The sequence below is a fragment of the Microtus oregoni genome, unplaced genomic scaffold, assembly GCF_018167655.1.
Source record: "Microtus oregoni isolate MIOR12 unplaced genomic scaffold, Mior012 000006F_ref0000085, whole genome shotgun sequence".
Taxonomy (NCBI): Eukaryota; Metazoa; Chordata; class Mammalia; order Rodentia; family Cricetidae; genus Microtus; species Microtus oregoni.
In genome coordinates, this window is record NW_024543065.1 from 35,976,376 (window position 1) to 36,553,091 (window position 576,716).

At 37.7% G+C, this 576,716-nt stretch overlaps 3 protein-coding genes across 6 annotated transcripts; all 3 read left to right on the plus strand.

The window, feature by feature from the left end:
- Positions 1–23,360: 23,360 nt before the first annotated feature.
- On the plus strand, positions 23,361–325,794 carry Ascc3 (activating signal cointegrator 1 complex subunit 3). 4 transcript variants are annotated; one of them, XM_041653682.1, is made up of 42 exons: positions 23,361–23,530; positions 39,248–39,379; positions 41,900–42,050; positions 49,640–50,199; positions 86,345–86,465; positions 95,094–95,298; positions 96,138–96,279; positions 97,185–97,310; positions 114,981–115,181; positions 116,026–116,166; positions 127,243–127,407; positions 133,744–133,920; positions 137,214–137,285; positions 157,034–157,168; positions 171,291–171,482; positions 171,785–172,009; positions 178,657–178,776; positions 182,381–182,545; positions 185,224–185,310; positions 186,286–186,462; positions 187,834–188,059; positions 195,579–195,733; positions 198,054–198,152; positions 199,235–199,403; positions 201,971–202,191; positions 204,150–204,235; positions 205,686–205,852; positions 206,558–206,703; positions 206,826–206,946; positions 209,444–209,586; positions 228,198–228,335; positions 228,420–228,540; positions 229,505–229,637; positions 235,351–235,476; positions 245,319–245,430; positions 245,591–245,725; positions 299,023–299,247; positions 311,689–311,840; positions 313,542–313,686; positions 317,676–317,885; positions 323,947–324,122; positions 324,429–325,794. In XM_041653682.1, exons 2-42 carry the CDS (start codon positions 39,290–39,292, stop codon positions 324,571–324,573), a joined length of 6,603 nt encoding a protein of 2,200 aa, XP_041509616.1. In that variant the 5' UTR covers positions 23,361–23,530; positions 39,248–39,289; the 3' UTR covers positions 324,574–325,794. The 4 variants fall into 4 exon arrangements, with proteins under 4 accessions (XP_041509616.1, XP_041509615.1, XP_041509617.1 ...); XM_041653681.1 differs by lacking the exon at positions 23,361–23,530 and adding an exon at positions 23,539–23,659; XM_041653683.1 differs by lacking the exon at positions 23,361–23,530 and adding an exon at positions 36,705–36,723.
- Positions 177,310–177,540, plus strand: LOC121449344 (small nuclear ribonucleoprotein G-like). The gene has a single exon (XM_041653685.1). The coding sequence runs from the start codon at positions 177,310–177,312 to the stop codon at positions 177,538–177,540; it is 231 nt and encodes a 76-aa protein (XP_041509619.1).
- A 63,340-nt stretch (positions 325,795–389,134) lies between the features above and the next one.
- Positions 389,135–456,852, plus strand: Sim1 (SIM bHLH transcription factor 1). The gene is made up of 11 exons (XM_041654692.1): positions 389,135–389,413; positions 398,521–398,603; positions 402,122–402,211; positions 402,673–402,781; positions 402,920–403,005; positions 403,565–403,764; positions 403,914–404,020; positions 404,672–404,819; positions 435,246–435,414; positions 453,013–453,412; positions 456,122–456,852. Exons 1-11 carry the CDS (start codon positions 389,239–389,241, stop codon positions 456,850–456,852), a joined length of 2,298 nt encoding a protein of 765 aa, XP_041510626.1. The 5' UTR covers positions 389,135–389,238.
- The last annotated feature ends 119,864 nt before the right edge of the window (positions 456,853–576,716 follow it).

Genomic DNA, 576,716 nt, shown 5'->3' on the forward strand with positions numbered 1-576,716 from the left:
CATCCATCCTGGTCTAGGAAGGTGAACATCCAAACTGGCTAGGCTCTCACAAAGCCAGAACATGAAGTAGGATCAAGACCCTGTGCCATTGTCCTTGGCTTCTCATCAGCCCTCATTGTTCGCCATGTTCAGAGAGTCCGGTTTTATCCCATGCTTTTTCAGTCACAGTCCAGCTGGCCTTGGTGAGCTCCCAATAGATCAGCCCCACTGTCTCCGTGGGAGGGTGCACCCCTTGTGGTCCTGACTTCTGTGCTCATGTTCTCCCTCCTTATGCTCCTCATTGGGACCTTGGGAGCTTAGTCCGGTGCTCCAGTGTGGGTCTCTGTCTCTATCTCCATCCATCGCCAGATGAAGGTTCTATGGTGATATGTAAGATATTCATCAGTATGGCTATAGGATCGGTTAATTTCAGATTCCCTATCCTCAGCTGCCCCAGGAACTAACTGGGGACATGGCCCTGGGCACCTGGGAGCCCCTCTGGGTCCAAGTCTCTTGCCAACCCTAAGATGGCTCACTTAATTAAAATATGTGCTTCCCTGCTCCCCTATCCAACCTTCCTTTATCCCAATCATCCCGTTTCCCCAAGTTCCCCCCATCCTCCCCTTCTCACTTTCTCTCCCCATCTCCCCTTACCCCCCTCCCAACCCACCCCCAAGATCCCAATTTTTTGCCCGGCAATCTTGTCTACTTCCCATAACCAGGAGGATAGCTATATGTTTTTCTTTGGGTTCACCTTCTTATTTAGCTTCCTTAGGATATTATATTATAGACTCACTGACCTTTATTTGTGGCTAAAACCCAATTATGAGTGAGTACATCCCATGTTCATCTTTTTGGGTCTGGATTACCTCACTCAGGATAGTGTTTTCTATTTCCATCCATATGCATGCAAAATTCGAGAAGTCATTGTTTTTTACCGCTGAGTAGTACTCTAATGTGTATGCATTCCACACTTTCTTCATCCATTTTTCCATTGAAGGAATCTAGGTTGTTTCCAGGTTCTGGCTATTACAAATAATGCTGCTATGAACATAGTTGAACAAATGCCCTTGTCATATGATCGGGCAACTCTTGGGTATATTCCCAAGAGTGGCATTGCAGGGTCCAGGGATAGGTTGATTCCGAATTTCCTGAGAAACCGCCACACTGATTTCCAAAGTGGCTGCACAAATTTCCATTCCCACCAGCAATGGATGAGGGTACCCCTTCCTCCACAACCACTCCAGCAAAGGCTATCATTGGTGTTTTTTATTTTAGCCATTCTGACAGGTGTAAGATGATATCTCAAAGTTGTTTTGATTTGCATTTCCCTGTTCTCTAAGGAGGTTGAGCATGACCTTAAGTGTCTTTTGGCCATTTGAATTTCTTCTTTTGAGAATTCTCTGTTCAGATCAGTGCCCCATTTTTTATTTGGGTTAATTAGCATTTTAAAATCTATTTTCTTGAGTTCTTTATATATTTTGGAGATCAGACCTTTGTCTGTTGCGGGATTGGTGAAGATCTTCTCCCAGTCAGTAGATTGCCTTTTTGTCTTAGTGACAGTGTCCTTTGCTTTACAGAAGCTTCTCAGTCTCAGTAGGTCCCATTTATTCAGTGTTGCCCTTAATGTCTGTGCTGCTGGGGTTATACCTAGGAAGCGATCGCCTGTGCCCATATGTTGTAGGGTACTTCCCACTTTCTCTTCTATCAGGTTCAGTGTGTTCAGATTAATATTGAGGTCTTTGATCCATTTGGACTTGAGTTTTGTGCTTGGTGATAGATATGGATCTATTTTCATTCTTCTACAGGCTGACATCCAGTTGTGCCAGCACCATTTACATGGGACCTTGAGGCCTGCCCGGTAGGCAGGTACTCACCGCTCTGGGTGAGTAGCCTTAGTGTAGGAGGTTAAAACCTTCATAGCAGTTTTAAAGGGGGGATTTAAGAAATAGAAAGTGTCAAGCTCCCATAATCCCCTTCAGAGGTCCCTTGTGACCTAATGGCCTTCCGGTAGACTCCATTTTTAAAATGTTCCACTTCCTAACAGCTCTACCATAATGACCAAACCTATATCTCATGGGCCCTTTTTGTGCATTTAAAAATCTAAATTTTAGCAACACCTGATCTACAGGACAAAATGGCTTAGCAGTGTAGTACTGAAGCATCTGAGTGATTTACTCTTGTGATTCTGTGACTCACTGAAAACATCAACTCATTACCTCAGCCCACCAGCATTACTGTACTATGTGCTAGACTGAGAAAAGATTAAAATTCAAATTTTATGTATGATGTCTGCAGTGTCCATAGGGCTTTCATACCATTGTAATGTGAAAGCTATTAATTCCAATCATTTTAAGTTAGGAAACATCTGTATTGGTATTAGTATCACCTTTTAAAAAGCATGTAGAATAATTTGGTGTCTATTTTATGCATTCTTAATTATTTAAATTGATCACAAAAAAATAACCATTGCTTTTATAGCGACACAGAGCAATAAAAAGCTAAAGATAAACACATTATCTGGAGAGAAAAAAATCTTCAAAATGTTTCACAAATCTTTTCTCCAGTACACACAGCTTTCTTAACTTGGGCTTTTATCATTCTCTAGACTGGCATTTTGCAAAGTTCCAGTTATGAACAAGAGAATAAAAAGTGAGTACATTTTTTTCTGCGGTTCCTCGTTTCTGCAGCTGTAGCTGGAAGCAGTCACAAATGTTGACCAAGTGGATGCATAAGATGGTATTCCACATCAACTGTGTTACTGGAATGGGTAGTGGTCCAATTCAGGCTATTGTTTGACCTCTCAGACTGCTGGAACTCCTAAATTAGCTCTCAGTCTCTAATCCTTTTTCTTTCTTTCTCAATATCATGCACTGATCTTACAAATGTAAATAGTTTTGCATCCTGTCAAACTCTCACTGTGTGCAGATGATATGATAGTTTACATAACCGATCCCAAAAATTCTACCAAGGAATTTCCTTCTACAACTCATAAACACTTAGTAATGTAGCATAAAAACTCAGTAATGTAGCAGGATACAAGATTAACTCAAAAAAATCAGTAGCCTTTCTGTGCACAGATGATAAAAGAGCTGGAAAAGAAATCAAACAAACAGCACCCTTCACAGTACCCAAAAATAGCATAAAATATATCAGAGTACCTCTAAACAAACAAGTGGAAGACTTGTATGCCAAGAACTTTAAATCTTTAAAGAAAGAAATTGATGAAGACACCAGAAAGTGGAAAGATCTCCCATGCTCTTGGGTAGGCAGAATTAACATAGTAAAAATGGCAATCTTACCAAAAGCAATATATACATTCAATGCAATGCCCATCAGAATCCCAGCAAAATTCTTCATTGACCTCAAAAGAATGGTACTCAACTTCAAATGGAAAAGCAAAAGAACCAGATTAGACAAAACAATGCTGTAAAATAAAAGAACTTCTGGAGGCATCACAATCCCTGACTTCAAACTCTACTACAGAGATGCAGTACTGAAAACTGCCTGGTATTGGCATAAGAACAGACAGGAGGACCAATGGAACCAAATAGAAGACCCAAATATTAATCCACACACCTTTGAACATCTGAATTTTGACGAAGAAGCAAAAAATACCAATTGGAAAAAGAAAGCATATTTAACAAATGCTTCTGGCATAACTGGATATCAACATGTAGAAGAATGAAAATAGACCCATATCTACAACCATCCACAGAACTCAAGTCCAAATGGATCAAAGACCTCAACATAAAGCCAGCCACACTGAACCTTATAGAAGAGAAAGTGGGAAGTACATTGAATATATTGGCACAGGAGACCACTTCCTAAATATAACTCCTGCTGCACAGACATTCAGAGAAACAATTAATAAATGGGACCTCCTGAAACCGAAAAGCTTCTGTAAAGCAAAGGTCACAGTCAATAAGACAAAACGATATTCCTAAATGGGAAAAGATCTACACTAACCCCACATCAGACGGAGGTCTGATCTCCAAAATATACAAAGAATTCAAGAAATTGGTCACCAAAAGAACACATAATCCAATAAAAGCATTGCGGTACAGACCTAAATAGAGAACTCTCAATAGAAGAATCTCAAATGGCTGGAAGACAATTAAGGAAATGTTCATCATCCTTAGTCATCAGAGAAATGCAAATCAAAACAACTCTGAGATTCCTTCCTTTACCTGTAAGAATGGCCAAAATCAAAACCATTGATGACGACTTATGCTGGAGAGGTTGTGGGGAAAAGGGAACACTTTCTGCATTGCTGGTGGGAATGCAAGCTGGTACAATCCCTTAGGATGTCAGTGTGGTGATATCCCAGAAAATTGGGAAACAACCTTCCTCAAGACCTGGTAATACCACATTGGGTATATATCCAAAGGATGCTCAACCGTGCCACAAGGACATGTGCTTTACTATGTTCACAGCAGCTTTGTTTGTCATAGCCAGAACCTGGGAACAACCTAAATGTCCTTCAACTGAAGATTGGATAAGGAAAATGTGGTACATTTACACAATGGAGTACTGCACAGAAGAAAAAATAACAACATCTTGAATTTTGCAGGAAAATGGATGGAGCTAGAAAACATTATTTTGAGTGAGGTAACCCAGACACAGAAAGACAATTATCACATATAACTCACTCATAGTTGGTTTTTAAACATAAAGCAAAGAAAACCAGCCTACAAACCATAATCCCAGAGAACTTAGACAATAATGATGACTCAAAGAGAGACTTACATAGGTCTAATCTACATGGGAAGTAGAAAAAGACAAGATCTCCTGAGTAAATTGGAAGCATGGGGACCTTAGGGGTGGGCTGAAGTGGGGAGGGGAGAGGCAGGGAGGGGAGCAGAGAAAAACGTAGAGCTCAATAAAAATCAATTAATAAAAAGAAAAAAGATGTTTTTGACCTCCATAAAAATCAAATGGCCAATCTTCTTGTCTGTTTGTCTCTCTGTCTCTGTCTCCCTAATAATATTGCATGTAAAATTAAAAGCAACCAGAGATGTTGACCCAGTGATGAGGTATTTACTTAGCAGCACACAGAAGGCTTTATTTTAAAACTCAGTGTTAAAAGTTTTAAAATGAAGGAAGAAGGGAAAAGACCGAGAAGGGGAAAGATGAGAGGGAAGAAGTGGTGATGGTGGGGGGTAATTAGAAGAAGGAGAGAACAGAAGCAAGATAGGAAGAAACTGTATACAGAGGGAAAGTGGGAAAGCAGAGAGGAATGAAGAGGAGGAAAGGCAAGAGGAAGGAGGCAATAGGAAAGGAAAAGAGGGTGGTCTTAATGCTACTATATACAAAGCGTTGTTGGAACTGTTCCTAGATTTTCATACACATGGTGACCCACACTTGTAATCTTACTACTGAAGGCAGAAAAGGATCCCTGGAGCCTACTGGTCAGTCAGATTAGCCTAGTCAATCAGCAAGCCACTCTCAAACATCAAGGTCGATGCACACTTGGTTCTGACACCTGAGGTTGACTTCTGCCCTTCCCATGCAAGTGCAGATGTGTGCGCACAAACAGCATGGGGGATAAAACAAAATGGAGTTATGTTCTAAAGTATTAGGACAACATATAAATGCTTATGTTTAAAAAATATAAACCCATGACTGTAATTCAGAAAAAGTGTTCGAATAGTAGGAGGATATGGTAAACTACAACAAAGACTCTGTGATGTCCTGGCCAGCCTGTTTGGAACTTTCCATCCAGCCTTTTTACTCCAAATAGTGAGGAACTCTTCTGACATCTAGGGTTGTCATTTGTCTGCACATCACAGGATTCCTGAAGAACACCAAAACTGTAACCTTTGCTCTTTCTCTGCTTTCTGGTATGCCTTTTGGGGTTTCTAATTTGAATACATCTAAACACTGAATAAAATTCAGACTGTGCATTCACTCATTTTTATTCCATAACAGCTATTTTCCTTCCCCTGAGTTTACAGTAGCTACCTGGAGGCCCGTTCGCATATACAATTTTATTATTGAATTGATACACATTCATGGAATCACTCACAAATGATTATTTTGGTATTAATAATATATAGTATGTTTCTTCTGAGAAAACATTTTTGCTTTCAACAAATAACTGTGATAAAATACAATAGCATAAGATAGACTATATGGATAGGCTTTTCATTATGAGGAAATAAAATATTTATTTAAAATATGGACTTTTCCACAAGAACTTCTTAAACATTCCTTCTGAAAAGATAGTTTAAAGGCATTTCGATATTATTAAAACTTATGGAAGCTTAAACTAAAATAATATTGGATATGAAAATGATTACTTTGGTTGTTTACAGTTTTAGATTCATTGATAGCTAATTGTTTGGGCTCCTAGTTATGACCTACTTTTTATTTTATGTTTTATTGTTTTTAAAATCTTATAGAGAAGGACTGTTTTTCAAAAAATATAGTAAAGATTTTTTACTTCAACCATACTAAATGTTAACTTTAAGTGAATATAAATTTTAGAATGACTGAGCATGGTTAGTAGGACTGGAAATAGCAATGGTTGGGGTAAAGTAAGACAGTAAATATAGACGGTAACAAAAGAAATCAACAAACAAATCACAAAGTTGTAGAGCTCTATTTTATTTATTTTTTATTTTATTATTATTACTACAAATTTTCAACCTCTCCGCTCCTTCCATTTTCTACCCCCATTCTTCCTCCCCCTCCCTCTCCAGTCCAAAGAGCAGTTAGTGTTCTTTGCCCTGTGGGAAGTCCAAGGTCCTCCCCACTCCATCCAGGTCTAGGAAGGTGAGGATCCAAACAGACTAGGTTCCCACAAAGCCAGTACATGGAGTAGAATGAAAATCCAGTGCATTGTCCTTGGCTTCTCAGTCAGCCCTCTTTGTCAGCCAAGATCAGAGAGTCCAGTTTGATCACATGCTCCATCAGTCCCAGTTCAGCTGGCCTTGGTGAGTTCCCATTAGATCAGCCCCACCATCACAGTGGGTGGGCACACCCCTTGTGTTCCTGACTTCTTTGCTCATGTTCTCTCTTCTTCTGCTCCTCATTTGAACCTTGGGAGCTCAGTCCAGTGCTCCATTGTGGGTCTCTGTCTCTATCTCCATTCATCGCCAGATGAAGGTTCTATGGTGATATGCAAGATATTCATCAGTGTGGCTATAGGATAGGGCCAGTCCAGGCGCCCTCTCCTCAGCTGCTCAAGGAACAAGCTGGGGACATCTCCTTGGACACCTGGGAACCCCTCTAGAGTCCAGTCTCTTGCCAACCCTCAAATGGCTCCCTTAATTAAGATATATACTTCCTTGCTCCCATTTCCACTCCTCTTCCATTCCAACTATCCCATTTCCCCAAGCTCTCCCCATCTTTCCCTTCTCACTTCTATCTCCCCATCTCCCCTAACCCCCAACCCATTCCCACCCCCAAGCTCTCAATTTTTGCTTGCAAATCTTGTCTACTTCCAATATCCAGGAGGATAACTACATGTTTTGTTGAGGGGGGGTTCACCTTCTCTAGGATCATGAATTATAGGCTCAATGTCCTTTATTTATGGCTAGAATCCACTAATGAGGGAGTGCATACCATATTCATCTTTTTGGGTCTGGATTACCTCATTCATGATAGTGTTCTCTATTTTCATCCATTTGCATGCAAAATTCAAGATGTCATTGTTTTTTTACCGCTGAGTAGTACTCTAATGCGTATATATTCCACACTTTCTTTATCCATTCTTCCATTGATGGGTATCTAGGTTGTTTCCAGGTTCTGGCTATTACAAATAATGCTGCTATGAACATAGTTGAACAAATGCTTTTGTAGTATTATAGGGCATCTCTTGGGTATATTCCCAGGAGTGGTATTGCTGGATCCTGGGGTAGGTTGATCCCGAATTTCCTGAGAAATCGCCACACAGATTTCCAAAGTGGTTGCACAAGTTTGCATTCCCACCAGCAATGGATGAGGGTACCCCTTCCTCCACAACCTCTCCAGCAAAGGCTATCATTGGTGTTTTTTATTTTAGCCATTCTGACAGGTGTAAGATGGTATCACAAAATTGTTTTGATCTCCTGTGCCCATCTCCTGTAGGGTACTTCCCACTTTCTCTTCTATCAGGTTCACTGTGTTCTGACTGATAGTGAGGTCTTTAATCCATTTGGACTTGAGTTTTGTGCATGGTGATAGATATGGGTCTATTTTCATTCTTCTACAGGTTGACATCCAGTTATGCCAGGACCATTTGTTAAAAATGCTTTCTTTCTTCCATTGTATACTTTTGGCTCCTTTATCAAAAATGAGGTGTTCATAGGTTTGTGGGTTAAAATTCGGGTCTTCTATACGATTCCATTGGTCAACTTCTCTGTTTTTATGCCAGTACCACACTGTTTTCATCACTGTAGCTCTGTAATAGAGTTTGAAGTCAGGGATGGTAATGCCTCCAGACAATCCTTTATTGTATAGGATTGTTTTGGCTATCCTGGGTTTTTTGTTTTTCCATATAAAGTTGATTATTGTCCTCTCAAGATCTGTGAAGAATTTTGATGGGACCCTGATGGGGATTGCATTGAATCTATAAATTGCCTTTGGTAGAATTGCCATTTTTACTATGTTGATCCTCCCAATCCAAGAGCAAGGAAGGTCCTTCCATTTTCTGGTATACTCCTCAATTTCTTTCTTCAATGCCTTAAAGTTCTTGTCAAATAGATCTTTCACTTCCTTGGTTAGAGTTACCCCAAGATATTTTATGCTGTTTGTGGCTATTGTGAAAGGTGAAGCTTCTCTGATTTCCCTCTCTGCTTCCATATCGCTTCCTATGTGTAACCCCAACAGCACAGACTTCAAGGGCAACATTGAATAAATGGGACCTCCTAAAACTGAGAAGCTTCTGTAAAGCAAAGGACACTGTCACCAAGACAAATAGGCAACCTACTGACTGGGAGAAGATCTTCACCAACCCCGCAACAGACAAAGGTCTGATCTCCAAAATATATAGAGAACTCAGGAAACTAGACTTTAAAATGCTAATTAACCCAATTAAAAAATGGGGCACTGAACTGAACAGAGAATTCTCAGCAGAGGAAGTTCAAATGGCCAAAAGACACTTAAGGTCATGCTCAACCTCCTTAGCAATCAGGGAAATGCAAATCAAAACAACTTTGAGATATCATCCTACACCTGTCAGAATGGCTAAAATAAAAAACTCCAATGATAGCCTTTGCTGGAGAGGCTGTGGAGGAAGGGGAACACTCATCCATTGCTAGTGGGAATGCAATCTTGTGCAACCACTTTGGAAATCGGTGTTTCGGTTTCTCAGGAAATTCGGGATCAACTTACCCCTGGACCCAGCAATACCACTCCTGGGAATATACCCAAGAGATGCCCTATCACATGACAAGAGCATTTGTTCAACTATGTTCATAGCAGTATTATTTGTAATAGCCAGAACCTGGAAACAACCTAGATGCCCTTCAATGGAAGAATGGATGAAGAAAGTGTGGAATATCTACACATTAGAGTACTATGCTGCGGTAAAAAACAATGACTTCTCAAATTTTGCATGCAAATGGATGGAAATAGAAAACACTATCCTGAGTGAGGTATCCCAGAGCCAAAAAGATGAACATGGGATGTACTCACTCATAATTGGTTTCTAGCCATAAACAAGGGTCATGGAGTCTACACTTGGTGATCCCAAAGAAGCTAAGTAAGAAGGTGAACCAAAGGAAAAGCATATAGTTGTCCTCTTGGCTATGGGAAGTAGACAAAATTGCCGGGGAGAAAATTGAGATCTTGGGGGTGGGGTGGGATGGGGGAAAGGGGAGATGGGGAGAGAGGGGGGAGAATGGGGGGGAGCTTGGGAAAGGGGGAGGATTGGGATGAAGGAAGGTTGGATGGGGGAGCACGGAAGCACGGTTCTTTGTTAAGGGAGCCACCTTAGGGTTGGCAAGAGACTTGAACCTAGAGTGGCTCCCAGATACCCAAGCCGAGGTCCCCAGTTAGTTCCTTGGACAGCTGAGGATGGGGAACCTGAAATGACCCTATCCTAGAGCAATACTGACGAATATCTTGCATATCATCATGGAACCTTCATCTGGTGATGGATGGAGACGGAGACGGAGACCCACATTGGAGCACTGGACTGAGCTCCTGGGGTCCCGATGAGGAGCAGAGGGAGGGAGAGCATGAGCAGGGAAGTCAGGACCACGAGGGGAGCACCCACCCACTGAGACAGTGGAGCTGATCTATTGGGAGCTCACCAGGCCCAGCTGGACTGTGACTGAAAAAGCATGGGATAGAACTGGACTCTCTGAGCATGGCCAACAATGAGGGCTGATGAGAACCCAAGGACAATGGCACGGGGTTTTGAACCTACGTAATGTGCTGGCTTTGTGGGAGCCTAGCCAGTTTGGATGTTCACCTTCCTAGAAATGCACGGAGGGGGGAGGACCTAGGACTTACCACAGGGCATTGAAATCTGACTGCTCTTTGGGCTGGAGAGGGAGGGGGAGAGGAGTGGGGGGAGGGGGAGAAGGGTGGGAGGAGGGGGAGGGAAATGGGAGGCTGGGAGGAGGAGGAAATTTGTTTTTTTTTCTCTTTTCTCAATAAAAAAAAAGAATGAAATAAAAATCAAAAAAAAATTGTTTTGATTTGCATTTCCCTGATCGCTAAGGATGTTGAGCATGACCTTAAGTGTCTTTTGGCCATTTGAATTTCTTCTTTTGAGAATTCTCTGTTCAGATCAGTGCCCCATTTTTTAAATTGGGTTAATTAGCATTTTAAAGTCTAGTTTCTTGAGTTCTTTATATATTTTGGAGATCAGACCTTTGTCTGTTGCGGGATTGGTGAAGATCTTCTCCCAATCAGTAGGTGGCCTTTTTGTTTTAATGACAGTGTCTTTTGCTTTACAGAAGCTTCTCAGTTTTAGGAGGTTCCATTTATTCAGTGTTACCCTTAATGTGTGTGCTACAGCATTTATACATAGGAAGTGGTCTCCTGTGCCCATATGTTGAAGACTATGTCCCACTTTCTCTTCTATCAGGTTCAGTGTGTTCAAATTGATATTATGATCTTTAATTCATTTGGACTTAACTTTTGTGCATAGTGCTAGATATGGATCTATTTTCATTCTTCTACATGTTGACATCCAGTTCTGCCAGCACCATTTGTTGAAGATGCTTTCTTTCTTTATTGTATACTTTTAGCTCCTTTGTCAAAAATCAGGTGTTCATATATTTGTGGGTTAAAGTCAGGGTCTTCTATTCGATTCCACTGGTCAACTTTTCTGTTTTTATGCCAGTACCAAGCTGTTTTCATTACTGTAGCTCTGTAATAGCTTGAAGTCAGGGATGGTAATGCCTCCAGAAGTTTCTTTATTGTATAAGATTGTTTTGGCTATCCTGGGATTTTTGTTTTTCCATATAAAGTTGATTATTGTTCTCTCAAGGTCTGTGAAGACTTTTCTTGGGATTTTAATGGGGATTGCATTGAATTTATAGATTGCCTTTTGTAGAATTGGCATTTTTACCATGTTGATCCTACCCATCCAAGAGCATGGGAGGTCTTTCCATTTTCTGGTGTTCTCTTCAATTTCTTTCTTTATGCCTTAAAGTTCTTGTCAAATAGATCTTTTACTTCCTTGATTAAAGTTACCCCAAGATGCTCTTTGTGGCTATCATAAAAGGTGAAGTTTCTATGAATTCGCTCTCTGTTTCTCTATCCGTTGTGTATAGGAGGGCTACTGTTTTTTGGTTTTTTTTGTTTGTTTGTTTGTTTTGAGTTGATCTTGTAGCCTGCTATTTCTCTGAAGTTATTTATCAGCTGTAAGTGTTCTTTGGTAGAGGTTAGGGGGTCACTAATGTACACTATCATGTTATCTGCAAATAATGAAAGTTTGACTTCTTCCTTTCTGATTCAAATCCCCTTGATCTCCTGATGTTGTCTTATTGCTATTGCTAGAACTTCAAGAACTATGTTGAAGAGATAGAGTGAGAGTGGACATGCTTGTCTTGTTCCTGAATTTAGTGGAATGGCTTTGAGTTTCTCTCCATTTAATTTGATATTAGCTGTTGGCTTGCTATATATAGCTTTTATTATATTTAGGTATGATCCTTGTATCCCTAACCTCTCCAAAACTTTTATTATAAAGGGGTGTTGACTTTTGTCAAAAGCTTTTTCAGCATCTAATGAAATGATCATATGTTTTTTTTTCTTTCAGTTTATTTATATGATGGATTACATTGATAGATTTTCGTATGTTGAACCAGCCCTGCATCTCTGGGATGAAGCCTACTTGATCATAATAGATAATTTTTCTAATGTGTTCTTGGACTTTGTTTGTCATAATTTTATTGAGAATTTTTGCTTTGATGTTCATGAGTGAAATTGATCTGTAATTCTCTTTCTTGGCTAGGTCTTTGTATGGTTTTGGAATCAGGGTGACTGTAGCTTCGTAAAAAGAGTTTAGCAATGACTCTTCTGTTTCTATTATGTGAAACACATTAAGGAGTATAGGTATCAGCTCTTCTTGGAAGTTCTGATAAAAGTCTGCATTAAAGCCATCAGGTTCTGGGCTTTTTTTTGTTGGGAGGTTTTTTATGACAGCTTCTATTTCCTCACGACTTATAGGTCCATTTAAATTGTTCACCTGGTCTTGATTTAATTTTGGTAAATGGTACTTATCTAAAAACAAGTCCATTTCTTTTACATTTTCCAACTTTGTTGCATATAAGCTTTTGTAGTAAGACCTAGTGATACTCTGAATTTCCTCAGTGTCTTTTGTTATATCCCCCTTTTCATTTCTGATCTTGTTAATTTGCATGTTCTCTCTCTACCTTTTGATTAGTTTGGATAAAGGTTTGTCAATCTTTTTGACTTTCTCAAAGAACCAGCTCTTTTTTTCATTGATCCTTTGGATTGTTTTCTGTGTTTCTATTTTGTTGATTTCAGCTCTCAGTTTGGTTATTTCCAATATTCTACCCAATTCTACTCCTCCCGAGTGAGTCTGCTTCTTTTTTTCTAGTACATTCAGCTGTGCTCTTAAGTCTCTAATATGAGCTTTCTGTTTTTTAATGTGGGCATTTAGAGCTATGAACTTTCCTCTTAGCACTGCTTTCATAGTGTCCCATAGGTTTGGGTATGTTGTGTCATTATTTTTGTTGAATTCAAAGAAGATTTTAATTTCTTTCTTTATTTCTTCCCTTACCCAGGGGTGGTTCAGTAGTTGACTGTTCAACTTCCAAGAGTTTGTAGGCTTTCTGGGGGTGGAATTATTGTTAAATTCTAACCTTATTCCATGGTGATCTGATAAGATACAGGTGGTTACTAATATTTTTTTGTATCTGTGGAAGTTTGCTTTGTCACTGAGTATGTGGTCAATTTTCAAGAAGGTTCCATGAGCTGCAGAGAAGAAGGTATATTCTTCCTGTTTGGGTGGAATGTTCTATAGATGTCTGTTAAGTCCATTTGATTCATTACCTCCATTAATTCTCTTATTTCTCTGTTAGGTTTCTGTCTGATTGACCTGTCCATTGGTGAGAGAGGAGTGTTGAAGTCTCATACTATTAGTGTATGTGGTTTTATGGCTGTCTTGAGTTCTAGTAATGTTTCTTTTACATACGTGGGTGCTTTTATATTAGGGGCATAGATATTCAAGATTGAGACTTCATCCTGATGAATTGTTCCTGTTATGAGTATAAAATGTCCCTCTCCATCTCTTCTGTTTGATTTTACTTTGAAGTCAACTTTGTTAGAAATTAGTATGGCCACACCTGCTTGTTTATTAGGTCCATTTTCTTGATAAACCTTTTCCCAACCCTTTACTCTGAATAGATGTCTATCTTTGTGGTTGAGGTGTGTTTCTTGTAAATAGCAGAATGTTGGATCCTGTTTTCGTATCCAATCTCTTAGCCTGTGTCTTTTTATAGGTGAATTGAGTCCATTGATATTAAGTGATATTAATGACCAGTGGTTGTTAACTCCGGTTATTTTTTTTTTTTGGTAGTAGAGTTTGTGTGTTTCCTTTCTTGGAGTTGTGCTAGTGAAGGGTCGCTAGATGTCTGAGTGATTGTGGGCATTGTTTGGACTCCTTGTTTTGTGATTTTCCTTCTGTTAGGCTGGATTTGTTGTTACGTATTGTTTAAATTTGTTTTTATCCTGGAATATTTTGTTTTCTCCCTTGTTAGTGAACGAAAGCTTGGCTGGGTATAGTATTCTGGGCTTGCATCCATGGTCTCTTAGTTTCTGCAGTACATCTATCCAGGACCTTCTGGCTTTCATGGTTTCCATAGAGAAGTCAGGTGTAAGTCTGATAGGTTTACCTTTATAAGTAACTTGGCCTTTTTCCTTTGCAGCTCGAAATATTCTTTCTTTATTCTGTATGTATTGTGTTCTGATCATTTTATGGTGAGGGGATTTTTTTTGATCCAGTCTATTCGGTGTTTTGTATGCTTCTTGAACCTTCACAAGAATATCTTTCTTTAGGTTGAGAAAGTTTTCTTCTATAATTTTATTGAATATAATTTCTGGGCCTTTGAGCTGTAATTCTTCTCCTTCTTCTACTCCTATTATTCTTAGGTTTGGTGTTTTTATTGTGTCCCAGATTTCCTCAATGTTTTATGATGAGAATTTGTGGGATTTGCTATTTTCTTTGATCAGTGCGTTTATTTTCTCTATGGTGTCTTCAGAATCTGAGATTCTTTCTTCTATCTCTTGTATTCTGTTGGGTATGCTTGTTTTTGTAGTCTCTGTTCATTTATCTAGATTTTTCATATCTAGCCAGCCCTCAGTTTGTGTTTTCTTCATTGCCTCCATTTCAGTTTTCAAGTCTTGAACTGTTTCCATTGTCGGTTTGATTGTTTTTTCTTGGTTTCCTAGGATATCATTTACGGATTTATTCATTTCCTCAAACTTTTTGTTATTCTTCTCATCCATTTCTTGTAGAATTCTTTTTTTTTTTTTTTTTTTTGGTTTTTCGAGACAGGGTTTCTCTGTGGTTTTGGAGCCTGTCCTGGAACTAGCTCTTGTAGACCAGGCTGGTCTCAAACTCACAGAGATCCGCCTGCCTCTGCCTCCAAGTGCTGGGATTAAAGGCGTGTGCCACCACCGCCCGGCTCATCCATTTCTTTAAGGGAGTCTTTCACCTCATTTTTAAGGGACTCTATCACTTTCATAAAGTGAATTTTTTCTACTTCTTCTAGATTAGGGTGTTCAAGTCCTCCTGTTGTAAATTCGCTGGGTTCTGGTGTTTTCATGTTGTTTTTCAGATTGTTGGAGGAATTCTTGTATTGGTACCTGCCCATCTCTTCCTCCAAATGCTCCCCATGGATCTTCTGGTACAGGATCAGATCGCCTTGCTGTCCAGGGACCTCACAGACAAAAGGCCTACCTTGCTGCAGGCAGGCTGTTGAAACAAATGAACTCCCACCCAGTTGCACTCACCACCCTATCCCAGCACCCAAAAGGGCTGAGCTGGGGGATCTTATAGCCCCCAAGAAAGAAAAAAGAAGGGAGGGGTTGCCTAGGTACAAGCTGCGATGGGATAGGAAGAGAGAGGTAGTTGAGCTCTATTTTATTAATGCAATAGAAGTCATGGCAAATGTGCAGAAGTGAGTAGAAACAACACAATCCTAAGTATGTTTTCAGAGACTCCTTATAGTTTGAATGAGAATGACCCTCAGAGGCTCATATTTTTAGTTGTTTGGTTCCCATTTAGTAGAACTGTTTAGGAGCTGTGTCACTGGGGATTGGCTTTGAGCTTTCAAGATGTCTGGATAAGCCCTATCTCTCTGGTCTGCTGCTGCCTGTGAGCCTGCATGGAAAGCTTTCTTTCTGTCTGTCTGATTCCTGCCATGAAGATTATGGACTAATCCAGTGGTTCTAATCTAATCTAAATCCTAATGTGGGGACTTTTAATACAGTTCCTCATTCTATGGTGGCCCTTAGCCATACAATTATTTTTGTGACTACTTCACAACTTAATTTCGTTATTGTTATGAATGGTAATATAAATATCTGTGTTTCCTGATGGTGTTAGGTATCCCCTGTGAAAGGGTCATTGGAGATATGCTGAGAACCACAGGACTAATCCTCTGAAACTATAACAAAAGCCCCAATTAAATGCTTTTGTTTAAGAGTTGCTGTGGTCATGGTTGTCATGGTGTCTTTTCACAGCAATAGAATAATAACTAAGACATTTCTCTAGGTGCTACCCCTTGAATACTACAGAGTGAGCAAGACTGAAACCAGTACAGTCCTTGTGGTAGCTTGATAAATGTTGCTTTTTGCTGAGTAGCCAGGTATGGTCATATCAAGGAGCTCCTACATCTTCAGCAAAAGACTCAGTTTTGCCTGCTATCATTATTGTATTCTATTTGCTTTATCATTTCTTTTATTCTGCCCTTCACTATTGTTTTAATTTGACCTTAAAAAGTTTTTTTTTCATATTTTGATCCTAACCTTTATCCCCTCATCAATTCTTCATTCTTTAAACACATGGTTGTGTGCACATGGTTGTTTCCTAGTAGCATTTGAAGGTGAGTTGTAGTCAACATATGTAATGAGTCTTCCAAAACCTTCATTATATATTTTCATGTTTCCTAAGATCATCTTGAGATGCTGGATAGATGTCACATAACCACAGTTCAGTTATCAGCTTTGGCAGGTAAATATTAATGATTTGTATTTTGTATTTTTTAGCATTTTTAATTGGAACAAAATTATGTTTTCCTCCTTTCTTTCTTTCTGTCTTTCTTTCTTTCTTTCTTTCTTTCATCCTTATAATCAAGAGGCTGAAGTTTCTTCCTAAATTTGAGGCTAGCCTGAGATATATATCCAGATTCTTTCAGTAACTAACTAACTAAATAAATAAATAAAATTTCTTAGTTAACTGACAAAATTAAAACACAAATGATAAACTAGAGAAAAACAGATTATTATATGTGAAAGGGAGGGAACCCCCCATAATCAGTAAAGACATACGCAGACACCAAATTCTCAGCACAAGGGAGAGTTATATTACCCTGGAACAGTGGAAGAAGACTGGAAAGGCAGCAACAACCACAGCATCGAGCAAGCAAGAAAGCAAGAGAGGCAGGAGAAGGAAGAGCAGGTGTTTATGCAGAAGGAGCTTTTTACAGGGGAAAAGCTGGAGTCTGCTGGGTGAGTTGGTAAATCTAGATTGGACATACTAGTCAAACAATGAATTTTGATTGTTGAACCTTGGTACTTTGTCTCACGAATGAGTCAGTGGCCAAAGAAAGGAATAGATCTTGGGGGCAAGCTCTAGGAAAGGAACAGTTTTTAGTAAGTGAGAAGAAATATGGTAAAGGGGAAAAATTTGTCTGCAATGTTTGCCATGCTCAGGTTTGTGTTTGCTATGCTCGGACCTGTCAGAGGTCTTTCATTCCCTCCTTCTTGTGTTATTGGGTTACTGGGTGCTAGGTAAGTGTGCCTTGTTCTCTCTGGTTACTTTCTGCTCTCATTGAAACATTGTTGTTAGGGACCCAAAGAAGCTAAAATGTTGGTCAAGGTTGGGAAGAGCAGGCTGTATTAGTCAATGTTTAGGTTCTGCTAGTCAGTCCATCTGTGGCTAGGAAAGTAGAGGCAGCATTGGAGGGAAGATCACGGAGTATTGGAAGAAAAATCGCCTTGTGTCAGTTGATGTCCATCCTCTCCAACATGAGCATTTATTTGCATTTTTGATATCAGGCATTCTGACAGGTGTAAGATGGATTCTCAGAGTTGTTTTGATTTGCATTTCCCTTATAGCCAAGGATGTTGAACAATTCCTCAAGCGTTTTTCTGCCATTTGAGATTCTTCTGTTTAGACTTATGTTTAGATCTGCATTCCATTTTTTTTAAATTGGACTATTTGGTTTTTTATGTACAGTTTCTTGAGTTCTTTATATATTTTTGAGATCAGTCCTCTGTCACACGTGAGATTGGTGAAGATCTTTTCCCATTTTGTAGGTGCCCATTTTGCTCTAATCTCTGTCCTTTCTCCATCTCGACTATCCTGTTCCCTCAAGTTATCCTCCCCCTTCCCTTCTCCCTTCCTTCTCCCCTTTTGCCTTCTCTTCTCCTCCCACCCCCATGTTCCCAATTTTGTCAGGTAATTTGTCTATTTCCCCTTTCCAGATGAATTTATGTGTTTTTCTTAGGGTTCACCTTGTTACTTAGCTTCTCTAGGATCATAGACTATAGGCTTGTTATCCTTTGCTTTACAGCTACTATCCCTTATAAGTGAGTACATACCATGTTCCTCTTTCTGGGTCTAGATTACCTCACTCAGGATTTTTTTTTCTAGTTCCATTCATTAGCATGCAAATTTCAAGATGTCATTTTTTTTTTACTGTTGAATAGTACTCCATTATGTAAATGTACCTCATTTTCTCTATTTATTCTTCAGTTGAGGGGCATCTAGGTTGTTTCCAAATTCTGGCTATTGCAAATACTGCTGCTATGAACATTGATGTGGGAGTGACTTCTTTCTAATCTGTTGCTTTCATTGGTTAATTAATAAAGAAACTGCCTTGGCCCATTTGATGGCCAGCTCTTAGGTAAGCGGAGTAGACAGAACAGAATGCTGGGAGAAAGAAGCCGAGTCAGACAGTTGCCATGATTCTTCCACTCCAGACAGACACAGGTTAAGATCTTCCCTGGTAAGACACCTCGTGGTGTTACAGGGATATTAGAAATGGGTTAGATCAATATGTAAGAGCTAGTCAATAAGAGGTTATAACTAATGGGCCAGGCAGTGTTTAAAAGAATACAGTTTCCATGTAATTATTTTGGATAAAGCTAGCCGGGTGCTGGGTGCCGGGGACTCAGCCTGCCGCTCCTACAACAGAACATAGTTGAACAAATGTCTTTATTGACCATCCTTTGGGTATATGCTCAAGAGTGGTATTGCTGGGTCCAGAGGTATGTTTATTCCCAATTTTCTTAGAAACCACCATACTGATTTCCAAAGTGGTTGTACAAGTTTGCATTCCAACCAGCAATGGTTGAGTGACCCCAGCTAGGAACCTAAGCAACAGAGGAGAGGGGGCCCGATCTTGATGTACTGTTGTCTGACTGATGATTATCTTAAATATCACCATAGAACCTTCATCCAGCAACTGATGGAAACAGAGGCAGAGACCCTTATTGGAGCACTGGACTGAGCTTCCTAGGTCCAGTTAAAGAGTGGGAGAGATAAGAATGTGAGCAAAGAGGTTAAGATCATGATGGGTTCATCCATTGAAACAGTCTACCAGAGCTAGTGGGAGCTCTCCAGCTCCAGCTGGACTGGGAAAGACCAAGCATGGTATCAAACTGGTCCTTTGAGTATGGTTAATGTTGCAGGCTGGGACAGACTGAGGGGCCACTGGCTTTTTGTGAACCAATTCTCTTTGGATGGTTGTCTTGCTCGACCTGGATATAGTGGGGAGGGCCTTGGACCTTCAACAAAACAGTGTTCCTTGCCCTCTCTGAGAATTGGATGGGGTTGAAGTGGAGGGTATGTGGAGGGAGTAGAGAGGGAGGGGAGCTAGTGGGAACTTGCATTGGAATGTATAGTGAAAAAAGATAGTTTTACTTAAAAAAATAAATACATTTTAAAAAGAAAAAAATAAAGCCCAAAGCTACCAAAAAACCCTCACTTTTGCAGAAGCAAGATATCTTTTTTTTGCTTTTCTTGTTCTTGTTATCTTTTGTTTCTTTGTTTTGTTATGATTTTTGCTTTCTTGCTGCTGTTGTTGCCTTTGCCCTCCTTGCCCCTCAAGGGTAATATATCTCCTTTTGTGCTGAGAACTTGGGAACCTGGTCTTGGGGTGTCTTGTGTTTTCCTCCCTTTCGGTGACTTCATGACTCACATAATGACTTGGATGGGTCTTCAGAACCTCCAACTCAATTCTCAAACTTATGAGAGAGCCAAAGCCTATTCACTTCATCCAACAGTGGCCAACTGGTGAGTTTACCCTTTCTGCCTTGCAGCAGGAGGGGCTGCTTGTTGGAGTTTCTGTCCCGCCCGGTTCTCACAGCCATTCAGCTCAAAAGAAATCACACAGAGAGTCTGCATTACTTATAAACTGATTGGCCCATTAGCTCAGGCTTCTTATTAGCTCTTGTAGTTTATATCAACCCATTATCCTTATCTATGTTAGCCACATGGCTCAGTATCTTTTTCAGAAGGGAGGATCACATCCTGCTTCTTCAGTGATCTGGGCAGAACTGGGGAAAGTAAGCTTCCTGCTTCCCAGAATTCTCCTGTTCTCATTGCCCAGCCTCTGATTCCTATCTGATTGACCCATCTATACTTCCTGCCTGGCCAATCAGCATTTATTTAAAACATGATTGACAGAATATAGACAATTCTCCCGCACCACTTCCCCCTCTTCTTTTTAAATGAAGAAAAATATCTATAGTCCATCTTTTGGGGAATGTGGGCATAGTATTCCAGGCTACTTCCTGCTGTTTGGCAGTGCTGATAATATTATGGGGACCTGTTCTGAATGTAGAACTCTGACATCAGGGCCATCTGTTCCTACCAGAGATTTCTCAGGTGGTCTTCCTTGATTAAACATGATTTTTCTTAACTCAGAATGAATCTACAGCCTCTCATTTCCTGTGGAAACAAAAGCAAAATCTCTTCTCCAAAGTAACATACCTTTTGACTTCAATTTTGAAGTCAAGGTATTTTCATAATACCTATCTTGAATTAGTTTAGCAGCATTTATAAACAAATATCTTTTAGCTCCTTCCTCAGCATTCAAACAATTCAAAGAGAGCACAATAACATACAGTATCAAGATTCTGTGTGTTTCTATCTTTATGCAGCTTTATTTTAAACTCTATTTCTTTTATTTTTAATTTTTGGCTTTTTGAGACAGGGTTTCTGTGTATCTTTTTCCTTGAACTCACTCTGTAGACCAGGCTATCCTTGAACTCACTGAGATCCCTCTGCCTCTGCCTCCTAGGCATTGGGATTAAAGACATGTGCCACCACACCTTGAACTCACAGACTCCAGTCTACCTCTGTCTCACAAGTGTTGGGATTAAAGGTGTGTACCACCACACCCAACTACTCTCTTGCTTTTTTATTTTAAGGACTTTAACCTTTTACTTTTTTCTCCCAAGCCAGTGCATGTTTTTAACTTACAGTAAACCAGTTAGAGGTTTTTGTTTTGTTTTGTTTTGTTTTTTTGTTTTTGTTTTTTTTTTCTTTGAATCTCTATTTAGTGTATCTCTCTTTTTCTGACCACATGAGTCTTTAATTTACCAAGCAATGTGGGTAGGATTTAAGCCATGGCTTTGACAGCTGGATCCAGCCCATTTCTGATTTGTGATTTTACCCCTAAATAAATAATCATCTTTTCTCTCAATTCTGAGCTAGTGTGGGATTCCTTTTAAGCGTCCTTCCTCAGATAGGAGCTTTGGATTTGTGGCCTTGGATTCTGAGATTAGTCACTCAATACATTAATAAATCATTCATGTATGTATGATAAATCCCCCCAGACTCTGGACACCTAGTTCTGGTAAATTTCTCTGACAGTGTGCTGTGCATATTATCCACATAGGTGTTGGAACAGTACCATTTTGACTTCACAGCTTGAACATGACTGATACTCCATGTTTGAAACACACTGCTTACCTGAAACTTCCTATGAGCCTGAGCTTTCAAGCTTTCCTGTAGCAATTCAGAGAGCTTTGAGTCTTTCTGGCAAATTTGCACTCCAGAGGTTTTGTTCCCTTCTTAAATTTTTAATTAGTCTTAGAAATGAGGGTGGAGACTGTGCTTCCAACTTTGCAGTCGGCCTTTACCTCTCATATTTCACCTAAGGTGTATGTAGGTTTGTTTGATTCACAGAAACTTGGCTGTCATTGAAAAAGTTAACAAGCTGTATAACGATGAAGTATGAAACCTGGACAGACTTTCCTTATTAATTTGTGCTTAATGCAAGCACCAACTTTGAAGTTTGAAGATCTGTAACATGGCTGATGTATATTACTGTAATAAAACATTTTCCATAGTTTTATTGGCTTCTTTCATAAGAAAAGCCTTAAAGGACCTGAAGAAAAAAAATGTATAAGTCTCTCTCTCTCTCTCTCTCTCTCTCTCTCTCTCTCACACACACACACACACACACAAACACAGACACACAAGGCACATGTGCCCACAATACACACATAGGGATAAATAAAATAAAAAATAATAAAAATACTGAAATAACTTCTCAATATAGACAAATGAGTTGCTAGTTATCAGAGTGCATTTACTTTTTGCTTTGCTTGTGACAAACTTTCCAGACATTATTCCTCCTCCAGATTAGTATTCAGTAGATTGTTTTCAGTCATCATTTGGAAAACTTTCTTGAGAATACAAAGGAGTAAAAATATATTTCTAGATTTACATTTTAAAAAGTGAAAACAGCTGGAATAATTATATTTCATTTGGCCTAACCTACAAAAGATTATTTCAAAACAAAATAAAAAGTTGATAGTTCACATTTATCTTCCTCTTAAATCTTTTAAAATATGTCATATATTTTGTATTTATTACTTGGACAAGTCACAGGATGGGTCTTCCATGTTCACAATCCAGTAACTTTTCCTTTTATTGAATCCTATCAAGTTCCATTTATACTTTATGTTTCTTTTCGGCTGAGTTATCTTCATTATTTTATTATCTTCATTATTTTAATCCCTGGAGTAATTCTACCGTGATTGTGGCCTTCTTACCATACTCAGTCTAGAATACAGGATTTTCAGTGCGTCTGCAATTGATCAATATTCGCTTAATACTGGCTGCTTCTATAGAACAGAGGTCTGGTAAGTATTAGGACACATTACCTTGGGAAGAAGAGGATTGGAAGAGTGACAAAGTATATCACGACTGCACCCTAGCTCAACAGTTAAAATTTAACAACAACGCAGAGTAGTTTAGGTTAGCTTTTCTAAATTTGCCAGTTGCACTAGGGCATCGTCAGGTGTTTTGTTTTGAAGGTCAGAAATAACTTCAGAAATACTAAGTTGAGAACACGTGAAACTTAGGGAAAACGAAACTTGGACCTACAGAAGGTGGGCGGAACCTTCTAGCGACCACGGGACTCTGACACACGGTTGTGTTCTCTACGCTGTTTTCGGAGATGAGAGGGGCTTAGGATAGGGAAGAAGAGGCCGCTGGAGACAGAGGGAAGGAACCAGGATCCCACCACAGGAAAGGAGCCGAGCAGCAAGCCAGCTACCGCAGGAAACCTGCAGATATCCACACCCATCCCAAGCCCGCAGGCCTGCGGACGGCCTAGGTGGGCGTGGCCGAGGGCGGCTAGGTGCTGACGTGTCGACGCTGGCGTCGCGGCCGGTGACGCGTCGCCGGCGCCCGCCCCGCCCCTCCTCGTCCCTCCGTGCCGGTCTGGGGTCTGTGGGTCTGTCCTCGCCGGGCATCCAGCGCGCTGCGCCGTGGTAGCGGCGACCCCCGCCGGCTGGCCCGCGTGGGCTGCGGAGGAGGGCGGAGCGCGGCCCTCCGCTCACTCGGGAAGGGGAAGCACACACCTCCCGGAGGCCAGGCGCGTGCGGCGACGGGGCTGAGGTGAGCCGGGCAGAGGGCGAGGGCAGCGGAGCTGGAGTGTGCGGGGCGGTCGCGGAGCCCGGAAGAGCCTGGCCGAGCGAGCTGTCATCCCTCGGCCGCGTCCAGGCTCGCCGAAGTTTGTAGATGGAGGTAGGATTGAAAACTCCAGAGCGATTGCTCACGTGTGCAGACTCAGCGTGGCCAGTAGGCGAGATTTTTCTGTTGTGTGTCTAACCTGCTTTCACCTTTCTTTTTTCTTTTCTTTTGTATGTTATAAAGTTATGGCAACATCATTTCCTTCGCCTAGATTTTGAACGGGAAATCTCTTGGGTTAGGTTTTCCCCACTACACAGAAAGTGACTAGATTGGGCTATAGAGTTGAGGCTTGTGGGTGAATTTAGTAATCGAGGAATCTAGAATGTCATTTTTAAAATAAAGAAATGGATACTCTATTGTGGTGCTGTGTGGGTAGGTGAGGTAGTTTTTGGGGAATGCAGTGCACTCATGTATTTGTTTTCCTTTGCTTTAAAAGAAATCTAAGTTTAGCCTTACCTGAGTTTGGTATGTGTGCTATGAGGGGCTCAGTTTAATTGGCAACCGTATTTTCTTTTTGCCCCTGGGTTAATATTAGATTGAATAGTCGCTATATCGTCTTCATCCTTTGTAGATTCATAAGCGAAACATTTATTTTTAAAATTTTACTTTTCTCAAGTTCTTAATTCGACTCTATGTCTAGTACACATGTTCTATCAGGCTGTATATTTAGCTTTTCGCAATGGTTATAATACTAGTGTTTCATTAAAATGTTCATAGAGATGTCAGTTAAATGTAGGTTAGTGTTGTGTGTGTGTGTGTGTGAATTAATTTTTCTAGAGTTGTTTTCTTTTTCTTATTTAAGAGTTGTTTTCTTGATCCTTGTTGAATAATTTTCTTTTCATAGTAGGTTCATTTATTCATTCATTCATCCACTTGCTCTTCATCAAAGTCCAGGTACTGTGGGCCTGAAATGAAATGAAATTTATGCCATGGCGATGCTGAAGCGTGCATGGGCAGCCCATACATGGCGCTTCTGATGAACTTGTCAGTATTGGGTTTCATGGTCTAAGTTGATGAGGACAACTGACCAGGTCTTTTTCTAGGACATAGAAAGTCCCTGTCATATACATAGTCATAGAACTTTGTATACTTCACTAGCAAACACCCTTTTTAGGAGGAATCTTAATTCAACAGTTGGAAATGAATTTCTGTGTGAAAAATGTTTTCTTTTTTTTTTTCCTCCCCAGCATTTACAGTGGTTGTATTGATTTCCTATGTCTGTGCCTTGGATTATAGGAAATGTACACACAAAACATTTCATCAGGGGCATGTATGGTACATACAAAGTAAACTTACTATTTTATAACACCTTTCTTGAGAAGAGAGTTTGCATAAGCCTCTCTGGAAAATACAGTTTTCAACTTTGAGAAGGTAGCTATGTGCAGTTAAAATTTTAACTTGTGAACTTGTGCAGAAAGAAATGCAGAATTCCTGAGGAGAGAATTAGCATTGGTTGAACATCCTTAAGCTGAAAACTCAAAATATGAAGTGCTCCTAAAACTTATTAAAGTTTTATGATTAATATTTTAGTATAAAGAACTTGTAAATTAAAAACAAACTACACAGAGAAGGTTGCCAGATCCAAAGTCTATACATCTCAGTGAACATATATATATATATATATATATATATATGTGTGTGTGTGTGTGTGTGTAAAATATACTTAGAGTATGTTGAAGGCTGCATGTTGGATTTTACATTTCACTATCAAATATATTTTTTACTCACTTATCTACCACAAAAAATGAAAAATCCATGATAGTTAAAATGAAAAGAAAAAAGCTGTATAATCTCTTTCAAGACTAAAGTATCAATTACCTACATTCATTTCCTCCTTATCACCTAATAGTAACTCTTCTCCTTTTTATATATTCACTGAACCTACGTTTGCATTTGTATACTTGCGAGTACACGCACACACACACACACACACACACACAGAGAGAGAGCTAGTAGCTGCATATGAGATAGAACATGTGTTTTTCTTTCTTTCTGAAATTATGAGATTACTAACATATTTTACACTTGTGGTTCTCAGCCTTCCTAATGCTGCTGCCCACACTTGTGGTGACTTCTGTTCATAAATTTATTTTGTTGATACATCACAACTGTAATTTTGCTATTGTTAAATATCATTATCATCTGATATGAAGGTTATCTGATATGTATCCTCCAAAGGCGTTGTGATGCACAGGCTGAGAACCATCCATTTTCCTGAAAAATTTGTTAATTTTTGTTTTCTTTAAATCTGAGTATTCCAACACACATACACACACACACACACACACACACACACACAGCTTGCTTGTGGATGGACAATGAGGTTGGTTCTGTTTTCTGTCCAAAGTGAATAAAGAAACAGTAAATGTATGTGGTGGTGCAAATACCTTTGTGGTAGAGTGTAGAATACTCTGGGTATATGCCCAGGGGTAAAATAACTAGGTCATAAGATAGCTCTATTTTTGAGGATTCTTAAAACTGATTTCCATAATACCTGTATTAATTTGCACCCCTGCCATCAGTGAATAAGTGTTTCTTTCTGCACATTTTCTCTAACATTTGTTATCAGTTTCTTGATAGTCATTCTCACTAGGGTCAAGTGTTATCTCAAAGTTTTAATTTGCATTTTCCCGTTGGCTAAGGATTTTGAAGACTTTTAAAGTAGCTATTGGCCATTTGTGTTTCTCTGTTTGAAAACTGTGTGTTCAGTTCATTTGCCCATTTGTTGCTTTTGGCAGTTTTATTTCCTTAGTATTCAATATTTACAATTCTTTTTAAGTTCTGGATATATCCTCTTTTCTGAAGGGTAGCTGCTAAAGACTTTCCAGTTCCATGCTGAAACTTTTTGGTATTTGGGGATTCAAAAACTGATGTGACATAAGAAGTCGAAAATTCTACTTCATGGGCAAAGTTATTAAAAATACTGAATGAAATCAGCTTCAGACTTGAGTATAAAGTATTAAAGATAAATGAATTTTCTTTAATTGTGGGTCTCCATCACCAGCCTATCACATTTTACATGCAGATATTCTAAAATCCAACAGCTTCAATCTGGGAGCACTTTAATTTCAATCATTTCAGATAAGGAATTCTCAGTATATACTTAGCAACCATTAGAAAACATGCCTTTTACTCCAAGCAAGCGTTGGAGTAACTTACTTCTTGTATGTTTTGCCTAGTTCAACACCTATCAAGTAGTCTCTATGTAAAGGATCCAGCACTGCCATTTAAGAATTTTTTTGTAAATATACTTGAGCAAGGGAGGTTGAGAAGGCTCTTAGTTTTATCTTTTTCTGCTTCCTTGTGATGTTTTACAAGTTTTATTTCTGACATCTTTAACTTATTAGATTTTAATTCATTTCATCATCATTCTGCTTAATCAAGTTTTAATTATCTTGAAAGGGTTTATTAGGAATACCCCTTGTGGTTCTTTTTTCATTTTGCTGGTTAGAAAATGAAGTTACTAAGTGTTCTCTTTGGAGAGTGATTCACAGGAACACCAGCCAAAACTAACGAAGCTAGGAAGATAATGGGAACCTAACTTAATTTGCAAAGGTTCTTGGCATTCGGAAATACACACACACACACACACACAGAGAGAGAGAGAGAGAGAGAGAGAGAGAGAGAGAGAGAGAGAGAGAGAGAGAATGTGCCATAGGAGTACCCTCTCTAGTATAAATTTTCTTCTTGCTTTTGTTAAGTTTTAGTGAATCTTTCTTCACTTGGACTCTCCAGATAGAATTATTAGGATTGTGTTTATTGTTAAAGTTTGTACTGACACGGAACATTAGGCTGGAATATGGTATGACATATAAATAAAACTAGTAATAAGAAAAATTAATGGTTATCAGTACGCGTTTTCATGATACGTTTTAATTTAGTAATTGCTGGGCAGTGAGTATTGATATTTAAAGAAGAGAATATACTTTAGTACTGACTAAATACAAAGTAGCCAAGCTCTGGCACAGTTTCCTCAGATGATTACAGAAATATACTCAATGCACCTAGTTCATATTGTTACCAACTCTAATTTTTAAACCCATATTTTAAACCTTCTAATTTGCGTAATACCTGTTCTATCAAACTTGAACTTGAAAAGAAGGAAAGTAAGCTATTTTGTGATTATTGAGTAATTAGGGAAGTAACTACTAAAACTTGACATTTTCAGAGTTTTTGTGTTCTTTTATATTAAGAGAATGGGTAGGAAGACACTTTTCAGTTGTTAGTAAATAAGGCTTATGAAAGTGATACGAAAAAACTCGATTTCTGTTTACAAAGAAGAAATTCATGTTTACTGTTAAGACTGCTTATGTTTTGACCTTGTCAAATGGAACTCTGAAACTGTTAAATTCTTCTATGCTTAAATAGGAATGGATGTACCTTTTGTGTTGATTTAGGAAACAAGAATTTTTCTTGTTTTCAAGATTTCAAGAAGCAATTAGCAGCTTAAGGTTGATATCATATAAAAATTGCAGTGTATCTCTTCCAGTTCGCTTTCCTTCCTGCCTGCCTGCTTGCCTGCCTACCTTCTTTCCTTCCTTCTCTTTTCTCTTTCTTTCTTTCTTTCTTCCTCCTCTTCCTCCTCCTCCCTTTTTTTAATGACTGCTTTAGACTAGTATCTTCATGACCAGTAGGAAACTAAACATTTTTTGTGAACATTTTTAATCATGTATATATGTATGTGCACATAAGTGTGGGTGCCTGCAGAGGCCAGAAGAGGGTGTTGGATTCCCTAAAGCAGGGTGTGATGGGTTGAATCAGAATTGCCCCCATAGGCTCTTAGAATTACATGCTTAGTCATCAGGGATTGGCACTCCTTGAGAAGGTTTGGGAGGTATGACCTTGTTGGGGGACATGTGTCATTGTGAGTTGACTTTGAAGTTTCAAAAGTGTAGTAATAAGGGCGGCGGGGCTGCGTCCCCAGCACCCCAGCCGCCGGCACGGCTAGCTTATGCCCCGAAATAATTACACGGAAACTGTATTCTTTTAAACACTGCTTGGCCCATTCTCTTCTAGGCTAATTCTCACATATTAATTTAGCCCATTTCTAATCATCTGTGTGTAGCACCCCAAGGTGCGCTTACCGGGGAGATTCTAGCCTAGTCCATCCTGGGTCGGAGCTTCATCCCGGGAGCAGGGCATGGCGTCTCTCTCAGGTGTCTGCTCCCGAGAGGAGAGCTGTCGAGACTCTGAGCTCACTTCCTCTTCCTCCCAGCATTCTGTTCTGTTTACTCCTCCCACCTATCCTCTGACCAATAAAATGGGCCAAGGCAGTTCCTTTATTAGCCAATGACCTTCCTCCATCACAAAAGCCCAAGACAGACCCAGTGTCTAGCTCTCTTTCTGTTGACAGCAGATCTGGATGTAGAACTCTGAGCTACTTCTCCAACATGTCTGCCTGTGTGTTGCCATACCCCTCACCATGATAATAGACTAAACATTTGAAACTGTAAGCAAGCCCAGTTAAATGCATTCAGTTAGAAGAGTTGGCCATGGTGTCTCTTCACAGCAATAGAACACCTGGCAAGGCACTGGGGTCACTAGTAGCTGTGAGCTGCAGATAGTCATGGTGTCTCTTCACAGCAGTAGAACACTAGCTAAGGCACTGGAGTTACCAGTAGCTGTGAGCTGCCTGATATAGGTACTGGGAAATGAACTTGGGTGGTTTTTAACACTGAGCCATCCTTCCAGTCTGTAAACGTTTTTCAAGGTTTTTTCAAAAGTATTAGTACTCTCTATATAAGCCACTCTCAACCTGTGGGTTTTGACCCTTTGAGGGGCAAATGACTCTTTCACAGAGGTTGTTTAAGACCATCAGAAACCACAGATTACATTACCATACCATTCTTACTCTTAACAGTAGCAAAATTACAGTCATGAAGTAGCAACAAGAATAATTTGATGATTGGAGTCACCACAACACTAGGAACTGTAGTGAAAAGGGTTGTGGCATTAGTAAAATCGAGAACCATTGCTCTATATTTCGGGATTTGACTGGTAGTGATAATAATAATCATCTTCAGACAGGTTAATGTTCTCTCTCTCTCTCTCTCTCTCTCTCTCTCTCTCTCTCTATATATATATATATATATATATATCATTCAGTAAGTATGTTTTGAGTTTCTCTGTATAAGCCAACAAACTATATAAGGTAGTGTGTAACAGCAAGAGACATACTACTCCTACACTCTGGGAATAAATGTGCATTCTGGGACTGGTAGTATATTGATTTGTGGCAAGATCTCTTTACTGGTTGAGTTTGGCCTTCATATTACAAAAAGATGAGTGAGTGTATTAGGACCAGAAAAGGTGGTTCAATTTAATGCCTTTTAAGATATATTGTGCACATACAGTATTAAAAGCTGAACTTTGGAAGAACACTGGTGAAATACTTCAGTGGGCATTTTACTACATATTTTTATACTATTTTATACAACTGACTGTAACCTCTATCTTAGACCACTCTCTTTCCTTTGTTTTGGTGACACTTTGTTTTGGTATACACTCCTTTGCTTCTGGACTTTATGGCCTCCTGCTGTTAAAAATTCTTTATTGTTTTTTTTCTCCTACTTAATTCTTGAAAGTTTGTTCTTCACTTCCTGTTGTCTTTTACTGCACTCATATTAATTTGTAGATGATTTTTAAATTTATTCCTATGGTTTTGCTGGTGATTCTCATGTCTTTCTTAAAACAAGGCTCATCTTCTGAGTTCTGTCTGAGTAGTTTTCCTGCTCTCTCTACCTGAATGTCCCAGCTGTGCTGTCTAGTTCTATCCTCTTGAAACTAGTTAGATGATCCATCTCAGCTGAGAAGACTGGCCTGTAGACAGGCCTGTGGGGCTTCTCTTGATTAATGGTTCTGTCCATCTGTCCAACAGACAGTTTTAAGTTGTTTAAAAGAGCAGGATGAGCAAGCTGGGAAAAAACTAAGCTGTAAGATGACACAATAAACCTGCTCCTTCCCAAGTTGCTTTTGATCATGGTTTTTATCATACCTGTTCCTCCCCAGTTAGTTTTTGATTATGTTTGCAAATCACAGAAATAGCAAACTAGGACAACATTTCAAGAGAGAAAGACAAAATAATCACTTGGCTTTATCCCTATGAAGTCCTTTATCTTCCTGTTTTCTTAAGTGCAGAGGTTGGTCACCTGTTTGTTTATCCCCTCCACTGCAAATGCAGTTAATTAGTAAACCAAGTAGATTTGACTTCCATAATTGCTTGGATTTATTTACCTCTCTCTAAATCACTGTCATTATCTCATTTCAGGAACTATCAGCTTATCTTTTATTTATAAATTCTGCAAAGAATTCCTAATCTTTCTGCTTCCAGTTTGCCTTGGTTCGGTCCATTCCTTTCACTGTATTTATATCAACTTTTATAACTATTTATTTTGCTTTGAGTTAGGTTGTCTGGTTGGCTTCTTTTCCTCTTTAGGCTGTGATTCACTATTGTGCACACTAGATTGATTTTGCTCATACCATGGTCCATTCAAAATGTAGTAGTAGCGTTCATGACGAAATGTCAAATAAGTAAATGATAAAAACAGAACTCCATGTGACTGAGCTGTACTGTGCCATTCCTTATTAGATATCTAGTAGGATATTCTTGGTTATTTTTATATTTATTGCTGCTCTAGTCACAACAGCAAGAAAATGGTATATGCTTAAATATTCATCAGCAGCTGAATGGATGATGGAAATGTGGTATTCATACACAGTGGAATGTTTGTTATGGATTTATTAAAAGTGCTGCAGGATCCCTGGCGCCAGTAGGCAGCAGAAATGCTATAGGTCCCCAAGCAGTGGTAGCAGGCCATGTGGCATCAGGTAGTGGGCCCTGAGAGCAGCCAGTCCCAGGCAGAGACGGCTACTGGTCCCTGAGCAGTGGCTGATCCCAGGCAGGGAGACATGTGGAGGGCAGGCAAAAGACAGAGACATGGATAGGCTCGCCATGCAGAGTGAGGTTGGATATTTATTTGGGGGGTTGTGGAGGGGGAAAGGAGAAGGGGAGAAGAGCAGAGAGAGAGGAGAGAGAGAAGAGAGAGACAGAAGCAGGGGAAGGGGAGAAGTGGGGAGAGAGGCATAAGTGAAGCTGCCTCTCCAAGAGGAAGACGAAAAAGAGAGAGCTCAGGCTGGAAGCTGAAGATCAGCCTTCCTCAGGGGATGGGGAGGGAGTGGGCGTGGCTTGTCTCTTAAAGAGGTAAAACAGTCATTACATTCCCATCTCTTTTTTATAATAAATAAACAGGCAGTTAGGCACCACAGGTCAAAGGAATTGGGGCAGCACATTTTTTTTCAAGATTTATTTGTTTATTATATATACAATATTCTGCCTGCATGTATCCCTGTGGGCCAGAAGAGGGCACCAGATCCACCATGTGGTTGCTAGGAATTGAACTCAGGACCTCTGGAAGAGCAACCAGTGCTCTTATCCTCTGAGCCATTTTTCCAGCCCCAAGGGGCGGCACATTTTTAAGACTGCTTCCTGCTTATTTGTGGGCATTGTCTTTGGGGGCTGGGTGCTGGCCACATCCTTGCATAGCTGGTCTCTTTGATCCTGTCTGGTGTTTGTGGCATGGAAATGCCTGGTGTCTCTTACACCTGGTTAATTAAGGTATTGGCAGAACAAAGAACAAAGTTAAATTAAGGAAAAAAAATTTAGGACCAAGGAATCAAGGGGGGTGTATCTGACCTGTTTAAGGTATTGGCAGAACAGAGGACAAAGTTAAGTTAAGGAAAATAATTATTAGGAACAGGGAATTGAGAGGGGTGTATCTGACCTGTTTAAGGTGGATCCTTCAGTTCAGTTCCCTGGAACTCACAAGACTTCTTCGGGTTTGTGAAAATAGAGGTTTTAGACATATACATTGTATAAACAGTAGCATATTTATGTTAGAATGACTGTGACAGATATTTTTGCACAATGAAAAATATTTTTAAGACTATGGAAAGCATCATGAGAGAAAGGTTTGATAACTTGTATTTGTCCTCACACCTTTATAACTTGTAGGTCTTGTATTTGTATTTTATTGAAATTTGTTTGGTGAGGTTGTTTTTTTAAACTGACAAAACCTCTCAGCTGTTAAACTGCATCAGAGATCTTTGAGAAGGATGAAATTTTTACTTGAGTAACTGATTAAGAAATGACAGAAAACTTACTTGGTTGGTACCCAGAGCTACTCTTCAGGGTCCTCCATGGTCGCTGAAGGTCGAATTTGCCTTTTGCTTTTTAGCGCAGGGCCTGCCAGGCTCCAGAAGATCCTGTGGGCTAAGAAATCTGTAGGAAGACAAGCCTACCTTGACTTGAGCAGCTAGGCTGTTAATTCCAGCAATTCTGTCCACGTCTGGAGATCTTTAGTTTAGATGAAAGGCAGTTTTGCCCAATGGTCAGAGCTTGGCAGTTGAAGTGAATTGTAGATGGATGTTGTTCTGTGCCCATTTGTCTTCTGTCTTTTTTGGAGGAAGTAGAGTGCTACTAGGAGCCAACCTGTCTCTTTTCATTATGAAAAGTTTTTTAATAATTAAATATTTAAATGCCATATTTTCTAGATCTCTGAGCAGTTGAGGGCTGTTTGCTAAATATAACAATGGTATAGACTCTGCCTGGAGAGCTGGGTCTGAGCTTGACTGTATTGACTCTTAACAGGTGAGATTTGCACTCGTAAAAAGACAGAAAGGAGAAGAAACTGCTTCCAATAGAAGGCTAACGGCAGAACTGACAATAGTAGAGAACAATTGGATTAAATATAAAGTATTTTTTTAAGAGACTTAAAAGTACATACCAGTTTAAAACATGAGACTTATTGTTTTTGTAGTCTGAAATGAGAGTTATAACATTAAGCATAGGTATATTTAAGTTACATGTACGATCACACACAGAGAGTGAACAGGAATTGGGCAAAGTGGCTCTTGATGGGCCCTACCAAAGGCATGCCACTGTGTAAAACACACATGCAACAGAGTCAGCAAGAGGAATTTAGTGAACAAAAGCATAAGTAAACTGGGGGACAAGGCAGGGTATACCTCAGTAAAGATGGCGGAACTTGGTCACCTGACCTGGCTCGTAGACAAGATGGCGGCAAAGTCATCTGACCCTAATCAAAATGGCAGCAGTCACATGTTGTATGGAAAAGCCACTCAGTTAAGATGGTGGTGAGGTCACGTGACCTCAGTCAAAATGGCAGCAGTCACATGCTGCATAAAAAAGGCCACTCATTTTAAGATGGTGGTAAGATCACATGACCTCAGTTAAAATGGCAGCAGTCACATGTTGTATGAAAAAAGCCACAATTTTTGGCTGTAGGGATTTTAAGCTTAATAATAAGAGAGACCTAGAGGCGTGATCCGCCCTGTCGCTGAGCTGCGATGCCACAACTCGTCATGTCACAAGCCACAGGGGGTAGCAAAAGGCTGGAATTGAAAACGCTGCCTCGTGGATCCTGGCAGGGTCCATTTGCCTGTGCACTGACAGTAGTTAAAAGCTCCCGCAGACAGTAGTCAGAAAGCTCCCATAAAAGTGGAGCTGGCAGGACACGGGCAGAATGAGGGTAAGAGCTAAGGCTTAGGGTGTTAGGGCCTCTAAAAGTGTTACACCTCAGGGGGGAACAGACATGGATGGCTTGCTACCCATAGCTGAAATTTTGAAAACCCGCAAAAGGGTGACACCACAAAGTCTATAACGGGGGCATTTCCTCCTATAGGTGGTGTGCAAATGGGAGTGAACACTGCAGGACCTGTGAACTGGGCGTCCCCTGACCCTGGATGCAGTGCTATGGTCTGGCTGGATCTGGTCGGGGTTACTCAGAAGCCAGATATGCCAGAGGCTGCACTGAGTGTCCTTTTATAGTGAGGGGGAAAACAAAAAGGAAAAGAAAAGAAATGGATAAAAAAAGAGAGAAAGAAGGATCTGAGGGACCCTGGGCCCTCAGTCATGGGTGGATTGGCCCTGGGCCATTCCAAACACAATTTAAACTGAGGGAAGCAACCATAGCAGAATGGGCGAAAGTTACCAGTCGAAGCTGGTGTTATGAATATAAATCACATTGTAGAAATCTGACCCAGGGAGAAAGGTTCGGGGCAGGAGAGCCTATCCGAGTCACGGCACCAAATGTTAGGGATTTATGCAAAGGAGTGGAATATGGTGGGTTTGAATAATAATGGCCTCCATAGACTCATACATTTGAATGCTTGTTCACCAGGGAGTGGCACTATTAGATGTTTCAAACTCTCTTAAATTCCAAGCATCTAAGCCTGCCCCTGGAACATCCCTAGAGTTTTGGTTTTGTATGTGTAATATATACATACATATTTTTTCTTTTGAGAGAAAAATATTTAGATTTTTATTTCAAGTTAAACTTCTTAGGGTTTTTAAGGGACAGGCATAAATTCCTTGAATTTTTTTTTCCTTTTAAGACTTATGGTTAGAGTTAAATGAAAATTTTGCCTTTTGACCATAATTTTTCAAAGGCTCTTTTTAATGGGCTAGTATGCGGATAGTTAAAATTCATATGTGAAATAGTATGTATTGGATCTGCTCCAAGTTTTTTTAAGAGGTGATGTATATACTTGTTTGTTCTTTTTGAGTTTTTGTAACTGTTCTTTGATGTTGAAGTAGTATTTTAACATCTTGTTTTCCCAAAGACATTTAAAAGAAGACACTTACTTATGTTTTCTTAAGAGTAAAAAATGTTGAAATGTGGAATCTTGTAGAATGTGAAACTTTTGGCTTCTGTGTAGACTGTCCCCCTTAGTCTTTGAGTTGGTAACCTGGAGTTAATATAGATGAGTGATTATGATATAAGAGCCACATAGAAATTTTGTTTGTAAAATATGCAAGCATACATTTTATATTGTGTGAGGTATGTGTAGGTTTAATGATCTGTTCCTGTGCTTTCTGAGTTTTCCGTGAGTCAAATGTGTATCCTAACTTTTAAGGACTCTTTAAGACAGTCTCTTTTTGCTTAAGAGAGGCATAGGATCTGTTGTCAGTTTGGTACGTAGAGTTATGAATAATTAAAATTACCCTTGAAGTGTTGACACAACATTACTGTGAGTGTATTCTACACAGCTGTGTTTTTGCTCTATACTTGAAACTTTTTGTTTCTTCAGATGAAGTCCAGGTGAAGAAGTTGGTTTGTGTTTAATGGTTATGTTGATGTTTATTTTTTGAAGGCATATGTTAAACATCGAAACCATGCTATACTGGAAGATTTCCTAATTTGAGATAAATGTGGTGATTAAAGGAAAATTTAAGGAACGAGCAGATGCCTGTTTAAAGTTTCCTATCAGTATAGTTTGAAACAACATCACCTTATTGTTAGTTCTTTCTTAACAAAATAATTATATGTGTTTGTGTGAGTGCCTGCATGTATGTGTGTACAACAGTTGTGTGTCTGGTGCCCACAGAAGCCAAAAGAGGGCATCCCATTGCCTGAAATGCTAGCTGCCATGTAATTCCTGGGTCTTCTGCATGAGCAGCAAGTGCTCTCAACCACCGAGCCATCTTTTCGTTGACGAGACATTTCTTATTGAAGGTTGAGAGTATTGTCATGTTTGGTAGTATTGTCTAAATTTGCAAATAAGTTTAAAATCAATGAAAATATTAAGTTCTTTAAAAGAAAGGACAGGTAATTCAGGGTATTACTGTTGGATAGTCAAAATTACTAAATTTGTGTTCCCAAGTACACCAGTTTTCCTTAAAATCATGCTGAGACAGTGTATTCTACACTTCATGTATTTCCTGTTTTGATGCTTACATTTTGAAATGTGTGAGGTTCTGAGGCAGAATATGTTAAGTTTAATATCAGGACCTTCTTTGGAGAGTTTTGGCTTTTGTTATCCTGAGGAGAATGTATCCATCATTCTTCTGGTTTTGTAAACTTCAGTGCTGGAAGGCATTCTTTGTATGCCTTGCTTTTCTACTGATACTACCTATGTACAGTCCTCGGTAGAATTGAGGAAAAGAAATGTTTATCAAGATACTTTCAGTACAATTTTATTTTTCAGGGAACCTAGTTGAGAAAGCCTGGTAGGAAACAGATTGAATCTAAATGGAGACCATTGATTCTTACTACATAGATTTTCTTTGACGTGAACAGACACTGAATACTGATTTAAGGGTAGGTGATATCTTTCTTAATTCAGTCATTTTTATTTTTCATTTTATTTATTTATTTAGGCCAGTTATTTTAAAAGTATGGCGTTTGACTAGTGCACAATAAAGTTTGAGAAACTATCCACTAACTTCTGGTTTACTTTTTTCCTTTTCAAATGCTTTAAGAATATATTACTCAATGTTAGAAACATTTAAATGATACTCTCAGAATTATCTTGGAACAGAAGACTGTGATGTGAGGTTCAATAGAACCTTATTTGAAAGAGAGATTAACATATGGAAGAAAGCATTTGATAGAGGAAATGCTGCAACCTGCCCAGCATAGGCTGGCATGTAACTGATAGAACATAAAGGAGAAAGTTTGAGAAATATGGCATAAAAGTCCTCATCCTTCCTACAGCATTAGCTATCTTTTTTTTTTTTTTTTACATTTTATTTAGTGTGCGTGTGTGTGTTTGTAATATATGTGGCAGTCAGAACAGTAGTGGGCAGTTGGTTTTCTCTATCATGTGTTAGGTCTCAGGGATCCAGTTCAGGCCACATACCCTAGCTGGCACGCCTGCCACTGAACTGTCTTGTCTGCCTGCCGTTTAGTTTCTAATATTCATCACAGGTCTGGCCTGCTTCCTCCTTGCAAGTTTATTCATTTTTTTCTTTGTATACATTTTTATTCTGGTCCCCTCCCTGCCTCTGCCCTCTCCCATGGTACCCATGCTCCCACTATACTCAGGAGATCTTGTCCTTTTCTACTTCCCACGTAGATTAGATCCATGTGTGTCTCTCTAAGGGTCCTCATTGTCTAGGTTCTCTGCGATTGTGATTTGTAGACTGCTTTCCTTGTTTAAAAACCTCTTATGCGTTAGTACATAGAATTGTCTTTCTGGGTCTGGGTTATCTTATTCAATATGATGTTTTCTAGCTCTGTCCATTACTAAGATATTCATTCTTAGTAAACTGCTTGTGCTTCTATTGTTATCACTGTGTCCCTGTCTAAGCTTTTGTTCTGTTGCCCAAGAGCCTGGAAATCGTGCTGGTGCACAAGAATTTGTTTTCCATCCATGTTAATTTTATCACAATTGCTCACCTATCTCTGTATGCCCACTGAGTAGCTGGAACTTGAAGTCCTCTAGTGGGAGAATTTGCTTACAAGCTGAGTCATTTTACTTTCTCTATAGAATTTCTCCATTATAAGGTACAGTTCTTTAGCTATTCTAGAAAGTTCTCACTCATCTTTATGCTCTCTCCTATGTTTTTAATGTCTTGCATTTTGTTTCTTATTTAATTACATGTTGTTAAGAGAATGACTTCTATAAGAGGTCAACAAACTAACTTGGTCACATTGAGCTCCAGGGTAGATTTGATACTTCTAAACATTGTTAAAATATTATTATCTTGTTGTATGAGGCCGCTTGTTCATTTCCTGGCCACCCAGACTCCCGGAATAATCATATAGAATCTATATTAATTAAATCACTGCTTGGCCTATTAGCTCTAGCTTCTTATGGGCTAGCTCTTACATCTTAATTTAACTCATTTCCATTATTTTATATTTTACCATGAGGCTTGTGGCCTACCGGCAAGTTTCTACCTAGCAGCTTGCAAATTCCCTTTTTGGTGGCTACATGGCATCTTGTGTGACTCGGCCTTGTTTCTCCCAGCATTCTAGTGTCCCGTGCATGCCCCCCCCCCCTATTCTGCCCTGCACAGGCCCAAGACGGTTCTTCATTAACCAGTGGTATTCACAGCATATAGAGGGGAATCCCACATCATTTCCTGATTTCTATAATACCATTTGAAATTTGTTGAGACTTTATACTGTTGTATACAACATACTGTCTTAAAACTATTTCATGATCAGCAAGATGGATGTCATAGCAGGTAAAGGCTACCAAGCCTGATAATCCTGGGATCCAATAAAGTAGGAGAGAACCGCCTTCCACAGTTGCCCTTTGATCTCCCTGTACCATGGCGCACACACACACACAGAGGTGTGCATATACACACGTGCACGCATGAGTGTGCAATGTAATTAAAAATTTCAAATGTACATAATGTATATTTTTAATCATAAAGTGTATGTTTCTGTGTGTATCTTTATTGAATTTTGATAGGGGTAGGGTTTGGGTATGGCATGTGAATTGGGCCATCAGTCATTGATGTCTTTGTACTGCACATTGATGCTGGACTTTCCATTTCTTTCTGGAGGTCTGTTTTAATTTTTAATTTTTAAAGCCATGCATATGAACGAAGAACTTTTTATATATGTTGTCTTTTATTATTGTTTAGAATCTTTGCTTTAAGTCCGTTTTACCTTTTGCTCTAAAGTCTGTTTTACTGATATGATAGAATTGTTATAGTTTCTAGCCCATCTGCTTATTTTTTGCTGGAAGATTTTATTCTATACTTAAGAAACTAACACTGGTCGCAAGTGCTTTCATGTTTTTTATTTTTCTCGTATAGGTCAGTTTCTTGAGTTTGATTATCTGTGTCATTTCTAAACAGATAAATATCATTGTGTTTTGTTTCAGTTTTGAGTTTCTTATTTCTATGGATCACTGATTGAGTAAAAGATGGCTTTACCTCGGCTCACAGGAGCTTTGCGCTCCTTTTCAAATGTCACCAAGCAAGATAATTATAATGAAGAAGTAGCTGACTTAAAGGTAAATGTTTTTAGGTGAAAACCATTAAAAACAAAGAGTATGGGTGAGTATTTGACATTTCAGTTTTTAGTTGTATGTGCTTAAAATGAACATTTTATCTTGTTTCTGTCCTGAGAAGGAGATTGAGTATACTGTTGTATTATTGAAGTATACTTATGTTAAGCACCTCTGACTGTTATCAAAGGGAATAATCAAATACAGGCCTTCATGTTTTCTGTTAATTTTGTGATTTAGTTTACATTTATTTTGAATCAGCTGGACATGTTTTTAGGTCTCCTGTTAAATTCTTCACACATGAACCTTAACATAGGAATATAATATTAATTTCAGGTTTTATAGTTGGTCACATAGTTGACATGTCCATATAATTGGTAAGAGTACATTCAATGCTTAAAGAAGTTAGTTGTAAGGCCTTATTACGTTAAAAACTTTAGAAATAAATGGTAATAATCAAAATGTATGGAACTCCAGATTCTTTAACAGTAATGTAGCTAACTGAAATGACTGATGTGGACAAATTCCTTACATGACTGAGCTTTATAGTACTTAGCAGTAAGTTTATGTTCACTATAAACATAGCTTCTGTTTGGACAATGTGGTTAGCACTTTGGAGTTTTATGGAAAGAATGCCAGTCACTTTTCATATTAGTTGAATGACTGCAATTTCTGAGCAACAAATTAGGGCATGTGGTTTCACAGTGAATTTCTTCTGAAAGTAAACTTACTTATGTAGGTAAGTTTTATAAAATAAGTGAATGTAATTATAAATACGTTATGAAAAGTAAGTTATACTAAGACGCATTGCAAATTCTATGTAAAATATTTGTGAGACTTAGAAAAGTTCTTAATCTATGATACATTAATTTATATAGAATAATATAATACGTTATAGGTTTGGTGGCTCTGCCAACACAAATTTTGTATTCTGTAGAGTGGGAGTTTAAAATTCAGAATCAAGGCAAAGATTCTTTCCCTGGAAACTCGTCTGTGAATTGTAGATAACAGCCTTCATACTGTATCTCCTAGGATCTTTCCTCTCTAGAAGCTTATCCCTGGCATTCTTGAGTGTCCATAGTTTGTGTTTCTGTAATTAAACCAATCAGATAGGACTATGATCTAACATTAATGGCTTGCTGAGGTATTGGAGGTTAGGATTTCAATATGAATTCTGAGAAGCAGTTTAGCTCATAATATATAGATTTTGACTAGTTTGCAAATGTAAGGAGTTTACTTATTTTAATCCTTAAATTATGGTATTTCTTTCTGAATATGATTATATTGTATACTGTTTCAAAAGGTAAATGAGCAAAAGCTGTCATACATATATATTTCATATTAAGAATGAAATTTATGGAGTCTTAAATGATTCTTACATTTCTCACAGTAATAAATATAAAAATTATAATACATATTCTTAATGAATATTAATATAGTTTGTTTTCTGTTTTTACCTTCCTATGGCCTTGCAAATTATGCTGAAATAGTGATAATACAAAAGATTTTTGCAGTTTAAAAACATAAAGACTACGTACCGTTCCCCCTTGTCATTTTATTTAATATTGTAGTATTTTAAATACTTTTGCTATCCGAGGATGGAAAATAACATATTCAGTAAATTTTGTTTTAATGTGCCTTTTTAATCGCAGATAGTGTTCCCCATATACAAAAGTAGAGATGAAAGTTAAATGAATCATTATACTTATGACCTTATTATCACAGCTAAAGTCATTTTATGGCCAGTCTATATCAAATATACATTTTCCTGTTCTCTTCTTAACTCAAATTGTCCAACCTCACTTGAGATTTTAAAATTGAAGCAAGAAAGTAATGAATAATTAGCATCATCAGTGCAAGCAGGAGTAAAGTTACAGTTCTTTGCTTGACTCACCAGTTTTTTATTTTGTTAGATTGCTTCATGACTTTTATCTATGGATCAAAGGCGGGGATCTGACATGAAACTTTTATTGCATTCTGTAATCAATTCTTGAGAAGGAAAAGATTTATGGTTTCAAGAAAAGAGTGTATATAGAAAATAATCTATATCTACCCTTTAGTTCCCGGGTCATGCTTTGGAAAACAGTGTTGTTTAAATGTGTTGAACTGACTAAGAAAGGGACTCTAATAGTCTTCAAATGCCTTTTGTCAAAACATTTTTTTCAAAACATATTTTTATAATCATTATTAACGGTATTAATACAAACAGAAAAGGAAAGGAATATAGTGGGATGTTTTCATGTCAGCTTAGGAATATTGAATTTCCTACTTTGGTATATGAATGATCTTGTTTTATAATTAAAATAGTAAACATTTATTTTAAAACATTTTTTTTCCTTGCACAGCTCAATTTGTGACCTCTTAAATTAAATTCTTTTTGAGAATAATTGATTTATATTTGAGTAGGTACAACTTTGAATTCTGGGTAGTGCAAAATAGCTATTATGTAATGCAAATCATACATGATAAATAATGGATTGGAGAAAAACTTTAACCAGAATATTTTTATGTTATATTCTTTTTCAGCTGAAGCGATCCAAACTTCATGAACAAGTTTTAGATTTGGGCCTCACATGGAAGAAGATAGTCAAATTTTTGAATGAAAAACTAGAGAAGAATAAAATGCAAAGTATAAATGAAGACTTAAAAGATATACTGCAAGCTGCAAAACAAATCGGTATAGTCCTTAACAAAATCAATATGGTTCTAAAATAGATTCCTTATAAGTTATATTTTGCTATATACCTTAGTAATATATGGTAAAAATCTGCAGTTTCCCACTAGATATTCCCGGTTGCATATAGGACAGTCTTATCTGTTAATGAATGTAGGACAGTGTGGTGGGGGTAGAAGTACATAACCAATTGTATATAATTAATTGCTCCAAACGTTAAAAGTTCAGTCTCCCAACAGATGGCCACCTAGAGCAGAAGAGAATATAACTTGTACTTCGACTGCTTCAGCTCCCAATTTTTACGAACATTCTCATTAGTTGATTATATTTACACAAAATTGTTATTTGAAATTATAATACTTGATATTTAATGCAAGCTTACTCTCTAAAGGTTACAAATAAAGCTAATAAAACTAAGCTGAATTCATAATAAAATTTCTAAGTTTGTACATTGGGATGCATGGTGTCATTCTAAATTTTTGATAGTTAACGCCTCTGTAGTTCCATCTTTCTCAAATTCATCAGGTTTATACTTCCAGAATTCTGAACTCATTTTCTGTCTCATGTATTCCTTGCCTTCCCCAAATTATCTTTGCTTTCCCCAATGAGCTGCTTAGTGGTGATTTTCTCTCACTTCCTCACAATTTCCATGCCTGTGTCTGGAGAACTGTATATCCTGCTCACTGTACTGGGAAAAATTTCCCTACCATACTAGAGATAGATGCTTTTTGTCATTTGAACTCAACTAGAACATTGCTTTGTCACTGTAACCTTCGGTAGACTTCCATCTCTTTCTCCTCCTCCTTCTTTTGGTTTTTTTTTTTTTTTTTTTTTTGTGTAGATTTTCAAGATATTGGTGAGTGTTTCAATTATATTTCTTTGAATTGAAGACTGTAATCATCAGATTAAAAAATTATTGTCTGGGCTTCAATATATCATTTAAGTCTTATTGTTTTATAATTCAGTATAGTATTGAATAGACTGCCCTTATTGTTAGACTGAAAAGTAAAAGATATGCATGTTTTGCCTCTTTTCTTTTTCTCAAGTTTTAGAGCAGTAGGAAAATTTGAGTTTGCATGAGTCTAGGGGAAGCAGAGTATGATATGAAGACATTTATGATATTTTTGGCAGTCACACTGTTTTAAGAATATTGAAAAAAATAATAGTAAACATACAAAGTGTATGGTTTGCCCTGATTTGATGTAACCTTGCTGCTCTTATTATCTTCATTTATAAGACGTTATACCAGGATTTGAATGAGGTCTTTTAAAATACTGTCCTTAGCTCCATTATAGTAATATTTCAGAATACTTAATGAAATCACAAATGGAATTTTGAGTTTACTAAGTACCACAAGTAAATTTTTTCTTATATTTCAAAAAATACAATTAGATTATTTGTCCAATGTTTGCTGTTTACAAGTCACATACACAACAAAACAGCTCAAAAGGTTAAAAAAATTCATGCAGTAGAGATAGAAAGTAGACTATAGGAGTTACGAATGGCAAGCAATTGGGTCAATAGAAACTAAAGTTTCTTAATTTTCTCTAAATACGTATCTTTCTCAGGGGCAGAATAAAACATTTGATTTTAACATCACAGTAACCGAATGGTTTTATTTCCAGTTGTAAATTGAGGATTTGCCAATATTCAGGGTTGAAAGAACATCAATGATTTCTAGACAGTTTTAGTTATCATATTATGTACTTTGGTCTGTAGGTAGTATTCCAAGAAAGTGGTCTGAATGTTTTTAAAAGAAAATATAATTACAAAATAAGTAAGGCACCTAATCTCTATTTTTGTAAACATGTTTATACCAACTTGCTTGTCTTACTGTCTTTGTTTTAAATAAATGGAACAAATTTAAGTAAACAGTTCAAAATTATAACGTAATTTTCACTTGTGAAGATCAGTTATCAAATGGTAAAACTATCACTTTAAGTTTGAACATAACATATAAAGCAAAATAAATTTGACTGCATTGAACAGTTTACTATTAATATAAACATAAAAGATTTATTACTTTACTGAACAATGAAGCTCTAATTCACTAGAAAACTCATTTATTAGTTGGCTACTTTTAACTTAATGCTTTATATGTAAGGGCACAAGTTTTGATAGATATTTTAATTTTATTTTTAAATTTAAAAATTCACCTTTTTGAACAATTTCTTAACTACTAGGAAAGGCTATTGAAAAAAGTGAATTTTAAATTGTTGCGGGAGCTGCTTGTTTGTCCCGGCCGCCCAGAACTGAAATAATCACATAGAAACTATATTCATTAAATCACTGCTTGGCCCATTAGCTCTAGCTTCTTATTGGCTAACTCTTACATCTTAATTTAACCCATTTCTATTAATCTGTATATCACCACGTGGCAGTGGCTTACAGACAAAGATTCAGCATATCTAACTCTGGCAGTTCCGTAGTGTCTTCCTGACTATGCCTTCTTTCTCCCAGCATTCCCTTTAGTTTTCTCTGCCTACCTCTGTTCCCCTACAGCTCTGCTATAGGCCCAAAGTAGTTCCTTTATTAACCAATGAAAGCAACACAGACAGAAGGACCTCCTACACCATTTCCCCTTTTCTGTTTAAACAAAAAGGAAGGCTTTCACTTTAATATAGCAAAACTACATATAACAACAGGTATCAAGCAAGAACTACAGTTACAATATTTATATCTACTTTATCTTTTATCCATAACTAAGGAAAACTATAACTATAAATTCTTCAACTCCATCAAAGATTCCAGAAGGATATAATATTACCTAAGTATACAGGAAGTACATTTTAAGCAACTTCCAATACTCTAGAATGGACAGAGATATCTCGCTACCTGGATAGTCACCCAAAGTTATTCTGTAACATTGGGGCATCCATCTTTAGCCTATAGGTCATAGTATCCAGCAGATTTTTTCACAAAGCAGGAAATTTTAAAGACAGTTCCACCTATACTGGCAGTTTGTCTGTCACATTTTTCTGTGTCCTGCAGAATGTCTAGCAGACTCTTTTATGAAGCAGAAACCTTGAAGGACCATCTCACCTTTAGGCAAGTTCAGCAGTTATTTCTCTGAGGATCTTGCATGTACAATTAAGTAGTCCAGGAATGAGCACTTTCTTGCCCAAATGACTAAGGAGCCTCTTTGATGCCCATCTTCCTCTTGAAGTAATTGATGCTGCCAGGAGCAGATGTGTTTCATTGTCATGAAAAGTCCTAAGATACTATATTTTAAATGCCATAATCTTAAGGTCTTTGAAAGATTTGAAGAATACCTAACTAACTGAAATATATCTTTGTCTGTCTAGAAAACCTAACTAACATGACTACAAACTTGACTATTATACACGATTGTCTATTAACCTGTATTTCTTAATTATACATTGCATTTTTAAATGAGCTAGACAAACATAATACCTTAAGATCAGACATACATATATACGGTATAACAAAATTCACCTTAAATTTGTATCAATAAAGCAAGATCCATACCAATGCAGATCTTTATAGCATATCCCCCTTTAAATGTAAACAAACATTTATAGACAATATTTGGGAGTATGGGCATAGTTCTGTCCATACTGCTTCCTGCTGTTTGGGCGCACTGTTAAATAGGTCTTTCACGGTGTATCCTGAATGTTAGGTTCATCTCAATTAGGAGCTGGGCAAAGTAATTTTTTGAGGGTGTTCATGGCAACCTTTCAGGGGGTCATCCTCTATCAAACCATATTGGTTTGGAAGCAATCCACAGGTTCTCATCCTCTGTGGAAAGAAGAGAAGAACCTCTTTTCCAAAGCAACCTATCCTTAGACCTAAATTTGTAAATCATGATATCTTTATAATATACATGCTTGTTTTGCTTAGCAGCCCATATAATGAAATGTCTCTCTGTACTTAGCTCATTCACAGTCAAAAATATTCAAAGATAACATAGTAATATACATAATATAGACTCTGTGAATTTTCCATTTTTATGTGGCTTATTTTTCTTTATTCCTTTTAATCTATGACTGTCTGTACTCTGTCTCTTTAAAGATTTTACCCTTTTCTTTTAAAGCATTAACTTTATTTTATGACTCTCTATACTCTTTCTTCTCTCTCCCAAGCCTATGTACATTTAGCCAACACTATGACTCATCTGGATTTGTCTTTATTGCAATATCTATAATTATTTTATGACCAGAAGCGCTTCTTAAGATGCTAACTACTTAAGAATCTAAGCTGTGACATTACTAGGTCAAATACTGTACTGTCTGCTCACTCAGCACAGTCCAGCATGACGGAGCTGCTTACTGCCTCTGAGAGACATGCACAGTGCCCCATCTCTAACCACACACCCGGTCCTTGCTGCCATTAAGCAAGCTGCAGCATTCTCAGAAACCACACTCAAATGTTTCGTCTCTCCAAAGACCCAGAGGTTGCACTGGCAGCATAGCCCAGAAAACCGGCATTTTAAAACATCTATGTTTTTTTTTCTTCTGCTGCTGCTGAGTCAGGAAAATTTCTTCTAAAGGAGCTGAGGCATGCTGCCAGCAAAAGCAAGAAGCTGTGTTAAACTCTAATTTTGTGTGTACAATTTCTTTTCATATTCTCTCATGTTTTTAGTGGATTAAGCTAGCACACATTGGTGTGCCAATTAATTGCAAGAGCCGCCTGTTCATCCCTTCCAGCTGTGCAGAACCGAAATAATCATACAAAAACTATATTCATTTAATCTCTACTTGACCCATTAGCTCTATTTTCATTTTGACTAACTCTTATATCTTAATTTAACCCATTTCTATTAATCTGTATATTGCCACGTGGCTGTGGCTTACTGGCAAAGACTCAACATGTCTGACTCTGATGGCTACATAGCGTCTTCCTAACTCCACCTTTTTCCTCCCAGCATTCTGTTTAGTTTTCTCCTCCTGGCTCAGTTCTGCTTTAGGCTCAAAGCAGTTCCTTTACTAACCAATGAAAACAACACATAGACAGAAGGACCTCTTACACCATTAAATGTTTTATACAGTAAGGTTCTCTTAATATTTAGGAGAGTGCCTGCTAGCCAAACTCAGTTCTGCTCTTTCTCTGCCAGGTAAAAGTGATTCTGAGAAAGACTGTTACACTTTGGCTCTTCCTAAGCATTTTGGGATGTGCTTTACAGGTTATTGTGCTTTCACATAGGTCAGTTGTATTGAAACCATTGCATTTGATCTGTAATAATTTTTCTGAGTTTATAATTTTTTCCCTATTGAAAGTTAACTCATGAATTTTCTCCTGCTTATCATACATGTTAATAGTACTTTTTATGGTAACTGGTGGTTTGAATAAGAATAGCCCCTATAGACTCCTAGATTTGAATACTTGATCACTAGGGAGTGGCACTGTTTGAAAAGGTTAGGAGGTGGTGGCCTTGTTGGGGGAAGTCTGTCCTTGGGAGTGGGCTCTGTGGTTTCAATAGCCCATGCTAAAGTAACCCAGTTTCAGTCAGCCAGTTGATCTCTCTGTATGTCTGTCTGTCTGTCTGTCTGTCTCTTTTTCGCTGTCTCTCCCTCTCTGATTAGGATTAATCAGAATATCGCTCTTAACTAATCAGTCACCATGACCTTGGCAATTCTTATAAAAGAAAGCATTTAACTGGGGTGGCTAACAGTTTCAGAGGCTTTGTCCATTACCAACATGGTGGGAAGCATGGCAGCATGGAGGCATGGTGACTCTTCACAGCAATATAAAACACAAGACAGTAATATGCACACATTCTCCATGTTACCCCAAGATTGTTCCATAACTTTACCAGTTACTTACCTACTATTGGAAAATTAAGTTAAATCCATGTTCAGTAATGTAACATGTTTCTTCTATATTTTTAAAGTGGTTTATCTATCATTATGATTTATTTAATAAATAGAATCAGACACACATCTACTTTTTAGGAACTTACAGGGAACCTAGTGCAGTGAGGAAAAATGTGAAAAAAGGATTTCTGTGAGTCTTGTTTAATGACTTATTTTCAGTTGTTTCTTATACATTCTCATGCTTGAGTTCTTATTTTAGCATGAGCAAGATTTTTTTTAAAGAACAAAGGTAACTTAATAAAGAAGTTTTAATAAATGGTTTTTATAAAGAAATGTTACATGCTGAAATGTTGGATATAGGTATAAATTGCATTGAAATTTTTAAAATTTTGTTTTATGGATGTGGGTATCATGTATATTTGTATGTTTGTATACCATGTTCATGTAGTACCCATGGAGACCAGAAGAGCGTGGTGAAGGTAAAAATGTTGTGATCTATTTTGTGGGTCCTTGGAATAAAAAGTAGATCGTCTTCTACAGTCATTGCTCTTAATTGCTGAGCTGTCTCTCCGGTCTTATGAATTCCATTTTTTGTTTAGAGTTTTGTATCAACAATACCAACCTTGTTAAATTACCTGTAGAAATATTAAAAACCCAAACCTTTAAGCAATGTAATTTATTTTAAAAAGTCATTTTTTTTTTTTTAATACCAGGTGGTGTGAGGTCATATTACATTGTACAGGCTGGTCTTGAACTACTGTGCTCAAGTGATCCTCATGCCTTTGCTTTCTTAGTAGTTGACTTTATGGGTTCCATGGTATTTGGAGGGACTTTGTCCTGAATAATAAGACATTGTTTTTAGTTAGAGTAGAAAACAAGTACTAGATAGTAGGACTAGAGGAAAGCAACCAAACAATAAAAGATGGAGTCAGTTCCTGCTCTTGTAGGAAGACCCAGCTATCCAAACTGTTTAGTATTTTGAGGGATGAATTGAGCTATACTTTCAGGAAGATGCAAATGCTTATTGTTTTGTCAAATATACCATTATTGTTCAGAAAGGTCACATTCATGTTAGGGCCTCTTGAAAATTTAAATTCTTTTTTTTCCTATTTTAAGATTATTCTCTGAAATTTTTGAAACTCAATTGTTTTCTCTTTATTTAAGAAAATTGTATATGGGGCAGCTGATGCTTTAAAAATAGGGTCTGACCATCTACCTCTGTGAAGTTTTTTGTGTGCTTTAGCATAGTATCCTTCTTTCATATTGTATGGTATGGTAAATTAGATTTGTTTTAAACACACACACACACACACACACACACACACACACATATCCTAGTGCTATAAAATGTTTTGAATGAGAGCTGTATAGGCTTATCTGCAATTATTTCTTTTCATTTTAAGTCTGTTATACAAATTGGAAAGAAAGCTATGAGTATGTGAGGTTTCCTTTGAGTTTCATGTCTGTAATTCTGAAGTTTTTTTAAAATCTTACTATAGTTTATCATCAAATTAATGTTTAATTTTAAATAAATTTTATTTCATAGCTCATTTTTAGAAAGAGGCAAGTGTTTTTATTAGGTAGCTTCTGTATTTAATATAGACTAATGAATGGTTGGTTGAACTAAAATGCTCTTTGTTGATCAAACATAGTTCTTTGGGAATTTGGGAATGGACTTTTGTAGTCCTAAATTGATTTCAATCAACAAGTGGAAGGATCTTATCTTTTTCTTTTTTCTTTTCTTTTTTTAGAAAGCACCAAGTTGAGTGATGATTCAGTTAAGCTAATACTTTTTTTTTTGTTTTTGTTTTTGAATAGTTGGAGCAGATATTGGGAGAGAAGAAATTGAAAGTGGAGCTGCATTTCTCTTTATGACATTTCACTTGACGGACTCTGTTGGTCACGTGGAGACAAAAGCTATCAGACAGATGTTTGGTCCCTTTCCATTGTCATCTGCTACTACAGCTTGTAATGCCACTAATCGAATTATTTCTCATTTTAGTCAAGATGATATGACTGCTCTTGTCCAGATGGCAGAAAACCAGTGTAGTGATAAAGTGTTTTTTGGTAAAAACTTAGCATTTTCCTTTGATATGCATGATCTGGACCACTTTGATGAATTGCCAGTAAATGGCGAAGCCCAGAAAACTATAAGCTTAGACTACAAGAAGTTCTTGAATGAACATTTTCAGGAGCACTACACCCCAGAACTCAAACCCGTAGAAAAGACAAATGGTACCTTTTTGTGGTGTGAAGTTGAGAAGTACTTAAATGCAACCTCAAAGGAAATGACTGAAGCACCAAGAATTGAAGATCTCTGCTGTACCTTGTATGACATGCTTGCTTCTGTTAAAAGTGGTGATGAACTTCAGGATGAGGTACAGTTGAAGTTTTGAAGTTGTATATAAACATGAACTATTTTACCGAACAGCTCTTTAAAAATTAATTTATTGTTATAGTATTGGTCTTCAACCTAGAGCCTTGAACATGCTGAGTATATGCTTTAGCACCAAGATACATACTCTGTCAGGAATATCCTTTTAACCATAGCCAGCATGAAAGTACTCTCTTTAACATTCTGACCTGTTACTGTAATGAGCTTTCTAACTAAGTGCTTTTATATCAGAGGCACATATACTTCCCAGTGGGCTCTTACAAAACTGAGGGTAATGAGTAGTAAAAGTGGTATGCTCCTATTTAAAAGAATTGTTTAACTGCAGTAATTAGTATTTTTACTCAGAGAAATATGTAGATTTAAATGAGAAATTGTGTGGTTGTTTTTACAAGATTTTATATTTCTAAGCATATTTCTAAATTTCTAAGCGTTTTGTGACAAAATAGCCTCAAATATTGGAAATTTCATTTGTATGTTAATTGCCGTTGATTAAGAAAATTTTTTGACCAGTTTCTGTTTGAAACGATAACTATTGAGAATCAAATTAATCTGAAATACTTGGCTGACTAGATTTTTTCCTAAAATAATTATATTATTTCCCTCTTTCTTTTCTTCCAATCCTTCCATGCACCCTGCCCCCACTTCTACTCTTGTTTTCTCACAAATTTGTGTCCTCTTTTTCTTTAATTATTTTATTTTACACACACACAAACAAGTGTGTGTGTATAAATTGCCCCATCAGTATAAATTGTGTGTAAATTGCCCTGTCTGTATATTAATTGTATGTGTATTATTTCATTGGCTAACTAATTATTTACTTTAAGTATTCTTTAGTTGCCTGTAATTTTTTTGTCTAGGATTAAGGCCCATGAGATTTCCATTTTACAGGTTAGCATGTTATCCTTGTTCAGGTCTCTTTTTGGCATCTATATTGATGATACTTCATAGGTATATCAGCTCAGATATTCTAGGAGACATGGTCTCACAGCAACTTCCTGTTCCTCTGGTTTTTACAGTCTTCCTGCCCTCTTCTACCATGAACCCTGAGCCTTAGGTGCAGGAATTGTGTTGTAGTTTGGACTGAGAACACATGACCACTTGTGCTCTGCATTTTAGTCCCTTGTGGTTTTCTGTAATGATCTCCCACTGTTACAGAGGTAAATATCTTTGAGGAAGAGTGGTATATGACCATAAGGGTATATATTTAGAGTGTAGTTAGGAATTATGTTGGTTTAGTAAAATGGCTATTACAGTTTCTCCATCAAGATACATGACGTCACTAACCCTAGGTGATTTCCCAATTGTTGAGTGTCTCTTGAGTATTAATTAGAGACCTATTAGTTACCACCAAGGTATGTGTACCTCTCTTCCACCCCTAAGGTTCTTGTTTCATAATGTTTGTTGTTGTGTGTTGGGGACCAACTTTAACAAGTATACCACTTACCAGGGTGGGGTGAGATTAGAAAAATAAGTAAAGAGCACGAAGACGCAGTGCACATAATAAAACAGAAAACAGGATAGTACCAGGGGGGAGTCCCAGTGAATACTGATGTGTCAAGGTTGTTGTGTTCAGAGGACAATTTGGGGAATCATTTCTTTTCCAACATTATCCTGGATGCCCAATCTAGTTCATCAATTTTTGCAGCAAGCATCTTTACCTGCTGAGCCATCTCAGCAGCCTGGTGCAGTAGATGTTTTATATAGTTTCACTTAAGAATATGCTGCATCTCATGTGTCATCTTTTAGTATATCTTAATTTCATATTATAATGAGCTTTTATTATAGCATTTTTAGATAATGGATGCAATGTTCTTTGATGATAATTCATTCTCTGTTGCCCTTTCTTATCCGTTTCCATTCCATGTCTGTGGTAGTCCTGCTTTTACTTTTCTTTCCTGTCCTATTTTCTCCCCTAAGTTCCACAGATATGTTAACGCGTGTGATGTTCAACTTTGTGACAACGACTTATTTTACAGTTTACTTATTCTATAGCTACAACCACATTCCTACAAATAACACAGATGGAAGAAACTGCTGTGTGAATGCCATTCCTTGGTGTTCATCCCTAGGCACCTAGTCTGATTCTATAACTTTGTTTTTCAAAGTATATTAGTGATAAACATGTCTGGGGGTATTTTAGCTGTAACTGTATATACACAGAGTTAGATATAATTATATAGGAGTTCTATGTTGAACTTTCTGAGAAATTTTCGTATTGAATTCTGTTCCTGTGGCAGTGTATACAGGATGCCACCATACTTGTGAGCGTTTCTTTTGTGCCTGGGTTCAAATGGAATCTCAGCTTTCTTTTGGGTTATACTTCCCTGATATGCTAATATATTTTTATTTAATTCATTGGTCATTTATATTTCTCAATTTGAAAAGTGTGTGTTCAATTTATTTACCCATTTACTGATTGAATTGGTTTTGTTTTGGTGTTTTTTTTTATTTCTCTCTATTTATACTGGATTTGATCCCCTATAAGATAAATATCTTGTACTAAAGATTGTATTATTTGTTGTTCTTATGTGTACTTTTTGGTTTGTGTATATATCCTGGAATTGATCCTCTGTCAGATGAGTCTCTAGTAAAGAATTTTTTTTTCATTATGTGGACTGTCTCTTTACTCTCAGTTGATGATTTCCTTTGCTGGGTAGGGCTATTTTATTATTTTAGTGTGTCAGTGCTTTTTTATTTTAATTTCTTTTTAGATTTACTTAGTCTTTCATAATTTCATACAAATACAATATATACTTTGATCAATTGAATTGTACTTTGATCACATCCTCTCCCCCTATTATTCTCTCGCATCCTCCTTCCCATCAAACTCTTTCATCTTCCTAACAGGTCTTCTACTGTCATGTCCTTTTGTGTAGGTGCTCTACTGCATTTAATTAGTGTTGCCTTCATGAACATGAATGAAAGGTTACAAGGTCAATTTACCCGACTATACTACTACAGCTTAGGACCACTCCTGTACTGCTCCCCAAGGTGGGGTGGAGCTTTATGAGCCTATTCTTGTCCATGGTTGAATGTTGGTGGACCCAGCCTTGTGCCGTTCTTGTGCAGATACCACTACGGTTATATGTTTGCATTTAGAACAACCAGGTCATATCTAGAACACAGTGTTTTGCTGTTTTCCTTCCCACCCTCTCACTTCTACATTCTTTTGTCCCCTTTTATGTCATGTTCCTTAAGCCGCGGAGGTGGTTTTGTAGATGTCCTAGTGAGGGCTGAGCATTCAGCAGTTACTTATTCTTACTATCTTGAGCAGTTATGAGTTTTTGCATTGATTGTTGCCTTCTCCAAACAGAACTTCCTCTGAAGTGTGCTAAGGCAGTGCTAATCTGAACAGCTATTCTTAAATGCTTAGAATGAAGTTTGACACCTTAAGATGTCAGCAGCAGGTTAACCCTAGGGCTTATGACCAAACATGGGCATTTGACCAGGCTTACAAGATAAGACATGAATTCCTCTAGTGGAGTTGTCTCACATTTTAATAGAAAATCAGTAGTTACCTCCGTTGCAGTTATGCCATTGTTTTTACCAGTGAATGCATTTAGAGTTTTTTTTTTCTTTTTTAAACTTATTTAAATTCTTATATTTATTTTACTATGTGAGTGTTTTGTCTACATGTAAGCATGTATGCCATGTGCATGCTTGGTGTCCATGGAGACCAAAGAGCTTATCAGATCCCTTGGAATGGGGGTTACAGGTGTTGTAAACATCCACTTGTATTCTGCTGAGCCTATCCACTGGCCTCTGCAGAAATGACAAGTTCTCTTTGGTGTGAGCTATCTCAAGCAACCTCAAGCTTTTTAAATTATTTCCTGAACTGATGGAGTGTTTATTTTTGGTTCTGGGTATTGAATTCAGATCTTTCCACTGTTTACTTTTATCTCTCACATAAGCTTATAAAGAAGAAAGTTATAGGGGTAGTTATTTGATAGCAAAGTTAATCTCCTTATCTTTTCTTTTTTTTTTCTTTTTATTTAGTAGTCCTTCTAATCAAACCTATGACCTTTTACATGGTTAGTCAAGCTCTTTACCACTAGGCTTTGTCCCTAACCCTTGGGTTTCTGAGACAAAATGGCAGTAGGTAGCATTAGTTGACTCTGAACTCCTCATGACCATCTTGTGGCCTCCTCTGGAGCACTGGGACTACATATCACATCATGCCCAGCTTTTAAATAATCATGTTGTCTACTGTTGTAGAAATTTATCGTAACAATGTAGACATATTTTCACGTTACTTAAGCATGTAAAAAGCTACTTCTCTACTGAACATATTTTTGTTCCTTAATGTGTGCTTTTCCAGCTTTTAGAATAGGTTATTTATTGATCTAGTATCTAGTGACTCTTTGACCCTTGACTGAATAATTTTCTATTTATACTGTTGTCATTATGATTAGAAAAACTTTAAGATTCCTTAACTTGTTGGAATTTAATTATTTTAGAAATTATTAAAAATGACCCCCTTAGTATAGTTAGCTACATTAGTTACAGGAATGCTACCATGTTTTAAATGACTGTTATGTATGAGCTTGCATCAGACTGTCTCTCTTGACATATCTATTTTCCTCTCAGTCTTTCAAGTTATCTATGTATAAAATTGGAAACAACAAAAAAAACTGAAAAATGGTCTCCAGTTCAAAATTCAAAACCTATTCCTTTTCTTATTTTTCCTGATCCCAGAAAGTGGAAATTATTTGGTTAGATTATCTTGTGATTGGAGATTATGATTTCTTTTCTTAATTTAATAATTATTTTATTGAACAATTATTAAAAATGACCCCCAGTATAGTTAGTTACATTAGTTACAGGAAAGCTATCATGTTTTAAATGACTGTTATGTATGAGCTTGCACCAGACTGTCTCTCTTGACATAACTATTTCCTCTCAGTCTTTTATGTTGTCTATGTATAAAATTGGGAACAACAAAAACCAACTGAAAAAGTCTCCAATTCAAAATTGAGGCTCAAGTACAAAACAAGACAGTGTTAGACATTCTGGAACCTTTTCCCGCGGCATAGACCATCCATTTTTGTTATGTGCTCTCAATCAGAAAATTTTATTTGTTTGTTTATTGATGTGTACATATCTGTGTGAGTATATGCACACCTGTGTACGTGCATGTGCCAGAAGAGGGTGTAGGGTTGCTTCTCTGCCTAATTTTTTGAGGCATTGTCTCTCCCTGGATCTAGGGCTTCTGTTTTCTGTGCTAAGCCAGAAGCCAGGACACCCCAGTGGTCTTTCTGCTTTGGCCACCCTTGGAAGTGGGGTTATTGGCATACTCCAGGCTTGTTTTATGGGTCTGGTCTTCTGAAGGTCTGTCTTTGTGATTGTAGTCTTGTATTCTTAACACTGACCTGTCTCTCTCTTCGTCTTTCATTATATTTTAAAGAGAAGAGCATAAATTGAAAAGTTGAAGGATTTTTAAAATTGTAAAGCTAGGTAAGTCTTGTCTCGACCTTCATAGTAGACAAATTTCCAACCCCTTATGAAACAATATTTCAAATATTTACTTAATAATATTGTTAGCAACATAATGTTTGAACATAACAGAGTTTTGACTTTATTCCTTATGAATTATAAATTCTTATCTGTGCCTTCAGATAAGCACTAAAGGATTGATTGAAATATTGAGAAAGGCTACCATGGTCTAGATCTGTCAGAGTGTACATATTAGTATTATTCAAATACTAAGTGCTATTTGCAGCACAATTAATGACCGTATAAATGCTATTGGAGTTGTTGTGTAATCACTCCCTAGGAAAACACTGAGTTTTAAATTTATTGATGTTCACAGCTTGTTTTTATGTAGATGGCACGTTCTGTAGCATTTGTAATCTGATAATTTGCTGTTACCACTGTCTCTTGTATCTATAGAGATGACACTTCTTGACTCCTAGCAATTCATTTCTGAACCTATTCCTTTTCTGATTTTTCCTGATCCCAGAAAGTGGAAATTATTTAGTTAGATTATCTTGTGATTGGAGATTATGATTTCTTTTCTGTTTCTGGTGTCATTGAAAATTTTATGAGAGTAATTAATTAGTATGGTTTAATGTAGTGGTCTAAACTTTATGTTCCCAGTACTTTATATTCTTTAAAGCTACTAGGAAGACACATAGAACTATTCCTTGATATTTAGCACTATTGATAATTATTTTATTTGAAATTAAAAGAAAACATCTGTAATATTTTGTCAGTTTGTAAACAGGTATTCAACTTAGAAAATGTTATAAGCACTTAGATAAGTATTTAAGATGGTAGACTATTTTGATCAGTTATCTGTATTTACATATATGACTGTAAATATTTCTTTTGAGACAAATTAGCCTATTTTCTTTTGACAAATCAGAACACTCAATATGCTATACATATTGATTTTACTAATTGCCTCACTAAGTCACTTTTCTATTATTGTGGTATATATATTGTGGCACCATTACCAAGGCCACTTAGGATGTGTTTAATTTGCTTTACAGTTTCAGAGGGTTACAGTCTGTGGTGCTGAGCAAGGACATTGTGACAGAAACAGCTGAGAGATCACATCTTGGCCCATCAGGAATAAGCAGAGAGTAAGAGGAGGGGAGGGGAGGGGAAAGAGAGAGAGAGAAGGGGAGAGGGGGGGAGGGGGAGGGAGAGAGGGAGAGGGAGGGAGAGGGGGAGAGAGAGAGAGAGAGAGAGAGAGAGAGAGAGAGAGAGATCGATCATGAACACAGGTACTAACTGGGAATGACCCGAGTCTTTTGAAACCCCTTAGCTCATTCCCACTGACAAAACTGCTCAAAAGGCTACCCCTCCCAATCCCTCCTAAACAGTTTCTCCAACTAGGGAATATTCGGCTGAGTCTTTGGGAGCCATTCTCATTCAAACCACCCCCCTGCCCATCTAATTATTTCTAGTATGTGAGAATAAATTGTGTTCACATTCCAAGTTGTTCTAATTAAACTTGTACAACGACTTTGACTTTAGGTTTGTTAAATTGTTATGTTAGATTAAGTACCTGAAAATAGTGGTCATTAATTATTATGAAAATTTAATTTATCTAATTCTTTTCAGGCAGCAACAATTGCATTGCACCTTCTTCTTAGAGATAAACAAATGCTATCCTATTTTCAAGACCATTTTTTGTTAGTTGTAACTCTATTTCACAGTGTATGTATTTAGTAATTTTCTATGCCACAAACCAAATGAGGATTAGTTTATAAATTTTAAGTATTGTCTACTTAGTATAATTATGCAGTATTCTGTATGAGCTGTAGATCCAAGGTCTTTTGTCAGAGTTACTCATGTTTTTAGCATTTTTATTATCACTTCTTTAGGGCTTCTCTTGCTGTGATAAAACACCATATCCAAAATAAACTTTGGGAGGAAATAATTTATTTCAGTTCATACTTTTGAGATTTTTGTTCATCACTGTAGAAAATCAGGGCAGAAACCTGGAGGCAGGAATTGAAGCAGAAGCCATGGAGGAGTGCTGCTTACTTTAGTTCTCAGCTGGTTTCATACACAACCCAGTACCACATGCCCAGAGATGGCACCACTTGCCACGGGCTGGGTCTTCCCACAGCGTAATAAATTAGCAGGCCAATATAAGAAGGCATTTTCTCTCAATTGTGGTTCCCTCTTCTCAGATAAATATAGCTTGTGTCAAGTTCATACACACAGACATACACACACAAAACGAAACCCAAAACCAAAAATGAAAACCAAAACCCCCAAATCAGGACAGTCACATTGTCTTCTAATGCAAATTGAAAATTACTTATTACCTCAAAGAAAGCCATTAATAATTTTGCCTTGTATATTATGCTTACTATAATGTGTAATACATGCTCTTTATTACTTCAGTGTGTAGCGTATTCTCAGAATTTGTAATGGATGTTTGTATAATTAAAAGACATGGATGAATTTTCCTTGATTTATGAGAAACAGAATTCCTCTTCTCTTTTTCACTTGATGTTATTTATTCTATGGAAACTTGTTTTCACATTGCTTAGCATACTAGCCTGGGTAGAGAATTTATAATTTATCTACTTTTAAAACCTACATTGTAACCTTATAAATTTGTGAAGCTTTCTTCTGTCTTCAGAAGGGGTTCAGTAAAAAAGAAACGTACTTGTTTCAAGAACATTTAATGCTGGCATGCCTGTACAGTTGTATCAAAGGTCAAAATTCCATGTCCGTTCAGATTCTCCTGTGCTTTTTGCCTTATTCAGACATTCTATTTCATTGTTAAATTTGGTTTGACAACTATATTTTTCCACATCCTAGCTATTTGATCCCAGCTTTGAAGCCTTTTTCTATAAAATGATTCATGGCTGTGTCTCTATCTCTCTCAGTAGCTTTTGGTCATTTTGCGCCTAATCTCTACTTTCCCCCTCACTTTTTTTAGTGTTTGTTTTTAGAGAACTAGCTTTTGGTAGTGTTGCTTTTCAGTTTTACATTTTGATATATGACTTAGCTTTTATTAATAAAGCATACATTTGTTTTAAATAATTAGGCCTCTGAGAATTTTCCATTCTTTAGTTACAAAAGAGTTGAAATAACCCCGAAGGTCTTATTATACGCAGTTTTCAATTATATTTATTTTACAATGGAAATGATGGTTTTACTTACATATTTTAGCTGTTGATGTCTAGGTTGGTGATGCTGTGCTACAATCACTACTCTGTAGGCTACGCAGGAGATTGCTAGTTCGATGCTAGCCTGGGCTACTCATTTAAATAAATGAAAATGTCTCAAATTCAGCTGAATGCATGATTAATAGATTGGGCAAAGACTTAAGTCTCCCAGTGTAGACAAAGGTCTCCAGGTTTGATGGAGGAAGGTCATTGGCTAATAAAGGCACTGCCCTGGCCCGTTTTATTGGTTAGAGGATAGGTGGGAGGAGAAAACAGAACAGGATGCTGGGAGGAAGAGGAAGTGAGGTGAGAGACTCGAAAGCTCTGCTCTCCGGAGCAGATGCCTCAGCAGAGACGCCATGCCCTGCTCCCGGGATGAAGCTCCGACCCAGGATGGACTAGGCTAGAATCTTCCCGGTAAGCGCACCTTGGGGTGCTACACACAGATGATTAGAAATGGGCTAAATTAATATGTGAGAATTAGCCTAGAAGAGAATGGGCCAAGCAGTGATTAAATGAATACAGTTTCCGTGTAATTATTTCGGGCATAAGCTAGCTGAGCGGGCGGCTGGGGTGCTGGGGAAGCGGCCCCGCCGCCCCTAATTATTACATATGGCGCCCACGTGGACAACTGCTTCCACATAAAGCCTGAGACAGCTTGGGAAGTAATTCTAGAACAAAATGAAAGCATTGTGCCTGGTTTCTTGGTAGCAGCAATTTCTCGGTTCTACTCTGCTTGCTAGAGGCAAGCAAGCGCCTCATCTAAGAGAGGCTTCCTGACTCAGCTTTAGCTGCAAAGCCTGCAGCTCATTAAGAGGTCCTGCCACGAAACACTTAAACGGTGTTGACGAAAAGCTGAACACATGCTTTTCGGTTTTCAGCCATAACAGGAAAAAAGCTGCACCGTTTAAAAATGCCGGCTTTCTGGGCCGTCCTGCCAGGGCAAACTCTGACTATTTGAGGCAGGAGGGCCGGCTACCGAGAGAGGACTTGAGTGTTGTCTGTTGTAGCTCACTTGCTGGTAGGGACCTTGAAATGCCATACAGTTGTTGCAGTAAACATGGCTACAGCCTGTATATCTGCCATGAGGCTGGAAAGCTAAGGAATGGACTGGATCTAGCTGGCAAAGCCACGCCTTTAATCCTACCCATATTGCTCAGTAAATTAAATACTCGTGTGGTCAGAAAAAGAGAGATATACAGTAGAGAGAAATTCAAAGACAAAGAAAATTTCTAAATGGTTTGAAGTGTGTTAAAAATATATGCAGACTAAAATTTGAAGTTCTTAAAGTAAAAAACAAAAAAAGAAAGAGAGTTGTTGTGTGTGGTAGCACACGCCTTTAATCCCAGTGCCTAGAAGGCAGAGACAAACAAATCTCTGTGAGTTCAAGGTGTAGTAGCATACACCTTTAATCCCGAATGCCTGGGAGGCAGAGACAGGCGGATCTCTGAGAGTTCAAAGACAGCCTGGTTTACAGAGTTACTTCAGGTCAAAGATACAGAGAACCTATCTCAAAAAGCAAAAAGTTAAAAGTAAAAATAAACAAAATAGAGGTTAAAATAAAACGAACAAAGATGGAAAATACACAGAGAATCTTGATACTGTATGCTATTATGCTCTCTTTGAATTGTTTGAATGCTGAGGAAGGAGCAACAGCTACTAAAAGATATTTATTTATAAATACTGCTGAACTAATCCAACATAGATATTTTCAATTTGGATCTAGGGATATGATACTTTGGAAAGGAGTTTCTTTTGTTTTCACAGAGGATGAGACGCTGTTCATTTCTTCTATTCCGATTTGGTATGATGGACCACGCCCTCCTGAAGGGTTGCAGTGAACATCTTCAGAAAATTGCTTCGCTCAACTGCCAACTGAGATGAAACTAGCACACAGGTTATACCATGAAAGACCTAATTAACAACGCCCCCATTCAGCAGGAAGCAGTTTGGAGAGAAATAACTGCGCCCATATTCCCAAATAATGTTTATAAATGTTCTTTTACATTTAAAGGGGGATATGATATAGATATGAATAATTTACATTAGTATAGATTTTGCTTTATTGATAGAGATTTAAGGTCAATTTTGTTATATATATAAGTGTTTCTGATTTTGATTAAGGTATTGTGATTGTGTAGTTCATTTAAATATGTACTGTATAATTAAGAAATATAGGTTGTTAATGGATAATCATCGATAATAGTAAAGCTTGTAATCATGTTAGTTAGATTTTCTAGATATATAGAGATATATTTTAGATAGACATTCTTCATGTCTTTCAAAGATTACAGAATAGGACATTTAATGTTTTAATAACTGAGGACTTTTCATGACAATGAGACACTCTGCTCCTGGCAGCACCAATCTATTTCAAAGGAAGATGGGCATCGAAGAGGCTCGTTATGGAGTTTTGATAGCCATTTGGGCAAGAAACTGCTCTTGCCTGGACTATTGCATAAACTGGACACAGAGAACCTGCAGAGAGAGGACTACTGAACTTGCCTAAGGTGAGATGATCTTTCGGGGTTCCTGATTCATTTTGAAAGAGTCTGCAAGACATTCTGCAGGACACAACAGAGAGTGACTGAACTGACTTTGAATTTTCCTGCTTTATGGAAATGTCTGCTGGATACCATGGGCCTGAAGGCTGAAGATGGATGCCCCAACGGTACAAAAGAACTTTGGGTGACTGTCCAGGCAGCGAGATATCTTTGTCATTTCTAGAATTTGAAGTTTCTTAGTTCTTGTTTACTTAGGTAATATTATATCTTTCTGGAGTCTTTGATGGAGTTAAGAATAGTTAGTTATAGTTATAGTTTTCCTTAGTTATGATAAAGATTATTGTAACTTTTACTTGATAACTGTTTTGTTATATGTAATTTTGCTATGTTAAAGTTAAAGCCTTTTTTTATGTTTAAACCGAAAAAGGGGAAATGATGGAGGAAGGTCATTGGCTAATAAAGGCACTGCCCTGGCCCGTTTTATTGGTTAGAGGATAGGTGGGAGGAGAAAACAGAACAGGATGCTGGGAGGAAGAGGAAGTGAGGTGAGAGACTCGAAAGCTCTGCTCTCCGGAGCAGATGCCTCAGCAGAGACGCCATGCCCTGCTCCCGGGATGAAGCTCCGACCCAGGATGGACTAGGCTAGAATCTTCCCGGTAAGCGCACCTTGGGGTGCTACACACAGATGATTAGAAATGGGCTAAATTAATATGTGAGAATTAGCCTAGAAGAGAATGGGCCAAGCAGTGATTAAATGAATACAGTTTCCGTGTAATTATTTCGGGCATAAGCTAGCTGAGCGGGCGGCTGGGGTGCTGGGGAAGCGGCCCCGCCGCCCCTAATTATTACACAGGTTCAATTGAAAAGAAAGATGAACTGTTTGAAAATAGAGTCCGATTTGGTTATACAGATATGTACATATAATGATATCATATCTAAAGCTGATAAAATACCCCACATTTGATTATAGTTCCTCTCTTTCTGTTAATTATTATTCTTTTATACAAAGATTTAAGCATTGTTAGCATAAAGACATTTCACTGTATGGATTGTGTTTAATCATAGTGAGTAATCTTGCTGCTTTACAAAATTTGCCATTATTCAAAGAAAAATCACTTTTATTCCATATTGGCTTTCTTTTAGGCTTATTTTATGCTAGTTTTAGGTTTTCTGAAAAAGCAAAAATATATAGCTTCTGAATATGTCTTGTTTCACATTTTTTCTTATTATTAACATCTTGCATTAGTTTGGCATATTTGTTACAATTGAGAGTCAGGATATCGATATATTATTGGTATAAGCAAAGGCACTGTGAAACCACCTACCTGGACTTTTCTGTGGTGGAAGACAGTTTATTTGGGAATGCAAATTGCCAGGTGACCAGGAAAAACTTTGTCAGTTTTATGGGTAAAAGTAGTGTAGGAAGAGGTATGGGGCAAAACAGCCTACAAGTTAGCATGGGGACTGTTGAGTTGATCCAGAACTAGATGCTCATTACCTGATGCATTTGACCATTGCAGGTGGATAAGGGAAAGGTTGTCTCTTTCTAACAAACACAAACTTACTTCAGATTTCTAAGGAATTCTGAATTTAGGATTCTATTTACTGCTTAATAATCCTTCTGTTTCCCTATGAGAGTGGCCTAGCTATAACATTTTCAGCAGCACTGCCATTTTGGGGGCCACTTTGGCCTAACAGTATCAATTAAAGTTCATAATTTATTATGATTCATTTTTGGTATTACAGAGTCTCTGGGTTTTGACTGATGTGTAGTGTGTGTGTGTCCATCAGAACTGGAAGACTTTGGCCTCTGTCTTTTGTCTCCTACTATTTTTATATTTTTTTAAACCTTATTTTGTGTATGCATGTGTACACATGTGTGTTTAGCATGCATGTTGTGGAAGAGGTCAGAGGACAACTTTAACTTTGGGATCATTCTCCCACCATGTGAGGTCCAGAGTGAACTGAGGCCCTTGGGCTTTTGCAGCAAGCATTTACCCTCTGAACCATCTGTTTCACAAGTCTCCCCCCCCCCCCCCATTGAGCCCCTGGCAACCTTGATAGGATAGTTTTGCTTTTTCTATACTTTTGTTGTTGTTGTTGTTGTTGTTTTTCGGTTTTGGGTTTTCAAGACAGGGTTTCTCTGTAGCTTTTGGAAACTGTTCTGGAATTAGCTCTTGTAGACCAGGCTGGCCTCGAACTCACAGAGATCTGCCTGTCTCTGCCTCCCGAGTGCTGGGATTAAAGATGTGCACCACCACTACCAAGCTCTTTCTATACTTTTCTTGAAAACCATTTTCTCTGCTTTTTTCCAGAATATTCTGTAGGTGGAATCATAAAATACATATTGTTTACAGACTGCTTGTTTTACTTAGCAGTGTGCATTTAAGATTTTTCTGTGTCCTCTTGGGATATGATAGTGTGTTTCTTTTTAATGCTGAACAGCACTACACTGTTTATTCATTTTCTTTCTTTTTTTTTTTTTTGTTTTTTTTCGAGACAGGGTTTCTTTGTGGTTTTGGAGCCTGTCCTGGGACTAGCTCTTGTAGACCAGGCTGGCCTAGAACTCACAGAGATCCGCCTGCCTCTGCCTCCAGAGTGCTGGGATTAAAGGCGTGCGCCACCACCGCCCGGTTTATTCATTTTCTTATTGTTCTTTACAAGCTTTGACAATTAAAACTGAAAATATTTTTGTTTTTCTGTTATTTATTCTTTCTGTTTTGACATTTGCCCAACAGTTGCTTTTTGAGTACCTAATTTATTTTCCTTCCTTGAAAACTCTCTATGAAGAAGAAGTACTTTAACTTTGTTTGATTTGAAATGTACTTCCAATTAACTGCTCAAATAAACATCTTTCAGGCTCTAAGCTTTGGGTTTGCCATTCTTTCTAGACCTTTGCTTTTTTTTCTGTGTTGGGAGCTACCGATTGGTTTTGTTGTTTGGTTTGCTTTTGGTGTGGAAGCTAATTGTTTTTTTTTTTTGTTTGTTTGTTTGTTTGTTTTAAGTCTAATAATTACATTTGTTGACATATTTTATAAATGGATTTACTGTAACATGAGGGTCTGTTTGTTGGGGTTTCTGTTCTACCCTGTTCCCACAGCTGTTACCCCCCCCCCCATCACACAGAGATTCTATATTAATGATAAACTGATTGGCCCATTAACTCAGGCTTTGTATTAGCTCTTATAACTTATATTAACCCAATATTCTCATCTATGTTAGCCACATGGCTCAGTCCCTTTTTCAGCGGGGTAGGTCACATCCTGCTTCTTCGGTGGTCTGGGCAGGACTGGGGAGAAGAGCTTCCCTCTTCCCAGAATACTCCTGTTTTCATTGATCCGCCTCTACTTCCTGTCTGGTTTTCCCTTCTATACTTCCTGCCTGGCTATCGGCCAATCAGCGTTTATTTAAAATATAATTGACAGAATATATAATTGTCCTACACCAGACTTTTTGTTTTTTACATACCTTTTTGTGTGTGTGCATGCTCTTTCATCCTCCTCTTTCTTTCTTACCCACCCCTTTTTTTGTTGGTTATGTAGCCTGAGTTAGCCTCTAACTCAAGGTCTTCTTCCTTCCCAATGCTGAAATTATAGGTGTGCATCCCTGTGTCTGCCAATTGAGTACTTTTAAAACAATTCATGTTATGACTTTCTTTGGGTTGTAAAAGATAAATGATGCTTCTTTTAACAGATATGGTGGTTGGGGTTTACATTCTGTTTTTGGCATTTGAGTTTAATGCTCCAGTTGCCTCTTGCATCATTTGTAGTTGATCAAACACTCACTACAGTTCATTTTGTCATACTTTACAGGTATTCAGTACGAGTATTCATTCCTCCTGTTCTTCATCTCTTAAAATCCTGTTAGTTCTATTTTGGAACTTCTCTATATATAGTCTACGTCTTTTGGGGGGCTTTAAATATCATCTTAAGTACTTACTGTCTTGCATCTTAGGTGAACCCTGTCTCTGGCAACCTTCTTCTGTTTCTAGATCTCTACTTGGTTCTTAATCACTTATTGTTTTGCCTTTTGTCTTTTACCTCATTGGCCGTTTTGTTGGCTTTTTAAAATCTGTTTTTTTTTTTTTAACTTTTCTCATTTATTTGTGTGTGTATGTGTGAATGTATGTGGAGATCAGAGAACAGTTTACAGCACGTGGTTCTCTTCTACCATGTGAGTTAAACTTAGGTCATCAGGCTTGTGTAGTGTTGTTCACTCATTGAACCATCTCACTGGTCCTATTTATTCATGTTTCTGATTTTTTTCTAGATATGCTTTATGATTGACTTTTTTTTATGACAGTGATTTTTAGTGTAGGAGTTTTTTTCCTCCCATGTGTTCTGATTAACTTAATTGTTAACTTAAAACTTATCTAGAGTCTTCCAAGAAGAAAGCCATCATTGAAGAATTGCCTAGATCAGTTTGGTGTTGGGCTTGTCTGTGGAGGATTGTCTTATTTGATGCAGGAGGTCCCAACCCACTGTCAGTAGACGAACTCCTAGACCATATCAGAGCTAGCTAAGAATGAGCCTATGAGTAACCTAAGAAACAACATTTCTGTTTTGAGTTCCTCACCTGACGTCCTTCAGTGGTAGACTGTAACCCGGAAGTGTAAGATTAAATAAACCACTAGTTGCTTTTAGTCACAATGTTTTCTTTCTCAGAAGTAACTAGAACAACAGTTTCCATAATTTTATTTTTATTGTGTTTAAGATTTATTTATTATTGTGCCAAACATGGTTAATTGACGTATGCATGTTTTGCCTGCATGTATGCATGTGTGTCACGTGCCTGCCTGGTGCCCAGAGAGACCAGTAGAGAGTGTTGGAATCCTTGGAACTTGAGTTATATATGATTGCTGGCCACCATGTAGGTCCTCTGTAGAAGCAATAAGTGCTTGTAACCACTGACCCTTTTTTTCATCCCCACATTTTAATTTTAGATTGACATGAATTTGAAGCTTTTTCCTTTCACATTCCTCTGAGCTCCTCCTAAATTCTTACAAGAGCTGTGACCCCTGCTTTGTTTGGGGTCATCATTGATAGGGATGGGAAACCGTGTTCACTTTCCTGCTTCAACTAAGATCAGTGCTAGCTGCCACCCTGCACTGAGCACTTTTCATCTAGGTTACCCCAAAGAGAAAGCTCCCTAGCCTGTTTCAGAACCAGAGCTCACATGACCACAAACTTTAGCCTTTTTGTTCTTCCTTTCTTTCTTTTTTTTTTTGCTCAATTTTTGTCATAGAAATGTGTTTGTCCTCTGTTTTCCTTATTTATTACAACACATAAACAATGTCTGCAGTCTTCATAAGTAGAAATGGTAATTTTTTCAGAAGCCCTCTTGTTTTTAAGCAGAAAAGTGAGATTTTCAAGATAATTTTATGAAAACATTAAAATAAAATAGAAATCATGTAACTAGAGATAAATACATTAAACCAATTAGGTCAGCCTCAGACAATACATTTTCTTATTTGTGCCTCCTAGAAATTTATATAGATAAAATCATGCATATATATATATGTATATATATATACACACACATACATATATATCTATATTTGTCTATCTATCTATCTATCTATCTATCTATCTATCATCAAAAATATTTATTTCATGACCTGTGGATTGAAGTTGTGAGACCATGTATACATTTATTTTGTGTGATATTGCAACATGATGTCAGTTTAAATTTTCAAGAAATATGCAATAAAGTTATAGCCCCTTCCCCCCAAATACTTGTTTTAAGTCAGTTTGATTTTTTTATTCAGCCATATTCATAGCTGTCCTGTCCCATACGGCTAAATTCTAGGAAGGCAAAAGGTTAAAAAGGAGTGATTGTGGGAGAAATAGGCTCAATGTACAGTACATACATCTGTGACAGTGTTCTTATATTACAGTACATATACAATGAATATAAATACTAAAGATAACAAGAATAATGTATCAAAGTAGAAAATAGGCATGGTGGTACATACTTATAATTCTAGTACCTGAGAGAGACTGAGCCAAAGGATCATGATTTTTAGGAAATCACACTGTCTCAAAAGAAGACTCTCCTCCTCCACACACACACATCAAAGGGGAAAATATGTGATAGAATTTTTATTTCAAAAGAGAAGGTACTTATCTTCATAGACTCATTAAAATTTTCAATAAACAAATTGTTTAAGAATTTAGCCATTTATGAATATTTTCTAATAGTAGAATAACAAAATTCATTGTATAGCTTTTGCCTGTCAGCCATATATTCTTGGCATGTAAATTCATTCGTTGACAGAGATCAGTAAATAGTTACTGTTTTTGTTTTGTTTTTCATAGTGTTATATTTGAGAACCCAAATTGATCAAAATAAATAATCATGATGATTCTGGGGAAAAAGCATAACAAGAAAACTGCAATTAGGAAATCATGTGACTTTGCTTTGGTGATGTCAGTCTTAACTCTAGTTTTCCTAACTTAGCTCTTTATCCATTTTATATATCAGCCAATGTCCAGAAAAAAAGGCATGTGTAATATTTCTTTCCAAAAATTTTTGTTTGTTTGTGTTTTTGCTTTTTTCGAGACAAGGTTTCTGCATGTCCCTGACTATCCTGGAACTTGCTTTGTAGACCAGGTTGGCCTTGAATTCAGAGATCTATCTGTCTCTGCCTCCTGAGTGCTTGTGCCACCACCACCCAGTTCTTTCCAATAATTTGTATTGATACTTTAATGCCTTGAGACTCCATCTAGTATAGAGTCCTCTGACAGATGGTGCTGTTTTTATTGTCCATGCAGTAAAGAATCTGTACATTACCAATTAATGTATTTACCAGTCTACCATGAACTGCAATAGATCTTATTAAAGATCTATATGATGTTTCAACTAAATTATTTTTTGAAAAATGTTCATTTTTCTATTAATATACAAACAAACAGGCTTGTTTGAAAAGCAGTGTCTTTCTTATTTGCTTTTTATAAATATGGCTATTTACACAGTCACTTAAAATACTAATTCTCTGTATAAACTCCTTCAGAACTAAGTTAAAATTGTCTTGTGTCTTTTTATATCCTCCCTGTGCCACTCAACTAACTTCAGTTAGGCCTCAGATTCAAGAATTTATGTTTCACCCCAGTGATAGTTTTTAAAATTAATTTTATTAATATTACAAGACACTAATTACTAATATTATAAGTTGCTAAAATACTTTTACTGCTGAGAGTTTAAAGAAAATATTCTGTTTGTTTTGTATATATGGCATCTGGGTTATTTGTCCTGTCTGGTTCCCGCAATCGTTAAGTCCCAAAGAAATTACACAGAGGTCTACATTAGTTATAAACTGATTGGCCCATTAGCTCAGGCTTCTTATTAACTCTTATAACTTCTATAGTCCATTATTAGCCTATTATTCTTGTCTGTGTTAGCCATGTGGCTCAGTACCTTATTCAGCGGGGCAGTCGCATCTTGCTTCTTCTGTGGTTGGGTCAGGACTGCAGAGGAATGGGCTTCCTTCTTCCCAGAATTCTTCTGTTCTTGACCCGCCTCTACTTCTTGTCTGGTTGTCCTGCCTATACTTTCTCATATATTTAGTCATTTAATTTGAAATTATGTACATATATTATGTGCCTATGACTATTATAAAACATATACAAAATTGGAAATTTTAAAAGAATGTTATAGAAATTATTTTTATTGGTCTGGGCATTGAACCTAGGACCTGGTTCATGTTAGACAAGCATTCTACTACTGTGCCATGTTCCCACCTTGAACCTTATTAGCAACATTAAAATCCTTCCCATTAGAACAGTATGTTTGGATATTCTTCATAATTTTTGAATCTTGAACTGTTTGTGATATTTTGAGCTATAATCAATCCCATTTAATAATTAATCTGTATGACAATTAGAAATTATTGGATTTTTTTTTTTTAAACAAGAAATAGTAAAGAGACAGCATATGTTGACCAGATCTGAATTTCCAAAGGAAAATGCTTTGGAGCATGCTCAAGATAAATTTAGAAAAATTAAATTTGCAAAACTTTTTGAGTATTCTAGGCAGCAAACAGTAGTGAGCTTAAAGGAGAGAAAGACTTTAAGGGCATTTAATTCTTAAATCAAGAGACCTTGGGAATGGGTTCGGTGACAGGGATGCAGTGGGTAAAGTAGGGTAGGGAGTGTTAAATATGCCTAGTTGGGTAGGAGTAATAGCAGTTCCATTCATGAATATAAAGAGCTCTTAGAAAGAATGAAGTGGGGGAGCTGGAGAGATGGCTCAGAGGTTAAGAACATTGCCTGCTCTTCCAAAGGTCCTGAGTTCAATTCCCAGCAACCACATGGTGGCTCACAACCATCTGTAACGGGGTCTGGTGCCCTCTTCTAGCCTGCAGTCATACACACAGACAGAATATTGTATACAAAATAAATAAATATTTTTTTTAAAAAAAAGAATGAAGTGGGTAGAGAAATATGGACAGTTTTACACATGAAGCATTTTAAGAGACCTTTAGGTCCTGTAAGTAGAAAGGATAACTTGGGTATTTAGTAGGGAGCTCAGGGTGCATAGATGTATAGATTTCAGTTTTAATGTGTACTTGCTAAGGTTTGATTGTAAATAGATAACGAGGGAAGATGAAGTGAAGGTATCCTTAAAGAATGGACCCTTACATTCAATTGTGGATGAATCTAAAGAGGAGACAGGAAAAGAATGATATATCAAGAATATAAAAGGAAATGTAGATTTCAAGAAGAATAAGAAGTATTTAGCAGTATGGCATGTTCTGATTACTGAACAGGATTGGGAATGATAGAGACAGAAACTTGTTCTTTTTCAAAGCTGTGAGTCCTTCAAGTAGAATGACTGCTAGTAGACAATGCTGTTTGAAGAACCCTAGCTCAAAACTATACTGTTCTAAAATTTGAAATTTTTAATAGCCAGCATGTTTACCATGAGAAGGAAAGCCCACAGTTTACCTCACGATATAGAGTGAAGTCATAATGTAGATGTTCTAAAAATATTGTATGGAGTAACTTTTGGCCCACATACATAAGGTATGTATTGAAACAGGTGACTTTCATATTTAGACTTTGGTCCTATTCTCCAACTATTTTTACCATGCATATGAAAAAATCTCTCAAATCTAAAAATAGTAAAGTCAATTCTGTTCTGGTCCCAAACATTTTGAATTGGGAATACTCAGTGGCAATAGATCTTATCCTGCAAGTGCTTTCAGTAATGAAGCTTAGTATTTCCTTGCATTCTGTATCTTATACTTTCGTTTTTCAAAATGTTAATTCAAGACTGCAGAGGTAGCTCAGTTGTTTAAGTGCATATTGCAGAGAACCTGAATTCCAGCCTCAGAAACAGAGATTTGCACAGTTTGCTGGCCTTTGGCATGCTTGGCAAGTTGCAGATACCTTGTCCTTAAAAAAAGACAGAAAGGGGGGGGGGGGGAAGGTAGGATTTCTACTTAGGAGCAATACTGGAGAGTGACCTTTGGCTGTCTTGTATACCCGTTGTCCTACACAAGTGTACACACACATGCACACACACCAGTTGTTTAGGCAGTCTGGTTTCTAAATTTAAAACAAAATGGGTTCTAGAAATTTTATTTAAATAACACTACAGAGAGCCACAGATTGAACGTATAAATAAAACATGTTTATGCATTTATCACTCCTGTTATATATAAAGAGAAAGCTTAAATAGTTTGTGGTATTACTTTGAATAAGAATGAAAATATATTATTTTAATAGATTTGTTACTTATTGAAATACAGCCAGTCTGTTGGTATTTTTCTAATGTTTGCTCAGTTATCACTTTGTTGTGGTTATTCATACTTATTTGCTCACATTTTTTCATTGGAAAATTATATATGTATGCCTGTTTCACTGTTTTGTAAAAGCTCTTCAAGTACTTTTCAGTTAAATGGGTTGTCTCATTATAGTCTACCTGTATTCTTTCTGTTAGATTGAAAACTACTTCACTTTCTTCTCAGAACATTGCTTGTAAACAAGCTCTTTGGTCCTGGTTCAGCTTTTGTGCTGATATGCTTTAATTGCTCATTGGGACTCTCTTTAAAAGTATAGATGAAATTTAGCTCAGAACTTCAAGTGTTTTGTCAGTGTGGTGTCTTCAGCTTTTTAAGTGAAGTGTTAGAAATACATTGATTAAATAAAAATGTAGCCGTCTACCTTTCCAGGCTTTCCTAGATTTTGTGAGATCACAGTTTTTATTTAGCTACAAATGAAACTTTTGTGCATGTTTTTTTTTAAAGAATGATTGTAAGGTTTTAATATACTTATCCCTAATATTTCTTAGATTGACGTCTATTATTTAGGAACTTTTAGAACATTGGTTTTGTAATGTTATATTTAACAATACACCATTTCCTTCTAGTTTACATATAATAAATAACAATTTTGAGGAAATTCTATAGTTTCTTGCTCTCTGTGTGTTGTCCAGTTGTGGGTCTCTATGTAGACTATCAGCTGCAAAGAGAAGCTTCTCTATTGAAGGTCGAGAGATGCCTTAGTCTATGTGCATATTGATAGGTCATTAGGAGTTGGCTTAATTCTTTGTCCATTTAACAGAATAATAATTGGATATTCTCTCTTAGCATCTATGATCTTTCTAGCCATAGGTTTTTGGCTCAATAGTAGTGCTAGATAGGGCCTTTAGCTGTGGAAGAGGTCTTCAGTCCAGCCAGAAAGTGTTTTTTTTACTCCCATGACATTTGTGTTATCATTGGGCATGTCTTGCCAGTTGTTATTGTAACTCATAGGATTCATAATTGGGTAAGATCAATGATTATCTTTTACTTTTGATAACATTCAGGATACCCATTGCTATGTAGAATTTTGAATACTATACCCCCTGCTCCAGAGATTCAGGGATCATCGGGAGAGAGGTACTAGAAAGAGGCCAGAGTGGGAGGATAACTAAAAAGACACAGCTATACACAAAGACCTATGTAATCCTAAACCAGACAGGAGGATCTCAACATCAAGAGGAGAGTTGACCATTAATATTTACTGTTAATTTTTGTTTCCTTTTATGACATTATAATATATGTTATCATTTGTTAATCAGGTTGGGAGTTTAGTCTTCACTGTTAATACTGCCCTTATTGGGATTGATTTTGGTCTAATTGTCAATTCTCTAGTTAGTTTGTTTTTCTTTTTAAAAAGAATTTTATTTTGAATTTAAAGTGTGTGTGTGTGTGTGTGTGTGTGTGTGTGCTTATGCATGTGCTCGCACTTGCTCAGAGAGAGGCATATAAGGCAGAAGGAGATGGGCTTACCATATTCAGTCTGAGGATTCATGGAGACAGGATGTTGCCCACTTTGGTCTGAGGATTTGGTAGAGGTAAAAGGCCTCTCTAGTGGGTGGCTCTTACTTCTTTGTTCTTTCAGCATGTACCCTGATATATAACTCCTGGTTTTTATTATTAAGACCTACCGCATGTACTGGCTTTGTGGGAGCCTAGTCTGTTTGGATGCTCACATTCCTAGACCTGGATGGAGTGGGGAGGACCTTGGACTTCCCACAGGGCAGGGAACCCTGACTGCTCTTTGGACTGGAGAGGGAGGGAGAGGGGGATGGGGAGAGGGGGAGTAAAATGGGAGGAGGGGAGGAGGTGGAAATGTCCCAATGAGGAGCAGAAGGAGGGAGAACATGAGCAAAGAAGTCAGGACCACAAGGGGTGCACCCACCCACGGAGACAGTGGGGCTGATCTATTGGGAGCTCACCAAGGCCAGCTGGACTGTGACTGAAAAAGCAGGGGATAAAACCGGACTCTCTGAATATGTCGGACAATGAGGGCTACTGAGAAGCCAAGGACAATGGCACTGGGTTTTGATCCTACTTCATGTTCTGGCTTTGTGGGAGCCTAGCCAGTTTGGATGTTCACCTTCCTAGACCAGGATGGAGTGGGGAAGACTTTGGACTTTCCACAGGGCAGGGAACCCTGACTGCTCTTTGGACTGGAGAGGGAGGGGGAGAGGAGTGGGGGAGGGGGAGAGGAGTGGGAAGGGAAATGGGAGGCTGGGAGGAGGCAGAATTTTTTTTTTCAATAAAAAAAATATAAAAAAGAACAAAAAAAAAAGACCAATTAGAATTATTCTCACTGCGGTATTTATTATATCTTCACTAAATCTCAGATCCTGCAGTTTAGTCTTTCATTGGTAGCTGCATTCTTCTGTTAATAAAACTTCTTTGATAGATTTCTCTGTGTACTCATAGCTAACCTCTCCCTCTTTCCTTTTTAATTTGGTGACCCCGGAACTTGAGCAGTGATCCAGACAACTATCCCTTTGCAAACAGTAGTCAGTGCCAAGTTAGTTTGAATAGTGCAGATCTTGAATGAGGAGTGCACCTGGTCTTGAAGTGGATAGATGTGCCAGGTGTTACAGAAAACATAATTTTGGGTTGTTGTTAAATCTGATAGCAGCTTATCCCAAAACTCTGCTAAGATTCTGTGGGAGTTACAAAAGCCTTATATTCAGAACAGAATAGGTTTTTGTTTGTTTGTCTTGTCAATCACTGGAACTTTAGAGTGTTATTAAGATGTGATAGACTCTGTACCATTATTCCATGTTCTTGCATTAGAAATTAGTTTCCTAGTACACTAGTGGTTTCCTAAAATGGTTTTTGTCTAAAAAATTTCTTACTAAAATTTGCCATATGTGATCAACACAGTTTGGATTGAGTAACTGAGTGACTAAGAATACGTAAGGATAGCTCTGGTAGGGTTAAATAGAAGAAATGAGCTCATGTTAAAATTCCACAGAATTTAAGACTTGAGAGAATTTAAAGAGTATACCATACTGTATATAGAGTGTTTTCTGTTATAGTTTGCGTGTATGTGTGTGTATGTATGTGTGTACGTGTGTGTTGTATTGGAGATTATGATATAGTTATGTATTGTGTTATCCCTTCCCTCTACCCACTCTCCTCTTTGTGTATAAAGTTCTTTAATACTGTCCTTGATCTTTGAGGCATGGCTGTGGCTAGCAATAATCCAAAATAATCATTTAAACATTTTATAAAAATGTTATGAATATAGAGATTATATAGGTAGGGAATGAATAAAATGGGAAACTATATTATATCAATTGACACACACCGTATTCATATATTGAAATATGGTGACCTCCATTAAATTGTACAAAGAATAATATGAAAAATTAAATTCTCAGACGATGAATTTTTCAACCTTAAGCAATATTTAAATTATTCTCAGCATTTGAAGGAATTGTGGCCTATAAACACCTTTTTGTAGCATTATTGATACAATTTTTCATATATTTAAAGTGTATAAATCATGAGTTCTCATATATGCACAGATTCATGCAATTATAGCATTTGTTTTCCTACTTTTAAGTCATCTAAAAAGAAATCTGAGACCTTTGTCCTTTTACATTTCACTTCCAACATCTTTAACTTTAATTATTCACTAATCAATTTGTCTCCTAGAGATTTCCCTATTTTGGACATTTCACATAAAAGGAATCATGCAGTACAATTTGAGTGATTTCTTTTTTTAAATATTTATTTATTTATTATGTATACTATTATGTATACAATATTCTGTCTGTGTGTATGCCTGAAGGCCAGAAGAGGGCACCAGACCTCATTACAGATGGTTGTGAGCCATCATGTGGTTGCTGGGAATTGAACTCAGGACCTTTGGAAGAGCAGGCAATACTCTTAACCACTGAGCCATCTCTCCAGCCCTTGAGTGATTTCTTATGCTTAAGAGAATGTTTTCAAAGTTTCTGCTGTGTTCTACTTCAGTGCTTTTATAACTATTCTATTTTGTGTGTGTTTGTGTGTGTGCGTACGCACATGCATACCACCCTTTGTTTATTTATTCATCATTTGATAAACTTTTGTATGATCGTTACTTTCTGACTGTGCAGAGTAACAGCATTTATGTACATATTTTCTTTGTATTTTAATTTACTTTTCTTGTATATATACAAAGTGTAATTGTAAAGTTCTAAAATATTTTTAAGCCTTCTTTTCTAAGGAACCAGGAAATTGTTTCCACAGTGGCTGCATAGCATATGAAGATTTCATATTTTCCACATACTTAACAATACTTGGAGTTTTCACTTTTTAGTCTTTCTATTTGGTGTCAAGTGGTAGGCCATTATGATTTGATTTGTGTTTTCCTCAGGCTATGTCATATAAAGTGTCGTCATGCTTAGTAGATATTGGCATGTATTTCATAGAGAAACTTAAATGCTTCATGTTTTTGTTTTATTACTCTGCATTATGCTTTCTTTATATGTTGTGGACAAAAGTATCTTGTCAGTTGTGTATTTTGAAATATTATTTTCATTATAGTCCATATCTTTTTACTATCTTGAATGTTTTCTTGGAAGCATGGACTTGCCTTATTTATTTTCAATGTAGTATTTAAGCATCCTTTCTCTGAAGATTTATTTAGGTTTTCTTTTAAGAGTTTTATAGTTTTAGATTTGAAGGCATTTAGTCCATTGATTCATTTTGAGTTAGTTTTTGTTTGCAATTTGGGCTCCTTCTTCCTGACCTTCCCCTTCTCTCTCCTTTCTGCTCTTCTCGTCCCTCTTTTCTCTGGCTATTTTGTTGTTGCTTATGGAAAGACTATTTTTTTTCTCTTGCCTTAACACTCTTTAGAAATCAATTCATGAGGCATTTTATTGTTTTTGTTTTGTCTTCTTTGTTCTGTACTCTGACTTCTGCTCAACATTATCTTTATCCTTGTGCCAGTGTGGCATACTTTTGGTCTTTATTACTTTGTTTTGAGTCTAGAAATAGGGACCTACACTGTTCTTATCACCCTCGTCCCATGATTGTTTTCACTATTCTGGGTTTCTTCCAAATTCATATGAATTTTAGTCTACTTGCTATTTTCTAAAAGGAAGCCATCAGGGATTTTAGGAGAGATTGTATTGAACCTAAGGATTAATATTGGTTGTATTAAAAATCTTAATATTACATATTCTGGTTCATAGATGTTGATTTGTAAATTTATTTAGGATTTTAGGTTCTTTCAGTTGTATTTTATTGTTTCAGTGGGAAAGTCTTAGTTTTCCTTTTTAAGAAAATTTATTCCTAAGTAAATTTTGATGACATTGTAGAAGGAATTGCTTCCTCAATATCTTTTTCAGATTATTCAGCTTCAGTACAGGATACAGTTGAATTTTATATATGATCTTCCCTTGTGAAATTTTGAAGACAGAGTAGTTCCCACAGCATTTCTCTAGGCAAGATTGTGTCCTCTGTGAATAAAACACTTTTGTTTCTTCTCTTTCTATTTAGATGTCCTCTGTATCTTTTTCTTGCCTAAATGCCCTGGCTAGAACCTCCCCTACAGTGTTGAATATAAGTGGTGAGTTGAGACTTTCTTGTCTTATTTCTGCTCTTCATGGCTAAGCTCTTATTTCACTGTTATGAAATGATATTATAGTTAGCTGTGAGTTTTCTTAGGTTACCTCTATGAAGCTGTAGAACTCACTTTATTATAGTTGCTGGAGTATTTTTTATTTACAAAAGAATAAAATTGTCTTTTCCTCATCTGTTTAACTAATTGCACAGTTTGTTTTAATTTCATTGATAAGGTATCATATTGGTTGGTTTTTTTTTTCTGTTGAGTCAGCCTTGTATTGCTGGTATTGATTTCAGTCCATCATGATGTCTATCATCTGTTATCTGTCTATTGATTTAATCTAAGTTGAAACATTTGAATATGTTATTGGGTTTATTTTGAAAGTATTTCATAGATATTCTGTTCCCGTATTTCTAAGTCATTGACCTATAGTTTTCTTGTTAAACATTTGTTTTTGGTATTACTAGTATTGGCTTTGAAAAATCAGTGTAGAAATGTTTTTGTGTTTGTATTTTGTGCATTTGTTAAGAACTGGTGTTAACCTTTTAAAAAGATTTAGTAGAAGTCATGAGTAGAATTTAATTTCTTCATATATTGGTTTACTACCATAGAATTCTGAACCTGGACTTGGTGTTGACTGGTTTGGTCACTAATCATCCTTTCCCTTGGTACAAGTCTATATAGATGATCTGTAAGATTTTGAGTTAGTTTTTGGACATTATATCTTTGTTAAATTGGGGGTCCTCTCTGTGTGCTGTGATTACCATTAATGAATAAAGAAACTGCTTTGGCAGAACTTAGGTAGGAAGGGAAAACTAAGCTGAATGCTGGGAGAAAGAAGGGCAGAGTCAGAGAGAGAAGCCCTGGAGCCACCACCAGAGATAGATGTGGTGAAACTTTGCTGGTAGGCCATGACTTCGTGGTGATGCACAGATGAATAGAAATGGGTTAAATTAATATGTAAGAGTTAGCCATTAACAAGCTAGAGCTAATGAGCCAATGCAGTGTTTTAATTAATACAGTTTCTGTGGGATTATTTCAGAGCTATGTTGCTGGGAACCAACAGTCGGCGCCCTCCTCCAACACTTTGTCATATAAAATATATTTCAGTCATTTTCCCCCTTTATTAAATCTAGGTAAAGTTTTAAAGTTCTTGGTTTTCTTGATTCTCTCTATTGCTTGTCTGTGCTCTAGTTCATTTTTGTTCAGTGCTTATTATTTCCTTTTTCTGGTATCTTAAGGTTGAAAATGAAATTCTTGACTTGGGTGCTCTTTTTTTGTTTTGCTTTGTTTTGTTTTGTTTTCTCGAGACAGGGTTTCTCTGTAGCTTTGGTGCCCGTCCTGGAACTAGCTCTTGTAGACCAGGCTGGCCTCGAACTCCCAGAGACTTGGGTGCTTTTTAAAAGGGAATGTATGGCCATAAATTTCCTTTTAAGTCCTGTTTTAACTACATTAAATAAAATTTGGTCTGCATTTACTCTTTGACTTTTTCAATCCTGTGAACTTGATAATACCTACCTCCAACTATCTTACTTGTATTTGCATCCTGAAGTGTATGTTTATATTTTCATAACTTTTTTGACCAATTGCTTATTACTGTTTATTTATCACACATTTGAAAATTCTTTAGGTTTTGTCTGATAGATTTCTAGCTTTATTTAATTATGTTTACTAAACATAGTTTGGATTATTTCTCTTTGAAATACCCTGTGGCTTATGTTGGAACTTGTCATATGAACTGTCGCGGGAAACATTTAATTCATATTTGAAAAGAAAGTATGTTCTTCTCTTGTCATATGATCTGTTAGATAGAACCCTGTTAGACTTAGTTGGTTTGTAGTATTGACCAAATAGCTGTTTTCTTATTAATATTCTGCCTCGACTAAAAAGAGCACCATTGTGGAACATGTGGTACTATAATTAGACTATTGATGTTTATCCTCCCTGTTACTGTGCGTACCACTGAACATAAGTAAGAATTATACCTTTAATATGTACTTGGAATGTCTCCTCCTCCTCTTCTTTTTTAATATAACTGAGAAAGGGCTTATTGTAAAAGGATCACCCTGACTACTGACTAGGTACAGATATATTTGCTAACTATTGCTGATCACTTATGTGGTATATACTATTGCAAACATTTTAATTAATTGGTTGTGAAACTTCTGGTTGTTTGATTCCTTGCATGACAGTGAATGCACTGTCAGGAGCAATATACTACAGTTTGAGTGTGGGTTGTCTCCAGAAGTTCAAGTGGTAACAGTTGTGTCACCAGGGCAATGCTGTTGTGAGGTAAAGACTATGGCAGGTCTGTAGGTATTGAGAGAACTCTTAAAGAAGAGTATGGGTGTAGTAATATGAGCGGCGGGGCTGCATCCCCAGCACCCCAGCAGCCTGGCTAGCTTATGCTCCGAAATAACAACACACAAACTGTATTCATTTAAACACTGCTTGGCCCTTTAGCTCTAGCCCTTACAGGCTAATTCTCACATCCCGATCAACCCATCTCTAATAATCTGTGAGCACCGGTCTTACCGGGAAAGGTTCAGCATGTCTAACCTGGCGGCTTGCTTCATTGCGTGCGTCTGCCTGGGAGAGCGGAGCATGGCATCTCTCTGAGGCGTCTGCTCCCGAGAGGAGAGCTGTGGAGTCTGAGCTCACTTCCTCTTCCTCCCAGCGTTCTGTTCTGTTTACTCCTCCCACCTATCTTCTAACCAATGAGAGCCAAGCAGTTTCTTTTTATTTAACCAATGACCTTCCTCCATCATATGGGAGCCCATACATGTCTCACTGTCTGTCTCAATGATCTGGATCATGGTGACAGTGTCTTGTCCTATGGAATCCTTTTGTAATGTACTACTTTTATTGGATGCCAATATTATAGTGCTACTAGAATTGTGAGAGAAAACAAATTCTTTCCCTTCCTAAGTTAGTAGCCCTAGATTTTGTGCAAAGTAATATGATACTTGTGCTCACAGGTATCATTTAGACTGGAGTGTGTGGGGTCATTGAGTCCTCAGCTATACAGTGTGAAGTCCCTGTGGTCACCTGCATGGCTGTATACCTGAAATTCCAGTAAATATGTTTGTTGGAGGGGAGAGCAGAATACATGAATGGCCTTCCCTGATCCATAGATGAAATCTAGGAAATTAGAAACAGGAAAAGCAATAGAGATGCGATCAGAGATATCTCAAAAGCTATGGATAGTTTTACAGTTAGTACTCAGAGGAAAAATCAGTCGCTTTGGAAAGAAAATCATCAGTCCCTAGATTCATGTAAGATGTAATGATTAAGAAACTCTTTTCTCATGAGAGGACATTAAGAAGTTGAAGCTTTCAATATTTTGTTCAAAAGCAAATTAATAGATATTATTAAAACATATCTTATAAGAAGGCATTCTAATCTCTTCTTCGAAAGTTGGTTATGATCATAGAAACAGTCTTCATGGTATTCATGAATAGCTTCTACTAAGGTGGGTACTTATTATTCTTAATGCAAAGTAAGCATTTCACATATATTTTGGAAAGTGTTTTTTTTTTATTTTCTTGGTACATTCCCAATAAAGCTAGACTATTTTCTGTGTGAATGTATTTTTGATTTTAGTGCCCACTGTTTCTTATATGTTTATGCAGTTGCTATTTCTTTATAGATCTCTAAAGAAATATTGGAATGCTTAGTAAGTTCTCGGTATTTTACAGGGTGCTTATTAGTTGCTTCTTGTAGCATGACACAAACATGGATCCTTTGTTAATTTTTCAAAAATTTATTTTATATTCCTACTGAAGTTTCCCCTTCTATCTCTCTTCCTACTCCCCCTATTTGCCTCTTCTTCCCCCATCCACTCCCCATTTCTATTCAGAAAAGGACAAGACTCCCATGGACATTTGTAGGAGAAGGGCCCACTTGTTTGTCCTGACTGCCTGGTTAGCTTAGCCCCGAAATAACCACACAGAGACTGTATTAATTAAATCACAGCTTGGCCCATTAGCTCTAGTTTCTTATTGGTTAATTCTTACATCTTAATTTAGCCCATTTCTATTAATCTGTGTATCGCCATGTGGCAGTAGCTTGCCAGGTAAAATTTCCAGCGTCTGTCTCAGGCGGATCTATGGCATCCCTCCGACTCTTTCCTTCTCCCAGCATTCAGTTCTGTCTTCCGCTTACCTAAGTTCTGCCCTATCAACAGGCCAAGGCAGTTTCTTTATTCATTAATCAATGAATGCAACACATGGACAAAAGGACCTCCTACACCAGATATTGACAATATCAAGTTGTAGTAAGACTAAGCACTTCCCCTTGTATTAAGACTGGAAAAGGCAACCCAGTGAGGAGTAGAGTTCCAAAAGGCCCCAAAAGAGTCAGAGACAGTCCCTACTCCCACTGTTAGGAGTCCCACAAGAATAAGCTACATAACTGTCACATTATGCAGAGGGCTGAGGTCAGTTCCATGTAGGCTCCAAGTCTCTGTGAGCCCCTATGAGTCTAGGTTAGTTGTTTCTCTGGGTTTTCTTATGATTTCCTTGACCCCTCTAGCTCCTACAATCCTTTCTTCCCCTTTTCTGCAGGATTCTCCAAGTCTGCCCAATGTTGGCAGTGGATCTATGTATCTCTTTCCACTAGTTGCTGGATGAAGTCTCTCTGATGACTATTGAGCTAGGCGCCTATCTATGAGTATAGCAGAATATCATTAGGCATCATTACATTGACATTTTTTCCCAGGCTGTTTGGTTTTATCATAGATTTCTGGGCCATCAGCTTCAGTGTCAAGGGTGCACTCACTCTCCTGTCTTGGGTCACAGGCTGGGCCAGTCATTGGTTGGCTCCTCTCTGTTTCGATCTGCACTCCATTTTTTAAATTGGACTATTTTTTATGTCAATATTCTTGAGGTTTTTTTAATTTATTTTGGAGATCAACCCTCTGCCACATGTAGGGATGGTGAAGCTCTTTTCCCATTCTGGAGACCGCTGTATCCTTTGCCTTACAAAGAAGTTTTTAGTTTCATGAGGTCCCATTTCTTAACTGTCAATCTTCATATTTATGTTATTGGTGGTTTAGTAAGGAAGCTCTATCCTGTGCCAATAATGTATTTAAGACTCTTGTCACTTTCTCTTCTATGAGGATTGGTGTATCAGGATTTATTTTGAGGTCTTTTATCCACTTGGACTTGAGTTTTATACAAGGTGATAGATATGGATCTATTTGCATTCTTCTACATGCTGACATTCAGTTAGATCAATACCATTTGTTGAAAGTGCTTTCTTTCTTCCATTGTATAATTTTGGCTTCTTTATTGAGAATTAGATGTCCATAAGTGTGTGGATTTACCTCTGACCCTTCTATTTGATTCCATTGATCCAAGTGTCTGCTTTTATGCCAGTAACGTGTTCTTTTTTATTACTATACCTCTGTAGTAGAGCTTGAAATCTAGGATGGTGATACCTCTGAAAGTTCTTTTATTGTATAGGATGGTTTTAGCTATTCTGGGTTTTTGATTTTTCCATATGAAGTTGAATATTGTTCTTTCAAGCTCTGTAACCCTGGTCTACAAGAGCTAGTTCCAGGACAGGCTCCAAAGCTACAGAGAAACCGTGTCTCGAAAAACCCAAAAAAAATAAAAAAAATTGTGTTGGTGTTTTAATGGGGGTTGCTTTGAATTCGTAAATTGCTTTTGGAAAGATAGTACTATTTTACAATATTATTCTTTCCAATTCATGAGTCTGGGAGGTCTATCTATCTTCTGATATCCTGTGAAATTTTTGTTTTCAGAGATTTGAAGTTTATGCCATATGGGTTCTTCACTTGCTTGGTTAGAATAATGCAAAATATTTTATATTATTTTAGCTATTGTGAGGGATGTTGGTTCTCTGATTTTTTTTTCTCAGCCCTTTTATTGTTTGTATATAGGAGGGCTACTTTTTTTTCAGTTAATCATATATTCAGTCACTTCACAAAAGGTGTTTATCTGCTGTAGGAGTTTCCTGGTTGAATTTTTTTTGGGGGGGGGGGTTGCTTATGTATACTATCATTTGACCTGGTAATAATTTCTTCCTTTCCAATTTGTATTCCCTTTTAATTTCTTTTGCTTGCCTTATTGTTCTAGCTAGACAGCCTTGTCTTGTTTCTGAAGATCAGAAAAACAAAACAGCCAAGCCACTAGAGAGCTCTTACCTCTATGAAACCTTCAGATTGAAAGAGCTAGTTTCTATCTCATCTTGGTTTATATTCCTCTTTAGTGTTGGTATTAAAGCTGTGCACCACCACCACCTAACCTCTATGTCTAACTAGTGTAGCTGCTGAGATTAAAAGTGTATGCCACCCTGCCTGGCCTGTATGACTGACCATTGTGGCTGTTTTGTGTTCTGATCTTCAGGCAAGCTTTATTTATTAAAATACAAATTAAATGTCATTCCTGGAAGTGGTGAAAAAGAGAGTTGGGACTGTTGGAGTTATATTGGACTGGCAAAGGCAGGTTTGGGGGCAATGTTAACTGGGTTCAGGATGCTAGCCTGATCTCTGGGAGAAGCAGATATGGGGCCTGGAATCAGGTAGCAGGAATCCTGTGTGATTATTTATTTGTTTGTTTGTTTATTGCAGCCCAACTGCTTCCTCCTTCTAATTCTCCGCATCCCATTAATTTTTCCTTCGTCATTTGTCTGTTTTCAGCTTTTTATATGTCGGTATTTCTTTCAGTTACTTAGAATTATTATGAGGATTTAGTTATATTTCTTATTCTTGCATGCTAACCATTTTCAGGATGTCCAGATAGCCCATAAAGTTTTAAAAGTCCTAGCAGCTGTCATTATCAACAACAAAAAACCCGATTTATTTTCTGTCCAGGGGACCTTGCTATGTAATCCAGGCTCTCCTGAAATCAGTGATGACTTCTTAGTTCTGTGTTTTAGACATAACCCTACCTGATACTGCTAGTTAGACAGTGTATCTCTGTTCGTGCATATCACGATAGTTTTCTGTAAAATACTCCAATTGTGTTCAGATTCAGAGAGTTATCGCTTCAAAGTTTGCTTTTCTATTATCTGTATAACCTTGGATATGAAGGCGTAAGTCACAAACAATGCCACACCAATTCGGGGTTATGATTATTAGGGTGGTATTTATTTAAAGGGGAAAAAACTTACAGATCACTGTCCCAGGCAACAGCCCTCTACGCAACCAGGAAAGGAGTCTAGTCGCAGGCGGAGCAGGAAGTGAAGAGAGAGAGGAGAGGGAAGTGGCCGCTTTTTTAAAGGGAGAGAAACCACGCCCCAGTGGGCTGGTACCTCAGCGGTGATAGGCTGGAGGAGTGGGAGGACCTCCCGCAACACCTCCCCCTTTTGTTTAAATAAGAGAGTTCTAAACCTACTATGAAATTATATACAATAAGTACAAATATCCTATTCTAACTAGCTTAGGTCTTGTATAATAAATAACTTGGCCAAGTCATGAGAGAAAGTAACTACATTTATATAGTCTTCAACCCCATCGAAGATCTGAGAAGGGACATAATGTTACCTGGGTAATTAGGAAGTTCAGTAAAACAACTTCCAAAACATGCAACAAATTACAGAGACAACTAGCTACCTGGGCAATCACCCAAAGTCACATTAGCAGCGTTGAAACAACCAACTTTGGCTAAGGCCTAACATAACTGACATACCATTTTCTAAGGCAAGCAACTTTTCAAAACTATCTTACCCTGTCTTGGCAGGATATGACAGTCCTGTTTTATCCATTGATGCATGCTCTGTATCTTTGTCAGTTGTTGAGGTATGGGCATTTCTTTGCCCAAACGCCAGTTCTGCCAAAAAGAAAGGCTCCAGGTGGAGTGTCTTTGGTGTTCAACATTCTCTCGGGAATAGAGTGGTGTTGCCAGGAGCAGTTGTGTCTCACTACCACAAAATTCTGAGTTAGATTAAAGGCCATTTTCTACAGCTCTTTGAAGAAGTTGAAGATTATCTATCTATACTGAGTATAATCTCTATATATCTAAAGAACCTGATTAGTCTATTATAAATGACAAACTTAGATGACTATTAGTCTATATAATTCTCAATATCTATCTAACTTAAAGACTAAGACAATAAACGACTGTGAAACAAATGAGGACAATGACCTCCATATATAAACAATGTACAAATATACATTGCAGTAGGTAAATATATATCAATACACAATCATTATATAAGTATCTTAATCAGAGGTAGAAATGTACACTGCAATGTGGTAAATATATACAATATATATATATATATATCTCAATACAATATATGTCAATACATAAAAAATGTTTTAAACAGAGGTAGAAACATGCATGCGTACAATAGTCAATATAATTTAACTTTGTATCAATATACAAGAATCTATACCAATGTATTTGTCTAAAAACAGTAACTCACAATTACAAATCTATTATCCCATCATCCCTCTTTTTTTTTTTAAATTTATTTATGATGCATACAATATTCTGTCTGTGTGCATGTCTGCAGGCCAGAAGAGGGCACCAGACCTCTTTACAGATGGTTGTGAGCCACCATGTGGTTGCTGGGAATTGAACTCAGGACCTTTGGAAGAACAGGCAATGCTCTTAACCACTGAGCCATCTCTCCAGCCCTATACAGATGTAAATTTCCTAAGTTTAGGTTTTATAAAATCAAGTAATGTTAGTACTTGAATTTGAAATGTTTGTTAGGCCAGATCTTGTAGATCTGCTAATCATAGTTTTGACATATAATAAATGTTTGTATACTGTTGATACCTTTAGAGTTGATAAGACAGGATCATTCTTCAAATTCATATTGTTTTATTTTCCTTTTGCTTATATAACTTCATTAAACAGCAAAAATACTTTATATTTAATAAATCATATATACTCAGCATAAGTTTTTGTCTTATGATTTTATATATGGATTCTATAATAACAGAATTTGACTAATGTAACTTCCTAACATGGGAGTGTAGAGTGTAACATTTTGAAAAAGAAATAGTGTATGTATGTCATTTCAGCTCATACTTGAGGAAGACTGAATCCTTTCTAGAAGATGCTTGCTATATATTGAGCTAGTTGAAGGCTCTGAACCCTAACATTTGTTTTTCTTCCATGTCTGAAACCAAATTGATTTTTGACAATTTCTGCATAGGCAAGTAATATTTGCATGAGAACTTTTCTGAACTGTGTTTCAGAGTACAGATTTGTTCGATAAATACCTGTAAAATTTGTTTACCAATCATAATTGATTTAAATATTCTAACCTATTTTTAATTCTAAAATGACAGCTGTTATAGTAAACTTTTGTGTAGCTAGTAATATACAGTCTATGTAAAGGCCAGAAAAATGTTGGAAAGTAAATTAAGTTTTAGAATCTCATTGATTATACCAGAGAAAATTTAAGAATAATAATTTATTCTGTGATGAAGTTACATATTCGAATTATAGTTGTTTTAAAAATCATGATCTTTAAGTATGTAATAATAAGTAGTTTTTATACAGGTTCTGGACATTCTTTGCCATGTAGATAGAGAATTTTCTTTTACAAGTTGATTTCTTTTTTAAATATTGTGTACTGCATATGATTAGTTTGACCTCATCATTTTGTTGAAAGGGGTGTTAATGAGTAAAAGTTCATTTTGTTATTTTCTTTAAAAGCTTTTTGAGTTGCTGGGACCTGAAGGACTCGATCTGATTGAGAAGCTTCTCCAGAACAGAATTACAATTGTAGATCGATTTCTTAATTCCTCAAATGATCATAAGCTTCAGGTGCTTCAAGGTAAGAATTCGGTAGTAATTTCAGCTTATATTTAAACCTTCGTATACACTAGTTACTAACTGGACTTAGTGAATTATTTGAAAAACATGAAGTTTGGAATGGGGTATGTTGGAAGGCTATGGAGGAAGATGGAGGGGAGTAATGGCTAGATATGGTCATATTTATTTATAGCTCTATGAAATTCAAAAATAATGTGTTTTAAAAAAGATTTGTTGACTAATGAACCTTTGAGACAAAGCAGACCATAAAACATACATAAATGACACAAATAGGATATATTAGTGTTTGGACATAGCATTTTGGGGGGTGGGGCGGCTGGCATCTTAAGCAATATGGAAGAATTTTTTTAAAAGCATGAATACATATATTATTTACTATGTGCCCAGTAGTATTATAGCTTGCTTACAATTTTTATTTTAAACATTTTCAAGCTTGTTAAATTATAATACAGTAGATTCTTGAAATACTTGACATGTACTTATGTAGTTTTACCTCTCATTAGCATTTTGTTCCATTATTCGTTACACACACACACACACACACACATACACGCGCGTGCGCACATACACACACACACACAAGAGAGGAAGGTGGGAAGGGAGAGAGAGAGAGGAGAGAAAAGACAACAAGAACACTGTTTAAGCCTTTTCCTTATCAAGCTTAAGAAACTGTGTAGCTCGGGGCAATACCCTGTAGCTCTTATGAGTACAGGTAAGAACACTGACAGTCACCCTTACAACTGCTATGCTACTATCACACTTAGAAGTGGAACGCCATGTATTGTTTGTATTTAAACTTCCCCCAGATTAGGGACAATTGGATAAGAAACAAAAAAATAAAATAAAAGCTACCTGAGGTATCTTGTCCATAGGGCTGCCAGACTCAGGTTTCAAATAGCAAAGTAAAAATGAAATTTCTTGAAACTTTTAATCAAATTTTCCTTGCCAGCCTTATTAACTGGGATTTTTTTTAAAAAAATAATAAGACTATATGGAATTATATACTTTTAATGTCCATTCATGTTGCCTGCGTTATGCTTACTTTCTATTTATGTCATTTCATTTTTTTCCCCTGGTGATGTCACTAAAAAGGACTGATGGAAACAGCCTTGATTTAAAGCCAAAATTACTTATGAATCTTCTCTAATCCTTATAAATGTTCTTAGAAGGCTGGGATAGCATTACTATTGTTAGAAACTTGGTCCTCCCTGCGATTTTCTTCTCTGACATCATAGGCTCCTCTCTTTCCTGCAGTAAATACAAAATCATGCATCTTAGAGATCACCTATTCACCATTAGTAGCGAAGAGTATTTAGGCAAAGTTCTGTTACATTGCATTTTTTGCTGTTTGCTTAAGCAGTAGGATTGCAGCAGCAGCAACAGAACCTGTTTACTGAAGTCTTTTTTTTTTTATTGAGAAAAGGAAAAAAAAAGTTTCCCCCTCCTCCCAGCCTCCCATTTCCCTCCCCCTCCTCCCACCCTTCTCCCCCTCCCCCCCACTCCTCTCTCCCTCCTCTCCAGTCCAAAGAGCAGTCAGGGTTCCCTGCCCTGTGGAAAGTACAAGGTCCACCCACCTCCTTCCATGTCTAGGAAGGTGAACATTCAAACTGGCTAGGCTCCCACAAAGCCAGAACATGAAGTAGGATCAAAACCCTGTGCCATTGTCCTTGGCTTCTCATCATCCCTCATTGTTCGCCATGTTCAGAGAGTCCGGTTTTATCCCATGCTTTTTCAGTCATAGTCCAGCTGGCCTTGGTGAGCTCCCAATAGATCAGCCCCACTGTCTCAGTGGGTGGGTGCACCCCTCGTGGTCCTGACTTCCTTTCTCATCTTCTCCCTCCTTCTGCTCCTCATTGGGACCTTGGGAGCTCAGTCCAGTGCTCCAGTGTGGGTCTCTGTCTCTATCTCCATCCTATGGAGATATACAAGATATCCGTCAGTATTGCTATAGGATAGGGTCATTTCAGGTTCCCTATCCTCAGCTGCCCAAGGAACTAACTGGGGACATCGCCTTGGGCTCGTGAGAGCCACTCTAGGTTCAAGTCTCTTGCCAGCCCTAAGGTGGCTCCCTTAACTAAGAATTGTGCTTCCGTGCTCCTCTATCCAGCCTTCCTTTATCCCAATCATCCTGTTTCCCCAAGTTCCCCCATCTTCCCATTCTCACTTTTCTCTCCCCATCTCCCCTTACCCCCAACCCACCCCACCCCCAAGATCCCACTTTCCTCCCCGGCAATTTTGTCTACTTCCCATAGGCAAGAGGATAACTATATGTTTTTCCTTGGGTACACCTTCTTATTTAGCTTCTTTAGGTTCACCAATTGTAGACTCCGTGACCCTTATTTATGGCTAGAAACCAATTATGAGTGAGTACATCCCATATTCATCTTTTAGGGTCTGGGTTACTTCACTCAGGATAGTGTTTTCTATTTCCATCCATTTGCATGCAAAATTCGAGAAGTCATTGTTTTTTACTGCAGCGTAGTACTCGACTGTGTATATATTCCACACTTTATTCATCCATTCTTCCATTGAAGGACATCTAGGTTGTTTCCAGGATCTGGCTATTACAAATAATATTGCTATGAACATAGTTGAACAAATGCTTTTGTCATATGATCGGGCATCTCTTGGGTATATTCCCAAGAGAGGTATGGCTGGGTCCAGGGTTAGGTTGATCCCAAATTTCCTGAGAAACCGAAACACTGATTTCCAAAGTGGTTGCACAAGATTGCATTCCCACCAGCAATGGATGAGTGTACCCCTTCCTCCAGAGCCTCTCCAGCAAAGGCTATCATTGGTGTTTTGATTTTAGCCATTCTGACAGGTGTAAGATGATATCTCAAAGTTGTTTTGATTTGCATTTCCCTGATTGCTAATGAGGTTGAGCATGACCTTAAGTGTCTTTTAGCCATTTGAACTTCTTCTGTTGAGAATTCTCTGTTCAGTTCAGTGCCCCATTTTTTAATTGGGTTAATTAGCATTTTAAAGTCCAGTTTCTTGAGTTCTTTATATATTTTGGAGATCAGACCTTTGTCTGTTGCGGGGTTGGTGAAGATCTTCTCCCAGTCAGTAGGTTGCCTTTGTGACTTAGTGACAGTGTCCTTTGCTTTACAGAAGCTTCTCAGTTTTAGTAGGTCCCATTTATTCAATGTTGCCCTTAATGTCTGTGCTGCTGGGGTTATACCTAGGAAGCAATCTTCTGTGCCCATCTGTTGTAGGGTACTTCCCACTTTCTCTTCTATCAGGTTCAGTGTGTTCGGACTGATATTGAGGTCTTTAATCCATTTGGACTTGAGTTTTGTGCATGGTGATATAGATATGGGTCTATTTTCATTCTTCTACAGGTTGACATCCAGTTGTGCCAGCACAATTTGTTGAAGAAGCTCTCTTTTTTCCATTGTATACTTTTAGCTCCTTTATTGAAAATGAGGTGTTCTTAGGTTTGTGGGTTAAAATCCGGGTCTTCTATAGGATTCCATTGGTCGACTTCTCTGTTTTTATGCCAGTACCACACTGTTTTCATTACTTTAGCTCTGTAATAGAGTTTGAAGTCAGGGATGGTAATGCCTCCAGAAGATCCTTTATTATATAGGATTGTTTTGGCTATCCTGGGTTTTTTGTTTTTCCATATAAAGTTGATTATTGTCCTCTCAAGATCTGTGAAGTCTTTTTTTCTTTTGCAATTCTCACTGTGAGTTTCTGATGGCACAGGATTTAAGCTATGAAATCTCAAGTCCATCATCAGGTTATCATAATGGCCTAAGTTGGAGTTGGAAAAACTGATTCTAAGGATAGTTAGATTTGATTCTAAACTTGGATTCTACTTCACCCACTGTGGTGGTTTGAATGTATTTGGCCCCCATAAGTTCATAGGGAGTGGCACAATTAGGAGGTGTGGCTTTGTTGGGGGTGGGTTTAGTCTTATTGGAGAAAATATGTCACTAAAGGGGCAGGCTTTGATGTTTCTTAGACCCAGAAACCACCCTATGAGTCATTCGCTTTGCTGTTGCCTCTGAGTCAAGATGTAGGAGTCTCAGCTCCTGCCGAATGTCTGTCTGCCTGTAGGCTGACAAGGTCCCAGCCCTGAAGATAATGGACTGAAGCTCTGAAACTGTAAGGGAGCCACCCCAAGTAAATGTTTTCTTTATAAGAGGTGCTGTGGTCATGGTGTCTCTTCACAGCAAGAAAAACCTAAGATACCCACAAAACATTCAGTTCCAGGCCAAACATATAAATGTGAAATAAAACTGTGAACCTTCATTTTAACATTGATTTAAGACCAATTTAAGTGGTATTGAAAACCATGAATCACGTAATTTAAATCTCAAAATTTAAACAATTACAAGGATTACATCAAAACCAACATTTTACAGTTGCCCTTTTAAGGCTTTATCAGGGGTAATATTTTAAATAGTAAATGGTTAATTGACACCCATAGCCAAGTAATACCTAATTTAGAGGAGGGATTTTTATTGCTATATGAGAACTACGTTTAAGCTTGTAGGTGTTTTATATAAACCAGATATCACAGGTTTTAAAAATTTGTTACCTTTACTATTTCTTATAGAGAATTGATGGCTTGTATCCATAATAAAAGTTCTACATCATTTCTGTCTCAGTCTAGTTCCATTTGAGAAAATTTATTTCTACTCTGGATGAAAATTTTGTTTTTTGCACTAAACTTAGTACAGGCTTTATAAAACACTCCAGAAGCTTTTACTATGGACTATCTTTATAAAACTGCCACTGTTTCTAATATAGAATTTTGTTTTAAAAGAAATAGATTTGCAAGAATTTTTCTGCAGTGTCTTAAGGGAAGTTAAGGAGGCATCTCCATAATTATAAGATCATAAAGGTAGTGTTCAGATTCTCCAAAGCAGAAATTTTTAAGAATGTTTTATCTTTTATTATATCAAATCTGTGGACAAAGATTCCAAAACAGAGAAGGAGGAGTCCAGTCACATCACCAGCTGCTCCGCCCATCCCGTAGGGAATCAGCTCTCTGCTGCTGCACTATAACTTCATGACCTCCGTTCATCAAGGGCCAAGGGGAACCAAGATGTAGCTCTGCCAATTACCTCATTGTCCCAGAGGGAGCACATGACCCTTACCCTCAGTTCTTATCTGATCATGTACCCAAAGAAGACCATGCCCATAGGGGTAAGTCACCCCAATACCATTGACCTATAGGACTGAATTGTTATAACAGTTCTCCATGCTGGCCCTGAATATAAGATCTGCACTGATAAATTGTAGGCAGCTCCGTGTTGCACTGTGCAGCCTGAGTCCACCTAGAATGACTATAACCATTTGGACATGTACATTCCCACAAAAAATTAAACCAAGGAACAATGTATTTTAACCTTGTAAATCGTGTTTCATTTATGCCTTTTCAGTTCTTTCAAAATGCTGGGAATGCTTCAATTTTGGAAACATTGATTTGAGTGGATAGAAGTAATTTAACCAACTACCATTATATCTGGAACTAAGAAATGTACCTTTCAATAAAATTAATAAAATCCAAAATAAAAGATTAATAGACACTTGGATATTTGAAATTTAGCAATTTGGTCTTTTATGAGACACTCTGAGCTCTTAACATACATGGAAGAGCTAAATTCACACTCCCCTGACCACAAGGATTCTATTCACATACTGGAGGACACCAGCAGGATTTAAGAACAATTAAACCCTCTTTATTTGTAAACTGTTTTTTCATAAGTAGTAGTATTTTATACTTCAATCCTGAAATTTATAAGTTCTGAAAAGTTTGTGTTATCTTGGTTAGTATTCTAAATGTTACTACCAACATATACATTAATTATAGTTTCACAGTTTTTAAAAGCTGTAGTGTGTCAAAGAGTAGTTAGTAATCCCAGTTATGATCCTATTTTATTCTCATTTTCATATTTTGTTTTATAATGATAACATAGAAGGAATGTGCTTTTTAGTCAACACTAAATATTAATTTTTTTCAGTGCTGGATATTGAACTTAGGGCTTCACACATGCTCTGCAAGAATTCTATCATTGAGCTCCTTTCCTAGTCCCAAAACAAAATTTAAATTGTTCATAAGTGTATTTGAGATACACTTATGTATCTGACCAGAAATGTTTTCTACTCTTCTCGCATGGCTTTTACTTTTATTCTTTGTAGGATAGTTGTTCATGTTGCTTCTATTTATAACTAGGTATATTCTTGAACATTTTCCTTATTTTAGTAGAAAACTTTATCTTGAATATTTTTAATTGACATAATTTTTATTGATTCTTGGGAGTTAATACATCAGGCACTGCAATCTCACTCATTTCCTTGTCCTTCCATGTCCATCCACCATCCTTGTAGCCTGCCCCCACCAAAGAAGATTTCAAAAGAAAAGAAAGAAAAAAAAAACACTTCACGCCTCCATCTTTTTCTCCTCTCCATCACGTACTCATTTTGTAGTGGCCTTGACCTGCAGCGTGTCATGCAGTATATCCTTTTGCCTAAATAGCTTTCCTCGCAAATATTCATTACAATGAGTTATTGGTCTCATTCAAGGCCTCTGGCTTCTGGTACACCCTCAGTACTGGACCCTCACTGAAACTTCTCTCAGACAACATGGCAACCATTCCTCAGAACCAGTTAGTTAGTCCCTTCACGTATTCCAACAGCTCACAGATGGGGTAGATGTTGGGGGGGGGGGGGCAACTCCCAAGTCCTGGATGTGGATCTGGGTATAAAGTCATTAATTCAGTTAAACAGTATAATTTAAGAGGAAATCATGTTTATAATAATTCACAGGTAAAAATACACAATAGAATGGGGATATTTCATGAGCTAATCATACTACATTAAGAGCAGTGGGGATCCCCCCACAGCCATTCACATTATGCCAGATACCAGGCAAAAATGGCAGTGACAAACATGTAAAGGCATAGTAGTTGCAAGAGGCATTCTGGAGCCGAAGCCCTTGGGGCCTCCTGTATCAGTGCCTTACATTCTGGTAAGCCAAACTCCTGAAGCTTAATTGCCACCTGCTGCTCCTCCGACGTGACCATTGGTAGCTCATCTTTGAAGACTATACATGATTCTTTTCTAGCATAATATGGTTTTAAAAAAACATAAATTTCTATTTTACTCTTGAGTAACATTATATGTGATAGTTGTTATTGCGGTTATTTATTTTGTTTCTGCTTGTCTGTCTTTACAGATAGCATAACTAAAAACAAAACAAAACACAAAAACCATACATTGAAATAAGAGGATGTCATTTTGCAGACAATTTCACTTTTAGCTCTCAGTACATGTGAAAGCTTTCACAATCTGGATTTTTTGGCATTGAAAGTTAATTACAAATTATATGCTATTGCGTAGAAAGAAAGGTGTATGAGACAAACAGAACAAAATTTTTGTTAGAGACATAAAATTTTAGTTTATTATAGGTCAAAGTCTTTTTTTATGCTTTTGAAACATACGTTTTAATGCTAATAGAGCCACATTTTAGGAGATTATTTTATGTGATTGAGAATTAAAAAGGTTTACTCTAAGTTATGTAAGGGTGCAGTGTGTGAGAAGTTTTAAGATTTGACTAAGAATAAATTTGAACCACATTTTACTGTCTTGGTGCTTTGTTTAATACCTTCCCTGTTCTAATTTGAATTTTTGCCATTTGATAAAATACGTTGTACCTGCGCTCTGTTGAGAGTACAGATAAGTATCATTTGGTATTGTCTTCCTAGCCTCGTTGTGCTGAGTTCTCAATATTTTAAATACTTACTGACGTTGACTCCTTTCTGTTAGTTCCTTCAGGACTGTAGGGACTCAGAAAGACTTTAAACACAAAAGGTATGGAGTGGTGGTGGCACGTACCTTTAATCCCTGTACTCGGGAAACAGAGACAAGTGGATTTCTGTGAGTTCAAGGCCAGCCTGGTCTACAATGCAGATGCAAGGGCAGCCAGGATTGATACATAGAGAAACCCAGTCTCAAAAAACCAAACCAACCAACCAAATAAATAAATAAATAGCCACAGAAGGCAATCCTGTTGAAAAACATCCTGAATACTGAGGTGACTACACACAAACTTAACTCATACTTTATAAACAGTACGCTTTGGTTGATCTAGTTCTGCGTTTCTATAAGAAGGTGGACAGTAATGTTGTTTTGACCACTGTCTGTGGATATATCCTGAGCTGTGAAAAGTAGTAAATGTATGATAACCTAGAATAGCAAGGGTAATTACTTAGAGGAAAGTTGTATTTAATATATAACATTATTATTATTTTATCACAGAAATAGTAAATTAATTAAAAATTGATAATTATATATTTGAAATTATGAACAAATTATTATAAAATATGAAATTTAATTTTTGTCATTTTGATGTTATATGAAAAGTTAAATGATCCCAGTATCCCTTACAGTATCGAATCATTAAAAAGAAACTTTTGCTGATTTTTCTTAAGTTACTATGTAATACTATGTAGATACCATGTTTTTAATGTTTTAAAAATATGTAATTGAGTAAATCAACTATAAAAAGTGAGTTGTTAGAGAATTGGATTTTGTTATGTGTTTGTGATGGAAAAAATGGTTTTCATGAAGGTCATATCTGAGATTTATAATTCATTATATTTTTTAATTACAGATAGTTGTAAAAAACTTTTAGGCGAGAATGCCAAGCCTAATTATGGATGTCAAGTCACTATTCAGTCTGAACAAGAAAAACAGTTAATGAAATTGTATCGCCGTGAAGAAAAAAGGATTTCCAGACAAAAAAAGACTGGAGAAGATGGGGAGGTTTCTGGGGAAGGACTTTTGTCCTTTGATCCTAAGGAACTCCGGATACACAGGTAGTAAAAGTCAGATGCTGAAAACATGCAAGTGGTGTGATTTTACTTGTAATTTGTCCTTTAGTTTTTTTGGTTTTGTTTGTTTTTGGATTTTTCGAGACAGGGTTTCTCTGTAGCCTTTTGGTTCCTGTCCTGGAACTAGCTCTTGTAGACCAGGCTGGCCTCGAACTCACAGAGATCTGCCTGCCTCTGCCTCCCAAGTGCTGGGATTAAAGGCGTGCGCCGCCACCGCCCGGCTTGTCCTTTAGTTTTTTAGTAATTTGGTGATTCTCTTACAACCTTGCTTTCTATGACAAAATAAAACAATCACTCTTTAATTAGTGCAAGTCTTGATTGAATTCATATAAGGGAAACATTTCATTTATAGAGGTGGGCTAGTCTAAGTTGCCCAGTATACACTTTTCAGTTAAGTTACATTAATGCTACATGGATATAGTTTTACATGTTTTTGTTTTCAATTTAATGATATGTTATTTCCTTGTTATTTAAAAGTTAAAAAATGAAAATGATTTAAGTATTTGTTTAAATTTGCAGTTTTGAACCTGTGGGTCTCCCCTCTGTTGTCAACCCCTTGGCAAACCTCTATCTCCAAAACATTTACATTGCTATTCATAACAGTAGCAAAATTACAGTTAAAAAGTAGCAACTGGATACTTAAAACATATTTATTTCTCCTAAGACTTCTAGGTTGCTAATATCTCCCTTTGTAGTTGAAGTTCTCGCTTTTTAATGGAGTACCTAGAATAACTATCATAATGGCTTCGTTTAGGTGTATGATTTTATTTTTAATGTAATAGTGTCAAATTTGACTTTTTATTTATCTACCTTTATATTTATAGAGAACAGGCACTTCTGAATGCTAGAAGTGCTCCAATTCTGGGCAGACAGAGAGACATGGAAGTTGAAAAAATCCATTATCCCCATGTTTATGATTCCCAGGCTAAGGCTCGAGAAACATCAGCATTCATTGCTGGTGCCAAGGTATGTCATTGTAATATCATCACTTTTGGAAACAGGTATTTTCTGAGGAAATGCCTGCATAGATTTTTCCTGTGTCCTTGACTATATTACCATTGGATACAGTATGCTAAATTATATATTAAAATAATAGGAAGAAGGAATATTGCAGTATATCTTTTAGGTTCCTGAAATATATTTAAATTTGTTTTGTATTTTAATAAATTTAAAAATGATCAGTATCTAGAACATACTCACTTTTTTGATTGTTTCAGTTTGTATTTATGAATTGTATCCATTGTATCATTGACTGGTTAAACTTAGACTGTTACATATTTTTCTGGTTATGAGAGAACATTTGTGCTCAAGAATACTGTGTAGCTAGTGTGTTCTTTTTTTTTTTTTTTAAGAAAGCTTTATTTGGGATTTCACTATTTAACAAGGTAAAGTCCCGCCTTTTAATCTACAGGATCTAGGGCAGTTCCTCAAAAACCACCATTAAGAGCCTTACTGTAATCATGCTAGTGGGTAATGGTTACAAACACCCTTGTCCGGTCTTACCTCCTGAAGTATATTTTAGATCTTTGTGAACCATGAATTGAAAATAAGGGATAGCCTTTGCTGAAGAAGGGGAGAGGCTTGCAGCTGAGAAGGGCCTAGGAGGCTTCATTTTGGCTAGTGTGTTCTTTCAGTTCATTACCTTAATGTGCTCTGTGTATCATATGAGATACCCGCTTCCTGAATGTCTGTAGGTGTAGTTCATGTTTATTTTTCTCTCATTTAGATTTATTTCCTTTATATTAGCTGGATTTATTTGTCAGTACTTTGTTATAAAGCCAGTAACATTTTGTCATCATCTCTAATTTAACTAAAATCTTACCAGATCAGTTGTTTTTATTTTATTGGAATTTTATTTTTGATGCTTATAGATGATTTTACCAGAAGGAATTCAAAGAGAGAATACCAAGCTGTATGAAGAAGTACGGATCCCTTATAGTGAGCCAATGCCAGTTGGCTTTGAGGAAAAGCCAGTTTATATCCAAGACTTAGATGAGGTAAGATGAGCTTTTGAGTATGGAAGTTATCATTGGCCAATGATAGTTAGGAATATAGATAGATAACTGGTTGCTTAAGAAGTAAATTGGAGTGTAAATGGTGAAAATGGATACATTCCTTTCTTCATACACCAAACACTTTCATATATGCCTTTGCATTACATTTGTTTATCTTTTGTTCATTTTGGTCACTACAGCTAAATTTTTATGTGTATGCGTTCATGTGTGTGTATATGCACATTTGGGTACAAGTGTTTTCCTCACTTGCCCAAGCTAAACAATAGTTGTGTGCTTCTGTGCCATTTTATTTTAAATGTAGGTTCTGGGTATCCAAACTCATGCTTCTTTAGTAAGCGTGTACTGTCTTAGCCATCTTCTCTGCCCTTCTGTTATGGAATATTATTTTAAGCCATGTTACATTTGTTTATGCTGTGGAACATTTGTTTAAGGAGGTAAAGATGTGTTGCTTTTGTATATGCTGCATTTGTTTAACTCTGTGAAGCTGTGATTCTTTGCTGTATAAAACACCTGATGGTCTAATAAAAAGCTGAATGGCCAGTAGTGAGGCAGGAGAAAGATAGGCAGGGATGCCAGGCAGAGAGACTATATAAAGGAAAACTCTGGAAGAAGGAGCAAGATAGAACAAGAAGAGGAGGATGTTAGGGGCCAGCCGCCCAGTCAGCCACAGAGTAAAAGTGAAAGTAACATATACAGAAGAGAAAGATAAAATCCCAGAGGCAGAAGGTAGATGCTGTAATTTAAGGAAAACTGCTTAGAAACAAGCCAAACTAAGGTCAGACATTTATAATTCATAAGCCTCTCTGTGTATGATTAATCTGGGAACTGGTTGTCGGTCCCCCAAAAGAGTAAAGAATTATAAAAAAGAATCAGCAGCACCCTTCAGCTGATTGTTTTTTAAAATTAAATCATATGAGCTTACTTAAATATTTTAAAGGTGTGATATATTATATTGATATATCAAATGATCATCATATATAATAAAGTATCTTTCTTGCTTGGGTGAACAAAGTCTAAGTTCTTTTTCTATAACTTGATTATTGAGAAAGTTTAAACCTTGTAGAATGTTTCTGAATAGCATATTTGTATCAGCATTTACTTTATTTCAAAGTAAAGTATCACTTAATGTGTCCGTAGTATTTAATCTGTTCCATTGTGAGGATACAGTTGCTTGAGGTATGAAAGATAGCTTTTGGTTAAAAACACTTCCTGCTCTTTCAGAGGTCAGGGGTTCATTTGCAGCACCCACATGGAGGTTCACAACTGCCTGTAACTCCAGTTCTAGAGGATCTAATGCCCGTTTGGTCTCTGTGGGTACTAAGCACACGTGATGCACATACATACATGTTGGCAGTCATATAACATAAAGATCTTAAAGATATGTATGCATGTGTATAATTGAAGAGAAAGAGAACATGAATTTGAGAGGGATTGAATGGAGTGGGGACATGAGAGGAGTTGGGTGGAAATGATACAATTATATTTTAATTAAAATGAACTAGAAAGAAATAAAAATTTTGATTAATTCTTTTTAATTAATAACAAAACTGTAACTGCTTCTTTTTAATATGTAAGTAGTATATAGATATTCAGAAGTATCAAATACAGGCAAATCAGAAGAGGAGCATAAAGTAACAAAATATACCTACAGAATGACCAAAATTCTTTCAATATACACTTACATTTGTGTCTTTTTAAATGGAATTATATCATACACAAATACATACCTGCACATGAAGAAGGATGCTTAAAAAAAATCCCACGCTAGCTTAAAATTGAGAATTATAGACGGTTATTTATTTATGGGTAGACTCACAATTCAGAATCCTCAGCTGGAATGGAGAACAGAAACCATATCCCCCACCCAGAAAAGAGGCGGGACGCATGATTTACATAGGCCTAAATAGTTTAAGAGGCCATGCCCCAGTGGGTGGGTAACTACTGGCTATAGGATTTCCTACAGCATACATATGCTGGAATACTTTCTCTGTGTCAGCTGTTCTTTCTGCTTTATCATTTCTTTAATTATTATACAACGTTCCATTTTATGTTTTTATTACTCTTAAATTAGTTTCTTAAAATTGCAAATTTTAGGTTGTTTTATACAATAAGGCTTTATAGTAGAACAGAGTTCTTATAACAACTTGTATGATGGTTTTCATCCTGTATGTCAGGATTGCCTGTAGAACCTTTTAGTATCTCAGAGCCTTGACTGCTGATTAATTCCCAGTCACTAAGGTGGAACCCACATAAGTTGTGAAGATAGTGTTTGACGCTCTATAGATAATTCTGAAAGATAGCCAGCACTGAGATCATATAGAAATAAGCTGTTTTTTTAAAAAAAAAATATTTATTTATTATGTACACAATATTCTGTCTGTGTGTATGTCTGCAGGCCAGAAGAGGGCACCAGATCTCATTATAGATGGTTGTGAGCCACCATGTGGTTGCCAGGAATTGAACTCAGGACCTTTGGAAGAGCAGGCAATGCTCCTAACCACTGAGCCATCTCTCCAGCCCCAGAAATAAGCAGTTTTATTAAACAATTATAAGAAATATAAACAATTATACTAAATCATAGGCAGCTATCTCTGAAATTGTTTTTACATATTAAATCTTTAATGTTTTATATAAAAATTGTACTTATTATCTATGATGATGAATGAACCACAGTTCTTTGTTTTCTAACATATTTATCTCTAAACAAATATTAATTCAAAATATCTTGGTGATAACTTGGTCAATTCTATCTATAGCCTCTGCCAGAAGTTACTGTAGTCACAGATTCTTTTCATTGCCATGTGATATCTTTTGGGGTTGTTCTTCCTGCAGATGATGTGGAAAACCACTAGTCAGTTACCTAGTCCCCTGTTGAAAGATGCCTGTTTTGTCTGTAGTTTATTGGTGTTCTAAAAGCCTATTTGTGTACTTAAACTGTCATGGAAAATCCATAGACTGGCTTGAGTGGAGATTTGCTTTTTCTTTGCTCAGAGTTCTGATGATATAAGCTGAAGATACAGGTAATGCTAGAAGGTTCTTTCTGATGAGAATTCTTTTAGGCATCTAATCTCCAGCATTTTTTTTTATGTCCCCTTGTAGTCTGTTTTCTGTATGTCCTCTTCTTCTTAGATGGACATAAGGCCTATCTACTTAGGACACTGTTATGGACTCCGTTAGCTTTAACTACTGCTTCACCAGTTACTATTATAGCTGAATACCTTTCTCATTTTTACTTGACACTTTATTAGAGTATAATACCTTCCCTTCCAGTAATTCCCAGTTAGAGAAGGAAAACATTTTCTATCGTTTGGTAATAATTCGTCTTGAAATGCAATTGGCCATTTAAGCACCTACAGAGAAAGATCTGTCAGTAAACAGATCTTTTTACTTGATAAAATTCTCAATTTTCAGTAAATCTTGCTGGTTTTAGTACAAAAATAAAATTAAAATCAATGTAGAAATACAAATGCTTCATTTTACAACCTCATGATTTTGTGAATGGAACAGAATAATGATTAGTGTTAATTTTATCCATTCCCTGGCCCACTTCATATTCTTTTAGATAAGATACCTGTTTTGTGGGAGATATTTTTATTTCAAAAGACAGAGTAATAATAATAATAATAATAATAATATATTGTTATATTACACTGTGGTTTTTATCCTGTGTGTCAGGGTTACCTGATCACTTTTTCTTAGTTAATTTTTTTAAAGTTTTATTTATTTATTTTACCTCCCAACTGGAACTTCCCCTCACTACTCTCCTCCCACTCCCTTATCCCCTTCTCTCATGCCTCCCCCAATTTACCCCTCCTCCCTATTCACTCAGAAAGGGGCAGGCCTCCTATGGGCATCAGTAAAGCATGGCCTATTGGGCTGCAGTAAGACCAAGCACCTCTCAAGGCAATCCAACTTGAGGAATTAGTTCACAAGATCCAGTCAAATCACCAGAGACAACCCCTGCTCCCATTGCCAGGAGTCACAAAAATAGACCAAGCTATATAACTGTCACATATATGCAGTGGGTCTAGGTCAGTCCCGTGCAGGCTCCTTGCTTGTTGGTTCAGAGTCTGTGAAAAGTTCAGAGTCCCATGAACCAGGCTAGCTGTTTTTTGTGGGTGTTCCTCCAATGTCCCTGACACCATGTTTCCTACAGTCTATCCTCCCTTTCCTCAACACGACTCTCTAAGCTTGGCCTAATGTTTGGTCATGGGTCTCTGAATCTATCTCCCTCAGTTCAGATGAAGGTTCTCTGATGACAACCAGGTTAGTGGCCAATCCGATCACAGGGCATGGCCATTTCAGGCTATGCATCCAATGCTCCCAAGATTCTTAGCTGGGTCCATCCTTTTAGCCTCGTGGGAGTTTCACTTGTATCAGGCTTCTATTCAACCTGGTAAAGCACCTTATCTCAGCACTATCACACTCTGCGCACACCCCAAACCTTCAAGTTCCTATGTCCATTGCTCCCCCTCCCCCCACTAAGGAGTTCTTCTCTATTTCCCCTTCCCTGGAGATCCGTACCTTACCTTGGGCCCTCCTTGTTATCAAGCTTCTCTGGGTTGATGGATTGTAGCATGGTTATCTTTTTATTTATAGTTAATATTCATTATAAATGTGATATATAAATTCACTATAATATGAGTGAGTACATAACTATGTTTGCTTTCTGGGTCTGGGTTACCCCACGCACGATGATTATTTCTAGCTCTGTCCATTTTCCTTCAAATTTCTTGATGTTACTGTTTTTAACAGCTAAGTAATACTCCATTGTGTAAATGTACCATTTTTTTTTTGTCCATTCTTTGGAAACCATGTAGGTTGTATCCATGTTCTAGCTATTATTACAAATAATGCTGCTATGGACACATTGAGCAAGTATCCTCATGGTAGGATTGAGTATCCTCTGAGTATACGCCCAAGAGTGGTATCACTGGGTATTGAGATAGATTGAATCCCAATTTTCTGAGATACTCCATGTTGATTTCCCAAGTGACTAAACAATTCAAAATGAACTGTGTATTATTCAGTTTTCCATTTATATTAAAATAATTAAAAAACATGTCTTAACAGGAGGATTGGCTTAGTTTGATTCACGGTTTAGTCCATGATCGTTTCCTTTATTGTTTCTGGTTCTAAGATGAGGAAGAACACAAGATGGCCAATGGCTCGATGGAGAAAAGGGCAGATTGGTCAGGAAGCAGAAAGGGGCAGGAGGCAAAATATTCCTGTCAGTTGTCCATAGGTGTGTGGATTTATGTGTGGGTCTTCACTTCCATTCGATTGATCATGTGTCATCTGCTTCTGTGGGAGTACTTTACTTTATTACTATGTAGCTCTGTAGTACAATTTAAAATTGGGTTGAATGATACCTCCCACAGTTCTTATCATTCAAGATTATATTAGTTTTTCTGGGTTATTTGTGTTTCAGATGAAGCTGCAAACTGCCTTTTCAACAAATGGGAAGAGTTGTGTTGGAATTTTGTTGGGGAATACATTCCATCTGTACATTGCTTTTGGTAGGATAACCATTTTTCTGTATAAATCCTACTGACTCATGAACCTGGGAGATCTTTCTATCTTTTCATATCTTCTAAGATTTTTTTAATATCTTAAAATTTCCTTTTTTTTTTATCCTAGAAGCCTTTCACTTGCTTGGATAGAGTTACTCTGGGATACTTTTTGAGGCTGTTATGAAAGGTGTTGTTTCCTTGATATCTTTCTCAGTCTATTAGTCATTTTTATATAGGAGGGCTACTGATTTTTGTGAGTTAATTTTTGTCAATCTACTTTGCTGAAGTAGTTTCCTGGTGGAAATCTTAGGGTCATGTACTATCATATCATCTGCAAAGAAAAATATTTTGACTCCTTTCTAAAACACAATTAATAAAAGCTCAGAGAGAGAAATTTGGGTTCATCCTGAAGATCTGAAAAACAAAGCAGCCTGCCACTGGCTCATACCTTGACCTCAATCTGAAATGGTGATCCTGCCTCCAGGAATCTTAGAATGAGACTGTGACTGAGCTTATCTGATTATGATTTAATCTTGGTAAGTGTTATGTATTGAGAAAATTATCTTTCTTTTCTTTTTTTAGATTTTCAATTCAGTAGAGTACAGTTTTTTAAAGTATGTGTAAGCTAGTATGAGTGTTAAGAGCTCAGGAGGTGCAAAGGTATCCTGACTTTTCCACAAGCCAGGCTATACCTAGTGCTGCAATAGGACAGCTCTGAAGACATAGAGCCACAATAGTAGAGCTGCAATAGGGCAGCTCAGCCCTGGAGGGAAAGATGTCCTGATTTGTCAGGAAGCCAGGCGAAACCTAGAGCTTCAGTAGGACAGCTCAGGAATGTAGAACTCCAGGACAGTTCTGGAGGCTGGAGCCTCAATAGAGTGGTTCAGCCGTGGAGAGAGAAGAATTTTTAATTTGTCTGCAGGTCAAGCAATTCCTGAAGCTGGGGTGCAGTGGAGGGTAGTCTCCTCACAGGATACAGCAATCCAGCTCCTTTTCTAGAGAGAGGCCTTACAGCTTAGCTCTGCTTTGTTCACCTAAGGGAATGTCCTAGCAGAGCTATATGCTGCTGCTTCTGCTGAGGCTCAAGATGTTACCACCTCTTCTGCTATAATCTGCTAGAGGTAAAACCCCTGCAGAAAAGAAAAGTTGTTACTTTTTTTTTTTTTTTTTTTTTTTTTTGCTCAGCCTTATTTAACCTCCTAAAAGGAACATCTCAGCAAAGTTTTTTTTTTTTTGGTTTAATTTTTTGTTGTTGTTGTTTGTTTGTTTGCTTTTTTTCTTTTTTCTGCTCAATCCCCCAATGGTGTGGAAGGTCCTTCTGTCTATGTGTTGCTTTTATGGTTAATCAATAAAGGAACTGCTTTGGGCCTATAGCAGAGCTATAGGGGAACAGAGCTAGGTGGGGAAAACTAAACAGAATGCTGGGAGGTAGAGGGAAGAGTCAGAGAAATGCCATGGAGCTGCCACAAGAGATAGACATGCTGAAACTTTCCTAGTAGGCCATGGCCTCGTGGTGATATACAAATTAATAGAAATGGGTTAAATTAATATGCACGTGTTAGCCAATATGAAGCTAGAGCTAATGGACTAAGCAGTGTTTTAATTAATATAGTTTCTGTGTGATTGTTTTGGTTCTGAACATCTGGGATGAACAAACAGCTCCTACTTTACCCTAAAGTCTCAGCAATGTTCTATTCAGCTCCAGTGAATGAAGATCTTCACCCAAGATTGTTTTGAGAAAGTTATTTATTTGGGAAGGAGGAGTCCAGGAGAGTGGCTGCCTCTGCCAGAGTGGGAAAGAGCAGCAGCCCCACCTGAACTGGAAGGGAGACTTACATAGGGCTTCGTAGGGGGTGGAATTTTCCCAGGGAGAAATTTTTCTTCTCAAGGATTGATTAGTTTTCCTGCTCAGGGGTTGGTTAGTTTAGTTGTTCAGGGGCAGAGTTAGCTTTTTTTTTTTTTGCTGGCCCTTTTCTCTATAGTATGTCTTTATGAGTCTCTGGATATCCTTGGTATCTGTTCTTATGTCTCCCTTTTTATATCTAATTTTGTTATTTTGGATGGTTTGTCAGTTTTATTGATTTTTTTGAAAGAATCATGGCTTAGTTTCATTGATTCTTTGTTATGGGTATTTGTTTGTTTGTTTCTATTTTATTGATATCAGCCCTGAGTTTGATTATTTCTTGCCCTCTACTCCTTTGGGGTATGATTTCCCTCTCTCTGTCTCTCTCTCCTTGTCCTCCCTCCTTTCCTTCCTTCCCCTCTTCTTAAGATTGCAATGTGCTGTTAAGATGCTCATATTAGATCTCTCCATTTTTTTTAATAGGCACTTGACTTTATGAATTTACCTGTTAGAACTGCACTCATTGTGTTTCATAAGTTTGGGAATGTTATTTATTCATTTTATTTCAATTTTGGAAAGACTTTTATTTCTTTCTTGAATTCTGTCTTGACCCACTTTTTAGTCAGTAGTGAGTGAGTTTAGCAGTTTCTAGGTAAAATGTGTTTCTCAGTATTGGGAGCTGATTCTTAGGAAAGGGAGTTGGCTCTGGATGGAGCTGTAGAGGACCACAGGAAGGACAAAAATAGGGTTTTTCACCAGGATCTGCTTAGTCCTTTGGGGGAAGAGAATGAGCAGAGTCCACAACAGGTCTACTGCTGAGTTGAGGATGAGATTTGGAGAGTGGGGGGGTCAAGGTGAAGTGCATGTAACTTATCTGCTTCCTTGGCATGAGTAGGGCTTGTGGGTTCCAGTGTGTGTCTGTTTGAATTGGGAGCGGGAGTAAAGCAATGAGTGGGTGCGGGGAGGTTAGGAGGGGAAGATCCAGTGGGATCCACTGGAGACAGGGCCAGAAGGGTAGAAGAGACTGTAGTGCATGTCCTTCTCCAGAGATGGGGATGAGCAGAGGTTTGGATCTGGAGGGTCAGAGGGAGAGGTGAAGATATACAGTTTGCCTATCTGCTTTCCTTATTAGCATATCAGAGTTTAAATCTTTTGTTTTCTTTTTTGTTTTGTTTTTGTTTTTCAAGACAGGGTTTTTCTGTACTTTTGGAGCCTGTCCTGGAACTAGCTGTTGTAAACCAGGCTGTGAGATCCTCCTGCTTCTGCCTCCCAAGTGCTGGGATTAAAGTCATGTGTCACTACAGCCCAGCTTAAATCCTAATATTATACATCTTTTTGAATCTTGAGGATGGTATTTTTCCATACTTATGCAACATTCTTTGTTTTTTAACATGTCAGTTTTGTGTGGAGCTGCTCTGGTAACATTCTTTTTGTTGCTACTGCATGTAGAATTTTGAATTTTCTTTAACTATAGCTCTAGCAGCCAATAATGGTCCATTATTTAAGGTCCAGTTCTTTTTGAGTTTCCTTTTTATCTGGATTCACCAAGACCTTCAGAATACTGAGTAGATATAACTCTTTTTATAAGGTATTTTGATGGGCGTGGTCGATCAGCAATTAACCAGACCAGTTTAATAAAATATATTCAGCTTTAATAAAAAGAAGAAAGAGAACTTACAAACCCAGGGTTCCAGTGATTCAGGAGCGCAGGAACACAAAGAGGAAGAGCAAGCGCACATGGATGTGTTTATTGGTTTTGTGTGGCCCCAGGGAGACACACCTTAAGCAGCATGTGGTTGGCTGAAGTTCCCCATCAGTATTTTCTTTTTATTTTAAAATTATGTACTTGTATTTTATTGTGTGGCTCTGTTCACTTCAGTGCAATATCTTTTTAAATTTGAAATCATACATTATTCAAATTTTACCACAGATACTTTCTTATTTATAAGGGAATTCCATTGGGAGTTCTTCATTAATAAAATTGCTTATTTTGGAGTTATGTATTTGAAATGACATCATTTTTTAAATAAGTTGTTTTAGAAAACTTAGAGTTCTGAGTACTATAAGATACATAAATTAGTTTGTTTCCAGGTTCTGGCTATGACAAACAATGCTGCTTTGAACATAGTTGAGCTCATGTCCTTGTGGCACATAGAGCATCTTTTGGATATATACCCAAAAGTGGTATTAATGGGTCTTGAGGAAGGTTGTTTCCTAATTTTCTGAAAAATTGCCACACTGACATCCAAAGGGGCTGTACCAGCTTGCTTTCCCACCAGCAATGCAGAAGTTTTGCCCATAACCTCTCCAGCATAAGTTGTCATCAGTGTTTTTGATCTTGACCATTCTTACAGGTGTAAGATGGAATCTCAGAGTTGTTTTGATTTGCATTTCTCTGATGACTAAGGATGTTGAACATTTCCTTAAGTGTCTTTCAGCTATTTTAGAGTCCTCTGTTGAGAGTTCTCTGTTTAGGTCTGTACTTCATTTTTTTATTGTTATAGCCAGAACCTGGAAACAACCTAAATGCCCCTCGACTGAAGAATGGATAAGGAAAATGTGGTACATTTACACAATAGAGTACTACACAGCAGAAAAAATAACAACATCTTGAATTTTGCAGAAAATAAATGAAGCTAGAAAACATTACTTTGAGGTAACCCAGACACAGAAAGACAATTATCACATGTACTACTTACTCACAGGTGGTTTTTAACCAGCTTACAAACCACAATCCCAGAAAACTTAGACAACAATGAGGACAATAAAAAAGACTTACATAGATCTAATCTACATGGGAAGTAGAAAAAGACAAGATCTCCTGAGTAAATTGGGAGCATGGGTTATTGAAGGGGAGAGGGGAAAGGCAAGGAGGGGAGCAGAGAAAAATGTAGAGCTCAATAAAAATAAACAACAACAACAAAAAAAAATCCAAAAAGAAACAAACAAAATATAAATTAGTAAATTACACATCAACATCTGTAATGTTCAGTTGATGTAATCATATATACACCCAAATACTTTCCCCTTTTTGAAGATATTGAGCAAGCTTAGTAGAAGTAAAGTAAAGGTTAAAATCAAGTAAACCAATTAACACCACAGGTAAGAGCCAAGAACTGGCAATGACATTTCCTTTTTGGGCAGCAACAGAATTTGACAGAGGCTGTTTTCCTTATATTTTATTGTCTTTATTAGCCACACAACTGTTCATCAGACAGCAGATACTATAGTTGTCAAGCTTCTATGAGTTCTTTAATTGTCAAGACAAGTTAAATAACTTTTAGTTTGCAACCTTTAAGTGACAACCTAGAGGGATAGATATACACATAGCTATCGTGACTTATTTCTTTACGAAAGTAATACATTAGGTTCATGCGACACATCACTTTGTCAGCCTCCAGGTCTGTGTGAGCTTTGAACATCTGAACTTTGTATATTTAGTTATAAGACCGGTGATGTAAAAATATCCTCACTTGTGATGGTTCTATGTAATGACACAGAAAGCAAACCTAAGCAAGTCAGAGTTATAACTAAGATTAAACTGTTGACGTTCTCTGAACTTCACGTGTTGGCATAGGTCCATGAAGGCATTTCAGAGTGAGAGTGGGCATAATTGAGAGTGTGCTTGTGAAATACTTTTTAATATGGAAGGGGAAATCTCGTAATACCCAACCCTTAGATAAAGAACAATAGGCAACGAAGCAGTGCTAAAAACAGAACTAGTTTTCCCAAGGAAGAGCCCCCAATACCAAGAAATCAGCTGTGAAATCATATACCTACTGGTAGCAATAAACATTCTGATCACTTTCTATGTATATGTTTAGAGGTGTGTGTGTGTTCGTGTGTTTTTAACAATAAGAAGTAAAGAAGTAATAGATGCCATGATGTTGAAAGAGTGCAAGGTGGGGTATCTGTAGAGGTCGGGGTTGTCATACCTGGAACGGTTTGGAATAAGGAAAGGGATGGTACAAGATGATGCAATGATGTTTTAACTTAAAACCATGCGGGAGAAATTCTGTGAAGTTTATCAGTGGAGCTTCTTATAAATGGGTTTTACTTATCTTTTAAACTCTACTTTTGAGAACTTGTTATTTCTTCAGGTTTCCTCAGCATTGAGCCTAGACTGAAACCAATCCTCTCAAGGATAAGATTGCAGTCTTATCCCCATAGGAAGAGAATAATCTCAAACCATAGTCATCTAGGAACAGAGGATGCCAGTTGAGGAATTGCCTGCTTACGAATGGCCTATAGGCAAATCTGTGGGGCATTTTCTTAATTAAAAATTGATTGTGAGGGCTTTGCCCAATGTGGGTGATGCCGTCTTTAGATGAGTGGTCTTGGGTTCTATAAAAAAATCAGGCTACACCTGAGCCTGGAAGCAAGGTAGTAAGCTGATTCTTCTGTGGTCTCTGCTCAGTTTCAGTCTCTAGCTTCCTGCATTGAGTTCCTGCCTTGGCTGCTCTGATGGACAGTAACCTATAGGCCAAATAAACTCTTTCCTACCCAAGTTTGTTTCGGTCAGTGTTTTATCACAGCCATAGAAAAGCAAACTAGAAAAAAAAAGAAAATAAAAGAAAAGCAAACTAGGACACACAGAATCCTGTTGTATCTTGTTGGTGAAATGTTTCTTGCTTCTGTTTTTTGAAATGCTGTTTCCTTGAAGGCTTATGGTAACAATTTTTCTAATTTCCATCTTAGATTCAGTGGGTAGAAGATATTTGGAAAGTCTGCCAGTTGATTTATTGGACTTTTTGTTTGTTTGTTTCTCTGCCTCTTATACGGACTGTTTTCAATATGAGTTAAATTTTTAGAAATTTACATTTTTAGACATACTGATTATTTTCTGTTAGTATTTAAACGGGTTAAGTTATGTAATCTAAAAGCACTACAATCTAAATTGTGTTACAATTTCTAATTATTTATACTGGGATTTCTTAAGACTTTCTTTGTATATAATAAAATTTACTATAATATAATTTAAAAAACTAATTTGATATTTATAAAGTCTTAACATTCTCCATTCTTCCAAAGATGTAATATTGAATTCTCCTTAGGACTTTTGCTCCAAGGAATTAGTTTCCTGTGTCTGGATCATGTAGTTAAAATGAATTATCATCATGAGACACTTGGGTCTTTAATAACGAAAAATTGACAATGTCCTTGCAATGTTTTATTTCTCAATTAAGAGCATTAAGAGAAAGGTTTTAATTAAACAGAACTCAGTCATTTGTCAAGAGCAAGTATTAAACTCTTTAAGGACCACATGGGCTTCTGTGGCATCTGTTGCAATGCCCCCTTCTGCCTCTGCTTTTATTCATTTTGATCTGTGTTCTTTCTTTTGCTTAGTTTGGTAAAGGAATAGTGTGTTTTTTATCTCTTCAAAGAAACCATTTTTTTTGTTTTATTGATCCTTTGTATTGTTCTTTTATTTCCTATTTCACTTATTTTAGTTTTGTAGTTCATTATTTCTTTCTTTTAATTGTTTTTTTTTTTTTTTTTTGGCTGTCTGTCTTTGAAGTGCTGTGGTGGTGCTTTATTGCACAGATTTCATTTGGTTCTAGGAATAGGTAAATTTCCCCTGTTATTTCTTCCAGGACATAGGTTGTCTGAAAATGTATCACTCAATCTCCTTATGTTTGTATAGCTTCTGGTTTTAATTCTGTTATGAGGTAGTCGAAGAAACTGTTAGAAGATGTTTCTTAGGTGTTGGTTTTGCCCTTATATGTTACGCAGTTCTGAGAAAGTCCCATGTGATGATGAAAAGAGTTTTGATCTATTGTTTAACTAGCTTATATATTTATCTTTTTTATTTCGGGGGATGGGGATTAGTAGGTACTTAGACCTTTTGTTTTTTTTTTTCAATGTTTTGTTATCTTTCCCTGTTACATACTATCATCCATTTTCTCATTAAGAAGGCCATATGTGATTTCTGTTTACCATACACATTCAAGTCAGCAAACCTATTGGGTACATCTCCGACACAGCCTATTATCTGTTTTGTAACGTTTCCTCTCTCTCCTGCTTCTGCCTTAATATAAGCTAACATTACCCCTTACCTGTTCTGTTTCCAGAGTTTTTGCCTATTTCCATCTACTTTCCTCTGGGAGCCTAGATAGAGCTTTAAAAATATGAGTTACGTAATTCCATTCTTCTGCTTAAAATCCTGCACATATTTTTACTGTAGTGTGAAAAATACATACAGGTCCTTCATTTTATCCTACCTGTACAGGAATAAGAATTTTATCTCCTTTTTTCAGATGCATTTGACTACTTGCTCACCTCTTGACATCTGTTCATGACTACATGTCAACTAGGTTTTGATGCAGTGACCTAGAACTAGATCTTGCTTCTGCACAGATTGCATGTGCTTAGAATTTTTTTCATGCTCTATACTGATATTTCATTTATATTTTAATAAATATAGCTTGCTGAAGTTCAGAGAATAAAACAGCCATACTGATCAGCGTTATAGACCAGGCAGTGATGACACACACCTTTAATCCCAGTACCCATACTAGTTTGCCATAGAAACCGGGCAGTAGTGGTGCACACCTTTAATCCCAGCTCTAGAGAGGAATATAAACAGGAGGAGATGGCTTTCTCACAGTTTCATTTTGAGATTCCTGGAGACAGGGTTTCCATTTTGGACTGAGGTCTAGGTAAGAGCCAGAACAGAGACTTTTGCTTTTCTGACCTTCAGGTTGAACCCCAGTTTCTGTCTCTGGGTTTTTATTAATTGTGCTACAATGGCAAGTTTTCTAACACTTTATTTTCAAATTAGAAAAGCTAAAATAGTATTTCCATCCTATTCCTTATAATTGCACTGCCAATTCAAATTCATTTGCATGAACATTTGAAATAAGTTGGTTGTTTTCATTATAGAACATTTTTCTATCATATTAGAATGTAAATTACATGAGAACAGATCATTTTTTTTTTGATGGTTTTAACCATTTGGCCAGTTTGTGGTTTTTTGATATATTCAACAAATATTTACTGAATGAATGATCATGCTATGTGCCCTTGTTTGAAAAAGAGCAAACCAGTGTGGTTGAAGGCTGCTTATTTGTTTCCTGGCCTCCCAGACCCAGAATAACCACACAAAGACTATATTAAGATCAATATTGCTTGACCAGTATCTTAAGCATATTTCTGGCTAACTCTTATATCTTAAATTAGTCCATCTTCATTATTTTATATGTTACCACAAGCTCCTGCTTGACCGGATTTTAAAGAAATAAATAGTGGTTACTTAGGGAACTAGAGGAAATATTAACTCACCTATGGGCTTCAACTTGAATGATAGCTTCCAAGGGTTGGGAAAGGCTTTTGGGGCAGTGCAAAGGCATGAAGAAATGCCGAGAAAGTGACAGACTCCAAGTCTGCTCTCTTACTGTATTTTGTCTTGAATGATATCTGTTTCTAAACACTGGTACAGTTAAAACATTGAAAGTTGTGCATATGCTAGTGCATACATGAGTATGTATGTCTGTATGTGCATGTGGAGGTTAGAGGAGCCTTGCCTGTCATTTTTCAGGCACTATCTACTATTTTTTTTCTTTTCTTTTGAGACGGGGTCTTTTGTTATCCTCATTTTTAATTATTGCTGCCTTTTAAGTCAAGGCTATCCTAGTCAGCAACTGCACCTGCCAGTGCCAGCAGCGGTTCAGCCTCAAGAGCTGCACCCTCAAGAAATTATGTTCGCTTGGGCACTAGCTCTTTCAAAGCTTCAAAGGGAGCTTATAGACCATCAGGTGTTTTGAATAGCAAAGAATCACAGCTTTACAGAGTTAAAGAAATGCAGCATAAACAAAAGCAACACACCTTAAAATAATATTCTCCAACACTTCCCCTTTCTTCTTTCTAAACAAAAATGAAAAATTTTAACTTAACATGGTAAAACTGTATACAGTAAGAACAATTATCAAATAAAGATTATATTCACAATGTATTGAATTCCAGTTTATTTATGCCTGGTAAATTGAAAGAAAATATTCCATAATCTATCCTGTCTTAGTAAATCCAAAATTTTATAACTAACTTACTTTCTATCATTCATATCTAATAAAAACTGAAATTATAACTATGTAGTCTTCAACACCATCAAAGGCACCAGAAAGATATAGTATTATTTAAATAAACATGCATTGCAAATGACTTCTAAAAATTCTATAGATGACACAGACATCTGACTGCCTGGACAGTCACCCAAAGCTCCTTTGCAGTGTTAGGCATCCATCTTCAACCTACAGGTCCATGGTATCTGGTAGACTTTTCAATGAAGCAGGAAATTTCAAAGACTGTTCTGCCTATATTGGCAGTTTGCCACTCACTTTCCTTTGTGTCCATCAGAATGTCTGACAGTTTCTTCTGTGAAGCAGAAACCTTGAAGGACCAGCCTGCTTTGTTTTGACAGAGTTCTGTGGTCACTTTCCCGTGAGACCTGCATGTCCAGGTTATAAAACATGGTCAAGCAATGCAAGAGCCAAATGGCTAATCGTACCACCGTGACAGCAAACTCCATAAGGAGTTTCTTCAGTGTCCATCATTTCCTCAGTAAATTGGTACTTCCAGGAGCAGATGTGCCTAATTGTCATGAAAAACTTTAAATTAACAAAACATTTAAAATGCCATATTCTATAGGTTTTTGAAGTATTTGAAGACCACCTATCTAAAATACCTCTATATGATCTAGAAAACATACATAGCATATCTACAAATTTGATTGTTATAGGTAACTAACTGCTGACCTGTGTTTCTTGATTATCCTAAACAATTCATAGTTGTCTTTTTCAAAAACTAGAATTTTACGTTACATTTTTAAATGAACTACATAGGTGCAATATCTTAAACAAGAGTAAAAGCATATATACAATATGTTGTAAAGAAATAACCAAACCTTCTTCCCATGGAGGAGAGAGGAAGACATACAAAAATATGTTGCTGGGACACTGGGGGGAGGGGAGAAGGCATGGAGAAGCACCCTCTTTCTGTTCTTTTTTTTTTTTTAAAGATTTACTTGTATTTTTAATTATGTGGGGGAAGAGGGAGAAAGGGAAAGAGAGAAAGAGAGAGAGAAAAGAGAGAGAAGAGACAAAACTGGAGGGGTCAAATTCCCTGAGGTGGAATTACAGATGATGTGAGCTGACTCAGTTACATGCATACTGAGAACAGATCTCTGATACTCTACAAGAGCCATTTGTACTCTTGACTGTTGAATCTTTTCTGCAGCCCCTTTTTTGCTCCATTTTGACGATTTATTTTGTCAATAGGTTCTTATTGTCAGTACAGTATAGATTTTCTGAGTCTCCTTGTGCTAAGCTGTGTTTCCTGTCTTCTTTGTTATTGGTGCTTCCCTTCTCCAGGAGCAGGAAGTACCCAAAACCAAGCCACACTTCTGGATTTACTCTGAACTACTGCTGTGTACAATTCCCTCTTTGACTTTGATATTAAAGCTGGTGTCTCCCCTCTTCTAAGTCTTGTCATTGGCTCTCTCCAGTTTATTCCTTAATTTTACATCACCTGTGCGTTCTGTTACTTTTCAAACCTTTTGTTGTTGTTGTTTTTTTAACTAAAGAGTTGTAATAATAGTGTACCATAGAATTATTCTGGAGGTTAAATAAAGGAATAGCATTAAAGTCCTTATAACTGTACATGTTTTGGTATAAACTATATGGAGTCTGGTCTGTCTATTCACACAATTTATGTTTTCTTCTAAAGTTTGATTTTTTTATATCACAAAATATTACAATATTGAAAACCTATCCAAATAATGAAATAGAATTTCCTATTGTTTTCTTTCTCCAGGTGACTTTTTGTTTTGTTTTAATTTCTAAAAGTTTTTTAAAGAAGGGTTTCACTGTACACTCGCTGGCCTTGACTCTGCTTCGCCCTCTGCAGTGCTAGTAACATGTATATGCTAGTGCCTGTTTTCCCTTCATAGACTATCATGATACAAATTGGAAGTAGTTTGAATTTTGAAGGATATGTATTATTTTATAGTTAAAAATTACATTATTTTGTGTATTGAGAAGTTATTTGGTCATATATGTTTAGAATCATATTTTCATATTTAGAGTGTTGTAATTTCCAAATTAGAACTGGGCTGTAGTTATGGTGCTTCTCAGCTATGTGCACTTTGTAATGCAGGATGAACTGAGAAACTGAGCTGTCTGTTGAGGTAGATGTCATGCTTGCTTGTCATCATGTTGTTAACCATAGAGATTTAGTGTTTATATTCAATACTTTGAGTCATTTATATTTAATTTATAATATCATGTCCCTGCCTTATTTTAGATTGGACAGTTGGCTTTTAAAGGAATGAAGAGACTCAATAGAATCCAGTCCATAGTATTTGAGACTGCTTACAACACCAATGAGAACATGCTGATTTGTGCCCCTACCGGAGCTGGGAAGACCAATATTGCGATGCTTACAGTTTTACATGCAATCCGGCAACACTATCAACAAGGTGTTATTAAAAAGAATGAGTTTAAGGTAGGAGAATATAAATCAGACAATAGTTCTTTATTCTTTTTTGAGTGTAGATGTTAAGATAAACCTTCAATTCTAAAAAACCTGTGAATTCTTAAAGATTGATGTGGGATTCCCCTCTGTATGTTATGAATATGTTTTATTACCATTGGTTATAAAGAAGCTGCTTCAGCTTATGGCAGGGCAGAATATAGCCAGGCTGGAAGAGATAAGAGGGAGAGAGTAGGCGGAATCAGTGAGATGCCAATTAGCTGCCGGGGGAGTAACATGCGGCCACCATTAAGCCACAGCCTAGTGGCAGTACATAGATTAATAGAAATGGGTTAACTTAAGATGTAAAATTAATTAATAAGAAGTCTGAGCTAATAGGCCAAGCAGTGTTGCAATTAATATAGTTTCTGTGTGATTATTCGGGTCTGGATGGCTGGGAACGAAAGAGCAGTCTCTGTTTACAGAAGACATTTGTTATAGTAAAAGTCATATAAAGAATATTGTGTGATTGACTTCTTTACTATAAAGGCAGTTCAATTTCTGCTTTGAAAATCTCATTACCCTTGGGGAAAGGCATGACAATATTTTATGTTTTGACACAGAGCCCATTTTTTAAGTAATGAGGCGGCATAAACAAATTCCATTGTCCTTTTATTTAAAGGACAATATTTATTTAAATAACTATGTGCTTAATTCAGCAAAGATAAGTACTTTCCATATATCATTATTAACATTTTTCACAGGAAGTAACTAGGATCATATTTCACAATAAATTGTGACTTACTTACATTGGCTACTGTGAAATAATGGTATTGTAATTTTTCTCATTCATCAAGCTAGTGTTTGTTTGGTACAGATTGTGTATGTTGCTCCAATGAAAGCCTTGGCAGCTGAAATGACAAATTACTTCAGCAAACGTCTTGAGCCACTCGGCATCGTTGTGAAAGAACTGACTGGAGATATGCAGTTATCCAAAAGTGAAATTTTAAGAACTCAGGTATGTTTTTCACCCGCATCTTTTTATATTGTTCATTTCTAAGGTTATGAAATTGTTGTACAACTTAATTTAACGTAATACAAACACAATATAACAAACTTATTTATGACACTAAATACATCTGTACTAAAGACAATTATTAATGTTGCTTTATTAGTCTTTCATAGCCTTCTTTTGCGATTCTTAACATTTTGAATATTATTTCCTACATAGAGTTTATGTCTCTTGACAGTTTTTGTAACAAGGGAATGAGAATCTGGGGGTAAGATTGTAGTTGACTATTAAGAGGAAGCATTGCGGAGATCTTGAAGTAATCACACTAGACTTTTAGCCTATTTGTTAAGGATAGAATGGCATAGAATAAGAAATTTTAGACATTTCATATTTTCAAATGAGAATTTATTAATGTCTGTCCCCTTATATGAGTCTCTTCACTCACATAAAGTCTTTTCTAACTATATTTATGGTAGAGTGCATTATATTTTTCTATAGTTAACTGGAATTGTTTGATGTTTTCTGATTTTTCTTCTAATTCTTAAAGTTTAGTAGTAGCTTTGCATTAATACATTCTTTGATATTTTTCACATGATTTTGTGTTACCTCTACGAACATTTTGCTATCTCGTTAAGTTTAGGGTGCTTCCTATCTATCTGTTAGTGACACTTCTTTCAGTTCTTTACAAAATTATCTCTTTATATTTATTTTGTGTACTTTAGGGGGATGACTAAATACAAGATAGTCCTTTCTTAAAATGGCATTTTGACTACCTTCTTCCCTCACTGGGTCATATTACTTGGCATCATTAAGTAATTTATTTGAAATCTCTCTAATTTTTGTTTTCAATGTGAACACAACTATGGATGGTCCTCTTATAACTCTTCCTGTATTCCAGAGAACCTGGTATATTCTTATTCTTAGTTGATTCTAGGAACTTTTCAAATTTTATCTTGATTTCTGTTTAGTCTACAAATATTTCTGTATCTTTTTTATTCATTTTGCTACTGATTTCTAGCTTTACTCCATTGTGGTCTGATAGGAAGGCAAGGAGCTATTTCAATTTTTTTTGTCTTTATAAAGTTTCTTTATGGCCTATAATGTCAGTGTTAGAGAATGTATATTTCCTATATGTTTGGTGGAATGTTCTATAAATACCTATTAAGTACATTTTTTTCTGTGATCTGATATAACTCTAAGGTTTCCTTGCTAATTTTTTTCTTCTGTGTTTGTTTTTATTTTTGTTATTACATCTCAGCATCAGTTTCCCATCGCTCCCTCCCCTCCCAGTCCCTCATCTGCACACCACCCTCATTCTCTCCTCCTCTGTTTCTCTTCAGAAAAGGGCAGACCCCCAACCATGGCTATCAATCAGCCATGGCTAATTTTTTAATGAGGAAGATAAGTCACATAATATTAGCAGGCTCTTGAAGGCTTTCATTATTGTGTCTGGACTTATTTGGTCCTCTACTTTTCTCATTCTACTTTTCTCATTCTGTATGTTATAAAATTGAGAGCTGAGAGTCAGGTGTTAATATTTGCAATTATTACACTTTGCTGAATTATTCTTTTTATCATTGTTTAGTGGTACTTTTTCCCCTTTTATAACTTAGTTTGGTTTGAAGTCTACTTTATCAGGTATGAGAATGGGTATTGTACCACTTTTTCTGAGGCTTCCGCTTATTTCACAGTTGCATTTCCAGGTATTGACTGTCAGCTGGTAAGTATATTTCGTATGTGAATTTCTTGGAGACAGGAGGTAGTTGTATTATATTTTTTCATCTAGCCCATTAGTTGTGTCCTTTAATTGATGGGTTTAAGCCATTTTTCTTTATAAGATTATAATTGAGAAGGCTTTCCTGTTTTTGATTTTATTTGTTGCATTGTTTTTGGAGGGAATTTGCTAGTTCTTTTCTTCCTTTCTTGGTAATGTTGAATGTTTATTGCTTTGCTGTATTGAATGATTGATTCCTTTCCAAGTATCCTTTGTTCATCTATTGCTTTCATGGAATGTATTCTTTCCTGTGGTCTCTCGTTTGAAATTCCCTCCTCCTCTCCCTCCTTTCTCCTCCTCTTTCTTCTCTTCTTTCTCCCCCACATCTTTTTTCCTTTGCTTTCTTCTCTTCTCTCTTTACCCTTCTTCTTCCTCGTGTGTGTGTGTGTGTGTGTGTGTATGTGTGTGTGTGTGTGTGTGTGTGTGTGAGAGAGAGAGAGAGAGAGAGAGAGAGAGAGAGAGAGAGGGAGGGAGAGAGAAAGAATTTTATACAGTGCTGGCATAGTTGTCACGAATTTTCTTGTTTTTCTAAAATTATTTTTACTTTTTTATTTATTTTCATAGTTATTTTTGCTGGGTATAGCAATGGGCCAATTTCAGGTTTTAGTTTAAAGAGATTGTGAGACTTATGACTAACATTGTTCCCTTTCTGTGTAAGCTGAGGATAACATCATTACATCTACATTACTAGAATTCCAAAATGGAATTTCTTCTTTTGTGAGTTTAGGTCTTGCTTTGCAGTCTAGGCTAGCATTGAACAGAATTCTCAGTTCTTCTCCTCAGTCCCCCAGGTGCCTGTATTACAAATGTTTGCTACCATACCTGATGTTTATGTGCATCTTATATTACCAAATCTATCATATCTATATCTATCTATAATTCCTTTAGTAGTTGTTTGCTAGCTCTGCAAAATGTAAAATTTGGAGCAGGGGGGTGACTCAATGTGTGAGGACCTGAGATTGCATCCCCAGTATCCATGTAAGTCAGGTCTATAGTCCCTTTAGTAGTGATGGTGATGATTGTGCTGGAAAGAGTGGAATGAGGGTGGAGTTAATAATGCTATAAACTATGAGCTGGTAATTTTTTATGGGCTAATGCATTTAATCTTCACTACAAACCTGAAATTTAGGTACAGTCCTCATTTTACAGATGAGACAGAAGGAATTTAAGTATGTTTTCATAGAATGTTCTACTGAATACTATGTGAAGACACAAACAATTAAGTCTAACTGTATAGTCCATGTTGTAATAACTACTTTGCAATGCTACAGTAATACAGATACTTCAGATTGTATGCTTGAGTCCTTGAAGTATTTGATATTCATCTTCCAAAAATGTTATCTGCAGTTAATTTAGGTGTTTGTAATCCGAGCACATCAAAGGCAAGGGTATTGCCAGTTCAAGTCTAGCATAGTTTCCCATTTGTATTGTTCTCAGAGACTAGATCATATTGGTATTATGTAGTGTGATCTTTTGTGGCAGGATACATGATAAATAGTGGTTACATTATAGGAGAGTGAAATGGGGAAGGCATGAGAGAAGCTTTATGTACAATCTTCCTATGTAATTCACGGTTTTTTTTCTTATCATCATACATTTTCTAAAATAAAACTAATGAACAAGCACGTTTCCCTAGTTGTTGTGAACAGTCCTCTCAATAGATCGCTCTTGTTGGTTATGCGAGAATGACACTTTTCATTGAGGATCTGCTTAGTCCGTTCTTCATGTACTGATTTTTCTTTTTAAAACATGTCAAGAAAGCTTAAAGCTGCAGATTCTGCATTGACTCATTTAGTAGAGGGGCTATGAATGTTCGTTGTGTGTACACATATTTAGGACAAGCAAACACAGAGGAAGATGTCATGTGTCATTTTTTTCTACTCGCCTCTTTAGTCTTGCTGTAACCTGACGCTCTTTCGACTAGGCTTGATAGCCAGTAAAGTCTGGGATTGAGCTCTCTACCCTGCCCAGTGCTGCATCACATGCAGCTTGCCATTCCTTTCTTTTTACGTGGCTGCTAGGATTTGGTGTTGAGGTCTTCTGCTTTCACAGCAAGCTCTCTACCCCCTGAGTGGCCATCTCCCCATTCCAACAGCATTCCTAATACATGCTTCAAAACTAATAACAAATAATGAGTTTCTTTTTCATTATTTTGAATTTCTTAGATTGTAACAAATGGAAAGGACCACAGATAAAAATTCAGGAATATGAATTGCTATTGGTCTATAAGTAGAGGCCTCTTGTTCATTTCTTAGCCACCCAGACCGGAAATAATCACACAGAAACTAAATTTTTTTTTTGTTTAAAGATTTTTTTTTATTGAGAAAATGAGAAAAAAAAACAAGTTTCCACCTCCTCCCAGCCTCCCATTTCCCTCCCCCTCCTCCCACCCTTCTCCCCCTCCCCTCACTCCTCTCCCCCTCCCTCTCCAGTCCAAAGAGCAGTCAGGGTTCCCTGCCCTGTGGTAAGTCCTAGGTCCTCCCTCCTCCGTCCATATCTAGGAAGGTGAATATCCAAACTGGCTAGGCTCCCGCAAAGCCAGCACATTACGTAGGATCAAAACCCCTTGCCATTGTCCTTGGCGTCTCATCAGCTCTCATTGTTCGCCATGTTCAGAGAGTCCAGTTTTATCCCATGCTTTTTCAGTCACAGTCCAGCTGGCCTTGGTGAGCTCCCAATAGATCAGCTCCACTGTCTCAGTGGGTGGGTGCACCCCTCGTGGTCCCGACTTCTTTGCTCATGTTCTCCCTCCTTCTGCTCCTCATTAGGACCTTGGGAGCTCGGTCCAGTGCTCCAGAGTGGATCTCTGTCTCTATCTCCATCCATCACCAGATGAAGGTTCTATGATGATATGCAAGATATTCGTCAGTATTGCTATAGGATAGGGTCATTTGAGGTTCCCTATCCCCAGCTGCCCAAGGAATTAACTGGGGACCTCAGCTTGGGCACCTGGGAGCCACCTTAGGGTTGGCAAGAGACAGAAACTATATTTTTACAACAGTGCTTGGCCTATCAGCTTATGCTTCTTATTGGCTAGCTCTTATATCTTAAAATAACTCATTAATATGTATATTGCCTTGTGGTTGTTACCGGTAAGGTTCTATCTGGTGTCTGTCTCCTGCGGCAGCTATATGGGCTTCTTTACAATTCTGCCTATTCTTTCATCCTCTAGCTGCTTGGAATCCCTGCCTTGCTCTGCTACAATAGGACCAAAGGATCTTCTTTATTAACCAATGGTATTCACAGCATAAAAAGGGGAATACCATTCACTTCCCCTTTTCTGTCTAAATTAAAAGGAAGGTTTTAACATTAACATAGTAAAATTACATATACAAAACAAGTATCAAGCAAAAATTACAGTTACTACATTTATATCTACTTTATCTTTTATCATATCTAAGGAAAACTAGAATTATAACTATTCTTCAACTCCATCAAAGACTCTAGAGGATACAATATCACCTAAGTAAACAGAAAGTACATTGCAGGCAACTTCCAAAACTCTAAATTGACAGAGACATCTCGCTACCTGGACAGTCACCCAAAGTTCTTCTGCAACGTTGGTGCATTCATCTTTAGCCTACAGGCCCATAGTATCCAGCATACTTTTCCATGAAGCAGAAAATTTCAAAAACAGTTCACCTATATTGACAGTTTGTCAGTAACTTTCTTCTGTGTCTACACAATGTCTGACAGACTCTTTCATGAAATAGGAACCTTAAGGGACTATCTCACCTTCTTTAGGCAAGTTCAACAGCCATATTTTTTGTAGGTTTTGCATGTCCAGTTTATGCAGCATAACATCATGCAGTCATCGCCAAGAGCAGTTTCTTGCCCAAATGGCTAGCAAACTCTATAAGGAGCCTCTTTGATGTCCATCATCTTCTTGAAGTAGATTGGTGCTGCCAGGAGCAGATGTGTCTCATTGTCATGAAAAATCCGAAGTTCTTAAAACATTTTAAATGCCATATTTTTTTAGTCTTTGAAGACTGAAGAATACCTATTTATCTAAAATATATCTCAGTACATCTAGAAAATCTAACTAACATGACTACAAGCTTGACTATTACAGATGGCTATCTGTTAACCTGTATTTCTTAATTATACATTACATTTTTAAATGAGCTGTACAAACACAATATCTTAATCGAGAGCAGAAATGTACATATTACAAAAGTGACCCTAAATTTTTATCTATAGACCAAGATCCATACCAATACAAAATATTCATCTCTATAGCATATCCCACTTTAAATGTACAAAAAAATTATAAACAATATTTGGAAATTTGAGCACAGTTCTCTTCAAACTACTTCCTGATTTTTCTTGAGTAGTTTTGGAGTTTTATGGAGACCTTTCGGGAGATCTTAGTCTATCAAACAGCATTAGCCTGGAAGGTCAGAATAAACTTTGGATGTGATTATCATAACGATATATAATCTGTTAATATTATCCCTAAAATTAGCATGAAGTGACAAATTTGGCATTACTTTGAGTTGGTCTATGAATAACCATAGAATACATTCATTAAATTCGTTGTGTTTGAGCTATAGTTGTTTGACATTGCAAATGAACTTTATTTAGGAAGAAATTAATCTCCACCCTTGGATTTGCATGTGGTCATCTGTTTGATGATATGAGTAGTTGAAGAGTTCCCTTTTTATTTTTACGGGACACATTTGATAATCAGGTTTGGGAAAACACTAATTTGGATGGTCATACGACAGCTTGCTGCCACCAACAAATCACTAACAATTTCTTCTATGTCCATAAGATTATGCCATGAGAACTCAGCTGACAAATCACAAGACTCTAACCCATCGGCATCAGGCATTCTGATGGAAGAGATCTATATGCAGGGTGTTGGGAGTATTTGCTTTTGAATAGTTGCTGTCTTTATTGTAAATTCCCATTGAAGACATAGCACTCCATTTCTATTGTAGGATTCATCCCCCAAACCCCAGCAATGTATAATCAATTATTAGGCATAGTTTCCTCATGTACTCGTATATTAGATGACTTTTTCTTACACCATGGGGTCCTGGTGTGAAAGTACTCACACTGTTAAAAAACCTTTGTTCTCTTAGGCAAATCTTTGCTTTATTCTCTGATGTAAATTTAGAAGCTAGCTTTTCACAGTTAACTTTTATGGCAGGACATCTGGCCAGGAAAGGAATCTTGCAAATAGATCACATTTGGGATGTTCAAAGATAAGCACTGAGAAGAGGGTACATGTCAAAGCTAGTAGATTCCTGCCCTCACAGATAAAAAGACTGGGTGTCCCAAATTGACCCACAGCTTATTACAACTACCCTTACTTCTGCTCTTCGGGCTGGAGGGGGGGGGGAGAGGAGTGGGAGGAGGGGGTGGGAAACGGGAGGCTGGGAGGAAGCGGAAATTTTTTTTCAATAAAAAATAAATTAAAAAAATCACGTATTAATAAACAGAAGTAAGGGTAGTTGTAGGGAATTAATAGCTTTTTTAAGGTTACAACAGGGGTCAACTGAGGTTTTATCTTTTCATGGTGTTCCAGATTTCCTGGATGATTTGTGTTAAGAATTTGTTAGAGTTATCATTTTCTTTGACCAATGAATTTATTTCTTTTTTTAAAAAAAATTATTTATTTATTATATATACAACTTTCTGCCTCCACATGCCAGAGGAGGGCTCCAGATCTCATTACAGATGGTTTGGAGCCACCATGTGGTTGCTGGGAATTGAACTCAGGACCTCTGGAAGAGCAGACAGTGCTCCCAACCACTGAGCCATCTATCCAGCCCCATTTCTTCTAGATTGTATCTTCAATGCCTGAGATTCTCTCTTCCATCTCTTGTATTTTGTTGGTTATGCTTGCATTTGTAGATCCTGATCATTTACCCAAATTTTCCATTTTCAGAATCCAGAATTCATTTTGTGGGGTTTTTCTTTGTTGCCTCTATCTCAATTTTCAAATATTGAACCATTTCCTTCACCTGTTTGTTTTTATTTTTATTTTTTATTTACTTATTTATTTATTTTTTGCTTTCTTTGTTTTCTTTTTGGATTTATTGATTTCTTCTAATTTTTTGTCTGACTTTTCTCCCATTTCTTTGAAGTAAGTTTGCATTTCCTCCTTAAGGGCCTCTATCATCTTCATAAAGTTGTTTTTAATGTCCTTTTCTTCTTTTTCATCTGTGTTGGGAAGGACAGTTCTTGCTGATGTAGGTTTGCATTTCCTCCTTAAGGGCCTCTATCATCTTCATAAAGTTGTTTTTAATGTCATTTTCTTCTTTTTCATCTGTGTTGGGAAGGACAGTTCTTGCTGATGTAGAACCCCTAGTTTCTGGTGCTACCATATTACCCTTTACGTTGTTGAATGTATTCTTACACTGCCATCTACTCATTTCTTCCTTCAATGGGTATATTTGGGGCCTGTGCTTCAGGGACCCTTTTCCGTCAATTAGTACAGTGGGTACTGTGGGTTAAGTGGTTGCTCTTTCTCCAGGTGCAGGGCGGGCTGTGCCTCTGGTAGTCACTGATGCAGCTCTGGGGACTCTTCTTCGGGAGCAGTCAGAGTCAAGGCTCTGGTGATTGCAGATGCAGAGGGGAATGGTTGTGGGTGTGGGGGGCTGCTCTGGGTTCTCTGGGGCTTTGTTGGGTAGGGACCGGGTGTTAGATGGGCCTTTGGGCACTAGTGCCTAGATAGCAGGGCTCTCCAGCTGGGAACCCTGACACCTCTTCAGGTGCAGTCAGGGCCAAGGATCCAGTGATCACAGATGCAGTGGGGGATGGTTGTGGGTGTTGGGAGGCTGTTCTGGGGTCTCTGGAGCATTGGTGGGTGCAGATGGAGCGTGGGATGTGCCTCTGAGGATTAGTGCCTAGAGAACAGGGCTCTCCAGCCGGGAACCCAGACCACAAAATAATTTCTTTATGACTAAGCATATCTCTGCTGTATAACATTGGAACCGACCATCTGCCTGCAGTAGCTAGCTGATGGAGGCCTACTGCCTCTTGAATTTTTCATTTTCTATTCCTCAAGGAACATTCAATTAGTTACATCTCTTAATATATGGGGAATGTAAAATACACATTGAGAATCATTCTTCTCCCAGATGTTATTTGACAGGATGCTTTGTGGTTTCTCAGTTCTAAGCTCAAAATTCAAAGAATTCTATTTGGTACAAATTTCTGAATACTTGGACTCCTTGGGGACATTCTTCATTTGTTGAAGCGTGCCCTCTTTGCTGTAATGTTCTTTTTATACTTAGCAAAGAGTAGTTTAAATTAGTCACGAAGCATTCTTACAAAATTAAATGTTTTAATTTTACTATATATAGATTGATGTAGGGTAAATTTTTCTGTTACTCTTTCTTGGCAAATCTTGGGTCCTTTGGTTTTGGTGTCTAATTGATGAGCATTTTAAAAATGTGATACATTAATTTTTTAGCCTAATGGTGGCATCTCAACAATGCTAATTTCTCAGTGGGCAGAATAACATTGGAACAATTTCAAAAACACAGTTTTTATACTATTGAGGGGCTAAGTAAATGTACTGATAAAAAGTTATGTTGACAGTTAACTCATGGCCTAATACAAGAGCAGATGGAATGTCTTGCTTGAGTTCTGGTTCATTAAGCAAATGTGACACTTTATTTTCAAATCCTTTTAGTTCAGGGAACTGAAGTGGCAAAATAGTAATATAAATGAAGCCACTTATTAATGAACTGAAGTAAACTATAGAAACAGATTGCGAGCAGGCTTCTTCAGACATGGTAGCTCAGTGTTCTTATGTCTAAATTTTGACTTTACAGTCTGACTGATATTTCATTATTATTTCTGAAAGTGTTAACTATAAGAATACACTGTGGCCAGGTATAGGGTAGGATGGACAGAAGGTTCAGAGGTTAAAAAAGCAGTTGCTGCTTTTGTAGAGGACCCAGGTAAGGCTACCAGCACCTACATAGTGGCCTACGACCATCCGTAAACTCCAGCTCCAAGGAATCTTAGCATCCTCTTCTTGCTTTGATGGAGATCAAGCATAAATGTGGTGTACATAAATACAGACAGATGAAATACTTATATGTATAAAATAAAACAAATCTTCAAAAAGAAAAACAATGTTTAGAGTCATCTCCAACTTCATGGTGAGGTACATGCCTGATTTAGGGTTCATTATATTTGAATAGTATAGTTTGTAGCTCTCAGTTTATGCAGATAATAAAATAGCTTCATTATATTTGATGCGCTTTGTTTTAAGTTTGGGAGAATTGCTGTTTTAGTTATAGAACTTATAGCACCACATACTTTAGATTTGCATTGCTTAGTCTGTTTCATTTCTATCAGCTAATTAATATTTTTGTAAAATTTTTCAGTTGCCACAGTTTATTTCAGAATGATAGCAGTGCCGTTTCTAATGGTAAATCAGATCATATTGTTGAGTTTGTATTGTGCGTTTGTTAATATCATATTCATCATTTGCAGCCTAAAGTAATATTGACGTCAGATATGGAAGTATATTAGTGAGAACAGTTTCTCTTGCAAAGGAAAGCATAGTTGAATGACTAATTGTCACCAGTTTCTATGGTGTCATCTATTGGGAAGAGAAGCTTTGGTTTTGATATGTTACCTCATCTATTTTTTTGAATTAATCAGTTACAGGTGTATTTCCTAGTATGGTGTCATTACAGTGGAAGGTGGTAATTTTTTTTCTCTCCCAGTGTGCTTTTGCAAGAGTCAAACAATTCATTATATAATACCAGATGGTCTACTTCTCTGAAGCTTACATGAATACTCTGATCGTTGAGTCCCTGATCCCCCACTGTTGTGTGTGTCAACTAATTTTATAAAATGATGTATAAATGTTTAATATATAAAGTATGTATCTACAGTAGACACTAAGGGAAGGTTTTTGAAGTTCATATCAGTAGTAGCATATTCTATATTTGAAGAATGTTACCACGGATGGCATGCCAGAGTAAAGTTTTAATTTTAATTTTATTTCCTCTTCAGTTTTCTGTCTTTCCTCGTCTTTTTTCGGAAAATCATTATTTTTGACATATGCTACTTTAACAGCAGTGCTCACATCATGAGATATTTTTATGATTTACCTATAATTTGCCAGTAAACCACACTCAGCTTTAAATAATCATCAAAAATAATACCTTGGAGAAATATACTCTTGAATTGGCCATTGTCATTAGTGAATAACCTGACATCATGGGATATCTTAAATACTTGATTTGCGCCATATGGAAGTATCCATAGAGATGAAAACTAATCTGTGTGACTTTTTCTCTATTTTAGTTTGCTTGTTATGTCTTGTCTTTTAGATGCTTGTGACCACACCAGAAAAATGGGATGTAGTAACAAGGAAGAGTGTTGGAGATGTTGCTCTTTCTCAAATTGTGAAACTCCTGATTCTTGATGAAGTTCACTTGCTGCATGAAGACCGGGGCCCAGTGCTAGAAAGCATAGTTGCGAGGACCTTAAGGCAGGTAAGAGGTAGCAATGGACTCCACCTCTCACTGCTCTCTGCCTCACTCTCCCACACCAGCTTCCTCCTACTCACATCCCAGTTCTTTTCATTAAAGGGAAGTGTTTGAACTTCTTTCCTCTTCCCGAGAGACACCCAGTATCTTCTTTCACCATCAGTATCTTCTCTGTCTTTACACCCTTTCTCTCAAGTCCTTGCCCTTCCTTTCCTGGGTACCATTCTTTTCACTCTGTAAATTGCTCCTTTTTTGTTTTGTATCTTAACTTTTCCTGCTCAGGGGGCACTTTTTCTTCAGCTTAAAAGTGGTGTTTAACTTCACTAAAAGTTTTCTTCAAAGTTTTTCTTTTCTACTTAACTCCTGGAAATACTAATCTGATTGGCCCTATCCATTTTCTTTTCTATCTGTGACAGGATGGTGATTTCTTGAACATAAGCATAAATAAAATGTTTTTACAGGTTCACCAGTTACTGAAAGCTTGTTCTTAAACCTATGTTTTAAACTTCTGATGTTACTAAATATTAATATTTGATACTACTTACCAAACCAGCTTTTAGATTCTGACTCTTTACCTGTGGCTCCATGATGCACCCTATCTTGACATTTCACTTAAACTTTGTCTTATTAGTGTTTACTAGTTGTATCAAGTAGGGGGCTTCATTTGGTGTTTTATACATATACATAAATATTTGAACATATTTGAACTGCATTGCCCACAGTTATCACCTCCTTCCTCATTGCCACTGGTCCCCCTCCTATTTTCTAATCTACTTTATATTTTCTTTTTAAAAGGTATTTATTTGCTTTGTTTTTCTTCATAATTTCTTGATGATCTCTTTCATTCTTGATATGTGAACATTCTCTAAGACAGTCACATTTGCCTTATTATTTTTTGGTCCTAAATACTTACTCCTTTAAAATAACACTTATTCCTATGTCCCCCACACACAGACACAGACACACGTTTGTTCAATATCTCTTATCAAAAATATTTTAGAACAGATGTGTTTCAAATTTACTTTAAGAAAAATTTTTTTTGGTAGAACTTCATAGGTAAGTACTGTATTTATATGATTTACCCCATCCCTCTAACTCCTCCTGTGTCCCCCATTCTCTGAAATTCATTGCCCTTTTTCTTTAATTATCATTGTTACATATAGAAATATAATTGTATAAACACATCCTTCTGAGTTCATTTAGTGTTACTTGTGTATATGTTCCTAGGACTGACCATATGGAATTAGATTTATGGGGTTATCCTTGGGGAAGACTTATTCTCCCTCTCCCTTTCAAATTTTCTTTATTTTGACATATCTACATAATGCATAATTGTCCTAGAATTGGGAGTTTTTTAGTCTATATGTGAAATTCATTTTCATCTCCATGCATTTATATAAAGCCCGAAAATTTTAAATGTTGTTTTAGCGCATCAGAATTTTGACTTCAACCTGTCAAAGTATGGAATCTTCTATGTATGACATTATGTTATCACTTAAAAAAATTCATACTGAAGTAACTTGGATTTCAGATTTTTCGGTTAGGTATGCTCACCTCGTGTGTGTGTGTGTGTGTGTGTGTGTAGCATGTAGATTCATTTTTGGCCATACGTGGACTCATTTTTTTCTCAGTGTCCATTTCATCTCCATATAACAATGCCAAAACTTTCATGTTTTCCCTTCATTTGCATATGCCACTGCATATTTTCTTTAAAATTCGCCTCCACCCAAATGTATTCTTTTATATTTGTAGTTCTACGATTCACTTCTGAAATATCTTAATGCAGATCCATTAAAATTTTTAATAGAAAAAGGGAAATTTTTTAAAAGTTGTTTCTAAAGCAAGTTTTAAAATACTTTTTTCCATGAATGGGCCATAATTTTTTTTAGTCAGATTGATGATAATTTTATTTTAAAATCTTTTAAGACACTGAAGAAGATATATGTGGTAGTTTGAGTAAGTCTCTTATATATGAATGCTTAGTTTTGAGGTTTAAAAGAAAATGACCCCCCGTAGGTCTATAGGGAGTGACACTATTAGGAGGTGTGGCCTTGTTGAAGGAAATGATTTTTAGTTCATATCCTGCCGCATGAAGATCAAGATGTAGAACTCTCAGCTCCTGCCCCGTCACTAAGTCTGCCTGCGTGCCACTATGTCCCACCATGATAAATAATTGAACTTGAGAAGCTGCAATCCCTCCCCAGTAAAAATGCAACTGTAACTCAGATACTTAGTCATTGTAGAGTGGCACTACTTGAGAAGGTCTTGCCTTCTTGGGGTCAATGTGGCCTTACTGGAGGAAATGTGTCACAGGGTGGGCTTTGAGGTTTCAAAAGTCAAGCAAGGATATATATGTGCTGCTGCCTATGGATCTGTATGTAGAACTCTTCAGCTGTTTCTCCAACAGCATCTCTGCCCACATGCCCCATGCTATGTTTCCCAGTGACAATGGACTAAACCTCTAAAACTATAAACAAGCCATAATTAAGTGTTTGTTTTTTTTTTTATGAGAGTTACCTTGGTCATGAAATCTCTTCAAAGCAATGGAGTGGCAGTCTTAGCATGGTGCAAAAAATCACAAGTTATAAAAGAAACCTGTGTAATAAAAGTATGACAAAAATCACTAAAGAAACAACTATCAAAATAAGAGTAACTGGCCGGGCGGTGGTGGCGCACGCCTTTAATCCCAGCACTCGGGAGGCAGAGGCAGGCGGATCTCTGTGAGTTCGAGACCAGCCTGGTCTACAAGAGCTAGTGCCAGGACAGGCTCCAAAGCCACAGAGAAACCCTGTCTCGAAAAACCAAAAAAAAAAAAAAAAAAAAAAAATAAGAGTAACTGAATAGTAGAGAGTCTTTCAGCACATAAAATCAATCGCTAATATTTGTAATAGATATTTTTAAAATTACAAGAAATTATCTTTAAAACAGGAGATTATTTTAATAGAAATGAAGAAATATAGAAATAAAAGTGTTGAGAAATATAGAGAATATGTCTTAAAAGAAACAAAATCTATTTCTACCAGATTAGCAAAAATGTAAGAGAATATAATTTGAAAGCATCTGTTTTTGTAGTTTATTTCAGGACACCTAGTCTGGAAGCAAACAGCATAAACTCAAATTATTTTCTATACTCATTGACATTCTTCTTTACAAGCTAAATAGTTTGGGAACAGCCCAAATGTTCTGCAAAAAGAAGTTATTTGATAACTTACATCCCATTTCTCCAACAACATGCTACTACTTTGCAGGCTTTAAAAATTAAAGGTGAGGGGGAGCCACATAAACTGAACTTCAAAAATAGCCAAAGTATATTCTTCATGCAACAACAATCTGTCCTGTTTGTAGAACACAGACTAATTTTATGGGAAGAAAAGTGTGCAGTACATATTTGCATTCATTCATTGTTTAACCAGATTTATTAAACTCTAACCATGTGCTAGCTAAACACTTCCAAGTACTATGAATTTAGAAAATAAGTTTGTGGACATGTTTTGGCTTTAACATGGCACAGAGTGAGGCACTTGTCTGTGACAGCAGTTGCAGCAAGCTCAAATATGTTGGGTTTGTTTGTTTGTTTGTTTGTTTTACAGTGAGGATGGACTTGAAGGAGTATTTATGATGTGTCACATTTTAACATGTCAGCATATAATTGTACACACATTACTACACCTATGTAAAGTAAAAAGAGTTAAATGCTCAGTATGATTTGTAAAGTCAGACACTCTCTACTAGAGTTTCAGAATAACTTCAGTGATGCATGTGGTTGCGACACAGAACACATGAAAGGTCCTGTACCTGCTGCTCTCTCCACAGTCTCTCTTCCTCCAACACCTGTTCTCTGCTCCACGTTTTACATTCAAGATCTTTTACATTAAAAAGAATGATTTTGATCCTAATTTTTTCTTATGCCTTGATATTAGAGAATTTTTGTCTTTTCCGGGGAGTCATGATATATGAATCCATATAGCCCCCTTTTATTTGCGGTGAGCCACCTTGAAAGTCCAGGCCAGCATTCGAAACCATTTCACAGATAAAGGCTTGCTTGCAGTTTTAGAGCTGTCGAGACCAAGCAGATATCTACACATTTGCTAAAGGGGTGTGGCTCTGTGTTCACAGGGGGGCTAACTAGCCTTACTGTAGCTTCCCACGGCATCAGGAAGTGGGATTGCTGTCAGTCCTTCTTGTGGCTGTATATGCTGCAGCATATGTGTTCTTTTACTGCATGTAGCTTGCTTTAGAGAACATATAACATATTTCACACTCCCATTTTCATCTTTTGATGTTACCACTTTTCAATAATTTCTCACCTTTTCGTCATTTGTAGTCCGAAGAAAGTCTTCTAGATTTTTTAGCTAAATACTAAAAATTATTAAAGTCTGGTCATCTCACTTTTAACTTCTGCAAAATCTGTCAACTACTGTGGATTCTAGCCACTTGAAGCTATTTTATTTTTCCCTATTTCTTTACAGTGCATTAGCCTTGTATGCTAGGTGTACTTAAACTTACTTGAGGTAAAATGTGGGTTTTTCCTGTTTGTGATTAAGGCTTCTAAATGCCAGTTATACATTTTTCATCACTGTGTGCAAATATTTCTTAGAAATATGCTGTTCTTTTGAATGTGTCACATACTTTTCATATATTTAAAATTTTCATTCTGTTTCCTAAATTCCGAAACGAGGTGTCTAAAATAAAGGAGTGGATTTTTTATATTACTGTATAAAGACTTTCTTATAGTAAATTTTATAAGCTGTCTGTGTTCCCTCTGCTCACACTTTGCACGTTTTTAGCATGTTTCAATCATAATCACACAACTAGCGACAACTCATATTTTATCTTCTGTATTTTTTCACTAGATTTTATTTTCCTTGGTATAAATGTAACTTTGAATCACATGTGACTTTGAATCACAAAGTGCTAATGTAGTGTTCATTACTATTTATATTAAAATGCACGTTGTTCCGTGCGATTACCAGAAGTTCCCAGAAGATGGCAGTGTTTCACATCATAAGTAACCCTGACTCCTCACTGTGAGTGATGCAGGCAGCTATGTCAGCTCAGTGTAGCTTATGTTGCCGTCAGAAATTACGTGGTAGATTAGAAACTACATGCACAGCACACGTGGAATCATGGGGAGATAAGACAGATGCGCAAGAAATTATAAATTATTGCACTTAACAGCATAAACTAACATTACTTCTTAAGTTTTTCCAATGAGGAGACAGACTGTCCAAACTTAAACTTTATGGGATAGAAATCATAAAAGTTTGGAAAAAGTAATCATAGAAGCTGTGAAAAGACTTGGGTTCTAGTATCAGCACTTCCCTAACACACCCAAAAAAGTTAAATCCCAGGTTTCTGGACTACAGATGAAGAATCTCAGAACAAGTTTTATAGTATTCAGCAATACATGTTTCATTACCTGGTTTGAATACTTCCCATTGTTTGAAATTTGTGTTTTTTTCTGTTTTATGTAAGATTACTTTAGTGAAACCAAATTCCTATATATTTCTTTCTCTGTATGTGTGTGCATCAATTTTCACCCAGCTCAATCCTGGTTTGATCCGGATTTATGCTTCCAGTAGTCTCTACAGGTGTGGGTCTGTGCCTACTCAGGCGTGCATCCCCTAATTACTACGGATTATGCAGTCACCCAGCATAGATGGCTCTGGAACCATGAAGTTACCCACAATGGCCTGTTTTGCATATTTTAGTGAATCTCCAAAACTGAACAAACTTATTAATATTTACTTTTATAACAGCATCATAGCCGTGTAGTGATATATCTTAGTGTTCAAGTATATAGATATTTTTTGATCCTTTGATTTTTGTCACATTCCACATATTGCAATAATATAATCCAATCAGAATTTGACTTTTTAAAAAATTTTGAGTTTGGGGAATTTTATTTATTTGTTTAGGCAATACCAATTGTTACCTACCAAGTCAGCCCTCTACCAGGGAATTAAGTTTCCAGCCCCAGTGTTTGAAATTTATTGGATTTTCTCATGGTACAAAGCTATTTAATGTTTATTCTATAGTTTTAATGATAGTGGATAAAGAATAGGATCAGTACATGCAAGTATGCATGTGTATGTATATGTGTATGTAGGGGATTCAAATACAATAGGCAAGTACTCTGCCACTGAGTCACATAACCAGGGCCTCATCTATTATTTCTATAGTTTCATATGAAAAGGCCCTCTGTTGACCTGTGATCTCACATCCATTTTCTGTACTATAGCTTTTAGCAGTTCATATGCATAGAATACATGATAGTCCTTTTGGTTAATTTGCATGAATCTTAGTTAAGTAAATAACTTCCAATTGGAATTACCCATGCAGGTTGAATCCACACAGAGTATGATAAGAATTCTTGGACTGTCTGCAACCTTACCCAACTACCTCGATGTTGCTACATTTTTGCATGTTAACCCCTACATTGGACTTTTTTACTTCGATGGCCGTTTTCGACCCGTACCTCTTGGACAGACATTTTTAGGCATTAAAAGTGCAAATAAGGTAAGAGCTTGTTTTAATAGCTATACTTTTAAAGGAAAAATATTTTTGTTGACTTACTGTTGAATATTTAAATGGGATTAAATATTATCAAGTGATACTTTCATAACATACAATTTGACTTCAAGCAAAATCAGGCACACTTCTCGGTGTTGGTGGTAGAAATCTTCGTGCAGAAAGGATCTTATTGTGGCTTACAGCGTTTTAAACATGTTAAAAGCTTCACAGTCATTTTTATTTCATTGAAGGACATTGTAAATAATAAAAACTAATTAAATCAGTAATATATATTTTGATATAATGTTCATTTAAAATAAGGAATAAGGCTTTCAGATGTAATTGAAAAGTAATTTCATGGTAGCAACCAGTGGGGGAGATTTGTGCGTAAAAAAGATGTTTTAAACCGGGCAGTGGTGGTGCACACCTTTAATCCCAGCACTTGGGAGGCATAGGGAGGTGGATTTCTGTGAGTTCAAGCCAGCCTGACCTACAAGCACTAATTCCAGGATAGGCTCCCAAGCTACAGAGAAATCCTGTCTCACCCCAAACCCACCCCCCCAACAAGAAAGAAAAGGAAAATGTTTTAATTATCATATTAATTATGTATATGAAAAATATTTCTGACATTCTATGTAGTGAATGTCATTAAAAGCAGCCATTCCTTTAATGGTGCCACCATATGCCTTTTGTACTATTAGTATGCTTAGCACACGTTTATAGCAATATGAGTAAAACTTCAAATTATTCTGTTCAATTTGTATTCCTTCTTAGAAGAAATAGCTTTAGGAGAATATTCACAGTCATTTTGACCTCTTTTCTAAAAGAGAACTGATTGAAATTGTATAATATTTGGTCATACTTGGCCTTTCATTAATTACATTAAGTTTTCTAAATGCAAATTTATTCTTTAAACAGTCATTTTTGCCTTGTACTGTTGGAATGTTGGAAGAATACTCAGTAAATGCTTTTTATAATATTTAATTATGCTCATGTGAGTGCCCAAGCCTGATGAGGCCAGGGGTTTTGGATCACCCTGAAGCTGGAATTATAGCATTGCTGATATTGGTGCTGAAAAGCAAAGTTGGGTCCTCAACAAGAACATTTCATGATCTTAATGACTAAGCGATCTCTCTGACTCTGATACTCAGATTTTTATATGTCAGCAAATAATGTACTGCATGGTGTAAAGGTGAGGTGTTAGGGCTCTACATATGGCTTAGTGACTAAAGGGCTTGCTGTAAGCTAGTATCTAAACACCCACATAAAATGCCAGATGAGCCTGGTCTCCTGCTATAATCCAGTCACGCAGGAGGCAGGAGACTGGTGATACCCCAAACAAGCTGACTAGCTATACTAGCACATGGTGAGCTCTGATTTCAAGCTAGTAGAGAGTAATCTAGGAAAATACCTGGCGTCAACCTCAGATTATACGTGCACATACAATACAAATGCACACACATCATGTTTTTAGACCTGTGCCAAAGAAAATCTCAGTGAGCTACCTTTTAATTGTAGGGATCCTTTTTGGATTCATAGGGGAAAAGAGAATATATTGTGATAATAACTGTGACATGCATATTTAACTTTCATCAATTACTTCAAGTGATTTGGGCTGCTATAAATACTTGCTATTTGTTTTTGCATCATTTCTTAAATATACGGTTTTTTATTTCGCTCATTTCACAGTATCAGTCAAATAAACAGAGACATGTTTCCAGATTTTTCTAGACTTCCAGCTTAAATTATAGCAAATTGTAGTCACAGAGATATTTAAAATATCTCAAATGGCCGGGCGATGGTGGCGCACGCCTTTAATCCCAGCACTCGGGAGGCAGAGGCAGGCGGATCTCTGTGAGTTCGAGACCAGCCTGGTCTACAGAGCGAGTTCCAGGACAGGCTCCAAAGCCACAGAGAAACCCTGTCTCAAAAAAAAAAAAAAATCTCAAATGCATGAAAGCTCCCTAAAGTCTTATTTTCTTTCAATTATGTCACTCAGATTGGTAAATCACTTAAAGTTAATTAAATTCAAAGTGATTTTCATAGCATTTTGCCAGCAGTATACTCACAAAACACATGTTGGATGAACGAGTGATCTGATTGTTTTAAAGTTTCGGAAATTTGATAATTAAAGAATTTACACATTGGAGTATGAGTGGTAAATTATAGTTAACAGATTTATATTAATAAAACTTATTAGTTTTATATTAATATGAAATACACTGTTGGCTAGAATGAAGATTTCACCAGGGTATTGTTAAGGTATTTTATAACCAGCTACTGGAATTTCATTTAGAAACTCAAGATATGATCCAGTTGTTATTCAGGAATATCAGAAATAGTAAGATGGTATTTGCAACGAATTGAACCCAATCCAGAGTACACTGAAAACATTTAGATTTAGCTTGGGGATAGGAAAAGTTAGATTTGCTTTCCAAGTCACTGGTGAGACTATTTACACTGTGATCATCTCGTCCTGCTTAGCTGCAGCTTGTCATTCATAAGTTTCCCATGTTTTAGTGTTTTACACCACAGAAACAGCGAGGCAATTTCTTTCCTTAGGATATTCGTTGTCATAAAACCTGTGTTCTTTCAATTTTCAGAAAACTGTATGGTTTATGGAATGAGAAAAAATATTACCCTGAAGAATGAGATTCTTTAGAGAAAGCAGAAAACGTTGAAATGTGTTCTAGCGTTTATATAGCTAGCTGGTGTATGCCCCCCAAAATCTATTCTGGTTTTAATAGCTAGCTGATATGTTGCCCCAAAATGTATCCTAGTGTTTCTATAGCTAGCTGGTGTTTCACCCCTAAAATGTGCCCTAGTATTTCTATAGTTACCTGGTATGTCACCCCAAAAACAACTAACTTTAAAATGTATTCTAGTATTCCTATAGTTAGCTGCTTTGGCATCCCGAAATGTTTCCTAGCATTTCTATAGCTAGCTGGTATATCACCTACAAATGTATTCTAGCATTTCTGTAGCTAGCTGGCTATCACTCCAAAACACTAACTTTAAAATGTATCCTAACATTTTTGTATCTAGCTGGTGTATCACCCCAAGGACACTGACTTTTCAAACCTCAGCATCCTTTGTACTCTCAAACTGTGGCTGAGGCACTTTATTTATACTTTTTATTTTATTTGGTTTGTTTTATGTTAGATACTTACATTTCATTTGTTGGTTCTGTGTTTTAATTAGTTTGATAGGCTTTTGTAATATAATTGGCAGTTTCATTTTTAATTTGAAAGTGTTTCATTGTCTCATTTCATAATTTTCATGTTTTAAAATCTTTTAAGATGCAACAGTTGAATAACATGGATGAAGTATGCTATGAAAGTGTTTGGAAACAAGTAAAGGCTGGACACCAGGTACACTGAGTTTATATTATTTCTAGAAAATGCTAAATGAAAAACTGTAGATTTTTCGATCTTCACTTAAAAGTTTTCCTGAATTCTGAGGTTAAGATTTATTTCTTAATTGTTTAGTCTAACAGGTAACCACATGAGCTATATAAATATTAAGTGCTATTGATATCCTAATGTTGATAGGTCATGATATTTTGTTTCCTTTTTTTATTAATATTTAAGAAAAAGTTTGGTTTACATTTGTTACTTTTAATTTTTTTAAAAGCACAAACCTCCCAAAGCTCATTTCTAATTAATAATTTTATATATTAAACTTTTTATTTTATTATTACTACTATTAGTAGTAGTAATATTATTATTAGTAATTATTATTATTAGTTACTATTTTCATGAAATATATTTGAAATGTATTTAATAGATTGTGTATTGTTTAATTGTGTTTAGAAGTTGAGCAGTTTTATTCTTGGGTATGGTTACATGTTAGACCACATGACTATTGTGTTTGAGCTACTGAGATCCATGATTGGAGGGCATGGAAAGAGAAAGAGTTTCAATTGTCCCAAAATTCTTTGAAGAAAATGTGGAATGATATTCTATAAAAATTAACTTTTGCCTATTTTTTTGTTGTTGTTATTCCAGTAAGCTTTTATAATCTTTCAGCCCCTCCCTCTTCTGCCATATTCCCTGAGCCTTAGGGACTGGAGTGTTTTGTAAATGTATCTATTGGAACTGGGATCCACAACTTATCATTTTGATTGGTTATAGTTTTCTCCAGTAGTCTTAGTCTGTTGCAAAATGAAAATATATTTTTTGTACAAAAGAATCCTTTTACCCGAGGCTGAATTATATTACAGCTGCTTTATATGAAAAAAGTCAAACTCACTTGGATCTGAGAACAAAGATAGGTGCCACCTGGTGAACACCCTTGAGATATGTTATCTTTTTAAACAAAGGTTTTCAACATTTATTTTTCTGTTAATAGAATGCTGTTGGTCCTAAGAATGCTTACTTGCTTTTTTAATCTTAGTCTGTTTGAGAGTCCTCATTCCTTATTTATTTTTATTTATTGTCCTATTTTTTGTATTGTTTTTGAGGCAAGGTCTCATGTAGCCAAAGATATCATTTCATTTCTGATCCTCCTTGCCTATCACTCTCAAATACTGATGAATCACGGGCATGGTGTCACCATTCCTGGGCATCTAACCCAGAGTCAAGTGTGTGTTAGACAAATCACTTCATCAACTGAACTGCATCCTCAGCTCTCTATTTGAAAATTTTAAGTTTATCAATACTACTTTTAATTCTTGGAAAATCAAGAATCCGATTATTTTAAATTAATACTTTTTCTAGCTCTTAAGTAATACCTAAAAATGATAACATTGTTTTACATTTACTAAATTCTCTCAGCATCTTCTTAAGTATATTCTGTTATGTATAGTTGACAGGCGAAATAAAGTCCTGTTCAAAAAAGTAATATATTGGTTGTGCTCTTGTCATTTGATGTATTGGATTTTCTATGTCTGCATCTATTTTGAACTGTGCATTGGTAAAATTTTATATATGGGCTTTTAATTATGTTTTGCTGTTCTTCCAACACACACACACAAAATCTTCATCAATATGTGGTAGAATCCATTTTAAATAAAAAGGCTTAACGATTTTTTTTTAGATAATAGAGGTAAATTGTAAATATATTACTGTGGAATATACAATAAACATGAGCTAATGAGCAGGCCAGAGAGTAAACAGTTTTCCCCCATGGTTTCTGCCTTAGTTCGTGATTTAACTTTTCTCAGTGATGGCCCATCATCTGGAAACCTAAGCTTTGCAGATAAACCCTTTGCTCTCTAAGTTGCTTATATCAGAGCAACAGAGATAAAGCAAGAACATACTGTTACCCTAAAATTAAAAGAAATCAGATAATGTTTCCTTTTATATCGTAGCACTTACTGGCCAGATAATTGATGCAGGCCATCCTTGACATCCTTGCAAACCTGATTTTAGACACCCACCACGAAAAATACCAGAATCAAGAGGTTTTCAAGACTTTCATTTAAAATAACATGGCTACAGATGGTTGTGAGCTACCATGTGGTTGCTGGGAATTGAACTCGGGACCTTTGGAAGAGCAACCAGTGCTCTTAGCCTCTGAGATATTTCTCCAGCCCCTTCTTTGTTCTTTTTAAAGACATCTCATGATCTTAAATTCCCAATAATTTTTCCTGATCTTATTAGTTTATTGTATTTTTAATTGTTCAAAAATATGAAAGAACCATAAATAGAATTAAAAACATTAAAATGTATGTTCTGCTTAACAATCTTAAATCTCAGTATTGGTTTTAGAGTGTTTCGTGCAGTGTTCTTTCAGATTTTTGTTCTAATAGGATAGGTTTTACCTAGAAAGGTTGGCTGTAAAGAATGTGTTGTTATCTTCATGAACTTTGTCATGAGTGCAGTTCGATTGTGATGAATTTTCTTGTTCTCGTCCTCATAAACAGCATGTTCTTAGTGGTATGGGTAAGACTGGAAATAGGAATGTTTGACTCTTTCCCCACTAGTTGACATTTGCCTTTAGTGTTGGTAGTATTACAAAAACCAGTGCCTTCATACTGCAAACAAACCCTGGGTAGATTTGTAGGTTCTTACATTAAAACAGTTATAATACAGCTAATAATGCTATTAAGTTCTTTTGTAACCTAACTCAGGAGTTTCACTCTTTTCAGTTCTTTGTGTTTCCTGTGGTGTCAGAATACCTATGAGGAAAGTGCTCAAAGCAAATCTATAACTGTATCCATCTGTTAAAAGCATTTGTCCATTTATTCTTGTGTACTAAATTAATCTGTGATCATTTAGCTTGAGATGTGGTAGCATTCTGCTGAATGACTAGCATTGACAGTTGCACCAGGGATATTTGGTAAACAAGATGCCATGAGTTTTTATTTTGGAAACTAGAGTTACCAATTTTTGTAAGTTCAGCTTTCCTTTATTGATTCCATTATAATATTTGGTTTGTCATTTTAGTTTTTGATACTGAGACTTGCCTAGAAATTTTTTTTACATGGGCTTTCAGTCCTCAAAGGTTCTTTATTCCTTATTAAATCATCTTAAGATACACCTTAACTATGCTGTTATGCTATATTCAGAAAGTCGGGAAACTACCTCTTCAGTAGAGGTTCACAATTGCATTTTTCGCCCATGATTAGAGTTGAAGTTAGTTTCTCTACTGTAATCAACTGCCTTTGTATTAAGTTCCAAATGTTTATTTTAAGTGCATGAGATTGTGTATATCTGTCTGAGAACGATGAAGAATGTGTAGTTTAACATTTGATCTTATCTAAAAAGTGAATAAACCATTAGATCTTTATAGTAGTCCACTCACTTCTAATTGAAAAGTCTAATTCTATATGATTTTTTTCTAAAAGGCTTTCTCCCTAAATATGATTGTGCATATAAGCATAATAAATTATACACTTGTCTTTTTCCTTATGGATCAGTGCTGACTAGATACATAGATAGTAAGATTTGCTACTGGAGCTCTGACAGATCTAACATCACACGAGCACGTACTATGAACAGCCAGCTACATATTCTGTGGTTATGCCTTTCTTTGTTAGAACACATCTAAACTTTAATTCTGTTTCTTCCCTTTAAATATAACTTATCAGTTAGTATTCAGGAGTAGTAAATATACAAAGCAGTCTTTTTCTAGTCTGAGATATCTAATTGACATTTCTTGGGTCTATCTCATGACTCTGTTATTCTAGCTTAAAACAACAGCAACAACTGGGAGGAGGGGAAGGGAAATGGGAGGCTGGGAGGAGGTGGAAACTTGTTTTTTGTTTATGTTTTTTTTCTTCTTTTCGCAATAAAAAAAAAAAAAGTCCAGTGAAGGCACTTGCCTTTATTTGTTTGCTTTCCATGGGGTTGTCTGAATCCTGAATTTCCCCTGGTCTGTGTTCTCTCAATGTTTGGATTTTATTTTTAGAGCAGTTATTTTTCAGGTCAATTATTAAAAAAGATTGAAATGGAGTCAGTTTTAAAAAGGTAGCAAAGATATTACATTTTCCTCTTAAAAAATTCCATTTGGAGTAAATTAGAATAGAGAAGTCCCATGTTTGGAAGCCATGCTGATACTCTCTGTCCATGCTATTCTATGAGTTTCAGTACCCCAGTCATCTAAACATGTGCATTCATGTACTTAATAGACTTTATGTGTAGCTTTGTCCTAAAAGCATTGACGACGGTAGGAGGCAGTTGTGCTCCACTCAGGCATGTGTGCTGACAGATGGAGAAAACCTGTTCCCGTTGATTGTCAGCATTCCTACTCTGCAAGACTTCAAGCTCTTCTTGGCAACTGGGAAATTAAAAGTTGGCGATTCAGCCTTTAATTTTGATCCATCTGCTCAAACTAATGAGACATCTCATTTATAAGCTTTTCTTTGTGTTACCAAATGCAAGTACAGCTTTATCATTCCTGTTAATAATTCCCCTCCTCCTGTGTAACTTGCAGAACGGGAAATAATTGATGCCTGTGGTTCTATTGAGATTGTCTTCTTATACAAACTTTGTTACAATGATAGGAAGACAATTAGGAACTTTCTCTAATTATAGCATATTGAACTTTTCAAATCAAACTTTGAAAAGGAAATAAGATACTTATTTAGTAGCTTCTTATCTAAAAATCTGCTTCCCATTTGATAGCAGAAAAGATTCGGTTAAAGAGAACTCAAGAACTTCAACCTTGTTAAAATTAAACACCAATCTTTAATCTTTACTATATTATTTTCTTTTTCCTTGTTGTTCACTAATGGTTTTATTTCAAGATTCTAAAAATTCCCTTAAAATTGACTAATGACTAGATGAATTTCCTGTCTGTAGAGTATGATTTTGATGTGTGTGTGTGTGTGTGCGTGTGCGTGTGCGTGTGTGTGTGTGTGTGTGTGTGTGTCTTTGCGTTCTTGTCTGTGTGCCTGCAACCACAGAGATTGACATCAGGTTTTGTTTTTAATTGTTCTCCACAGTATTCATTGTGACCTTGGAGTTAACATTTGGCTAGTTTTCCTGTTCAGGGATAATCCTTCACTGTCTACCCAAGCTGGGAAAATCGGAGTATGCACTTAATGCCTCACTTTTTGTATGTATGCCTCCTGCCCAGCCGACTGAGTAACTCCTGAATCTTTGTTAACATTGGTTCTCAGGTGTATTCATATACAATCAAAACAAATTCTGTTGTACTAACTTTCATAATGGAAATTAGCAATGCCTATTTTGCCTTTGAAAATTTTTATTTTTTGTATGCAATCATCTCTGATTCTTGGTAACTTTTAGCTACAGCAAATTCATTTATAATGACTTACTTATGTATGCTTTTGAATCCTGCATTCTTTGTTCCCCCTGACCTTATGAGGTGTTACCCTAAAGGCATATGTAGATATGACTCTTAAACATGCTTTTTTACTGTGAGTATGAATATTAAAGATATTTCTCCTTCATCTATACTACAAAAGATGACTCTTCCAAAAAAAAAAAAGTCTAATTTGGGGCTGTAAGAAAGTCTCCCCCTTTATATCACAATGTAATTTATCTGTATCAAATCTATGGTATCTTCCCCCAAATCTATGGTATTCTCTTAATTCTTAGATCAACAAATAACAGGCTATAGATTTAATTCCATAGACTAAAAACTTAAAAGTCATCTGTATCTCTCTCTAGCCAGCTTGCCCCAATTGTTCCCAAGCTCCACCTTCCAAAACTGAAATTGCAGGCAGGCTGCCACACCCACCTGGCATTTATCTGAGTTTTAGAGGTCTGCTTAATCTACTAAGCCTTCTTATTATATCCCTGGCCACATTTGAAACTTTTTTTAAAAACTGTATTCCACTCTTAAACATATGTTTCTGAATAGTATGAAATAATTTATCATAAAGAAAAGTTTAGGAATTTTTGAGGATATAAACTTAGTGTTGATCTACATATGAATCATTATAAACTCCACAACATTTTGCTTATAATAATAGTGTGTGACTGGAGAAATTCTCATAAAGATTCCCTGAGAAATTTATAAGCACTGATGACAAAATTCCTTTTTTTACCAGCCTCACTGCTGATGGCAATTGATAATTCCTTTTACACTTTGACTACCACAATTTTACTGATCAGTCGTTGAGCATTAACTTTCTGGGTTGCCATGCCATTTATTTTTCTTTGTATCTATTTTAAGTTTTAAACTTAAAGATCAAATGAAAAAGGTGCTGTATAAGTTTAAGAAGAAAAATAGAGCTAAAACAAAAAAATGTTTTATGAAACTGATATAAACCTAGAGACAAAGCTTATGTTGTATCCACTTCTGTGATACATGTAACAATATCTCTTTTATCCTATCTCCCCATAGGAATGACCAGGTTTTCAAATCTTTTATTCATTCTTTTCATCTTCCTCAATTTCCTTCAATTCCCCTCTGTATTAATTAAATTTCTATTGCTAGAATAAAAGTCACAAAAGTAACTTGGAGAGGAAAAGTTTCTTTATCTTATACTTCAAGATAGTAATCTGTCACTGAAGGAAGTTAGGGCAGAAATCAAGCAGGGAAGGAACCTAGAGGCAGGAGCTGATATAGATGCCGTGGAAGACTGCTGCTTATTGGTTTGCTCCTGTGTTTTGCTCATCCTTCTTTCTTACACAGCTCAGGATCACATGCCCAGGATCAGCATTACCCACAGCTGACTGGGCCCGCCCACATTAATGATTAATGAAGGAACTAGCCATAGACTTTCCTACGGGTGATTTCACGAAGGTTTTTCTCAGTAAAGTTTCTCTTCCCAGATAAATCCATCTTGTGTCAAATTGTCAAGAAACTAACCAGGCCACCCTCTTTAAATGCCTATTTGTAGTTTTAAAGGAGCAGAATGGGCAGCTCATAAAGTTTCTGTACCTTCTTATCATGTCCGGTCTTCCTTTTAACTCTGTCGCTGCTGTCATCCTCACTTGGGCTATTTCACACTACAAGTTCTTTGCATAAGACATACTTACCTCTGTCCTTTAGATGTGTACTTTCTGATGCTGGACATGAAGGAAACCTAACTTAATTATTTATACTTGCTTTAAGATTTTGGTTTGAAAGCTTTAATTGATTTGGGTAAAATATTTCTGCTTCAGCAATTAGATGTATTAGGTTATTTGCTAACTTATTTATTTAAAATTGTGACTTTAGTATATCCAATATCTAGATAATCTAAAAAGTTATTTATATCAAATTTAATTTACATCACATATTTTATATTTTTAATTAATTTTGGTGTAAATGAAACCTAATCTGAATGCATTCTTGTTTTATGTTATTTGAATAATTTACAGCAATGTTGCAATATAGACTTGAGGAGCACTAAAACAACACTTGCTACCTGTTATAATTCTCCTGCTTTCATAGCAGCATAGACAATTCTCTGGCCTGTTTTTTCAAATAGTTTTCATTAAGAATAAGAAGCTTATTTTTTATTATCTATTTATTTCATTGACAAAAGTATGTCAGGTCTCCTTTTAGCTATTTCTTCCTGTTACCTAAACAGTTTGTACATGTGTGTAGTGAGTTCATTTGCTACTACTAACATTTTGTTCACTACATTACAATTGAAGTCCCTGAATAAAGTAATACAGTGATAATATTATCACTAAGTTTAAAATTTTATGTTCCAATGGCATAGTTATCCTTTTTTTTTCTCAAAGTTCAACATAAAAAGTAGCTAAATATTTAAGCATAAATAACTATTGTGGGTTTATTTGTCTTTACCTAGAGTTTTGACCTTTATATTCATAGTATTATTTTAAGTAAAAAGTGATAAATTTTGTAAATATTGTTTCTTCTTAAGAGAACATAATAACTCTACGTGTATTTCCATTTTTTTAATATGATGGGAAATGTATTAGTAAGTGGCTGGGGTTTTGTCCCACACAGATTGAAAGTTTAGGAAATCAATGAGTCTTTTCCAGCGCTAGCCTTTGCCAGGTTTGGGGATTTTTGTGTTGACGGCAATAAGAGGTGGGAGCTGTAGCAGTTATGCAATCTCCTCCTGAGGTCTCCAGTAACGGGACCCGTGCTCTTTAAGTGTATCAAGTTGAATTAATTACATTTCTATTGGTGTTACAAAACACTACGACCAAGGCATTGTGAAGAAAAAATGGTTTATTTGCGTTTATAATTCCAGAGGGATAAAAGTCCATTATAGATATTGCTATTGGGGCTGTCTGTAACAAAGCAGATGAAATTTGGCTGTTTTGGAGGTTAGTAAAATATTTTTTACTGTGTGATACTGCTTTATAATAAGAAAGGCTTCATTATTCTGTTTATTATCCTCTAATGTGCAATGAATTAAATATGCCAAGCTTAATTATGGGAGCAAATCAGAAGCTATTTTAGTTTGAATCTTAGTTTTCGAGTTTTAGTTAATTTGACATCTTTTATAAAGTCATGGTCCCAAGGTGGTTGGAATTTGAAATTTAAAACTGATCATTTTTTTGGCCTTCATTGCACTTTTTTAAAATTTAATTTTATTTTACATTCCATCAAAAGTTCTCCCCTTCTCCCCCTCCAGCCCCCACCCTCTATCTACTCTTCTGGGGTAAGGGTTCCCATGGGAAGTCAGCAAAGTCTGGCACATGAAGTTGGGGCAGAACCAAGCCCCTCGCTCCTGCATTAAGACTGAGCGTGGCATTCCACCATAGGGAATGGGTTCCAATAAGTTAGCTCATGCACCAGGGATAGATCCTGATCCTACTGCCAGGTGCCGCACAGATAGTTCAAGTTTCACCACTGTCTCCCACATATGGGGAGCCTAGTTCAGCCCCATGGAGGCTGCACAGCTATCGGACTAGAGTTGCTGAGTTTCCAAGAGCTTGGATTAGCTGATTTGTAGATTTCTCCATCATGATCTTGACCTCTCTTGCTCATATATTCCTTCCTTCCTCTCATCAGTTGGATTTCTGGAGCTATAATAATGCATGTGATGGATGGAAACTGAAATTCTAAAGGAAGGAAGATCATTTTCCAGAATTGCAGCTCTCTTAAGTGCTGAGAACCTTTTAGTTTCTGTCTCTAGACTCTTTCACATATGTGGAATAATATATTTATCCTTTTATGTCCTGTTTGTTTTACTTCCCCATGTTTTAGCATATATAATAACTTTTGGCATATAGACACTGCTTTGTTTACCTGTTTATGTTTGATGGGCACAAATATTGTTTATACCTCTTGGCCATTCTTGAGGAAGCTCTGTGAACATTTACAAATGTTCTTTGGGATATTTATTTTTAGTTCTTCTTCTGTTTACCTAGGAAGGATATGCAGTTCATTGTAATTCTGTTAAAAGTATCAAGGAATGCAAAGTATTTTTACAAAGGCTGTGCCAATATATCTTCCATTACAGTGTGAGAGTTTTCATGACACACATGGTTAAACAAAAAATTACAGTCCAAATCAGATCTGAAAACTTCTCCATATCCTTAATGGCCCTGTTTTTGTCTGTTTCTAAAAGTGCAGCTGTTCCAGTTGCTATTAAATAGGTTTTGGTTTCATCTCCAACCTGGGGAATAATGATACAAAGCATGATTTGTTTGTTTGGTTTGGTTTTGTTTTTTGTTACTTATTGGCCATTTGTATTGTATACCTTCCTGCCAGAAATCTTAATTTCTTTAGGCCCAATTTAGTTTTCGTCTTGTTGATTCTTAAAACTATTGCCACACACAAGATTTGCAAATCTGCTCTGTATTCCATGTGTTTCCTTTTTACTCACTTGATAGTATTTTCAATGCAAAGAAGTTTTTAACTTAATGTCCAGCTTTTCGTATTGCTTGCCTTTTATTATATATAGTTAGTAAACCAATGCCAAATTTGAGAACATGGAGAATTATTTCTGTTTTCTGTTTTCCTACTCTTAAATTTAGGTCTTTGATACATCTCGATTGTTTTGTAGACAATAAAGAGTATAATTTTATATTTTTGCATGTGGCCTTGCCTTTTTTTTTTGGTACTGTTTATTGAAGAGACTATTGTTCTTACTACCTGGGAACATTCAAACAAGTAGCAACAATTGCCCACCCATCTTGGACAAAAGTGCTATTTCTGTGCATTGATCTGGCATCAGAGTCAGTGAGGATAATGCAACACAGTCAAGTTATGTTCACAGAACTTATAGATTGAATATCTCTGCCTCTCTGTTTCTGTCTCTCTCTCTCTGTGTATTTATTATATATGGGAATTTATTAGAATGAGTAATAGGCTTCAGTTCAACAATTTCTAATCGTGAATGGAAAGACTAAGAACCTAGCAGCTGCTTAGGCCCACGAGGTTAGGTCTTCTGTGTATGTTGGAATCCCAAAGAAGTAGGCTCCAGGGCCAGTGAAGGAATGAACTAACAAGGCGAGGGCAAGCAGACCAAGAAGAAAGAATCTTTTCTTCTTTCATTTTCTTATATAAGCTCCCAGCAGATTAAAGGTATGTCTTCCAGCCTTAACACCTGTTGTCTTCTTGCGTCAAGATCCGAAAAACAAGGTGCCTTCCGTTTCTTGATTGTAGTCATTCCAGATACAGTCAAGTTGACAACCTGGAATAGCTTTTACACTACGGATGAAGCATTGCTTCACACATATAGAGAATCAGCAGAGGAAATTGAGCTTTAGTAATGGACGCCAACCTTCCATTACTGGTGGATCCATTGCTGTAGATGATGTTTGGCATTTAGTCTTTTTCCATCCCTTTTTTGATACAGGAAAAGGATATCTTTCCATCAGAGAAAGGATAAACTGGTAAGTTAGGCTAGGTTTCATAACACATGATTAAACATAGCAAAGGAGTTCAAATTGGGCTTGAAAAGAGAAAGAGATTCCCACACAAAATGAAAAACTCAACATAGGCTATTGGACTCATTTTTGGTTAGAAAATACACAAAACGGAAAGCCCATTTTTGTTGTCGCTACCTGAAGGCCAAAAAACTGTATATGCAAAGTTACCATTCTCAAGAAAATGATTGCTAATTTGTCAAAAAATAAAACTCAGGTAGTCTGAGGAATGGCTCAGTGGATAAATGCTTGCTGCATAAGCATAGACACTTGAGTTTGGATCTCCAGAAACCATGTAAAGAGCTGCAGAAATCAGCACTAATTTGTTCACTTTGTATAAATACAAGCAATTTTTTCTATTGATTATATAAGGTAGGTGTCTTGTAATGTCATTAAAATAAAAGTATTAGTTTTCCTGAGAAGATAACATTTATGTACTTTTCTTGCACTATGCCCTAACTAAAATATCCAGGTAATATGTTGCATTCATTTGAGGAAGTATACATTTTTTTCACCAATCTTAGAAAAAGTTCAGCCTTTCATCTTTGATAATTGCTATGTGTTCTTCATGTGTTGCTTTTGCTATGTTTTGCCAGTAATTTGAGGAAATTCTCCATGAAAGAATGTTGGGTTTTCTCAGGTGATTTATTCATTCATTCATTTATTCATTCATTTTTCTTTATTTTAGCACCAACTTAATCTTGCTCCTTCTTTCTGTTGATGTTGTATGTTGCATTGGTAGATTTTCATATGTTGGTCACCCTTACATTCTGGTATAAATTCTACTTGGTCAGGATATACAAACCTAATGTTTCTGAATTTCGTGTCTTGGTATACTGTGGAAGGAATTATTTTTACCTATATTAATAATGGACAACAATAATGTTTATGGAAGATGACATCAGTCCAGTCCAAGATTACTTATTTATAGAGTCTCTTTCATTTTTAAAGACTGAGAACAATTCTTCAACATTATTTTGGTTTTTTATTTGATCATGTGTGCACACACGTGTGCCTGTATGTATGTGTTCTTGTATTTGTGGATGCATTTGTATATATATGTAGGTGTATGTGTATGTCCTATACTTATGGAGACCAGAGGTGAACTTTAGTTCCATTCTCCAGATGTGTAATGGTTTGATTGAAAATAGCCCTCATATCCTCATAAATTTGATTACTTGGTTTCCCGTTTGTGGAACTGCTTGGGAAGGTTAGGAATATGGCCTTATTGGAGAAGATGTGTCATGAGTGTGGACTTAATACTTCATAAGCCTCCTGCCATCCCCAGTGCACTCTCTGCTTCCTGTTTGTGAATCAAGATATGAGCTCTCAGTTGCTGTCCCATTGCTATGCCTACCTGCCTACTGCCATTTTCCCTGCCATGATGGTGAGGGACTCCTATCCCTCTGGAACTGTAGCCCAAATGAGTCCTTTCTTCTGTAAGTTGCGTTTTCATGGAGCTTTATCACAGCAATACAAAAGTAACTAATACAAAATGCCACCCACCTTGTTTGGAGACAGAATATTTTACTGTCCTGGAGCTCACTAAGTAACTAAACTGGATAGCCAGTGAGGTCTAGGATCTGTGTAGGGCTCCTACCTAGCATTAGGTTTGTAACTGTGATTTACTACGCCAGCCTTCTCTATTTTGGCTCTGAACAAATACCTAATATTTGACTTCTATATTTTTAATTACATAGTAGTTTATAAAATGATTCAACTTGGGTTTATCTGACCTTTCTTATAATTAAATTCATATTTTTCAATTTGTGAAAATATCATAGAATTGATGTTCAATTTAGCTGAGTTTCTCATGTTAGAGGCATATGTTACCAGAATTTTCCAGTTTTGCTGCTGATTGCTGTTATTGCCTGGTTTTTGAAATGGCTTCTTTGTAAAGTTACCATTTTATGCTTTGTGACCAGCAAGTTAGCATATATTAATACTTTGTGACTTAACACATAAGGTGTCCCAGCTAAGTTTTCACTAATTGCCTTTAAGATTTTTGCTGGTTTTTTAACTTGTTACCCCTTTAATACCAATGTGTGTGAAAGAAAACATCTTTCTCCCAGTTCCTCTAGCTGTAACTTCATGGAGTCAGTTTTACTTTGTTTTAAAACAAAGTGTTGTAAAGTTTTTAAACTTGTCTTAGTTTTATTACTGCTATGAAAGAACACCATGACCAAAACCAAACTGCAGAAGAATGGATTTATTTGGCATATGCTTCCATTGGATGATAGGAACTCAAACAGGGTAGGAACCTGGAGGCAGGAGCTGATGCCATGGATGGATGCTGTCTGTTGGCTCCCCATGACTTTCTCAGCCTGCATTCATATAGAACCTAGGATCACCCAGCCCAGGGTAGTCCCAGCCACAATGAGCTGGCCTTGTCCACATTATTCACTAATTAAGAAAATGTCCTACAAGCTTGCCTGCAGGCTGAACTTATGGAAGCATTTTCTCAGTTGAGGGTTATCTCTCTAGCATACTTAGCTTCTGTTAAGTTGACTTAATGCTAGCCAGTACAAAACTAATGATCATATTTTGCTAGTCAAAACCCTTTCAGGCTGACTTATCTGTCCTTTTGACATGTCCACATAAATCTCTCATTCTTTACATCTTTTCTTGGTATATTAGAATCATCTAGGCAGGCTCATATGCTTTTCATAGAAGTTGAAATTAACCTTTTCTACAAGTAAGCAGGATATGACCTACCCCGCTAAGAAAGGTGCTGAGCCATGTGGCTAACATATATAAAAATAATGGGTTAATATATGTTATAAGAACTAGTTATACAAAGCCTGAGCTAATGGGCCAACCAGTCTTATAACTTATGGATACCTCTGTGTGATTTTCTCTGGGACATAACAGCTGCAGGAACTGGGCAGAACTGAAACCCCAACAAGCCGGCCCTCATGTTAAAGATTTATTTATTTTTATTTTATGTGCATGATTGTTTTCCTTGTATGTATGTATGCGCACTGTATGAATGGTACCTGTGGAGGCCATTAGAGGGTTTCTGGAGTTACGTGTGGTTGTGACCTGCCATGTGGTTGCTGGAAATAATACCTGGGTCCTCTATTAAAGCAACCAGTGCTCTTAATTGCTGAGTCATCTCCTGTCCCCTAAATATTTTAAAATAAGTTCTTAGAAAGAAGTAAAACTTTTAAAATGATTATATGATTTATATGAAAAAAATCTTCAAAACGTGGAGAGGAATGAGATAGTTGGACTTTTAACATTTTGTATACAAAGAAATACAGCGTCGAACAGTTCCTTTTCATCAGAAGAGTTCCTTCAATAACTTACTTTTAGATTTTTCCAAGGTTCTCAGAGATGCCACCTCCAGGGTTGGTACCTCTGGTCTGCTAAAGTGAAGAGTGGCAAATCTGCTTACTCCCTTTCAAGGGGGAAAAGATAGATTTGTATCTATCCAGTCCACTTCAGTTGCTTTGTTATAGTCCTGTTTTGTTTTTCTCTTGTGTATTAGATTGCAACAAAAGACTTTGTTGGAGGGATGAATTCTATAAGCAAAACACTTTAAAACTTTCTAGACACAACGGGACAGTTGCATATAGAACTGCAGAGCGTTCATGACAATATTTATAAGACCTGTGCAAACTCAAGACAGAGTAAACCTTTGCATGGAGCTGGGGAGATGAGCATGATGTACCTTGTAGCTGGAGACCCGTTAGCAATTGATAGCTGCTGGGAGAAGATAAATTAGACTTCCTTAAGGCTGTGACCGCTGCTTGGTCAACCATCAGCTAGTGAGGACCCTAATCCTGAGAGTATTTGTGGAGCACAAATTCAATTTTAAAGAAACAGCTTGAGGCCAGGTAGACAGGGAGGTAGGGTGAATCTGGTGAGAGTTGTGAGGAGTACGAATGTGATCAAACTATAGTTTATGAGATTTTCAAAGAATAAAATATTTAAAAGGATGTTTCAAAGCTATTGTTTAACTGGTGAAGGATTAGTAGTTTGTGTCCTATGGTGGTACCACGTGGACTATCAGTTGAACTTTTCTTATAAAGATATGATTTTGTCTTTTTTTAATATTTTTTTCTCTCTCTTAAAAATCTAAGCTTTAAAAAAGCACAAAACATTTATTAATGGAACATTATTATGCTATTTTGTTATTTTAATCTGATAAGCGAATTTAACAGACAGTATTTGGAGATTGTAAAGTAAAGCCAGTTCAGATAGATCCCAGGTGCTTTGTAACTGACTTTCTTTCTACTTGACTCCTTTACAATGTTTTCCCCACTGGGGAGGGGGGAGTGTTCCCTTGAAAGAGAAGAGAGTTCAGATAATATGCTTGTGAAATACAAATGAAAAAAAACCTGTGGCCCTAGGAAGTAACTGCAGCATTTCCATAATGTTAAGTGACAAAGATTTTTTTAATGCAATTATTTGTAAAAGTGTGTGATCTTTTGTGTCTTAAAATTTTAACTTTAAAATTGGATGCCATTATATGCCTTTTACTTTTGAAGGTGTGTGTGTCTCCAAGGACTCCAGAGAAAGGCATCAGATCCCCTGGATCTAGATTTACAGGCAGTTCTCCACTGCCCCAAGTGGGTGCTCGGAACTGATCCTGGGAAGAAAAACTTGATAACCATTAAGCCATCTCTCCAGTCCCTATTATGTGGTTTCTAAATTTTCCAATTAGTTCCTCCTTGAATTTAAAGAGAGTGTCTTGCTAGAATGCATACTTTTGTGTTTAGAGAATTAAGTTCACCAGCAATAGACTGTTGAAACCATCATTAGGAGAATGCTCTGAGAGCAACTTTCAGGAGAATGCACACTGGAGAGCTGATAGTCCTCAAACACAGAAGTGAGATTTGTCTCCTGTTACTCCAAGAACAGAGTCATGATGGAGGAAGGTCATTGGTTAAATTAAAAGAAACTGCTTGGCCCTCATTGGTTAGAAGATAGGTGGGAGGAGTAAAGAGAACAGAACACTGGGAGGAAGAGGAAGTGAGCTCAGACTCCACAGCTCTCCTCTCGGGAGCAGACGCCTCAAAGAGACGCCATGCTCCCAGCTCCCAGGCAGACGCACGAGATGAAGCTCCGACCCAGGATGAACATAGGCTAGAATCTTCCCGGTAAGCGCACCTAGGGGCGCTACACAGATGATTAGAAATGGGCTAAATTAATATGTGAGAATTAGCCTAGAAGAGGCTAGATAGAAATGGGCCACGCAGTGATTAAATGAATACAGTTTGTGTGTTGTTATTTCGGGCATGAGCTAGCCAGGCAGCCGGGGTGCTGGGGACGCAGCCCCGCCTCCCTTATTACTACAGAGTCAGCATTGCTGCCAATGAATGGATCCTGTAGTAGTGAATGTAATGAAACCTATGTAAAACACTAAACCTTGAATGTCAAACTTTTTCCTAGTACTTAGAACCTGTTACTTTATTGTGTCTCTACAGCACTCTTGCAAAGTAACTACTCTTACTCATATTACAAAGGCAGTGGCCAGTAAACTTGCCCAAATAAATGTATCGTACTTCAAATATAATATGCTTCTTCATCAGTTAATAGCAAAAGCAACTGTTTATATTTAGTTGAATATAAAATAAAATATTTGGCAAGTCAATCTACATTGCTAAATATTTTCAAAAATGTTTCTTCATTAAATCTGTAGAATGATTATGAACAACTAAAATTAATGTTCTTGATTATGCCAATTTTTGTTAATGACTTTGAAGTCAAGAATAAAACATCATTGGCCATGCACTGGTCTGTGCAGAGTGATATTCATAGACTCCAAATGTTAGTTGATGACATCAACATGACAAAGCTGTGATGTGGGATTTCCCTCTGTATGCTGTGATTACCATTGATTAATAAAGAAAACTGCTCTGAACCAGTAACAGGGCAAAAGTTAGTTAGGCATGGAAAGCTAGTCTGAATGGTGGGAGAAAGAAAGGTGGAGTCAAAGAGAAGCCATGGAACCTCTGCTGGAGACAGACAAATAGAACTTTACTTGGTACGCCCCATCCACGTGGCGATACACAGATTAATAGAAATGGGTTAAATTAAGATGTAAGAGCCAATAAGAAGCTAGAGCTAATGGGCCAAGCAGTGGTTTGATTAATACAGTTTCTGTGTGGTTATTTTGGGGCTAAGCAACTGGGAACTAACTAGCGGCCTCATTCAACAAAGCTGCAGCTAGAGAAAGAAGTTGAAGCCATTAAGGAGGGACTGCTGTTCTTGAAGAAGAATCACAAGGAGAAAGTCAAAGAACTGGAAGCCTAGATTGCCAATTCCAGATTGATCATGCAACTTGGTGCCCCCAAATCTCAGGACATCAGCAAGATCTTGCCAAACATCCAGCCAGACCCAGCATGAGAAGCTTCCTCAGAAGAACGAACCATGAGGAACTGGACAAGTACTAAGCCCAACAGATTGAGGCGAGCACGATAGTGGTCACTACCTATTCTGCTGAAATCAGAAACTAAGACCACACTCCTGAAGCTGAGACATGCCTTCCAGGCCATGGAGACTGGCATGCAGTCCATGAAAAGTCGGGTCAGTTTGTGGTACAGCCTTGAGGACATGGTAGCTTGATACGACATTTAGATGGAGCAGCTCAGTGGGTTCCTTCTCCAGCTGGATTCAGAGCTGGCACAACCTATTGCAGAGAGGCAGTGCCAGACCCAGGAATACAACACCTTGTTGAATATCAGTCAAGTTTGACACAGAGACTATCCACCTGCCACAACTTGCAGGAAGATGGGGAAGACTTGAGACTTGATGTCCTGGACTGCAGCAATTCCATGCAAACTATCCAGAGAACAAACACCTGTAAAGTTATGGATGGCAAAATGGTGTACCTTACCACTGACACTAGAGTTTTGAGGCACTGAGACTAAAAAGGAAGGTACCCCTGGGACTAAGGGACCAATAAAAGTTCAGAGGTCACTAGATAAAATAATAATGATAGTAATAAATCAGTTAACAGAATTAGCAAGCCATAAAATCAAGTATGTTTATAGAGACCCAAAACCTTGTAATAACTTCTGTTGAAGCCTCTAGACAGAAAGTGCTTATAAGAAAAAGGAGTACATTTTACTGAACAAGACATGATAGGTTCATAGTAAAAAGAAATTTTTACTTCAAATTGTAACTAGTACTTCTCTTGGCAGCACTAAAAAGTTTTAAAGTGTAAGTCATATCAAAATTATGTAATTATTTGACTTATATTTTGTGTTTCATTATGTTCTGCCTTTTGTTGCTTTTTCATAATAAAGCTTTGAATCATGCAGAATGAAAATGTCATTTTGTAAAATGCTGACTCATAAGAAAATTCATCTTGAGGCTATACTAGTTAAATAAAATATTGATCTTAGTGTGAAGATGGACTTTTATTTTCAACAACTGATGGATTTGTGTTAACATTTTCCTATTAACTCACAATGTTGATTTTTCTTTTCTGTGAACTCACTGAGAGAGATTTTTTCTTCGCCCTCTGAGGAAATTCTGAATTTCTCTAGATTTTGTGTTGATCTTTTCTTTGTATGTATGCTGAAAGACTATTAGTTTATTATTTGTATCTTTTCAATTTTGTGAATGATTGATAGATTTTTCTCTGGTGTGCATATAAATCACCACCACAAATATCTGTTTTCTGCTACTGTTCCATTTCCATTACCAAAGCATTCAAGGTGATCAAACTTAAAAGAGGAAGTTTTTAATTTTTGCCTTGTGATTTTAACATTTATTAAGTAGGTATGGTTACTTCTGTGTCTCGTAGGAATGGTTATTTCTGATACTATGGTAACACAGAAGAACATCTCGATAGTGAGTGGATGGTAAATCAAAAGTGTTGACTTCATGTTGGCTGGGAAGCAAAAAGAAAAGAGAGAGGACCAGAGTCCGACTTTCCCCTGTGAGAGTGTGCTCTGTGACCTAACAGCTCCATTGGCCCCACCTTTCACAGTGTTGGTCACTAGGCAGTATTACCAAACTGTAGACTGATCCCTTATCTTAGAGGCCTTTGGGGAATGTTTAAGGTCAAAACTATAGCATTTCTCCTCCAGAATCCTATGGCTCTTACCCACATCCTCATACAAAATGTATTCTGTCTGTAATAAACCAAAATGTTTAACCATTCATGCATTGCGCAGAAGTCCATGTCCAAATTCTCCTACTTCTGAGCAAAACTCAGTCACACATACTTGTAACATTTTAAAAAGCTATAATTCCAAAATATTATCATAATTTTCTCATATGAAAAGCAAAACATGGAAACATAAGGAGGGATGAAACTATGATACAAATCATATCAATTTTTATATAGATAGATGATTTTTCTCAAATTTATATGCTGTGAATAAAAACAATGAATCATATTTTCAAGAGCATAATGTACAAACTGTGCTTCAAGTTCATGGATCTATAATGAATTAGTCATATTGCCGATTTACCTTACCTTTATTCTGTATTTTTTTAAATGTTGGCCAATTCAGAAATTGTCGTAGGAGGCAGCTTGTTCATTCCCTTGTTCATGCCATTTGAATCACTACTTGACCAATAACTTAAGCATATTTTTTGCTAGCTCTTAAATCTTTGGTTAACACATTTCTGTTATTCTGTGTATGGCTGTACCTTACCAGCAAGGTACCAGCACGTTTGTCCCTTGCAGAGGCTATATGATTTCTCCTGACTTTGCCTTCTTTCTCCCAGCATTCAGTTTAGTTTTCCCCACCTAGCTCCACTCTGCCAAGCCATTGGCCAAAAGCGGCTTTTTTATTCATTAACCAATAAAAACAACTCACAGACAGGAGTTCCCACACCAAGAAATTGTAGATTTTTTTGAAACTTTAATAATCATTTCTGTGTGATGATTTCTATGCCAGAATTAAATTTAACATAAAGAATTGAAATGTTAAATAACCTGTTTTCCATCATTTTAGGTTATGGTGTTTGTACATGCTCGCAATGCCACTGTTCGGACAGCTATGTCTCTAATAGAAAGAGCAAAAAATAGTGGCCAGATTTCCTACTTTCTGCCTACCCAAGGACCAGAGTATGGACATGCATTAAAACAGGTAAGTACCAAATGACCTGAAGAACACAGGAATGTGATGTGCCTGCTATACAGGTCTCAATGGAAGATCTATAGTTGTAGATTCTAAGAATTTAATCTTGCATATTTATAAACTTTTGTGACTTGATCTTTTTAAACATTTTTTTAAGTAAAGGGTTTCATTGGGATGTTTTTATAGACATTCTTTGTTCTTATTCATCCCCTTCAACTAAAGATTTTTTTTAAGATGGCTTCACTTATTTCCATGCATGAATATAACTGAAGTGTTTATTTCTACCTTTTCAAATACAGCTAAGATATACAGCACATTTGCATTCATAAAATAAGTTAACATCTAAAAGGTTTATTATTATTTTCAAAATTGGTAAATTAGAATCTTTAAATTTAGTCAGTTTAGCTTCTAACATTAATTTGACAAATATAACCTCACTAAACAAAAGATCTTTAAGAATATAAAGGGGTCCTGAAAACGATGTCTTACTACTCCTTGTATGTGCATAGAGCTTTCAAATCACTTGCGCCCTTGTTAGGAAAGCAAACCCTTGGACTTACAAACCAGAATCTGTACATCACTCCGATTCCTGGGTAGATTTTGTGCTCGTTATAATTTAAAAATCACTGATCTAGGTAATTTGAATAGCAACAGTATCTTGTGATTTTTTAACATATTTTACATATATATATATATATATATATATTACTAAAAATTTTAATCAAAATTAGGCCAACTCTGGCCTCATGGTCTAACATATCCCTGATTCTTTTTGTTTTTATTTTAATGGTTCTCTTGGTTTTAAAACATCTTCATACATACTGCAAGGTGAGATAATAGTAAGTTTAAAGCAGAGAAATCAAAAGATGATGGATAATGACTTGAAAGCACAATCAGTCTTAACACTTTATTACTTATTGCTGTTCTCTTGTGCTACAGGAGACTGGATAGTCAGTCATTATGGACATAGCAAAATACTTTTGTTTCTCTGCTGGAACTGTGTCTTGATCTGAATTTAAACCTATAAAAATAAATTTTCTATTCATATAAAGTGATTACTTCCAAATGTATTTGTGATAAGATTTAGCAGACTGTTTGCTTAATGGCTATAAGCTCACAAACCTGATGCTATGCAATTTTACATGCTCTGGTTATGCTTATCTAGAGGAATAGAACTGATAGATTGAAAACCTGTGTGTGTGTGTGTGTGTGTGTGTGTGTGTGTGTGTGTGTGTATGGAGACGGGATTTATTAAAATGGCTTGTAGAACTAACAGAAAGAATCTCTGTAGGAAGGGTGTTTATTAGACTGGCTCACAGGCTATGGTCTGGCTTATCCAACAATGACTGTCTACCAATGAAAAGCCCAAGAATGCAATAGTCGTTCAGTCCACAAGGCTGAATGTGTAGTTGCATTTCACTTGTATTTTAATAAATAAAGCTTGCCTGGGGATTGGGAAAGTAAAACAGCGATACTGGCCAACCTTATAGAGCAGCCAGCAATGTCATAAATCTTTAATCCCAGTAGCTACAATGACACACACCTTTAATCCACACGAGTTGCCATAAAAACCGGGTGGTGCATGACTTTGATCCCAGTGGTGCATGCCTTTAATCCCAGCCCTAGAGAGGATTATAAAATGGGAGACAGCTCTCAGACACAGTCTCATTCTAAAATTCCTGGAGGCAGGATTGCCATTTTGGACTGAAGTCAAGGTGAGAACCAGTGGCTGGCTGCTTTGTTTTTTGGATCTTCAGGTTGAACCCCAATTTCTCTCTCTTAGTTTTTATTAATCTTGATTCATGGATGTCTCAGATAGCCTTCAGTATACACTGGAATCCCAAAGGAGTAGACTTTAATATCACTGAAGTAATGGGCTTTCTAGTGAGAGCAAGCAACAAAAAGAGATCCTGCTTCCTTCTTCAATGTTCTTTCTGTAGACTGTTAGCTGGAGCTGTGACCCAGATTAAAGGTATATCTTCCTGTCTCAAGGATATGGGTCTTCCCATTTCAAATAATTTATTTCAGGAAAAACAAGAAATCCCTCATAGGTATACCCAGCATCTTAGGTTTTAATTAATTCTAGATGTAGTCATGTTGAAAACCAAGCCATTGCTTTTAGTGAGCATGCTTTACATGTCCTGTCTTGGTGACCATATTATTTCACAAGTACTGCCTTAGTCAAGGATATTTTGTCATTCTGGCCACACTGTGGATTTCATTGTTGCCCTATAAAGTTTTAAAGTCTAACTCCAGTCACCTAATGCCATTTGTTTTGAACATGAGATCAATCATTTCAGCTTTGAGCCACACAAGGTACTTATTTTTATCTCTTTATAAAATTCCCTATTGTTTAGTATTTATTTTCTAGTTTGTGTTTTTTGAGTTATTTATCAACGATAAATTTGTGAGAATTCTTGAAAAGTCAAAGTGGTATTCCTAAGTCTTGTTTTATTTCTTTGGAAATAAAAATCATCTCTATGGTGTTTAAAAACCAAACCTTGAGCCACCCTATGGACTTTGGTTCCTTCCTGTCTCTCAGTCCTCACAGCTGCTTTTTCTTGTAGATAATTCACACTCACTATTTAATAGTTATAATATTGTGCACCAATTATGAAGTGCTTTCTAGTGCCAGGCATTCTTTTATTGCCTTTTAATTTATCCACTCCTCATTTCATAGTGATGGAGATTTGTATTGTTTGTATTGAAACGGCATGTCTGTAAGAAATTCTGATACACTCTTAAATATTTTTATAGCACATAGTTAGTTATTCACAGATGCCTATTCTGAAAAAAAAAAGTAACACAGACAAACTGAAACTTTAATGCAGGTAAATAGATACAGGTGAGTAGATGTGCAAATCCCTAGTCATTTTTATTATACTTTTAAGTATTTTGGGGATGCTTAATATTTTTGTCCTAACCCAACTGTTATTGGATATTTTTTTGCAAAAATGAATGCTTTTATTCATTATTTCTTTGCAAGGAACATTGTCCTGTATACCTCTGCTTCTAGTTCTTCATGTATTTGTTCAATAGCAGGTACCCCAAATTACCTTTTCGTCCTAAAGGAAAAGTAATATGATAAATAATTTTACTTTAATTTTTTCAGATAATATCATTATACTGAATCTTCAAGACTCTTATTTACCAAAGCTGAATTATTCACAGGACATACTTTGCCTGTGACCCGTGTGTCCGTCCATCTTTTCTCTTCTCTCTTGCTCCCCCTCTGACTAGTCCCACTTCCTTTACTCTATTTTGCCACAATTATTCCTTTACCCTTAGGTGCCTCCCAATTCATAACTTAACCTAGAAAGGCCTTCAAGAGCACTTTTTAAAAAATAATTTAGAAGTCGGGCATTGTGGCACACGTATTTAATCCCAGCACTCAGGAGGCAGAGGCAGGTATACTGTATGAGATTGAGTACACTCCGGTCTACATAGTGAATTCCAGTACAACCCAGGCTACATATACAGACACTGTCTCAAAAAACAAACAGGAAAGTAATTTAATTTAAATATATTGGACTTTTTTCCTGCATATGTATTTATATTCCACATGCACAGAGTGCCTGCAGAGAATAGAAGAGGGTGCAAGATACCTTGAAACAGTTACAGATGCTTGTGATTTACCATGTAGGAGTTGGGTATTGAACCTGGGGCCTCTGGATGAGCAGTAGTACTCTTAATTGCTGAGCCATCACTTCAGCTCCTTAGAAACACTTCCTAATAGTTTTATTTTATAATACTATTTCTATGTAAATGATAAAACCCAGAAAGAAACTTTCTTCTCTTCTCTCCCCTTCTCCAGCCCCTTTCTCTTGTTCTCCCTTGCTGTCTCTCTCACGTTCCTCCTCTCTTACCTATCCTCCTCTCTTTCATACATGCATGTAGATATACAAATATAGTAACGAAAATCAAAGGGAATCTCAGCAGCCTGTGCCAGGCATGCTGTAAGACTCCTCATATCGTTCCCCTCTTTCATATCCGGAGCAGCTCATTCACAACACCGTTGTGTTTTCAAACTGTCTCCGGAAGCAGGAAGGTGGGGAAAGTAAAGTGTGAAATGTTTCAAAGTGAAAAGTGAGCAGCTCTTGCTGGACAGCTTATGGTTTCTGCTGGGCCAGGGCTTCTCCCAAGAATTACAGATAAGGCCAAGAAGAAAAAGAAAAAGGGGGGGAAAAAAAACAACCACAGAGCATAGGAAGCTCCATGACTCCATTTCTCCCGAGACCCTTAGATATCTCATCATTTGTGAGACTTAGTTTCTCTTCAGTCAGATTCAGTGAGCTACTGTAGGCCTTTCATGTTTCTAATGGCTTTCTGTAATATTTTAGATACTGCATGAAAATTACTATTTTCAGAAATGTGCATGAACAACTACATATAAACTAAGAGGATAATACTATAGATCCAGTTAACCCTGCATATGACTGCTTTATTTCTATCCCCCACAAAGAGTGCTTCAGGAAAGCTCAGCTTTTGTAAAATAGAATATACCTCAAAGAATAGCTTACACTTTTGTTTTTAGAAGTAGACAGAGCAATGGGGATGCAGATGTTTTCATTATTAAATCATTGTTTTTAGTTATTTTTGTCAGTTAAGTTAAATGGATATTTTAGTTAGAATCATCTGACCACTCCTGCTCCCACTTTTCGGTATCCTGCAAGAACACCAAGCTCCTTGGCTGTAACTTATATGCAGGGGATCCAGGTCAGACCCCGACAGGCTTCCTGATCTCTGTGAGCCCCGTGCATCCCAGTCATTGAGTCTTTTGGTCTTGCTCTCTTGGTACCCTTGATCCTTCTGATTTCTCCAGTCCTTCCTCCCCCTACTCTGCAGAGCTCTCAGAGCTACACAGATTGCTAGGCTGTGGTACTCTGCATTGACTTTCCTCAACTGCTGCATGAAATCTTTTCTGGTCTCTTTGATGAGAGTTCGGCTAGGTTCTCGTCCAGGAGCACTCTGGAGGCAGGATAAGCTGTAGGTCAAAGTTTTCTGGCTGTGTTGGTGCCCCAATCCTTCTACCTGATTACAGAAGATGGCTGGTTCAGGCGCCAGGTCCCCCATTACAAGGAGACTTTGCTAGGATTACTCTTGTAAATCCATGGCGTTTTTATAGCACTAGGTTTCCACTGTGCCCCTGAAAAGCCCCCCAATTCCAGCCATTAGGTTTTTGTTTGTTTGTTTTTTGATTGGTTAAGGATTAGTAAAGAAATACTCATTTTTATATGACTCCATTTGTTAGCTCTGTCTATGTGCCTTCTCGTAATATCAGTCTACAGTGCAAAGCAGAGCTTTGCCTGAATGCTTCTGTCGTAGATTCATTATATCTCAGTTTGTTCTTTTTTTCTAATCTACAGATTTTGTAATGCTTAGTACTTGTTTTATTTTTATTTGTTCTCCTTCCTTGATTTCTTTCTTTTTTCTTAGTCTTTACTGTGTTTAATTATTTTGTCACAATGATTTTTCTCCTAAGAGTTTCATTTAAAATAGTAATGAATTTGAAGTTACTTGTCATGAAACAATTTCATGAGGTCAAATTATTAGAATATATTATGTATAGATAGATAAAAATATTACTGCAACTATCTTCCTGTGAGAAACTCTAATCCTTAATACTGTGTTTGCATTAAAATAACATGAATAACTAATCAGACATATTCATCGAAGAATATGGAAAGATAATATCATTTGTTGTGAGGAGCGGCGGGCTGCGTCCTTGGCACCCAGCCGCCCGCATGGCTAGCTTGTGCCCTGAAATAATTACACGGAAATTGTATTCTTTTAAACACTGCCTGGCCCGTTAGTTCCAGCCTCTTATTGGCTAGCTCTTACATATCGATCTAACCCATTTATAATATCCCTGTAACACCACAAGGTGTCTTACCAGGGAAGATCTTAACCTGCATCTGAGTCCGGTGGGAGAATCATGGCGACTGCTTGACTCGGCTTCTTTCTCCCAGCATTCTGTTCTGTTTACTCCACCTACCTAATTTTCTGTCCTATCAGGGCCAAGCAATTTTCTTTATTAATTAACCAATGAAAGCAACAGATAAATACAAGACCCACCTCCATCAATCATTAACTGTTAGTGAAATGCCAAATAGAAAACATGCTCATATACTGCCACATATCTTTTATACAATATTTAAAAAATTTTAATGACAATACAATCACAGGTGTGTGTAAGAATCAATGAGAATTCTCGTCCTTCACTGATGCACATGTCAGCGCCCTCTGGGATAGTTTGCAGACTTACTGAAGTTTAACATAATACAGTTACTGTTGACTCAGTAGTATACTAGGGAAACAAAAACATGGACTCAAAGAAACAAATATCAGTGTCAGTGGAAGCTCCACCTAAACTCTTCGCAATCCAGGTGTCATGCATTGTGAAATTAGATTAACATCCTTTGAAATGTCCATCCACAGCAGTGAAAACTATTGCAGTAAAAGTTAGAAGAAATAGTGAACCATTGACATGCATCAATCTGCATGAGTCTTAAAGACATTTAAGGTAGAGGAAAGAAACCCGTCCAGAATACACTGTTTGATTATTTCTGTATAACATTCTTGGAAGTAACAGATGTCCTGTAAAAAAAAAAAAACAAAAACAAAACAAAACAGAAAAAACCAGTTGCTTCAGGAAGTTTAAGCTAAGAGTTTATCTATAAAGAAACTATATACACAGCTCTCTGATATCAGGAGTCTATGGTTCTCAATTGTCCCAATGTTGTGACTCTTTAATAAACTGCCTCATGTTTTGGTGATCCCCCAACCATGAAATTATTTCATTGCTGCTTCCTAACTGAAATTTTGCTACTGTTTTATGAATGATAATGTAAATATCTGATATGCAAGCCCTTTTAAAGGGTAGGTTGACCACCCAAAGGATGCAACCCACAAGTTGAGGACCACTGTTATGAATGATCCTTTTTGTATTCTGAAAATGACAGTGGTTACAGAGCCGATACTTATGTAAAAAGTCATGGAATTGAATACCAATAGTGCAAAAACTAGTTTTTTTCACCTATTTTAAAAGTAATGTTCTTAAGATGTGCATCCTTTGGATGATCAATACTTCAAGTGTATTGTGAAATAGGATAGACAACAAATGGAAAATTCAGATTCAAAAATTAAAATTTAGGATAAAGAGGCTTGTCATGGTGGCACACACCTTTATTCTCAATATTTGAAAGGCAGAGGTAGACAGATTTGTAGGAGTTTAAGGCAAGCTTGTCTATTATAGGAGTGTCAAACTACAGTGATACCCTGACTCAAAAATAAAATCTGAAAAGGAAAATTCACCCCAGAATCACCCTACCAGTCTGTGAGCAGGTGAATGGAATAATAGAAAAGTTTGGTATATATACACAACCATAAAGAAGAATGAAGTTCCACCATATGTGAGAAAATGAATGTACCTGGAGATCCTCACATTTTTTGGTAACTCAAGGTAGTTCAGGACAGATAGTATATTTTCTCTCAATCTTGTACCTTATTTTATATTCACACAGAAAATCAACAGTGTATATAGATAGGGCATGAAAGTAGAGATGAAATGGTAGGGCTTTGATGTGAAGGTTGCAGGAGAAATGGAAACACAAAAGATGTTTGTTGTAATAAGGGCGGCGGGGCTGCGTTCCTGACACCCAAGCTCCCAGCCACCTGCACAGCTAGCTTTATACCTGAAATAATTACACGGAAACTGTATTCTTTTAAACACTGCCTGGCCCATTAGTTCCAGCCTCTTATTGGCTAGCTCTTACATATTGATCTAACCTATTTCTAATAATCTGTATAGCCCATGAGGTGGCTTACCAGGGAAGATATTAACCTGCATCTGTCTGGAGTGGGAGAATCATGGTGACCGCCCAACTCGGCTTCTTTCTCCCAGCATTCTGTTCTGTTTACTCTGCCTACCTAATTTTCTGTTCTATTAAAGGGCCAAGGCAGTTTCTTTATTTGACCAATGAAATCAACACAAAACAGAAGACTCCCACATCATTTCCCCTTTTTCTGTTTAAACAAAAAAGAAAGGCTTTCACTTTAACATAGTAAGATTACATATAACAAAACAGTTACCAAGCAAGAATTATAGTTACAATATTTATATCTACTTTATCTTTTATCATAACTAAGGAAAACTATAACTATCCATTCTTCAACTTCATCAAAGACTCCAGAAGGATATAATATTATCTAAGCAAATAAGAAATCCAAACTCTAGAAATGACAGAGACAACTCGCTGTCTGGACAGTCACCCAAAGTTTCTCTGTACCGTTGGGGCATCCATCTTCGGCCTACAGGCCCATAGTATCCAGCAGACACCTCCACGAAGCAGGAAATTCCAAAGACAGTTCAGTCACTTTCTGCTTTGTCCTGCAGAATGTCTCACAGACTCTCATGAATCAGGAACCCCGAAAGACCATCTCATTTTTAGGCAAGTTCAGCAGTCCTCTCTCTGCGGGTTCTCTGTGTCCAGTTTATGCAACAGTCCAGGCAAGAACAGTTTCTTGCCCAAATGGCTATCAAGCTCCATAAGGAGCCTCTTCAATGCCCATCTTCCTCTTGAAGTAGCTGGGGCTGCCAGGAGCAGACATGTCTCATTGCCATGAAAAACCCTAAGTTATTAAAATATTTTAAATGCCATATTCTGCAGTGTTTGAGAGATATGAAGAATGTCTATCTAACTGAAAATATCTCTATATATCTAGAAAATCTAACTAACATGACTATTACTATTATCGATGATTATCCATTAACAACCTATATTTCCTATTATGCATTACATTTTAAATGAACTACACAATCACAATACCTTAATCAATATCAGAAATACATATACATATAACAAAATTGACCTTAAAATCCATACCAATGTAAATTATTCATATCTATATCATATCCCCCTTTAAATGTAAAAGAATATTTATAAATAATATTTGGGAATATGGGCACAGTTTTTTCTCTCCAAACTGCTTCCTGCTGAATGGGGGCACTGTTAATCAGGTCTTTTATGGTATAACCTGTGTGCTAGGGTCATCTCAGTTGGCAGTTGAGTGAAGTAATTTTTTTAAGGGTGTTCACAGCAACCTTTCAGGAGGGTGTAGTCTATCACACCATATTGGGATAGACGCAGTCCACAGTATCTCATCCTCTGTGAAAACAAAAGAAGAAACTCTTTTCCAAAGCATCATATCCTTAGACCCAAATTCTGAAGTCATACCCTTATGATATCCATTCTGGTTTAGCTTGGAAGCCCATGTAATGAAATGTCTCTCTGTACTTAGTTCCTTTACAGTCAAAAATTTTAAAGAAAGCACAATAATACAAAGAATCCAGACTCTCTGTGAATTTTCCATTTTTACATGGCTTATTTTTACTCTATCACTTTATTCTGTCTCTGTAAAAACTTTACCTTTTTTTTTAAGGCATTAACTTTATTCTCTATGTTTTTTTTTTCCTCTCTCTCTCTCAAGCCTACGTACACTCATCCAACACTGTGATCCATTTAGTGGTCTGTCTGAATCTGTTTTATTGTGAATCTGTAATTTTTTTACTATCCAGGAGCATTTCTTAAAATGTTAAGCAGTTCTTAAAAACTTAAGTTACCGCCTGTGTCTTGCCCAGTCGAAACCTTAACTGCGCTGTTTTTACAGTAATTACGGTAGTTCCTGCCTGAGACCAGCACAGTTCAGCATGGTAGAGCTGAGCCGAGCTGCTCCAGCCTCAGAGCCATTTGGTGCCCCTGAGCCACACACAGTTCCAGGCACACAGCAGTCCACATTGCCATCAAGCAAGCCGTAGAGCTTTACTTTAAATGCTCCATTCAAAAGCTCTGTCTCCCGCAGGAGCCAGACAGAGATCGCAATGGCGGCACAGCCCAGAAAGCCGGCATTTTTAAACAGCCAGTGTTTTACTGCTGCTGAGTCAGGACAATTTCTTTGCGGTACGCAACCCACAAACAGCAAAAAGCTGTCTTAAATTCTCTCTCTGTCCTTTTTAAGCCCTCTCAGGTTTTATGTGGAGTTCATTAGCACGTTGGGTGCCACTCTGTAGTAATAGGCGCGGCGGGGCTGTGTCCCGCCACCCGGCTAGCTTTGCCCGAAATAATTACATGGAAACTGTATTCTTTTAAACACTGCCTAGCCCATTAGTTCCAGCCTTTTATTGGCTAGCTTTTACATATTGATCTAACCCATTTCTAATAGTATGTGTAGCCCACAAGGTGGCTTACCGGGGAAGATATTAACCTGCATCTGTCTGGAGTGGGAGAATCATGGTGACCGCCCAACTCAGCTTCTTTCTCCCAGCATTCTGTTCTGTTTACTCTGCCTACCTAATTTTCTGTTCTATTAAAGGGCCAAGGCAGTTTCTTTATTTGACCAATGAAATCAACACAAAACAGAAGACTCCCACATCAGATGGGAGTGTAGAATAAGCTCAAAATGTATTTGCAAGAAAGGTCTTAAGAAATCCAATACTATATACTGGGAATATATGTCAGTTAACCTATTGCTTTTAAAAAAGAAGCCAAAAAAACTTAAAAGTGACAATGAGCAATCCACTTTACTCACACGATTGGCAGAATTTAACAAGAACTGTGAGTTCAGCATTGTGAATAACAGGGTGGAGTGCACTTTCCTATATTGTGTTAGAGCTATGAATTCATTGTATAATTTTAGAAAGAAATTTGACAACTTTAAATGAAATTAAAAACAATACTTTTCAATCCAGTTTCTTTTTTTAATTCTTGGGAATCTGTTCCAGAATAAAAAAAGCAAAATGCATAATATATGTTACCTCCTTAGTATTGGGTACAAAACAGATGTCTACAAAAATGGAATGTTTGAGAATATTTTTCGAGGTATGTCATGAAGTGCCATCTAAACACTAAGGGTGTGCTGAGTCAACTCCAGTTCTGCTTGCTACCTGGAGAGACTTCTTACCACAGTTACATGCTTCCTGTGTTAAGTTACATCCTGTGTCATCAGTGTTCTAAGTAAACTGTGGTTCATCACAGGATTCTATATTGAGAGCAACCACGTCTGGTTATTTCAGGGCAAGCCGTCCAGATGTGGGCCTCAGCAGAAGCAGGCAACTATCCTGCACCACGGTTGTGAAGCTCTGAGTGCCTATTTTTGAATGTTAGAGAAGTGGAGCAGGTCTAGTGACCTATCTCTTATTTTGGCTGCTGAAAGAACTCTGTTCTCTCTTAGCCAATACTCTAGTCTGTTATTCATGAGAGTTGCTTCGAGAAATTTAACAATAGTATCTCAGCTCTAAAAAGAAGGCAATGTGATTGAAGTATAACACATTCATTACTTGGCATCTGTGTGACCAGATACCTGATAGAAATAACTTGTAGAAGGAAAGATATATTTCAGCTCAGTTTCAAGGAGTTGCAGTGCATCATAATGGAGAAGACATCACGAGAGTTCAAACCAACAAGAATCTATAGTTGAAATTCTTCTCATGGCAGTGGCCTAAACCAGGGGGTCAAGTCATTGATCTTAAACGGTCCAGTGACTGGCTCCAAACAGGCTGAAGGCTCTACCTCCTAAAGTCTTTATACCCTTCAATAGTGTCAACAGATGTTGTCCAAGCACTCTGAACATGGCCTTTGGTGGACATTGCAAATTCAGAGCATAAATATGTAGTTAATCATAAAGTATTCTATGTTTTTACAAGCTAACTGTACTTCACAAAGATAAATAAGAGTGCATCCTCATTGAAACATGAAAAGGATAGTCTGTTGTTAGATGTCTGTTTATTTTGATTCAAACTCTTCTCTCTCTCTCTTTTATTCATTTTGCATACCAACCACAGTTCCCCCTCCCTCTCTTCGTCCTCCTGCCACCTTTCCTCCTACCTCATCCACTCCTCAGAGAGTGTAAGGCCTCTCATGGGGAGTCTACTAAGTCTGGCATATCATGTTGAGGCAGGATCAAGCCTCTCCTCTCTACATAAAGGCCAAGCAAGGTATCCCACTACAGAAAATGGACTCCAAAAAGCTAGTTCATTCACCAGGGATAAATCCTGGTCCTGCTGCCAAGGGTTCCACCAAGAGACCTAGCCACAGAACTGTCACCTACATTCAGCAGACCTGGTTTGGTCCTATGTGTGCTCTCCAGCTGTCAGACCAGAGGCCATGAGCTCCCACTAGGTCAGGTCAGCTGTCTCAGTGGGTTTTCCCATCATGATATTCTCCCCACCTCTTGCTCATATAATCCCTCCTCCCTCTCATTGACTCTAGGAGCTCAGCCCAGTGCTTGGCTGTGGAGTTTTGCATCTCCTTCCATCAGTTACTAGATATAGGTTTCATGAAGACAATTAGTGTAGTCACTAATCTGGTTATAGGGGAACACCAGTTCAGGCACCCTCTTCAGTATTGCTAGGAGTCTTATATGGGGTAATTCTTGTGGGCTCTGGGAATTTTCCTAGCATGAGGTTTCTCCCTAAGCCCATAATGACGCCCTCTATCAGAATGTCCATTTCATTGCTCTTCCTCTCTGTCCTACTCAACTCCCTGCAGCCACCAGTTTACCTATGAGATCTTATCTATTTCCCCTTTCTAGGGGGATCCATGCTTGTCCCTCTTAGCGTCCTCCTTTTAGGACTGTGGATTATAGCCTGGTTTTGATTAGGACTCCTAAAAAATGTACAGGTTGTCATTTAGTTTGTTGGCCACTAGATGGTGGAGTTTACTAATTTATTATACTCAACCTGCTTGAAGTTGAATTTATAAAATGTTATTTTCTTTAGTTGGTTGCTTAGAAATTAATAAAATTAGGTGACCCAAGATGCAGACAGTTTGACAAGTTATAGACCAGAACCCCACCCCCTGAGCTCCCGTTCCCTGACATATCTATATGTGGGGAACAAATAGTCAAAAAGATGCTATTTTTGAAAATGAGATTTTTTTTTCCATAGCACTGATAAATAAATACATGATATAATACCCCTAAAGAAGCCTTTATTATTGAACAACTTTTAAAAATATTACACCAACATCTTCGGTTGTGTAGAAATATTTCTTTAGTGAGTCACTTCAGTGAGTTATAAAGTTTTTTGTTGTAAAACTTATGATCCCAGAAGTTCAAACCTGTCCAAAGAACAGATACCATCAGGGAAGTTCGTCTGTTCAAAGTAGTTGTAAGGTTGTGGAGAGATGTGGTCAAAACCTCCACCAAAGCTCAGCATGAGCACAGCTGTAGGTGACCACTGTTGGCTTTCTGCACTCATTGCCTGTACAAGACTGTGGGAATCAGTAGGCATCTCAGGAACGTCTTCTAGATTGTGTGTCTAGAATGGAAAGTATACATGTAGGATGCATCCTTCAGAAGAAACTCAGAAAATGCTGACTTGTGTGGCTTGTGTCAGCAAGTGAAGGTAGCACCTAAGATGAAATGCTGCAGAGCTTTGGATTTTGACCACTCCAGATTTACTCTTAAAGAGCTGAGGTACAGATGTGTGTAGTAGAAGGCTGCTGTTCGTTCCCAGCTGCCCAGACCATGAAATAATCACTCAGAAGCTATATTATTTAAATTACTGTTTGACCAATAGCTTAATCATATTACTAGCTAGTTCTTGCATCTAGAATTAACCCACTTCCATTATTTTACATTTTGCCACAAGGCACATGGCCTACCAGCAAGGTTTCAGCTGGCAGCTACATAGCGTCTTTTGACTCTAACTTCTTTCTCCTAGCATTCAGCTTGTTTCCCCACCTAGCTCTACTCTGCCCTGTTACAGGCCAATGCAGTGTCTTTATTTGTTAACCAATAAAAGTAACACACGTACAGAAGGAATTTCCACACCAGATGTGTTTAATTTTAGTCAAGTGTTTTGGAAGTGTACCAAAAACTGTATAAGACATTAATTTATTACAAGAAGGTACAGCCAGGTCGGATGTTTGTGCCATTCCTTTAAGATAACGTGTTATGTTTTGTAAACTTGTAAGATATATAACAAAATGATTTTTATGTAAGGCACCATTACCAAGTTAAGAAACTTCAAAACAATGTTTGCTGTCTTTGATAAATTCATTCAACCTGCCCAAAAAATAGCAATTGCCATTAAATGCTAAGTAATTATCCTTTTATGTTTTTTAATGTCTAGGTGCAAAAGTCAAGAAATAAGCAAGTGCGAGAATTATTCTTGGATGGCTTTAGCATTCACCATGCAGGAATGCTTCGGCAAGACAGGAATTTGGTTGAAAACTTGTTTTCAAATGGGCATATCAAAGTCCTAATCTGTACAGCCACATTAGCCTGGGGTGTCAATCTTCCTGCGCATGCTGTTATTATTAAGGTAGGAGCTTACCTCCCTTTGCACATGGATTTGTGTGCCTGTTAAAGCAAGCCTCTGAATTGATTTATTTATAAAAATGTTGTGATTTGTCTGTTTCATTGACTGTGAATAGCATTTAGACAGAATTATTTTCTCCAGTAGAAGTCTAGCTTCAATTACAGAATTTAACTCTATCCCAGCTGATGAAGGGATTATTTAAAGTACACTTTTGAGATCTTTCCGTATTTGCCCAATTTCAGGTTCCAGCTCTTCAGGATTATATGTGTGTGCTTATGTAAATTTTATTAACTTTTCTCATCTAGGGAACACAAATATATGCTGCCAAAAGAGGCTCCTTTGTTGACCTTGGAATTTTAGATGTCATGCAGATATTTGGCCGAGCTGGACGACCACAATTTGACAAATTTGGGGAAGGAATCATTATAACGACACATGATAAACTCAGCCATTACCTCAGTTTACTCACTCAACAAAACCCAATTGAGAGTCAGTTTCTGGAAAGCCTTGCAGATAACCTAAATGCTGAGGTAAGTAAGAGCTCAGAAGGTTGGGGAAAATTGAATTGGTTGTTTATCTGTAATGTCGGGAATATAGTGTGTGTCAAGAGACAAAATAGAGGCCGGAGAGATGGCTTTGTTGTTAAGGGTGTTTACTGGTCTTACAGAAGACCTGGGTTTTGTACCCAGAACCCGTATCAGGCAACTCCTAACTACTTACCTTAAAAGGCCAGCCTCAAGGAATCTGATACACTTTTCTGGCCTTTATTAGCATCTGTTTGTACATGTACAAAGCCACACACAGTGCACATACACACATATATATATATATACACAAACACATAAAAATTACATCTTTATAAAAAGAGAAAATAATAGGCTAAATGCAGAATGTTGATTAATTCATGGAAGGATAAAATGTAGACATGACTGACAAGTACTTGTTGCTAATATGAGATTTTTTTCTAAGTCAGAATTTCCAAACTAATCTATATAGACTAGGGAAACAAACAGCAATAATAAAAATGTATATTGTATTTTGCTTTTCTAATAAAATTTAGAAGATTTGTAAAGTTACCTTTTGTTAGATCATTTGATAGCTTCATTATTAACATTTTATATGAAATACATAAAACTAATTTTAGCTTGAGTAGCTTTGCATTTGTGTTTGTGCAGCTTCTGTGCTCAAACCTATTTGATCTCAGCAGCCTGGATATCTAACATCTTAGCTGGCAAAAAATATAACCATTTTTAACAATTTAGAATATATAGGTCAAACGTTAACTGTGTTTTCACTGTTTCCTGGCATTTTTAAGTATTATTGCAGTATTCAGCAGTTTCCTATGCCAGTTTCCTTTCTTAGCCTGAAGTTGTCCTAATGATTTCGGTAGCTGATATGTAAGCATGAACTAAATGAAAGAAATATTCATAGTCAAAATGTATGCTAGTCTTATACCACATACTTATGACTAGCTTATAGAAGTCTGTTACATCCTACTCCTGTTCTTTGTGTTTCCTCTCTAAAGGAGGAAAAGCAAACTCACTCGGCTCTCTCTGTTAAGAATAATGGCCAAAGACAAGTCAAAACTCCACAGTGCAGTGACATCCAAAGAGGGGCAAGTGTTGCAGAAGGATACATACAGAGGGGGACAATACATTAGGTGCCAGGCTGCCACAAAAATGATTTTTGTCTGTGAAAGCTCTATCGGAGGTCAGAAAGATAGGTAAGTTTGGAGAGGTGTGATTGGAGATTAGAAAAAAGGTATGAGGGCCAGGGAGATTGCCCATGAGTTAAGGCACTTGCCTCAAAGCCTAGGGCCTGAGTTTGTTCCTCCAAACCCACATGGTAGAAGGAGATAACCAACCACTGGACATTGTCTTCTGGCCTCCAAAGTTTGCATGCAGATACACACTAATCTCTGGATGATAGACTACAAGCTTAATACAAAATAAACCCTTTCCTCCCTTCATTGATATTAGCTGGTGATATTTTATCACAACAGTAGCAACCCTAATGAAGACAGATATATTACTTTAATCTTAAAGTTCATGGAGACTAAATTTAATCACCTTGTCTTTGACCACTATTTAAGTAAAAAACCCACCTGCTGTTGTAAGTATACACAGGATACAAACTGAGTCAAACACTGTTCTTTCCATTTAGAACAATAGAGTGGTGTCAGTGAAACTAGCATACCCTGAGAATCAAAGTAAATAAGGCTCCATATGTTCATCATTAACTACTTAATAGATATGCCATTTTCCATTTATTTATATAAAGGACATTCATACTTTGAAATTTTTAATAATTATAATGAGGTATGGTCACTGATATTCTTGGTCTACTGAAATAAATTCTTGTCAAATATTCTGATAATAATGCAATTTGAATGTAAAATTAAATTTGGTAAAATTGGAAATCAAATATGAATCAACTTATAGCATGAATCTGCTGTATTATTATCGTCTTGGATTTGTGTTCACATCTTTGCTAAGATTTAGAATTGGCAATTGTTAATGCAAAGAAAAAACAAGTTAAACGAGAAAATAATATTGTTTCTACTCATGCCTTTGACTTTATAAATATAATTTTTAACTATTTAAACAAATACATTAACTATGATTTAAAGCAAATGTTTTCTGCACATATTTGCTCATTGACACCTAATGAGGTGACTTCATAATCCTAAAGCTGAACGGTCATAAGTGCATTCTTTGTATCAAGCCACCTGAGTTTGCAATGAGAGAAAAACAAGTGTTTGAAGTTTATTAATATGTTTTCAGAAGACATCACTATGCTTCTACTCTATTCTAGCAAGCCAGTCTTTAAAGCTAGGGTAATTTTCCTGTATTCTAGCACTGCTCTTCAGAAGAATTCCATCCATGCAGAATATTGCACGGAGACCTTGCGTAAAGGCCTCCCAGTATAACCTTGCCTCCCCAGTCTGCCTTTAGCACAAATCCTTTGTCCCAGAAAGGTTTTCTTCTGCCCTCATTGCCTTCAATGTCCTTTTTTTTTTCAGTTTCTTGTTTTCACTTTTTATTTATAAAATAGTACTCTTATTGATTTGTGAAAAATCTATTAAATGCCTGTTCTACTTTGCTATAGCATACAGCAAATTGATCTTCTGAGTTTTTTGATAGTTCTTTGATACTCAACCTTAAAATATTCTAGTCTTAAAAGAAGTGAGTGATAGGATAAATTTTTTAGATTTTATATAATTTTGACCAATTTTAAAAACATGCATATTTTACAAATAATCAAAATATTCTTATATATTAAACTTTAATTAATAGATTAGGTATGAAGTGTTATTTAAGTCTTATGTCTAAAGTACATTTTACTTAATGAACTTTATAGTATTAGTGCATTATACACTAATAACATTTTCATCATTCATATATCCAGTATTTGAAAACCATTGGTGGGTGTTAAGTCAACTGTAAGGAATGGCGTATGGTATTCATCCCAGTGGTTTTATGTTCCAGCCTCATGAAGAGGGATCTTCAGATGGCCAAGGACCGTGTTTGTGTGTACATATACTCGTACAGAGTGTACAGGTTTACTGCTAACTTCTAAGATGAATGAAAAATTCCAAAGATACACTATGAAAAAGCTGTCACCAGGTGGCAGCCTATAGTTACAAGAAATTTTTCTTTTCTGTCATGAGGTGGCGATAAAAGACTAGCTTCAAAATACAGTGTATCATGGAATAAACATGTATTTTTCTGTTTAATGTCTTTCCTTTATGTGAATGATTAGATTTGCTTTCCTTAAGCAGATGAGGGATGCTTGGTCCCTCCTATCTTTTCATCATACCAGAGGCAGCCATAGCAGGCTACTCACATTAATCTACTGATGAAGCTTATTTTGTGTTTTGCAAAATCTTCATTTCTTTTCTTTAATATAGTAGTATATGATCGTAAGGAAAATAGGTAACACTTCATATGACATTACACACACACACACACACACCACAAATCTTAAACTAGAATATGAAGAGTAATTTATTGGGCATTGTATATAGGAAGGGAGCAGGCTGGACAATACCTAGAATACTGCGTATACCAAAACATCTGGCACCATGTAGTTTTAAATAGGAGCGGGGGTGCCTGGTGTCTGATTTTTAGTCATATCATTTATATACATTTTTACCAATTTTACTAACTTTTCAAAGGAATATTTCAAAACAAAAAGGGTAACGTACAGTGCCAACAACTGAAGCTTTAAAAGCCATTTTGAAGACAATGCAGGTTAGTGAAAGAAAAAGAAAGTGTGTCTGTAGGAGTTGTAAACCTAAATTTAAGTCAGCACTGCAGCTTGTTGGTAAAACTCGGAGAATAATAGTAATGGCGAGTTTCTGGCACTATAATGAAGTAGTCATTTGCTCTCACCCTGTGAATGATAGAACTGTCAAGGGAGAGAGGTTAGGGCTAGCATATCATGCCTTAACTGATTTGTTCTTATGCCCACATGTGCACAATGTGCATAGGACATGTAATAAACTGTGCATGGGCTTTTTTTCATTTATTTGTTTTTTGAGGAACATCTTGTATAGCAGTTTTTTAGCCCAGGTTGGCCTGACTTGCAGTCATCCTCCTAATTTAACCTTCTGACACCTGTGGTTATAGGCGTGTACAACTATCCCAATGAGTGTGCTTAATTCTTTACTTTTGTGAACACTATTTAATGTAGGCTTTATGATATTTAATGATTAAAATAGTTATGAATTAGATATCATAGATTATATATAGAAACATATAAGAATATAAATAACAGTGGTAGAAAATTGGATATGCAAATAGATTTAATTTAAACAAGTTTTGTTTATCCTGAATTGAAGCTTTTAATTGTCCTACCTGTAATTCTTCAGTAATTATTATGCAGCTCCCTACTGGCTCAGATTTAGTTCTTTTGCATGGCATGGGTGGGACAGTATTATGGATTCAGTCCATGACCTTGTGTGTGCTGGGAATACTCTGTACCACTGGGCTATATTACCAGTTCATCCACATAATATATATGGTAGAATTAGTTATATAAAATTAAAAGAGAAAGAATAAAGCAGTTTTTGAGGGTTCTTTAAATATAAATGCTAAAATAAATTTCTATATTTTGTCTCCTTAAGTTATATAAAAATAAAGCAAATTTTGGTTTTAGTTTCTTTAATACTAGAACCATAGTCACTTTCCCTTGTTTTTCTTCCCCCTATAATATAATAATGTATAAAGAACACATCTCTTTTAATGTGTTTCCAAATCTTTAGCTAAGGATTTGTAGAGAAACTACAGAGGGCAATTTTCACACTTGGAACACTCTCCCAGAAAGCACTATTGCTTCCTGTTGGTCTGTTGAAAAATTAAATACTTCTTCACAAAAGTGTCTCATTAAAATTGTTAATGTCATTGTCTAATAAATATTTCCTTTATACAGAGTTCATGTCAGTTGTGTTTTTAAGTCTTCAATTCTTTCTGTTGTGGAATAGAATAAATGTTTAACTATGTAATGATGTGTTACTTTTGTTTAAATATGTAAGCGTGTGTTGCTGTTTCACCTTGTCTCACTAACGCACCTGATAATAATAAAAAGCTGAATGGCCAATAACTAGACATAAGAGGGATAGGTGGGCCTGCTGGACAGAGAAAAGGGTGAGCCAGCCAGCCAGATATGGAAGAAGCAGGAAAGCAGGGTGGACGAGACATAGAGGAAGTAGACGAGACTCTGGACAGCACATAGATTAGTATAACAAAAATGGGTTAAGTTCAGCTGCTGCACGTGTGTGTGTAAGACCACCCGCTCCTTCCAATGCAGAGCTCACTGAAGAGTTGCCATGAGCAAGGCCCACCCTCCTGAACTGAAGAAATTTATGGACAAGAAGTTATCATTGAAGTTAAATGGTGGCAGACATGTACAAGGAATAGTTTGGGGCTTTGATCCCTTTATGAATCGTGTGATTGATGCGTGTGTGGAGATGGCAACTAGTGGGCAACAGAATGACATCAGCATGGTGGTCATACGAGGAAAGAGCATCCTCATGTTAGAAGCCTTGGAAAGAGTCTAAACGATGGCAGTTCAGTAGGAGTTCACATTCTTCCCCAAAAGACTGTTTGACTTGGGTGTAGAATTGGGTCATGTACATTTTCACTGAAAAAAAAAAAACTTTTTGCTAAATAAACTTTTGTGATACTCAGAAAAATAAATAAATGAATAAAAATGGGTTGAAATTTAAGTTAACGGGGAAAAAGGCTAGCTAAAAACAAGCCTAAACTAAGGCCAAACATTCATAATTAATAAGTCTCTGTGTCATGATTTAGGAGCCAGTGGTTCAGAAAAGCATGCTACAGGTTTCATTAAATTAATAGGTGGCTAAAATACATTAAAATGCCCATTGCACATGACTTTGTGAATGTACTCTGGAGCATTCCTTATTTATTGTAGTTCTTCTCTCATAATGAAAGCATTGCTTACTCTGTTGGATGGCTTTCCCATTGGTGGTGTTGTCACTGTCTTACTAGCAGAGGAATCATTGTCATGCTTTCACTCAAGAATGCAAGGCGGTTGTAGTTGCAATTCTATGGATTTTTTTTTAAGTATTAGTATGTAGAATTGTTTTCTTTTTGTAGACATGGTTACAGGTTCCTATTTTGTTTCATTTGTGTGTCTACGCCAGTGCTGAGGACATATTTAGAGATAAAGCTAACTTCCCTTCTATGTTTTTGATAATAACTGCACAAAATCGGGAAAGTACATGCAAACAGTATTTTGTTATCATTATTTTAGTTTTCTTGCTTTAAACTTTTTAGACAAAAAATAAGTGAAACTACAATAAGTTGAGTCATAACTGAATAAAGAGAAAAATAACAAATTACAGAAAAGTCCTTAATAGTGTATAATTTAAAATCTACACTTGGAAAAATAATTAAAAGCCATAAAATGGAGGAAATTCAACTTTTAGACCTCATTTCTAATGTACTATTTGTTCTCAATTAAACGAAGCAGCAGTGACGTTTAATAAATTGGAAAATCATGCTTACCAATTGTGTTTGCCTTTTTAAAAAAAATACGGTAAAGTGACCTGTTTTCAAAACTTGATTTCTGGCAAAATAGTCTTTGCTATAATATTAATGGTTGTCTTTAATGTGACACTTTAATTTCTACTTTATTTTTTTATTTGCAGATTGCTCTGGGAACAGTTACCAATGTGGAAGAAGCAGTGAAGTGGATAAGTTACACTTACCTCTATGTGCGGATGAGAGCAAATCCATTAGCTTATGGCATCAGTCATAAAGCATACCAGGTAGAGAGCTCATTTGCTGGGACAAAAAAGAGAAGCTTAAGCCTTCTGTTGGCTTGTGTGGTCCTTTCCTAATGTGAAAATGAGTATTTGTTACTCTCGCCTCATTTGCAAACCAGTTACAGAACTGGAAGAAGATTTCTGAGCTTCTTTTATCTATTTATTTATTTTCAGGAAACACTGAGGGAAATGAAGTTGACCCTGATGATTACATCACTTTCTTTAAATTTCTTTTACCGCTAATATTATTAAGTTTCTATTTATGTTATGATCAAACTATTTTCAGATAAATTACCATTTGCTATTGATATTTTCCAATGTTTGTTTTTTAACTTATATATTTAGCTTGGGAGTATACTGGGCAGGAAAAAATTTATGGCTATGTTTTAATAATGGCATATGTTATATATAATCTGTTCCTCTTATCAAGTTACTTTATGCCTATTCTGTAATTTTTAAGTGGTAGCAGTAGTGAGTCATCGTAACTCTTTGGAAGCCAGGATTACTGTCATGAATCAATGCATAGGCAGACTGAGAATTGGATACACGTGGTAACAGCCTTCCCTATGAGCTTTATGGTTGTGTGGTCCATATGGCTTACAGACTCCATATAATCTTGGTTTTTCTTTAAAACTCTGCTTATATGCTGTAAGTACTTCCTAATTACAGATAAAACCCTGTTGTGATCTGATGAGAACATTATTAACTATCATCATGTGAATATTCATTTATGTCAAGTCAGAATTATCAAAAAAGTTGAATTTAACTCAAAATGTTTTTCCATTTACTGGTAACACATATCTGATCTTGCTACCAAAGCTAATCTTGGGGCTTTTCTTTTGTTTTTCCTTTTCCTGTGCAGTAGATTTCATAGAATTTAAGATGGGAGCAACAATTAGTGTTGAGGCTGCCACTCTGAAATCACTTGAGTTTCCCTATTTGGGTTTTTCCCTAGAAAGTATTCCCCTACCTTTCTTTCATTCATTGAATTGTGTGATGAAGTTAATTTGTGGCTAAATATAGGTGCATTATAACCTCTAACTTTATAGATGGTGACTAATATAACCTTGACTGTTCACATTATAAATATGGTGAGAATAATTGAGGGCATTATGAAAATTTTCTAAAGGGTAAGACTAAACATGGTATAAACATGATAGTTTGAATGAGAAGTGTTCCTAATAGGCTTCTTCCTGTATTTGAACACTCAGCCCTAAGTTTAGAAAGCCCTCTGTTTAGAAAGGCTATGTAACAGAGGTTCTAAACCTGTGGGTCATGACCCTGTGGTAGTAGACCTGCCTTTTCTCGGGGCTTACATAGGAGATATCCTGCAGATCAGATATTTATATTACAAGTCATAGCAGAAACAAAATTACAAAGTAGCAGGAAAAATAATTTTATGGGTGGGGATTCACCGTAACATGAGGTACTGCATTAAAGAATCAGAGCGTTAGGAAGATTGAGAACCACTGCTTTAGAACCTTCTGGAGGTGGAGCTTTGATGGAGGCAGTATGTCACTGAGGGTGGGCTTGAAGGGTGTATGTTACAGCATCATTTCCTATTCTTTTTCTTTCCTATGTGGACAAAAATGTGATTAGCTGGCTCCTAGTTCTTGTCATTCTTCCCTGTTTCCATGCCTTTCCTACCATGATGGACTCTGTCCATCTGGAACACTAAGCTAAGATAAACCCTTTTCTCCTCTAAGGTGCTTTTGGTGTGGTATTTTATCACTGCATCAGAAAAAATAATATAGCATATATTTTAGGCCTTATAATAAGACCATAACATTTTTATTTTAAAATATAATTGATATTATGCGTCATTTTGTGTAGTTCTCTGGCATAAGGAATACTTTTGGTGTAGTTTCCAGTATTAACAATCTGTTTATTTAATTATGTGTTTGTATCTTTATTTGAGGGAGAGGCACATGCTAGAGGATAACTTGAAAGAGTTGGTTCTCTCCTTCCTCCATGTTGATCTCAGGCATCAAGTTGAGTCCTGAGGCCTGGTGACAGATACCCAAACCACCTTATCAATGTCCTTAACTTTGTATAATTTTGCTTAATTATGTGTCTTACTCTTATTACTCAACATAAATTTTTAAGAATAAATTTCCTACTAATATAAATCAAGTAGTTTGTATTTAATGAATTTGTAACTTATTAATAACTTTATTTTAGATGAACCCAGTACGGCCTATCACAGTCAGCAATGAAAACATCTGCTGATATAGCTCCTACCTGTAGCCTCGTTTTTCTGACTTTTAAATTTTCTTTTATCTCTAATGAGGACCTAAGTTAAAACGAATGAAAACAATATTAACTCTTTAGATTTAGAAGATACTTTTTATGCTTCTGTGTTCCATTAAAAGTACATTTATTTTTGTGGATCTTGCCTGGGAAAAACACTCTCATCAACATATCTCCGTGTAATACTAATACTCATGAAATAGTAATAAGGCTCAAATTTTAAATCCCTTTTTTTAAGATTTATTTATTTATTATGTGTACAATATTCTGCCTGAATGTACACCTGCAGGCCAGAAGAGTGTACCAGATCTCATGGGTGGCTATGAGCCACCATATGGTTGCTGGGACTTGAACTTAGGATCTCTGGAAGAGCAACCAGTGCTATTAACTGCTGAGTCATCTTCCCAGCCCCTTTAATCCCCTTTTGTCTAAAAGTAAGAAAGAAATGACTTTTATATCTAATCTTAAGTATTTATTGTTCTGAATATTACAGATATAGCCATCTTGGATTCTAGAATATTTAAACAGAATGTGCAGATTGATAACATCAGTGATTTTTAAGCTTTTTTAATACATAAAATTTTTCTAATTCCTCCTTAAATGTTAAGATATACATACATACACACATATATAAGAAATGAAATCAATATGTCAAAAAGACATCCACACTCCTGTGTTCGTGGCAGCAAATTTCACAATGCCCAAGAAATGGTCCCATCCATGTGTCCATCAGTTGATGGATGGACAAGGAAAATGTGTTCCGTGTGTATAGTGAATAGTTTTTAACAGTTAAAAACAGAATGTAATCTTGTCATTTGTGACAACATAAATGGAAAGAGAAATCATGGGCCAAATTACATGATCCAGACATAGAAAAACAAGTACCACATGATGTTATTCATGTGTGAAAACTAAAATTTTGCAAACACAGAAATTGAGAATACCATGATGATTACCAGAGGCTCTTCTTACAGCAGGGATGTGGGAAGTTTTGTCAGTGTGTACTGAGTTGCAGTTACTTAAGAGCAGGTAATTCACCCATATTATTATACTGTAGGTGGGGACAGATGACAACATGCTTTGTATTTCACAAAGCTAGAAGAAAGTTTTGTAATAAAGAAATGATAAATGTTTAAAGAGATAGGTATGTTTAATCATTGCTAAATATGTGTATTAATGAAAAATGATATGGCATACTTTTAATATGTACAGTTATTATGTGTTTTTTTAACTAAACTTAATTGGACTCTTAAGCCCTCAAGAAAAAAATATGTTAATTTACATAAGTAGGCCTATGTGCTGACTATCTAAATAGTTTAATACATTTATGTTTATTGGCTCTGTTTCTTCCCAATAGATTGACCCAACATTAAGAAAACATCGAGAACAGCTAGTCATTGAAGTTGGACAAAAGCTGGATAAAGCTAAGATGATCCGTTTTGAAGAGCGAACTGGTTATTTTTCCTCCACTGATTTGGGTAGAACTGCCAGCCACTACTATATTAAATATAACACCATCGAGGTATTACACTGAATGGAACAAATACAACAGTATCTTCACTTTATATTCAGATAATCCCTAGTCTTTGGACTATGCTGATAATTCAGAATAACAAAAGCAGCTAAGACAACAAAATATAGGAACTCAATAATACCCTTAGTATTGACAAGATACAAATAAGATTTTAAATAGTCTTGGCCCTTTGCCAAGCAATCAATGAACTTCTAAAGCATGTAGAGCACATTGCTGAGTCCTAAAGAATGAATGCCAGAATAAATTAAGTGGGAAATGATAATTTGATGATTTTTTTAAATAAAAAGTAAAAAATTATTTGCATTTTAAGAACCGGTGGTTAGAGTTCACTAGGCCAAGCTGACTTAGAACAGCTTGTGGATTTTTTTTGGTTTTTCGAGACAGGGTTTCTCTGTAGCTTTGGTGCCTGTCCTGGAACTAGCTCTTGTAGACTAGGCTGGCCTCAAACTCCCAGAGATCCGCCTGCTTCTCCCTCCCGAGTGCTGGGATTAAAGGCGTGCACCACCACCGCCCGGCCCAGCTTGGGGATTTTTGAAGGTTAATATTTTAAATATATACCTGCAAATTCTTGCCTTTTCCTACCTTTTTTCTTTATTTTTCCAATTGCTTGTATTTAAGGAATGGTTATAGATGTGATAATTGCATTTTGGTGGCCAGTCTAAGTTCAGTTTGACCTCCACCTCCCAAGTGCTGGATACCAGGCCCATATCAAAATGCCTCACTTACTCATTGCCTTTGAGTTGCTCCTGTGTCAGATGAGGGGCTGCTTTAACATTCATGGCTTTGAGTTTATCTGTACTCTCCTGTATATGTGTTTTATTTAATAATCATGGCTTGAATTTTATATTCACTTTTAGTTTTGTACTTTTATAGACACTTTTAGTTTAAAAAGAAATCATCCCAATTCGATTTCTTCAAATGTAGACTCATCAGTTTGTCTGAAATTTAGTTTTTATATCTGTTTATGTTTTGCATATAAATAGTACAAGTCTTAGAAAATAGTTTTCATATGCTTAATAGATTGTCCCTATATTTTCTGAAATAAACCTTATGCTTGTATTAATAGTCAGATTCTTTAAAAACTTTGACATATATTATCTTTTATTTGTTTGTGTTTTTTTTTTTTTTTTTTTTTTTTTTTGAGACAGGGTTTCTCTGTGTTGCTTTGGAGTCTATCCTGGAACTAACTCCTGTAGACCAGACTAGCCTCGACCTCGAAATCTGCCTACCTTTGCCTCCCAAGTGCTGAGATTAAAAGTGTGCGCCACCACCACCCAGCTGACATATATTATCTTACAACTTACAACTGGGGATTCTTTAGCACAATACCCAGCATTTTCTCCTTCCATCACCCACTGTCTGCTCTCTTTCTCTATTGCACAACCTTTCTTGCTTGTCCACTCGTTGGCATATGCTACCTAGTCATTTTTATTATTATTGCTTAAATTTTTTCATTTATTTTACATCCCAACAACAGCCTTCTCTTACCCCTTCCTCCCATTTACTTCCCCTATCTCCTCCACCCCTTTTCCACATCTGGTCCGAAAGGGGCAGTCCTCCCATGCATGTCAACAGAGCATGGCCTATCTAGTTTAGGTAGGACTACGCTCCTATTCTTGTATTAAAGCCAGGCAAGGCAACCAACATTAGGAACGAGTTCCCTAAAGCCAACCAAACTCTTAGGGACAGGCCTGACTCCCAAGGCCTGGAGTCCCACAAGTAGACCAAGCCAGAACATCTTCTCACATATGCAGAGAGCCTAGGCCTGTCCCACGCAGGCTCTCTTGTTAGACCATAGTCAACTCCTTGGTTGAGCCCCGTCAAAGCCAAGTCTTAAATCCATTTGCAGTTCTTTCATTCTCTGTCTTCATCATACGTAACCTTTGACTGCTTTTCTTCATCCCAGTTTCATTGATAATATCAGTATGATGAAAATCACCAGATTTCTGCTTTGTTGTAGTAGGAGCGGCGAGGCTGCGTCCCCGGCACCCGGCTGCCCGCATAGCTTATGTCCCGAAATAATTACACGGAAACTGTATTCTTTTAAACACTGCCTGGCCCATTAGTTCCAGCCTCTAGCTCTTACATATTGACCTAACCCATTTCTAATATCCCTGTAACACCACGAGGTGTCTTACCAGGGAAGATCTTAACCTGCGTCTGTGTCCGGTAGGAGAATCATGGCGACTCCTCAATCTGCTTCTTTCTCCCAGCATTCTGTTCAGTCTACTCCGCCTACCTAATTTTCTGTTCTCTTAAAGGGCCAAGGCAGTCTCTTTATTTAACCAATGAAATCAACACAAAACAGCAGACTCCCACATCACTGCTTTATATTAATTTCTCTGAATTTTACATGATATATATTTATTTAGTGTCAGTGAATGATCCAAATAAGATTTCTATATACCTTGGCCAAAATGTTTTGATAAACATTTTTTAGGCATTTATTGTACATTTTGATTAATACTGGTTTTATGTATCACTTTGCTCTTACAGATCTTCTTGCTTTGATGATTTCTGTAGAGTGAGAATTTGGAATACAGCAGATAGCTGTATGCTCTAGGGCTCCATTTCTCTTAAGTGTGCATATTTAGAGTAAGATGTGTAACTTAACAACACTTCATTGGACTTCTAATTTTAATCAAATATAATATTTATTTTGACAGACATTTAATGAACTTTTTGATGCACACAAAACAGAAGGTGATATCTTTGCTATTGTCTCCAAAGCTGAAGAATTTGATCAAATTAAGGTAAGATTACTTGAGGTTTGAATTAAATGTATATGACATAAATATATATCAATTCATTTATCAAAACTTGTAGTTAATTACAATTTCTCACACATATGAATTTGGAGCATCAACATCTCAACAATATCAACTTTCCTAAAATTATATCATCTTTTGCTTTTGCTCCAAATCAGTAATTTTGTAGATATTGTAGTATTGGAACTATCAAATAAAGCTGGAGTAATGGTATGCCCTTTAGTTCTTCCATTTGGAAGACAGAGGATCTCTGTAAGTCTGAAACTAGCCTGGTCTACATAGCAAGTTCTAGGCCAAGAGTTAGTTACACAATGAAACCCTGTCTCACAGAAGGTGTTGGGATAGACAAGAGAGAAAAACTATTAAATAATGTAAGTGGATAGGCTTTGGACTACTAAAAAGTAAAGTTCATTGAACAGAATACAAAATAAGTACATGATTCAGACTTAGATTTGAATATTTCTATACTATTCATATTGTGATTTAATCTCATTAACAGTAAAAACTTTAGTATTCTGAAATAAGAAATAGTACTTCACAGCTTTAATGTATGAATGTGTTATACCTTATAAAAATATGTAACTATAATGAATGCATTTGAAGATAATTAAGTATGCCCTAATCCATTTGGGCAGAGGTTTAACTCTGATCAAATAAAAAAATGAAATCTCATCAATTGAAGGATACTGAGGTCAGATGATTTAGTTTTTATGGCATAGTAAATTTTTATGTCATTGGAAACTTTAGTATTAGTTATGAATTAAAATACAACTGTCATCTTCAAAATGGTTTCATATTGTATTTTACAACTACCTGTGGGAAAAATAATGATTTCAGTGCTACAGAAGGAGAATGTTTTCATATAAAGTGGAAGCTTGTACAAACATACAGTTTAATTTGAACAAGAGAATTTTCCTTAATTCAGTCAAAGTATTAATATAAAAACCTTACCTCTTCTAGGTCAGAGAAGAGGAAGTAGAGGAGCTAGACACCTTGTTAAACAATTTTTGTGAACTCTCAGCTCCTGGAGGTGTGGAAAATAGTTATGGGAAAATAAACATCTTGCTTCAGACCTACATTAGCCGAGGAGAGATGGACAGTTTCTCCCTCATATCAGATTCTGCCTACGTTGCCCAGGTAAGACTCTTAATCCTTTCCCATTTTTGCTGATATTTGAAGACTACTAAATTAGTCCATGAGATACTGAGAATGCTGCCAACTGCCATTTTATCTTAAACCTGTTTCCAATCATTTGTACATCGTGTGTATAATCTGTTCTCATGGGTCAAGACTGGAATTCCATTTGGCTATAACTAATTTACTCTTAAGTGTGAATTAATAAATGTATCTCATTTCATATGTACATTTTGCTAGGTCTATCTAAATATCTAAAATAAGTAATCTTGACCTGTTTGGTAGCACACGGTCAGCCAAGATTATATAGTGAGACCCTGTCTCGTTTAAAACAAAAACAAACATACTAAAAAAAGAAAAGCAATGATCTTCTCTACCAGTGATACAATTGAAAGCTGAAAGGCAGCTATTCCCTAAATTACAACTCACTTACTTCATAACTTTTTGAATTCTGGTAGAAATGAAATAAAGTAAAATACCTTATTTTGTGCATTTGCTATTTGCCTTTCAGAAAGACATAGCTTATAAAACAGAATATGTTCTTTTTGTCTTACGTATACATTTATATTTTTAGTAATGTTTCCTTTAAAGTGATAAAAATTGAAACTAAATCTGATTTAGAATATGTGAGACTTCTTTCTCTCGCTCTCTCTCTCTCTCTCTCTCTCTCTCTCTCTCTCTCCCTCTCCCCCCCGTACACACACACACACACACACACACACACACACACACATTGAGATGAGGCATGATCTCACTCTGCAGCTCTAGCTTGCCTGAAAATTACTGTGTAAACCAGTCTGGCCATAAAATAATTCCACAGATCTGCTTGTAGAGCGTTCTATTTGTAAAGCTAGTTATACTGTTTGATTTTTAGGGAACCACTGTATTGACCATTTAGTATTGGTCACTGCACTGCACTCAGCTGTATTTCCTTTGTCACCCTTCCCTCATTAATTTCTCTCCTGACTGAAATGAAAATCTTTATGAATTCTCGCTTAAATTTCTCATACACTTAATCATTGCATGATATACTTAGGGACATTTCAGCCTCTTTCTTATACTCTAGGCACTTGAACAGTCTGTCTGCTACCTTGTTTGTCTTTTGTCTACCTATTTCACTTATGCTTAGAAGGTCTAAGGAATATAGAAATACTTTGCCCTCTGTAAGTTTAATAGATAACATGTACACAATAGTAATAGGGCTACTCTTATACTACCTGATGATAATTAAGGTTGTATAAAGAAAGTTGCTGCACATAATTTAAGTACGTAGCTTGATTTGCCATTCTTCTGAGTCTAGTTAGAATTATAAATTTACTGACATTTAAAAGCACAATGTTATCTAACTACCAGTCTTCTCCTTTTGTTCCTCAGAATGCAGCTAGAATTGTCCGTGCTCTCTTTGAAATTGCACTAAGGAAACGTTGGCCTACTATGACCTACAGGCTTCTGAACCTGAGTAAAGTCATCGACAAGAGACTCTGGGGTTGGGCTAGCCCTTTGAGGCAGTTTTCTGTGTTACCACCACACATTCTGACAAGATTAGAAGAAAAAAACCTTACTGTGGATAAGCTCAAAGACATGAGAAAGGATGAAATAGGTAAGAAGGAAGCAAAAATCTTTACATCTGTTTACCATTGTATATATCTTGATCAATATATAAATATGCTGTATTTCCTAATGAAGACATTTTATGGTATTTATGAAATCATTCTTGCTCATCTAAGCTAAATAAAAAAAAACTTTCCAAATTTATTACTTAACTGAATTAGCAATTAAAATAGTTAGATTAGCAAACTTGATTATTTTATACATAGACTCTTATCCATAAATGATGAGACTCATTAGATGATGTTCATTCCCAATTAAATTCAATGTTTAATTGAGTAACTTTTGTCATGTATATCAGCAATTTTACAATTTAAAATCATGTGGTGACTGGGGATATATCCAAATAGTGGAACACTAGTCTGTCAGGACTCCCATGCACTACCGAAGTACAATAAATAAGAATTTGTGAACATGAAACTTTACAGTTCACCACAGTTTATTAACCTTTAATCACAAATATCTGTATATTTAAACACAGTTAATATCAGTCTATACATAGAATTTTTGAGTTTTTTGCCCCACATAATGTTGAGAAGTCCTTGCTACAAATATTTCTGTGAAATTTAACATTGTATTGTAAAACCTGTAATATAACTAGGAAATACTTTGCTCCTGAATAGGATGGATACTTCTCCTGCAGAAAGGCAGGCTCAGAACACAAGGGTTGTCATTGTCAGTCTACCAATATTATTGAGAGGCTAAGAACATTAATATTATATTTAGAGTTGAAGGATACTTTTATAGAATAATAAAAGAAGAGCATCAATAGAAAGAAATTGTGATTTTTAAGAAGGGAACTTGAGAATATATAGTAGATGTGTATTTTTTATTTAAATTTATTTTTAAACAAACTTTTATCATTTTACATACCTGTTCCAGTTCCCACTCGCTCCCTTCCTCCTGCTCCCTCCACCTTTCCCCTACCCCACCCCCATCCACTCCTCAAAGAGGGTAAGACTTCCAAGGGTAGTCAACACAGTCTGGCACAACACATTGAAGCAGGACTAAGGCCCTCTCCCCTGTATCTAGGCTGAGCCCTAAGGTATCCCTCCAAAGAGAATGGACTCCAAAGAGCAAGTACAAGCAGTAGTAATAAATCATGGTCACACTGCCAGTGGCCCCACAGACTGTGCCAGCCATGCAACTGGCACCCATATTCAGAGGGTCTAGGGTGGTCCTATGCTGGTTCCTCCACAATCAATCCAGAATCAGTGAGTTCCCATTAGCTCAGGTAAGCTGGCTGTTTCAGTGGATATCCCCATCATGGTCTTGACTCCTTTGCTCATATTATTGCTCCTCCCTCTTTTCGACTGGTCTTTAGGAGCTCAGCACAGTGCTTCACTGTGCATCTCTGCATCGGATTCCATCAGTTGCTGGATGAAGGTTCTATGATGACAATTAAGGTAGTCATCAATCTGATTACAGGGGACGGCCAGTTAGGCACACTCTCTACTGTTGCTAGGAATCTTTGCTGGGGTCATCTTTGTGGATTCCTGTGAATTTCCCTAGTGCCAGGTTTCTTGCTAGCCACATAATGGCTCCATCATTTAAGATACCTCTTTTCTTGCTCTCCCTCTTTGCCTTCCCCCATCTCAACCATCCCATTGCCTCATGTTCTCCTCCTGTTCTCCCACACCATACTCCAAACTTTATCAGGAGATTTTGTCTATTTTCCTGTCCCAGGGAGATCCATATATAATTTTCTTAGGGTTCTCCTTGTTACATAGCTTCTCTGGGGTCATGGGCTATAGGCTGATGAGTATTCTTTGTTTCACATCTGATATCCACTTATGAGTGCATACATACCATATTTCTTTTACTTAGTCTGGCTTAGCTCACTCAGGATGGTTTTTTCTAGTTCCATCCATATACATACAAACTTCAAGATGTCATTGTTTTTTACTGCTGAACAGTATTCCATTGTATAAATGTACCACATTTTCTTTATCCATTCTTCGGTTGAGGGGCATCTAGGTTTTTTCCAGTTTCTGGCTATTACGAATAATACTGCTATGAACATAGTTGAGCAAATGTCCTTGTGGTATGATTGTGCATTCTTTGGGTATATGACCAAGAGTGATATTGCCAGTTCTTGAGGTAGGCTGATTCCCAATTTTCTGAGAAACCACCACAGTGATTTCCAAAGTGGCTGTGTAAGTTTACACTCCTAGCAGCAATGGTGGCGTGTTCTCCATGGTCCTCATCTTCTCCAGCATAAGCTTACCATTCGTGTTTTTGCTATTCTAACTGGTGTAAGACAGTATCCCAGAGTTGTTTTGATTTGTATTTCCCTGATGGCTAAGGATTTAAGGTGAAAATTTCCTTAAGTGTCTTTCAACCATTTGATATTTTTTTGTTGAGAATTCTCTGTTTAGATCTATACCCCATTTTTTAATTTGATTATTTGGTATTTTGATGGTTAGTTTCTTGAGTTCTTTATATATTTTGGTTATCGGTCCTCTGTCTGATGTGGAGTTGGTGAAGATCTTTTCCCATTCTGTAGGCTACTGTTTCGTCTTGTTGACCTGCTCAGTTTCAGAAGGTCCCATTTATTTATTGTTGCTCTCAGTGACTGTGCTACTGGTGTTATATTTAGGAAGTGGTCTCCTATGCTAAGCGTTCAAAGCTACTTTCCACTTTCTCTTCTCTGAGGTACAGTGTGACTGGACTTATTTTGAGGTCTTACATCCATTTGGACTTGAGTTTTGTACATGGGGATAGATATGAATCTCTATTTATTCTTCTATATGTTGATATCCGATTGTGCTAGCACCTTTTACTGAAGATGCTTTCTTTTTTCCATTGTATAATTTTAGCTTCTTTGTTAAAAATAGGGTATTCATTGGTTTGGGGATCAATATCAGGGTCTTTTATTAGATTCCATTGGTCCATCTGTCTGTTTTTATGCCAGTACCAAGCCGTTTTTATTACTGTAGCTCTATAATAGAGCTTGATGTCAAGGATTGTGATGTGTACTTAAGTTTCTTTATTGTATAGGACTGTTGGCTATCCGGGTTTTTTTTTTTCTTTTCCATTTGAAGATGAGTATTGTTCTTGCAGGGTCTATGAAGAATTGTGCTGCGATTTTGATGGGGATTGCATTGAATCTATAGATTATTGTTGGTAGGATTGCCATTTTTATTATGTTGATCCTACCTATCCAAGAGCATGAAAGATCTTTCCATTTTCTAATATCTTCTTCAATTATTTTTTCTTCAAAGACTTAAAGTTCTTGAAGTAAAGGCCTCTCACATCTCTGGTTAGTGTTACCCCAAGATATTTTATGTTTTTTGTGGCTAATGTAATGGGTGATTTTCTCTGATTTCTCTCTCTCTCTCTCTCTCTCTCTCTCAGTTTTTTGAGACAAGATTTCTCTGTAGCTTTGGTGCCTGTCCTCGAACTACCTCTTGTAGACTAGGCTGGCCTTGAACTCACAGAGATCCATCTGCCTGTGCCTCCAAGGGCTGGGATTAAAGGCGTGTGCCACCACAGCCCTGCTTTCTTTCTCTGTTTATAGGAGGGCTACTGATTTTGTTTTTTACTTGATCTTGTATCCTGTCACATTGCTGAAGGTGTTTATCCGCTAAACGACTTCTCTCGTAGAATTTTTGGGATTACTTATTACTATTATCCTCTGCAAATAGTGAAAATTTGACTTCTTCCTTACAATTTGTATCCTCTTGATTTCCTTTTGTTGTCTTATTGCTCTACCAAGACCATTAATTCCTATGTTGAATAGATATGGAGAGAGTGGACAGCCTCGTCTTGTTCCTGATTTTAGTAGAATCTATTTGCGTTTCTCTCCATTTAATTGATGTTATCTGATAACTTCCTTTATATAGCTTTTACTATGTTTAGATACATTCATTGTGTACCTGATCTCCCAAGACATTTATCATGAAGGGCTATAGGATTTTGTTTAATGCTTTTTCAGCATCTAATGAGATGATGATATATCTTTTTTCTTTCAGCTTATTTATTTTGTGGATTATATTGATAGATTTTTGTGTGTTGAACCATCCCTGTATCTCTGGAACGACACCAACTTTGATTATGTTAGATTATTTTTTGATGTGTTCTTAGATTCGGTTTGCCCATGTATTACTGAGTATTTTTGCATCAATGTTCATGAGGGAGATTGGTATGTAATTCTCTTTATTAGTTGTTTTTTTGTGTGGTGTGGGTATCATGGGAACTAAAGCCTCATAAAAAGAGTTTGGCAATGATCTTTCTTCTATATTGTGTGTAACAATTTGAGGAATATTGGTATTAGCTCTTCTTTGAAATTCTGGTAGAATTCTGTGCTGAAATCACCTCACCCTGGGCTTTATTTCGCTTATATTTCCTTAGGGGTTATGGGTCTATTTAAATTGTTCATCTGGTCTTGATTTAATTTTGGCATTTGTTACCTTTCCAGAAAATTGTTCATTTCTTTTAGATTTTCCCATTTTGTGGTGTATAGGTTTTCTAAGTATTACCTAATGATTTTCTGGATTTCTTAAGTGTCTGTTATGTCCCCCCTTTTGATTAGTTTGGATAAGGGTTTGTCTATCTTAATTTTCTCAAAGAACCAGCTCTTTGTTTCATTGATTCATTTTCTTTGTTTCTATTTTATTGGTTTCAGCCTTCAATTTAATTATTTCCTGTCATCTACTATTCCTGGGTGAATATGCAGCTGAAGATTGGATCCTGTTTTTATATCCATTCTGTTAGCCTGTGTATTTTTATAGGTAAATTGAGTCCATTGATATTAAGAATAATGACCAGTGATTATTGATTCCTGTTATTTTTCGGTGGTAGTGTTTGTGTGTTTCCCTTCTTTGGGGTTTGCTGGTATGATGTTATTTGTTGCCTGTGTTTTTGTGGATGCAGCTAACTTCCTTGGGTTGGAGTTTTCCTTCTAGTACTTTCTATAAGACTTGGTTTGTGGATAGATATTGTTTAAATCTGTTTTTTGTCATGGAATATCTTTTTCTCTGCCTGTGGTGATTGAAGCTTTGTTGGGAATCCTTGGTCTCTTAATGTCTGCAGCACATCTGTCCAGGACCTTCTGGCCTTCATGTTTCCATTGAGAAGTAGTGTGTAATTCTGATTGGTCTGTCTTTACATCTTCCTTGGCCTTTTTCCTTTGCAGTTCTTAATACTCTTTCTTTATTTTGTGTTTTTACTGTTTTGATTATAATATGCCACAGGGGAACTTTTTTTCTTCTTTTGGTCCAGTCTGTTTGGTATTCTATAAGCTTCTTGTACCTTCATAGGCATGACCTTTAGGTTGGGAAAGTTTTCCTCTATGACTTTGTTGAATACCTTTTCTGTGTCTTCAAGCTGGACTACTTCTTCTATCCCTATTATTCTTAGGTTTGGCTTTTTATAGTGTCCCAGATTTCCTTGATGTTCTGTGTTAAGAATTTGTTGGATTTAACACTTTCTTTAACCGATTAATTTAGTTCCTATATTGTATTTTCTCTTCCATCTCATATATTCTGTTGGTTGTGCTTGCATCTGTAGTTCCTGTTCATTTACCTAGGTTTTCCATTTCCAGAATTCCTCAGTTTGTGTTTTCTTTATTGTCTCTATTTCAGTTTCCAAGTCTTGAACTGTTTTAACTGTTTGCTTCACCTGGTTGGTTGTTTTCTCTTAACTTTCTTTAAGAGATGTATTGATTTCTTCCAATTTTCTGTTTGTCTTGGGGCCTAGTGCCTAGAGACTGGGCTGTCCATTCCTTTAAGGGGATTTTTTATTTCTTCTTTAAGGGTCTCTATCATCTTCATAAAGTTGTATTTAAGGTCATTTTCTTCTGCTGCTTCTGGGTTTGAATGTTTAGATCATTGGGTTCTGGTGTTGTCATGTTCTTGTACATTCTTGAATATATTCTTGCATTGGCACCTACCTATCTCTTCCTCCAATTGGTGCAGGCAATGTCTTTGCCTCTTGATCCAATCCTTGTGGTTGATGACCATGTCTCAGGGATCCTTTCTTGGACTGATCATTGCAGTTGCTGTCTGTGCCTCAGGAAGACGCTGAGTTCTCAGGGCATGGGTGGGTTTGTGGTGGAGTGGGATTTGTAGATTACAGGTCCATTAAATGTGAGGGAGGGCTGTTGGAATAGCCTGCCTTCTTTCTTACAGATGGTTTGCCTGCTGGCTGCCCAGTGCAGTTAAGGCAGGTGGGGGAGGGGGGAGGGGTTTTGCCCTAGGGCCTAGGTCTTGGTACGATGGGGGAGGGGAGGGAGCTAGTCTTGGTCCACTGTGTGCAGTAGGAGTCTGGCTTCAGAGAGCCACTCAGGTCTCAAGGGATGGGGAAATTTGGTGGTCGAATGGAATTTATAGATTATAGGGTTTTCTGTGGGCGGGGGAGGGTGTTGGAGCAGCCTGTCAGCAGGAGGCTTTCCTGCTTGCCAGCTAGTGAAGCTGAAGCTGGTAGGGGAAGGGCCTGGGTTTTGCCCTGGGGCCTAGCGCTTTGAGATTGGGCTATCCATCTGGGTAGCTGGTCACCCACCTGTTAGAGCTTCTGTGCCTCAAAGAGTCACTGAGCTCGCGGCGGGGGGGGGGGGGGGGGGGGGGGGGTTAAACTTGTTGGTAGAGTAGAACTTGTAAATTACAGGGTCCAATAATGGAACAGCCTATCAGCAGGACGCTTCCTGCTGGCTGACTAGTACTACTGAAGAGGGTGTGTGGAGGGGCCAGGGGTTTGCCCCAGGGTCCTAGGGCCTAGAGACTGGGTGGTACTGCTGGAGTGCTGATCACTCACCTCTTGGTCTATTCTGCAGTTGCAATCTGTCAAAAGATGTATTTTTAAATAAAAGCCATCAACTTTAATTTCCAATTTGATCAAGTTGAAACATATTGACATATAAATGTGTGCCCTTCAAAAAAATCTCTATGGAAGAGTTAAGATAAAAGTAATCTTGATTATAAAAAATGTAATTTAGTTCTACTTGCTTAAACTAGTTAGTCACATTTGTCTAGTTATATTTATTTTGTAATAATATCTGACTTCCATTCATATCTTTATTGTAGAATCTGCTTATTTATGAAAATAAGTAGTTAGTGTATTCTGATAGACTGTAATTTATATTTTGATTTTGTTTTCTAGAATAGTATATGGATGAATGAATCGTTTTATTTTCCTGAAATATTTCCTTAGTTGTATAAAGTTCTGATAAAGACTGTGAATAAATTAATGACTATTTTCACAAAGTACTTTATAACTCCATACTATGTTATAAACTAAGAGAGAAAGAAGTGGGTCTCTTTATAGTTTTTCAAATAGCTCAGCAATTTTCAGAACCTATTAATATCTAAATAAACCCTGATACTAGTTTTCTAAGCTATGAATTGCTAATTCAAGTTAACTATTACAAAATATTCAAACATGTCAGGTCAAGAATGTCAGCTATTTTACATAACAAATCATAAAACAGGCAATAAAATCACCATCTCTGAAATCTCATTTACAAGTCAGATTATGTGGGGCACATTCTTTTCTATGTGATGCTTTCCTTTCAGGTCACATTTTGCATCATGTGAATATTGGACTGAAGGTTAAACAGTGTGTTCATCAGATTCCTTCTGTTACGATGGAAGCTTCCATTCAGCCCATCACGCGGACTGTCCTCCGAGTATCTCTGAATATCCACCCGGATTTCTCTTGGAATGATCAGGTAGAGCTGGAAACATCTAAATTCATGTTATACCTAGGTGTCTGTACTGCAAGTTCTCCAAACCTTATAAATATCCCAAAGGCACAGAGAAAACCTTTATATATATATATATATATATATATATATATATATGGTCTTCACTGACAGCATTGTAGTAATAGTTATTCTTATTTTTAAGAAAATGTGGTATATTGATGTGTCAGCCAATGAGATCTTCCAGCGTCCACTGAATTATCAGTTACAACATTGAACTGCATGAGTCAGTAGATTGCGCTCTGTAAACTGGGCCACACTGGCCGTGTTCTTCCATATTATCCATGTTATCATTTTCGACATCCATACTGTCAGTTTGGCCACTAATTTGATATTCTGATTGCTAACAGAGACATTTTTAAATCTTGTAATCTGTAAACTTACCATTATTTCCCTTTTAAAAAATTAGGCTAGTCGGAAGAATACTCTACATTTTCTTCCATGTTACCCATTTGATAGATTCTTTTTCCTAGTATCAAAGTCTAGCATTGGCTATAATTAATAGTTTTTTTTTCTTTTCTATGTTTCTGAATATGCAGTATTTATATACATAACTCTTTTTCAAAATGTCTTTCCTTGGTTCCTGTCATGGTTGCTTCAGTTTTTATCTTCATTCGTTATTTCCTGCTTTAAAACCATATGTATTAAATTCTAACATTAATATTGAGGTCGTAGCATGATTGGTGGTATTTGTTGTTCTTAATGCCATCCCTGTGGCCACATGAAACAGGTGTGCTGGTACATCCTGCAGTCCCAGCACCCAGAGGGAACTCAGCACCATGAGGTTCAGGCCAGCCTGGGTTACTAAAGAGTCTTTCAAGGCAAAATAGGGGTAAACTCATACATAAAGATCTACTCTGAATCACCTTGCTATTCAATCAGCATTCCTTGAACTAATTTATGTGTTAGAAATTGTATCTATAAAAGTAAGTCAGAATCTCCCTGCTGAGAAGAGGCCCTTAGGGGAAGAAAAGTCACTCAGTAGTTGTAGTATACTCATGTACCTGTGCTTACCCCACATAGTTTCTATTAGAGTTACTTTTATTCAGCCATGTTTTGTAGGATCACCTACATATGCTGCTAATTCCATGTGCAATTGCTTTAAAGTGCTCAGACTTCTGAGTCTTGTAATTTCCTAATCTACAAATAGTAATAATAAACTATTATAATGTTCTCAGAATTTCTCTGAGGAATAAGTGGTGATAATATAAATTTACTTTAATATTTCTCTAAAGAAAGAATTTTATACAAAATATAAATATTTTATATTTAGTTATATTTAAAATATAATATATATTTAAATAGTTATGTATATTTAAAATATATGTATTTATATAGTTAGCTGTTAAAAATCATGTTTGAAATTTTAAATTTTAGGCCTGTTTGTAAAATGAATTAAATTTTACTGTTTCAGTTATCTTCTACTAAAATCCATAATAACCCTCCAGATAACACTCTCAGGTAGAATGTTATGGTCTTAAATTGGAGAACTGAACTTGCCTCCATTTGAAGGAAGGAAGACAGTGTATTTTCCTGTGCAACACAGGTCCACAGGTGTTCTACATGCCTCAGAATGTTTCAGGCCTCTAGTTAATCACACCATTCAGGGTCCAGATTTTTTTATTCAGCCCTACTTTGCTGACATTGTTGAGTTCTTACCAAAAGTTTCAGATTTCCCTTTTCAAATTTAATTGTTTAATTTGAGCAAGGAAATATATCCCTACACCCTCAGCCTAGAGCACAGGTTTAGCTCAAAATTTCTTGTGGGTTTCTCCTTTACCTGCTGTCAGAATAATTCCACGAACTGTCTATCTTATGAAAATCAGCTTTGTCCCAGGTGATGTGGCCACTTAGGTAAGAAATGAACATGGAGCCTTGTAAAGAGAAAGGAGCAGCCTGAAATGAATGAACAAAATATGGCTTATTAATCCAGTGAAATATTAACTGACAATAATTTGGAGTGAAGTACTGATACATAATGAATCAGATTAAAAAGCCAGTCATAAAAGTCCACAGAGTACAATTCCATTTATACAAAATATTCAGAAATGGCAATCTATAGTGAATAGCTATAGCTTATAAATACATTTGTTTTTTTTCTGGAGGTGATGAAATGTTCTAAAATTAGATTGTGGCTATAGTTGTGCAGCTTTGTAAATATGTTAAGTTGCCTTTCATATGTTAAATAAGTAAACAAATGACCTCTATAATAACGAAGTTGCTGAAGAGAGGAATAGCTGTGGAGTGTATAAACAGCCTGTCTTAAACTGTAATACTACTTTTCTAGGTCCATGGGACAGTTGGGGAACCCTGGTGGATTTGGGTAGAAGATCCTACAAATGACCATATTTATCATTCAGAGTACTTTTTAGCTCTTAAAAAACAGGTAAATACATATTTCTCTGACTTTTCCCTATTTTACTGCCATGAAGAGAAAATATAAACTAACAATTTCTACTATTATTTTCTTTCTAAATGATATCCATTAAGGCTTTATTTATTATTATTTCTGCCTCTTTTAAAGGAAGACAGTGAATGTGTGCTTTTGGTAAATCATCATGATGATTGTTTGAGAACTTTAATTACAATTTTGGTCATCTGTTAAGTAAGTCATGGCTTCCAGGTTGTGAAATATGTAATGTAGATGAAATAAGTAATAATTAGGTGTTGTATGTGTACAATATAGTAAGAAGATTGACACACCTAGTGAAAATTCTTTATAAATTGCCAATAAAAGACTTAGGTCAGCCCTGAAAAATAACTACAAGTAGTATTATACAGACTGATCAGGTTGTAACTTACGTATTTAGGAACATTTTACACATACATGTAACAACAACTGATGAGAAAAGAGGTCATGAACTTGAAAGAAAACAAGGAGTATATGGGAAGGTTTGGAGGGGGAAAGAAGAGGAGTAAATGATGTTAATTATATTATAATCTCAAAAAGTAATTGAAACAATTTTTTAAAGGCTTAGTTCTTGCGATGTGGTTGATACTTTGCTTGTAGTTTCACTTTTTATCAAAGGGAAAAGGGAAGCTTAAGCTGATAAATCTTGTCAGGGCATCAGATTTGTTTTTGTTGAAGTTGCTTTTATATTAAACATTTATTATATGCAATTGTGGTATTTCTCTATGGTACTCATAGAACTTAAACATTATGTAAATATTAGTATAGCAGTTAGAATTTTACAAATGAAGTTAAGTAATTGAGTGAATAATGTTTGCATAATTCTGATAAACAAATCAAAGTTATACCTATCAATGCATACTAAATAGCACACAATAAATATAAACGTCACCTAAGAGTACATCAGGTTCTTAAAGGAATCACACAAAATGATGCTGAATTACCTAAGCATCTCGGCTTCTTATAATCCAGTGTGCTTTATTGACAGTGTATCTTGTGTAGGTACTGCTGTTAATGTAGGAGAAGACGTATTTACTTGAGGCTTTATTTCACACTAGGTTATTAATAAAGAACCTCAACTTCTGGTATTTACAATCCCGATTTTTGAGCCTTTGCCCTCTCAGTACTACATTCGAGCAGTGTCTGATAGATGGCTAGGAGCTGAGGCCGTTTGCATTATCAACTTTCAGCATCTGATTCTACCAGAGAGACATCCTCCTCATACAGGTAAAGTGGCTAACTAATTTAAATCATTACCTTCCCAAAAATGACTGTTTTGTTTAATGTTGAAACGTATTGTTGCTTGTGTTATTCTTTATGAAAATTCAAACTATTTGATAATACAGTTTAGAAAGAGAGTTTTCAGAGAAAATTGTTTGTATTTATATTGGGCAAAGTTTAAGATGGTCCCATGAATTTTGAGTTGAAAAAGCATTGAAGTGGGCCAGTTTTGATGGACTTAGTAAGGATGGAACTACTCTGCTGCTTTCTCCATTTATATAGCTATAATTTCTTCATGTGTGCTTACTTTCTTATTTAGCTGTGCTTACTATGTGTTTTTTGAAACATGTGAGACACGATTCCAACGGTTTTAGATGCTTTTGTATTCTCAGATCAGGTATGACAATATGTATGCTAAATTATCATTTTTTTCATTGTCATTTTCTTTGTCCCATTGCTGTTCTTCAATATCTGAAATGTTTTAATACTAAGGCATCATGGATTTTGTTTGTTTTGTTTTATTCTGGAGGGAATTTATAAATACCCACAGTGACTGTGCACTGTAAATAGCGTGGAACCTTCATATCAACTCCCTCCCATATTTTAGCTTTATGGCAGCTAATGGCAACACATCCTGAAAGGTTTCTCATTGTTGTCTTTTTTAAAATTCTATTTTATATTTTTATAAGGTGAACTAATACATTCTTATATTGGTTTATAAAAGCTAGAAATATGTATGCATGGATATTTATGACAATAATTTCAAGTACTTCATAAAATCTATTTCAAAATTTTTCTGAGTCTTTTAAATTAACCAGTACATTATTTTTCCTTCTCTTTTAAAATAAATAATTGAGGACTATTGAATTCCAGAGATTTTTATTTAATAGACAACTAAAAAGTCTTAATTTTCTTTTTTTATAATTATTCAAGATGAAAACTTTCACAATTAAGTGCTAATTATGATTTTTTAATTTACTCACTACTTCCCAGTCCTGTAGAAAATGAAAGAAAAGGCTTTAATATGACTAATCGTTGACATTTGGTCAAACGTATTCCTTATTTATTATGTTGTTTACCTCAAGAATGTCCTTATACTGCAGCTCAGTTGCTCTTTGATTTCTTGACAAAAGAGAATGATTGGTCAAAACAAAAAGATAGAGATATGATAGTATCAGTACCATAATCTGCTCACAGAAGTTGAACTTTCTGACATTTCTATTTCATCTTTCATTGTATATACAATCCAGAGTTTTATAATAAGATATATGAAATGTTTTGTGTTTTAAAGTACATTCTGACGTTAGTGTGTTTCTTTAACTAAAGTGCTTTATTTTATAGTACATTATCATTGTATTTTAATGATCAGTTATTTCACAGTTAAACAACCGAGCAGACTGTGTATGTAATATCTTATTATGACTACATTTTCAAAACCAAAAATTTAACATCATGATATCTCAATTGATATTCAATGTGTACAGAATAATTTAGTGACCCCAGGATATATTTTGCTCAATGTACATATAAGCACATCATTGAGTTTAAATCAATTAAGTATAGTCACTGAAGTATCTGCACTGAACATTGACAATAATTGCCCATTGATCATGCACAATAATTATTTTCTACTCATTGTTAAAACTTATCTGTGCCTTTTTTGACATAGCAAATGTTGAGTTTCTTCCTCTTTCCCTTCTTGATTTAGAGTTTTTCAGAAAATTGAATGACATAGAAAACATATACTCAGCTCTTGGCTAACCTTGCGGTAGAGCCAAGCAGTAGGCAAGGATTAGCTTTTTGACTTTTAAGTAGACCTTTCAATAAGAAAATAAATCACATGTTGCATTTTGAAACCATACAGTAAAGATCTATTCAGAGTACCGTCCTCTCGCTGAACTTTTAAATTCAACCTACCAACCTAACTTAAACTTCACCTGTGTACCAGTCTTGACAGAAATACCACAGTGTTTTAACTGATAGATTTGTGAAAGGTAGGAAAATATGAAGTCTTGGTTCGTAGGGGTATGTATTGATAGGTGAAACTTCCTCTCTAAATAGTTTTAATTTCTAATTCCTTAGTCTCTAGTCATTATGATGAAAAACTAAATCTGCTTTCTTTGAAGGTTTTCTTGGGGCAAATTTTGTTCTTCCCAGTTATTCTCTACATTACAGTTTTCTTAAGTTCCCCATAGCTGTGGCAATCGTTTACTCAGCAGCTTTGCATGGCCAGTGTTTAACAGATCAAAATTTGTGAGTGAATGTTACAGTACTGAAGTTTGTAGGTGGTATTTTGTTTTGTTTATGCATTAAGGCGGATCTAGTTTTGTTTTGTAATATGAATGCTCTCATGAAGTTGGATATTCAAGTTTTATTCTACTTAATAAAGATCCAATTGCTTCATAGGAACTTTGCAGAAGAGCATTCAGTATGTTCCTATGATGTGGTGAAGGACATAAAGATGTAATTGCTGTATAAAAATTAAGGATTATTTTCATTATTTGAAATATAGTGTCCAGTGCTGTACATAGTATTGTTGGTGATTTTATAGTAGTACCACTCATGTTTTTCAGAATTGTTGGACCTTCAGCCTTTACCAGTCACAGCTTTGGGGTGCAAAGCATATGAAGCTCTATATAATTTCAGCCACTTCAACCCAGTCCAGACACAGATATTCCACACACTGTATCACACGGACTGTAATGTCCTACTTGGAGCTCCCACTGGATCAGGAAAGACGGTTGCAGCTGAACTAGCCATTTTCAGAGTCTTCAACAAGTATCCCACCTCAAAGGTCTGTTCAAAGAGTCGTATGTTGACAGTCAGTCCAAAAAGACAGTTCTTAGTCTCAGAACTAGAAAGTTCTAAATGTACTGTCAGGACCCAGAGAGAATATTTCCTGGCAGAAACTTTCCAAAGGGAACACATCAGTGTTAGAATAATTTCCTTGACAAAAATATAAAATAATAATAATAATAATAATAATTTTCCTTGAATTTGGAGCCCTTTAGTTGAATATTTCCTTTGTTATACTTGCAACTCATTGGAAAGATACCTGATTTATAGCCATGTTCATAAATACACAGCAACCTACAATCAAATCCTTCAGATATGATGGAAGTGCTACTGTTTTAAGAATAATTTGACTATATAAAGGATATAAGGAGAAGTAGTACATTGTTCTGAATGCTATGATATTGTTAATTTTCTCTCAATATTTATTTTTAATAAACTTTGTCATTGAGATATGCAATGTGATATTCCAGTGTGCATATTCATTATGAAGTGATTACTGCCGTCAAGATGATGTACATATCCATATTTTCAAATAGTTGCTCTGTGATAAGAACACTTAATATCTAGTCTTAGGAAATTTGAAGTATTTAGCATAGGAATTTGAACTTTACTTCCCAGACTGTCATAATGTCCTCAGAGTTTATTTATTCTGCATAAATGAAACATACACTTTGAGCAGTATCTCCCTTTTCCTTACTCCTGTCCCTTATAACTGTAGCATGAATTTTAATTGTTATTAGTAATAAAAACCAAGTCAGATCTAAGGGTTAATGCTAAAGATCAGAGAAGCAGAGAGTTCTTTTACCTCTACCAATGCGCAGACCAAAGAGCAATCCAGTTCTCAGACTGTATATCCTAGCTGCATCTGTCTCCACTAAACTTCAGACTGCATTGAGCTCCTGTCTCCTCCTGCCTTATATTTTTCTCTCCACCAGCCACATCACTCCTGTCTCCACCTCCCTAGTGTGTGGGATCCCCAGTGCTGAAATCACCTTTGTGTGAGCTTTGTTTCTCTCTTAGACAGATTGAATCTTCTGTAGCCCAGGGTGGCCTTTAACTACAGAGATCTCTCTGCCTCTCTCTCCTGAGTCACCTGGGATTAAAGGTGTGTGCCTCCACTCGCTGGCCTTTAGTGGCTTAGCTCTGCACTCTGATCTTCGTTCTTCTCAGCTTCCCTGAAATCAGCAATCTGAAACTAGAAAAACTGAAAAGAAAAAGAGGGATTATATGGAAATTTCTTGACACTGATCTTGTCAGTTCTTTTCCTTTGTGTGGGTGTGTCTGTGTATGTCTGTGTAGGTTTATGTATGTATAGTCTTTAGGGTTAAATCTTCCTTTTTGGAGGGTTTTCCAATTAAGTGCCTTTTCTTTATTGCATATATTTATTCTCCTGTTTTTAATCTGTTAGGTGGTTATTCACCCATAAAGAACACAATGCACACTAGAATAGCTCAACTAAATTGCAAGATGTTGAAATGAAGATTGGGACATATAACACTTTGTATTTTGTTTAGATTATCAAAGACAAGTTTGTGGTATTTTTCAAAAAGTAAAACAGCTAAAATGTATAGCAAGCATCAATTTGCACTAAACTTAAGCAGCTAATTTCTCTTCTAAATGTCAAAATTAATGAATGTTCTCAGGTATTTCATGAAGATTCTATACAAAATATAGGAAAATTAGAGTTCCAATGATTAAAAAAGTCTTGAATAGTGCACTATTTCATAATTGTTTGCATTATTTTAGATTGCAGTATCATAAAATATCTGATTTTTTTAAATGCCTTAGAAATGTGTCTTTGTTTTTTTGATAGGATGTGTCTAGTTGTTTTGTTTTGTATAAGTAAAGTTAATTGTGTTTCCTTTATTAATTTAACATTGTGGTGTTCATTGTTTATTTTGACAAAGTTTCTATTTCTTATTTTCATGAGTCCTTTTGTCTCTGTTCCCTTTTTAGGCAGTGTATATTGCTCCCCTAAAAGCTCTAGTACGGGAAAGGATGGATGATTGGAAAATTAGAATAGAAGAAAAACTTGGTAAAAAGTAAGTTCTTACTTTGATTCAAAATAGGCTTTTAATAGTATAAGCAGACTACCAGATTTAGATGTTGCATAAAACTACTTGATGTTTTCAGTGATTTTCATAATTTTTATTCAAAACTCAACCATTACTAGAATTATATCAATATTCTAATTCTTTTTAAGTATAAAATGTAGTCATTTAGATACCTAATATGAATACTGTCATTTTATCTTCAAAAACATTTCTCACGTTACTTCCTCAATGAAAAAAACAGATCTTTGAAAAACATTATTTTGTGTTAATATTTTAACATTTGACATGACTGTTTATTACAGTATTGTTTATCAGCAAGACTGCAGACAGCTTGATTCTTCTTCCATAATATACTTCCAAGTAAATAATGGTACAAGTGCAAAATGTAAAATTTTGTATATCTCCACAAAAGATTGGCTGCTATGTACTGAAGGGAACTCTAGAGGGACTGTTGTTAAAAACAGAGAGAGAGAAGCAAACTGTCCCACCTCTTCTCTGAAGCAAATGACTCTAGGAATGGACTATTAGCGACTGCTCACTATAATTTCTTCAGCCCTGGATGTATTACATATTCCACATAATATGTAGCATGTAAAACTGAGAACATTAAAGAAGTAAATAGATGCTCTGGGAACGTTATCATTAAAGGACCAAACCTTTTCCCATAGTTCTCTTTTCTCAGTCTGAATCTAGATATGCAAATTGTGAGTAATTACTGAAAATGTGGAATTTGCCTCCAGATTTGGCTTTGTGTTCTGTAACTCTTCTATGCTTTGCTGGGTATCTTCCTTTTTCACTATAAAGCTGAGAGCCTCTGAGAAAGGTGTCCTTTAGTTATCCTTCCTGACCTTGTTTATATCACACTTTGTTTGAAGTTTTCTATGTTAACTATAGAAAATTTCAGTCTAAGAAATTAAGTGAAGCTTGCAAATAATTCTGCTCTTAGTTGCTGCCCTAACAAAATAAAACTTTCTAACCAAATAGGTTTAAAAGTAGCAGAGAGAGAGTATTGCAGGTTCATCCTTGGCAGGTTCAGCTTTAACATGAACTGCGTAAGATTCTATCTCAAAAAGCAAAAAAAGAAAAGGGGGAGGGGAGGAATTAATGAATAATAGGTCTGTCTGTCGGTTTCACTATGCAGACAAGGAGATAATCATTGAGTTTTATAAAATAAATAACAGACAGATTGCTGTACATGTAATTCAGCAAAGCTTAATACTTAAATACATATAGATTGCATATATTGATTTGAATTTATATGTGCTTATATATTTTTTATTGTTTGGCTTACTGCATTCATGCAATTTTCACATTTCAGAAAATTTCAAGTGAAAGGGAATTGAGTAGTTTTAACTACTATAAGACTTTGTTTCAAAAGAGAGAGTTTTTAGTCTGTCCAAAGTTATGTTTACTGGGGATCAATTTTATTTCTCTCCAGAGTTATTGAATTGACAGGGGATGTGACTCCAGACATGAAATCCATTGCTCAGGCTGACCTTATTGTCACTACACCAGAAAAGTGGGATGGAGTCAGTCGAAGCTGGCAGAATAGGAACTACGTTCAGCAGGTTACCATTCTTATCATAGATGAGATCCATCTGCTTGGTAGGTACAACTCAAGTAAAAATAGAATTTTATAAAACTTGACACTCTTCTATTAATGTAATTTTATTGACAAATAATTGTATATATTCTTGGTGTATAATGAGATGTTTTATTTATATACAGTGTGTAACGATTAAATTGTGTTAAGATATTTGTCACTAACTATATAACTGATAGATCCCTTGGACTTATTCCTTCTATCTAACTGCAGCTAAGTACTTTTCCAACATCTCAGGTTTCCTATCCTCTACCAAACCACTCCCACACCCTGGCAAACTGTTTCCTTGAGGTGATTTTTTTTTTGTTTTGATTCCACATAGATCATGCAATTTTGTCTCTCAGTCCATGGTCGTTTCTCTTAGCATAATGTCTTCTGGTTCATCTTTGATGTAAATGCCAAGATTTCATTCTTTTTTATTGTTTTATAATATTCAGTTGTTTGCAGCATTTACTTTATTCATCTCTAAGTGGACATTTAGCCATTATTTGATTATAGTGGATAATATAATGGATGCAGAAGTACATATAACTCTTTGACATACTGATCCCAATTCCTTTGAATGTCTGTGCAAATGTAAGGTTGCTTATTCATACAGTAGTTTCCTTCCCCCCACTTTTTAAAGAAATTTTTGTGTTCTGACTTTGTGCCTGCAACAGCCAACATGGATTAACAAATAAATAATATTCATTATTCTTTATTCTTAGGGGAAGAGAGAGGTCCAGTTCTAGAAGTTATTGTATCTCGAACAAACTTTATCTCATCACACACAGAGAAGCCTGTTAGAATAGTCGGATTGTCCACTGCACTAGCTAATGCCAGAGACCTTGCTGACTGGCTCAACATTAAGCAGGTATGAGGAAGAGTGACAGATTAGTTACTCAGGAACAGTTGTTTATGCTTAATTTTATTATATAGTTATAATGCATCCTTCAATGTAAAAACTGTAACTGGTTTCTTTTTATGTTTAACCAGATGGGTTTGTTCAACTTCCGACCATCAGTTCGCCCAGTTCCTCTGGAAGTCCACATTCAAGGTTTCCCGGGTCAGCATTACTGCCCACGCATGGCTAGTATGAACAAGCCTGCGTTTCAGGGTAAGCATCTGATTATTGGAATATGGTAATAAGCATTCTCTCTAGATAGTAGCTTTTAAATACATTCTATATCGTTTCAGTTTCTATCAAAGAATGATAATGGTCCCACAGGTAAAAACAATCAAAAGCTATCTACATCACCCATTGAGGAACATAAATACTTGTTAAATTGTATATGGAAAATTAAAGGTATTTCATAGATAAAAATGACTTCACAACAGAATAAGATATGTATTTTAGGAAGTAGATGCTTAATAATAGCACCCAAGGTGTTGTTTGTTAAGTAATCGCTTAAACATAATAAATAAGAGTAATAAATTTTCAAAATCATGATTTTAACTTTTAACAGAAAATATAGAACTTGCACAATTCAGTAGCCAGAGTATCAGTTCCATAGTTAACATTACTACTGCCTTTGCTGAAGACAGAGCCTCAATTCCCAGCACCTCATATCAGATTTCATATCCATTATATCTAGTTCCAGGTCATCCAGTGCCTCTTGCCTCTGCAGGTTCCTAGCATTCACGTGATGTGCACACAACATACGTGTAGGCAAACACTCAGACATAAAAATAAATAAATCTTAACTTAAAATAACTTGGACAATTTATTACTTTTTAAAATTCTGTTGGTTTCATGTTTGTTTTTCATTTTTCCTTTTTTAACAAGTTAAGCAAATAGGAGAAGCATAGGAATAATACCCCAGTTTTATTGAAACATGTTTTATTTAGACTATAGAAGGAATATTTATTGTATCAATTAAAAGAAAGCTCCAAAATAAATTCTTTCCAGTATACCACTGTTGATGGTGAGGTGGCGACTTTTTAGCTGCTGCAATTAGCCTATGACAGAAGCCCAGTATTGATTGTGGGCTGGAGACCCATCTTGGCAGTTCAGATTATTTACACCTCCGCAGAAGCATTGTACAAAATCACTAATGAACAATAAATCTGCCATGAGCTTCACAGCCACACCTGTTCTTGCAGCAGTAAAACACATTAAAGGTTGAGGTTTAGAAAAGAAACAGATCATTCATGATTATCTATATAAATGATACCAGTATTGTAGGAGTATGTGTTTAAACATTGTATTTCTAAGGTGATTTATAACAGATTTATCATTTATATTTTTAGTATTCTAGTAAATGGTGAATGAAAAAATAAATAAAAAGAAATGAGTTTATTTTTCATGGTATCTATTACAGAAATTGCTTTTATCTGTATAGGAAATGGCTGCATGCCATTACAGAAAAGGAAGCATTTGCATTGTGTAAATAGTAAGTCAGCAGTAAAGACCTGAAGTATTAGTTGTTAGGTATGAAATCACTTCAACCCTATCCTTATTAATTATTTGTCATCCCTATACTGAATCCTAGACTTCTTTGATTTTGGAAATGGGATTTGTGCTAGCCTAACTTCTGTTGTGGTATATAGTCAAGTACATGGTTACATTTCCATTTGAAAACTGATTTTTGGCCTGTAGAACAGGTTCTGCAGCTCATAGTTCAAAGAAGAAATCTAAACAAGGGGGAACTTTTTCTTATAAAATGTTTAATGTATTGATTTTAATTCTTTAATTAGCTTATAAGGTGTTACACATCATTGTAACATTTTGAATAAAGTTAGTTTTAGTGATTTTCTTCCCTACCTTCAACCCCTCTCACTGTTTTGAAAGAGCTGCTTATGTAACAATTCTTCTGCCATTTTGCCACTGTTTTAAAATAAACCAATCTCACTTGCAGGCAATCCAGATGGTTTATGTGCCACATTAAGTATTTCTTTAAAAATGTAATTATTCTTTCTTTTATTGCTGGTACCAAGGCTTCAAAGTGCCCTTTTCTTCTGTGTACCGAGTTGCCATGCCCTTCTCAGATACACATCAGGCACTTAATCTCTACTGTACTCTCCTCCTTTGAAGCCTCACACATGTATTTTACAAGTCAGAAGGAAACTTTCTTCTCATTTATCAGTTATTTATTTTATCTTAATTTTTCATCTACTGATAACAGTAGTAGTAGAAGTGTGTGTGTGTGTGTGTGTGTGTGTGTGTGTGTGTGTGTGTGTTCTCGTTGTTGTTTCTTGGGCTTTTTCATAATTTGTCAGAGCTTGCTTGAACTCATTAGATCTCAGACTGTTTACCTCTCCTATCACTTAGACAAGCAGCAGTGTCTTGGAAACAAACAGAAGAATAGAGAGAACTCAACGTAAGACTCTATGTCTATGTATAGCTTAGTGAAGAATCTCAGCATTTTAGTGCCTCCTTCCTTGGCATGACCTTAGGTGTGATGAGTAACTCTTCCCTGTACTAGGCAGTGTTCTGTAGAACTGTGGTCGGCATCTTCCCTTTCCTGTTATTTTTCCCAGTGTCCTGTCGGACTCCTCTACTACTTGAAATAATAATTAATTTCCTGACCAAATTAAGAATTTACATGAACTATATTGGTTTTCATGTGCATCTGTTAAGTGGCTTAATATTTCATTCCCACAACTTTCCACAGCAATTAGAAGTCATTCTCCAGCCAAGCCTGTTTTGATATTTGTCTCATCAAGACGTCAAACTCGACTTACTGCTTTAGAGTTGATAGCTTTTCTGGCTACTGAAGAGGACCCAAAACAGTGGTTGAATATGGATGAACAAGAGGTAAGTTGCTTTTTCAAATTCATACTGTACTGTGATAGGAGTTGTGTACTTAATTATATTTAGTTTAATTCTATAATAAAAATAACAAGAAAGAAGGAGTACAGTATTGTGCTGCGTTTATACAACCTTATTAATATTTGCATACATATCCTCGGGTATTCCAAGTAAAACACTTACAGATCTATGATCATTCCCTTTATTTAATATCATAATGATTAATATTTTATATTCAACTATGTTTTCAAAAGTTTTAGTATTTCTTGCCCTTACATAACTTAAAATCAATTTTGTTAGATTAACTTTAGAAAAATGTATAACATGATCCTTGTTTATAGCTTAGTTAGTAAATACTAATCAGTATAGTAAACTTTAAAACTACCTTTACATTTTTAAATAATTACAATTTGTCCCTGTACTGTTTTATTTCACTATGTACCTATTCCATAGTTTTTTCTTCATATAATTAAATAATCAAGTTTCTTTATTGCACTTTATTCCTTTAGAATTATTTTCTCAGACCGTAGTTGCTGCTTTTCTTATGCTGCTAATTGATTTCTCAAGTACCTATGCTGATTGAAGTGGTCAGCCTTGGTGTAGGAGAGTCCACATTTATTTTAATTGAGTAACACTATGAATAAAAGGTTATCCTCTTTTTAATCTACACCTTGATTTTTGTAGATGAACATGTTTTCATATATTTATTCATTAGATTCGTTTTTCTTTTCTGTGGTCTTTTTTATCTTTTTCAGTATATCCTAAAGATTTGTTGAGCCTTAAAATGAGGTGGAAATACCTATATGCAACTTCATATTACTAACTGTTCCTACATGTGTGTATGTCAGTATGTATATATGCTAATCTACTCCTTAATTATTTTTGCTTATCTTTTTATCTTTTACAAATTAAAGGTTTTCCTTTCAAATTATATAATCTGTGTAATATGGTTCTTGTTGTCCCTTCTCTGTTTCATAGATTTACAGGTGTAAGATGATATCTCAAAGTTGTTTTGATTTGCATTTCCCTGATTGCTAAGGAAGTTGAGCATGACCTTAAGTGTCTTTTGGCCATTTGAACTTCTTCTGTTGAGAATTCTCTGTTCAGATCAGTGCCCCATTTTTTAATTGGGTTAATTAGCATTTTAAAGTCTAGTTTTTTGAGTTCTCTATATATTTTGGAGATCAGACCTTTGTCTGTTGAGGGGTTGGTGAAGATCTTCTCCCAGTCAGTAGGTTGCCTTTGTGTCTTAGTGACAGTGTCCTTTGCTTTGCAGAAGCTTCTCAGTTTTAGTAGGTCCCATTTATTCAATGTTGCTCTTAATGTCTGTGCTTCTGGGGTTATACATAGGAAGCGATCTCCTGTGCCCATCTGTTGTAGGGTATTTCCCACTTTCTCTTCTATCCTTTTCAGTGTGTTCGGGCTGATATTGAGGTCTTTAATCCATTTGGACTTGAGTTTTGTGCACGGTGAAAGATGTGGGTCTATTTTCATTCTTCTACAGGTTAACATCCAGTTGTGCCAGCACCATTTGTTGAAGATGCTTTCTTTCTTCCATTGTATACTTTTAGCTCCTTTATCAAAAATGAGGTGTTCATAGGTTTGTGGGTTAAAATCCGGGTCTTCTATACGATTCCATTGGTCGACTTCTCTATTTTTATGCCAGTACCACACTGTTTTAATTACTGTAGCTCTGTAATAGAGTTTGAAGTCAGGGATGGTAATGCCTCCAGAAGATCCTTTATTGCATAGATTTAATTCATAATGACTTTCCTTTTTAATATTTTTCCAGTTTTAAAAATATTTTCTGAGACAGAATTATGATGAAGACTGGAGAAATAAGTTACCTAATTGTTGTATTATCATCTCTTATTCCCCCTCCCATTTCCTCTTTTTGTGGTCATAGCCTGAAGAACAGTGTTTCAAACCCATCAATTTAGTTTGAACAAATTAGAAATTTCTGCCTTTCTGTAGCATGAATAATAAAAACTCTGAGACAGATATAGGGGTTAAAGCTGAAGATCAAAGACGCAGAGCAGTAAACCACTAGAGAGCCCTTTTGCCTTTACCAATTCTCAGATCGAAGGGGTGATCCTATGTAAAGGTAGCACTGTGTCTCAACCAAACCTCTGCCTCCACACTCCAGTGAGTTCCTGTCTTTCCCCCTCTATATTCCTCTCTCCGCCCAGCCATATCATTCCTTTTTCCACCCTCCTAGTGCTAGGATTAAAGAAATGTGACTCCCAAACACTGGGATTAAAGGTGTGTGCCACTACTCCCTGAGCTATATGGCTTAGCTTTGCACTCTGATCTTCAGGTAAGCTTTATTTATTAAAATACATAAAAATATCACTACACCTTTCACTTTCTTGTGGCCATCTAGAGTTACTGTCTGTTGGATACAATGTATATGCTATCATAAGCTAGTGTTTCAAAGTGTTCTAAGTTCCACAGATAATTTTATCTTTAGGATTTCATCATTACTTTCTTAAATTTAGTTATATGTGTATACTGTACAGTATAACTTAATGTCTAAATAATTTTATTCTGTGTTACTCAATTGTTGTGTCTAAAGAAAGTTGTTGAAAGGAGCTGAGGGCTGCATTCCGCCACCCAGCTCCTGCCATCCGAAATAATTTCACGGACACTGTATTCTTTTAAACACTGCTTGGTCCATTAGCTCTAGCCTTTACAGGCTAATTCTCATATCCCGATCAACCCATCTCTAATAATCTGTGTAGCATCAGTCTTACCGGGAAGATTCTAGCCTATGTCCATCCTGCGTCGGAGCTGTCCGGGAGAGAGGAGCCTGGCGTCTGTCTGAGGTGTCTGCCCCAGAGAGCAGAGCTATCGAGTCTGAGCTCACTTCCTCTTCCTCCCAGCATTCTGTTCTGCCTTCTCCACCCACCTAAGGGATGGCCTATCAAAATGGGCCAAGGCAGTTTGTTTATTACCAATGACCTTCCTCCATCAGAAAGTGGATATTATTTGGAAAGTATTATATTAAGCAAGGTGACTAAGACTCAGAAAGATAAAAATGCATGTTCTCTCTCCTTTAAGATCCTAGTTTATCCTGTTTATACGTATACATTATATGGGAGGAGGTTATGAATATAGGGATAGCCTTTCTAATGAAAGGAGATCTATTTCAAGAAGAGACAAAAGACCTGTTGAGGAAGGAGTGTTTTATGGAGGAGTATGAGAAGGGAGAACCAACAAATTTTGTTTGAAGATGTCATAGGAAATCTAATACTGTTTGTGTTCATTTTTAAGAAATTTCTACAACAGTATCACAATTTAGGAGGCAAATGCTAAAAATAGGTAAATTATCTATTTATAGTTTAGTATATGAAGAATATAATATCTATTTCATCTTAATTTTATTTCTCTTTTGTTTTGTCTCTAAAAAATGTTCCTAATTGAAACATTTCTTTGAAGTCAGAGTATAAAGTACATACACACCTACTGAACACACCTTAAGGTGTGTGCTCAAAGTACATTGCTCTGCATTTAGCACATATGTGATTCACATTGTTTTAAAATGTGAACCTCATGTGTTCATCCTTGCTAGAGTGCACTTCTTTTATTTATTTGTTCTAATTATGATATCTGTGGAAGTCTGTATAGCTCAGCTATTGTGGAGAATTGTGTTGTTTCAGTTAGCACAAAAATTTATCACTATTGATAAGTGGAATCCATAACATTTGCTTGCATGGTTTGTTTGTTTGTTTGCTGGTAAAATTATGACAACTGGTAATTTTTTATTTCTACATGTTTGGTCTCATTCAGTCTGTGTCAATCCAGGAAGGCCTTGCTTCATCACAAAAACATAACAAACAAAAATTTTAAATAAAGTTTTCATTGAGTTTGCATTTAGTTTACTGTGTGTGTGTGTATGTGTGTGTGTGTGTGTGTGTGTGTGTGTGTGTTTTCAATTTGAGTATACCAAAACCTGCAAAAGTGGGTTTAGCTATGTGATTATACCTAAACCCACATAAGCAGGTGTTTCTGTTATGGTACAGCCAGATAATTAAATTAAATGCCTTAATTAGAGTTTATATTGCTGTGATAAGATACCATAATCAAAAGCAACTTGGGAATTTAAGGATTTATTTTATCTTACAACTCAGGCCACAGTCCCATCACTGAGGAGAGTCAGAGTAGGTACTCTAGGCAGGAACTGAACTAGAAGCCAAGAGAAATGCTGCTTACTGGCTTGCTTCTTGTGACTTGCTCAGCCTGCTTTCTTATACAATTTAGGACCATCTACCCAGGGATTGAACCATCTGCCCTGGGCTGCCACCCCCTCATATCAACTATTAATCAAGAAAATGCACTAAACACTTGCCTCCAGATAATCTAATGGAGACATTTCTCTATTGAAGTTTCTCTTGTCAGATGTACTCTAGATGTATCCTGTGTAAAGGTGGCATAAAACCAACTCTAGATTTGTAATGTCTGTAGAGGATGCATTCTGGGATGAAATGTTAGTGTCATATATCATTAATGCTCTTTGTGCAGTATTTAGTGTCTTGTGACAGAGCATGGGTAACTAACACTAGGAGAAAGCTGAATAAACATGGTAGTTATCTTGGCAACTGAAGGGGACTCTGTTGCTGACATAGGCAGCCTTCAAATCATTCTGCAGCTGAAGAACTACTTTCTAGGTATCTGGGGAAGAGGCAATACTGAAAGCAAAGCAAAAGAATCAGCGCATCAAGAGATAACTCATGAAAGACTCATGAGTTAAATTTCTTAGCAGAGGCAAAGGAGTAATTTAATATCTTAATCCAGTATTGACTGAAAGGAAAGTGTTAAGATGTAGGAAAACAACTCCAAGTATATTTTTCCTATAAAACTATACTGCAGCTAGAAACCCCAAAGTAGTATCCTTTGGATTTGCCAGTAGGAAGCCTTTTACATGATTTCTAGAGTTTCTGGGAATAAAGCTACTTAGTCACTTGGATTCTCACTGAGAGCATCCACTTCTTCTAGCCTCAAATTTTCACCAAGTCTTTGCACTATTCTCTCAGACTTCATGACAAACAGAAAGTTTTGATTGCCTGAGTTTTAATCTGTGACATATATCAGGAAAAGAGGATTTATTTTTGGCTGATGTTATAGGAGTTATAGAAAGTGATACTGGCTGTCCAGAGTAGTACAGGTTCAATGTATAGTTCTTCTAAATTAATTAATTTGGTGTTTTTCCCCATTGGCTACATTTTTTAAAAAAAACTTCCAAACAATATACATTTTTATCAAATAATCAAAACATCTTTCTTTGCATGTCTCCAGAGGGACAACTCAACTAAAACTTCCATCTTCGGCAGCAGTTAACATAAAGACCTACGTTTCTTGATCTCTTTGTGGCTTCTGTTGTTGGTAACCTGTTCTTTTGCCGAGCTGGAGTTAGAATTCAGGCTCTTGTCCACGTTCTCTGCACCAGGTACACCCCTGCTCATACAGTCCTACTGCAGTCCCTTCTCAGTATTCTCTACTGTATTAGCTCCCTTGCTACTACAAAATAGCTGATAAAAACAAAACAACTTTAAGACAGGAAGACTTTAAGAATATAGTCCATCATGGCATGGAAGGCGTGGTCACAGGATATGAGGTACCTGGTCACATGAGTCTGTAGTTCGGAAACTGAACCATTAAATGCTTGCTTCTTCCTTTTATCTAGTCCAGGGTCTCAATTATGGAATTATGCCACCCACATTTGGGTTGGCTCTTACTTGTTCAATTAAACCGTTCTGGAAATGCCCTCAGACACATATAGAGAAATATTTTTCTGGCAATACTAAATTTATTCAAGTTCATAGTGAAAAATAAACATTAGCCAGTAGACTAAACTAAAAAAGTCACAGTTAATATATTACATTCAGTAGTAAAGAATAGTAAGAAGGGAGAGAAATGAAATTACTTAGAAATCTATTGATACATATGTGAGGTAGCAGCTAAGCAAGGGTAGGGAACAAATTGTTTCTATTTGCCACTCCCCCAAGCCAAAAATACAATTATTATTTATTTGCTCTACCATGTGTCACTTGGACATGTTTTCCGACAAGCTGCTAAGCTAATCTAGAGTGCCCAAAATACATAGCCATAAGAGGCTGGCAGCTAGATTTGTATGTATGCTTAATTCATAAAGTTATAAAGTCTTTGATTAATTTTTTAAATAGAGTGGAAAGTTTGGTGTACATAAAATTTTCTCCCTTGTTGTATAATCATACAACAGCCTAATTTCATCAAAATCAGTTGCCTAAATGATAATAACCACATTTTGCTTTTCCATCAAGTAGAATGGAAACATCAAATACCCTGTGTAGATATTTCAGTTACTGTTATTTCTAAGCAAATTACTAATCTTGTAGATATTAGCTCTCCAGACCAGCAAAGCTAAGAAGTCACGAGGAATAGAATCTCATTAGCTGAGATTTTAGAAAGTATGCAGCCCTTGGCCACTTGGCTCTTGGAACATGGTTCTAGCAGTGTAAGAACAGAACCATTAATTTTCAGTAATGCACAGCAAAATATAGGACTTCATCAAAATGAGAAGCAAAGCATGATCATCTCAGTGCAGAGAAAATATATGATAAAATGAACAAAGGTATAGAAGAAACATACCTCATATTTATGGCTTTTCTTGGGCATTGTTAACAGACATTTCATCTCAGAGAGGAAACTGCCCACATATTGGGTAAATGGTCCCATCCAGGTCTAGATTTAGTGGACTATTGAGTTTAATGGGATTAATCCCATGGGTGTGTTTGAGGCGTTACTTAAAGAAATTATGCTCCCCAAAATCCTACTCCATGAAAGCTGATGACTCACAAAGGCTGCATCCTAGGAGCTCCTGTTTAGCTATAGATAGCTCTGCCCATAAGTCTACTGTCCATCCCACTTGTTTATACCCTTGAGTAGGGTAGTAAATCACAGGACCCCTAAGACATAGATTTTGTTTACTTCCTGAGCCAGAAAAGAATGTTTCAATTCTAGGGGAACATACATAACACCTCAGTATAATAAAGTACATTGATGATAAGTAATCCACTAGCATTGTATTGAATAAAGCTGAATGACCCCTCTAACATCTGCTAATAAGACATGGATGAGCACTTTCATCAGTGCTATAAGACCTGCCATAGGCAGCTAGTCCTGTTGGCCAATGACATGGGGAGAAAATATTTTAAATTCCAACAAAAACTGTTAGAAAAATAATGAATGAATTCAGCGGACTTTGTAGATTCAAAGGAATGCAGAAGCCACTAGTATTACTTTTTGTCAGTTGTGAATTATTTGAAATATAAATCAAAAAAGTGGTCTCATTTTATAAGATCTACAAAACAGTGATGATGATGATGATGATGATGATGATGATGATGATGATGAAATGCCTAAGAGTAAATTTAGCTAATAAGGCAAAAAGACCTTTGCATTACAGATTAGTAAACATTAATTAAAGAAATTTGAAGAGAATACAAAAATGAGGAAGGGCAACGTGTACTCAAATTGAAAGCCAATGTTGACAGACTCTCCATACTACCTGTTACGAATTGACCAGAAATGTCCTCCCACAGGCATGTGTTTTGAACACTTGGTGTACATTTTATGGTATTATTTTAAGGCTGTGGAGCATTTAGGAGCTGGGGCCTGACTGAAATAAAAAAGGATCCTGGAGACAGGTCCCACCACAAGTCTTGGCTTGGTTACTCTGCTTTCTCGTTTAGAGACCCATGAGGCCTCCAGTCTTTCCCCACTGTGGTGAAGAGAAGTCACTGTGACACTGCTGACTCCAGTTGTCCATCAGGTATTCTGTCATAAAAGTTAGCACAGTACCAGAAGAGAAGTCCAGCATGATGTCTATCAATGTACTAGTGTTGTTTGCCTCTGAACTAGAAAATACCATTGTATAATGTGGACAGAACTACCAAAAGGGCCAAATATGAAAGCCATTTTGAACAATTTAACAGATTCAATGTTGTAATAGGAGCGGCGGGGCTGCGTCCCCAGTACCCTGGCCGCCTGCTAGCTTATGCCCCGAAATAACAAAACACAAACTGTATTCATTTAAACACTGCTTGGCCCATTAACTCTAGCCCTTACAGGCTAATTCTCACATCCCAATCAACCCATCTCTAATAATCTGAATAGCATCAGTCTTATCGGGAAATATTCAGCATGTCTTACCTGGCAGCTTGCTTCATGGCATCTGGCTCTGAGAGGAGCTGCATGATTTCTGACCTCACTTCCTCTTCCTCCCAGCATTTTGTTCTGTTTACTCCACCCACCTATGTTTTTACCTATCAGGGCCAAGGCAGTTTATTTAACCAATGACCTTCCTTCATCAATTCAAAGTTGTAGTGATAAGCATAATATTGGCATTAAAAGCTGACCGTAGAGTAAAGAGCCTGGACACTCTGATGCATAAACCATTTGTTTCTTGACAAAGGTGGTAAGGTTTAGGAAGCTCGGTGTGGTGGCATATGCCTTTAATTCCAGCACTCAGGAGGCAAATACAGGCAAACTCTGTGAGTTCAAGGCCAGCCTGATCTACATAGCAAGTTCTAGGCCAGCCAAGGCTACATAGCAAGACCCATGTAGAAAAAGAAAGTGAAGAGGAAGGAAGGGAGGAAAGAAAGAAGGACAGAACTAATGCACATAGGATTTCTGAGGCTCTAGATTATCCTCAATATCAGAAAAGCAACACAGAGAGGAAGGAATTGGGAAGGAGAGAAAGTAGGATGACATACCTGTGTCACAGCTTGTAGGAAGCTAAGAGGCTATTGAACAACAGAAAAGACACATTAGAGAAAGGACAGCTTTTTCATACCTCTCTCTTATTTGTGCTAATCCAAAATTGCTTAAAGGCACAATAAAGAAAACTCAGCAGAATATAGAGATAGCCTTACAGATTAACAGAAAGTATTTGCAATGTATACCTCTAACATGGGATTACTGTCCAGAATATGATTTTCAAAACTAAGAAAAAGAACTGAGGATTAAAACAGCAAACAGCCCAATAAAAATGGTCAGTGGGTTTAAACACATTTCTCAAGAAAACATATATGTGCCAGATTTAGAAAAATGTTCAGTATCACTAATTATCAAGTGTAAATCAAAATCACAATTGCTTCCCATTATGCCAGTAATAATGGTACAGGTCAGAAAGACTACTGATAGGAAGTTTGTGCAAAGCTACAGACACACCAGTAAGTTGGTTAACTTTTGTTTTAAATACTGTGGAGGGGCAATTGTTTATAAGGTCAGTGCTTTTGTAGTTTTGTGTCTCGTAAAATTCCTGGATTTTACTAATTAACATTCCAGTGGGGATAAATGATAACAAGCAAATAAGTTAATGTATGGTGATTCTCATAGGAAAAATAATAAGCATGGGAGATGAGAATGTTCATTATTGGATATTACACAGTAATCAAGGCAGAAGGGCCTCTGACAAGATAGACTCTGAGCACTGTTGGAAAGGACAGGGAGCAAACCAAGCACATAGCTAAGGCAGCAGCAGTTCATGATAATAGAGGGTATAAGGAACACCAATTACATATATATGTTTTTTTACATTTTTTCTGTTTTTCTGGTGTATGTATTCACATTTTTGCATGTGTTTGAATATATGTGCATATAGAGGCCCAAAATTGGTGCCAAGAATCATCCTAAAATGCTCTCTGACTTTATTCATTGAGGGAGGGTCTCTCAGTCAAACCTAGAGCTCACCAATATGGCAGCTTGCTCTGGGGATTTGTATCTCCACCTTCTGAGGATGAAATTACAAGTGATTTGTCATGGCCAGCCAGTCTGTATACATAGGTTCTGGGAATCCAAACGCCAATCCATTTACTTGAGTAGCACATTCTTTAGCCACTAAGCCATTTCGACAGATCTTTCTTTCACTTTTTGAGAACATTTTGTTAATTCTGGAACAATAACATAGAACTTAGTAGGGATGGTGGTGTAAGGCCTCCTAATACCTTGGTGGCGGTGGCAACAGAAAGATATATTTAGTTTTAATAATAAGACTTTGTGATAGATGAAAGATAGAAAAAGTAATCAAGAATGGCATTCTGGTTGTTAAATCATAATAATGCTACGTAATGAAACAGCAAAAGAAATTCTGAGAAATAAAGAATGGGATAAAGGAAGAAGGGTATTTGAACTTAAAAGTTATATTTGACATGTTTTTTGGTATGCCTAAGACTTTCAAGTGGAAATTACAAAGTGATTAAATGTAAGAGGTCTGTCAAATCTACTTCAGATGTGAACATACGGAGTTGGACATGTCTGTGTACAAGCAGACTTCATGCCCAAGTGAGTTCATATAACAGCCTTGGGCAGTGTGAAGAAGAGGCACACAAGGGACTCACTTGTTTTGAAGTGAGATAGGAAACGTGAAACTGTCAAAGGTGATAAGATGCCAGTAGACAGAGACCAGTGCAGGAGAAAGTGCCCGATTACATGAAGTGATGAAGGGAATTCATGGTATGACAGAGAAGCTCCCAGTGTCATTTAACACTTGGAGGCCCTGTGAGTGAACTTGGCAAGGAGCAATCTGTTATGAACAGAAGCCAGTTTGGAACTGGTTATAGAGTAAATGAGAGGAGTGCGGAGAAATGGAATGAACCACAGCTTAGTAGGTTTTGATTTGGCACTAAGAAGGTTCGCTAAATCGTGTTCCCTCAGGTGTTCAACCATGTAGTCCCACATGCAACAGGACTGTGATAGCTCTGGGTGCTTACCAATCAGCACTAAAGGGTACAAAAGGTACAAAAGCAGGAGAAAGCCCTTGCTTCTGAATTCTCTGGTTGTATATTGCTTTTCTTTCTTCTCTCAGCAGGTAGCAGAATTCTGGGAAAAGATTAGGCTTTTGTTAAGATTATATTTACAGGGGCTGGAGAGATGGCTCAGAGGCTAAGAGCACTGACTGCTCTTCCAGAGGTCCTGACTTCAATTCCCAGCAACCACATGGTGGCTCACAGCCATCTATAATGAGATCTGGTGCCCTCTTCTGGCATGTAAGCATACATGGAATGAACGTTGTATACATAATAAATAAATAAATCTTTAAAAAAAGATTATATTTACATTCCTTTCTTAACTCTCTAATTTTTACTATATCTCCATAACTGCCCATTTCTTTCTATGTGCTGTTAAATAAGATCTACATACCTAAAGTAATCAAAGGAGCCAGTTAATTTATGCTTGTTCCAAAGATCAAAAGTAGGAAAAGAAGTATCTCTCTGACTGGAGCAAGCCAGGCAATGGATACGGGTGGAGACAATATAAAAACAAAAATGAGAAATAAAACAGTTTAGTTAAATCTTGCTAATTCAGATTAATGGGCTAAAAACCTTCCTAAATTATACAAAACTTTAAAAGGTTGCTAACTTTGCTACTTCAAAGTAATTCACAAAACATTTAATAACTCATGAATAAATCTTACTCTGGTTGCTTTCTGGGTTTTGTTTTGTTTGTGCTACATAGTACCAAACTTCAGGCCTCTCACAGTCTGAACAGGTGTGCTGATTATCTAGATAACCTGCCATCAATTGGAATTGCACTATCTCATGGGTTTCATTGAATAAGGAACCAGCTAGCTGAATGATAGCATTCATTGGTCTCTGTCTCCTAATCTTGAATACAGTGTGACCAGTTGCTTCTCACTGACTGCCATGCCTTCCCTACCATGATGGACTTTCATTGCAAGCCAAAATAAACATTCCCTTCCTTAAGCTTGTTTGGTCAGGCATTTTGTCCTAGCAACATGACTAATAATCAATGTAACAAGTTTCTACCACCGACATGAATTCTTGGCCCATTTTTATTTTCACTCTGACAAGGATCTTACTGTGCTTAGTGCAGGGTACCCTCATGCTAACGGTCTTTCTTCCCATGTCAGCTTTAGGAGTATCTGGAAACACCACATACTCCCCAACCCTGCACCCATTCTTTGATAAACCATGCCTCAACCCTCTTAAAAACTATGGAAATGCTTATGATGTGAAATGTCTTAAAATGGTGTGGAAAACAGACCTCTGTGAATTTGCTAAGCATTGAATATTTGGGTCTAGTTGGGACTCATGGGATACCGGTGTGATTGGGATCATCAGTTTTCATTCCTTAAACAACAGAAGACAATCTGTTTCTCTTTGCTTTAATTAGTAACATGCATGGAGTACTTAATAGTTGTTTAAAGGATCTATTACCAAATCTAGTCATAAATTTGTAGAACATATTTCTCATCCCAGTTTTCCAGGTGTAAAAACTAGAGCAGAAAGATTGATTACTTTGGGTGATGCAGCAAGTGATAAGTTGTACCCAAACACAGGGTAGCAAACTTGGTCTGTTTTGTTTGTTTGTTTTAACTTGCAATATTTACAGTAAGTAGGCTTATTAGCAACATATTAACCTTAGATAAGATGAAAAAACTTTGAAGAGGGAAAAATGTATAAAAAAAAACAATAGCTACAAGAACAAGAAATTGACAAGACTATGCCATTTCACAATCATGAAGAAGTTGAAAGAGATGGCATTTGGTTTTAGTTTATAGAGCAAGATAATTGAGATGTTCTTCTATTTTAGGCATAGGTATAGAGATATTTAAATACTAAAGAATATTTGCAAATCATCTGAGTAGATTTTTCCAGTGTGTGAATGATAATTACTCATTGTATCAAATCTTAGCCTGTTTTCTGCATACAGTCTGGAACAATGAGATCTAGTGAACATTGTAACTGTAAGTGGTCTTTCATTCATGTAGTAATATATGGGGCACTGTGCTGGAAGGCATAAACTACATCCAGCAGTGCTGGGATCATGACTGACTGTCTACCATTAGTTATACGATCTCAGTATACTACGTGGCTGATAGGCCTCAAATTTTCACATGTAAAAGGAATGGTAACAACTGTCTTCACGGGACTGCTGTGATAAGTAAATACATTAAGAACATATCAGATCCTTAAAAATAATGTATTTTTTAGCATGGTAACTGTTACGGATTGTGCCTGTGCTTAGAAAGTATCACCTTAGGAACATTACAGATTAGGGTGCCCAATTGGAATCTGCAGACATCCTAAAATTAGATACTCAACATTTGTAGTATCATGGTTATGCAACACTGAGTATGCCAAATAAATAGGCCAAGTCTGCTGAAAGCTATAAGGTGAACTTTGACCTTTTTTTATGCCCTTCTGGTTATCATATCATGATTTAATTCATATTAATAAAATGTAATTGTGCTACTTTAAAAAGATAACTCTGTAATATTCATTTTCAGCTCAGTCTGTTCTGCATTTGAAAAGCACCCCAATATATGGACATATTCTCCAATGTATTAGAATCAAAACTCTCTAAAAATGGAAATAAGCATCAAAACTATGTACAAAAGTAAATATGAAGTGTTTTTAGAAGGATTTTCTGCTAGTGGTATAAGGAATTAACTTAGAAATGTGAGTGAGGAAAGTATGTTAATATCTTACCTTGAGATTCCATTTGTATATTATAATAAGTAAGAATTAGGCAAGGAAAAAGTAATTTTAAATGGTATTCTATGTATTTGGAAAATGTAGCATATCTCTTATTGTTTAGATTTTATTTATTGTTTAGGTGTGTATTTACTTATTTGTAGTTCACACTTTTGTGTGAATTTGTGTTTATTTCTCATGTAATTTTTTTTTAATCAGCATTACTAAAAATGGAACCCATGGGTTTATATGTGAAAAGCAGGTGCTGTATTGCTAAGCTTCTCCCTCGGGCAGATTTATTTCCTTAATCACATATGTATATGCTTAAAATTAATATGTCACTATATGGCAAATCTTTTACAGTATGATTGACATTTAGAGAAGGTAGGAAAAAATAATTTGTAGTATTGGGAAATTTTAGAAACCTTTATTTTGAATAACTTTCTAGAATTTCTGTTAACATATCAATAAAATGTTCTATGTCTATTCTTCATTGTTAATTTATCCTCTTCCATCTGTGGGGTTTTTATCATAGAGAAACAGGTTAAGAAATTAATACTTTGCAATTACAAGAAAATATTTAAACTTCATTTAACATCTGTATTAGTGTGGTTGATTGACTCCTGTTTTTAGAAGTCTTTGTAACTTTCATGATTCTTCTGCTTAGTGTATCTTCTGTTGAACAGTTTAGACCACTGATAAGCATTATTCAGTGGCATATGGTCTGAGTCTGACATGCTTTGAAAAAGAGTACAGAGTTCTGATAATGAGGATTCTGTGAAAATGGGAAAACCAGCACAGCAGATATGCTTTGAGAAGCTATGGGATTTTAGCATCTTGAAACCATATATCACACTCAAAGGGACAGAACTGGGCTGCACAGTCTGTTAGCTCATTCTTGTCCAATCTGGTCTCCTTTCTTTTGGAGCCAGCATTGTCATCAACTTGCTGAATTATATTCTGACTGGAATGTACTTTAGGCTCAGAGTAATGTATCTACTTAAATGGAATCCTATCTCTCTACAAAAGCTTTTTGAGTATAATAAATTTAAAATATAAAAAATTCTATTAAGTTAAAGTAAATGGTTCAACAACTTACATATGTGTCTCTTCTCCCACCCCTTAAACAGATCACTCGAAAGCATATAGATCTGTTTCTCTTTTATGTGCAATTTCAAATATTTTTTGTTTAACTATTAGGTGGTCTGATATATTTCAAAGGTTGTTTATTGGAAAAATACCAATGCATTACAGCAAATATTTATTAAACCAACCATACATCAGAATTGAAACTTCCTATTGTTTTCATTGTTGTAGTTAGTCATGTAGCACCCGTATTACCAACAATTAACCCTTTCAGTGCTATGGTATCCATTTTTATGTAGTAAATAATGTGCCATATGTCTAGGTGGAGTCGTACTACATATCCTTGGAGAAATTGAGATGATAACCCATACTTGTTGAGAATCTTACTTCATTGAATCAAAGTTGAGAAAGGTTACTATATTGATTTCAAAATCAATGAAACTTTTTAATTTAAAACATACTAAGTTGTATAAATAAACTAAGTGTGATGTTAACACTGCTGCATTGTATAAAGAATAATCTATGATAAGCTTTATAAATTGATAGCACAACAGGAGACAAATAGAAAGTACTAAAGAATTATCTATTAAAAGGTTCAGCTTTTACTACCTGAAAATTTCCCAATTTTTTTTGCTTGACTTAAAATAATTTGATCAAAATTAAACTCAGTTTAAAAACAGTAACAAGTACATATAATTCAATAAAATGTATTTTTTAATTCCTTTGGGCTACTTTAGTAGTATTTTATTTTACTAATTAGCATCTATAATTTTTTCTTATGTTGTTCAGAAAATTCAGATTCATCCTTAGAAACTGTGTAATAAATGAAGTTGTTTTTGTGATTGTCCTCTTGAGGATTTCAGGGATTGCCAGCTTGGATAGGCAAAGCTTTCTTTTTAATGCATTGATTTATGTGACTGAGAGGTGAGGAGAGTGAGAAATAGCTCCTCTTCCTCCAAATCTCCTGTCACAAGGTGTTTTAGTTTTTGAATGGCAAATGGCACATTACTTTTGAGGTATGATTGTCATGGGACATCCTGAATTACACAATTCATATGTACTTGCTTTGTTTATAAAACTGAAAAATCTAAAAGTAATTTTAAGTTTAAAAGCATCAGTGAATCAATATAAATTGGAAATACCTTATGCAGTGCAGCTGGCTCAGAAATAATTTATTAGACAATAAGAACTTTCTTATGCTAATTTCATTGAAGACAGTGTATGATGGAGGAGGGTCATCTTTCTATCTGTTGATTTCATTGGTTAAGCAATAAAGAAACTGCAGACGCAGGTTAAGATCATTCCTGGTAAGCCAGCTCGTGGGCTACACAGATTATAAGAAATGGGCTAGTCCAGGTGCGAGAGTTAGCCAAGAAAAGGCTAGATATAATGGGCCAAGCGGTGTTTAAAAGAAACAGTTTTCCGTGTAATTATTTCAGGGCATAAGCTAGAGCTAGCCATGCAGGCGGCAGGGGTGCCGGGGACACAGCCCCGCCGCTCCAATTATTACAACAGAGTGGCCTGCATGGCTAGCTTTAGCTTATGCCCCGACATAATTACACGGAAACTGTATTCTTTTAAACACTGCTTGGCCCCTTAGTTTCAGCCTCTTAGCCCATTTCTATTAATCTATGTAGCACCACGAGGTGCGCTTACCAGGGAGATTCTAGCCTACGTCTGTCTGGAGTGGGAGAATCATGGCGACTCCTTGACTCAGCTTCTTTCTCCCAGCATTCTGTTCTGTTTACTCCACCCACCTATGTTTTAACCTATGAGGGCCAAGCAGTTTCTTTATTGCTTAACCAATGAAATCAACAGATAGAAAGATGACCCTCCTCCATCAAGTGTACATATATATAGTAAATTTCAGAGAAGTTTACTTCTTATGTTCACAGATAAAGGCAAAAGCTGTTATGTATTAGAAAACAGAATGAACTTTTAATACACTACAACTAACAGTGAAAGTTTACAAATAACGTTTCTAATATGTGTGATATTCAAAGTATTGTCTACTTAATTTATCATTTTCTATAAATTAATTTTACTATTAAACATTACCTTCTTTTTATGTATTATTAGTACAAGACAGCTTGTTCCCACATTCTAAAATCTTATAAGATTTTTTTAATTATGAAAACAAAAGGAATATAAATGCAAGCAGTTATTCCTTGCATGGATAATAAGGACTTGTGTATTTTTTTCTAAAATGTAACAACTGCATAAAGTTCCTTTAATTGGAGATTTTGAGATGTTTACTTTATGCATACCCGGAAGAGGAAATGTATTCTAGTTGAGCATGATAGAAGTTGTCAGGAGGAAAAAAAATAAATGAGATCTGAAGACAGTATTATTTATTTGTATTTCTACTTCAAGCATATAAAATTGTCCGTGATCTTTTTTCAAGTTCTCCCTCCAGTATTGAGTACTAATGGCATGTGTTGATAAGGCTATAGAAATAACTAAAATGGAATAGCCTTTTAAGGGTGTGATGTTGAATGCTCATAAAGGGAAAAACTTCCTATGCTGTCCCTGAGGTTACTCTCTGCTTTAAGGACAAGCAGAAGACCACTAAGAAGAGGAGATTGGATTTTCTGTTTAGTTCTTTATAAGGAATAAATTTTATAAGCAAATAAAATTTTCTGCCATTGCCATCAAATTTATGTTGAATTCATTATATCCAGTGTACAGTGGAGATGAATAGAACATTTAAAGAATATATATTAAATGTGTTCCAAAAAACATGTAGATAGATGTATGAAATTTAACTGAAATAAGGGAAGCTTTAGACATAAACTCTATAAAAATAAAAAGCTAGAATATGTGAACATTTTTAATATATTAAAAAAACTTTAAATAAGAAATAAATTGTATAGTTTAACTTTGAAACAAGAAATCACATAGCCATCATTTCCAGTTAAATTGATAGAAGAAGAAACACTTTGGATTTTAACCATAATTTTAAAGCAAATAAAGGATATATAATTGTTTAGGTACAAATTAAAACTACAACAGGAGTTAAATAGTAGGCAAATGTATATTTTGTAGGTGCTTAAGAAAAATTCTAGGTAATAAAACATAAGTGAATACTTTGAAACATTTGGTCTGTCAAGTTATTTTAAATAATAAATAAAATGATGTTTGAAAAACTAGATAAGGATGTTTATGGGCAAAGAAAGGTTGTTACCCATCCGCATGTATACTGGTTATATTACACTGGTAAGCAAAAGAGAGATGTCACATCAATTAAAGTAAAATGGTAATTCACCCCCAAAGAAGCAACCAGGAGATATGAAAGGCTTTTAGCTACTGATCAAAGCAATAAGAAATAAACAAAGTAGTCTTTTTAGCGATTAAAATTTTTTCAGGCTCTGATATGATTATAGTTAGCAACTTTTCTGGCAGAAAAGTTTGGAATAGACCTCCTCCAAGCATCTTCAAACTGTTTTTATCCATTGGCAAATTTTCAGATAAGGCTAGTTACTTATTACATGACTTTAATGGAAGGATTTAAATACGTACATACGATTACTCTTATTATTATTTCTAATTTACAGATAAAGAAGCGGAGTCAGTCATGTGACTTAATGAGCCCTAAGTTTAGTATTAAACTTTGTTGTGGTAAATACTTTCTGTTAGAATTATATCAGATTCTTTTTGTTTTTGCATTTTCTCAAGTTTAGACTCAGATCTGAAAAGATAAGTGTCTTTTTATTATAATGATCCTGAACCTTTTTAGACAACCTTAAATCCTTTTAAATATTCTATAATCATTAAGAATAATTTCTATTTATCATCATGTATTTTTCTATTGTTTAATATTACTAAAATGGGTAGTATGAAAAATATGTTTTTACCAAGAAGGAATTCTTTTCTGTTTACCCAGCTTTAATGAAAGCAGTAAATGGATTATGTATTTATGGCCATATAATGTCATTAAAGGCAGAAAAAATGCAAAAACAAAAAACAAAAGGTATGTCAATCTAACATAATTGAAATGCATGAGTATTTTGAAGCTGATGCACCTACATCTTAGACTTGTCGTTGCATTGGCAGATGGAGAACATCATTGGGACAATACGAGATTCCAACCTGAAGCTGACTCTAGCTTTTGGGATAGGAATGCATCATGCTGGGCTACATGAAAGAGACCGAAAAACTGTAGAAGAACTGTTTGTGAACTGTAAAGTCCAGGTACCTTTTCCCTTGAACACATATTTAAAAGTGACATAGAAGTTTCATTTTATTTAGCTATAAAGCATTATGTTTATCTTTTAGGTTCTTATTGCTACAAGCACATTAGCATGGGGTGTAAACTTTCCAGCTCACTTAGTAATTATTAAAGGAACTGAATATTATGATGGAAAAACAAGACGTTATGTGGATTTTCCCATTACAGGTAATTTTTCTTAGTTCAAAGATATATTCAACTTGTCTTTCATCTTTAGCAATTTAGGTTTATATAAATTAAATTTTGAGAACTCATCTCATGTATATAATAATCACGTTAAGAAGTCTTTGTTTTTAGTATAAATGCTTCAGTAAATATTGAACTTTTTTATTTCTTGCCCAATTCATTAATAATCAAAACCATAGTTAGTGATTTCAAATTCATAAAAGTACTGGTTAATAACTATTAGAGACAATAAGTTTTGATTAAGAACTATAATTAATAGATTTCAAAAACTAAATAGTTTTTAGATAGAATCACTACACAGTTGGTGTGGATGTATGTATATATGCACGCTCACACACACACTACACAGTTTGTGTGGATGTATGTATATATGCATGCTCACAATGTGTGTGAACGCACATGTGGACGGGCACAGCACTGTGTGTGTACATGCAGGTGGAGGCCAGAGGTTGATACCAGTTTGTCTTGGGAACCCGTCTCTGTCTCCCATGTGCTAGGATACAGAGAAGCTACCATACCCTTCTGGCTTTGATATCAGTACTGAGTTTTCAACTCCTGTCCTCACACTTGTGCAGAAGTGCTTTATCCACTGAGCCATCTCCACAGACCCTACACTATCAATATTGTTAAATAGCATCTTAAATCATGTAACTTAAGAGAACTTCATTTCACAAATAGTGTAAACTGCCATTTTAAGAGTTTAGTCTTAATCACAATTGCTTATTTAATGTAAATTTTGAATATATCATATATATGTGATTATATTATGTATATAAACAGAGACATATGTATATGTTAAAGACTGTAATAGATGATCAGAGAAGCACACATTTTCTTAAAATATCCTATTAACTATTAGCCTTTGTTGTTAGAAGTGTGACCTGATCGGTAACTTTACTTTGTGCTCAATGTCACTGCAGGGTGTCTCTTATTTTCTCTTTCATAGATGTGCTGCAGATGATGGGAAGAGCTGGGAGACCTCAGTTCGATGACCAGGGCAAAGCTGTAATTCTTGTTCATGATATAAAAAAAGACTTTTATAAAAAATTTCTTTATGAACCTTTCCCAGTTGAATCAAGGTAAGTTTGGTCTTAAACTAATGGGTTTCATTTCATAATGAATTTGTGTTTTTCTAGTTATATTTCTTTTCAATTGAATATAAGTTTGTCATACAATATATTTTGATCATATTTTTTCTCAACCCCAGCTCTTCCCAGATTATATCTCCCTACTAACCCAACTTCATGTTCATGCAATCTCCCTTTCCTTCTCCTCTTCCCTATCTCCATCTGTCTCAAAAGAAACGAAAAAAGAACAAAAAAACAAAAATCCATAGATTAGAAAAACATCATAAATATTAAAAAAGGTAAAACAAAAAATATCAAAGTAAAGTAAAAAGCTCTAACAAAGAAGCTATTTGCAATTGATCTCTTGGGAAAGGGAAAATCAGTTTTTCCCAGTGGAGTAACACTGTATAAAATCCACACTTTGGGGTAGACCTTGTGCCTAGGAGTAGTTGGCCAACACAAAACAGACTTAATGGTTGCTTTTTCTTTCTTTTTTTTTCTCAAATTTTGTTTGGGTATTTTTTTGTCCTAGTTATGTCTTACTAAAAAACAATTAGTAATGCTCATAACATAACTTTACAATGTGAGACAACATACAAGCTGTTATTATTATTTTAAGGGAAACTTTGTTGTATGGCTGAACCATTGCTCTGGCCCAGGTGACCCAGGTTGAATTCTGAGCTCTGCCACTAAATTGCTTGACTTTGAGCAGTTCCTTTCACTTTTCACTGTGTATAAATGGGAGTGATAGCAATTTTAACTTGCTCATTTGTATTTGTAGGGATAAGATCAATAATTCTTGCAACCAATATCTGTTGTGAGGAAAGCATTCAGTACTACATTACTTTTCTGAAGAATTTGTATTTTCCTTGGTATTTTGCAATAGAGTCCACAATAAGGAGGCATGTAATTAACAGTTTATATTGCTGATCATGTAATACAAAAATTCTGTTCCCTCTACATGTAACTCCAGCTCTGCTGGAGTCCATATTCTCTTCTGGCCTCCGAGTGCACTACATTCACAATCACCAGCCCCCACTTAGACATACAACATTTGAAAATAATAATATATATTAAAATAAGAATAAACATTTATTAAAGACCTTAGCAGTCCCAAATGTTGGGCTGTATTTGTTTGCTTGTTTTGGCTTTTATATGTGTGTGATCTTCGCGACTGAACCTAGGGCCTGAGGCATGGTAGACCCTACCACTATATATATATCACTGCCCCCTTTTTTGCTTTTCATTTTGAGATAGGGTTTTATTAAGTTACCCAGTTGGACCTTGGACTTACTCAGTACCCCAGTCAGGCATTGAACTTGCAGGTTCCATGCCTCGGTCCCTCTTGTTAAGTATTTTCTTAAGACACCAAACCTCTCCACCGACATAAATAATCCCACTCAGACTGAACCAGACAAAATTAAAGTTGCTTATGTTTAATGGAGTGCTCCTGAGTGACCCTGGGAAAACATGGAGAGGCAAAGACCCCACAAAACCTGGAGACCACATGTTCATTCTCTGGGCGGAGGCAGTTTAAATAGCCTGTGGGAGTGGTCCCAACCTTCTCTGGGGAAGAGTTAATGATTTGGTGGGCTTTCTTGACCCTCCCTGTCTCCCTGTGGGGGGGGGATACCATTTGGTGGGCTTTCTCGGAGGTGGAGTTTGGACTGAGGCAGCTCCCAGGGGAGGGAGCTTATGCCAGGAGCTGGGGTGAAGCCCCCAGCCAAACAATCTGGACATTTTGTATAAAGGGGTGTTAGGGAACTGATGTGATGCTTTTGACCAAACATTCCAGACTTTTTCGATAAAGGTGTGCCAACGAGCTGAGATGAAGCCCCTTAACCAAAAGTTTAGACTCCTTGGATAAAGGGGCACCAGCTCAAGTCTGGCTGCTTCCTGCGGGCTTGGGGTGATGTGGGAAGGGGAGATCTGGGATTTGATGGGCTCACACTTAGCCAGAGGTGTGGCTGGAGTGGCTTCCTTGTTACTCTCATCCTGGAGATATCAGGCAGCTGTTTCTTGGAGGGACATGAGAAGGCAGGTGGCTAGGAGAAAAAAAAAATATATATATATATATATATATATATATATATATATAGAGAGAGAGAGAGAGAGAGAGAGAGAGAGAGTGAGTTATTATTGGCCCTATGAATGGGCTAGTCATGGGAAGAGTCATTGACTGCCAGAAAGAATGGTGAGGCTCAGATGTATAAGTGGGACACAATAGCAGATAAAACCAGATTTTAGTTGGTAGGTGTCCTTGATCCAGGAGAGTTGATACCAATGGTGAAGTCCCAGAAGCTGGTACACGTGTTGGTGTTGTCTGGAGAGCGCTTAGTAAATTTGTCTTAGCCCAGACAGCAGGAGTGATCTGTTAAATATGTTTGAAAATAGGTGGAGTTAAAGTAGGCTATGGAGACTGTTAGTTTTTACCAGACCTGATTTTTGATCCAGCAGCAGAACTTTTTCCCAGGAACCTGTAGGTGTCTGTAAGACAACTGGAACACATTTACATCTTGCTGCCATAGCAAAAGGCTATTGCTTTAGGTTAAAAGGAACTGGAAACTTGGAGCCTCTGAAGATACACCTGAAACCTGTTAGTCCTGGATTATGAAGTCTGTTAAAGAAGCACACCTGTCTGTATTTTAGCAGGAAACTTAACAAATGAAATAACGAGCTACCAGTACCTTAAGTTATCAAATGCCATTAGACAGATCTAAGAGGGATAAATGAGCAGAAATGAGACAGCTTTTTTAGCTATGCAGGCAATCCCAAGTCTCTCTTAGTCCTTGGAAAGCACCAACCTAGAAGCAGTGCTTGCCATTAGCTGCTCAGTACAAGACGCCCAAAGATTTTCCTGTGGGGGAAAGATTTAGTCTACCTGGCTTGGCGTCTCAGTGGGCCCTCCAAATGTTAAGTATTTTCTTAAAACGCCAAATCTCTTTGCCAACATAAATAATCCCAATCAGACCAAAATAAAGATGCCCATGTTTAATGGAGTGCTCCTGAGTGGCCCTGGGAAAACATGGAGACCTCATGTTCATTCTCTGGACGGGGGCAGTTTAAATAGCCTGTGGGAGTGGTCCCAACCTTCCCTGGGGAGGAGTTAACGATTTGGTGGGCTTTCTTGACCCCCCCTGTGGAGGGGACACCGTTTGGTGGGGTTTCTCGGAGATGGAGTTTGGACTGATGCAGCTCCCAGGGGAGGGAGCTTATGCCAGGAGCTGGGGTGAAACCTCCAGCTAAACACCCCTCCCCCTAGAAGCTTAGATCACTGAATTATACCACAAGGCTCTACTGTTTGCTTATTTGATTATGTTTTCCAAAGATGAAGAAATTTTATATGTTTATATCTAAATACCAGGATTAGAAAAACATCATAAATATTAAAAAGATAAAATATTATGAACAACTTTATAAAAATAAATTTTACACCTTAGCTCAAAGAATAAAATTTATTTTAAAAATTACTAAAACTGGCACAATAAAAAAGAGAATATAAGTCATCAGTACCAGATATGTCAAAGCAGTTGAATTCAGAATGCAGAACTTTTTTCAAAATGAAATCATATGATGCAGATACTTTACTGTTGAATTCTTTGTACTATAGAAGGAATAATGCCAGCCATTAATGAGCTTTCTCCTAGTGATAGAAAAGGTAGGAATTGCAGGGTGTGGTGGTGCATACTTTTCATCCTAGCACTTAGGAAACAGATTTGAGAAAAATCTATGTCTACATAGCGTATTCCAGATTATCCATGACTAGACTACATAGTAAGAGCGGAGAGAGAGAGGGGGGGGGAGAAACATTAGGAATAAATTTCTAGTTTGTTTTATGGAGTCAGAATAACTTAGATGCTAAAATTCATTAAGAAATCATCTTAAGAACTTCATAGACCTGTGTATCTTTTGAATGAATACAGAAATCCAAAACGAAACATCACTATATATATATATATATATATATCATTATATAGATATATAGATACATATATATGTATACATACACAAATACACTTTACCCTGTAAATACAAAAACTGTTTCTGAAAATAAGTGAATCTTATTCGCCACAAAAACAAATGATAAATGTCATATGACCATCTCATATGTATTTTTAAAGAATTTGATTTAACATACCCATTTATCACAAAACTAATTTACTCTGAGCATTGTATAGTAAAAAGGTTATTTTTTTCTTGTGCTATGACCATTACTAATATTTTTTTTTTTTTTTTTTTTTTTTTTTTTTTTTTATTTTATTTTTCGAGACAGGGTTTCTCCGTAGCTTTTGGTTCCTGTCCTGGAACTAGCTCTTGTAGACCAGGCTGGCCTCGAACTCACAGAGATCCGCCTGCCTCTGCCTCCCGAGTGCTGGGATTAAAGGCGTGCGCCACCACCGCCCGGCCCATTACTAATATTTTATGTCATAAAATATTCCATAGCTAATTCAGTTCTCTATTGCACATTTAGCAATCCAATTTTCTCTTCTAAAGGATTTTTTTTAATATGTATGAATGTTTTGCTTGCATGTATGTAAGGGCACCAACATGCCTACCATACTAAAGGAGGCCAGAAGAGGGCATCAGATCCCCTAGAACTGGAGTTGCAGTATGGGTACCAGTAACTGAGCTCTGGTCCTCTGCACTACTCATAACAGCTGTGCCGTCTCTCTAGCCCCACAGTTTCCTCCTCTTGTGTATACTGTGACAGTGAAGCATTTTGCCTTTCTAATCTTACATACAGATGTTTCTCTATCAGACTGTGATGAAAAAAGGGAATTGCTAGATTATAGTCAGCCCTCCAGTGGAGATTGCCGGTACTCTTCATGCAGACTGTAACCACTTTCACTCTGCCACAATAAATTGAGCTTGTCATAGAGAATATTTTTTACATTCAGTTTTTCTGATCTATTCATGTCCTTTACAAAAGTTAATTTGAATACTTGCATATGATTCTCTTTGTAATTATTTAGCCCTTTTTGGACATTGCTTGTTTTTTATATTATACATAAGAAACTAAAATTAGCATGTTCTTTCCCAATCTTTCAACACATCTGATCACCTTTTTATATTCTACGAAACTTTCCTATTCTTTCAAGCACTTAGTGTTCACTGGGTGAATAGAGGAAATGTCTTTGCCTCCGCCTATCATCTCTGTCTCACAAGTTCCCTTTAGTCTTTACTCCAGCACTTCTTATGTTCTTCATTTCATTCAACAAGCCTCCTCTCTTGAGTCACATCTTCTTTCTCTGTAAGTTTCTAGCTTCCTTCCTGCCAGCCTATGTTTTATTTTTCCATATAACCATTATTTTCTGAAAAAAATGACAGCAAGGTTACTATTTGTTGAGTATTTACCAGATGGCAGGTAGTAGTAATTGCTTTCAGCTGGTTGTTACTACTTAAGGTATTCTGGGGAAAGTCTATATTACTATAGTACTTGCACTCTGTTCATATTCATGTACATTTTATCAAGAAAGAAAGAATAAGCATATATGTGCTAGTTAATAATGTGTTCTTAAGTTCATGGTGCTAAGTTATGAATCTGTAGAATTTGTAACAACTTTTAACAGTTATCACCAAATAATCTGAAATAAATTATTTATAAATTATACAAAGTTGTTATACATAAATTACATAAAACCACTTTTTGATAGCTTAGAACATAAAAATCTGAATCTTTACGTTTATTGTTCATTGTATTTCTTGTCTCTTACTCAATATATAGCTTATTAGGAGTGCTTTCTGACCACTTAAATGCAGAGATTGCTGGAGGTACAATAACATCTAAGCAAGATGCAATGGATTATATCACATGGACTTACTTTTTCCGGCGTCTTATGATGAACCCTAGGTAAGTGTGAGGCTCTGTGAATGGGCAGTTGCACATTGTATGTACAGAAAGTACAGGCATTTAAAAGAAACTCCAAGTCTGAGTGTTTGTCAACTCTTAGCACATTCTGTAGATGCAAGTTTACAAGAAAATCATATAATGTCCCATATGTACATAAGAGTATGGTTGATTGTATACATTTGCTATTTGAATTGCTGTAGGATAATTTTCCTATGTAGTTGGAAGACAAGCACTGAAAGTCATTAAGGCATCTTCGTTACTGTGTGGTAGTAACTAACAGAGATACAGTTGGAGTTCAAAGAAAGGTTAAGAGTGGTGAAGTTGTATGAGAGAAATTATGGGGTATTTCTTAGTGTTAATAAGAATTCTACAAGATAAGATTGTGCTGTAATTGATCCTATTTTTCTCTTTCTAGTTTATTAGATCTTGATTTAGCAGGCACTTATCAGATGTTATGTCAAACTCTGAAAAGCGTGTTTGTGTTTACCATCCTTTGTCTCCAGTGACTCCCATTTCTTATAGGAAAGGCATGAGTAAACACTGAATTTGATAAATTCTCTAAGAGAACTGAATTTAAACCTGTGATGGTAATAGCTTGTCAGATAATGTGATACTTCAGATATTCAGAACTAGAAAATGTGTAAAGCATCCAGGCAGGAAAATAAACGCAAAGGGTCCTGGGGATTGGAAGAGTCATTAGTGTTTACGGATTAGGAAAGTTTGCTGTGCTCAGAGAGTAGAGGGTATGGGGGGTAAAGCTTGTCCCGAGCAGAAAGTAGATGAATACATTGCAGGGAAAGGGTCTGTGTCTACACAGCATGCTGAAGAGCACCCATCTGATCCTTTCTGAGGGTATGGGAATGAGCCACTGCGAGTACTTATACATGAATTAACATCATCAGAATAGGTTTTGCGGTGTTTCGATTCCTAAGCACTTTAGTAGAAGATAGTTACAGCAAAAAGGCCAACTAGAGAGGCATTTACTACCAGGTAGTAGTGGTGCCCACCCTTAGTCCTGGTACTCAGAGTCAGAGGCAGGCAGATCTCTGTGAGTTTGAGGCCAGCCTGGTCTAAGGAGTTTGTTCCAGCACAGGCAGGGCTACACAGAGAAACTCTGTCTTGAAAAACCAAAAGGAAAGAGAGAGGGAGGGAGAAGAAAGGGAGTGGGAGGGAAAGAGAGAGAGGGGAGGACTTTTGAGAACTATAATAGATACAGAGGAAATGGAGTGGAGCAAGGGTCAAATATGAGATATTCCTGTTGAAATTATAAGCCATTATGAAGTCTTTAACAGAGGAAACATGGAAAATGGCATCAGAAAATCTTACTGTTGGTAGCTTAAAAAAAAAATATTTTAGCTAGCATTTCTCCTTTTATACATAGCTGTTTTAAATTGCTGTGTCTTTACTTAGTGTCCCTTAACTGTTAAGGCGTTTGGGACAAGCAAGTTCATTAGCAGGTTGCAGATTGCTTCCCTTTATGTGTGTTCTAAAAAATCAGACTAAAGGCTCTAAGGGTTCATTTGAAAAGAATTTAAGAAAGTCTTTCAAAAACGTTACTAAGAAATGCCATTTACTCCAAACCTATCTTTCCTGTGTCGATATCTTATATAACCACTGTAAAATTTCCAAAATCAGAAAATAACATTTATATAAACCTAGTAGCTAACATGCAGCCTTTATTTAGATTTCACCTATTGTCTGGCTAATCCCCCTTTCTATTATAATTCAACCTAGTATTCTACATTACAGTTGGCTGACTTGTCCACCCTGGGTCATTTTTGTCTTTCTGTATCTGAAAATGCTGACTCCTGATGAATGCTAACTAGTTATTTTGACACGATTTTTTTATTTGGATTAAGCACAAGTTTCCTCATTATGCCTTTTTTACAGGACCACTGAAGCAACACTATTCTCATCACACGGTTTATCAGTTTTATCTGGTTTTTTATTGACTCTTCATTTTTTGTTGTCACTTCAAAATAAATCATCTTTTTTATTGATTTTTATTGAGCTCTACATTTTTCTCTGCTCTCCTCCCTGCCTCTCTGCTCCCCCCTTCAACCCTCCCCCAAGGTCCCCATCTCCGAATTTACTCAGGAGATCTTGTCCTTTTCTACTTACCATGTAGGTTAGATCTATGTAAGTCACTCTTAGTGTCCTCATTGTTGTCTAGGTTCTCTGGGATTGTGATTTGTAGGCTGGTTTTTTTTTTTTTGTTCTATGTTTAAAAATTACCTATGAGTGAGTACATGTGATAATTGTCTTTCTGTGTCTGGATTACCTCACTCAAAATAATGTTTTCTAGCTCCATCCATTTTCCTGCAAAATTCAAGATGTTGTTATTGTTTTCTGCTGTGTAAATGTACCACATTTTCCTTACCCATTCTTCGGTCGAGGGGCATTTAGGTTGTTTCCAGGTTCTGGCTATGACAAACAAAACTGCTATGAACATAGTTGAGCACATATCCTTGTGGTACGATTGAGCATCCTTTGGATATATACCCAAAAGTGGTATTACTGGGTCTTGAGGAAGGTTGTATCTTAATTTTCTGAGAAATCGCCACACTGACATCCAAAGGGGCTGTACTAGCTTGTGTTCCCAACAGCAATGCATAAGTGTTCCCTTTTCCCCACAATCTCTCCAGCATAACTTGTCGTTAATGTTTTTAATCTTGGCCATTCTTACAGGTGTAAGATGGAATCTCAGAATTGTTTTAATTTGCATTTATCTGATGACTAAGGATGCAGAACATTTCCTTTAGTGTCTTTCAGCCATTTTAGATTCCTCTGTTGAGAGTTCTCTGTTTAGGTCTGTACTCCATTTTTTTATTGGATTATGTGTTCTTTTGGTGACCAATTTCTTGAGTTCTTTGTATATTTTGAAGATCAGACCTCTTTGTGATATGGGGTTAATGAAGATCTTTTCCCATTCTGTAGGCTATCGTTTTGTTTGTTGACCATGTCCTTTGCTTTACAGAAACTTTTCAGTTTCAGGAGGTCCCATTTATTAATTGTTTCTCTCAGTGTCTGTACTACTGGGGTTGTATTTAGGAAGTGGTCTCCTATGCCAATGCGTTCAAGTGTACTTTGCACTGTCTCTTCTATAAGGTTCAATGTGGCTGGCTTTATGTTGAGGTATTTGATCCATTTGGACTTGAGTTTTGTGCATTATGATAAATATGGGTCTATTTTCATTCTTCTACATGTTGATATCCAGTTATGCCAGCACTATTTGTTAAATATGCTTTCTGTTTTCCATTTGATAGTTTTAGCTTCTTTGTCAAAAATCAGGTGTTCAAAGGATCGTGGATTAATCCAGGTCTTCTGTTCAGTTCCATTGGTCCTCCTGTCTGTTCTTATACCAGTACCAGGCTGTTTTCAATACTGTAGCTCTGTAGTAGAGTTTGAAGTTCATTTTTTTGTTTTTACTTCAAAAGAAATCATCTTTCTTTCCCTAGTTTCAGTTACTCTCCACCTGCTTCTGGTCTAATTTAGTCCCATTTCTACTCTGTCAAACAGTATTGATCAAAAATAAGATTAATTACATAGAACATGTAAATTAGATATAGTTTGGTTTTCTTTAAAGATAATGAGTAAGAAATTTCCCAGATATTTGGTTTGGATGGATATAACTTCACTTTCATTTTTATAGCAAGGAAATCTCCATACAATCATAATAAACAGTGGTAATTAGACTTACCACTAGAAGTGCTGCACAGTGATGGAATTTTAAAAGGAAATTTTCCTAGATCTCTGATCAAAGGCATTTTGTTGGCTGGTGACTTGTGTGTCTCCTTTTCAGTTGTAGGCATCACCCGTGTAAATCAACATGTTACAGAATTCACATTGCCTCACAAGTTTTGTCTGATGGCCAATATTCCAATCACATTGATAAATGCTACTTTAGCTGATTTTTAGGATACGAAGTATCTACTCTTGACTCTATAATGTGTGTGCTTATTTCTTTGGTAGCTACCTAAGTAAATGTTCCAGGCAACTCTGGTTTAGAATAAAACTGACATTCTGCAGTGCAAATCTACATCAATTAATCAGCCCAGATTACAGAAATGATTGTTTTTCTAAAAATAGCTCTCTGGGTAAAGTGTTTGCTAGACAAACATGACAGCCCAAGTTCTAGCTACAATTAACTATCTGAAGATGTATTAGTAAGCAAAAGTTTTTGCTATGCTTTGGTAAATAAACCATGTGACACTGTATGGGCTAAGACTTTGGCTTTCATTTTGGGTAAAATGGGTACCATTGCTGTGTTTCAGCACAGGACATGGACAGCATCTTTTTGTGTCATAGTCAGGTCAATTATAATAATAAATCTTGTCAGTGATTCATATTTCCCTGTTTAAGATAGAAATTCTCAGATCCATTTATTTTTATTGAGTGAGTAAGTTAAGGCAGGGTCTCACTATTTAGCTATGATGCCATCCTGGAACTCACTATGCAAATAAAGCTGATCTCAAACTCACAGAGATCCCCCTTGACTCTGGCTCCTCAGTGCTGAGGCTAATGTGTGCGCCACCATACACAGTTCAGATCCATTTTGTAAATCAAAGCAAACATTTATTGTAAGGTACATACAAAATTAAAATAGCAGTTTTCAAATATATGAAATTTACTATTAAGTTTGGAAAGATGTACAAGAGAATAATAGACAGAAGTGGTGGAGTACTCCTGTCATCCCATCACTCAGGAGGCTGAGCCAGGAGTTTTGACATAAGCTTGGGACCATGTTGGCTTATATAGTAAGACTGTCTCAAAACAATATGAAGAGAGCAAGTACAAGACTAGAATAGATGCAGAATTAACAACATGCAAACCAAAACAGAAGGCAAAATAAGAATTAGGAGAAGAGTGCTTTCTCTTTTTTAATTGTTTTTATTGCACTATACATTTTCTTCACTCCCCTCCCTTCCTCCCCTCCCCTTCATGTGTACTCACTCGTAAGTAGCCTTTAGACATAAAGCAAAGAAAAACCAGTCTACAGTCCACAACCCCAGAGAACCTAGACAACAAAGAGGACCCTAGGAGAGACATAGCTGGATTATTTGATGATTTTGTTTTCAGTTTTATGGGGAATTTCACACTATTTGCTGTAATGATTGTACTAATTTATATTCCCACAAACAGTGTCCAAGCTATCCCTTTACTTCCCATCTTCATATTGGCTTTGACTATATTTTCTTTATTATTGTCCCTTTTAAAATCATCTATCTTCAGTGCTTGCACAAACACATAGGAATTGAGAAAACAGGCAAATTTCTTTTAAAAATCTATAGTTTTCTCATATTAATAGCTGTATTGTGTGTAACATTAGTATTTTTTCTTAGTGCCTCCTTTCATCCAGTGGCATAAATTGAGATTTGAATTATCTTGGGTGGAAGGAATGTTCATATGCAAGCTTGTTTCTGTACATCACACACACACACACACACACACACACACACACACACACACGTATGTGTCTAGATTTATTTACTCATAGAAAAGAAATACTGTTTCCAAATGACAATCCATTATGAATAAATAAGAATGACCTGATTGTTCTAGCCCCCTCAGTTAATCATACCAACACTATAAAGTTAACACTACACCACACCAGCCACTCTTCCTGACTTGCTAGCTATGTAAGGATATATGCATATATAATACACATTCAATTGCACATGAGTATAGACAAGGCTTGTATGCTAATATATATATATATATATATATATGTACACATGCATATACTCCCTTGTTCAAATGTGTATAAACACATATATTGTTTTCATAAAATAGAAGCTATCCCAAATTGACTTTGTGATTCAATTTCCATTGTCAGTTTCACTCTGCTTTTAAATATATCTAGGCAAAAATGAGGTCTTGTCAGCTGTCCCTGAGCGCTCTTCCATTATTTCTGTCATGATTACTGCTGCATAATCTGAACATAAAAAAACATGGTGCTGTAACAAATGACTTCCCAGCACTGACAGTTACAGCAGTGGCATTTCAGTACTGACGACAGTTTTCTCAGCAAGCTGTCTGGCCAGGTTTACATAAAGCAAAAAGGAAATGGTTGCCACTGTTCACATTAAATGCAAACTGTTTGCTGTAACTTTGTCTCAGTTTCAGTTTACTATAAAACCTCTTTCATTCCGAGATGGTGAGATTTAATCTGGTTTCAAGTTGGAAAAATATATTCTGTGGGTTCCTGTGTGTAATTCTTCCTTCTACCTTAATAGGGACTTTAAAGGCTAATATTTTTTAAAGTTGTGTGGGGTTTTGATTGCTTAAATTTTATAGACTTTAAATTTTTATTTCAGGGCGAGGCTTGTTATGACTGTTTCCCAATGGACTGCTAATAGAAGTTCGCTTGTCTAGCCCATGTGCTAGATGCTGTCAGTATCAAACTGCCTTTGACTTTCACACTTCTCGAGGGACTAGTAATTGTTGTTTTCAAACAGCCTGTAATTGCGATCCCGCTGGCTTTCTCAGCACACTTCTGGCTATTAGAACCATTAAACAACTCAGCACCTGTTAACGGCATTGTAAATATTCAGCCCTGCTTGTGTGCAGGTTAAGTCCAATACAGAGAAACCTTACAGAGCGCAGTCGCATAAATTAGAGTTTCTGACAAGTCAATTATTGTGAAACTGCGTTTCTCTGGGAAAGAAATGAAATAGCATGCTGACAAAAGGGAGGCTTTCTGTTTGTAGCGGAGGAAGATAATGACTTGATGATTCGACACAGTGAGCCTGAAACTGCACTCTGCCCGTTAGCTGTAATTAAACAGTTGTGTAAGAATCGCTGTTTAAATAACCAGTAAATTATAAATCTTGTACAACATGAAAACAGACCTTTTTAGTTGGCTGCCACATGCTTTTTCAAGGGAGTAAAGTGATTATTGAAAATAATGATATGTCCTTTTACTTAGATTAGAAACTGGGCGGTAACAGCTCACTGATTAAAAAGAAAAAAAAAGAATATGTTGTGTACCCAATCAGACCTCTCAAAATGTTATGATTCCTAAAAACATAATTGTTACATTTATATTATTTTATAATATATCATAATGATGAATCTAATTATGATAGAACATATACTCTAGACTATTTTAATGTTTTAAGTGATCTTGCCTTCAGACTGAATATTAAACCACAAAATGTGCTTCAGAAAAGTCAGTGAAGTTTCGTTCCTCACACTGAAATTGTGTTCTTCCAGTTGTGACAGTGAGAACTTAATCACATTCAGAAAAAATTTAGGAATGTTTATCAGTAACAACTTTAAATATTTCCTTTTAGAATAAGTTGATTGGCTGGATTGTGAATAATTCTTTGTGAGATAATTGCATTCTCAGAGACAGCATTGTTTGATCCAAGTGTTTTCTCTTACCTATTGAGTTTAAATGATTACAAAGGGTTTCCTCCAACTGCGTTATTTGGAGGAAATTAATCTTTAAAAGCATTTAGAGGCAAAATTCACCACCAAAACAGAATTATAGTGAATAAAGTAAAATTAAATATAGTGGATGAAGCAAAATCTATGTGGAGAACATCTATGTTAAGGAGATTTAGAGTTTATGGCCGTAAATAGTTTTACATCTAACACTTATTTTATTATAAAATGGCAAGTTGGCATTCCACTTAAATATTTAAGATAATGATTATTAGTAGAAACAGTATCCATGGGCTTTTTTATTAATAACCTAATAAATTTATAGATAAAAGTGGAATGTTAATTTTTGTTTCGTGATAATATTGTTTTCTATAAATTTAGTTGCATTGAGGATATTTTCTTAGTTTAAGAAATTACTACACATGCATTTTCTTGCATGCATTATTTTTAATTTAGGATAACTTTATTAAACTGAATTGGTGCAGACAGTTGTTGATCATATGGAAATGTAAAGGCTTAGCAAGTCCAAAGAATGTCAAATACAGAGAGTCCTTACATAGCAGAAAATTTGAGATACCATATTTTGGGGATTTAAATTAGAGAGGAAACAGACTTTAATAAGTTAGAAATTTGTGTACTTGTAATACTTCAAATATCCAGAATTGTTAATATTTTATCCTTTATGTGTGTGGTGTTTTGCCTGCATTTATGCTTGTGAACCATGTGTTTGCATGGTATAGGTGGAGGCCAAAAGGGTGCACAGGATCTTCTGAAACTGGAGTTAAAGACAGTGTGCACCACCACCCTTTGGGTGCTGGGTATTAAACCAGGGTCCAGAATTGTTGTTTGCAGTTTAAAGCAGAAAGAGTGATCCTAACTAACTCATTAGTCATTTCCCAAGGGAAAGGAAATAGTCCCTCACTTTTTCTAATGCTTCTTTTTCATTTCCACATAGGCCTGGAATGTGAATATGAGCATTTTGTTTAGATTAATGATACAGAGGTTCAGCACTAATTCTATACCTTCATTTCCACATAGGCCTGGAATGTGAATATGAGCATTTTGTTTAGATTAATGATACAGAGGTTCAGCACTTATTCTATACCTTCAATGAAAATGCAACATTGAAAAGAGGCTGTCTGTTTGAACAACAGTAGTCTTTCCATGAACAAAAAGTAACTATAGCTTGCTTCATGAAAGGTTATTTTGCTAAATAAAATCTAATCCTTTACTGGTTGTTCCTCAGTGAAGACTTGGATGAATGTACACATTTCAAATTCTAGTGTCTTGTGAGTTTTACTGGAGACACGTTGTGGTGCCCTACATCATTTGCACTATCTTCTTTCTATTTTAATTTTATCCTGACATGATTTTAATTCCTCATTTAAATATTTTTAAATAAGTTTTAACTTCCAGTGAAGTTTGAAATGTCGCTGTGAAGAGTCATCTTTGCAGTGTTTTTCTAGCCCTCTGTGATGGGGATTTTATATGGGCCTCTTTCATTTGAGGTTGGTAACAGATTTTTCCAGTGCTGTTGAAACGTTGAAGCTACCATGGTGGTATTTTAGTGAAAAGAGTTTGTAAGCCTTTAACATTACTTTCAGTTCTACTCTGGTCCTTCCTTGGACTGAGAAGAGAGGTAGGATATGATATATGTTCTCCATGCTGATTGCTGTGGAATTTCCTGGCAGGAATTTGGAAACTGCTGTTGTTGTTCATGTCACCTTCACCTTCTGTGTTCCTTCCCAGGAACAGACTCCTTGTTCTGCATTTGCCTTTGTTGCAGTGGAGAATGAATGCTCTTAGAGGTTTTATTTGGAAAATATTCAGAGCTGGGTGTTTGTGTTTGCTGTGTATTACAAATTACAGTGCTTCATTTTAGCTTGATGATTTCCTTTCCAGATGATAGAACACCATTTTTTGCATAAGCATCAGAAAAATTCTCAAATTTTCCTAGAGGCACTCATCTACTACTAAGATCAGTAGCTCTGATTTCTTTGTAAAATTGTTAAGGGTAAATTTTATAATAAAAGGTGTGTGTGTGTTTGTGTGTGTACATGTATATGTGTATTATCTTATGTGATTTCAGTCAAACATTGCATTTCACACTTTCTAAATTCAGTAGATAAGGTTACTTTAGAATAGATGGGTAAAATGAATTAATATCAAATGTAACATAAGAAAGTGTTTTTCATGTGATGTACCGTTTTATATGCCTACTTTACATATTTTAAATATGAAAAAGAAATATATTTTCTTTTTCATTGGTGTTGGCAAAGTTTAGTATTGGGCCGTTGACCTATAACATGGGAATGTTGACTGTGTTTGTTTTACTTTTTCATTCCATTTTATATTTACTGTAATTTCATGCTTTTAAAATTCTGAAAAGATCATAAAGTTGATGTGACAATTTTAGAAGACACATCTTGAAACTGACCTCACTTTTTTCCTAGCTACTACAGCTTGGATGATGTCAGCCACGACTCCACGAACAAGTTCCTGTCACATCTGATTGAGAAGTCTCTGGTTGAGTTGGAGCTTTCCCACTGCATTGAAGTTGGAGAGGTGGGACTCTGATCCAGCTTTTGACAGAGGGTGATGGGGTTTGTGCTATTAAAATTTACAACAAATCTGTAATAGTAGTGACCACAGTGTGAACTATTACTCTCTTAGGAATGTGGACCTCCACTGTACACTTACCTTGTTCTACCTTTATTTGAAATAGGATAACCGCAGCATTGAGCCACTAGAATGTGGTCGAATTGCCTCCTATTACTATCTGAAGCACAAAACAGTCAAAATGTTCAAGGACCGTTTGAAACCTGAGTGCAGCGTTGAAGAACTGCTTTCAATTCTAAGTGTGAGTCTTACACTGCTTTGACTTATATATTTCAATGCCGAGTGTGGTTTTTACACTACTGTGGTTCATATATTTTACAACTTCTCTTATAATTTGGAAATTATATTGTTTCCAGGTCAGAAAATTTTTCCTGAGAGTGTACAGGAGTGTCTTCTTCCTTTCAAACAATGGTTCTTTACATTTTCATATGTAGGATTATCTTGCAACAGATGTGATGATATGACCTGTCCTGAGCAGGATCCTCCTGAGTAGGATAGGTGCTGTTGATATGTGAGCCCAAATTAGTGGTCTACTTTGCACTCCCCAAAGCAAACCTGATGACTCAGTGTCCCCTCTGACATTGAAAACTTGCTGTTCGTTTATTTGGGTGGCTCTGTTGAGTACTCTATGATGTTACTAAATAGCCTTTTCTTAAGGATCCATATGATTAAATTTTATTTTAAATCAACACCATGAAAGCTGTTAAATGCCACTTCCATCTCCCATCTATCTCCTTCTAAGAAAGGGAACAAGATGTATCATATGGTAAATCTACTATACTCTTTCTTCTCTTTCCAAAAAAAAAAAACAAACTAAACCTAAGTTTAATATTGAAGTTTAAGGCGTACTCTGCACAAGGGGTGAGGGTCTTTCTTTGCCTGCACATTTAAGAACTATAAGCTGGCTGGCCAAAGCTCCATGGATCTACCTGTCTCTACTTCCAAGTGACAGGTGTATGTCACAATGTCTGGCTCTTTATGCGGATGGGAGGGATCCAAATGAAGTTCTTGGTGTTTATATAGCAGGCATTTTGCCTACTGGTTCATATCCCTCGCCCACTATAGTATTTTCTTAAATTTAATTTGTCAGTAATGAAATTGTCTCATTTCTGGAGCTAGAGAGATGGCTCAGCAGTTAAGAGCACTTGCTGCCCTTCCAGAGAACCCAAGTTTGATTCCTAACATACATGTCAAGCAGCTCATAACTTCATGTAACTCAAAATGCAGGAGATCCAACACCTGCTTCTATCCTCTAGGGACCCTCACACCCAGGAGATCCAACACCTGCTTCAGAACAGAACAGAAATTATGTTCATTGAAATATCCTCTTTTCTGACAAATGTCACAGTATCATTGTTACTGGCCGAAAAAAAAATGTTTTAGAAGACGACTATGGAAGAAAAAAGTATATCAAAACATTGATTCACCAAAAGCTTTAAAAGCATGAGCCTGTCACTTCCCTTCAGTTATTATCAAGGAGATTTCTTAATTGCTTACACCTTTTCTCCTGTGGGAGAAGATAATTATATAGACTTTTACACTAAGTCTATATGTGACTTAAAAATAAACTGGAATTCATAGCATCTATATAATCTTTTACAAATTGCTTTCTACTTTTCTGAGGAAATAGAATTTCTTTTGGAATAGGAATGTAGTGACTTTATTGACTTTGTAGTATTTACCAGAAAAGAATTTTTCTTTCGAAAGTAAAAGAAAATATTTAATCAGGTCACCTTATCATATCCTTTTTAATTAATATTTTTGGAACTGAACCTTTCACTTTACAGTACTTCATAGTAGAAGATTGGCATGACTGATTTAAAAAAATTGGTCTGTTAGTTCCATTTATATCTAGCTACTAATTCCTATTCTCTGTGTCCTTTTCCTCTATCCTCAGGATGCTTGGGATGAGCTCAGTAGTTTTCACAATGGTGATTCTGTTATCACCTTTCACCAAAGTATAGAGGCAACAGGAAGTTTCTGAATTTGCAGGTGACACTAAATTCTTCTACATAATAAAAATTAATAAGTAAGGAACTTAGCAGAGATTGCATTGAAAAAAATAGGTATATCAAAAGTAGTTTATTCATTACATCAGTGGTTCTCAATCTGGATATTACAACCCCTCTGGGGGGTCACATAGCAGTTATATCCTGCATACCATTATGAGTCATAACAATATCTAAATTGCAGTTCTGAAGTAGACATGAAATAATTTTATGGTTGGTGTCACCGCAGCATGAGGAACTGAATTAAGGAGTTGAACCATTAGGATGGTTGAGAACCACTGCTCTCAATGTTATTCTCTGTTCTTCATGGTCACCTTTTAACCATATGTTTTATGTTGATTCTTCTTGCTAATTGTGTATATATAGAGTGAGAGGCACTTGAGATCAAGATATGAAATCATAGGCATTACAGTGGATGTTGTAATTGACGGATAAGCTGTGATCTGTGGCAGAGTGACACTTAGATACTGCTAACACCAGTCAGAGCTCTGCTTGTTTTCAGAAGGAAAATTTTCAAGACAAAACAAAATACATATTCTATCCTCCTTGTTAATCTCCTGGGGATATTTGATGTGTACAGTTCTGTTGACCTCAAGTTTGGAGGACATTGTAGAGAATACTGAATGGCCCAGACTGAGTGGCTAAAGCCTAGCAAGGTGGACTTTGGATCACTGTATGTGTTGTCTGAACAGAAGCAACTTTTATTCTTGTGACATGTTCATAATTGGGAACTGATTCTATCAGATCTTAGAAGTGCAATTTTGAATCATCACTTGTAGACCAAAGACATAAACTTTTTCAAAAGAGTCAGAATAAGTACACTGCCAATGAACTATTTTTAGAAGATGGAAGTGTGTGTGTGTGACCAGGATTGTTTCTCTTTAGGTCAGGAAAGCGGGGCTGCATTAGGAGCAGATTTACCTGGTACATGCATGTCTTTTCTGTCTGTTTGCCCTGTAGATGCTTTAGGGAGATTTTTTAACCTTCATAATATTCTGGAGGTTTTTCCTTTGGGTGTTACAGCCTACTATATTTGCGGTATTAATTTCTGCTGATTATTTCATCGTTCTGTATTGTGCTGAAACTGTTCTCCTCACTAATCTTATTCCACAGTAGGAACACGCAAATAAAAAATTACTTTTAACTCTCTACTATATGCTTTGCACTTTATGTATATTACTTACAAGCTTAACAACTTCCTATGGTATAATCATATAAATAATAAAAACCAATTTTAGTAATAATGAGCTGCTTCATAACCCATAGGAAGTAGTTCTTTAGGTCTCCCCAATACCTAACCTCTCCTAGACACATTTTATCTTATCTTGTAGGTCAGTTCTAGCTTAAAAAAAATAAACATTAAGTTTTAACATCATATAATTTTAAAAATAAATTAGAGTTAGTTTTAAAATTTTGTGTGATCTTGTAACCTAGATTGTAAGTATTGAATATAAATGTTAATCACTGGCAAAAATAATCATTTTAGTATTCCTTGTTGGAAATGTATATTTAAAGTTTTAAACCATCTGATGCTATTTTGAAAAGATCGGGTATTTTATAAGAACACTTGCCAAGCCTTTTTCCACACCATGAATTAATAAGCTTCATAATTAAGGCAGCTGCTTCACACCTCTATTGTTAACCAGTGACATTACATCTGTCCTGCTCCATTGATGCCCTCCTCCTACTTATTGAAGCATTTAGCAGTTTTGGCAACAGGGATTACAAAGCTTGTAGTTAGTAGTCTAATTAGGAATAAGTGAAAATCCTGAGGGAAAAGTACATTTCAAAAGTAATTTGAACAATCTCTTAATGATGCTGGCACAACTCCAGAGCAGAAAGCGTCCATCGTCATAGCATAGCAGGGTCAGGTTTGATGTGTTTCATAGGTGTTTAGAAAGCAGCTATTTTAAAACAGCAATGGAAGTGAAAACTTTCAAAGCTGGAGAATCTATTCCAACATAGTTTTAACTGTGTGTTTCCTTAGGGTATTAATAGCTGAAAGAAATCGAAAATATAGTCTTAATGTACCTTATGCCTCTCGAATTTTCAGACCTTTTTTTAGTGTAAGAATTATTTGTCTGTTGGTCTTGTAACTGGGCAGAAACATGAAGTTATTCTTGTTTACATAAAGCATGGGATTATATGTATATATGTCAGATACTTTACAAATTATTAATCTCTTATTTCCCAGCAAAGATTCGAATAAAAGAACAGACTTCATACATGAAAATACAGCAATTTCAAATTTTTTAAAGTTTCAGATGTATATAAATTTATAATCAATAAATTTTCAGCTTTGGCAGTACTTCTTTGCCAAGGTGATTTATCTATCACAATAGTCAGTGTATAACTATTTCAGTAATTGAGTATCTTAATGCTATATCTTGTCATTTTGTAGTATACTACAAATCTTGTGCTATCAAATTACAAAAACATCTTTCTCCAACTTACAAGGTGGTTAAAAAAATAAGTGATAATTTTTAAAGAAAGTTAAAATAACAGGCCGATTATAAATAGTACTTTGGGGAGGGGACTTAGCTTGTAAAATGAAAGAGTTCATTAAAGAAAAAAAAATGAAAGGAAGGTTAACTAACAGTGGACACCACAACCTCAGTGGCCTTCCATTTCCACCTAACCTCATGGCAGTCACAAGGTCCCATCTGCTGCTCGGTATCCCATGTGGGGAATCCTGATGTGATACATTCCAAGGTTTGTGAGGAGAGTATCCCTATACCTCAGCCTGGGGGCTGCCTGGCATCATTGGAAGAGGCACAGATGGCAAATGTCTTTTTTAAAGTATCTTTTTATTCTCTTCATCCTTTACCCTTGAGACTGTCTTTCTTTATTCTCCATTATTTCTTAGCTTCTCCCAGAATTGTAGATTTATAAGCTTTCTTCAACCAAGTGAAAAGAACTATTTTACTGGTAAAAGATGTCAATCTGAAATAAGTTTGTTACTGTTTAGGAGGCCATAGTTCTTAACCTATTAGGTTCTGAATATATGATGTATATGATAATACCTAGAATTAGTTTTGTGGTCAGTTTTTGTTCATTTTTGTTTTCTCATTACTTTTGGTTTCCTAAATGAGTACACAAAACATAACTATCAATTACTAGTATTCTAAAACTTGGTGGATTTTTTTATTAAGGCATGAGTTACAATACTAAATTATTAATAAGCTTAATCTTTCTTCCATAAACAATTCAACTTTATTATTTAAAAATTTAAATACCCTCCCTTGTCTAACATGATACAGTATGGAAAAATCATAAAAAATTTCTAAGTTCTACACTGTAGTAAGAGCAGCGGGCTGCTACCCGCCACCCGGCTAGCTTTACCCAAAATAATTACACGGAAACTGTATTCTTTTAACTAATGGGCCAAACAGTATTTAAAAGAATACAGTTTCCATGTAATTATTTCAGGTGTAAAGCTAGCCAGTTGGCGGGACACAGCCCCGCCGCTCCTACTACACTGCACAATTCCAAGAGTCAAGACAATGTTAGATTCAGGTCTCCCAAGCAACTTAGGAAATGTCATGTCTGCTTTCTCTTTGATGTTTTGTACTGTTTTTTTTTTCTGTTTCTTCATATTGTTTTACCATCTTACCTAAATTTGCAAAGCATGTAAAAAGCATTTGCTCATAACTTTCTTAGCCTAAACTGTCGATAGAAATATTTTATTATTGCTTGTTCAAAATCTGTAAGTGTTCTTGTCCAGTACTGACCCTAAATACAGCTGAGTAGAACCAAAGAAATAGAAGACACATCCCTGTATTTTAAAGGAATTTTTGCTAGAAAAAACAAACTTAGGGCCATAATGGTAGAAGCTTGTGTTTGTGTCCGGCGTTGCTACTCAATACTGCTTTAAATGTCCATGGGAAGTGTTCAGTCCAGATCAAAACATTCAGAGCAAAGACTTGATGTCATTGTCGTCTCTGAAAATCAGAGTTCCCAGCCTGGCAGAATTGGATCACATGCACATAGGGTCATCAGGGCACATTTGCTGAGGGTGCTTCTACTTAGTGCAGGGATTATGAAGGCCTTGAAAAGACAAGGGAAGTTTGCAAATTTTTTTCCAAGGAACCCTATCATGAATTATTTGACAGAATATGCAATTAATAATTTTGGTTTTTAAAAACAAGTTTGTGAGATATAATCCACCTATCATGCCACCAATCATTTGAATTATATAGTCAGAATCAGTCAGTCATCTCCACAGTTTTACGACTGCTTATTGCCCAAGAAAGAAACTGCATTGCAGTCATTCCCCATCTCTGTGCTTTCTTTGTTTCCCTACAGCTTCACAAGCAGTGTGCCTTCTGTCTTTGTCTGATGTGTGCTCTCTAGCTATAGTTATATATCCCCTGCCCTCCTACATAGACCTCTGGTCACTTATTCCCTAGCAACCACTACTGCATTCCTTTCTTTTTATGAGGTCAGCTTTTATGGGTTCCATACATGAATGAGATTTCATTCATTCTTTCTCTGCATCTTTTTGTGTTCATCTTTCTGTGCATGGCTTGTTTCACTTAAAATAATGTTCCCTAGGTTTAGCCATATTGTCACAATGGACAGAATTTATTTTCAAACCTGAATCACATTGATATTTGTGTGCTATATTTTCCTTATCAATTTGTCATTTGATCAGTAAGATAGCTAAGTTTATCATGTTTGTGAATGAGCTTCGGTAACATGGAAGAGCATATATCACTTTTCTGTATTGATTTCATTTTCTCTGGTTATATGTGTACAAGTGGGGTTGCCGAATTATTTAGTAGTTCTGATTTTGTGAGAAGCTTCTACACAGTTCTACATAATAGATGTTCTAGTTCAGATTTCCACCCAGAATGTATAAGAACTCTCATTTCTGCACACTGCTGTCAATTTTTTTTCTTCTTTTTAACAGTAGCCACTAATATGTTGTGGTGGTCGGGGCGGAAGGCACTCATCTCTTTGATTTGCATACAACTGACTATTTTTACATGCTCATTGATCATTTGTATGCCTTCTGGAAATTATCTGTTCAGGTCTTTGCCTGATTTTGTTTCATTTTTTAACACCTTGAGCAGTCCATGCATGTATATAATATATTTTGATCATATCTTACCCCTCCATGACTTCCCTCCTAAACCTCAATACTACCCCCTAGTTCTCTCAATTCCATGTAATTATTATTTTTAGTAAACCACCAAGTACAAAGTCCATGCTTTGCAACCACTGAGGAGTATGTATGAAATCATCCACTGGAAAGTGGTTAACCTATGAGAGCCACACCCTTCCCTATCCCTGTCAGCTGCCACTAGCTCCTCTGGGGTCTTAGGAGCCCTCCCTTATCTATGCTAAGATTTTTGACTGCCTTGACTAGCTTATTCAGGTTGCCTTCTTGAGCACAACAGCCTTATCATGTACTGAAGACACCATTTCACAACAATTGTCCCCAAACCCTGAGTCTTTTCATCTTCATGCACCCTCTTCTGTGCTGTTCCCTGGTCCCCAAAGTAGATAGTAAGACATAAATGTCCTTTTGGGGTTGAGCATTCCACAGATATTTCTCTGCTTTTTGGCAAGTTATGAATCTATATTATGACCTGATGCTCCAAAAGAGTTTCTCTGAAGAAGACTGAGAACTGATATAGTCCACCATTGTGGATATTAGTATTTAGAAGGCAGTCTGATACTGATTTAGCAAAATAATAATGCATTCTCCCCTCTGGCCTCTTAGTTTCCCAAGCAACAAGTTTTTGATCAGATTTATAGTACCAGGCATTTGTTTTCTCCTGTGGAGAGGACTTAAGTCCAGTCAGATTGATGGCTACTTCTGTAACAATCATGCCCCTGCTCAATCCAGGGACTTGTCTTTTCAGGCTGATTATTATGGTAACTTACAGGATTTACAGCTCCTTAAGACTGTTGGTGACTTTTCTTCCCCAGCTGCATGACACTTCCTGGTTCTGTGAAAGCTACCCAGCAGGGAGTGAGGCAAAGAATGCCTTATCTTTAGCAGCAGGGTTTTACTGTCAGATTATGATAGGCAACAGAAGCAATAGCAATAGCTCTTATTGTACAGGAGTCTCTGGAACTCCTCCCCAGTCATCAACTTGGAGACATTCTACACTTGTCTTTTGTTCATTGTTGATAGAACTGATCTTTTTCTAGCTGTTCTGATGTTTATGTTCCTTTTTCTATTGCAGCTTGGAAGTATTTTCTCTTATTCTGTATGCTGTATCAGTATTCTGGTTTTTTATCGTGATTATTTTTATTTGGACTTTGTTTAATTTCTGTTTTTCCTTTTTGTTCTTTCTGTGTCTAAACTTCTTAGTTTAATATGATCCTATTTTGCATTCATGTTTTTACTAATTTATATTTTGAGCTTTTATGTTTAAGTTTTTAATGCATTTCAGTTTGTGCACGGTATGATAAAGGTGGACATATTTTTCCCCAACAATATTTATTAAAGAGACAGTGTTTGGGGATTTTTTTAATTTTTTTATTCTTTTTTATTTATTTTTTTCTCCTTTGAGATTTCTTTTTTCTATTTATTTATTTATTTATTAAAGAGTTCTGCCTCCTCCCCACTACCGCCTCCCATTTCCCTCCCCCTTCTCCAATTAAGTCCCCCTCCCTCAGCCCAAAGAGCCCTCTTTTTCCCTTGGTATCCTTATTCCCTCTGGTTCTTATACTCTTTCTACCTCCTCTTCACCAGGGTTCCCTGAGTCTTGAATGGAGAGATTTGATAGAGACATCCCACTTATGGTTGAGTATTACAGTCTCGGTCTCCGTAATGCATGGCTGTTGATATGTATTTTTTTTCAGTCTGCCTCAAGAGGGAAGTTTCCTCATAATGGCAGAACAAGTCTCTACCTATGAGTTACGCAGTATGGTGTTAAAGGTCATTAGGAATACTGTTACTACAGTTTTTTGTTTGTTTGATTTTCTTTTGCTTTTTAGACAATAGTAAATGGTTTTACTCTAAGTCCCCAAATTGTCTAATCTCAGGTTATTAGCTTTTGGATATGGGTTCCAATTCATAAAATGGTCCTTAAGTCAGATTAGATAATTGATTGTTATTCCCACGAGCTTTGTGCCATCATTCCAGGCAGGACACCCTTATAGATCAAAATGGTTATGGTTGGGTTGATGTTTATGTTTCTCTTTTAATAGTGTGAAGAATACCTTCCTATACCAAAGAAGCTAAAACTTAGGGGTGAACGTTCTATGTAAGCAATGATACCAATTTGTACAGCTACTGTCTTCATCAACTTGGCCATGCCATCAGTTTGTGGAAAACAAGCTGTGTTCTTGTCAACAGCCTGGCTATTATGAATAGAAGAGCAGTGAACGTGATTGAACAAATATCCCTGCCACTTTTTTTTCCTTTTTTTCTTTTTTTATGTATTTATTTATTTATTAAAGAGCTCTGCCTCCTCCCCGCCACCGCCTCCCATTTCCCTCCCCCTCCCCCAATCAAGTCCCCCTCCCTCATCAGCCCAAAGAGCAATCAGGGTTCCCTGACCTGTGGGAAATCCAAGGACCACCCACCTCCATCCAGGTCTAGTAAGGTGAGCAACCGAAATGTCTAGGCTCCCACAAAGCCAGTACGTGCAGTAGGATCAAAAACCCATTGCCATTGTTCTTGAGTTATCAGTAGTCCTCATTGTCCACTATGTTCAGCAAGTCCAGTTTTATCCCATGTTTTTCAGACCCAGGCCAGCTGGCCTTGGTGAGTTCCCAATAGAACATTCCCATTCTCTCAGTGTGTGGGTGCACCCCTCATGGTCCTGAGTTCCTTGCTTATGCTCTCTCTCCTTCTGCTCCTGATTTGGACCTTGAGATTTCTGTCCGGTGCTCCAATGTGGGTCTCTGTCTCTGTCTCCTTTCATCGCCTGATGAAGGTTAATATTCAGGAGGATGACTATATATTTTTCTTTGGGTTCACCTTCTTATTTAGCTTCTCTAGGATCACGAATTATAGGCTCAATGTCCTGTATTTATGGCTAGAAACCAAATATGAGTAAGTACATCCCATGTTCCTCTTTTGGGGTCTGGCTTACCTCACTCAGGATAGTGTTTTCTATTTCCGTCCATTTGTATGCAAAATTCAAGAAGTCATTGTTTTTTACTGCTGAGTAGTACTCTAATATGTATATATTCCATACTTTCTTCTTCCATTCTTCCATTGAAGGGCATCTAGGTTGTTTCCAGGTTCTGGCTATTACAAACAATGCTGCTATAAACATAGTTGAGCATATACTTTTGTTGTATGATAGGGCATCACTTGGGTATATTCCCAAGAGTGGTATTGCTGGGTCCAGGAGTAGGTTGATCCCGAATTTCCTGAGAAACCGCCACACTGCTTTCCAAATTGGTTGCACAAGTTTGCATTCCCACCAGCAATGGATGAGTGAACCCCTTTCTTCACATCCTCTCCAGCAAAGGCTATCATTGGTGGTTTTTTTATTTTAGCCTTTCTGACAGGTGTAAGATGGTATCTTAAAGTTGTCTTGATTTGCATTTCCCTGATCGCTAAGGAAGTTGAGCATGATCATAAGTGTCTTTTGGCCATTTGAACTTCTGTTGAGAATTCTCTGTTTAGCTCATTGCCCCATTTTATAATTGGGTTGATAAGCCTTTTAAGGTCCAGTTTCTTGAGTTCTTTATATATTTTGGAGATCAGACCTTTGTCAGTTGTGGGGTTGGTGAAGATCTTCTCCCAGTCAGTGGGTTGCCTTTTTGTCATAGTGACAGTGTTCTTTGCTTTACAGAAGCTTCTCAGTCTCAGAAGGTCCCATTTATTCAATGATGCCCTTAATGTCTGTGCTGCTGGGATTATACATAGGAAGTGGTCTCCTGGGCCCATGTGTTGTAGAGTACTTCCCACTTTCTCTTCTATCAGGTTCAGTGTGTTCAGACTGATATTGAGGTCTTTGATCCATTTGGACTTGAGTTTTGTGCATGGTGATAGATAGGGATCTATTTTCATTCTTCTACAGATTGACATCCAGTTTTGCCAGCACAATTTGTTGAAGATGTTCTCTTTTTTCCATTGTATACTTTTAGCTCCTTTATCGAAAATCACGTGTTCATAGGTTTTTGGGTGAAAGTCAGGGTCTTCTATTCGATTCCATTAGTCGACTTCTCTGTTTTTATGCCAATACCAGCCTGTTTTCAATACTGTAGCTCTGTAATAGAGTTTGAAGTCAGGGATGGTAATGCCTCCAGACGATCCTTTATTGTATGAGATTGTATTGGCTATCCTCGGTTTTTTGTTTTTCCATATAAAGTTGATTATTGTCTTCTCCAGATCTGTGAAGAATTTTGATGGGATTTTGATGGGGACTGCATTGAATCTATAGATTGCTTTTGGTAGAATTGCCATTCTTACTATGTTGATCCTCCCAATCCAAGAGCAGGGGAGATCCTTCCATTTTCTGGTGTCCTCTTCAATTTCTTTCTTTTTTTAAAAAAATTTACTTATTTATTATATATACACTTTCCAGGATACAGTGCCAGATCTCATTACAGATGGTTGCGAGCCACCATGTGGTTGCCGGGAATTGAACTCGGGACCTCTGGAAGAGCAGCCAGTGCTCCCAACCTCTGAGCCATCTCTCCAGCACTTCAATTTCTTTCTTCAAAGACTTAAAGTTCTTGTCAAATAGATCTTTTACTTCCTTGGTCAGAGTTACCCCCAAGATATTTTATGCTTTTTGTGACTATCGTAAAAGGTGATGCTTCTCTGATTTCCCTCTCTGCTTCCTTATCTTTAGTGTATAGGAAGGCAACTGATTTTGTGGAGTTGATCTTGTATCCTGCCACATTACCAAAGGTGTTTATCAGCTGTCGGAGTTCTTCGGTAGAGTTTTTGGGGTCGCTTATATATACTATCATATCATCTGCAAATAACGAGAGCTTAACTTCTTCTTTTCCGATAAGAATCCCCTTGATCCCCTTATGTTGTCTTATTGCTATTGCTAGAAGTTCAAGCACTATATTGAAGAGATTTGGAGAGAGTAGATATCCTTGTCATGTTCCTGATTTTAGTGGGATGGCTTTGAGTTTTTCTCCGTTTAATTTAATGTTAGCTATTAGCTTGCTGTAAATAGCTTTTATTGTATTTATGTATGACACTTTTATCCCTAATCTCTCCAAGACATTTATCATAAAGGGGTGTTGAATTTTGTCAAATGCTTTTTCAGCATCTAATGAAAGGATCATATGGATTTTTTTCTTTCATTTTATTTATATGGTGGATTACATTGATAGATTTGCGTATGTTGAACCAGCCCTGCATCTCTGGGATGAAGCCTACTTGATCATAATGGATAATTTTTCTAATGTGTTCTTGGATTCGGTTTGCCAGTATTTTATTGAGAATTTTTGCGTCGATGTTCATGAGTGATATAGGCCTGTAATTCTCTTTCTTGGTTGGGTTTTTGTGTGGTTTTGGTATCAGGGTAACTGTAACTTCATAAAAAGAATTTGGCAATGACTCTTCTTTTTCTATATTGTGGAATACATTAAGGAGTATAGGTATTAGGTCTTCTTGGAAGTTCTGGTAGAATTCTGCATTGAAACCATCTGGTCCTGGGCTTTTTTTGGAAGGGAGATTTTTGATAACAGTTTCTAATTCTTCGTGACTAACAGGTCTATTTAGATCGTTTAGCTTTGGTATATAGTACTTATCTTTAAAAATGTCCATTTCTTTTGCATTTTCCAGTTTTGTGGCATAAAGGCTTTTGTAGTAAGATCTAATGATTCTCTGAATTTCCTCTGTGTCTGTGGTTATGTCCCCCTTTTCATTTCTGATCCTATTAATTTGCATATTCTCTCTCTGCCGTTTGATTAGTTTGGATAGGGGTTTATCAATCTTGTTGATTTTCTCCAGGAACCAGCTTTTTGTTTCATTGATTCTTTGGACTGTTTTCTGTGTTTCTATTTTGTTGATTTCAGCCCTCAGTTTGATTATTTCCAATCTTCTACTCCTCCTAGGTGAGTCTGCTTCTTTTTTTCTAGAGCTTTCAGGTGGGCTGTTAAGTCTTCAATATGTGCTTTCTCTGTTTTCTTTAAGTGGGCACTTAGTGCGATGAACTTTCCTCTTAGCACTGCTTTCATAGTGTCCCATAGGTTTGAGTATGTTGTCTCTTTATTTTCTTTAAATTCAAGGAAGACTTTAATTTCTTTCTTAATTTCTTCCTTGACTCAGGTGTGGTTCAGTAGTTGACTGTTCAGTTTCCATGAGTTTGTCGTCTTTCTGGGAGTAGCATTGTTGTTGCCTTCTAACTTTAATCCGTGGTGATCTCATAAGACACAGGTGGACAATGATATTTTTTTGTATCTGTGGAGCTTTCCTTTGTTTCCGAGTATGTGGTCAATTTTCAAGAAGGTTCCATGAGCTGCAGAGAAGAAGGTATATTCTTTCCTATTTGGGTGGAGTGTTCTATATATGTCTGTTAAGTCCATTTGTTTCATTACCTCCAACAATTCTCTTAATTCCCTATTAGGTTTCTGTCTGATTGACCTGTCCATTGGTGAGAGAGGTGTGTTGAAGTCTCCTATTACTAGTGTGTGTGTGGTTTGATGTCTGCCTTGAGTTTTAGTAATATTTCTTTTACATAAGTGGGTGCTTTTATATTAGGGCCATAGATATTCAGGATTGAGACTTCATCCTGATGAATTGTTCCTGTTATGAGTATAAAGTGTCCATCTCGATCTCTTCTGATTGATTTTAGAGTGAAGTCAGTTTTGTTAGAAATTATTGTGGCCACACCTGCTTTTTTCTTAGGACCATTTGCTTGACAAACCTTTTCCCAACCCTTTACTCTGAGTAGATGCCTGTCTTTGTGGTTGAGATGTATTTCTTGCAAACAGCAGAATGTTGTATCCTGTTTTCGTATCCAATCTCTTCGCCTGTGCCTTTTTATAGGTGAATTGAGACCATTAATATAAAGTGATATTAATGACTAGTGGTTGTTTACTCCGATTATTCTTATTGTTTTTGGTAGTAGTGTTTTTGTGTCTCCCTTCTTTGAGTTGTGCTGGTGAAGGGTCGCTAGATGCCTGACTTATTGTAGGCAGTGTTGGCAATGTTGGATTCCTTGGGTTGTGATTTTCCTTCTATTACTTTCTGTAGTGCTTGATTTGTGGCTACGTATTGTTTAAATTTGTTCTTATCCTAGAATGTCTTGTTTCCTCCATTGATAGTGAACGATAGCTTGGCTGGGTACAGTAGTTTGGGTTTGCTTCCATGGTCTCTTAGTTTTTGCAGTACCTCTATCCAGGACCTTCTGGCTTTCATGGTTTCCATAGAGAAGTCAGGTTTACCTTTATAAGTTACTTGCCCTTTTTCCTTTGCAGCTCTTAATATTCTTTCTTTAATCTGTATATTTTGTGTTTTGATTATTATATGGCGAGGGGATGGGTTTTTTTTTTTTGATCCAGTCTGTTTGGTGTTCTGTATGCTTCTTGAATATTCGAAGGAATATCTTTCTTTATGTTGGAAAGTTTTCTTCCATAATTTTGTTAAAAATATTTTCTGGGCCTTTGAGCTGTGACTCTTCTCCTTCTTCTATCCCTGTTATTCTTAGGTTTGGTCTTATTATTGTGTCCCATATTTCCTGAATATTTTGTGATGAGAATTTGTTGGCTTTGCTGTTTTCTTTGATCAGTGCGTTCATTTTCTCTATGGTGTCTTCAGAATCTGAGATTCTTTCTTCTATCTATTGTATCCTATTGATTATGCTTGTTTCTGTATTATGCTCATTGACCTAGATTTTCCATATCCAGGTCCTCAGTTTGTGTTTTCTTCCTTGCTTCCATTTCAGTTTTCAATTCTTGAACTGTTTCCATTACCTTTTGATCGTTTTTTCTTGGTTTCCCAGGGTATCATTTACGTATTTACTCATTCCTTCAAACTTTTTGTTATACTTTTCATCCATTTCTATAAGGGCATTTTTCCATGTTGTTTGAGGGACTCTATTGCTTTCATAAAGTCAATTTTTTCTACTTGTCCTGTGTTAGGGTGTTCAATTCCTTCTGTTGTAAGATCATTGGGTTCTGGTGTTTTCATGTTGCTTTTCAGATTGTTGAGTGAATTCTTGCCTTGGCGCCTGCCCATCTCCTCCTATCGATGCTATCTAATGGGTCTTTTAAAACAGGATCAGGTTTCCTTGCTGGCCAGGGGCTCCTCTTACAAAATTCCCTCGCTCTGTTTCCTGGCTCCCGCTGTGGGCCAAGATCCCTCTCACCACTCAGAAGGGTCTTCAGGACCAGGACCAGGCTCCCATTCACCAGGGACCTCGCCAACAAAAGGCATACCACTCTGCAGGCCAGCCACCAAAACAGAGAAACTCCCGCTGCCCTCTGCCCTGAGCTCCTGACCCAGCGCCCAAACAGGCTAAACTGGGTGATCCCGTGGGCCCGCAGAAGGGAAGGGAAGTGAAGGAGGCCCCTGGGCGCAAGCTGGGATGGGCCAGGGAGAGAGAGGTCACAGCAGAGGATGAGCAGCCCCAGCAGAGGGTACCAGCCCTCGCAGACTAACGGGGGGGGGGGGGGGGTGTCAAGGGGGCCAGGGAATGCCCCTGCTCCGTTTCCTGTGTCCCACCGCGGGCCAAGAACACTCTCCCCACTCAGGAGGGTCTTCAGGGACAGTACCAAGCTCCCCATTAGCCCTTGGACCTCGCCAATAAAAGGCCTACCACTCTGCAGGCCAGGCCCCAAAAAACCTACCTGATTTAATTGTAGTGGGGTGATCTGCTCTCATTGTGGGCTTCACTGTTTTATGTTTGGACTATCCCGCATCTGCCGCTTGCCTCTGCGCGCTGGTCTCCACCGCTTGAGTCTGCAGCCTGCCCTGCCACTTTTTAGAAGATGAATTTATCTCTGTTTCTCCATGTCTGTGGTAGATGGAATCCCAGTAAATACTTTATGGGGTTTTTAGAAAGTGTAAATTACTTGATGTAGGTAAAACTACTTAAAACAGCCTTCTGTTCATAACTGATATTTTACTTAATAAGTTATTAAGCACTTGCTGTAATTATTAAGCATTTGCATTCCACTGAGGAATAGAAGATGTAGCAGAAAAATAGTGAGATTTAATTTTGAAAATGAGAGGTAGGAGCTACCGTAGCTGGAGGAGGGTGCTTGTCTTGATTAGGAAATGCTTGTTTTAGGACATAATTTAGTTAGGGTTTCTATTGCTGTGAAGAGACGCCATGACAATGACAACTCTTACAAAGGAAAACTTTAATTGGGGTGGCCCACTTACAATTCAGAAGTTTAGTTCATTATCATTCTGGCAGGAAACAAGGCAGCATGCAGGCAGACATAGTAGTGGAGAAGCAACTGAGAGTCCCGTGTCTTGCAGGCAAAAGAGAATGGTCTGCCTCACTAGGCATGGCCTGAGCATATGAGACCTCAAAGCCTGCCTTCACCGTGACACACTTCCTCTGACAAAGTCACATCTCCTATTAGTGCCACTCCCTTTGGGGGTCATTTTCTTTCGAACCACCACATTCCATTCCTTGGCCACCAAAGGATTGTAGTCATTATCATAATGGAAAAATGCATTCAGTTGAACTTCAAAAGTCCCATAGTCTATAACAGTCTCAAACTTATTTAAAAGTCTCTTCTGAGGTTCATGTTCTGAGATTCTTAATAATCCCCTGTAAAATCAAAATCAAAAAGCAGATGACATACTTTCACCATATAATGGCACGAGATATACATTACCATTCCAAAACACAACGGAAGGGAACATAGTGAGGAAATACTAGGTTCAAATAAGAGTGAAAGCCAGCTGGGCAAACTGGAAATTATGAATCTCCATGTCTAATGCCAAAACGCTCTTCAGATCTCCAACTTCTTTGATCTTTGTTAACTGCAACACACTTCTTTCTCTTGGGCTGGTTCCAACCCTGATAGCAGCCTCACTCAGCCCATATCCAATGACTCTAGGGGTCTCCAAGGCAATCCAGGCTTCAACATCACAGCTTCATACAGTGACCCTCTCTAGGCTTCCGTCAGGGACATTCCTGACACATACATGGCCACAACAGATTTCCTTAGTCTCGGAGGCAAATTCCATACCCCCTTCTTCTATCCTTAACTCTAAAGCCACATGGCTAAAGCTGCCAACTTCTGTTGCTTGCTGGAGCTGGAACATGGCCTCCTTGTTCAATTACATCTTCACCAGCTTTCTCTTTTCCATAGTTTCCTTCATTGCCTAAACTTGATTATCCTGAAACTGGATCTATAGCTCAGGAGTGCCTCCAACTCAAGAGATCCACCCACCTTTGCCTCAGGAATGCTGAGATTCAAGGTGTGCATCACCATACCAGGTTGTAAGCTTTTCTTTAATTTCTTTTCACAGATTGGAAGTTTTTCTGATCTTACCCTCAGTTAACCACTCTTGTCTTAACCTATTTATGTCCTTGAATACAGAATTTAGCTCCATCCTATTTTCTGGTGCCCTTTTTCTCTTCAAATATTTTTCCTTGCTCAGTTTGCTCCTTTTTGTTATATATCTTCATTATCGTTAACACTAATAGCCACACAACACCGTTTATACTAGTCTGTTTTGAGATTTCCTCTGCTAAATTAATCTAAAACGCATCACTTTAGCTTCAGGTAGACTTTTTTAACAATGGCAAAAACAACCACATTCTTCACCAAAATTGTACACGATGGGTCTCTATGCCACTTACTAACTTTCTTCTCCTCTGAAACCTCTTGATCCTGGCACTATAGTTCAAATCATACTCAGAACCACTGTCTTCCATGTTCCTACTGGTATGGACCACTAAGCAACACTTAAAGTGTTCAGCTGCTTTGCTAATCCACAGTCCCTAGGTCCATATTCCTTCAAATAAAAACATACCAGGCCTATCACAACAGTACCCCAGTTCTTATTACCAACTTCTGTTTTACTTAGGGTTTCTATTGCTGTGTAGAGACACCATGATCATGGCAACTCTTATAAAGGAAAACATTTAATCGGGGTAGCCCACTTACAGTTCAGAGGATTAGTCCATTATCATCATGATGGGAAGCAAGGGAGCTCACAGGAAGTGTTCTGTCTCACTGTACATGGCTTAAACATAAAAGACCTCAAGCCTGCCTCCACAGTGACACACTTCCTCCAACAAAGCCACACCTCCTAATAGTGCCACTCCCTTTGGGGCCCATTTTCTTTCATACCACCACAGGAGATGATATTTGAACATAAAATGTAGTTCTGTGAATAGTCACAGGCTTATGACAGGAATTACGGGCAGCGGAATAAACATAAAAGAAGCAAAAGCCCTTGACCGATTCAAAGAATATCAAGCAACCTCCAGTACATGTGGTATAGTGAGCACTAGAAAACCCAGGACTCATCATTTATGTCATGATAAGGTCAAGTCTTCTGAGAAACTTTGGGAAGATTTGGGTGTCATGAATGATGGATATGATGTTTTTTATACTGACAAAACCCACTAAATATTGTTAATCCTACATAGAACTTTGCAGGAAGAATAAAAATTTTAAAAAAATGAAAAATATGTAAGTCCAAGTACAGTGGAGACCATTTGTCACCTATATAGAAAAATAAAATCTCTTTTGTTCGTCCTAGTTTTTTCTTAAGCTTCAAAATTAGATCATCAGGTCTAACTAATGAGGAAAAGAAACACAAGTTTAGGAAAAGATAGTTACTCAGTGAAGCTCCCCACAGTGTAATGGAGCTCATGTGCCAATTGAAATTCAGAAATAGCTTATCTCAGCATGGCCATTTTATTTCTTCATATAATTTCTTTAATTTCTCTAAGCCCGCTTCCATAGTTATTAGAAAACATGAAAGCCATATCTTCTCTGGTTTTCTTCAGAGTTACTGTGAGGTGCTAATGAGATAATTAAATGACTCTTCTGTTCCTGCTTATAGAAATTGAAGGGACACTTGTTGGGACATATAGACCTTGATACAGAGACGGTTTTCCTTGAAAAGCAGTGGATTGGAATTTGAGTCTAGGTATTCTACATAAGTTTTTCTCTCATTTTATACTCAAAACTTACTTGATTTGGATACCTTTACAGTGGTTTTAGAGATTGAGGGTATTTAGTAGTGAGGGCAGCTTTTTGAACCTATTAAGAAACTTTTAATTTCTTTATTGGTGGCTTAATAAAGGAGACTATGGGGTTTTATGTCCCTTACAATTCCAAGTAATACTTTATTTTTCTTTAGCACATATTCTTTCTGTAGTTGACATAGTTGTGTGATCACATAGTATTCCACATAAATAACCTTTGTATCTTTGTCCAAAGTAGTGTTTCTAAGATATATTTTAATATATAAAAGGTAACATAGTGTATGATATATGAAGTTTGTTTATATTCACACACATATACACACAGAGAGAATTGTGAATCTTATCATGATTCTTCTACCTATTTTCTGAACCACTCTTAGGTTCTTCTGCTTCAACTCTGTCTTCCCTTTATGATCTATACCCAAGTTAATATTCAACTACAGGTTATATCTTGGTTATAGATTTCTACTTGAGAATGAGAAAGTCTACAAAGGAATGATTTCCCAATGCCCTCTCTTCAAATAAAAAAGGACTAATAATCTTACATCAAGTGTTATTGTGGCATTCCAACAAGTATCTATGCTTGTTATTATTCTCATCTGTTTATGTTTGTCTGAAACTCCTGGATTGCTAGAAGTCGGGGTGATTATGACTATGAGCAGATTGTGACTTGGAGTACTTCTTTACTGAGTTGCTTTGAAAATAGATTTAGCACATCTTTAAATACTGAACTTAGGTTTGAAAGCTATGAGGAAGCTTTATTAGTGTTTTTTGTTTGTTTTGTCTTGGTATTCCTTGAGTTTTAAAGGAATCTGCAAAACAGACAGCTAGAAAGCCATTGGGAACCCAACTTCAGAGAAAAACTCAAGAAAATGAATGGGTTGTTTTATGAGGCATATAATCCCTTGAGTGAGTTTATAGTTAAAGATCTGGCCAACTTCATCTATTGTTTTTATTACTAGCCCAAAATTTGGCTGAAATATACAAAATAAATGTTTTAGAATACAAGCTTTTTATTGTATGCCATATGAAGACCTCTACCTTTTCCAGCTAAAAGATAGAATCAGTGAGTGAGTTAAGAAAACAAGTTAAAGTGAAGGGATAAAATAAGTATCCCATGCAAATGGAAAACACAGTTCAGGAGGAGCCATATTAATGTTATACAAAATATATTGCAAGACAAAGTAGTAAAGAAGGATAAAGGAGATCATATAATGGTGAAGGATCATACAAGAAGAATTAATAGCTAACATAACCAGTGTAGGAGTACCTAAATGTATCAAGCAAGTGTTAATAGACCTAAAAGGAAAGATAGACTATAATAAAATAATTGTTTCAGATTTTAGTGTCCCACTCTTAACAATGGACAGATCACCTGGCCAAAAAAGAAAAGAAAAAAATCAACAAAGAAATACCATAGTTAAATTACATCCCAGGCAAAATGGTTCTAGGCTTAAATTTATAGAATAGTTCATCCTGCACCTGGCAGACATATGTTTATCATCAGGACATGTAACATTCTCCAGGTTAGATTAAACAATAGTTCACAAATCACATCTCAATATAATAAACCTAGAAATAAATAATAATAAAAGCTTCCAAAATTATACAAAGAGAAGTAAAACAAATAACTTCTGAACAACCAGTGAATCCATGAGGAAATCAACAAGGAAACTTAAAACTGCCTTAAATCAGTTGAAACTGGAGACACAACATAGCGAAGCTCATGAAATAAAGGGAGCACTGAGGGAGATTTACAGTAGCCGATTCCAATGGCAAGAGAGGAAGAGATCGTAATCCACACCTTAACTGGAAAAAGAAGAAAACAAACCACTAATTACTAAATTACTAAAATGAAATGACAAATACACATTAGAGAAGACATAAATAACACAGACAATAAAATAAACACATATAAAAGATCAATGAAACAAAGAACTTGTTCTTTAAAATAAAACTCAAAAGCCTAGGCCTGTAGCTCAATGGCAGATGCTTGTCCTGCAAGCATGACACTTTAGGTTCATTCCCCAATATTAGGGAAGAGAAAAGGGTTAGGTGCAGTGACACAAGCCTATAATCTTGGCACTCAAGAGGCTGAAGCAGAAGGATCGCTGTAAATTTGAGGTCACCCTAGGCTACAAACCCTGTCTGAGTATGGGAAAAGAAAGAGAATTTAATAAACTCTTAGATAGACTTAGAAAAATAAAAGACTCAAAATTAAAGAAAAAGAAAAGTTTGTCGGTGCTAACACAGAAATATAAAACATCAGTAAATAACTACGTGTCAGTACATTTGAAAATCTACAGGAAATGGACAAGTTCTTAGACATACTTCACCAAAACTGGAGAATCTTGACAGATCAGTAAGAAATGATAAGATTTAATAATAACAAATCCCTACCAGCAAAACACAGATCACATAGATGAATACTGTAGAAATCTCTGTACTATCCAACAGATTTACAAATTCAAAAAACCTCTTTCAAAATAATATTTGCATTTTTTTTACAGAACTCGGGAAAAAATGAAACTCCTATAGAACCATAGAACCACAGAGATTCAGACAGAGGTAGAGGTAGAAAGAGAGAGTTACAATATAAATGTGAAATGCCACCCCCAAGATTGATGTGTTTAAATGCTTAGCACCATTGAAGAAAAACTTCATAACTTTGCTTTAGGACAATAGGAATAATGCTCTGAGGACAAGACTACACTATCAAAGGCTCGCATTTGTGAAAATCAAGTGGATTTAGAAGGAAATAGCCTAATTGGGAATTTCACCGATGAACTTGCTTGCCTGAAAATATATGCCTCAGAAAATATCTTCTCAGATCCAGCCACAAAGGCCTTTGGGGCCTTTTACAGCTGTGATAGAGGGAGCTAGAATACATCTTGGCTAGCTGCCTCCTGCCTTTCCCACTAAGACATTATACCCTCAAACTGTAATCCAAATTAAATTCTTCATCCCTTAAGTTACTTTTTCAGGTATTTGATCACAGCAATATGATACTAATACATGGAGTGAAAAAAATAAAATCATTTTTAGCAAAAGGAACAAGCATTATATAAAACTGTACTGATCAAAACAGCATACTATTGATATAAAAACTGGTAGGCAGACAGTGAGAAACAGTAGCTCTAAAAGAGCTCTCTATCTAACTTGTATTCAACGAAGGTACTGTTAATATTTTTTTTAATGTACTTGCTTTTTATATACAAGAGTGTTTTCACCTGTAGAGATGTGGTGTGTCATGGTGGTGGTGGTGGTGTTGGTGATGGGTGTTGTACCTGAACCTAGCCAGAATAGGGTGCTAAATCTCCTGGGATGAAAGTTACATACAACTTGCTATGTGGGTGCTGGGATCTGAACCCAGTTCCTCTGAAAGAGCAGCCAGTACTCTCCAGCCCCTAGACCTTATAACTTTCAGAGAACTACAAAACTAGACCCAGATAATCTGAACTTCTTAATGTTGGAATTCAAACCCAACACATATTTAGCAAGCCATTTATTCCCAGAAGGAAAAGCTTTAGAGGATAAAATATAACATATCTAAGTAATTTTTAATATCTTCATTGTTAGTTTTTTTAAAAGAACCATTAGAAAAATATTCTTTCCTCTTTGGGTTGATGTATGTACGTTATAGTATAAAGATAACTGTCCTCCCTTGTCAAATAAAAGGGGTCACTCCCTTAAATTAATTTAATAATGTTTAGGGAAAGAATATCTGATTAATTATCCCATTTCTTGTTGTTTCAAAAAAATGGAGACTGGATAATTTATAAAGTAGAAGTATGTTTGCTTTTTAATGTTGGAGCTTAAGAAGACTAAAAGCATGACTGGGCAACAACATAGCAGTGAGCATCAGAAGGTGAGACACCCTTCCCTAGGTAAGACTCTCAGCATTCCTTAGTTGCCTGTAATTCTTTGTCTAAGGTTGAGGCACCATGAGTTTTCGTCCTCATATGTGTTTGCTTGTCTATTGGTGTCGTACTTGTTCAGCCCTGAAGTCATGTACATACAAGTAACATTACACAGACTTTGCAGGTTGTTTGAATCTTTATGTTTAGGGATATATATGTAAATATAAATAAATATACATAAATATACAATATGACAACAATTAAAGAAAAAGAGGCCTTTACTTTGAAATACAGCAAGGAGGATTATATTGAAAGATTTGTAGGGAGGAAAGGGGGAGGGGGAAGTCTCTGACATTCAGGAGATACATGAAAACTATAATCTTCCCTCCATAAAACAATGAAGATTTTTCTTGAATACATATGATAATGACCTAAAGGGCTTCACTCCACTGATTTATTATACACTGAGTGTCCTGACTTCTAACCCAAAGACAGGATTATACCCTATTCTCATATGTAGATAAAGTATGTAGGTATAGTCTTTATTGCAAAAGTATTCACACCATCTGCAAACTTATTTTAACATTATATTCTCCAGGAAAAATTTCCATGATTTTTGTAAATAATAGTTTCTACCTGAGAACCTATGCATATACACACATCATAGAAATCTTTGCCAGGCTAAAGAGATGGTTCATTGGTGAAAAGGACTTACTGCTCTTTCAGAAAGGACCCAAGTTAGGTTCCTAGTCCCCATGTGAGGTAGTTCACAACCATCTGTAGCTCCAGTTCAAAGAGAACTTAACAGGGGACCTTATGTGTCTGGCTTCTGCAAGCACCTGCGTCACATGGACATACCCACATACAAACACACATAACTCTACATAATCAAAAATAATAAAAATGAATCTTTAAAACTCACTTTGATTAAAAAGAGTGATATCTAAATGTCATTTTCCTTGGAGTCATACTTTATACTTTCTTATACACTATTAGTTTATGTAGAACAAAAAAATAGTTTAACTCTGCGTGCTTCCGTTTTAAGGAATTTCCTTGGTATCAGTCAGCATTCCTTTTCCTTTCTCTTTCTTTCCACCAGCACTGGGGATTGAAACTACACACAGGTTTTAACAGTTCCCTATTGCTGAGTTTTAATTCTAAACCTTTTTGGCTTGTAGTGTTTTTGTTTGTTTGTGACAGTCTCCCACCAAACTATTCAGGGTATGCTTGAATTCACATTATTCCCTCTCAGCCTTCCAAGTAGCTGGAAATACAGGTCTTCACCATTAGGCCCTGCTTATTTTCGTATGAACCCTGGTTGAACTCACAAGTTATGGGTCTCAATAGCATCTTGTGTGATGAAGCATACTGTAAGGCAAATCCTGGCTATTTTATGATATTTTTTAAATGAGTCAGCAAGTTGATAAAATACATACCAAGCAAATATCATCTTCTTTCAGGTGGACTAAGGTCTCCTGAAGACCCAGTAATGAGGCTAGCAATGCTCTGCTGACCTAGAAATGCAGAAGTCTGTGACTTTATCTAGACAACCAGTGAATAGAGTAAAATCAGAGGAGAATCAAAACATAGTCACTTGTGACCCACACCAAAGCGATATGGCTTGCACTGGACTTGAACTAAAAGCAGATGTCTCATCTTCATTTTTTTAAATTCATTGACAAGGAATATAGAGGCAATGTGTTAAATATTCCAATTAATGAAATTTTTCTACATATATGTAGAAATTTTACTTTTCAAAGAATATTAATGGCCAAACATTTAAAATAGTACTAAAATAAAGGCATATATATGCAGATAGAGCTTTTATTTTAATGATGCTGAGTTTCCATAAAGGTCTTTATGGGTCTTCTTGCTATCATAAGCATGAAACATCATTACCTTATGGACATACTAAAATGCTAGAGAGCTCAATAATAAAGAGCTGATCAAGCTAGAAGTACAGCAGATAGCATTTTTTAGCATATGCAGCATGTATGTATATGTGTACATGCATGCATAACATGCATGTGTGAGTACATACCTACATGCATACATACATAATTGTTGTGGTAGTAGAGTACTGATCTATGCTGTTTAGGTAATTTTAGGCTAAAAGTAATTGTTCTTTTCTCTTTAAAGAAGGCAAAAATTATGGGGCATGATGGCACGTGCCTTTAATCCCTGCCCTTGGGATATAGAGGCAAGCAGATCTCTGAATTAGAACCCAGCCTAATTTATATAGCAAGTTCCACAACAACCAGGACTAAAGAGAAATGCTGCCTCCAGAAGAAGAAGAAAAAAAAGATGAAGGCAAAAATCTTTATTTATTTATTTATTTATTATTTATTTATTTATTTATTTATTTATTTATTGTATCAATGCAACAAGAAAATAAAGCTACTTCTTTAAACATTTCCACTTCATGACACAAGTGGCTGGTTGCTACATTTAAGACACAGGAAACTCAATTTGTCTCTTGTATTTTCATATTATACTCTACAAGTATAATTTGTAGTGAATCAGTCCCAGATGAATACCAAACTTAAGAGTTGTACTTCATATGCCCTAAACATGTACTTTGGATTTTTAGTGTTTAAGGTACCAAAAAAAAGGCAAATTAAATTGATGAATAGAGTATTGCCTGCCTATTTCATATACATGTTGACATTTAGATGCAGAGAAAACTCTTTTTACAGGCTTTAAATATGACTTAGCCATAAGAATGCCTGTTTGCTTTTTGTTGATTCGCACAGAGCAGATGGGTGCTTGACGAACTGCTAATCCACAGCTGGAATGGTTTCAGCCGTTTCCACGTGGCCGGGTTAGAGAGGCTTCTCTAGTGGACTGAGAGGGCAGCAGAAGAGGGATATCATTATTCATCAGTATCCCAGTGGGAGCGCTGCCAGCAGAGATTAATTTTTTCTGTTATGCTTGTAAAACAAGCTCAGGTGGAGTCTCTAATCCTCAGGGCACGGGTGGCAGATCAAGAAAGATGCTACAAAGCTAGTTAATTTTCTGATTCTGGAGGAAACAGAAGCTCTGTTAGATGTATAAATACACGATTGCAAATTTAAGTAGCTCAAATCCAAATGGGATCTTCGCAGACATCTGGCATTGAAAATCTTTGTTTTCCTTTGTTGTATTTAAATAAAACATATTAAAAGTTTACCTTAGGAACAAAAATAGTGGTAACTTTAATTACTCTAGCGTAATTGATTTTTATGAGTTAATATCTTTTAAAACATTTTAATATTTATAAACTAAAACAAAAACCTTGTATCTAAATACACTCAGAGTTGAATGCAGTTTACAAAGCACCCACCTAAGTATAGTACCTAATAGGCTATTTAAATGTCAGTGGTTTCCAGATTTTTTTTCTGGTTGTTTGTTTGCTTGCTTATTTTTAAATATATTTTTTTTCTTCTTCTTTCTTCAGTGCTTGCACTTTATTTTTCAATTTGTGTTTTCTTATTAGCACCTGCTTTACTTACCTTACTAAGTGACCCATCAATTTAGGTAACTGTTTAGCAAACATCTACTATATTATCTAAAGATATTATTTTGTCAAGTTCTACAGTTACAAATACTAACTTCCTATGGCACATTCTTTTGAATTCTGAGGTTCAAAATATCACACATCCATAGCATATTATTTGTTTTATTTTGATTTTCGCTTGTGTTTTTGGAAAATAACAGGAAATCAATCAAAACAAAAGGCTGGATAAGAACACACAACCTATAGGTTTTAAGTTGGTTGTAACTACAATGTCATGAGTAGTTTCCAAGGTCTTTCCGACTGTAGTGCAGCAAAAGGAGCTTCAGAATATACATATGTTCATTTAAAGTCAGTCTGTCCCGTGATTCTGCTCATACTTTGCATAAAAGCAAGCTTTCATTTGATTAAGTTTAGATATTTGTTAATTCTGAGTCCATATCTTACATTAAGTGGAGAATACATATTTCTGAGGCTTTCAGGATGAAAAAGCATGATGCTTCATAGTAAACACTTCTATAAAAATGCAAGACTCTCCAAGTCAGGAATATTTTCTCATGCTTAAAACTGGGGAATATTGGAGCAGATTCAAGCAAGTCTCATGGGAGCTAGAGAAATAATTGAAGCTAGGAAGAAACCTGTCTCTCTCTCTCTCTCTCTTTTTTAAGGTAATAATGATTAGTAACAAATTAGGTAATCATTTCCCCAGTCTTTACCAAATCAACAAGTCATATCTTTGTGCTACCAAGAATAAAGTTGTGGCATCTTTCAGTACTACACTAATCCTAAATAAAACCCAAAACTCACTGACCCAGCTTCTCCACTTTGCATGTGTCTGCCATAACTTCTTCAGTTATTCTTTTCACATATAACTTACAAATTATGTGATTGCTTTTCAAGTAGCATTTAGTCTTCTCTTCAGGGAATATTGTTTCAAGAGAAGAGAAATGATTTATTCAGTCAACCTTTAATAGTAAATAATGCATTCTTAAATCTAAATAAAGAAATAGAATATCAAAATATTTTAGAGATTTTTTTCAAGGATATCCACATTTTTCTTCCTAATCAAAGAAAACATAATTTATTAATACAAGAATTCTTATGTACACCCAGGCATGCAAGCAGCTGTTTCTTTTGATCTCTTCTAAGAAGCCTGTAGTTGTACCAAGGAATTTCACAATAGCCTGGAATGGAGTATAACAAAGCTTTATTTATTTGGGGATAGACTCACAGTAAGGGTAGTGATTTGCAGCCCTCTGTGTAAGCTGGGAACCGGAACCGAATTCAGCAGCAAAGAGGGCTGTGCAAGCTTTTCCTCTGCCTTTATGGTACATGAGACCACGCCTGAAGTGGGCTGATATCTTAAAGATTATTGGCTGAAGTAGTTCCCACAACACCTCCCCACTTTTGTCTAAATAAGAGAGTTCTAAGCCTAATACAAAACTATACACAATAACAATATCAAGTATTGTTCAGGAAAAAGTAGAGGCAAAAACATACATAAAATTAGAATTACAACCAGCATGAACAGCATCAAACAAGAAACATGCTAAATGTTTTAATAATTATCCATCCTATCCTAGGGAGTCTAAGTCTTACATTAAAAATGGCTTGGCTAAAAAAAAAAAATGGCTTGGCTAAGTCATGAGAGGAAAATAACTATGACAATCTAATCTAGTCTCAAAGACCTGAGAAGGGAAATAATACTACCTGAGTAAATAGGAAGTGCAATCAGGCAACTTCCAAAAGGTGCATGAAATGACAGAGACAATCACCTTCCTGTGTAATCACCCAAAGTCTCATTTGCAATCTTGGGACAACCAATTTTGACTAAGGCCTACAGTATTTGACAGACCATTTTCAGGGGCAGAAAAATTTGAAAAACTGTCTTACCCTATCTTGGCAAGATTTGGCAGTTTTTTTGCTTGCATCATGCACAGTGAGTTTTGTCAGTAATCTAAGCAGGGGCAATTCTTTGCCCAAAGGCCAGTTTTGCCAAGAAGAAAACAAGTTCCAAGTGGAGTATCTTCTGTGCCCAACATTCTCTTGGGAATAGATCAGTGCTGCCAGGAGCAATTGTGCCTTATACCAACAAAAGTTATTTAAATATCATATTCTACAGTTCTTTTAATTGTTTGAAGATTACCTCTCTATGTGAAATGTAGTCTCTGTGCATCTAAAGAATCTGACTAGTCTAACTATAAGTATGACAAACATGCATGATTATTAACATGTAATTCTTAATACCAAATGACTTATAGACTAAGGTTTCATATTAAAAACATTAAACAATCTTTAAACATATGTGGAGCAAATGAGGACAATGGCCTCAAAATGTAAATTATATATATATATATATATATATATATATAAACTTGATCAGAGGTAGAAATATATAGTGCAATATGATAAATATATCGTAAAATTGTATAAATATGCAAATCTCTGGATCATGGGTTCAGACCCCACATTGAACACCGATTTGTAGTAATACCAAAGAGCTCCACAATAGCCCAGAATGGGGTATAGCAAAGCTATATTTATTTGGTTATAAACTCACAGTAATGGTAGCAATCCGCAGTCCTCTGCATGCACTGGGAACTGGAACCGAATCCAACAACAAAGAGGGCCACACACGTTTTTCGCCTATTTTAATAGTACATGAGACCATGCCCAAAGTGGGCCAGTATCTTAAAGGCTATTGGCTGAAGGAGTTCCCACAACAGAAACCAGATTTTTTTCTACTTCAAATAAAGCTGTTTTTGTGAATTTAAATTGAGTTTTTAAAATAAACTTTCTAATCACTGAATTAAAAGAAATAAAATGTAATTTATTAAGGAAATAATTAATGTTAGATCTTCATCACTGTAGTTAGCACATTCATAGTTATAAAGCAGCACATGAAGATGTACCCCAAGCTGTTTGTTCAGGACTCGTAGGAGCTCATCAGTGCACTTGACTGTTTCTGTTGCCTTCAGTACTATAGCACATGCTATATGCAGAGATGTTTGTTAATTAGACATTTCCAGGGAACAACTTGTTAACATTATGTGGCTTTAAGAATTTACCTTGTGCCTGGCAGTGGTGGCGCACGCCTTTAATCCTAGCACTCGGGAGGCAGAGGCAGGCAGATCTCTGTGAGTTCGAGGCCAGCCTGGTCTACAAGAGCTAGTTCCAGGACAGGAACCAAAAGCTACGGAGAAACCCTGTCTAGAAAAATACAAAAAAAAAAAAAAAAAAGAATTTACCTTGTTTCACCAGTTGTACTGTATTGCTACATGTTTTCTGATAGTTCAGAATTTATTGAAATTTTCTTCTTTGTGTTTGTGTTCAACCTTCTTTTTTATTATTATTTTTATTTAAAAGTTTTTCTTTCATTTTGCGTACCAACCACAGTTCCCCTCCCCGCTCCTTCCACTCCCTCTCCACCTCCTCCCCCCCAAAAAAACATCCCCCCATCCACTTCTCAGAACTGGAAAGGCTTCCCCTGGGGAGTCAACAAGGTCTGGCACATCAAGTTGAGGCAGGACCAAGCCCCTCCACCCATATCAAGGCTGAGCAAGGTATGCCTCCATAGGAAATGGGCTCCAGAAAGCCAGTTCATGGACTAGGGATAAATTCTGATCCTATTGCCAGTGACTCCACAGACTGCCCAAGCCACAGAACTGTCATTCACATTCACAGGGCCTATGCAGGTTCCCCAACTGTCAATGCAGAGTTAGTGAGCTCCCACTAGCTCTGGTCAGCTGTCTGTTGGTTTCCCCACCATGATCTTGATCCCTCCTCCCTCTATGACTGGACTCTGGGATGTTAGCCCAGTGCTTAGCTGTGGATCTCAGCATCTGCTTACATCACTTACTGGATGCGTTTTTCATACTATCCAAAGAAATAACCCTTTAAAACAACGAAAAGTTACATTTGTGCTTACCTATATTCAGTATATAGATTTATTTGCCACACATTATAACTTAGCTTTCAGATATTTTAGTTACTGTATCTCTTAGAAAGCTGTATTAAGACTTTCAGGTTGTTAAAATGGAGTTTAACAATTCTGCAATAAAGATTATGCAATTGCTTGCTTATTTATGAATTGTGAGCTTTTAGAATAGACATTATTTATATATAATGTCCATTATATTTGTATATAATGCACAGAATTTTTCTCGTATTCTCAACTGAATTAGTTGAAATCTTTGTTATTTTATCATCATAATAAGACTGCAATAACCTAAGAATTGCCAGCATTGAAAAATTAAACTAGTACTAGTCCAAGTCCCTGGGAAAAGTCACCCAAACTGAGTCTCCTTAGAGTCTATTTTATACTGAATGCAGGAAGGGAAAGGAGGGGTTATATTTATATTATTCTTGTTTTTAATGCTTTGCTTTGGGAAACAAATCTGAACGCTATAATGGAAAACTCTCTTATTTTTTTAGTCAGCAAAATTTGGACTTCCTATCTATTTGGTAACATAAAAATTGAGCCAAATAAACTTGTTTAAAGGAGCATTTTTGAAAGGGCAAAATGTCTATTGTAATTATATGTGTGCCATTTACTGTAGGTTAACATTTAACACATAATAGAAATTATTTTCTGAAACTCTAGTTCAAGAAGTTATCAATTTTCTTAATAACTTCCGTAACACTTTGATAGCTAAGTACTTTACCTTCAGTTATCATCGGAATCGTTATATATTTTCCCTGCATTTCTGCAGAAAAAAAATCTATGTACTAAGCTTTCCAAAAGTCTTTTATTTTCCTTTTGCATATGAGAGGATTTTAACATTTCCTACTGTTTTTTGTTTGTTTTTAAGAGAAACAATACTTCTAGGTGCTGTAGTCAGGAGGGGTCTAGTATCTCTCATTACTTCCTCCAAAACCTTGCAAAAGTCTATTCCAAACAGTATTAGTGAAGTGAACCAATCTCCCTTCTCGGAACACACACTCTGAGAGTGAAAGCTTTGCTTCATTCTTTGATTTGACCAACTTCAGAGCTTTATTTTCAGCAGTGACTGGGTCATTGTTTAATAAAACCAAAGAGAAATCATCACCAGTATAAAACAACTAGACCTCTGTAGAGTGTGTAACAGAGGAAGATTTTTCTCTGATGTACTTGAACAATCTTCAGAACCAGCCACAGACTTAACCAGAAAGCAAGCCCCCCAGATGAAAACACTTGATCATAAGAAGTGTGCTCTCTAAACACAATGAAATTAATTTGTAAGACATTAGCAGGAAGGGTTTAAGAAATGTGCAGACACCTGAACTTTAACAACACTTCCACACAACCATAGGCTCAATGGAGAATTCATAATAGAAATTAGAAAATACTTTAAAATAATGAAAACCAGAACACAGTGCATGAGTCTTTATGATGTACTAAAGCAGTGCTTTTATAAAGTCCTTATGAGGGCAAGCCTTTTGGTTCAGTGAGTAAAGGCATTTCCTGCCATACCTGACAACCTGAATTCATTCCCTGGGACCACATGATAAGGGAAAGAACTAACTCCTGCAACTTGTCCTCCGACCTCCGCACAGGCACATGCTGAAGTATACACACACAAAATAGATAAGTAAATAAAGTCCTAGTTATATAACCCTTTATTTAAGAGCAGGTTGAAATCAATATCCAACTCACTACTTTAAAAAGCTGGAAGAAAAACAAAAAAAAAGCCATCAGAAGGAAACATTCGATAAGGATCAGTGTTTAAATGAATAAAACATAGAATATAAAGTAAACAAAATCAGCTGTAAAATTTTAATCTTTTCAGACTGCTGTAACAAAATACCTTGAAGTAGGTGAGCAGTAAACAACAGAAAATTATTTCTGTCAGTTCTAGAGGGCGAGAAAGACAAGATTAAGTTGTCAGCAGATTGAGTGTCTGGGAAGGTCCCATTTCCTAGGTGATAGATGACCATCTTCTCTGTGCTCACATGGCAGGAGAGTCTTGTTGGAAAAGTGCTGATCTCTCCTACTCTTGACCTCTCTAGTTCCATCATCTATTTCCCTCCGTGGTGCCTCCCTGAGGTTCCATCATCTATGAATTGTTTCAGACACAAGCACTTCATAGCAGAAGACAAAAGCTGATTCTTTGCAAAGATAAACTTCTCAAAACTTTAGGTAAAAAGAAAAATAAAACATTGAGCTTGACAATAGTGAAGCAAAAGACTTAACTGTGACAACTTCAGAAATCATATGAATTACACGGTTTTATATATAAATAAAATTATATATAAATTATATATAAATAAAATTATATATAAATCCCCCCCCACATATATATATATATATATATATATATATATATAATTTAGTTGAAATGGATTTTCAAAAATATATAAACTATGAGAGTGATGGGAATAAACAAAATATTTCAATAGATGTAACCCAGGCAAGGAGATTGAACTAAATCTTTAAAAAGCTTTTTATTAGGAAAGAGGAAGCCTCAGAAATTGGTGAATCATGTCAAATATTCAAAAATTTTTCATCCACCCCATCTTTGAAAAATATGAGAGGAAAAGACAATTCTGAACATATTTTTTATGACACTAGAGGTACCCTAATACCAAAACCAAATAAATCTTTCCCCAGAAATGTAGATTAGTATGTCTTGTGAATACAGATGTGAAAACCCTCAGCAAATTAAAGCCAGAATCATCATGAAAAGATGGTCTGCCCTAATCGAGTATGATCTACCAGTGAATACAAGGTTGACTTAATATCTAAAAACCTAGTAAATTAACTAAGAATATTAATGCAACAAAGAGCAGTCATTTAATCACTCAGGAAACTGGGACAACATTTAATAAAACCCAACACTTTCATAGTGGCAATAATCAAAACAGGAATGGGAGTGATGACTATGAGTGTGTGTCTGTGTGTGTAGTGAGGAATGGGGGACAGGGCACATGTGCCATGTTACCATGTAGAAGTCACAGGACAACTTCTGGGAGTTGAGTTTGCTTCCTATGCCATGTGGGTTTTAGGGATCGCAGACTTGGAGACAGGGGCCTTTACTGTTGTCCACACATAGGCCATCTCACCAGTGAGAGGTCTTCTTAAAGATTGATGCAGACATAAATATTCATCACTTTGGGCTGGATACCAAGAATGTATTTGCAAATTACTTACCTGTTTTTAGAATACTTTTAATCCATGCAACTAGAAATCATTATAGTAAGAAAATTTCAAGAAAACATTTATACACATCTTTTCTCATATATGGAATCTAGAGTTAAAATTATGTATTATATGTATGTGTAAAAGGAATTTTTATCTAAAATAAATAAAACAAATAATCTCTATGTAAAAGATAAGTTATTCAATTAAAAAAATTAACAAGAGATCTAAATAGATATTTTCTCCAATTGTCCAGTAAGAGCAGAACAAGGATGTAAACATCATTATTAATAGTGAAAATGCAAACCAAACCCATAATGCAGTGTATTCCATACTGTATTGCAGTGGTGTGGCCAAAAGGACATACCATAAATAGTGTTGGGGAGAATATGGAGATTACAACTCCCAAGCATTACTATTTGGAATGTAAATTGTCAATTTATTTTTTGAAAATGGTCAGCTGTTCTTCAAAATATTAAGTAGTTACCACATAGCACCCCAACTTCACTCATAGATATATACCCACAGGAACTGCTGGATTTTCGGGCCCAAACTTTTACACAAATGTTTATAGCAGGTATTTTTCCCAGTTGGAAACAACCCAAGTCAGTCCATCAACTGAAGAGGAGACAGGAAAATGATGTGTTCGTAAGATATATTACCTAGGTTCTCAGACACTGGCTTATGAGAACCCAGCTGTTTTTCCCCCTTAAGTATGTTGTGGAAGTAATTTTCTTGATAATTCTCTTGGTGTTGTTTCTTACAGATTTCAAATGATTTTAAATATAGGAATAAATGTTTTCTAACCATTTGTCATTAACCCTCTAATATGGGGGGAAACCTCTTTATTTGGTTCTCCCATCCTCCTTGAATTACTCTCTTCCTTTCTTCCATTCACTGCCAGTCAGAGAGGGAGTGAGGGAAAATGGGAGCAAGGACTGGAAAGAGGGGGAGACCTCAGCTGTTCCAACTTTTCCATCCTTTTGTGATCCTCCTGTGTTCTGAACTATTGTGGTCCAGATTCTTCGGAGGCTCACAGCACCCTTCTCAGGACCGGTGATATAGTTGGTTTTTGTTGTTGTTGTTGTTGTTTGTACACATTCTCCCATTTTATAACATTTTGACAACCGTGCTTACTTTGATATTTTCTCTCTGGAAATTGTACTTACAAATCATAGCCATTTCTTTTCCTCCCACATTGTCACTGGCTCTGCCTCTTCTTGTGTCATGCTCCAAACTTGTTTCTAGACTGCTTGCGTTCTAGAATTACACCATAGTTACTACAGTTTAGATACTGCCTCTAGATAGACAAGTCTCATGACATACACCAAACTTGATGTCTCTGTTCACCTACACCTGCATTTCCAAGAGGGTTGCTTCCTCCTTCCTTTTCCACAGCTTCCCATACCAAGCCAATTACCAACTTCATTCATTTCTTCCTTCTTAATTTTCTTTCTGAAATTTCTCCCTTTTGTGGGAATTTATTCTTCAAGTCTTGTCTGGTTTCTCATTAGCCTGAATCCAAACAGAATATCTCACAAGATCTTCCTGTTTCTTATTTTAATGTATAGGACTCATATCCTAATCTTTCAAAGCACTGTTTCTGTCCTCCACAGCTCTTCAGTATGCATCTAAAGAACTGTCTTATATCTTTATATCTCTTCAGCTAGACTCTGTCACCCTTAAACACAGTGTGTATGCTCCGCCTGTCTCGTGCCTCTCCTTTTGAGTCCCACCTAGATGGTTTCTAACATCCCTTCGTCTACCTTGCCTCTGTATCTTCTTAACTTGACCTCGGTGGCTCTTGTTTCATTTGTGGCACAGTATTTGTTCCACTTATTTGGTAGTTCTTTTAAGTATTGCCTTGAAATACTTCTCATATGTTTCGCTTATGTTGATATTTCACTTTTAGATTTACCTAACTTTTTAATATATTTTTAACTCCTAAAACAAAAATACTCTGAAATTATTTAACAAATTAGAAATACTTTACTGATATCCCTTAGTATCATTCACCTTAATTTTTTTCAATGTTCTTGTTTATGTTATGTTTGCTATATTCTCATAGTCTATAGAAGTACAATTTATAAGGAAAGACACCTCTGCCAGACACGATAGTACACACCTCAAATCCCAACACTTAGGAGGCAGAAATAAGATCTGGAGTTCAAAGCCGTCCAGGTTTTATACCCAAGCCTATACCACATTAGACCATGACTCAAAAGAAAAAAGAGAGAGAGAGAAACAGAAAGAAAAGGTCACTACTAATAAATATTTAAAGTTGTCAGAGCAGAGGGAGGGTGATAAAATAATTTATTTCACAGTTATAGATAGGTTGTTTTATGTGTTTTAAGGTTATTTAATTACCCTATATTGCTCTTAATCTCAATATCTTTTGTTATGTTTTAAACTTCAAGATTTTTCTTTCTTAAAAAGGAAATATCAAAACATTATTAAGCTATATGGCATTTTTTATTTTATCCCTGAAAACTGAGAAATTTTTTTCAAGTTTCATCAAAGAGCAATTTTTTAAGGACTTAGCTATAAATCCTGGGGAATAGAAGTTTCTGATGGAATTCCTCCCACTGAAATTATTTTAAGTACAACAGAACTGATGTTGCCCACTATTGTAAGATCCCTTAAAAATCCAGCTGTCAACCAGGTGGTCCTTCTTACAGTGGAGACAGTATGATGTTATTTTTTATTCATATTTATTTTTGGCAAATGATTTTATGCCCTAAATTGCCTGGCAGCTAGACATCTGTCTATAAGTTTTAAGACATTGATACAAATCGGACACATGGTTTTAGGTAAACCTGAAAAGACACATGTAGAGCTTATGAGAAATCATGATTATAGTCATCAATGTTTATATTTTCCATCTTTGTTATTTTGATGCTTTATTAAAGTGAAATAAGTTATTTAAGTAACTAAATCTTTTTATTAATTTTATTATTTTGTAATCTTTTGTAACATAGGCTTCTTTTGCTTTTTCCTTGAAACTGAAATATGAGGTTCATTCCTTATGTACTACTTTGCACTGAGTTTTGTGATCACTATAAATGCTATGTAAGTCTGCTTTGATGTCTTGTATTTTAGAAGCTCCACAGCTCTACAGTATGCATCTAATAGTGTAGTGTATTGTAGTAATATGAGCGGTGGGGCTACTTTCCCGGCATCCGGCCACCCGCATGGCTAAGAGCGGCGGGTCAGGCTGCGTCCCGCCACCCTGCTAGCTTTACCCGAAATAATTACACGGAAACTGTATTCTTTTAAACATTGCTTGGCCCATTTCTATCTAGCCTCTTCTCGGCTAACTCTCGCACCTGGACTAGCCCATTTCTAGTGTAGCCCACGAGGTGGCTTACCAAGGAAATTCTAGCCTACGTCCATCCTGGGTCGGAGCTTCATCACGTGTGTCTGCCCAGGAGCAGGCAGCATGGCGTCTCTGCTCCAGAGAGCAGAGCTGTCAGTCTGAGCTCACTTCCTCTTCCTCCCAGCATTCTGTTCTGTTTACTCCTCCCACCTATGTTTTAACCTATGAGGGCCAGCCAAGCAGTTTCTTTATTACTTAACCAATGAAATCAACAGATTGATATGACACTCCCACATCAGTGTGTGACTTATTCAATTTGACTATATTTTCCTAATAAAAGTACAAATTGTGTTGAATCAATATAATGTATTTGATAATATATGAAAATATCTATATTACCGTTTTAATTTATTAGCAACTGAATAAAAGATAATCTGAAGTAACAGGCAAAGATGCCAGAAGGCATATTATCTCCTTTCTGGCTTGGTAAATATGAGCTTACTTTGCAAATGGTATTATAAAATACCTACTACCCAATTAATTTAGTACTTCTGAAGGCAAACAATTAGGGTCTCTATCAGGGAAATTTACTGAAATGCTTTTCTAAAGCTTCAGTGGCCATAAGACAGCGCTGGAATGTGAGAAAACTAATTTTGGTTTGTTTTAACACCTCAGAATGTTACAAATTAATCAAGTGCTACTTAAAGTCTAGAACTCATTAACTTTTTAAGTTTTCCTTTTCCCATGACAGAGATTAGGTTATAGCATAACGCTTTAGTCCTCGTTGATTAGACTGCCATCCCCACTGTGCAAGTGCCCTTCTCTCTGCAGTGTAGTGAGTGCAGCAGGCAGGAGTCTGTGCAGTGATGTAAAAGAACTAGTTTACTGCTACTGAAGATTTACAGAAGAACAAGCAGGTGCCCATTCCAGCTCTGTCTACCGAAGTAAAGCACACATATTACTACTGAAGCTGGGAGGGAAAATGTGTGTTACTCAAACATACATTTGCTAATAAAGAAAAGACCTTAATGACGTTACAAGTGTTTAAGCATTAGATTTTTAATGGCCACAGTCCATGTGAGATTTACAAATCAAATAAAAGTGCCAGAGCCCATGTCTACTAATAAGCTAGAAGCTCTCATTCAGGGCAGACCTACCAGGTTGTTGTAGTAGAAAAGCAAGTTGTGTGGCATCATAGAAAGAAACATTGTGTAGGAATGTATATTTCCTATAGACTGAAAACCAGTATAGATATTCAGAAACAAGATGTAACAGCATCCTTGCATTTTTAAATTTTTACGTTATGTGTAAGAGGGAGCTATAGAACAGATTGAGGTTTGTAATGAACAGGGGCAAATTGAAAAGTATTGAAAGAACAGCAGGAACCATTTGTAATTATGAAAGACATTTCTTCATTCTGGTTTTTCTTTCTTTTTTAATCTAAAAACAGTAGCAGGGGGTTGCAAGCAGAGTTCATCACAGGTTGTCAATCACTGTCATTTAGCATTTGCAGTGGAAGATGTCTTTATTCAAAGACAGCTGAGCAAATCAGAGACACAGATTTGTAGTTAGTAGTCTGTCCAGCCTGCTCTAAATAAACAAGGCCAGGGCTAACAACCAGCCTCTCACATAAAATTATAATGGACTCCACTGACCTTGCTGCCCTCCATTCAGCTTCAATCCCTGTTACATAAAAGCTTCACTACCCACATTCAATTTCCTTTAATTACCTACATGATGTAGATAAGAAAATGAACCTTCCTTACAGTCAATGATCACACACAGGAAATTATACAACTTGTTTAAAATTAGAGGAGTAATTTGGAGATAAATAATTCTATATGTCCTGCTGAAGAAGTGTCTAGAAAGAGTTTTTGTTGAGCTGTTTGTTTTTAACCAGGAATTTTGATTATTTTCCTTGTTCTGCTGATCCTGGGATTGTTGCTTTTCTAACCAATCTAAATTGAGTTTTTTAGAAATTCCTTTTGTGAGTTTTCTAAAACATCCATCGTAATAAAACACTTGTGGGGACATAGGAGGTGAGCAGAGTGGTGAAGCAAGCATGTCACATGCTAAAGAGCTTAGAAAATTGTGAAAGGGAATCCAACAAGCAAGTGTGCATGACTTTTCACAGCAGGGTCTGGCAGAGCAGTAGTGGATTAAATAGCAGTTGTCTTCAGCCTGCGTTTTAACGTGACCTCTGAGGTCCATTATCAGTCTACCAGCAACAACAGCAAGAAGCCAGTAATACTTTTACTCAGCGATCTAAAAATCAGTAATAACTTTTCATTTGTGTGGATCATGCCATTTGAGTATTGATTAGGAAACCATGTAAGATTTCCAAATTACGTGACTTTTCTGAATATGTGAAGATAAATGATTCTTTTATTTTTCCTGTCTACATGGTATCTTCAGTTAGTTCCACTGAGGTGCCCAGAAAAGTGTGTTACCTTGTCACCCACACAAGTACCTTTATCAACATTGAACTATAATGTATTTAAAAGAGGACCTGCTTGGGATCAGAGACGAAAGCCCACAATATCAAATTATACTTTAAGAGGATACAACTTCCAAACATCCTTTAACTATCCCTTGTTACAGGAAATTATTTTCTTTGAAAGAACCAATGTTTTCTGTGACTGAATGACATCACAATTCTGTGATTATTTGAGTGACCAACAAGATAGTTCAGCAGGAAAAGGAAGTTGATCTGAGATGATAAAATATATCTACATAGTTATAAACAAATATACATACCTGAAAATTATAGAACAAAACTCAAATAATTGACTCCTAAGTCACTTCACATCATGTGTGATATCATATATGGAGATCAAAGTCATTATTATAATACCTCGCACTTGCAGAAAGTTTTTACTGTCACATTGAATTCTCATACCAAACCCCAAGTTAAGATAAGAATTTGGGCTTCAAGGGTACAGTAGGTCTCTGAAAGAATCATAGTTTTTAAACAGCAGAGCTGAAGATCTACCTTCTATATCAATTTCCTGGTCACTCGTCCCTCAACTGCCCCATACCATACCATCCACCCTGCTGAGTTGTGTAGCGTTAAGACAATGAATTACTTACCACATTCTTTGGATTCCACTTAATTTAAACATTGAACAGAAAAGAAAAGATCTTTGGAGTTTAGGCTCCTAGTAGATATTCTAGTTTCAAGCCCAGGTGCTGCCCCAACCTTGAAAAATCAACAAAGGAAATAACAGCTTTAGATGATGAAGCCTTTTTTTACTGTAGATAAGTACAGAAATTGCTGTTAATTTTATGTTCTATAAATATTTATAAGCCAAATAACTATTTTGGTGAAAAGTGAAATCTGTGTCAAACTGAAAATCGAGAGACACGTTTTACCTAATATACCAGGTGGACAAGGTACTTTGGCCCTGTGCTGTTAGCAAGCGTACATGTAGCCGTAACTTATGTTTGAAGCACAGTGGTAATGTTGTCTTTAAAGACTATTTTCTCATGAAATATTCCCCCCTTTTTGTGTTTATCTGTGGTCCGAAACTCCTACAGCCTACATCATTCCATTTGATTTTGTTTACCACTGTGCAGCAATAACACATTTTAAATATACACTTGGTAAAAAAAATTATTCAAAACACTAACACCTTACTAATGTATTTATTTAAATACTTATAATTTTATTAATTAGCGTATATATAAATTTCGGAAAGAAATCAGATCTTTTTAGTGCAGAAAGATTGCTTTCTGTACTGATAAGAGGTCTTACCATGGTGCTCTGTTTGCACGATTGCCGTCTTTGGATAGCCTGCACTGACAGTCGTATCGCCCTGTGTACAACTGGGGTGGCTGCACTGCAGAAGATTTCCCAAAATGTACTCAGCTGTTCTCAGACTCTTCTGATACTGATACTCCTGGCAATGAGCACATTCACAAGCCTGGAGAAGAAGGGATTAAAGAGTAAATCGGGCCATTCAGGAAGAATTGGCACCGTTTAGAGAACACTGGTGTCACATCTTACATGGAGTTGGGATTCTGAGATTGGGAAGTAAAACCCAAAAAGCCAAAGTTACCAGAATAACTTCTCGAGCCTGAAGCACAATAAGGCATGTGTATACTCATGGCTGCTCAGATACACATCATCTCATTTCAACAGCAGGAGTTTCTTGGCTGGCATTTGAGCATATCTTTATTTCTTTAATACCAAATGAGGCAGTTAGCTCACTCGCATATCCTAATTTTACAGAATGTGAGTCTTGGCTGTTTGTGAGGCCGCTAGCAGTGAAGCCAGTATTTATCCCTACTGCATGAATTCCCTATGGAGGGACACCTTGCTTGGCCTAGATGGGGCGGGGACTTGGTTCTGCCTCAAGTGTTGTGGCAGACTTGACCCTCTCTGAGGAGTGGATGGGGGTTGGGGTTGGGAGAAGGTGGAGAGAACAGAATAGGAGGGAGAGGGAACTGGGAATGTAAAATAAGATTGTTTTAAAAAGAAAAACAAAAAGCAAAAATGTGAGCCTAGCTTGACCTTGAAGCTATCAACTCTAATTACAACCCAGGAGAGGCCGAGGCAGGATCACCACAAGCTCTCACAGGCAGCCTGTAAGTGCGATCATTTCACTAAGCAGCAACAACAAAATCTTCCTTTGAATATCAGAATGACAGTCACTTCAGAAAGATGTCTGCATGTTTAGATTTGGTAAATCAAGGCCTATTATAGAAGAGTTCCCCCATCACAGAGGAAGAAGCTATATATGTTTATAAGTAAATTGTGTTTGCATTATTGTATATGTGAATCTGTGTCATAATCTAAATAATTATTTGGACAATTAACAATATTAATTAAAAATACTGTTAATTAGCATTTCAGTCCAATTATAATTTTCTATTTTTTAATTGATCTTTCTAAATAATTTCTATGTCTCATCTTCCTCATACTCAAAACCTAGAGATCCAATTTGGTTTTCAATGATAAAAGAGTAACCACATTTTTCTTTTCAGTAAAAGATGAGAAGTAATAATGGTTTTGAAAAATCTGAGATGTCAGTACACGTTTATCTTGTTGTACAGGCCTTAATCTGATTTATCGTCCTTTCCACCCTTACACCTAACTGCCTGGATTGGTGCCATCTCTGTCAGTAGGGTTTGTGTGTTTGACAGACAGTGTTGCTCCCTGTCTCCTACCTTCTCTACTATTAAACGCATTACCATCTCCCTTCTCTTGGAGGCACAAACTCATACCTTCTTTAACTACCTTTCTGAAATTTTATTTTATTGTTATTTGCTTCTTGCCTTCTATTCTTATTGAATGCAGATAGTTTCTCTTTCTCTCCTGCAAATTGTCGCAAGCCGAGAGCAGAGTCTCCTCTGGGAAAGTTTCTAACACATCCCATCTTCTTCAGCATTCTTCTCTCAATAGCAGTGCTTGATACTACAGTTCCCGTAACTATTCATCTGTATAAGTTGTTTTCCTAATATGATTTTAATATCCTAGAATGGAAAAAAGCACCTGGATTTCTGAGTCAAATTCTTCCTTATCTGCCCTTGACTTGTTTGTTTGTTTGTTTGTTTGTTTTCCCTGATACCAGTCGTCAAGACAGGGAATACGAAGTGGGCTTGCTGATAAAGATCTGGATGGAAAAAGATGATAGGTCAGCCTGTGGGTGACAGTGCATCTGTTCTAAAATTTAACTGTTACAAAACAGTATTATGCTGGAAAGTTTGGTGTTAGCTTGACACAAGCTACAGTCATTTGAGAGGAGAGAACCTCAACTGAGAAAATACCTCCATACGATCAGGATGTTTGCATTTTCTTAATTAGTTATTGATGTAGGAGGGACAGCTTGTTGTGGGTAGTGCCATCCCTGTGCTGAGAGTCCTGGGTTCTATATGAAAGCAGGCTGAGGAAATCATATTGAGCAAGCCAGTAAGCAGAATTTCTCTATAGCCTTTGCATCAGCTCCTGGCTCCAGGTTTCTGTCCTGACTTCTTTGATGATAAGCAGTGAAATGGAAGTGTAGGCTAAATAAACCACACATGGCATTTTATCACAGCAATAGAAAACCTAACTAAGACAAATGTGTAGTTGGTCTTTCCTTATTGACAGATGGCTTCCAAAAAGAAGAGAACAGAAATGGCTTTCATAAAGAAAATCAAGATTAAATTAGAGGCAGCATATTAACTGCTGATATATACTTCTTACATAAGGAAGCCAAAAGGCCAATGTTGTGCAACAACTTACAAAACAAAACTTGAAAAGAAATTTGACATTTGTTCAAATTATCAAAGGAATATAACATAATATTCAAGTTACTCAGCAATTAATTAATATAACTAGTTATATTAATGAAAACTAACTTTACACATATTTTTCACTCTCTTAGCCTCACCATTTTCCTCCCCATTAGAGGACAGTGTTGTCTGAACTCTCTTCACTTCTCCCTTCACATGTCAGTCTTCCATGTATGCCTGCAGTTGATTCTTTAGGCACTACTAGGAGGCTTCTTTATCCAGAAGCTGGCAGTGACATGAAGTAGGTGTTCAACAGTTGCTTTTTTAGAGTAATTCATTTTTTTGAGTAATTCATTTTACTCAAGGTTTTTAAGTAGGACTATTCCTATCAATAATCTTTTTCATTAGTATCTAACACTACAATCATTCCTCCCATATTTTGGTACTCACAAAGACACACACATAAATATAATTTTTTATTTTAATAGAAAATGAAAATTTTTATTTATTTATTTATTAAAGATTTCTGCCTCCTCCCTGCCACCGCCTCCCCCTCCCCCAATCAAGTCCCCCTCCCTCGTCAGCCCTAAGAGCAATCAGGTTCCCTGCCCTGTGGGAAGTCCAAGGACCACATAAATACTATTTCTGGATAGTTGAGTACATAGTATGTATTGACACATAGTTAGTAGAATACTTGGATTTTATTACAATATTGAATTCCAAGAAATAAAACCTGTGGATACTGTTTCATCATTCTGTCATGTTTTATAAGCAGAAGTCCACAATTTCAAAACAAATGTTATCTTACTCACATGTATGTGAACATTAGCCTCTCCAGCTCTTAAGTGCTAGCAGTCATCAGTATGCTGTTACTATAGATTAGTTTGTATTTACTAAGAGTTTTCATGTAGCATAATTCTGTTGTGACTTAACTTGTGTTGTGGAAAGTATTGATAGTTAATTCTTTTCATTGAGTAGCAAAAATTTGCATCTATGTAGAACACAGATGTTTATCTCTTCACCTGTCAATGTTAATGATGTTGTCAATTTCTGCATACAACCTTTGTGTAGCTGTATATTGGGTACATTGTAAAAATGAGGTGACTGAGTCATGTGTTTCTGAGTTTCAGTGAATATAAGACTGTTCCAAAGAGATTATAACATCTTGTATTCTGGTCAAGATTTTCATCACTCCTTTTAGTACTTGGTTTGTCAGTTACAAATATTTTAAACATTTTAGTTTTTATTTTCCTAAACTAACAATATTGCACCTCTTTACATGAAATAATTCTTAAAACTTTTTAACAGAAAAATTAGCCGGATGATGGTGGCGCACGCCTTTAATCCCAGCACTCGGGAGGCAGAGGCAGGCGGATCTCTGTGAGTTCGAGACCAGCCTGGTCTACAGAGCTAGTTCCAGGACAGGCTCCAAAGCCACAGAGAAACCCTGTCTCAAAAAACAAAAAAAAAACAAAAAAAAAAAAACAGTTATGTGAGGCTGGCCTTAGTATCTGATGTTTTCAGCGATAGTAATTGCTAACCATCTAACTGTGGATAGTAACCAGTATCCTTGGAAATAGTCTGTAATGTTGTGGGGGAGGTTCTCTGTGACCCATTGGCTGACAGCTCAACAAGATATAACCCCATTCCTGGTACTGGGGATTTTATTTGGTAGCATATGATATTTGGTTGGGGTATTGTCCCTGCATTATATGGCAACACCATTTAAAATTCCTGTTGCATATAAATCATAGAAACCATTTTTTTTAGCCTGGTGAGGTCCCACATTCTTTTAATCCCAGCACTCCAGAGACATAGGCAGACACATAGTTCCAGAACAGCACTAGAGCTATATTGCACAGGCTGGCCTTAAACTCATAACAGTCCTCCTGCCTGAGCCTCCTGGTATTGATCTTACAGGCATAAACCACAATACCCACTATATAACAAGTCTTAAAGTTGTGTAGTGACAGCTTTTCTGCTTTGATATCCTTTTTCTGAGTTTCGGCTTTTCTAGCTCCTCTGGATTTCCTTATGAATTATGGCACCAACTTGTGAATTTCTACCAAAAGAAAAAAGGAAAGAATTTCTGTCGTTTTTGTTGGAACTATTTTAGGCCAGTAAGTCAGTTTGAGTGAGACAACCAAGGGATGCCCATCCCTTTAGTTACATTTTGTTGAACTTTTTTTTTTAGAAGCATTACATAGTTTGAATTATATGGATTTTGTGTATTTGGTAGATTCATCTTTAGGTAATCCTCATAATTTATACCATTGAATGTTGCAGTTTCCAAAATTTTAGTTCTGCATATCCAAATTCACTTGATAGTTCTAGATGATTATGTTGGCCGTCTGTCAAGCTTTCTACATTGATGATCAAATCAAGACAGTTTTGGTTCTTCCTTTCAATCATCATGCCTTTTTATTGCCTGATGTCACTGGCTGGACCTTTGTAATAATGCTGAATAGAGAGGTATTAAAACACTGAGCAAACTTCCCTGCTTTTGGTGGTGGTGGTGTTGTTTCGGTTTGGTTTGGTTTGGTTTGGTTTGGTTTGATTTGTTACATATTCCAGATTATCTGAACACAGGTTTCCCTGGGACTCTTTTGTTATGACCTCCCAGCTCACTGAAAAAGAGCAGGGATTATAAATTGTGTCTAACACTTAATATAGATTGATTTCAACCCACAAATCCATATAAAGTGTCAGACTAATTTATAATCCCAGTTTCTTATACTCTACCAACTTTTTTTATAAATTTAGAACTTAATTGGATAAGAAGTATCTCACATTCTTAAAGCATTTTTGTGGTTGGTTCTGTTACCACTATAAAATGAACTTTTTATTTTAATGTTTTCATGAAATACATTTTGATTATATTTTCCCTCTTCCAAGTTCTACCAGATCTTCTCTACCTTCCACCCAATTACATGCTTTTTCCTTTGCCTCTTTCAAATAACAACAACAAAAATATAAAAATATTTAAAAAGCACACAGCAGCCATGGAATCCATTTGTGTTGGTCAGCTACTCCTAAACATTAGGCCTTCCCTGAAGTGTACTTGATAGACCTGTGTCAGTCCACTGGAGAAATCTGATTTTGTCTCTCCCAGCAACTGTCAGTTGCCATTAGCATCTTAGAGGTGATATTTTGACCCCACTTCCTCTTCTCTATGCGGGGCTATTTGTCTGGCTTAGATTTTTGCATGTGTTATGCCTACTGTCACAGGCTCTTTGAGTTCATATGTACATCAAAAAGCCCTGTTAAGTCTGTAAGAATGGTGTTTCTTTGGAATCATCTAATGCCTCTGGCACTTAGGATCTATAATATTTGACTCACCAAAGTGAGACAAAGAAGAAATAAACAGTTTAAACAGGTCAATAGCCATAGTGAAATAGAAGTGGTATTTAGAAATCTCCTAACTGGTAAAAACTTAGGGCCAGATGAATTCATCACAATATTCTCCCAGACCTTCAAAGAAATAATGGTCTTCTTTAGGCTTTGTCCTTACGCTACAATTCCTCTGTCTCTGAAATTAAAATTGCCACTATCCTGTTACAACTGATATTACCATGGCATATCTTTTTTATCTTTCCTTTTGTTTCAGTATTACCCATTTCTTTATGTTATATATAGGCCAGATGTAGTTGATTCATTGTTATTCAGGTAATCTTTGACTTTGATTATGGTTATTTAACCCATTTATAATTAACATGATTGTTGGTGTCCTTTAGATTTTAATATGTAATCTGGAATGTTTGTTTCTAGAAATTATATTTTGGGGCATAAATATATACTTTATATGCATCATTATTCTTTGATCTTCTTGTTGGTTTTTTTTTTTTTTAAGTTTTTTGGGAGAGGAGCTATAGTTAGATGTGAGTTTCTGTCCTGCCCCATTCCGCAGCTGATTCCCAAATTACCACACAGGAGACTTATATTAATTATAATGTTTGTCTGCTAGCTCAGGTTTATTACTAACTAGCTCTTATGCTTAAATTAATCAATAATTCTTATCTATGCTTAATCATGTGGCTTTGTACCTTTGCTAGCATTCTCATCTTGCTTCCTCAACATCTGGCTGGTGACTCCTGACTCCACCCTTCCTCTTCCCAAAATTTTCCTAATCTTCTTGCCCAACCTGTACTTCCTGACTTGCCAATCACCGTGTTATTAAGCTAATTCAAGTGACAAATCTTGACAGTATACAAGAATTTCCACCTTTTTGTCTAATGAAAAGGAAAGTTTTTACCTAATATAGTAAAAATATATATAACAAAAGCAGTTATTAAGTAAGAATTATAGTAACAATATCCAACCCATTTGCATTTGACAAAATTCAAGAAAATAATTATCTAGCTTATCTTGGCGAGTTTATATCTAGTTTACTTTCTATTATAACTAAGGAAAACTATAATTATAGCTATCTAGTCTTCAACTACATCAAAAACCCAGAAAGATGGAAAGTTAGGTACTAATGACAGGGACATAGGACTGCCTGGACAGTCACATAAAATTCCTCTGCATCATTGGAGCATCCACCTTCAGCCTATAGGGCTAGCATATCTGACAGAATTATCTGTGATGCAGGATTTTCTGAATGGCTGTCCTACCTTGTCTAAGCAAAGTTCTGCAGTCCTTTCATTTGTGTCCTCCTTGTCCCATTTGGACAGCATGTCAGCAGTAAAGGCAAGGGCATTGTCTTGCCCCATGGCTAACTTTGGCCACAATGAAAATAAACTCCATATGGAGTTTTCTTCCATACCCACCATCTTCTGTGTAGTTGGTTGGTGCTTCCAAGAGTAGATGTGTCTTACTATCTTAAAAAGTCTAAGTTATTAGAACATTTTAAATACCATATTCTGTAGGTCTTTGAAGTGTTTAAAGATTGCCTATCTGAAATATGTCTTTGTATACCTAGAAAAACCTAACATAACTATAATTATGACAATTATAGATGACTATTAATCTGTCTTTCTTAACTATACATTTCATTTTTAATTGAGTTGTATAAACACAATGCCTTAAACAAGAGTTGAAATATCCATATTGCATAACAAAATTAACTTTAAATTTGTACCAATAAACTAAAATCTATTCCCATGTAAAATATGTAAGACTATCAGTTATTTTTTAGATTAAAGTAGATTTAATAATCTACCTTTTTCCCATCATAATAATCTACCCTTTTTCTATCATTATCATGCTCCCTTTCTTCTTTAGAAAAGGACTGACTATGACCAATAATAATTTATAACCAAACTTCCTAAACAAAGACAAACATCCATAATCCATATTTGGAATGTGAGCACAGTTTTCTAGGCTACTTCCTGCTGATTAGGGGCACTGTTAATCTTATGGGGACCCAGAGAAAATTTAGGATTATGGTCAAGTCCTGCCTAGAGTATTCTGTGAGGCTGGATCATCTTAGCCAATCACCTTGAAGCTGTTGTGGATATAGAACTCAGGTAAACTATAACAGAGGCAGTCTGGGATATTGGATCATCTGTTTCCATTAGAAATTTTTCAGGGGGTCTTCCTTGATCAAACCTGATTTTTCTTAACCTGGAATGAATCCTTATTTCTTGTGGAAACAAAAACATAATCTCTAAAGTTACATATATTTTGACTTAAATTTGGAAGTCAAGGCATTTTCGAAACATATATGATGGATTAATCCAGCAGCATTTATAATCAAATGTCTTTTAGCAGCAGCTGTTGCTCCTTCCTCAACTGTCAAAAAAATTTCAAAAGCAACACAATGGCATACAGTATCCAGACTCTCTTTGTATTTTCCATTTTTACATGACATTTTTTATATTACTTTACTCCCCTTTTAAGGACTTAATTATTTTAAAACTATATAGTTCTTTTTTGATGACTTTCTGTCCAGTTTTTTTTCTCCCAAGCTATGTATATTTTAAACACACTGAGTTTTTTTTTTCCATCTAGATCTTTTTTCTGATCACATGAGAGTTTAATCTGCTAAGCAGGCGTGGCCACGATTAAAGCTGCTAGTTCTATTTATTTCTTTGGCTTCCTGAGGGTCTAGGTTAATGGTGGAGGTATCACCAGCTGCTCATAAGCTCAATATAAGTGTTTGGTAGCAGTGTCTCTTAAAAGAGCCACATGGATTTTGCTGCTAATGCTGACTCAGGAGGCTTCTTAAAGTAGCTGGACCTCTGCTTGCCTCTAGACAACAGAGCCCACCCAAGAAAATGCTGCTACCAAGAAGCCATGCTTGGCTCTGTTCTTTTGTGTTTAGAATCCCTTTTGTAGCTTTTGTCAGGTTTTAGGTGGAAATACTTGCCAAACATTTTAGCGCCACATGTAGTTGGAAGAAGACTTTCTGTCCTGCCCTATAGTCTGCTTGACCTGCCTATACTTCCTGCCTAGCAACTAACCAATCAGTGTTTTATTAAACCAATTTAAGTAGTTTGCAAGGTAAGATATGGCTTCATCATTTTCCCCAATATCAGACTCTCTTCATTTATTATTAAGACCCAGTAGAATTCATGCTACAGGGAACAGGTCATGTTTCATAGATTTCTTTTCTTCTAGGTTGATTTATTGGTTATAACTTGTGTTTTCCTATTTTAGTTGTAATAGTTAGGATTTATAATACATTTTTAGCTGAACAGTCCTATCTTCAAATGATACTGTATTTCTTTTGGTTTTTGTTTGGTTTGGTTTGGTTTTGGGTTTTTGGGTTTTTTTGGGTTTTTTTTTTTTTTGAGATATGGTGTCTCTGTTTAACAGACCTGACTATACTGGAACTAGCTCTGTAAACCAGACTAGCCTCAAACTCATTGAGATCTGCCTGCCTCTGCCTCTGCCTCTGCTTCCCAAGTGCTGGAATTAAAGACATGTGCCACCACCACCGAGCACATACTGTATTTCTTTATTAGTCATAAAAGAACCTTATCCTTTGCATTTTTCTCCTACTAAAAATAATGCTTTTTAATCATCTAGTTTACTTTTTTTGCATTAGAAACTGTATTGCATATACATTATTTTTGTTGGAATAATTGTCACTCAGTGTCTTTGTTAGTTCTATAGTTTGTTAGTTCCTTATCATTTTCCATAGATGGTTTTTCTCCTTGTTACAGATCCTGTTTTCCTGCTTTATTTTGCTTGGCTGATAATCATTAATTAGATACAAATTTCCTCACCTTCAAGAATTTTTATAAACCTATAAATCTTTCTGAGCCTTGTCTAGAATTCAGTTAATTTACTTGGAAGCATGTGATTCCTTTATATATTGCTTTTGTGATTTCTTTTTAGGCAGGTCCAGAGTAGTACTCACTATATAGCTGATCATCCCCCAATCCTTAGGGAAACCATCTCTACCCTGTAGCCTGTGGACTGTGATTTTTTTCTGCTCTGTGCAGTAGGAATAAAAATTCGTTCAGACACTGTTTTAGTATGAGACATTGTTCTTTTTAAAGTCCATGTTTGGGGGGGGGTGTTTTATTATTATTATTACAAATTTTCACCTCCTCCCATTTCCCTCCCTCTCCCCCCATTCCCCCTCCTCCTCCCTTTCCAGTCCAAAGAGCAGTCAGGGTTCCCTGCACTGTAGGAAGTCCAAGGTCCTCCCCCCTCCATCCAGGTCTAGGAAGTTGAGGATCCAAACAGACTAGGTTCCCACAAAGCCAGTACATGCAGTAGAATCAAAACCCAGTGCCTTTTTTTTTTTTTTTTGGCTTCTCAGTCAGCCCTCCTTGTTAGCCACATTCAGAGAGTCCGGTTTGATCACATGCTCCATCAGTCCCAGTCCAGCTGGCCTTGGTGAGCTCCCATTAGATCAGCTCCACCGTCACAGTGGATGGGCGCACCCCTCGCGGCCCTGACTTCCTTGCTCATGTTCTCTCTCCTTCTGCTCCTCATTTGGAACTTGGGAGCTCAGTCCAGTGCTCCAGTGTGGGTCTCTGTCTCTGTCTCCATCCATTGCCAGATGAAGGTTCTATGGTGATGTGCAAGATATTCATCTGAGTGGCTATAGGATAGGGCCAGTCCAGGCGCCCTCTCCTCAGCTGCTCAAGGAACAAGCTGGGGACATCTCCTTGGACACCTGGGAGCCTTTCTAGAGTCCAGTCTCTTGCCAGCCCTCAAATGGCTCCCTTAATTAAGATATATACTTACCTGCTCCCATATCCACTCCTCCTCCATCCCAACTGTCCCATTCTCCCAAAGTCTCCCCATCCTCCCCTTCTCACTTCTCTCTCCCCATCTCTCCTTACCCCCGTCCCACCCTCACCCCCAAGCTCTCAATTTTTGCCTAGAAATCTTGTATACTTCCAATATCCAGGAGGATAACTACTTGTGGGTTTTTTTGGGTGGGGTAACCTTCCTATTTAGCTTCTCTGGGATCATGATTTATAGGCTCGATGTCCTTTATTTATGGCTAGAATCCACTAATGAGTAAGTACATACCATATTCATCTTTTGGGGTCTGGGTTACCTCACTCAGGATAGTGTTTTCTATTTCCATCCATTTGCATGCAAAATTCAAAATGTCATTGTTTTTTACCGCTGAGTAGTACTCTAATTTGTATATATTCCACACTTTCTTTATCCATTCTTCCATTGAGGGGCATCTAGGTTGTTTCCAGGATCTGGCTATTACAAATAATGCTGGTATGAACATAGTTAAACAAATGCTTTTGTAGTATGATAGGGCATCTCTTGGGTATATTCCCAGAAGTGGTATTGCTGGGTCCTGAGGTAGGTTGATCCCAAATTTCCTGAGAAACCAAAACACTGATTTCCAGAGTGGTTGCACCAGTTTGCATTCCCACCAGCAATGGATGACTGTACCCCTTACTCTACAACCTCTCCAGCAAAGGCTATCATTGGTGTTTTTGACTTTAGCCATTCTGACAGGTGTAAGATGATATCTCAAAGTTGTTTTGATTTGCATTTCTCTGATGGCTAAGGAGGTTGAACATGACCTTACGTGTCTTTTGGCCATTTGAATTTCTTCTGTTGAGAATTCTCTGTTCAGATCAGTACCCCATTTTTCAATTGGGTTAATTAGCTTTTTAAAATTATGTTTTTTAATAATTTTTTTCTCCCAACTTTAGGTAATTTTCTAATATACATTCTCTAAATCAGTTATTATCAGGCTTCCTGATGCTGTGACCCTTTAATACAGTTCCTCAGGTTGTAGTGAACCCAAACCATAAAATTATTTTCACTGGTACTGCACAACTGTTCTCCAATCTGTGAGAAGGTTGTCTAGACAATATTTGGATGGAGCCTCAAAGAGGAGTTCCTTGTGACTTCTAGAGCTCGTGTGCACACTTTCTCCATTTCCTCACCCTTGGTGTCTGTTTTCTCTGGTACTAATGCATAAACTTTAGCTACCTTCATCTCTGTGGATTTACAACTTCATCTCCTTGTCTGCTTGGATTGTGCTTTTCTAGAATACATCTTGGAAAGTCTCTATACTGTAAGCTAGACAACTGTAAGGCTCACCTAGCTTGGTTCCTAAATATCAAGTGTTCCATGGCCAGTACCTTGAGAGTCACTGCTTTGTTCTTTCCATATTAACCAAATGTTATGAAACCATTTGTAACATTAACCCATCCCTGATGCCACAGATGGAATTGAACTTTCATATCGGCAAGAGTAGACTGAATCTCAACTACATATTTGAAAAAATAAGATTTTTCTAGTCACAAAAATATTTTAAGTAAGTAGACAAATCTGCTTTTAATGGAGCAGGCTACCTACTTTTAGGCTTTTGTCTTTGTCATGTCAGTCATAAATACCTATAGAAGTTTCTAAAATAATCATTAATAAATTAGCAATTAGTGCACAATAATTTGATGATGAGTTTTTAGTTGATGATCCTGTTCTATGTCCTTTGCTCGCCTCACTAGTACCATTCCTGATTTGTCTTCCAGCACTGCTTTGTTTGTCGCCCTCTCAAAAGATCAAATGCCTCACTTTTCATAAAAAATACATAAAGAAGTAGGTTGCCCAAACTGAAATATTCAGTAGTGCTCTGTTCTTAGCATAGCATAGCATTCATTACACTTTACGGAACTGTCTGTTTTCCCTAGTGGGAACACAGGTTCTCATTCACTGCTGTGGCCCCACGCTCATAATAACATAGCACCTAGTAGATCCTCTGATTTATTTTTTTTTACTTTTTAAAAACAAGTAAGTCTTCATGGATTTCAAATATATATTATTATTTTTGGTTATGTATTAATGATAGTATTAAGTTAAATAAGGCTTGAAGGGATATAGCTATTTGTGGTTTTTATAAATCATGTTTTAAACATCATCAAGTAAAGTGTATTAATCAAAACTAGTGTATTAATCAAGAGGTACAGTGCTTGCCTGGCATGTGCAATGCCCGGGGTTCTGTTGTCACATCACAATATCACTGAGAAGTACATTAATCATTGTGGTTTTGATCATTAAGTTGAAATTTATTTTGTTTTACAGGATGCAGAAGAATACACAGACTTGCCAGTAAGACACAATGAGGACCACACAAACAGCGAATTGGCCAAATGTCTTCCCATTGAATTAAATCCTCACTCGTTTGACAGTCCTCACACCAAGGCGCATCTCCTGCTTCAGGCACATCTCAGCCGAGCCATGCTGCCCTGCCCAGATTATGACACTGATACCAAAACGGTCTTAGACCAAGCTCTCAGAGTCTGTCAGGTATGACAGCCTTTCTGATATCTTATTACATGTAAGACTATTTTATTCTAGCATTGTTGAGAAATACCTGGTGAGTCAAATCAATACCTTTCTAAGGAAAAACAAATATTGTTGTCTTATAAAACCAGTTACAGCCAATCATGGTAGCACATGCCTTTAATCTTAGCACTCTTTGATGCCAGCCTGTCTACACTACAAAGCAAGTTCCAGGACAGTCAGGGCTGTTATACAGAGAAACCATGTCTCAACAAAAACTAACAACTAAAACCAGTTCAGTCACATTTAACCAGAATGTACTGAAAGAGAAGTGTATGCCCAGAACATTATATGCATAGAGCATATAGTAATAAAAAAGAAGTATCCATATTTTAATGACTCAAGATGTCAAAGGCTAATAGTAAAAAATATATATAAGTCAAGGCAAGTGTCATGGCACTCATTTATAATCCTAGCTCTTCAGTAGCAGAGACAGGAGAATCTTGAGTTTGCAGCCAGCCTGAGCTGTACAGAAAGTGGACTCTATCCTGGCTACCTAGTGAAACTCTGTCTCGAAAATTGAGCGGGGAAGGTGAAGTCATAGAGCCCTGGGAATATTCTCCACAGAGGAGCAGTTACCGAAGCTTTCCTGTAGGAAGCCACCTGGTTTACTTAGAAAATCAAAATGGCTATTGAAAAACATTGAAAAGAGATGGATAGAAATAGCACAGAAAGAGGAAGAAGTCGAGATTATGGAGAAAGTAGTATCCTATGCATAGAAGAGCTAAACTAAATGTGGATTTTAGACTTCGCTTTAAAGAGGGAAAGCATTGGGACATTGGTTCATTAGTGATATTAGTAATACCTATCAGTATTCCCAAATATTCAGTAACTCACTTGAAGATAAAAGTAGTACTCTCATGTTAACATAATTTTTATAAAAAAATAGTTACTTTCTAAACCCACAAAAAATGGTGAAAACTGTACCCCTGTTTTATATCTTGTAAATGTTTTGATATCCAAAGTAATAAATGTCACCTAGACCCATTTATCTCCTTTTGTAATCAATACAAAGTGTTTGCTGCAGTGTTGTTTTATTGAAATATATAAAGGAAATCTACCCTTGCTGCGATGTAATTTAAATGAAGAGTACTGTGCCAGTTTTTTATATCATCATGAACATTAAAGTAGAGTTTAAAACCCTATCAATGAGGTTTCCATACCTTGAATGCTCTAGAGTGAGACAAGGAATAAAATAGGTGTGGTAGATGAGAACTGGTTTGATCCTAAATGGTCCTTGAATAACTTTTTTAAAGAGCAGGGTGAATGAACAAGAATTTTTAGCAGGCAGGTAAAACTGAAGATGATTCAGGGTTTTCCAGCACAGCCGCAAGAAAGAAGCTGCCCTTGACTGAGGGAAACCACAGGGAATTAGGTTTTGATGAAGGTTGTACTGACAAGATTGAATTATGAGAGATCTTGACTTTCTACATTTTACATTTTTTAACATTCCTGTCACAAAATATGTAATTTTTAAAAGTCTTTTTACAGGTATATTAAGTCTATCTTAAGATGTCAGTACAAGGACATTCTTTAAAATGGCAAAGGTTCAAAACTAATCAGGACCTCTTAAATTAATTATAATTTGTAACCATTCTATTGATAAATTATATATATTTATCTTATTTATATATATTTATATATAATTTAATGTTTATATATTATATTTATAATATTGTATGTATAATATTATATATTTATAATATAATATTTATGTGAAGATTACCTACATCTAAGAAAAATTCTAAGATGATTTCACTGAGAGATTTTTACAGTACCTGTATCTTGGTGGCAGGTTTAGTATGCTTTTTATTTTCTGCTTTTTGCTCTTCTAAAATGCTTGCGTGTTTTATAAAGAAACTCTGACATTTTTATTATTCTTTGTTTTTGGTTTTTGTTGTTTTTATTGTCTTAGACGGGGTCTCTCCATGAAGCCCTGGGCATCTTGGAGCAGACTATGTAGATTAGGCTGGCCTTAAACTCACAAAGATCCATCCGCCTCTGCCTCTCCACCTCTCTGCCTCTACCTATCTCCTGGAATTAAAAGCATGTAACACACATTTTTATTATTCAAAAGTGTTACCATATAAAATAAGGTAAGCACGGGGTATCAGAAATTCAGAGGGCAATAAGCCTTTAACACATCAGTGCTTTGTATACATTTTCATAGCTAACACATGATCTGCCTCTCTAGGAAGATGATTTACCATTCCTCATTAGTCACACTTTACAGGGTTAAAGTTCTGGGTTTTCAGCTGTGGCCCTGGATACTCATTTGTGTTTGCTATGGCTTTTTTTTTCATCCTTTCCACAAAGACAGTTAATGAACACTGGGGTCAGGAAGGCTTGCATGAAAGGTGCAGAAGTACATTCTATTCTTGCAAATAAATTGAGTACCATTATTGTCATCATCTAAATATCATGCACAAAATTTATCTTGCATAACCAACTTCAGTAAAACTTTCCTTTTCCATATTCAGCCAAAGGATCCAGTTTCAGTCCAGGATTCAAAATTTTTTTTGTTAACATCTGTTTAGTGTCCTTGGCTATCTTAGCAATGATTTTGTAATGCCCCACAATGTAAACTTGCCAGATGAGTACTTTCTTGTGATTGCATTCATGTTCAGTATTTTGGCAAGAATACCACAACAGAGATGGTTTGCCCTGTTAATGTATCACATTCATAAGGTTCATGACAGCAATGTAGCCGTTACTGATGATAGTAACTTTGACCACTTGAAGTAGTTTGATTGGGGGTCTGTGCTTTGGACAATGATTCTAAAAGAAGCAACCCATTCCTAATAATTGGTATTTCATCTTCAATCTATTTTTTTCTAATTTTTTTTTCTTTTCTTGATCTGCTGTAGGGTCTGATCTAGCCTAACGAGATGGGTCTCTAACTGACTTAGTTCACGTGTTAGTCTCAAGTCCTGATTCTCTAACTTCCCTTTTAGGAGTGGCGAAGATTGCATTATAGGCTTATGTGCCTGCACTTAGCCATTGTTAGAGATTGCAGTGGATCAAACTTAGAACCTGTGGTATATTGTAGCCAGTTCACTACTCACTGTGCTACATCCCCAACTTCACTGCTGCTAAATATGCTGATGGATAAACAATACATGTGCTTCTGAAAGTATGTGTCCATATGTTAGAGTATGAGAAGAGGAGAGAATAAAATATCTGAGTTACTTTCAGTGCCACAAAAGGAAAAAATAAGGAAAAAACAATCTTTTGAATGAAAGTATAGTATAACTATAAATGTGCTGGGTCTAGATTTTATTAGTAAATGATTCATTCCTGTTGTGGGGGTTACCTGTAAAATTACTTGATTTCCAAAGAATCAAATACCATCGAGGAAAGTGAGTGTGTTTACCTGGTGCTCACTAGCATGGGCTTCATGGGTGGGAGTGCATTGAAAAATGTCACAATCATCTGAATGAGTGGGGTTTAGTCGTTTAGAGCCAAGTATAATTAGCAGTAAAAGTAGTCTAGGTATTACCAAGCTTAAATACGAAGTACTTGGTGTAATCCTTAATCCAATACTTGTAAGAATGTTTTGATATTGCAAATGTTAGGTGAATCTACTGTATTCTCAGTTAAATCCTTTCAAATGTTAAATGCTTCTAATTAGACAGGTAGCACAATATGTTTCAGATCTTTCCAGGTCATTTTGATAAAAGAAAGACAAGTAGATTATTTGTAAACAACATGTCTGTTATTCCGGTCTGTGTCAAGGAGCGCTAACACTATGGGAGGGTTTCAGAGCTAAAGTATACTGGGAACCTCTAATAGCTGTAGCATCACTGACTGGAAAACTGACATCATGAACAAATAAAACAAATATTTTGGTTTTTTTTTTCTTTCTAATTTCTTAATAGAAGATGGTAGAAAGGAAAGGGGCGTGTGTGTGTGTGTGTGTGTGTGTGTGTGTGTGTGTGTGTGGTGTATTTGTGTGTGTTTAAGTTTTCCCACTACCTAAAGGATTTTCGGCTACAAAATTTTGAATTGTCTACCAACACATATAGTCCATTTACTATAAACATTTTTATGTGACCTTATCAATCTCATAAGTGACCTGGGTGGGGTCTAATTTAGGCTCTTTTCTTGGCGAGGCGGCTAAAGACCCCTTTTTTTCCATAGAAGCCTTGTGAAATCTTACTACTGGCTAAGAATTTAAAGCAAATTATACTACATGAACTTAATCCTTAATGATCCATTCTTCCACATGGAAATATTTACACTACAGTGGGCATTCAGTCCAGATAGTCAGAGTTTCATCTTAATTCTTCAGTACAATGACCAAAATCACCTAAAACAAAGCATCATCCTTGCTAGGGATGGAGCAGAGCCCATGGGCTTAGCACTTCCAAAACTAACACAAATATGTATGTTTTGTGGTGTTAGACACCTTTATTTACTCCTGTGAATTTGTAAGCCCTCTCCCTTCAGGGAATGTAATATAATTTGGAAGGCTGTTTCCTCTGGCATAACTGCCTGTAAGCTTTCATATGGAAGCTCAGGGATGATTTATTGACAGTGTGGTGCTGTCGTAAAGGATCCTTCTATCCTCAGTTCCTCTCCTCACACCCACATAACAACCCTTTTCCCGGTTGGGGCTTTAGGAAATGAGTAATGCTTAACCCATTTGTGTGATCAATTCACTTAAGCAGCTACTGTGAAATGTTAATCACAACTTTAATTTGTACTGCATTAGCATTTTGATTAACTTGTAGGCTTGCTAGGACACTTGAAGCACTTTTACTCATAGTTACAGCTCGGAAATGACTTTTTGATTAATTAAGTTTGTTAGACAGCAGCTGAGCTTCCTGAATGCTAACCTTCTGGGGGTCAAAGTTTAGGAGAAAGTTACAATGAACAACTGTTGCTACTGAAAAAAAAAATCTTATAAATGTACTTTCAGCATTTTAATTATTGACAAAATATTGTATCCTTACTTCACAGGATTTGAACCTTTAAGTGACTGTGCCTTTTTCTCCAGAAAGCTATTCTCAGGGGCCTTCCTGTCCTTGCAAAACTTCCAGGAGTTCTGAGCTAAGCAACGGGTTTGCTTACAGTCTATAACATACAAGCTTCTACAATGAGTTGCTAGTTACATTTGTGTTTGACGGTTTATTATTATTATTATCGTATGCTTTTCATTTGAGAATAGTTTACATTTTCAAGAAAGGTTGTCTAAAGCCTTGCTGCTATGAATGTTCCCAGTCTTGTCTGATCTTGGAAGCTCAGCAGCATCAGGTTTGGTTAGTGCTTGAATTGGAAACTTCAGGAAAGGTTGCATTGAGTCCATGGGTGTCCAGCTCTTCTGTTAATAGCATCACACATATTTTAGTGCAGTATAGTTCTTATAATTAATAAGCCTACATCATTATTAATCAAAATCCATCATTATTAAGGTCTCTTTAATATTTATATACTGTCATTCAAGATACTACATAAATTAGCCTGACTTTCTTGTCTGTCTTGACCTGTCTTAGCTATGATAGTTTCTCAGACTTTGGTTTTATCATCTTCCTGTAGTGATTCGCATTCCTGTGATACTCCGTTATTAACTTTGTTTCCCTACATTAATGTAACTTCCTCTCATTTTGGATGAAATAAATCTTTAAAATCGAGTAAGAAAATGTTATTTTTATGTTATTTAATTCGAGCAGAAATGGCAGTGTTCTCTGTTATTTCAGCTATTGTCCTGATGGTGTGCTAATATTCTTGTGATCTCTTTATAATCAATAGATACAGTAAGAGAGATGATAGGGTAGAGGAAGGGTTTCTCATAGGAAGAAAGAATCAAGGAAAATTTTTTATCATAAGCACATGGCTGGAGCATCACATTCCAGACTCCACATACTTTGCAGCCCAGATTTCTTAAAATGAAGTTTAAGTTCGTGGAGAAATTTTTATTAGACTTTTCCTTTGCTATTCTGTTTCATTGGTTCTCTTGACATACAGTGAAATTGACTTAATTGTATTAGTGCTCATTGTTCAGTTTTATTTTTAATTATTTACTCCAGAATGAATTTTGTTTCAAAAAATAATGCCTGATGAGCTAATGTTTAACTATAACTATATGGAATAAAGCTAATTCACATGTTTCATTTTGAATCTTGTATTGGCAAATTTATTCATAGACAATAATTATTGAATTGCATCATTTTGTTTAAAGTTATTATTCATTTCCTAGGTGTGGGTAAGTCAGCAAAGGTAATGGAATCTCATGCAGTGAGCGCAGGTCTGAAATTGGAAAAACGAGACTAATCCTTACCTCTATCACTCTTCATGTGTGTTAGTTCCTAGTCACTGACCTTCCGCAAGCTTCTCTTTCCTTATCTGTCTCACAGTTGCTGTTGGTAAAGATTAAACTAGGTTATTTGTGAAACTTTTATAATCTGTATGCTTCGGTACAAATATTTTCATCATCATGTTTGCACACAGGATGACTTTATATACTTTACTGTTTGGGGATTTTCATAATAATTAAAGATTTCTATACTTGATACATTTAAATGTTCACTGTTTATAAATTGCCGTCATAGAAGATGAGAAGAAAAATATTAGATTTGGATAACTCAGTCCTTCATGCCACAATGAAACTTACTGGGTTTAGCTGTTCAAATCAAACTTGAGAAGCCTTTTTGTGTTGTATATATAGTAAATGTTGAGGATGTGTAGTCTGTCCGTACCATAAAGCATGCCTTTACTAAACAAAATGTTCATTCTGCATTCTTTTTCCTTTGCATGCCATGAATCACTTCAGAAGTCCTTGAGGATGAAATGCCTCTGGGGTGTGTACTTCATCTTTTATGGGGTTTGCCTCTGCTTCATCTTCTTCCTTCCAGTTTTGCTCCTTCACTCAGACATATGCAGATACAGACTAATTCATTTTCCTCTCCTCTCCTCTCCTCTCCTCTGAAACTCATGTTGAGCAGTTCTTCTTGTCCTACAGAGATTAAAAAAAAACACTAACCTCCTATTTTCTCTCCAACCATTTCCTTCTAGGGAGCCAGCTTCCATTAGAAATCCATTAGATTTCTTTTTTAACTGTTTCCCGTCTCCCTCAAACAGCATTTATAGTGTCAGTTAGCCATCATCAGTCCATCATAGTGACTTCAATAGATGACTTTTAAACATCATGATCACCTGCAACCTACACTCCTGCACTGTGATCAGTATCAAACTGCCTCACCCAGCAGCTTCATGACCATTGCTTGAGTCCCCTCTCATGATATCTTTATGGGTCAACTTGACTGAGCATTTCTGGTACTATATAGGTCATCTTTTCTCCCCTTCCTGTTTTCTTAATTTACTTCCTGTCCCCTTATGATTGTAGCCAAAGTATAGCCACTTCAACACTAGAGTCACAATGTGTTAAAAGTTCATATTGCCATGGGTAACTATGAACAGGAACTGTGAATTCTCTGCCTTCAGGCCATAATTACTCTTTATTGCAGGAAATGAGCTCCAAGCATTGTTGAATCCACTACAGAGTCTTGCTGTTGAGGACAAGGCTGCTCCAGGATTTTTTCCATTGTTTTTACCCAGTTTTTCTTCTAAGTAATTTTGTGCTCCCTTGATGAAGAGATCATTACCTTCATCTGAAGAAATTTCCTTTGCTTTCCTTTCATTGGTTCCATGAGACCATCAGTATTCAACAGAACTCCATTCTTTTCTGAACCCTCATAGCCTGACCCCAGGATGGTCTCTTCTTTGTACAGCTTATTTGGTATTTACTAGAAATGACCATAAAAATGCTAGAGTTCACTTAAAAAGATAGAAATCAAATGTTCTCTAAAAAACAAATATATAGTGTATCTATCTATGTTCATATGTCATTGCTAAAATATTAAAGCTTATATGGAAGGTAGAACTCTTTTTTTTTTAAAGTGACAGATCAGAATCAGTTATTCAGATGTGGTAAATGAACCTTGATAATTAATTTGCCCAGAGCCTTACAGTTAGAGATACAGTTCTCAACTGTTGTTCTGTGTCTAACATACCACACCAGCTGCAAACCAGTGCCAAGTATGTGTGAACTGCACTAAAGTCATCAGCTTTCCTTATTCACCACTTCCATATCTTTATGTTCTACCAGCCATAGAGCAAAATATTGGAAGAATTTGGTCAGTGCTGGACATAGTCCTTTTTTTAACCTCTTTTTCTTTTGTCATTACTTAAGCAATGTAGTATATTAGGTAACTGCAGGCGATTTAAGATATAGAGGAGTATATGCATATGTTTAAATAAGAGACTTGAATATCCACATATTTTTGTATCTTTCAGGGTCTTGGAACCATTCCATAACAACATTTTGTTTTCTGTAATTGAGAACTATCCTTGCAGTCCCATTGGATCTAATATGCACATTCCTCATAAAATCAGTTGTTCTAAATCACAGACCCACTCAAATTCTACACACCTTCCACATATTCTGATTCATTGGCTGTATACTAATGATATTTACTACTATATATGCTATTATTATGTTACTATTAATTATATATACTATTTACTATACTCCCAACAACTTGAATTTGAATCCTAACCAGACTTATTTTCTAAAACTTTGTAATCTTAAATATGTTTCTTTCTCTCTCTGAGCCACACTCATTATAAAATGCAGTTAAATTTAATGTTATATAAAAATGCTAATAGACGGTTTGACAATTAGCAAGCATTTAGCAAATATCTGTTTAAATCACAAATTACTTCCAATGTCGTGGAGGCTGCTCAGATGGCCTCCTGTGCCACCCTCTCCTACCTTTCTGGGTCTTTCCACCTTCCCCAGTTCTGCTACTGATTCGTTTGTGAGCAGTGCTGCTCATTGTAACTTTCCGGCTGCTGACTCTGTACCCTGGATTTCGGAGTCCGGCTGTAGTCTGTACTCTCCGTGGAGTGTGTCTTCACCTCAGTAGCCCACCTAGCTTCATAGCTCCATCTTCACTAAGTGTCCAAAACTGAACTCAACTCCCTTCCAGCCCACCTCTCTTCAGAAAATAGCTGACATCCTTACAGTTTCTATTATGATAGGTTTTTGTTTTCTAATTTTATAAAAATGGATACAGTGCTAGAAATTACATCTTTATTCCCCTATAGCTAGAAATGATAATCAATAAAAATTGATTCCAATTTAGTAAGAGAAAGTATTATAAAGTGCTAGTCCCTATCCATGTTTTTCTCTTCTCAGAATCATTCTAGCTTTGTCTCTTCAGTGTACCAAAGCAATCTTCTTTGGTTGGCTATCAGATATCTATGATAAACTCTGGAGTGACCTGGGAAAGATTATTGTAAAATACTAAGACACAGAGTCCTTCCCAGGATCAGTCATATGTTTCCAGGATCCTCAGTCTCCCATCCTTATGAGTAGCATGAGTTTCCACTCCACCTGAGAACCAAACTGACATCTCTTAGTTTGTCCTGCACAGGTCCTTTTCCTTGTCCCTTGATTTCTTGTAATCGCAAACCTCTCCTGATTCCCAACCCATACATCTGCTCCTGACCATGGATGCTCCTCTCCTCTACTCCTCCCTCACTGTGTAGAAATGGACATGAAAAAGATAAAAGAACATCTCTGCTAGGAAAGAGGGAAAAATACTGTTTTATGATGTTTAACTAGGTCTCTGTTTGTTACTGTCTCATGTGCAGCAAACAACTGCTGGGAGACTCGTGTTGGATATTTTCTCTTGCTTCCAAAGAACCTCTTCAGGATCCAGCAGTGTAGAGTGACTTTCTCAAATTTAGATGTACTTACCAAATGGGATAAAATTAGGATCCAAGTCTGTCTGACATCAAAGTTTGTGTGTTTTTCTTTTATACTGCTTTTAGTAGATCTCAATGATTTAGTCATTTAGTCATATTATAATATTATAGTTAGATTTTTATGTATACTTTAATAAAAGAAATATATCTTAGTATTTTATTGCTGTAGACACTGTTGACCGCAGTAACTCTTATAAAGGAAAACATTTAATTGGGCCTGACTTACAGTTCAGAGGTTTAGTCCATTTTCAGCATGGCAGCACAAAGACAGACATGGTACATCTGGATCTGCAGGCAGCAGGAAGAAAGAGTGACACTGGGCCTGGCTTGAGCGTCTGAAACCTCAAAGCCCTAAAAACAAGACCACACGTACTCCAACAAGGCCACACCTCCAATAAATAATGCCACTTCCTATGAATCTTTGGGGGCCATTTTCATTTAGACCACCACAAAATATTTACTGAATATACTGTGTTAGTGCTAGAATTACAAAGAATATTTATAAATTATCATGACAAGAAGGATATAGTTTACAGGATAATATACAAATAGAAAATTGTGGTAAGTAGAGGCAGAGGAGACAAACTGGCCTATATCTGTCTGGAGGAATCGGGAAGGCTTCAAAGGGTAAAAGGGAAATGAGTGATATTCATTTAAAAAATTAACCACTAGTGTAAATCTGGAAAATACCAGCCATTTTTATTACTCCACTAAGAGTATATTGGCCAAGGTGATCAGAGGGAAAAGAGAGACAGTAATCATAGGGTTTTGGCTGCTATGCAAAGACATGTCTGTTTTTGTTCACTACACAGTGTAATGTCATTGAAAATACTTAAGTAGGGGAATAGGCTGTTTAGTTTTACCTCTTTAGAAATTCATTCTCTTAAGAAAAGTAAGTATTGATTAAAGAAAATTGAGTTAGAATGGGAATAAATGAAAACTTCTGAGGCAGTGAAGGTAGGAGCTAAACAGTGGGGCAGAGGACAGCAACTCTAGGCAGTGGTTGGCAGACAGATGTGTAACAGTATTTAGTTCTGCATGTTTGTACTGTTGCAATACCTTATCATCCCTTTCTTTTCTGTAAATTGAAGATGAGTTTCAATTCATGATAGGACTTTCACTTGACGTAAGCACTTACTTTGCATGATTTTCTTTTTGTATTTTCACATCTGGATCATACAGTGAAAACTTGCGGAGAACGCTCATAAATTTTATGAAATCTTTCAACTTCATAATGAAAACTTCAAAGTTAAAACCATATGGTTAGTCCATCCAAGTGTAGATGTGAGCCTTTGGTCTGGAATTTATTTCCAGTCACATTACAATACAAAATCAAAAGTAAAATTGTTTTTGTTAGTCCTCATTACAACTTCTAAGTGCATCATCATATTGCATTAGTACAGTTACTCATTTCTCTTTTCTGTTCTCTAAGATGGTCTCGAGCATTGTGATTTCTGAACCACATTATTTTCTACATAGCATTCATTATAACTCATTTGTCTTGTACATCTTAATGAAAAAGTATACACACAGTGCTTCTCAGCTATGTGTGGATGAAACGTTCAATGCACATACTTATATATCCACACATGTAAATATATCTATGTCCAGGCTTTTGGTGTATAGCTAGGAGCCCAACAGGTACTAATGACCAGTTTGAGTGTTCTATCATACTAATCATTATATCCAAGAACCCTGGTCCATTTCCCTATATTGTACATAAAAGAGCATAGATTTTATTTGACAAACTTTTATGATTATTTTACTTTTTGTAAATCATAGAACACAGAGGTGGAAATTTAAAGCTTATGAGAATATATTCGCACTGATACCACAGAATGGTAGTAAACCATACTACTAACATAGCTTAAATACAACATTATAATACCTTAACATCAGTGAGATATTTACTGTAAAGTATCATTGTAATAGATTGCTAGGTACATCTCAAAAAAAGCTAGCACAGTCCCAAAACTGTATAACTGCCCAGTATCATATTAACTTATGTCTTTCAGTCAGCATTCTGCAGAATCTCATTTAATTGAAATCACTTTGCCTATGTAAACTTCTCCTCTGTTTATATAAGATTTCACTGTTTAGTTTTGCCTTAAGCAAATGCAGCCTTTTGTTTGTCCATAAAACATTAGATTGGATGTAAAGTCTAATATGGATTGCTTCCGTCACTGACCATGGACCACAGGCAGTTGCCAATGCAGTGTGTTCTATTGTCATTAAGAATTGGCCTATATCCTTAGTCTGCTCTTTCAGAAAAATATTTTTTAACAAAAAAAAAAAAACCTTTTTCCCTACAGTTACTGGTTTTACATTTGAAAGACAGTAAAATTTACATTTTAAACATTCTTGATGCTGTGAATTTTCTATTTACTCAAAAAAATTGATGTTTTTCTTATTTCTAGAAACACTAATACCTAACTTTTTTTTCTGTCCTCAAAAGTGTATATTTATATTTAATCCTTCTATGGGAAGTTCAGTTTGTTCCCCAACTTAACTATAGCTCAGTTTTTAGTTTCTATTCTGATACATAGTAGTTTTAAGATATAATGCTTGATTTTCCTGCTTTTTGTTGTTGTTGTTGTTGTTGTTGTTAAGGCTAACATGATTTTCCTTATCCAGGCCATGTTGGATGTGGCTGCAAGCCAGGGCTGGCTGGTGACTGTCCTGAATATCACCCACCTGGTCCAAATGGTGATACAAGGCCGGTGGCTAAAGGATTCTTCTCTTCTTACAATACCAAACATAGAACAGCACCATCTTCACCTTTTCAGGTAATTGTTTTGTCAATGTAATTATTTTAATTAAAAAAAAAACTTTTTAATGGGGTCAGGGGCTGAGATCCCGCCCAGTGGTTTATACATGCCATGCTTGAGCCCAGTCACTGACCCACGCAGCCACAAAGGCAGGGTTCCTCTTCACACTCACAGAGCTAATACAGTCCCAGGTTTTGCCTAGGACATTGATTCTTTCAGGCTGAAAATAACTGTTTTCCAGGGGGAGAAAAGCCTGGGTTGTGTTATAATAGCCTCCCTTGGAATGGGGTTACTAGCTCCAAGATGAGCAGCAAGTTTAACCTCTTCTTATCTAAACCCTTTCCCATTTGCAGCATTGGTTGGTCATACGTATACTTTAATTGAATTTATTCCCTTGCAATATCAGCCTCCATTTACGAAGACATTGATAGTGTACTTTGTGATCAAACATATAATAAATTGCCATTTTCTTCTGTAATACAAGAGAATTAAGGAATCTGAATTGTTTTCAAATGAAAATTATGCTTCTGTAAAATATTTTAAAATGTTGTTTGATACACTGGAAGAGCTATGTTAGCATCAAATTATTTAGCCTTAGGTCTCGTGCAATAGTTATAAAGGTTTTAGCCAGAGGGAAAATAGCAACTACATGGAGGTTGGTAGTATTTAAATGAAATATTTCTTTCACACCAATGCTTCATATTTGAGAGACACTTTTCAACCAAAACCTTGTTTTACAGTCATGAAACAAAGTTTGCTTAAAGCTTGCCATCATGTTCCTTTTATAATTTTATCAACCAGGAAAGGTGTTACAATCATTAGAGCCTACAGATAGAAGTAACAACAAAACCCTCAGGCATGGGTTGGGGATGTAGCTCAGTTGATAGAGTACTTGTCTAGCAAGCAGGAAAGCCTTGGTTCAATTCCCTGCACTATGTAAACCAGTCCTCTTAGTATACAGAACATAGGAATTGGAGGCAAGAAGATCAGGTGTTCAAGGCTATTGTCAGCCACACATCAAGTTGAAGGTTAACCTAGGTAACATGAGACCCTAGGAGACTCAAAAGAACAAAACAAGCAAATAAATAAATAAAATACCTTAGGCATATATGGAGTCCCTCCAGGAGATCCTCTTATTTAATTCAAATATATTGGGCTCCGTGGCACTCTCAAGATGTTTGAGTCTACCGTGGATATCCCTGAAAAATAATACAATTGTGCTTAGAGCAAGACATGCTAGTAGGAAGTGTTAAGGGGAGGCAGACACCCATTGGTGTCTGTAGCTGTCTCAAGATCCTTTAGCTGCATTAGTAAATGTTACAAACGCTGGATTCCAGCAGTAAAGAAGGCATATTAAGGGACTGGGAGGTCTATTATAAGAAGTAAGAACTAGCAGGGGCCTAGGAAATCCTCTCTAGTTTTCTGGAAAAACCTTAAGAGTATGAGTATGATTCCAGTTGTATTTTTTTCTTAGCATAAAATCTAACGGCCTGTGTTCCTGTAGATACCCACTATCTGTGAAACCTAAGTATTGAATGTATAGATTACACTTTACATATTTCATATAGTAGTAGAGATGACTTAGAGAATACTGAGTGTTATTTAAAAGTTAGCATAGTGGCGTACCAAATGTACATCTATTTTTAAAAAAAACTGTTAAAACCACTGTCATCATTTGGCTGTGAAGAAATTATTTTATTGGTGTATATTGTTTCATAGGAAATGGAAACCACCAGTAAAGGGCCCACATGCTAGGCCAACATCCATCGAATGCCTTCCTGAGCTGATCCATGCCTGTGAAGGGAAAGACCATATATTCAGTTCCATGGTGGAGAATGAATTACAGTCAGCCAAAACAAAGCAGGTATATCCATCTCTCCTCCAGGTCAAGACTTTCCTTAACTTAGAACACAGTTTCTTCAACTGTGGGGCACCAACCCATATGATAATGGAATCATGAAAAATTGGTAACAGTGAAGAATTTTTGACATAATGACCGAAAGTTAATTCAAAATCAAACATATCATGCCTCTGATGTGTTTCAAGCTTTTATCATCCATGTTTCATGTCACAACCTCACTGCAGCCTTGATTCTAATCCATAAAACATACCTTGCATTATGTGTGCTGTTATGCTTCACAAGGCCAGTGAATGTTACCTGAAACACCTTAGTTTAAATTTGGGACTATTGTATTTTTTAAATTACAGTATTTTTTACTGGACATATAAAGTTTTCCTCTCTTATGGAAACATAATGGTTTAATTACTGAGAGCAAAAACTTTGAATTTCATTTGGGGGTAGAGGGTGTGCCTGGGCATATATACAATCCCTTCAGTTATTGGTTTATGTCTTATGTCTTACATTAATCATTTTTCTCTTCCTAGATTATAAGATAGTCTTTCAAATACTCACTTTTGTGAACCATATGACTTGTATACACAGTTCAATTGCTGTTGTGAAAGGCAGAATAAGTTGCCTATCCAAACAGTCTTTGGGAAAAGAAATATCATGAATGAATGATGCCAGATATATTTGACTTTCTAGATTTTAAGTTGTTAGCATTTTATATTGACATTTTAAAGTAAGTATTCAGCATTTCTTCACAATTCTGCAACTTCAGGTATTGAAGAAACTTTTTCTATATCATGTTTCTTTTCCAAGTGAAACTTACTTTAAGCAAGACTTGGTAAAAAAGTATCTGATTGACTGTTCAGTTTCTGTTGAACCCCAAATTGACACAAATCATTATTTAAATATTCATAATAAATGCCTGTCTTTCTAACTAAATTACCATGAAAATTATGAATAAAAACATCTCTGAATTCAAACAAGACTACTGTTAGCAACAACAGATTTCTCGCATAACATACACTCATTTCAAGCCAAGTTTTAGATGTGATGAAAAATTAGAACATTGTTATAATTAGTTGAGGGAAAACTCAGAAGTAAACTTACTTAATTTATTTGCATAAATTGCCATTCTGTTATCTTTAAAACCAAATGCAAATTGGCTCTGTCTGATATGATGATGGTTATTTGGCTCAAAAGTGCTTCAATTTGCAGAGCAATCTGGTGTCGGCTCTGCAGTGAGGCGATCCCAGGTAACATACAAATCCTGAATTATTCCAGAAATTAGTATGTTTAAAGCATCAATTTAAGTGCTAATTGCAGTAGTAATGAGAAAAAGCAGTACAACTGTGAGATTTGCATCTCCTACCCCATCAGTATGCCTGGAACGGCTGCTGACTGGCAGAGGATTTGGCTGCTAATTAAATAATTGTATGCATGGCAGTGATCTTGCCTGATTCAATAGATGAAGATTAATCCTCAGATAAATATGTTTGGCTGGTATTGAAATGTCTTAGCAGTTTTTCTTAAAAATAACTCATGATATGTGCGTGTATGTATGCATGTATGTATATATCCACATGCACGTATATATTATGTATATATTTACATATATGCATATATACACACATATAGTAAGTAAATGTGTACACATTATAGGCTGAAAAATTATACTAAATCCTTCCTAAAGATTCATACTTGTAAAAGCCAAGATACTTTTAAGAGAATTGTAGCATAATTCAAAGAGTTGCTAAAAGCAGAACACATTTTATTGGTAACTAATTTATTTGTGCAAGTAAAAAGAAAGAGTAATAATGTTTGTTTCACATATGTCATCTCATTAAATAAATGCCCTACTGAATTGTATGTCTCCTTCACTGTTTTTACATGCTGACCAGTCTTAAGTAGGGCAGTTTCTCTGCTCACTAACTACTAGTTCTGGCAAGGGCTCAGCCAGCGTGTGTGCTTAAAGTCCATTCTATAGCTCTTTCGAAATCTAGTTCCAGGCATGATTTCAAATTGGTAAGAAAAAGTTACAGCATTCAATTCTCATTGAACTAACTTTTCTTCCTTTTTTTTTTTTTTTTTTTTTTTTTTTTTTTATTCCTGAGGGTGGTTTGACTCATCTGGGCTACTTCATCTCAATTACAAACACTCAGCAGCAGTAAAACCACAGTGAACAAGCAATTAAAGTCTAGAAAGAAAACTGTGGTATACATTAAGGAATCAAAAGAAACCAAAGTGAAAGTGATCATGGGCTTTTAAAACTACATTAGGAAGTATTCTAGATTGATAGCAAGTTTGCCACGTACCTGTAAATCTTACAAAAATGATAATTACCTTACCACCTTGAGTTTCTTGTGGTTTCTAGTAATATAAACTTTCAATTTTTTTTCATTCTACATTGTTGAGCACTGACTGAATGATTGTTTGAAAGTGTCTTAAAGAAGATGCATAAAGTGGCAAAATATTTCCATTCTTTTTTAAGTTTATTTTTTTTCTTTGTGTCTTTCACATCATGCATCTCAATCCCATTCATTTCCCCCATCCCTACATACCCACCTCTGCCCTGCAACCTCTCCCCCTAAATAAAATAAAATCTAAGAGAAAAAGGGGAAAAAATCATCAATCTCGTCATGGACACTGTAGTATGACACAGTAGATCATGCAATAAACCCCTTTTTCTATCTATCTTTACTTGCAAGTGTTCATTGCAAAGAGTCATGGGTCTAGTTCAAGGCCTCTGGTTTCTGCTACACTATTGATACTAAGCCTTCACAGGGACTCCTTGGATATCCTGTTGTTTCCCTGTATCTTGGAGAGCTTGTAGCTTTGAATCTGCAGGACTGTCCCCTTCATATGTTCCAGAAGATTGTTATTGCGGTGGATATTGGGGGCGGGGGGTGCCAACTCATAACCCTGGTTCTGGACCTAGGTACTTACAGGGTTAGTCACCCTCCCATTTCTCCCGTCCTCACCACCAGGGTGAGCTCTCCAGCATTGTCCTGGCTACTTCACCCCTTGCAGTGATAAGCAAGGTGTGAAGCCAGTTCTGCTGTTAGACCCGCATGTCAGCTCTCCTAGACCTACACCATCAGGGCCAGTTCTACTGTACTGCCCAGACAAGGTACAGGGGCCACATATTTTCCCTCTTTATAGGTGATGTTTTAATTAGTACTGTTGGAATAACAATGCGAAAAAAAATTTCTAGACTAAATTCCAGAATTACAGGGCTCCCTATGAATTATAGCTATTACAGAATTTTACTATAGAAATTTATAGAAAAAAAATTAGAACGTGAACAAAAACAGTTGTATTGTGATATGTTTCATTAAGTTGTTTAATGAAAGACACTGACATCAATTTATTTTCAGGTTGTCTTTATAGGCCCACATAATGTTCTCCACATTAAAAGTCACTTATAATATCTGAATAAGCACATCTCTAAAACAAAACCGTTAACAATAAACTTTGTTGTGGGGGAGGCAAGGATTCCAGACTGGGTTTCTCTGTGTGGCCCTGGCTCTCCTGACTCTTGTAGACCAGGCTGGCCTCGAACTCACAGAGATCTGCCTGCCTCTGCCTCCCGAGTACTGGGATTAAATGTGTACGCCACCACTACCTGTAACAGTAAACTTTTAATCATGTTTACTTTTTAGTATAGCCAATAGTTACTCAAATCAGGTGACATGTACAATAAAGAGCTAAGTTTAGATTGCAATGTCTTTTTTTAAAGCAAAGTTGAAATCATGAATTTTCCACGTTTACAAGTATAATAAAAGAGAGTGAAATATGAATGGGTAGATGGGTCACACCACCAGCAGTATCCCAGTAGCAGCATAAAGCTGGGGAAAGTATAAAGTATCTCTGTATTATTTCAACAGCCGCATGAACACAGATTTAGTCTCAAAGTCAAAGACCAACTTTCTAAAAGCACACCATTTCATAGTTGTTCACTGCGTTTTCCACTAATTATTCCTTTATTATTTTTCTTTTTTATTCAGGCATGGAATTTCTTATCTCGCTTGCCAGTGATAAATGTTGGCATAAGTGTTAAAGGCTCATGGGATGACTCAGCTGAAGGACATAAAGAACTCTCCGTTTCAACTCTGACAGCAGACAAGCGAGATGACAACAAGTGGATCAAGTTGCATGCTAATCAGCAGTATGTGCTTCAAGTCAGCCTGCAGAGAGTCCACTTTGGGTTCCACAAGGTGTAACATTTGCTTTCTATCCTCAAATATTTCACACCAAGTATTTGCATGCACCACCACACATATCTTTTCTATTACTAATGTGTCCGTGTCATTCATGAATCCTGCTTTCTCAACTGGCATTAGCAGCTAGTGTTGGTCTTTTGAAATTAGTCAGTTCTCATGTGCTGTTTTTCATGTCCCGAATTTCCCTCCACCTTACCTAGCCTGTCTCACTATCCTCATAAATTTCTTTAGCTGGTGTGCCTTTTAAGGTATAGATTCCTTGAACGCCCTCCATTCTAACCAAAACAGAATCTCAGGGATCTGATACTCTCCTCAGTGCACCCAGTATTTTTAAGGACATTAAACTCTAAGAAGCACTGCCTCGGAGGATCTTGATGTGCAGGATCTACAATACACTAGATGCAAATGAGGTTGAGCTTTCCTCTGCACCTGAATAAAACACTAAGCTTTTTTGAGGCTCAGTTACCATATCTGTCTGCCTCCTTCATTTTAATGCATTAAAGAAAGCTTTGTCAGTTTTCATGCAGAGAAAAATGTACAGTAGTTTTTTTTATTGTATATTACTTGTGCTTTTTTTCTGTAGCCTGACACTAAAATCATTTAAGTCTTAAAAGATCACATAGAATGAGGAGAAGGTTTTTAAGTGACACCATGATTGAAATAATGAAGACGTCTTCCTTTCAGCCTAGTGGGCTAAGGCTTTGCTGGTGTCCGGAGTAAGTGAAGTGAATAATAATAAGATTTCAACACGCAACTTTTGCCCTCTCTTTTTACATAAAAAAAATCATAAGTGGAGAATAGTATTAATGTTAAAGAAAAATCATGGTGAAATTGCCTTAATATTCACCTTCGAAATAGATTTAGTTGTGCTGAGAATTAAATTTAATTTTTAGTTACTGTTTTAAAAATAAAAACTGTCTGGAAGTCAGTAAAATCTAATGAAGAACTTTTTGGTATTAGTATATTTATGTCATAAAGTCATTGTCTTACAAAACCAGTAGATGATTTTTGTAGAAATCAATCCCAAAATAAACTTCAAGTGTTATCATGTTTACATCTAGTCATGGATTGTGGCAAGCTATATATGTAACAAATTGCTGAGCTTATAGATTCGATTCCTGGGTAGGTAGGCCTGGAACTTGCTGTGTAACCCTTGTTCCTTTTATGAAATCATTTGAAGAGCATTGTTAGTTCTTAGTATCTGGCAGCACTCAGCAGGACATCCATCTGAGCTTTGCCTTTGTTTGGTTGGCAGTCTTACCGCTCTCTGCTTGGGAGAGTATTCATATGCTCTTACTTAATTTGGGTATCACATGTGTCAAGAAAATTAGCCATTTCTTCTTAATTTCTAATTTGTTGGAATTGGGCTTTTTTTTTTCTTTTAGATATGCCTGAAGATTCTCTGAATTTTACTAGTAGTAGTTATAGTATCCACTTTCATCTCTGTTTGCAGTAATTTGGTTCTTTCTCCCTGTTGCTTGATTTGTCTAAGTATTTTTCATGTTTATTTATGTTCTCATAGATTGTGGAGGGGGTTTTTGATTATTTTTTTTCAACTTTCATCTCATTATTTTCTGCCCTGATTGTTAATTTCTTTTTAATCTACTTTGAGTGATTGGATTGTTCTTGTTTTTCTAAGACCTTGTGGTGCCTTACTGAATCATTTATTTAGTATTTCTCTGATTGTTATTGTGGGTATTTATAGCTATAAAGTCCTTCTTTAGAACCACATGAATTATATCTCACAGGTTCTTCTGTGGTGTACTTTCATTCCATCCAATTAGAGTAATTTTTAATTCCTCTGCTTTCTCAGTGACAGAGTCTTCTGAATGTGGTGCTCATTCTCCATGAGTTTTTGTATGTTCTTCAATTTTTTTATGTTGATTTCTAGTTTTACTTTTTTGTGATCACATAAAATGCAAGATATTACTCCAATTTTCTTCTACTTCTTAATATTTTCTTTGTGTCTTAATACATGATCTCTTTTAGAGAAAGTTCCAAAGGCTTCTGAGGCAAGCAGCATTCCCAGCATTTGGTAGAAAATTCTGTAGATGTCTGTTAAGTCTGTTTGCTCTACGATGCCCTTTAATTATGTTTTTTGTGTCTTTTTTTTTTTATTTGGAAGATCTGACAAAAGTCATCTTCTGTTACTTTGTTGGAGTTCAGTTTTTCCTTTGCATCCCACAGTTTTGTTTAAGAACTTGCATATATCAATGTTTAAGGTGTGTGTCTTTATCATTGAAATATCCTCTTGGTAGATTGCTCCTTCACCACTGTAAAGTGACCTTCTAATTGTAGTTAGAAGTCTAGGTTTTTTCAGCACTAGCTACACCTGCTAGCTTCCTCGTTTCATATGCTTGAGATACTTTTTCCTGTCCTTTCACCAACCTAAGGTTGTGTGTCTTTGATAATTACATATGTTTATTGAAGGCAGCAAATATATGACACTTTGGGCGGGCTGAATGTTTGTGGTGCACACATAGGTGCATATACACTTTGTACAGGTACATGTGGAAGCTAGAGATTGATGTTGGTGTCTTCTTCAATCACTCCTAACCATATATTGATTCAGGGTCCCTCAGTGAACCCAGAACTCGCTGATACAGCTCATCTATTAAGGCACCTGCAGTATCCTTTTCTCTGCTTCATAAGTACCGAGATTATAGGTAGGCTGCCACAGGTACCTGGCACTTATGTGGGTCCTGAGGATTCAAACTTCAGTCTTCACACTCACACAGCAAACTCCTTACCCACTGAGTTATCTCCCCAGCCCCTGGATCTTAGTTTTAAATCTTGTCTTCCTCTCAGTGTCTTATATAGGAATGTATTTAGTTGGTGCTGGCTTATGGTTCAATACTTTAGTCCACTGTCATCATGACAGCAAGAATGGCAACATGCAGGCAGACATGGTGCTGGAGAAGTAGGTGGCTGGGGCTTCTACATTTGGATCCACAGGCAGCATTAAGTGACAGTGGCATACTAGACTGGACTTGAGCATTTGAGACCTCGAAGCCCGCCCCATAATGATTCCCTTCCTCCAACAAAGCCACACCTACTATAGCAAGGCCATACCCATTAGTGCCAGTCTCTGTGAGCCTATGGGGCCCATTTTCATTCAAATAACTATAAAGGTGTATGTTAATGCCTGTCATTTCATTGATTTTGTAATGTTTAGTTCTTCCTCCTGATGGCTTAACTGCTGTTCTAGCATGGTTTATTGTTTTCTTGTGGGTCAAAGGATTCCCTCAAATATTTGTGATACTGGCTTACCTATTACAAATTCCTTCAGACTATGTTTGGCATGAAAATTATTCCCTTCTACTTTTAGACCAAAAGGTGCTAGATATTGTGATATGGATTGACAGTTACTGTCTTTCAGAACTGAAAGTAGGTTTTTACATGATTTCATGGCTTTTAGACTTCTGTTGACAAATCAACTGTTCTCCTGGTGCATTCACCTTTATGAGTGACTTGGTTCTTTTCTATGTTTTGCGTATTTAATGTTTCAAGTATAATATGACATGGGAAAGTTGTCTGTCTGCTTGGCATTGTAAATGCCTCATATAGCCTTCTCTTTCCCTCAATTTGGAAAATCTGCTGTTTTTATTAAATATATTTTCTATGCCTTTAGCTTTTCCTATGTCTCAAATTCATATATTTAGTTGTTAATGGTGTCCCATAGATCTTGTGTATTCTGTTTATACTTTCTCATTATTTTATTTTCGTCATTGTCTGAATGTTCTCATTTGTCTATCTTGTCTTCTAACTCTGGTATTCTGTCTTACACTTAATCCATTCTTAATCCAATCAAGCTTTCATTGATTTTTATTTGGCTTACTGTGCTTTAATTTTCAAGAAAATCTAATTGCTTTGCATATTTCTCTACTTTTAGTTCCTCCTTTTATCATTTCATTATGATGTGCTTGTACATACACAGATGGGTGAAATGGGAGTATGTGCACATGTGTGGAGGCCATGGGTGTTGTTCCTCTGGCGCCATCCACCTTATTTTCCACCTTACTGTTTTTTAATGGGATTTCTCACTGTCCCTGGGGTTTACTGATTATCTAAACTGGCTCACCAGCAAGCCCTTGGAATCCTCTCATCTCCACCTAACCAGTTCTGAAATTAAAGGCACACACCACTATGCACACTTGCATACTTTCTCCAGCCTCTTAAGTGCCTTTGTCATACCCTATATTGACTTCCTTAATTCATTCAAGTGCTTTGTTTGAATTGTTTTTAATGTATTCACTGACATAAAATGTCTTCTATGACATCAAAGATTTTATGGCATTAAGTTTTCGTCTAGTCCTTCATTTGAAAATTTGTCAAGGATTTTATGTAATTTACTTTTATTTGGAATCTTTTATTTTGGAATTGACCATTTTCAAAGAAAGCCCATTGCCACGATTTTTTATGTTTATTATTCTTTGTTGGGACTTACCTATCTGAGCTTAGTTTGTTGGGACTTACCTATCTGAGCTTAGGTCATTACTTGGGATGTGTTTGTTTGTTTGTTTGTTTGTTTTAAAATTGTATTATTTCAGTTGAACTATTTGCAGTGTTCAAGTAGACTATGTTGTAGTATGGGTGAAGTGTCATTTCTCCCACTGGTGACTGAAGTTTCGGTGCTGTAGTTAAGCACTCATTCAGCACACATGCTCAAGAAAACAGACCCAATCTCCATCGCCAGTCTTTGTGCAGGAAAATACCAGCTAGGTGCAGGTGCAAACAGTCTCAATCCTGCACTAGTATAGAAACGGGTTTAGGGCATGTTCCTATGCCATCCTTTGTTGTAATAGGAGCGGCGGGGCTGTGTCCCCAGCACCCCGGCCGCCTGGCTAGCTTATACCCCAAAATAATTACATGGACACTGTATTCTTTTAAATACTGCTTGGCCCATTATATCTAGCCTCTTCTTGGCTAACTCTCTCACTTGGACTAGCCCATTTCCAATCATGTGTGTAGCACCCCAAGGTGCGCTTACCGGGAAGATTCTAGCCTGCTGTCCATCCTGGGTCGGAGCTGAATTGCGTCTGCCCAGGAGAGGGGAGCATGGCATCTCTCTGAGGCGTCTGCCCCCGAGAGGAGAGCTGTCAAGTCTGAGCTCACTTCCTCTTCCTCCCAGCATTCTATTCTGTTTACTCCTCCCACCTATGTTTTAACCTATGAGGCCAAGCAGTTTTTTTATTACTTAACCAATGACCTTCCTCCATCAATCCTTCACATGTTGTGGTCCGTCAGTGCACAGCTAAAGGGCAAGCCTATCTATGCAACTCTACTCCAGTCTAAACCTCAGACTGTATTTCCACTTTGTAGAACATTGTAACAGTTAGGCTTAAAGTTTAAAAAAAAAAAAATCTCCTCAATCTTAGAAAATCTCCAGACTGGATTTCAGAGTATAGTCTCTTGGCATTTCCCCTAAGTCCCCAGAATGAACCACACAAGACCCTCCTCAGCCTCTAGAGTTCCCGGAAATAAATAAGTAGATGGATGGATGGATGGTTGAGTAGTAAGTAAGTAATAAAGTAAAATATATCTTTTTTATGTAGATTTTATTCTTGGACAGAGCAAAGGGTCTGCTTTTGTTTGTTCATTATTATGAGGTTTATTGTCTAGTCTTGACTAACGTTTTCATTTGCTGACTTTTTTCCCTAACTATCAGTTCTTTGTGCATGCAACTTTGGAGGATTTATGTAACATTTAAATGTAAAAATATACCTCAGATTTTTCTTCTGTCTATGAAATGTTAATGTTTATTTTAGGAATGGCATGTAAACTGTATGTCATGACTCAGAACTTGCTGTTCTAGCTGAACTGAATGTTTTCATAGTCATAGTCACAGAGTGGCTCCTTTATATGCTCTGGGAGCCTTAAAGAAAGGGAACTAAAGACATAGTAAAGAAACAAAACCAGAAAGGAAGGGACTTGAAAACATCCAGCTAGATGTAATTGAGCTTGAATTCAAGTGAAACAGCATAGCCTTGTAAACACAGCTGACAGACAGGAAATATAGGCATTACTCATGTTTTATCTTTCTTCTGGTTTTCAGGGAAGACATGAGAGTTATGCAGTTACTCCTCGATTTCCCAAAGTAAAAGATGAAGGATGGTTTTTGATATTAGGAGAGGTGGATAAGAGAGAGATGATTGCTTCAAAACGAGTAGGATTTGTTCGAACTCATCATGATGCCTCGCTCTCTTTCTTTACTCCTGAAACACCTGGAAGGTAAGCAGCATCCTACACTCAAGTTTCAAAAACGTGAAGTGTGCTGATTCTCTGTCCTGAAAAATCTACATTTACTGGATGGAGTATGTACTAATGACCTTCTGTATAGGTATCACCTTTCACCTATGTTCATTCTCATGTTTAAATACATATTCGAACTATTAATCACCAACTTTTAAAACATGCTTCAAATTTACATTTTTATCTCAGGTTTTTCTTCTATTACCATTTATTGTAGACAGTGGTGTGCTTCATAAAGATGCTCTCACTCACATGTATCATGTACTTCTGTTTTTCATATTTCAGATACATCTTCACCCTATATCTCATGAGTGACTGTTACCTCGGCCTAGACCAGCAGTATGACATTTATCTCAATGTGACAAAAGCAAACCTTTCGACACCGGTTAGCACAGAGATCTCCGATGCCTTCACTGACTTGGCAGTATAGTAACCTGACCCAAGGCCACTTGAAAGAAGTGACTGAGAATCTTGGCTGTTCAGTCATGTGGACAAGTTGAATTACTTGGTGTCTACCTTGGCAGAATCAACTTCTAACCTCAAAACATCTAGGAGATTGACAGTGGCTGCCATGATGATTTCCAGCAACATTAGCCACAGAGGCCTTTTAGAAAGTGCTGCTTTTTGTAACGGCTTCATGGGTTTCTTTAATGTAAGATAAGTAAACATGTAACATGATTTTTAAGTTGTATATGTTGGAGGTGACAGATATGAGTTATCCTACTTTGCATCTCACAACGTACTGTTTACATGAATGCCATCTACTCCTTTTTCTAATGGAAATTCCATCAAGGTATGACAGGTTAGGAGTTTAAGCAATATAAAACATGTAAATCTGTGAGGTAATCCAAACTGGGTATTATCAGCAAAATTTATGCTTTGGTCTGATCACATGTAGAAATAGTTTCACAGATTTCTTTTTAAATATAATAATATATGATATAAAATTATATTGCAGAGATCAGTGGTGATTTCTCAAAGACCATACATTGATTTCAGAGAATGTAAACACTGTAACTGGTGAAAATAAAATATATAGAGTGCTCCTTCCAGAAAACCCAATCTGGTTTTTTTCTCGTTACCTTCCTTCCCATTATATCCCCTGATCCTCATCTATTCTTTTTTCTTTCACTTTTCAAAACTACTTTCCTTCGCTGATATTTTTACACATACAAGAGGAAAGTTCAGTGTAAATCATAATTTTTTGTTTGCCTTTGGGGTTTGGTTTCATTCAGTTTTGCATCTCAGGTTCTCACCAAGTAATCTAACCTGGCCTCAAACTTGGGGCTCTTCTCCCTCCATTTCCCAAGTGCTGGATCTCCATGAATGCACAGCCAAACCTAGCTATAATTTTTTGTCTTCATATTCAATCCTACAAATAGATCACGTGTAATAAAGGAAATATGTTTATTCAAACAAGTTCTGTCTTAAAGAAGAGCTATTCAAAATGTATTTAGAAAGTTCATGTCTACATAATATACATTTTAATGGAATGTAATTGTCTTTGCAAAGTAATTCTTGGCCCCAACATAATTATAACTATTGCAAATTCTAGAATGTAAACATTTCTCAAGTTGGAACTTCCAAGTTGTATTTCTCTTCCTATGTTGAGGAAGTCAGGGAGAAAAGAAGGTTTTTTTTAAAAGATAAAGTGGGGACATGCACTATATGCTCTTTTTAGAATATAGATAACTAGTGTGATCACATGTGGGAGGATGAGATATATGGAGAATTCTTGTCTCAGAATGACTTCACATAAATCACTTTTTGTACCTTTCCTTCAGGAGAGTTTATTTCCTAATTGAAATTTGTACCTTAACCTCTGGTTTAATCAGATTAAATGAAAAATGAAAATTACATCTAAAAAATAATCACCAATACTGACAGGGATCTGTGTAGAAACACTTTATATATTCTATTAATGTCATCTTTCTCAGAGAATGAGCAGGTCTTATGAAGTAGGGAATGCATTTCACTGGACATATTAATATGACATAGGAGAAATAAGAACAAATCTATCTCCATCAGAAAGGCAAGAATCAGTAGGGCATAGTGAAGCATGTCTTTAATCCCAGCACTCAGGACAAAGGCATTTGGTCTACGGGGCAAATGCCAGACTTGTCTACAGCTCCAGTGACATAATGAGAGACCCTGTCTCAAAGGGAAAAGAAAAGAGAAAGAAAAGGGGGAAAAAAACAGGTAAGAATCTGACATTAAAATTGTTTAACTCTAAATCAACCAGAAAAGATGAAGTATATACTAAGATAGAAAGATTGGTCATGTTTCTATCATAAGCCCCAGGTTGAGAGCCATTTCTCATAAGCCCCACATCGAGGGCCATTTGTCATGTCCCACATCCGGGACAAATACTGTGTCGTGCCTGGAGAGAAGAGTGAGGACTAAGGAAGAAATAGACTAGAGACAACTGAGAGAGTTGGGGGGGGGCATCTAGTAAATACTGAGATTCTCTTAGTGCTTATTTCTCATAGGGTTTATATACCCCAATCCAAAGAGGAGGGGGAAGGCAAGAGGCTTCTTTATCATGATACAAGGAACAAGCAAAGTAATTATCGTCTTAGTACCCAAAACACCAAGCAACCACACCTTAGGTCAAAATATCCTGGTAGTACCCACACCTTAGGTCAAACCTCCTGTCGTGAAACCTTGAAGGAACAAGAATAGATCTGAACTCTCTGACCTTTAGTCAAGGTGGAAGGGGTCCACTTCTGCTTCTGCATCATTTCTGCATCAGTGACTTTATCTGCACTCATTGTTCCCCGCACTTTAGAGGAATCAGACATCGGACAATAGAGTCTCATTGGTGCTACTTTTTTAGATCATTGATTTCTTATCTCTCTTAGTGGCCAAGAATTTCAACATTGTTTAAAATTATCCAAATCTTAATTTGGGGGAGATCTTTTAAGAAAACATACAGTGATGGAAAGATTGAGTGTTCCATCTTTCAAAGTAGAGGTTTCCTTTTTTAACTTTACTCTGTTGATCTCGTACGTATATAATGCATCCTTCTCACACTCGCCCAAATCCAATCTTATACACTTGCTACCCAAGTCACCCTCCTTCCCTACCAGGCCTTTCCTACTTTCTTGTCATTTTGTTTTGTGATTCACTGAATGTAACCAGGACTGGATGGATAAGAATAGGTTTGGAGCTATCAACTAGAGTATTGGGAACTCAGTAGTGACTATACCACTGAAGTCTGTAACTTATCCAAAAGCCTTCCCTGGGGAGGGGCAGAGTCCTATATTCCCCTCCTCCATGGATGACTGAATATGGACACACCCAGTCTTGTGCAGGCAACATGAGTTCATGGTTATAATGGCCACATCATTCCCTGAAGATAGTGCTTCCCAAACCTCCTCCCCATCATCCAGCTCTTAAATATTTCTGCCACCTCCGCCATGATGTTTCCTGTAAAGTAAAAAGGTGATATGAACGTCCCAGTTAGGGCTAAGTGCTCAACAGTCACTTCTCAGTTCATTAATCAACCATAAACCTTTGTATTCACTGTTTGTTGGTGGTGGCCGCTGATTTGATGAATACTGAGAGCAGCACTTGTCTGTACATATAAACATAAGTATTTAGAAAGCAGTCTCATGCAAGTCCTTTAACAAAACTAGGAGGAGGGCCCACTTGTTCATCCTGGCTGCCCAGCTATGTTAGCCCCGAAATAATCACACAGAAGCTGTATTAATTAAATCACTGCTTGGCCCATTAGCTCTAATATCTTATTGGCTAGCTCTTCTTACATCTTAATTTAACCCATTTCTATTAATCTGTATATCACCATGTGGCAGTGGCTTACCGGCAAAGATTTGGCATGTCTGACTCTGGTGACTCCATGGTGTCCCTCTGATTCTGCCTTCTTTCTCCCAGCATGCTATTTAGTTTTCCCCGCCTACCTAAGTTCTGCCCTATCAACAGGCCAAGGCAGTTCTTTATTCATTAACCAATAAAAGGAACACACAGACAGAAGGACCTCCCACACCACAAAACAATAGTAATAATTTCCCCCCATAGAGCCTAGCCCATGGACTTGTGACCAGGTCACTCTACCAGGCATGAATTTCCTCCTGTGAAGCTGACTCAAATCCAAACAGAAAGATGTTGCTTACTACCCCCTAAAAGTCATGCCACTGGTTCAACAGCGGGTATATCTTTTCTGGCAGATAAGTTATTACAGGACAAAAGCTACACCACTGGGTAAGACCATGATGACTTCTCCCCCACATGGATGCATAGCACTTTTCAACATTGTGAAGCTAGCCAGCAAGGAGGAAACGGGGACAGTTCAGTTCCAGCTTCATCTCTATGTCCTGTAACCAAGATACGTGATGTCTTCAGTAATTGGATCTTACCTTCAAGCTCCCATCTATATCCAATAGCAAAAAGAATAGCACATGTTTGAAGAACACTTAAACCTTCCTGAGCAACAACTCAAACAGAAATATCCTACATTTGGCACTGAGAAACCTCTGGTTTCTGTAGTCGGCATTATATATAATAGTTCAAGTAGTAGTATGCTACATTGGTAGTTAATAAAGTGGCTTCTTCAGTATCCATGGTTCACTTTATCTAAAAATATCTGTTACTAAAGGCATTTTGAAAAGACCATGGAAACTTAACATACTATAGAGTCTAAAATCTATACAACAATTTTTGTTTTTTTTTTTTTTTGGTTTTTTTTTTTTTTTTTTTTTTTTTTTTGGTTTTTCGAGACAGGGTTTCTCTGTGGTTTTGGAGCCTGTCCTGGAACTAGCTCTTGTAGACCAGGCTGGTCTCGAACTCACAAAGATCCACCTGCCTCTGCCTCCGGAGTGCTGGGATTAAAGGCATGCGCCACCATCGCCCGGCTCTATACAACAGTTTAACATAAACTTAGAATAGAAAAATTGGTCGTATTTCAATGCATCAGTGACTATCTATACTCCTTCCCCCCACCATTTACAGTTTTAATGAATATAATGTAAAGACAGCATTCACAAGAAAGACGTGTGGTAGTTCAAGCCAGACAAAATCTTAGCCAAGAAGGGGAAGGTGGGCACAAAATCCATATCTAGCTAAGGAATTATTGGTCTTTGAAAGTTTTGGGGTAAAAGAATTTAATGATGTCACCCACCCTTCAGGTCAGCCAGACTCTGGGGCAGCCCACTCCCAAGTTGGCTGCACAAAGTGGACTCTAAGAGAGGGGTACTTAAGGTAGGGTGCAGAAGGGAATGATTATAGGAGGAGATGAGGATAGGGTGAATATATTCAAAATACATCATGAAATTCCAAAAAATAAAAATATTGCTTAAAAAATTTAAACTATAGAGTTTACAATAGATAAGAACCTGAATAGCCAATGAGAAAGAAGGGGCAGTGACTGAAGAGAGTTTCTGTGTGGCCCTGGTAAGCCAACCATGCTCCAGGGGAAGACCACACATGCAAGAATAGTTGGGTAGCATAAATTGGTTTTGCTGGATTTTAAGAAGGTAAAAATAGGTTTTAAAAACAGGAGGATTGGGATAAAGTAAGATTGGACAGGGGAGCACGGAACCACAATTCTTAGTTAAGGGAGCCACTTTAGGGTTGGCAAGAGACCTGACCCTAGAGGGGCTCCCAGGTGCCCAAGCTGAGATCCCCAGTTAGTTCCTTGGGCAGTTGAGGATAGGGAACCTGAAATGACCCTATCCTAGAGCAATACCTTGCATATCATCATAGAACCTTCATCTGGTGATGGATGGAGATAGAGACAGAGACCCACACTGGAGCACTGGATTGAGCTCCCAAGGTCCCAATGAGGAGCAGAAGGAGGGAGAACATGAGCAAAGAAGTCGGGACCACGAGGGATGCACCCACCCACTGAGACAGTGGAGCTGATCTATTGAGAGCTCACCAAGACCAGCTGTACTGTGACTGAAAAAGCATGGGATAAAACTGGACTCTCTGAACATGGCGAACAATGAGGGCTGATGAGACACAAAGGACAATGAGATGGGGGTTTGATCCTACGTAATGTGATGGCTTTGTGGGAGCCTAGCCAGTTTGGATGTTCACCTTCCTAGATATGGATGGAGGTGGGAGGTCCTAGGTCTCACCACAGGGCAGAAAACCCTGACTGCTCTTTGGACTGGAGAGGGAGGGGGAAAGGAGTGGGGGGAGGGGGAGAAGGGTGGGAGGAGGGGGCGTAGGGTGGGAGGAGGGGGAGGGAAATGGGAGGCTGGGAGGAGGTGGAAACTTGTTTTTTTTTTCTCCTTTTCTCAATAAAAAAAGAAAAAAAATATTTTGAAGGCAAAAAAAAAACACAAGTTGGTAGGTAGGGAAGTACAGTGGATCTTGGAAGAGCTGAGGGAAAGAGACTGAATATGATATATTTTTAAAAGGATAAAACTCAAAGAGCTGTTTTTTTTTTCAATTTTTCTGGGTTTTATATTTTTAACTGAAGTAGAATTACATTGCTTTCCTTCCTTTCCTCCCTCTAGCCCATCCTAGTTACCCACCATCAAATCTCTCCCATGTCAATTCTCTCCTCAAGTTAATAGCCTTTTTTTCTATATTAGTGTTACATACATGTGCATTGGTGGTGTGTGTTTGGTTTCAAGAGTGACCATTCTGCATTGGATTTTTTTTTTTTTTAAGAAGGAGAGAATAACTCTGACTTTACTCATCAAGGATCTCAAGCTATCACCAGCAATGAACTAGCAATGTGTGCTAGTTTTCCATCACCGTAACAAAATAACTTTACATAAGTAACTTAAAAGGAGGAAATATTTGTTTTGGCTGATGGTTTCAGAATTTCTAGGCTACTACTTACTTTCTATTAAGCTGATTCCATTATTACCTTGAAACATTATTACCATGGTGGACAGGGCATGGTGGAGCAGAGCTGCTTACTTAATGGTAGTCAAGAACCAGAGAGCAATAGGGATCAGGATAAGATACACTTTCACTTTATAGCCCACCAAGCCTAGTTCTGTGACCTCCTCCCTCAACAGCTCAAGTACTTGAGATTACATCGGTATTTTCACAATGATCACTGCAAATACCTTTACATATGCACCCAGAGGTGTGCTTTATTATGTATCTCAGTTCAATCAAGTTGGCAGGATTAACCACTCTGATGGTTATCAGAGTAATGCTAGAGTACACATTAAGTCCCAGCATTTTCCCTGAAACTTCCATTCTGCTACACACTGCACACTTGCCCTTATCTCCACAGTGGGGAAAACAATAATCATCCATTTCACCTAGCTGTTAATCCTGTGATCTACAAAAACCAACCTATCAAGTTATGCCCACTGATGTGATAGTGGTATCAGTGTCTTAGAAGTAGCCAACCACTTCCTCATTCAATTAAAGTCCACTCCATAGATGGATTCTACATATGATACTGTTAACTGGGACAAAAATACATGACTGACTAGGCCTTGGGAGCTAGGAGAGAGTCTACTACTACTATTCTGATAAATGGATAATATACTGTCCCCTAAATTCTTAGCTTTAAACCCATTGACTAATACATCTCTTAACTTTTATGAGAAAAGCTTCCTTTTGTAGTAGATTGCTATGAATAGAGATGTGCAGCTGGTCACTATACAGAGAATAAGAGAATTTAGAGTGTTCAAAAAGAGATATAGAAAGAGACATCTTTATCATTTCCCCTCCTCCCAAAACTCAGGGATCATCTCAGAAGATAGGGATGAAAGATTCTAAAAGCCAGAGGGAGCAAGTATCAAACAAAACAATATTCTCAAGCCATAAGAGGGCTATTGCACATACCAGCTCTACAGCAAATGTAGCTGAAGCTGTAGCTGTAGGAGATCAAGCCAGACAAAATCCCAGAGTAGTTTCAGGAGGAACTCATGAAGTCCCATCCATAGCTGAGGAATTGATTTTTGATGGCTGTTAGGGGAAGGTCAGTTTTCTCCTGGGATGTAGTCCTGCAAGACTATCCATGCTCCAAAAGATGGCCCTACATCATTGGAGTGCTTATATAGTGGAGCGCTTACATACAAGAGTAATGGGGTACTTACATACTGGAGCTTTATAGGGAACACCAAGTTGACTCCATGGATTTCTTTTAGAAAAATCACATGAAATTGGAGAAGAAATAAGAGGAATGGAGTGGAGGGATAAGCATAGAATCAATAACATTATATACATATATAAAATTATCAACAAAGATAAAAAGTGAAACTACTTTTCTCATAACTTATGAATTGATACCAAAGACTTCAGAAAATAAACTTTCTAAAAATATTCTTGTGTCATCTTAATTTTTAACATCTAGGCCCTGAATACAAGGGTACCATATTTGTAAAGGAAATGCTACTGAAGTTTAAATCACACATTGACCCTCACACATTGATAATGGAAGACTTTAATACCAATGGACAGATTATCAAGACAAAAACTAAACAGAAATACTGGAGCTAACAAACATTATGACCCAAATGAACCTAACAGTTATCTACAGAATATTTCATCAAAACACAAAAGAATAGACTTTCTTCTCAGCACCTTATATTTTCCAAAATTGATCACATATTTTGTCACAAAGCAAGTTTCAAAAGATACAAGAAAATTGAAATAACCCTCTGCAACTTATCAGACCACCATGTATTAAAACTGGATTTCAACAACAGAAAGCCTATAAACTCGAAGAAGCTGAACAACTCTCTACTGAATTATCACTGGGTCCAGGAAAAATAAAGAAATTAAAGACTTCCAAGAATTCAATGAAAATGAACGCACAACATACCCAAACGTGGGACACAAAAGTGGTAAAAAGAAAGGTCATAGCCCTAAGTGCCTTAAAGGAATTGGAAAAAACACATACTGGTGACTTAACAGAACACTTGGAAGCTCTAGAATAAAAAGGAACAGACACACCCAAAAGGAGTAGAAAACAAGAAATAAAATGAGCAGTGAAACAAAATAGAAACAAAGAAAAATAGAATCAATGAAACAAAGAGTTGGATCTTTGAGAAAGACAAGAGAGAAAACACTTAGCCAAACTAACACAGAAACACAGAGATTAACAAAATCGGAAACAAAAAGGGGGACATAACACTCAGGAAATCCAAAGAGCCATTAAAACATACTTCAAAAACCTGTAATCTACAAAATTGGAAAATTTAAGAGAAATTGACAAATTTCTTGATAAATATCACCAAAATTAAATCAAGATCGGATAAACAATTTAAACAAAAATATAATTCGTAAGGCAACAAAAGTAGTCATTAAAACTTTCCCAAACATAAAAGCCCAGGGCCAGATGGTGTTAGCACAAACTTCTACCAGACTTTCAAAAAAGACCTAATTCCAATAATCCTCAAATTATTCCACAAAGTAGAAACAGAAGGAGTATTGCCAAATTCTTTTTATAAGGTTACAGTAATACTGATACCAAAACCACAAAAGATTCAACAAAGAAAGAGAATTACAGACCAATTTCCCTCATGAACATTGATGCAGAATTACCCAATAAAATACTTGCAAACTGAATCCAAGAACACATCAAAAAGATCATGCGTCATGATCAAATAGGCTTCATCTCAGAGATGCAGGGATGGTTCAACATACTAAAATCTGTCAATGCAATCCACCATAGAAATAAACTGAAAGAAAAAAAAAACATGAGCATCTCATTACATGGTAACAGAGCCTTTAAGAAAATCCATCACCCCTTCATGATAAAAGACTTGGAAAGAGAAGAAATACAAGAGGCATACATAAACATAATAAAGGCAATATACAGCATGCCAATTGCCAACATCAAATTAAATGGAAAGTGAAAGCAATTCCACTAAAATCAGGAATAAGACAAGGCTATTCACTCTTTTATATCTATTTAATATAGTACTTGAAGTTCTAGCTAGAGCTGTAAGACGACAAAAGGAGATCAATAGAATACAAATTGGAGAGGAAAAAGTCAAACTATCATTATTTGAAGATAATATGATAGTGACCCCTAAACAATAAACAGGCTGAGAAAGAAATCAAGGAATTAACACCCTTCACAATAGCCACAAATAATATAAAATATCTTGGTGTAACTCTAAGCAAGCAAGCAAGTGAAAGACCTGTATAAAAAGAACTTCAAGTCTTTGAAGAAAGAAATCAAAAAAGATATCAAAAGATGGAAAGATCTCCCATGCTCATAGATTGGTAGGATTAACAGTAAAAATGGCCATATTACCTAAAGCAGTCTATAAATTCAATGCAATCCCCATTAAAATGCCAATAAAATTCTTTACACACCTTGAAAGAACAAAACTTTATATGGACAACAAGGATAGCTAAAACAATAATGAGCAATTTTTATTACTTAAACTTACAGAGATATCACTCTCACTGATTTCCAGCTCTACTACAGAGCTATAGTAATAAAAAAAATAGCATGATATAGGCTTAAAAATAGACATGTGAATCAGTGGCATCAAATTGAAGACCCAGATGTAAATCCACATACCTATAAACACCTGATTTTTGACAAGTGAAGATTATACAATAGAAAAAAGAAAGCATCTTCAACAAATGGTAATGGTATGACTGGATGTGGACAATATAGAAGAATGCAAATAGATCCATAGCTATCACCCTGCACAAAACTCAAGTTGAAGAGGGTCAAAAAAATCTCGATATAAATCCAGAAACACTAAACCTAATAAAGTGGGAAATAGCCTTTAACACATTGACACAGGAGACAACTTTCTCAATAGAACACTGATTAGTACAGATACTAAGACTGACAATTAAGAATTAGTACCTCATGAAACTGAAAGTTTCTCTGTAAGGTAAAGAACACCATCAATGGGACAAAATAGCTACCTACAGTTTCTGAGTTTATTCTGTGGTCTTAGCAGCTGGAAATGAAGAAGCAGTCACCCCTAACAAATTGGCATGCCAGTATGGTCAACTATATCTATATAAAACCTGAGAAAGCTTAAAAAGGAATTCTAGACACAAAAGAACAGAGTTAAGCATGGCTTAATGCTGTGGGTCCTTTAAGAGAGGTTTTCCTGATTGAATGGTAGCAGAAAACCACACAGTTTTGAAAGGGCAGCTTCCTGGGCCTTGCTGCCAACATGTTCTCTGGCTCTCTTTGGAGGTCGAGCATTTAAATGGGGTCTGTGAGCAGTGTGTTACAAACTGCTTAACGGAGCAACATAGATCCTCAGTATACCTGAAACTGGGAGAGTGTGCACGACTCACAGAGGTGGCAAACATGTCTCCACCATGTTGGACTAGGCAGAACCAAAAGACAAAGCAGCTTTGGTCCTAGCTGTGCCCACTTAGTATAAAAAAAAAAGTGCTTCTGGTCAGAAAATAGTTACAGATACACAATAATGACAGATTCAGATAAAAAAGATCTCTAAATGGGTCACAGTGTTGGATAAACATACATAGGCTTGGGATAAAGAAGAAAAAGAGTACATAGAGTTATAAAAGAAGTAAATAGTTTAAAAAAATAAAAATGCCTTTAAAGAGACAAAGTAAAGGCAGTCATAGATTAAAAGGAGTTAAAAAAAATAAGTCACATAAAGACAGAAAATACACAGAAAGTCTGGATTATGTCTATCATTGTGTTTTCTTTGAATTTTTTGACTGTGAAAGAGCTAAGTACAGAGAGCCATTTCATTGTATGGGCTGCTAAGCTAAACCAACATATATATTTTAAAGGTATCTTGACTTCAGAATTTGAGTCTAAGGATTTGTTATTTTGGAAAAAAATTCTTCTTTTGTTTCCACAGAGGATGAAAACATGTAGAATCCCTCCAGATTAATGTGGTTTGATGGACCAAGACCACCCAAAAGATCTTCATGAACACCCCAAAAATTACATTGCCCAATAAACAGCAGAAAGTGGTTTAGAGATAACTTTTCCCCAATTCCCAAATATTGTTTATAATTTATTTGTTTATATTGAATTGGTATGGATCTTGGTTTATTGATACAAACTTAGGGTCAATTTTGATATATGTATATTTCTGCCCTTGATTAAAATATTGTGGTTGTGCAACTCATTGAAAAATGTAATGTCTAATTAAGAAATATAAGTTAATAGAGTGTCATCTGTAAGAGTCAAGCTTGAAGCCATGTTAGTTAGGTTTTCTAGATATATAGAGATATATTTCAATTAGATAGGTATTCTTCAGATCTTTCAATGGCTACAGAATATGGCATTTAAAATGTTTTAAGGGCTGGAGAGAATTCAATTCCCAGCAACCTCATCATGGCTCACAACCATTCATAATGAGGTCTGGTGCCCTCTTCTGGCCTGTAGACATACAAGCAGACAGAATATTATATACATAATAAATAAATATTTTTTAAAAAAGAAATAAAATGTTTTAACAACTTAGGACTTTTTATGACATGAGACACACCTGTTCCTGATAGGTGTGTCTCATGTCATAAGTCTACTTCAAGAGTATGACGGGCATCAAAGAAGCTCCTTATGGAATTTGTTAGTCTTTTGCATAAGAAACTGTTTTTGCCAGAAGGCTTGATGAACTGGACATGCAATACCCACAGAGAAATGACTGCTGAACTTGCCTAAAAGTGAGAAAGGGCCTTCAGGGTTCTGGCTTCATGAAAGAGTCTGCCAGACATTCTGCAGGGTACAGAAGAAAGTGACTGACAAACTGCCAATATAGGTGAAACTATCTTTAAAATTTCCTGCTTCATGGGAAAGTCTGCCAGATACTATGGGCCTGTAGGCTGAATATGGATGCTCCAGACATACAAAAGAACTTTGGGTGACTGTACAGACAGCAAGAAGTCTCTGTCAATTCTAGAGTTTTGAAAGTTGCTTACAATACAATTCCTGTTTACTTATGTAATAGTATATCCTTCTGGAGTTTTTGATGGAGTTGAAGAATAGTTATAATTACAGCTTTCATTAGTTATGATAAAAGATAAAGCAGATATAAATATTGTAATTATAATTTTTGCTTGAAAATTGTTTTGTTATATCTAATTTTGCTATGTTAAAGTTAAAACTTTCCTTTTAATTTGAACAGAAAAGGGGAGATGATGTGGGAAGTCCTTCTGTCAATGTGTTACTTTTATTGGTTAATGTATAAAGAAACTGCTTTGGTCTGTGCTAGGACAGTATAGAGCTAGGTGGGAAAACTAGACTGAATGCTGGGAGAAAGAAAACAGAGTCAAAGGAAAGCCATGTCACCTCTGCCACAGGCAGACATGCCAAAACCTTGCCAGAAAGCCACAGTTATGTGGCAATACACAGATTAATAGAAATGGGAAATTTAAAATATAAGAATTACCTAGCAATATGCTTAAGTAATTGATCAAGCAGTGATTTAAATAATATAGTTTCTGAGTTACTATTTCGTGGTCTTGGCAGCTGGGAACAAACAAGCAGTTTCCCCCAACATACTACTCTTGAGAAATATATCCAAAGGATGTTCAGTCATACCACAAGAACACTTGCTCAACTATGTTCTTAGTAGCTTTATTCATAATAGCCAGACCTGGAAATAACATAGATGTTATTCAGCCATAGACTGGACAAAGAAAATGTTGTAAATTTACACAGTGGAGTATTACTCTACTGCTTAAAACAGTGACATCATGAAATTTAAGGCAAATGCATGGAACTAAAAAAAAATCACCCTGAGTGAGGTAACTCATACCCAGAAACACAAACATGGTATGTACTCGCTTATAAGTAGATATTAGCTGTAAAGTAAAGGATAACCATGTTATAATCCACAGATCTAGAGAGGCTAGAAAACAAGGAGTGTTTCAAGGGGTGGGGGGGAAGCACTGATCTTCCTGGGAAGGCTAAGTAGAAGAGATTTTGTGGGTGGACTGGGGTAGAAATGGGAACATGAGGAATCAGATAAGGGAGGAAAGAAGGAGGAGAGTATGGTAAGAAACTAGAAACTGGGACAATTCACTGTGAAGTAGATATCTAGTGCAAGGGAAAGTCCCAGCAATCTACAAGGATAGCTCCAGCAAAGACTCCAAGCCATAGGGGATATGTAGCCTCAACTGACCATCTCCTGTGATCAGACCATACTTATAGTTAATGGGATTTGGAAACAAACCCAGACACAATGTAGCCTTTGACAATTAGTCTGTCCTGCCTACAGGATGTGCTGGGATAAGAAGGATGGTGCAGAGATTGTGAGAGTGGCCAACCAATGATTGGTCCAGCCTAAGACCCATGCAGCAAAAGTGAGCCTATCCCTAAAACTGCCTGGAGTGTCAGGACCCAGAGACTGGATAGCTCTGAGACCTAGGATAGAACCAAAACCTACTGGAGTAAAAAAAAAAAAAATCAGTGTAATGATGCCTATCAATATTTTGCTATACGCATAGATTGGTATCTAACCCAATTATCAGAGAGGCCTCATCCAGCAACTGATGTGAACAAATGCAGAGACCCACATCCAAACATTAGGCTGAGCTCAGGGAATCCTGCTGAAGAGAGGGAGGAAGGATTGTAGGAAAACCCACAGAATCAACAAACCTGGGCTCAGGGGAGCTCACAGAGACTGACAACCAGGGAGCCTGCATGGGACTGTTCTTTGCCCTCTACATATATGTGACAAATTATAACTTGGTCTTCTTGTGGGACTCCTAACAATGGGAGCAGGGACTATCTCCAACTCTTGCCGGCTTTTGGAATATTGGATTGCCTTTGCTTTGTAATACAAAGGAAGGTGCTTATCTTATAGCAACTTGAAATGTCATGTTTTTTTTGATATCCATGGGAGGCCTTCCCTTTTCTGAATAAAAATGGAGGACAAGAGGATGGGGGTAGTGGAGGGGAGGTAGAGTAGGGACTGCGAGAAAAAGAGGGATGGGAAACTGTGATCGAGATGTGAAATAAATAAATTTTAAAAGCAAAACAAACCAAATGCTCTTCTGGGTAGCACATCAGGAGTTGTGGATATTCTTTTAAAGAAGTCACCTGAAACGACACAATGTACTGACATGTGTGAGTCTAGGTTTATGACTGCTTTTTGTAGCATTATGTGTGGGTAATTTAAACAAAACTAAGCAGAGTAGACTAATACAAACAAACGGTTTCAAATGCTTTTATCAGTTCGAGTCTGACAGTTAAGTTTTTAATTTATTTAGAATTAATGTTTATATTGGTGAGTGACAGAATATTAAAATAAAGGGGCAAGTTCTAATATTCTGTTTCACAGTAGAGTACTAAGGTAGCAGTACTAAATTATTTCAAAATAGATAAAGAAGAGAAGGTTTTTACTGTTCTTATCACAAAGAAATAGTAAATATATGTGGCAATAGATATTATAAGTTCAATTGTTCTCTCATTTATATGATTTTTTAAATAAAGTTGGCTGAAAGGACACAAGAGAAGAATGAAAAAAGACAAATTGCACTGTGATTAAAAACTAATACATACAGACACACACACACACACACACACACACACACACACACATAAGCTAATACACAGAAAAGCTACCAGTGGACATCTTCATTATAAAACATTTTATCTCCACAAAAGTTCAAGACAGACTCAAAACCAATCATCACATATCTCTTAAAATAAATGAATGCTGTATGAAAGTGTTCATAGATATTTTAACTAAGGGGCTGGAGAGATGGCTCAGAGGTTAAGAGCCCTGACTGCTCTTCCAGAGGTCCTGAGTTCAATTCCCAGCAACCACATGGTGGCTCACAACCATCTGTAATGAGATCTGGTGCCCTCTTCTGGCCTGCAGGCATACATGGAGGCTGAACACTGTGTAAATAATAAATAAAAAAAGACAAAGAAAAGATATTCTAACTAAGAATGCCAGTAATTTCAACTGAACTTTCAGATAAGCTCATGGAAATATAAGAACCAATCTAATTATGATCAGTCTACCAGAAATGTATATTTTACCAATTGTTACTTTAGACCATTATTATACTCACAGAATGCTCTACTAGGACACAGTCTCACTGGCGATCAAAAGGAGTAGATACAGATTGTAAAGAGAAGCAGGTGTTTTTATGTGTTCTTTTTATGTTTCATATTTATACACACACACATATATATACATACACACACATATACATATACACACATATATATACGTATGTGTATATGTATATGTGTGTGTATGTATATATGTGTGTATATATGTATATATATATGAGGTTTGCTTCCATGTACATGCTTGGTGCCCATGGATGCTAGAATCTCCTACAGATTTGTGAGCTGCCTTTTAGGTGCTAAGAATTGAACCCAGGTCCTCTGGAAGAGCTATGCTCCTAACTGCTGAGCTAATATTTAGCCCTATTTTCTTCCTTTTTTATGAATTCCTCTTCAAATCTACACTTTAGGTGTAGATCATCACATAATAGAATGTGAATTGTTTAATGGAACATTCTGAGTGCTTCCTAGGGATATGTTTTTATTAGGTGTTAGGGGCAGAATGCCCAGATGCTGAGCATTCTGGGAGCTGGAAACAAATATGCCAGGGGCTATTTCATACCAGCAGAAATAAGAACCACTAAAGAAGCAGAAAAACTTTTGAGAACAAGACCATAGAGTGCTTTCATGCTGCCTGAGCTTGTAGATCATAATGTGTGTTTCAACAGAGTGAAATAAAATGATTAAGCAAATGGTATAATATTCTTTGAAGCATTTATGTACATTCCTGAATATTTCAAGCAATACCAAAAACTTCTTAGGATTCCTGCTCCTCTGACACTGTATAACCAGACAAATCATTTTAAATATATTCAGTAAGGTCCAAAATACTGCTTTTAAAAGCAAATGTTTGGAGCAGGCAAGATGGCTCAGTGAATAAAGCTTGCTGCCAAGCTTGATGAACTGTGTATCGTTCTTGGAATTCCCATGATGAAATGAGAGGATTCTAAAAGTTTTGCCTTTACGTTCACATGTGCACCATGGTATACATGTAAGTACATGCTTGCACATGTGCATTTACACACACACAATAAATAAATAAAGCAAATATTTAATGTTTCATACAAAAAATATTTTTACCCTATCTAATTTCTGAAACCTAATTTTAACCAATAAATAGGAACAAATTATGTTCCAAGCTTCTAATCTAGGGTTGTTCTTGGTAGAAGCAAATAGAATAATTTAGAAGTATTAGTAAAAAATCAATCTTATCTTCTGATCTTTTGGAGAAATACATTTCTCTTAGGGGAAAAAATAAAAAATCACATTACCCTACAAGTAGTCTTCAGAGAAACTGAAACATTGAAGAAATAAATAAAGAACAGTCTCCACAGACAGTCCCAGTTTCTGTAATATGCCACAGTGATGGTCCTGGCTTCCATCCATTTTATACAATGCTGGAAGTCATAAACAGCAAACCTGCTTCTGTTTGCAGCAATCCAGCCTAGAGAGGTTGATCTGAATTGATTGTTACTCTTCAGACTGAGAATGATTGTACATCTGCATCTTCTATTTCAGCTTTGTCATTTCTCTCTTTGCCCACTGTGTTAATTATTTTGGAGGCTTGATCTCATCTCCAAATAATATATTTGAAATTCTCCTGAGGGTTGCATAAATATCGAACAGTTAAAGACAGATTCGAAGGTCATTCAGACTAAATTTAAGTAAGTTGATTTGAATCAGCCTTGACTGAGAAAATCCAGGAACAATCTTCACATATTTAAGGTAAATAATGATTTGCCAATACAGAATTTGCATATGCATTCCAATAAATCCATGAGTCAGCAATTAGAACAGAATGCATCCATTAAAATACTGGAGAACAGCTAAGAAGATAATCAGAAAGGTGATGTCAATAACAAATAATAATTTAGAAACTAGGGAAATTCAAAACAAAAATATTTTAATAAACATAACATAAGGATGTGGTGTTAAAATAAAAGGGAAATATAAAGTAAACCCAAAATGTAATTACATGATTTGTTTTTAATTCAACAGACAGCAAAATGAGATTTGTTCCACCTAATGAGCAGAGAAGTGACAATGTAATTAAAATCAAATGTCTTTTATTGAACTTGAAGTTATGTATTGGACTTGAAACCAAACACAAATAATGAAAATAAAAACACATAGTCTTTATGAAAATAAGAAATTATTTTACTATCAACAAGATATCAATACTTTCAATGGGATAAGAAGACAGCCCACAAATAGGAAAGATTTTTAAATCACATATCTGACAAGGCATTAACATATAGAACACACATAATAATTTAGAAACTAGGGAAATTCAAAACAAAAATATTTTAATAAACATAACATAAGGATGTGGTGTTAAAATAAAAGGGAAATATAAAGTAAACCCAAAATGTAATTACATGATTTTTTTTTAATTCAACAGACATCAAAATGAGATTTGTTCCACCTGATGAGCAGAGAAGTGACAACTGTAATTAAAATCACACACAGAAAACCTTTTAAAATTTAAGAGCAACAAAAACAGCCTGATTTTTAAAATGAACAAAGTACCTGACAGATATTTCTCCAAAGAAAATAAACCAGTGTAATGACACAAAATATCGTCTCTCAGCATTCGACAGGTGAATGAGATACACAGGAAGTTAAAGATAACCTGACCTGCATAGGAAGGCCCTGTCTCAAAGGAGAAAGGAATGGAGGAGACCAGAGAGAAAAGAAAGAAGGAGAAAGGGAATTATGGAAAATTAGAAAAAAAATACAGCACCAGTAAGCTCATGGAAAGATGCTTAAGACTTCTACTTGTTACGTACCCACAAGTCAAATTCATGAGATACCACTGTAGGCCCATTAAGATGGCTTTTATTTTATTGTTTTTAAAAGACTTATTTTTTTTAAATTCTCTTTCCCCATTCTGTGTGTGTGTGTGTGTGTGTGTGTGTGTGTGTGTGTGTGTGTGTATACATGTGCTCATGTGAACGCAGGTGGCTGTGGAGCCCCAGAGACGGCACACGATACCCTGGAGCTGGAGTTACAGATAGTTGTGAAATGCCCAATATGGACACTAGGAGCCAAACTCCTTTCCTGTGCAAAAGAGATATTCCTTTTTAACCCCTGAGTAATTTCTCCAGCCATAAAACAGCAACAGTTTTAAAGGAGCCCAGAAAATAGTTAATAACAAAATGTAGAAAAATCCAAGTTCTTATATACTGTTGATGGAGGTGTATTATAGCATAGCCACTGTGGGAAACAGTGTGGAAGCTTAAAAAAAATAGAAAGTACGATTACTATAGGACCCCATAGTTCTGCTTTTGGATATGTGCTTCCAAAGGTAGGATCAAAGTAGGGTCTTGAAAAGGTGTTCCTATATCCGTGTTTATAGCAACATTGTTCCTGATAGCCAAACCTAAGAAACAATCCATGGGTCTGTAAAAAATTAAAAGGATAAGAAAATTGTGGTATTTGCTTATGGTGGAATGTTACTGGCATATGCAACAGCAGGAACTGTGGCTATATTATAACCAATGAAATAGACCAGTCCCAACCACAAAATACAACAATTTCATTGGTACTGAGGACTTATAGCAGCGAGGTTTATAGAAATCTATACAAGGAATAGTGATACCTGGGGCCTAGAGAAGAAAGAAGACATCTGCGTTCTTTCTAACAGTGGAGAATTTCAGTTATAATATGAAGAGTCCCTGGGATGTAGATTAGTAATGGTTGTAGAAATGTAAGTGCACTTAACACTGCTGAACTCCACACAGAAAAAAATGTAAGATGGTATATTTATGTATTTTTATTTTAAAACAAAAAAATTTTTAAAGCCAGATACTTTGGGTTAAAAATAAACAGGGAAAATAAATGACTTTCAAATGTGGTAATAGGAGTTGGAAAGGATGGAATACATGTATAAAACTGTCAAAAATGAAGCATAATATAAAGAGCAATAAATAAGTTCAGGCAGTAAAGTATGCATCAATAACCCACACAAAGCATTCAAACATTCAGCTTTTCTAGGTCATTTCACCAGTTAATATCATTGGAAATACACATCAATAATCTGGAATACTGGCATTATCCACAGTGATATTTAAATAAATAATTTCTAATGAAACATACTCCATTACTCCTTTTTGTGATGTGACCCATACCCTAAGTTAGGTCAGACCAGGTTCTCAGAATGTGGTCAGTGTTACAGACCCATGGTTAAAAGTTACTGGCGGATCAAAAATTTCTTTACACCACCCAAGACACAAAGTGATATTCGAGCAAGACAGAAAATTAAGAATCAGGGTTTCTCTTCTACCCTTGGCCCCTTTGTACTTAGACCTCTCCCTTAAAACACACAAGAAATAGGTGAAAGGATTTTAATTATTTGTGTTTTACTAATATCTTGTTTTATGAACTATTTCAGACCTATCAATGTTCACTTCTGTACTGTTTCAGAAATGTATTAAATTGAAACATTTTTCATAGTAGCAGTATCATTGTTCTCAATTCTCCCCTTCCATTCCAGTAGATAATCCTTAGTCTATAGTATTATCTCTCATGTGTATATCCATATTGTTTATAATTTTACCACATAATTTTATGTAATGGTTTATAGTTTTCACATATACTAAAAACAACTCAGTTGAGTACATTCAGTCAGAGAGAATGAAATTGTGCTATTTACAGGAAAAATGGAAAGAAATGAAGATCAAATTATGAAAAATAAGAACGATTTGGATAATCAAAATTTCTGAGTTTTCTGTACAGAATCTAGATTTTGTGAAAATAAAAAGGAAGAGGAAGGTGACCAGGATGGGAGAGAGGGTCCAGATACAATAAAAGACAAGTCAAGTACCAGTGAAACACATTATCTGAATTTTTAAATATCACAGTGAAATCCACTCATCTGTGCACAAATAAAAAAAAAGAAGAAGATGGGGAGAAAGAAGAGGAAGAGGCAAATACTATGTACCCATTTTAATAGGCAGCTTCTGTGCTCTCTCCTAAAATACCTGTCTTTGCCCTTGGGCAATTCCCTTGGTTTCTGTGACAGCTGGACTGAGAAATAGACTGTAATATGGTGTCACATCAAATATCAGATTATTAAACAGCCACAACTCCCATATTTGGTACTGTCCCTTATTCATTCTTGGATGAGCACTTATGTGAAGGACAATTAATAAAAACTGAGTGAGGTAAGCTAGACCCAAAAAGAGGAACATGGGATGTACTCACTCATACTTGGTTTCTAGCCATAAATAAAGGACATTGAGCCTATAATTCGTGATCCTAGAGAAGCTAAATAAGAAGGTGAACCCAAAGAAAAACATATAGGCATCCTCTTGAATATTAACCTTCATCAGGCGATGAAAGGAGACAGAGACCCACATTGGAGAACCGGACTGAAATCTCAAGGTCCAAATCAGGAGCAGAAGGAGAGAGAGCACGAGCAAGCAACTCAGGACCGCGAGGGGTGCACTTACACACTGAGACAATGGGGATGTTCTATTGGGAACTCATCAAGGCCAGCTGGCCTGGGTCTGAAAAACATGGGATAAAACCGGACTTGCTGAACATAGCGGACAATGAGGACTACTGAGAACTCAAGAACAATGGCAATGGGTTTTTGATCCTACTGCACGTACTGGCTTTGTGGGAGCCTAGGCAGTTTGGATGCTCACCTTACTGGACCTGGATGGAGTTGGGTGGTCCTTGGACTTCCCACAGGTCAGGGAACCGTGATTGCTCTTCGGGCTGATGAGGGAGGGGGACTTGATTGGAGGGAGGAACGGGAGGCGGTGGCGGGGAGGAGGCAGAAATCTTAAATAAATAAATAAATAAATAAATAAATAAATAAATAAACTGGGAGACAGAAATTGGGGTTCAACCAGGAGGTCAGAAAAGCAAAACAGCCAGTCACTGACTCTTACTTCTACCTCAGTCCAAAATAGCGATCCTGCCTCAAGAAATCTCAGAATGAGACTGTCTGAGAGCTGTCTCCTCCCATTTTATATTCCTCGCTAGTACTGAGATTAGGCATGCAACACTACTGCCTGGATTCTATGGCAAACTAGTATGACTACTAGGATTAAAGTTGTATGTCATTGTTGCCTTGTCTGTAAGGATGGCCACTGTGGCTGTTTTACTTTTCTGATCCTCAGGCAAGTTTTATTTATTAAAATACAAAGGAAAGGACACTGCATTTATGGGCAAGTCAATAGGTATGCTATTCTCTACCAAGAGGCATCCCTGTGGAAGGAAACCTAACGAGGTCTCCCAACAGCCATTAACTGAACTTGGAAGCAGCCTCGCCAATAATCCTGAGTCAGAATGACCCAACAAGACCATTGCTGGATCCCTAATCTACAGAAATTACAAGACAACAAATGTGTATTGTGTTACGCTGGTGTGTTTGGTTTTTTTTTAACTTTTATTCTTCTCTCATATATTACATCTTGACCACAATTCCCCCCTCTTACTCCTCCCAGTCCCTCCCCCAACTTCCTCTCTCCCCTAGATCAAATCCTCCTCTGTTTCCCTTTAAAAAAAAAAAAAGGAAGGAAGGAAGGAGGGAGGGAGGGAGGGAGGGGGGAGGGAGGGAGGGAGGGAGGGAGGGAGAGAGAGAGAGAGAGAGAGAGAGAGCAGGCCTCCCAGGGGTATCCACCAAACATGGCCTAACAAGATACTGAGACTGGGCACAAACCCTCGTATCCTATCATGGTTGGAGGCATGGCAACTCAGTAGGAGGAAAAGGGTACTAAATACAAGTAACACACACACACACACACACACACACACTCCCAATGTTGGGAGTCCCACAATAATACCCAAGCTACATAAACATAAGTTATATGACCTAGCTCAGACCAGTACAGGGTCCAGGTTTAATACTTCAGTTTATATGAGTCCCTATAAGCCCTGGCTCATTGATTTTTGTGAGCCATGTTCTCAACTCTCCTGACCCCTACAATCCTTCCTCTCCTCTTCTACTGGGGAGGAAGGATCCTCTCCCCCTCCCCAGTGTTTGGCTGTGGGTCTCTGTATCTGCTTTCATCAGTTGCTGAATGGTGACCCTCTGGTGACAATTGGGCTAGACACTAATCTGTAACTATAGCAGAGCAATCTTTTCACTGACTTTTTCCCTAGTTGTGTTTGGATCTATCCTGGGTCTCTAGGCTGTCCTGCCTCTGGTTCCTGATCCTCTAGGCAGTATCAGGTGTGGGGTGTTTGGGGGTATTTTATTTCACATCCGTAGATAACTAAATACATTAGAGTCTTGCACTATTCTAAACTTTTTTATGCATGCTATTTATGTTAACACACAGCTTTAGTTTATTCTGCTGTATGAATATATCACAGTTTATTTATTTTAAGTTGATGGGTTTGTATGTGTCACTACAAATAATTGCTACAAGAAATATTTTTTTTCCTTTTCTTTATATAGACTTTTAAATTTCATAAAATTTATATTGCTGAGACTGGGCAATAGCTCATTGAAAGAGAGCATGCTTAGCTATAGATTTAATCCCCAGCTGCCAAAGACACAAGAAATGTAAGGTTTGCCTAGACTAGTAAAGTGTGTTTTTATTGTTTTTGTTTTTGATATGGGGGATTGAACCCAGACCCTTGAAGATGCTAAATAAAAATTCACTGTACCACTGAGCTATTGATCCAACCTCTGCTTTGAAAGACAGTGATCTATTAAGGTAAAACTATGGATTGCACTACAATAGAGAATCTCTTTACCTGATACAATTATAAAATGAGAAAGCCAGCTTTTAGAGTTTGCCCTGGATGCATTAGTGGAGCTAACCAGCATGCTTCTTCCATGACTGCAGTCCTGCACTTTGAGTTGACTGCAAAATGTGCTGCCCTGAATTTCATAATTCAGTGGGAGATTTCATCCCAGACGGGTTCTCTAAAGTAGAGAAGCAGAGCCCCTCTGACCTGTACCCACACATCTTTAGCCTGCTCTCCCGGCCCGATAGCGAAGGCTCACAGTGGAGCTATCCAGTTGTCTGGGACTCCTTGTAAACCTATGAAGAAACGAAAATAAGCCCTGAGTTATCACTCCTGGCAAAACAGGGCTGGTTAAAATGTCATCATGAATTAACTGACATGCCTGCACGCTTTGTGCTGTTACAGGGGCTTTACAAGGTTCTCTTCTATTTTTGACTTGCTGACTTTAAAAGTTGACATTAAAACTTATTCCTTTCATAGAGTAGATTTGATAAAATGATATTCCTTTGAAGAAGCAGAATTGGTTACTCATACTAACCATATTTTTTATGTTTTTTTTCCTATCACAAAATGACAGAAAAAGAGAACCTAAAGAACTATTATCTCTCCCATTTTAGTTTAACCATAGATGCCAGCCACCTCCAAGCATCGCCACCAAACTCACTGAACATAAAAGTGCTTTAGTTAGACGTTCAAATACAATAACAGCCCATGATGAACCACCCCGAATGGCTGTAATTCAGATGCATACTCAGATGGGAGTGAGAAGGCACCTCTATTTATAGAGAAGTAGCTCCTTCCTGAACACCTCAGAAAACACTACACCCCAGTGTAAGATTTATTCAAGAAAAAATTCACATATAAAATTCCCTCGTTATTGAAATTGTCTTTGAAGCAATCCATACCTCTCTCAGTATGTATATATAAAATGAAGAGATGATAATGGACAGGTAATAGATCTACATGCGTCAACAGGAACACACTAAGTGCAGTCTTCCAACTAAATGAACTATGCAGATACTTCAGAACACAGCTAAGGTTAGTCGTGGAAGGTCTCTACACTGCATGGCTTCCCTCAGGCACATATGCTGTGTCCTTGGCTCAGCCTCCACAGCACAAGTCTCTGTCAGGACTCTGGTGTTCTAATTCAACTTGCACCTGAAAAGTGCTGAAATAGTGAGTAATATATGCAAATTTAGTAACAATAAACTTTGGCACTAAAGCATACGAAGGAGCAGAGGAAACCAAAGCTTTCTCAAGTACACATTATTGTCATTGTCCCATCTTCTCTTAAAAGGATCATTCGAGGGGTCTCCAGTGAAGGTCAACAGAACAAAGTGAGGTTATGGAATATCCTTCCTGCCTGTCATTAGGCAGACAAATGTCTTCCTGGGGCAGGAAAGCTGAGAGGAATGAGAGCAAAGTAGGGACAGAATCTAGGAAATTAAAGGTATTTTTCAGGCAATGAGTTCAGCAGTAAAAGTCTGTTCCTGCTATTTAACAGACCCTGCTGGGGAATATTTTTACAGCCTCCACCCCAGACTTCAATTCCTTTAACAACATGTTTCCTGTAAAATGTGATTGTCTGAAACACCCAATGCTCTCTATAGAATAATTCTGGAAGAACATACAAAAGTTTTATGAGCAGTGACTTCAGAGGAGGGGATTGAAGGGAGAGACTTAATGTTTAACCCTGCAACATTTAAATTTTTTGTTGTTGTTAACTTGCACAGTAATTTTCAGTAAAATAGTTTCAAATGAGGATAAAATAAAAAGATTTAAAAAGTCATAATCTATTGAAAAAACACAAAATTTAGTATTTTTAATTTTTTAAGATTTTTTTTATTTTATATGTATGAATGTTTCTCTGTGAACTTCACCACAACTTAAGGTTTATTCATGTGTGTAGTAGGAAGGCTGCTTGTTCATTCCTGGTTGCCCAGATTTGAAATAACCACACAGAGACTGTAATAATTAAATCACTGCTTGGTCAATCACTTAAGTGTATTGTTAGCTACCTCTTACATCTAGGATTAACCCATTTCCATTATTTTATATTTTACCATGAGGCTTGAGGCCTACTGGCACAGCTCATGTCTTTCCCCTTTGGTGGCTACATGGAGTCTGCCTACTCTCTGTGTATATCTCTTCCAGCCTGGCTATATTCTGTTAAGCCATTGGCTGATAGCAGCTTCTTTATTTATTAACCAATAAAAAGCAACACATATAAAGAAGGACCTCCCACACCACATGTGTACCTGGTGCCTGAAGAAGCAGGCTGGCAGAGTGGAGTCAGATCCTTGAAACTGGTGTTACAAATGGTTGTGAGATGCTATGGGGATTCTGGGAATGAAATCCCAGTCCTGTGCAAAATCAAGAAGTGCTCTTGACTACTGAGTCATCTCTCCAGCCCTGTAAAGAAGTAGTATTTTAATACACTCAATGAAATACAAACTGAGGTCACGTGGGTGAGCCCTGGTCCAACCCAACTGGTACCCTCTTTGCAAAGGACATGGACACACATAGAGAGACGATTGCAAAGAAACACAAAGGTGGTGCCATGTGAACAAGAAGGCTTAACCTAGACCTGTGTTGGGACCACAAGACAGGGAACACACGGTGCCACATAAAACAAGAAGGGGGGAAGAAAGATTCTCCCTCCAAGGGAAAAAAAAAGGTATAGCCCCCTACAGAGGTCCTTGAGTCCAGGTTTCTACTTCTAAGAATTTCAGAACTCTGAAATAATATGTTTTAGTTGTTCTAAGCCATTCATTTGTTTTATATGCTTTGGTGGAAATCATAGAAAATTAATGGGAGCTCTTACTTTCGTCTTCTTGTTGTCACAGCCCCCCAGAAGCCTCTAGGCTTCGGAGCCCATAACCTCTGCCTCAGCTGTGCTGCTTCATATTTACCTCAGTGTGCCTCGTTCACAGCACATTCCAGCCCAGGCCTGCTGGCATCCACACTGGGAAAGACTTTTTTTCAAAAAAATTTACATCCTGATCATAATTTCCCCTCTCTCCTCTCCTTCCAGTCCTTCATCCCAATTCACTCCTCCTCCATTTCTATTCCGGAAAGGGCAGGCATCCCATGGATATCAAAAAAAAAAAAAGCATGAGATATCAAATTGCAGTGAGTCTAATCACCTCCCCTTGTATTATGGCTAGGCGATGTTACCCACTATGAGAAACAGGGTCCCAAAAACCAGTGAAGAAGTAAGAGACAACCCCTGCTTCCACTGTTAGGAGTCCCTCAAGAAGAACAAGCTACACAATTGTCACATTATGCAGAGGTCTGAGGCCAGTCCCACGGAGGCCCCTTGGTTGTTGGTTCAGTCTCTGTGAGTCCCTATGACCCCAGATTAGTTGTTTCTGGAGGTTTTCTTATGATGCCATTTACCCCTCTGGCTCCTACAATCCTTCCTCTCATCAGCAGGATTCCCCGAGCTCAGCCTAATGTTTGTCTGTTGGTCTAAGCATCTTGTTTCCATCAGTTGCTGGATGAAGTCTCTCTGATGACAATTGACCTAGGCATCAATCTGTGTGTATATCACAATATCATTACATTGACATTTTCTTCTCCAGTCATGTTTGGTTTTATCCTAGGTCTCTGGGTCATCCAATCTCTGGGTTCTGGTACTCCAGGCAGTGTCAGGGATAAGCTCACTCTTGTGGCATGTGTCTCAGGCTGGACCAGTCATTCATTGGTTGGCCATTTTCACAGTCTCTGTGCCCGCTTATCCCAGCACATCTCGGAAGCAGGACAGCCTATGGGTGAAAGATGATGTGGGTGGGTGTGTGTCCCAATTCCTCCACTAGAAGTCTTGCCTGGTCAGAGGAGGTGGTCAGCTGAGGCTACATATTTTCTGTTGCTAGGAGTCTTAGCTAAGGCCACCCTTGTAGATTCCTGGGAGTTTCCCCTGCACCAGGTTTCTACCTTACCCTGAAATGCAAACTTTTGATCCCTTCTTGGTTGTTGCACTTATCCTCATGTGTCAGTCAGAGGCTAATCTTAGGCTGTTTAAGTACTCAATCCCTGTGTGTCCCTCCATGGCTACTTCTACTCATGAAGCTGGAGGTGGCTGTGGGTCTTTCTCTGACCCAGGAAAGTAACCTTCATCTTGGACAGATGCCATGTCCACTTCGTATTTTGCCCCGGGGCCTGGCATATAGAAAGCTCTGGCAGTTTCCTTTAGTAGACCTACTATGTTGTTGCAATGGACAGTCAAGTCATTCGACCACTTCCAACCTAGAGCCTCAACCCCAAATCCAAGCAGTTGTCATACTCTAGAAGAGAAACAGCCATAAGGGATGAAGAGCTATGACATGTTTCTAAAATTTTAAAACACTCGCTCTTCTACACTTAGAAAGCCCACTCAAGGGAGCAAGAAGTAAGAAATGAGCTCAGGAATGGCATCAGACCTAAGTTACAAACCTGCAGTCTTAAATATTTTTACCCACATTACCCCACTTGTCTGCATTCCCATCTGCCTTGATTTCATTTGGTTTTAAGCTTTGCCACTGCAACCCCCTACTTCAGAGACTGCCATTCATTGTCTGTTGAGAAATGAATGAATGATACCAATACCACTCTCTCAAAAACCACAAAGCCATGTAGATTGCACAAACAGATATTAAAGAAGACACTGGAAGAACTGCATGGTCTCCTTCCTCAAGATTTTATTATAAAACCAACAGAACATATGTGAGTCACTAATGATTTGGAAGTAATAAGAAGTTAGAAATAAAAGGCCATTTCTCTCAAAATTCACAAATAATTAGACAACATATATTAATACAATTTTATTAGCCAATTATAATCAGTTTTTAGTCCATCCCATAGTGAAGGAATAAAGAAAATATCACCTAATAAAAGAGGTTAGTTCCTAATTAGGATCAGACTACAGAACTTGCTGGATATAATTTTCCACTGTAAAATTGTTGTCACATTGACCTTGGTTGGCAGTAAGGGCATGGGTTTGAAAACACAGCTTTCCTCTGCCAACATGTCTCCATAAAACACCAATACCTTCCACAGCCGATTAGTCAGTCTGTTCCTCTGTTTTCCAGCTCCCCACTGTTACTAGCTTTAAAGAGTCTTCTTTAGGAGACATTAACACTTGTAACACCCATGGATATGAGAAAGGACACAGAACTTGGATTCGGACATGCCCATAAGTGGGACCATATCAATGCTTACTGTCTGTGTGGCTCTGTCATATGCTTCTCATACAGCAAAATAACATCTTTTTGGAGGTTTAAAGCAACTGCTCACGCAGGCTATTTCTTTCAGTTCGAGTTCTGTCCACAACTGGAAGGCTCACACTTCTCCCCTCTCTGCACTCAGATTCCCGGAGAAGCTAAGTAAATCTCCTGAAAACAGGCAGCAAACACATAGCAAGGGCATGTTCAAAATATTGACCCAGAGTATGCTGACCTGAAAGAGCAGCCACTTTGGACTTAACATGTGGAAACTGACTCTTTCGAAAATGCAACATTAAGCTTATTAATTGTTCCTGTTTCCATGGTTTCTGTCCTTTGAGGCCCAAATGAATGAATTTACAATTGCATATGGGGCCACAATGACATTCTCGCATATGGATCCTCACCTTGACCTCATTCCTATCTGGACTCACTGCATGTACAGAGAGAATCAACAGCTTTCTTTGCCTTTCTACCCTTAATACAATAGCATTTAAAGAAATTGTGTGAATACTACTTACTTCCAAGAAACTACCTACAGATACTGACCCTCCATCTTCATGCCTCCACTTCACCTCTAATATCCTGAGATCCCAGATGTATCTGTTTCTATCTGCGGCTGTGTCTGTGCATATGTCTGTATATATAACTGTCTATCTGCTATGCATGTGTCTGCCTGTGTCTGTGTCTCTGTGTCTATGTGTGCCTGTGACTATTTCTGTCTGTATCTGTATGTGTGTCTGTCTTTCTCTGTCAGTGTGTGTCTGTGTATATGTATGAGTGTGTCTGTGTCGGTGTATGTCTATGTGTGTGTTTCTGTGTCTGTGACTGTGTCTTGTGTGTCTCTGTATGTGTGTGTCTGTGTGTGTCTATGTCTGTGACTGCGTCTGTCTGTATCTGTGTGTGTGTCTGTGACTGTGTCTGTCTGTATCTGTGTATGTGTCTTTCTGTGTCTGTGTGTGTCTGTATGTGTCTGTGTATGTGGTGTGTCTGTGTCTATGACTGCGTCTGTCTGTCTCTTTCTGTGTCTGTGACTGTGTCTCTGTGTGTCTATGTCTATGACTGTGTCTGTATGTGCGTGACTATGACTGTGATTGTGTCTGCGTGTATGTGTCTGCATGTGTGTGTCTGTTCATGTCTGTTTGTGCCTTTGTCCCTGTGTGGTGCTGAATTGGTGATTTCATAATGTGGCATGATGGAGGAAGGTCATTGGCTAATAAAGGCACTGCCCTGGCCCATTTTATTGGTTAGAGGATAGGTGGGAGGAGTAAACAGAACAAAATGCTGGGAGGAAGAGGAAGTGAGCTCAGAGACTCCACAGCTCTCCTCTAGGGAGCAGACGCCAGAGAGAGACGCCTCAGAGAGAGACGCCATGCTCCTGGCTCCTGGGCAGACGCACGCTATGAAGCTCCAACCCAGGATGGACTAGGCTAGAATCTTCCCGGTAAGACCGGTTCTCACAGATTATTAGAGATGGGTTGATCGGGATAACAGGATTAGCCAGTAAGGGCTAGGGCTAAAGGGCCAAGCAGTGATTAAAAGAATACAGTGTCTGTGTAATTATTTTGGGCATAAGCTAGCCGGGCAGGCGGCCGGGGGTGCTGAGAACGCAGCCCTGCCACCCTTATTACTTCATATGGCGCCCAACGTGATGGACTAAATCCACTTAAAAAACCTGAGAAGGCTTAAAAATAAGGGAGAGAGAGTTTAACACAGATTTTTGCTGTTTGATGGTGGCGTGCTGTAGAGAGATTTCCTGATTCGGCAACAATAGCAGAAAAAATGCTGTGTCATTTTAAAGCGCGACTTCCTGGGGCTGTGCTGCCATTGCGATCTCTGTCTGGCTCCTACAGGAGACAGAGCTTTTGAATAGAGCATTTGGAGTAAAGTGCTACGATTTGTTTGATGACAACTAGACTCGCTGTGTTCTCGGGTCTGCTCTGCTTGTTAGAGGCAAGCATGCGCTTTCTTCTAAGAGAAGCTTCCTGACTCAGCTTTAGCTGCAAAGCCTGCAGCTCATTAAGAGGTCCTGCCACGAAACACTTAAATGGTGTTGACGAAAAGCTGAACACATGCTTTTCGGTTTTCAGCAGCAGCAGGAAAAAACCTGTTGTTTAAAAATGCCGGCTTTCTGGGCCATCCTGCCAGGGCAAACTCTGACTGTTTGAGGCAGGAGGGCCGACTACCTAGAGAGGACTTGAGTGTTGTCTGTTGTAGCTCACTTGCTGGCAGGGACCTTGAAATGCCATACAGTTGTGGCAGTAAACATGGCTACAGCCTGTATATCTGCCATGAGGCTGGAAAGCTAAGGAATGGACTGGATCTAGCTGGCAAAGCCACGCCTTTAGTCCTACTGAGATTGCTTGGTAAATTAAAGATTCATGCGGTCAGAAAAAAAGAGATATACAGTAAAGAGAGATTCAAAGACAAAGAAAATTTCTAAATGGTTTACTGTGTTTTAAAAATATATGCAGACTAAAAGTTGAAGTTCTTAAAGTAAAAAACATAAAAAAAGGAAGAGAGTTGTTGTGTGTGGTAGCACACGCCTTTACTCCCAGTGCCTAGAAGGCAGAGACAAACAGATCTCTGTGAGTTCAAGGTGTAGTAGTATACACCTTTAATCCCGAATGCCTGGGAGGCAGAGACAGGCAGATCTCTGAGAGTTCAAAGACAGCCTGGTCTACAGAGTTACTTCAGGTCAAAGATACAGAGAACCCGCCTCAAAAAGCAAAGAGTTAAAAGTAAAAATAAACAAAATAGAGGTTAAAACACAGCTGCACAAAGATGGAAAATACACAGAGAATTTTGATACTGTATGCTATCATGCTCTCTTTGAATTGTTTGAATGCTGAGGAAGGACAAACAACTGCTAAAAGATATTTGTTTATAAATGCTGCTGAACTAATCCAACATAGATACTTTGAAAATGCCTTAAATTTGAAATTTGGATCTAAGGACATGATACTTTGGAAAGGAATTTCTTATTTTGTTTTCACAGAGGATGAGACGCTGTTCATTTCTTCTACTTCGATTTGGTATGATGGACCACGCCCTCCTGAAGGGTTGGTGTGAACACCTTCAGAAAATTGCTTCGCTCAACTGCCAACTGAGATGAAACTAGCACACAGGTTATACCATGAAAGACCTAATTAACGACGCCCCCATTCAGCAGGAAGCAGTTTGGAGAGAAAAAACTGCGCCCATGTTCCCAAATATGGTTTATAAACGTTCTTTTACATTTAAAGGGGGATATGATATAGATATGAATAATTTGCATTAGTATAGATTTTGCTTTATCGATAGAGATTTAAGGTCAATTTTGTTATATGTATATGTATTTCTGATATTGATTAAGGTGTTGTGATTGTGTAGTTCATTATTAAAATGTAATGTATAATTAGGAAATATAGGTTGTTGATGGATAATCATAAATAATAGTCAAGTTTGTAATCATGTTAGTTAATATTTTCTAGATGTGCGTAGATATATTTTAGATAGGCATTCTTCATATTTTTCAAAGATTATAGAATATGGCATTTTAAATGTTTTAATAATTTAGGACTTTTCATGACAATGAGACACTCTGCTCCTGGCAGCACCAATCTACTTCAAGAGGAAGATGGGCATCGAAGAGGCTCGTTATGGAGTTTGATAGCCATTTGGGCAAGAAACTGCTCTTGCCTGGACTATTGCATAAACTGGACGCAGAGAACCCACAGAGAGAGGACTACTGAACTTGCCTAAAGGTGAGATGATCTTTCGGGGTTCCTGATTCATGAGAGAGTCTGCGAGACATTCTTCAGGACAAGCAGATAGTGACTGCCTTTGGAATTTCCTGCTTTCTGGAAATGTCTGCTGGATACCATGGGCCTGAAGGCTGAAGATGGATGCCCCAACGGTACAAAAGAACTTTGGGTGACTGTCCAGGCAGCCAGATGTCTTTGTCATTTCTAGAGTTTCAAGTTTCTTAGTTCTTGTTTACTTAGGTAATATTATATCTTTCTGGAGTCTTTGATGGAGTTAAGAATAGTTAGTTATAGTTTTCCTTAGTTATGATAAAGATTATTGTAACTTTTACTTGATAACTGTTTTGTTATATGTAATTTTGCTATGTTAAAGCCTTTTTTTTGTTTAAACCGAAAAAGGGGAAATGATGGAGGAAGGTCATTGGCTAATAAAGGCACTGCCCTGGCCCATTTTATTGGTTAGAGGATAGGTGGGAGGAGTAAACAGAACAAAATGCTGGGAGGAAGAGGAAGTGAGCTCAGAGACTCCACAGCTCTCCTCTAGGGAGCAGACGCCAGAGAGAGACGCCTCAGAGAGAGACGCCATGCTCCTGGCTCCTGGGCAGACGCACGCTATGAAGCTCCAACCCAGGATGGACTAGGCTAGAATCTTCCCGGTAAGACCGGTTCTCACAGATTATTAGAGATGGGTTGATCGGGATAACAGGATTAGCCAGTAAGGGCTAGGGCTAAAGGGCCAAGCAGTGATTAAAAGAATACAGTGTCTGTGTAATTATTTTGGGCATAAGCTAGCCGGGCAGGCGGCCGGGGGTGCTGAGAACGCAGCCCTGCCACCCTTATTACTTCAGTGGCAAGAACAAGAGATTTGTACAGCCTTTTCATCCATACTGATCATCTCACCACATGAATGGGAAGCCTGTGGAAAAGTTCTAAAATGTGTACCAAGAAATCCAGCTTCCTATTTCAGCACTTTGGAAAACTTAAGGACTTAGTAATTTTTCCAGTGATTTTAGAAATGCCAATGTGACTTTTAGAGACAAAACAACATTAATGCGATTGAGGTGGAGAATGAGAAGAATTGTTTAGAGCTCAAATCAGTAATAATATTACTGTTATTAATTTTTGTATGAGAAAACATCTTTAAAATATCTCATTCCCAGATGAGACAAGTACTAGCTTCAAGAAAATAATTTCAACACACTTGAGACATCAGCAATATGATAAACAAACACCTTAACAAAGATGCCAATTAACATGCTACCATAGAAGGAGGAAATCTCCTGGGCTTCTTCCCTAGACAAAGAACTACAAGCAACTAAGGAACGCTGAGAGAGGGAGAATCAGTCTTCCGCAGAGATTAGTCACCTAACTGGTTATTCAATTCCCACTGATCAGCCGTGAAATCATATACATACAAGGAACACAAATGGACTCAACAGGTGTACTTATATATCTGTTTATACATGTATGTAACAGAACAAGTAAGGAGAAAGAGGCTATGAATTTGAGAGGACATGAGGACAGGAAAACATGGAAGAGTTCTAAAAAGGAAAGGGAAGGGAGAAAATGTTGTAATTATATTTAAAGTTTTTCAAAGTAATTCTTTTCAGAATAGAATTTTTTAATATTTATTTATTTACTATATATACAATATTCTGTCTGTGTGTATGTCTGCAGGCCAGAAGAGGGTACCAGACCTCATTACAGATGGTTGTGAGCCACCATGTGGTTGCTGGGAATTGAAATCAGGAACTTTGGAAGAGCAGGCGATGTTCTTAACCACTGAGCCATCTCTCCAGCCCTCAGAGTAGAATTAAAAGAATGTCAAGCTAGCTGTGGTGGTGCCCACCTGCAATCCTGGCACTTAGAAAGCAAAGGCAAAGAAATCACAATTTTGAGCCCAGACTAACCTATGTAGCAAGACTCTGTGTCAAAAATAAGTAAGAAATTGTTGATATAAATGAAAGAATTCCAGGAGAAAGCAATTAAATTCTCTAAAATTGGAACTGGAAAAGGGGTTCAGTGGTTAAGGCTGTGTGCTACTCTACTGCTCTTCTTGAGGACAAGAGTTTGGTTCCGAGAACCCATGTCAAGTAGCTCACAACCACCTGTAACTCAGTCCCCAAATATCCAACATCCTTTCCTGGCCCTCGTGGGCATTTGCACACGAGTAATGTGCACACACTGACACACACACATACACAGTAAAAATAAAAATAGATTTTTTAAATCCTTAAAATTTAGAGATCAAAGATTGCAAAAGATTATGGAAGATACGAAGGAAATATGAACACAGGAAACTCTCTTTCCTTCATCAATAATTATAGCCATAGCAGGGATGTGAGGTCTTTCCATAAAAACAAAAACCTAGAGTTTTCTGCTCCTACACTAAGGCGACCCACCCTGAGCGGTGAGTGCCTGCCTACCGGGCAGGCCTCAAGGACCCCCGAAAGGGAGCCCGGGCACCTTCAGCTTGTGCTCCAGGGGTGCCTGTGCACTCCTGGATCTCGTCCCACCTGCCTGGTTTTTTCCTTTTGTCCCCGGATCATCAGGCTACCAGGTAGCCCTGTTTAGGTACTGAGGAGTTCCATCTGGACGGGTGAGTGTGTGCGATCCAGGGGCGGATTGTCCCGGAAGAGACCACAAACCCCCCTCCCCCAGCTTCTTCTGCAGGGCTGTCTTTCTTACACCCAACCCCCCCCCCCCCAACACACACACACGCAAGTCTGCGGTTTCTGCTAGGTCCTTTGCTCAGGAACAGTTTTCTGCTCCTACACTAAGGCTACCCACCCAGAGAGGTAAGTGGCTGCCGACCGGGCAGGTCTCAAGGACCCCCCCCCCCCAAAGGGAGCCCGGGCACCTTCAGCTTTTGCGGCAGGGTGTCCTGTGTTCTACTCATCCCCGCCCTGTCCCCCAAGTTCTCCCTTTTGTCCGCGGGTCATTGGACTACCAGGCATCCATGTTTTGGTGCTGAGGAGTTCCATCTGGACGGGAACGGTTCCTGCTTCTACACTGAAGAGTTACAATCAGAGAGTCAGTCACAGCAAAGACTGAACCAAGACACCAGGCCTCTCCTGGCTCCATTTGAAGGAAGAGATGGGAAGGCGCCAATGCAAGAATTCCACCAACAACCTGAAAGGCAACATGACATCACCAGAATCCAGGGATCCCGAAATAAGAAGAATTGTACACCTTACTCTAGAAGAATTAGAAGAAATCGACTCAAAAGTGAATTATATGAAAATAATAGAAGACCTTAAACAGGAGGTGAAAAACTGCCATAAACAATTAGAGATCACAAACAAAAAGGTAGAGGAAATGAATAAATCACTCAAAGATTCCCAAGAAAACCAAGAGAAACAACAAAAAGCAATCAAACAGTTAAGGGAAGCGGTTCAAGACATCAAGAATGAAATGGAAGTAATGAAGAAAACACAAACCGAGGGAAGGATGGAGATGGAAAATCTGGGTAAACGAACAGGAAATACAGAGACAAGTACTACCAACAGATTACAAGAGATAGAAGAAAGAATTTCAGACACTGAAGATATCATAGAGAAAATAAACACACTGATCAAAGAAAACAGCAAAACCAACAAATTCTCATCACAAAACATTCAGGAAATCTGGGACACAATAAAAAGACCAAACCTAAGAATAATTGGGATAGAAGAAGGAGAAGAAGTAGAGCTCAACGGTCCAGAAAATATATTTAATAAAATTATAGAAGAAAACTTTCCCAACCTAAAGAAGGATATTCCTTTGAAGTTTCAGGAAGTATACAGAACACCGAATAGACTGGACCAAAAAAAAAAAAAAACATCTCCTCACCATATAATAATCAAAACACAAAACATACAGAATAAAGAAAGAATATTAAGAGCTGCAAAGGAAATAGGCCAAGTTACTTATAAAGGTAAGCCTATCAGACTTACACCTGATTTCTCTATGGAAACAATGAAAGCCAGAAGGTCCTGGATAGATGTACTGCAGAAACTGAGAGACCATGGATGCAAGCCCAGACTACTATACCCAGCCAAGCTTTCGTTCACTATAAATGGAGAAAACAAAATTTTCCAGGATAAAAACAAATTTAAACAATACGTAGCCACAAATCCAGTCTTACAGAAAGTAATAGAAGGAAAATCACAAACCAAGGAGTCTAACAATAATCACAATAACTCAAACATCTAGAGACCCTTCACCAGCACAACTCAAAAGAAAGGAAACACACAAACTCTACCACTAAAATAGTGACCGGAATTAACAACCACTGGTCATTAATATCACTTAATGTCAATGGGCTCAACTCACCTATAAAAAGGCACAGGCTAAGAGATTGGACACGAAAACAGGATCCAACATTCTGCTGTTTATAAGAAACACACCTTAACCACAAAGACAGGCACCTACTCAGAGTAATGGGATGGGAAAAGGTTTATCAAGCAAATGGACCTAAGGAACAAGCAGGTGTGGCCATACTAATTTCTAACAAAGTTGACTTCAAACTTAAATCAATCAAAAGAGATGGAGAGGGATATTTTATACTCATAACAGGAACAATTTGTAGTAATTGGAGCGGAGGGGCTGCATTCCCAGCACCCCAGCCGCCTGCTCGGCTAGCTTATGCCCGAAATAATTACACGGACATTGTATTCTTTTAAACACTGCTTGGCCCATTCTCTTCTAGGCTAATTCTCACATATTAATTTAGCCCATTTCTAATCATCTGTGTATGGCACCCCAAGGTGCGCTTACCAGGAAGATTCTAGCCTATGTCCATCCTGGGTCGGAGCTTCATCCCGGGAGCGGGGCATGGCATCTCTCTCAGGCGTCTGCTCCAGAGAGGAGAGCTGTCGAGACTCTGACCTCACTTCCTCTTCCTCCCAGCGTTCTGTCCTGTTTTCTCCTCCCACCTATCCTCTAACCAATAAAATGGGCCAGGGCAGTGCCTTTATTAGCCAATGACCTTCCTCCATCATTTCCCCTTTTTCGGTTTAAACAAAAAAAAAAAGGCTTTAACTTTAACATAGCAAAATTACATATAACAAAACAGTGATCAAGTAAAAGTTACAATAATCTTTATCATAACTAAGGAAAACTATAACTGTAACTAGCTTTTCTTAACTCCATCAAAGACTCCAGAAAGATATAATATTACCTAAGTAAACAAGAACTAAGAAACTTCAAACTCTAGAAATGACAAAGACATCTGGCTGCCTGGACAGTCACCCAAAGTTCTTTTGTACCGTTGGGGCATCCATCTTCAGCCTTCAGGCCCATGGTATCCAGCAGACATTTCCATAAAGCAGGAAAATTCAAAGTCAGTTCAGTCACTATCTGTTGTGTCCTGCCGAATGTCTCGCAGACTCTTTCAAAATGAATCAGGAACCCCGAAAGATCATCTCACCTTAGGCAAGTTCAGTAGTCCTCTCTCTGTGGGTTCTCTGTGTCCAGTTTATGCAATAGTCCAGGCAAGAGCAGTTTCTTGCCCAAATGGCTATCAAACTCCATAAGGTGCCTCTTCGATGCCCATCTTCCTCTTGAAGTAGATTGGTGCTGCCAGGAGCAGAGTGTCTCATTGTCATGAAAAGTCCTCAGTTATTAAAACATTAAATGTCCTATTCTGTAATCTTTGAAAGACATGAAGAATGTCTATCTAAAATATATCTACGCACATCTAGAAAATCTAACTAACATGACTACAAGCTTTACTATTATCGATGTTTATCCATTAACAACCTATATTTCCTAATTATACAGTACATATTTAAATGAACTACACAATCACAATACCTTAATCAAAATCAGAAACACTTATATATATATGACAAAATTGACCTTAAATCTCTCTCAATAAAGCAAAATCTATACTAATGTAAATTATTCATATCTATATCATATCCCCCTTTAAATGTAAAAGAACATTTATAAACCATATTTGGGAACATGGGCGCAGTTTTTTCTCTCCAAACTGCTTCCTGCTGAATGGGGGCGTCGTTAATTAGGTCTTTCATGGTATAACCTGTGTGCTAGTTTCATCTTAGTTGGCAGTTGAGCGAAGCAATTTTTTGAAGGCGTTCACACCAACCCTTCAGGAGGGCGTGGTCCATCATACCAAATCGGAATAGAAGAAATGAACAGCGTCTCATCCTCTGTGAAAACAAAATAAGAATCTCTTTTCCAAAGTATCATATCCTTAGATCCAAATTCAAAATATCTATGTTGGATTAGTTCAGCAGCATTTATAAACAAATATCTTTTAGCAGCTGTTGCTCCTTCCTCAGCATTCAAATAATTCAAAGAGAGCATGATAGCATACAGTATCAAAATTCTCTGTGTATTTTCCATCTTTGTGCAGCTTTGTTTTAACCTCTATCTTGTTTATTTTTACTTTTAACTCTTTGCTTTTTGAGACAGGTTCTCTGTATCTTTGACCTGAAGTAACTCTGTAGACCAGGCTGTCTTTGAACTCTCAGAGATCTGCCTGTCTCTGCCTCCCAGGCATTTGGGATTAAAGGTGTACACTACTACACCTTGAACTCACAGAGATCTGTTTGTCTCTGCCTTCTAGGCACTGGGAGTAAAGGCGTGTGCTACCACACACAACAACTCTCTTCCTTTTTTTTTACTTTAAGAACTTCAACTTTTAGTCTGCATATATTTTTAACACACTTTAAACCATTCAGAAATTTTCTCTGTCTTTGAATCTCTCTTTACTGTATATCTCTCTTTTTCTGACCACATGAATCTTTAATTTACCAAGCAATCTCAGTAGGACTAAAGGCGTGGCTTTGCCAGCTAGATCCAGTCCATTCCTTAGCTTTCCAGCCTCATGGCTGAGGTACTGGCTGTAGCCAGCAAGCGAGCTTCAGCAGCCTGTACTTGCAAACCGCACAAACCGCCTGCGTAGAGTCAGAGTTTGCCCTGGCTGGACAGCCCAGAATGCCGGCATTTTTAAACGGCGCAGCTTTTTTCCTGCTATGGCTGAAAATTGAAAAGCATGTGTTCAGCTTTTTGTCAACACCGTTTAAGTGTTTCGTGGCAGGACCTCTTAATGAGCTGCAGGCTTTGCAGCTAAAGCTGAGTCAGGAAGCCTCTCTTAGATGAGGCACTTGCTTGCCTCTAGCAAGCAGAGTAGAACCAAGAAATTGCTGCTACCAAGAAACCAGGCACAATGCTTTCATTTTGTTCTAGAATTACTTCCCAAGCTGTCTCAGGCTTTATGTGGAAGCAGTTGTCCACGTGGGCGCCATATGTAGTAATTGGAGCGGCAGGGCTGCATTCCCAGCACCCCAGCCGCCTGCTCGGCTAGCTTATGCCCGAAATAATTACACGGACACTGTATTCTTTTAAACACTGCTTGGCCCATTCTCTTCTAGGCCAATTCTCACATATTAATTTAGCCCATTTCTAATCATCTGTGTATGGCACCCCAAGGTGCGCTTACCAGGAAGATTCTAGCCTATGTCCATCCTGGGTCGGAGCTTCATCCCGGGAGCGGGGCATGGCGTCTCTCTCAGGCGTCTGCTCCAGAGAGGAGAGCTGTCGAGACTCTGACCTCACTTCCTCTTCCTCCCAGCGTTCTGTCCTGTTTTCTCCTCCCACCTATCCTCTAACCAATAAAATGGGCCAGGGCAGTGCGTTTATTAGCCAATGACCTTCCTCCATCAACAATTCTTCAGGATGAATTCTCAAACCTGAATACCTATGCCCCTAATATAAAAGCACTCACGTACGTAAAAGAAACATTACTAAAACTCAAGGCTGCCATCAAACCGCACACACTAATAGTAGGAGACTTCAACACTCCTCTCTCACCAATGGACAGGTCAATCAGACAGAAACCTAATAAAGAAATAAGAGAATTAATGGAGGTAATGAATCAAATGGACTTAACAGACATCTATAGAACATTCCACCCAAATAGAAAAGAATATACCTTCTTCTCTGCAGCTCATGGAACCTTCTCGAAAATTTACCACATACTTGGTAACAAAGCAAACTTCCACAGTTACAAAAAATATTCATAACCTCCTGTGTCTTATCAGATCACCATGAATTAAAGTTAGAATTCAACAACAATGCTACCCCCAGAAACTGAACAGTTAACTACTGAACCACACCTGGATCAAGGAAGAAATAAAGAAAGAAATTAAAGTCTTCCTGGAATTCAATGAAAATAAAGGAACAACCTACTCAAACTTATGGGACACTATGAAAGAAGTCCTCAGAGGAAAGTTCATAGCACTAAGTGCCCACTTAAAGAAAACAGAAAGAGCACACATTGGAGACTTAACAGCCCACCTGAAAGCTCTAGAAAAAAAAAGAAGCAGACTCACCTAGGAGGAGTAGAAGACTGGAAATAATCAAACTGAGGGTTGAAATCAACAAAATAGAAACAAAGAAAACAATCCAAAGAATCAATGAAACAAAAAGCTGGTTCCTGGAGAAAATCAACAAGATTGACAAACCCCTATCCAAACTAATCAAATGGCAGAGAGAATATGCAAATTAATAGGATCAGAAATGAAAAGGGGAACATAACCACAGACACAGAGGAAATTCAGAGAATCGTTAGATCTTACTATAAAAGCCTGTATGCCACAAAACTGGAAAATGTAAAAGAAATGGATACTTTTTTAGATAAATACCATATACCAAAGTTAAACCAGGACCAGGTGAATGACCTAAATAGACCTGTTAGTCGTGAAGAATTAGAAGCTGTTATTAAAAACCTCCCTACCAAAAAAAGCCAAGGACCAGATGGTTTCAATGCGGAATTCTACCAGAACTTCCAAGAAGACCTAATACCTATACTCCTTAATGTATTTCACAATATAGAAACAGAAGAGGCATTGCCAAATTCCTTTTATGAAGCTACAGTCACTCTGATACCAAGACCGCACAAAGACTCAACCAAGAAAGAGAATTACAGGCCAATCTCACTCATGAATATCCTCGCAAAAATCCTCAACAAAATACTGGCAAAACATATCCAAGAACACATTAGGAAAATTATCCATTATGATCAAGTAGGCTTCATCCCAGAGATGCAGGGCTGGTTCAACATATGAAAAGCTATCAATGTAATCCATCATATAAATAAACTGAAAGAAAAAAAACGATATGATCATTTCATTAGATGTTGAAAAAGCATTTGACAAAATCCAAATTCCATTTATGATAAAAGTATTGGAGAGATTAGGCATACCAGGGTCATACCTAAATATAATAAAAGCTATATACAGCAAGCCGACAGCTAACATCAAATTAAACGGAGAGAAACTCAAAGCCATCCCACTAAACTCAGGAACACGACAAGGCTGTCCACTCTCGCCATACCTCTTCAATATAGTGCTTGAAGTTCTAGCAATAGCAATAAGACAACATAAGGAGATCAAGGGGATTTGTATTGGAAAGGAAGAAGTTAAGCTTTCGTTATTTGCAGAATGTATGATAGTATACATAAGCGACCCCCAAAACTCCCCCAAAGAACTTTTACAGCTGATAAACAGCTTTAGTAATGTGGCAGGATACAAGATCAACTCCAAAAAATCAGTCACCCTCTTATTCAATTAGGATATGGAAGCAGAGAGGGAAATCAGAGAAGCTTCACCTTTCACGATAGGCACAAACAGCATAAAATATCTTGGGGTAACTCTAACCAAGGAAGAAAAAGATCTATTTGACAAGAACTTTAAGGCGTTGAAGAAAGAAATTGAAGAGGATACCAGAAAATGGAAGGACCTCCCCTGCTCTTTGATTGGGAGGATCAACATAGTAAAAATGGCAATTCTACCAAAGGCAATTTATAGATTCAATGCAGTCCTCATTAAGGTCCCATCAAAATTCTTCACAGATCTTGAGAGGACAATAATCAACTTTATATGGAAAAACAAAAATCCCAGGATAGCCAAAACAATCCTATACAATAAAGGATCTTCTGGAGGCATTACCATCCCTGACTTCAAACTCTATTACAGATCTACAGTAATGAAAACAGTGTGGTACTGGCATAAAAACAGAGAAGTCGACCAATGGAATCGTATAGAAGACCCGGATTTTAACCCACAAACCTATGAACACCTGATTTTCGATAAAGGAGCTAAAAGTATACAATGGAAGAAAGAAAGCATCTTTAACAAATAGTGCTGGCACAACTGGATGTCAACCTGTAGAAGAATGAAAATAGACCCATATCTATCACCATGCACAAAACTCAAGTCCAAATGGATTAAAGACCTCAATATCAGTCTGAACACACTGAACCTGATAGAAGAGAAAGTGGGAAGTACCCTACAACAGATGGGCACAGGAGATCGCTTCCTAGGTATAACCCCAGCAGCACAGACATTAATGGCAACATTGAATAAATGGGACCTCCTAAAACTGAGAAGCTTCTGTAAAGCAAAGGACACTGTCACTAAGACAAAAAGGCAACCTACTGACTGGGAGAAGATCTTCACCAACCCCGCAACAGACAAAGGTCTGTTCTCCAAAATATATAGAGAACTCAAGAAACTAGACTTTAAAATGCTAATTAACCCAATTAAAAAAATGTGGTAGTGAACTGAACAGAGAATTCTCAACAGAAGAAGTTCAATTGGCTAAAAGACACTTAAGGTCATGCTCAACCTCCTTAGCGATCAGGGAAATGCAAATCAAAACAACTTTGAGATATCATCTTACACCTGTCAGAATGGCTAAAATCAAAAACACCAATGATAGCCTTTGCTGGAGAGGCTGTGGAGGAAGGAGTACACTCATCCATTGCTGGTGAGAATGCAATCTTGTGCAACCACTTTGGAAATCAGTGTTTTGGTTTCTCAGGAAATTCGGGATCAACCTACCCCTGGACCCAGCCATACCACTCTTGGGAATATACCCAAGAGATGCCAGATCACATGACAAAAGCATTTGTTCAACTATGTTCATAGCAGTATTATTTGTAATAGCCAGATCCTGGAAACAACCTAGATGTCCTTCAATGGAAGAATGGATGAAGAAAGTGTGGAATATATACACAGTAGAGTACTACGCTGCAGAAAAAACAATGACTTCTCGAATTTTGCATGCAAATGGATGGAAATAGAAAATACTATCTTGAGTGAGGTAACCCAGACCCAATAAGATGAACATGGGATGTACTCACTCATAATTGGTTTCTAGCCATAAATAAGGGTCACGGAGTCTACAATTGGTGAACCTAAAGAAGCTAAGCTGGACTATGACTGAAAAAGCATGGGATAAAACCAGACTCTTTGAACATAGCGAACAATGAGGGCTGATGAGAAGCCAAGGACAATGGCACGGGGTTTTGATCCTACTTCATGTTCTGGCTTTGTGGAAGCCTAGCCAGTTTGGATGTTCACCTTCCTTGACATGGATGGAGGGGGGAGGACCTTGGACTTTCCACAGGGCAGGGAACCCTGACTGCTCTGTGGACTGGAGAGGAAGGGGGAGAGGAGTAGGGGGAGGGTGAGAAAGGTGGGAGGAGGGGGAGGGAAATGGGAGGCTGGGAGGAGGGGGAAACTTTTTTTTCCTTTTCTCAATTAAAAAAAAAGAAAAAAATATAAATGCAAATTATTCTCTGCCAAATCACAAAAAAAAAAAAAACAAAAAAACAAAAAAACCTAAAAGCAGCTTTCGTATGTCTTTCCTCTTGTGTCTTTAAAAGGAAATGTAGATATTTCAACCGGATTCCTTTAACTTAAAACAACTTTTGTTAATTGGACTGATTATTGCACAATCTCACTTTACAAAATAAAATTGTGTTTGAATAGATAGCTACTGTTTTCTTCAGAGCAATTGCTCCCACGGGTTGTTCCTCTTTCCACAGTGCAGCTATTCTCTCGTGGTTTCTGAACCACCCTTCTTAAGACTCCCCTGAACCTCGAGTATATTTCTCTCCGACCATGGCAAATGGTTATTCTTCAGGGAGAATCTGATGTTTTTTAGAATGTCTGAAACCTGACTTGGTAAAACCATTTCCAAAATAGAAGTTTGAAAACATGGTTTCCTCAATGGCAGCCTCCCTGGAATAAGAAGTGCGTTTCAAGATGGAGGGTGTTTGTTCAGTGGTAGAAAAGTCATTTTCTTCTCTTTGAGCCTGCAACTCCTCTTTTTACACCCTTCACATCATTTTAATTAATCATTCGTAACTGATGATACTCTTGCTCCTTCACCTAAAATCAGCAATTTGTTGGGATTTTTTTTTTTTTCCTAGTGCAGAAAGTTGGTTCTCTTAGTGTTTATGGAGCCAATTAGCTGGTCGGGGTCACTGCGGGTTCGTCTGGTAGACTTACTCTTTGCTTTACGCCGTTTTCTGGCATTTGCAAGCTGTTAAGGTTAGCACTAAGCGGTAGCTTTCCTGTGTTTCCGAGGCCAACAGCTTGTGGAGGGTAGCTGGGCCGCTTTCTTGTCGAATTTAGAGCTCGTTAGGAGCCTTTCGTCTGCTTCCCAAGAGCACGACTACCAAGGTGATCAAGCTCTGAGCTCTGCCGTGCCAGGAAAAGGCTGAGAAGCGAACTCTTGAGTTTTTCCTCTATTCAGTGTTTATACAGACTTTTGCCTCCATTGCTGTGGTCACATCTCAAAGCTTTGGCTCCTTGTGGTCCCAGTCAGAGTGGTTTATTACCCAGAAAAGACGGCATATGAGCACCCCCTGCTCCACCAAGGCCTCAGCAGGCTGAGATGGGATCCTGGCTCAGTGTTTGCGAACACACTGACGTTGCCCAGACTACAGGGGATGCATGAAGGACAGTGGTCAGCTGTCATAAACCCTCCTGAAATTGGCATCAGGCTAAAGCAGGGTGTGTGTTCCCTCGGGCTATAACACAGGAGGGTACCAGAGGAGGAGCCTCATGCATCTTCCAAAACTGTTAGAGACACAGGAACCCGCATCCCCTGAGCCTTTGGGTGGCAGCAACTAGGGGAAGGAGTTCCTGCTCCTCTTCTGACCCACCAACCCAGTATTCGAGGGTTGAGAATCAAAAAGTTTTAGCCTATGGACAAGAAGAATGGAGAGCTCGACACTGTCCTACTGCTAATGTGAGTGTTTACTTTTTTGTTTGTTTGTTTTTGTTTTTCTAGACAGGGTTTCTCGGTAGCCACACCTGGAACTCCCTCGTAGACCAAGCTGGTGTTGAACTCACACAGATCCACCTGCCTCTGCTTCAGAGTGCTGGGATTAAAGGCCACCACCACTGCCCAGCAATGAGTGTTTCCCTTTGTCCCCGAGAGTTACCTGGAGATTTTTATTTGACTCACAATTTACATATCACAGTAACTATTGTGATATGTAAATTGAGCTCAGATGTTTGTTCTTTTATTTGCACACTCACAGCTTCTGCCCCTAGATTACAGGAAAGGTGTCATATTTATTTCCTTTTGGTGATTATTTGAAAGTATGAAGCATCTAGATTAACTTACTAGAATGCAAAATGAAGACTAGTTATTATAACTAGTCTCGCACAAATCTCTTGCTCAGGATGTCGAAGAATAGGAAGGTAGATTCTGAGCTGAATCCCTAGACTCTTGGTAACAGAGGTATATGGCCTATTCTTCTGACATTGAAACCACAGAATCTTCTTTGAAAAATGAATTTTGCCTATAGGATCATACATGTGTTTGGTGTCTGTATAAGAGAGAGAAAGTGCCTAAAGAAAGATGAAATGAAAAGTTACTTGTGTTGCTTGTTTCTTAATGTCTCATTTCTTAATCCATTCTTGAGAAGGGGGGAAGCAACATATGTATACGTGTATGTTGTAACACAGATAACTCTAGTGGTTTGTCACATAATTACCAATATGGAGAAAGTTTAACTGAGATAAATTTGCTTGTAAATACCTCTGCTCTCACTCCTCCCGGACATGAAGACTCCTCTGTTTTGGGCTTGTATAAATGTGTCCAGAAGGGAATAAAATACAGACTCACTGAGCATTGCCTTGCCACCCTTCTTCCCTTGTTTCCTCAGCTCCCCTCTCAGCTCACTGTTTGTTTTTGAGATTTTCTTTTTGTGGGGAAAGAGAAGTGTGTAGGTCATGTAGTGACAGCAGAGATGAGAATCTCTAACTTCTGAGAGACACGGGTCAAGTTTCTCTGTATGCTGGCAAAGAAATGCAAGGCCACTGGCCAAACCACAGAGTAAAGTCTTCTAAAACCCCTCAGACAGCAATGCTTTCTCATTAAGCCTGTTCATTTATATTTGGACACGCACCTGTTGACTTCCATTGGGGCTTGTCAAGGGCAGCTAGGCAGCGGGAACCTGGAGCAGAATTAGCCCATTCTCAGGGCTTGGTGCTCCCCTTTGAAGATGGTGCCATTGTTTTTAATTGAGCCTAGTCAAGGCTCATCAGATCATAACATGAAAAACAAAAAAGGAAAGAATTTACTTGGGGCAGGGTCTCAACTCTCCTCTCGAGATTATCACAGCATTGTCAGGCCTTCCCTTTTAATCCAGGAACCGATTGGAGTAGACCTCACAATGTGTTTCCTAGTCCTGAAAATCAGAGGTGAGAGCCAGGGGAGCGGGAAGGGAGAGCGATCTTGTCTGAGTGTAGAAAGTATAAATGTGTGCATTGCCCGTGGCTCCAGCTATTGCTGCACGTTCCCTAGAGCAAGCTCTGCTTCTGCCATAGGGTGGGATGAGGGTACAGAAAGCCATTGGATCATGAAGCAAGCTGCAGTTCAGAAGGACTCCTTCAAACATATGTGTTATGCGGGAAGTGACTGCTGCTGGGTGCTGTCTTTGATAAAAATCCTCATGGCTAAGCACTGCCCAAATTTCCAGCTTCTCCAGCCAACCTGGACCAAGCTGTTCCACCTAAGTCCCCAGGCTTCATAATGAGCTCCTCTGTTTCTCAGGAATGGATCTAGAGTCGGGTGCTTAAAATGGAAGATTTAAAATGTGGACAACCTATATAGTTTATAGATGAGAAGAAAGATATCTAAGAAAGCAATTATAAGCAATAGAGTGTCTGCTGTACTTCAGACCTTATGGAAACATAAACTCATCAAGGACCCTCACCAAGAAAAAAGCATGTATCATTGTCAGGTGTGATGACACTGGCACACACCTTTAACACTAGCACTGTGAGTTCCATCCAGCTTGTCCTGGTCTACCTCGAGAGTTCCAGTTCAGCCACTGCTATATAATGAAAGCCCTGCCTCAAAAATAATGTGTATCATCCAGTAGAAAAAAGCATATCATCCATTAGAAGAGATGAGGGGGGAAAACTCTCAAAAGTTGTAAGACATTATTTTTTTCAGAATAAAATATTTCAATGTCTCTCTTTTGCAAAGAATTATTCAGCTAGTTCAGCAGCATGAACAGTGAATAGAGTTCTTTGATTTTGTTTGTTGTCTGTTTGAGACAGAGTTACTCTGTGTATCCCTGGTTGTCCTAGAACTCGGTAGATGAGGATGACCTCAAATTCGCAGAGATCTGCCTGCCTCTGCCTTCTGAGTGCTGGGATTAAATGCGTGTGCCATCACTGCCCAACAACGGAGTCCTTTACTTAGAAACAAATGTCTTGCACATCTCTACAGGAATAGAGACATTGTGCTGATTTTTAAGAGGCGTGGCAACATCAAGGTGAAAAACCAGGCTCTTTTCTCCTGTGTACACTATGACATCCTCACAAGAGGGAGCTCACCTTCCTTCTTAACCCACATCAGGACTTGGTTATGCCAGTTGGGAACCCATTGCCATTTACTTTTTTTTCATTTGGTATCTTTACTTGGAAATAGGAACTTCTACATCTTGGCTACCTTTTTGTTTTAATTTTTCATTTAAAAAAAAAACTCCTTTCTCGTTTTACATACCAATCCCAGTTCCTACTCCCTCCCCTCCTCCTGCTCCCTCCACCTCTCACTCTCCCATCCACTCCTCAGAGAGAGTATGGCTTCGCATGGGAATTCACCAAAGTCAAGCACATTGCTCTGAGGCAGGACCAAGGCCCTTCCCACTATATCTAAGTGGAGCAAGGTATTCCTCCAAAGAGAATGAGCTCCAAACAGCCAGTACAAGCAGTAGGGATAAATCCTGGTCTCTCTGCTAGTGGCCCCACAGTCTGCCCCAGCCATATAATTGTCACCCACATTCAGAGGGCATAGTTTGGTCCTATGCTAGTTTCCCTTGCTGTCAGGCCTGAGTCAGTGGGCTCCCATTAACTCAGGTAAGCTGTTTCAGAGGGTATCCCCATCATGGTCTTGACCCCTTTGCTCATATTCTCACTCCTTCCTCTCTTCAGCTAGACTTTGGGAGCTCAACCCAGTGCTCCGCTGTGGATCTCTGCATCTGCTTCCATCAGTTGCTGGCTGAAGGTTCTATGATGACATTTAAGATGGTAATCAATCTGTCTACAGGGCAAGGCCACTTCAAGCACCCTCTCCACATCTGCTTAGGGTCTTAGCTGGGGTCATCGTTGTGCATTTCTGGGTATTTCTCTAGTGCCAGGTCTTGTTAGCCCCATAACGGCTTCCTCAGTCAAGATATCTCATTCCTTGCTTTCCCTCTCTGTCCTTCCCCCGTCTTAGCCATCCGATTGCCTCAAGTTCTTCTTCCCTCTCCCTTTCTCCTCTCCTCCTGCCTGTCCACCTTCTCTTCTCTCCCTTTCCCCATACTCCCAATTTTCTCAGGAGAGCTTGTCTATTTCCCCTTTCCAGGGGCTCTATGTATGTTTCTCTTAGTGTTCTTCTTGTTACCTAATTTCTCTGATGTTGTGGACTATAGGCTCCTTATCCTTTACTTTACATCTAACATCCACTACAAAACAATGACATCCTGAAATTTACATGCAAATGGATGGAACTAGAAAACACCATCCTGGATGAGGTAACCCAGATTCAGAAAGACAAGCATGGTATGTGCTCACTCATAAGTGGATACTGGCCATTTACTTTCATTGCACCTTATTTGGGTCAGTACCACAAACTTGATTACCCTGCTCAGTTTTTGGAGAATGGGGAGAGAGTGCACACAGGACAGAGCCTGGGGACAACAGAACCAAGACCTTGCTCAGATGGTTTTCTCTGCTCAAGGTCAGTATTGTCAGTCTTAAACTGTTGTATTTGTGAAGTACTATGGGAATAAGGAGAGCAATTACTTTATTCTGATGGAAACACACACACACACACACAGAGAGAGAGAGACAGAGACAGAGACAGAGACAGAGAGAAAGAGAGGAGGAAGAGAGACTTCAGTTCCAATTCAACACAACATCAACTACAACTAGACCTGAGGCAGGCCTGAACCTGAAAGATGAATGCTTCATCTGTGCCCATCAGACTCTAGTTCCTTGGATTTATCTTTCAATTCCTAAGACATCTAAAAGGGACATTTGTCTTCCAAATCATGTGATGACCAGGTATGTCGTCTAGACAGTATTGACATGAAGAAAATTAGGCGTGGTGCACAAGGTAAAGAATGCATTTCACCTGCCGTCCTCCCCCATTCTCTTCACTGCCTCCTGACTCATCCCTCAGCTCACTCTCCTTCAAGATAGGTTTCATTCTTTTGGTCTACGCCATTCTCTCCCATTCTCTTCACTGCCTTCTGACCCATTCCTCAGCACATTCTTCTTTTAGATAGGTTTCATTCTTTTGGTCTACTCTATGTGTTACCTCAAGATTATTTTTTTTCCTGAAAGGTATATTACTCTAGATGGACTCCAGAAAAATCACATGTACACAAACACAGGTCTTAAGTAAGAATAATGTATTGAAAAAAACTGTACACAGAAGTAGAACAAGGGATTGCTCAGCTAGTAAAGACGTTTTCCGCACAAGCCTGATGACCTGAGTTCCATCCCTGGATCCCATGAAGGAACGAGAAAAACAACTTAAAAAATTGTCCTCTGACCACCATATGCCTCTTAGGGCATGTGAGTGCACACGCTCAAACACACACACATCATGTAACATGAATGTAATAATTTTTAATTAAAAATTGAAGTAGAACAAAGGTATAGGTTTTACCAAAGGATGACAAAGCATACAGGGACTAGCAGCAGTAAGGCCTTGCCCTGGATCTGATGTGGCAAGAGAAGAGAAGGTGTCTAAATTGAAAGAATTTTGAGGGGTGGCTGACCATCATAGTTGTAGCCTAGGAGAACATGGTCACTCAATATCCTGAGTATAAGAGGACAACCCATGTCAGTAAACAATCTAACCTTTATCTCCCCCATTATCCACTGTAAAACCTAGCCAGAAGCTAAAGGGAACCCAGATATCCTTAAGAATTTCAGCTAGGTCAGTGTCTGAACAGAGTAGAAAATGGATCTACAGCAGTATCAAGTGGGAGGAGCCTGTGCTACTACTGTGAGACTCTTTAGAAACCTTCAGGAAAATGATCATTTACTGGGCATTAAAAATGCAATTTCACACACTTGCTACTTCAAGATATTCTGTTATATTGCATTCCTATAATAATGAGCATTCTTCCCATTTTACAGATGGTGGATTTAAGACCTAATCAAATTATGAGGTTTGGCCAAGGCATCACACTAATAATGACAGTGAGGATTCACATTCAAGTCTGTCCTAACCTGAAGCTAAGGAAGATGCGCCTGTGGTTGGTGGGGTCCTATTAACATCTGTCACATTGAAGCCATAAGAGGAAATGGGAAACTCCAAAGAGAGAGCTGAATTTTGTATGTATATGTTTAATCTGAGGCCCCTAAAGTAAACGACCAGTATAAATGTGCATGTAGCATGCAATGTGAATTCAGGTCTAGAGGGCCCTGAAAAAGAGGAGATGAGGATCCTCATGGGATAAGAACATCCCTGCAAGCAGCAATCTTCATTACCATGGAAATTCCTTCCTGTCTGACCTGATCACAGTCTTCCTCCATATAGCCTTTCTTACTGCTTGTACTATTCTTTCTCATAGTTCCAGAGACAAAAATCCTCTTCTCTGATTAAAGCTACATTAACTTTACTGACTCTCACTTTACTTGCTTTGCCCAGGCTAAGTTTCTAGGCTTGAATGGTAGCGTCTTTCCTTCTTCTCCTTCTTCTTCCCCTTCTTCTTTCTTAGTTTTGCTTGTTTGTTTTGCTTTTAGAAGAAATGGTTTTACCAGGTTGGCCTTGAATCCATGCTTCTCCTATCTTAGCTTCTTCTCAGTAATTTCTACAACTCCACCACACAGCACATGCTACCTCATAGAACCCAAGTCTTTTGTTCCTCTCTAAATGGAGAATTAAGTGGTCAATAAACATTGGATATTGATAATAGAAAGTATTAGTTGGGGACAGAGACATAGTTCAGTGATAGAATGTGCAAGATCCTGAGTTCCATCACTAATAAAACAAAAAGAAAAACAATAAAATGAAAAAATGAACAGCTTGCCTCTTGGACATCCTCAAGCATGAATATGGTCAACTTCCTTTTTTGATCCAAATCAGCTTACCAAATTGGACTGTTCTGTTATGTCTAAGTCAATAGTCATGGCAGCATTCTTGTTTCCACTTCCAATGGGACTATAAGAAAAGGGAAACAGAGTAGGAGCGATAGCTCAACAGTTTAGAGTACTTGTTGCTCTTTCAGAGGACTGGGGTTCAATTAATAACAAGAAGATGATGGATCACAACTATCTGTAACTCCAGTTCCAGGGAATCCAACACCCTCTCCTGGACCCTGAGGGCAACAGGCACGAATGTAGTATGCAAAAATGCAGGCAAAACACTTGTAAATGGACAATAGAAAAATAGAAAAAAGATAAGAGACAACACTTAGTGGGACGTGTGTTTCAAAGGGTAAATGCACAACAGGCTTGATAGAACACCCTCAAATGACTAAACTCTGTCCTTATAACTTGAGGCAAGATTCTCTCTCTCTCAATCTCTTTCTCTCTCTGTCATTTCTACTGTTCCTATTTATAATAGTGGTACCTAATTTATAGCTCTGTCAAGAAGATAAAATGAAAGTGTGTTTAGCCAAGGGCATGATATGTATTTATATGTATAACTTAATTATTTTTTAATTTTATGTGGATTGGTGTTTTGCTTGCATGTATGTCTGTTAGAGATATTGGATCCCCTGTAACTGGAGTTAAAGACAGTTGGGAGCTTCCATGCAGGTGCTAGGAATTGAACCAGGATCTTCTGTAAGAATAACCAGTGCTCTAAACCACTGAGCCATTTCTTCATACCTGGTTGTACAGTCTTTGAGATGTTAGACAACATGGTGCTTTTACTCATAGATTCCAGTACATTAAAGCTGTAAAGAACTCCCAATAGGTGAGCAGTTGCCTATTAAGAGGTCAGGTCAAGATAACCAAGCTCAGATATAAAACAAAACCTGTGTCTAAAAGACAGTTATGCCCATACAGGTCCATGCAGAGTGATAAAGAACACAGTTTACGGTCTAAATAAATAGACCATTGTATTATAAAGTCCAAACACTTTGCTAAATAGCAAACCACAATAAACTATGTAATAATTTTTCATATCAAAACAGTTAATTTGATTTGTGGTAACAAAAGAATTATTGCCTAAAATCCCAATTTATAGAGTTCTCAGGAGAATAATGACATCAAACACATGAAAAGCAATTTATTTTTTACGTGTTTGTTTAGTTGGAGGGAGGGTATTTATTTATTTATTTGTTTGTTTATTTATTTGTTTATTTATTCTGCCCATTCTGTCGCAGGGAAAACCTTGTAATAAAAGTGTCCACCTATAGGTGGCAAGCGTGTACTGCTGGCACTCTGTCCTTGAGCGCCCTCGCTAACATGTGCCACTGGGGACGCAGATGAAAGTGAAAAGAAAGAAAAAGAAACCTAAAAGAATGTGAAGAAAAAAATTCTCACATGAACTTAAAATGGAAAAAAAAACCACAATGATTTATAAGATAATTAGATTCTTCTGCAAAATAATCTTGTGGAATCACCCAAATGTATTCATTCAGAATATATTTTGCAGAGTTTCTACTAAATAGCATACTCTGACCTGGAGTAGGAAAGACACATTCTTACTCTGAGAGCCCAGTCGGCCTGAGGCCTTCTACCTGCAAACCTATCCACTGAGAGCCATTGCTGACCACAGCTGCTGTCCTTGATTTTACAGATGAGATCACAAAAGGTCAGAAACTCCAGGGCAGAGGCAGTCAAGCTGCGCTGTGAATCTTGTCTCTGCTATGAAAGTTAGAAAGGGACAAAGGAATCCACAACTTGTGAGTAGGACTATGAATTTTTTTTTTTCAGGCGTTCTACTCTCAGAGATGAGCTGTTCCTTCTAGATTATAATGGCCTCAGCAGCCTAAAACCTGTCCTTACTTTAGCCAACCACACCCACTTCCTAACCAGAGGGTGCATGTTTCCCAGAGTGAGGGACAGGACCTCCTGGATCTCTTAGCAAGACACAAAAGAATTTATCTTATTATCAAGAAACCTGTTCCTCTATCTGGCTTCAGTTTTTAAATACAATAATCTTGCTTTAATGAAACACTGTTTCATTCAAACAGCATTGTAGCTAGGTGTTTTGGCTCCTGCCTATGATTTCAGTACTTGGGACTTAGAAACAAGGGGATTGGATCTGGTTACGTTGCTGCATCTGGGTGTGTTTCTGAAGAATAAGTTTTAGAACATTTTTTTTTTTTGGACCAAAGCATACATTCAGATTAAACTTTAATGGCTACTGTTAAATTGATTGCTACGAAGGCCAAACTGTCTTCTTTATTGAACCTCTCTCCATCCCTCTCTTGCTTCCCACCTATACACTAGGCCACTTTTATTCCATGTTTTCACTTCCTTCTCTTTCACACCAAGCTTATATAGTTCATCTCAAGTTCCTATTGGATAGCCTGTCACTCGTGTCCTGACTCTACCCATCTTTCCGCACTGCCGCTGCTCCTCTAGGCTGAAGCTCTGATCTTCCCTGGAATGGACACCTCAGTCTCCCTGCCCTTCACACTGTTCTCAAGCATAGAGATCTTGGGTGTTAAAAAGCAGTTAGATCTTTCAAGCCTCTGCTTAAGATCCTGCGCACAGCAGCACTGTTAATGCCAAGTCAACACTAGCTTACACCTGACCTCAAATTTCAAATTGGTCAAAGCTGGAGAGACTTTTTAAAGTTCCTGTTTGGAAATATATAAACTATTTAATAGCATTTTCCAAACAGAAATTAGAAATTAAATTTAAAAACTCAGTTATTTCAAAACCATTTTCCTCTGAGTTTGGCCAATCTATTTTCAAACCATTTTGCGCACAATGATGTACAGTCCATGGTAAGACCCTCTTGTTGATGCTTCCCATACCCATGTGTGTTTGTTTTTTTTTTCTCCATTGTAACATTTACTTTTCTTTTCCCCATTTCCTTTGGAATATGCCCTCACAACATGCTATGTCATTTCCATTCTTACAGTCGCCTGGAATAAAAGTCACTTGATTACCCATTCACCACTGAGGTTCCTCCATGATTTCTTCCCCAGCAGCACACAGCCTTGGATGAACAAGGCCGGAGGCACTGGTGGGGCTGGTGCTAAACCTGACAGCGTTTTTATGCAAATTAGGGAAAGATTCACACTCTGAGTAGACTATAGGAAAAGGCAGAGCCAAATATCAGCTTTTGCCTACAGAAGAGATACAACCTTCCCAGGGGGAACCAGGAAATGGACCAGGAATGTGGGCTTGGCTGGTCTTTACCACTGCACACAATTCCATCATCAATTTGCAACATATCCCAGAGCAGTTGTTTGACTTATTTGAGGTATGGGTCACCCACCCACCCAGGACACAAAAAACTGCAAAACAGACATGAGATCTTACAACCCTGTCCTGAAAGAGGTTTCTTCAACATCCTACCAGTGTTACTAATAATACTCATTGGATTCCCCCATTTTAGTACATCACATAGGTTATTCTCGCTCTTTAATTGGAAAGAGGATCATTTGGCTACTCATGTCTTACATAGGTTTTTTTACTCCAATGCAGTGATCTGTCACTAGCAACCCAACACCAAGACCTGCTGTCAGAAGCCTGGTTGATGCTTAGACTGCAGTTAAATGAGAACATTTAACTCTCTGTCATTTTGCAGTGGAACCTGCCTCCCAAATTTTCTGCACAATGTGGTACCAGCTTTGGGCATTTCTCATTCAGTGTTTGTCTCTGTCAGCTAGTCTGAAAATTGGGTCAGAAATACTTGACAAATCACTAGCTGCCTCATGGTTACAGGTGGTGACGTATCCCTGCTGCAGCTGCTTATCCACGAAACTGGAGGTTAAGACTCTGTTCCTGAAATGTAAACTAGGGAAAACCCCACATAAAGCACCGGTGTTGGGCAGAATACCAGACAGACAATTTTCAACTGAAATGCCAGTTATTAGAAGTCATGTGGAGTCAGGAGTTGCCATGGAATCCATTTGTGTCTAAACCAGCTCCTCCTGCTGGAATAGTTTCTCATTATCATGTCTTTCTGATGGGAGGGGTCAGAGTGGAAAAGAGAAAGAGTGTTGCTCTGTATCTATAAGGAACTGGCTTATAAAACTCTAATGTATTTACACCCCTTAATGAAGAAGCAATTACAAATTTTAAGAAGAGTTAGTAGAAATTGTTAATGCTCATTTTATGGCTGTCTGGTTTGCTATCGGTTTGTTTTTTTCCAGTGGCTGTGGATTAAGTAGGGAGAACACATGATGGCTTATGGTATGACATTTATCATTCCAAACAAGTCATTGGATCTCCAGGAGAGAAAATAAATATAAAAACTGATCTAAGCCCTGATGGGCTGCACACTTACCGTGCATGTTTCATCTTCTCTCCTATGTACCATTTTTTATTTAGATTCTTAGCCAAGCCATTATAGCTTTTCCTCCAATAAAATAGTGTGTTAGGACGAAGCTATCCCCTTGTTTCCTCCATGTTATTCATTCCAATCATGAGAAGTAATAGCGTGGCATATGCTCATCCTTGAGTTGTTTTTGTGGTTAAGTCCCCATGCGGTTGCAAGTAAAATACAGAAATAGGTTGATCAAATGTCAACCTGGGAAAACTGAATTTCACAACACACAGAACCCAGAAACTAGAAAGCATGTTAACATATGTACAATATAATTGATTAAAATTAGTCAGAAGAGCTGCTGGATGAAGAAACGTTGGAATTATGCTTGCATATTTCTCTTACTCTGTGCTTTGCGTTAGACAATGTGAAGCATGCTGTATTTAAAACAAAACAAAACAAAGTCTGGATGAATGACTCCTGAACTTGGAACCTGTTTCACCTTGCGACTGTCACCAGTGAGGATTACTCCCATGGCTTTTAAATGCTTTTGTCTTGATTTAAACCTAGATCCTGTCCTTTTTCCCCTTACCCAGGGGACTATGGTCCACCTGAGACCAAAGAAGCCTCCACCGTCCACTGGTTTGGCATTGACAGTTCACAGGAGACAAACAGAGCTCTTAGAATGAATCTCTCTAACAAATTCTGACTGGTATTTTTCACCTGCCAGATAGGAAAGAGTTAAAATGTGTCTCATTACAAGGTTGTACCGCGGTTACTCATTGCTTCTGGGAATGTCAGTTAAGACAGCTTTCCTGGAGAGCAGGTTAGCAATGTTGAACACAGGCACACATCCATGTCCCTTTGACCCAGCCACTCTACTTTTAAGAATTTATAGATTGGTAAATGACATGGGTACAGTGCTCCTTGTGGAAACATTGTGATAACAACAAGAGACAACAAATCTGAACACCCTCCATGGGTGACAGGTAAAATAATTTTTGCTAATACATATCCTTAAAATAAATGCTACATGGATATTTAAAGATGAAAGAATGAGGAAAATGTCTGAATCTGTCATAGAAAGTGAAAATTTAAGGTGAAGAACATTGTATAAAATCCATTGTAATGTTTGCTTGAATATGCACATGGAAGCCTTGACTCTAGGAAGCTAAGTAGCAGTGCAGCAGCAGACACCAGCTGACAGTCTAAATGCATTCCACCCTGTGCATCCTCCTTTAAATATAATCCAATAATCTGAATTTCCAGGTAGGCCAAGTGTTAAGACAAGCAATGATTTTGGTAACCTAATGTCTGGATATTCACTCAGCTTTAGGCTGGAAAGATATTGTAGGAGGAGCAAGGAGGGATGGACAGGTTCTAATAGTTAATAGTTAAGTCTGATTTTTGAACAAATACTATTGGCCAAAACCTCTCTAGAGGTCTCCTAAAGAGGCTCAGTGGCTACATATGTTAACTATAACTTCTTTTACAATCAGAAGGGAAATTAAACAGAATAGTCATTATATGACAATGAATTACCCCTAAATTATTTCCATCTTATATCAATGCATTTGTAAAATATATTTTTCATTTATTTACTTATTTATTTTGTCTTTCAAGAAAGGGTTTCTCTGTGTAGCCCTGGCTGTCCTGGAACTTATGGCCTGGAACTCAGAGAGAGATCTGCCTCTCTCTGCCTCCGGAGTGCTGAGATTAAAGGTGTATGCCACCACCATCCAGTGTAAAATACAATTTTTAACAATTCCTTAAGGAAGAAGAGGATCTTGAAAATATTACACAAATACCTACAGGTCAACAGAGTCCAGATGTCACACTGTGACCTGAGAGGAGGAGGCAGCAGCTATTCCAAGGCAAATGGAAATCCAACACATCAAGGCGGGGCCTCTTCCTCTGGTGACATTTCCCTGCCTCTAGCGTCGTGCATGCACCTGGAACACTTCATTGTTTATTTTTCTTTAAAATATTAGGAAGGCACCGGAGATATAGCTCAGTTGTTACAGTGCTTGCTTTGGATGCATGAGGCTCTGGGTTCAATGTCCAGTACTGGGCAAACAAATAACCAACAAGTGAAACTGCTGAGCCTGCAGATCCGAGTTCAAGCACAAGACCCCACAGAGTAGAAAAAAAGAAGTTACTCCTACAAGTTTCCCTCTGTCCTCCCCATGTTCACCCACCGACCCATGGACAAGAAACAAATCCTTGGAGACAAGAAATGATTCTCTGTTAGGAGAATCAATGACCATCTGCTATTGTGTGTGTTTTTACAAGGCCTGCCCCAAACTCTTTGTCTTTCTTGTAGCATAGCTGAGAATCCAGAACCCTGAAGTATTCTGGTGATGCCTTGAGCACATCTCTGTTTTCCTCAGATGTCCCCACAGTAGAGTGATCTGAGCTAGGGCTGTGGTGCCCTTATTCCCTGCACTGAGGAGGCAGACTCAGGTGATCTCTATGAGTCTGAAATCTACACAGTGAATTCCAGGTCGACTGGTGCTACATAGTAAGATCTTGTCAGGAGGGAGGGAGGGAGGGAGAGAGGGAGGGAGGAAGGGAGGGAGGGAGGAAGGATAAAAAAGTGATCAGAGTGGATGGATGGCTTGGTGCTTCTTTCCCCTTGTTTTCGGGCTGCCCTCCTTTTCAAGGAAGCATTGTCAAATAGCAGTCAGAATGAACCATCTGCAGAGAACCTCTCCTTGCTGGTGGGCCTGACCTAGACAGCCATATCACTTTATGTTTGTTATTCCTCAACAGCAGGACCCACAAGAAACCTCTACCCCTTGAGATGGACTTTCCAAATGTAGTTCCTTTACTAGCCACCCCAGCAGCTCTTGGTTAGCGACAATGACTGTGGAAGTGGACTTGGAAGTCAGTGTTTGAATCAACCTGCGTGTAGACTCCAGAGATGGCACTCCCAGTTTAGAGACTGGAAGGCAGTACCTAGCCAGGGGTCATTCACTCTCTGCCCTAAGTCCTATGTCAGGTAGTTTCCCAAGATGACAAAGGCAACAGCCACTTGAGGTTGCTGAATTAGTTAGTGATAGTCTTCCAATATCCAGACTGGTCACAGAAGCCCTAAGCGCCAGTGATGGCATCAGTGGTGTTAGCTGAAGTCATCACCTAGTTTTTTCTGGCGATCAGACTTGCAGGGGATCGTAGTCCGCTGCCTGCCACCGGATTTCAGATTCTTAAATCAGTGTGGGGCCAAAGGACCACGTTTAAAGGCCTCAGTTCTGTCATAAGTTACCCAGATGATTGGCTGGGTCTGAAAGCATACAACTGGCTTACTTATTTGAAGGAATTCACCACAACCTTACCCTCACTTCCTAAAGAGCTCAGGGCTAGGTTAGCAATATAGTTTGGGGTGCACTGAAGCTAACAGCTAAAAGAAAAAAAAAAAGCTGGGGCTTGGGGAAGGAGAACGCCTTCCAGAAAGCCAATCCAAAGACCCTCAACTCCCCCTCCCCCAGAGGCTGGCATTAGAGTACTGGAGATGCCCAAACTCACCTCTTTCCTTTTCCTCAGCCCCTTTTCCTCCCCCTCCCACTTTTCCTCATCCTCACCTTTCCTTAGTTCTTTACTCAGTCCTGCCCCACCCCTGCCTGGAAATCACAGGCCCACCTCAGCCAGTTAATCTAGTGATCTCACAAGGATGGGTTAGTCATCTCTTCTCTACCTTCCAAATGTCGGGCTGAATTAGGGTCGCATCACTCCCTGAGGAGCAGGCTCCAGTCAGCTTATAGCTTCAGAATGCATAATATCCTCTTTCACTGCAGACAGAGCTTTCAATGAACATTTTATTTTAAAGCATAGAAGTTAAGCTTGGCTATACGACTATGAACGACAATAGAAGCAGCACTCACTAGTAAGTAGCCAATTCAAGGTTGTATTTTAGATTACAGTTTTAAAATGTGGATGAAAAATATCTAGAATATTCAGAGAAGCGACACAAAATCCTTACTTGCATTCACCATTTTTTATGTTGATTTTTTCCAGTTTGTAGCCACTGAAGCAAATATTTTTCTAACATCTCCAAGGTCAATTAAGGTAGATACTTGAGTAACAACTCCAGAAAACTGTCTCTCTACCTCTCTCTCTCTCTCTCTCTCTCTCCTTTCCACTCTACCTATCCACTTTCAGAGATTCCTGAGAAGATCCCTAGAGAAGAAACATTTATTGCAATTTTTAAAATACTAATTTTGACACTGTTTTGGTGATCCCATGTTTTTTATGACAGACTCTCCCCGACAAGAGGGGCAAAGGGTCCTTCAGTATCACAGCAACCTCACAAGAGCCTTCACAATCTTCCTGTAGGTCCAAGATAGCATTACAATCATCAACATGTGTTCGTGGAAGAAAAATATAACTATTTCTGAAGTCCTTAGTATTTTCCTAAATTGTTCCATGGTAGAGAGCTGAGCACTGTATATAACATATTTAGTTGCTTAAGTTTTTATAAATATGCCTTTCATCCTGATCTTGCCATTAATTATAATTTTTATCTATGTTCTTTGTACACCTGAGAGGTGCATGTGTATCTCTAGCGGCCTGATTGTAGAAGTCACTAAGATGCAGATCTAGGATGTCCAAATGTTGTGGCATTCCGAAGGCTTAGAGGAAGCTTATGAAAAGTCTGTATCAGAGCAGGGGTCAGCACCACAGTGCAGGTTCGGGCTGCTGCGCTGAAACCCAGCTTGGCAGCTTGTCTTGGGATTCCCTTCAGCGTTCCCTTGTTCGCGTGCAACCTCAGCTCGCGCGGCTCTAGCTTGGACTTTATCTGAATCTGAGATCGAGAAAGGTCAGCCCGCCTTCCTGGTCGAGGCCCCGCCCTGGCTCTCCGGACTTGGTTGGCAGCACAGGCTCCGCCAGTTCTTGAATCCACTCGGGGAACCTGCTGTGCCCACAGTCCCTGGCGTCTGCAGACGAAGTCTGAGAACCCCTCACGCCCCCAAGGGTTCCCGTCGGCCAGCTTCCGGGTGCCCCTGGGGAGACGGACTCTCAGAAGAATGCTGTGGCCACTCAGCTTGGCTGTTAGTCCTACTGAGAGAGGAAAGGAGGGGGTTAGTATGGTTTGGCTTTGGGAATCTGTGTTCCCAAAATCTCCGTGCTTCGGGAGGTGACTAGTCTACGAAGACCCCTGCTTGGCGGGGGTGGCTCGCGTGTGCGGGTCTCTTTCTTCTTGCGTTGGCAAATAAGTGGATAGATTTAGCCCTCAGACTCAGGAAACTTGTTTACAATTTCCCACGCAGGAGACGAGCTCAGAGCACGTGGGCGGCACCCGGGGTTGGGGTTCCCAGCTGGTGTCCCTCGCTGTCAGGGATCGCTCGCGGGAGGGGCTGGCGGGAGGGGTCCAGGTGCCCGGCGTGGGAGCCAAGGAGGCCAGTTCCAGCACAAAGATTAGGAAAACAGGTGGTACGTTGCCTGGCTGACTCAGTCTTTCGGTAAATGAAGCCCTGACAGTTGTGTACTGAAGACTTAACGAGGGGCGATCACCTCTGGATCGAGCATTGACTATATTAAAGGAAGTCTCCAGAAGCTTAGTGGACAGCTGAACTTCTGGGGGATCTTGGAGGGACTTGCTCGGATCCCCTGTACACTTGTTTTGCCGTCAAGACTCCCATCCTCATTTTGCCCCTCTTTCCCCTAAGGCAAAATATTACGTTCCTCTTCAAAGGGGTCCTTGGAGAAAGCCTGGCCTCCACAGTCTCCTCCACCAACCCCCACAGAGGGTAGGTTCAGGTTTCAGGCCCCAGAGAGGCACTTCCACAGCTTGCGCTTCGTTTGAAGTAGAGATGGGGAGTGAAGCAAAGGCAGGCTGCACAAATCTTGTCCAGAACACAGTCGAGCAGAAAGCCGCTGCTTAGTTTGATTGGTCTCATCCTGAGATCTGTGCAGGTTAGTGGAAAAGAGAGTCACCTTTAACAAACACACACACACACACACACACACACACACACTATCACACACACTATCACACCACAACACACACAGCATCCCACATATCATACAGTAAGAAACTAGAGATTATCTGGTCTTTATGGAATCTTGCATGAGAGCCATAGGACACCTCTACCGCCCTGCTCACTTCCCATTGACAGTGTATCTTTAGATGGAAGATGGTCCCAACCCACCCAGAATCGGGCCTTTAAGTGGCTACAGCCACTGGGGAAATGACTCCGCCTTCTTAATTAAAGCCCTGTTAACTGGTTCCGGTTTTGAAACATCTACACAGTCTTAGTTTAGTTCTTTTTCTTAGTTTAGTTTCTTTTTTCTTTCTCTCCAAACCTCTTTCCAGGTGTCGCTCAGATGTGTAATTATTCTTCACACCCCAGAACACTCCCATTGTCCAAGGAGCCTAATGCCATTGGGAGACGGGGGACAAGGAGATGACAGATTTCTTCTTATTTTTCAACGAACACTCTTAAAGGTGAGCCGAGTCACGATGGCACACGACTCTCTTCAGAGAATTTATTTTCTAAGAGGCACAAAGAGGAGCAGAGCGCACAGTTCCCGGTGTGCTGCTGACTTTCAACGCATGCGAAACCAAGGATGATATCTGTGAGCTGCATTGTCTTAAGGGAAACTTAACTTTTTTCTTTTTATTTTATTGCGGTCTATTATATTCTTAAAACTGGAGGGTCTCTAAACTACAGTTTTTCAAAAACAGATCTTGTGAATTACGTTTGAGAACGGTTGGGAAATGTATACCTTTCAAGTTCTCTCAGTTAGACTTCCCACTCCGGAAGGAATATTCATGTTGGTCTTTTGTCTCTTGAAATAAAACCCGCAGAGTTGCCCAGCGGTTTAGATAAAAACGCTGTGAGACGTCTATCTGTACACTAGTTGTTCCAACATTCTGATCTCAAATATCACCTCCTGCTCCCGACAGTCCACTCTGTTTCCCATAGGACACTGCCCAGTAGAGCTAGCTGTCCATCGCATCAGCCACAAACGCGAATCATTTAAAAAAGACGCCCCTTTTTGGGGAATTAAAGGTAGGTATTTATTTCATCTGGTGAAGAAAAATGTCACAGTGATGTCAAGGTAAAAAGGTCCAGCGTCGGTCTCCCTCACCGGGTCCTGCAGGCATGAGGGACTCTGCCGTGGGTAAATCCTGGCCACCTTCTCTGGGTTACTGTCGCCTCCCTTCCTGGAGCCGGGGGTCAGCCTGCCGCCTCGGAAAGCTCCCAACCCGGACAAGGCCGCGCGTGTGCAGACACCCTAGTTGAGGGAGCGCGAGTGGCGCACAGTACGCGGAAGGCAGGCCTCGGGGTCGGGAGCTGCGGCGGCAGCGGGGCAGCGGCGACCCCGTTGCCCGGGGCTCATTAGGAGCGGAGCTGCCAGGAGCGTCGTAGGACCCGAGCCGCGAGCCCAAACGCGTGGGGGGTGGCGAGGGGAGCACTCGAGTCACTCAGCCCGATTGGCCAATGAGCGCCGCGCCTTGGGGTCCGTCTGGCCAATAGGAAGAGGGAAGACTCGAGAGTGGCATTGGAGAAGGGCGGGAGAAAGGGAGCCTGGGAGCGAAGTTGTAGCTAAACCCGGTAAGCTATAAAGAAGTTACAGGGGGGCGCTTTAGGCTCCCAATTAGGAACAGTACCGGCTCCTAAGCACCACGGAGGAGGAGGACGGCGCGGAAAACACCTCGCCCTTCCCAAGCCCGCGTCCTCCTCCTCCTCCTGCTATCTCCCCTTCCCCTATTCATGTCCTCGGGAAGGCCGCCCAGGCTCACCCTGCAGACTGCGGGTGACAGCGGGGAGGCTGGCGCCGAGGCTCTGCGGGCACGCAGGCATGAGCGCAGTTAGGGGGCGGGAGCCTCGGCAGCCTCGGCGGCGCGCGACGACGGAAGGTAGGTAAAGCCCGAGGCGCCAAGAGCACCAGGCGACGCCCGCGACGGGCGGTCGCGTGTGCCACCTGTTAACTCTGCTCCGTAGAGCCCGGAGTATGACTGCGGGAGTCCCCTGGGGCTCGATGCGTAAGCGGCACTTCTCGAGGAACCGGTCAGACGTGAGCCCCGCGCGCAAGAGGCAGTCGGGGTGGCGGGCAGTGGAGGAATTCTGTGCGGAGGACTCCCGAGTCCGCGGCCTGAGAGCTTGGCTCGGTGCGCGGCCGAGGGCTCCGCAGACGTGCGTTTACCCGTCGGGGCTATCTCCCAGTAAGAGGCAAGCGTGACTTGCGGGCGACCCGGCTTGGGCCAAAGTCTCCAAGTTTTAAATACCTTGTGTCGCTAGGAGCAGAACGTGGGCGCAGAAGCCCTTTGGGGCCGTTTTGCAGAATTGTAGTGGGTTTGAGTCTAGCCGAGCCAAAGATCTCTCATGCTCTGGTGCTCTTGTTTTCATAGTGATCTGAAAGAAGTTACGTGGAATTGCAGTTCTCCACAAAAAAACGGCTCCGAACGCCAGAGGGACGAAAAAGCAAACGTCGGGTATTATGTCGATTTTCCAAGGACCGGGGTTCTCACCACAGAACCGATGAAAAGGCTGGCTCTTCGGGAGTCCTGCCAGCATTTTATACTTATAAATCAGTAGGATTGCCGGGATTTGCTGTGGACCAGCAATTTTCTTATCCTTAAACACCTCACGATTTCAAGAAAGTGTGTTTGTTTGCTTCACTTTCCTGATCCTTCCATCATTCCGGTCTCCCCGGAGCCGATTTCAGCCTCTTCGTTCAAAGTTATGTTTCTACCGAGTGTGATCGCTAATTGAAAGTTAACTTTTGGTTTTGGATGAGTCTGTGGAGTTTACGTTGTAAGAAGAAAGGGAGCCCGAGACACGATGAAAGAAAAGTCTAAAAATGCTGCCCGGACGAGGAGGGAGAAAGAAAACAGTGAATTTTATGAACTGGCTAAATTACTGCCTTTACCCTCAGCTATCACCTCGCAGCTGGACAAAGCATCCATAATCAGACTCACGACCAGCTATCTCAAAATGAGAGTGGTTTTCCCAGAAGGTAAGCGGCTGTACCTAGATTGAATTTCAAAGAAGGCGTAAGTCTACCTAGCTAGCAGAGAAATGTACTAGTGTTTGCCCTCGCGGGGATATATTCTCTGCAAAGGGAAATTTAACCCTGAGCAGTCAGCGCCAAACGCCCCTTCTTGTCCTTTTTCTAGTCCCTCTCTGTTCCCCATACTTTCCTCTCCAGCCCACACGATATTTTCGGTTAGGAAGCCCAATAGGGCTTTTGTCAACACTTCAGATACTTGGCTCAGTTGAAAGTACTGCTAATCCAAACACGACTTTCCTTTTTATTCCTCTCATCAGAAATGTATCCAGTTGAAAGCAGGAGTATTGCCCGTTTGTTATTTTTTCTAGGTATAGATTAGACCTATATATGTGGAGCAAGGTGAGCCAGCTAGTTTCTCAAAAGGATCACAATTCGGCAGGAAGAGCGAGCGGACATATAAACGAACAGTATGTCCTGACTGGATCAGTCTCTTGACTCTTTATGGTAAATTGGCTCTGAGTATTTAAGACGTTCACCAAACTAGAGCTCAGAATACCCAAGTTTCAAGGAAAGCAGAAAGAATGTGCCGAAAAGTATCCTCAGTGTTGGGCTGGCAAACAGGTCCAGACAAATTCTCAGACGGCCTAGAAGTTAGAATAACGTAACAGCAGATACGATTTCAAATCGGAATTTTAGTGACCCAAATTCACTGTGAGAAGGAAAGCAGCCTTCACAAAACATGGTCGTGTGTGAAAGCATTTTGGCTCACTGGGAAAAGTTATTGCGCACTGGGGAAGGGGCGCTTTGATCTTCCATTTGCTGCTCTTTACTCACAGCCAAATAACAACCAGAATAGAAAAAATATTTTGTTAGGGGAAGAAGTTTTGAGAATGTAAAAGAATGATTACTAGACAAACAAAACTTCTAGAGAAAGATCTGTGCTTATTTACAAGTGAGAACGCTTGACATGTTGTCTGTTGGTTTTGGGTATTTGAGGGGTGCTGTTTTTGATGGGGAGAGTAGTTATTACTAGAGGACGAAGTTCTCTTCACTTTATCTTTGTTTAAAAGCTTTCAGAAATGCTACAAATTAGTCAGGTCCACAACAAAAGCCTTCTAAGTAGTTGATTTCTACTCTCAATTCCGTTAGTGGTGTTATATAGTTAATTCCTTGAACATCTCCTTTCACCCTGAAATCCAAAGAGGAGAGAAATCGTGGTTTATAATACTTAAAAAGTTTTGGGGTTTGTTTTTCAAGGAGAAAGGACACACACACACACACACACACACAATCACATTTCACATCCAAATTGTGCTGAGAATTGCAGATGGGAAAATCACCATTGTGCCGCACCGCCTTCAGCTTTAAAAAGAGATCTCTTTGTCTTTTATGCTGTCAGCGCCTACTTTATAAAAATAAAGCTATTTCGAACTCCGCTGGCTGCGCTGTTCCTAACAGGATTATTAGCAGAGATTTGTCAGCTCCTGTGGTCTCAGTGGGCTCCCTTTCTGCGTGATTTCTAGTGGGTCTCCTCAATTATCGGTGCCGATGTCGCTTGCTGTTTGATCAGAAGCAGCATATGGTGCCGCTTGTGGGGCAGCGAATAACCGCAGGAGAAGAATAGAGGGCCGACTTCACCAGCAGTCACTCAACAGAGCACCGGAACCCATAGGCCAGAGACCTTAGTCTGCTTGGTGCAGACCGTGGAGAGGGCCGGACTGGGTATTTTTGTTTGTTTTATTTTTGTTTTTAAAAGACGACTCCTCTTCTGATGACGCTAGCTCTTTAAAATTAAAAATCGCCTTATAAAGAGATAGAAGGACCCAAAGCAAATTCTCGTTATTTTTAAAAAGAGCGGCAGGAAAGATTTCCACTGAGGTCTTCTTGGTGGCCAGGTCATCCCATTTGGCTACTTTAACCGAAAATTGTGCTTTCTATATCCCTCTCTTCCTGAACCCCGGCCCCTCCCACCTCTCCTCTCCTCTCCGGGTGAGTGTGAGTTTATGAGGAGGAGGGAATGCACGACGTGTGAACTCTGGGCACATCATTTATTTCTCCAGCTTCTGGGGAGTTCATAACTCACCCGCGGCCTCCACCCGATGAGTTAGCCAGGATCATCAGAACAGCTGGCACCTAGGGATAAGGTTTTAATTTTGAGGTTGTTTGAGCTTCAAAAACCCCAAAGCGAAATACAGCCCCTTAAGATAGCAAAGAAAACAACAACGACAAACAATTACAAAACTCAGCAGTTTTCAAAGGAACAAAATAGTGACAAGCGGCAGAACCAGGCACTACCTGCAGGGGGTGCCAAATTGCACACGGGCCTTTACTTAGGGAAAACTGAACACTTTTTATCGCTGTAATCTTTTTAGTGATGCTAAATAAAATTTGAAGTTACTTTACACATCTTGAAGCATTCCTACTACACAGTAGGTTTTCAATAATTTCTTGTTTTAAGAATAAGTACGGCTATTTTATCATGGTAAATATCCTATCACATATAAGACAGATTTTATAGGTTGTCTAATCTCAAATGATTACAAATCTGATGCACAGCTATAGGCATAACAACGTTGTAAAACTCCTTTTTAACAAATCACTTTTATACTACTGGGAAATGCCCAAAGGATTTATGGTAAGTGAACAAACAAAAAATTCTCCCACATTTCCCTGAATAAAAGGTGGATAGAGAAAACAGGTTATTCCCTGTAACTGCCCCCCTCCAATGAGTGTAGTGACTTTTGTCTGGGTCCATGTTCCGAAAAGATGATACTGAACAGTTGAGTACAAAATGAGAGAGGGAGGAGAAGACAATGATGCAGGAATAAGTAAGAATTATTCTTAAATTGGGTTTGGTGGTGCACATCTGTAACCCTTCCTCTAAGAGCTGAGGCCCAAACCAGAAGAACAGGTGGAGGTGGAAGAAAATGAGGAAGGGGGAGGAACAAGCATTAGATCAGCATTGGAGATTTAATCAGAAGAAAAGAAGATCAAGGAAGGGTACTGCACGATAATTCAACATGGGGGAAGATCATCTGATTAATCATGTTTCATTTGAAAATAGTCTCAAAAAGGAAAACTTAAGGAATGTAGAAAAAAATAAATCCTTGGTGTTATCAAAGCCAGAAAGATGGTATTAAGGTATTAAAACAAGGGGCTGGAGAGAGAGGGCTCTGAGGTTAAGCGCTGTTCTTCTAAAGGACCTGGGTCCAATTCTCAGCACCCAAGTGGCAACTCACAACTGTCTGTAACTCCAAGATCTGCCACCCACACATAGACATGTGTGTAGGCAAAACATCAGTGCACATAACATAAAATGAAATTTAAAAAGGCATTAAAACAATACCAGCATGACTTTATGTATGTGCAAAACAGGACAAATTCAACTTTAAAAGAAGTTTTGGCCAGGTGGTGTTTGTGCACACCTTTAATCCCAGCACTCAGGAGGCCGAGGCGGGAGGATCTCTGTGAATTCAAGGGCAGTCTGGTCTACAGAGTGAGCTCCAGGACAGGCTCTAAAAGTTACAGAGAACTTTGACTCCAAAAAAAAAAAAAAAAAAAAAAAAAAACCAACCAAACAAAAAATAACATAGTTGTTACCCAGTTCTAAAGTAATTTTGGCTAGGGGCATAGTATCATGCAGAATAAAAGGAAAGATCAGGTATGCTTTCAAATCTGTTTAGAATCTTGGTAATATCAGTAAGATTTATTGTCAATATGTGTGTGAAAAATAAAAATACTCACAGAGTTGAAATTCCCAAGACCTACAATATTCATAAAAAAACCTGAAATTCTTAATCATTATATTTCTGAGTATTAAAAAAAACCCAAAGAATAAAAAGAAGCCAGTTTCTCACGTGGATGTGTGATTTAAGGCTGTTTTTCTTGCTGCCTGGGGAAATGATTGAGTATTGAGTTTCCATGTTTGTTTTCTTACACAAGTTTTTCTCATTTAAAGCCTCCTTTAAGCACAGTTTTTGCTCAAGTCTGGCTTTCTCTGCTGAATTCCATTTTTAATGTTCGTTTTAAGTGAGTGCAGAATTAAACTGTGTGCAAGGCAGACTAGAACTTGTGGACTTGATCAATGGAAAAACAATTTTTAAGGAAATGGATATATCATTAATTAATACCAAACAACGAACACAGCATCATAAGCAATGGTGGGATGCTTTCAACCAGAACACAATTACCCATTAAAAAAAAAGAAAACAACCTTAAATATATATAGAAGAATTGGTTTATTTCTTGGCGGCGGGTGGCGGGCGTACAGTTCTGGGGAATCTTGCTAGCTTTGAATTTTTGCAGTCAGATGCAAGCTTTGAATGCAAACTCCTGGATTCTTGCGATATTCCCTTGTCAGTGTAGGTATTTTTCAAGACAAGGAAACCAACAGTAACAATATCAATAGTTTGGGCGGGGCACTCATTGCCCACATCTTGGACCGCCAAGATTTAGGTTAGGATCAGTCCTGCCACTCAGAAAGTGGGAACGGAATGGGAAGAGTGGGCAATTTTTCCTCCCGCAGGTTTGAAACAGATTTGATACTCTGGTGGTTCTGTTTAGACCCCGGGTCGCTTCTTTAAAAAAAAAATTAGATTTTTAAAACAAAACAAAACAAAACATTAATCCAAGTTCCCACTCTCTCCCCTCCTTCCATTCCCTTCCCACACAATCCCACCCCGCCCCGGGTCGCTTTTTATCAGCGACCCTACGGTGCAGGCATTTTCCATCGCAGAAAGCTCGCAGCCCACCATGTCCGCGTGATGTATTGGATTCTCTTTTTATGACATCTCTCCTTTTAGGGCACAGTTTACAAACCAACCGGATCTTAGGTCCACGGAGAATCGGTCACCCCTAACTTTAGGACAGGCTTTGCTAGACACCAGAGTGTGATACATCCTTTGTTCTGCCAGTCCGGTGGTTAAAAGCTCAGCGGAGATAGGGTCCGTGCCCTGTTCGCGGAAGGGCTGGATCCGTAGGTCACCAGGTGCGGAGTCACCCTGCCGTGGAGGCGCAGGTCTTTGTACGGAGATGGCACTGCCAAGCCTCAGGCATTTCCGAAGACTAAAAGCCCTGGATCATCGCGCATGACACCTTCAGCCTACATGCAGGACACTGGTCCCCGGTTTTAAACTAGACCTGGGGAAACCCTACTACCCCCCCCCCCCCCCCCCCCGAGTGCTTGTAGTGTTCTGTGACGCGCAGCGGGTGCGGTCCGAGTTACACAGCCTGGTTGACAGCCTCTGTTTCCCAACCGGAAGCATAAACTCTGGGGCGGGATGAAGCACGGAGAATGTGACCAGTGTGTGACCTGCGGCCTTGAGTTGAGTTGCGAATCACACACACACACACACACACACACACACACACACGCATGCACGCGCACACACACTACAAGATTCCTGGCACAGTTACTTTGGCTCTGCCCCGGGAGAGGCGGGCACGCAGGGGAAGGGCACCAGTTGTGGGTTCACGCAGAGATACAGGACCGGCCTTGCCGAGGTTGGTCTACTGAGCCTCCGGAGAGCCCACTCTCCGGCAGTGGCCTGGGTTAATTCCCAACTCCAGTGGAGATACTGGGGCGCTCTGGTGTTGGACGAAGTGCTTTGCTCTGGCAGTGCAGGAGGAATTGGTTCTGCCGGGAGCACCAATTCCACAACCTTCTCTACCCCAGAGAATTCCGTGGCTGAACCGCTCAGAGCCAGAACCCAGAGCGCTAGCCCTGACAGTGCTTTCAGTCAGGGCTCACAAGTCCTGCAGTGAGGAATAAGTGGTATTTGGCCGGTTTTGACTTTCTTTTTTAACACACTCCTCCCAAGTAGCAGCTACTAGCCTCTGGGGACCTGAAGTTAGAAGGAATATGCGAGAGCTTGTCTCACCGCGTCCCCGGTGGTAGACGGGTCATGGGACACTTCCCTATTGCCTCAAAGGCATACTAGGCATTGCGTGTGTGTGTGTGTGTGTGTGTGTGTGTGTGTGTGTGGTGGGGGGCACATTTCTATGGAGATGCCGTGCTGATGACGAAGGAAAGAAAGAAGGGGCCACTACAACAAGCTCTTCTCTTTCCGGTCGAGCAAAGGCGGTAATGGTGCCTGGCCTGTAATCTGTATTTTGTCAAGGGCATGAAATTCATTCGAAGGAAAAGCCCGATCAATTTATTTTTGCTGCTTGCAATAACACAGCTGGATGATGCTTTGAGCGCGCGCTAGACTGGGGCTCATCATTCATTCACCAAGAACGGGCCTAAATGGTGCCTGTGGGATTAGGTCAATTTTAGTGGATCTACTTCGCCTCATTTGGTTACTAATTGGTTTCTTGTTTTATAAATCGAAATCTCATTTTCAGGAAATTACAAAACCCGCGCAGTCAGTCCATTGAGGTAATCCTTGGGTCAGGGGGTATTTAAATGGAAATGGCTCAACCGCGCACCAAGGGTAAAGCAACAGTGAAACTTGCTTGGGTTTTCACATGAAATGTGAGCTAGCCCTTTAGATTCATAATAGATACATCCCTTCTAATGCTACTTATGTAAATACGATAAACCAGACTTTAAGGGAAGAGAGGGGCCTGAGAGAAGCAAAATTTATCTGCTGAGGTTAATGTGGCATATCTTGGAAATCTTCCAAAATAGATTATGTTTTCCTTTGTCTTCAGCCACTTTAGCTGGGGAAAATCCTTTTGTCTGAAACCTGATTTAGTTATCGCCTCCCTCACAGAGCGCCTTTTCTCCTTTGCAAAAACCCTGTTCCCTCTGCCTCACCGAGTTACAAGGGGATCTTTAGATCTTGTTCTCACTGTAATCCCGCCGCAAAGAGAGCTGGTTCCTCCTCATTTTAAACAGACAATCAAAGGATTTGGGCATTTTCTGCGGTAGGGCAAGTGCAGAAACGAAATCTCAGCCGCCCCCTTGACAACTGAAACCGGGTGCTGGGAAGATTCATCGAAGGAAAGAGGTGAGAGGGTCCCTGGCAGAACTTTAAGATTTGGGGAAATGGGAACCTTGAACTAGTTTGGGGATAGGTCCTCCACAGTTAGGAGGGCTAGCTCCTTCCTAGATGAGATCCACTGGCAGAGCGGGGCAGTCGGTTCCTCATAAAACATTAACCCAGCCTCAACCGTGTGACAGGTTTTCTCTGCGGACAAAAAGAGAACTCAGCCTCTGTGAAACCAAGTTTCCTCCCAGGTGTGCGTGTGGGGGGGGGGGGAGCACAGGCCGGGGAGGGACTCCCTTGTTAGCTCGCACCCGCACCCTCTCGGGCTGCTTATTAACCTGTGGGCAAGTCTTATTTTCCCTTGTAGGCGCATGCTAATGAGGGCACAACCCGACAAAGCAAAACAGGCGCCAAGAGTTCGGAGGCAAGATCTTTTTACACGCCCCCGACAACCCCGCGACCCCACCCGGTGATTTTTTTCAGGTCTTTAGAGTACCGGGCGGTTCCAGGCGACCCTCAAATTTTTCTATTAAAGACGTTTGTTTGCCTAAAAACGCAGTTTTGCTAGCTTGTGGGGCTGCGAGAGCTAGTCTCAGACAACCGCAGCCTCAGCCCACTGGAGGACCAGCGGGAATGTCCTGTCCTCTGATCTCACGAAGCTTCTGGTTTTGAGGGGTCTGAGGGGCCCAAGGTTGACGCCACTCAAGTCCTCGGAACTCTCAGCAAGGAAGGACCTTTCTCTTTTCCTTAGATGTGGCCAACTCCTTCACGGGGCCAAAACTCAAGAGGATGAGGGGAGTGGAGGGAAGGGGAGGGGGGGGACGGCAAAATCGAAGAGATTTGTATAGGTGACTGTGACAGCCTCCCCGCCCCCCTTCCTGGTCCACGAGGATGACTGGGGCTAGGATCACAGAGTCACTTGGGGAGGGAAACCAGACGTGCTGGAGCGTCAGGGAGGATCACACTGCGCTATCAACGGAGGGAGGCAGCCGCAGGAGTGAAGCCGCAATATTTGCAGAGCAGTGCGGAAATCGTTAGATTTATTTAGGTGTGCAAACACCCAGAAAGACCCCATTTGAGCCTGAGGGGCGCTTGCCATTACTCGTTGTCAGGGTTTTGATCACGCGCTTAGGAAGCAGGTCCTAGCTAACACCTTCAAAAAAGTCTAACCGGATGTCTTAGTGTGAAAAACTCTTCTCCTTTCCATATTACAATTCAAGCCTGTTTGTTACGTGTCAAACAAATACGTTTCAAAGTATTTGTTCCTAACGAAATAGGTCACCTTAAGAAAAAAGAAAACGATTAAGTCTTGTTCGTGATGTAAAAACGAAAGGATTTAACTACTGAAGTAATTTCATCAGCAACATGTAAAAGATACTCATAAATAGATGAACACACCTATGCATCTTTTTGTTATTTTTATTTCATTCTCAATACGGGTAGAGACCATATTGTATACTGATATATGGGGATTCTTAAATAAATATTTCTTAAAGCATATTCAAAAAAGTTGATGTCAAAGGCTTGAAAGGTTGACACGTTAAAACAAAGGGGAGGAATGCCTGTCTTTGTTGATAGATGGTACTGGACAAGAGGGGAAACTGATTCTAAGTCCAGAAGAGAGCGAAAATGGTGCCGAATGACTGGCATCTCAAGGTAATTGACTCCAAAAAAAGTAGGCGGTGGTTTTTGTGGGGAGGGGAAATAAGGGTGAGGAGGATAAGGCAGGGTCTAGAGATGCTGGTGAAAGAGAAGTTGGAAGTCAACCCCAAATAGGGGTTTCTCTAATAATATTCAGGTCAGGCTGAGGGAAACCAGGGTCCAGAAAGCCCGGCAACCAATCAGAAAGGCCACCAGGGACTGAGCCTATATGGCCGGTGGCCTCTGTTTTCTCTGAGTGCCATTTGCGTTGGTCTCAGGTTGCTTATAAGGACAAGGATGAAAACTTGGGAAAAGAAATACTCTTCCCACCAGAAAACAGGAACCCATTCTGAAGATAGTGCTGGAATTATCCAGGGCTGAGGCCTCTAGAACTCCTGCGGGACCTAGTCTCCCATTCTCCAGATCGCATCTGGAAACCTGCGGTGGTAACCCGCGCTACTCCCGCTCCCCGAGTGACAGAAACCGTAATTGCATTCTAGCCCCCGACTGTCTTTCACTGAAGGTTGTGTGTCTCCACAGGGCTTGGCGAGGCGTGGGGCCACACCAGTCGAACCAGTCCCTTGGACAACGTTGGTCGAGAACTCGGCTCCCATCTACTACAGGTATAGATGCCAGGACTACCGGCCGCCTGGGCACCACCCGGGCTTTTGTTTTCTGGGGGGATGGGGGGAGGGAGAGGGAGGGAGTCCCAATAGACAGTTCCCCTTAGATCTGAGTTCTTAATCTAGCTGGGTGCGGTTGGACCAGTGGTGCCTGAAAGGTTGAAGGGAAGGCAAAGTGACTACCAAGGTAGCAAATCAGCCTGGCAAGGCCCCAGGAGGGCTCCATCCAAGTGAGGGAGTTTCGTTTGTCGCTTCTCGCCTAAGAAAACTGTAACGCGCTGCACCAGGCCTGGGACGCAGGACTGAAGAAGCGTCTGAAATGAAGAATTTGCAAAGGAAATAACCGGAATCTGCTGCAAATGCCCTCAGTGCTTTAAGCCGGCACATTCCGGATCCAGCTGCGTCTGCAACTCATTTCGTCTCTTCCCGGTAGTTCCCAGGCATACCCCCTTGTCAGTGCCCCTCACTTTAGGCTAATCCAAGCTCTGTGCAAACCCAACAACAACACACGTACGCACCCCCAGTAATGAGTTTAAACAATGTGAGGTGGCCATTACCTTGCTATTTGCAGTGCAGAAGGTTTTTAACTGCCTGTTGGCCGCTTAAGTTGCAGAGCAAATATTTTAAATAATAAAATCCCAGTGGCATTTTTAGGACTGACACTTGCCCTCACCCTGCACCCTCTACTATTATTCGGGTCCACTAGGGTCTCCTAGCGTAGTATCCCGGAACCTAAGAAGCCTAGGAAGCAGTCAACAGGAACAGAGTCCTGAGGCTGAGTCCTTCATTTCCCAGTGCTGCTTTCCCCTCTCCTTCCTAGAGGCAAGATGTTTCAGTCAAGTAAAAACTGAACAAAGAGAGGGCTTGGGTGAGTATTTCCCTACTGATCTGACTTCCGCTTTGAATTTATCTAGAAAAGCCCATAGCTCCCTTTGCGGAAACATCTTACCTCAGATGAAGTACCTGACTTTGCCATGCCATCTCTTCTAGTTCCTGTATATTTTTTTCCCTAGCAGTGTGAGCAAGAAAACAAAAACCCAAACAGCTTTTTCCTTTATACTTTTCTAGGGGTTTCTTTCACTAGACTTCTGGCAGTTCCTTAACACTCTGAAGTTCAGGGGTCCTTCACTCTCCTCTCCCTTGGCTCCCACTTCCCTCCAGTCTGATCTCCCACACCCCTACTGGTCCCTACACAGGCTCCACTTGTCCTGATATCAAGGACTTTCCTTAACTAATTCAGCTAGCAGACACAGTGGTGTGCCCCACGAAAAGCCCTGACTTTCTGATGTTTTCATTCTTAGGCATGCCCTGGTGCTGCTGGTGGTATGGGTATTCAGAGCAAAATCAGAAAGGGAAAGAGGAGGCCTCTTTCTGAATTGAAATGGGCTGAGTTAGAGAGGATTTGGTGAAAAAGAGTCATTTGTGCAAAGAAGGAGGTGACATTAGTGCCAGCACTCTCTTCTTTCCTGTGGTCCAACAACAATTTCCCCAATTTATCTTCTCTCTGTCGTCGTCTTCTTCTTCTTCTTCTTCTTCTTCTTCTCCTCCTCCTCCTCCTCCTCCTCCCCTCCTCCTCCTCCTCCTCCTCCTCTCCTCCTCCTCCTCCTCCTCCTCCTCCTCCTCCTCCTCCTCCTCCTCTCCTCCTTCTCCTCCTCCTCCTCTTCTTCTCCTCCTCCTCCTCCTCCTCCTCCTCTTCTCCTCCTCCTCCTCCTCCTCTTCTTCTTCTCCTCCTCCTCCTCCTCTCCTCCTCCTCCTCCTCCTCCTCCTCCTCCTCCTCCTCCTCCTTCTCCTCCTCTTCTTCTTCTTCTTTGTCATACTATATTGCCTGTGGTGTCATTTGGAAAAGTCCTAACTCCTTTTTCTTCTCACAGCTCCAAAGACTCTGCAAGACGTAAACTAACACTTGTCACCTGAACTGTTTAGTCCCTTCTGGACTCTCAACTTTTGTCTCCTGCTGCCACCTAGACATTTAAGAATGTATTATCTCCCTTCTCAGACTTCTACTTACACAACATCTTGGTTTCCAGTTGGAGAGATGACACGGGCTCACAGCAAAATCTCAGTTTCTCTGTGTTTCCACTCTTCTGCATAACCTTTTATTTTTGTTTTTGTTTTTCGAAACAGGGTTTCCCTGTAGCTTTGGAGCCTGTCCTGGAACTCGCTCTGTAGACCAGGCTGGTCTCGAACTCACAGAGATCCGCCTGCCTCTGCCTCCCGAGTGCTGGGATTAAAGGCGTGCGCCACCATTGCCCGGCTCTGCATAACCTTCTTATTGAAGCCAGGAAATCAACCTTACTTTCTCTTTCTGCCAGCAAGTTAATATAAAATTTGCAGTCAGTGCCACCCTTAAATTAGACTCTCCCCTTTGTTAGATGTGATTTCAGGCCAATAGCTACATGGACTTCTTATCCTGATTCATGTAGAACATTCTGCCAGGAAACAAAAATATATTATTCTTGCTTAGAATTACTTTTGGAAACGTAAAAGATTGCAGAGCGATTACAGGTCCCTAAACTGACATTCCAAACTTTAAAAATTCACTGAGTATGTGCTTATGTAGCCCCATCTCACACCAGCCTCACCAGCTCTTAACACATCAGACTAACCCTTCCCTTCCCTTAGTCTCTGACTTTACTACATCATTTCTTCTGCTTGAGGTGTTCTTCTCTTCAGTCCTTCCTTCTTCAAGTTCTTTGAGGCCTCTGCAATGCATAGTTACTGGGTCTCTTGCCTATTCATTTCTATCTACTTAATTTTGTGGTCAACACATTCATCTTCAGGCTGGTTGTCCCTTTGAGCTCCTTAAGAGAGGTGGGGTTTATCATAGGTCTCCATTAGCTCATCCACAGAGATGAAGGGACAGGGAAAGTCTCCAAAGTTTCTTTACAATGAGACTGCCAGCTTGATGCATCTGTGTAAACATACAGGAACATACACAGGGTCACACTACTTTACTACTGGTTGCTCAGAAAAGCCTCTCATCCCCTAAATCTCCCTCTCCTGACTCTGAAAGAGTCTTGGCCAGCTTCCTTCTGTCTATAACTTCAAATTGCCAGTTCTCCCATGTCAACCAGTGTGTGCTGTTCTGGATCTTTCTTAAGTCAAGCTATTTCTCTCTTCACCGTTGATCACTGCCACTATGGAACCCTTCAATATTAAGAGAGGTTCTTACTGGCACCACTGTCCTGAGGGCCTAACCTGCTTCCTGTTCCTGTTGAAGACTGTGATCCCATTCCCCACCCAGACTTTTGCGAGCCACAGATTTTTTTTTTCATTTGAGTGGATCTTGAGTCTTTATAGGACATTAGCCTTTTCCGTAGCCTCACTCTGACCTGCCAATGCTGTCAGTGTGCTGCTCTTACAGACTTGGGAAGTTCAAGAAAGGAGATTCTTGTGGTTATTCTGTGTCCTGTTTCTGGACAGTCTGTCACAGCCTCACCTTTCTGTACTGCCTGTGTCTAACTTCTGTTTTCCTTGCTTCGTTTCTCAGATCTCTCACTCTATTTCTGCCTCCCCAGACTCTGGATGGCTTCATCTTCGTGGTGGCCCCAGATGGAAAGATCATGTACATTTCTGAGACAGCTTCAGTTCACCTGGGCCTTTCTCAGGTAGGTGAGTGGTTCGTCCTTCCAGGCTGCAGTGTTCACAGCTGGAATTGTGGGGAGGGCTTCCCAACCATTTCATATCTGCATTTGGGCACTGGAAACCTCTCAGGTGACAGAGGGACTCAGTCACCTCCTACCTGGATTTCCCTTCTCCTTTAGCTTGCTACTGCAGGCTTAAACAATTGTTACTTTTTAGAATTCTTACCATAAGCCGGACATGGTAGGAGGAGTTTCCACACAAGTGTTCCAAGGGGTGTGACGGTGACTGCCATTGTTATCACTACTACTGACATGTATGATTATTTTACAGGTGAGGAAGCCGAGAGTTAGATAAGATGCATCAGGTAGCAAGCAGCAGAGCCTATTCCATCTTTATGGCCCTAGAGACCCCCCCCCATGCAAGTTTTCAGCTTCTTCTGGGGGCATTGTGTAACCACAGAGATGGTGACCCCTCCTCTTTACAGGTGGAGCTGACTGGGAACAGCATCTATGAATATATCCACCCAGCTGACCATGACGAGATGACAGCGGTGCTCACAGCTCACCAGCCCTACCACTCTCATTTCGTCCAGGGTAAGGTAGACAGGCCTTGCCCCCTCAAGGTGCTCAGGCCAGTCAGCTTGGGGGCTTGCCACCACTTAGTCTTGGCTGGGATACTGCTTCTTTTGGCTGCCTGTCTCTCATCCTGAGACTTCCTCTTCTTTCTCACAGAGTATGAGATTGAGCGCTCCTTCTTTCTGAGGATGAAGTGTGTTTTAGCCAAGCGGAACGCTGGCCTCACTTGCGGTGGCTACAAGGTGTGTGGTTGAGTTGGAAGGTCTACTCTGAGGGTGGCCAGGCAGCTTCTGGGGCAAGGGAGGTTGCTTCCTGCCCCAGGGACTACACTTGTGGACCACACTTAGAGTGCAGCACTGAAAGGTCATTACATGTTGTGGGTATCTGAGGGACACTTAAAAGACTAAGTCAGGACACTGGGCTGTTCTTAGAGAGGAGCTTGGGGAACTGTAAAGCTTCTAAGCCCTTTAGTCATTCATCTCTCAGGGAGTTAAGGACTAAAGACTTAGCTGCAAACTGGGGTTCTTTAGCTGAATGCCACCATCAATGGAGAGCCGGCTCCCTGCCCCAATTCATGTGGATTTGGTGGGAAGCAACCATTTGCATCTCTCTCTTAATTTTCTTTCTTTTACGAGCTCCCACGTGAATTCGTGAATTCACCGTGACTGTGCAGTCACTCGTTTGGGGGCACCTTAGGGTTTGTGGCCAAGTAGAATCTTAACATGTTTCAACTCCTCTGCTTCCTATTTAGGGAGCTCTTCCCGACCTCTGCTGAGTCTCGCCCTTCCCCCTCCATCACAGGTCATTCACTGTAGCGGCTACCTGAAGATCCGCCAGTACAGCCTGGATGTGTCGCCCTTCGATGGGTGCTACCAGAATGTGGGTTTGGTGGCTGTGGGTCACTCCCTGCCTCCGAGCGCTGTCACAGAAATCAAACTACACAGCAACATGTTCATGTTCCGAGCCAGTCTGGACATGAAGCTTATTTTCCTGGACTCCAGGTGGGTGGGCAGTCGAGAAAGGGACTCTAAAGAATGACAGTGTTTAGAGAGTGAGAGCCTTCCCTTGATCTCACTAGCCCAAGAAATGGGGCCCAGAACCCAGGTGATGAAAAGTCCTACATTCATCCCTAAGAATTTTTTACCCCCAGGGTGGCGGAGCTGACTGGGTATGAACCTCAGGACTTGATTGAGAAGACCCTATATCATCACGTGCATGGCTGTGACACCTTCCACCTTCGCTGCGCGCATCACTTACGTAAGGTCCCACCCTACTCTCAGGCAATTTGAAGTCCAGGCAAATTGCTGGGGGTTCTCCCCTAGAGGGGTAGGGGGAGTAGTAGGAGGAGAGACTCGAAAGGGACTGCTGCGACCCGTCTGGTGTCTCTGACTTAACGGAGCTGCTAATACTAACGGAGTGGGAGGGGGTGCGTTCCCCCAGTGGGGTCTCATTCTTCACCTGCAAACATCACTAAAGATGAGAACTGTTTAAACAACCTAGGCTACTTTCCTCATCCAGCATTAACTCACCTAGCTTTTGAGACAGCTTTGCTGAGAGCTTAATCTCCCAGGATTGAGGATTTAGTGCAGGACTTCCCCTTCTGCAGCAGGAAAAGTCAGTCTGGGAAAACCTCTAACTTTTTAGTGTTTCCCCATTGCTAGTGTGGAAGACAGCGAGCCCCAGGAGGGCCCACACCAATCATTAGCATATAATAGGTATCTATTGGTGGGGCGGGGAAGGGTCGATTCAGTTTAACAGGCAGTCAATTGATTGGGAATTTGCCCATCTTCTCCCCAATTTGCACTGGCGCAGTTGGTATGGCAATGAGGGGCTTTGTACTCAAACCACCCAGCACCTGGGACCTGTCCAGGACAGGCCCGTTCACGACATCTACTTCCGTCTTTCTAGTGTTGGTGAAGGGGCAAGTGACCACCAAGTACTACAGGTTCTTGGCGAAGCACGGCGGTTGGGTCTGGGTGCAGAGTTACGCCACCATCGTTCACAACAGCCGCTCCTCGAGGCCACACTGCATCGTCAGCGTCAATTACGTTCTCACGTGAGTGCTTGAGTGTCAGCCTGAGACCACCTTCTCCAACTGTATTTTGTGTGCATGGTCAGGCTCCGGTCTCCCAGGAGAGGCGGTTTGATGCAGGTCGGGGATTTTGAAGGCTCTCTTCATCGTTTTCTAGGAAAAGATTTAGGAGTTTTCGCAGTACGGTCCATATTTGCTCTCTTTTCTCTCTTAACCTTTCAAGCGAACCCCGTATTTAAAAAGAGAGAGAGAGAGAGAGAGAGAGAGAGAGAGAGAGAGAGAGAGAAGGGGGAAAGATCCGACCTACGGGGCCATTTACTATTAAGAAACTGGCCATCTGTTTCACTTTTCCAGATCTCGGGTTTGAAGTTCTTAATTTTAAACAGAGTCTGCAACCAAAGTTAGAATTCTGAAGGAGCATTTTTTTCCTTGAACCACAAAAGCGGCCTGAGTGACCAGCAGAGGAAAACTTTAACCTCTAGAAAGCAAAGGCTATGTGTTAGGCAACAAGAATTTGTGGGTGCTAGATTGAAACATCTTCGCTGGATCTGCGGGGCGTGACAGAGAGGGCAGCTGCTGCAGCTGCATTGGAATCTTGTTCTTTCCAGAAACATGCCTTGCAGCTGATCCCGTGGTCTGGTACGCGCCTGTTGAAGAAGCACCCTCTGTGCAGGGTTTACAAAAGTCAAGTTGCATAGGGCTGAAGTCTTTATAAAGAAATCTTTTGTGTGTGCATTTATTAGTTTCTTAAAGGGGTTGAAAATTTGTGATTTTAGGGGACCTCAGAAATTCTTTACTTTGGAAGTATTGACACACCAGACACTTAGCGGAAATGCTATTTTGTCATTAGGGACATTGGTTAAAGGATGCTCTTTGGAATAGAGTATAAAGTACAAGATGAGGTTTGTAGTCATTCCACATTGCTTTCCATTGTCAGATAAAAATGTAGTGGCTGGAAACATGCTTAGCAATAACACTCAGTGCTTTGTTTAATTAAAAAAAATTGGTAGATTCAGAAAATAAATTTAAATAAGGATTGATTGTTTAAAAATATTAGGTAGTTGTGTTTGAACTCAAAGAACAGCAGTGACAGTGGCCTTTCCCTGGGTAAAAATGCTTAGGTCTATTATAAACTTATACATGCAGATGTGTGTTTGTGCTTGTAAGTTCATGTATACATATGTGTTATTTATACAAATGTGTTATTTATTAAAAATCTATGATATGTTTAAAATAAGTAGTTATTAAGAATATTTTAATTGCTTACTTTTTAGTAAACCATATTAAAAGAAAGTTTTGATTTTTGTAATAGCAAAGAGGTAGTGTATTTTAATATAGAGTAAAAGCATACTATTTTGAGTCTCATGAAACAATCCATAAATCTAATGTTTTTCATATTATTAAAATAAAAATGAGAAATTGGCAAGGCATAATTATACATACCCATGAAGCAGTGGTATTGATGGGTGAAAAATTAAGTTTGCTTACCATGGAAAAGAAAAGAACATTTTTAAAGAAGGTGCTTTGTGTGTCTGAGCCATCGCAAGCATTTTATCTAACCTCTGTTCTTTGGCGATGCCTGTAGTTAGTTCTTTATCAAACAACCGTGTATACAGTGACTCACCCCCCTACAAATGATCTGAATGAAAGTTTGACCTCCCAATGGGTAAGCTTAATTTGTTTGCAGTCATTTTGAAATATTCTGTTTTACTTTTCAGTAGGTGAGTGTTCTTTTTCCTTCTGTTGTCTGCATCTTTCTTTACACTCTTCTTGAGAGCTGTCAAATTAGACTTTTAACTTTACATCTGATTAAAAATTAAGTAATGGGAGAAATGCATGATTTATGGAAGGAAAACTAGCATGGCACACATTTACTGAATGTCATGCACCTCAGCTGAAAATAGAAGCACACACAAAGAAGCATATATGCACAGGCACACAAGATGGGAAGCTGATGTTGGTTACTCTTTTTATAAGTCTAAGCTCCAATTCTTTGTATAGAAAGTCTCAGAACAATTTTTATAGTTGCAAATTTGGAAACTGTTTCAGATGAAATGTCATCATTTGGCTCTGTGCGTGTTGACAGGATTTCCATAACGAACAGGTTGCCATTCCTTTGATGTGTGTATCGCACATCTGGCTGGAAGTTACTAATTTACATTGTCTTAACAAATTAACCACAGGCTTATTGATTCTCTATGGTAGTAGTGAATAGCCCCATTTGTTTGGGGGCTACTTGATGCAGGCAGAGAATGGTAAGTGAATCCTTTGCGAATATACCACCTCAACAGTGCCCTTAAATACTAAGCAAGCCCCCAGATAACCTGACAGTCCAGATGTTTTCCAAATGTAAACTTTTATATAATGTACACTTTGAAGTGATTTTCATGACATAAAAGTAGAGAAAAATTTTAAGTAATCAATGATCAAATGAGAGTGTGGTGTTTTGGTAGAAGCTATGTTCATGAGAAGTTTACTTTTTTTAATTTTCTGATGGCAAACATATTGTTTAAATACACTTAGGAAAAAATCAGTCATTATTATCTAATAAAAGCACCAATGAACAGAAATCTCCTAAACCTTGCCTTAATTAGTAGCTGCAGCAGTGCATGTAGGGAAAGTAGGATGCTTTTAGAGCAGGCGATGGTCTTTACCTTGTGCCTTCCTAACTTCAATATCAGCATTCAATTTTGCAAATCGGGAGAAAAGAAAATGCAAAGACATCAGAGCATAAAGAACCCTAGCTTCTTTGGTGTCTGTGGTTCAATGTAACACCTACTGTGTTTTTGTAATATCCCTCCATCACAAGAAAACAAAACCATGACTGTTTATGACTTTCTGTAAGACATGCATAATTAGAGAGAGTTTTCTTATACACTGAGTGCTCCCGGGCTTTAAAATGTGCATCAAATGTGAGAGACACCTGTCCTTAGGATTAAGAGCATAGATACACTGAGAACGTAACTAACCATAGTGACTGTTAGGGAGAGGCCTGGGAGTGGAAAATACAAAAGGAAAGTACATTGTACGAAGACTGGAGTCTGGAATTCATATGTACTTCAGTTTAATTGGTAGTAGTAATTATTCATAGCTAGTTCAGATGGAAAACATTAGTTTTTAATGCAAAGTAAAATTAAAAATGTGAAACACCCAATAAACTATGAAATGTAATTTAAAAGAAAATTGAAAATGCTGGATCTCTTTATGATTATAGACACTGTACATTTTAAAATTAAGAAATACTCTTCTACTTTTAAGATAAATCAATGAGGTTCAACTATCATTTAAAATATCCACATTGTTTTCAGACCTATATGTTGGAAGAATAGTACACTGTTGCTATTTCCCACATTTCTTTTATGTCCCTCTATGGCTGTATGTGGTTGATTTTTATGAGTATATTTCCTATTAAATAATTTCAAATAAAGTTATGGACATTGTGGTTATTGCATCCTAAATGTCCTGCCTAGCTACTGTACATGAGGACACATTTATAGTATTCTGAATTACTGCCTATAGAAGCGAGGGAAGGTATGGATTAACCTTAGTTTATATGTGCCACGAAAATCAGTCTACCACCAATATCTAGCAAGTGTTCTTTGATGGGTGCCATTAGCAAGGCTGATAGACAGTGTTTGCAGAGTTTGAGATGGCTTCTATAACCCTAAAGTCTAGCATATTTTAAACTTGATTTCTAATAAAAATTATAGACCAATACTATTGTGATATTGTGCTTGGAAAAGAAAAAGAAAAATTAGATTTTGAATGATCTGATTAATATTTTCAGCCTTTTTTTCTGGTAAAAAGCTTGCCTCTGCTTGTTTACTAAGTTTAGAATTTAGAACACTGCTTTTAGTGGAAAATCTCAAGTGTTGTTGTCGGGTGGTTTATAGATCACATAGAAGGAAGTAGTTTTCTCTGTAAAAACTTCAATTTTTATGTTACTAAAAACAACAAATGGAGACAATCCAGATTTGTGGCTATTTTCTAAGTATCTCCATGAATTTGTAGAAAAGTTGATCAATGCTGAAGGAGAGATACTTAACATCAGAGAAAAATGTGCTCCGCCTTGTAATAAACAGATTCCATGCCTCAAGTTCTTGTTTTGCACGCTGTTCTCAGTTAAATATTCTGAGAAGCCTTATAATTTTCATAATTAAAAAAGATTTAAAAATGTAGCATATTTGGTCAGTAGAAAACTTTATATACCCTTGCTTTAACCAGTGAATGTTGAAACACTTTTGATGGAGGAAGGTCATTGGCTAATAAAGGCACTGCCCTGGCCCATTTTATTGGTTAGAGGATAGGTGGGAGGAGTAAACAGAACAAAATGCTGGGAGGAAGAGGAAGTGAGCTCAGAGACTCGACCGCTTTCCTCTCGGGAGGAGACGCCTGAGAGAGACGCCATGCCCCGCTCCTGGGATGAAGCTCCGACCAGGATGGACATAGGCTAGAATCTTCCCGGTAAGACCGGTTCTCACAGATTATTAGAGATGGGTTGATCGGGATAACAGAATTAGCCAGTAAGGGCTAGGGCTAAAGGGCCAAGCAGTGATTAAAAGAATACAGTGTCTGTGTAATTATTTCGGGCATAAGCTAGCCGGGCAGGAGGCTGGGGTGTTGGGGACACAGCCCGGCCACCGCCACTCTTATTACTACAGTTCCATTTCTTGGAGTAGACTGTAGATTCAATTAAAAAGTAGTTGGATACTCCCATAACATTTGTACCTCAATTACACCAGTTGGAATATCTTGTCAGAGCTGTCATTATTATTATTATTATATTATTATTATTATTATTCTCAGGGCTCTCAGCTAGATGAGCTATCTATTACCTATTATAGTCAAATTTTCTATGTGGTGACACCATTAAAATAATATCTTAAAGAGTTTTTGGAAATATAAATTATATTGTTTACAATGACTACCCTATCATGTAATTGAGCATCAGAATTTATTCTTCCTATCTAACTATACTTTTATGCCCTTGGACTTATCTGTCCTCATTTCTTTTATGACCTGAAGCTAGAATTAAAGGCTCTGTGCCAATGATAGCATTTTGCCTTGTATGACGATGAAAGTGGAGGTGGTTTAGGAGAGGAAAAGTCAGAAGGGGAGTTTAAATGATGAAGGCCATCCAACTTCAAAATGGGCTTTAATGCAAATTCATGGAGGAAGATTAAAAAGCTGCCTTGACATTGCTGCTTCAGAACTGTGTGTCCAGATATTAACATTTTGTTTTAAAGCATAGTGATGGCATCTTATCAGTGATACTTAATTAACAATGTATAATTTTCCTCGAAAGCCTTATTAAGGATATTTTCAATATTATTGTAACAATAATGTAGATCACAAATATTTGTTTTTTTCTGATGTTTTGCAATCTCTCTAGATTACAGATATGTTGCTGCTATTACGCATTTCATTTCTGCTACCAGGTTTAATGTTTTATGTTCTTGTAAAACACAGTAAATCAGATGTCTGTGAATTGCTAATATAAGTAATCCTGTTTATCAGAATGGACACAAATGACCTTTTGTGGCAGTGGGGTGTTTCCATTTCTTCCTTAAGAGAGATGGTTCAATGACAGCAGTTGTCCCTTGTCGTTGTACTTGATTGCTGGGAATTTCCACTCATTCCTTCAGTTCCTGTGCTGCTGTCTGTTTTCTCCTTCCTTCTGGACTCCACTCCTCCCTTTATCGCTGATGTGACATAAAGGATCTCCCCTTCCTTTCTGGGTGATGACTACTTGGTGATGTCCAGCCTCACCTCTCCTCTGGCTTTCTTGTCTGTGGGTGGGGAAAGGTTTTGATTTTTGAGTTATAGAATAGGAAAGTATGGGTCATTGCATTATTTGGAGGCTGAGACAAGTGAACGTGGTTCCAAATTCAAAAGGAGTTTTATTTCAGTTAAGGAAAGCATGCTTTTGTTTCCCTATAGTCTCATTTTGGGGAATACTGTTATATTTGGTATAATAAGCTTTGAGTCTGTAGCTGGACCTGGTGATGTAAGCCCACAGTCATAACTATCCCAGAAACTCAGGCAAGACATCACAAGTTCAAGGCCTGTCTGGGTTACAGGATAAGTTCAAGTTCAGCACTGGAAATTTAGTGTGATCTTATATCAAAATAAAATATAGCCTGGTAGTAAAGTGTTTGTCTACTATGCCTGAAGTGCTAGGTTCAACCGTCAGTGTGTGTGACTGTGTACCTCAATAATTTCTAAAAGCCTGCTGCTACTCTTAGTGTTTCTCTCTGTGTTTTGCTCCCATTGGCTTATGATATTGCTGTCTTTCCAGATGAGCAGGTGGTGATAGAAAATTCACTTGGTTAAAGTGCTGCGTGCTTACACTACTATGCAAAGATGACTTGGATGGGGATTAAATAAAACATGGAAATTACTGATGAATACCTGTAACAAAGAACCTGCACCTTTTGCCTTGGTTCAAGGACCCCCTTCTTTCTTTTCTATATTCTGGGCATTTCAAGGTCGAAGGTTCCGGAAAGGAAAAAAATTGTCTACGGGGATGGCAAAGGCCAGAGGGTTGAGAGGAGGCTGATTGTGTGTAGGACACTGACTGGGTTTGGGGTTTGACTGGGTCTTGAATTTTTAAGTATCGACCACAGATTTGGGTAATTTTAAATGTCTCCTTTCTACACAGTTTCTTAACTCTACACTATAAAGGCTATGCTTTAAGTGTGATTTCCATGGTTGTTGCTGTTGCTGTCATGAGCTCTAAAGGCAGGAGACATATCTGCTTGGAGAGAGGGGAACCAGGATTTACTCAGGGCCTCCTCTGTGTTAGAATGGCTGAGAATACCTGGCAGAGGTTACTTCCCAGACAAAAGGAACATTTAGAGGAGTCAAGCTTTTACTAGTCTTTCATTTAATTGGGAACCAGTGCCCTTTTACTAACTGTACTCACTGCTGTTAGTAACTATAACTTCAAGTGTATACATCGTGAAACGTTTGCCTTTTTGATGGTATTCCATGGAGCCTTTTGTCCTCCTTGTTTTGCATGGCCTGTACATTGCTGTATGTGAAACAAAGTTCTGGACATCACCCAAGCTCAAACAGTCTATAGTTGACTTAGCTAAACATAAGAGACCCACCTAACTTGAGAAGTCAGGTTGACCCATTTTGAAATGGAGTGAGGAACACAGAGTTCAAGGTAAGGGTGAAGTTCTAGGGAAAGGGATGGGAAACAGGGTTAGGATCTTTTGACATGGGTCAATGAGTTGTGTTCGTTTGCAGCGTGGCTATTCTGTGCTATTGCTGGAAGCATTTCTGCCCTTCTTCACTCTGGACTATTGTGCTGGAGCTGGGGTGTTTTTCTTTTTTTCTTTTTACAAATTATTAGTGGTACACATTCAACATGGATTTAATAATTTTTTGCACCTATGCACAGAACATGCTTTTGAAAGTTTGAGGTGTCAGTATTCTAAATTGAACAGTATTCTAAATTGAACTATTGAAAAGATTGTATAGTACTGGCATGAACAGTGGTTTTGTACTGATACTAATTTTCAGAAAGAAAGTGTGATATACGTATTAGGACAGGGAAGGTCAGTGAGGGACTTGATCTGGATTTTCAGGGCCAAAAGGCTGCATTTGCCTCTCCAATTCTTTTCTTATGAGAGTATGATGCAATCTAACCTCTAGGCTTCTTATTAGGATACCTTAAACCCTGGAGATTCCTGACAAGGCTTTTGAAATTTGTGTTATAAAATAAGCTTGCAGTATGTACTATTGTACAAGATAGCGAAGTAGCCAAGAGTCTACTCATTAGTCCCAGCGTTGCCACTCAGCAGCTCTGTGACCAGGCAAGTTGCTCAACTCTACTGTTTGTAGTTTTAATATGTAAGATGTGGGCACTTTACCTCCTAGAGTCATTCTGAATATTAGATGAAATAATATGTGTTTTGGCACTATGCTCAATTCAAAATAACATTGAGAAAATGTCTTTTAATAGAGTGTTTATTTTAATGAAATAAAAATATTTTAGCACACTAATAAGCCCCAAACAAATATATAAGGATATATATATTATATATATATTCACATGTACATATGAGTCTTTGGGCTTTGAAGGAAGAAAGCATAAGTTTTAGGAAGGCAGAAATTTGCTTAAGAATAATAAATCAGTAGTCATTTTGATGAATTGTTAGGTCCTTCAGTTTTCAGGAGTCTTTATAAATGATTTAAATTATAAAAGATTACAAAAGATTTACTGAGTACCTGGTTTACAACAGGTGTCACAAGTTTGAGGGACATCAAACATCAAAATGAGCAACAAATGTCTTTGGGGGTTGGGGGTGGAAATAGAAAAGAGAAAAGGTGTTAAGTACAAAAAAAAAGGGGGGCTCTCTTCTTATCTACATAAGAAAGAGAGAGCCAGAGTGCTCCAGCCCAGACTAATTCAATCCTGGGGTGAGCCCAGGGACTCTAGGGCTCAGAGTCTCCCTGACCAGGTGGTGGGACAGAGTGCTAGGAATAGGACTTGGAGATGTTCCCTGCTCCCCCCTCCTCTGTCTACCCCCCCCCTCTCTCTCTCACACACACACACACACACACACACACACACACACACACACACACACAGAGAGAGAGAGAGAGAGAGAGAGAGAGAGAGAGAGATTGATTAAGAGAAAGAGAGAAAGGGGAGACGGGGCAGCTCTTTGTGTCTCATGACTTTGGAGAAAAGAAAGCAGATGTACCTGAGTTGATTTTTGTTCCTCTGGACTGATGTTAGGATGCTTTTGTTTCTTTTGTTTTAATGGGATTTCTCACTATTTTGTGGTTGATACCTGATAGGCTTAGTAATCACATGAACTTTTGCATTGAAAATCACTCTCATTACCTTTGTAGATTTATTGCACTTTAGAAGACTGTTAATCACTTTAGGTTTCTGTATAGCCTTGGCTGTGCTGGAGCTCATTATATGGATCAGGCTAGACTTGAACTCATAGGGACCCACCGGCCTCTGCCTGTAGAGTACTGGGATTAAAGCATGCACCATTATGTCTGTGTGGTTTTAGTAATAATTTAAAAATTATTTTCTTTATGAGGCATGATGTTCCAGGCACTGCTGCTGTCTCTGAGAATTGTTCTGTTAACTACCATGCTTGGGAAGGTTGAGAAGAAAGATGGTATCCTACTATAATGGCTGATGCAAGGCGCTCAGTCAGAATAGGTGGCTCAGTTAATATTTTATTCAGTAAAATAATAGTAAAGTAATAGGTTACTCAGTTAGCAGTGTAAGCAGTATACTCACCCAGACCCTGGACTGCACTGGATGGCATTTTTGGTATGCTCTCCATCAAATGGTGATGTATTAGGGTGGGCAAAACGAAGTTGTTACTCTGCATTTAAATGCCCAACATTGGCTTTTTATGAAGTCACTGGTGACATCTTGCAGATATTTTGCTAACGTCTATAAAGTTATTCTTTGTTTTAATTTGCGGTCTCCACAGAGGGAGTCATTCTGACATAATTGTATGCATCTGGATCTAGTCAGCTCCCATGCAATATCCTCATACCTCATACCCAATCCCATCACCTCCTTTATCAACTTAAGCATCAAAAATAATGATTTTTCAAAAAAAATAGCAGTTGATAGATGTCTCCCATTGAATATCATTTTGTTTGGAACATTTAGTATTTTATCAGGATTCAAATGGGAGTTGCTGGCTTCCCCAGAAGGGTATTTTCTTGTGATTGATTGTAAAGTGGATAGAGCCCGGCAAAAGATCTTTCTTTCTCAGGGATTTCTTGTTCAAACAGAATTTGTTGTATCCACATCGGCAAAGCTGTGCTAATACAGGCTGCTGGCCAGATCTTGGAAATAGCCTCATTATATTGAACGGGATATCATAAAGGTATCCATTAAGGTGGGATTCTCTCAGTGTTTGGACTTTTAAGCCCAAGTCCCTTGCCACGTTCTACATTTCATCAATAGCCTAATTCGTGTGTAATGTATCCTTAGAAAATACGTCTCCTAACCATTGCAAAAGTAGAATCTGTGGCTTTTGGCATTCTTAGGGTTTGGGCTTGTTGTTGTTTAGTTGTTCTTTTGCTTTCTGTGTTTATGGAGGCCATAAGGTGCTCTGCTGACCGAAGGGTAAAAACCCAGGAAATTTACTGCGTCCAGCTCTCCATTCAGTTGCTATTGCTGTCCAAATATGTGGCAGACAAAGAACTACCGTTTCCCCCTCTGGATCGAAGGAAATTCAGCTCAGAATCCTGCATTTTAATTTCCCCATACTATTAGGAAGCGTACAGTGTTGGAAGCCACAGTATTTAGCTTCACTGTGGAAATCGTTCTGCAGTTCTGCCAAAGTGAAGCATTGGTTGTGTTGTGTTGTATTTTGGTTCTGGACCCCACTGGGGTCAGGAATGCTGGAAGAATGAGGCACACAAAGGTAAGGGCAGGGTGGGAGTTGATTCCACTCCTCCAATTAGTGCATGAAAATACGAGCAGAATGTGGTGTAGTGTTCTATTGTCAAAGCTAATTGAAGACTGGGGGAAATATTGGAGACAACACAGGCGCTTTACAATTTAATTTCTTTTCTGTTTGTATGTCTTCCCAGTTGACTCAATAGGACTTTTATTATAAACAAATTTCTGTCATAAGAATCTGCTTAATTTCAGTGGTGATAACTAAGGGGATTTTAAGGGATGTTTTAGGTTGAAGTTCTGTCTAAGGCAAGCTGGAAATGGTGTAAAAACTCAGCAAATAATTTCTCAGGGCCTGCTGCATGCCAGGCTGTATGGTCGGGCTGTGGTGTGACACAAGATGACAGCAGAGATCCCAGGCGTGTATCCAGCCAAGTTTCAGAGTGTCTGTTATGGGTAAACCAGAGGCAGCTTGCAGAAATATTAGATATGTGTGAGAAATGACGGGAATCAAGAACACCTAGAGTTTTATTTAGCCTGAACAACTTGGACAGTGTATGACAAAACAGGTTTGCAGGCAGTGGTATCAAACAGTTGTGTGTTGGAGTTTAATGCCTGGAAAAGTCACAGATTAGACTTCAGTTCTGGTAGAGAGGGAAAGTCTTAGAAAATGGAGATCATCAAGGTATGGAATGTAAGGAGGAGGAGGGGAACAAAATATCCAGTGAAATGAGAAGAGAAGAGAAGCTCCTTGGGGACTGAACAGTAGCTCTGCAGCTTGCAGAGCAGCAGCTCCAGAGGAAACAAGCATCCAGGTTCTGAGAAAGTACCTCAGTGAGAGATCCTTTCTGGGTCACCTGTTTTCCACTGTTCTGTAGTCCCCTTTTACCTGATTGCTTTGGTATTTTCATCCCAGATAACAAGTGCTCTGGTTTTCACAGAATATCTCCCCTCCCAGCATCAGCACCAATAGAGAGTAAGTCAAAATGCACATTTCTGGACTGTATCCTAGATCTGCAAATAAATGAAAAAAGGGTAGAGTCTAGCAGGTTGTGTTTTAACAAACTGATTAGATGTTTTCTGAGGTGTGCTGAAAGTTTGGGGGCTACTGTGTATTGGAGGAGGCTGCTTGTTGGTTCCCGGCTGCTTAGCCCCAAATTAATCACACAGAAACTGTATTATTTAAAATACTACTTGGCCCATTAGCTCTTCTTATTGGCTAACTCTTACATCTTAATTTAGCCCATTTCTAGTAATCTGTGTATCGCTACGAGGCTGTGGCTTACCAGGAAAAGTTTCAGCGTGTCTGTCTCCAGTGGAGGCTCCAAGGCTTCTCCCTGACTCTGCCCTTTCTCCCAGCATTCAACCTTGCTATAGGCTAGGCCAGTTTCTTTATTAACCAATAGTATTTACAGCATACAGAGGGGAATGCCACATCACCTGTGTTCAGAGAAAGAGTCATAAGTTTCATCAAAGAAAGTTAACAGATGGGAAATGTACTATCATCTCTTTTTGGGCCAAATATCTAAGGCTAAAGAAATAAATGTATTTTAATGTCAGTAAACCACTTCTGAGTCATTGTCATGGGAAGCATCCCAAATCTTATAAATTATAGCAATGGTCAGATACCAATTCATACATTGATGACTGTGCACTTTGGATAGTATTGTAATGGCTGACTTTAACCAGACAAAACTGAAAGTTATTCATTTCAGTCGGCAGCCCAAATTCTCAACCAACCATTGAAACCTTTCTTTAACATAAGATCCTGTTTAGACAATTTAAAATGATTCCTGAGGCACACATTTGATGAATTATGAATTTTATTCATAAAATACACCCCAAATTTATTTTAGCTGTTTAAATAATTGAGTTTAATGTATATTTAGTCAAGCATTACAGTAGTAAGGGCTTAAGGAGATTAGAAATAAATGAATCCAATTAAAGAATATGTCCCTGAGATTTGATATGTCATCAGCAGGAGTGAACTGTTTGCACAGCAACTGTAAAGAAATCATTAATGATTAACTATCCAGAAGAGGGTTAATCAAGAATAAATGTTACAGGACATACTTTATAATATTTAAGTTAAACAAACAACGTCTGTGCATCCAAGCACATTGCATCATGCCATCATTTCTGCTGTCTTTTCCTGGATAGTTCAAAGTCTGAGCCTGTCTGCGTCCATGATATACAAATGCAGACTTTGTAATGTGTAAGGCAGGGAAGACTTTCCAGCAGTACTATGCATTTGGGTTCTGTGGTCTCCTTATATGAGGTTCTGGGGTCAGAATTTGCAGAGCCTATAGCTTTGAATATGGAATCAAGTTTCCCAGAGTAAAGGGATGATTATGGTCTTTTGGCTACAGTTTTTTTGTTTTTATGTTTCTGGAGCCAAAAATAGTTGTGATATTTTTATGTGCTCTGCTAGATGACATCATTAGAGTTTAGAAATAGTTTTGCTGAGGATTAGAAGAACTAAGTGAGAGAAGGTTCCTATGAGACTAGAGACTAAGCCAAATATAAGGGAATTGTCAACCCAAACAAAATAACTCCCATCTCAAAGGGAATAAGATATAATTTATTCTATTCAAGTGTTGGCTTTGGTCACTAACACCACAAAGCCAGGCATGATGGTATAATCCATAATCTGTACTCTCAGCACTGAGGGGCAAGGGCAGGAAGATCAGAAGTTCAGGACCATCCTCAGCTACACAGAGAGCTGAAGACAAACTGTGCTACATGACACTTTGTCTCCAAAAATAACATGAAAAAACGAAACAAACAAACAAACAAAAAACCAAAGCAAACAAACACAAATAACTTAGCAAGTGAAAGGGAAGATTATCTGGCTTTAATATATTCCATTTTTGAAATGGAATTTTATGTTTAAACTTTTTTGATTTGCTCATAAAAACCCAAATCCTCCTTGTTTTCTAAAACAATAAGAAACAGAAAAGTTATAAGATAACAGAATTTTGGTCTTAAACCTAAAAGGTGAACAGCTATACTCAAAATGGAGAATACTTTCCTGAACATAAAAATTAAACTACACAGCAGGAAAAAAATAACGATATCTTGAATTTTGCAGGAAAATGGATGGAGCTAGAAAACATTATTTTGAGTGAGGTAACCCAGACACAGAAAGACAATTATCACATGTACTTACTTATAGGTGGTTTTTAAACATAAAGCAAAGAAAACCAGCCTGCAAACCACAGTCCCAGAGAACTTAGACAACAATGAGGACACTAAGAGAGACATACATAGATCTGATCTACATGGGAAAAAGAAAAAGACAAGATCTCCTGAGTAAATTGAGAGCATGAGGACCTTGGGGGAGTGTTGAAGGGGGGAGGGGAGAGGCAGGGAGGGAAGCAGAGAAAAATGTGGAGCTCAATAAAAATCAATTAAAAAATTAAAACTTTCTCATAGCAAGAAATATGGCTCCCAAATTAATTCACTTAATTTGTTTCTTTAATTTAAATAATATTTTTTCATTTATTTTGCATATCAACCACTTTCTCCTCCCTCCTCTACTCCCATCCCCTCCTCTTTTCCATCTATCCCCCACCCCATCTACTCCTCCATCTCCGTTCAGAAAGGGACAGATAGACATCCCATGGGCTTGCACAAAGCAGAACACATCAAGTTGAGGCAGGACCGAGCTCCTCCTCTTACATCAATGCAGGGCCAGGTAATCCAGCACAGAGAACAGGTTACCAAAAGCCAGCTAAGCGCCAGGGAGAAGTCCTGCTCTCACTGTTAGAAGCCTTACCAAGAGACCAAGTTACACAATGGTTGTACACATGCAGATGACCTAGGTCAGTCCAAGTCAGCTCCCTGAATGTTGGTCCAGAGTCTATGAGTTTCCTCCTCTTTTTCTTCTGCAAGATCCCCCCTCCCTTTCTTCAGCTGAACTCCAGGAGCTCTGCCCAGTGTTTAACCAGGTATATGCCTAAAACTAGTATAGCTGGGTCATGAGGTAGATTCCCAATTTTCTGAGAAATCACCATACCAATTTCCAAAGTGCTTGTACAAGTTTGCACTCGCACCAGCAGTGGAGGAGTGTTCCCCTTACTCCACATTCTCGCCTGCATAAGCTCTCATCACTGTTTTTGATCTTAGTCTTTTGAGATTTCTTCTGTTGAGAATTCTTTGTTTATATCTGTACCCCATTTTTAATTGTATTATTTGGTATTTTTATGTTTAGCTTCTTGAGTTTTTTATATATTTTGGAGATCAGTTGTCTGTCAGATGAGTTCATTTCATCTAAAAATTGAAACAGTTCACATGAAAACCTTCAGAGGCAAATAATTACGTAAGGTAGCAAGGGTGAAAATTAGATCAGAACACAGTGAAATATCTAAGTACTAAGAGAGCCGATGTGCATTTGAACATTTAAAAATCATAAATGGTGTTCCTAAGATGGTAAACCTTTGAAAAATAAATTCAATAGTTCTTTTTTCTTTTGTATATAACATGCACAAATAGGAAATCTTGGAAATAAAAGAGGTTAGGGAACTACTAATTGTATGTTAGGAGTACTTGAAACTTACCTTAATTAGTGTTTTTTTAAAATAAATATTTGTTCTTATAAAAGTTCAGTGTGCTCATTATAGAAAAATTATGATAGTATAGAGAACAATGAAATGATAAAAGATATTTTGGTCTGTTTTCTGGGTATCTGCACTTAACAGTTTAGTTCATTGCCTCTTATTATATATAGATAGTACTTGTTAACCTAAAAAGAAAAAAAAAATCAGTGTATTGTATTTTTCATGTCACTGAAGTCAAAGGATTACCAGATGTATAAAAATTTATCAGGATATTCCATAACTTAGTAATTCCTTTGTATTTGGTTATTTTATACTTCTAACTAAATATCAGAAATTATGACAATAAACATATTTGTATATAGATATTTGATACTTCCAATAATTTTCATAAAATTATTTTCTATTTTCTAAGAACACTATAGATTGCTAGAGAGTAAACGGCTGGACTTAGCACATGAACAGTCTCAAGACTTGACAGGTGTGATTGTTTTACTTTCCCAGCTGTAGCAATGTGGATGCCTACTTCCTCTCTTGTGTGTCATTAGCAGGTTCATTAAAAATACCTCTGCCAAATTAAAAGCACAATTATCTTTTGTTGCTTGTTTTAATGTATATTCATGAGACTAAACCTTTGGGATATTCCTAAACACTTTGTGTACCCTTTTCTAACTTTTGTATTGTGGAGATATTGCAGTCATTAACAGAGTGTAGAATTTATTTCTCTAGGGACTTAAATTTTATTTCTCCTGTCTCCTTCCACATAATTTTAGGAGTTAAAAAATAGTTTAGGATGAAATGACTTTAGTGTTCTAGTTTTCCTAAATATTATATATGCTTGAATTACAATTTGAAAAAAATAAGTGAATTTACTACAACAGTAAAGTAGGATTTGACTCTGTGACTTAAGTTCTCACAGTATCTCAGAGTCCTTATTAATTATAATCTAGGAATTTAAAAAGGTCTCACATAAACTTAGGATGGCTTTTAGGTAAAGGCACTGCTTACAAAAGCAGAGTTTTGGGAAATGACTATGGGATAACCACGAATCTACTTATTTGTACTAGACGATTTCATTTCCAAAGGCGCCTTAGCCCAATTTTCACCAGACTGTCGTCGTCTGTGAGCTTCTCAGTACGGAATCGTCCTTATCATCTCTTTCTGCTGGGCTCCATAGGAGCCTGAATATGAAACACAAAACGGGTCTCTCTGCTGCCAGGACTTACTGGTGGCTAGGCAGCAGCTCAGCCAGAATACAAAGAAGGTCATGCACTGTGTCTAAGAGTGACTCTGGAATCCAATTAAAAAGTTTAGTATAGGCACCGTCATCCCCACTTAATCTGATCATGGTTTAATGCAATCCTCTGCTTATTTCACTCGTGCCTTTGGAGTCAAATCAGTTGTGTGTCTCTTTTTCCACGTTTTGCCTGGGTAATTTGATCAATTTCAACTGTTTAAAAAAATAGTTCAGCTAGGAAATCTGGCAACATCTTTTAAGAATTGTCATGAAGCATAATGTACCCAGAGAAGCTCCAGGATAACCTGCAGGTCCAAAATTGTCATATCATAAGCAGAAAATTCAGTTTTCTAAAAAGAAAATGGAATACACTGTGGTGTTGGGGAAGAAACGTTTTTGTAAAGGCTCTCGAAACTGTTTGAGCAATGCGGTTGCTTGCTTCTTTGTGCACAGATTGTAAGGCTGTGAATCTTAAGCACTCTGTCGTGGCTGCAATGATAGAAATGATGATAATGTATTTCTCCAAGGTGGGAAGTTACTTTCATTAGCTTTACAAGGGTGTCATAGTGAGCTTTTCACATGACATGATGACATTGACTTCATGAATAGTTGTGGTGCAGTGTTAAAAGAAGGTTGAGAAAGGCCATTGAAGTGAACTTGGCCCCATTTTTTTTCCTACTGAAATTTGAATTATTCCAAATATGTACATGGCTATTATAGGTTTAAAGTAGACTGACTGGCTAATTCTGAAAATTGAATGATTTTTGACTGTAATGGAATAAGAAGATTACTTTGGTCTGCAAATATGGGTGAGATTAACATCTACAACATCAAATGATTGAATGTTATTCATCTCTCATTACTCTCAGAGTGAGAGGTACCCAAGGATGCCTATAGCTCTTGTACAAATCATTAAAAGGAGAGAAAACCAAATGTAAATCATCCTCAATAGTCTTTTGAAGAATATATCAAGTACCATATACCAATAGGTTTCCTTTCAGTATGTCAATCATGTCTGGAGTCCAGTATAAGCTGCCCTTAAAAAGATAAATTGTGGAACCCTGAATATATAGTGTATCTCAAGAATGCTTTAAGAACAGATAAATGCCTTTTTTTTTTATTGTTGTTAGAAACCACCTAAGGCATGTTCCTCAACCAACTCTTTGGGATCCAATGTCTATGGAAGCTGAGTATTTTTTTTTTTTGCCATATACCAGAAGGAAAGTGTTAAATAAATGGCTTCACTAAACACACATGTAATCTTGAGTATATGTGTGGTACCAGAATTGCTTCACTGGAGGACAAGGAGAGAAGCAGAGCCAGATTTCTCCTGGTGTCCAAGTCTGTAGAGGGAAATGGGACTTCTAATCCCCACAAACATCTAGCCCTTTAAGTGGTATAAATGAAATGCTCAACTTAATAGAAGTCTAAAAGTAAAGCAAGCACCTTGTCCTTCCTCCCAAGTCTGCCACTCAGAGCTGCCCTTGGCAGCACATCAACTGCTCGAAATGTCTTTAAGTGGGGTTTTTCTATTATGCTTTTCATCCTAACATATCTATGGAGCTGTTGGAGCTTTGAATAGTGAAAAAGGAAGGCTGAGTTACTCTGCATGATTGTGCTCTAACGATTCCATGTGCTTACTTAGTAATGAAGAACTTACCTTAGTATTTTGACCACATGCACTAGAACTTAACAACTCAAATGTAACAGACCAAATAAAAATGCATTTGGTATGAAGATGAAAGAAATACAATGTAAGGAGTGTTTATTATTTTTTTTAAAGATTTAAAAACTTTTTTCCACACAATATATTTTGAATATGTTTTTCTCCTCCTCAACTCCTCCCAGATCCTCCCTATCTCCCTACCCACCCATCTTTATGTTGTTTCTCTCTTTCAAAAAAAAAAAAAACCAACCAGTATTTATAATGAAATCACTTCTGAAGTCAAGTATAGTGGTAGAATGAGAAGCTAAGAGATGACACTGGTGGCTGAGTATTTGCTCTCCCAGGCACTGTGCTGCAGGATTTTCACACAAGATTGCTTGTAAACCTCACTACGTCTTTATGGATCACAGACTAGAACGGAAGCCTGGGTGGCAACTTGTTGGTGACAGACAGGTTTGACTTCACATTCATCTGTTTGATATTGTGCTCACTGGTAAATGTGAACAATTACTACTATTTTTTAAAGAAACTAAAAACAAATTTTTTGTTTTGTGTGTGAGAATGTTTGCCTCATGTACATCTGTACATCACACGCATGCCTGGTGTTTACGAAGGCCGGAAGAGGGCATGGGTTTCCCTGGAACTGGAGAGGGTTTTGAGCTAATAAGTCAATGCTGGGAACCCAACCTGGATTGTCTGGATTTAAACTGCTGAACCCTCCCTTCAGTCCCTGGGGTGGTTATTTAAATTTCATTGCTGTTGAGGATCAGAACAACATTTTCGTTCAATCATTAACAGCATTTTTATAATTCTTACATTTGACAATGAGGTGAGTGGGCACAATTTTAAACTGTATATTAGATTTAAAATGTTATCTAGATTTATTTAGCTTGGCGTATTTCTGTCATTGAAAGCTACGCAAGTCGTATGTGTGTTGCATGACTTTGATTCCAGCACTTCGGAGGCAGATCTCTGGGAGTTTGAGACTAGCCTTGTCTGCAGAGTGAGCTCCAGGACAACCAAACTACATAATGAGACCCTGTCTCAAACAAACAAACAAACAGACAAACCAAAAAGTTATGCAAAGTTTTAGAAAGATCTTAAAAATATTTTAATTTTCCCATGCATTATATAATAATTAAACACATTTATGGGGTACATACTTATATTTCAACATGTGTATGCAATGTGCAGTGGTATAGTAACTAAAGCCTTTATCTTTTCTTGTTTTGATAATTTTGGAGCTTTTGATCATTTTTCTTCTAGTTCTTCATAAATACATAATAGGATACAAATATTAATTACCCTCCTATGCTATAAAACACTAGGACTTATTTAATACCAAATTTCCAACTTCCATCTCTCCCTAACCCTCTCTCCCTCTCTCCAAGACTCAAATCATGGCTATCTCCTTTGAAAATATGTGGTATTTGTTTTTCTCTGTCTGTACTTTTTTTTTTTTTAAATGATAGGCTGTTATATAGTCTAGGCTGGCCACAAACTTGACGTATACCAAAGAATGATGTTAAATTGGTTCTCTTGCATCTCCCTTTCAAGTGCTGGGGTTACAAGTATGTGCCATTGTGGTTAGTTTACATGGTAATAGGGATCAAACCAGAACTTGGTGCCTCTTAGGTCAGCACTCTACCCATTAAGCTACATCCCTGGCTACATCTGGAGCTTTCTCTTAACAGAATGCCTTTTAGTTCTATCCATGTTGCTTCATATTACAGGATTTCATTCTTTATGATGACAGAATGATACTTGTGTATGTAGGCAAATAGGGAGGGAGGAAGGGAGACAGACAGACAGACAGACACAGTTATATAGAGAGATATAGAGAGATTTTCTTCATCACTTGTGTGTGTATGAACTCTTCAGTTGAATCCATGTAGTGGTGTGATTAGCAATGCAATAAGCTTAGGAATTCAGGTACTTATTTTTATACACTGGTTTCATTTCTTTTTGACTTTTATTTAGAAGAGCGTTAGCTGCATTGGAATGTAGTTCTGTTTTTAGTTTGCTAAGGAGCCATCACACTGTTCACTAATTTGTATTCTCATCTGCAGTGTGGTGTGCAAGTGTTCACATTTCTCTGAACTTCCAGTAGCATTTTCTGGTTTTGTTGTTTTGTTTTTAATAATTCTGATTGGAGTGAGAGGCTATCTTTTTGCTATTCTAATGATTTTAATTTGCATTTCCCTGACAGATAGTGATATTGAGTCTTTTCCCTCTGTGTTTATTGACTATTTCTAGTATTTTGAGAACTGTCTATTCAGACCACTCATCCATCTTTAAGTTGTTATAATTGGGAATTTCTGTCATTAAGATTTTTGAGTTCTTATATTTTGCATAGTATTTATCTGTCAGCTGAATGACTTTCAAATATTTTCTTTTATTTGGTAGGTCCATTTTCATCTTCTAGGTAGTTTCATTTGTTGGCAGAAGCTTTTTAATTTGATACGGTCTCATTTTCTCAGGTTTTGCTTTTGTTGACTATGCTTTTGAGATCTTATAAATCAAACAAAACACCATTGCCTATCATGATGTCTTAAGGTGTTTCTTCTGTATTTTCTTCCATTTGTTTCATAGTTTCAGGCCTCCTATTTAAGTTTTGATCCATCTTGAGTTTTTTTTTCTTATTTAGTGAGTGTAGGAATATTCAATCTCTCATACGCAGGTACCCAGTTTTCCCTTTACTGTATCGAAGTGTGTACTTTTCCCCCATTGTATGTTTGTATGCTTTTATGTTCTGGCTCTTATGTCCCATTGGTCTATGAACATGTTGTGATTCCAATAACTATGTTTTTTGGCTAGAATAGACCTGCAGTAGATCTTTTTTGTTTTTCAGGTATAAAGAGCTTTATTTATTTTGTATTGCTTTAATTTTTTTTCATACAATGTATTTTGATTATATTCTTTCTTCTCTCCCAAGTTCTCCTGGATCATCCCCATCTCCTTCCCCACTTAACTTCACATCTTTTCTCTTGAAAAAGTCCTCAAAAACCAAAAACTTGGAAAAAAGAACAAAAAAGGCAAAGCCACCAAACCACCACCACCACCATGACAACAAAAAGCACACAGAAAAACATGGAGTTGGGCTGGAGAGTTGGCTCAGTGGTTAAGAGCATTGACTGCTTTTCCAGAGGTCCTGAGTTCAATTCCCAGCAACCACATGGTGACTCACAACCACCAGTAATAAGATCTGGTGCCAACTTCTGTCTTCAGGAACACATGCAGGCAGACCATTGTATACATAATAAATAAATCTTAAAAAAAAGAAAAACATGGAGTTTATTCTGTATTGGTTAGCCTGTCCTGGGTTGTGGTTGATATATCTAGTGTCACTCCATTGGAGAAACAGATCCTCCTTCTCTCAGCAGGTACCATTTCCAGTTGCTTCTTGGTTAGGGATGGGTTAGTGCATTAGAGAAGAAGTATTATGACATATTCAGTTTTGTTGTTTGTGCTCAAGATCACTTTCTCTCTTTGTCAACGCACTTACATGAATTTTATGATTGTTTTCTTGTATTTGTGTGAAGAATAGCCTTTATATTGTTTTCTATTAGGTAATGGGGACTGAACCCAGTACATCTCCCATACAAAGCAAGTGATTTACCCTTGATTTATGCCCCCAGCTCGCTAATCATATTTTTGGTGACGTTACACAAAATCTCTAAGTTGCTTTGGGTAGGTAGTATGCACATTATACACTAATAGTTATTTCAATCTGTAAGCACCAGGAATTCTTTCCAGTTTTTGTGTCTTCCTCAATTTGTTTGTTTAATACTTTGTAATGGTTATTGTAGGACTTTCACTTCTCTGGTTAAGTTTACTCTTAAGTATTTTATTTAAAAATATATTTTATTGATAAGGTTGCTTTATTTGATTTCTTTTTCAGTAAGTTAGCTCTTTGTGTTTAAAATGCAACTTCTATTTTATTTTTTTTAAGACAGTGCCTTACCCTGTAGTCTAGTCTAATCTTGACTTCATGGGAGTCTTCCTGCTTCATCCTCCTAAGTACTGAGATTACAGGCACAAGCCTGAATTTATGCCCAGCCAGATATTTATGTTGTTTGTGTTATTTGCTTTTCTTGTCCTTTGACCAAATCTCATGGAGGCGATTTAAAGGAGAAAAATGAATTTGACTTTAAGTTTTAAGGAGAAGCAGTCTTCTATGATAGGGAGGGCACGGTAGCTGGAGCGTCTTTGTCTCTAGTGGTAGGTATGTGAAGTGGTAACTTCTTGCATACTGGTTGATCAGGAAATAGAAAATTCAGGCCAGACTCAGAAGCTAGACATCACTTTAAAGGCCCATCTCCAGGGGCCCTGTTTTCCTAAGTAAGCCCTAGTTCAAAAGGTTCAGCAATCTCCAAAACAGTGTTATCATTGGGGGGCCAGATGTTCAAACACAAGAGCCTATGCTGTAAATTCCACATTTAAACTATAACTTGGATTTTGAATCATATAGCCTTACTGAATCTATTTACCATTCTATGTAAACCTTCATGTTTCCTATGGTCTGCAAACTGGCATAATCAGATTTTTTTCCCTCCCTACTTGTATGCCTTTTCTTTCCTTTCCTTGTTTTATTACTGTGGCTAAAATTTCCAATATTCTGTCAAATAGGAGTATAGGAAGAGGATATCTGTCCTTCCCCTCTCCACTGTCAGCTTGACACAAGTTAGGGTCATTTGAGAAGAGGCAACCTAAACCGAGCAAATGCCTCCATAAGATTGGCCTATAGGCAAACCTGTGAGGCATATTCTTGATTAATAATTGATGTGAGAGGGCCCAGCCCACTGAGGACTGTACCATCCCTGGCCAGGTGGTCCTGGATTGTATAAAAGAGCAAACTGATCAAGCTGTGAGGAGCAAGCCAGTAAGTAGTGATTAGATTGTGATTAGATTGTGATGTAGAATTGTTAGCTGAAATAAGCCCTTCACACCTCCAAGTGGCTTGTGGTGTTTTACTACAGCAATAGAGCTCCTAAACCAATATCCTTTTTTTTTTTTAGATCTTAGGGGAAGTGCCTTCAATTTTCCTCCCAGAAGTAAGATTCGACTGTGAGTTTGTTAAATGCAGTTGTTATTATGTTGAGGTATTATGTTCAATTAATTAGTTGAAAGTTTATATGATGAATTGGTGTTTAATTTATTCAAATTATTTTTCTGTTTTGATTCAGGTGATTATATGGCTTTTGTCTTCTATATTTTGGGTGGAATGAATTACACTTACTGATTTACATATGCTAAACTATTTCTGAATTTTTAGAATACATATCATGGTGTTTAATTTTTTTTTATTTCTGTATTTTTTTTGAGATAATTTCTTTCTTTTATGTAGCCATCGATATCCTGGAACTTTCTATGTAGATTAATACAGTCTTGTATTCACAGAGATCCACCTACTTCTGCCCTCTGATGGCATTAAAAGCGTATGATACCATGCCTAGTTTAATTGTTTTTCTTATTTTGTTTGTGCCAAAGCACATGTGAGGTCGGAGGACAACTTTTTGGGGTTGATTCCCCACTTCCACTTCCATTTTTATGTTTGATCTGGAGTTGAACTAAGGTCATCAGGGTTGAGTGGCAGGTATTTTCACATGCCACACCACCTTGCCTGCCCCTGTGGATGATCTTTTGTGCTGTTAGATTGAGTTGCTGGTATTTCTTTGAGGATTTTTAGGTATTCATCAGGAACAGTGGTATGCAGTTTTCTTTTTATGTTGTTGCTCTGTCTTTGTTTGATGTTATTGTCAGGTTAATGTTGTAGGATAGGATGAGTTTGCGAGAGTCCCTTCATTCAGAGAGACTTTGTAGAACTTTATGTGTATTTTTAGATCTGAGAGTATACAAAGAAAAAAGTGCTTCCTTCTTATCAATATAAATTTCCTGTATAGAAACAGACCACATTTGCAATGGAGAGTAATTTTTGCATGCTAGAAGGCAGGTACTGAATGGATCTTCTATTTTCTGGTCGACAGAAGTGCATTGGATGAAGTGGTTGGTCAAAATTAGAAGCTCCACCTCCTGTCAGAGTTCGATGTGCTTGGCTTTCTATTTTCTTTTCTTTTCTTTCTTTCTTTCTTTCTTTCTTTTTTTTTTTTATTTTCGAGATAGGGTTTCTCTGTAGCTTTTTGGTTCCTGTCCTGGAACTAGCTCTTCTAGACCAGGCTGGCCTCGAACTCACAGAGATCCGCCGGCTTCTGCCTCCCGAGTGCTGGGATTAAAGGTGTGTGCCACCACCGCCAGGCCCCTTGGCTTTCTATTTTCTAAAGAAAGGCAGGTCAGGGCTGGAGAGATGGCTCAGTGGTTAAGAGCATTGCCTGCCCTTCCAGAGGTCCTGAGTTCAATTTCCAGGAACTGCATGGTGGCTCACAACCATCTGTAGTGAGATCTGCTGTCCTCTTCTGGCCTGCAGGCATACACACAGACAGAATATACAAAATATTGTATAATAAATAAATAAATAAATAAATAAAATGTCATGTCATGTGGCTCATAGCCCATTAGGGTTGTTTTCTCATTGAAAAAGATCTGCTGGTTTTAAGTTATTAGTATTCACTGGGTGGGGGAAAAGTCTTTTAGTGTGTCCTTGTCTTTCTTTTCCATTTATTTAATGTGCATTTACCTTCAAAATATGACAAAATACCTCTTTGCTTATGTCTTCTAGAAGTTTGGAATTTACTGGGGGAAATCATAATCCTTTGAAAAGAAATGTTAGAGTAGGGAAATTTTTCTGGTCTCCTCCATACTTCCCTCAGGAGCAGCCTTGGTGCCTCCTACCTGAGACACAGAGGCTTTCTGTTCATTGATTTCTTTAAACCCCCTAGAATAAAGCCCCACAGTAGAGATACTCAGTAATTATAAACTCAAGAATCTTTGCAGGCAGGAAGAGCTTCACAGGAACAAATAGGATATAAGATGTTGGGAGAAAAAGAATGCCAAGAATCCAAATGCTTAGTTTCGAGATTACTATTTGGATAAAATGAGGGACTAAAGAAGGAAAACTTTGATATATTGGAAGAAAAACAAATCAGGAGTTGTACTGTGGAACACATTGCATTTCTGACTGAGGACTATCCATGTCTACACTGTCTTCAGAAGGAGGAATTAGATGAATACAGTAATGTGATAAGACTTTCTGAGCTTAGAAGACAAGTGTATGACTTCTTTTAAAATCTTTGTTTTTCTTAGAGAAGAATATTTTTCTCTCTCATTAAATGACTTGAATAGTCATTGTCAGATTTCAAAAGGTATTGGCTCCAGGATTTTTTCATAGATACCCAAATTTATGAAGTCCCCTAAACCAAATGTAGTATTTGTGTATAATCTACATACACCTCCCTACATGCTTTAATGTTTTTCTAGGTACTTAAAATTCTTAAAATAATGTAAGTGTTCTTCAAACAGTTGCATAAGGAACAGTGGGAAAAAGCCTGTATATAGTTCAGTACAGATGCAATTAAAAATATTCTCAATCCAATGTGTGTGGCTCTGCAGATGTGGAGCTTGTAGATGAAGATGCTTGTAGCAGCCTTGTTTGGATCACCAGCCCCCAAATCATGACACAGAGACTTACTATTTGTAATGAAGGATCAGCCCTAGTTTAGGCTTGTTTCTAACTAGTTCTTTTAACTTAAATTAACCCATATTTTGTAATCTACATTCTTTCACATGCTTGTTACCTCATCTCTATTTTCCCCATCCTGTTTCCTCTGCATCTGACTGGTAGTAATCCTACCTTTCTTCTTCTCAGAGCTCTTTCTGTCCAGAAGTCCTGGATATACCTTCTTCCTAGCTACTGACCATTTAGTTTTTTTTTATTAAATTAAACCAATCACAGTGACATATCTTTACACAATGTAACCAAATATCTCCCAACATTTTCTCATTTTGTCTAAATAGCTCCAGCAATGCAAAACTATTATAATAATAACAATTATGAAGTAAGAAATACAGTAACAATGTCCAGTCCATTAGTGCTTGGTAAATTCAGAGAAAATACTCTATTATGTATCTTATTTTGGTGGGTTTTATAATTAATTTACTTTTTATCATAAATAAGGGAAACTGTAATTATAATCATCAACTATCTAATTTTCAACCTCATCAGATACCCAAGAAGGATATAATATTACCTGAGTAAACAGGAAGTGCAGAGCAAGCAACTTCCAAAACTAAGAAATTATGGAGCTATCTGGTTGCCTGGATAGTAATCCCTATGTTCCTCTTTAATGTTGGGGCATCCTTCTTTGGTCTATGGGCTTACAATATCTGACAGATTTTCTGTAAAGCAAATTTTTTTGAAGAGTTGTCCTACTCTGTCTTGGCAAAGTTTAACAGTCACTTTCTTTTGTGTACTGCTTGTCCAGTTTGGACAGCAAACTTTCAGCAGTCAAGGCAAGGGCATTTTCTTTGCCCAGTGACTAACTTTAACACAATAAAAGTAAACTCCATATGGAGGTTCTTTGATGCCCATTATTCTTTTTTGAAATAGATTAGTACTGTCAGGAATAGACATGCCTCACTGTTGTGAAAAGTCTTATGTTATCAAAAATATTTTAAATACCATATTATGTAGGTCTTTGAAGTATTTAAAGATTACCTATTGATTAAAACTATTTTTGTAAGGCCTTGAGACCATGCTAATATTACCATAAGTTTGATTGTTATAGATGACTAACCATTAACCTATATTTCTTTACTATCCTAAATAGTTTTCAAGGACTCTAACTTTAACATTACCTTTTTAAATGATCTACAGGGGTATAATACCTTAAACAAGAATAGAAACATATATGCTGTATAACAAAAATAACCTTAAATTTGTACAAGTTGCAAAAATCCATACCAATGTTAAAAATTTGAGACTATTGTTTGTTTAAATACTCAACAATGTACTTAACAATCCACCATTTTATCCCATAATTTCTATACTAATTCCCCCTTTTCCCTTCAGAAAGAGATCTTGGTATCTAATCTCCTTTGCTTAGTTTTTATTTTCTGACCATTGCCAATAACAAGTTATAGCTAACCCTTCTAAACAATGACAAAAATATATAATCCACTGAATGCCCCACACCATCCACCTCACCTCTTGGGAATGTGAATATTGTGTTCTATAGACTGCTCCCTGTTATCTGCGGGTGATAGAATCTTTGGAGGACCTTGAGAGTACTGAGATAATAATGGTAAAGTTCTAGAAAAACTAGCTGTAACATTTGTTATTCACTCTCTGCATAATGGGAAAGTGCAGGGCTTATCTATAGTCCTGACTGGATCAGTCCATGGGGCTAAGCCATCTTAGCTAACCACGTTGAAGCTGTTCTGGATGTAAAACTCTGAGGAAATTGTAACAGAGGTCCTCTGAGAGACTGCATGATCTGTGCTGCCCATTTTCATTGGTGTCTGGTCCTCTTGCTCTGTCTTGTAGGTTTTCTAGGTTTATTTCTTTATGTCTGTAGTCAGGATTTTCAGGGGGTCTCTCTTGATCAAACGTGTTCTCTGTCAGCCTTGAGTGAATCCATAGCCTTTCATTTTCCATGGGGGGGGACATCACCTCCTTCCCAAGGAAATACATTTTTGACTTCCATTTTAAAGTTAAGGCATTCCTAAAGTATCTAGACTGGCTTAATTCAGCAGTCCCTCTTAACAATCCCATGTCTCTCAGCAGCCATCATTTGCTCATCAGCAATCAAAAAATTCAGAGTCAACGTGACACTATATAGGAACTAGATACTCTGTGTATTTCCCATTTTTATATGGCTTATCCTTTTTATATTATTTTATTCTCTCTTTGGTTTGGGAGGTCTTTCTGTCTATGTGTTGCTTTTATTGATTAATGAATAAAGTAAACTGCCTTGGCCTATAGCAAGGCAGAACTTAGGCGGGGAAACCTAAACTGAATACTGGCAGAAAGAAAGCAGAGTCAGGGAGAAGCTATGTAGCCCATCTGGAAACAGATTCTGGAACTTTACCCAGTAAGCCATTGCCACATATTAATGAAGATGGGTCAAATTTATATGTAAGAGTTAGACAATAAAAAACTAAAGTTAATGAGCCAAGCAGTGATTTAAATAATATAGTTTCTATTTATTTATTACTTATTCTGATTATTTTGGGATTCTGGGTGGCCAGAGAACAAACAAGCAGCCTATTACAAAAATCTCTTTAAAGACTTTATCTGATTATTTATAACTACTTTCACTCTGACTGTCTATACCCTTTTTTTTTTCTTTTTTAAGCCTACACACATTTTAAAAACACACTGTAACCTGTTTAGAGGTTTTTTTTTTTTTCCATTGAGATCAGTCTTTACGGAGTACCTGCAGCATTCTCTGACCATGTGAGACAAATCTTAAACTGCCATGTTAGCTGCCTCATGGCTCAGTCTAGCACATGGTGCTGGTGGCTGGCTCTAGCCTGTAGGCAGTGGCTGGTAGTGGCACCTCTGTGTGACTAGTACTGGCCCACCCGAGAGACTGTAAGATTAGAAAACTACATCTGGTTCCTTGCCCAGAACTTTTCTTAGCTTTCTCAGGCCCTGTGTTTAGATATCCAAGCCTCCACATTGGACACCAAATGTAGCACACTTTTTTAGACGGCCAGCCAGTCCCCAAATCAAGAGAGAGATGTATTATTAATTATGAATATATGGCCTTAGCTACGACTTGTTTCTGACTAGCTCTTATAACTTAAATTAACTCATTTCTATTGGTCTATGTGCTATCATGTGGTTCACGGCTTTTACCTCTCTTCTAGTATGTCCTGCTTCCTTTGCATCTAGCGGGCAGCCTCACCTTTTTTCTTCCCAGTAACCTCTCTGTCCCCAGAAGTCCCACACCTAACCTCTTCCTTCCTGGTTAATGGCCATTCAGCTCATTACTAAATCAATCTTAAAACTGTAAAGGATTATTCTGCAATTTCCCCCCTTTTGATTTAAATAAAAAGGAAAGGCTTTTACTCAACAGACTCTGTCTGTGTCTGATGTCATGCTGTTGTAGTTTGCTGATGCGTGTCATTGCATTGCCAGTGATGATACTGAAACTGGTTTATCTGGTTTACATTCTTACTCACTTGAAAGACTCAGGGCCTGACTTATGCTTTTGCCTTTTTGAGTTGATAAGTAAGTTACATGGATTTATAGCATATACTGGGGTTCTTGATATATGTATATGTTGGGTGGTGGCTAAATTAAGCATCTGTAGTTTATATACTAGCTCACATACTTAAATAATGTTTGCTTTTCATAGTAAGAACACTTAAAAATCATCCCTCACAGTAAATTTGAAGTCACTAATTATATTTTTCCATTTGCCTGATTTTGCTAGTCTCCTAGAATGGGAAAATGATAATAGGATAAATGAAGAAAGTAAAAGTAAGATGAAAAAAATAGAAGAAGCTGGAAACTTGCATAAAATGCCTGTATGAATGCTTCATAAGTGTTCTAGAGGGGATTGCAAATTAGAATTGGGGCTTTTATTTTTAAAACCTCTAGGGCAAGTCAACAAAATATGATGAGATACATAGTTCACAGTGTTCTAGTGAGTAAAAAGAATTAGTCAGTTACCTTGGCACATTCCAGTTTGTTCTAGAATCCTTAAGAAATTTCTCCCACAAGTGGTGATAAAGAAGAGTATCTGAAAAATCTGTTTTGAGGGACTAGACAGTAGGGTTGATATTCTCTGAAGAGAATGAAAAATCCCAAGGGATATCTGACGATATCTGAAATGCCTTGAGGTTACACCTGTGGGCAAGACCAAGTGGATTTCATAACAGAAGCTCCTTGGTTCCTTCATACCAATCTGCAGTCAGTATGTATATTCTTTTTCTCCTGAATAAATTATAATCTACTACACATTATAGTTATCGTCTTCATTCTCCTATCTCTATGTAGCACAAAATCTGGTTTATGAGGGGAACAATGAATGTTTATTTGATGAATGAAGGAATGGGAAAAATATGGTGTTAAAATTTACTCTGAAAGACCTGATTTAGCCCATTGAAAGGGATTTTTAGCTAATTTAAAGCTAGCTGGCTATAAGAATGTTTGGAATGTTTAGAATATTTATCACAATGATATTGTTGTTGATGATCTGGGAGCATTGGTGGTCTGTTGAGTTCACTCACACGGAAAACTTTAGGGCAGGTTTAAAAATTCATATTGCACCATCTGTGGCACACAAAATCTCTTTATCACTTACAATCCATTCTTTCTAGAAGGACTGTGGGTCTTCCTAAGTTCACTGGGGGTAATTCAGCAGGTTTCTCTTGGGCTACTAGAAAGCCAAAGGGTGTTCTGAGTCATTATATTTACTCTTTAGGTTTTTAATTAAAAATACTTATCTGAGTAATTAAATAAGAGGTTTATCTTCTATTTAATAAAATCAATGGAAGGCAGTCACACTCCCAGGCATTTGTTGACTGTGAGTCTTTTCTAGGTTTTTAGAAAAGCAGCTGTTTGGGAAAGGTAACTTGACCACTAACATTTGCTTTCTTTTTTCTATATGGAGTACTATCTTTTCTTATGATTTGCACGAATCTAGTCCCTGTGGAGGCTGACTGAAGGCTTTGTTTCTCACCCCTGCAGAGACACAGAATACAAAGGTCTGCAGCTCTCCCTGGACCAGATCTCAGCCTCTAAGCCCACCTTCTCCTACGCTAGTAGCTCCACCCCCACCATCACTGACAACAGGAAGGGGAATAAGTCTCGGCTATCCAGCACCAAGTCAAAATCCAGGACCTCCCCATATCCCCAGGTCAGTACCTGATGTTTTAAAACTTTTTTTTTTTGACTTGGTTTGATCTTAAAGTTGAAGAAGTATAAAATTTAATTAACTATATGTTGTTGATAGATAAAAACTGTTAAGAAGAATTGTGAATTGATTTTGTTATTTGCTGTGTTCATGGAAGGTTGGTTTTCATCATCATGATTTGTTTGATATTTTTATTGATTTTACTTCTTGCTCCCTCTAACTCCCAACAATGATTAGTTTGGAAGATTAAGCCAGCATAACAAAATATAGGAAATAAGAGCTCATCAGAAGAACTAAATTAAGTTGGGAACTTTAAAAGAGAAAGATAAGAGGTTGGAAGCTAAGTATGAAGAATGGCTTCAGCATGAGATTTGCCCACAGATTGCATATGGGGGAAATGGGACAGACAGACTTTTCCAGATGACATGGAGGAAAGACGGCTCTTCTCTCAACAAGGCAGTGAGATGATGGCACCCAGAGAAGGTATCCCGAGGTAGTGAAGTGTACATTTGAGAGAATGGGTTTTCGAGGGAAAAAAATATTTTTGTGACCAGTGTGGGATACATAGAATCTAGATTTTGGCAAGATGTGTCTGTGCAGCTTCCTACCTGGAGAAGGTAGCACAGGGTTGAGGATTTGCCACTCCCCGTATCCTGTGACTACTTTTCCTCCATTCTCTCCTGGAGATGGACTGCCAGACCACCTGCAGCTCACTATGGGTAACTCAGCGGCTTATTTTTGGGCCAGAAGAAAACCAGTGGTCTTTCTGAGGTACTATACTTACTGTTTATTGCTGTTACTATTATTATTAAAAATGGCAATCTGGGGAATATAAAAGTGATTATTTTTGTTCTTTTCAGATCTGTTATTTTGTCAACATGTGTAAGTGTGAACTATTTGAAGAAATGTTTTACATTGACTTAGGGGTCATTATAAAGCTCCTATTTGCTAGACTATGTTAGTATCTAGATAATGAAGAGGAGAAGACAGTGACTCTGCCACCAAGAGGCTCAGGTCACATGGCTCTAAATCTTTCACAGAAGCTGGGGTTTCTTTCCTCTGACAAAAGGGGTGGGCAAGGTCTACATGCTTTAAAGCGCACAGCTTCTCCCAGGATAGCTGAGTGCTTTACTTGTGGGGCATAAAGTAGGATGACCAAAACACTGCCAACAGAGCTGCTCCTTTCTCTAGAGAGTCTGTGAGGAGCTTTTTATATCACCATCTGGTGCTTTGGGAAGTAAGTTTTATGGCTTCCTTTTTGGAATGGATTATGCCTCTGGGTAGTCTTTTCCTCAAAAATAAATGAATGTTGAACACACACAGATGAATGAATGATTTAAATTAGGAAATACTAAATTAAAAAGGAGATTGTTCTTTGTTATTTAGGAATTAACACACACATGTGTGTGTACACACACACACAAGCACACACCCATGTACACACACATATGCATACACGCACACATATGCACTTCCTTGTTGATCCTTTTAAACCTCATTGCATGTTCTGGTTTTCTTCCTGCTTCCGTCTTAATGTCTAAAGTTTCTGTCAGTTCACTTGAACAGTAGATGCTCTCCCATTAGATGACTTCTTGTGTGTGTTTAGCTGATGAGGAATTAATTTGAAAGTTAAGCATATTGTGTAGTTTAAAAAATAAAAGTGGAAAGTAGAAAATTACTCTTTACTGTTTTCTTTAGAATTGTTTGCTCTTCTATGATGTTTTGTAAAGTAAAATCACAGGCATAAACAAAGTAAAAACCACACACATATTGTTTATACAGGATTTCTCTAGTGTATCCATTTGTGTGTGTGTGTGTGTGTGTGTGTGTGTGTGTTAATACTTGGAAATCCAGTCCTTAGAATTTTGGCTGTATGCCTCCTTTTAAGCAGCACGGTTGACTCTAAATTAAGTTTACCTAATGTTTATGTGCCTACTAAAGGTTATTATTTAATTTTCTTTACTTTAGATAACAATGGTGATAGATAAATCATTATCTAAGTTCCTACTATATGGATACTAGCACACACATGCCAGAAATGAAACATACTTTTTCTATTTTTGAAGAGCTGCTAGTACAGACTGGCAAGGGGATAGGTTTTTGCAATTGGTTGTCCTGGTGCTTGAGTATCTTTGGAAAAGTGTGACAACCAGGGCAAACTCATCATTGTTTCTGCTGGAAGAAAACAATTCCGAAATCTGCCCCACTTAGTTATATTTAAACCATCAAGATTTTAAAGAAATAATTAGTTTTTCAAAAATACCTGGTTCAAGTTATTCTTTAGGAACAGCTAGTCTTCAAATTTTATGCAGCACAGTTCTTTTAAAGATTTTTTTTTGAGATTTATTTTTATTTTATGTGGACTGGTATTTTGTCTGCATCAATGTTTGTGTGCCATGTATATTCAGTGCTCATGGATGCTAGAAGAGGGCGTCAGATCCTCTGGAAGTGGAGTTACAGACAGTTGTTAGCCCCCATGTGGGTGCTGGGATTGAACCCTGGTCTTTCAGAAGAACAGTCAGGTCTCTTAACTGTTTAGCCATCTCTTCAGCCCAGCTTTGTTGTTATAAGTTTTCAAGCCAGAGCGTATGAGTTGAGGATCTGTTTCAGGAAGATGCTACGGCGATCATTGAGAGATCTGGGGATGTGGACTGGGTAAAATATAAACCAGTGGTATAAGACATATTCTTAAAAATTTCAGTAAAGTTAAAGTAGTAAACTACACTACAGAGAAAGAAATGTAATGAGAGATGATTCATATAGAGGGCACTGTGAATGTTGTCTGACAGGTGAGGTGATCCAACTTTGGGCATTAGAATCAGGCATTTGGAAGTAAAAAAACAGGATGAGAAATCAGGAAGACAAAGACTGAGAAATGCAAGGACATGCCATTAGTGTGGCTGGATCTAGAGATGAAGTGGGGGAAGGTGGTGTTTCCGGATGAGTGAGGAATGTTTGGAGAAATATATTGGTGCTAATATATACTAATTCAAGGAACTTAAGTATTGTGTAGAGAATAAGTAAAGGTTTTTTTTTTTGGGGGGGGGGGAGGTAGTATGTAAGAATATTGATAAGGTAAAGCAAGGAAGATTATTCCGGGGACTAATTCACATCTGATGTGAATTTATAAAGACCTGTTAAAGTTATTTAGTGAGGTAGAAGGCAAATAAAGAATGGTGAAATTCTCTTATCCTGGGCTTCTGTAACCCTTCTTGTTATAGATATGCTTTGGTCATGTTTTATGCCATTATTTTGACATTATACTTCTACAACTTGTTTTCAGTTGTTCAAGTCAAAGTTATATTGAATTACTCCATGTGTATTAATAGAAAAATAATGATAATGAGCCTATGGCTTGAATCACATTTTAGATGCTTTTGCTCATTTTGGGGTAATTTTTATGCTTATTTTTATTAAAACTTTTTTGTAAATAACTTGCAAATAAAAACATCACATGCTCATTTTAAAATTATTCGTTTCTCTCTGTTATTTCTATCTGCAAGTTATCATTTGATGTTTGAGAAGGCAGATTGCATAGCAAAATGGAACCTACAAAGTAATAGCTTGTGCCTCTTGTGAGGTTATGGTGATTTAATGATTTTATATTATTTGTTGCCCTCTTTTATTAGGCATATTAAAAATTTCTAGCACATGTCTAGTGAATGACAAACAGCAATCTTGCTTTTTTGAATTATTTATGTACTCTTCAATGAACATTCAAGATATGCACAAATTATAATTCATTCCCAGCCCCTAGTTTGGGTGCAGGAGTTAGATGAACCCTCAGGTCCTTCTTTGGTATTAGAAACCCTTGGGAATAATTTTAGCCATGATTATATTATGGCCACTTAATGAATGACTGGATCACCCTTGAACCTCTGTGTATTACTTGAGTTGGGAAAGGTCAAGATGAATTGTTTTGAATGGTTTTAGAAACTGTGATAGGAAATATCATGGCTAGCTTCTCTCATTCTTCACATAGCCTCAGGGCTTCTGTGGGGCTGCATTCCTGGTGCAGCACTCTTGCATTGTATGGTTACAGGTTTTATATGAGTAGAAATAACAATGAAGTTTCCATAGTTCAAAAGAATTGGAGCTACTGCATTTATAGAATTTATTTTTCAGACCTTATGTGTTACAGATTGCTATTATGCTTTCCACATTCTTTTCAGTAACTAGACCTGACTACTTTAATACCAGTTGAAAGATATCTTGCAATGGTTCACCCATGTCAATCATGAGTAAATTGCCTCCTGACTTCAGAGTTTCCTTTTAGACTTTTTACTTCAGTCTGTTTATAGTTGTGTTTAATAAGTCAGTGCATGCCAGCTAAGTTTATTGCATCATCTTACTCTTTCTCCTTTTCTCCAATCAGTAGTAAGCAATGCATGTGTCATTCCTAATAAGGATGTATGCATTATACTGTGAATGCTTCTGAAATCTGAAAGCGTTTAATCACTTGCTACAGACACACTGTAACACTTGCGAGTTTTATTTGACATCTGTTCCTTTAAACAATCTCACAGAACCCTCTTAATTTTCATGACCTGCAGTCTGGATTCCTTTTGGCGAAGGTAGAAATTGTCTTGGAAAAGGTTTTTTTTTTTTTAATTTTTTTTTCCTGGCTTCAACTCTATACTGGGAACCTGACATTTTAAGTTACAGGAAAAAATAGTAATAATTTTGCAAGAAAGTAATTCTATAACACAAAGTAATTTTACCATTACTATGTAGCTATCCTTCATTTGATGTTTTATATATAGCATGAAAGCATGACATTCTTGACTAATTTTGAAAAATACAAATTTATTTTGATAAAAATGAAATCAACTTCCCAGAAATTCTTATACTATGCAGACTAGATTATACTACTGGGATTAGGCAACATACAAATTTAGGACTTATCTTCTTCTGTACAAATATCAGGAGATTATTAAAACAAATTTGATCCTTTAATTTATCTCCATATATAACCTTTAGAGTATTATTTTAGAAAATATTTTGTTCAGTATGGTGAGACTGAGTTTCTTTATTTACTTACACCTAGGGTAGGCATAAAGTGCTAAAGGTGAGTGCATTGGAAACTATGTCCAAAGTGCAGATGGAGGAGAAAAACTAGCTTGGTAGAGAGGAATTGGGAGATGTGGCCAGTCATGAATTTTCAAGGCCATAGCTTTTGCTTTCTCATTCCTCTGTATGGCAGAGGGAAATACTGTATTAAAGAGTATTACCTTGTGCCTACTCTTCCCTTAATTCATTCACAAGGGTTAGAATCATATCAAGTATCTTTTCGGACAACATGGTATAAAACCACAAGTCAATAACAGGAAGAAAGTTGAGAAAATTAAAAATATGTGGAAATTAAATAACACATTCCTGAGCAGTTAATGAGTCAAGGGGAAACAAAGGCTAATGAAAATCCTGAGAAAGATGAAAATGGAAACAAGACATGGCAAGCCATACCAGACAGAGGAAAAATGCTAAAAGAAGGCTTATAGCTATGAAGAGTTCTGTGCAAAGAATGGTGTGTAGCTCTCGGCAGAGTGCTTGACACTGGGCTTCTTATCAAGCACCTTGAAAACCAAATCCAACAGAAACAAAAGGGATGATTTCAATTTAACTTTATACCTAACAATGAAGTTCACAGAAAGACGAAGAAAGTGAAGTAAATAAAACACGGAAAACTGTAATTAAATCTTTTACTTTCATTTTTATTTATTGGCTTAAATTTGTTTTCATATAATATATTTTGTTATTTTGACCATATTCTTCCCCCAGCTCCTCCCAGGTCTTTCCTACCTCCCTACTTACCTAACTTTTTATGCTCTCTCTCTTCTCTCTCTCTCTCTCTCTCTCTCTCTCTCTCTCTCCTCTCTCTCAAAAAAATCAAACAAAACAAACAAAATTACAAAAAATACTCAAATAAAACAAGACAAAAAAAAACAAAGCACACAAAAATATGGAGTCTGTTTTGTGTTGGCCAACTACTTGTGAGCACGGGGCTTACCTTGAAGTATGGTCACTTCATTGGTAAAAAAGCTGATTTTACCTTTACTATAAATTATTAACTGCACATAGCCTCATGGTTTGTGTCCATTTCTCCTTCTCTGTGCTGGAATTTTGACTGGCTTGAACTTATACAGGTCTTGTGCATTCTGTTATAGTTTCTGTGAGTTTACACGTATATAATAAGTCCTGTGGTATCTGAAAGACTGTTTCCTTGGAGTCATCCATCACTCTTAACTCTTACTACTTCTCATTACTGCGTCTTCTTCCCTGAGCCTTGTCAGCAGCCTAATAGAGACATTCCACTTAGGGTATTCTAATGTCTCTCACTCTCTATATTGTCTATTTGCAGTTCTCTGTGTTAATCGCCACCTACTGTAAGAAGCTTCTCTGATTAGGATTGAGTGATATTCTAGTCTATGGACATAGGAGTATGTCATTAAGTGTCATTTTATTATTATGGTCTTTTAGCAGAATAATTGCCGTAGATTTCCCCTTAGGGTCTATAGAGTCTTCGATCCTTGGCTACTTTAGCAGTGTTAGTTTCTATCTTATGGAGTGAGCCAATTTAAAAAATGTGGTTGGTAACTGCCATAATAGTTTGTCACTATTGTACCAGGTATCTTGCAGGAAGGTTGCTATTGTAGGTTTCAGAGTTCATAGCTCGGTGATACTGATGATTACTTTCCTTCTGTGGTAGTTTGTAGAGTATCTTCTAGCACCATTATTACTAGTCTTGGGCACCAACTCAATTTCTCCATGTTTGATTACATAAGTAACTGTTGTCTTCAGCAATAGAGCTTTCCAAAACGGACACGTTTTTAACTAGACGAATATAGGAAAGAATATAAATAAAATTTATGGGGAATGAGACATTTTAGTTGGATGTTCATACATTTATAGGAATATAGAGGATATTAAGTGATTATGTGAATTTTATGCATAAAATTAGTGTGTAACTTAAAAGAAATGGATGTACTTCTAGAAGATAAAAAATATCAAGACTGTGTCATTAAGAAGCAGAAAATCTATGGAACTCAATAATGAATAAGAAGATTGAGTCAGTATTAAAAAATATCCCAAAGGGCTGGAGAGATGGCTCATAGTTAAGAACTTATTCTTCTAAAAGACCAGAGTTTTGTTCCCAGCACCCACATCTGGTAACTTACAACTACCTATAACTTTAGCTTCAGGGGATCCAATGCCATTTACTGGCCTCTGTGGACACTCAAACAAGCAGCATACATTCACAAAAAGAGTACACACATAAAACAACAACAATGAAAACCCAAACAACAGCACCTCCCCACCAAAACAAGTTTGTGGTCACATATAGCTTCTCTACTAAAGTCTACCAAACATTTACAGAAGAATTATGGGTAAATTTTTTCAAAGTTCTCTAAAAAATTGAAGATAAATTTCCAAACTAATTTAATGCCAGATATTTACCAATGCTCCAGCCAGAAAAGGACACCTCAAGAAGAGAAGGGGGGGAGGGGAAGATAGGGAGGGGAGCAGAGAAAAATGTAGAGCTCAATAAAAATCAATAAAAAGAGAAAATTTGTGCTGAGCTACAAAAATGCTGGAATCACTAGAGCAAGATTGAGCATCACACTCAGAAGGAATAGCAAGCTAGAGCTATTATGCCTCCAGATTTCAAACTAAACTTCAAAGCTACAGTAATCAAAACATTATATCACCATAAAACAGAGCTTAGAAATAAAGTCCTGTCTACCTAATCAGCTATTTTGACTAGTATGCCAAGAGTGAGTAATCGGGGTCTTCCCTAAACAGTGTTTGGATGACTAGATATCCAAATTCAGTTTTGGATATCAGAAAAAAATGTATTGGACCTCTCTTCTACCAAATACAAAAATAGCTTGATATAGATTATTTGACTTAAATGAAAGACCAGAAACTGTAAAGTTTGTAGAAAAAGTGATAGAAAATGCTGAAGAAGTGACACAAGGCAAAGCACCTTGTGTGCCTCCAGAACAATGCAAATTATTGAAGTTATTCTAGAAGATAATGTAGGAGCTCCTAAAAATATTTAAACTGGAGTCACTCTGTCATCTAGCAAACCCATATTCTAGTATTTATGTATGGAAAAGTAAATCACTGGATCAAACTGCAACGAAGCATTATTTACAATAGTGAAGAAATGGAATTGACTCATGTCTTCTGAAGTATGAATGGTCAAAAATTTTTATATATAACCCATTGTCACATAATGTAAAAAGAAGGAAATGTTGTCACTTGTGAAATATAGCAGATAATGGAAACTACTGTAGGTTTTCACTTGTATATATCTAGACTAGTCATATTTATTGGAATAGAACGGTGGTTGCCAGAAGTTGAGGGTGGGGAGTGTTAGTCAAAGAGTATAAACTTTTAGTTTTAAGATGGATATGTCTGGGAGCTAATCTTAAATGTGATGATTGTACTTAACAATGTTATAGTGTGTGCTTGAAATTTTGCTGAAAGAAATTTTAAATTTTCATACAGGATACAAATAATTAACCAATGGAAATAATGGATGTGTTAACAAGCTTTCTTATAGTAATGATGTTATAGTACTTACCACATTATATATCTAAATATGATGCTCAACTAATATGTAGAAAGGTTCAAAATGCATATTGATTGCTATTACATCTATGCTATTTGAGTTTTCTTCACTGTTTTATATTTAGAAAAAAAAACCCTGTAGATCTGTCCTTCTGTTTAGTCTACCATGTAGAATGAGTTAAATCAGCAGAGGGTCTTCAGGTTTCAATTTCTTTTCACAAAGTCACAAATACGAGAAATCTTGTAGTGTGAAGGACTTATTAATATGCTTACCAACACATCAGCATAGATGGATTATAGATGTCATGTCACAGAACGCAGCCAAGAGTAGCTTGGGCAACACTTCCTTTGTCTAGACCCAAAATAAAGCAGAGAAAACCAAACAAAGCTTCAGTGAGGAGCTGGTGCAGGTGGCACTGCCAGTAGACATCTAAACCCAACTAATCTGCCACCTCCTTGTGGAAGATGAAAAAGTGAGTCTGTACACGATGCTATTCTGGCTCTCAATGCCCTTTAGCTCCTTAATTGCCATTCAGATTAATGCTAGTTGTTCTGGAAACCCAGGATTTACTCATTGGACTAAAGCTACTTCTCATTTCCAGAGCAAATTAGTGTATCTTTGATCGTTACAGCTGGAGTTTCTATGATTTAACTACTTTAATTAAGCGTTTGTTCCATGCGTATTAATACCGGTTTAAAATTCTCTCCACAGTGAAAGTGCCTATGTAAGTCCATAGGAACTCTCCTTTGAATTTACAAAGGGGATGGATTGGGGATGTCATGTTTGGTAACAGCTCTGTCCTAATGGAACCTGATGGGAGATGCCTTATAAGATGACACTAGAGAACACTTAGCCCCTATTCTGGCATGCTGATTCATTTTCAGATGTATATTGGTTTGACAGCAGATGAGATGTCTACAAAGCTTACTTTCCCATGAGAAAAATGAGTAAATGAAATCCCAGGAACAGTTTTTGTCTGTTGGGGTGTATTAAGAGAAGTCCTGAGTATGAGTGTGTGTTTTGGCATCTGTACACATTCTTATTTCTTTAGTTTTTTTTTTTTTTTAAAAAAAACCTATGTGTTTGTTTTGTTCTATTCTGGTTTCTTTCTTCTCCTCCTCCTCCCTCTTCATCTTTCTTCTTCTTCTTCTTCTTCTTCTTCTTCTTCTTCTTCTTCTTCTTCTTCTTCTTCTTCCTCTTCCCCCCCTCCCCCTTCTCCTCCTTCTTCTCCTTCTTATTCTTTTTTTTAAGATAGATGCCTGTTTGTTTCTTAATGAGAAAGAGGTGGGCAGAGAGGTAGGGAGGATCTGGGAGGAGTTGGGGGAGGAGAAATTGCAATCAGAATATGTTGTATGAAAAACTCTATTTTAATCAAAAAGTTCTATGGCATTTCAAGCTGTAGTTAAGGCATATTATAAAAATCTGCCCTATTTCTATTTCATGAGCTGTAACAGAGAATTCACAGGTAATTTTTGAGCTGAACATGAATATAACTATAATGTGGATTGAAGTTTTTTAATAAATCATAATAAATAACAGAATATACCATAAGGGGATCAAATAATTAAATAATGAGTGAAAGTTTTGTTAGCCCATTCCTAAATATTCATTTTGGGAAGTTTATAGTTGAACCATTCTCTAAAATAAGGAAGAAATAACCCAAACATTTATTTTCTAATGCTTGAATTTTGTTTTAGTATTTGCTTTCCAATCACTTGCAGTGAGTTTATTTACTTTAAAATTCAAGGATAATACCCCCTTTCCTTTAAAATGTTTTCTGTGGCCTGGTGATACATATCTGAGTGGAATGCTTGCCTAGCATGAGCAAGGTTGTGGATTCCATTCCTAGGATCAGAAAAGGAGGGAAGGAGGAAGAATGTTTTCTACTATTTTTCAAAAAACACTAAAAACCCTTTGGAACCATATGATAAGTTAAATAATTTCTCAGAGGGTTCTTTTCCAATGCTAGATATTAATGACATTCATATAGCAATCACACTACACTTAGCCTTTCTTGATGTGTATTTCATGCAGAATACTTCTTGCTGTTAATTCTTATTACAATAATTTATAGCTGGAGCAGTGGCAGCAAGATTTCCGTAGAAGGATATCAGGAACGTATCTGATGTGCACTTAGTATTCTTCTCACAATTGCAGTTAAGTTTCCAGAGTTCTGTGTTCTTTTGAGTTAGAATAGAACTCTATTATTTGTCTGTTGTTAGATATATAGTCACAGGCATGTGAGTTCAGTCATCCTCAAATGGGTACTCTGTGTTATTTTCATTTTAAAAATTGTTTGATTCTGCCATTAACTTTGTTACTCACCCCTGGGAAAGCCTCTGGCCATTTCTGATGCATATAAACCACAGCCATTCCTCAGTAAACAGGACTCCTGGCTGAGGGAAGCATCCCAAGCAGCGGGCTTATTCTAATGGACATGCTGTACCACTTTAATCTAACTCTTTCACCATCTGTTCTTCCCATACAGTGAATGAAAAAAAGAACATATTTTATGTTTCAGGCTTACATTAGTAAAAGTAAGATAAAAGTGATTTAAAAGCATGCATATGTTCGCAGTATAATACAGTCTGCATCTGTGATGTTTTTTCTCATGGTTCAGACACAAATCAAGAGGAAAGCTGCTCATGTTTGATAGAGTGAAAGTTTTTCATGGAAAATGGGACTTCACGATCAGAGGGTCTCTTAATACGTTTTACAGCTAAAAATGATAAAACTGCAATGAGCTGCCAGAATAAAAATAGATAACTGTAGCTTCTATTGTTGGAACATCTGGCAGTTTTTCCTGAGCTGGATTGCTGCTGCCACATCCAGACGAATGCAGAACACCTGTCTGGAACATGCTGTTGGAGCAGACTGCCTTCTAGCACAGTTAGCACAAAAGGGATATCTACGGGTGCAGTTGTGTGAGAAGACGGCTTAATGACTGTGGGACACAACCCAAGCGGTGCGACGGTGGCTTACTAGAGTGTCCCAGTCAGAAATAGTCATGTCTGTATAAACATTAGAAGTGATGCAGCCTTCCCTCTTAAGCTTCATAATCATGTCACTTTGGGCACATCTTTATTATTTTTCAGGCTGTATTTTCTATGACTGTAACTAGGTTACCTTTAAGATGTCAACATCTAATAAAACTGTGCCTGTAGAACCTTAACAAAGCACTGGACAGATACCAACTGTTTCCTAATGGTTATTTTTGTAATAGGTATCAGTTAACACATGTAAATTAGAGAACATGATCTCTAAATCAACCAAAGCTCATCTATCTACTGCAGCAATTTCAAATATTGAAGGGGAATCTCATATTTTCCTTTTTTCAACTCTTCCCCCCCATGTGAGTTCTTAATATTTATTCCACATTAAAGCTGATGTCTTCACATCACTATGTCCAAACTAACATGTGCACCTTGAAGAGGGATGGCCTATTTTTCATATCAGCTGGCAATCTGTCTTGTAAATAGTTTACAGTGGTAGCACTTAACTGATGGCTTAGACCTTTAACCTTGTAAGACACAGTTTCTTCTAGAAGGAATGATTCCTTCATGAGCCGAATCCCAAAGGGGAGCTGGTGGTGGCATATGGTTTCCTGTTCTAAGAGAAAAGGGCGTTCTTCATCTGATTTGTTTTTAAATGTGAAAACATTCATGCTTGTTTTGAAAATTAAAATCAAATGTCAGGTTAATTAAGGTGTAGTGTACCTAGAATGACAACATGTTTTCAAAGAAATAAAAATAGAAATTCCAGTAAAATTAACCCAAACTTAATTCTCAGTGAACTCTCTTTATGGCTGTAAACTAATTAAAATAGAAATTCATTTAGTTTTTCAGATTTATGTTGTAGGAGGACATAGGACTACCTGTCAAAGAAGAGCATATATTTGCCCAGCAGCTTATATATCATGCTTTTACTTGACTGTATAGATGCCAAGAATGGTAAGGGGGACCATCCACAAGCTGATATGTGATCCTATGGATGATTATCTATCCTTGATATCTTAGTCACTATTGTATTGCTATGAAGACATACCATAACCAAGGCAACTCTTATAAAAGAAAGCGTTTAATTGGGAGTTTCCTTACAGTTTCAGAGGTTAAGTCCATCCTCATCATGGCATGGAATATGGCAGTACACAGGCAGGCATGGTGCTGGAAAAGTATCTGGGAGCTTTACATCCTTGTCTACAGGTATCAGACAAACGGGGAGGGGGGTAGGGAGAGAGAGAGAGAGAGAGAGAGAGAGAGAGAAATAGAGAGAGAGAAATAGAGAGAGAGAAATAGAGAGGAAGGAAGGAAGGAAGGAAGGAAGGAAGGAAGGTAGGAAGGAAGGAAGGACTCCGACTGGGTAAGCTTTTGGAACCTCAAAACCCACCCCTAGTGACACACTAGACTTTCTTCTCTACCAAGTGCCTCTTCCATTAAGTGAGACAACTTTGATTTAGCCTTTGGTAGATTTCTACTCTCAGGTCCCTGTTCTTGTTAAAAGAAATGAAATCATCTGTCCAAGAACTTGTAAATGTGAGAAGATGGAAATGGAAGAGCAGAACCTAGGTAAAGCAGAAGCTCTCATCTATAGCAATCATCTGTACCCTGAACTTCGGTGACCATTTTCTGCATTCCTTTCTTTCTTCCCCCAAATATTTGATAAATTCTTGAAATATTTCAAATTACCAATACCAAGTGGTCAGCAACAAAATCATACACATACAAATAACATTATATTGATTAAGCAGGTTGTATTTATATATTTAGCAGTGGTATGTATGTCTGTGTCTCTGTATGTGTGTCTTTGTAACAATAATTAAAGAAAACGAGTCCAGAAGCCATTAATTTTATATAAATCAAGGTGAAGGAGGGAAGGGAAAATAATGTAATTATAATAATCTCAAAAATAAAAATAGTTCAAAAAGCTAGAACATATTTCAAGTCAAACAATGGGGTTTTAGTACTCACAACAACGTTTATATCGAGTATAGTTTATTTAAATAAGTCGCTGTGGCTAGGAATCGTAGTGTAAGCCATTAATCCTAGCACTAGGGAGGCAGAGGCAAATGGATCCCTGTGAGTTCAAGACATAGCCTGATTTATAGTTTGGGCTATACAGTGAGACCCTATCTCACAAAACAAAATAAAACAGCACATACACACATAAAAGTTAAACTAAACCGGAAAATAGTAACTTGAATGATAGTTTTGTTTTTGTGTGCTAGTAGACATTCACACATTTTTCTTAAAAACAAACATTTATATCTAGACTCCATCTGTAGTGTCAAAGCAATTTAAGCTCTCGCTCTGAGTGAGCTGCTCTGCTCTACCTGCTTCAAGGTCTCCGGGCAGTGTCTTTATTGTTGTGGTTTCCAGGCTATTGACAAGAGGCTTCCCTTTAGATTCTCTTCCAGTGCTATTGAAATATGTACCTCATGTATGCCTGGGTTGCCTCCTGTTAGATTTTCTTCATGAGCAATTCATAGACTGTTCCCTGATGTGATATTACTTTCTCATATACACTCAAGGAAAGCCTTTTCCACTCAACAGGGCTCAGAAGTCTTGACTGGAGCACTTCAAAAATAGGTCTAGTTTATACTTTTATAAAAACAAGTGATGTCTAGACAACTCCCAGCTTGGGACAGTACAGATATCTGAGCCTCTCAGAGGCAAGCATTGCTGAAGAAGACACAAATGTAGCATTCATTTCTCCACTCAGGAAGATCAGGATGTATTAACTTTGCTTTGCTGAAAGAGAAGTTGCTGTCTTGTGGAAAGAGGCTGGCATGACCAGAAGAAAAAGCCTGTGGCAGGTGGGAGTTATGATGTAGGAATAAGAACTCAGGGTGCTTTTGTGTCTTCTGCTTATAACCCTGCAGGGAGATTAAGTTGGACTTCTTTTTGTTAATGGAAAATGCTGATAGCTCTTATGTGTATTTGGAAAATAATAGAAATGATAATTAAGAATGGTCATGGGAAGAATTTTGACTTGGAATTTGCATTTAGATTTGTCCTAAGTGTGACGCCTGTTACCATAGCTTTTGGTTGCTTGACAAGAACCTAGGTGCCTCATCTCTCTTCCCAAGCACCCTGGGTAGAGTTGCCTGCTTGCATTCGGGTGGGAAGAATCAAGCTCAGGGCAGGTCTGGCAGAAGGTGGAGTCTTCGCTTTGTCCTGTGAAAGGCTCAGCACAGGTGATTTGCTCAACCAACTGCAGGGGGCCCACCCTTAAGTGTGGTTAATATACCCAGTAAGCAGTAAGAGTGCACTGGAGAAACTTTTCCTTTGCAAGTGGATGTCAGTTGCACCTAGTTTCTTGGTAGGGGTGGGAGCCTGTGCCCACTTTCTCCTCTCAGTGCTTGGACCCTGTCTGGCTTGAATATATGCAGGCCCTGCATGTGCCGCCACAGTCCTTGTGAGTTCACATGCGCATCAGTCCTCTTTTATCTGGAAGATGCTGTTTTCTTTGAGTCATCCATCCTCTGATTCTTGCAATCTTTCCACTTCCTCTTCTGCATGGATACCTGATCCTTGAGGGGAATGGTTTAATGAAGACATACCGTTTAGGATCGAGTGCTCCAAAGTCTCTTACTCTCTACACATTGTTCACTTCTGTGTCTCTGCATCAGTTCCCATCGACTACAAGAAACTTCTTTGATGATGACTGAGTGAGAAATTGATCTATGGGAATAGCAGAATGTCATCAGGAATCATTTTGTGTGTGTGTGTGATTCTTGCCATGACTGAAAAATCACAGTACTTGATTTTTCCTTGGGCCTGTGACCTACAGTTTCAGGTTCTTAACTACCCTAGCAGTGACAGGCATGAATTCCATCTCATGAAATGGGCCTTAAGTCCAATTGAAGAGTTGGTTGGTTACTCCTACATCTTTTATGACACTTTTGTGCCACCACCGTACCAGCATATCTTGCAGGCAGGTCACTGTTGTATGTTCCAGGGTTTGTGACTGGTTAGATGATTACCTTTCTCCTCTGGTAGTATTCTGAGTACCTTTTCGCACCATGAACACTAATATACTACCAATTTTAGCGACTTAGGAAGACCCTGATGGTGAGCACCTTCCTTGAAAGGTCTGTGAAATGTTTTACATTTTGTTTCTTTTGAAATTAAAAGTTTCATTATTATTGCATGCATGTTTGTGTGTACCTGTGTGTAAAAGTATGATATGCATGAGTGGGAGTGGATGTGCACAAGCAATTTGCAAGTATACCACCATGCACATGTGGAGGTCAGAAGGACAACATGAGGGAGTTTATTTTTCTGATATAGAATTTGGGGGCTGAACTCAGTTCTAGGTAGCAAGTGCTTTTATGCGCTGAACAACAATCCTGCTGGCTTGAGTTTTACATTTTGTTGTAATACCCAATGATACAGTTTGGAGAAGATGAGCAGCAGAATTCTAACAAAGATGATGGCCTGTGTTACTTCCATATGATCCTGTGTAACTGAACTTTAGAAGCCTGTCTATGAACAAGGTTTACATGGGGCAAGGTTTTTGAACTTACATTTCATTTGAATTAGGGAAGCATTTAGTAGCTCTTCTGCCATGTACTCAATATGTACACAATATGTAACTCCCTGGCACAGCTTTCAGGGAGTTAATGGTTTAGCACAAATTGTCCAGGAGTGGAGAGACGGCTCATTGGTCAAGAGCTGATATTGCTCTTGCTGACTGAAGTTTAATCTCCAGTATCCATGTTAGATGCCTTACAACTCCAGTTTCAGGGGAATCAAAGCCTCTGGCCTCTGTGGGCATTCACCCTCACATTAACATACTCACACATACACAATTAAAAATAAATACATGAACAAATAAATAGAATTTAACAAAGGCTCAGAACTTTGGTACCTTGAGCTTTAGCTTTTACCTTATTTTTCTAAGAAAAAAAGCATAAAAAGCAAATTGTTATAAAATAGGGAATTTTCCTGCATTCTTATTTAGGCAAATTCGTTTGGGTGATGGTGAAACATTTGAATTTGAATTTTGATTTTGTTACTCGTCTTTCCTTGTGGTCTTGGCCAGTTATTTTACTCTGTGATTTAGCATCCCTATCCCCACCACTGGGGACACTGACATTACACCAAAGGGTTATTAGAATAACCTAGGGTAATTCATCCATTCAGTGCCTAGGACTTTAATGTTTGCTATTTTTTTTTATCTCTTTTAACAGCCAGAATGAATTTCTGTATGGGTATTAGCTAATTAAATTGTTCAAAGTTAATGGGTACCTTATGATACAGTGAGTCTTAGGTGGGGACACTGACATTACACCCAAAGGGTTATTAGAATAACCTGGGGTCTAGGAAGGTGAGCATCCAAACCTGCTAGGCTCCCACAAAGCCAGTACATGCAGTAGGGTCAAAACTCAGTGCCATTGTCCTTGGCTTCTCAGCAGCCCTCATTGTCCACCATATTCAGAGAGTCCGATTTTATCCCATGCTTATTCAGTCCCAGTCCAGCTGGCCTTGGTGAGCTCCCAATAGATCAGGCCCACTGTCTCAGTGGGTGGGTGCCGCCCTCACTGTCTTGACTTCCTTGCTCATGTTCTCCCTCCTTCTGTTCCTCATTTGGACCTTGGGAGCTCAGTCCATTTGGAACCCTGACTGCTCTTTGGACTGGAGAGGGAGGAGGAGGGGAGGGGGCGTGTGGAGTGGGGGGAGGGGGAGGGAAAAGGGAGGCAGGGAGGAGGCGGAAATTTTTAATAAAAAATTTTAATTAAAAAAAAGAAGTAAACATAAAAAAAGAATCACCTGGGGTAATTCACCCATTCAGTGCCTAGGACTTTAATGTTTGCTATTATTTTTTATCTCTTTTAACAGCCAGAGTGATTTTCTGTATGGCTATTAGCTAATTAAATTGTTCAAAGTTAATGAGTACCTTACTTTGACTGCCTCAGGCCTTTGTGACCTTCAGTCCTTGCAGAAAAAAAAGGTTTTAATTTTTTTTTAAAAAAAACTAATTTAATTATTATTGATGTTGTTGTTCCCTTATCCTTTTGGTTTCAGTATTCGGGATTCCACACTGAAAGATCGGAATCTGACCACGACAGCCAGTGGGGTGGAAGTCCCCTGACTGATACTGCCTCCCCACAGCTCCTGGACCCAGAGAGGCCTGGTTCTCAGCACGAAGTGTCATGTGCCTATAGGCAGTTCCCAGATCGCAGCTCCCTCTGCTATGGCTTTGCACTGGATCATTCCAGGCTGGTGGAGGACAGGCACTTCCACACTCAAGCCTGTGAGGGAGGCCGCTGTGAGGCAGGCAGGTACTTCTTAGGAGCACCACCAACTGGCAGAGATCCCTGGTGGGGATCTCGAGCAGCCTTGCCACTTACCAAGGCCTCCCCGGAGAGCAGAGAAGCCTATGAAAACAGCATGCCGCATATCACCTCTGTCCACAGAATCCATGGTAAGAGCTTGAGGGGTACCAGATACCCAGCAGGAGGCTGTACATCAGAAGGACTGACTCCCGTAGTCTTCTACCTTTGATTTATAGAAATCCACACCAATGGAAGTTGAAGAACTAAGTCCACTCAGCTTAAGTGTATTAATTTTGGTAATGTTAGCCTATTTATGACAGATGAGAAAAAAATTCTCATTTTAAAAACCATAGAGAACAGAAATTAAGTATCAGCAATTTATAATTCTACCGAATTTGTAGTTGTACTTGAATTTTGCCTTGTCATCCTGAGCATTCTCATGGCAGCTTCTCTCTGCCAGGGCACGGTTGCTGTGCTGGACAAGACAGGCTTTGCTTAGTGGGCTATGGTCCTGTGCATACACGAGCAGCTTCTCTGGGAATCAAGTCCTGATAGCTGCCTCCCATCATCATGACAGAGAAAATACCACGTTGTAAAAGGTGGAGAAACTACCTGGATTTTCACCTTGGGAGAGTTATACAACTTCACCAACCCTGAGAAAGGGACACTAATGTTGAAGTTTTGATAATTGGTAATACTTTCTTCAAACTAAATTATTCTGTAAATTACAAAGTAAATTACTTTGGTAATTACTTTTTTCAAAGAAAATGAGTTAAGAAGAGTCTATCCTGATCATTACAAGTGTAGATCTAGGCAGGTTTTTGATAATCTCCCTGTTTTTATTAAAAGTCAGTGACATTGCAAAGGCCCTGTTAATTCTCTCCCTGCTCCTAGCACGAGAAGTGTGCTAGATCATGTCCTCATTTATAATGCTCCCTGGCAGATACTTCATTGAGCATTTTTAACTTCTTTCCATTGTTGCTTTTTATTTTTCTGCTTTTCCTTTGAGTAAACAACCTCTTAAGAACCAAGGAACATTTTGGTAGTCTGGTAATGGAAACCCAGGGCAAAGCACAATTACTTGCCAGATAAAGGTGAGAAGCAGACCTATATGGCTTAACCTATATGGACCGGAGGAAAATGTTAGAAATATCTGGTAATGGAAATCCAGAGCAAAGGGCAATTTCTTGCCCGATAAAGGTGAGAAGCAAAACTCTGGCTTAACCTATATGGATTGGAAGAAAATGTTAGAAATAAAACAAGGGAAGAGGACAGGAAGCAATGGCGTGTGTTATTCGGGGCTCTGCTGCAACATTAAGCAGTTTACAGCACTCATACATTCCTGTGTTCTTTTTTTTTTTTTTATTAAGAAAAGAAGAAAAAAAACATAAACAAAAAACAAGTTTCCACCACCTCCCAGCCTCCCATTTCCCTCCCCCTCCTCCCACCCTTCTCCCCCTCCTCCCACCCTTCTACCCCTCCCCCCACTCCTCTCCCCCTCCCTCTGCAGTCCACAGAGCAGTCCAGGTTCCCTGCCCTGTGGTAAGTCCTAGGTCCTCCCCCCTCCGTCCATATCTAGGAAGGTGAACATCCAAACTGGCTAGGCTTCCACAAAGCCAGCACATTAAGTAGGATCAAAACCCCGTGCCATTGTCCTTGGCGTCTCATCAGCCCTCATTGTTCGCCATGTTCAGAGAGTCCGGTTTTATCCCATGCTTTTTCGGTCACAGTCCAGCTGGCCTTGGTGAGCTCCCAGTAGATCAGCTCCACTGTCTCAGTGGGTGGGTGCACGCCTCGTGGTCCCGACTTCTTTGCTCATGTTCTCCCTCCTTCTGCTCCTCATTGGGACCTTGGGAGCTCAGTCCAGTGCTCCAGTGTGGGTCTCTGTCTCTGTCTCCATCCATCACCAGATGAAGGTTCTATGATGATATGCAAGATATTCGTCAGTATTGCTCTCGGATAGGGTCATCCTTTGTTCTTTTAGTTTTGCTTTTTATATTTGTTTCAGACTGAGAAGAATCCAGTTTCTGAAATGTATTTTGAATGCATTACTCTTTGGCGTTTAAACCTGCCTTCTTGGTTCAGAACAAGTTGTTATAAAAATGATAATATTTATTTACTCAAGACTTTGTTTCAATAATAATTAGAGTTCTGTTTCAGAAATAACCAAAGATTTCATTGCTACTTCTGAAGCTAGCATGCTTACCTTACTGTTGAGAGCAAAGTATTTATACTTTTGGTTATGATAACTATCTTTACATTTGTATCATTCATCCATCCACACCCATATACAAACATATTTATCAACTCCAAATTTTTAAAAAACTAATAATAGAGCCTTAGTATAGTCTTATTTAAGATAAACCAAGAATTATAAAAAAATTTCAGTGACTTATTTAAAATATAATAGTTCAGCTTATACAACGGTCATCTTTAAATTCAACTGAAAACATTCTAATAACAAAAACCAAATTGTATTCACATTCCTCACATTACTTGTAGATGTGCAGGTCCAATAACTTATGTACATAGGAAAATATGAATGTGATTTACTGATTCACTAATTGGTATTTACAACTAATGAATGAAATTTATTTTCTAAGAAACATTTTATAAATGTTATCTGCAATTGAAACCCTTTGATTACATACAAATCCAATATACATCTGAATTTCAGTACAAATGTTAATATTCTGTCATACAAACCTGTTTCTATTTTCAATATGTCACTAAAATGAAAGATATAAGTTTTTTTTTCAGGAAAGAAATGCACTTGTGTGTGTGTGTGTGTGTGTGTGTGTGTATGTGTGTGTGTGTGTGAATTTTGACACTACCTACTTTTACTTTTTATGATGTAGGTCGAGGTCACTGGGACGAAGATAGTGTGGTCAGCTCTCCAGACCCTGGGTCAGCCAGTGAATCAGGTGACCGATACCGCACTGAACAGTACCAAAATAGCCCACATGAACCTAGCAAAATTGAAACTCTCATAAGAGCCACACAGCAGATGATAAAAGAGGAAGAGAACAGATTACAGCTAAGGAAAGCGCCTCCAGACCAACTGGCTTCCATTAATGGAGCTGGGAAGAAACACTCTCTCTGTTTTGCAAACTATCAACAGGCTCCACCGTCAGGTGAAGTCTGCCACAGCTCCGCTCTTGCCAGCAATTCACCATGTGACCATATCCAGCAGAGGGAGGGCAAGATGCTCAGCCCTCATGAAAATGACTATGACAACAGTCCCACTGCACTGTCTCGGATAAGTAGTCCCAGTTCTGACCGCATTACAAAGTCCAGTTTGATCTTGGCTAAAGACTATCTACATTCAGATATGTCTCCTCATCAGACAGCAGGAGACCATCCTGCCATCTCTCCAAACTGCTTTGGCTCCCATCGGCAGTATTTTGATAAGCATGCCTATACATTAACTGGATATGCCCTGGAGCATTTATATGACAGTGAAACTATTAGAAACTATTCCTTGGGATGTAATGGCTCACACTTTGATGTAACTTCTCATCTGAGGATGCAGCCAGACCCAGCACAAGGACACAAGGGAACATCTGTTATAATAACCAATGGAAGCTGATGTTTTTCTAAGATATTTTGTTCTTCAAGGGTCTCTGAAACATATTTATCATTTAATGTCCCCTTAGCAGCATTTACTATGCCACAGATTGTTAGAAAAGCTAAGTTAAAGTTTCTGGCTATTTGGCAGGAGTTTCTGTGGGAGTAAAAAGTACAAAATAAGAACAACCCCAACGTTCAGGGTTATACACAGATAACAGCTAAAATAAATACAGAAATTGCCCACATATTACAGTGGAACCATAGTAGATATATTTGAATTGAAAAACACTAATGCAAATTAAGCATATACACAACGTGGAAGGGCTGATAAATTGTGTCACGACAATCTAGTAGAATTCATGCACATAAATCTTATGCTACTTACAAACTGCTATGTACGTTTCACATGCATAAATGTGTACCTACCACATGAAGCTTCTGAAAGGAATACCAGTTCCCAAAATAGCTCAAGAGAAGAGGGACGTGTCTTGTAAACCTGTTTCTTCATCTTCATGGTTTTGAGCTAGTCCACTCATTTGGTTCAGGCATGAATCAGAGAAATGGTGCTATCTACAGTACATGAATGCATTTTCACCTGGTACCCATTACACACAGTCAGGAAGCAGTGATTTTTCCACCTTACTTTTGAGTTAGACATAAACCAGGATTGCTTTGACACAGCAGTAACGATCTTTCTGTCATAGCATTGAAATGTTAGGAGACAAGAAGTGTAGCCTACTCAATTTTAAGTGGATTAGAGAAGGAAAGGGCAAAGCAACATAGAATGATACTGAATCTCAAAACACCTTTTAAGACTGAGAACAGGTAAACAACATTTTGGGGACTTAGATATACAAATAAGAAATTTAAACCAGCTCACCCAGACAAAATGCTGATTAGTGCAAAAGTAACTAAGGAAGATCTGTAAGGTACTACAGGATAACAGGATAAGTATTGAAAAACATCTCAAAGCACAGATACGAGAGTGTCTCATGTGAAAAGTCTCATGAGAGCATCTAAGTTAACAGCTCAGGCAGATAGACATGTGGTTCAAAAGGTGCATGGGGAACTCAAAGGGAAAATGTTGACTTTCTTTGCTATTTGTAAATAGTGAAAACAACATACTTGCTCAAATGTCCATGTGGGTTTCTATTCTGCTCTTGCCTGTCACTTAAATTTGGGACCATAGATGCATCATGCACAGTCGCTGCATCTTGGTTTTCTGGTCTGAAAAGCACCTCTTGTCCATGTTTTATGACTCATTAGTGCAAAGTAAACTTGTAAACAGTTAAATTTCTGCTGTGAGTTTTCAAGACTTTGGATTTTTCCATACAGGTCTAGATACTTTGTTATTTAAGCAATGTGTGGACTCTTTCAGGCAGGAAGAGTTATACTCAACTCTCTCTTAGATGCAGCCAAATGAAGATGGTACAAATTTATGAGGGGGAAGAAAAAAATACTTAAATCTACTAAATGCACTATTCTCTAGTATTCAAAGAAAATGACATGATTGGTTAGAAAAGTTTCATAGGTAGTATTTCTTAGGATTCCCATGCCTGTTATTTTTGTGCTATTTAAGGAGGGGAATGTACTGGAAGGACTTGATTATGAAAGCATTACATGGCATTAGACACTCAGGGATTAGTACTGTATTTTCATCACTCAACACAATCATTTGGTGACAGCCTGTATGACAATACATTTAGAGTTGAAACATTGGGTTGCTTATACAGGAGAGAAGAGGATACACAAAATTAACTACTTGAGTATAACAAAACAATATTATCAATGAAAATGAAGACAGGTGCAAGTCAGTGAGAACATAGCTTATGCACTTAAATGTTCCTTCAAAAATGTTCTTAGGACAATGAAATCTAAAATTTGAACCCCATAAGAAAAATATTCAGTAATTTTTGAGAAAATTATTTCTGAGAAACACAGAGAATAGATGATTTGGCTAAAATTTCAACATGAGAAATGTTTTTGGAATGGCGATGGTTTTACAGAATTCTGTAGGTCAGGCAAAAATATTTGGTGAGTGGGTATTTTGGGCAGAAAAATCTATACAAGTAGGTTATATTTCTGGGTAGGTGTATATTAGTTTATCAGAGGTACCTTCTGTAAGAAATAGAAAGAAGAACCTAGGCATATGAACTAATACTAAAGAGAGGATTGACACTAATGAAATTCCAACAGAGTTTTTAATGTGGAGGATAACTCATATAAAAATAAATTGTGAACTCCACAGACAGAGTCTCATAAGGAGAAACAATGCTTCCCAGAATGCCAGAACTAATATTTTTAAAAGAAGACAGAATCTTCTAAATTATAATTTGATTAACAGTCTTGGTAGATTGACCCATTTAAAATACACTAGCCATTTATTTAATTAAACAAATGTCAATTTTGCAGTGATAATTTTATAATATTCCACATAATGATTCAAAGAATCACAATATATATATATATATATATATATATATATATATCTTACATTGTTTGGCAAAATGGCATGATTATTATAAATGACTCCAAATGAATTGACCTTTTATAGCTAGGTGACTTCTGACTGTTCACATAGATGTACAGAATGTATTTGTAGCCTCCATTATTTTGTTCTGTATAAGAACATATTTGCTTATAAAGAATTATCTGCCTCTTAAAAATACGGGACTAGAATAAATACATTTCCAATAACTTTATCAAAATTAAAATTAAATTGGCTTTATTTTTAGTCCTTGATTTTCCCATTTTTGCTAAAATATTGAAAGCCTGAGAGTCATGTTTCCTTCTATCACTTTGGGAATTTTAAAAATGTTACATCTAATTATAGCACCACAACATTCACAGTTTATTAGTCTTTAGGAAGACTATTTTATCTGGAAATAGTAAGAATATCTCTGATGCTTATTTACTTTCTTTACCAAGATAAAATTTAAAATGGTGGGTGACCAATGAAATATAAATTTTCCTGATCTTCCTGTTAAAATTATTATTGTGAACAGTTGATATATTCTTTTTGGATGTATTTTTAAGGTCAGAGACAATGTAGATGAGACATTTATGTATGCTCTGTCCCCACAAATCTTTTGACATCACATGCAAAATCTAATGTGACAGTTTTTCTAAGCTGTACTTGCCTGTACAAGACACTATGTCAAAACTGATAGGACATTCAAAACCAGACAGTATGTAATAAACAATTTTTCAGTGTTTATACGGAAAGCTTCTTTTTATTTTCTGATTATAGTTTATAGAACTAGAGCATTCCCAGCGAGTATTGTTCTTCACGTCTGCACCCTGCTGCCTGCCACATGCTGCCTTTGGGAAGAGAATCCCACTTAACACAACCTTGAATGGGATCTCCTTAAAAGGATAATATCTTCCATTTCTATTTCTTTTTTATGTGGACTTTAATTCTAATATGAGATTATTTGGAAAGTATGAATTGATATTTTCAAATAAAATGAAAGCCTCCTCCCATCTAGATTACGTAATTGATAGAATAGCTGGAAAGACACTGAATACAGACTTGCTTTTTTTTTTTTTAACTCTGTCTCTTGCTCTGTACCTCTCTGTTTCTCTCTCTTGGAACCAGCTAATCACCAAGCTATTTGTATGATCTATCAGTGCTAGCAGTAATTGAGAGTGACAGAGTGAGAGCTGAGGACTGGACTGGGAATCGCTTATCTTGCCTGGAATAGCTTACGCTGTGGTATTGCCTTTCTTATTAAAAAAAAAAAATGAATGTCTGGGTTTGGCTTCTTAATTTACTCAAATAGTAGATGTAGAAACACATCCAGTTTTCTGAATGACTTAACAGAGAATGTAAGTCCTCCAAATGAGTAATTGAGCATTCATGTAAGTGTTAATTTTTTGTAAGGATTTCACTATAGGTAAAAATCTGTTGGCTAGCTCTTACTGTGAAGATATACGGTGAACAAGACACTCTAAATTTTAAGCGAGGGGCAGAACAGCTGTGGATACATGCAAGTGTATCATAAATAGGATATATTCTTGGGGGAAAGTTTTGTGTGGTACTTATTTCTTGTGCACAAAGGTTGTACGGGTAGTGCTTAAATTCAAAAGGTAAGATGACAATTCCGTATAGACATTCGTTCAGCATTCTTTCTCTCAGAATGTGTGCAGAAAATACACACATACACACACACGCACACACACACTATGACTTTTATATTACTTTGAGAATTTATAAATGTGCTATATCTAATGTGAATGTATGATGATTCACACAAGAAATTATAATTCATAATTTTAAGATAATCATTGTAGTTTATTTTACTGGGATTTGCTGTGTGAATTTTGCCTTCATAAACTAGGTAAGAGGACTTTGTCCTAATCTGATAATCACATTAAATTTCTACCTAATAATTATGATGTGTTTACATTTCAAAAGAAATGAAATTGGCATTGGTAAATTTTTCCAATAACTGTAATTTCTTTTCCAAGGAATAGATTTCAAAAATAGAAAAGAAACAAGAGGCACTTCAAGAAAAAAAATATTTTATGCTTGTTTTTTGACTGACATGCTATAAAAAGGATTATATTTGTGAGAGAAGATACTGGTTCGAAATACCCTCTTGCAATGTATAGTTTTTAGTGATATTGTAGTATAAACTTGTAATTTGAACTTTTACTTTGGAATGTAAAGTAGAAAATAATAGCAATGTCAATGATATCTTGCAAAGTGTTTCCATTTATAATTATTTATATTGTAAATAGCTTTCTGAAGTAAAATTGAAGTTAATGTCCATAAAATGTATTTATTATGTGAGGAATTTTTGGTTTAAATATAGTTACCAACATGCATTCTGAGTCTGAATTATTCATTGAAAGAAGAATCTTTATAGAACAAAACAGATTTGTCAGTCAAACTGGTACTCTATAGGCAGCCATTTTAGCTCTTGATTTGGCTAGGTTGTTCAACTCTACAAACACTCCATGTACAGAGACACAAGAACAGAAGCTTGTGTACACAAAATGACTACTCCACAAGGGGTCTATTTTGTTAGACCCCATGTTTTAGACCTCATGTGCTTTCAAGAAAATATAAATCCTTTAAATAATCATAAAATGGAATATTCCCTGACCCATCCTAGCGTCCATATTGGAACTAGCACCCACCTTTTGTCATTGTCACCAGGGAAGGTTTCCACAGCAAGGTGAGCTCTTGAGTATTAAATGGGAGCATCTCCCTTATGTTGCCCAGCCCTCTGCCCTCTCCCCAGAGGAAATGGCAGAGATGACTATATTTTCATTCCGAATAAAAATTATATTTTAAAAGAGCCACCATGTGTCAGTCATAAACCAAACTCAGACCATTATAGAAGTCAGTGAGAAGATTACTTCCTACCAGAAAGGTAGGCAGATTCCAGCGCTCTCCATTTTAGTATTGAAGGGTTGAGATTCAGAGTCCTTAAGTGGTTCAGCTGCAAAGCTTGCACATGGTGGAGATGAAATCCGAACCTCCCACATTTGATCTAGAACAGTACCTTGATTTGCTCTGCTTTCCTTATGTAATGGTAGTCACAATACTACATATAGGAAAGGAAATCCTCATCTAAATGATAGCTGCATAAAACAAATCAGTCAGTTCAAAGAAAGACAACTCCAGCAGCCCCTGTGCATTGTCTTTGTGTTGGGGCTGCTCTTCTCCTGTTTCAGTGATGGAAGAATACCAGCATTAAGAGAACCAGACCAACCCTATGGTTCACTTGAACAGAATATTGCCTTTCTGCTCTGGTATCTGGAGTTCAATATGCCTGTAGTCAAGTTGTTCACTCAAGTTTCTTATGATATTTAAATAAAAAAAACCTGTGGAACTAGGTAGAGCTTTGTGTGCACTCAGCAAGCGCTATATTAGCGAGCCATGTTCCTCGTCCCTATTATTTGCCTTACTGGCACTGTCAATTAAGTAGCAGTTAGGAATTAAGCATTCTCAGAATATGAACTCAAGCATAAGTATTACCTTTCATGATAGCCACTAAAGATTCTGTTTTGTTTCATGGAAAGCTTTCATTTTTCTTGGGATAAAAATCCAACCAAAGAGAAATGGCTCAGTGATTAAATTGCTTTTCTTGCAAAGGACCTGAGTTCAGGTTCCAACCTCACTCCCACTTGCAACTCCGTCTCCAGGGTATCTAATGCCCTCTTCCGGTCTCCACAGGCACCTACACACATGTACACAAATCCTAATACCGGCACACCTGCATATGCATAGCTGAAAATAACTTTTAAAATCTTTAAAAATCCAACCAAAGCTCATTCATTCAAAAACTAGGATAGGTTCACAACAATGGATTGTTCCTAGGTCTCACTCCCTCTCTGTCTCTCACGCTGTGTGCACAAACACACACAAGCTCATATGTGTCTTTGAGCACATCTTCTGTCCAGAAAACAGCATTGGGTGTCATTCTTCAGGAGCCACCCACCTTGCCCTTGTCAAGGTCTCTTGGCCTTTAGCTTGTTCCTAAGGCCAACTAGAGAGCTCTAGAGTTCCTCCTGTCTCTACCTTCCCAAACGAAGGGCATACAAACGAACACCACCATTCCTGACTTTAATGTGGACATTGAGGATCAAACTCAGGTCCTCATGCTTATATGACAAGTGTTTTCCAACAAAGTTATTTCCCAGGCATCCAATTACTTGGCTTTAAGGGTATTCTGTAGAAAGAGCTTAAAGTGGCTGTTGCAGCTACCACATTGCATGTGTTCCTGGTAGAATTAGAAACTGCCTACATGTTGCCTAGAAGGCTGACCGGCAAGCACAGACAGTTCCTGTAAGGTATCTTCGTGCAGCAGTAAGCAACTGCAGAGACCAGCTTGTGGTTGCTGCAGGAATCCTTGCAGCCAATGGTAGGTATTAAGAACTTGGGCACTCTTCCAGGCTTATCTAGTCTGCTATGATCAACTTCTTGTAATTCTTTTTTGGACTTTTCCGTAATTATGCCTTTTAACTTAAGGTCTTGTGTTCCCATTGGAATATGTGTCAGGGTAGAAGATATGTAAAACAGCCTGATTTGAGAGTTTGGAAATGATCTCTGCTTCCTTAGCTTCTCTCAGGCCAGATTGCTGTATAGGGAGTAATTACTGGGAATCTGGCTTGAATGCCATCTAATCAAACCTTATAGGGAATCTTAGTAGTATCTACAGAACAATAAGGATCTCTTCTTGGTTTCTGGTGAGGACTATTTTGATAGCTTTGTTTGGTATGTAGTCTTAACAAATAACTTAAAGGACTCTGATGGGTATGGTCTTCAAAGTTCACAAGGACATGTGTAATTTAGATCTAAAATGGGAAGAAGTGGTTCAGAAGGTCACCAGGCTTACTGTTCCATGCGTTTCCACTTCTCTCATTTCCATTTTATGTCCTGTGTTGATCACATGCTCTATTAGTTAGGCTTAACAGGGCTTGTTTATGATGCCTTGCTAAAACCTGCTTTTTTGATTTAAAAGGTCAGAGGAACAAGTTTCACACACATTCACAATTTTCTCATATAGTTAAAAACTGTCCATTGCTAAGAATTTTTTCAGGGTGGGCAGGAAAAAGATTTATTCCAGTAGGCTTATTTATATACAGCTTGCAGACATCTGCTGGTCATACTTATTTCTTGTTTAAATGCTTACATTTGACATATAATTAACATTGATGGTTTTCTTACATGAAACTAAAATATATCAAAATTGTCTTTTTTCCTTTATTTTGTATTATTTGTATGCATGTGCTCGTGCATGTGTGTGTGGGTGCACATATGGATTTATTTCTCTGTTCTCCATACATGTGTGGAGTTCAGAAGCTGACATTGAATGTCTTCCTCAATTGCTATCCAACTTATTTTACTTATTTTTTTTAACTTCCTGACCACAGTTTTCCTTCCATCCTCTCCCAGCAGTCCCTCCCCTGACTTCTATTCTGTTCCCCAATCCCCTCCTCCTCTGTTTCTATTCAGAAAAGTGCAGGTCTTCCATGGGTATTCATAGAACACGTAATATCAAGTTGTCAAAAGACTAAGCACCTCGCCTTGTATTAAGGCTGGGCAAGGCAACCCAGTATGAGGAATAGGGTCTCAAAAGCCAGTAACGAGTATGAGACAACCCCTGAATCCACTGTTTGGAGTCCCATAAGAAGACAAAGCTACACAATTATTACATATGTGCAGAGGATCTAGATCAGTCCCATTCAGACTCTCTGGTTGTTGATTCAGTCTCTGTGCCTCCCTATGAGCCAGGTTAGTTGATTTTGTGAGTTTTCTTGTGATTTCATTGACCCATCTGGCTCCTACAATCCTTCCTCTCTCTCTCTCTCTTCAGCAGGATTCCCTGAGCTTGGCCTAATGTTGGCTGCAGGTCTCTGCATCTCTTTCCTTCACTTGATGAGAGAAGCCTCTCTGATGACTATAGGGCTAGGCACCATTCTATGAATATAACAGAATATTGTTAGACATCATTACATTAACATTTTATTTTTCCTCCAGTAGTGCTTAGTTCTATACTAGGTCTCTGGGCCAACCAGTCTCTGTGTCTTGACATTGCAGGCAGTGTTAGGAGTGGGTTCACTCTTGTGTCATGGGTCTCAGACTGGAGCAGTGAATAGTTGATCACTACCACAATCTTTGTACCACCTTTACCCCAGCACATCCCATAGGCAGATCAGACTGTAGTTTGAAGGTTATGTGGCTGGGGTCCCAATCCCTTCACTGGAAGTCTTGCCTGGTCACAGGAGATGGCCAGCTCAGGTTTCACATCCGCAATTGCTAGAAGTCATAGCTGGGGGCATCCTTGTAGGTTCCTGAGAGTTTCCTTTGCACCAGGTTTCTACCTGACCCTGAAATGACTCCCTTTCCAGTTGGCTCTTTCATTATTCTCACTTCTACCCGACCTGAACCCAACCCTACCCACTCCCAGTCCACTGACAAAATCTATTCTATTTTCCCTTTCCAGGGAGATCAGAGTGCCCCTTCCTGGCCTGACTTGTTACCTAGCCTCTCTCTGTCTGTGGATTGTACCATGGTTATCCTTTACTTTGCAGCTAAAATTCACTTATAAGTGAGTACATACCATGTTTTTCTTTCTGGTTCTGGATTACTTCATACATCATGATCTTTTCTAGTTCCATCCATTCATCTTCGGATTTCATGATGTCATTATTCTTAACAACTGACTAATACTCCATTGTATAAATGTACCACATTTTCTTTATCCATTATTCTTCAGTTGAGGGACATCTAGGTTGTTTCCAGGTCCTGGCTATTATGAAGAAGCGACTATGAACACAATTGATCAAGTGCCCTTGTGTTATGATTGAGCATCCTTTGGGTATATGTCTAAGAGTGCTAGTTACCTTATTTTTTGAGACTGTATCTCTTACCAAACCTGGAGCTCACGAACTGGCTACATTGACTAGTCATTGAGCACAGGGATTGCCTAGGCTCTGCCTTGCCAACTTCTGGGGTAACAGGAGCCCTGTGCCACATCTAACTTTTACATGGATTCTGGGGATCCCTGAACTCCAGTATTCTTGCTTTTCTAGCAAACACTTTACTTAGTTTTGACATCACTCCCAAAGATGTCTTTTAGTGTAAAATGTAGACCTTACTTCAAAAATTTGTTTCTCTTTCATAGATAGTGCTAGTATATTGCTAAATATTATCAAAATATAAGAAGGCATAAAAAATGAAAAAGAAAAAAGTCATAAGAATTCTGTTACTCCAGTCATATTTCCACTTCCTTTAAAATTTATTTATCTATTTATTTATTTTATATGTGTCTGTATGTATGTGAGGGTGTGTCTGTGTGTGTTTATGCACCACACTACACATGTGGAGGTCATAGGGCAACTTTCAGAAGTCAGTTTTCTCCTTTCATGTGTCAATATGTGATTTCCAGACATTAAAATTAGGTCATCAGGATGACAACAAGTGTCTTTGTTACCCCTTTGACATTCCTTTCGATAACTTTTTGGCTGTGTTTCTTTTTTTAGAGATTTTACCTCCTATTGCATTGCTGGATTTCTTATTCTTTTCCATGTATATACATACAAGTGCATACATCATGCTATCTGTTGATTCAGGTTTCTGTCCTGCTCAGTTCCTGCAGTTGTTAAGTCCCAAAGAAATCACACAGAGGTCTACATTAATTATAATGTATATTGATTGGCCTGTTTGCTCAGGCTTCTTATTAACTCTTATAACTTGTATTAGCCCAAAATACTTGTCTGTGTTAGCCACGTGGCTTGGTATCTATTTTGGAGAGAGAGACAGTCACATCTTGCTTGCTCTGTGTCTGGGTGACAACTGCAGATTGAAACTTACTCCCTCCTAGAATTCTCGTTACCCCACCTATACTTCCGGCCTGGCTACTGGCCAATCACCATTTTATCAAAAACAATACAAATGACAGGATAAAAGACCATCGTCCCATAGCAGCTAACCTCACACTACCAAATTAAAAATAACTTGTGGTCTAGTTCATGACACTTTTTGGTATTTTTCCATCATATGAATTGTGCCTAATCTGATTTCCTATTTCAATTATTTTATTGGAGTATTTTTTAATTAAATGAGGTAATGGGTTTCATCGTGACTTTTTTGTATATACTTTCATTTGCTTGCTTCACTGCCCTTTTATTTTATTGTCTTTCCCTCTTATCCCTTTCATATCCAAAGTGGTTTCTTATGTCCCTTATTTTCCTTCTAAATTCAGCATGTGGAAGAAAACATATGATCCATTCTCCTATAAATAATTCATTCCTCTTTATTGCTGAATAAAACTCCTCTGTGCATCAATGCCCAGGTGATATTTCTGAAGAGACCTGAACAACCATTAACAGATACAGAACTGGCAGCCAACAAAAATACGGATATCACCAAAGTCCAACTTGGTGAACCAAAGAGTCTTATTGGGGTTACTTATAGGAATATAAGTGAGGAGTTATTTATAAGAGCAGAAATGATTCAAAGACAGATGTATCACCAAAGCCCACTCAAAACATGGGTGACACTTTACAAAAAAACTGGAAACCTGTATCACATTGCACAGCCTTTAGGCAACTCGGCAGGCTGGAGTGTCCTTTCCCAGTGCCTCTTTCCAGGCAGCTGGGCTTATCTGAAGAGTGACTGTTTGGAGTCTGTATTGCTCACATACACTATTGGGTAAGGGAGCCTAGTGAATCTGGTAAGTTTCAGGGACTTCCCAAAGCCATTTTGTTTTACCTCCCCTTAGAAGACCCTGTGTTTCACCTTTTGACAATCATTCTGTCCTAAAATATCCTGTTGTTTCACTTCCCTTTTCCTATCCTGTGTTTTAAAAGTTCTTGCCAAGACAGAAGTTTTTTAACCTTGGAGGAAACTGCCATACAACACCACAATTTCATTCATTATTCATTCATATGTTGATGGACAACTATAAATAGGGCATTCAGATCAAGCATGAAATGTTCTCCTTATGGCATAAAGTCCTGATGCTCTCTTCGGACTCTTCCTCAGCGTGTGTGTGTGTGTTTGTGTGCATGCGTGTATAAGAAAGAAGTTGACCTTGGATTTTGTACCTCCTCAGGAGCACTCCACTTTGTTTTTTGAGACAGGGTTTCAAAAACCATGAATTTGGAGTTCATCAATTTGGCTAGACTGGCCTGATGAGAAAGCCCCAGTGATGCTCCTGTTTGTTTTTCCCAGCACTGGGATTACAGGCAAGTATACAGTGGCTTTAGTGGAATCAACTCAGGTCTGTATGCTAATATGACAAGAACTTTCCTCACATGAGCTTTTTCCCAGACCTCCTCAATGCTCTTCCTCTTCTTTGGCCATCTTAGTTCCTCTCCAGATTTTAAGTGTGCTAGTGTTCTTTTTATACATATTTCATTCATGGTTACGTACATAGTCACACACCTGGAACCCAGTCTCCAGTCACTGAAGCCTGTTGGTGGGCTACTCAACTCAACCTTAGACCAGCCCTTTTAAATTCAAGAGCAAGGTGAATTCTGCCCTTAGGATTCTCCATGCTTCATAGCTCTTATCTTCCTGAAATAGTTTGGCATCTCAATATTTATAAAATTTAAAAATATCCAAATAGACTGGCTGTCAGCCTATATTTCTCTGCCTATTATTAGCAAAGATTCTTTTGGTATGACAAATTATATTGTCTATTATGTTTTTACACATTTTCTCAATTTTCTAAGCTACAATTTTTCTAAAATATTATTTATTGAATATCTGCTTAAATAAAAATGACAAACCTTGCTGATATTAGTAAGGCAAGTGTAGAACAACACTCAAATTACTTGGATTAAAATTGTTTTTAAAATATTGTGATGCCAAATTATTTTAGGAAGACAGGAACTGTAAAGCAAATTACATCCATATTTTGTGTGTGCGTGAGAGAGAAGTATGTTGGAGCACTTTCGACCTTATGATTTTAAGACCCAAATAACGACTGGCCCATGTTAATGATTCTCACCTGCTGTTTGTCCAATAAAAGATATGATGCGTGTGACATTTTTGCAGTTCCTGACTTTTGATGAATTGGAACATCTATGTCCTACCTCTTATCCCTTCTCAAATCTGTTTTCTGCAATTTTCCTCACAAACCTCAGAAATTCTGATTTACATTCTGTATTTCTCTAAGTTGTATTACAAAATAGAACTCTAAAATATAATTTAAAAACATTTCTTTCTATAATTTCATGAGCTAAAACTGCAAATTCAACTCCTCTTTCTTTTCCCTTCATCTATTTTTTCCTTCTAATTACCTTCTAAGAAATGGCATTTCCAACACACAAAGAATTTCTGTCACTATTTTGCTTAGACTGATATGGGAAAAATTTGGTGACTTTGCTGATAGTCTCAGCACATACAGATGGAGGCATTGCTAGTCTGAGGGTGCTCTGGACTTGCCTCTACTTGTTTGTCTGTACACACTAATGCTGTGTGGTATGGAGGTTTTTGCTAGTTGTGTAATGTGCCCAACCCATCTTTGCAAATCTATTCCCTGTTTGCAATGATTCAGGACCAGTCTTTGAAGGGAAAACCCTGCCGCCTGCAAGGCACACAGCTCCTATAAAATGGTTAAAGTTAACTTCAGAAAAACTTCTGTTTCCTTTTGGGTTGTCACACTATATGTTACATATACTTTATATATCTACATATATACAAATATATTTTATATTTCTGTTAAAATATTTAGCAAGTGCTCTATAAATTTTGAGATTCTTAAAGCATTAGGCTGGCAGATACAGGCTGGTTAGGTGCTTGCCCAGCATGTGTAAGACTCTGGGTTTAAACTCCAACATTGCAAAAGCAAACAAGACAAATTTTAAAAACAATTTAAAAAGAGGTATAATACACATATATTTATGAAATTAAAAAAAATGTATGCAAATTTTGAATCCCATCTTATTGTACTTTAACATTATTTAAATGTTTTTACATCTCTCCTAAATTTTCTTTATGCTACTTGGTAAGGTAGAAAAAAGTGCCATAATTTATTTATTTAGCCTTTTTGTTTAGATTGCTATCTTTCTACTTTTAATTTATTCTTTTTTATTTTTCACATGTGGGTAATAAATATCTTAGCAAATAGGTTGTTTTCCATTTGTGACAATTCTGTTTTGATAGATTGCCTTGATTTTATTATTTTTTTACTTTCCATATTTTAAAATCTTTCTTTTAAAATTCATTGCTAATTTGAGAACTTCAGCGTATTTTGATGATGTTTCCTTACTTCTCTAACTCCTTTCAGGTCTACCTGAGTCTTCTTCCTCCTGCCACTTCATGTTTTCTTTTTAAAAATTAACTTCATCTTTCTTAGAAGCCTCATAAAAATTCTCCAAAACTGAACGGAGGTGACTTCTGAAGAAGTGACACTTGCAGAAGTTACAGGAGCTGCTATTTTATATCACGGCTGCTTTGTAAAGGTCTTTTGTTTATGGATCTGATCAAATCTAGATCGCTAATATTTTTAAGCCCAAGCCCCTTGGACACTGCAGCTCTTTTCAGTTTTTGCTTAAACACAATTCATTCTTTGCAGCAAATTAAGCTGAAGAAGCCTGGGAATAAAGTTTGGAAAAGTGTTAATAAAATTCTTTGTCTAGCCAAAAAAAAAAATAATAATTTCTTTCTGGGCTGTGGTGGCACACACCTTTAATCCCAACACTTGGGAGACAGAAGCAGGCTGATCTTGGTGAGTTTGAAGTCAGGCTGGTCTAAAAAGTGAGTTGTTACACAGAGAAACCCTGTCTTGAAAAACGAAAAGAGAAATCTTTTTCTTTGAGAATTTCATAGAATGCATTTGGATCACATTCACTCCTCTTCATCAGCTTCTCACAGGTTCTCCCCAGCCTTTATTTTTAAAAAAAGTCAAGTTGAATTATTCTTGGATGTGGGGCCATCCCATTGTATAGTGATTGTGTATAGTACAAGGGGCTACATTTTCAAAGAAAACTCTCTCTCTCTCTCTTTCTCTCTCTCTCTCTCTTTCTCTCTCTCTCTCTTTCTCTCTCTCTCTCTCTCTCTCTCTCTCTCTCTCTCTCTCTCTCTCTCTCTCCCAGCTGTTGTCAGGTGACTGCAGTTCCCCAGCCAGGCTAAGATTTTGTCTGGCTTGAGCTCGCTCAGATCTTGTACATGCTGCCACCACCACTGTGACTGTGTCTGAGCAACTACCCCATTGTATACAGAAAACATCATTTTGCTGTAGTCAGCCACACCCTCTGACTTTTATAGTCTTTCTGCCTGATATTCCCAGACGATTCCCCCAGATTTTGGAGGGGGAATACTATAGATGTCTTCTTTAGGAGTGAGCACTCTGCAGTCTCATGCTCTGCATGTTGAACAGTTTTGGGTCTCTGTGTTAACTGCCATCTACTGCAAAAGGAGGCTTCTCTGACAAGGATTGTATTCTAGAATATAATGACATAAAACAGAGAAAGGGAATAATGAAACAGTAAGAATTTAATGGGATGAAGGAAGGGAAGGCAGGGGAAAGGAAGAACATGGGGAGGGATAGACACTATATTAAAGGCCTTTTGAAAGGACATGTGGTGAGGCCATCAGCTGGAGAGTGGCCACCATACAGGACTCATACCCACCCTTAAAGAAAGCTGACTCTTCCTCCCCCAGAAGCCATCAACTGCTCATAGCAGGGGTTAGGGTGAGGGGTGTCCATAATTAGAGGTGAGGCTTATAAACCCCCTCTATCTTCATGTAGGATGTTGACTGGGTTGATCTTGTGCAGATGTTGTAGGAAGCAATCACCGCTTCTGGGAGCTCATTAGTGCAGAGAGTGCTGTCATGTTCAAAAGACACTAATTGGCTCTGACCTCTGACTTTTATAATATTTCTACCTACTCTTCTAAGATCCTGGAACTTTGGGGAAGAGGTACCACCATTTCACTGCACAAACTTCTCTGGTGGAGACTGAGAACTGCACTGATTTGTGGGCTTAAAGAGAGGAATTTAGAGGGAAGTCTGAAGAAAACTCTTGTGATGGGTGATGTGGTTTCTTGTGTCAGTTCATAGATGTATGGATATAAGTATGTGTGTGTATTTTAAAATTTGTATTGTGAGTGTTTGCTGGCTGTATGTGTATGTATCACATATTTGCCTTGTGCTCTCAGAGGCCAGAATGAGGTGCTGGATCCCATGGAACTGGACTTATGGAAGGTTGTGGATGGCCATGTTGTTCTGGGTTCCGAACTTAGGTCCTTGACAAGAGCAGCAAGGGTCATCAAGTCATGAGATGCTGAGTCATTTTCCCAGCTTCTGTATTATTAAATCTCCTCTAAAGTATTTACTAGGATCACATAGATCTTTTCCTATCCTGGGTGCTTTTGTTTGTTTGCTCGTTTGTTTAATATGGAATTAACAACACACAGAACATGCTCTTTTTTTTTTTGCACATTGAACTTATACCAATCATACCCATAAAACATTATGATTTCTAGTAGTTTCAACTCATTTATTGATTCTTCTCTGTAAACAGCAGTGCTCACATCACAATTTTTGGACTTATTTTCTTAATATTTTTCAAATTATAAGTTCTTTTAGATTACTGGTGGATGCTTAATTTTATGAAATGCCTTTTGGCATTTAGAATAGTTGTGTTTTCTTATTAATTTGAAACATTTTTTTCTAAGTTGTAACATCCTTGCTCTGTGACTCCAAACTCCTTGTATTCATATATAAGTATGTGTGTGTGTGTGTGTGTGTGTGTGTGTGTGCGCGCGCGCACGCAATATATATGTGTATTTATACCTTTGGTAATATAAAACTTAAATTTATATTTTCCGTTATATTATTAGTTGACTTCATTTTCATATGGACAGGAACCATATACCTATCATTCATCCACCAATGTCTCATATCACAGATAATGCCAGGAAACAGTAGATGCTAAATTTTTGCCTATATTTGTGCTCTGAATATCTGAATTTAAAACTCATTTTAGGCAGTTGTGGTGGCACACACCAGTAAGGTTTCTGAAGGAGGTGGAGGCAGGAGGATCACAAGTTAGAGGCCATTCTGGGCTACATATTTAAGCTGGGGGTGGGTGCACATGCCTTTAATCTTAACCCTAGGGAGGGAGAAGTAGGTGAATCTCTGGGTTCAAAGTCAGTTTGGTCTACAGAGTGAGTTCCTGGACTGTCAGGGCTACATGTAGAAATCCTGTCTTGAAAGGAAATAAAAATAAAAATAAAAAGTTTACTTACTTACTGACAGTGTAAATGTTACTTTTTCAATGAGTACATAGCAGAATCAAACGAAAAAATATATAAAGCATTTATTATAGGATTCATAGGACATAGAAAGCATTTATATTGGATCTTTCCTTTAAATACAAAAACAGTTTGAATTTTCTGTCAGTAGAAAATTATTGTTAGAAAAGCAATCCAAGAATTTTTATAAGTAAGACACTAGGTGACTTTGAACCTCTGCAATCCCATGGTAAAAGTCTGTGAGTGTGCTTTTCATCACTGTCATCAAATGAAGTTTTGCTGGGTAGCTTACAATTATAACTTCAGAAAAAACTATAGATACAATGACCAAGAAGGAAAAAAAGCTATATTGAAATTATTATGTTTCTTTCTTAAGCCACATGGGCAAAACAGGAAGACAAGTGTGCGTGTACGCACACACACACACATACACTCACACACACACACACCATTTTGCCTTTCTTTTTAAACATTGTGTGCATTATGTATATGTCACAAAAAGATGATATGGACTTGCCATCACCAGGTCAGAAACAAGCTTGCAAGTTTTATTACTGTGGTCTAATTTGACATTGTATTTTTGTAAATTTTTGTAAGAGAAAAAAAATATTTCATATGTTAAACCTGAAACCTCCCTCTACTAAACTTAAATATGAGCATTTTCTCATATACAGGAGAATAAATTCTATTATTCATGTATGAATCACGCTCAATCAATGCCTCAGTAAAAGCCTCTGGTGTCATCTCACAAAATGGTTTCAAACAGGAATACAAAGCCCAGATGAAGCGAAGATGAGATAGTAGAATTGTGACAGGGCTATTTTTGAAATGATGCTCTTAGGAAAAGCTGCTGATTGAAATCAATACCTCAAGACCCGGAATTTGAAAAGACCATTTCTGAGACCTGAGAGGGTCACTGACTAGAAGTGTCAGTTGATGGTATTCAGACCATGCAATTGCTTTCACCAAGGTGCCCATGTGTTTACTTAAGTGACTTGCAGTAGCTGGTGGCTGAGCATACATTGAGAGAGTCTCTCTGGATTCAGGCTCCAGGGAGGAGGAGACTAGAGGGGACTTTTTCTGGGCTTTAAATCAGTCAGTCCAAGTGAGTTATATTGGAGGAAATGAATAGAACTGGATTTTCTCTTTTATTTCTCTCTGATAAAATCTGTGAGGATTATAAATCTTTTAAATATTAAAGAATTAGAGTACCATAAACCTTGTATTATTAATTTCAAGCCAAATTCCATTTAATAAGTTATAATTGTTCAGAAAAGCATTCATTTGCACAGATCGGTGCTAATGTTTCCAATTTCCTCCAAGGCACATGGAGTAATTTTCTTTTTGTTAAGTATGAGATTTTGTTTGTGGTGATGTCCTGGGGTGTGGTATAACACAATGGCTATTCGTGTAATTTCAGGTTGCTTTATATAGAAGTTGCCAGATCACTTAATTATATCAAGTAAGATTTAAGACTATTTTTGTGGGGATGAATGTAGTTTTTAATGATGCTATTAGTCTTTCAATTTTTTTAAAGTATCAGATTTAAAATTTTAAATTATAAAGAAATATGATTTGTCCCTTTTTGGTATGTGATAAATAATAGTCACACCCTAGAATATGCAGTATATCATAATTATTAATGTGTTTAGGTTCACTTGAGTAAAACTGAATCTCTTACTCTGATCTGATACCAGTACTGACATTTCTGTCAACTCCTAAGACTGCCCAGATTTCTATTCAGGTCTCACTACAGGTCTCTGATACAGGAATGGCAAGCCTATCTTTCACTCCACATGCTCCATAGGCTACAGGTCCAGCTATGTTCTTTAAATTTGTACACTGTCAAATTGCCTGTCAATTAAGTTTTGAAAGCTGAATGAAGGATTTAAAATGCCAAAAGAGCACTTTGGACAGCAAAGTGCCTTGTTGGTTGCTCTAGTCATGAAAGTCTGTGTTTAGAGGATGGACTTGGTTGCAGCCGTTACATTTCTAAGACACCTTTCAGCTGTAAAGCTGTGGCCTTAGTGGCTGAAAAGAGGGACGTAAGGGCTGGGGTTAGCTCTATTAGATCTTGCAAGTGGCTTTCCTGTTGCTTCTTCAGCAGAGCAGCTGACCTGGACTAGAACAGGATGCGAAGACATTTACTTTGTGAAGTTGACATAAAGATTCAAACAATAAAATTCTCCAATGTACCTTCACCTACCAGGTCTTTCTGGTTTGTACGTGTTCAAAAATGAGTTGATGGGTAGATAGGCTGGAAGCCTAACTGTGGAAACTGTCTTCCATTTCTGTTTTTGAGGATTTTAGTGTCTGAGATATTAGGTTGCACACTTTAAATACGTATGATCTCAAGATCTTCTCATTTCACTTTGTCACACCAGCCCAGCAAAGTATTTAGTTAGAGCTCACTTAGAACTCTCGACATCAGTATCTCCAACCTTAATATAAGAAAAAGTGCACCTACTCTGACGAGCTGATGAAGGACTGTAAAAACAATGTCGTCAAGAAATGGACGCACACTACCTGAGAGATTATAAGCTCATCACTCAATGAACAGCATCTACTGCAATTATTATTTTAATCACTAGAAATATCATTTTCACTTTTCTTTTGTCTAAAATTCTGTAATGTCTGTTCTAGTGTTGTCCTGAAAGAATGGAAATTTGTGGGTTTGTTAGTTTGGGAGGGCTGAGAGGACACTGTATTTTGTTAAAAGCACTTTTTTTTGTAAGAAGAAAAATGACATTGGAATGTATGTGATAGCTTTATTTTTATTGCAGTTCTTTAGTGGGATTCCAGTATTATTCGGCATGTTTTATGCTTACAAAATTATTTAGGGTATAATCAAGAATACCATAATACTGTCTTCATAAATGGGGACTGTTTTAAAAACTAGGCATAATTAGCAGGAAGATATTCATAGTGTAGGTCTGACATTATTATGACTGCAATATAAATTCCACGAGGTGGAGAGGACACAGAGACAGAAGCCTACAGATTTATCATAGCATGATGGATTTGCAATATGATTGTACTTATCTTTTTATTTGCCACAGACAATGTAAATGAGCAACATCTGAAGAAGGATTCAAATAATTGAGCATCTGTGGCTCACTATAAAATATGCTTCCCTAGTGCCCAGAGAGGAAACAAAAATATATTGTTTTCCCAGAAGAAGCCTCATACCCAAACCCTCTGAAGGGAAATGGGGGAATGGCAGCGGGATACAAGATTGTTTCTTCCAGGCTTCAGGGCAAGAATCCTCAGAAGGACACAGTGTTGTTTTAGCTAACATGTCGCCAGTGAATAGAATCTTTTAGAGGGAATAAAGTTTGAAGGAATAATATCATTAAACTATTTTCCAACTTTATGTGACTCAAGTCTCATTGAAACCATGAATTTTCAGAAAAATTAATAAAGTCCAAATAGATAGCTTTGGACAGTGTCTTTAATGGCGCTGGGCATTGTGGAAGGATAAGTTTACCACCACATATGAACTCCACAGTGTTCACAGTGTGGAGTTAGTGAGCCTGGCAGTGGACAAAGGCATGGGGGCCTGGGATACTTTTAATGTCTGCTCTTCCCTACATGTTACTGTCCTCTTTGGATGCATGAGATACACTGAAGCTGGAATACCTTTGAATTATTAACATTCGGCTTATCTGAGTAATGATCAGACTTTTCATTGGGTGATAAAGATGTCAGATAGTTTGGGATAAGGCTGGGCATAGATAAAGTGGCAGGCATCTGCCTGAATGCAGTGGGATTCTGTTTGCCACAGCAGCTACGGGCCCCGGAGCATATTCAAGGCAGCAAACTATCACAAGGACAGTATCAACACTGGAGTTGTTAGGGAGATGGCCAGAGAGCTGACAGGGAGAGAACAGGAGGTGAGGTAATTTGAAAAGCTCACATGTTCTCTTGGAATGTAGCTTGTTCTGCTACAGCAAGGAAAAAGCACCCAGGTTTTAGGCACGGTGACCAGGAAGCCCATGGAATGTGTGACATCTGTGTGCATGTTTGAAGCTGCCCTCCACATTTCCTTAATCCTCAGGAAAGCTTAAGCAAAAGCCTCAGATTCTCTGAGGCCTAGGAGAGCAAGTCACTATTTGTCTAATCGGCAGTCTGAATGAAGCTTTTTGCCAGCTCTCTGATAGTTCCACTGGGGCAGAAGGGCCTTTTCTTCCTGTACCCATTTAGCAACTTTTGATCCAATTATAGGCACTAATTTGCAAGTGGCTGTAAGCAGACCTGAGGAAGCCATGACTTTCTCTTAGCTATCTCTCTCGGTCTCTCTGTCTCTCTGTCTCTGTCTCTCTGTCTCTGTCTCTCTCTCTCTCTCTCTCTCTCTCTCTCTCTCTCTCTCTCTCTGTATGTGTGTGCATGCGCCTGTGTGTGTGTGCGTGTGTGTGTGTGTGTAAGTTCAGAAAGTGGAAACATGACATCCCTCTGGCCTCCCAGGATACCATGAGAGCCTCAGCTTAATGCGGAACTGATTTCTTTCTTTGAGCAATAATAGCAAAGCGAGCACTTCAAAAAGACCAATCCATCTTCTCTCCATAAAACGTTAATACCCTTCAGCGGACTAAAAAAAGAACAAGTTTCTCACCCTTTGCATGGCAAACACCAACTGAGAAAAGTAAAACGAACCAAGAACATTTGAATATCCTCTTTTGCCATCCATCCGTTATTCATTTACCCTGTACTGCAAGAAAGCACATCCTCTCTGAGTCTTGCCTGTAAGCTGAAGTTTGGAGGACACTTTGGCTCAGGCACAGGACAGAGTCTGCACTGGAGCAGCCATCCAGCCTTTCCTGCTCCTGGACGCTCATTATACTATCCCTCCATTCCCCTGCCAACTGGAGCCAGACCAGCCATTTGGGACTGGGGTGCTGTAATCAAGGTGCATGTGCGCACGAATTTCTGAAGCAATTGTTACACCACTCTCCTGTCAGCTAAGGCCACTTGTCTTCCTTTCTCCGTGGCCCTACCAACCCGCTCTTCAGCTCAGGCTCCGTCAGTGAGCAGGGGTGTCGGAAGAGAACTCTGAACCCCTTTCCACTCTTTTTTCTTCCTTTTGTGGTCTGAGAGGATCAAGGACAAGCTATTTTGTTTTGTTTAGCATCTCAGCAGGGACAGCAATAGGTGTAGCATCCAGAAGGTATTTGACTGTCCTTTGGAGAGTAACAAAAAGGCAGTTGCTTTGCAAATGCTGGACAGAAACGTTTGAAATAAATTAGAGATTTTCAAATGTTTGAAATAGATTTTAAGAAACAGAAATGATGGTGACATGCTAATTCCATCATAGGCCACTAGTGGAGGAAGGCACTTGGGTATTTTAGTCCAGCCCTCTGTGTAATTGAAGTGATGAATAATTATCAGATGCTCACTGTGTGGAGAACTCTGTGGTGGGAACTTCACAGGCAGCGTTCTCAGACCCTATAGGCTTGTGAATTAAGTTTCTCTATTACTGGCAATGTGCAGACCAAACACACCAAGTATGTGAGGCAAGATTCTTGCTTGAGTTATCACAAAAGTCAATGCTGTGGTTGAGATTCCAGTGCTGATGAGCTGATGACCTGTTTTGCAGAAAACAAGGCCAGAAGCTTTCTATACAAACATACGAATCTCTATAAAACTACTATTCTAAATGCCTCCTATGCTTCAGTGTGGGAGAACTGCTAGAATTTGTCAATGACATAAAATAACACTAATGGTACATTCTGCCAAAGAAAAATAATTTGAATTGTTCGCTTGTAAAATGAGACAGAGAGTTCTGTCTTGCCTGGCTTCCTGTTTTTAAAATTTGTCTTGCTTTGCATACTGGTGCACAGGTAACAGGTATAATCCACCACTAGGGAGGCAGAGGCAGAGATAGGTGCAAATATCATGAGGCCATGCAAGGCAATGCCCTAGAAGTCTAAGGGCTGGGGTATAGTTCAGTGGTAGAGTAATTGCTTAGCATACAAACAAAACAAAACAAAGATAAAACAAAACAAAATTCTAGGGTTCTATCCTTAGTGCTAGGAAGAGGAAGCTTAATTACATTTGCATGGAAATTTATAATTAAAATTATTCACAGAATACATGTGGGATCTAGCAGAGGAGTGGAAGAGTAAAAGAATTCACAGAGTGTGTGTGGGGGACATCTAGTGATGGGAGGGAGATGCAATGGGCTCATTTTGGAGTGTTTTGAGGAGGTGTGTGGAGTAAGAAAGCATGAGACCTGTGCACTAGGCTTCAGAAGGTCTAGACAGGCATTCTACCTTTTGTCCTGTTACTGGGGCCTTAGGAACTATTACAGCTTCACCAAGCATCTGTCACTGAGGAAGAACTTGTTCACACTTTCCTTTTCTTTCCACGGCATAGCATGATGTCCTTAGGGCATCATACACAGAAAATGAAGAAAAATGGCTGAGGGGAAGTACTCATGTACTTGTGCTGGGGAATTTCTGAGCCCTGTTTTGCTTTGAAAGGTTTGGTGTTTCGAAATTGGACCTCTTCCCAGAGTCTGAACTAGTCTTTGTGGTAGCTTTTCAGCAACAGAAAACTGTTTACTCCTAATCTCATTTAAAACATTCAGCTTTGCGGCCATATCCTTCATTTTACCAACTGCGTGACCAGTTACTTTAAGATTGCTAATAAAAACACTAAATGTCTCAACTTTTACAAGGCAGTAACATTTTCAAATCCTCTTAGTAGAGACCCAAGGCCTGATTTAATGTGTTACAAAATGGTGACTTTTAAACTTCATTTAGTAGGCAGAATTAAATATGTGGGCCTAACATCAAAATTCTCATCTACTAGTTACTCAAAAAAATACACATTCCGCTGTGAAAGGGATTTTGTAAATGTGATTGCAAGTCGATTGATATTCACATGATGGAGAGTTTAGTGGTCTGAAGACACTCAGGGCACCCCTTTAAAATCAGGGGTTCTCTCTAGCTGGCTCCAGAAGGTGAAGGCAGAAATTCAAAGTACAAGTGAGGTTTTATGTTCCATAGCTAGTCTGAAGGTGGACAGAGCTGCATGCCAAGGAATGAGAGCAGATTTTAGGAGACTACACCGAAAGCCAGGAATCAAAATAGGAACTTTAATCTTAAAACCACAAGGAACTGGGTTGGACCAATAATAATACTGAATTCCAGAGTAAATCATGGAATACAGTAAGCTTCAGTCACTTTTTTGGCTCAGTCATTTAAACAGCCTTGAGATAAGTAGCTACAAGCTACTATAACTTTCATAACTGAAACTATTTCAGATTATTTTGTAATTATTACATTGCTGACAACAATGTAAATGCACATCAGATGACGCTCTGTGGACTGGGACACCTCAGCTGAGAAAGAGCATCTCAGAGCTTTTTGTCTTTTGATTCATCCAGAGTAACTTTTTTGTTATACTGGTTCTTATACAGATATCAGTCATTGTAGTAGAGTTAGGCTGTGTGAATCTGGGTTAGCGGCAGAAATGCCAGATGAGGTGCAGCAGTTTTGTACATTTTTTTAAAAAAAGATTTATTTGTTTATTATGTATACAACTTTCTGCCTCCACGTATACCCACACGCCAGAGGAGGGTGCCAGATCTCATTACGGATGGTTTGCAGCCACCATGTGGTTGCTGGGAATTGAACTCAGGACCTTTGGAAGAGCAGACAGTGCTCTTAACCACTGAGCCATCTCTCCAGCCCAGAGGTGTAGCAGTTTTATAGACAAAGCACACCCCTTTACATTGTTATTCCATAGAAATTTGTTTTTCACACTTTATGTTTGTTAATTCTCCTGACAATCATTATTTCCTAAATAAAAATTACTTACCAAAGTGCCATTGACCTTAAGGAATTTTAAATATGACTGTTATATGGCCCTTATATAAAAACTACCTTTAAAATGAAAAATAAGGAAGAATTTTTAAATTATTTTTATTGTTATTTTTTAAGAAAACCTAAGTTAGAAACAAAAGGTAAGAAAACCCTGGAACCTATACTTGTAGAAATAGTTGGCCAGGACATATGTTTTTCTTTGTAACACAAATGTGTCAAAAGACCAAATATCTGCAAAAATCAGCTGCAAAGAAAACCATATGAGTTAATCCATATCAAACATTTCTCAGTCATGAGAAAAATTTGGAGAAGCCAGCTGAGGGCCTGCCCAGATACATTCTCTGCTGTGGTGATTAAATCCCAGATGTTGGGCCAGCTTCCTGTGCAGAGGTTCCTGGATGGAGGCACTCCTGGGATGTGTGTGCATGGGGAGGGGGGCAGATCCAGTTCAACCTCACCGTTCGAGTTTCACACAGTCTGCTTAGAATGCTAATGGGTTATTAGATCTCCCTTCTTCCACAATGTTTAATACTCTATCAAATTCTGTTAGTTTCCTTTCTTGAGTTACTTTCACATTCTAACTTAGCAAATATATCCCCAATCCATAGGAAGAAAGTGCTGGCCAAGTTAAAAAGTAGCAAGATGACAAAGTGGTAAAGGGTATCTTAACCTGTCGGAGCAGAGGGAGGGAGAAAGAGGAAGTGGAATGTGGTGGGTGTCATCTATCTAGGTCTGGCACATGGAATTCCTAACACATAATGGACCTTTGTCTAATAATATGATAATGGCAATATTAGCTGTGGTTTAGACTTCTGTCATAATATTTTAATTTATACAGAGAGCACACACTGGAAACAATAGAAGCTGGTTTTTCATATGACAGACTGTCAAAGGGAATTCTGTTAACTAGTGATTTCACACATCTTCAAGCAAATGATAAATGGTGCTAAATGATGTTGTGCCTGCCACAGAATGAGATCCTTAGGGGCCTCCCACACAAGTAAGTGAAAGAAAAATGTAGTCTACTTAATGCACATAATGCATGCATGTGAAGAAGGTTTGAAACAGTTTGTGCCAACTCATGTTTAAGAAAGATATTCACTCATATATTTGGAAACGTGTAATATATAGGCTATATAATAACCAGAGTGTTTTACTAGCCAGGACTAATTTATCAATTTTATTTCTATTAAGAATATGGACAATTTTTACTCAGTGAACTCTGGATTTCTGTTGTAAGCTCCTTCTCATCTTCTCTTTAAGTCAAACATTTTGGCAAAGCTAGTTGTGATGTTTAAGGAGGATGTCAAGTCTTTTTTCTTGACTTCAGAGGGAAAAAGCTTATTTTAGGGTTTCCCACTGTGCATTCTTCTCCCTCAAATTCCAGGCTTCCTCTTCCCCTGTAATAATCACGTTCAGATTTCTCTTCTACCGTATGCTTCTGTTCAGCCCAACAGGATTTTTCTTGAGTTTATTTCCAGTTCCAGTTTACCCTAACTTCTGAACTTGCTTCCCGTCTGCTGACACTTTTATGTTCTTTGCAGTTCATACAAGAGTGGGTTTTATAGTTAAGAGAAGAATCACCTCTATGGAAACTGTATTTGTGATTTGAGAGCATCTCAGGGCCCCGCCCAAGTCATGGGGAAATGTGTCTTGAAATGACAATGACTTTGAAAGACACAGGGTAGCACACTAATACCATCTTGGAACTCCCAACAGCTAGAGGAAACTGGTAATGGGTCAGTGTTGAGAGGATATCAGAGCTGACCAGAATACATAACACTTCTCTAGCCATATAAACTTACTTTAGGAAATCTCTGGGTCCTACACTTACATCAGACCTGGAACTAAGCCACTATCACACAACTGAAGCATTTTATTTTTCAAGACAATTTTATATCACTTCCAGACTTTAAAACTTTTTCCATTTTACTGAATTCTTGGTTTACTTGTTGGCAGATCAAACGCTGTTCTTAAGTGCACTTATTTTAAAACTAACTGTTCCCTAACTTCAGTGAGCAAAACCTGGTTGGAAAGCTTTTTCCTCTGACAAAAACTCTTTTAATTCATCCTCAATTTACACAAACCAAAGAAGAATTTAATTCCTACGACCTGTGTATTGAGTGTGTCTCCCAGATAGTGTAAAACACACGTGCTTGGCTGCTTTTAGGGGCCATAAGTTTTTTGACTTGAATTGTTGAATTTTATGTTTTGTAGCTTTTTCTGGCTTATTGATTTAGTTTACAGTTTCTGTCTGTGTGTGTATGTGTGTGCGCGTGCACGCGCGTGCATGTGTGCATGTGTGTGTGTATATGTAGGCCAGAGCAAGATGTTGTATGTCTTCCTCAATCATTCTCTGCTGTTTTGCCTGGAGACAGGGTCTCTCACTGGAAGGGTTCACCATTTCAACTAGGTTTACCTGGCCAGTCAGCCTTAGGAATCTGCCTGTCTCCATACCCTAATGCTGTGGGGATAGACACATGCACCTGGATGCTAGGAATTCAAAGCTAGGCCTTCACTGGTTAAAGAGCAAATAGGTACTCTTACTTGCTGGGCTCTGTAAGTTTCACTTTCTCCAGCTCTGTAAGTTTCACTTTCAAAGTTGAACATATTTACTTTATCTCACAAGGGAGGTAAGAAATACGTATGTCATTTGAATTTCTCAGCCATATGTGAGGATCTGGCATCAGGCAGCTCCAGTCTCTCTCTTTTCTGAATAAATTTTAGACAGACTAAGTACACTTTGGTTGCTAGTGTGTTTCATTTGATTGAAACCCGGTTTTGCCATTTTTATCTGTGTCATACTTGAAAACATACTTTCTTCTCTAAGCCTCATTTGACATTATTTGTAACTTATATCCAGGTCTGCTGGGTCTAACTATAAATAAAAACTTAAATTGATAATTATAATTATGTTAAAAAGTATCTGAAAGATACTTTAAGTGAGGGGTTGTAATAGTTACCTTTGGGTGACAACATATGAATTCCAAAGACCACTGCAAATTTGTTACCAGTAAATTTGTACTTAGAACTTTCCAGGTCATTGAGGAGGGCACTTAGTGCTCTGAACTTTTTGGTTAAAACTGCTTCCAAAGTGTCCCATAGGTTTGGGTAGGCTGTGCATTCATTTTTATTGAATTCTAGGAAGTCTTTAATTTCTTTCTTATTTCCTCTTTGACCCATTAGTGATTCAGTTGAGCATTGTTCAATTTCCATGAGTTTGTGCGGTTTCTGCAACTAGTGTTTTTGGTGTTTTCCAACTTTTTTTTGTATCTGTTGAGATTTGTTACCAAGTATGTGGTCGATTTTAGAGAAGGCTTCATGAGGTGCTGAGACGAAGGTATATTCTTTTGTGTTTGGGTGGAATGGTCTATAGATGTCTGTTAAACCCATTTGAGTCATCGCATCTGTTACTTTATTTCCCTGCTGTTTTTGTCTGACAGTCCTGTCTAGTGGTGAGGGTGGAGTATTGAAGTCTCCCACTATTAGTGTGTGGGGTTTGATGTGTGATTTAAGCTTTAGCAATGTTTCTTTTACATATGTGAATCTCCTTATATTTGGGCCATAAATGTTGAGAATTGAGACTTCATGAAATTGAAATTTCATCTTCATAAAGAAGGATGAAACTTCCTTCATTACTCTTTTGATTAATTAATTTTAGTTTGAAGCCCATCTTATTAGATACTAGGAGAGTTACACCAGCTTGTTTCTTAGGTCCATTTGATTGAAAATTCTTTCCCAATGCTTTACTCTGAGGCAATGTCTGTCTTTGAAGTTGAGGTATGTTTCTTGTATCCAGCAGAAGGACGGCTCCTGTTTTTGTATCTATTATGTTAGCCTGTGTCTTTTTTATAGGTGAATTGAGTCTATTGATATTAAGAGATATTAATGACCAGACCAGTGATTATTAGTTCCTTTTTTTTTTTTTTTTGGTTTTGGTGGTGGTATTGTGTGGTGTGTGCTTCCCTTCTTGATTTTGCTGGTGTGGGATTACCTATTTCTGTGTTTTTGTATGCGTGACTAACTTCCTTGGGTTGAACTTTTCCTTCTAGTACTTTTCTGTAGGACTGGGTTTGTGGCTAGGTATTGTTTAAATCTGATTTTTCTATGGAAAATCTTGTTTTCTCCTTCTATGGTGATTGAAAGCTGGGTATAATAGTCTGGCATCTGTGGTCTCTTAGTGTCTGCAGAACGTCTATCCAGGACCTGCTGGCTTTCATAGTTTCCATTGAGAAGTCGGGTACAATTTTGATAGGTCTGCCTTTATATGTTACTTGGACTTTTTCCTTTATAGAATAAAGAAACATTCTTTCTTTATTCTGCATGTTTAGTGTTTTGATTATTGTTTGGCAGGGGGACTTTTTTGTTTTGATCCAATCTATTTGGTGTTCTGTAAATTTCTTGTACTTTCATAAGCATGTCCTTCTTCAGTTTGGGAAAGTTTTCTTCTATAATTTTGTTGAATGTATTTTCTGTGCCTTTGAGCTTGATTTTTTTCTCCTTCTTCTATACCTATTATTTTTAGGTTTTATCTTTTCATGGTGTCTCAGATTTCCTGGATATTTTATGTTAAGAATTTGTTGGTTTAAAATTTTCTTTGGCCTGTAAGTCCATTTTCTCTATTGTATCTTCAAGGCCTGAGATTCTTTCCTTCATCTCTTGTATTCTCTTGGTTATGCTTGTATCTATAGTTCCTGATCATTTTTCCAGATTTTCTTTTTCCAGAATTCCCTCAGTTTGTGTTTTCTTTATTGCCTCTATTTCCATTTTCAAGTCTTAAATTATTTCCTTCACCTGTTTGTTTTTTCTTGGTTGTCTTTGAAGGAATTCTTGATTTCTTCTAATTTTTGTTTGTATTTTTCTCCACTTCTTCAAGGGAATTTTTCATTTTCTCTTTTAGGGCCTCTATCATCTTCATAAAGCTAATTTTCATAAAGGTCGTTTTCTCATGTGGTATTGGAGGGATTGAAAGCTGCTTGTTGGTTTTTAGATGGCCGGCTAGCTTAGACCCAAAATAATCACACAGAAACTGTATTAATTAAATCATTGCTTGGCCCATTAGCTCTAGCTTCTTACTGACTAACTCTTATATTAATTTAACCCTTCTCTATTAATCTATGTATCGCCAACCAAGTTTCGGCATGCCTGTCTCTGGCGGCAGCTCCATGGCATCTCCTTGACTCTGCCCTTCTGTCTCCCAGCATTCAGCTTAGCTTTCCCCTCCTACCTAAGTTCTGTCTTGCTATAGGTCCAAAGCAGTTTCTTTATTCATTAATGGTAATCACAGCACACAGAGGGGACTCCCATATCGATGTGGGATTATTGAATAAAGATTATTGAATAAAGAACTGGCTTAGCCTATAGCAAGGTAGAACTTAATTAGGCAGGGAAAACTAGACTAAATGCTGGGAGAAAGAAGAGTGGAGTCAGAGAGAAGCCATGTAGCACCACCAGAGACAGAAGCAGGAACTTTACCCAGTAAGTCACTGCCACAGGCAATACACAGATTAATGGAGATGGGTTAAATTTATATGTAAGAGTTAGCCAATAAGAAGTTAGAACTATTGGTCCAAGCAGTGATTTAAATAATATATTTTCTGTGTGACTATTTCAGGGCTGAGTAGCTGGAAACCAACAAGAGGCCCCCTGCAACAGTTTTCTTCTGCTTCACCTGTGTTGGGATGTTCAGGTCTTGTTGATGTAGAACCCCTTGTTTCTGGTGGTGCTATACTGATCTTTATAATATCAAATGTATTCTTACACTATCATCTACTCATCTCTTCCTTCAACTGCAGGTGGGGCCTGTGGCTTTGGTTGTTGCTGACGCGATTCTGGGGGCTTCTGTCTAGGTGTAATCAGGGCCAAGGCTTTGGTGGTCACGAATGGGTGAGGGATGGTTGTGGTTGTGGTGAGGTTGCTCTGGGGTCTCTGGGGCTTTCGTGGGTGGGGATGGGACATGGTATGTGACTCCATCGTCTAGGGACTAAACAGCTGGGCTCTCTAGCTGGGAACCCAGACAATTACCTGTCCAGGTACAGTAAGGGCCAAATCTCTGATGGCCACAGATGTGATGGGTTATGGTTGCTGGTGTGGGGAGGCTGCTCCCAGGTCTCTGGGACTTTGTTGAGTGGTGGAAGGGTGTGGAGTATATGTCCAGAGGGCTAGAGTCTAGAGAGGTGCCCTCCTGTCAGGACCATAGACACTTACCACTCCAGGTACAATCAGGACCATGGCTCCTTTCGTCACAGATGCAGTGGAGAATGGATGGGGCAGAAATTTCCAATATTAGCGTTAGCAAAAGCATTGGCCAATCTCCCTATACTGTGAAATTTAATGCCTGTCATGATTTCTGAAGAAGAAAAATTTCTGAATCACAGGCATTATACCTGCATCAGACAACTGTGAAATGCCTTCCCCTCTCTCCCTTTCTCTCTCTCTAGTCAAGGTGTATTGAACAACTGACTTAAGCCAAAGCAATCATTTTCTTTTCCAAAGGATCTGACATTGAGTCATGAGGCTGGAACTGTATTTTGTAACCAGGCAAAAACCTGGGGGCCATTAGGCCTTCATATTATATGGTAGATAGAGAAAAGTAGAGAAACCTTGTCTGCAAAGGAAGAAATGAATGGAACAAGTAGCAGAGAGAAACCAAGTTGCAATTTTGAGAGCTTTAAAGTGAGTAGACCTCCAGGGTCCTTGGCATGGCATTTCTAGCACATTCTTGTCCTTCAGTTTTATGAAGTAGTCTCCATCTATATAATTACTACTCTTTGTGTTCAATATGCCTGGTACCAAATACCTGTACTTCTGGTTCTCATCAGTCATCATCAGAGTTCAGGACACAAGCTATCCACCCCAACCCCCTTTATCTTTGTGCCATTGTTTGGTTTCTAGGCAGTCAAACGTGGTCTCCTTGTGGTTTAAATAGTTACTTGTTTTAGCACTCAAAGACAGAATATTTATATTTTAGTTATACAAATCTAGAATTTGCCTAACTTTATAATTTTGTTGCAAGATTAATAAATGATAAGTAATTAAATTCATTTATCCTTGATGTAGTTTTTGTGAAGGCTGTTTCGGGTTTCTCTGTTCTCAGAGAGTTTATCTTGTGGGCAAACTCTCACAAGTTTATTTATTCCTGTGGAATAAATCAAGCAGTGAGGATGGTAATAAATGAAAGGCCAAAGACAGAAAGTTCCCAGCTGATGTAGAGAGGTTCCAAGAGAACTTCCCAATCTCAGAGTGGGGTTTCAAGGGTGATATATACTTACAGGTAGAGAAATAGACTGTATCTATATGGTATCAAAGTTAGAAACTGGGAGGTTCTTGATAGCATATGAGTCTGGATGACATCCTAGCCATTTAGAAGTCACCGTGTGTAATATCTATCGTACATAGGAATGGAGAAGTTCAATGTCAGGAAGTAGTTATAGAATTTAAATTGGTCCATATGGCAGAATTTTTGTTGATACAATTTTTTTGGGTGAATGGGCAGTGTCATTTCATGAAGAGATGCTTTTTCTTTCTCTCTCTACCTATTGTTAGAAACTGCCTATTTCCTGTCTTAGTGCTTGTTCGTATATTTGAAAGATGTTACACTAACTCATTCTTGAGAAATAGTATGCTTAATGTTTTTGATATAAATTAAAATTTAACCTCAGAGATAAATAATTTCTACATTGGTCCATGATAGCATTTCATCTCTTTTTGGGTTTCTATTGCTGTGAAGAGATACTATGACCATAACAACCCTTATAAAAAATAATTAGAGTGTCTTACATTTTCAGAGGTTTAGTCCACAACGTCATCATGGTGCAACATGGTCACATGCAGGCAGACATGGTGCTGGAGAAGGATCTGAGAGTTCTACATCTTGTATGGGCAACAGGAAGTGATCTGAGTGACTGGGCAGTATCTTGAACATTTATGTGACCTTAAAGCCTGACTCCACAGTGACATACTTCCTCCAAAAAGACCACGTTTCCTAATAGTGACATTCCCTTTGGGGGGCATTTTCTTTCAAACCACCACAAAGCTCTATGCTAGATCTGGGGAGGAGCTATCCATATTCTTATCTCACAGCAAAGACACACACTGAGCCACAAGGGGAATCTTGAATACATTTACCGGCTCCTTAGAGTGCTTTATTTCTCTTTGGTCTTTGCTATTAATTATATTGGTTAAAATGAATTATTGAAAAGCTAGAGTTACATGTTTTTCATTATTTTAATAATATTAGCTAGATATCTACATATTACTAATGATATACTCATTTAAAACATTTAGATGAATGTAATAAAGGTATTACTGAATTGTCTCCAAGTTAACATGAAAATCACAAAGTGTGCTCTACTCCTGTGCAAATTTCTTATACATTTAATAAAACATCATTTACACTTCTGCTTACAAGAAGGTAACAGACCATCATTGCCATAATTCAACACAATACTAGCAGAATGTGATGCAGAGGAGGTCATTTTAAAAGCTTGGTATTCTTTCATCATTAATAGGGTTGAGGCTGTCAGTATGAAAACAATCTGGGCAGAGTTAAGATGATTTAGATTATGTGAGTACTCGTACTCATAATGCATATAACATATGCATTGCATTTTAATTTATGGGCTTAAGGGAACAGTGATTAAGTAGGAGGGAGAAGAGCTTTTTAAACACCTTCTGGAGAGTGATTTCTATTCTTTGCTGTCACATCTCCAATTATTCTTTCTCTTCAAATCCTTATTCTCTTTCTTTGAGTTTTCCTGGTACAGGTGGCTGCCATTTGTAGAGCTATCAATTTTTCTGCTCCCTTTTAAGGCAGCTATTATTTATGCTAGTTCCTGCTTATTCTTCTTTTGATTCATTTGGGCAAGAACAGCTACAAAACATTTTTAAAAGCTTGAGAAAAAGGTTAACTTTAGAGATCACATGTTATCTGCATAGCCTCCAAATAAAATGCATGTTATCCAACTCAGCTCTCAAGAATTGACTTTAAAACATGTTTAATTCAAGCAACTTCTTCAGACACCAGAAATGCAAAGATCTTCACCATTGCAGAGTATAAGTCAGTCAGGCTACCCTGTATAGTGGCCAGAAATGTAAGCTCTGTCATAGAAAAGCCTTTCACATTCAAATGACAATGTGAAATTCACATTATTTAGAATTGTTGTTTTGCTTCTATTCATTGCTGGACTTATTTCACTCTTCCCAATCACTTGGTTAAAGTCTGTATGTTAGAATTAATGGTAGGTTTCACAGTCTGTTAAACCATAAATTACCACTCCTTGTCTTGGTTCTGAAAGAGATTACTTACCCATTCACAATTTTTCCATGGGATGTTCTCCAGATGTGTGCCATCTGAGCCTCCTAACTTCTTTTTCCAGTGGATGGAGGTTACCCCTTGTTGAGGAAACAAAGACTTGGAGAATATATACATCAACGTTCAAACCTGCGGGTCCTTAGGCGATGTGAAGATGCCGTCACACTTTCTTAGAGTCCATTTGTGTTCACTAACAATGCCCCCACTGTGGTGAGCAAGTGTATGGCTGCTCTAACCCTCCTTTATGTATAATTTTATGCTAATCCTTGAATTGTTCAAGGAGCCTTTAACAATCCGCTGTCTTTTTCTGTCTTTTGAGGCATCAAATAATGTTACAATTTGGAAATCCCATAGATGTGGGCAATTGTGTCTTCACACATTCCTGGGCTATTGGGTTTCTAATATATTATATGTGAAGGATGTGGTCCTTTCCAGTCCATTCTGGAATGCTGTAGGGATTCTCATTTTCAAAGTGGTCCAAAGTAGATGACCATTAAGACAGTGTTACCTCTAATCCAATTTCCCATAATCTCAAACTATGCAAAGGCAAATGTTCGAACCTGTGGCTGAACTCACTCCTTTGAATACCAAATCAAGACCCTTAATGTATTATCTTAACTATTTTAGCAGGAGACTGATTGTTTGCAAAATATCTTTGGGTTGCCATTAGTTTGGGTTTAATCCTTTAGAAATATTCAGTGGTCAGGTCTATTCAGGAGCTCAGAAACCCGGCTCATCGCAGCAGCTCAGCTCAGCCTGCGCGATTGCTTGTGTACTTAGACTTCGTTTATTTTGTTCAGGTTCACGATCAGGCGAGACAGCACTGTCAATTCAAAAAGACATTCTTTTTTCAAACTATTGATCTCAATTGCTCTTGCAAATCCTTTAGTATTGGCTCTCAGGATTACTATAATGCTATAATCATTCTGTTAAGGATTCAGATTTGTGGTGAGCTAAAAGATGGGAACATCAAAGGATTGAAATGCCCTTGAAGCAATCAATTTTTGTTCATCAAATACAAATGCTGAGAAGCTGCTTTTGGCTAATAATTTATAACTGAATTAATGACACATGGCTTTTTTTTTCTTGGATCGTTTTCCTCCTCTTAAATGATCTGATTTTATATTCTGGGAAGTGAATTTAAATTGCAGAGTGTTTTAAACAAGAATGCTTTGGAGAGTGAAAAGCTTGTTTCACTTGCTTTCAAGCTATAAAGGCAATAGAAACCTTCTTTTCCTTTGGACTCTAAAGGAAGTTAAATCCTAGCATCATATCTCTTCTGCTTTCCCTGGTAACTAAACATGTGATTGCAGTTTGTAAGTGGGTAGCATACATGCAGAATTTTCCTCCAGCAAAAATTTCTGTTAAAATAGCGAATGCCCTGGTGTGGCTCAATTGCTTTCATGTAAAAACGGTCCAACAAATAAAAGTTTTCTAATAATACAATAATAAAAGAATATTAAACCCAGGCATATATTTTTTCTGCTGCTAAAAATATGACTTAGAAATTTCTGCTAACATAGCTATTAAAAGTACTGAACGTTTTAAATACACAGTCTTTGGAATTATTTTCATTTGCATTTTTTCTTGGGCTCTTCCATTTCTCTGAGAATGTCAATATTTATACTCTGGCCTATGAGGAAAATCTTCTATTTAGAACACTGGATATCTATATATTTCCATGTGTCTGGGCCGCTTCAGAGCTAATCATTAAGACTATATATAAAAGCATGCTAGATGATACATAAGTATCATTCAACAGCAGAGCACAGTAAAAGATTGTATGAGTCTGACCTTTATTTTTGTGATTTTTTAAAACAGAGAAACTGAATTAAAATCATATTTTATTAAATGATAAGAAAATAAACATTGATAACATGACCTAAACTGTGTAGTAAATTAGTTAAAAACTAAGATTTTTATAAAGCATCCTAGCAGTATTTAGTTATAGATAAAATCAACTCCCTCAATAATATGTCAATATATGTTGAAATTTGCCTCAATATGTTGAAAATGTCAACAATTTCGTTGAATGATCAAACTTTGGTTTTGTTAGTATGATCTGAGTCACTATTTAATGACAGCAAGACTATATTCAAAACACCCTTAACAAAGACTTTCTTCTAGTTTGCAACGTCTTTGTCTTTGTGTTTCTGTTGCTAAGAGCTGGTTTTGGCATATAGCAAATTCTCAGAAAAATAGTAGTGGGGATATGAAAAGTAGATTTCACTATGCATCAAAAACATGACAAGATTTTGGTCAAAGTACTATTTGAGATTTTCTGGCTGCACGAATTTGAGAAGAAAACTATCCTTGGACTGAGTTGGGGTCAGTCTTTTTTTAGGAGTGGAGATCATGGAGATGCAGTTCCACCTCTGCTGTGGCCGAAAGTGAAGTGCAGGCTGTGGATGCTCCCAGAAACTGTGAGGAGGGGATTCAAAATTGTGGTTTTGGATCTTTAAGTGATTTTACTTGAAAAGACTTCTTTTAGGTTCTCAAAGTTTCTGATTAGTATTTCTAAATCTTATTCCTCCACCCTCAATATCTGCAACAATAAATTTTATGTCATTTTAAAGATTGGTCTGGTTTTAAATTTACATTTCTTGAAACAGAATCCATGTCTAGATAGGGACGATTTAACACTGTTATGCATTCTTTAAATATTTACATCTCACTTTTAAAGTTTCACTTTGTTGTATGATTATTTCTGTTGTGCTTGCTTTTTTTATTTAATTTTTTATTACATCTGGCTTTTGGGAAAGCGTTAGGGTTCCAATTTCTTTGCTTGCTGAGTTTCTCAGTGTTATTTGCCTTAATCTTTGTAAACTTGGATTTATCTAAGACCCTGGCAGAATGTTGATTACCCTTTGTGTCATGTGGTGTTTATCTAGCTTCAGCAGTTAATACTGTTCGTGTAGTAAATAGGTACAAGGCCACTTGCTTTATAAATACTCCTGACACTTTAATGCAGGTGTTGAGGATAACAGAAAGCATCCTTTCTCAGGATAACTCAGTTATCCTTTAAATGGAAACTGTTGGCAACTAATACACCCATAAACTTGCATGTGTGTGTGTGTGTGTGTGTGTGTGTGTGTGTGATTCTAATTACAACATGTATAGATTACACAACAGAAACTGGCTCCAGTATAAAGAGTGGTGTTTTCCTTATTGTAAAGTAAGACACATTGCTTCCTGATTAATTTTTCATGTACTCAATCATACATGCTACCCACTGGAACAGATGAAAAGCATACATGTAAGATTCAAGAAGCAATTAAGTCTTTATTATCTTTTAATTTATATTGATTTTCCACAATGTAGTAGTGGAAACATAATGAGAGGGATCTTACACAATGGTTTCACAGAAAGTAGCTGACTCACTTCCAGAAACAATTTCAGAGGGTGAACATTACTGTAGAAGAAATGCTCAACCTGGAACCAAGCCTGACCCTCCAGGTTATTGCATGCCACACACACCCTATAGTTCAGTGTGCTTGGTTGGTATGGAATGAATGTCTGTATATGTTTTGATTTTATTGGTTAATGAATAAAAAAAAACTGCCTTGGTCTGTGATAGGGTAGAGTAGAGCTAGGTGGGGAAAACTAAACTGAATGCTGGGAGAAAGTAGGCGGAGTCAGGAGAAGCCATGTAGCCCCACCAGAGAGAGACATCAGACGAATTCTTGCTGGCAAGCCACAGCCACATGGTGATACAGAGATTAATAGAAATGGGTTAAATTAAGATGTAAGAGTTAGCCAATAAGAAGCTAGAGCTAATAGGCCAAGCAGTGATTTAGTTAATACAGTTTCTGTGTGGTTATTTCAGGTCTGGGCAGCTAGAAATGAAATAGCAGCTTCCTTACAACACTTGGTAGTGTGGTTGATTGGTATGGTTTAAGTAAAATCTAAGGTGACCCAAATAGAACTAAGAAATCTACTATCTACATCTATGTATATGATTTAGCACAACAACCTTGTAGTAAGTGTTCCCTTTATGGCAAACACTTACTCTTTTTGTTCCGAGAACATATTTAAGCAGAGTGAAGAAGAGAAGGAAAATGGGAAATACCTTTTTTTTTCTTTCTAGTTTGAGATTTTTTTTTCCATTTCTAGTAGTTGCTACCATAATTCTGTTCAGGAAGATAAAGCCTTGTCTCTCTAAATTGTCAGATTTGATTTCTATAGTGCCCATTTCTGTGAAAAGGAGAAATGACTCTATTATGGCAATGAATCCAGAGAAATAACAACAAATTTCACCTCATAAAATCAGTTTATTTTATCTTTTAAGTTGCAAGGAACAAAACCATGTTCTGGTACACCAGTGGTGCAGTTTTACTAGGATTCCAGAGGAAGGTAAGGAACTTTGGAAAAATTGAAGAATCAGTCTGTATTGAGGATTGAACATTCTCCAGGTTAACACTTGCTTATTTCTGTAGTTCCCTGTACTTTTCTACTTCCTCTTTCTGCTTTGCAGATCGATCCTCATAGTAGCTTATGGCTTTTAATTAGCTGGTGAGCTAATGTCCAGGATGTAATTATGTCTATGTTTTTCAAAAGTTGCACAAACATTTTGGAAGCTTATATCCTGTAGGTGTCTAAATATGTTGATGAGTCCCACCATCTAAAGTCTTATTAATAAACCTCTCATCTTCGTAGTTGAGAAAAACAATGAATTTTTTCATTAAATTGAAAGGCAATTGCAGTCATAATATTTTTGGAGTCTTTTGGATATCCATGACAAAAAACAAAAAAGAGGGCTTCTCATGCCTGATGTTGGTGTTTTCATTAGATAGTTTTTGGCTGTTGTAGGGAGCATAGTCAACCCAAATAAAAATTTTCATTTAAATTGTATATGTATATCCGTATATCTACTTATGAGTATTATAGGTATTTTTAGTGAAAGAGTTAATAGTATGATTTCCTATTTACTTTTGAGAAATCCTTATCATTTTACCTTTTTCTGTTCTGTGTTATCTCCTTCCTCATCACTGACTAGAGTCCCCTCTTTTTCATCTCCCCCACCAGATCACTTATGCCCTGCTATCCTCTCTACCCTCACAATGGTTTCTTTTTATTTGGATTCCTAACTACATTCTAAATGTTTGTCTTTGTACCCAAAGATAAGTTTCCTCTTTATTAGGAAAGCTTTTTTCAACAGAGACCATTACAGAAAGCTACAATTGGTCAAAATGCAGAGTTGTGCAGTCCAGTCCTAACTGATGTATCTACAACACATAAAACAAAACTAAGGCTCAGGGATCATTGCAGAAGAAAAGGCCAGTGGAACCGGAAGTTTGCTGTGAAACTGTGTCTCCCAGGAATATCAGAAGCTATACACATAAAATCTTACCACTGTTACCTTCCAAGCATGAACAAGAAAAAAAAAAAAAGACATGTCAGCAGGGACAGGAGAAAACTCAGGAGGTCTCAACCACTAACAAAGAACTATAGACAACCAAGGAATGCAGAGAACAGGAGAAAGTTTTGACAGGGAATAACATTCCAAGTCTTTATTTAATACCAAATGGTTAGCTCCAAACATATCTATGGGTAACATCATATGGACTGAACATAACTGTATTTATGTTTTGGGGAATATATGTATGTAACAATTAATTAAAAAGGGCATAAATTTGAAAAAGAGCTAGAAGGTGTATATAGGAGTGTTTAGATGGAGGAAGGAAAAAATTATATAATTATAATCTCAAAAATAAAACAAATAATGAATAAAAATTTATTGGTGTATATTCATTGTGCACAACTGTAGGCTACATCAGGGCATGCTTATAGAAGTATAAATGTACTTTGATATATTGCCCTTTACATCCTCTTCCTCTCCCCTTTCTAATTCTCCCACTTTCCACAGACAATTTGTTTCTACCTTCATGGCATACATACAAACATGATTTCATTAGTCTATTTAAAATTTAGGAACTAAAAATAAGAGAAAACATGTATTTTTCTTTCTGAGATTAACTCAATTCACTTAATGTGATGATTTCAAGTTGTGTCTATTTCTTTGCAAATGACATAATATTATTCTTTCTTATATTTGAAAATCATTCCAATGTGTCTGTATACCATAACTTTGTCCTAGTTGGTTTACTGTTGCTGTGATAAAACACTCTGGCCACAAACAACTTAGGGGGAAATAAAGGGTTTATTTTGATTAACCAGGTACATCACTGAGGGAAGTCAGAGCATTTTCTTGGAAAACGTAAAATGTTTTCTTTAATAAAACAAGTTTATGTGACTTTAAAAACAAGTTTCATTTTATTATGTAAATCAGCAGTATGTGGGATTCTGAGATTTTGGGAAAATCTGAATGCAGGCTCTGAGCCACAGGGCACAATGCTGATTACCATAGATTGTACTTCTGGAAGGTAATGTGCCCAGTTCACTGGTGGCAAGTTTCCTAGGTTCACCTGTTTCCATGCTGTCCTTATTTTCTGGCTTCTCCAGCACTCTTCTGCTGGGGTTGGAGATGACATAGTTTTATAACTTTTCCTTTACACCTTTTCTATACCTATTTCCTTTTCCTTGGCTTGTTGTGCACTGAAGATGAGAGAAGGGTCCTAGGTTCATAATATAAGGTGTAGTTGCACCCATCTGCAGGACACTAATTTTATAATTCAGCCTGTGCCTTGATCTCAAATGAAGACTTAAACTGGAAAAAGCACGGGTATCAGTACTCTTGAATGCAGAAGGGATTTTTTTTTTTAGAATAATACTTCATGTTAAGCACAGGAGCACTATGGTCATGGTCAGTTCTATGGTAGGTAGGGTTAACTTTCCCCTTCTTCCAAAGATGTTTGTGTTTCGTTTTCTAGACTCTTAATGGCAAAAGATAACCCCTTCCCAAATGTGAGATGGGAAGATTATCTTGGGTTATCTAAGTAGGTGAAATATTGTTGCGGGAGGTCCTTCCGCTCCTCCAGCCAATAGCCGCTGAGATACCAGCCCATTGGGGCTTGATTTCTCTCCCTTTAAAAAAGCGGCCACTTCCCTTCTCGCTCTCTCTTACTTCCTGCTCCACTTTCGGCGACTAGACTCCCTTCCTGATTGCGCAGAGGGCTGTTGTCTGGGACTGTGATCTGTAAGTTTTGTCCCCTTTAAATAAATAATGATTCTATTAATCATAATTCTAAACTGGTGTGGGATTGTTTTTGACTTACGCCTTCACCTTCACAATATAGTCATAAGGGTTTTTGTAAGAAGGAGGCAGGGCAAAGTCAGAAAGACAGTTATTTTGTTTTTTCTCTCATATATAGAACTTAGATTAAAATTATACATATGCATATATACTTATATATGTCTTTGTGTGGATCATAAAACTAGAAAGGAGATCATGAGAAGAGAGGAAGAATAAGTTTGTTTGTTAAAAATGTTTTTCATAATATTTTTATAGTCTTTTGTTTTTCATAATATTTTTATTGATTATTTGGGAATTTAATATCATTCTGATCACACTCACTTCCCAGTCCTCCCAGGTCACCCCTCACCCTTGTGACCTACCCCTGCATCAAAAAGAAGAAAAGGAAAACAATAAAACAAAACAAACAGAAAAAAACCACAAGCCCAATTCGTGTTGTCTATATATTCACTGGAGCATGGTCAAATTCCCAATATACAGCCCCTTAAAGAAAACTGAGCCTAAGCCCTCAACTGTGGAGAGTTATACTCCAGGATTTTTTGTTTGTTTGTTTTTTGAGACAAGGATTCTCTGTACTTTTTGGAGCCTGTTCTGGAACTAGCTCTTGTAAACCAGGCAGGTCACTTGCCTCTGCATCCCAAGTGTTGGGATTAAAGGCATGTGCCACCACACCCAGCTCCGGGATTTTTATCATAACATTTCAGAGTTCTTTCTTTTGGTTTCCTGGGTCCACTGTTACTTTTTGGGAGATGAAGGAATGGGACAGGCATGGAAGTAGGAGGTATTACTGCAGCCTTCTATGTCTCTCTTTCTCGACTACGAGACTGCAGTTGTCAATGTCACTACAAAAATAATTCCCTTGGCATTTACAGTTAGTGGGAGCACGGATCAAGGACATCCTCATAGTTTCCAGCATCAGCATGAGCCATGGACCTCAGCATGGGCTTTGGTGGTAGTATAAATCACACATACTAACACGATCCTGGCACAGCACTGGCCACAGACCATCACAGGCCTAGGCACAGGCCAAGAATATGAAAATGGCCTCTGGGGCAACACAGGTCAAGTGCACCAATATGGTCCCTGGCAGCACCCTGTCCCACAGACATCAAAATCAGCAAGGCTTCATGCAGCAGCATATACCACGGACATCTACATGAACCTCAGGTTTCAACATGGCCTGGGGCAATGGATCACAGACACCAAAGGGGCCTCCAAGGTAAGCATAGACCATAAAGTTCTTTCAAGGAGATCCAGTTCAGAAAATAAACTGTTCTTCCTCTCTGACATCTTGTCCTTGCTCAGATCTATGGGGATCATGTGGCTGGGCAGTGTGTTTTGGGGCGGAGTCTGCAAAGCTTCAGTATGAAGCACACCACCCTGTTGGTTCTGCTTAGGAAGGACGTTTCCACTCATACACTGCAGCCTTCTTCATAGTGGCACTGGAAACTGCCGTGTGTCACAAAGTATATATATTTGCCCAAACAGCTTTACACCCAAATATTCAATGCAGCAAGTCATTGGTCTTGTTCAAAGTTTCTTATTTCTGACAAACCATAAATACTGGACAACCCTGGGGATATCCTACTGTTGGCCAGAGTCAGGGTGTTCTTGCAGCTAGGCAGGGCCTTCGGGTTAGGTTCCATGTTTCAGGCACTGCCTTGTCCTTGATGTTGGCCTCCCTGAGGTTTGCCAGGCTCTAACTTTGTGCTTGTAGCCTGAAGGGCATGCCACTGTCCCCCTCCCACCAACTAGCTGGGGGCTGGCTGGCAAACCTAGGACTGGCACTATTCAATGATAACATCTGGTTCTATAGCAACTGTTATGATACGATATGGTGCAAGAAGGGACCGTGGTGGATAAGGGCCACTGTGGCAGGTGGACGTTCATGGTGAGTGAGGGACAGACATGCCATGCACGCAGCGCCTAAGTGGGGAGTTCTTTTGGGGGGAGGAGAAGGGAAGGGAGTGGGAAAATGGAAGGAAGAAAGGGGAGGAGAAGAGAAAGAATGAGAGAGGGAAAGGAGAAAAAAAAGGCAAGAAAAGTCCTGCCTGTCCCTTCAGAAGAGCAGCAGCGGAGCTTGACTCTTAAAGGAACCTTTGCATCTGCATACAAACTAGGACCCTGAGCTGGCCAGGATAGTTCCTGGGTGTAGCCTGCCAGATGATAGCGTAGGTGAGCATAATGCCTGAATCCTAACATTCTCGTCTTTTTATTATTATAAAAAGTGGGGAGATTAAAGGGGATTACAGGAAGGACAGAAATAGGGATGCCAGGTTCTCAAGACTGCTTCATGCTGACTTGTGGGCATTGAAATCTTGGGGTACCTGAGAAAGCTGGGATGCTGGCCATGTCCTGGGGTAGCTGTTTGTTTCACTGCTGTCCAGGCTCTGTGGAACTGTCCATTGTCTCTTGGACCTGGCAAAATGCTGGCGGAGCAGAGGACAGGTTAAGTTTACGAAAAAAAAACAACTTTTTTTTCTTTAGGTTCTGGTGATTAAGGGGAAGGGTGTCAGTACTGGGAAAAGATGGGGAGACTTGAGCTCCCAGGGCCTGGTAATTGAGAAAGGGGATATCTGACCTGTTCGAAGTGAATCCTCCAAGTCAGCTACATGGAACTTACAAGAATTCTTTGAGTTTGTGAGAACGTAAGTTTTAGACACATTAGCTTTCCCACTACTTAAAATCTGTACTGCAATTTGTTTTGTAGAAACGGCACTATACTCATGTCAGAAATGAGGGTGACAAATGTTCTTGCACAATGAAAAGTACCTTTTAAGTCTATAGTTAGAAAATGACCAAAGAGCATTTAAAATCTTGATCTTGCAGTTATGCGAGTGGTAGTACTGAGCCAGAACTGGAGCAATCGTTCCTGTGCGCTGGCTCTGTGTGTCTGTGAGTCGGAGAGGCTTGACCGACAATATGTGATAGTTACACGAGAGCAATTTTTTCTCTCATTTGTGGGTTCTTTGTATTGTGTGCGTGTTCTAGTTTTCTTCAAGCAAAACTTCCAGATCTTGTAGTGGATACATCTGGGGTTAAGTTTAACCTCTGTTGGGATTGTCCCCTCCTCCTCATAACAAATATAATGTGTGAATATAATAATATTGGCATGGCAGGCAGATTTCTAAGTACCTAAGATCTCCCTTCCTTGGCACACATATATTATTCCCTTCCATTGAGTGCAGAAAGGACCTGTGAATATGATGTGATGTTGTGATTTAAACTTGAAATATCCCTTACAGGCTTATGTGTCTGACCATCTGGTACCCAGCTGGCAGTGCTGTTTTCGGTGCTTACACAAGTTATAGGAGGTAGGACCTGGTCAGGAGAGGTTGGCCACTCAGAGAAGGTTGTTGAGGGAATATTATCTCTATTTCCTTCTTGTCACATCTTTCTGACTCCTGATCTGCCAAGATGTGGCAAGTTTCTGACACATGCTCCCTTGCTGTGAGCTCTGTCATGTCTTTCCCACCACAATGGTCTGAAAACCACAAGCCAAACTACACCTTTCTTTCTGTAAGTTGCTCTGGTCACATATTTGTCACAGTGTTAAGAGAAAAGTAATGAATACAGATATTATTCCTTGAAGGCGTAAGTCACAAACAATGCCACACCAGTTTGGAATTATGATTATTAAGGTGGTATTTATTTAAAGGCGAAAAAACTTACAGATAACTGTCCCAGACAACAGCCCTTTGCGCAATCAGGAAAGAGTCTAGTCACCGGAAACAGAGCAGGAAGCAAAGAGAGCAAGAAAGGAAGTAGCTGCTTTTTTAAAGGGAGAGAGACCATGCCCCAATGGGCTGGTACCTCAGCTGCTATAGTATGGAGGAGCGGAAGGACCTCCCGCAACGCCTACCCCTTTTGTTTAAGTAAGAGAGTTCTAAACCTACTACAAAATTATATACAATAAGTACAAATATCCTATTCTAACTAGCTTAGGTCTTGTATAATAAATAACTTGGCCAAGTCATGAGAGAAAAGTAACTACATTTATATAGTCTTCAACCCCATTGAAGATCTGAGAAGGGAAATAATGTTACCTGGGTAATTAGGAAGTTCAGTAAAACAACTTCCAAAACATGCAAAAAATCACAGAGACAACTAGCTACCTGGGCAATCACCCAAAGTCACGTTTGCAGTGTTGAAGCAACCAACTTTGGCTAAGGCCTAACATAACTGACATACCATTTTCAAAGGCAGGCAACTTTTCAAAACTATCTTACCCTGTCTTGGCAGGATATGACAGTCCTGTTTTATCCATTGATGCATGCTCTGTATCTCTGTCAGTGGTTGAGGTATGGGCATTTCTTTGTCCCAAGGCCAGATCTGCCAAAAAGAAAGGCTCCAGGTGGAGTGTCTTTGGTGCTCAACATTCTCTCGGGAATAGATTGGTGCTGCCAGGAGCAATTGTGTCTCACTATCACAAAACTCTGAGTTAGATTAAAGGCCATTTTCTACAGCTCTTTGAAGAAGTTGAAGATTATCTATCTACACTGAGTATAATCTCTATATATCTAAAGAACCTGATTAGTCTAATTATAAATGACAAACTTAGATGACTATTAATCTATATAATTCTCAATATCTATCTAACTTAAAGACTAAGACAATAAACAACTGTGTAACAAATGAGGATAATGACCTCCAAATATAAACACTGTACAAATATACATTGCAATATGGTAAATATATATCAATATACAAACATTATATAAGTATCTTAATCAGAGGTAGAAATGTACACTGCAATATGGTAAATATATACTATATATATATATCAATATAATATATGTCAATATATAAAAAATGTTTTAAACAGAGGTAGAAACATGCATGTATACGATAGTCAATATAATTTCACTTTGTATCAATATACAAGAGTCGATACCAATATATTTGTCTAAAAACTGTAAAACAGTAACTCACAATTACAAATCTATTATCCCATCAGCCATGTTGGGCGCCATTCTGTAGTGGGAGCTGCGGGCCTCTTCAAACAGGCCGGCTCCTGCCGCCCCAGCTCCTGGTCGCCTGGCTAGCTTATGCCCCAAAATAACAACACACAAACTGTATTCATTTAAACACTGCTTGGCCCATTAGCTCTAGCCCTTACTGGCTAATTCTCACACCTGGACTAGCCCATTTCTAATAATGTGTGTAGCACCCCAAGGTGTGCTTACTGGGAAGATTCTAGCCTGCGTCCATCCTGGGTTGGAGCTTAATCATGTCTGCCTCAGAGAGCAGAGCTATCGTGTCTTCCTGGGAGAGGGGAGCATGGCGTGTCTTTGAGCTCACTCCCTCTTCTTCCCAGCATTCTGTTCTGTTTACTCCACCCACCTATGCTCTAACCAATAAAATGGGCCAAGGCAGTTTCTTTATTTTTTAACCAATGACTTTCCTCCATCAATTCCTGTAGTCACATTCTATTGAGATAAAAAGTGGTTTTGTAGCTGTAATTAAGGATCAAAATCTGCTGATGGAGTTACCACAAAGCAGGTGATCTTGTGTAAGCCCCCAGGATTCAAGTCTGTTAACAGGTTGGATGTGAAATCCCAAGCTTTCCTCCCATTTCATGTGATCAAACACTTGTTCCCCCCTGCTGGTACTGTTTTGGGAGAACTTTGGGGACCTTAGCTTTGCTAGCATAAGCAGGGTTGGCTGTGGTGAGGCTTGAAGATACAGCCACTTCTGCCTCTTGTTCCAGCTCTCTGTTTCCCACCTTAGCAAGATATAACAAGCTTTGTTGCAAGAGTCCTATCCATTGACAGAACCAATGTAGCCACCACACCTTGTCAGCAGGATCTGATGCTGCTGAAATGATTCTTTCCTCCATTACTCTGCTGCTGACAGAAATTTGGTCATAGTGATATAAAAGTCACTAATACAAAAGTGAAAGTCCCTGTAAGAAACACTAGAGAACTGGATTCTTCCTGAAGAAGCAGATAGGCTGCTAACCTCAAAGAAGTCAGAACCATGTTTCAAGAGGGCTTGCAAAAGATAGATGTACCCCAGGGGTAGCTTCTAGGAGTTGAGAACAGTTCTAGTGACAACTCATGGGAAATGTTTGGACTTCTAACTCATGGGCCTGGGAACATTTTCTCTCAGCTTTAAACTTGTTCTATCAAAGAAAACACATGTTTTAATTGCTAAGTAAATGACACAAAGGAGAGTGGAAGACACAAAAATTCTACATATACATAAGAGGAAATCGTGGCTTATATTCTTTCTCAACGAGTGCAACCATATCCTAAATCAACCAACAAATCCATCAGTTTCTTTCCTGGTTGTGTGAGCATCATAGAGGCCACACAATTGTTTAGTGTAGTGATATGAGTGGCGGGCTGCGGCCCGGCTCCTGGCTAGCTTTACCTGAAATAATTACACAGAAACTGTATTCTTTTAAATACTGCTCGGCCCATTAGTTCTAGCCTCTTATTGGCTAACTCTCACATCTTGATTAACCCATTTCTATTAATGTGTGTAGCACCATGAGGTGTTGGCCTACCCCCTAGCTGGGACAAAGGTGGAGAGGTCACCCTTGTGGTGAGGACAGGGAAGAGCTGGTGGGCTGAGGAATGCTGCATCTAAACAGACTCAGAACCAGGGTTATAAGTTGACCCATCCCAACTTTCAACCCATTTATGATCTGCAGGAGCATGTGAAGGGGCCATTTCTGCAGACCCAAAGCTAAAAGATCTCTATGACACAGGCAGCAGCAGGATATCTAAGAGGAGCCTAGTGAGGGCTCAGCATCAATATTGTAGCAGAAGCCAGAGGCTTCTTTGCAGATCAATGAATCTTTGCAATGAACACTAGACAGTAAAGCTATATGGTCAAAGGGGTTTACTGCATAACTCACTGTTGTACTACAGCTTCCATGGCAAGATTTTTCCCTTGATTTTCTTCTTTTCCCTCTTAAATTTTATTTTATTTTGGGGAAGATTGCCAGGGTAGAGGGCAGACATGAAGGTATGGGGAAATGAATGGCATCAAAATGCATAATGTGAAAGAGACAAAGAGTAAATAAAAAGAACTAAAAAAGAAAATACTCAGTAAATACCACCTTATACTTAAGTAAGAAATATGACTTATACATTTTTAATATAAAGTTTTGTATGGAAATACCAATAAAAAGGTACACTATGGGCAATTCAGGAAAGCTTGACAATTTTTTAAGCAACCACTCAATTTCTCACAGATAAGTTTTAAAGTCTTTTAATTAGTGTCCTTGCCCAATGAAAACAGTGATCTACTTTATGTTTTAGCAGAATGTCCCATAACTGGAACTATAAAATTTATACCTTTTTGTGTCTCTCTCATTTGTTTGACAAAATACTTCTGATGTTTTTTCCTATATTGTGTGCATTAGTAAGCTTGCTTTTTATGAGCAAGAATGGGTACAACACAACCTATTCATTGTTTTTTTTTGATATTGAACACATGTGGTGATTCTGACTCTTGGGTGTTGTTAATAAAGCTTATCTAAGCATTTCTATTTTTGTGTGGGTGTATGTTTTTATTTCTTTTGGGTATACTTGAAAAGTGAATGGACGGGTCATATAAAAAGCATGCATCTAACTTCGTAGAAAAGGGACAAGTTATTAACTAAAATATCTCAACTCATTCATAGCATACAGGCATATGTCAGAGTTCATTCTTGCCATCCCCCAACTTTGTTAACATTTGACATAATCCATACTTTATTTTTAACTATTCTAGTAGGTGAAAAGTAATATCTCACTATGATTTTGATATGAATTTTAAAATGTTTTGATATGAGTTATACATTCTAATATTTCCTCATATGTACACAATCTATTTTCATTATACTCCTCTAGCTTTCTCTTGCTCTCTTTCCACTCTTGTTGCTACTCTTCCTTTCTCTTCCCTTGTTTGTTTTTGTGGCTCAGTAAGTTTCATTATGGTTCCATATAAAAGTGGTTTGTGTGTGGTGTGGGGTGTGTGTGTGTGTATGTATGTATGTTTATATGGACACCAATGGTTATACATCTATTAACTATCAATATATCTTAATGGAGCTCCATGAGCCTTTCCCCCTTAGCTACCATTAACTGTCTGTATATCCTCAGGAAGAAGGAGGTCATCTGAGTCCTCTCTACCTCTCCATGACAAGGTGTTGATCAGTCCAGACTTGTGCAGACCTTGTGCAGATAATCATGACTGCTGTCTTTCCTTCAGCTCTTAACATTCTTTCAAGCTCTCTTCCCTCAAGCTTCTTGTGCTTTGAGGGGCAGGGATATAACCGATCCTGCTGTGGAATAATGTTTTTGTACACTGTGAAGATATGTCACTTAATTAGTTCAATAAAAAGTTGAATGGTCAATAGCTAGGCAGGGTTTTCAGGGCAGAGGATACCGGGAAGAAGAAGTTGGAGTAATCAGCCATACACAGAAGAAACAGGGTGGGCAAAATGGAGATGAGGTAATGAGCATGTGGAAGAATGTAGATTAGAAATATGGGTTAAGTTATAACAGCTAGTTAGAAACAAATCTAAGTTAAAGCTGGACTTTTATAACAAATAATAAATCTCCACATTGTATTTTGTGAACTGACAGTCCAAAGAAAAATCCGTTTACAAATGATGTCCAATGTTTGACCACGTATATCCACTAACCACTAAGGCCTTAAAAAAAGTTTGGAACATGGGATCTAGCATGGTTTCCTGGTGACCTCTGTCTCTCAGGTAGGTTTGGTGTACACAAACTGTATGTGAGCTGGAGCTAGCCACCAGCACCATGCAACAGTGACATGTGCTAAGCCGAGCTGCACCAGTGATTGACATAGTAGTTTAAGAATAGTTTCATGGGATCAGAGAATGCTGAAAGCGTTTAATAAAGACAGATCTAGACAGGAAAAAAAAATCCTCTACACACATACAGTATGTTTAAAAATGTGAGTAGGCTTAAGAAAGAAAATAAAATTGGTATGGACAGTTAGGGAAAAAAGTAAATAGTTTATAGATAATAAAAAATAAGCCAATGGGAGGAGGTGGAAACTTGTTTTTTGTTTATGTTTTTTTTCTTCTTTTCGCAATAAAAAAAAAGAAAAAAAAAATAAGCCAAACAGAGATGGAAAATACACAGGAGTCTGGATCCTAGTTATTATATTGACTTTAAATTTTTTTAATTAATGATGAGCAAACTATAGCTGCTGAACATTGGACTTTAAAAAAACTACTAAATTAAACCAACCTATATATATTTTAAAATGTATTAACTTCAAAATGGAAGTAAAAAATAAACTGAGTTATGTTGAAGAAGAGGTTGTGCTTTTGTTTCCACAGAAAATAAAATGCTGTGGGTTTGTTCAAGGTTAAAGAAGATCAGGTTGGTTAAGAAGAGTCCCCCTGAAAATCCTGGCTGCCAACATAAAGAAATAAACCGAGAAAAACTACAAGACCCTTTCTCCATCTCAGCCATCCCATTCCTCCAAGCTCTCCCCAATCCTCCCCTTCTTCCTACTCTCTCCCCATTTCCCCTTCCCCCCAACCCACCCTCACACCCTTGCTCCCAACTTTTGCTTGGCAACCTTGTCTACTTCCAATATCCAGGAGGATAACTATATGTTTTTCTTTGGGTTCACCTTCTTATTTAGCTTCTCTGGGATCACAAACTATAGGTTCAATGTCATTTGTTTATGGCTAAAATCCACTTATGAGAGAGTGCATACCATATTCCTCTTTTTGGGTCTGGGTTATCTCACTCAGTAAAGTGTTTTCTATTTCCATCCACTTGTATGCAAAATTCAAGATATCATTGTTTTTTACCACTGAGTAGAACTCTAAAGTGTATATGTGCCACACCTTCTTTATCTATTTTTCTATTGAGGGGCACCAAGTTGTTTCCAGTGCTTCTATGAACATAGTTGAACAAATGCTTTTGTAGTATAATTGGACATCTCTTGGGTATATTCCCAAGAGTGGAATTGCTGGTAGGTTGACTCCCAGTTTCCTGAGAAACTGCCACACTGATTTCCAAAGTGGTTGCACAAGTTTGCATTCCCACCAACAATGGATGAGTGTTCCCTTTACTTCACAACCTCTCCAGCACAGGCTATCATTGGTGTTTTTGATTTTAACCATTCTGACAGGTGTAAGATGGTATCTCAAAGTTGTTTTGATTTGCATTTCCCTGATCGCTAAGGACAGATCTGTTTCTAATTTTCATGAGTGTCTTTTGGCCATTTGAACTTCTTCTGTTGAGAATTCTCTATAGGAGCAGGGAAGAAGATATCTTAACTAAGGGAGCCATTTTAAGGTCGGCAAGAGTCTTGGCTCTAGAGGGGTCCCCAGGTGTCCAAGGGGATTTCCCCAACTAGGTCCATGGGCAGCAGAGGAAAGGGTGCCTGAACTGGCCTTCTCCCATAGCCACACTGATGAATATCTTGCATATCACCATAGAACTTTCATCTGGTGATGGATGGAGATAGAGACAGAGAACCACATTGGAGCACTGGACTGAGCTCCCAAAGCCCAGATGAAGAGAAGAAGGAGGGAGAACATGAGCAAGGAAGTCAGGGCCGTGAGGGGTGTGTCCACCTGCAGAGATGGTGGGACTGATCTAATGGGAGCTCACCAAGGCCAGCTGGACTGGGTCTGAATGAGCATGTGATCAAACCGGACTCTGAATGTGGCTGACAATGAGGACAGAATGAGAAGCCAATGATAATGACACTGAATTTTGATTCTACTGCATGTACTGGCTTTTTGGGAGACTTGTCTGTTTGGATGCACACCTTCCGAAACCTGGATGGAGGGGGGCGGGGCTTGGACTTCCCACAAGGCAGGGCACCCTGACTTCTCTTATGTCTGGAGAGCGAGGGGGAGGGAGAATGGGGGGAGTGGGAAGGAAATGGGAGGACGGAAGGAGGGGGAAATTTAAATAAATAAATAAATAAATAAATAAATGAGAAACTATAAGAGAGGTGATGTATATTTTACCTGCTCAATAAAGCAAAAAAAAAAATCATCTTTGACTGGTTTGTGTATAGCAAACAGTCCATACTTGTGTTGATGCAGATATATATTTTACCTTTGAATGTTTATATGTTTTCAGAGCAAGGAGACCATATACCAATGAAAACAGGTGGCCCAGGTGATCATCCATCTTCTCAGAATGCTTCTGTTGCTGTTTACTCAGAGTTCTGCAGCTAGCACCAAGACTGCTGGCTGAGATGGTTCAGCCTCACAGACTATTCTAACCAGGACTTGACCATTATCCTAATTGTCTCAGGGTTTCCCAAAGATGCTAGAGACCACATTCAACAGGAAACAGTCTAGAGAACACAATGCCTACATTACCAAGAGGTGGGGTGGATGGTTTGGGGGTATTTAGTGGGTTATAGATGTTTGTCATTGTTTAGAGGGGTTGATTACAACTTGTTATTAGTCATGGTTAGGGAGAAGTTAAACAAGGGAGATTAGATACAAGGATCTCTTTCTGAAGAGGAAAAGGGGACATAATATAGAAATAATGGGATAAAAGAGTAGATTGTTGAGCCTACTGTTGAACAATTACCAGTCTCAAATATTTTACATTGCCATGGATTTTTGTATATCATTACAAATTTAAGGTAATTTTTGTTATACTGTATATATATATATATATATATATATATATATATATATATTTCTATTCTGGCTTAAGATACTGTACTCATGCAGTTCATTTAAAAAGGCAATGGTAAATTTTTATTCCTTGATAACTATTTAGAATAATAAAAAAGTGCTGGTTGATAGTTTGCCATCTATAATAATTAAACTTATAGCATGTTAGGTATGTTTTCAAAGTCATACAAAGATATGTTTTAGATAGATAGGTAATCTTCAAACACTTCAAAGACTACAGAATATGGCATTTAAAATGTTTTTAATAGCATAAGGTTGTCCATGACAGTGTGACATGTCTTCTCTGGCAGCACCAATTTACTTCTCCTCAACACCCCTTTCTCTCCCCTTCTACTCCCTGCTCCCATGGTCCCAAATTTTTGTCTGTTTCTTAGTTTCTCTAGGATCTTGAACTATAGGCTCAATGTCCTTTGTTTATGGCTAGTCTCCACTTATGAGTGAGTATAAATGATGTTTTAAGCTCTAGAAAGATATTTTTAGGATGGAAATACACGTTGTGACAAAAATGGTTTAGGTATGAAACTGTGGACTAAGATAGGATAATAATATAGTACTTTCTCTCAATTTACCAAATACAAATGGACTAGACACTGTGAATGTAATTCTTACCTGATATTGTTCTTATTATATATTGCTTTACTATGTTAGAGTAAAAATTTTTCCTTTTGCCGGGCGGTGGTGGCGCACGCCTTTAATCCCAGCACTCGGGAGGCAGAGGCAGTCGGATCTCTGTGAGTTCGAGGACAGCCTGATCTACAAGAGCTAGTTCCAGGACAGGCACCAAAGCTACAGAGAAACCCTGTCTCGAAAAAAAAAAAACCAAAAAAAAAAAAACTTTTCCTTTTTATTTAAACAAAAAGGGGAAATGTTGTTGAATAACCATTTTGTATACTGTGAAAATATGACACTCTGGTTTAATAAACAGCTGAATGGCAAACAGCTAGGCAGGATTTTCAAGCTAGAAGAAGAAGGCAGAATAACCAATTGGACATGGAAGAAACATGATGGGAGAAATGGAGATGAAGTAACAAGCACACTGAAGAGCATAGATTTAAAAAATATGGGCTAATTTAAGTTATAAGACCTAGTCAGAAACAAGCTTAAGCTAAGGCTGATCTTTCAAAATTAATAATAGTTCTCCAGCTTATTTTTTGCAGCTGGTGTTCCAAAGAATAATCCATTTATATATCCCATTGCAGCTGGGTATTCAATAGTCAGTTATTTTCAATACTTATTAATATACTTACTATAGTAAGTCTTGGCAGTTACCATGGTCCAATGCAAAAATAATCTCCTTTGACCAAAGCTGACAGCAGCAGTAATTCATGGGCATAAATATAATGATATAGAAGGAAATTTGATAGGTACGTCATATCCACTTAGCACAACTGTAGCTTCTGATATGATCCCTATGTATAATTTTGAGGTAAAAAAAATCAGACTATGAATCTTGAGACCCTGTACTTTGCAGAAGAAAGAAAAGATATTAGACTTTATCATATAAGAAGATATTAAAATACCTACATACTTTGATTAGTCAGAAATGAAAAGATCACAGACATGCATGCTCACATGCCTCAGAGGCATAGGTGAGCTGCACAGGAAGGCCTTCCTTTAGTCTGTAAAAGCAGGAAAACATTCCTGAGAACACTCTTCCTTTTGCTGTGTTGATAGAGGCTGCATAAATAAACATGAAAGCCACTTCTAGATTGACTTTTACTCAGTAAACCTAGAAACAAAGAGAATAGAGTTGAATATTTACTAACTTTGTACAGTGATTTCCCCTTCATCTATCCTGAAGGACTTGCTGTGCTAATATCTAGATTACAACCATAGAAGCAGAAAGGACAAAGCCAGTTTCTGACTACCTGCATAGGAGGTAAGAGAAGGGGCTGATATTAACTTTTTAGTTATCAATTATCATGCCTCAAATCCTTGAACTCCCATATGTTTCATAGATGCTCAGGAGGTGATCCCTAGACTTAAAGCTTTACAAAGATAATCACCCATGCTATGGAAATTTTATGCAAAATCTTGATAAAATGTGTGAAATATGTATCAACTTAATTTTAATAAGATGATCTTTAAAAGACATAAACAGGGTGATGAATGTTACAATATTCAGTTTAGGAACTCTTACACACACCAATAATACAGTCATTATCTGAAATAGTCCCTACGTTTATATGTGTGAGCATATGTGGTATCCTAGTGGACTATTGGAAACATAACTGGAGAAAGATTTCAAATAATGTGATTTTGAATAATTTGTTGTTTCAGATAAGGTTGAAGTTCAACCAGTAACCAGTGTGTAAGGAATTGTTGTCATGAATTACTTGAAAGCATATCATTATCATTTGTTGTAGGAGGCTACTTGTTTGTTACCAGGTGCTCATCCCCAAAATAATCACTCAGAAACTATATTATTTAAATCACTGCTTGGCCCATTAGCTCTAGCTTTTTATTATGAAGTCTTACATCTTAATTTAACCCATTTCTATTCTGTGTATTGCCACGAGGCTGTGGCTTACTCAGTAATGTTCCAGCAGGGCTACATGGCTTCTCCTTGGTTCCACCTTTTTTCTCCCAGCATTCACTTTAGTTTTCCCGGTCTAACTCTGTTCTACCCTATCACAGGCACCCAAACAACTTTTTTTTTAAGCAATGGTATCCACAGCGTACAGAGGAAAATCCCACATCAATCATTGACTGCTGATGTGTATTTTTCTTATTGATTTCTGGTTATATTTTTTAACTAAAAGGAATCTGAGTTAAATAACTTGGTCAGTCTCTCTGGAGATTATAGACAAAGTACACAGATTTCATATTTCTCCATTCTTTGTTCCTATTAAGACCATATTTTCAAAATTCATTCAAATGAATAGTACATTACATGATCATTCTGAAGTTCTTTTTGAGACATGTTCTTCTTCACGTAATCTAAACACTTATAGATCCTATTTTATGTTTCCTTAAAAATTATAGTTTTTTTTAAAATTTAAGTGTTGTAAGCTGATTTAAAAATATGAGAAATGTAAGGTTACTGTGTCTACACACCAAAGATGCTTCATATCTTTTTTGCTTAAATGAAAACACTATTTCCACTTCAATGTGTCTTAGAGATCCTGCCAGGCCCATATGTATTAAGTCTTTCTTTTCAACAACTGACTAGTGTTCTTTACCATAGATGGACCTTATTCGATTTAACCCAGATCCCTATTGATGTACCACGGCACCATTACTCAGCTTAAAGAAATGGTACTTTATTGCTATTTTTTTTCAAATTTAAGGAATTTCTGCTGAAAAGCTAACACCATACATATGATCTCTATTTTCAATATGCTTTTCTTTTTCATTTGTAGTGTTTGAAATGTCTCAAGGCTCCATAATAGAATTCTTGGTCTAAATCCCCCCGGAGTCTTCTCTGAAGTATTCATCACTTAGAGGCATATGCTTTGACTTATACATTTGGTGTCAATAGTAACCTTACAATTATCTTAGACTTTACATATTCTTAAAATGTATATCAGTACAGGGCATGCATAACACTACCCACGAAAGCCTCTTAGAAAAGAGGTTATGCGAGTATGCATGAGGAGGTGCATGTGTGTATGAATGTTTGTCTGTGTACATGGGATGTAGTTCTGTATGGTTCTCTTTGAATATTTTACAAGAGTTTTCCTGTATTATGGTACAAGTTACACTCTAAACGAGAAAATAAATGGCTAGAGCACTTCTACTTTCTTCCACACAAGGTTATAACATGGTAGTAGTTGATATCTGAATTTGTAGCAACTCCTTGAAGAAGTAAAAAAATGTAAACCTTTATTATTTTACCCTTCACTACCAATTGTGTCTCACACAGTCACAGAGTGAGGCAGGGTGGCACATTTTTGATTTGTTAGAAGGCTATGCCTTAAAAGGAAAATGTGGCACAAATGATACCAGTTAGCACATTAGAGACATAGTATAAATTTTTTACCTTGGTTATTTGCTATCATCAACAAAGATAACCATGTCAGGGTCACTAGCTGAAAGTGCTTTGTGAGACAGGAGAGTGTGAGAAAATGTGGCACCCAGCTCCACACCACATGGAAGCTATCTGACAAGACAGTGTGTCCAACTTTTGCTAGATGAACATTCCCTCCGAAACATCCTGCAAAGCCACTTAACATGAAACGCAAAGAGGCATCACCCACAGTGTGCTCCTGGACCCCAGCCAGACCGTGTGCCCTGTGGCAAAGCTGTCTGCAACACAAGCTCTTTGAGGAGGACATGTGTGGAGGATGGAAGGCAGCACAGACTATGCACCAAGCTGAAATGAGATCGCTGCGAACAGGGTGGGCAGAAGAAACACCGTGATTTAGTATCGAATGATGGCTGTGCTAGTGGACTGCTGGGAAATCAGACACCTTGGCCACATTCCTTTCAAGCCAAGAGTTCTGAAGGGGAAGAGAAAACTGAACAAAGAAAAAAATGTTTGAAGTTTTAGTTTGTTAGAAGGATACTAATGGACAGGTGTTGCTCCTGGCAACAATCTGCTTGTCAATGGCTGTGTCTTCAGGAGAGTCTTCACCACCAACACTATCAGTGTTAGGCACAAAGTGATTTTACACAGTCAGTAGTGAATATGTCTGTAAATGATCCATTTGCGTGAAAAACAGTCATTCTATAGTCACAATGTTTACCTTGGTTGAGACTGGTAATTATGTCACATTTTGAAACTCAGGGAAATTATTCTACATTAATAATTTCCAATGTAAAATAAAAACACCAGTCATCTGGATATTATCAAAATGCTATGTAAAGGCAATGATGCCATTTACTGCATAGAATCAATTTAGCACAGCAATAAAACCATACAATATACAAGTATAAGGTTTGAAAAGCCTGCTATTCTTTTCATCGAACTTTTCATTTAAATTCTGCTGCTGTTGTTGTGCAGTAAATTTGGTTGCCACACAGCTATAGCTAAAGTGCTTTTTATTTGATGTAATCCTACTGCATCATTAAAATCTCAGTATTTTTTATGTTTTGCAAATGTTTGTGGATGCCATCATAAGCAGCACAAAGCACAGTGCAGTAACAAATGCCTATTTTATGGTCACTGTCAGACTATATATGGTTTAATGCCTGAATATTATCAGTAACCTAGACTTAAATTATCACAGCCACAAGTCCATGAAACACAAGACACATACATAATCTCCTTTAGTCCACACACTGAAATGTTAGAATTAAAAATTCAGGCTATCAATTCAAGCAGAAAATGTTTTTTTTTGGAGGACTTGTAAAAGGAAGGGGAAAAAGCATAGGAATGAAGGTAGGAGCTGAGTTTGTTGAAAATTCTAGACATGAAAGAATCAATGTTTGTCTGCAGAAAGGCAGCAGGTGAGGTGGGAAATGAGAAAGTGGGAAAAACCACTTTGTTGCTGGTCATGGTGTCTTAACATTTTTAAAGTTAAGAGAGACATTTAGATTTAATATACAATAATTGCCTTATGATGTTAGATATTTTTTCTCTCAACTCAATTATCCTCAAAAGAAGCCAGAGGTGCTGATGTTTCACCGTGACAAAGCACCCACAGCAAACATAGATTCATTATCAGTAAGGTACAGATTGTCTCTAAGTTATTTGGGGACATAGCCAACTAAGTGAAGTGCAACAGGGAACAGCTCTGCACTCTGTTCCAAATGGGAAGAACTGTGTCTGTAACTGAGCAGAGATAGTAAGGCAGGGTACTGTGACAGACAGAAGTTTAAATTACTCCTAAATATTAATTTCTTCTATTGTAAACGACAAATAACCTCTCCCTGCCCACATATGCTTCGCCTTTCTTTTTGTAGAAGCTTTTTTACTGGGGAAAGAATTATTTTCATTGATTAAAAATGACAATATTAATCATAAGAGGATGTCAGGACAAAAGTGTAAGTCAGCTTGGTAGAATAATTGGCTCACTGTGCTTTTTACTTCTTCACTGAGATCGCTGACAGAAATCTATTGTATTCTATGTTACTCTGAGAGGGACAGTGAGGAAGGGAGAAAATGAACATATTCCAGAGGAAGTGTTTTCCTTTTCTAATGCACGTGTGTGCAAACATTTTGTTTGGAGACCAAGTCCAATTACTAATCATGAAAGAAATTTCAAAATTACATACAATCAACTCTATAATGCTGAGCTTTTACTTCTCATTATATCTATTTATTATAAATTTCAGGGGCCTCTTTTATTCTCTCCTCTGACAGAGGTCTGTCCAATCATCAGACGATGGTTTTAAATTAGTTTTCCCTCCAAGAGCTTCTGAAAATAAATGCCAATTCAGAAATTTACTTTTGAGTCTATTATGAGGCATTATCCTTGTATTAGATTTGTGATAATTGTTATAAGTTGCCTTGACCAATAACTACCAATTAATAAAAAAATTGCATAATTATTTGGAGAGTATTTCTTCCTCATATGGAATAAATTGTGTTGTGGAGAATTAATGTGGGTATCTTAAAATTTGTACTTATTCCTAATAACATACTTTTTGGTAAAAATATTTCAGATTAAAATAGGACAAAATGAAAGAATAATTCTTATTTGTGTAAGCAAACAGAATTGAGATCTTTCTAAACATTTAAAACTGATGCCAGAACTATGAATTATTTAAATGAAAGATACTGAAGTTCAATAAAGTAGGCTGCAGATAAAATTTTCAATTTGAAAAAATTTTAAACAAAGTAAAATCGATTTTTTTTCTATTTTAAGGAGACAATTTAATTTCATTACAAAGATTCAGTAGGATTTTGGCTGAATGAACTTGGACACAGTTTGTAAAGGGTTCCTTATGTGGCAGTGGCAATGTAGTGCTGTGATTTCCCAGTAGACAACGTTCTATTTCTGAAATTTCTTTTAAAAATTTCTTTTAAACCGAATTGAGACTCTAAGGAGAATAAAGGAAGCAACTTCTAATTGCAGTTATTTTCAAAATAATCCAGATGATACTTTTTAGAGTTTTTTTTAAAACCTCTTATTGATTTTTGTGGATTTCACATTATACTTTCCTATCCCATGTATTATCTCCCCCAAATGAAAACCAAATTTAAAAGAAAAACCAAAACCAAACCAAAGAAACCAAACCAAACCAAACAAGCAAGCTAAAAGCAAAAAGAAAACAAACAATAAAAAAAGAAGAATCTTGTTGTGGAAGCTGTAGTGTGTTCTGTTGCGTCATGAAGTTTACCCGTTAGTCCATTCATCTTTACTTGAAAGTGTTCATTGCCTTGAGTTATTGATCTGATAATGGGCTCTCACTGGGGATCTTTTTGGATATCCTGTTGTTCTATGTCATGGCGATCCTGCTGTTTTGGATCTGTAGGTTCGTCCTCTTCACATGTTTCAACAGTTCATAGATTCAGTGGATGTTGGGGTTGGCCGACTCATAGTTCTGGTTCCGGGACTGGGTGGTAGATGAGTGGGTCAGCTGGTCACTGTCCAGGGGAGCTCTCACTCACTGCCTCAGCTTGCTCATCCAATGCAGCCTGCAGCAAGGGGCTGGGCCAGCTCTCCAGCTCTCAGCTCCTCCAATCCAGGTCCCCCTCATTCACATGACCAGGTCCAGCTCTACTGTTTTGCCTGTTAAGGTATAGAGTTTTATTTATGTGATAGTTTGTATTTATGATATTAAAGTAGATGTGACTCTATGACTACTAATTTAAAAAGAGATTCTTTTCCTGTTTTCTGTGTCTTGTTATGTTCAGTGCTATCAGTAAAGATGGTTTTACAGATGAAAATAAGAAAAATTTAAAACTATTTTACTTACTGTTATTGGTTTTTTGAGACAGGGATTCTCTCTAGCTTTGGAGCCTGTCCTAGAACTAGCTCATGTAGAATAGGATGGCCTCGAACTCACAGAGATCCGCCTTTCTCTGCCTCCTGAGTGCTGGGATTAAAGGCATGTACCACCACCAGCAGGCTTAAAGCTATTTTAGATAGGGACACTTAGACTGTAGAGAGAGGAAGAAGAGTTTTCTGTTTGTTTTTGCCTGTATGAAAAGTTAGATTTTTTTGTGTGTTTTATTCTGCTTTGCTTTCCATAGTCAGTGATGAAAATAAAACTGTTATGTAGCATTTCTGTAGTCTTCCTATTTTGTGTTAATTTTTTAAATGTTAGTAATTAGTAATAAACTTTAGTTTAAAATAATATGAGCATGTAGAATATGAATTGAATAGTCATGTAACTTTGCCTTTTGGGCCAGGTCAAAGAGTAGTTTATACAGGTCCAAATATTCTGATTTTCTTTTGAGAATATTTTTACATTTATTCATTCATTTATTTTGTGTGTAGTGAGGAGAGGCATAGCAGACACAGCCAGGATGTGAGTGTGGAGGTCAGGGACAACTTGCAGAAGTTGGCTCTCTTTTCACCATGTGGTTTCTTTCTCATCTTGACTTCATGTCTGTGCAGAATTTGTGTCCAATAGTTTGACATTTGTTGGACTTGCTTTATGGTTTTGCATCTGACTATTTTGATATTTTTTTTCAGTGTATTTGCCAACCAATGAATTTTATTTTATTAATCATATTCAAATCTATAGAGAAAGTGACTTTTCTTGTTTCTTCTCTGAGTCAATGCAAAATATCTCATGATGATAAATTAATTTTTTCTCTTAATGTGAATTTCTGTGTCATACATTATGGATTGCTATATCTTTCTTCTAAATCAAGTCTTTTGTTACTGTGAGGTACCTGTCTCTATTTTCAACAATTCCTGTCTTCCTAAAATTTACTTTAGTTCAATTAGCTGTTGGGTATCACATCTCTTTTGCCTTTTTTGAAAATTTTGATGTCCTAGTAAGTAAGGTATGTTTCTTCTGAAAATTATATGTATTATGCATCATATGGGATATACATGACATATCATGCTCATATATATATGCATATAATACCATTCAGTCATATAATAAATGTAATGATAGCTTCAATATAATGGCATGAAGTTTCAAAATACATATGCTTTACAATCTAATGTATGTTATTTGATTAGGTTAAATCCTATATGCTATATATATGGTATAATATGTTATGTTAAATCAGAGAATATTACATTTTATTTCTCTTTGTTCTCTCTCTCTTTTCCTCTCTGTCTGTGTGTGTGTTGCTGATGACTGGCTTTAAGGCGTGTCTGACACAAAGGAAATACTTTGCCACTGAGCTACATCCCCAAACCTCAATTGTTATCTATTATTATTTTCTTGAGTCAGGGTCTCATGTAACTCAGGCTAGCCTTGAACTCCTGGTCCTTCTGGCTCCACTAGCTAAGAGTGAAATTACAGTTGATTGTTATCACATTCAGCTCAACTTTCATCCCTCTTCCCCCTCCCCAAATTATATTTGATATTTAGTACTAATGTTTACGAATAGTTTTCTAGGTGCATGGAATGAAATTTCTAGCATACTTTGACTTAAACCTACTATTTTTAGAAGCATTTTTTTGGTCAAATGTTTTTTAGAAGCATTTTTTTTGGTCACATGTTCCTTTACTTTTTTATTTTGCATATATTTAGGTAACAGATCTCTTCAATTACTCTGCCTTTTCTGTATTGTAGCTGGTGACACATTGCTTAATGATTACGGTAGCTTATAATATGCACTTGTATCTTACAAGAGCCTACTGGCATTAGATTCTAACCAGGCTTCAATGTTTTATACAGGGAAACAACTTAAATGACTTAGTTCCCTTAGTATGGTTTTTTTTTTTTTGCTATTGCCATTAATTTACCTCTGCATTTGCGTGTACTGTTTCTTGCTTTAAAGAGCTAACCCATGAAGACTGATTTGTGCCTTACCATTGCTTGCTGCTTCTTTGTGTGTAGCAACCCATCCATCATTTTATTCTGTCAGAACGACTTACTGAATATTTCTTTTATCAAAACATTATGACTAGAAATTCTCTTAAATTTTGTCTAAATAATTTTTTTTTTATTGATAGAGAACTATTTTTAGCCATCAGAATCTAGGTTGGCAGCCACTTTTCTTTTTGTAGTAGAGAATCTTCTACTGAAACATCAAGTTTTTGTCTTATCATAACCTCTCTAAAAAATATCCCCCAACCATTGGTCCCTTAGCCAGTATGGCTCTGTATGTGTTTTCCTTGTATGATTATGGAGTTTCTGGAATTGATAGATTATTGTATAATTATAGCTAGCCCCCTTGTCCGTGTTGGTCTGGTACTTTCTCTGGAGCCCAGACTGTCTCCTTAGTGCTAGAATTTCAGTCATGTGTCATCAAACCTATTTTTCAATTCAGTATTTTGTTTTTTAATTGTACTTTTCCAGTTCTTGTAAGTTCCATTTGATTGTTTTTGCAAAGATTCCAGTATTCTGACAAAACACTCTATTTTCTTCTTTTCTTGTTTTTAGATAGGTGCAATGAACTTTATTAATGGCATTCAAGAGAGTAGAGTTCACTAAGCCTGTCCCACAGTGAGTTTTTTTCTTAGAAATACTAAAAATAGCTATTTTAATGATCGTGTTCTATAATTCTCATATTTATATTACCTCATGATGTGATTTATTCTTTGCTTTTTCTTTTGGTTTTAGTCAATGGGCCCTCATTCATCTCATACTTCTATTTTTATTTATTTATTTATTTTTTGACAGGGTCTTTCTATACAGTCCTCATTGGCCTGAAACTCACAGATATCAGCTTGTCTCTGCCTCCTGAGTGTTAGGATTAAGTTGTATATACCAAACTCAACAAAATGTAAAAGCTAAGGATGATGTAATCGTCATACATATAGGAATTCTCTTTATTCTGGCAAGTTGATGAAATAATAACTCATTTAGTCACATTGATTTGGTACATTTTGATTTGGTTGAGTCCTAACTGTTTAAAATTGGCCATGAATCCTATGGTATCATTCTTTCTCAAAAAAAAGAACAAGACCTTTTTTTTTGTTGTTGTTGACAGCCCCAAATGCCAACATTTGTCTTTCAAACACTGTAAGAATAATATACTTTCAAATACTACATAAACCTCTGGTCTCTGTTTTGCTTTTTAGTTATTAGATGTTTTGTTCTTTTATCATTCCTTCTTTCCTTCCTTCCTATCTCCCTTTCTCTCTTCCTCCCTCTCTTCATCCCTCCCTCCTCCAACTCTCTCTGGCTCTCTCCATTGTTTTTTTCTTAATTTTGCCTCGTGATTGACAAGATGTCTTAAGGAGGAAAGCTGCTATAAATATAAACATCATCACTTTTAAGTTGGGCTATATTGATCACTGTTAGTTACTTTAGAGTGATTTTTTGACTAATTTTTTCTTAGTGTAGAAATTGTATCAGCTAGAGATTTAGTATTATACACTGGATATGTTGGCTTGAGGCACCAACTTAAGTGGAAATGTTCATTAGGGTGATATATGGTAGAAAACTCAAGACTGACATTTATGTTATAGCCAGGAATTAAAAGTCACCATAACATAAAAATTCTCAGAGAGTATTGTAGTAAATGGGCCTCCCAAAGAATATGTGGGGTCTTCAAAAGCATCTGAGGAGCTAATACATAAAATACGATATTTGAATAGTGTAAGAAGAGTGGCCCTATTTGTTAAAGGAAGTCTAGGGAATTATACCATCATTAATAATAAGAAAGAAGCTTCAGAATGTTTTCAGTGCCTGCTATCTTTGAAAACCAAGTTAAAAAATATTTATTGTATCACAAGGAAAATCTATATTTGACCTTGGAAAGAGATACTTTAGAAATATCCTACAATAATAAGTAAAAGCAAGTGAAAATACTGAAAGCACTCATATTTGAGAAACTTAGTTTGATATGGGAGGGTCTTCTGTTTTGTGTTGATTTCATTGGTTAATAAAGAAACTGCCTTGGCCATTTGATAGGTCAACCCTTAGGTGGGTGGAGTAGACAGAACAGAATGCTGGGAGGAAGAGGGAAGTAAGGCAATCACCATGCTTCTCCTCTCTGGGTCAGATACCATGGAGCCAGCCACCAGGTCAGATAAGCTGAATCTTTTCCGGTAAGCCATCACCTTGTGGTACTACACAGATTATTAGAAATGGGTTAATCAAGATATGAGAGTTAGCTAAGAAGAGGCTTGATATAATAGGCCAGGCAGTGTTTAGATGAATACAGTTTGTGTGTTGTTATTTCGGGTGTAAAGCTAGCCATGTGGGAGCCAGGTGGGGCGAAAAGCAGGCCCACTCCCCTATCACTACAAATGGCACCCAACGTGGGGCTCAAACCCATGACCCTGAGATTAAGAGCCTCATGCTCTGCTGACTGAGCTAGCCACATTGGGTGCCAGATGAAGGCATAAGTCACAAACAATCCCACACCAGTTTGGAATTATGATTAATAGAATGGTTATTTATTTAAGGGGGAAAAACTTACAGATCACCATCCCAGATAATAGCCCTCTGCACAATCAGGAAGAGGAGCCAGAAGCCAGGGAGTGAGCAGAGAGCAGTGGCAGCTTTTTTAAAGAGAGAGAGAGACCACACCCCAATGGGATGATATCTCAGCAGCTATTGGCTGAAGGAGCTCCCGTAACATTAGAATTTTAAAGAAAGAGTAAAGGAAAAGTCTTAAAGAACTTTAAAAAATGGTTGTAAAAGAAGTACCATCAGAGAGTAAGAGGAAGTGCCTAAGAGAGGATGGGTTGGGGGCAGTCGCTGCTTAGGGTACAGCACTTATCTATCAGGTGAAGTACTAAGATGAATCACTTGCAGAAGCTGCCTGTGGTAAAGCTGAGAAAGGGAATATCAATGGATAGAAATGTTCAAGGAATTACGAGAGAAAAAAGAATGAACTGAAAAAGATAATCCTTCTAGAAATCCCAGAAAGATGTGAATGACAAGGGGTGAAGATTTGTAGGTGTGTAAATGGGGCAGGAAGTTGAGGATGTTTTGTTACCTTAGAAAGAGGGATGAGTAATGTTTGGAAGAGGCTGACCATGGCCATTAGAAAATCTTCTTGATTAGTTTAGGAATATTTAAAACCAAAATCATGTTTCCCAGTTACCATTATTGAATGGAGGTGAAAGGACTTCATGATTTCCCGATTTCTAATTGAGGAGGTATGTACAGTTAGTGGCTTCTAGGAAAGGATAACTTACATTTTTTTTAAAGAGTGTGGCCCCTCATAGGTCAGTCACTCTCCAGTGAATGGCCCCATACCCAGAAGAGTCAGCTCAAATCGGAGCTGATGAGTTGTGGTTTTTTATATTTATTTATTTTAATTTATGTGTGTGACTGTTCAGCCTGTACACACACACACACACACACACACACACACACACACACACTGTGTGTTCATGGTGTCTGCAGAGGTCAGAAAAGGTTATATTGTGTACTGGATCTTTAGTTTATGATGTTTGTGAATCACTACATGGGTTATTGGAAAAAACTTGGGTTCTCTGCAAGAGCAACAAGTACTCTTAACAACTGAAGTAGGTGGATAGGGAGGTGGGGGTGCCTCTGGGAGGAGTTAAAGAGAAAAGTTTGGAATGAATATCATCAAAATGCCTTGTATAAAACTCTAAAAGAATTAATAAAACTTTTTAAAAAGATAATAGAATTACCAAGTCTAATTTCCATTTTTATTGTACTTCAAGTTTACAGAAAACATGAATTAATGTAAAACACACTTTCTGGAAGCCTAAATATGTAAGTCAAGAGAGAAATTGTAATATGTTCCAATATTTACATTAGACCTCTGAAGGAAAAAATCATTAAATTATTACTTTCTTCCTCCTGCCATCATCCATCATTTCTTTGTTTTTCATTTCTAAAGACGGTGTACATTAATGCTATAAATTTTAAAACTTTATAAATTTATAAATGCTATAAAATTTAAAACTTTTGCTATAATATATTTACTCATAAACACTATATGATGTTGATGCTCTTCAACTTAATAATATTACAACTTTAATCACAACCTTTTGTTATATTACCATGTTAATTTATTTAAATCACCAGGTTTAGCTAATATCATTGTTTGAATACAGGTAAGAAGTCCTGAATGGTGATTGGCTTACTTCTACATTTTTGCTGTTATAAGCAGGGCTTTACTGAACTCCTCTGTACATGGATCTGTCCACAAGAATTCTTCTATGGTATTAGTATGATTTCTACCATGTAGGATGTGTATGTTATCAACATTTTTTGAAATTGCTAAGTTGATTGCTATGAAATTGTGAATTTATAATGGAGCTATAGCATATTTGCATGGTGTGTGTGTATGTGTGTGTGTGTGTGTGTGTGTGTGTGTGTGTGTGAAACTGAGATTCATATAATGTTTGGAAGGGCAAAACTACATGAACTAGATGTTTGGGGTGATCCATGGTTAGGTTTTTATTGGTAGAATGTCTAAGAACATGTACTGGTAAGTTTAATGAGATAGCAAAGGAAAGCAATATGGGTTGAGTTATTGGAAATGAAGGATCAAGGGACTAGATCTTTCATTGTAGTCAAATGCAGATAAGAAAGTATGAAAGAATGTAAAATGGTGCTGTTAAATATTTTAGGGTACATCAGTTGCACTTAGCATTTTGTACAAGCCTGTAAATCAGAAATAAAGTAAAGAGGAATTGAATAGTCTAGAACAGTAAAAGAACAGGGAGGATAAATATTAAACACATCATGGACAATAAGAATTAAATTTGTTCAGGACAATAGTGTGACTCCACCCTAAATTACTGCACACGTTTTAAGTGTCCTTTTCTGCCTGGTAGCAGATGGGATGCAGACCCTGAAAGCTTAGTACGACAGCATGTGATCTTTGTGTAAAGGAGTTGAGAGTCATCTTTATTTTGGCAGTCTTTATTTTGGCAGAAAGAAGCCTTTGAAATAAGGAATGCTTGGAATGAAGACAAAGGTGTTAAAGATGTGGTGGCTATCACATATGTTCAGTCTGAGGACTGGTCAGGGCTGGGTTGGAGCAGATGGTAAGGAGGAAGGGACTACAAATAACAATTCATGTCACATTTTGTCTTATAATTTGATGCTTTAGAATCAGCAGGAGCTCATTGCTCAGTTGGGATCTCCATGACACATTTCTGTGCTTGTGAAGGACTCCCTCCCAAAATCTGCTGATGCTGCTCTATGGAGAAGATATGTGAAGTACTTGGGAAGATAAATAAGCAACTTCAGGGCTGTAGGACTTCCCGACTTGCCTCTTTCCACTGGAAATCCACACACATAGACCTGTAGTGATAATGAAGTTCTAAGGCACACAGTGCCTGATTTGAAATTTGAATTTACTAAGAAATTTGGTAAACTGAGCAGTCCAAGCGTGTTATTTTGATTATAAACAGCACAGGAAATGTGGGTGTCTTAGACAGTGTTCTATGGCTGTGAAGAAACACCATGGCCAAGGCAACTCTTACAAAAGAAAGCATTTAAGCAGAATTGCTAACATTTTTAGAGGGCTAGTTTATTATCATTATGGGAGGATGGCTGCAAAAAGACAGACATGTTGCTGGAGAAGTAGCTGAGAGTTCTTTATCTCGATCCGCAGGAAGAGTGCTGCTAGCCACTGGAGCTGATTTGGGCTCATGAGACCCCCAAGTTCCACTACCAGTGACTTACTTCCTACTCCAACAAGGCCACACCTACTCCAACAAGGCCACTGCCTTCTATTCCTTTACAAGCAGTGCCACTCCCTGATGACTAAGCATTCAAATGTATAAGCCTATGGGACACTTTCTTATTCAAATCATCATAGTAGGGTCTTCCTTTCTGGAAACAGCTTCTCACTCCAGACAGAAGCTATGGAATCAAATGGCACCTCAGTCTATCTTGAAGAATATTTTCTTCTTCCTTCACCTTTCGTCTTAGTAAACCTCAGTAAACCTCAACTATGTTGAGGTTTTATTCAATTTGGAGTTGAGTTTTGTGCAGGATGGTAAGTATGTATCTATTTGACTTTTTCTACAAGCCATTGTTCAGTTGCACAACTTGTTGAAGATGCTGTCTTTTTCTCACGGTGTGTTTCTGACTTCTTTACAAAATATCAGGTGTTCATAGGTGTGTGGGTTTATGTCTAGATTTTCAGATTGATTCTGTTGACTAACTTACAGGTTGTCGCGCCAATATTAAGCTGTTTATATGACTATAGCCCCATCGAACAACTATATTGGGGATGCTCAGATCTTCCACAGTTCTTTTATTATTTAGAATTGTTTTGACTATCCTGCTTTTTGCTGTTGTTGTTTCCATATGAAGCTGAAAATTGATTTTTCAAGAACTATGACGAATTGTGTGGAAGCTTTGTTGGGGATTGCGTTGAATCTGTAGATTACTTTTGGTAGGTTGTTCATTTTTTACTATATTAATCCAATTGATTCACGAGCATGGGAGATCTTTCCATCTTCTGATATCTTCAGTTTCTTTCTTCAATGTCTTAGAGATATTTATCATACAAGGTATATCTTACCTGTTTGATTAGAGTTGCCTCCTAAAAGTTTATATTATTTATTATTTATATTAAGTATATATTTATATATACTTATTTATATTATTAAGTATATATTAAGTATTTATATTTATTATTTATAAAAGTATATATTATTTATTATTTATTATATTATTTGTATTATATTATTTGAGATCTGTAAATGGTGTTGTTTCTCTGATTTATTTTGCAGTCTGTTTGTCATTTCTATATAGGTGGGCTACTGATTTTTGTGAGTTAATTTTGGATTCACCTCCTTTCTGAAAGTGTTTATCAGTTGTAGGAGTTTCTCAGTAGAATTTTTAGGATTATATATTATCTGAAATAAAGATCTGTTGACTTTTTCTTTTCCACTTTGTATCCCCTTTATCTCCTTCACTGATCTTTTTGCCTTATGATATCAAGTACTATGTTGACTAGATATGAAGAGAGTAGAAAACTTTGTCTTGTTCCTCATTTTAGTAGAGTTACTTTGAGTTTCTCTCCATTTAAGTTGATGTTGACCATTGGCTTTCCATAAACTGCCTTTATTATTTTTATGTATGTCCCTTGTATACCTATTCTCTCCAGGACACCTACCATGAAGCGGTGTTGGAGTATGTCAAAGGCTTTTTCTGCATCTAATTAGACGATCATATGATAATTCATTGATTTATGTATGTTGAACAGTCTATGCATCTCTGAGATGAAGCATACTTGATCGTGGTGAATCATCTTTTTGATGTGTTCTTGGATTTGGTTTACAAATATATTATTGAGAATTTTTACATCTGTGTTCATAAGGAAAACTGGGTTGTAATTCACTTTCTTTGTTGGGTCTGTATTTATTGGATACAAACAATTGTATCCTTGTAAAATGAATTAGCCCATATTCCTGTTTCTATTTTGTACAATAATTTGAGGAACACTGGCATTAACTCTTCTTTGAAAGTCTGGTAAAAAAAAATTCTGTACTAAAACCATCAAGCCCTAGAATTTTGGGGGGATTTGTGGGAGATTTTAATTACAGTTTCCAGTTCACTAGGAGTTTTAGGACTATTTAAATTGCTTATTTGATCTTGATTTAACTTTGATAAGTGTTATATATGAGAAAATTATCTATTTCTCTTAGATTGTTCAGCTTGATGGAGGCTATGTTTTTCAAGAATGTACTTTTTATTTCCTGAATATTCTTAATGTCTATTACTATGTTTCTTTTCATTTTTAATTTAATTTGAGTTATTATTGATTTTTCTCAAGGAATTAACTTCTTGTGGATTCTTTATATTTTTTGTTTGTTTATATTTTATTTATTTTAGTCCCAAGTTTAATTATTCCTTGGCTTCTACTTCTCTTGGGTGCGATTTCTTCTTTTTGTTATAGAGCTTTTAGGTGTGTAGCTGTTTATTCATTTTCATTCAATTCTAGAAAGTTTATAAATGTATTTCTCAATTTCTGTCTTTACTAATTTTTCATTCATTCAGTTTCCAAGAGTTTGTAAGCTTTCTTTCATTGTTGATATGCAGCTTTAATCCACGGTAGTCAATTAGGATGCAGGGTGTTATGTCAACTTTCTTGTATGTGTTGAGATTTTCTTTGTGTCTCATAGGGTCAATTTTGGAGCATGTTCCATTAGGTGCTAAGAAGAAAGAATATTCTTCTTTGGTATTTGAGTGAAATGTTCCATAAATATATATTAGGTGTGCTTGGTTTATAACATCTGTTAGCTCCAGCATTTCTCTTTTTAGTTTTTGTCTGGATATCCTTTTATTGGCAGGAGTGAAGTCTTGAAGTCTCCCACTATCAGTGTGTGAGGGACAGTATGCAATTTACACTGTAGTAGGTTTTTATTTATTTATTTAAAATGGGTGCCCTTGTGTTTAGGGCATAGGTTTTAAGAACTGAAGTGTTGCCTTGGTGATTTCTTTCCTCATCAGTATATAGTGTCCTTTTCTATCTCTTCTGATTAGTTTTGTTTGAACGCTATTTTTTTCAGGTATTAAAATGGCTACACCAACTTGATTCTTATATCTGTTTGCTTTGAATATCTTTTTCTATCATTTTACCCTGTCTATCCTTGTTGTGAAGGTGTGTTTCTTGGATGTGGCAGAAGGATGGATCCTGTTTTCACAACCATTCTACAATTTTGTTAGTCTGTGTCTTTTTATTGGGGAATTGAGGCCATTGATGTAGAAAAATATCAGTGAGCAGTGTTTACTGATTCTGGTTATGTTGTTGTTGTTACTAGTGTGTGTATGTGTGTGTGTGTGTGTGTGTGTGTGTGTGTATGCATTTCCTTTTTTGATTTGTCAGGGATTATTTATAACTTGTGTTTTCATGGAGATGGTTAACCTTTTTAGGTTGGGGTTTTTACTCTGGCTCCTTTCTTAGAGCTGGATTTATAGGCAAACATTGCCTAAATTTTTTTAATCATAGCATTCCATTTTCTCTATTTTTATTTTTTCCATCTATTGTGAAGGGAACGTTTTCTGGATACATTAGTCTGGGCTGGTTTCTGTGGTATCTTAGAGTTTGTAGAACATCTGTATAGGCCCTTCTGGTGTTAGAGTGTGCATTGAGAAGTCAGGGGTTAGGATTCCTCAACCCTCACACTTCACCTCATCAACTGGGCCCTGCCCCTATACTGATAGACTTCCACTGCTCAGGTCCAAGTCACACCAGTCAGAAGAACAAATGAGTGACCTGTCTGCCAGCTGAACTGCCCCACTCCCTTGACTCTATTCCCCAAGACTCATTCCATAGTCCTTACCTTCCCATTTCACCATCTTCACTGCTGCTGGCCCCTGAACTCACTCTGCTGCTGAGGTTCAGGCCACAATAGTCAGAAGAATAGATGAATGATTAGCCTGCGAGATGAACTGCCCCACTCCTGAGATTCTGTTCCTCAAGGCACGTCCCATAGCCTTGCCCTCCTCCCTCATCATACTCAGATCAGAGGTCACACTGGTTGTCAGAAATGTAAGCCATAAAGACCAGAATACCAAAGAGAAAATATGAATCAAGAAACAAAACACCTATCCAACAAAGACAAACTCATAATTCAGGACCTAGACCTAATTATCTCAAACCCAGATGCCTAAACACCAGAGTAAGAATGCAATCAAAAATAGCCATGGCAATATGGCACCATCAGAGCTTAGCTATCCTACAAGAAGACCTGAATATTCCAATGTAGCCAAAGCAGAAGAAAATGACTTTAAAAGCAACTTGATGAAGATTACAGTGGTTTTTAAAGAGGAAATAACACTCTTAAAGAAACTGAGGTAAAGATAAACAAAAAATCAGAGGAAATCAATAAATCCCTTAAAAATGCCATGAAAACCAACAAAACAAAACAAAAAACCAAACAGGGGAAGGAAATTATCGAATATCTAAAAGTGAAAATATAAACAATAAAGAAATCACAAAATGAGGAAATCTTAGAGATGGAAAATCTGGGTAAGTGAACAGGTGCAATAGATGAAAATAAATTAATAATAACTGGTCATTAATATTTGCCAATACCATTGGACTCATTTCTCCAATAAAAAGACACAGGCTAACAGAATGGATATGAAAACAGGATACATCTTTCTGTTGTATGCAAAAACATACCTAAACATCAAAGAATGATATTACATCAGAGTAAAGGGTAGGAAAAAGATTTTCCAATCAAATGGACCTAAGAAGCAAGCTGGTGTAGCTATCCTTATATGTTACAAAATAGACTTCACATATATGGGGGGCATTTTATCCACCAAAGATGATATCTCAGTTTTTAACATCTATGTTCCAAATGCAAGGGCACCCACATTTGTAAAAGAAAATATTACTAAAGCTTAAATCACACATCTAACCCCACACATTAATAGTGGGAGTTTTCACCACTCAAGTCTCACCAAGAACAAGTCATTCATTCAAAAACTAAACAGAGAAATAATGGAAATAATAGATGTCATGACCCAAATGGACTTAACCAATAACTACTGGCCAATCAACATTTATTTAAAAAACAAATGTAGGGTACAGATCATTGTCTCACAGCACTGTCACCTTTTATTTTTCAAACAAGAACTCTAAATTGAATCTTATTTGTTCAGCTTTTCTTCTGACCCTTATTTATAACAACTTGCAACCAGCATTCTAAGCAAAGACAAACATCCATAATATATTTTTTGGGAATGTGGGTGTAGTTTTCCAGGATACTTCCTGCTGATTGGGGGCACTGATAATTTTATGGGGACCTAAAGAAAATTCTGAATTAAGGTCAAGTCCTGACTGCATGCAGTATTTTGTGAGGCTTGATTATCTCAGGCAGCAGTCTTTGAACTGTTTTGAATGTGGAACTCAGATATCTGGGCCATTCCTCCTATCAGAGGTTTCTCAGGGGAGTCTTCCTTGGTTAAACCTATTTTTTTTAATGCAGAATGAATCTACAGCTTCTTATTTTTGGTGGAAACAAAAGCAAAACTTCTTCTCCAAAGCAACATAACTTTGACTTCAATTTTGAACTCAAGGTACTTTCAAAATACCTATCTTGGATTAATTCAAAAGCATTTATAAACAAATATCTTTTAGCAGCTGTTGCTTTTTCCTCAGCATTCAAACATTTCAAAGAGAACATAATAATATACAATATCCAGATTCTCTGCATGTTTTCCATCTTTACACGACTTTATTTTAAACTCTATTTATTTTATTTTTATTTTTAACCTTTGGCTTTTTGATACACGATTTCTCTGTCTATCTTTGTCCTAGAATTCATTCTGTAGACCAGGCTATCCTTGAACACACAGAGATCTGCCTGCCTCTGCCTCCTACGTTCTGTAATTAAAGGTGTGTGCCACCATACCTTGAATTCATAGAGGTTTGTCTGCCTCTGCTTCCCAAGTGTTGGGGTTAAAGGTGTATGCCGCCACACCCAACTACTCTTTTTTTTCTTTCTTCTTTTAAGGACTTTATCCTTCTTTTTTTCCTTTCCCAAGTCTACATATATTTTTAAACACACTGTAAATTGTTTAGAGGCATTTTTGTCTGAAACTATCTTTACTGTATTCTCTTTTCCTGACCACATGAATCTTTAATTTGCTAAGCATTATGGCTAGGATTAAAGCTGTGGTTTTGATGGCTGGATCTAGTCCATTCCTTAGCTTTCTGAGATTCTAGCCTCATGACAAAGGTACTGGTTGGAGCCATGTTTATTGTCACAACTCTATGGTGTTTCAAGGTCCCTGCCACCACCAAGAAGTATGCTGCTAGCTTTTCATCAACACCATTTAAGTGTTTTGTGGAAGGACCTCTCAAAAGAGCTTCAAGGTTTTGCGTCTAAAGCTTAGTCAGGAAGCCTCTCTTAAATGAGAATGCTATCATCTAGCAAGCAAAGCCCGCATGAGAAATTGCTGCTATCCAGAATCCATCCTTAACTCTATTCTTTTCTATCTAGAATAACTTTTCAATCTCTCTGAGGCTTTTAAGTGGATTTGGTCAGCCCCACATTGACACTTGAAATTACCAAGCCAGGTGACTAACAAATACAAGAATATGGGCTAATATAAGTTAGAATTAATAAGAAGCCTGAGCTAATAGATCAATCAGTTTATAATTGAAGTAGGCCTCTGTCTACTTCTTTGGGACTGAACGACTGTGGGACTGAGTGGGACAGAAGACCTCTGTCAACAAATTAGCAGCTCATGAAAATAGATGCAGAGACCCAGTCAACATTAGGCAGACCTTAGGGAATCCAGTGGAAGGGGGGAGTAAAGGATTGTAGGAGCCATAGGGGTCAAGGACACCACAAGAAAACCTACAGACTCAACTAACCTGGGTTCATAGGAGTTCTCAGAGACTAAACCGACAACCAGGGAGAATGTATGGGACTGACCTAGGCCCTCTGTGTATATGTGACAGTTACATGGCTTGATCTACTTTTGGGACTTCTCACAGTGAGAATAGGGTCTCTTGACTCTGTTGACTTCAGTTAGGATCCTTTCCTCCCAGTGGGTTGCTTTGTTCAGCCTTAATAGGAGAAGAGGTACCCAGTCTCCCTGCAACTTTCTACACCATGACTAGTTGATATCCATGGAGGCCTGCTCTTTTCTAAAGAGGAGTGAATGGTGGTGAATGGGGGGGAGGAATGGGGGGAGAGGAGGGAGGGGATGTAAAAACAATAAATATATTTTTATAAAAAGAAGGCCTGGTCAGGTCTTGGTCTTTTCCCCATGCAGCTTTTATTATTATTTCTTTGTTCTGCATATTTAATGTTTTTATTATTATGTGGTGAGGGGAGTTTCTTTTCTGGTCTAATTCATTTTGTGCTCTGTATGATTTTTGTATTTTCTTTGGATTAAAGAAATTTTCTTCTATGATTTTGTTGAAAATAATTCTATACCTTTTAGTTGTATTTCTTCTCTTTCCTCTTTTCCTATCAATTTGATATATTCATAGTATTCTAGATTTCTTGGATGCTTTGTGTTAGGAGACTTTTAGATTTTACATTTCCTTTGACAGAGGTGTCCATTTCTTCTATCATATCTTCAATGCCTGAGAGTCTTTATTCCATTTCTTGTATTCTGTTGGTGAAGTTTGCCTCTGAGATTCCTGTTTGAGTTCCTCAATTTTTCCTTTCTGGATTTCCCTCAGTTTGGTTTTATCTTCTACTCATATTTCCACTTACAGGTCTTTTTTCCTGCTACTGTTTGTGTTTTCATAGATTTAAGGGGTTTATTCATTTCCTCTTAAAGGACCTCTATCATATATTTACAAAGATGATTTTAAGACCTTTGTCTTATGCTATGTAGCCACACTGAGGACCTGCCATGGTAGTGTTGCTGGATTCTAGTGGAGCAATATTGTTCTGGTTGTTATTGATTGTATTTTAAAGCTGGTACCTAAGCATCTGGGTTTGGAAAGGTTGTAATTCTAGTTTTTAATATCTAGTTTTGTCTTTGTTAGATGAATTATTTGTTCCATGGTGTCTTTTGCCATCTCTGATTCTTAGGAGATGGTGTGGCTGTGTGTTACCTGGTAGGAAAATTTCCTGAGATTTTGATAGGTGTGACTACTAGGAGTTCCAGATAAAATGTGTTCCTCTGTATTGGGAGCTGACATTTAGCAATGGGTATGAGCAAGCAGGGCAAGGGCTGAGGGGTCCACATGAGTGAAGAAAACAGAGTGTTACCTCAGGATCTGCTTAGTCCCCTGGGAATAGGGGCAAAGAGTGAGATACAGTGGCCTCAGAAAGTATTCTGCTATAGATCTGGAGATAACACTGGGAGATTGAAATTGGAGGAATAAAGGGAGAGGAGAAGATTTGTATTTAGCCTACCTGCTTTCCTGGCAGAAGCACTATGTGGATTCCTAAGGAATGCCTCTTGCAGTTGGGGCCTGAGACAATGCAATGAGTAGGGGAAGATCTGTGTTGTCTGCTATAGACTGGGACAGATAGGAAGGAGAGGCCACATCAGGTGACTTGCTACTGAGTTGGAGATAACATTAGGGGATTGGATTTAGAGGAACTGAGAGAGAGGTAAAGATCTGAAGTTAGCCTATCTGCTTCCCTAGCCAGAATAATCAGTGGATTCCCAGGGAATGGGTTTGGGGTCTCATATAATGCAGTATAGGGGGGAAGGAGGTTAGAAGGGGAAAATCTTTGTGAACCACTAAAGATGGGGTTAGGGGGCAAAGGAAGTCTCAGTTCCTGAGCCGGGCCACTGGGGTGCCTGATTGCTAACATTCCTTCTTTTCGTTTATTATAAAAGATGAGGAACTAAGAAGGAGTGATGGTGGTATGTACTTTTCAGTCTCTTACAAATATACTGAATGAGGGTGCTTTGGTATTTAGACAAGGCAGCTGTTTTTCCAGTTCCAACCTTCACTCCCCACCACAGCTGGTGGCACAGTGGCTCAGCAACACGGTGGCTTGTTGTGCTGATTAATTTTCCTCTCTACTTCATGTATGAAAAAATGAGTAAATGGTGTGGCCACAAGAATATAACTATGTTTTAAATGTATGTTCTATACAGCCTCTATGTCTCTCTTGTTATAAAACTTCCGCTGTTCAAAAAGCATGGTTTCTCTATACAACACGTGACTGCTGTCATTTTGACTATGGTCAGGTGACCTCACTGCTATCTTAAATAAGGGCAGGTAACCTCACTGCATTTCTTAACTAAAGTCAGGTGACCTTAATGTCATCTTAAACAAGGGCAGATACATGTCATGTGACCAAATCCTGCCATCTTTATTGAGGTATTCTCTGCCTAGTCCCATGGTTTACTTATGTTTTTGTCTCTAAATTCTCCTTACTGACCCTGTTACATGTGTGTTTTGCATAATGGCATGCCTTTGGTAGCCCACCAAAAGCATCCACTTCACCCAGCTCCTGTTTAATGTGTGTGTGTGCATACATGTGACTTAACTATGTATAAACATAAGTTAGTTTGAATTCTGTGTATATGTGTATAAAACTTAAATTCAACTGGGTGTGAATGCACATATGTTTACGGTTAAATGTTATAATTGTAGATCCATTGTATCTCATCCCATACTAAGAAAGCAAGAAGTCTAATGTTTTAAATTGGTATGTATTTTTATGTCTCTTAAAGATATACTGTATATGTAATTCAACCCCGCTTTAATATATATTAAGCTGTTATCTATTGTTTTCAGCTCTACTGTTAAGCTTCTACTGCAAGCAGTGTTTTTCTTCTTTGTCTTTTACAAGTATAAATATTACCTGTTAAGTTGAGAGCCAGTACAATCAAACTTGGACCCAGCTCTTTAGGCAGATTCTATACTGTAGTTATAACTTATCCATACCCAATAAGTAGCCTTCAATTGCTCAGAGAGCTGGGAAATATGACATTTAAATGTTTAATTATTAAAATACTTTTCATGACAGGGAGAAATACTTTGGCTCCTAGAAGTAGCACTCTACTTACTCCAAAGAAGACTGATGGGCACAAAACAACATCCATCCACAATTCGCTTCATCAACTTCCAAGTGTTGACCACTTGGCAAAACTGTCTTTCATCTAAACTGAATATCTCCAGACAGTAGACAGAATTGCTGGAATCAACAGCCCAGCTGCTCAGGTCAAGGTAGGCTTGTCTTTCTACATATTTCTTAGCCCATAGGGTCTTCTGGAATCTGGCAGGCCCTGTGTTAAACAATAGAAGACAAATACAGTCCTTATTCCCCTGCCCTCAACAACGACAATGGAGGACCCATGAATGGCTCTAGGTAGCTAACCAACTTTGAATTCAGACTGACTCTAGGTAGCTAACCAAGTAAGTTCTCTATCATTTATTAATTAATAATTCTCTTTGAGAATTATCCTTGTCAAATATCTCTGATGCAGTTTGACAGCTGAGGGGTTTTATTGGTTTAAAAGGACAACCTCACCAAGCAAACTTCAGTAAGATACAAATATAAGTTATTAAGGTGAATACTTGCAAGTTATAAAGATGTGAGTACAAATACAAGTTATCAAATTTCTCTCTCACTCTACCTTTCTTAATCTTAAAAATACTTTCCATTATCCATAAATATCTGTTACAGTTATTCTGGTATAAATATGCTGCTGTTCAAAACTTACGTTTTCACAAACCCAAAAAATTCTTGTGAGTTCCAGGGAGCCTAATTAAAGGATCTATCTTAAAAAGGTCAGATACACCCTTCTCAATTCCCTGGTCTTGAAATTTTTTCCCTGAACTTAACTTTGTCCTCTGTTCTGCCAACACCTTGCCAGGTCCAAGAGACACCGAGTAGTTCCATACCGCAAACCATGGAAAGAAGTGAAGAAACCAGCTACCCCAGGATGTGACCAGCACCCAGGTTTCTCAGCCCCTCTCCCCCAAGATGACACCCATTAATAAGCAGGAAGCAGTCTTGAGAATCCACCACCCTTCCTTTAACCTGTTGTGCCTAACTTTCTGCCTTTTTATTATAAGAAAGAGATGGGAATGTTTGATCTGCTGGTCTGACCTGTCTCATGGGTACCCTGTCTATTTGAGAGACAAGCCCCGCCCACTCCCCCTTCTGCTGAGGCAAGCAGATCTTCCTCCTCCTCCAGCCTGTGCTCTCTCTCTTCCTGTCCCTCTCCTTCTTCTGAAGAGGTTGCCCCCCCCCCCTTCCCTTCTAAAATCCACCAAATAAACTCTATGCCCAAATTTCTGCATGGTGTGTCTGTCTCTCTCTCACCAGCTGTGGTCTCCCACCTGCCAAGGTGAAGGCGTAAGTCACAAACAATGCCACACCAATTCGGGGTTATGATTATTAGGGTGGTATTTATTTAAAGGGGAAAAAACTTACAGATCACTGTCCCAGGCAACAGCCCTCTTCGCAACCAGGAAAGGAGTCTAGTTGCAGGCGGAGCAGGAAGTGAAGAGAGAGAGAAGAGGGAAGTGGCCGCTTTTTTAAAGGGAGAGAAACCACGCCCCAATGGGCTGGTACCTCAGTGGTGATAGGCTGGAGGAGTGGGAGGACCTCCCGCAACACCTCCCCCTTTTGTTTAAATAAGAGAGTTCTAAACCTACTATGAAATTATATACAATAAGTACAAATATCCTATTCTAACTAGCTTAGGTCTTGTATAATAAATAACTTGGCCAAGTCATGAGAGAAAGTAACTACATTTATATAGTCTTCAACCCCATCGAAGATCTGAGAAGGGAAATAATGTTACCTGGGTAATTAGGAAGTTCAGTAAAACAACTTCCAAAACATGCAACAAATTACAGAGACAACTAGCTACCTGGGCAATCACCCAAAGTCACATTAGCAGCGTTGAAGCAACCAACTTTGGCTAAGGCCTAACATAACTGACATACCATTTTCTAAGGCAAGCAACTTTTTAAAACTATCTTACCCTGTCTTGGCAGGATATGACAGTCCTGTTTTATCCATTGATGCATGCTCTGTATCTTTGTCAGTTGTTGAGGTATGGGCATTTCTTTGCCCAAACGCCAGTTCTGCCAAAAAGAAAGGCTCCAGGTGGAGTGTCTTTGGTGCTCAACATTCTCTCGGGAATAGAGTGGTGTTGCCAGGAGCAATTGTGTCTCACTACCACAAAACTCTGAGTTAGATTAAAGGCCATTTTCTACAGCTCTTTGAAGAAGTTGAAGATTATCTATCTATACTGAGTATAATCTCTATATATCTAAAGAACCTGATTAGTCTATTATAAATGACAAACTTAGATGACTATTAGTCTATATAATTCTCAATATCTATCTAACTTAAAGACTAAGACAATAAACGACTGTGAAACAAATGAGGACAATGACCTCCGAATATAAACAATGTACAAATAAACATTGCAGTAGGTAAATATATATCAATACACAATCATTATATAAGTATCTTAATCAGAGGTAGAAATGTACACTGCAATATGGTAAATATATACAATACATATATATATATCAATACACTATATGTCAATACATAAAAAAATGTTTTAAACAGAGGTAGAAACATGCATGCGTACAATAGTCAATATAATTTAACTTTGTATCAATATACAAGAATCTATAGCAATGTATTTGTCTAAAAACAGTAACTCACAATTACAAATCTATTATCCCATCATCCCTCTTTTTTTTTTTTTTCAAAATGATCCCTGAGCGTATAAAATTCCTCCCCCAACCCTCAATCGTATACTAATTATAATCGACCCCTAAATGATGTCCCTAAACCCAAGGGCAAGTTTTATTGGGAAAGGGGACGTCGTCCTCTAGAATTACTTCCAGCTGTCATGGGGGCGACGTTCTTTCTGGGGGATCCTGTGAAAGTGAAATGATGGTTAAATTTTAAGATCAATGTCTTTTAAAATTGCCAATAGTCTCTGAGTATTTTGTGCAGGTCTGGCCAAAATGTTGTATAAGATGTGCACCATTTCAGCTAACCAAGTTGGAACTGTCTTGTGTAGCTGGTACCAAAAGCAGGTCTTGTAGTAGCGCTATCAGTATCATGACGTCATATCAACCAGGTGGAGTTGTTGTTATGGGGCCCCATCTTCTTCCTGGAAACTTCAAATGTCACTTCAGGAAAAACTCATTGTTCATTATGAAAAACTTAAACATTAATCATATAGACATATATAGACATATATATATATATTCAATGAAAGACATGATAGATATATTCAATGAAAAGTATGATAGATATGAAGAAAAGCAAAGATGTTTTCTAAACTCATATTTCTTTCTGTCCCATATCATGGCTCTTGACATGAGACAGAAACTCCAGAAACTCTGGGTTTTTCTCTTACTAACAGGCTTGGAATTGGAGAGGGACTGAGCCAGAGTCCAACTTCAAAACCAGCTTTATAAATTTAGAAATATGGTTTAATATTACTTACACAATCCATTCAGTTGTCTTGATATTTCCTATTGGGCAGGTATTTTTCCATCTGTCAGTATCCAAACATCCAGGGTCCCTTGAATTTCTCAAAGATGAGTGTTTTCCTGTGGAGATAAGAACAGAACCCTGCCCTCATTCTATGCTTTTCTTACCATCTGTATGAATATCATCATTGTGGATGAGTTGTCATTTCTCCTTTCCAAGAGGTTTCTCCTCTTCAAATCGAAACTTTATTAATTTTGATGGTATCCACAATTTTTCTTCTCCTGTGGAAACAAGAGCAAACCCCCTTCCCCAACGTAGCATATCTCCTGGCTTCCATTGAGAGGTCAGCACATCTTTGAAATAAATCGGTTGATTTAGTTCAGCAGACTTTTCCATTATCCAATGTCTTTCTGCTGCTGTCGTTCCTTTCTCATTAGCGTTAAGAAAATTCAAGGTTAATAAAGCATTATGTAATCTATTTCTGGGGGTATTTTCAGTCCCTTTCTGTTTGTTCAGCATATCCTTTATAGTACGATTTGATCTTTCTATAACTGCCTGACCTGTAGGATTATTTGGTATACCTGTAATGTGTTTTATATTATAATAATCAAAAAAGCGTTTCATTTTCTTAGATACATATGCTGGACCATTATCTGTCTTTATTTGTGCAGGTATACCCATGATGGCCATAACTTCCAATAAATGTGTGATTACTGAATCAGCCTTTTCTGAGCTCAGGGCAGTAGCCCATTGAAAACCTGAATATGTGTCTATGGTGTGGTGTACATATTTTAATTTACCAAATTCCATAAAGTGGAACACATCCATCTGCCAGATTTCATTTCTCTTAGTACCCTTTGGGTTATTCCCTGCAGGCAACGGTGTTTGATTATAGAAAGAACAAGTAGGGCATCTCTTTATAATGTCCTTAGCTTGTTGCCAAGTAATGGAAAATTCTTTCTTTAGGCCTTTACTATTGACATGATGCTTCTTATGAAATTCCGAGGCCTGCAACACATTTCCAATCAATAATTGATCAATCTCAGCATTGCCTTGGGCTAGAGGACCAGGCAGACCTGTATGGGACCGGATGTGTGTTATGTACATCGGACAAAGCCTGTTCCTGATTATGTCTTGTACTTGGATAAACAATGAAGTCAACTCTGTGTCATCTGGTATAAATTTAGCGGTTTCAATATGCAAGATAACTCTTTCTGCATATTGTGAATCTGTAACTATATTAAGAGGTTCTTTAAAATCCCTTAGCACCATAAGAATGGCATATAATTCTGCCTTCTGGACAGAATTATAAGGGCTTTGTTCCACCTTACTCAATTCATCTGACTTGTAACCTGTTTTCCCTGATTTATTTGCATCAGTATAGAACGTACGGGCTCCAGTTATTGGAGCATCACGTACAATTCTAGGAAGAATCCAAGAAGTTCTTTTTATGAGATTAAGTCTATCACTTTTGGGATAGTTGCTATTAATTTCTCCCAAAAAGTTAGCACAAGCTCTTTGCCATGGTTCATTGTCTTCCCATAACTTTTTTATTTTTTTAGTAGTAAAAGGCACTATAATTTCTGCTGGGTCTATACCTGCTAGTTGACGAAGTCTCAGCTTACCTTTTATAATTAATTCAGAGACCTTTTCCACATAAGTTTTTAATTTTTTACTTGGTTTATTAGGTATAAATATCCACTCTAAAATAATATCTTCCCTCTGCATTAGAATCCCTGTAGGAGAAATTCTGGAAGGCAATATGACTAGGATGCAGCTAAGATTTGGGTTCACCCTATCCACATGTGCCTCCTGTAATTTTTCCTCAATCATTGTCAGTTCCTTTTCTGCTTCAGCTGTCAGTTCTCTTGGACTATTCAAATCTTTATCACCATCTAAGGTTTTGTTTAAATGAACTATTAGATCAGGTGTTATCCCAACAGCTGGTCGTAGACTGGAAATGTCTCCTAACAATCTTTGGAAGTCATTAAGAGTCTTTAACCGGTCTCTCCTAATTTGTGCCTTTTGCGTTTTAATTTTCTCTAACCCTATTCTGTAACCTAGGTAATTAATAGAATTTTCTCTTTGAATCTTTTCAGGGGCAATTTGTAATCCCCACCTAGGCAAGACTTTCTTTACTTCTTCAAACATCCTTTCTAAAGTATCTTTATTTGAATCAGATAATAAGATGTCATCCATGTAATGATAAATGATGGACTTGGGGAATTGTTTACGAATTATTTCCAATGGCTTACTTACAAAATATTGGCACAGTGTAGGACTATTGAGCATACCCTGTGGGAGGACAGTCCACTGATATCTCCTATTAGGCTGAGAATTATTATAAGTAGGCATTGTGAAGGCAAATTTTTCTCTATCCTTTTCTTGTAACGGTATAGTGAAAAAACAATCTTTCAAATCAATAACTATAAGAGGCCATCCTTTTGGTAACAGAGAAGGCAAAGGAATTCCAGATTGTAGTGGGCCCATAGGTTGAATTACTTTGTTGACAGCTCTTAGATCTGTCACCATTCTCCATTTACCAGATTTCTTTTTTACAACAAACACAGGAGAATTCCAAGGGCTGGTTGATTCTTCAATATGGTGAGCATCTAGTTGCTCTTGCACCAGCTGTTCCAATGCCTGTAGTTTATCTTCAGTTAGAGGCCATTGTTTGGTCCATATTGGCTTCTCAGTTAGCCATTTTAAAGGTAGGGCCGTTGGTACCTCTAAAGGTTTGGTATTTGCTGTATGTTCTTGTATAGCCTGAATGGCTGGTGACCTTTTTCCATAATACCTCATCATATCCTTCCCAGAATTATGAGTTCCTGGAAATACAGGAATGTTAATCTGGGTATTCCATTGCTGTAGCAGGTCATGGCCCCATAAATTTATGGCAATATTGGCTATATATGGCCTTAGTCTTCCTATTTGCCCTTCGGGCCCTATGCATTCAACCCATCTTGTGCTTTGTTTTACACGAGATAGGGTTCCAATTCCTAGGAATTGAACATCTACCTCTTGAAGAGGCCAATTCAGATGCCAAGATTCTGGGGTAATGATACTTACATCCGCACCTGTGTCTAATAAGCCTTCAATAAAAGTGCCATTTATACAGACTCTTAGCTTTGGTCTTTGATCATTAATAGAAGTCTGCCAAAATATACGTTTACTCTGTCCTATTGGGTTTTTTGACTCATCCTCCACATGTAATTCTTCATTTAGACCAGTATTACTTTTTACAGCAGAAATTGGAGCTTTTAATTTTTTTGGTGAGGCACGTTCTCCACTGTGACTGGGAATGACTGGGCCACTGTTGGCTTGGGGGCCTGCGAGAGGCCCCCCAAGGAGTTTCCCGATGATATCGGATTGCCCCGTCTGTCTGTTGTTGACCTACATTCGTTGGACCAATGCCTGCCTTTACCGCATCTCCTACATATACCTGAAGGCCGAGGTCTCCTATTTTTGTCATTCCCAGAAGAGATATTATTCCTAGAAATTCTTTGCCTGCAATTCCTTTGCAAATGTCCTAATTTACCACAATTAAAACACCTGGCAGTTTGATGTCTCCTCATTGCTTTGGAAATCGCTTCTCCTACCCAAGATTCATCATTATAGCTAAACGTCTCAACATTCATCGTATGTTGAATCCATTCATCCATAGGTGCTGATCTAGACTTTAAAGGCCCAATTATCTTTTTGCATTCTATGTTTGCATTCTCAAAAGCTAGAGATTCAAGAAGTATTCGTCTAGCTTCTGGGTCTGTTACCCCTATGTCCAGAGCCTTAATTAATCTTTGCAAAAAGTCAATAAAGGGTTCTCTCTGTCCCTGCCTAATTCTGGTATATGATTTAACCCTTTTTGCTGGATCTTGTATCCTATTCCAAGCATTTAAAGCTGCTTGGTGACATAGACACAGTACTTCATCGTCATAAAGAGCTTGGACCTGTGGATCAGCATATTCTCCTGCACCAAGAATTTGATCTTGGGAAACCTCAATACCTTTTGCTCTTCCTTGCTGTTCCATATGTTTGGATTCTTCTCTGAAATAAATTCCGAACATCAAGGAAGGTCCATTATCTAAAACTGCAGACACTAACTGATGGAAATCATGGGGAGTAGCTCTAGCATTAGAAGCCCAAGTCCTTATCATTTCCTTTACATATGCATTGTGCAAGCCAAAATTAACAACAGCTTGCTTAATTTCTTTCAGATCATTCATTGCTATTGGCGTCCATCTAGCTTCTCTGACTCCCTTTGAGCCTTTAGAAGTTGATGCTTTTTCAGAATTAAGTATAGGGTATGTCGCTAGAACCCTGGGTAAGCCAGTTCTAATAGCTGGTGGAGGCCTTGTATCCTGTCCTTGTGCCTCCTTACTCTGTTCACCAGCTGCAATAATTTCCCCAATCTTTTCAAATCTTTTTATCATTGTCTCTCTTAAATCCTGAATCTCCTGACCTGTATATATTTCCAGTGATTTCACTGAGGTATCAATTTTTTGGTCCCCATTCTGCACCTGTGATTCCAAAGCTTTAATTTTTTCCTTCAAAGATAACATGTCCTCCTTAAACTTTTCTTGTATATCATGTAGATTCCCATCTTGGAGGTACATTCTGTCTGTTACCTTATCAAAACTTTGTGATAAAGTCTGAACGTCAAATTCAACAGCCTGAACCCTTTCAGGTAACTTTCTAATACCCTTGGATATGGAATCAATTTTGTTTGTCATAGTATCCACTTGTTCAGATAACCTCTGATTTTCAATAATTTTAATCCTGTCAATTAGTTGTTCATTATTAGTTCGTAAAGATTCTATCATTCTTAGGAGTGCCATATTCTTCCTTAATGATAGAATATGGAAAAGAAAACTGAAGGCTAGTAACAAGCAAATTAAGGTATCCCCATAATCATATAAACCTTGTATGATGTAATTCATTGTATTAGTAAATATAAATTTACTAATCCATTGTATTAGTGAAAACAAAGCAGTAAAATTTGCGTTAGAAACAAAAACTGCAATATTACCTATTATCCAGCAGGTGGCGGTGTTGCAGAGTCGCGGTGAAAACATGGTCCTGTTTCAGTGCCTTAGTAGATGTTAAAAACTGGAAAATGCAAGTTTTTCAACAAAATAAATCTAATTAAATCAATTCCTGAGACGGAACAAGTCACCCTGAGGGGTTGCAGCTTTCAGCAACAAGTGCTCTGGTTCGTGCCACTTAAGAGCTGTACTTGCAAGGGAGATTTAAAAATGACTCAGAAAAGAGCAAACCATGCGGCCAGAGACTACGCGGGCCTGTGGAGTTTAAATCCACGTGGGGAGTCCAAGGCCGCTGGCGGCTGTGGAAAGGGAGGGCTCCTGCCAAGCCGAACTAGAGCCCGCCAAGCCCGCGGCCGCCAAGCTGAACTTGCATCCGCCAAGCCCGCAGCCGCCAAGCCGAACTTGGGGCCGCCAAGCCGAACTCGCGGCTGCGAGTGGGGAAAGGAGAGGTTCTAAAACCAAATGTTGGGCGCCAAAATGAAGGCGTAAGTCACAAACAATGCCACACCAATTCGGGGATATGATTATTAGGGTGGTATTTATTTAAAGGGGAAAAAACTTACAGATCACTGTCCCAGGCAACAGCCCTCTTCGCAACCAGGAAAGGAGTCTAGTTGCAGGCGGAGCAGGAAGTGAAGAGAGAGAGAAGAGGGAAGTGGCCGCTTTTTTAAAGGGAGAGAAACCACGCCCCAGTGGGCTGGTACCTCAATGGTGATAGGCTGGAGGAGTGGGAGGACCTCCCGCAACACCAAGGAGACCTGCTGAGGCCTCTGGGGACCCACCAAGTGGTGCCCCGTGGGACTGGCCTCCTGCCCATGTCTTAAAAAAGAATAATACTGGGGTGTCATCACCTTCAGGGCACCGTCGATCCTTACCGTCAGGGCATATTTTTAGTCATGAGCTCTAGCTCTGTGGCTAGCTGTTTCCTGTAACAACAACTGACTAATTATTTGATTATAAAGTTTTTAAATTCATTGGAGAAACAAAGAAGAAATTGATAAAGCAGAGTGTGATTAGTGGAAGCAGAAATATGAGAAGAAGAGTCATCAGGAAGGGAAATATTCACTTCCATATAGGTTCTAAAGGGCCCAGAGCCTGGAGGCATGGAGCTGTTCCTTACATTTCTGGAGGTCTGTTTGAAGTTCTTAGATTTTGTTTTTTTACTATATCTGATTGGTTAGCATAGATACAGTATGCCTTTTGGAGGAAGAGGCAGAGGACACGTTTTAAAGCTATAAGATCTAGTCTCTATCTGTTTTGGAGTACCACCATAGTCAGGGAGTGAATTAATCCTTCAAGGGTAAGTATGGGCCACCTTCTGGAGGTCATGGATGAACTGGGAAGAAGGTTGATGATACAAGGTCAGGGAGATGGCTAGTATTGCTGTCCTGGTGGCAAAACCCACAGCTGTTCCTTACATCAGGCACTATTCATTCAATGACTAAAATCAGTAGGGGTTCTTCTTCATCTATGACTCCCAACTTATGGAAGAGAAATATTAGTGCACAAACTCCTGACCAACTAGCAGGTAGGCAAGAGTACCACAAGAATGAAGGGGATAAGGACTATAGGTTTCTGGGGCTGAGGTGTGGTGTTGAAGGTTAAGATTTTGTTGCACTTTAGGAGATCTAACACCATACAAAATGTTTTCTAGAGGCTTTAAAGCAATTTGCCATGCAAATGCAGGTGATAAAAAAAGGTTGGGAGTAGTAGCAATACTGAACTCAGGGCCAGTGGTGAATGGTGAAGTAAGGTTAATAAGGTTGCAGGAGGAGCTATGAGCATCACTTGTGAGCTAGTCCCAGAAGGAATACACAGAAATCTCCAAAGTGGTCTGACTGGGTGACATTAAGGAGCTGGTAGATCTAAGTCAGAGTCTGAAGCAGAAGACAAAATGATAGGATTGTATTATTTAGGAGAGGAAACAGTAAAGAGGTTATGAACTTGGAGAAATGTTTAAATTCCTCTTTTTCCTCTCCTATTTCCAGGGTTTGAATAATTGGTATTTATTTTCTTTGTATATTTATCATGCTCACGAAGTGCCAGGAGTAGAAGAAACAGTAGAGCTTCACACTTACGATACTCTAGGAAAAGGGCCTCATCTTGTTGATAGAAGAGGGAACCAGAGTGAGGATGTATATATGGCAAATGATATTGTTAAGACTGATAAGGGCAACCTCCATACCTGTCTGGTCACTTTTTATTATTACCTTTAGTCAATCATAAGGGGAACAATCATAAGGGAAACAGACAAAAAGGTCAGGAAATGAAGGAGAAAGGGTGGATATAAGGATGACAGGTATACTAATTGGCTCCTGACAGTCTTCTATGTAACAATTTCTCAACCTTATTTTTGACCCTCAAATCTCCATATGTAAGAGTTGTCCTGGACAGAAGCAGACAAGAGGGGAAGGAGGAAAAGTCTTTGTCCAATCCAACAGAGTTGAGCATGGCTGCCAAAGTGAAGTCTCATTCTTCTTGAACCAGGGACAAGGTGGTTTGTTCAGAAGTACTGTGTAACTTAATGGAACAGGGTCCTGTTGGAGTTGATAGCTAGGCAGGGAAGTTATCTTGATGTATATTGGTAAAAAGGCTTGAAGTGGAATAGGTGAATTCAACAAGAGAGGCACTCAAGCTTAGCATATGTGGAGGTTACAAAATTTACATTGAAGCCACCCTGAAAAGGGATGGGTGTAATAGAGGGGTTGGTCTGAAGTAGAGAGAATGGCCTCATCCCTGATATTGATTGGGGAACAGACAGGCTCTGGCACATGGTCAGGGTAGGCAGTGGACAATAAAATTCCATAGTGAAAGCAGAGATGACAGAGTAAGGTGGTGAATAGGTGATCAGGGAGAAGAGGGGGTTTGGGTGAAAGTCTGGAGGTCAGAACCAGTCATCCATACATGAGTTTAAGTGGCAGAATCGAAAGAGATGACATGGGGAGAGCATGTAAGCTGAGAAGGGCCAGCAGCAAATTTACCTAATCAAGGCGTTCTTGTGACAGTTTGACGAGGGTGTTTTTAAAGAAATGGTTAGTTCATTTCATCTCTCCTGAGGACTGAGGATGGTATGGGATTTGGGAATGGGAAAGTATGCAGGAAACTTTAGATAGGATTTGGAAAATCTGGGAGGTGAACTGAAGACCATTGTCTGACTAGAGGGAAGTAGGGATTCCAAAGCAGGGGATGATCTCCTGGAGCGGGAGGTCAGAGACTGTTTGAGCCCTTTTGTTGGTAGTAGGAAATGTCTCCACCCACCCTGAGATGTGTCCGCCAACATCAGAATGTACCCAACTCATTTGATTGTGGGTATGTGGGTAAAGTCATGTTGCCTGTCAGTTCCAGGGAGAGAGCCTCTGGCCTGGTGGATAGGAAAAGGAGGCCTGTAGCATCTGGAGTTAGGATCTGACATTTGACAGATTTTACAAGAGGCAGTAATAGCACTTAAGAAATGCCAGTCCTCAGGGGTGAACTGCAGGTGGGAGTTGACAAAGCGAGCCAAGGCTTGGTTGTTAGGGTGAAAGAACCGGTATAGATAAGGCAGAATTTGTTGAGTGTCAGAGGGTGATAGCGGAGATGTGAGTTGTAGTACAAGGGTGTCAGTCAATGGGTAGGATGGGTCTGGGCTTTCAAGAGCCACAGCTCTAGCCATCTCTGTTATTTCTTTTAAAGATGGTGAAATTGTTGATCTGATGGGACCTGCAGTGGACAATTTCTATAGCCATGGGAGATGGGAAAATTTTAGCATAGCCATAATTTAGTCTTAGTTGGTTATTGATCTTCTTTTTGTTGTAAGCTATCTGTGCTATTTCCAGATAGCAGGACAGGACAGAATATGAAAGGTACAGTAGGAATCTGTGTAGATGTTTAGGGATTGTGCTTGTGCCAATTGGAAGGCACAGTTGATAGCTATTAGTTCAACTTGTTGGTTAATGGTGTGGACAGGGATGGCCTGTGCCCCAATCATCTCACTATCTGACACGTGACATAGCCTGCTTTTCAGGCCCCCTTCTGTAAAAAAGGAGCTGCTATATGTATACTAGTTATAGATGGCTTGAGGAAATGTGCTTTCCAGTGTGTGTGAGGGATGGGGCAGTGGTTCTTCTAGGGTTTCAGTGCAAGAATGAGATGGGGAATGGTATTTGGTCAGAGAAGAAGATTTGAGATGTTCAGGAGTGGGCATAGTGGAAAGTAAGTGTGGCATCTTCGACTAGTGTCACCTGGAAAGAAAAAACCCAATGGGAAAGTAGAGTTTATAAACCCTTATATGTAGAGATGTGGGCAGGTTGTGGGAGAAAAAGATAGTGGTAGGTGATCCAAAAATGAGCTTGGGGTCAGGTAAATGGAGGAAGCAAAGGAAATAGAGGCTTCCACTTTGGCTAGAAGATACCTTCCCAGTGAGGGAATAGAACATGTTGGCACCACCAGGAATGAATGAATATTTAGAATAATCCTGAGAACATTATTGAATGGTAGGATCTGGTGAAGTTGGTAAGGCTGTCTCCCTATCCTGACAGTAGGGAAATGAGAAGGAAAAGTGAGTCCCCCAAACTCTGCCAGGATGGAGTAAGTGGTCCTGGTGTCTAGGAGGAAGGAGATGGTCTCCCTATCTGAGATGACAGTGATCAGGCCAAGGGAGCCTAAGCTACTTCAGTCATCCATGGCCAGGCCTAAAAGGTTGGATGGAGGGAGGTCGGGTCTGCTGTCACCACACTTCAAGGGACAAACAGGCAGTCAATAACTGTAACTGGAGGTTTCTCATCATGCCTGGTCCCACAGCTGCTTTTAAAATAACCAGAGGCTTAATATTAATTAATACTTTTTGGCCTATTAGCTCAGGTTTATCATTCACTAACTCCTACAACTTACATTAACTCATTTCTATTAGTTTATATTTTACACAAGGCTCCTTGCTTGTTACCTCACATATTGCTTCTCTAGCAACTGCTGGTGTCTACCTGATCGACTTTCTTTCTTCCTGTATCTGTTTGGATTTTCTGCCTAGCTAGAGTCTCTCCTGCCACAGACCAAAGCAAATTCTTTATTAACCAATGGTAATAAAACATATTCACAACATACTGAAGGGTGTTCCACATCAAAGAGTCCAATGTCCCTCTTGATGATATTTTGGACATGGCTTGGGTGGACTGCAGGAAATAGGGCAGGACCTAGATGAAGCTGGTTGAATGGCTTTGACCAGTATTTGGTATTTCTGTTTATGTTTTTTTTTTCCTATCATCTCTCCCAAGGTACACCTTAAAGGCCAGCACTAAGTCTTCTTATTGTGAGGTTAGGGTTCTCTCTCCAGATGCTTAAGCTTGGCCTTAATGTTGAGAAACTCTGGGAAAAAAATAGGTTATAAGAAGTTGTTTACCCTCTGGATTTTCAAGGTCTATATAGGTATACTGTAAGAGGGCCTTTTGTGAGGCTTACTAGGAACTGAGATGAGCTTTAATGTTTGCCTTGGATAATCTCTTAGAGTTTCTCATAGTTTTCTGGTTTAATGTCAGTCTTACAGAGACAGGCCAGGAAACAAACTGTAAACTGATCTTGAGCTAAAATGCCTGGAGTACTGTAGTCCAACTGGGGATCCAGGAGGGGGACTGTCTCAGCCCCAACCAGGTGTTAGTTTGGTATATTTCATCTGTTTGTGCTCTAGTATGCTCCTCAACTCACCTGTGCTCTTTGGAAATGGATTGTTATAATCATATATATGTTGTGGAAGATGAGGATATGGGATTAGGTTCTATATTAGAATTTTTTAATGAAAGTAGATGAGTTAGACGTAAAAGACCCTAGTTTTTTTCTTTCCTATTTAATAGAGTCCCCTTAATGAAAAGGTCATATGTACCTTGACTAGGCTGCCCACCCCGGCAACCTCTTGCAAAGGGAAAACTGAGGTCAGGTTAGACCAGGTGGGGAGAGATAGAAGGGGTGTCCCTGCAAAGCAGGAATGAGTAACAGGGAGACTTAAGTCTGCTGGTGGAGTGGAAGTGGGTGCCAGTGCAGGGTGGTTCGAGGACTGTTTCTGGAGAGGGAGAAGAGGAGATTGAGGGAACTGGAGGACAAGGAGCTGTGGGTCAAAGCTGCTAGTGTGAGTGGTGGAGGGGATGTTAGCAGGATGAAGAGTAGTGGAGGTTTTCTCTAGTTCATATTTCACAGCTAGAAAGAGCTGAATGAAGGGACAGTAAGGACGGAGGGGAAGACTTAGAGCAAAGATAAGAGAAAGCTTGGATATAGGGGAACTTTTTCCATTTTCCCAATCTCTGGCAGTAATTTTAAAGGTACTGTATAATGTTGGGATTCAGAGTACCATTAGGCATCCATTCAGATTGGTTTAACTAAGGGGTACTGGGCTCATATTTGACTACAAAGGCAGATGAGTTTAGAGGCCCTTAAGTTAGGCACTAGGTCTGGAAAGAGGTCTGATGTTTTCCAAAAGGTATCCCAAAGGAGAACCTGGAACTACAAAGTGTGGTGCAGTTCCCACAGGTGTGATAGAGGCCCAAGGCACCACAAGGACTCAGGAACGACTGAATTAAGGAGGCACAAGTTGAACAGTGGATCATCATCCACAGCTTGGGGTCCAAGGCTAAAATCTTAAGGAGACACAGAAGTCTGGCACTAGTACTTTCAAATGAAGCTAGAAGGCAAAGACCATTATCAAAAATGAAGTTTCACTCAGGGGAAATAGTCAGAGGTAGGCATCAGCAAAGAGGCTCAGTCATAGCCCTAAAGACCATGGGCTTCATTACCAGAGGGATGCTGAACACTCAGTGGTCACTCTCTTGGTTCCAGGAAAACATTTATGCAAACCTGGAGGGAAGACTTACTAATTGTCTGTGTTGGATGGAGAGTCCAGCTTTCAGTTAGCTGGAAAGTGAGCCTTTTGCAGGTAGGGTGGAGACAGGGTCTAGGGTACCTCAGATTTCTGGTAGCAGAATGAGTATGCAGCCACCAGGAGAACCTCCAGAGTCACCAATGTAATGACTTAAGCAGCAGAAGGCTTCTTGGAAGGTTGGGGTCAAGGAGCTCCACAAAGTCACACCATGGAATAGATCTCACATGAGAGGTTTATTAGAGGGGGATGCAGAGGCAGACTCTGAGCAAGATAAAATGGATTGGAGAGAAAAGGCATTGACTTTTTATTAGGGGATATAGAGCATGTGTATAGGGAGAATACACCACTAGTGAGAACAGAGGAAGTGAGTTAAATCTTGGCAGCTGCTGCTGCTGTGTAATAATTGTTGATAATATCACTACTACTTGACACAAATGAGTTAGAGTTAATTCCAACAGATCTATTCAATTATGACAAACTAAAATCTAGAAAATTTGTGGGATAATGATTTTGTACACTGAAAAGATTTGTCACATATATTGATTTAATAAAACGGTGATTGGCCAGATTTCACATGAGAGGTTTATTACACCAGGCAGGAAGTATAGGTGGGGCAACCAGACTAGGAGAATTCTGGGAAGAGGAAAGGCAGAGACACAGTCACCAGCCAGATGCAGAGGAAGCAAGATAAGAATGCCTCACTGAGAAAAGGTACCAAATCATGTGGGTAAATATAGGTAAGAATTTTGGGTTAATTTAAGTTGTAAGAGCTAGTTAATAATAAGCCTAAGCTAATAGGCCAAACAATTTATAATTTATACAAGACTTTTTGTGTTTCTCTGGGACTGAATGACTGTGAGACGAGGCAGGACAGAAAGTTCTGTCTACATGGACCACCAACTTTCATCCTGAAATAAGATTGTAAGTTCAGTTTCAGAAAGGAACTGTTTAACTTCTTAAAAGGCATCAGCATAGTATTTCAAGTACATTGTTTGCTAATTTTTCATGTTAACCTTCATTCCAAAAATACACGTGGGAGAAAAGTAATCAACCAACTTACCCAACTATGAACTCTTTGAGTTACAATGACAACTGTCTTGACAAAATATGCCTACCGGTACAGTAGTGGCATTAATGTTATGAAAGAAACAAACACGGATTGGATTTAAACATACTCCATAAGCAGATCCCATACCTGGTAGAGTCAACTGTGCCAAGAACCTGTGTCTGGCCTATGTCATAAGCCTTGGGAAAGAATATAATGCTATCTATTAATTGGGTCTATTTTTAAACTGCCGCATCTGTCCTTATACCTTTATACCTGCAGATCTGTGCATCTTCCAATACTCATCAATAAAGTTTCTTCTTGTAGTATTATTTAATACAGTGACATGCATCTGTTAAATATGTAGCAAATAAGAGCCTATGGAGTGCTAACCTTTAAATGGTACATCTATATTATACCCCCTCTTTCAATGCCAGGGATCATTGTGGAAGATGGAATGAAGTGACTGTAATAATCAGAGATAGTGAATGACTGCATCAAACCAATGTTTCCCAGATATGACAGGGTTATGAACTCACAGTGGTTATGGTCATATACATAAGACCTGCACATACACAATCAACCCACCCAAAATCCCAGCACAGAATATAGAGGTGCTTATGATTCCCATCCCTAGCTGAGGAGCCATTGATAGTTTCTGGAGAAAAGGAGAGCCAATTTTCTTCATGGACGCAGCCCCAGACAGGTTGCTCATGTGCCAGTAAATGGTCTACTCACAAGCGATACAAACAGCACTAAGTGGATTTAATTGGTTGAAAGGTCACTTGAAGCTAGAAGGGAAAAATGGTGATGGGAAAGGGATTGAAGAAGAGAGTTTGATGAATACATATTATTTTAATGTGTAAAATTTCAAACAAAAAATCTTTCATTACATGAACCAAAGATAAATTTATTAAAAATAATTTGGAATTTTGTGTATTTTCTCTTCCTCAAATATTTTATTATTAAAGCATTTTCAATCCCCTTCTTCTAAAACATATGGAGGCAAAATTTTTCAGGATATATAGTCTCTGGAAAACTATTGAAAATAATTCTAGTTTTTTAATATAAATTTTATATATTTATAATTATATATTTACTTGCACATATAAAATAAATATATTCACAAATATTACATTTTTGATCCTTTTTCTTATTACTTCCTTAGGGAGAAGAAACAATTTAAGTCATATTGACTAACAATGGGAGTACACAGATTAAATTGAAGTGAATTTGCTTTGTTCATGTACTTGTATAGGTCTTCCATTTCATATCTGTAAACTTAAGAAACTTTCATTACATCGGAAGTATGTCTCCACAAAAATGTTATATAAACTCATATGAAATTTATGACTAGTTCTTATAAATGGAATTAAGCTATACTGTATATCAAAGCATCCTTGAAAGCATGCCTTTCCTAGTTTCTTGTGTATTTAAAACTGCGGGCTGGTGATAGCAATATAGTCTTGTTGAAACAACACAGGGTAGTAAAGATTCAAGTATATCAGAATTAAAAGAGCAATATGGTTAAACTTAATCCTTGGTAATAGCCTTGTGGGCCACTGGTTTGCTTTTGAACTGAGAGCACACCTGCTTCCTTTTGCATCTTTTGCCAGAATGTGTCTGACACTTTGAGCTGAGATTTCAAGGATAGTCAATATAGATTACTGCAAAATCTCATTTATATGACACCCTGGGTGTTCTCAGAAGAACCTGGTAAACCTAGACAATTGTTTACAAACCAATAGGACTTCCATATTAGGCTTTTCCTTGTCTCTGGGCTTGATATGGGCCCCAATTGCATAATCCCTTTTGATGGAGAGGTACTTCTTGCAATGAAAGTCAAATGCATTATTTTGGCTACTCACTCCTTTCAGCTGGCCCATGTCTTATTTTATGTTGAGTGTGCAGCTGGCTACAGCTGTCTAGACAGTTTTATTTATCAGAGTCTTTTGGAGGATGGTGATACTTACCCAGACTCGGACCGTGGGAGATAGGTGGCACCACTGTGATGCTGATAGGAAAGTACAAACAGCTTTGGGACTTCAAGTGGATTCTTCAGATGGAAGGATTCTGGTATAACCCCAGCAGCACAGACATTAAGGGCAACATTGAATAAATGGGACCTACTAAAACTGAGAAGCTTCTGTAAAGCAAACGACACTGTCACAAGACAAAAAGGCAACCTACTGAAGCCTTAGGTTCTAGTACTGGATGCAAATACTCTGATTTGTGGACCAAACCACTTATAATTTTCAAAAATTTCCTTTACTTTTTAATAGTAATCTTGGTCATCTTGTCTCTATAAATTCTCAAAGCATATCTATATTCATAAAAGTCAATATAGGAAAAAAATCACAATATTATGACCTTTCAAGATCTATCTATAAAATGACCCAAAATTTTGATACTATGAACTAAGTTTCATCTATTATTTTTTAACTGATATTAAATTATACAGATTCATGTGGTACCATGTAATGTTTTAATAATGTTTATGTATTATTAATTTTCTAATCAGGCACCACATTCATAACTTATTTTTACTGTTTTTATTGAGCTATACATTTTTTATCTGCTCTCCTCTCTTCCTCCCCTTCTACCCTTTCCCATGACCCTCATGCTCCCAATTTACTCAGGAGATCATGTCTTTTTCTCCCTCCTATGTAGATCCATGTAGGTTTCTCTTAGGGTCCTCTTTGTTGTCTAGGTTCTCTGGGGTCATGGATTGTAGGGTGATCTTTGTTTGCTTTATGTGTAAAAGCCACTTATGAGTGAGTACATATTATATTTGTCTTTCTGGGTCTGGGTTGCTTCACTCAACATGCTTTTTTTCTACATCCATTCATTTTCCTGAAAGATTTTTTCTGGTCACCTTTGTATACTGTCATATTATCAGCAAATAGTGAGAATTTGACTTTTATTTTCCAATTTGTATTCCATGATGTCCTGTTGTTGTCTTAATCCTTTAGCTAGAGTTTCAAGTACTATATTGAATAGACATGGAAAAAGTGGACAACCTTGTCTTGTTTCTTATTTCAGTGAGATTGCTAGGAGTTTTTTCCATTTAGTTTGATGTTGGCTGTTGACTTGGTGTATATTACCTTTATTATGTTTAGGATGTTCCTTGTATCCCTTGCTCTCTCCAAGACTTTTTTTTTTATCACAAAGGAGTGTTGAATTTTGTTGAAGGCTTTTTCAACATCTAATGAGATGATTCTGTGTTTTTTTCTTTCAGTTTGTTTATATGGTAGATCACAATGACAGATTTTCATATGTTGGACCATTCCTGCATCTCTGGGATGAAGCCTACTTGGTCATGGTGGATGATTTTTTTTTGTTTTGTTCTAGGATTTGGTTTGCCAGTATTTTATTGCATCAATACTCACAAGGGAGATTTGTCTGTAATTCTCTTCCTCGTTTGAATTTTTGTGTGGTTTTTATATCAGGGTAACTGTTGCCTCATAAAAAGAGTTTGGCAATGTTTCTTCTGTTTCTATTGTGTGGAACAATTTGAGGATTTTTGCTATCAGTTCTTTGAAAATCTTATAGAATTCTGCATTGAAACCATTTGGTCCTAGGCCTTCTTTTGGTTGGGAGATTTTTGATGACTGTTTCTATTTCCTTAGCGATTAAAGGTCTATTGAATTTGCTTATCTGGTCTTGATTTAATTTTGGTAAGTAATATTTATCCAAAAAAGTGCCCATTTTCTTTAAATTTTCCGATTTTGTAGACAACAGGTTTTTGAAGTATGATCTGATGATTCTCTGGATTTCCTGTTTGTTGTTATGTCTGCATTTTCATTTCTGATTATGTTAATTTGGATATTCTCTCTTTGCCTTTTGGTTAGTTTGGATAAAGTTTTATTTATTTTGCTGATTTTCTTGAAAAACCAATTCTTTGTCATTTCTTTTTTCTAGCTTTTTTGAAATACATACTGCATTATCATCATCTATAGTTAGCCCACTATGCCATAGAACACTAGATACTGTTGCATATGTGGATTCTTCATGAGTTTTTCAGTGGTTCCTATTCAGAGGCTGTTCTCTGTGTCATTCCTATTTGGGTATATTACTGCTAAAATGAGAGCCAAGCTTGTAACACTGACAGGCTTTGTTACCACTCTTGTTGAATAGGATCTCAGGAATCAATACTAAACTCTGAGATGGAAGGTATTTTGAGGATGCCAGAATAACAGTGAGAAGAAACTAAAACCGAGTTCTGGATCTTCATACATGGTCTTTTGTGGATATTTCAGGGCCCTTCATTTGCTTTTTCTCACTACTAGAACATTTTCCAAGAACAGTGTAAATTCAGAATTATGGTAATCTTTAACATCAGATAAGGTGGTTTACAGTTTACAATAAGTTCTATGATGTCCCTCATTTTATCACATATGATGTGACATGTACAGTCTAACTCATATAAAATCCTCAAGTCTATCAAGGAAGGTTGAGAACCACTGGTTTACACAGTTGTGTGAATCTCAATATTATAATATCTTAGACAATAATAATAGCCACATATTTGGAACATGTTATTGAAATATACTTAAAGTGTATTCTTTTGCAATCTTGATTACATTAGCCAAGATGAGAAAACCTATCCATCATTGGTGGTGCCATTCCCTAACTGTGATCTTGGACTCTATAAGCACAGAATGGTTGCTGAGTAGTAGCAGCCTTTATCTCTGCTTTTTGACTGTGGTTGCAATGAGATCAGTTTCCTCAACTTTCACTGCCATAAATTCTCCATCATGATAAACTATACATTTGAACGACAAGCAAAAATCCATCCTTTCTCATTAACATTGATTTTTGACATGGTATTTTTATCACTGCAACAGAAAAATAACTAATTTGAAATACTCTTCTCTACCATACTGCCATCATAGAGGGAAATGAGAGGTAGGTGTTCTGGCTAGGGTAGACTGATGCCAGCACAACCTTGTCCTTTCTGTCTTGATATTCCAATCATGTTTGAAGTCACTAAGACTGTAGAATCTTTGGGAAAAAATAAGTATCATCAAACTATAGTTTTTTTTAATATAAAAACTATAGTGTACTAGTTTTTTTAGATCTAGATCATGATGTCCAGACCATTCATAGTTTGGAATGTTTGTTCTTCATAACATTTGTGATAGCCACACACAACTATTTTAAAGTAACGTTTCCAAGCTTCTCTGAGACTGCTGTTAAAAGATATCTTTTAGACAAACTCTTAAGTGTTAGTCCTGGTTTTAAAAAAGTTAAAGTGTTTTCTCCAAATTTTAAAACCTTTTATATAACAATGTGCTTTGAGAATCAAATGTGTCTGTAGTTTACCAAACTTATTTTACCACAGAATCTAGTTACAGCTTTTTGAAGAATGCCATTTAGACTTTAGTATTCTTACATGAGATGCATTTTAAGATGTGCTCTTTTGAAGACTTATTGGACAGCTGTAATATTAAAATCAGATTGGTAACATTAGCTCAAGTGGGGAGTTGGAACAGGATTAGGAGCCCCTCCCATTAAGGATGATATGAACCATTTGTTCTTGTTGAGTCCTTTATAGATAAAGGCAGAAGAAGACTAGGAAGAGTTAGGAGAGGACGCTCAGTAGTTTCTAATTTCATTCTTTATCCACTGAGAGTCCAATAACATTTAGAAGTTCGTTTGTAAGAGAAAAACCTGACTTTTGCTGACAGAGCATAAACCTTGCTTTCTTTTCTGCTCCTTCATGTCTTTGAACAGCTTTTCAATTTGTATTGAGTTTTTAAAGCAGTGTGTCAGAGTCTAATGGTCCTGCTGGCTTAAGGAAAAATACTCTCACTAATAAATCATAATAAATCATAATGAATCATCAGTCTCAACAGGCCTGTGACCTTTAATCAGTGGGGGGTTGGGGGCTAAATTCCCTTTCCCTTCTTCTTGCTGGAATCACTCTACTTGCTATAGTCTGTTCTTCTAATTTATGGGTGGGCTCCCCACAGGACAGCTCACCTGCAAAAATAGTTCATGCTGTGGTGTTTATTATACTAAGTAGGTTTCATGCTGACACAGAGCTTTTACAAGAGGATGGAGTTTCCGTCAAGATCTCCCGTCATCTGAGCAAAGCTGGCACTCAAAGTCTCTCATACTTCACTATAATGTACTGGGGGTGGAAATAGGATGGAGGAGAAGGGGCTAGGAGGCGGTAGTGTGAAGTCTGCTTAAACGTCTTATTTAGGAGCCTTGCTTAAGGCGATTTCAGTATAATGTATCAACAGGATAGCAAAAATAAAAAGGTTTGCATTAGAGACATTAAAACTGTGTTGACCTAGTCGTATAGAGTGATGACAAATCTCTGTAACATACGTGAAGGAATGCTAAGATCTACAGTTTTAAATGATGCTTCAATGAACTCAGGGAAATATTCATTTGACATATTTTCTTTGTTCTCCAGTTTTAAACATTTTTGACTTATTAACTTAATATGTTATCTTTATAGAACTTTTGAAAAGAAAACGTTGAGAGTGAGAGGGGGAGAGTATACAGGATCCTACTGTGTTCTCTTAGGAGCAATAATTCTTAACACTTCAAGTCCTCCCACACCCTATGGTCTTCTATGCACTTTTCTCTAATCATGAAATAATACGCAAAATTATATGCTCACTTTATTTTTTCCTATCATCAATATTTATCATATTACTGGAACCCTTGTGTGAAAATGCACCATTTTTTTTGAGACAGGGTTTCTTTGTAGCTTTGGAGCCTGTCTTGGAACTAGCTCTTGTAGACCAGACTGGCCTCAAACTCACAGAGATCCATTTGTCTCTGCCTCACCACCACCGCCCAGCAAAAATGCATCATTTCTAAAGCTAAACAGTGTTTCCCAGTGTTCAAGTATTACTTGGCAATTCTACTGGTGAATTGCCTTATTACCATTTGTAGCTTCTGTCTTTCTCCTACATTTCTTCTCTACAAAGGCTCAAGTGTTAAGTCCTTTCCTGGGCTCAGGACCTCTGCACAGATATTTCTTCCTGTGGGGCTTTCTGCAGATCTCTGTAGGAGGGAACCTGGGAAGTTATGAGGAGTTAAAGATGGAATCATTCACTTATTTCTTGCTCTAGTCCTCCTGCAATGTTGGCTGCTTGTCTGCTATGTTCATCACTGCTCTCCCAACCCTTCAATGAGCCTGGTACACTGTAGGTGGTCCATGGGTCTTTATTGATTGAGTGTCTGATATAAGATCATTAGGTTGTTCTTTTGTTTTGGGTTTTGGTAACCTTATGAAAGAGATTTGTGTTTAAACTTTTAACCTGAAGTTAGGATAACCTCTTTTGAAGCATTTTATTGAAAATTCCCAAACAAAGGGTCTGACCATTTTAACATTCTTGATACGTGTCAGTTGGCTTTCACGACAGGGTATGCCATTTATATAAAGAGTGACATGTTCTTTTAACCTTTATCTCAACTCCAATTGTCATTTCTCCTTTTAAAAAAGATTAGCTTACTTTTAAGCTAAATGGAGCACACTCTGATTATGCAAACTTAATTGGATTACTGTGAATTAGAAATCTGTTCTTATCTGTTTTTCTCTTTGTCAGCCAAATGAATACTTTACCCATTGCTTCATGACTGTCTTTGCACCTTCTTAACAATTTATATGATGTCTTTATGGATCATGACATTAGTCTTCAGTCTTATAGAAGTTTCTCACATTATTATACTCAGGAGAGAAATTATAAGAACTCCAATGGATGTTGAAACTATAGTTAGCACTGTATATAGAGAATCTTTAGTTTTTTTTGTTCATAGATAGATAGGATACAACTTAATCTATTAACTAGGCACAGAAGAGATTAACAACACAATAAAAAATTGTAATGTTCAGAAACAAAATTACATGAATGTTATATTTCATCTATCTATTTCTATCTATCTATCTATCTATCTATCTATCTATCTATCTATCTATCTTCCTACCTATCATCTTTCTTCTATCTGTGTGTCATCTCTATATCTATGTATCATCTATATATGTACTATCTATGTATGTATGTGTGTATGTATGTATGTATGTATGTATGTATGTATCTATCTATCTATCTATCTTCCTATCTACCTACCTATCATCTATCTATCTTCCATCTGTGTGTCATCTATATATCTATGTATCATCTATGTATGTATGCATGCATGTATCTATCTATCTATCTATCTATCTATCTATCTATCTACCTAATGCTATCATTTACTTGTTCTATTTTCTCCTTTACCTTATGATATGATGATTAGAGTCAATGTCTTTTCTCTGATTATGAGATGTATAAGGTGATTGATATAGGCATTGTAACATATTTTTAAGCTACTGCATAAAGGTTTTTTAACCACAGCACTACATTATCAAATACTTGGTGATTCATGTTCTGTGTTGGGTGAAGCCAGTTAGCATAAGATTTAACTTCACAGTACAGAGAATTGTACAAATCATTTGTTTCTAATTTACCATTTATTTTTTTATTTTATTGAAAATATATTCTTTTCTCATAAAATATATCCTAATTATAGTTTCTTCCCCTCTACTCCTCCTAGTTCCCTTCTACTCCTCCACACCCCGTTACCCCTCTGGATTTACTCCCTGTCTCTCATTAGAAAAGAGCAGGCTTTTAAAAGATAACTAACAACCAAACTCTCTCTCTCTCTCTCTCTCTCTCTCTCTATATATATATATATATATATATATATATATAATATTATTAAAAATATAATAAGATAAAGAAAAAGCCATCATATCAAAGTTGGACAAGGCAACCCAACAGGAGGAAATTTGCCCCAAGGACAGGCACAAGAATCAGAGATACACCTACTCATGCACTCAGGAATCCCATAAAAATACTAAGCTGAAAGCTATAAAATATATGCAGAGGACTTGGAACAGGCCCATGGAGGCCTTGTGCGTGCTGCTTCAGACTTTATGAATTTTCATAGGTCTTGATAATTCATAAGGCCTTGTTCTCCTTGTGTCCTCCATCCCTTTGTCTCCTACATTCTTTCCATCTCTTCTTTCATGGGCTTCCCTCAGCTCTGAAGGGAGGGATTTGAAGATATTCTATTTGGAGTTGTGTGTTCCAAGATCACTTGCTCCATGCAATATCTGTTCCTGTTTGCTGCTGGGGGAAGGTTCTCTGATGATGGCTGAATAAAGCACTGATCTATGACTGCAACAGAATACCATTAGGAGTCACTTTATTGGTACTTTTTTCTTTCTTATAGGCCAATAGTATTTGGTTTTTTTCCCTAGGTCTTTGGGATACATAGTCTCTGGTTGTCACCCAAGCAGAGTAGGGTTTCATCTTATGGAGTGAGCCTCAAGTCTAACTAGAAATTGGTTGGGTATTTCTGTAAGTTCTGTGCCACCATTCCTCTAGCATATCTTGTAGGAAACAGTTTGTAAATTGAAGGTTTTGTGGCTGGGTTCATGTTTATGTTTCTACTTTGATAACCTGTAGAGTATCTTCATGCACCAGAACTCTAGAATACAGAGTGGAAGCTCCAAGGAGTCACCAGCTGAAGTTCTCCGTGTTCAATGAGCTGTGTGGATGTTATCCTCAGCAATTGGGCCACACTGTCAGTTTTAAGGGAGCAACCCATTATGTTAGCATCAACCTGGGAAGTTTGGGAATTCCATAGAACCCCTTTGGCCAACAACACACATAAATGCAACTAAGTTTTTCTACTAGTAAAATTTATGGAAAGTTCCATGAGATGCTGAGAGGCAGATATATTCTTTTGTGTTTCGGTGGAATGTTGTGTAAATATCTATTAGATCCGTTTGGTTTATAACATCTATTAGCTCCAGCATTTCTCTGTTTAATTTTTGTCTGGATACTTATCTATTGATATAAGTTGGGTATTGAAATCTCCCACTATCAGTGTGTGAGGGTCAAAGCTGTAGCAGTTAGTATTCCTTTTACAAAAGTGGGTGCCCTTGTGTTTGGGCATAGTTGTTAAGAATTGAAATGTCCTCTTGGTGGATTTTTACTGATGATTATGTAGTTTTCTTCCCCATCTCTTTGGACTAGTTTAAATTTAAAGGGTATTTTTTCCCATATTAAAATGGCTACTCCAGCTTGCTTCTTCTGTCAATTTTCTTGGAATAACTTTTTCTATTTTTTTTATCTGAGGTGATGTCTATCATTAATATTAAGGTGACTTTCTCGAAAGCAGCAGAAGGATATAAACTGTTTTTACATCCATTTTGTTAGACTGTGCCCTTTTTTTTGAGAACTGAAGCCATTGATGTTGAATAATATCAGTGAGTAGAGTTTGTTGATTCCTATTATTATTTTTGTTGTTGTTGAGTGTGTGTGTGTGTGTGTGTGTGTGTGTGTGTGTGTGTGTGTGTATGTATGTGTCTGTTTTGATTTGTTGATTTGCAGATGCGGTTAACCTCTTTAGGTTGGAGTTTTCCTTCTCACCCCTTTTATAGAGCTGGATTTGTAGATAGATTATTAACTAAATTTGCTAGGGGAGACCTTGAGAATTGAGTTTGGACCAATAGAGAGAGTGGGAAAGGCTCATGGGTAGTCTACTTGGTCTTCTGACAAGCATTGTCTGAGGTTGAACAGGGGCTCTAGTTCAATTTTAATGGTACAAAAGTTTCTGAACATACATGTCAGGAAGGGGCTTAACATGAAGAGTCATTTACAGAGAAGAGGAACTGTAGAACACGGTCAGTAATTATAATGTAATTACTTCTCTTTCCCTATCCTGGATCCTTCTCTTTACACTGACTGCTGGAATTCTCAGGGTCAGAAGCTGACAGGGATTCAGCAGTTACCTAAATTGAATGGAGCTGTACTATGTGTTGACAGTTCTCAGACAACTGACTGCCAGACATTTCTCAGAGAAAACACTAAAGATGGTTCTTAGTTTAACTGACCTAGAGGTTTGATGATTCACTGTCACTGAATGGCTGGTCCTTGCAGCTTGGAAATAGTTTACCAATAACCTTACCAGGAATAATGTGTCATGGATTGTTTTTAGTTATGGAATTCGAACGAGAGAATAACTCTGCAGAGAAGTGAAATCACAGAATGAGGGTAAGTTTATAAGATTTAAGAATTAAACTAAAATTGTTACCAAAGTGCCAAATGGGTGTGCGTGTGAGTGTGTGTGTGTGTGTGAGAGAGAGAGAGCATGTGTGTGTGTGTGTGTGTGTGTGTGTAAAATGTCAAATGAGTAGCGAGCTCCATGATCACACTTTATATATTTTACTTGAAGATAATAAGTGAATTTTACATCATTGTATTGTTTTCTTGTAATTAAAAAAATTTCAAACAAACTATTGATTAATTTTGCCTAGAAAGAATTACAGTTCATTATAATTTACCACTAGGGTATTGGGTTAGAGATTTGCTGGAAATTCAGCTTTGTCTGAAGCAATTATCAAATATGTATATTCTATGGTTGCATCTAACAGGTCTAGTTACTTGGAGAAACTCTAGTCTAGATCACTAGAATTTATTTGGTCACTAAACCTTGCAGATAATAAATCCACAAGAAATCAGTTATTCTTATTGAATGCGAAATTCACAATAAAATAGCAAGATAGGTCATTGGTTATTTGCTAAAAGCTGTATCAGTGATTTGACTTAGTTAATACTTGTTTCCCTGATTCTGTACAGACCACCTCATGACTTATAAATTAAGGGCTCTCATCCCAACTTCTGCACTTCTACATGGGCCTCATCTAACTTCCCCTAATCATTCTTTGGAAAGATTTCTTCTTCATTGTACACAACAGCTAATGAATCTTTAGTTGTTTATCTCGGTAGTCTTCCCCTGCTTCTTATAGTAAAAAGTTCAAACTATTTTTGCCAAAAATAATAAAGAATAGTGAAATAAAAAATGTCTTTCAAGGGCAACTAGCAAAATAAATCAAGTAACTTATTTGATTACAACCTCAAAATATAGCAATGATATTAGACTATAATAAAAATATCAGAATCAATGCTTTCTTTCTTTCCGTTTGTTTATGGCATAGGCAGCAGGATTTGTAATCTATTTGCTACCATTCCTTGCATTCTTAAATCTCTCATTTTAAGAGCTAAATTCCAAAGGCTATTATTTTATTAGAAAATAAAATAGAGATAATAAAAAGATCATATTTGCTCTATACTCAATAGAATTTCCAAGATAAATAAATTTTGATTAACAAAGGAAATATTTAGTTAAAGAAGATATGTTTTTATGATTTCTAATAATTTCAATTTTTTTTGGTAAGAATGTTTTAGAAATTTAAAAAATATATCATGTAATGAGTGAAGTTATTTATTTGAAATAGAAGAAAGCAATTCCTGAAGTGGTTTACATTATTTCATGCCATTGAGGCATTCACATCTAAACAGCATAGGTCTTGGCAGAGCAGGCTGAAGAAGGAGAAAGGACAAGAAAAGAAAGTATTTTAAAATTGGGTAAGATATCATGGATCAAAATCTCAAGAATATATGTGCTTCCATCCAGATTGTCACAAATCTGGAGAGTAAGGTTGACATCTCATTAAAAATTGGCCCAAGATGTAATATTGCCTAACACATACAAGCAACATGCAACTTACAGAATTTTAGCCATCCAGCTATGAAGACACCTGCCAGTGCCTTACTTCTCAGAGTTCTTGATTCTGAGATATCTGATACAAGGAAGGCATTTTTCCCTTTTGACATAGTATATACTACTGGCAAGTCTAGGCCTCATATGTCTTCATTGTCAGCATTGCTTCTTTTATTAGGAAAATAAACCACTAAGCACTCACTCAGAAATTGGAAATCGTAAAACCATTTATAATTACTTCTAATTGTCATGTGAGTCATCAGCCTCTTCATTTCTGCTTATTTGGTGATCACATATAATCTTTCTCTAAACTGGAATGACCTGTGATATATTCTTCACAGGCAGAGCTTTCTTTCAGAGTAACAGAATTCTTTTTTCTTTATTATTATTATTATTACAAATTTTCACCTTCTCCCCTCCTCCAATTTCCCTCCCCCTCCCCCACTCCCCCTTCCCCTCCCTCTCCAGTCCAAAGAGCAGTCAGGGTTCTCTGCCCTATGGGAAATCCAAGGTCCTCCCTACTCCATCCAGGTCTAGGAAGTTGAGGATCCCAACAGACTAGGTTCCCACAAAGCCAGTACATGCAGTAGATCAAAACCCAGTGCCTTTGTCCTTGGCTTCTCAGTCAGCCCTCATGTCAGCCACATTCAGAGTCCGGTTTGATCACATGTTCCATCAGTCCCAGTCCAGCTGGCCTTGGTGAGCTCCCATTAGATCAGCTCCACCGTCACAGTGGATGGGCGCACCCCTCGCGGCCCTGACTTCCTTGCTCATGTTCTCTCTCCTTCTGCTCCTCATTTGGACCTTGGGAGCTCAGTCCAGTGCTCCAATGTGGGTCTCTGTCTCTATCTCCATTCATCGCCAGATGAAGGTTCTATGGTGATATGCAAGATATTCATCAGAGTGGCTATCGGATAGGGCCAGTTCAGGCGCCCTCTTCTCAGCTGCTCAAGGAACAAGCTGGGGACATCTCCTTGGACACCTGGGAACCCCTCTAGAGTCCAGTTTCTTGCCAACCCTCAAATGGATTCCTTAATTAAGATATATACTTCCCTGCTCCCATAACCACTCCTCCTCCATCCCAACTGTCCCATTCCCCCAAGCTCTCCCCATCTCTCCTTACTCCCGTCCCACCCTCACCCCCAAGCTCTCAATTTTTGCCTGGAAATCTTGTATACTTCCAATATCCAGTAGGATAACTACATTTTTTGGGTACTATCCAGAGTTTCTGATTTTAATGTAGAAGAGGTCTCAAATGATCGAAGTTCACTGGCATAACCCAAGTGAAAGTCCCTTCTTAGGCACATATCATGCCAGTTTTTAAAAAGAGCTCTGAGGACAGAAATCATCCAAGCCAAGTTCCACAGGCTCTAGAGCTGTTGTCAAAGAAACTATCTGTTCATTTTTCTTTGTGCGAAGCAGCCACTGTTTGAATATTAGAAACAGGAAGAAATTTATTTCCTCAAGGAGCTGATCTTCTAGTAGAAGATATGCCACAAACAAAATACAGTTTCATAGAATGTTAGGTAATGAGAAGCAATAAAGAGAAAAAAAATTATAGTCAAGAAATACAAAAAGTGCCCAGGAAGAGGGATCACTAAAAATCAGTTAGAGTGGGTGGAAAGAAATTGATAGTGGGCACCATGGTGTACACCACAGATTCTCTTTCAAGCCTGAGGTATATTATCTCCCAGCTGTGGGACTGCTGATAGTTGGCAGATCGCTGCTGCATTACCCTCCTGGACTTGCCTTCAGACTCGACTGAGGTCATATTGTGGGGTAGCCTACATTCTGGCTGGTGAATGAGAGGTTGTAAAGGCTAAGTACTTTTATCTCTGGTCAGCAAAATGCTAAAAGGTAAGGCCAGCGTTTGAGCACCCCAGAAAATAGATTGAGACCTCAGTGTGACCATATCATAGTTTCATTCTTTCCTCTGCTCAGAATCTGGGGTCATCGCTTATGTAATAGAGTATCTCAGGCTTATCATTCTTAGTCTCTTATACAGTGTCCTATTTGTCAAAGGTATTATTTTTTGAATTAGTTTGTGTGTGTGTGTGTGTGTGTGTGTGTGTGAGAGAGAGAGAGAGAGAGAGAGAGAGAGAGAGAGAGAGAGAGAGAGAGAATGTGTCTACATGTGTTCACGTGCACATGGGTGTTGGCTTTCCTTCTATCATGTGTGTTCCATGGTTCTAATTCAGTTTGTCAGGCTTGGAGGCAGGCACATTTAGCTTCTTAGCCATCCTGCTGATTCTAAAGGTGTTACATTTAGTAGAAAGATGAAATTCAGAATAGGCTGTTTCATACATTTATTTATATATTATTTTACCTAGAAAATCACATTTTGAGTTTCACTAGGCAATATAAACCTGCCAGTCAAGGTAATTTTTGTAATCATTCTATTTGTATTATTATGTTTTGCTTGCTTGTAGACAAATGTTTTGCCTCATATACTAAATGTGTGTTTGCTGTCCACAGAGGCCAGAAGAAGGAATCAGATCTCTTGGAACTGGAGATTGTGAGCAGCCTTGTGGGTCCTGAGAACTGAGCCAGGGTCCTCTGCCAGAGCAGTCAGTGTTCTCAATGCTGAGCCATCTCTCCAGCCCCATTGTTCTGTTTTAAATTGAAGTACTTTGTAAATTTAAATCTTTACTGCAGAATAGATTATTCTCCAAGACATAACCTCCAGCAATATCCCCAAGTTTGTTTTACAAGCATAATATTCATCAGTATTTTTTAAGGGATGTGGGTAGGTAACAGAAGTGTGAAGAACAGATAAAAAATATATGGGTTATGTACATTATGATGCGTTCATATTCAGCTTGAATAAAGTCAACTCAGTACCAGACAACTTGTTACCAAACTGTAGCAGAAACCTGGTGCTGGCAGATCTCTATCTCTCTCTCCTCTTTCTCTCTCTCTTTCTCTCCTCTTTCTCTCAATGGTATTTTTCCTGAATGTATGTCTCTGTGAGTGTGTTTTATCCTTTGGAACTAGAGTTGCAGACAGTTGTGTCCTGCCATGTTGATATACTGGGAATTGAACTGGGGTTCTTTGAAAGAGCAGGCAGTGCTCTTAACTCCTGAGCCATCTCTTTGGCTACCAGATCTTCTATTTTTATCTGAAAAGACTGAAATTTTAATTTATTTGGGTTTAAAATCTTTGCATTTTGGAATATTGGAAACTAAAAAAGTTAAAAGAAAATATTCTGCTTGTTGAACAAACCATGCTTGTGGTTCACAGTCCTCAGGGAAGATGCCGGTTTTCATTTGATCAGCGATTTAAAGTCTGGCTACAAATTGGAACCTTCACAGACCGGTTTTCATACAACACTGTTCATGAAGTGTCTTTCCTTCCTTGAGGAGTAGGAGAATGTGTGTGTCCTTTTAGACATGAAATGCCTTTGAAAAGAAAGATTGTAGTATTTTAGTGATTTCTGAAGGAGCACCCATTGCAAGGATTTATACATGAAAGAGAAACTTGCATTTTTTCAATACAAATGACAAAAATGATAGACTTTCAGATCCTGTTTTGAACATTTCAGGTTGCAATATTCAGGGGTGGGTAGTAAATTGTGTGAAAAATCAGTTTTATTTGGAGCGTTTTCCATTGAGTCTCCATCAAACGACTTCTTAATAAAATTTCTTGATTTTAATTTAAATCAAATTGAATCATGTTTTCTTCAGCAACATCATTTAAAGCATGATCATATAAATTGCAAATAATAAGGTTCAGCATATTTTATCCCGAGGCATGGTTTTCAGAGAATGAACGATTAAAGTCACATTTACATACAATAGGATTAAATATTATTTATGCCTGCAAGTGGTTCTGTGAGGTGGCATAGCTCACACTATAAAGACAACCAGACTACTTGTGAAATCTCCCTTCATAATAGAAACTCTGAATATTAACACTCACGTGCGATTAGTACATTTTACTCGAATTGCTAGTTTACAGGACATCCTGTTTTTCCAGACAGTACTTTATCTGCATTATCTCATTTAAAACAGCTGTCACAAGACATGGCGAAGTAAAACTATTTTCAAAACCAACATTTTGTTTATAAAAATTCCACATTGTGCCTGTTGATAAAGCTATATATCTAAAAGCATTTGGTGAAATCCTTAACAAATCAATTACTGATAAAAAGGTTAAAAATACACGTGAGGCTATCAGAAAAAGTAGAACAGGATATTTTTACAATATTGGGGTGTGGATGATTTTTTTTCAAGAGGAAATGAGACCTAGAAATAACAAAAGAAAAAACTGGTGATTTTGATTACTTACCAATTTTGCAAGGTGAAAACATAAACACACACTAAAATCCGTAAAATTTTTTATATATGTATGTACACATCTATCTATCTATCTATCTATCTATCTATCTATCTATCTATCTATCTATCTATCATCGATCAATCTATCTATTTATCTATCTGTATATGTATATCTATCTATATCTAGATATATACCTATCTATAATCTTACATCTAAGAGTGTTAAAAAGAATAAAAAACAAAGGGCTGATTATAATCAATAAAGAATTACAGTTCTCAGATAAATGGAAAGAGTGATGACTGACTGAATTACAGAAGCTGCAAACTGTGAAAACCCTTAATATCACTAGAATTAATGCTAATTTAAGTGATAATAATATAATTTTATTTATCAAATAAATAAATAAACAATCTGAAAGCTTAATTATACTGAATGTTATCTAATATTTAGATCGCTTTCATCATACAGGAAATAAAAATTGCGTTTTTTTACATTTCAACTTAATAGTGCTAAAAAATTAAAAAATACACATGCTACTTGGTTTGTAATTGTTATTTGAGAAATATGTCATACAGCACATAGTATCTTCAAATACGGGTGTGGTGAAGTTTGTAATATCAAAATAGTAAAACAATACCTATATGTTAGTAGAAAATCGTTTGGGTGTTCCATGACTCAGTCATACAAACAGGGTAGAAGCATCTGTAGGCACCAATATGATACCCGGTGAATAAGACCTGAAAGAACAAAAATTCAATCTTTTGGAAAATGATGAATGCACACTATGTACTGCATAGTTAATAAAAGCTCCGGGGACTGAGGGAGCTGACTCAGTTGACAAAGTGCTTGCCTGGCAAACCTGAAGAACTGAGGTAGCATGTTGCTGCTAGGGAGATGAAGACAGGCGCTTACTGCCTTCCTAGTCTTGCCAGGTCCAATGAGAGGTTCTGCCTCAAAAAGTAAAGTGGAAAACAAAGGAAGTCACGCAAATTACCCTCTGACCTCTGCAAGCATGTGCACACACATGTTCCCTCCCCCACATACATACATACATCAATACATATAGATGCATAGAGCTCACACCACACACTAAAATAAGAAATATCAGAAAGAAGAGTGGTAACAATGGTAAACTCAGGACAATAGAATTAGGGAGGAGTCTTTTTTGTCTTATGTTCTACTATACTTTATATCATTTATATCAATATTATTTTTAGTTTTTCCTTCCCTGTTCCCATTGGAAAACATTCTCTTATGGCAGTAAGTCCAGTATGCAACTTATGACCAAACCGGTAGGTTTGTTTAAACTAAAAAAATTCATTTTTTTCCTATTTTCAATTATTTTCTAAGATAAAAAGAGCCCACACCTAGTTAGATATATTTTTTGTAGTAAAAGTAATGTAGATAATAAAATGACAATTAAATGTCTGCAATCATCCTACTCTCTGACCCAGGACATAAGCAATGTCCAGTGACTCATTAGTTGTATCAGGAATAGTGAAAGGCTCCCTCTTCTAAGATACAAAAACATCGCATAACACTGTTCACTGTGTTATGGATTTCTCTGCTGTGGGTGAATCATCAAATCGTTCAATGCACAGTAGAGGTCATGGGAGCTCTGGGTCACTCACATCAGCATTGTGTGGTTGACAGAACACACCTACCACTGTCTTCTTTGCTCCATAGTTTCCCAGCAAAGCTTCGAGGAACTGGTGTTATTTTATGTTCACTTTACAATAAAAAATTCTATTCTATCTAAGGCTATATAAAATTACTAAATAACAGAAAATAGCAGAATGTTATTATAACAGTAATTAATAGAATATATAATTTCAGGGAATTATATATTATGTATTATGGTACAGCAGAAATTTCAGGGAATTATATATTATGTATTATAGTACAGCACAAAAAGCCACAGTTCTCAAGTAACAATTAATAAAATATGTATTCAATGATTATATGCTGAACTAAATTGCAGAACTAAAGAAGTACCGTAACTGTTGCTACCATAATTTTATCAGCAAACCCAAGATTTCCTTTTCTGGAAAGTCTCCACACTGTGGTGTGGGAGAAATTCACAACAAATCCTAGCTATAAAGCCAGTTATTTTTCTGCTCGACAAACTTATTACAGCACGGAATTTACTGTTGTGATCTGTCACTAAGGCAATCCTAACCCAACATGTGCGGCGGTGATAAATTCGCGAGTGTGTCTGGTAGAGGAGCTGAAGCAGATGTGCAGCACAAGAGACATCAAAGTTGAAACAATTACCATTTCAGCAAATGGGTGCCTCTCCCAGATAGAAGATTAACATTTTTAAAGATCTGGGGATTCATTAGATCATATTGGAAAGTCAGAGACGGTGTATTTGTATGTAAAGTGAATGCAAAGAATTAAAGCAAATAAAGACATGTGGGCTTACCATCTTTAAAAGATGTTATGATCTATGGGTTAGGCATATAGCTCAGTCGGAGAATGTTTGCCTAGCATGCATGAAGCCCTAGGTTCAATTACCAGCACAGATCTGTAATTCTAGCTTTCTGGAGATGGATTCAGGAAAATGAAGAGTTTGAAGTCAAAACACTGCATAGATAGTTGGAGGCCATCCTGGGATGCATGAGACCCTGACTGAAATAAAATGAAGAATACAACAGCCCTAGCACTTAGCAGCCAATGTCATGACACGTTTTTGAATCACCTGGGGATATGATCATGTTTAGTCCTTTGCTTCCCACTGTCCCTCCAGTATAGAATCATCACTGTTGTTGCCTTGGTGAGGCTGAGAGATGAGGACGGCAAAGGAGATCAATCTGCTTTTACTACTCCGAGAAATGTTGACAGGGGGAGCAAGCAAAGGCTGTAGAAACATTCAGACCTGACACAGGTGGTGGGCATATCTAAAGGCGATGGGCAGAGGGTAAGTGTGAGGTGCAGACCTAGCGTTTATTATTGGTAGACCTGAAGTAGTAATCAAGTAAGGACTTCATTAAAACGTGGAACTACAAATGACTTTTTAACAAATCCACTGCATGTTCATTTTTGCCTAGGCACACAGGATTTTTAGAAAAAATTATCTGCTAAATGATTATTATATAGTTTTCTATAAGTTTATCACAATTTATAGGATCCAGATTTTATAAGGAGACAGATAAATGAACCATGAAACTTTTCAACCTTATGCATATTATTTTATATTATAGATAGAAATGGGCTACAGCATATTATGTACTGAATGGTTTTGTGTGTCAACTTGACACAAGCTAGAATCATCATAGGAAGGAGTCCTGGCTGAGGAAATGCCTCAATGAAAACCAGTAAAACCAGTTGTAGGACATTTTCTCATTTAGTGATCAATGGGGGATGTCCCAATTCATGGTGGGTGGTACCATTCCTGGGCTGTTGGTCCTGGGTTCTAGAAGAATGTGGACTGAATAAGCCATGGGAATCAAGGCAGTAATCAGCTCCCCTCCATGGCCTCTACATCAATTCCTGCCTCCAGGATCCTGCCCTGTTTGATAAGAAATCCTTTCCTGATTATTTTCAGTGAAGAACAGCAATCCTGAATGCTAAGTGTAATAAACTCTTTTCTTCCCAACTTGCTTATTGGTCATGGTGTTGCAGCAATAGAAACCCCAACTAAGACAAGGGCCAAAACAAAACTTTGAAAAACATATTTCATTTTTACTTTCTGTTCCTTCATTGCTTTATCTTAAAAACATAGAGAAGTAGGATGACTTGTGCCTCTGAATATTTCAAAGATAGCTTTGTTGAAAAATGACCTTTGCCTATTGTTTTAGTGGCTTTAGCATGCTAGTGTTTCTGTTCAAAACTTTAGGGCAATAGAAAGCACATCTCTATATCCCTGAAAAACAGTAAGTTATCTATCTAGGAAAATAACTATAATGAATGAATAGCTTGATGACTGTTCAATACCAGATGTGAAGACTGAGTGTCTTAATTGTGTGCCTCTGGTGAAATACTGCTTTATGGCATGATACCTCAGCATAAAACCTCATACTCCATCATGACTCTCACTTCATGGGCACACAGTCTACTGGTTCAAAAAATAACGGTTGTTATGTGCTGCACTATGGGGATTGAATTAAGTTATAGAACACAAATTGCCAGAGCAATAATGTTGACACTGACTGTTTAGTGGCTGTGTTGGTGAGCCTATGTGTTGCTTAGTATATGGCTGCAATTACACTAATTCTCTAAAATGGGCATCAGTTCCCCATTGCTCCCTCCTGGAAAAAATAATATGCAGCATAGTAAGGAGAATAATTATTGTTTGAGTTTTATTTCTAAAACCAGGTATACATATACATGCAAATATGCATATTTAATAATTTCTATTTTAATTTCTAGAATGCTGAAAGAGCTTTTGGTAGCCACAGGGAAGAAGGCTGCAGGGGCAGAAATTTTTACCTATATGGTCATGTGTTGGACTGAAGCAATTATTAGTTCACAAACTACATGTACTTTGCTAGTCACCTTCTTATATCTGATAAGTTTCATGTGAGAAAAGATACTGTATCTGTGCTGTCTAATTTCCCCTTTTATGGATGTCTCACAACGTTGAGAAGACATTTAACACTTTAATTAAAGACATATAGAATTGTGCTGTTATCTTTGACAAATGGAAGAATGAAGTAGACTCCCTACGGCTATCCACTATTGTTCTGAACTTGGAATGTTTTGTCTGAAATAGCTTAAATAGGATCCCGAGGGACCAGCCTGGATGCAAAGTTAGTATGCACTTTAAATTTCAGTTGTTCTCTCTTTCAAGCTGAATTTAAACATCATTAATATTTTTGTAAAAGTGGAATAGCTAAATATTTTGCAGATGTAGATTGTGCTTTTAAAAATTCCTTATGAGGGTTCATTTAGAATTTTGACTTAATTAGTTTGCTCTGCTGTGTATGGCAAGATGGTATATGCATTTCCCTCATGATGTGCAACCTGATTTTATACTGTGGAAAAATCTAGAGCATAAAATATTAGCATGAACAGTGTCAAGTGTTGATACTAATTCTTTTATTACTGTGACATTATTTAAGAACAGCAATCATTAAACTATTCTAAATGATAGATTTTTGAGCCTGAGAAATTGCTGTGTGATCAGACAAGGCATGTCCTTGGGAAGAACAAAGTTCTAGAAAGCTCTAGAATGATGATATATAAAAATCATATTTCCTGCTTATGTAAGATTACAGAGGATATAACTGATAGTATTAGTACATGAAATATTTAAATTTTGTTGCATGTAGTGCTAAACATTTTGGTTAGATTTGAGAATCATAGACCACAAGTATTTAATTCTAAAGAAGTATAGTTAACATAATTTCTCAGCAGCCCACATCTTTTAGTTCTTAATAAAGATGCCTTGTGGGATGAGAAAAAAAGCTGTATTAATTTTGAAAGCGTCTAATGAATTGCTAAATTGAAATGCAAGCTCCCCTTTTCCATTTTCCCTACCAGACCAAAATATTCTGTATGAATAAAAATAATTTATAAGAAAAGGTTTTAGCATGCATTGTCTATTTTGAGATGCCAAGATAAATCCAAAATTCCCATAGGAAATATAGTTAAGGTAGAAGAAAACAATTTTCTGTTGTATTCAAATTTCTTATCTTAAATGTAGGAATGGAATCATGAATCACTTCTGTGAGCTCTGTGTAGGGAAACTCTAAAATAACTTGTTTAGGGGCGTGCAAGACATGTGCAAAGGACAGTAAAGAGACTCATCTCCCTAAAGGAGCAGGGGTCTGGGGCTGCGAGAGGCTTTGAGAGCAAAGCTAAATCATGAGCAGGAACCTGAACACTGAGGGTATATTGGTCAGTACACAAGCGACAGAATGAATGGGAAGCTGGATAGAGAATATACAGGATTTAAGGTGGGAGCTAGCCTGAGGGGATACTGAACATGAATTTTACTAGCCATGGAATCAGAACTGATGTTGAAAGTTACCAGAAGCCTTAGTCTTTGCTACAGTGAATCTCGACCATGAAGAGGGGGAGACATTGAGTTGGATGTTATAGGACTCTTAAGCTATCTGGATGTAGATCCCAACTCTACTTGCTAGGTATCATTCAAAGATGCTCCTGACGTTGGACAGATTAGTACCTGTCTGTCAGTTCCTTCCACTGTGAAATAAGATTAGTTTTGACCTTAAAGGGTTATCATGAGGACTGATTTTTTTTAAAAGAAAGGTTCATATTTTATTCTTTTTTCTATTATTATTTTATTTTTTTCATATTTTATTCTTTTTGTTTCTTTGAGATAGGGTGTCTCTACATAACCCTGGCTATCCTTAAATTGGAAGAGATTTGCCTGCCTCTGACTCCCAAGTGCTGGAATGAAAACTGTGAGCCACCATTCTGGCCACATTCTGGGAGGCATTTGGAAAATGTAACTACTACTACTACTACTACTACTACTACTACTACTACTACTCCTACTACTCTTTTTTCCTTAAGCTTCCTGCAAGGATAGCTCCAGTTCATTGAGATGAAATATGGTCGAAGATTGGAAAGAAAATAAGCACTTATTAAAATGTTCCTTTAAAAATAACACTTTCAACACCTTGCAGATACTATTTCATTTAATTCAGGCCATGGCCTCATTTCAACAGTTCTCACCCATTGTGATTCTTGCTTCTTTTATACTTTATATTTTACTTGAATTTTATTTTGATATTTTACCTTCTCATCTTTTATTCATATATATATATATATATATATATATATATATATATATATTCAAAGCTTATTCTTAGAGTATAATGACCAATGAACGGGAAGGTCAAGTTTTCTTTCAGAACTTAGTGGAGTATGATGCTTGTTGACTGATGGAATAGTGTCATCCATACCTCCAGACTGTGCCTATTTTCCTGGTGGCCGTTGTGCACGGTACGCTTTCCCCAGTTGAGTCATGCACAGTGCATTAGTATTGGCCCTGAGTGGGGTGCAGCTGGATCTATTAGTAAACTGAAAAGCTACCCTGCCAGGGCTGAGACTGTCATCTCTCTGATCTACCACCCTCCAGTAGCCCCTGTGCCTTGCGCAAGTAGGACCTAGGAGATTCTATCCTGTCCTGTCTTCTGTGACACTTAACATGGGACTTTGTAAAAAGAGTATCTAGAATGCTATTTCTTTGACAATAGGACTTGGGGACCGAGTTAAACGGTGTTGGTTGTCCCATCTGTATTCTTCACTTCTGAGGAAATTCCTATTCTTAATAGTAGAATAAATGGCTTTCTTACAGGACAGAGTAGAAGAAATAATGTACTTAAGAAAATGTGGATAGAAAATGAACGTCTTCGACAGCTGTAAGTCATCTGCCCCTCACACATTTCAAATAGAGCTGGGCAACCTGAGAGGTTAAATGATTTGCCCCAGGTTACACAGATTGCTGGCTGGGAGTCTGGTGTAGCTCACCAGTCTCTGATCTCTAGTTCAGTGCCCCCCCCCATTATACTTTGCCCAAAAGAATGCTAAATAATGATTTCTTTGAAAGGAAGGAAATCCGTACAGGAATTTGCAGATTGTATCTAAATAGATTCTACATTTCTGAAATTAACCTAAATATGTCTTTCTTCACCAAAGCTCTCCTAACTCCTGCTGTCGCCTAATACCTGGTGGATTTTATGTCTGTGTATTTAGTTATGAATACGCATTTCTGAGCCTTTATATTCCAGATCAAAGTTTACCCTTATACATAATGCTGAACTGATTTAGAACATTTGCCTTTGTTGAAACAAAAGCAACTCATTTCATTGCCATCAATAACACGTAATTCTACGTACAGTGAGCCACGCTCACCCAGGCTAATGAATATTCAACCAGTAGTAGGAGAAGGGCGCCCCAGGAATGATTACCAGGGGCCCTTTCTGATTTAGCAACACACCCTAGAGTCGGGCAGGGACAAAGCGGCTTTCTCCACTCAGCTCCGTAGTGGGGCCAATGGCTCCGCCCACCCTGACTCAGGGGCCCGCCTGTCTGATTTGGGGGCTCTGGCAAAAAGCCTGAGCCCATTGATTACAGATCGCTGTTAATAAAGAGCATTTGTAATGCAGCCGCGGAGAGGCGGTCTCCGCACGCCGGTTCATGATGGCCCTTCAGGCTCCACAATTAAGTCGTCCAGCAGGCATGCCCCCTGTTGCAGCTGCTCTGTCAATCTCATTTTGGAGCACAAATGATCTTAGACCCGGTGTTTGACATGGGGTTTTAACACCAAAGAAGGCAATTCTGCAACTTCAAATGAGCCTAATTGGCTGAGCGCTCGGGCGTTCACTCAAGCTGCTTCAGTCCATCAGAACAAGATTTCCAGCTAATTGAACTGCTCAGAAGGAAAAGGACCAGGAAAAAAAAATCATGAAGTCCAGACCATTGAAAAGAGTAGCATATATATGTATGTATATATTATATATATAATATATGTATACATACACACACATATATATGGCTTATATGTCATTGAAAAATACATATGATACACACATATATATGATATATATGGCATATATATTCATGGGAAAATATATATGACATACATATTTTTCCATGATAACAAACTTAAAAATAGATTTCTTCTCCTTAATCAGCTGCCTGTCAACATAAGAAAGGTAGTTATGGCTGC

Coding starts and splice junctions, on each gene's coding strand:
- Ascc3 (XM_041653682.1), top strand. CDS start 39,290: ATGGCTTTACCTCGGCTCACAGGAGCTTTGCGCTCCTTTTCAAATGTC. Junction 182,546..185,223: donor TTAAATATAACACCATCGAG/GTATTACACTGA, acceptor TTATTTTGACAG/ACATTTAATGAACTTTTTGA. Junction 198,153..199,234: donor TTTTAGCTCTTAAAAAACAG/GTAAATACATAT, acceptor ATTTCACACTAG/GTTATTAATAAAGAACCTCA.
- LOC121449344 (XM_041653685.1), top strand. CDS start 177,310: ATGAGCAAGGCCCACCCTCCTGAACTGAAGAAATTTATGGACAAGAAG.
- Sim1 (XM_041654692.1), top strand. CDS start 389,239: ATGAAAGAAAAGTCTAAAAATGCTGCCCGGACGAGGAGGGAGAAAGAA. Junction 402,212..402,672: donor TTCACCTGGGCCTTTCTCAG/GTAGGTGAGTGG, acceptor TCCTCTTTACAG/GTGGAGCTGACTGGGAACAG. Junction 403,006..403,564: donor TCACTTGCGGTGGCTACAAG/GTGTGTGGTTGA, acceptor CCTCCATCACAG/GTCATTCACTGTAGCGGCTA.